The 576716-nt window shown below is 36.5% G+C and overlaps 2 protein-coding genes across 2 annotated transcripts; one reads left to right on the top strand and one right to left on the bottom strand.

Moving 5' to 3' along the window:
- Window positions 1-325863: 325863 nt before the first annotated feature.
- On the top strand, window positions 325864-326634 carry LOC131860159 (actin cytoskeleton-regulatory complex protein PAN1-like). The gene is made up of 2 exons (XM_059214532.1): window positions 325864-325977; window positions 326119-326634. Exons 1-2 carry the CDS (start codon window positions 325864-325866, stop codon window positions 326632-326634), a joined length of 630 nt encoding a protein of 209 aa, XP_059070515.1.
- Window positions 326635-421451: 94817 nt separating this feature from the next.
- Window positions 421452-427354, bottom strand: LOC131064010 (BTB/POZ domain-containing protein At5g48800). The gene is made up of 5 exons (XM_057998022.2): window positions 426627-427354; window positions 425271-425340; window positions 424615-425183; window positions 423563-424145; window positions 421452-422406 (listed from the first exon to the last, which is right to left on the bottom strand). The coding sequence occupies exons 1-5, from the start codon at window positions 426884-426886 to the stop codon at window positions 421537-421539; spliced, it is 2352 nt and encodes a 783-aa protein (XP_057854005.2). The 5' UTR covers window positions 426887-427354; the 3' UTR covers window positions 421452-421536.
- Window positions 427355-576716: the final 149362 nt, after the last annotated feature.

A 576716-nucleotide genomic window follows, 5' to 3' on the forward strand; every position in this document is an offset into this window, starting at 1 on the left:
TACACTATGGTAAACCCTTACCGACACTGGTTTAAGGCTTTATCGATAGAGCTTTCATTGAGGAATCATGACAGGATGCACAATTGGTGTTGGTGCAGCTTCTTCGAGGATTTCAGGATGCTGAAGATGTTCATTGATCGTGCTTCAATTGCTTGAAGACATTGCTTTGGTGTGGTGGACCCAAAATAGGTATGGTACCTATCTAGGTTATGGACCGGTATCATGCTAGCGTGTACTCTACACGTTACCTGGATGATTTGAGATGTTTTATGGATTTGTTATTATAGTTTTGGTCTTAAGCTGACATGACATATCATTGTAATAAGGGATTATGTAATGATATTATTATAATATCTTTAGGTGGCCGACCTAATTGGTTTAGGCCTTTGGGTTTGTATAAATAAGAGGTAGAAACTCTTTGTAAATTATCATGGTTATTGAAAGGTCATGGTCAAGGAATGTAATGTGCGAATATTGTAATATCATTCAGGCAGAGGAGTTGATCGATCATTGGTGATCGGATTGGTTTCAGAAGAGGATTTAGTCCTCCGGCTTTGAGCTTAACCGGGACTGTAATCAGGCATAGTAGATGATATTTCCAGCAGTTCACTCTATTAGATTGTTGTCCATTTATCTTGAGAAGGTTTTAGCCTCTCTGTAGTCAGTGAGACTCTTTTTGTAATGAGTAGTACACTCTAGGCAGTGTGCCTTCCTACAAGTGTAGGCCCCTCAATGTAACACATACTTTCTGCAGAAGTATCATCTGACTATGGGTAGGCTTCCCACCGTGGTTTTTCCCTTTTCGGGTTTTATATGATAGATAAGGGAGACATAATGGTCGATGGTCATAGAACCAATGGTTATCATGAGGCTTTCGAAAATCCTCTTCCTAATTAGGAAAAGGGAGGAGCATCAACGTCAAACAACAACAAAGGAACCCGCTTCAATCACATATACGAAAAATATCACAAATCACATATCAGCATGTGACAATCAAGTAAATGTCATAAAGATCAAAGATAAACAAGAGCATATGCCAGTAAATGTGACAACGAGGGCTCAAAAATATGTCTTGAAGGGGAACATATCTAAAGAAACAACTATCCCCAAGACTCAATATAACTTGGTCGGTCAACTACAAAGGACACCCGCTCAGATATCGGGAGGGTCTGCATTCCCACACACTCTACCATTCCTATTTCCTCTTCGTGCCATCTTCACGCAAGTCCTCTACAGCTACAGGTCGGATTCTCAATCCCCCACCCTAGAACAAAATCTTTAGGACAATGCAATCTCCAAAATGAAATATCGCTCTGATATTACTTGGTGCAATCACAATTTGGAGGGACCTTAAGGAGATCAATCTGGACTGTGCAACAAGATTAAAACACAATGGAAACAAGACAACATGATGGAGGCAATGCATAATTGATTGAATTATATCATGAAAACCAATTACAATCAGTTGGCAACATGTGGGCTACAAGATTCAACTCACAGGCCTAATACATAGTTTCTCAATTACAATGTTGGTCAACTCCGAGCCTCTTAATCCCTAGATCTATCTTCTATGTTTTAATGATTGATTTCTACAAGCTCAATTACATTGATTTATATGATCAAAGAGGGATATACGTTGGCCCAAGAAGAATCAAATGTCGATAAATAAGATAAAATGTGTAAAACCACCAGGTCGGCCTCCACCAAAGAGAATCCTCTAGAAAATCCAAAGGAAGAAGTGTAGATCAAAAGGAAGGTTGGCAACATGCCAAGGAACGTTGGAAACAATGAACTGAAGCTTTGCAAGTTATGGAAATGATCTACAAGATTCGCCAAAGCCAAAATAGGACCAAGCAGTTTCGGTGTCCTAAGCCAAAAAACTGTCTCGGATTTCGAAATTGATAACTTGCCAGAAAAAGATCCAAACGTCATGCGGACTTAGGGTAAGGAAGTTTTAGGATAACCGGTGAACAAGTGAGAAGAGGGGGGGGGGTGGTGAATCAGTTGTTAATAGATTATAACTTTTAATCCACAATACTACCTTAAACTAATTAACTACCGATAAAGCACAAACAGATGCCGATAGAACAGATACCGATAAACAATGCAACTTAACAATTAACCAGATAATCAATGCAAAGAAACCATACCACATAACACCATGATTTCTATGTGAAAAGCAAAGAAAGGGAAAAACCACGATGGGAAGCCTACCCATAGTCATCAATAATCAGCATGAAATACCTATCACCTTGAAAGCTTCTAGTCCTTGCTGGACCACATAAGTCAGTGTGAATCAAATCAAGTACATCATTAGATTTATCATGTATGTTTTTAAAAGAACTTCTGACTTTCTTACCCAATTGACATTCCTTACATATTGGATTATGAGGCTTCATAATCTTAGGTATATCTCTGACTACCTTAGTTGAATTGATCTTAACAATACAATCAAAATTAACATGCCACAACCTCTTATGCCATAGCCAACTCTCATCAATATGAGAAAACAAACATGTCTTATTACCAGTGTTCAAATGAAAGATGTTACTTCTTGTCTGAATATCGGTTCCAATCTCCAAACCAATTTTGCTAATAATTTTGCATTTTCTATCCTTAAACTGAAGTTGAAAACCCTTATCAACTAATTGACCAACACTCAAAAGATTATGCCTTAAACCTTCTACATAATAGACATTATCAGTGTTATGCTTTCCATCCAAAGAAATAATACCTCTACCTTTGATCATACATGCCTTGTCATCTCCAAATCTGACTTGACCACCATTGTATTCTTGCAGGGACAAAAAATTTCTTTTATCTCCAGTCATATGATGTGAGCATCCACTATCAATTACCCATTCATCCTTATCTTCAACTTTTACTGCCATGACCTTCTCTTCATTTTTGATAGTCGGTTCTGGTTCATCTTCCTTCAAAGCATAGAACACCCATTTCTTTCCATTCCCAGATCCACTAGCTGAGTCTTTTGTTGGTTCATCTCCAGAGTCGTCAGTTACTCCTTCCTCATCTTCTATGTAGCAATGTTTTTTTCTTGAATCTGTATCTGTTCAAGTTAGGCTTAAAAGTTTTCTTAACTCTTTCCTCAAACCTTGCATTCCTTTCAGGAAATCTAGATGCAAAATGACCAATCTTATTACATGAAAAACATTTAAAAGGTGCTTTTCCTTCATACTTACTTCCAATTGGACCTTTAGGTACTCTTTCAGCAAATAAGGCTTCAAGTTGTTCAATCTCTTCATCTTCTTTCCTCATCTCTTCCAATTCTTTTGCATATAGGGCTCTCCAATCACTTTTGCTGGTAGATGTTGATGATGATGCATGAAAACTAGGTTCAAACTTTACAACTCCAGAAGATCCAAATTCTTCAAGCTCAAAAGCAGATAATTTCCCAATCAGAATGTCTCTGTTGACTTAAGTGTTTTTCATTGTTCTTAACTCATTAATTGCAGTTGCCTTCATCTTGTAAGCCGGTGGAAGGGCTCTCAAGACTTTGGAAACTATTTCATCTTCACTTAGAAATCCTCCACAACATTGAATTCCCTTAACAATCTCATTTACTCTTTCCATAAACATAACAATTCTTTCATTTTCTTCCATTTTCAAGTTTTCATACCTTACCCAGTAACCATCAAGTTTAGCAATTTTGATAGTAGGGTCACCTTCATTCAGAGTTTGTAATCTGTCCCATATAACCTTAGCCAATGATTTTTTAGTCAATCTCATAATCTGTTGATCAGTAAGTGTACGCAAGAGGGCTTCTCTAGATCTGCAATCATTTTCAATATTCTTGTCAAGGTCTCCAGGAGCAAGATTGTCGGATGCCGGATCATAAGGTGTGTATCATTTCTTAGTGATCTCCCAAATATCCTTTCCAAGACATCTAAGATGATTCTCCACTCGAATTTTCCATATCCCATAGTTTGTTCCATCAAGCTTAGGGATTTCCATTCTGAAAATAGCTGCAGGTAAATTAGAAGTGTTAGTTGTCATAGGATCTACCTCAAGCGGTTAAGCTTCTGCAAAAGAGGACCAAAGCTCTGATACGAATTGTTAGGATAACCGGTGAACAACTGAGAGAGGGGGGGGGGGGTGAATCAATTGTTAACTAATTATAACTTTTAGTCCACAATACTATCTTAAACTAATTAAGTATCGATAAAGCACAAACAGATGCCAATAGTAACAGATACCGGTAAACAATGCAACTTAAAAATTAACCAAATAATCAATGCAAAGTAACCATACCACATAACACCATTATTTGTACGTGGAAAACCTGGAAAGGGAAAAACCACGGTGGGAAACCTACCCACAGTCAGATGATACTTCTGCAAAAAGTATGTGTTACAATGAGGGGCCTGCACTTGCAGGAAGGCACACTACCTAGAGCATACTGCTCATTACAAAAAGAGTCTCACTGACTACAAAGAGGCTACAACCTTCTCAAGATAAATGGACAACAATCCAATAGAGTGAACTTCTAGAAATAGCATCTACTATGCTTGATTACAGTCCCAGTTAATCTCAATGTCGAAGGACTAAATCCTCTTCTGAATCCAATCTGATCACCAATGATCGATCAACTCTTCTACCCGAATGACATTACATTACATTCCTTGACCATGACCTTTCCAATAACCATGATACTTTACAAAGGGTTTCTACCTCTTATTTATACAAACCCTAAGGCCTAAACCAATTAGGTCGGCCACCTAAAGATATTACAATTATATAATTCCTTTTTACAATGATATGCCATGTTGGCTTAAGATCAAAACAATAATAACAAATCCAGAAACATCTTGAATCATCCAGGTAACGTGTAGAGTACATGCTAGCATGATACCGATCCATAACCTAGATAGGTACCAGACCTATTTTGGGTCCACCACGCCAAAGCAATGTCTTCAAGCAATTAAATCACGATCAACAAACATCTTCAGTATCCTGAAATCCTCGAAGAAGTTGCACCAACACCAATTGTGCATCCTGCCATGATTCCTCAATGAAAGCTATGTTGGTAAAGCCATAAACTAGTGTCAGTAAGGGTTTACCAGAGTGTATGATAACATGAAATTATCAAGACAATACCAACTAACCAAAACATGGTCATGGAGCATATAACTCATGAAATCCAATATACTTTACTGATCCAAACATGCCGGAAGTGTCCAACACATAATCTCTTTTGCCGGTAACACTAGATCCTATACCGATAACCTGTCTGCCGATAACAATTAATGTTGACATCATTGACAAAACATCAATGCCACACATAATCAATTCATTCATAATGCCAACAGGAAGATGATCGTGTCCACAAATGAATTCCAAGTCCACAAGATCCAGTGAGCAAATGCAAGAAAATGTAGAAAGAAATGTTGAAACTGCAAAATAGGAAACAAATTGAAAAAGAAATTTTTTTGGGTTGATGCAAGATTTCCAAGAACCAGGGATGCTACTAAATCAGTTTAATAAAAATGTAATAATATAATAATTTCTGAATAATATGATATCTTTTGCATCCTCTAAAGATAGGTATACTACTGGGTGAATGGACCCATGGGGGCCAGGGGGTTTGAATGTATCTATTTTTTTGGATGTTTTTTGAAGGATTTTGGAAAGTTGTCTAATGTTTTGATTTTAAATATTAATGTAAATATCAATATTACCGATTGTAAAATAGAAAGGATGTGAAACAGTAATGGTTTAACATAGCAATCAAAGAATGAGGATATATAACAGTTATGAGTTTACAAAAATGAGAAGGGTATGAACCTGAACGAAATAAAAGAAAGAACGTTTTCCTAAGATTGTAAAATAGTGAGGAAGGGTTTAACAAATAGGGATTGTAAAAGACAAAGGATGTGAGACAAACAAAGAGTGGAAACCAGTAAGGATATGAGACATTAAGAATTTAAGAAACTAAATAAAGCATGAGGGTGGAAAATAGTATGTGTTTTAAGAATTGAGAAGGATACAAACATCAAGGAAACAAAAGAAAGAACATTTCCTTAAGACCATGAAGTAGTAAGAAAGAGTTTAACAAACTAACACATATAAAATGGAACAAGATTAATACCTAGAACAAATGTGTGTCCTCTTGCTCCTCTTTTATGGCTATTGTGTCTTCTTCATGACTCAAATGAGATGATTTCATGTCTATTTGTATTTCTAAAACGTATTATTTGTTGTTGTGGCCTCATTAATGTATGTACTCTCTCCAGTTTGAATTTTGAATGTCCATTGATTTTGTAATGCCAATTTATTTTCGTCATTTATTTCTAAGTTCATTGCTCTTCAATGGAAAATGGTGGCCTTAGATGATTTTTGTGGTGGATGCAGGTGGGAGTGGTGGTGATATGACCAGAGTGGTGGTGATATGACCAATAAGTGTGCAATGAAGTGACCACTACCTATGTGGTTGAGTTGGATAGATGAGACAAAGGGTGCAATAATTTGTTATCTTGGTCATGTCTTAGTAGGCACACGCGGTCTAACTAGTTGTATTTCATGACCTATGATGATACTATTTGATATTATATTTATAAATAAGAAATTGATATAAAAAAAGTATCCATCCATATATAAAAATTTAATTTATAAAATCTTCAAACTTTTAAATTATACATATTGATAATGCCTACTAATCATAGAATTTAGCACATCAAATCTATACATGCTTTCACTTGCATTGACTAACAAAGTCCATCCAACGTCATCTACAATTAACCTTGTCTAAAATGTAATATGACATCTAAACTATATCAAGACATATATACATATAATATAATCGATAATTAAAATAATTCCACAATAAAATTTTATTGACAAATGCTTCACTACATTGACTAACAACGTCCATCCAATGTTCATCCAACATCATCTACAATTAACCTTGTCTAATATGTAATATGACATCTTAACTATATCAAGACATATATACATATAATATAATCAATAATTAAAATCATTCCACAATAAAAAAAATTACACATGCTTTAACTAAATCTTGTAGCAAAATGTTTCCCTAGTTAAATTTAACGTGTCAAATCAATCGAGCACAATGTCTTTTCTATGACAAGATTGTGCGATTAACATTTATCAGTGCACTTTTAGATAAATGACTTGAACAAATTAAAACTTAGATATACATTTTTCCATCTTTGAACGTGGTAAAGGTTACTGCAAAGGGAATCTCGTCTGCCATTTCTGAACATCGTTAAGATCTTGGTATGTATGTCGGTTTGGCTTACTTTGTTTACAATATCATCATTTATTTGTCCTTAACGCTGAATGTTTAGTATCTCACCTTTTTTGTCTCCATTTTGCAGGCATGTTGTCCACACCTTCGATATTGGGAAGTGGTCTGATTATGTAACAAAATAGTTTGGAATAGCTCGTAGAAATGGAAAGAGTTTGGCCATCATCATGGAAAATCATCTCAAAGATCTTGTAGACATGGAATTTGTTTTGTTGCCCGTTTGTGTTAGAGGTTAACTCCTTGTGGTTTTCAACATAGTTACAATGAAGGAAATTTAGTCATTCATGCAATTTTTTGTGATTAGTCTTTGTGCTTTAACTCATGACATTGTGGTGTGGAGTATTTGTACATTGTCGTATAAGGAAGGTGAGGTTGTATCCATACATATAAAGGAGAAATGGTCTAAAATGACAATGTGTGAAGGATAATCGTCTTTTTCATGTATAAAAAATTGTATATGTGTGTCTCAAGTATAATTGTATTGTTAAGCATTATTTTTTCATAGAATCGTACAATCGTATTTCAAGTTTAGTTCTTCTGATGGATTTTGATTGCATTAATCTTCCCAAAGGTTTCAGAATGAGTCTTCACATTTCAAATTTTTAAATTTTAAGAATGGTTGTATGATTAATTATATGAAAATATCATTTATGTAAGTGCACAGACAAATAAATGTGTGTGTGTGAAAGAGAGAGATTTTTCATGTCGAGGCTCATTATTTTATATTAAAAAATATCATACACACATGTATACACACATTAAGTCAAACACATGTTCTCTTTTGAGATGTGTAATTTCTTCGGCAACTTCTTGTTCTTTTCCTTGAGTTCTGAGACTCCTTCTTCAACTTCTTTACATCCACTCTGTTCAGAGAGTTGATCTATGATATCCCAACTCTCATTTCGCTGTTGAGCTAATTCCTTCCTTTTTGCAAGAGATTTTCTCAGTCTCTCTTTCAACTGAGAAATGATTTCATTGACTTCATCAATCTACTTTTGATACCGGTACTCTTCCATGATCATTATGTTCAAGCTGTAAAGCTTCACTTCAGAGGAACTAATGCTCTGATACTAATTGTTAGTCCCAACCAATGCTGAGAGGGGAGGGGTGAATCAACACTTTACCGGTTTTAGCCAATTGAAACTTTTACTTTAAGTTTGAACTAATTTACCATTCATCAATGTAAACATTGACTGCAGAAGATTAAGCATACATGAAATGATACACAACGACACACAAATTTATCTCATGGAAACCCAATAGGGAGAAAACCAGGGTGTGATTAGGAACTCACAAAATTTGTACTCTTCTGGAGTACACCCGGTTAAGAGCCATCCCTGTTAGGAGATTACAAAGACACTGTTAGGTGCCACCCGGTTAGTGCCTTTACCCTATTAAGAGTAGCTTGGTTAAAGGACTTAAGAACATCAATTAAGATGTCACCCCGTTAAGGGATTTTTACAATGGGACCTGTTAAAGTCCACCCGGTTAAGTGAATTATGTTGCAGTTGTTAGAAAGCAATAGATGGATGATCTATTAAAATTGCTACTCATTAGCTTGATTAGATCACACTGAAGAATCACACTAGGTCTGCATTGGTTGTGTCTGTTCTACACAACTCTAATTTCATGAATGCACTTTCAACTCTGCCTTCTGTTGATTTGCTGATCCTTGAATATCACACTACCGGTCCTCTGTCACTTGAGTCACCACTCTGTGAAACTCCACTCTATCATTCCTCTGTCACTCGGCTCATCAATCTCTTAAACTCCCCCTGTGTCCAATTTCACATTATCTTCATTCACCTCGACAACAACCATCTCAAGAATGAGATATGTGTATTTATAGACCCTTTAGTTTGTTGCAAGATTTCCCTCCAAAACATTCCTTTCAAAATTCCATTATCATGCCTTAAATCACGTCTCTGAAATATTGCAGGAATCTCTGTCACTACAGTCGAACATGTCGATAAGTCCGCCAGTTGACTGGAGAAGACTCTCGATTTAACTGAATGTAACTGAACGTTACCAGTATGTCGATTACAAACTCTTCCGGTGAACCGATCAAAATCTGTCTAGCTGGTTTCCTCCTAAATACCAGTCTATTCTTTTCTTAGCCAATGGACCTCTTCTGTGTCGACCTACTCCTTGCTACCCGATCTACTTACTGCTTGCTGGTCTACTCACTGTTGGTCGGTCTACTCATTGCTTTTCGGTCTACTCACTACTTGCCGATCTACTCACTGCTTGCCGGTCTACTCACTGTTTATCCTGTTTACTTATTGTTTATCCAGTTGACCTCAGTATCCTAGTCTACTTACTACCTGTAGACACCCAAAATTGTCTAGTCTAATTAAATAAATATTTTATTTATTTAATTATCTAAGCTTAATTCTTCTATTAATTAAATAAATCTTTATTTATTTAATTAATTCATTTATCCTCTTCTAGCCTTATTTCTCATTTAAATAAATACATTTATTTATTTAAATTATCCTTTTCCTAAATTAAATTAATATCTTATTTATTTTATTGATCCCACTTCTTCTATTAATTAAATAAATATTTATTTATTTAATTAATTCATTAACCTTTTCTACCTATGACACATGTCATTCATCTCTTAATCCATACACTACCTACCTCTTTCATTATTTTATTATTTCTTTTACCTACCCTCTAATCATAGCCGATCTCCTTTTACACCTCTCAATCTTATCCCTCCATTTCATATAGTGTCTTCTATATAAGGAGATACTTCCTTCATTATCAAACCCTAATGAATTTTATGCACTTGACTACACTACGATCCTACTTGCAACCACATTCCGTTCTTTGTTAAGCTCTTGTGCACATAAAATCTGAGAGCAAATATATCAAGCAAGATCAATGGAGATAGGAAGAAGGGAGATCCAAACCCTATTGGACATGTGATGGTATAATCTTTGTGATTTCATTTGATTTGCATTGTCTTAGGTAATCTCCATATGTTATGGTGGATCTTTGTTGTTGTTAGGCTAGGGTTTTGTGGTTGAATTCATTTAGCCTTTCAATATCGTTATTATTGTTATCCATTTTAAACATATACATTTTGGCACGCCCGGTGGGACCCTTGTCCCTTTTTGCATTTAACATCCTTGTTGCAGATTTTGTATTTTGAAGTTGCAGATCTGACGTTTTCGACAGTATTTTGATATTCTTGTGTCTGCGTACTTTCAGATCGCATTTTTGATTTTTTGGCGCGTCTGTGACATCTGGAATCGCGTCTGTGTTATCGGCAGTATTTTATTTTTGCAGGTTCCGGAAATCACGTTTGCGTTCCTCAGTCGCGTCTACGGTGTTTTTAGCTGCGTCTGTGTCCAGAGGTCGCGTCTGCGTTCTGGAGCCACGTCTGTGTCTCACAAAACTGTGTCTGCATCTCGAAGTTGCGTCTGTGTCAAGGGTAATCACGTCTGTGTGCACCGATTTCAAATTTTGATTTATTGATTTAGTTTTGGGTTTTTGCATTTAGGGTTTCAGATCTGGTTTATTTCGAGCTAACATTTTTAGATCTAACGAAATTGGTGCAACTTGTCTTGAAAGCAAAATCGTTTGGTTGAAGGCCCCTATTTTCACAAAGTATTTTGGATCTAAAATTTACCTAACTTGTGTGCTTGCAGGAAGGGGTGATTATTTCAAACAATCCAAACTATTAACAACTCTATGTTGCAGGTCCTTGGCAAGGGTTTTTGGATTTTTATTGTGTGTCTTGTTTTCATAGACTAGCAAACACTTCAATTGGTGCACTAAAATTGAATCATTGTCTTTTGTGTCTTGAGCAATAGGCTCTTTTTGTTTAATCTTTAGAGGGCCTATCTTCCCGTGTGGTCATTAGGACTACTAGTGAGAAGAGAACGACCCAAGTGGTAACGAGGAAAACCCACCTCTTCTGAACCACTATAAACAACTATATCCATGGTGAAAATTATGGATAACGTGTGTTGATTAGTTCATACCGACACTATGTCTCCCCATAAACCCATTTGATCAAATTTATTTGATCATTTGTAGGGTGTAACCCCTACCGGCTGGGAGTCTTCTGTATTTACAAAGCTGAAAGTGCCGCATGTATGGCCACACGAGTGGATGCCCTTACTAGCACCTTTTTGTTTTAGAGGCCCAAATCCTTCTAGTTGTTGGGGCAGGAGGTTGGACCTCTGGTAGCGGCCCACACACATACGGTTCTTAGTAGAGATACAAAGTTCGCCACAGGGAGTTTTCGTGGGGACTGATGCTTGGCTAACCTGAGAAGTGAGTGCCGAGGGTGGAGCCAGTGAGGTCAAGCATCTAAGTATCTGCTCTGAATAGCGTAGCCTCGGGGGTAAAACCCCATGTGGGATCAACAACTATTGTCTTGGCCAGCCATAAGAATTGTGCTTGACTTATTTTAAACATTCAAACATTCAAGACCAAACATCAAAACATTGTGTCTTTTGTGTCTTCAAGTGTATGCAAAACAATTTTACATCAAACAACACACTTTTCTTGGATTCATTTTGAGTCTAGACACTTGCAAACATTGGGTCTTCATCAACACTGTGTCCTCTTGTCATGAAAAACAGTCAAACAGTTAGATTTGGTCACAACAAAACAACTTCACAGATTGGAAAAAAATTGCACAAATTTTGCAGAAACGCGTCTGTGTCTGACATAATAGTGTCTGTGTTGTATAACCGCGTCTGTGTTTCCAGAATCAATAGTGTATTTTACAAAAATATCAAAAGCGCGTCTGTGTTAAACAGAACCACGTCTGTGTCAGGAAATCGCGTTTGTGAAATATGCAGGCGCGTCTGTGTTCAAAATTGAAAAACTTTTACAGTCCAGCAAACAAACACAATCAGTTTCAAAATTCTTGAGCTTCCTAGGTCATTTCTCCAGGGTTCATCTAGCATTCAACCTGTCTTTGGGTCTCACACAGTCCATCATTGCTTCACACCTCACATTACATTCACATTTGTCTAAACTTGAGTCAAAAGGTCACTTTCTTCTCCTCATCATACTTTGTCAACATACTACATACAACAACATTTTGCTAAGTGGTCCCTCATCAAGGTCTATCACCTTTGGGTCTCATTTGGTCTTACTTAGAGTCAAGGTCAGCTTACCTCATCAAGAGAAACTATCCTCTCTTTGGAAGCCACACCTACTCTACTACATACATACTTGGTCTTACACTTTGGACATTGCAAGTACACCTCAGATTCATTTACATTCCATCCAACTCTTGGTCTTCCATACTTTTTCCATTTTTCATCTAGTCTCACACATCTCGGTCAATACCTAGTTCATGGTTGAAACCCGTCTTCAAAAATCTAGGAGAGAAACTAAAGAGGCTCAAGAGTCCGCAAACATGAGTTCTTATGAGTATGACAATGATATCTTTTTCAATTCTGATCATACTACATTACCTGACATGGATGCCTATAGAAACATTCCAAATGTTGAGAACATGGACACTACAAACAACAATGCTACACATAATGACAATATGGACAACTTTTCCGTACATTCAGCAGATGTGGAAGAATCCATTATGAATCCCCATTTCAATCGATTGGTTGAGGAAATAATGAGGAGGGATAGACAATACTTCTTACAAATGATGGCACAAAGTGGAGCCAAGATACCTCATGATTTTGACATGTCTCAAATAATGGAAAATCGACCTTTGCAACAACCTCACTCCAACATGGATCAAAGGAGGCCTAATAGTGGAGGAAATAGAGGACCACATATGGTACCTAAATCACCATCATCTTTGTTTCAAAAACTAGAGGTCCCGCATACACATGGTCAAGCATATGACACTCACCTTCGCAGACCATTATGGAAGTCTTATGCAGAGAAATATGCTCAATCACATATCAATGCTAAGGATCAACCACCAAAGCAATTGGATATTCAAAGGCATGCTCAAAATTTGGACACAAGGAAACCCCGTGTCAAATTTGGAGGCAACACATTAGAACATGACATGCCTGTAGAGTATGGTATACATGGACAAAATAGATATTTCGTTCCTCAACATGAATCTATACCAAGTGGTCCATATACGCAACATCATTATAGACCTCCTCCTTATGAACATGTGTATGATCAATATCATCCATATATGCAACATGCTCCTCCTCCAATTGGCGCCTCAAGCATAGGGTATGGTCCAAGAAGTCAATCTCCACCTAAGAGCAATTTGGAGCAACAAATCAAGGACTTACAAAAGAAAATGGAGGACATAAATACACTGAAGCCAACATACACAATGAGAGACATATGTCCTTATCCATTTGACAAGAGCATTCCAATGCCTCCATTTCCTACACACTTTGTGACACCTAAGTTTGATAAGTACAGAGGCAAAGGGGATCCTAAGGCACACATAAGACAGTTTTTCACAGCTTGCATTGAGGTAGCTTCAGAAGAGACATATTTGATGAGATTATTCCCACAAAGCTTAGGTGATCAAGCTATGGAATGGTTCTCCCAACTCCCACCTGGTATTAAGTCATGGGGTGATCTAGCAGAGGCATTTATTCAACATTTCTCCTACAACATAGAGACAGACATATCAGTCACTACTTTGTGCAACAATAAGCAAAAAGAGGGAGAGTCTTTTGCATCATTTTTACAAAGATGGAGAAATCTAGCCAGCAGATGCTCTTGTGAAATTCCACAAAAACAAATGGTAGAGATGTTCACCTAGAATGTTAACAAAGACATTGGCTATGATCTAAGGAAAGCTTGTTTGTCCACCTTCAAGGACGTCATTGAAAAAGGCTTAGCAACAGAGAAGGCCCTAATTGAACAAGGAGTCATTAAGATATTCAAGGAAAACAAAGATGACTTTAAAGGAAAAGACAAGCCAAGATTTTGGAATAGAAACAAGAACACAGTCAATGATGGTGTTGTTGATGGCAACACAGTGCGACCCAAATTCATTTTTTCTGGATCAAGTTCTACAAACAATCAAGTGAATACTCAAAAAACTTCTAGATCATGAAGGAAGTATACCCCATTGGGAGAACCACTTGAGTCAGGCAAACAAGGTAATCACAGTTCCAGATTTTCCTCCATATGAACCGAAGGTTAAACCAAATTGGTGGAATGATGATGAATATTGTGAATTTCATAAGAGCAAGGGACATAAAACAGGAAATTGTCATCGACTGAAGAACATCATACAAGATCTCATTGATAGAGGTGACATTAAGATTGAGGGACACTCATCCAATCAAGAACATGAGATGTTTAAGGAACCATTCCCAAAACATGACAAGGGAAAATCTAAAGCCACAGATGACCAAACCAACTATACCAGAGCAACCTATAACTATGATTCAACCATCAATCACATCTTGATGGACAATTATGTCTCTACCATTATCATCAAGGACCAAAACCCTGAGAAGTCTACCCGGAGACCCAAGATTGTCCTAAAAGGTGTTGGATCTTCTTCCGAACCTACCTCTGAATGTCATGTTACAACTCGTCAAGGTAAATTCACTTTGCAAGGTGCTCCAACCAAAAACATCGCTTCCTCATCAACCAAACCTAAGTATGACCTTGTAGAACAGTTAGGGAAGACACCCGCGCTCATCTCCATTCTTGAGCTCCTATGCATATCCCCCGCACATAAGGCCATTCTTGACAAAATCTTGAGAGACACTGTCATTCCTAATGATTTGAACGTGGACCAGTTTCAAGCCATGGTGGGATACCTTTCCATTCCACATTCCCTTACATTCACAGAAGCCGACGACACCTCCGTAAGTCAGCCACATAATGCACCTTTACACATTGAAGCCTTCATACACAAACATCGAATAAAATGAGTTCTGATAGATGGAGGAGAAAGTCTAAACATTTGTACATTGAGCACTATTAAACAATTGGGATATTCCGACAAAGCTGTGAATTCTACAAATCAAATCACCATCAAGGCATATGATGATGAAGAGCGTTCGTCCAAGGGCACAATCACCTTACCTCTCAGAGTTGGGCTAGTTACGAAGGATGTGGTTTGTCAAGTTTTGGATCTAGATCTCACTTATAACATATTGCTAGGACATCCTTGGATTCATGAAATGAGGGCAGTCCCATCCACATATCACCAATGCATTAAGTTTTCTCACAATGGAGTGGAAGTAATAGTTAACGGTGATCCTAATCCATTCATATACTGCAATAATCTTAGATCAAAAACTGAGACCATCATTCCTAGTAATCGTGAAGCTGTTCCTTCTTCGGCATACATTGATCCTGAGTCATTAAAACCTTTGACATCAAAACAAGGTGAGCTTAAAGGCAAGTTTCAGGACAAGGGCATGGGGGAATACACTTTAAATCAGACCATGTACTTACGACAAGTCATGAGTTCCCCAAAAGAATATGGAAGACTACATCCTAACAAGCAAGTATCCATCATGGTACTCAAATGGGACCCTACTACCTTTCAAAGATGGGGTGAACTGGAAGAGGAAGACTTATACAAAATGCTTTACAAAGACATTGAAGGTGACACACAAAATCACATCAGTTTACCATGTGAGAAATATGGCAAAGGCTTCAAGATTCTACAAAAATTCGGGTATGATGGAAAAAACCCTCTGGGGTTATGAAAGGAAGGCATCATTGAACCTTTACAACCTGAATTGACTTTCAAAAAGGAATGCTCGAAAGGACTTGGTTTCTTGACTTCCAAGGTCCACACTCAAAGGACAGAAGAAGCCTTACAAATCAAAGCTGCCAAAATTCAACAAGAGGATCGCTATTCCACAGACTCCAACGAATGGGAATGGGGTTCAGACAAGTCTTCCAGTGACTATGAGCTCACCGAGATATTCAAAGAACCAAATGAACCCACGGAAGAAGAGGAATTTTATAAAAGATTCAAAATTGGTCAAGAAACAACCCATGAGGATTCCACACAATCCTTGTCTCAAGGTCCTAGGTTGAAATCACATAGGATGAGAACACCTGTCCCAGAATGCACTACTAGTGATGATAATTTGGATTCGTTCATGATCGAGACTGATGAGGAGAGTGCCATTGATGACCTTGATAATTACCTTGACATACCCGAATATAACTGCATCTTCACTCTTAGCCCCGCTAACCTCGAAGACATTAACGGCCTTCCCCTTGTTCACCACCAACTCATTGATTGGGATCATGAAGGACCTGCACAGTTTGACACATTCCAAAATGATGAAGCTTTTATTGACTATCTTGGCATACAAGATGATCTTCCCCCTGGGGGCCATAAAGCAGGATACACTATAGAACTCAATAGCATGGCATATTTTGGTGAGGGTGTCAAACCTTCCAGTTGCAAAAATGTGAAAATAAGAACAAACCAAGGGTCTTATGGTGAAAACCACACTGTGGCGTTGTCTGACCCCAAAAAAGTAAAAATAAAGGACGTAACTGAGGGCGAAAACCTCTCTGAGGCACCCAAAGATGGACAGCTCGACATTCTCCCAGTATCATATGAGGAAAAGTCATCCATGTTGGTAGAGGAGACTATCAGAACAAACATTGGTACAGAAGAGGTTCCACACAACATATTCCTGGCTCAATCATTGACAAAGTCAGAAAGGTCAAAATTCACAAGTTTCTTCAAAGAACGACAAATCAACTTTGCATGGTCATACGCTGATATGACTGGATTAGATCCGGATTTGGTAATGCATCATTTGACAGTTAAACCGGGGGCAAAACCAGTGAAACAGAAATTAAGAAAGATGCATCCACAAGTCGCATTACTAGTCAAAGCAGAACTTGAGAAATTATTGGATGTCAGATTCATACGCCCAATTGATTATCCTGAATGGATCTCCAACTTAGTGCCTGTTAGTAAACCAGATCATAGCATCAGAATTTGTACAGATTTCAGAGACATCAACAAAGCTTGTCCAAATGATGACTTCCCATTACCAAATATTGACTTGATTGTTGATCTCACAGCAGGTCATGAAATGTTATCATTGATGGATGGATTCTCTGGTTATAATCAAATAAAGATCGCGCTCGAGGATCAACACAAAACATCATTCACTTGTCCTTGGAGAACTTTCTGCTGGAATGTCATGCCCTTCAGGCTAAAGAATGCAGGTGCTACATATCAAAAAGCCATGACTACTATCTTTCATGATCTCATGCACATAACCGTGGAAGATTATGTCGACGACCTCTTGGGCAAATCAATAGACAGAAATACACATTTGGACATACTTTCAGTTGTCTTTGATCGGTTGGAAAAATACAAAGTAAGATTAAACCCCAAGAAATGTGTCTTTAGAGTAACCTTCGGGAAGCTCCTAGGATTCATTGTATCCAAAAGAGGAATCGAAGCTGATCTAGCAAAAGTCAAAGCCATCTTGGAGATGCAACCACCAAGAAATATCAGTCAACTTTGGTCTTTACAAGGCAGACTCCAGTCATATGAAGATTCATAGCACAACTTGCAGATAAGTGTAATCCTTTTCAGCACTTGCTACATAAAAACATCAAATTCAAATGGGATGATAATTGTCAACAGGCTTTCCAGACACTCAAAGATTATCTTTTGAATCTGCCAGTTCTGATGCCACCAGTTCCTGATCAGCCTCTGTTACTATACATATCAGCTACTCCAATAGCACTGGGGGCACTCTTAGCACAACAAATTGCTGAGGGCAAAGAAAAAGCAGTATACTATATCGGTCGCACATTGGTGGGATATGAGCTAAACTACACACCAATTGAGCGTGCATGTCTCACCGTGGTCTTTACTTCCCAGAAATTACGACATTACATGCTCACTCATAAGACCAAGCTGGTTGCAAGAATCGATCTGTTGAAATACCTTCTCAATAAAGCGACACTTATTGGGTGACTAGCCAAATGGGTAATGATCCTGAGTGAATTCGACATCGAGTATGTGGACAGAAAAGCAATAAAAGGACAAGCCATCGTAGATCAATTAGCAGATGCTCCCATGATATATGATGTTCCTCTGAGTTCAGAATTTCCAGATGAATCCATTTTAACAATGTCACATGCAAATCCATGGCAACTGTACTTCGACGGCTCATACACACAGCATGGGGTAGGAGCCGGCTATACCAAAATCATACCACTTATCATTTCCTTGAACTAACAATATAGCGGAATATGAGGCATTAACAACTGGATTACGGATTGCAGTTCAGTAGAAGATCTAGGAACTTCGTGTTTTTGGGGACTCTCAACTTGTAATCCATCAAGCAACTGATGATTACCAAACAAAAGATGAAAAATTAATGCCTTACAAACAAATGGTGGATGACCTGAAACAACACTTCACAAAGATAGATTTTGAGCAGATACCAAGAGAGTAGAATCGCGCCATAGATGCCATGGCTACAATTGCTTCATTGATTGATCTACCTCCAAATGAGACCCGCTATGAGTTCTTGGTGGATAACCTTTTGGTTCCTTCATATGAAATCATTCCTACTGAGATGATATGTGTTGTCGGTCCTGAGTCCCAGTTATATGGTTCCATTTTCACATACCTTCATGACAATACCCTACCTCCTGATCTATCAAATAACCAACATCGCACTTTCATTCACCAATCCTCTCGATATGTCATTTTAGCTGATATCCTATACCGGCAAGGTCTAGATGGCACTCTTCTTAGATGTTTAGAAAGTGACGAAGCTCAGATCGCATTACGTGAAGTACATGAAGGGATATGTGGTCCACATGCTTGTGGTCCTACCTTGGCCAAGAAACTCTTCAGGACTGGATATTATTGGTTCAATATGGAAAAAGACTCATATCAGTTTGTCAAGAAGTGTAAGCAATGTCAAATTCATGGAGACCTCATATATGCACCAGCACAAGAACTTCAACCAATTGCGTCTCCTTGGCCCTTTTGTCAGTGGGGACAAAATCTCATAGGCAAGATTCACCCTCCTTCTTCCAATGGTCATAAATTCATTATCACTGCCACAGAGTATTTCACAAAATGGATTGAAGCCGTGCCTCTCACACAAGTCACTGGACAATAGATTGCTACGTTCATCCTCAACTATATCATTTGCGGATATGGTATTCCTATTTCCATTATCACTGATAACGGGCGCCCCTTCAAAAATCAGGATGTTCGTGAACTCTGTGACCGCTTCCATATTTTCCATCGTTTCTCCACGCCATATTATCCCCAAGGTAATGGTCAAGCTAAGGCATCTAATAAGACAATCCTTAAAATCCTAAAAAAGACAGTCGATGACGCTGGCCATAATTGGCATATCCAACTTAATCCTGCACTTTGGGCCTACCACACAAGTGTCCGCACACCTACAGGAGCTACACCCTATTCACTTGTCTACGGCGCTAAAGCCATCTTGCCTATTGAGGTCGAGCTACCCTCTTTATGGGTCTCTTTGCAAAACATCATCAGTGATGAAGACTATAGGGTCTCTCACTTACAAGAGTTTGAACTACTAGATGAACGAAGACAAACTTCTTTTAATCATCTCAAGGCTTATCAACAACGAATGAGTCGCAACTAAAATCACAAGGTCAAGCCTTGCACATTTGAGGTAGGTGATTTGGTTCTCAGAGAAAACCCAAAAAATCAGCCAGATAGAGAGAAGAAGGGCAAGTTTGAACCAAATTGGCTTGGTCCTTACATCATCACGACAACATATGGATCTGGTGCATATCAGCTCTCAACTATAGAAGGTGAACCTTTGGAGGATCCTATCAACAACATGCACCTTCGTCGGTTCTACACATAGCTCTTTGGAATATCCTAATTCAAAAAATACAAAAAAATCAAAAATTTCAAAAAAAAAAAAAAAAAAAAATCAAAAATTTCAAAAATACAAAAAAATCAAAAATTTCAAAAAGACAAAAAAAATTATAAAACAAAAAAATCGTTACTTGGTGAAAACCTAGCAAACAGGCGCCTTGTGACACAAAAAACATTAAAAAATTAAAAAAGTAAAGAGAAATAATTTCGTCCAACGGTGAAAACCACTTCGGTGGTGCCCTGGGCAAGTACCATGGTGAAAACTGGGTCACCAGCGCCATGCGTAGAGACATTGCTCCTCCCTCCTTCAGGATTCACTTTCATCCTTTCACTTTGCACACACTCACAACCTATTCGTTCATAATAAACTTACACATTCCCATCATGGTTTGTTATTGATCTACCCAGGATTGGTTAGCCATTCATAATAAATCTCCCTTTTCATCCCTTTCCATCCATAATAAATCAGATCCTATCTGTGGCTAAGGCAAATCCTATGTCTAGTAATGGGTGTGGAACTGAGAACATCACATGTTTCAAGGAGTACAGTTTCTTCCAGCTTCCTTCAGTCTATCCGCGCACAATCTGCAATAAAGCAACATTTGCATCACAGATCCGCAATAAAGTTTCATCTTCTCCACAATAAAGTAGCAGTTTCATGGATTCAGTCAGTTTCAGATGAGACACAGCGGCAACAATGGCCGTCAACAAATCAAATCTTTCAACAGACTCAGACAACATTATGGTTCAGTGCTATCTATCCTTTCTGTGAAAGTAAACATTATGACCACAATCAAATAAGACTTATACAAGTGACAAGAGACACTAAACTTGAGGACTACAGTGGATGTTGGTGTCGAGTCTTGGTTTTCTTTTAAATTTATCTTTTTGGTGACTTGTCTTTTAGCTTTTCCGGGATGTCTCTGACTAGAGATTCTATCTCCAGGATGTCTTTGACTAGAAAGGCGAGGATGGGGTATTGTCACCTATTTTTCTTTGCTGTCTATGGATTGTCTCTTAGTAATGCTATGACTTGTCCAAGGATATGAGGACACTGTGAGTCTAGTATGAACTGGGGCATTCTTTGTTTGTGACTGTCTTAACTCCATGCAAACAGGTACAATGACTTTCTGGTTGAACATATGCGTCGATTGTCATAACCTACTTGCCATAATAAAGCTCAATGATGATAACACACAAGAAGCTCTTTCACTTTCATATCTTCTATCTTCCATCCCCCTTTCTTGATTGACTTCTATCGTTCTTCTTGAGTCCGCGTAGCCTGCTATCACATGATTGAGTATAATGACACACCAAAAACATTTGCATTTCATATAGTTGCACCTGCATTACCGCATATAAGCATTTCATGCATACATATAGATATCACAACTGCATCACATCTTGCACACAACACTTGTTAGCACAATTTACATTTGCATTATCATATTCATCTACATTACATACATTCACATTTGCATCATGCATACCCATATAAAACATAAAAGAACAAAAATATATATATATATTGCATTTCATCATATACATATTTGCATCAATATCATAAGCATCACATAAGAACATCTCATCACATAGGTACACATGCATATAGCTGCCGCAAAGATGAATCATCTCATATATATATATATATATATATATATAAATTGTCATGATACAATGATGTCAAAATCATATGGCTACAATCACTCGAAGGTGTCTACATCATCATAAAAAAATGCTACAATATTGATACATAGGGATCCCTCTACGACTATGATGAACTCCCTCCCTCAGAGCCGCCTGGCCTCGACGGAATCTGAGCCCCCGAAGGACCAGCCCCAGGATCATCTCTCCTATCCCCTCTATCTGGTGGTGGTGGAGGACCCATAACCCCACCACTAGATGCCTGTCTCCTCCGACTCCCTCCCATAGCTATCGTTGTCCACGATGGTCTATGGAAGCTCCTTGCCCGCTGATCAGCTGGCACTGCACCATAATAGAGATCCCGCCAGTAGGCAATCTCCTCCCCTACCCGCAAAACATAGGCATATCCAGCCCCTGTGTCCTCTGCCGCTTGCCTCCTAGCCCTCAGTGCTGTCTCAGCCTTTGTGTAGCATTGAATGGCCTGATTTCACTCCCGCTCAGTATCTCTGAGCCACCTCCTGAGCCTATCCCTCTCTCTCTCCAACTCCTGGATCTCATTTGCCTATCCCTGGCAGATCTCCCTTAGCTCTGTCAGCTCATCCTCCTTTGCCTCAGCCCCCTGTGGCTCTACCTATGGCTCCCCCTGTATGGGTGCCTGCCCCTATGCCTGTGCCTATACTGGTGCCTGTACTGGTACCTATCCCTGTATTTGTCCCTGTACTTGCACTTGTCTGGGACCCTGTGCTGCTGGCACCTGTAGCAGTAATCCACCGCGACCTCTCACCACCCGAGTCTGCCTGTCCTCTCCACCCTCCCTCCGTGGTGCCACCCTCCTCTCTCCAACTGCCCTTCTCCTCCTCCATTGGCCTTTTCCCCCATCATCTCCATCATCATCCCCATCCCCACCACCATCTCCATCTAGTGGCTCTCCTGGATCCGTCAGGCATGGGAATGGATGCTCGGCCCAGTATGCTGTGTACTCGACATCCATGTCAGCATCCTCAATCTCTGGCCACATGTCCCAGGGTAGGGGCATCATCTCTACTAGCTGTGTCACAGCCTGATCATATGATAATAGGGGCCCAAACTGTGCCTGATCCCTGACGGTCCGTGCATACATGCCTGAACCCCGTGGCATCTGCTGAATCCTGCCGAACTGCCTTCCCACCCTGTCCACTAGCTACCTCTCTAGCACATAGGGCATCCGCCCAATCAGGTACCTACTCTGAAAGGTGTAGGGAAGCTCTACAGCGTCGTCCTCCCACTTCTCACATCCCAGGTATGGCCTCCATATGACCATGTCAATATCATCAAGAACCTGCCGCCAGTGCTCTAACCTGCCAATCCGTGGCTGCAAAGTGATCATGTCATACAAGTGTACAAAACTGTGTCCGTGACCTCTACCTCTAAAATGTATCAGTCTCGTCACTGGCAAATGCTCATAGGCCCACACCTGTAACAATGTGGCCCCGCAGCCCAATCCCACTGATCCGTGGTACACAAACTGATGCAGCTCGTAATACAAGTGTACTAGCACACATGGTCCCCAAGCATATCCAGTGTGTTGTGTCACCAGTGTCTCCAATGCTCCTCCCTAGTCCACAGCTAACCCTCGTGTCACTCTATCAGGACACAAGAACCCACTGATCACTCCTCCTATCACTGCTGGCAGCGCTAATCTTGTAGCAGTCATGGTGTCCCAAGCCACATGTCCAGCCCTCTTCTCTAGTCTTGGGTCCTGGAACACTCGTCTCAAGGCCTCCCTGTCTCCATCTTGATTGTACGGAATCAGCTCCTCGTCGATCGGTATCCTCAGGATCCTGTATATATCCTCAAGGGTGGCTGTCATCTCCCCCATTGGCAAATGAAATGTACAAGTCTCGGAGTGCCACCTCTCCGCCAATGTAGTCAGCAGTCCCATGTTCACTCGAAACTCAGGCACATATAGAATATGTCTCAGACCCATAGCCTCAATCGCAGCTCGGTCCTCGGCTGTCAGCTCAGGTCGCAATCTCTGCGACGACGAGAATCTCTCTCGTGACTCCAACATAGGCAAATACTCCTGCAGTCAAGCAAATCAATCATGTCAGTCATTATGGCATTCAATGTTCATCACAAAATGCTACTTTTTATCTAAATGCATATGGTTATCTATCCTAGTGACACTCCCTGTTCATCACAAAGTGTTGCTTCTATCCTAGTGGTACTCCCTGTTCATCACAAAGTACTACATGTTTTGCACTCCCTGTTCATCACAAAGTGCTGCTCACATTTACACTCCCTGTTCATCACAAAGTGCTGCTCACATTTACACTCCCTATTCATCACAAAGTGTTGCTCATATTTTAGTACTCCCTATTCATCACAAAGTACTCTATCTTGTTACTCATTGTTCATCACAAAGTGCCTTAATCTATCCTAGTCTTCCCTAGAGGACCTACTTGAGTGTATCCTCTCAGCAACTTATCCAATCGACAGCGTATGTTCATCACAGAACTGTCGATTTGACCTAGAAGACACAAATTCACATTTTTTGACACAAACGCGCTTACCTAACATAAACGCGCTTGAAGACTGCATAGACGCGCCTATTTTACACAGACGCACCTGAAAGACATAGACGTGCCTATGCTCTACACAGACGCGCTTGGGCGACACAGACGTGCCTTCTTGGCATAAACACGCCTACACATCACAGACGAGGCCGCATTTGGCACAGATGTGTTTTCCATCATAGATGCGCCTAACACCAACACAGACGCACCTCGCGAGCATAGACGCGCCTAGCACCAATGCAGACGCGCCTGGATGTTTTTTGAAATTTTTGGACCCTAACCTAATGCGCATTTATTACATTACCTAGCATGCATTAATGACAACAATAAATGCATCAAAGTACAAGGAGGTTTTGTGGTACTTATGGCTCTCCTGCCTCTGCTGGCCTCTAGAATCGACGAACACGGTCGAATTTGTGAACCAAAGCCATCGCTGCTGACTATTGCTGCTCTTTTCTCTCTCTGCACTCTAATCTCTTAGAGGTGTAGATGACAATGAGGATGTATTTCCCTCGTGGTCTATCTTATAGATTGCCCTAGCCCTCGTTTCCCAAGTCAGTCTTTATTATCTCATGACTCTGTGACTTTATCCGGTCAGTCCATTCTAGCCTCTCTTTCTTATCGAGAAATTGTCTACAATCTTTTTAGACATTTTCATCCAATCTCTTGAGGGGGCATATCATTCCCATCTTCGGGCAACTCTGTATCAGTTCATATTATCTTCTTTGAAACAACGCGACAAACCACATTGTCTCAAAGAGGGGCAAAATGTAGACACCCAAAATTGTCCAGTCTAATTAAATAAATATCTAAGCTTAATTCTTCTATTAATTAAATAAATCTTTAATTATTTAATTAATTCATTTATCCTCTTCTAGCCTTATTTCTCATTTAAATAAATACATTTATTTATTTAAATTATCCTTTTCCTAAATTAAATAAATATCTTATTTATTTAATTGATCCCACTTCTTCTATTAATTAAATAAATATTTATTTAATTAATTCATTCATTAACCTTTTCTACCTATGACACATGTCATTCATCTCTTAATTCATACACTACCTACCTCTTTCATTATTTTATTATTTCTTTTACCTACCCTCTAATCATAGCCGACCTCCTTTTACACCTCTCAATCTTATCCCTCCATTTCATATAGTGTCTTCTATATAAGGAGATACTTCCTTCATTATCAAACCCTAATGAATTTTATGCACTTGACTAAACTACGATCCTACTTGCAACCACATTTCGTTCTTTGTTGAGCTCTTGTGCACATAAAATCTGAGAGCAAATATATCAAGCAAGATCAATGGAGATAGGAAGAATGGAGATCCAAACCCTATTGGACATGTGATGGTATAATCTTTATGATTTCATTTGATTTGCATTGTCTTAGATAATCTTCATATGTTATGGTGGATCTTTGTTGTTTTTAGGCTAGGGTTTTGTGGTTGAATTCATTTAGCCTTTCAATATCGTTATTATTGTTATCCATTTTCACGATATACACTACCAATGGACAGTGAAGACTAAGGAGATGATGTTTCCAACAATGACAACCATATCATTTACCAGTCATATAAAACAATATCAAAATGCCAACAAACTCCCCCTTTGGCATTGGTGGCAAATACTACAAACCACTACAAAACTGTGTCGGTTTTGGCCCCTGTTTCAAACAAGATTCCAAAATTTCCAAAATTCCCCCTTTTGCCATCAATGGCAAAGACTATCCAAAAAGATTTATCAAAATAAAGCAAAAATATCTTTGAGGTTTTGTTGAGCCACTTTCAAGGAATATTCCCATGAAGATTGAACTTGTTTCATGGTGGTGAAGTGGCCATGTAAGACTGCAATGAAGACCTCCATATCATCCACTATCTTATAGTCAGGTTCATTTATTAGGCGGTCTTCTTATTTAATGTTTAGTTTCATGAAATCAACAATTGGTGCTAAATAGCACTGGAGCTCTAACAAACTAAGACTTCTTTTGTCTTCTTCATCTTTCAACCTTCTGATTTCATGATTTAGCATTTTGACTTTTCCAGTAAAGGCTGATGTTGACTTCTCTTTTGAGAGGTGTAATTTCTCTGGTTAGCTTCTTGTTCTTTTCCATGAGTTCTGAGACTGGTTCTTCAGCTTCTTCAAATCCGCTCTGTTCAGAGAGTTGATCTATGATATCCTGACTCTCATTTAGTTGTTGAGCTAATGCCTTCCTTTTTGCAAGAGATTTTCTTAGCCTCTCTTTCAATTGAGCAATGATTTCATTGACTTGATTAATCTTCTTTTGATACCAGTACTCTTCCATGATCTTTATCTTCAAGCTGTCAAGCTTCACTTCAGAGGAACTAATGCTCCGATGCCAATTGTTAGTCCCAAATGGTGTTGAGAGGGGAGGGGTGAATCAACACTTTACCGGTTTTAGCCAATTGAAACTTTTACTTTAAGTTTGAACTAATTTACCATTCATCAATGTAAACATTTACTGCAAAATATTAAGCATACATGAAAAGATACACAATGGCACACATATTTATCTCATGGAAACCCAATAGGGAGAAAACCATGGTGTAAGTAGGAACTCACAAAATTTGTACTCTTCTGGAGTACACTTAGTTAAGAGCCATCCCTATTAGGAGATTATAAAGACATTATTAGGTGCCACCTGGTTAAGGGATTTTTACAATGGGACCTGTTAAAGTCCACTCAGTTAAGGGATTTATGTTGCAGTTGTTAGAAAGCAATAGATGGATGATCTGTCAAAATTTCTACTCATTAGCCTGATCAGATCACATTGAAGAATCACAATAGGTCTGCATCGGTTGTGTCTATTCTACACAACTCTAACTTCCTGAATGCACTTTCAACTCTACCTTTTTCTGATTTGCTGATCCTTGAATATCACACTACCGGTCCTCTGTCACTTGAGTCACCACTCTGTGAAGCTCCACTTTACCGGTCCTCTGTCACTTGGCTCATCAGTCTCTTAAACTCCCCCTGTGTCCACTTTCACATTATCTTCATTCACCTTGACAACAACCATATCAAGAATGATATGTGTATTTATAGACCCTTTAGTTTGTCACCAGCTTTCCCTCCAAAACGTTCCTTTCAAAATTCCATTATCATGCCTTAAATCACGTCTTCAAAAATATTGCAGGAATCTCTATCACTACAGTCAAACATGTCGATAAGTCCGTCGATTGACTAGAGAAGACTCCCGATTTAGCTTAATGTAACTGAACGTCATGAGTCTGTCGGTTACAGACTCTTCTAGTGAACCGATCAAAATTTGTCTAGTTGGTTTCCTCCTGAATACCGATCTATTATTTTCTTAGCCGATGGACCTCTTTTGTGCCGATCTACTCATCGCTACCTGGTCTACTTACTGCTTGCCATTCTACTCATTGTTGGCCAGTCTACTCACTGCTTGCCGATCTACTCACTGCTTGCCGGTCTACTCACTATTTATCTTGTTTACTTATTGCTTAGCTAGTTGACCCCAGTATCGTAGTCTACTTACTATCGATGGATTGTGAAGACTAAGGAGATGATGTTGCCAACAATGACAACCATATCATTTACTGTTCATATTAGAATGCCAACAGTTGGTGGATATCCTCTTAATTATATTGGAAGATCTGTGTTTTAGAGTAGTCATATGAAAGAATTTGATATTCTAATCACCGCTTTTGAGCCAAATATCTCTAGATATTTGTTTCAAGTATTCCTCTTCTTTGGAAATAATGTCATTGAGTTTCGTGAGGATCTCCACTTCTCTGTCCATGGTGTGGGGGTCAACCAAAGTTTTAGATTTGCAATTGAATATCATCAAGCTCCCGTTTCAAAGCATCTTTCATCTGAAAAAGGTTCCCAAAAGAAGATTTATTTCATTTCTAGACATTAGCTTTAATGTTGGCCAATTTTTTTAGCCACTCTGAATAGTCGTACCTTAGATGTTAATGTCCCACCATTCTTCAATTCTATCATACAAATCAATATTAAGGGTCCACATCTTCTCGAACTTGAAGGGGGAAGTCTTTCTCCTACTCGGGGAAGAAATACTCAAAGCAATCAAGAAGAGGTTAGAACCAATCCCATACAAAGAGAATAGACAACATGAAGAGTCCAACAACCAATCCAGAGACATGAGGCCTCTATCCAGTCTAACTTGCATAAGATCCGAGCCACTTTGCCTATCTGACCAAGTAAACCTAGTCCCACCAAGATCAAGATCTAACAATCTGAGAAAATTGATTATATATAACAGATCTTGTTTACTATCTTCAACAATTGAGGCCCCACCTAGCTCCTCCGAATAAAAAATAGGGGTGTTGAAATCTCATTGGGAAATTTCTGCCTTGCATTCACTATAGAAGACCACAAAGACTTTCTAGCATTCTTATCATTAGGAGCATAAATAATGGAAAGAATCCAAGAAGAGCCATCTACAAGATTACTAAATCCCCTTTTCCCCTTTTTGATTAAATTCACATTTAATTAAAATCCCTTCCGCATTTAAATAAATCAAAATTTATTTAAAAATCCCCCCACTTGCAAAATCCTACAAATGCAAGTTGCATCCCCTTTTTGGCAAAATTAAATCATTTTAATTTACCAAAATTACCTATTTTCCCTCACCCACTTGCAAAATCCTACATTCCCCTAATCATTCTTCTAGAAGCCTTCTAATCCTATCCTAATCATGTCTTATTCTCCTAATCATGTCCCATCCCTAAAATTGGGGGAGTCACTTCTCCAAATTTGGGGAAAGTCTTCAAAATGTGTTGAAGACTCTACCTTATTCAACAAGCTAACTTGTTGAGTTCCCCAAATTTGTAAGAGCCTTACAAATTTTTCCCAAAACTCTTCTAAGGCATTTAATGCCTCTTACAAGCCCACACCCCTTAGCCATGATGGTTGTCCCTTTACCCATTTTCCCATGTTGCACAAGAGTTTACCTTTTAGGTAATAACATGCCTCCTTGGTTAATGACATTATCCATGATGTCACTCCTTGAGGTTATCCCTGATTGCTTGATTAGCATCTAATGCTTGTTTAGCATCCCCTCAAGCCCTCTCAAGGTGACATTTGTCAACTTGGGATTGGATTGAATCTCTCCCATGGATTGATAACTTTCAATCCTAGCCCTTGTTGATATTTCTCAATCTCAACCATCCATTTCTCTAGTTTCCCTATAAATAGAGCCCATTCCTTCTTCAATTCATCAAGTCTTCTGTGCATCAAAATTATAGTCATATTGTAGGTTAAGGATCTCTTTTTGTCATCACCAAGTATCAACATCATCCTCAAGCATCCATAACACATAGTTTAGTGTCATTTAGTTGCATTTAAATCTTCCATCCTAACTTAATTGCACTTCTTTTATAAGTTTTGCATTCTCATCTTAGTTTAATTAATTCACATAGCATACTTAGCTTTCAATTTGGAATATACTTTGCCTCCTAATCACCTAGGTTGCATCCTTCATGTTTATCTTCATCTCTTAGCACTCACTAGAATCCTAGTTGCATCCATTTTGATTCTAGTAGCACTTTTCATATAACTCTTTCTCTAGGTTGTCATCTTGAGAATCAAGTGCTCTTCCAAGTGAGGGCCACCTTGAATCTTAGAGATCTTTAGAGATAGAGGACAATGAGGTGATTTTAGAGTTTTTAATCTATTCACGTGTTTTGATTTCTAACATCTAATGCAATGCTTCATTGGTGTGTTTGAAGTGTTTTCCCTCTTGTAGGGGGAAGACCACATTTCCAGCATACAATATCTAATTACATTTATTGACTCATTAGAGTAAAAACTACTCATTTAATTGATGATATCAGATCTATAAAGATAAGATATAGGCCAATTTTTCATCTCTTTATAAAAAATTACATGGATATACTCATTATTTTTACCTATACATTGCATTTTCAAGATATTATATTTATAAATAAGAAATTTATATTAAAAAAAAGTATCCATCCATATATATAAATTTAATTTATAAAATCTTCACTCTTTTAAATTATATATATTGATAATGCCTACCAATCATAGAATTTAGCACATCAAATCTATACATGCTTTCACTTACATTGACTAACAATGTTCATCCAACATCATCTACAATTAACCTTGTCTAAAATGTAATATGACATCTTAACTATATCGAGACATATATACATATAAAATAATCAATAATTAAAATCATTCCACAATAAAATTCTATTGACAAATACTTCATTTACATTGACTAACAACACCCATCCAACATCATCTACAATTAACCTTGTCTAAAATATAATATGACATCTTAACTATAACAAATCATATATAATCAATAATTAATATCATTCGACAATAAAAAAAATTTACACATGCTTTAACTAAATCTTCCAGTAAGATGTTTCCTTAATTAAATTTAACGTGTCAAATCAATTTAGTACGTTGTCTTTTCTATGACAAATGGTGCGATTAACATTATATAGATCTAGCATTATATAGATCTAACTTGTCAAATCTTTGTGTGCTTGAACAGTATCGGTTGGTAAAGTCTACCAATATCTAGATTGAGCATGCTTCAATTATATCTTCCAGAAAAGTCTATCCAACATGATGAAAGCACAGTTTACTAAAACCCTCTAAAAGATAATGTAAGAAAATTAGGTTCAAACATGTAGATTTTCCAAAGCGTGCATCATTATTTTAATATATATACAAATATCTATTTGTATAGATACATATGTATGTATTAGTTGGTTTTATGTAGAAAGCATCATTGATACATTTGATGTTCTTATGTAGAGTCATTAAAATGTATTTGATAATTTCGTTGATTAGTATTGTAAAGAATTTTGTAAAATTATACTTGAAAATAGGTTTTCTCAAAGTTCAAAAAATTGGAAAAAAAATCATTTCAATAATTAGTAAATAAAATAGAAGTGCAATTGCATCTTTTAAAACATGTTCAAAATTTAACGCACAAGAAATGGAATGGACACTTCCTCAAATTATACAACTAATTTTTATAAACCTGCGATTCTTGAAATTGGTGGATTTTTATGAAAAACTGAAGTGCTTTACAAATGCAACAAAATAAACTACATTTGACTCCAAAAAATTAAGAAAACCCTTACCAAAATGACTTGAAGGCAAAGAGTGACTAGTACATCACAAGTATTAAGTTGAAAACAGATCGATTATTATTATCTAGCATTTTATCTTTGACTTGAAATGTATATATTTTTTTTAATATCGAATCTTGTCCATACATCTAAAGGAGAAATGGTCTAAAATGGCAATGTGTGTGAAGGATAATCGTCTTTTTCATGTATAAAAAAATTGTATTGTTAAGCATTATTTTTTCATAGAATCGTACAATTGTATTTCAAGTTTAGTTCTTCTTACAGCTTTTGATTGTACTTATCTTCCCAAAGGTTTCAGAATGGGTCTTCACATTTCAAATTTTTAAATTTAAGAATGGCTCTATGATTAATTATATGAAAATATCATTTATGTAAGTGCACACACAAATAAATGTGTTTGTGTGAGAGAGAGAGAGAAAGAGAGGTTTTTCATGTCGAGGCTCATTATTTTATATTAGAAAATATCATACACACATATATACACACATTAAGTCAAACACATTATAGGGTATGCGCAGGCTCATGGTGTGCCAAAATAGGCCCTTAAGTGGCAATGAAATTTTAGAAAATCAGAGCTATGCAACTTGACATGAAAATTTGAATAAGTTGTGAACATTATTTTTAAAATATGTAAGAAGAGAATCTATAGAAAATTGAATGTAGTTTCTAAGCTAGTAGTTGTTTTTTGAAAAAAAAAATCCTATTTGATGAAAATTTCAAATTTCAATGCAGTGGTACTAAAATTTCAGGAAAAAGATAAGAAGTAGACGTATGTCTGACCACCCTAATCACAATCAAATCATAATATTTATGATATAAGTATTAGACTCATGTCTAGATGTGACACATATTTTTTTATAATTTTTTATAAAGTAAATAATTATTTATGAATTTGTTACTATAGCTTTTCAGAAATTCAAAAACTCTTACGTTTGATCACCTTAACTTGGTCAAAACCTTATGAAATTTAATTTTTTTAATTTTTCCCTATAGTAGATGAAGAATAGGATGTGATACATGTTTCAGATTCAAAAAATGTTATATCGTTTGAAAGTTATGAGTGTTTTTCAACTAGTCTATCAATCATGACTTTTGTCAGAATTCAATTAGAAAATAAATAATAATTATTTATTAAAGTCGAAATAAGACAAGCCTTATATTGTTGGAAAACTGAGAACTAAAAAACACATTTTTTCAGTTGTCTTTTTAGGCTTGTCACTTCCAAGCCCAAAGCATTCCCGAGCCAAAATTTCAAATTTGAAATTTGTACAACAAAAATCGGATATCCAGTACAATCTAACTAAATTCATTACCTAAATTTGCACACAATTAATCTAGTTTATTAATATATTAATATATAATATTTTAAAATATTAATTTATAAATAAATTAGTATATGATATTAGGGAGAGGGAGAGGGAGAGGGGGAGTGGGGGGGAGAGGGAGAGAGAGAGAGAGAGGGAGTGAGGGAGTGAGGGTGTGTGAGAGAGGAGGGAAGAGAGAGAGGGAGGGAGAGAGGGGAGAGAGGGTGGAAGAGAGAGAGAGAGAGAGAGAGAGAGAGAGAGAGAGAGAGAGAGAGATTATGGGTCCTATGGTGCCCTAAGGGGTCATATTGTGTCATACGACCCCTTAGGACACCATATAACCCCTTAAGACACCAAATTGTGTTGTTATGGGTCATATTGTGTCCTAAGGGGTTATATTGTGTCATATGACCTTGTTATGGGTCATATTGTGTCCTAAGGGGTCATATTGTGTCATATGACCCCTTTAAGACACCATATGACCCCTTAGGACACAATATGACCCTTTACGACTCTATACGGTGTCGTTATGGGTCATATGACCCCTTATGACACCATATGATGTCATTAGGGGTCATATGGTGTCCTAAGGGGTCATGGGACACCATATGACCCCTTATGACACCATATTGGGTCGTTATGGGTCCTATGGGGTCCTAAGGGGTCATATTATGTCCTAAAACCCCTTAGAACACCATATGACCCCTTAAGAAACCCAATTGTGTTGTTATGGGTCATATTGTGTCCTGAGGGGTCATATTGTTTCATATGACCCTTTTAAGACACCATATGACCTAGGTTAGGACACAATGTGACCCTTTACGAATCTATACTATGTTGTTATAGGTCATATGATCCCTTATGACACCATATGGTGTCGTTATGGGTCATATGACCCCTTATGATACCATATGGTGTCATTAGGGGTCATATGGTGTCCTAAGGAGTCATTGGACACCATATGACCCCTAAGGACAACATATGACCCCTTATGACACCATATTGGGTCGTTATGGGTCCTATGGTGTCCTAAGGGGTCATATTGTGTCCTACAACCCCTTAGGACACCATATGACCCCTTAGAAAATAATATGACCCTTTACGACTCTATATAGTGTCGTTATGGGTCATATGACCCCTTATGATACCATATGGTGTTGTTAGGGGTCATATGATGCCCTAAGGGGTCATGGGACACCATATGACCCCTAAGGACAACATATGACCCTTTATGACACCATATTGGGTCATTATGGGTCCTATAGTGTTCTAAGGGGTCATATTGTGTCCTACGATCCCTTAAAACACCATATGACCCCTTAAGACACCAAATTGTGTCATTATGGGTGATATTGTGTCCTAAGAGGTCATGGGACACCATATTACCCCTGAGGACAACGTATGACCCCTTACGACACCATATTGGGTTGTTATGGGTCCTATGGTGTCCTAAGGGGTCATATTGTGTCCTACGACCACATAGGACACCATATGACCCCTTATGACACCATATTGGGTCGTTATGTTTCCTATGGTGTCCTAAAGGGTCATATTGTGTCCTACAACCCCTCAGGACACCATATGACCCCTTGAGACACAAAATTGTGTTGTTATGGGTCATATTGTGTCCTAAGGGGTCATATTGTGTCCTATGACCCCTTAGGACACAATATGATCCTTTACAACTCTTTACAGTGTCGTTATAGGTCATATGACCCCTTATGACACCATATGGTGTCGTTAGGGATCATATAGTGCCCTAAGGGGTCATGGGACACCATATAATACCTTATGACACCATATGGTGTCGTTAGGAGTCATATAGTGTCCTAAGGGGTCATGGAACACCATATGAACCCTTATGACACCGTATTGGGTTGTTATGGGTCCTATAGTATCCTAAGGGGTCATATTGTGTCCTACGACCCCTTAGGATACCATATAACCCCTTAGGACACCAAATTGTGTCGTTATAGGTTGTATTGTGTCCTAAGGGGTCATGGGACATCATATGAACCCTAAGGACAACATATGACCCCTTACGACACCATATTGGTTCATTATGGGTCCTATGGTGTCCTAAGGGGTCATATTGTGTCCTACTGCCCCTTAGGACATCATATGACCCCTTAAGACACCAAAGTATGTTGCTATGGGTCCTATGGTGTCCTAAGGGGTCATATTGTGTCCTACTGCCCCTTAGGACATCATATGACCCCTTAAGACACCAAAGTATGTTGCTATGGGTCATATTGTGTCATATGGGCTCATATTGTGTCATATGAACCCTTTAAGACATTATGTGACCCCTTAGGACACAATATGACCCTTTACGACTCTATACAGTGTCATCATGGGTCATATGGCCCCTTATGACACCATATGGTGTCGTTAGGGGTCATATAGTGTCCTAAGGAGTCATGGGACACCATATGACCCCTTATGATACCATATTGGGTCGTTATGGGTCCTATGGTGTCCTAAGGGGTGATATTGTGTCCTACAACCTCTTAGGACACCATATGACCCCTTAAGACACCAAATTGTGTCGTTATGGGTCATATTGTGTTCTAAGGGGTCATAGGACACCATATGACCCCTTACAACACCATATTGGCTCGTTATGGGTCCTATGGTGTCCTACGGGGTTATTTTGTGTCCTTCAACCCCTTAGGACACCATATGACCCCTTAAGACACCAAATTGTGTTGTTAAGGGTCATATTGTGTCCTAAGGGGTTATATTGTGTCATATGACCACTTTAGGACATCATATGACCCCTTAGGACATAGTATGACCCTTTATGACTCTATACGATATCGTCATGGGTCATATGACCCCTTATGACACCATATGGTGTCGTTAGCGGTCATATGGTGTCGTAAGGGGTCATGGGACACCATATGACCCCTAAGGACAATATATGACCCCTTATGATACCATATTTGGTCGTTATGGTTTCTATAGTGTCCTAAGGGGTCATATTGTGTCCTACAACCCCTTAGGACACCATATGACCCCTTAAGACACCAAATTATGCCGTTATGGGTCATATTGTGTCCTAAGGGGTCATGGGACACCATATGACCCCTAAGGACAACATATGACCCCTTACAACACTATATTAGGTCGTTATGGATCCTATGGTATCCTAAGGGGTCGTATTGTTTCCTACGACCTCTTAGGACACCATATGACCCCTTAAGACAATGAATTGTATCATTGTGGGTCATATTGTGTCCTAAGGGGTCATATTGTGTGCTATGACCCCTTAGGACATCATATGACCCCTTAAGACACAATATGACCCCTTATGACTCTATACGGTGTCATCATGGGTCATATGACCCCTTATGACACCATATGGTGTGGTTAGGGGTCATATGGTGTCCTAAGGGGTCATGGGACACCATATGACCCCTAAGGACAACATATGACCCCTTATGACACCATATTGGGTCGTTATGGGTCCTATGGTGACCTAAGGGGTCATATTGTGTCCTATGACCCCTTAAGACATCATATGACCCCTTAAGAGACCAAATTGTGTCGTTATGGGTCATATTGTGTCCTAAGGGGTCATATTGTGTCCTATGACCCCTTAGGACACCATATGACCCCTAACGACACTATATGGTGTCATAAGGGGTCATATGACCCCTTATGACACCATATAGTGTCGTTAGGGGTCATATGGTGTCCTAAGGGGTCATATGGTATCTTAAAGGTGTTGTAGGACACAATATGACCCATAACAACATAATTTGGTGTCTTAAGGGGTCATATGGTGTTCTAAGGGGTTGCAGGACACAATATGACCCTTTAGGACACCATAGGACCCATAACAACCCAATATGGGGTCATAAGGGGTCATATGTTGTCCTTAGGGGTCATATGGTGTCCCATGACCCCTTACGACACCATATGACCACTAACGACACCATATGGTGTCATAAGGGGTCATGTGGTGTCCTAAGGGGTTGTAGGACACAATATGATTCCTTAGGACACGATAGGACCCATAACGACCCAATATGGTGTCATAAGGGGTCATTTATTGTCCTTAGGGGTCATATGGTGTCCCATGACCCCTTAGGACACCATACGATCCCTAATGACACCATATGGTGTCATAAGGGGTCATATGATCCATAACGCCACCGTATAGAGTCGTAAAGGGTCATATTATGTCCTAAGGGGTCATATGGTGTCTTAAAGGGGCCATATGACACAATATGACCCCTTAGGACATAATATGACCCATAATGACACAATTTGGTGTCTTAAGGGATCATATTGTGTCCTTAGGGGTCATTGGACACAATATGACCCCTCCCCCCCTCTCTCTCTCTCTCTCTCCTCTAATCTCTCTCTCTCTCCCCCCTCTCTCTCTCCCCCCCCTCCCCCCCTCTCCCCTAATCTCTCTCTCTCTCTCTCCCATAATCTCTCTCTCTAAAATATGAGTAATGAAATCGGATATTGGATATCCGATTTTTGCCACTGCCCTTAATGTGGCAACAGTAAAAAAAAGAAAGGTGGCAATGGGAATAATTTTTTGGAGCACAAATTTATACATTAAAATTGGATATTCGATATAATCCGATATCTAATTTTATTAGATATCCAATTTTTGTAAATAAAAAAGAGCCTCCCCCCTCCCCCCTTCCCCCCTCTCTCCCCTAGTGACAGATGATGATGGGTTCACATATCCTACATGTTTAGCTATTGTTGTGAGAACTTGGTTGCGAACATACATGATTAGAAAGAATGGCATACCTGCATTTGAAGACTATGAGAGACACAAAACCATTCTAATGTATTCACACCTTATTATAGCTACAAATGTCAAGTTGTTCAAGTATCAAGAAAAAATGAAGACCAAAGACCTATGGCTAGTGACTACTACTCATCATGAAGCAACACTGGATAATCTTAAGCAAAGAGATGAACCTTCAGGCATACTTGAGTAGTAGGTCTTTAATGGTGCCTTATTATTATTTTTTATCATGCATTTCATTTCAAATAATGATCATTAAACCTTAATGTTCAAGCTTGTTACGTGTATATTAAGGGTGTTCAAAATGCAGGTCTATTGATGATCATTTTTTTTGGCAACATGATTTTTACATGCACATAGCGGGTACACTCGATATAATTAGAAGGGATGTATTTTTGTAACATGACTTATTATCATGCATTTGATGAGCTTTACAATTTTTGTTATTAGACAACACTATTTGATAATTTTTGATGATATAATTATCGCAAAACCTTTATGCTCATGTAGGTCTTTTTTGATGATATACAACAGTATAGCATTATGATTTTTGCGTCAACATAGTGGCTTCTCTTGATATAATTCGAAGGGATGTATTTTTATGGTATATAATACCACCTTTTCATTTATTATCATGCACTTTAGTTGAAGTGATTATCATAAAGCCTTTATTTTTATCCATGCATTTTATGTGTAGACTAACAATTCTTAAAAATATAGGTTCATGCTAGATCATTCGTCGTTGACTAGTTTACCCTTAGTGATGGTACATATTCCTTTGTGCATTAATGAGATTAAATTTTGTGCATAAACACTAAGTCAAGTGAATGTATTGCTATTTAGAAATGACAATATCTACCATCATCTTCAACCATGCAGAGAAATGCAGTGAGAAGGGCTTTAATCAACATGCATCTTTCTTCAAAGTTATGCTTGTAGACTTTGCAGAGAAACTGGTAAGTTTCATAATTATACAATCTTTTATGTCTTAAAATGTTTCAAATGATCTATTTATTATTTGACAAAATAATTTGTATTAAGTGTTATAATTTGTTTCTTGTAGCACATTCATTCTGCATAAAAAGGTTGCTCATTTTGGTCTTCATTTATATGCAGGCATTGGTGTACGTAAGCTTTTCTCTTAGGACATGAGGATGTCTAATGCAAATGAAGTGGAATGTTGTATTTGTATATGGATATGAATTGATTTAACTTTGTTATGATGATATACAATGTCCATGAGCAAATTGGTTTAGTTATATTGATGATATACAATGTATATTACATGAGTACATTAGTGTAGTTGTATTGATAATGATGAAAAATCATGTTTGCATATTCCTTCATGGATGTCACATGCAAGTGTAATGGTAATTATGTGTATACAACATACATGGAAATATTGATGATCATTATGTGTCTATAGTGTAATGCTTGTTTATCTATAATTTTTCATTGAATAAGACTGACGATTTTTTTGCCAACCAAAAAAATGTTGCCCTAATAAAACCATAGGGAAACTTGAAAAACCAAGATAGGCTTTTGTAGTAACCCCTCTTGTGGCCCCGTAGGTTCAAATGAATCATTCACAAGTGCCACAGATTCCAAGTTAGGGCCTGTCAAAGTTTGACAATTTTAGCACTTAGGGTGCTCAAGGGACGACGCTGGTAGGGTATGAACCTGAGCGTTCGATCGAGTGGGGGGGGGGCAGAAATAGGAGCATGCATAGGGTAATAATGCCCAACTGGACATGTCAGAGTTGATGGTTCGTTATCCTGATGAGCAGATCAAGAAATTGGCCACACGACAACATTCGATTGAATGAGACTGACGATTTTTTCACCAACTGAAAAAATGTTGCCCTAATAAAACCATACGGAAACATGAAAAACTAAGATAGAATTTTGTAGGGACTCCTCTCATGGCCCCATAGGTTCAAACGGATCATTCAGAGGTGCCACAGATTCTAAGTTAGGGCCCGTCAAATTTTGACAATTTTTAGCACTTAGGGTGCTCAAGGGACGACGCCGATAGGGTATGACCCAGAGCGTTTGACCGAGTGGGGGGAGAAAATAGGAGAATGCATAGGGTAAAAATGACTAAATGGACATGTTGGAGATGACTGCTCGTTATCACGAAGAGAAGAACAAGAAATTGGCCACACGACAACATTTGATTGAATGAGACTTACGATTTTTTCGCCAATTGAAAAAATGCTGCCCTAATAAAACCATAGGGAAACTTGAAAAACTGAGACAGGATTTTTTAGGGACCCCTCTCTTGGCCCTGTAGGTTCAAATGGATCATTCGCAGTTGCCACAGATTTGGAGTTAGGGCCCATCAAAGTTTGACAATTTTTAGCACTTAGGGTGCTCAAGGGATGACGTCGGTAAGGTATGACCTTGAGCGTTCGACCGAGTGGGGGGGGGGGGGGGGAATAGGAGCATGCATAGGGTAATAATGCCTAATTGGACATGTTGGAGAAGACATTTTGTTATCATGATGAGGAGAACGAGAAATTGGCCACGCGACAACATTTGATTGAATGAGACTGACGATTTTTTTACCAACCAAAAAAATGCTGCCCTAATAAAATGGTAGGGAAAATTGAAAAATTGAGATAGGATTTTGTAGGAACCCCTCTTGTGGCCCTGTAGGTTCAAACAGATCATTCGCAAGTGCCACAGATTCCATGTTAGGGCCCATCAAAGTTTGATAATTTTAGCACTTAGGGTGCTCAAGGGACGACGCTGGTAGGGTATGAACCTGAGCGCTCGATCGAGTGGGTGGGGGGGGCGCACAAAATAGGAGCATGAATAGGGTAATAATGCCTAACTGGACATGTCAGAGCTGACGGTTCGTTATCCCAATGAACAGAACGAGAAATTGGTCACACGACAACATTCGATTGAATGAGACTGATGATTTTTTCACCAACTGAAAAAATGTTGCCCTAATAAAACTGTAGAGAAACATGAAAAACCGAGATAGTATTTTGTATGGACCCCTCTCATGGCCCCGTAGGTTCAAACAGATCATTTGGAAGTGCCACGAATTTTGAGTTAGGGCCCATCAAAGTTTGACAATTTTTAGCACTTAGGGTGCTCAAGGGATGACACCAGTAGGGTATGACCCCGAGCATTCGACTGAGTGGGAGGGAAAAATAGGAGCGTTCATAGGGTAATAATTCCTAACTGGACATATCAGAGCTGACGATTAGTTATCACGAAGAGCAGAACGAGAAATTGGCCACGCGACAACATTCGATTGAATGAGATTGATGATTTTTTCGCCAACTAAAAAAATGTTGCCTTAATAAAACCGTAGGGAAACTTGATAAACCAAGATAGGATTTTGTAGAGACCCCTCTCGTGGCCCTGTAGGTTCAAATGGATTGTTCATAGGTGCCACAGATTTTGAGTTAGGGCCCATCAAAGTTTGACAATTTTTAGCACTTAGGGTGCTCAAGGGACGACGTCGGCAGGGTATGACCCCGAGCGTTCGACTGAGTAGGGGGGTAAAATAGGAGCATGCATAGGGTAATAATGCCTAAATAGACATTTTGGAGCTGAAATTTTGTTATCACAACGAGCAGAATGAGAAATTGGCCATGCGACAACATTCGATTGAATGAGACTAACAATTTTTTGCCAACCGAAAAAATGCTGCCCTAATAAAACTGTAGGGAAAATTGAAAAAATGAGACAGGATTTTGTAGGGACCCCTCTCATAGCCTCATAGGTTAAATAGATCATTCATAGGTGCCACAAATTCTGAGTTAGGGCCTGCCAAAGTTTGACAGATTTTAGCCCTTAGGGTGCTCAAGGGATGACGCTGGTAGGGTATGACCCTGAGCGTTCGATCAAGTTGTGGGGGGGGGGGGGGGGGGGGGGGAAGATAGGACTATGCATAGGGTAATAATGCCTAACTATACATGTCGAAGCCAACGGTTCATTATCATGATGAGAAGAATGAGAAATTAGCCACGCAACAACATTCGATTGAACGAGACTGACAATTTTTTTGCCAACCAAAAAAATGCTACCTTAATAAAACCGTACGGAAAATTGAAAAAATGAGATATGATTTTGTAGGGACCCCTCTCATGGATCCATAGGTTTAAACGAATCATTTGCAGGTGCCATGGATTCTAAGTTAGGGCCCGTTAAAGTTTGACAATTTTTAGCACTTAGGGTGCTCAAGGGACGACACTGGTAGTGTATGACCCTGAGCGTTCGACCAAGTGGGGGTGTTAAAATAGGAGCATGCATAGGGTAATAATGCCTAACTAGACATGTTGGAGCTGACGGTTCATTATCACGACGAGCAAAACGAGAAATTGGCCATGCGACAACATTCGATTGAATGAGACTGACAATTTTTTTGCCAATCGAAAAACAGATGCCCTAATAAAATCGTAGGGAAAATTGAAAAACCAAGATAGGATTTTGTAGGGACCCCTCTCGTGGCTCCATAGGTTCAAAGGGATCCTTCGCAGGTGCCACAGATTTCGAGTTAGGTCTCGTCAATGTTTGACAATTTTTAGCACTTAGGGTGCTCAAGGGACGACGTCGGTAGGGTGTGACCCCGAGTGTTCGACTGAGTCAAGGGGAAAGTAGGAGCATGCATAGGGTAATAATTCCTAACTACACATGTTGGAGCCGACGATTTGTTATCACAACGAGCAGAACGATAAATTGGCCATGCGACAACATTCAATTGAATGAGACTGACAATTTTTTTGCCAACCAAAAAAATGTTGCCCTAATAAAATCATAGGGAAACTTGAAAATCGAGATAGGCTTTTGTAGGGACCCCTCTCATGGCTCTGTAGGTTCAAACAGATCGTTCACAAGTGCCACAGATTCCAAGTTAAGGCCCGTCAAAGTTTGACAATTTTTAGCACTTAGGGGGCTCAAGGGATGACGTCGGTAGGGTATGACCCCGAGCGTTCGACCGAGTGGGGAGGCAAAATAGGAGCATGTATAGGGTAATAATGAATTGTATTATATTGTTTATTAAATGAATTGTATTGTATTGTTCATTAAATGAATTGTAGTGTTCATGAATTGTATTGTATTGTTCATTATACAAACAACACTTATGATGAAATGAACTGTATTGTATTGTTCATGAATTTTACTGTTTTGTTCATTATACAAACAACACTTATGATGAAATGAAATGAATTCTATTGTTCATTAAATAACCATTATTAACCATTGTTAATTATTGGATTGAAGATTAAAGTTTTCCCTGATAACACCATGCACACTTGAGAAACAATTTATATGATCAAATATCAACTTCTGTATATATGAAAATGTCAAATGATTACAAGTGTATGTCCATACACAAAGATGGCATAAACGACAACTCAAACAAAATGTATGTCTATATACATGAATGTATGTCCATATACAAAATATACATGCCAACTAGACATGTAAGCATCCCAAAACTATCTATAACATCCTAAGCTATTGATGGATCATCAAAATCGATCCTCTTCGCTGCACTACTTGGCTATGAAGGATCCTGCACAAGAAAAAACAAACCACGATTAAGATTATATTATATAACTCACATTCGAAAAGTTAACATAAAAATGAACTATAAGCCAAGAATTCCCTGTACATATACACAACAAGTATATGAAACTATCAATCTAAGTCTAGATGTGTATAATCATTATAAGTTATTTAAACTATTCATTCAATCATATTTGCATTTAATTACCTTTCCCTTGTCTCCAACTGCACTACCAGATCCTAAATCACACAACCCCGCACTCGTACTGCTTGTACCCTACAAGGTAAAATAAGATATACATGCAAGTTACTACATAATCTAATTAATACCAATATAAATGATGAGCATGTATATACAATAAAATACAAACGACTAGGTGAAATAATATATGTACCGTAAAGCTATCAAGGCCAAATGAAATGGTCGTCAAGGTGCCCTCTCAGATCTATGTCGATTCCTCCTCGATCATCAACTGCTAAATAGACCATGTAAATAAAAATTAGTACTTAATATTATCTAGATTGTGAATATTTATTTAAAATATAGAATGAACTGTGAAAATACAAATCTTACCACTACATCATCAATGTATGATGAAGGTTCCTCCTTGCCTCTAGCATGCAAGGACTCTCTAGGGTATCCTCCAGTCTGTGTCATAACATCTGGTGCATCGTGCATCTCATGCACCTCATAATCTGAATTGTGCACAGGAGGATCAATAGGTTGAACAACTGGACCCAAGCATACGCGCCCACAAATGACACAAATATGGGGCACACAAATGTGTGGAGCCGAGGAGGACGTGTCAATGCCACTGGATGCACCGCTACCATCAAAAGTAGGCTGAGCTACTGACCCAGCCCGAGAAACCAAAAGGCTACTCAAAGAGTGAATAGCTGATATGGTCTGTGATGCCGCCTCACAAATGATATCTGGATGTTGCACTAGAGGTGGGGGATCAACAGGAGGAGGGGGGACATATGGGCCCTGGACTACTATGACTACCCTAGGTCTATTTTGGGGCATACCTAAACCCACACCCTCGAAAGGTTGGATGTCAAAGCAGTTCACATGTTTTCCTAAAACAAACTCAGCATACAATTTTTTGATGAAGTAGAAGGGGACATCAATATTGTTGTTGGGTAGTTTGTTGAAAACCATCCACCAATGATCCCAATTTTTTTTTACAATACCATCATTTGTGCACCATTTAGTAGAAATTTTTGTTTTTTTGGGGTCTACGGGTTGACTAGTGTTGGGATTCACAAACAATGCGGCGATAGTGGCTTTGGATATCTCAAGATCCTTGATCTCTTTATAGGACAAGCCATCCGCATATTGTTCCCTCATAGAATCTCGCCACAAAAGAGCGGTATTGTGCTCTTCGGTGACAGTTTCTATACTCTTTATGATTGACCTGAGGGGATCAAACATTGGGTTCAGGCAAGGGATCCTATGATAGACATCTGCAATCCCCCTCAATTGGTTCAAATTTTGTGCAATTAAATCGTAAATTGAGGGTGGGTTTGGAAAAGGAGGGTTTGGTTGTTGTGGTTGTGGTTGATCAATGTTTTCACTGTTATCCCCCATTTTAAACCTAATTGAATGTAAACAATTGAATTTAGTTAACAAATTTGAACAATTTTGTATTTGATTTAAAAAAACCTCGTTTTCAATGATAAATAAATAAAAAAATATACAAAAATTTGAATGAAAATGATGAAAAACAATAAAAATCCTACCTTCTAATGTATTTTTTAGCAAATTTGGGTCAAACACCCAAATATCGCGTCCAACCGGATATCGGATTCTAAAAAATCGTGCAGCCCGTGGGTTAAAAATAATTCATAGGCTGTCACAGTCCATTAATATTGTCTCAGAAAATCAGATATCTAATTTTTATACTTAAATTATTTTAAAATAACATTATATTATATAAAATAACATTATATTATATAATATAATAATATATTATATAATATAATATTATATTATATAATATAATAATATATTATATAAAATATTATTATATTATATAAAATGTATTATATAATAATATATTCCTCCATGAACGAGTAAAGTTATTTCGGCTTTGTTTTTTGCTACCAAGAATATGTTATTTTTTACGGGTGGAAAATCTAACGGCAACTGAATTGGTAGAGTCATCTTATTTGCTTGTCGACTAGCACTGGTATTGGAGGCTTTTCTTTTTATGAACCGATCATAAGGACATCATACCGGTATCAAAGCACTGGTACAACATAATCGAAAACTGGTTGTCGCAGCTCATCAGTGCTCCGACAATCAGATTCATGCTTCTCAGTCACCATGGTAACTGGTTAAGGGGGTTGGTTATTTTTGGTTTCCTTCGGTCTAATCCCGTCCAGTTACTCTCTTTTTGGCCCTTAAGAGACTCATTCTATGGGCAGTCCCTATTTATCTCTCCAGATCGGGTGGCTTCTTCCCATAGCCTCCTTCCTTCTTCTTCACTGTATCTGAGCAAGGATATAGAGTTTTCTTTGTGCTTCTTTCCCTATTGAGCTTTTGAATCAATTTTCTTATTAATATATATATCAGTGGCTTGCCACTTTTGATTAAAAGAATAAAAATATAATAATATATTATATAATATAATAATATATTTTATAATCTAATATTATATTATATATTATGTAGTATATAATATATAATATAATATAATAGTATATTATATATTATATAATATGTAATATATAATATATTATTATATTATATTATATATTATGTAATTTATTTTTTAATTTAAAATTACCTATAAAAATCGGATATACGATTTAATCGGATATCCAATATTATTCGATATCCGATTTTCTTAGGTGTTTACCATGCCAAGGTGTACTGACACCCAAGCCAAGCAAAGAGTCAACATGGATTTTCATGTTTTTAGGCAAGTGGAGAAGGCTATTTTTTTCACATCGCCACTTTTTGCTCCCCCCATGATCCTGCACTAATCCTATACAAAAAAATAAATTCAAAAAATTTATTTTTGCTAAGTCATATGCTATAGACTACCTAAATAAAAGGACATGCATGTTTTTTATTAAGATAAAACAAGTTTTATAGGGACCTGAAACACAAATCCAAGTACAGAAAAAGCAAAACAATAGCGAAAAAGGCCAGAACCAACAACCAAATACTAAAAGAAACAGGGGCAACACCCCACAGAGCCCAACTAAAAAACAACACTAAGACCCCGAGTAAACCAGCAAAATACTAAACAAGAGCTCCCATGAGCTCATAATTTTTCTCAATAATGTTCCTATTGATATCTTCCAGCTCCTCCATGATGCTCCTCATGGTACTTTTCTCTTGATTCCTGATCGTGGTCCTAGTAGACGAGCCTGCAGATACCTGCACCTTAGATCCCTATGGGTTAGTATCCAGGTTTTTCCTTTTAGATTTAGTAGTAGATGGAAAAATATTGTTGAGCAGTTGTGCTTTATGGATTGTGATTTTCTCATTCAACTTTTTAAGGCCTTTAACACTGTTATTCATTATTTTTTTACTGATCTCAACCAAATTCCTGAGACTTCCCTTTAGCTCTTCCATTCCTTTCTCCAAATTGGCGATTCTAGATTCATGCTCTATTTTCATGACTTTAACATCTTAAATCAATTGCAGGTCAATATCCGCCATTTCATTTTTACTATTTTTCAGGGTCCACCTGGTTCAAGTTGAGGGGGGATATCCAACTTAATCTCCTTATCCCCTTTATAATTTATATCCACATACTTCCCCACCTTTAGAATTTTAAAGCTATCATTACCCATCTCTCATGGTTTGGAAATAGGGTTTTTGTTCTTTTTGGCTGCATTTTTATGTGGGGTTTACTCTTTATGTTGTTGTCAGTCCTAGGAGTGACCTTCAAGGGGGGGGGGGGGGTGGCTCTTCATTAGAGGGCCTATACTGTGGTTCATCTTCCATCCCTTGAAGGTCACACCAATCTATATCCATCTCACTCGACACTCTCTCATCCTAAATTTCGGTATCCAACACAACATGCACATTAGGACCAGTCGAGGGTTTTCAGTTACTTTCAATTTTGTAGGTTGGTGAAGGCTTAACTTCATCAATTTTAGCATACTCCATAATAACAAGGATAAGCCCCTCATGTAAAATAGGATTTTCACTACTTTTTGCATGATTATAAAGGCCATGCTCCAAAGAAGAGAGAAAATAAATTGACATAGTGATTTTCCGATCATGTCTAAAATGGTTCAAAATAGTAAAATGATAAGAAAAAATATTGCCAAAATGACCATCCAAGGTAGTGTACCTCATAATCACCTCCACAACATCTGCCCAAAGGCTCATCAGGTCTTTTCTATTGTAGCCCCCATTTGTCATTTTACTAACTCCGTATCTTTTGCTCTACTTATCTTGGGGAGTAAAAGCCTGATGGAGAACCATTAATCAATATAGAAAACTTGGGGGTAGAAATACAATGATTCACCAATCGTATGAAGTGAGCAATGAAACCAAAATCATGAAGCATTCTAATCAGAAACAACCAGTTCACCCTATCATAAGCCTTGAGAAAGTCCAGCTTCAACAAAAAACCAGGCTTCTTATTAATCAATAGAGAATGGATGTTCTCATGGACAAAAATAATAGAGTCCAAAATTTGGTGTCGCGGGACAAAACCATTTTGTTGTTCCGAAATTAAAAAAGGAAGGACCTTTTTCAGACAGAGAACCAAAATTTTGGAAAAAATTATAGATAGAATTACAGAGACTAATGGGTCTGAACTCCTGGAAGCAACTGGCATCTGGCTTCTTGGGGATCAAAACAATGAAAGTGGCATTAAGCTCTTTAAGGAGCAACTGAGAGCCAAAAAAATCATTAGTAGAATTGCCAATGTCAACTCCAACAATGTTCTAGAAAAGCTAAAAGAAAAACATAGGAAACCCATCATGTCCCAGGACTTTATTCCCAAAATAAAAAACTGCCTCCCTAACCTCCTCAAGAGAAGGAATTTTTGTGAGATCTTTATTCATCACTTGTGAAAAACTTATCAGGATTTATTTGAGATTCTCATCTTGCACTTCTATACCCAGAGGACCTTCAGTAGCCAAGAGGGAGGAAAAGAACCGAGCAACTTCCATACTCATCTCCTCCTGCTTGTTGACCCAAGAGTTGTTAGCAGATATCCTCTTAATTCTATTGGAAGCTTTGTGTTTTAGAGTACTCATATGAAATAATTTGGTATTCTAATCACTACTTTTGAGCCAAATATCTCTAGATATTTGTTTCCAGTATTCCTCTTCTTTGGATATAATGTCATGGAGTTTCACGAGGATCTCCACTTCTCTGTCCATGGTATGGGGGTCATAGCCAAAATTCTAGATCTGCAATTGAATATCATCAAGCTCCCTTTTCAAAGCATCTTTCATCTGAAAAATCTTCCCAAAAGAATATTTATTTTATTTCTAGACATTAGCTTTAATGTTGGCCAATTTTTTAGACACTCTGAATAGTCGTACCTTGGATGTTAATGTCCCACCATTCTTTAATTACGTCATACAAATCAATATTAAGGTTCCACATCTTCTCTAACTTGAAGGGGAAAGTCTTTCTCCTAGTTAGGGAAGAAACACTCAAAGCAATCGAGAAGGGGTTAGAACCAATCATGTATAAAGAGAATAGACACCAAGAAGAGTCCAACAACCAATCCAGAGATATGAGGCCTCTATCCATTCTGACTTGCATAAGATCTGAGCCACTTTGTCTATCTGACCAAGTAAACTTAGTCCCACCAAGATCAAGGTCTAACAATCCGAGAAAATTGATCATATATAATAGATCTTGTTTACTATCTTCAACAATCGGGGCCTCACCCAGCTCCTCCAAATAAAAAATAGGGGTGTTGAAATCTCCCATCAAGATCCACTTATCATTGGGAAATTTCTGCCTCGCATTCCCAATAGAAGACCACAAAGACTTATCATCAAGATCCACTTATCTAGCATTCTTACCATTAGGAGCATAAATAATGGAAAGAATCCAAGAAGAGACATCGACAAGATTACTAAATCTTGTGGTAATGTGATTAGGGCTAGTCACAATAACTGATCCTTGAACCAGTTAGGGATTCTACAATGTAGCAATACCTCCAAACACACCATCAACACCACAATCTTTAAAGGCCGCTAATTTCATTTTTAAAATTTTATTAGACATCATCTTAGTCTTTTGAACTAAACAAATCCTAGGTCTATGATCCCTCACCAGATTAGAGAGAAGATCATGCTTATGGGGGTGGTTCAACCCCCTTATATTATAGGAGATTACCTTCATTTAGTAGAGGCAGGGGAGTCAATGCCCATTTCCATTAAGGGTCTCTAAGAGTCATCTACAATCTAAGCCTTTCTTTGCTTATCCCTATTGAAAAGATTCGGGTGTCTTCCCACTCCTCTTATTTTTGAGCCACAATCAACTCTCTATCTATTCCTAGTCTTAACCCCAATTGAACCCTATATCAAACCATTTCCAGATGGGGGAGGTGAGCTATGCCGATGATTCTGATATTTGACTTAAATAAAAGTATTTGCATCCTTGGATAAAGGATCTTTGTCCAAATTTAAAGTAGTTGGGGACTTCATTTGCACCAAGTTATAGATAGAGGTCTCCTTCTGCACAACCTCAAACTAGGAACTCAAAGGATAAGAGGAATTACCCACATCCACCATCAACTTGATAATTTTCTCTTTCAAAGAAGGAGAATCCAGGGTCCCTGAAATCACAGTCTCACCCTTATCCTCCACAGTTGGACAAATATCATCAACCACAGCTTACGACAAATGATTATCTTGAGTCAAATGGTCAGGCTTCTCAGCTTGAGAAACATTCACAAGATGAGAAATGGCTTGATGAGCATCATCAATCACTCCTTGCATCAACTGGCCAATCTTCACCAAGTTTCTAAGCTTCTCAACAAGAGGGACCGGTTCAAAATCTTTTTTTCCTCTAGAATTTTTTGCAAGTTTCTTCACAGGACAATCTCTCGCCCAATGTCCCACCTTCTTACAATGAAAATAAGAAAAGGGAATGGATTCATATTCCACTTTTTGGACCCATTCACAAAAATTCGTGCAAAGACCAATCTTTGTTTAGTAGCCATCATAGGGTCCAGGGACAAAATCTCCCCAAAATAAGTAGCCAACCCATTGAAAATTTCCTCATCCCAGTATTCCAAGGGGAGGCTAGAAAGTCAAAACCCAAATGGGGGACTCATTACACTCTCAATCCTTGGGGTTAAAACCTAGATCCTATTTTTTCAATGCCAGGGAGGATTTACCCAATAAATAGGTGTTACAAGTGTGGTTTCTGTTGCACCAAAAGATTGACATGTTAATGCCCAATACAACCACTAGACTTTTAGAATCCATAAGAGACAGCTAAGCCATGTCACAAACATGAGCGTTGCACTGTACAACACAAGGAGACCAAGAGTGCACACCTTAGAACAATCCCCCTAACACAAGTGAGGGGTTTGAACCTTTGACCAAGCTTTGATACCACTTGTCACAAGTGTGGTTGTCATTTTTCCAAAGGATCGACATTTTAATGCTTGATACAACCACTAGACTTATAGAATCCACAGGAGGTAGTTAAGCCATGTCACAAACCTAAGCACTACACTACACAACACAAGGAGACCAAGGGTGCACACCTTGCAACACTAGGGGTCCCCCAAACAACAAAGATTTTAAATCTTCATCAAAATTGAAAGAAAAGGAAAAGATGCCATTATCCATGGCAACCACTTCAACTTGGCCTTTATCTTTCCATTTTATGGCTACCTAGGCATGAACAGATTCATTCTTGGGATGAGGTCCCACAAATTTACCAACCAGAACAAAAGCCATATTGGCCAATATTTTCTCCACAATACAATCTGGAATCGAAATAGAACAAACCCTAGTGTCAGGGTATCAATAGTGGGACACTGCAGAGATAGACTTACCTTTTGGGCACACACCAAAGAGGTCTGACCACTTCCTAATACAGTCAGAAGTTGAAGAAGAGTCCAACCAATTGCCAGATTCCCTAGGGCCTTTAGAAACATGCGAAACTTTAGGCTGGTCGGATGATGAGGCATTACAACACATTGGAACTCATAGAGTCATGCCATCCCAAACATCATTATGTCCCCATATGCTTTTCCACCTGCATCCTCATCTCCTGAGATACCAACCACATTCCCTCTACCATTTCTGCAACTTCCTTCTTGCTGGAAATTCAAAGTTTCCTCCCCTCCATCACTCCCTCCTACTTTCCATTCCAACATTTATTAGTTTAAAAGGACATGCATGTTTGTTAATACATTAGATTGGTATTTAGTATGGACAATGACATACATTCCATCCCCAAAAAGTAACCAAGGCACACATTTTCACATTCATAACAATCAAAATTATAATAGAAATAATAACTATGAGCTTAATCTTATATGAAGCTATGATAATTCACCAAAACCATGGTGGAAAGGAGAATCCTAATGATGGCATGAATATTGGTTTTGTGTTAGTGCTTGTTTTAGCTTTTCCATCCATATGCTCTTCCGTGATTGTTTTCTGAGAATTAGTTATACATCTACTTGAATGCACTTGGGTAACACCCACAAAATCCATTGTGATAGAGTATCTAGGCTAAAGAATACTTACCATATCCACAAATAGAGCATGTTGTTTATATGCAATAGTTTAATGGATTTCTCAAACACATTTAACTATCCAATTTTTTTATTTTCTATATCAATATATTTCTCTTTTTCCTCTCTTTCTAATTGAATTTTTTATGTTGCTCCTTTTTCTATTCCTTTTCATCTCATTTTCCTACTATTGAATTTATCTTTCAATTTTTCATCACTCCTTCAAGTCTCTAGAAACAATTCACAAAATCTCTCTCTTCAATATGTTATATACTACTTTGCTTCAACTCATAGATTTCCTTCTTTCTTTCATCTTACATGTAGTCATGTTTAGTGATAAGTTGAGATTGATTATTGAGCCAAAATCTATTATCTACATCTTTTTTCCTTCACATATATTTTATATCTAGGGAAATTGAAAATTATTATTGACCCAATAATTACCCAACATGTTGTATATAAAATTAATTTCTTAAATTGAATATATATTATATTTGACTTCCTCCTTTTGATGGATAATTGAATCAAATTTGTGGGCCTCTATCTATATAATTATAGTTTCTATTGTTATTTTCTTAATCTACCCTATTGGTTAATGAAGGATTTGAGGTATCCTTCACTCGATAAATAGACAATTTAAGAAATTATTTAATACCTGAACCACTCTACCCTTAAAATAGATGTTTGAATTTTGCTTCAATTTAATCTTGGCCCTTTCCAACATTTTCCTCAAAAAAATTTAGTTCCTCCCAATTCTACAAATTTCTCCCTAATTCCTAATCTCTAGAATCAACATAAAAGAGTCTTATTTGAATATCTATTCATTATTTTTGGAATATATAAAAAATAATTTTCTCATTAGTAAAATTAAAAGGAATACCAATGTTTATTTCCCCCTCCAATAGCCATGATGGTTGGTTTGGATTGTTACAAGTGTGGTTGTTGTTGCACCAAAAGATCACCCTTTTAATGCCTGATACAACCACTAGACTTATATAAGCCATAGGAGGTGGTTAAGCCATGCCACAAACCAGAGATTTGCATTGCACGACACAAGGAGACCAAGGGCGCACACCTTGCAACAATCCCCCCCAACGCAAGCAGGGATTTGAACCTGTGACCAAGCTTTGACACCACTTGTTATAAGTGTGGTTGTCGTTGCACCAAAAGATCAAACTCTTAATGCTCGATACAACCACTAGACTTATAGAATCCACAGGAGGCGGTTAAGCCATGTCACAAACCTGAGCGTTACGTTGCATAGCACAAGGAGACCAAGGGCACACATCTTGCAACATGGATTAGTTGGAAGACTAATCCCCTCTTCCCTCCAACACCCATGATGGTTGTGCCAACTTGTTAGGAAGGATAAGTCCCTCTTTCTCTCAATTATGTTGACCTACTTCAAGACAATCATTTATATAATTATAATTTAAAAAATAGTATCTTGCATTAATAAATTCTTTATTAAATTGGTCAAGTGCTTTCATGTATAATATTCCCCATTTTATGATTTAGTTCTAACTTATTCAAGTCTATATATATGGTAAAACACCAAAAATTAAGAATATTCTCCATAGAAATATAAAAAACATTAGGTTAGGGGTATATGCATGAAGTTGTTGTACCAAAAAGGTGACAAATTCATTTTTTCAATAATATGCCATTTGGTGTGCACCAAATAAGGCACCCTCCCTATTTAGCATGTTCTGAATTCAAAATGTAAATTTAAAAATCTGAAAAATGTTGAAGCAACTTCATTTCTGCATGTAACCTACATCCTCAAACGTTTTTTGCTCCTTCAAATTGTGCTCACCAAAGGAGAAGGGTACCTTTTTCCATTGAAGTTGTCAAATCTTTGCAAAATACCACCATAATGCCGATGAGGTTGAAGAGGTATGTATTTATGATTTCTCAATGTCAATAGATTTTATTAAATTGTAGAATGAATTAGGTTTTTTAATTTTCTTTTTTAAATTCTAGGAATTGAAATTCCACCCCAAAATGTTGAAAACTCTCAATCACCTAGTCATGAAGACCCTCCTAAAGAAAAAGCACATCAAATACCTCTTGTAATCCCTAGACATCCCCTAGGCACATAAGAAAACATATTATTAGGAAAAATAGAAAATAACCAAAAAGAGCTCGAGGAATTGATCACAAGGTGAAAAGATCGTGTTGCAACAAACTCTAATTGACAACTTTCTTATTTGTTTCAACCTATTGTATCTCATGTAGCATCGCTGAGTGGAAAAATCAATTTTTGGTCCACTAAAAAGGAAGATTTTTTTTTATAATTTCATATAATCAAACTATCGTATGAGGGAGTCAAGAAAAAGAAAATTAACAAGTCTGACTTCTTTGCACTTTTCATAGGTCCCCTCAAACCAATTAACCTTTACGACCTAGATGTAGGAATTTCCTTATCCATTAGTGTCATCGCGAAGGGATTAATAATAATTTTTGGGATAGGTGGTTGATGGTTTTTTATCAGCCTCCATGTAATAATTATGGGGTACCTCAATTATTGTTGAGGAAAATCTATTGTGATTTTGTCCTCAACAAGATATCAAACTATTTTGACTATCAATATTTCTAGGGTAGAGGTGCAGGCTCCTCACATGACATAGTGGGGGCACAACGAAATAAAAAACTAGCATTGAGACCCTTGGCTAGACCAATGGTGGAGCATCCCATTATTCCTTCCATTGTGAAGGAGAGTGTTGAGCTCAATACTTTAGACTCCTCTAGCTCACTCACTTATACCCCTATAGTATGTCAGGCCTCTAGTAGAGAGTGATGTGGGCATTATTCTAGGCCTCAAGTTCCATATCACTTTTGTTAATCTTGTCCAGGTCTATTTGCACTTATGATCCATATACGGAGCATGCGCATGCACAATAGACGTCTACTAGAGAGGACATTGCCATGACAAAATCTTTATTGAATGAAATATTCGGCATTGATACTCATGTAAATTTTTGCAAGTTCATTTAATCATGTTTAATAAATTTAATTGTGAAATATAAGAATAACCAAATTAGTTCAATGATTATCATCGACATGCTTTCGCCCAGGTAATCTTTATTCATTAATGGTGTTGTCAAATAATTATCGATAGTTTTGGTAATTGAACAACATTTATTGTTTCATTTTTAGTTGTTGACATCAACTACTCCTCCTAGTGCTTGCGCTACATTAGAGCATGGTGTTATTGCAGTATTAGAAAGTTTAGTTGCTTTGATAAAGGTATGCAACAAATTAGTAAATTTCACACTATATTTGTTCTTTGACAGTTTATTATTAAAAAATATTATTGATAGTTGTATGTAGTTCAATTGTTATCTTGATGCTTGTTGTAGGGGCTTGTCACCCTAGATCATGAACTTTCCCCTATTATGGATGAACATCATGATTATTTGTATGCAGTAAGTGATTATTCCATTAAATGTCATTCTAAAATTCAATTTCTATATATATTAAAATCTATATTGTTTATAGTATCAAGTGGAGCTCTAGAAAAGTCTAGAGAGAAGGATGGGTGAGTGCACTCGAAAGACACCTACATCATACACATCTCCTAACAATCAAAGGAAGTTGGTGATCTGTTTCCTTCCCCTAGTGGGAAATGATTAGACTAGGGTTCTTTATTGTATGCCTATGTGGAATTTTTTAACACATATTTTATATTATCGACATGTTACATTCTATATCCATATGGATTTTGGCAAAGCCAATATGACTTTATTGAATTTTTTTTGACTTTTATCAGCATATAGAATTTATTGATTTATTGATTTTTGGTTAATGTAAATCCTTTTTACCACTGTTATCCATAAGTGCACTATAAATGAGTAAATAAATAATTACAGAAAGTTAATAAATTATTTATTAAATAAAATGCGAAGATGGCTTTGAGATTTTCGCTGCGAAAACTATCGGACCTCGAGCAATAGAAATGGTTTTTTGAGTGAACTAAGTATGCGGTCTTGGCTTGCAACCCAGGGAACTAGGCTCCCCTACCTCAGGCTAAGTCTAAATGGAAGATGGTGAAATATAGGAGGTATCAGAGGGTAGTAGTGAAAGATCTTCCATTTTTTGGAAATGGTGATCAAGGTAAACAAAATACCCGTCACCAGGGAGGCTCTTTCAAGCCGTTTATCTCCAACAATTTCAACCATTTGCAGAAACTTGAGGAAGGTTTTATAAAACTAGCTCCTTGGGTCAAGCCACACACAAATAATGATATAGGTAAAGGAAATAAGGATATCTGGAGGTCGGGTGGTAATCATACCAAACCTAGGCCTCTCGTGGAGGAGGACAAGAAAATCGCGCCTCCTCCCAAACCCTCTTTGGCTAAGCCGAACAAGAATATGAGCCCTAATTCAAAAAAGGTGAATGTTTTAGAAATCAATGACATTTTGGTTGAAAGGATTCAACAATATTGCAAAGCATTTGGGGTTTTTACCAAATGTTGCAGACTTGGAGTCCCATCAGAAGCAATTGTAGACTGGTTCAAGTCTTCCTTCAACTGGATGGTAAGTATGAATTCTTTATATTGATTGTGGAAATTCAAGGCACAAGGATGAATTCTTAACAAGTAAATCTCCTATTTTAAAGGCTTTTATTTTAAATTTTTAGAATGGCAACCTGCTTTCAATCCAATTAAATTAAAATCTTTCAAAATAGATAGACCGATTATGATCCCTAACTTACCGGTAGAATTAATGGACATGAAAATTATTAGGAAAATAGGTAATCACTTAGGAAAATTTGTAGAGATTAGTGACAAAAATAGGAAGTATTCTAATTGTCCATTGATAATTAACATTGATATTAGTGTGAATTCACTCAGCCCCATTGAAATCAGAACTAGGGAGTTGTCTTTTGCAATCTACCCTGAAGTTTATAAAGGGTTTCTAGATGTAGACTTGGCATCTGAACCGGTCTTAGAATTTCCTCCCTCTCAAACAAACCCAAGAGTAATTCCTAAATTGGATATCTATCTCAATTTGGAACAAGGAGGGTTGGTGATCAAGGAGAACCCTTTACTAACTAGGAAATTTGATGGGGTGGAAGAGGGGGAAATTATAGGGGATCAGAGTAGGGATGAAGGGAAGAATCCCTCTCCTTTTCCATCTCATGACGAAATGCTGATGGATAAGCAGGGGAGGGTTGCTAACTCTAAGGTAGTTAAATCTCAAGTTAGTGAGGGTGGACCCATTCCTAATTCTAATGATCGGAAGGGTGGGGAGAAGGGAGTATTTTCTCTTATCCCTGAACTGGTTGCTGGTTAGGATGTCCAAAGCAATTTGGGAGATAATGGCTCCTCCCAACTGATGGATGCCCCCAATAGTCTGGATAAGGCTGAACAAGAGGAAGATTTGGCTCGCAAAGAGGAAGAGGTAAATTGTAATATAAACTATTTATGTGACTCAGTCACTGAGGATATTATGGAGAAATTGTTTGATAAAATAGTAGATAAGGATGAGCTTGAACTTCAAAAAAGATTTCTAAGAAAAGGGATTATGAATTTTACTCATCCCCCTAAGGTCTCTGATATGGAGACCCTTATTATAGAATTAAATAACAAAGAAAATGGAGCCTTAGGAATTGAACTATGGGATGGAGAAAAATACACTCTAGATTGTGCTAAGCTCTACAAAAGAGAGGCAAGAAATCCTTATCAAAGCTGAGAACTAACGATGGTATAGCGAAAGGTTAGGTTAAACTCATGGACATATTTCATGCAGGGAAGGGGAAGTTCCTTCCCACGACACCATGAAAGTAGTATCATGGAATGTTAGGGGTTTAAATGCCCCTAACAAACAATGGATAGTCAAATGCTGCCTATCCATCTATAGTCCTGATTTAGTTATGTTACAGGAAACCAAATTAGAGAATGTTGACTTAGCCTCCTTTGGAAAACAACTAGGCTTCAGACATATTACAGGGGCTCCAGCCAATGGAGCCTTTGGAGGTTTGGCTATTGTTTTGGATCCACGCAATATTAGATTCTCATTATTAGAGTCTCGAAGCAATTGGATGAGTGGCAGGGTTACCAGCATGAAAAACAAACTAGATTTTGTCATTATTAATGTGTATGGGCCAACTCTAAATGAGGATAAAAAGAGAGTTTGGAAATAAATCAAGGATTTCACAAATTCCCTGGATCAGTTTTGCATTTTAGGAGGCAAATTTAATGCAACTATGAATCAACATGAGAAACGAGGAGGCTTAGGTAAAAAATCTCGAGCAACTTTAGACTTTGTAGATTGGGTCCATCGATGTGGCTTGATAGAGATCAATATGCTTAAAGATGATTTTACTTGGAATAATAGAAGGTTAGGTTTTAGTAATATAGCAGAAAAACTAGATAGGTTCTTTGTTATGGGTAGTCTCACTAACTTCCCGTATACCTTAGAAGCCTCTATTTTACCTTTCTCGGGATAAGATCATTTCCCAATCCAACTTGGCATTCTGAGGGAATTAGGACCAAAAAGATGCCCTTTTAAATTCGAGCATATGTGGCTGAAAGATGATAATATCCTTAAGCTCCTTGAGGACTGGTGGAATGAGGTAGAGGTTTTTGGGTCTGGGATCTATAAGGTAGTCAATAAAATTAAGATAATTAAGAAGAGGCTCATTCTTTGAAATAAGGAGCATTTTGGTAATATTTTTGACAAGAAGGCCGAGGTGGAATCCGAGTTGGTAGAGGTAAATGAAGTGGTGATGAGACATGGGATGGATGAAGCTTTGTTTCTAAGAGAAAAGAAACTCCTTGAACAAGAAAATATTCTTGCAAAAGAAGAGGTCTTCTGGAAACAAAAATCTAGAGAGACGTGGTTGGATGAGGGTGACAAGAATACTAAATTATTCCACAATAGTGTGAGATATAGGAGAGTCATTAACCGAATCTCTAAGATTAAGATGAGTGATGGCTCTGAGGTGGATGATCCTAAAATAATTGTGAGGGAGGTTGTAGACTTTTTCTCCCTTATTCTCAATTTTGATTGGAGCCCTCATTGCTCAGACCAAGACAAACTTATTAAATGTATTCCAAGATTACTTAGTAATGAGAAAACCTATAATTTGAGTGCTAATTTCTCTTTAGTAGAAGTAGAAGTGGCTCTTATGTAGATGAGTCCAGACAAATCCCTTGGTTCGGATGGCTTTCCGACCAGTTTCTTTAAGAAATATTGTTCCTTCATAGAAGAGGAGGTGACGGTAGCTCTTAAAGGCATGAGGAACTCAGGTAATATCCTCAAAGAAATTAATAACACTTTTCTGACCCTTATCCCGAAGAAGGAAAAACCTGAGTTATTTGATGAGTAGACCCATTGCCTTGTGAAACACCATCTATAAGATTTTTACTAAAACTTTAGCTAATAGGCTTCAGAAACTCCTTCCCCTTTTGATGATCATCTCTAAATTTCCTAGCAATCTCTCAGAGATGACTTTCTGGGATGAGAAGATGAGATGCAGATGGGTAGGTATGAATATCCCTCCCTTTGTAGGAGTTAGCAATTCTAACAAAAAGGAGTTAAGAGAAGCCTGTAAATGGATGGCCCCTAAAAAAGGGTGGGTAAAGCTTAACTTTGATGGAGCCTCTCATGGGAATCCAGGTCCAGGAGGAATTGGGTGTTGTTTGCATGATGAGGCTGGTAAGGAACTGGCTAAGTTAGCCAAACCTATAGGGATTGAATCTAATAATAAAGAAGAGATCTTAGATTTAGTTGAAGGTCTCCTCTTATGTCAAAATAGGGGTATCAACAAGCTCACCATTGAAGGAGATTTGGCTATTATTATCAATGGCCTCAGAAAAAGGTTCTCTACCTAATTGGAAGTTGAATGCGATCTTGTCAAGAGCTATTAGCCTAATCAAGGAGTTCAATAAAATGACCTTCAATCATATCTATAGAGAAGGTAACTTCCAAGGCGGGTGAATTAGATAATGTAGGAGCTGATGGTCTTTTCATAAGTTAAGAAAGAGCCCTCCTCCTTAGTATCAGTTGTAAGGTTTAGACTCTTTGGCTTCTGGTCTCGATTAGCTTGGCTTTGGGTTCTCCTCAAGGATTGTCCCTTGACCTTGCTACCCCTTTTAAGAGGTTGATAGTATCTTCATTCTAAGATGGTTAAGTCTAGACCAAAGGTGGTAGAATGAGTTAATCTAGCATCTCATTAAGCCTACATAGTTATGATGGATTTTAGAGCTCGCTCCTCATCTTGACTTCTCCGATTATAATTGAAGGTCTTTGGGATAAATTCTCGGTGCTTATATTCATATATATTCTTCTTATATAGTCTTTTACATTCTTTCTCGGAGCCTTATAAGATTTTATGTCTATAGGTATATATGTTTATATGGATATGCATATATATATAGACATACATACATACATGCATACATACATACATACATACATACATACATACATACATATATATATATATTTCTATATCTATATTTATATATATATATATATATATATATATATATATCTGTGTGTGTGTGTAGATGTATATGTATTAATACACACACGTATATATATATATATATCATATACCGATAGGCATAAAGGATTTTGATGCTTTGAGTCATGCAATTTTAGTAATAGTTGTATATGTTATTGTAGGGATGAATTTTGTAATATTTATCTTTAGATATTCTCCATGTTTTTAGGGGCAGCCAGATGACGTTGGATACATTTATTAGGATATCTTATTGCCAGCAAAATCCCTCAAGTTGTGCCATCTTGGAGGCATACTTGGGATTGATGATTTGACTTCCCTTTCCGTGAAATCCAGCTAATGCCAAAGAACCCGCTCATCTAGTGATGGTGATATTTATTACCTTGATCCTAAAGGTTGCTTAAATTGCATCATGAACCTTCATCCCTACTCCTCTGACACTCTTTAGTGATCATATCAGTCCTTCATCAACAAAGACGAGCTGTATTTCTCGACGCCTTTTAACTCTAGATTATTATAAGTAAAGGCTTGTTTTGAGTTCTTGGTTATTTGAGAGTGTTGAAGCTCCCATGGATACTCTGCTAAGACTAATAGGGATCAAGCAGAAAATGGCTTTTGTAGGAGAAATTAAGGAGGAAAGATTGAAAGGCATTTTGGTCTTCCTGAATGCCCCGGTTATCAGGGTGGTCATGAAAATCCTTGGGGATGAATATATCTCGAATGTTGACCACACTAGGGCTAATTCAAACATTACCGCTATGTTCTTGGTGGTGGCTATGCATTATGAGAAGAATAAGGATGTAGTAATTAAATTATGTAAAAAGGTCTTCAAGAAAGAATTGATGGGAGAACTAGAGCGGGTGATTGTCAATATCTATGAGGAGCTAACTGTTCTGAAGCCTCACGATTATGACATTCTCATTCGGATGAACAATCGGGTGCCTAGATATCCAATCCTGATAATTGAGGATATAGGCACCTTTGAAGCCTATAACCTGACTAGGCGAAGGAATTTTTTCTTTCTTATTTGGCTTCTGTAGGTTAGGAAATCGGCTTGTAACAGGTGGTTGGCCAACTATTTGGAAGCTGAAAACATTGAAGTGATCCCAGACGACATGGACATCCCTCCCACCCCCATCTCCAGCCCTGTTAATTCTCCAACCAGCTCAGAGGAGAAGGTTTCAGAGGAGCGGGCAAGGAGATGTCGGGCTAGATAGATGGGTGCTTGTCACAGGTTTACCCTATCGCCACCTTTGGACTCTTAAGGGTTTATAGTTAAACTTTCATCATATTTTTTAGACTTATCTTTTAAAGGACTTATGGATCCTTAGTTAATATATGCTCTATCTTTAGTTATGATTTTCTCTCTTTAGTTTGTTGGTACCCTTTTTCATTTCTTCCCTATAAGGTCTCGTCACTGTATTATTTTATGGATCCTGCTTATGGGTTTAGTTGATTATGTTTGTCATCTTAGCTTCTTGAAGTTTTTTTAGTTCTTGGATAGCTATGATGAATCACTTCTCTCTTCTTTACTCCTAATTTTATGCTTATATATATATATATACACACACACACACACACACATATATATACATATATATGTATGTACATGTATATATATATGTATGTATACATATATATATATGTATACATATGTATATATATATGTATACATATATATATATATGTATACATGTACATACATATATATACATACATATATACATATACATACATACATACATATATATATAGATATATATACATATATACATATACATACATACATACATATATATATAGATATATATACATATATACATACATATATATATATGTATGTATATATGTATATATATATGTATGTATATATATATATATATGTATGTATGTATATATGTATATATATAGACATCTGCTTGTATGCGTTTATATATTGGCAGGATTTTTATTCATAAGGATAGATGTTTTCTTCTGGAAAGATAGGTTGTCTGAATTGGGGAGGATGATCACTTCTGGTTTCATTTTTCTGAAGAAGATATGTGAAGTATGGGATGGTTTCTCTTTGTTAATTCAATTTTGGAATGGGATATCTCCCCTTGTCTCCTTTCCCGCTCTCAATGCTTGTCTCTGTTTTTAAGGAGGATGTCATTTTGAAATCTCTCTTTAGTGTTTTAAATTAATGGACTGTCTGGAAGAAATGGTCTGATTATGTCCTCTTGAAAGGTTTTCATCTTTGTTTTTCAAACTCATTGGTTCCTCTGTAAGGAGTGAGGTGACTTATAGATCCTTTTAACGAAAGATTCCCCATCTCCCAGAATAGTGCTATGGTATTTCTATATTATGATGCAGGCAATGTTTTGGATTTGAAGTTACTCTTTAGTTCTTTTCAATTCTTAAAGCTTTGTGGTTTTAGATGTTGTATTGGTATAGGCTTGGCATCATGGATGAAGGTTTATTTTTGGGCTAACATTTCTTGAAGTGATCTGCTGTAGGGCATTTTTGAAGGTTTCTTGCAGGTATGGTCACGACAAGCTTAAGGGTGCCATACCCTATGAGGAAAGTTTGACATTAGTAATCAAATAAGAAGTTATGTTTCAAGTTGTTGTCTATTTTATTTATGATACATAATTCTTTAAAAATTCTAACATCGATCTTGGATGTAAGGTGTGATAAGGTCCTTTGCAAATCTAAGGAATGGCTTGTTTCAATTATTGCAAGATAAGAGTAAAATAATTAAGGATAGAGCTAGTTTTGGGGCATCATTAAAGAGGACATCATTATCAGGGAGGGGTCGAATTTTAGTGCATAGGAAGTCATGGATGATTTTCTTTCAAATAGATTAACCTGGATGTGAATTACCTAGGGATTCATGTATCTTGTACTTTATTATCAGCTATCTGTAGCATTATTTTTCTGATCCATTATTGGATTTGGGCTAGATCGGAGGTTTTCTTCCCTCCATTCTTTCCTATCAGTGCCCAAACTGAATGGAGTTGTAATTACTATTTTTAATTAATAAAATTTCTCTGGCTTTGACCTTTTATCGATAAAAATAAAATAAAATAAATAATTACAGAAAGTTGTTTGTTAATTAAAATTTTGACCTAATTTTGCTTCTCTATACACATGTACTTACTGTTAGGATTCCCATAGATATTGAGAGTGGGGGGGGTGAATCAGTATCTAATCGGTATGAGCAATTTTTCAACTTAAAACATGCAGAACATATTAATACTATGTACCAGTAAACAGAAAGTAATGCTATAAACAGAGATAACAGTAACAACATGAAAAACACACCATAACACAATGATTTAATGAGGAAACCCAGTGTGGGAAAAACCTCAATGGGATTTGTGACCCACAATATTCACTTACTGGCCAATAAGAGAATATTACTACTACAAGAGGTGCCTGCACATGCAGGAAGGCCAAGTGCCTAGAGCTCACTGCTCAAATACAAAATGGGAAGTCTCACTGACTTACAAAATGGATTATATAAATCCAGTGTCTTGTACTGCTTCAAAATAGCATCTATAATGCTAGATCCAGTACTGGTTTCTTCTCTGCTTCTTACATAAACCCTTAACCTATAATTCGCATAATAGGTCTGCTAATTACACTCCTCCATAATAATCCTACATTTTCACAATGTTCTATAATGAACTCTCTTATATAAGAGTCATTTTACATCTTTCCAAGTCGGCTTACAATGTTTTTACAATAATAAACAAAATATATTACAACAAAAATCCTATCGGCCTCTATGTCGGTATGCTTCCTTTCACTACCAGTGCCGGTAGTTTGAGTGTCGGTGTAGAGTTTGATCTTGCTAGTGCCGTTGGAATTCCTTGTCGGTGTCATAAGATTGTAAGGTTGCCATCAATGACAAAATCTTCAATCACCTACAATGTCTCATTGGAGTGTGCATTTGCCAACAATCTCCCCCTTTGGCATTGATGGTAACACTCATGAGAAAATTCAAAAGTGTGTCCAAAAATTGAAGTCCAAAAATATGTGTACCAAAAATGTATGAACTCCCCCTAAGCAGATGAGTCCTTTGCTGATTATTTTCTCATTCCACTACTCCCCCTTTGGCATCAATGACAAAGGTTGTCAAGGTGTCAATAGAGTGTGGTTTTCTGTCTCAACCTTGTAACCGAGTGGTTACAATTTGAAAAAGTTCCGCCAAAATTAAATTTAGGCTTTCAAGAAACTTCTTACTATCTTTTATTTCTGCCTTTGTTCTTTGAACTGTACCAGTGAGGTGCTGCATTTGCTCTGCCGGTGTTTTCTGTCCCTGTACTAATGCTTCAGATATTTCTTTCCTTAGACATGCTAAGTAGTCCAACTTTGGACTTAATCTCCATTTCATATCCTTAGCCTTGCCTTTTATTTTCTGCTTTTCTCTTTCTAACTTTAGTAACTCTTCCTCAAAACTTGTTATCTTTTGCTCAAAAATTGATAATGAATCAAATGAATTAATAAAATTGTCAACTAGCTTATTAATTTCCTCCTGTATCTTGCTTATTTTCTTGTCAATGTCAACTATCAGAAAGTTTGTCTTGCAAGTGTCTCTATACAAAGTTTTGAATTCCTTAAGTGTGATGCATAATTCTAGTAGAAGTGTGTCAAATTCCCTTGTACACTTCTTTATTTGATCCTCAAAGAATTTCCGTTTTTCCTTTTCTAAGTTATCTTTGAATGCATCTTCCCTTATTTGCTCAACTATCACTGTGTTGTCAGTAATATACTTAGACAAAGTGTCAAGTTGACTCAATGAATCCTTATTATCTACATTGCATTTTGGAGCTATCATCTTTAAAATTGGGATTGTGTCATCTATATCTTTATAAGTCTGTGAACTATAATCTGTTATTTTCTTCAAATAATCTAAAATAACTTCAATTACATTAGTTGATTTAAATCATGTAGAAGAGGAACCAACATACTGAATTCCGTCGGTGGGAGCACTATCCTTGCTTGTAGTGACCTCTGGTAGGCCAGTCTGTGTTTCCATTTCCTTAACCAATGGTTGACCTTGTTCACTAGATGCCGGTGGCATTGATTCTGCATTACCCTGTTGTTGTTCTGGAGCCTGTTGCTCTGCTTGTTTCTCTATTTGTTGATCTGTTTGTGTCTTTGCCTGTTGTCCCGTGTTATCATCTACCGGTTTTTCTTGTGTGTTATTAGTGTTGTCAATTACTAGTGGCCCACTAGCCATATCTGTCTTACCAATTGTGTCTTTGTCTAGCACAATGTTGACCTTTTGAGTATCAACATCCACAGTATATAGTACCTCATAGTTAGGATTAGTATCCTCTTGTGATACATCCATATTGTCATCTACCAGTTGATCTTTGGTTGTTTGTACCAGTGGACTATCTTGAGGCAGTGGGGGTAAATTATCAGTTATCTTTAAGCTTGGGGGACCACCAATCTTGCCTTTCCCTTTATCCTTGTCCTTTTCATAAACTTTGATGGGCTTGGGATTCCTATACTCTTCCTATTTTTCTTTCTCCACAAGGAATATAACCCATGCATTTGCAGTTTCCTCTGCAACCTCATTTATTCTTCCAACCATTAGTGCAATATGTCAGTGTGCAGTAGAGAATACTGACCGGTTAGCTTCTGCAATTAGATCATCAATTTCTTTTGGAGAGTTAACTGGGTAGACAATAAGTAATTTTTCAATTTTTATTTTCTTGTCAAGCTCTACCACAACTTGTCTTCTTGCTTCTAGTCTCTTGAATAGTTCATCTAGTAGTTCATCTACAACTTGCATTAAGAACTTCTTATAGATATCCAAGTGTAAAATAACATTGTTTTCAACCTTTTCTTTATCATCAACTGATAGTGAGTCATACAGATTGTTGATGTTTTTAAGTTTTCCTTCTTCTGTGATCTCATCTAACAATCTGTCAATCGAAGCAATATTCTGTTGAGTCTTTTTCTTTGGTGTCAACTTCTTCTTCTTAGGGGTTGTCTTCTTGACCGGAGACCTCACTGCCTGTTGTTTTTGCCTAGTTCTTCTAGGTGAAGGAGTGGATATCGATGAAGGTTTTCTTTTCCTTACAACTCTTTTAAATGTTGCAGGCATATCACTCTCTGATGAAGTAGCTACTGTTGAAAGGTGAGTTTTAGGTTGTAGTGCCTCCAACTCATCTTCAGTGATACCAATTTGTTTTAGTACATCTTCTTTGATAGCCTTTGTCTATCTTGAATCTCTCCTCACAGTTGCTTCTACTTTATTCACTCTCTTTTTGGATTGAATTTGGCTCTCAATGGTTTTAGCACTGCCAAATACTTCTTCCTTAGGTTCCTTGGGTTCTTTCAGAAGGGCTTTTGCATATGTCTCAAGGTGGTCATCGTTCTCATAGCCCATTTCAGTAACCCAAATTGTTCTTGGGATCACTGCTTCCATCCCGATCTCATCTTTCTTGATCACAAAACATATGTCATCATTATATTTATCCACAATTTTCTGTGATAGTCTAACTCTGGTGTTCATTCTGGCCTTTAGTGCTAGAAAATATTCATTGACATTCTTCTCCTTGTTTTTACCCATATTGTTCAATAAGTCAGCTAACTGTTTTCCTACCGGTATGTCAAATCCAAAGTTTTTGTTGCCTATACCAGGAACCTGTTTTGTTATATGTAGCATCAGACATACAAGTAAATTGCCAAATCTAAATGTCCCTTTCTTATCCTTCTTGATCTTTCCTAGATTATCAATTAATTCATCTTTTAACCACTCACATACATCAATTTTCACATTTTCATTAATCATATCATGTGCACTTTTTATGCATAAGCTGGAAACTGAGTTCAGTCGGTTTGCATGAGTTGTTTTGTAACCTAAAATCATGCTAATAAATCTCACATTTATGTCAGTCACATCATTAACCCTTAAGGACCTTTTGTCAGATGTTGCACCTGTTAGTTTCATTACCAGGTCATTTGAGACCTTCTTTGTTTTGTCTGGTCTGTTACCGATGGAGGGTAACCCTGTTATAGCTTGCACAGCTTCCTTGGTAATTTTATGAACCGAATCAAGCCAAAAAATTCACCATGTACTCTACTCAACACTATCCTTATGACTTCCTTGGGGAAATCCAGAATGCTAAGGATTTCTATGAATCCTAGGGTTTCAACAATTTGGTGTTTAGGTTTTACATTACGAGAATCATCACAGATAACAGTTTTGTACATGTTCTTGATTTCTTCATCTCCTAATTCTTCTATATGGCAATGGATATAAATTCTAGGGTCTTTTGCATAAACAACTCCTTTGGGAATTTGGGAAAAAGAACCTACATTATCATCCTTCTTTGCTATTTCGGGAACTAGCTGAAATACGGGCCTAGGGCGCTTGATTACTTCCACGACAGTAGGGTTTGCTATGAATTTAGGTACAAAAGAGGATGCCATGATTATAAATACCTTTTTCTGCCTTTGAAAGATTGATTGCTGAAATGTCTTGCCTCTTTGCTCGAAATGCCTTAGCTCTGGAGATTTCACACTCTTCGAATGTTTGAATGCTCAGTGAAGTAAAATGGATCCAAAACCACTAATTTATAATGTTAATTTGCCAACTACCTCATTTAATGTATGCCGGTTAAGTAACCACTTAACTCTATTTGCCGATATAGAAGTAATTTTCTACTTTTCACCATCAACCGATTGAATAATAACATATTTCACATTGATTGCCAAACCCTCAAAGAAATTTCTTCAATTGGATGAAGAGATTCCTGCTGGTGGAGTGCTACTCTGTTTTGTTGGTGGGACCGGTGGAGGAGTATTCCCAACATCATTTAGGTCTGACTTTCTAATCCATTGTTTTGAGAATTCTCGCTTAACTTCTTCAACTTTTTCTTTTCCTTTCAAGCTAGGACCTTTGTTGTTTGCCGGTGAGGACTTGCTTCTACAAAATTTTGCAATATGCCCAATTTTGTTACATGCATAACAAGTCACATTATTTTTCTGAATAGCCTTTCCATAACCTATGCCGGTTTGTGTTCTACATTGATTAGATAAGTGTCCAAATCTTCCACAAATATAACATCTCACATTCATTTTGCAATTTTCAGAATTATGACCAACTTTGTTGCATTTTGAACATTGATCGGTGGGTGTATTGGTATTCTGATAACTTCTAGATCTATATTGATTTGCTGTATGACCATACTTATTACAGTTATAGCATTTTCCATTAAATTTATAAGCAGTAGGTTGTCTTACCAGTTTGCTATGATCCTGTGTGTTTGCAGTACCGAAGCTTTCACCAGCTTCAAAGCCAATTCCACAAGTGTCACCTTTAGGTTTCTGATTCTTCAATAAGTCACCAAGTTCTTCTGAGCTTTTCTTGAATTTCTCTTTGTGCTGATTTGCAGTATCTAGTTCTCTTTCTAAGATTTCTTTCTATCTCATCAAGTCATTTGAATCATTATGTCTATGCATCAGATCTGTTTTCAACAAATTATTTTCATAGCTAAGTCTTGTGTTCTCATTTGTAGCATCACTTAGTCTTTTAGTCAAATCTTCTTCATTCTTCTTTCTATCTTCAATTTCCTTACAAAATCTCATAGTCATATCCTGCATCTCATTCCTTGTTGTTATGTTCTCTAGCTTCAGCTTGTTTATCATATCATTAAGAGTTTCTTTTTCATCATCCTCAATTTGCATTTTTTTCACAAAGTTCTCTTCTCTTGTTTCTTGCAATGGTAAGATTTTCTTGAAGTGCTTGAATTATTTCCTGAGCTGCCTTTAGATCATCTTCAAGTTTGATATTTTTCAATTTTTCTATATCAAAATCTGAGAGAGCCACTACCAATTGCTTCATCAAATTTTCCATGTCTACCGGTGTCAAGATCTTCCTCAAGCTGTTAGGCTTCTGAAAATAGAGGACCAGGCTCTGATACCAATTGTTAGGATTCCCACAGATACTGAGAGGGGAGGTGAATCAGTATCTAATCGGTATGAGCAATTTTTCAACTTAAAACATACAGAACATATTAATACTGTGTACCGGTAAACAGAAAGTAATGCTATAAACAGAGATAATAGTAACCACATGAAAAACACACCATAACACAATGATTTAACGAGGAAACCCAGTGTGGGAAAAACCTCGGTGGGATTTGTGACCCACAATATTCACTTACTGGCCAATAAGAGAATATTACTGCTACAAGCGGGGCCTGCACATGTAGGAAGGCCAAGTGCCTAGAGCTCACTACTCAAATACAAAATGGCAAGTCTCACTAACTTACAAAATGGATTATATAAATCTAGTGTCTTGTACTGCTTCAAAATAGCATCTATAATGCTAGATCCAGTATTGGTTTCTGCTCTGCTTTTTACATAAACCCTTAACCTATAATTCACATAATAGGTTTGCTAATTACATTCCTCCATAATAATCCTACATTCTCACAATGTTCTATAATGAACTCTCTTATATAAGAGTAATTTTACATCTTGCCAAGTCGGCTTACAATGTTTTTACAATAATAAACAAAATATATTACAACAAAAATCTTGTCGGTATGCTTCCTTTCACTGCCGGTGCCGGTAGTCTGAGTGTCGGTCTAGAGTTTGATCTTGCTAGTGCTAGTGGAATGCCTTGCCAGTGTCATAGGATTGTAAGTTTGCCATCAATGACAAAACCTTCAATCACCTACAATGTCTCATTGGAGTGTGCATTTGCCAACACTTACCATATTAATAGATCTTTTGCAATTCTTATGTGTGCCTATCACATGATGTAATTATTGTTGATATTACAAGTAATATGATAACATGCTTAAGTCTAGATCAAAGTGTTGTAAATGTGAAGTTGTTGATATATCAGTATGGTTGTCATTGATGTTAACAAACTGATTATGTCAAAGCTATCAAATTTCCACAATCCATTCAAATCTTGTATACAGTTTCTAGATTTGATTGTGTCAACATACTAATTATGTGTTTTGATTATGTCAATCCATTCAAATCTTGTATGCAGTTTTTGGATTTTCTTTATTAGGCAAACTAGCTCCGGAAACCAGGTCCATGCAATGACCGATACTTCTCACAAGTGGTAATCCATCAGGTACATTATCTGAAATGATGTCTACATACTCTATCAGTAACTCCTTTATCTCCTCTGGTTGTTCTTCTTCATGCTATGGATTCTCAGTCTTCCTAGGAACTAAGGCAAAAAACACATTCTCATGTCTCATTCCATCCGGGAATCTCTTTCCATCAATCAAGAAAATTCTAGCATTCGTACAGACTTCACTCTTCAGGGGCTCCTCCAAGGGTAACAAATTTTTCTTCATCCCATTTGCAAAAATAGTCTATATATTCTTCCTCCCATCATGTATTGCCTATCAATCATACTGCTAAGGTCTTCCCAACAAGATATGACAAATATGCATAGACAAAATATCACACAAAACTTCATCATGATAATTTCCAATTTTTAATTTCACCAAACATTTCTCACTTACTAATATCTTATGAACATCCTAAATCCATGCTATCTGATAAGGCTTAGTGTGTTTCAATATTTCTAGATTCAACTTATTCACCATCTCCTCCAAAACAAGATTATATAAGCTTCCACTATCAATAATGACTTTACAACATTTACCGAATATCCTACATCTAGTCTTGAACAAATTCCTTTTCTGTAAGGTCTCCTCTTCCTCTCTATTATGACACAGATCTCTCCTCATCATCAAAAATTCTCCATCTTTTGGTTTATTAGTTGATATGCTATGGTCTTCTTCTGCCAATGTTGTTCTCCCACTGCTTTCCACCTTCCTACATTCAAAGGCACGATGTCCTTCTTCTCCACACTTAAAATAGGTTCCTCTAAACACTCTCTTATCTTGTCTTTTGTCATCTTTTCCATAACCCTCATTTTGGTAACCATCAGGTTCTCTTCTCCGGTAGAAATTTTTGTCATCCTTCTGGTATGATCTACCATCCTTGCTTACTTCCTTGTCCTTGTTTTGATCTACATAGGTTCCTATTCCTCCTTGAAATATTCCTCCAAAAAGCCTTCCACCTCTACCTCTTTTTCTCTTCTCATGTCTTTTGTTCAACTTCTCTTTAGCTTTTAAGGTGAATTGATAGGCTTCTTCAACACTCTGCAACTTGATCAAACTGAGTTCATCTTGTATAGACATCTGCAACCCATTCAAATATCTAGCAACTTGTTCTATCTCATCATTGGTGTGTCCGGACCTAATATTCAACTTGTAAAATGCTTCAATATACTCTTTCACACTAGATTCCTTCTACTTCAAGTTCTACAACTTCCAAAATAGATTCTCTTGATAATCAGCTAGCATAAACTTTGATTTTAACTTAGTAACCATCCGCTCCCATGATTTGATCTTCTCTTTACCTCTTCTTTGTCTATCAACCTGCAAATGTTCCCACAAAAGAGATGTATGACCTTTCAACTTAGTGCAAGCATATCTCATCTTCCTATCTTCCATGGTGCCTTCAAAATCAAAAACTTTTCCAATTTCATGATCAAATCTAGCAATTTTATTGAATCCAACTTGCCATCATAATCTAGTGGACTCAAATGTGGTTTGGTATTCGCCCTTGACAATGCTCTTATAAACCTTTCTTCACCTGGATCATTTTCCAGTGGATTTGTTGCTTGTTCTTCAACTGCCATCTCTTCTTCTTCATCTTTGGTCACATCTTTGACATGTCGACCTCTTCTCTGGGCTGACTCAATAGCATAAAATCGGGCTACAATTCCTCTCAAATTTTTCATCGCAGTAGGGTCTGCATTCTCACGCACTCCACCATTCCTATTTCCTCTTTGTGCCATCTTCACGCAAGTCCTATACAACTACAGGTCGGATCCTCAATCCCCCACCCTACAACAAAATCTTTAGGACAACGCAATCTCCGGAATATAATCTCGCTCTGATACCACTTGGTGCAGTCATGGTTTGGAGGGACCTTAAGGAGATCAATCTGGACCATGCAAAAATATTAAAACACAATGGAAACAAGACAAGATGATGGAGGAAATGCATAATTGATTGAATTATATCATGAAAACCAATTACAATCTGCTGGCAACATGTGGGATACAAGATTTGGCTCACATACCTAATACATGGTTGCTCAATTACAATGTTGGTCAACTCCAGATCTCTTAATCCCTAGATCTATATTCTATGTTTTAATTATTGATTTCTACATGCTCAATTACATTGATTTATACGATCAAAGAGGGATCCATGTTGGCCAAAGAAGAATCAAATGTCGATGAACAAGATAAAACGTGTAAAACTACCAAGTCGGCCTTTGCCAAAGAGAATCCTCTGAAAAATCCAAAGGAAGAAATGTGGATCAAAAGGAAGGTTAGTGACATGCCAAGGAATGTTGGAAACAATGAACTAAAGCTCTGCAAGTTACGGAAATGTTCTGCAAGATTCGCCAAAGCCAAAATAGGACCAAGCAGTTCTAGTGTCCTAAGCTAGAAAACTGTCTCGGATTCTGGAATTGATAACTTGCGAGAAAAAGATCCAAACGTCATAGCGGACTTAGGGTAAGGAAGATGATCGTTTTCACAAACGAATTCCATCTCCACAAGATCCAGTGAGCAAATGCAAGAACATGTAGAAAGAAATGTTGAAACTGCAAAACAAGAAACAAATTGAAAAGGAAAATGTTTTTGGTTGATGCAAGATTGCCAAGAACCAGGGATGTTCCTACATCAGTTTAATAGAAATGTAATAATTTCTGAACAATATGATATATTTTGCTTCCTCTAAAGATAGGTATACTACTGGGTGAATGGACCCATGAGGCCACAGGTTTTGAATTTCTCTATTTTTTTGGGATGTTTTTTGAAGGATTTTGGAAAGTTATCTAATGCTTTTATTTTAAATGTTAATGTAAATATGAATATTACCGATTGTAAAATAGTAAGGATGTGAAACAGTAATGGTTTAACATAGCAATCAAAGCATGAAGATATATAACATTTAAGGGTTTACAAAAATGAGAAGGGTATGAACCTGAACGAAATAAAAGAAAGAACATTTCCCTAAGATCATAAAATAGTGAGAAAGGGTTTAACAAACAGGGATTGTAAAACACAAAGGATGTGAGATAAACAAAGAGTGGAAAACAGTTAGGATATGAGACATTAAGAATTTAAGCAACTAAATAGAGCATGAGGGTGGAAAATAGTATGTGTTTTGAAAATTGAGAAGGATACGAACATCAAGGAAACAAAAGAAAGTCCATTTCCTTAAGACCATGAAGTAGTAAGAAAGAGTTTAGCAAACTAACACATATAAAATGGAATAAGATTAATGACTCAAATGAGATGATTTCATGTCTATTTGTATTTCTAAAACTTATTATTTGTTGTTGTGGCCTCATTAATGTATGTGCTCTTTCTAGTTTGAATTTTGAATGTCCATTGATTTTGCAGTGCCAATTTATTTTCGTCATTTATTTCTAAGTTGATTGCTCTTCAATGGAAAATGGTGGCCTTAGATGTTTTTTGTGGTGGATGCAGGTGGGAATGGTGGGACCGGTGGAGGAGTATTCCCAACATCATTTAGGTTTGACTTTCTAATCCATTGTTTTGAGAATTCTTGCTTAACTTCTTCAACTTTTTCTTTTCCTTTCAAACTAGGACCTTTGTTGTTTGTCGGTGAGGACTTGCTTCTACAAAATTTTGCAATATGCCCAATTTTGTTACATGCATAACAAGTCACATTATTTTTCTGAATAGCCTTTCCATAACCTATGCCGGTTTGTGTTCTACATTGATTAGATAAGTGTCCAAATCTTCCACAAATATAACATCTCACATTCATTTTGCAATTTTTAGAATTATGACCAACTTTGTTGCATTTTGAACATTGATCGATGGGTGTATTGGTATTCTGATAACTTCTAGATCTACATTGATTTGCTATATGACCATACTAATTATAGTTATAGAATTTTCCATTAAATTTATAAGCAGTAGGTTGTCTTACCGGTTTGCTATGATCCTATGTGTTTGCAGTACCGGAGCTTTCACCAGCTTCAAAGCCAATTCCACAAGTGTCACCTTTAGGTTTCTGATTCTTCAATAAGTCACCAAGTTCTTCTGAGTTTTTCTTGAATTTCTCTTTGTGCTGATTTGCAGTATCTAGTTCTCTTTCTATGATTTCTTTTTATCTCATCAGTTCATTTGAATCATTCTATCTGTGCATCAGATTTGTTTTCAACAAATCATTTTCATAGCTAAGTCTTGTGTTCTCATTTGCAGCATCACTTAGTCTTTTAGTCAAATCTTCTTCATTCTTCTTTCTATCTTCAATTTCCTTACAAAATCTCATAGGCATATCCTGCATCTCATTCCTTGTTGTTATGTTCTCTAGCTTCAGCTTGTTTATCATATCATTAAGAGTTTCTTTTTCATCATCCTCAATTTGCATTTTTTTACAAAGTTCTCTTCTCTTGTTTCTTGCAATGGTAAGATTTTCTTGAAGTGCTTGAATAATTTCCTGAGCTGCCTTTAGATCATCTTCAAGTTTGATATTTTTCAATTTTTCTATATCAAAATCTGAGAGAGCTACTTCCAATTGCTTCATCAAATTTTCCATGTTTACCAGTGTCAAGATCTTCCTCAAGCTGTTAGGCTTCTGAAAATAGAGGACCAGGTTCTGATACCAATTGTTAGGATTCCCATAGATACTAAGAGGGGGGGGTGAATCAATATCTAACCGGTATGAGCAATTTTTCAACTTAAAACATACAGAACATATTAATACTGTGTATCGGTAAACAGAAAGTAATGCTATAAATAGAGATAATAGTAACCACATGAAAAACACACCATAACACAATGATTTAATGAGGAAACCCAGTGTGGGAAAAACCTCGGTGGGATTTGTGACCCACAATATTCACTTACTGGCCAATAGGAGAATATTACTGTTACAAGAGGGGCATGCACATGCAGGAGGGCCAAGTTCCTAGAGTTCACTGCTCAAATACAAAATAGGAAGTCTCATTGACCTACAAAATGGATTATATAAATCTAGTGTCTTGTACTGCTTCAAAATAGCATCTATAATGCTAGATCCAGTATTGGTTTATGCTCTACTTTTTACATAAACCCTTAACCTATAATTTGCATAATAGGTCTGCCAATTACATTCCTCCATAATAATCCTACATTCTCACAATGTTCTATAATGAACTCTCTTATATAAGAGTCATTTACATCTTGCCAAGTCGGCTTACAATGTTTTTACAATAATAAACAAAATATATTACAACAAAAATCTTGTCGGTCTCTGTGCCAGTATGCTTCCTTTCACTGCCAGTGCCGGTAGTCTGAGTGTCAGTCTAGAGTTTGATCTTTCTAGTGTCAGTCGAATGCCTTGCTGGTGTCATAGGATTGTAAGTTTGCCATCAATGACAAAACCTTCAATCACCTACAATGTCTCATTGGAGTGTGCATTTGCCAACACTTACCATATTAATAGATCTTTTGCAATTCTTATGTGTGCCTATCACATGATGTAATTATTGTTGATATTACAAGTAATATGATAACATGCTTAAGTCTAGATCAAAGTGTTGCAAATGTGAAGTTGTTGATATATCAGTATGGTTGTCATTGATGTTAACAAACTGATTATGTCAAAGCTATCAAATTTCCACAATCCATTCAAATCTTGTATATAGTTTCTGGATTTGATTATGTCAACATACTAATTATGTGTTTTGATTATGTCAATCCATTCAAATCTTGTATGCAGTTTTTGGATTTTCTTTATTAGGCAAACTAGCTCCGGAAACTAGGTCCATGCAATGACTGATACTTCTCACAAGCAGTAATCCATCAGGTACATTATCTGAAATGATGTCTGCATACTCTATTAGTAACTCCTTTATCTCCTCTGGTTGTTCTTCTTCATGCTATGGATTCTCAGTCTTCCTAGGAACTAAGGCAAAACACACATTCTCATGTCTCATTCCATCTGGGAATCTCCTTCCATCAATCAAGAAAATTCTAGCATTCATACAGACTTCACTCTTCAGGGGCTCCTCCAAGGGTAACAAATTTTTCTTCATCCCATTTGCAAAAATAGTGTATATATTCTTCCTCCCATCATGTATTGCCTGTCAATCATACTGCTAAGGTCTTCCCAACAAGATATGACAAATATGCATAGACAAAATATCACACAAAACTTCATCATGATAATTTCCAATTTTCAATTTCACCAAACATTTCTCACTTACTAATATCTTATGAACATCCTAAATCCATGCTATCTGATAAGGCTTAGGGTGTTTCAATATTTCTAGATTCAACTTATTCACCATCTCCTCCAAAACAAGATTATATAAGCTTCCACTATCAATAATGACTTTACAACATTTACCAAATATCCTACATCTAGTCTTGAACAAATTCCTTTTCTGTAAGGTCTCCTCTTCCTCTCTATTATGACACAGAGCTCTCCTCATCATAAAAAATTCTCCATCTTTTGGTTTATTAGTTGATCTGCTATGGTCTTCTTCTGCCAATGTTGTTCTCCCACTGCTTTCCACCTTCCTACATTCAAAGGCACGATGTCCTTCTCCTCCACACTTAAAACAGGTTCTTCTAAACACTCTCTTATCTTGTCTTCTGTCATCTTTTCCATAACCCTCATTTTGGTAACCATCGGGTTCTCTTCTCCAGTAGAAATTTTTGTCATCCTTCTGGTATGATCTACCATCCTTGCTTACTTCCTTGTCCTTGTTTTGATCTACACAGGTTCCTCTTCCTCCTTGAAATATTCCTCCAAAAAACCTTCCACCTCTACCTCTTTTTCTCTTCTCATGTCTTTTGTTCAACTTCTCTTTAGCTTTTAGGGTGAAATGATAGGCTTCTTCAACACTCTGCAACTTGATCAAACCGAGTTCATCTTGTATAGACATCTACAACCCATTCAAATATCTAGCAACTTGTTCGATCTCATCATTGGTGTGTCTGGACCTAATATTCAGCTTGTAAAATGCTTCAATATACTCTTTCACACTAGATTCCTTCTACTTCAAGTTCTGCAACTTCCAAAATAGATTCTCTTGATAATCAGCTAGCATAAACTTTGATTTTAACTTAGTAACCATCTGCTCCCATGATTTGATCTTCTCTTTACCTCTTCTTTGTCTATCAACCTGCAAATGTTCCCACAAAAGAGATGTATGACCTTTCAACTTAGTGCAAGCATATCTCACCTTCCTATCTTCCATGGTGCCTTCAAAATCGAAAACCTTTCCAATTTCATGATCAAATCTAGCAATTTTATTGAATCCAACTTGCCATCATAATCTAGTGGACTAAAATGTGGTTTGGTATTCACCCTTGACAATGCTCTTATAAACCTTTCTTCACCTGGATCATTTTTCTAGTAGATTTGCTGCTTGTTCTTCAACTGCCATCTCTTCTTCTTCATCTTTGATCACATCTTTGACATGTCGACCTCTTCTCTGGGCTAACTCAATAGCATAAAATCGGGCTACAATTCCTCTCAACTTTTCCATCGCAGTAGGGTCTACATTCTCACACACTCCACCATTCCTATTTCCTCTTTGTGCCATCTTCATGGAAGTCCTATACAACTACAAGTCAGATCCTCAATCTGCCACCCTACAACAAAATCTTTAGGACAACGCAATCTCCGAAATACAATCTCGCTCTGATACCACTTAGTGCAGTCATGGTTTGGAGGGACCTTAAGGAGATCAATCTGGACCATGCAACAAGATTAAAACACAATGGAAACAAGAGAAGATGATGGAGGCAATGGATAATTGATTGAATTATATCATGAAAACCAATTCCAATCTGCTGGCAACATGTGGGATACAAGATTTGGCTCACATACCTAATACATGCTCAATTACATTGATTTATACGATCAAAGAGGGATCCATGTTGGCCGAAGAAGAATCAAATGTCGATGAACAAGATAAAATGTGTAAAACTACCAAGTCAGCCTCTACCAAAGAGAACCCTCTGAAAAATCCAAAGGAAGAAATGTGGATCAAAATGAAGGTTGGTGACATGCCAAGGAATGCTGGAAATAATGAACTAAAGCTCTGCAAGTTACGGAAATGATCTACAAGATTCGCCAAAGCCAAAATAGGACCAAGCAGTTCCAGTGTCCTAAGCTAGAAAACTGTCTCGGATTCTGGAATTGATAACTTGCGAGAAACAGATCCAAACATCATAGCGGACTTAGGGTAAGGAAGATGATCGTGTCCACAAACAAATTCCATCTCCACAAGATCCAGTGAGCAAATGCAAGAACATGTAGAAAGAAATGTTGAAACTGCAAAAAAAGAAACAAATTGAAAAGGAAAATGTTTTTCGTTGATGCAAGATTGCCAAGAACCAGGGATGCTCCTACATCAGTTTAATAGAAATGTAATAAGCTCTGAACAATATGATATCTTTTGCTTCCTCTAAAGACAGGTATACTACTGGGTGAATGGACCCATGGGGCCACCGGTTTTGAATTTCTCTATTTTTTTGGGATGTTTTTTGAAGGATTTTGGAAAGTTATCTAATATTTTTATTTTAAATATTAATGTAAATATGAATATTACCGATTGTAAAATAGTAAGGATATGAAATAGTAATGGTTTAACATAGCAATCAAAGCATGAAGATATATAACATTTAAGGGTTTACAAAAATGAGAAGGGTATGAACCTGAACGAAATAAAAGAAAGAACATTTCCCTAAGATTGTAAAATAGTGAGAAAGGGTTTAACAAACAAGGATTGTAAAACACAAAGGATGTGAGATAAACAAAGAGTGGAAAACAGTAAGGATATGAGACATTAAGAATTTAAGAAACTAAATAAAGCATGAGGGTGGAAAATAGTATGTGTTTTGAAAATTGAGAAGGATACGAACATCAAGGAAACAAAAGAAAGTCCATTTCCTTAAGACCATGAAGTAGTAAGAAAGAGTTTAGCAAACTAACACATATAAAATGGAATAAGATTAATGACTCAAATGAGATGATTTCATGTCTATTTGTATTTCTAAAACGTATTATTTGTTGTTGTGGCCTCATTAATGTATGTGCTCTTTCTAGTTTGAATTTTGAATGTCCATTGATTTTGCAGTGCCAATTTATTTTCGTCATTTATTTCTAAGTTGATGGCTCTTCAATGGAAAATGGTGGCCTTAGATGTTTTTTGTGGTGGATGCAGGTGGGAATGGTGGTGATATGACCAGTAAGTGTGCAATGAAGTGACCACTACCTATGTGGTTGAGTTGGATAGATGAGACAAAGGGTGCAATAATTTGTTAACTTGGTCATGTCTTAGTAGGCACGCGCGGTCTAACTAGTTGTATTTCATGACGTATGAGATGCTATTTGATATTATATTTATAAATAAGAAATTGATATAAAAAAAGTATCCATCCATATATATAGATTTATTTTATAAAATATTCAAACTTTTAAATTATACATATTGGTAATGCCTACTAATCATAGAATTTAGCACATCAAATCTATACACGCTTTCACTTACATTGACTAACAACGTCCATCCAACATCATCTGCAATTAACCTTGTCTAAAATATAATATGACATCTTAACTATAACAAGACATATACACATAATATAGTCAATAAATAAAATCATTCCACAATAAAAAAGAATTTACTTCCATGGTTAAATTTAACGTGTCAAATCAATCTAGCATGGTGTCCTTTCTATGACAAGATTGTGCGATTAACATTTATCAGTGCAATTTTAGATAAATGACTTGAACAAATCAAAACTTAGATAAATGACCTGAACATGGTAAAGGTTACTACAAAGGGAATCTCGTCTGCCATTTCTGAACATCTTAAGGTCTTGGTATGTATGTCGGTTTGGCTTACTTTGTTTAGAATACCATCATTTGTTTGTCCTTACGCTGCATGTTTAGTATCTCACCTTTTTTGTCTCCATTTTGCAAGCTTGTTGTCCACACCTTTGATATTGGGAAGTGGTCTGATTGTGTAACAAAATAGTTTGGAAAAGATAATGCAGGAAAACTAGGTTCGAACATTTATCTTCCAAAGCATGTGCATCTTTATTTTAATATATACCTATTTGTATCGATACATATGTATGTAATGGTTGGTCTTATGTAAAAAGCATTGTTGATACATTTGATGTTTTTATGTAGCGACATTAAAATGTATTTGATAATTTCATTGATTAGTATTGTAAAGAATTCTGTAAAATTATATTTGAAAATAGGTTTTCTCAAAGTTAAAAAAATTGGAAAAAAAATCATTTGAATAATTAGTAAATAAAATAGAAGTGCAATTGCATCTTTAACGTCACAACAAATGGAATGGACACTTCCTCAAATTATAAAAATAATTGTTATAAACCTGAGATTCTTGAAATTGGTGGATTTTTATGAAAAACTTAAGTGCTTTACAAATGCAACAAAATAAACTACATTTGACTCCAAAAATTAAGAAAATCCTTACCAAAATGACTTGAAGGCAAAGAGTGACTAGTACATAACAAGTATTAAGTTGAAAACAGATCGATCATTATTATCTAGCATTTTATCTTTGACTTGAATTGTATATTTTTTTTTAATATTGAAGCTTGTCCATAAATATAAAGGAGAAATGGTCCTAATGATGGATGAATATTGGTTTTGCGTTAGTGCTTGTTTTAGATTTTCCATCCATATGTTCCTCTGTGATTGTTTTCTGAGAATTAGTTATACATCTACTTGAATGCACTTGGGTAACACCCACAAAATTCATTGTGATAGAGTATCGAGGCTAAAGAATACTCACCATATCAACAAATAGAGCATGTTGCTTATATGCAATAGTTTTATGGATTTCTCAAACACATTTAACTATCCAATTTTTATTTTCTATATCAATCTATTTCTCTTTTTCCTCTCTTTCTAATTGAATTTTTTATGTTGCTCCTTTTTCTATTCCTTTTAATCTCATTTTCCTATTATTGAATTTATCTTTCAATTTTTCATCACTCCTTCAAGTCTCTAGAAACAATTAATAAAATCTCTCACTTCAATATGTTATATACTGATTTGCTAGGGACTCAGAACCCAAATCCAAGTACAAAAAAAACAAAACAATAGAGAAAAAGGCCAAAACCAACAACAAAATAGTAAAAGAAACAAGGGCAACACCCCACAGAGCCTAACTAAAAAACAACACTAAAACCCCAAGTAAACCAACAAAATACTAAACAAGAGCTCCCATGAGCTCATATTTTTTCTCAATAATGTTCTAGAAAAGCTAAGAGAAAAACATAGGAAACCCATCAGGTCCCAGGACTTTATTCCCTTCAAAATAAAAAACCACCTCCCTAACCTCCTCAAGAGAAGGAATTTTTGTGAGATCTTTATTCATCACTTGTGAAATACTTATTGGGATTTATTTGAGATTCTCATCTTGCACTTCTATATCTAGAGGACCTTCATCAACCAAGAGGGAGGAAAAGAACTGAGCACATTCCATACTCATCTCCTCATGCTTGTTGACACAAGAGTTGTTGGCGGATATCCTCTTAATTATATTGGAAGATCTGTGTTTCAGAGTAGTCATATGAAATAATTTGGTATTCTAATCACTGCTTTTGAGCCAAATATCTCTAGATATTTGTTTCCAATATTCCTCTTCTTTGGAAATAATGCCATGGAGTTTCGTGAGGATCTCCACATCTTTTTCCATGGCATGGGGGTCATAGCCAAAGTTTTAGATTTGGAATTGAATATCATCAAGCTCCCTTTTCAAAGCATCTTTCATCTAAAAAATGTTCCCAAAAGAAGATTTATTTCATTTCTAGACATTAGCTTTAATGTTGGCCAATTTTTTAGCCACTATGAATAGTCATACCTTGGATGTTAATGTCTCACCATTCTTCAATTCTGTCATATAGATCAATATTAAGGGTCCACATCTTCTCGAACTTGAAGGGGAAAGTCTTTCTCCTACTCAGGGAAGAAATACTCAAAGTGATCAGGAAGAGGTTAGAACCAATCTTAGATAAAGAGAATAGACAACAGGAAGAGTCCAACAACCAATCCAGAGACATGAGGCATCAATCTAGTCTGACTTGCATAATATCCGAGCAACTTTGCCTATCTAACCAAGTAAACTTAGTCACACCAAGATCAAGATCTAACAATCCGAGAAAATTGATCATATAAAAAAATCTTGTTTACTATTTTTAGCAATTGGGGCCACACCTAGCTCCTCTGAATAAAAAATAGGGGTGTTGAAATCTCATTGGGAAAGTTCTGCCTCACATTCATCATAGAAGACCACAGAGACTTTCTAGCATTCTTATCATTTAGAGCATAAATAATGGAAAGAATCCAAGAAGAGCCACCTACAAGATTAATAAATCCCCCTTTCCCCTTTTTTATTAAATTCACATTTAATTAAAATCCCTTTCGCATTTAAATAAATCAAAATTTATTTAAAAATCCGCCCACTTGCAAAATCCTACAAATGCAAGTTGCATTCCCTTTTTGGCTAAATTAAATCATTTGAATTTACCAAAATTACCTATTTTCCCTCACCCACTTGCAAAATCCTACATTCCCCTAATCATATCTTATTCTCCTAATCATGTCCCATCCCTAAAATTGGGGGAGTCACTTCTCCAAATTTGGGGAAAGTCTTCAAAATGTGTTGAAGACTCTACCTTATTCAACAAGCTAACTTGTTGAGTTCCCCAAATTTTTAAGAGCCTTAAAAATTTGCCCCAAAACTCTTCTAAGGCATTTAATGCCTCTTACAAGCCCACACCCCTTAGCCATGATGGTTGTCCCTTTAATGTTGCACAAGAGTTTACCTCTTAGGTAATAGCATGTCTCCCTGGTTAATGACATTATCCATGATGTCACTCATTGAGGTTATCCTTGATTGCTTGATTAGCATCTAATGCTTGTTTAGCATCCCCTCAAGCCCTCTCAAGGTGATATTTGTCAACTTGGGATTGGATTGATAACTTTCAATCCTAGCCCTTGTTGATATTTCTCAATCTCAACCATCCATTTCTCTAGTTTCTCTATAAATAGAGCCCATTCCTTCTTCAATTCATCAAGTCTTTTGTGCATCAAAATTATAGTCACATTGCAGGTTAAGGAGCTCTTTTTGTCATCGCCAATCATCAACATCATCCTCAAGCATCCATAGTACATATTTTAGCTTCATTTAGTTACATTTTAATCTTCCATCCTAGCTTAATTGCACTTCTTTTATAAGTTTTGTATTCTCAACTTAGTTTAATTAATTCACATATTTCTATTTGGAATATACTTTGACTCATAATCACCTAGCTTGCATCTTTCATCTTCATCTTCATCTCTTAGCACTCACTAGAATCCTAGTTGCATCCATTTCGATTCTAGTAGTACATTTCATATAACTCGTTCTTTAGGTTGTCATCTTGAGGATCAAGTGCTTTTCCAAGTGAGGGTCACCTTGAATCTTAGAGATCTTTAGAGATAGAGAAAAATGAGGAGATTTTAGAGTTTTTTATCTATTCATGTGTTTTGATTTCTAACATCTAATGCAATGCTTCATTGGTGTGTTTGAAGTGTTTTCCCTCTTGCAGGGGGGAGGCCACATTTCCAGCATACAATATCTAATTACATTTATTGACTCATTAGAATAAAAACTATTTATTTAATTGATGATGTCAGTTCTATAAAGATAAGATATGGGCCAATTCTTCATTTGTCATTATAAAAAATTACATGGATATACTCATTATTTTGACCTATAGATTGTATTTTCAAGATATTATATTTATAAATAAGAAATTTATATAAAAAAAATATCCATCCATATATATAAATTTAATTTATAAAATATTCAAACTTTTAAATTATATATCAGTGGATTGTGTGTCTTGTTTTCATAGACTAGAAAACACTTCAATTGGTGCACTAAAATTGAACCAGTGTCTTTTGTGTCTTGGGCAATAGGCTCTTTTTGTTTCATCTTTAGAGGGCTTGTCTCCCCGTGTGGTCATTAGGACTACTAGTGAGAAGAGAATGACCCAAGTGGTAGTGAGGAAAATCCATCCTCTTCTGAACCACTATAAACAACTGTATTCATGGTGAAAACTATGGATAATGTGTGCTGATTAGTTCATACCAACACTATGTCTCCCCATAAACCCGTTTGATCAAATTTATTTGATTAGTTGTAGGGCGTAACCCCTACCGACTGGGAGCCTTTTGTATTTATAGAGCTGAAAGTGCCACATGTATGGCCACATGAGCGAATGCCCTTACTAGCACCTTTTTTGTTTTAGAAGCCAAAATCCTTCTAGTTGTTGGGTCAGGAGGTCGGACCTCTGGAACAACCCACACACATACGGTTCTTAGTAGAGATACAAAGTTCGCCATGGGGAGTTTTCGTGGGGACTGATGTTTGGTTGCCCTGAGAAGTGAGTGCCGAGGGTGGAGCCAGTGGGGTCAAGCATCTAAGTATCTGCTCTGAATAGCATAGCCTCGAGGGAAACCCCATGTGAGATCAACAACTATTGTCCTGGCTAGCCATAAGAATTGTGCTTGTCTTATTTTGAATAATCAAACATTCAAGACCAAACATCAAAACATTGTGTCTTTTGTGTCTTCAAGTGTATGCAAAATAATTTTACATCAAACAACACCCTTTTTTTGAGTCATTTTGAGTCTAAACACTTACAAACATTGAGTCCTCATCAACACTGTGTCCTCTTGTCACGAAAAATAGTCAAAATTTTAGATTTGGTCACAACAATTCACTTCACAGATTGGAAAAATTGCACAAAGTTTTTAGAAATGCATTTGTGTTTGACAGAACTGTGTCTGTGTCATCTAACTGCGTCTGTGAAGGGCAGAAATGCGTCTGTGTTCTCTTGAGCAACATTGCACTTACAACATCTCATAAACACGTCTGTGTATGATAGAACCACGTTTGTGTCATTTAAGTGCGTATGTGAAGTATACAGGCACGTCTGTGTTCAGAAATGAATTTTTTTTACAATCTAGAAAACTAGAACAGTCAGTTTCACACTTATTGAGCTTCCTAGGTTATCTCTGTGGGTTTTCATCTAGCATTCAACCTATCTTTGGGTCTCACAAAGTCCATCATTGCTTTACACCTTGCATTACATTCACATTTGTCTAAACTTGAGTCAAAAGGTCACTTGCTTGTCCTCATTATACTTTGTCAACACACTACATACAACAACATTTTGCTAAGTGGTCCCTCATCAAGATCTATCACCTTTGGGTCTCATTTGGTCTTACTTAGAGTCAAGTTCAACTTATCTCATCAAGAGAAACTATCATCTCTTTGGAAGTCACACCTACTCTACTACATACATACTTGGTCTTACACTTTGGACATTGCAAGTACACCTCAGATTCATTTACATTCCATCCAACTCTTGGTCTTTCATATCTTTCCATTTTCATCTAGTCTCACACATCTTGGTCAATACCTTGTTCATGGTTGAAACCCGTTCCCAAAAATCTAGGAGAGAAGCTAAAGAGGCTCAAGAATCCTCAAACATGAGTTCCTATGAGTATGACAATGATGTCTTTTTCAATTCTGATCATACCACATTACCTGACATGGATGCCTATAGAAACATTCCAAATATTGAGAGCATGGATAACACTACAAACAACAATGATACACACAATGAAAATATGGACAACATTTTCGTACATTCAGTAGAAGTGGAAGACTCCATTATGGATCCTCGTTTCAATCAATTGGTTGAGGAAATAATGAGGAGAGATAGACAATACTTCTTACAAGTGATGGCACAAAGTGGAGCCAAGATCCCTCATGATTTTGACATGTCTCAAATAATGGAACATCGACCTTTGCAACAACCTCACCTCAACATGGATCAAAGGAGGCCTAATAGTGGAGGCAATAGAGGACCACATCTTGTGCTTGAATCACCATCATCTTTGTTTCAAAAAACTGAGGTCCCATACACACATGGTCAAGCATATGATACTCACCTTCTCAAACCATTATGGAAGTCTTATGCCGAAAAATATACTCAATCACATGCTAATACTAAAGACCTACCACCAAAGCAATTGGATATTCAAAGGCATGCTCAAAATTTGGACACAAGGAAACCCCGCGTCAAATTTGGGGGGAACACACTAGAATAAACTCATGACATGCCTATAGCATATGGTATACATGGACAAAGCAGATATTCTATTCCTCACCATGAATCTATACTAAGTGGTCCTTATATGCATACACAACACCATTAGAGACCTCCTCCATATGAACTTGTGTATGATCAATATCATCCATATATGCAACATGCTCCTCCTCCACCCGGTGGTTTAGGCATGGGGTATGGTCCAAGAAGTTGGTCTCCACCTAAGAACAATTTGGAGCAGCAAATTAAGGACTTAAAAAATAAAATGGAGGACATAAATACACCGAAGCCAACTTACACAATGAGAGACATATGTCCCTATCCATTTGACAAAAGCATTCCAATGCCTCCATTTCCTACACACTTTGTGACACCTAAGTTTGACAAGTACAGAGGAAAAGGGGATCCTAAAGCACACATAAGACATTTTTTCACAGCCTGCATTTAGGTAGCAGCAGAAGAGACATATTTGATGAGATTATTCCCACAAAGCTTAGGTGATCAAGCTATGGAGTGGTTCTCCCAACTTCCACCTGGAAATAAGTCTTGGGGTGATCTAGCAGAGGCATTTATCCAACATTTCTCATACAACATAGAGACAAACATATCAGTCACTACTTTGTGCAACACCAAACAAATGGATGGAGAATCTTTTTCATCATTTTTACAAAGATGGAGAAATCTAGCCAGCAGATGCTCTTGTGAAATTCCGCAAAAATAAATGGTAGAGATGTTCACCCAGAATGTTAACAAAGACATTGGTTATGACCTAAGAAAAGCTTGCTTGTCCACCTTCAAGGGTGTCATTGAAAAAGTCTTAGCAACAGAGAAGGTCCTAATTGAACAATGAATCATCAAAATATTTAAAGAAAACAAAGAGGACTATAAAGGAAAAGACAAGCCAAGATTTTGGAATAAAAACAAGAACACAGTCAATGATGGTGTTGTTGATGCCAATATAGTATGACCCAAAATCATTTTTTCTAGATCAAGCTCTATAAACAATTAGGTGAATACTCAAACAACTTCAAAATCATGAAGGAAGTACACTCCATTGGGAGAACCACTAGAATTAGTTTTCAAGAAGCTAGTGGCAAACAAAATAATACCGATTCCAGATTTGCCTCCATATGAGCCAAAGGTTAAACCAAATTGGTGGAACGATGATGAGTATTGTGAATTTCATAAGAGCAAGGGTCATAAAATAGGAAATTGTCATCGACTGAAGAACATCATACAAGACCTTATTGATAGAGGTGACATTGAGATTGAGGGACACTCATCCAATCAAGAACATGAAATGTTTAAAGAACCATTCCTAAAGCATGACAAGGGAAAAGCTAAAGCCACAGATGACCAAACCAACTATACTAGAGCATCTTATAACTATGATTCAACTATCAATCACATTTCAATGGACAATTATGTCTCTACCATTATCATCAAGGACAAAACACTTGAGAATTCTACCCAAAGACCCAAGATTGTCCTAAAAGGCATTGGATCTTCTTCCGAACCTACCTTTGAATGTAATGTTACAACTCATCAAGGTAAATTCACTTTGCAAGGTGATCCAGCTAAAAACACTGCTTCCTCAGCAACCAAGCTTGAGTATGACCTTGTAGAATAGTTAGGGAAGACACCCGCGCTCATCTCCATCCTTGAGATCTTACACATATCCCCCACGCATAAAGCTATTCTTGACAAAATCTTGAGAGAAACTCATGTTCCTATTGATCTGAATGTGGACTAGTTTCAAGCCATGGTGGGATACCTTTTCGTTCCACACTCCCTTACATTCATAGAAGCCGATGACACCTCCATAAGTTAGCCACATAATGCAGCTTTACACATTGAAGCCTTCATACACAAACATCGAATAAAACAAGTCCTGATAGATGGAGGAGAACGTCTAAACATTTGTACATTGAGCACTATTAAACAATTGGGATATTCAGATAAAGCTGTGAATTCTACAAACAAAATTACCATCAAGGCAATCATCCAAAGGCACAGTCACCTTGCCTTTCAGAGTTGGGCCAGTTATAAAGGATGTGGTTTGTCAAGTCTTAGACTTGGATCTCACATACAATATATTACTAGGACATCCTTGGATTCATGAAATGAGGGTAGTCCCATCTACATATCACCAATGCATTAAGTTTCCTCACAATGGAGTTGAAATAATAGTTAATGGTGATCCTAATCCATTCATATACTACAATAACTTGAGACCAAAAATTGAGACGATCATTCCAAGTAATAGGGAAGTTGTCCCTTCTTCTACATACATTGATCCTGAATCACTGAAACCTTCAACATCAAAACAAGGTGAGCTTAAAGGAAAATTTCAGGACAAGGGCATGGGTGAATAAACTTTGAATCAAACCATGTCCTACTAAGTAGGTATCTATCATTATACTCAAATGGGATCCTACTATCTTTCAAAGATGGGGTGAACTGGAAGAAGAAGACTTATACAAAATGGTTTACAAAGACCCTGAAAATGATACACAAGATCACATCAACATACCATGTGAAAAGTATGGCAAAGGATTCAAGATCCTACAAAAAATTGGGTATGATGGAAAAAGTCCTATTGGCTTAAGAAAGGAAGGCATCATTGAACCTTTACAACCAGAATTAACATTCAAAAATGAACACTTGAAAGGACTTGGTTTCATGTCCTCCAAGGAAAACATTTGAAAGACATAAGAAGCATTACAAATCAAAGATGCTAGAAATCAACAAGAAAATCACTATTCCATAGATTCCAACGAATGAGAATGGGATTCAGATAAATCCTCCAGTGACTATGAACTCACAGAGACATTTAGAAAACCAGGTGAACCCATAAAAGAAGAGGAATTTTATAGAAAATTCAAATTTGATCAAGAAACAACCCCTAAGGATCCCACACAGTCCTTGCCTCTAGGTTCTAGGACGAAATCACGAAGAATGAGAACACCTATCCCAGAATGCGCTACTAGTGATGAAAATTTGGATTCATTCACAATCAAGATAGATGAAGAGAGTGCCAATGATGACCTTGATAACTACCTCAACATACCTGAATATAACTGCATCTTCACCCTTAGCCCCACTAACTTCAAAGAAATCAAAGGCCTTCCCCTTGTTCACCAGCAACTTATTGACTGGGACCATGAAGGACTTGCACAATTCGACACATTCCAAAATGATGAAGCCTTTATTGACTATCTAAGCATATGGGATGATCTTCCCCTAGGGACCATAAGGTGGGAAACACTATAGACCTCAATAGCATGGCATATTTTGGTGAGGGTGTCGGGCCTTCAAATCGCAAAAACATAAAAATAAAAATAAATCAAGGGTCTTATGGTGAAAACCACATTGTGGTGCTATCTGACCCCAAAAAAGTAAAAAGAAAGGGCTTATTTGAGGGCGAAAACCACTCTGAGGCACCCGAGGATGGAAGGCTCGACATTCTTCTAGCATCATATGAAGAAAAATCATCTATGTTGGTAGAGGAGACCATCAAAACTAACATTGGTATAGAAGAAATTCCACATAACATATTCCTGGCTCAATCCCTCACAGAGACAGAAAGATCAAAGTTCTTAAATTTCTTCACATAGCGACAAATCAATTTTGCATGGTCATACACTAATATGCCTGGATTGGAGCCAGGTTTGGTAATGCATCATTGAACAGTTAAACTGGGGGAAAAGCTAGTGAAACAAAAATTAAGAAAGATGCATCCACAAGTGGCATTGTTAGTCAAAGAAGAGCTTGAAAAATTATTGGATGTCGGATTCATACGCCCAATTGATTATCCTGAATGGATCTCCAACTTAGTGCCTATTAGTAAACTAGATCGTAGCATCAGAATATGTACAGATTTTAGAGACATCAACAAAGCTTGTCCTAAGGATGACTTTGCATTACCAAATATTGACTTGATTGTAGATCTCACAGTAGGTCAAGTGATGTTATCTTTGATGGATGGATTCTCTGGTTATAATCAAATAAAAATCGCATCTAAGGATCAGCACAAAACAACATTCACTTGTCCTTGGGGAACTTTCTGTTGGAATGTCATTCCCTTTGGGCTAAAAAATGCAAGCACTACATACCAAAGAGCCATGACTACTATCTTTCATGATCTCATGCATGTTACTATGGAAGATTACATTGATGACCTCTTGGGAAAATCAATAGACAGAGATACATATTTGGACATGTGTAGGGGAAAAAAGAGAGACTAGGTTAACATGCCCTAATCCTACCTTTTGACACACATTACGGAATACGAAAGAGCCTAGAGGTATCACACAATTGGCTACTTCTTTTTGTGAAAGAGAGAGCCATGGGCTACCTATTAGGATTTCTATTCCTTTGTTGAAATTGAAAGACAAAATGATACAAGTTCAAGTCCTAATCCCAAAATGCATGTATGAACTAATAACAAGATTGTAGAATTGAGATTAAACAATGAACAGTTGTAAACACAAGGACAAAACAAGAATGCAGATGCGTACCTGGAGTCAAAATCTGATAAAAAATGTTTGGGATGGGGGCGTGGGTGCCACTGTCCTGATACTGTGCTGGAAACTGCTCCTGAAACTGCTGTCTTGCACTCTGGAAATTGTCGGAAATGCTGTCTGTCAGGAGGACCAGGGCGCCCAATGCCTCTGTCCCAGGGACCAGGGTGCCCAGCGCCCTTGTCCTGGCAGGACCAGGGCACCCCACGCCCCTGTCTAGGTCTTTTGCTCTGCAATTTGGTATGGAGTGCTATCTCGACCTGCTTTTCCCGGATCTGTAACCTGCGGCGTCGTCCGAGTCCCGAAACCTGCACTTATATCTGAAAAAGGGTGTGGGCGGCTATATAGGGTTTTTCCTTAGTCAAACCCCCACTTTCCACCTCCACAAATAGCCAAGTTTTATTGTAAAATGTATTGTGTGTGCAGACCATGTGTGTGTGCAAGATCCTAAAATGCAAGCAAGCAAACTAGAGCAACCTAGAAAGTAAACCCTAATTGCTTGTAGATGATGATGTAAATGCTCTAAATCAAGATGCAAAGTGATCTAAAGCATGAATAAATAATATATTGAAGCTTATGCAAAGACATGAAAACAACATGAAATCATACCCAACCCCCAAGGGAGGGGTACAAGCCAATCCTCAGTCGGTAATCTCCTATTGTTCTTCAATGTCTTCCAAGCCCTAAATGGATGAATGAAATTGATAAATGCTTGATAGAGGGATGTTGAACGTTGTTGAAGTCTTCAAAGATCTGCTCTTTCACTGCATATGAGGTTCCTGAAAACAAAAATTGGATCCTTTCAAATGAAGAAAGAGAGCTCTTATGTATGAAACCCTAGGTCATAATTTCGTCTTTTGGCTGACCTAGAGATTGAATTTCCCACCAATTTCTTGGGGTTAAGCTTTATTTTATGATTGGATTGTGCTCCTAAAATTTTGAGAAAAATATCTGGGACCGTGTGCACTCCGGGCGCCACGGTCCCGACAACTTTTCACCAAATTTTCAGGGCCGTCGGATATGATGATTTTAGAGAGAATCCTGAAGTTACAGGTGATTTCGAGATGTTTTGACCCCCGAAACCAAGCCCCCAAGTTCAAAATAGGACTTAATTAGGGTTTTTGATTGAATGATGTATTGGAGGAATAAAATGAAAAGGGCACACTTTAACGAAAGGGCCCAACTTTATGATGTAGAGGATGATGAAATAGGACCTTAGACCTAATTAATTTGATTAATTAAGTGCTAAAGGAGAAATGCAATGCAAAATGTAAAATGCACCAAGGCGGGTGCTAAACTAGGTGTGAAATTGTACCACCCTAGCAAGTGCGTACAATTTACGACGCTACATTTAGCCCCCACTTTAGCGGTCATATGAGTACTACATGCATATGCAAGCTAAAGTACAGAAAAGTAAACATCATTTGAAAAAGGATATATCCATAAGTTGTCAGACGAAGCCCCCAGCGGTATCTGCAGTACACAGTTAGGAACCGCACCCTACAAAACATACGTTAGATCACAAAATCACCTAATGCTTACTAAGGAAAGTGATGAAATTTGTGAGTAGCTATATGCCCCCCCCTATTTCGACTTGCTTATTAGGGAGGTGAAACAGGGTAGCATGTTTACTTACGACAAATTGTGTAAGAGAGTATTGATGAGAGATGTTCACTGAATAGGCTTCAGCAGAGCACTTTTTGGAACATCTCGAGAGTAAGGGAATGAAAATATGATTCCTATGCAACAAACGGTTCAAAAATCGCATCTCCCAAACTCAAGTTATGATGAAATGAGTGATAGAGGAAAATTAGGGTTTTGAAAGTAAAGGTAAAAGAATGAAAGTATATACCTTGAAAGTGACATTTGCATTTGTCACTTTGTTGATTTTGGAATACTGTTCATTGCAGCGGAGCCCACATAGCCATCATCATGCCTTCATGACGACTAGAGCATCCCACGAGGATTGAGATCCTGTGCCAGGCCGTGATCGACGATGAGCCACTGGACGAGGTGAGTTGACTGAATGTTGACTTTTGATTTTCTGCATTTTGACTTTCTGTGATCGTTTGCGGGCCCTGGAATGTGACCATGGGTCCCACCCAGGGCGCCATGGTCCCTTCAGGGTGCCATGGTCCCTGACAGGGCACCATGGTCCCTTCAGGGTGCCATGGTCCCTGACAGGGCACCATGGTCCCTTCAGGGTGCCATGGTCCCTGACAGGGCGCCATGGTCCCTGACAAGGCGCCATGGTCCGAATCAAGACTTGGCGAGAAATATCAGGGTTAGCATATGATGTTCGACAGTTTGCATGAATGATTTTGATGATTGAGTACTGATTATAGTTATGTTTTTGTGTTGCAGGCTCTCCCATACATGAGAGAGCATACGGCGGGATAGATTCTTCGCAGTTTGCGAGATCAGATTCCGCGACTGACTCAGGCAGAGAGAGACACATTGTCGATCGTGGGTTTATGGTATGCGATCCTCATGCCAGCCATTCGGTTCCATCCTACGATGCTGATGGCATTGATGGAGCGATGGGATCCTGACACATGCACATTCCATCTTCCAGTAGGGGAGCTGACGGTTACACTTGAGGATGTGTACCGCATACTTCGTCTTCCTATCAGAGGAGCTACTGTGACATACGCGACCGATCGGTCTATGGAGGACCATCAGAGGGAGTAGGTATACTGCATAGGGAGAGTCATGCCGAGTGAGACGAGAGGTCACATCATGGTCAGCTGGCTCTTACATCCTACAGGAGAGGTGCCCCTTCTGAGACGTCTTATGATCGCCATCATAGCACTAGCCGTCTGCCCTAATGGGTGAGGTACGCACATGCATGGGGGTCTCACATGGTGCATCAGAGCTATGGAGAGATACAGGAGAGTATATGCTTGGGGTCGGAGTATGCTTGCACATCTCTATCACGACCTTGAGGAGTATGTGTTTGGACAGGGTTGCAGCTTGATGACATGCACACTTCTGCAGGTGTGGATATTTGAGCACTTCACATGCACCAGGCCTGTCGGCTTTCTGATGAGTATGGCTAGCGAGAGACCTAGGGTGTTTGCTTATCCACTTACCAGCAAGTGGAGATTTGGAGATCTGCTATATTGGAGAGTGATTTTTGATAGATTGACAGCCGAGGTGACCGTGTGGAGACCCTATCTACGGATGCATAGATGGGATGGGATGGAGAGACAGTTAGCATGCCTACAGAGGAACTGCCTACTGCGGAGACAATATTCACATATCATAGTCCCATTCTACTTCGACCGAGTACGGAGGCAGTTTGGGCTAGAGCAGTGCGTTCCAGCCGATGTACCCATCTATACTCGACACTCACGAGTCCTTCCCAGACCTAGAGCAGTAGCGAGACCGAAGATAGATGACATTGAGACTACAGATATAGAGGGATCTGATCAGGATGTGGTTATTGATTACTCTACAGAGCCTGGAGCACAGCGCAGGTATATCTCATGGTTTATGAGATCATATCCAGCGCCTATCTTTCCACCAGATCACCCGACAGGCCATCCAAGCCCATGGAGACATGGAGACAGAGATGAGGACCAGGGATCCAGGTCAGAGGAGCCAGAGGAGGGAGAGGGTCATGAGGAGGCAGGAGATCCTGATCCACCCACAGGAGATCAGCCTAGTGCTGAGGAGGAGGAGGATGAGGACACAGATAGAGATAAGGATGAGGAGGATGCAGGTGAGGATGCGGATGAGGATGAGGATGAGGATGAGGATGAGGATGAGGATGAGGAGGAGGAGGAGGATAGAGATGATGAGGAGGGGTCAGATGCAACTCCCCACCATTCAGGAGATGATACCATAGCTCTGGATCCTCCTCTTATTCTCCAAAAGGGGGAACATGAGGTGATACAGAGACCTGTTTCTAGTACCATCCAGCCTACACCCATCGTGCATAAATTATTCGAGCGTGGGGAGCCTAGTAGTTCCCAGTCACAGATGCTACCATATCATGATCCCTACTGGCATGAGGGAGATCCAGGTATAGTAGGTTTATATTGATTGATTAATGTTTTGATGATATAGAATGGTACTAATACAAAAATCTGTTCTATTGCTACAGCTAATGTGTAGGAGTGGCATTCCCTGATTCAGCAAGTAGTGACAAACATTTCCACGATGGCACAAATCCCTAGTTCCTCCCAGATTGCTTATAGGCCTCAGGGGAACGCGGGTCGGCATGAGGACTTGTTTTCCTCATTCCGAGTATAGGTAGACATATGGAGGGAGAGAGAGAGAGTTCTATCAGAGAACCTTCAGCGGGCACAACGAGATCTAGCAGCAGCTCAGGCCGAGGCTTCCTCCTATCGCGCGATCCTTATGGATAGGGATCGCAGGAGTTCCTCTCGGAGTCACTCGCAATCTATATCGTGCTACACACCTATGGGTCCACCTGCACAGCTGGATCAGGAGGGAGCATCTAGTCGTCACTCTCCAGCCACCAGCCCTAGGGATAGGAGATGATTTTATGATGTAGGATAGGTCACATTTTGGATGTACAGTGACCTATATTTGTATACGATCCACATATATATATATATATACATGCTTCTTTTTTTGTCTCAAATGTGTTATCTTTAATGCTTAAAACAATGTATATTTTGCTTTGATTAAATCTAATACATTTGGTAGATGTACACGTATGTTCAGGATTTAATTTCCATGTGATTGATTTCTCAATGCTCCATGATTAAATTGATACATGTGTGACTTAATTAAAATATTTAATCAAGTACTACATTGATGATAGGGAAGAAATATGCCTTAAGTCTAAGAATCATATAACTAATGTAATTTAATTTTGAACTTAAACACAACATGATACGATTCTACTTAACGCATAAGACATTGCGAAATATGCTAGCATAATGGAAATGTAAATCTTTTACAATTTACATAAATGAATTCAAGACAAACTATAAAGTAAAGAAACACGCTTGTCAAGAACGAAGCAATATAGATTAAACACCATAACATTTAATTCTATTTTGCTCTAATTAGGAGATACTAACATATTACCCAATGTTGAAGAACTGAAAAGAAGATAAATAAGGAATGAAGAATTAAGCATAATATCTACGCAAGTGCATAGCATTGATAGGTTCTTTAAGAGGCGTACCGTCTACATCCGCTATTTTGTAAGCACCTGATCCATAATCTTCAATAACGATATATGGTCCAAGCCAATTAGGACTAAATTTTCCCTTTTCTGCAGGTAAGGCATTCACATTGCGCTGATTCTCATAGAGGACTAAGTCACCTACTGAGAAGGAACGTTGAATAACCTTATCATTATAGCTTCGTTGTAGAGTTTTGTGATACGCTTGAATATGCTCAAGAGCGTTTATACGCTGTTCATCAAGCATCTCAAGCTGTTGAAGTTGTTGTTCTCTATAAGAGTCATCATCTACTATACCTTTGAGAGAAACCCTAAGTGATGGAATCTCTAACTCTAAAGGCATAATAACGTCAGCACCATAAACAAGATTATAAGGAGTAGTTCCTATAGCAATTCGTACACTCATTCGGTAGGCCCAAAGAGCACAGATTAGCTGATTACTCCAATCCTTACCATGCTTATTCACGATTTTGCGAAGAATATGTTCAATTATCTTATTGGATGATTCGGCTTGACCATTTGATTGAGGATAGTATGGTGTAGAAAATCGATGTTTGATATGATACTTCTCAAGGAATTTCTTCACGTCCTTGTTCTTAAATGATGTCCCATTGTCTAAGATTATAGTGGAAGGTATCCCGAATCGAGAAATGATGTTTTCTAGAAGAAATTGACAAATCACTTCAGCAGTAGTAGAGCGAAGAGGAATAGCTTCTACCCACTTCGTAAAGTAATCTGTTGCAGTTATAATGAAGGTGTGTCCTTGAGATGAAGGAGGAGAGATTTTACCAATGAGATCCAAACCCCATGCGGAGAAAGGCCAAGAAGCTACTTGAGAACGGAGTTCTTGGGCAGGAGCATGAATCAGATTATTGTGTTGTTGACATTAATGACATTTCTTAACTAATGAAAAAGAATCCTTCTGCATAGTTTGCCAATAGTATCCCATACGAAGCAATCTTTGAACCAAGGATTTGCCTCCAAAATGCCCCCCATAGGCACCTGAATGTGCCTCTTCAAGGGCAACGGGGATTTCTGATTTGTTAAGACAGTGAAGGAGAAGACTGTCATAACCCCTTCGGTAAAGGACATTAGAAAGAATGATATACCTAGCAGAGAGCTTGCGGATTCTAGCCCTAGTGTTCCTATTGGCGGAATCAGGAAAGGTACCATCGGTCAAATATCTTACGATATGCGAATACCATTCATCTAAGTCTACAAAGTCACAACATGTTACCAAGCTAGAATCATCTACAATAGCTGGAGAAATAAGGTTGTGAATAAAAAATTTAAGATCAACCATAGGGTCCTCTAAAGATACAAGAGAAGCCACACATACCATTGCATCCGCATGTTGATTATCTTTTTGAGGAACAGGTTCCATGGTATAAGAATCGAATTTTTGTAATAAAGAGATAGCAAGGTCTTTATATTGTGATAATTTGTCTTGTTTTGCTTGATACAGTCCTGTTACTTGTCTTATAATCAATTGAGAATCTCCATAAATATGTATGTACTTTATGTTCAGAGCTAAGGCTTCTTTTATTCCCACTATAAGAGCCTCATACTCAGCAATGTTATTGGTACACAGGAAATTTAGATGATAGGATAAGGGAATAGATTTCCTTATAGGAGAAATCAGAACAACACCTGCCCCTGATCCCGTACAACACTTAGAACCATCAAAGTATAATTCCCAAGTTTCATCTTTCTCTATAGAAAAAATGAAGTCATCGGGGAAAGACTCAGAATTAGGGAAGGAGAAAGGTGAAGGGGCCTCAACTAAGTGGTCGGTCAATGCTTGCCCTTTAATTTATTTTTGTGAAACAAATTTAAGGTCAAATTCAGTCAACATCATAACCCACTTAGCTAGGTGTCCTGATAAATCAGTTTTAGAGAAAAGATGCTTCAAAGTATCAAACTTTACCATGACGTGGACTTCTGAATTTAAAAGGTAATGTCTCAATTTCCGAGTCACAAACACCAAGGCCAAGCATTGTCTTTCTATCGCAGAATATCGGGTCTCATAATCGAGTAAGGTACGACTTATGTAATAAACCGGACATTCCTTACCATCTTTATCATGTTGTGCCAACAATGCTGCGAGAGCATGAGAGGAAGCAGCTGTATACAGAAGGAAGGGTTTAGAAGGTTCGACAGGTTGAAGAATAGGAGGACTAGCCAAATACACTTTTAAATCTTCAAATGCTTGCTGACAATCTTCGTTCCATTGAAAAGTGATATTCTTTTTGAGAAGTTGAGTAAAAGGAAAGGTACGATCCGCAAGTTGAGATACAAACCTACGAATAGCTTGAATCTTCCCTTGTAAGATTTTAAGTTGAGACACATTTCTAGGAGGTGGCATGTTGACAATAGCATCTATTTTCTTAGTGTCCACCTCAATCCCATGATGCGAAACTATGAATCCTAATAGTTTTCCACTATCCACACCAAAAACACATTTTCGGGGATTCAAGTGCATATGATATTTATGAATTCTTTCAAAGATTTGACGAAGGATTTTAATATGATCTATGCGAAGAATGGATTTGGCTAAAATATCATCAACATAATCCTCTAAAATCTTATACATATAATCATGAAAGATAAGGGTCATTGCTCATTGATAAGTTGCACCGACATTTTTAAGTCCAAAAGGCATCATTATCCAACAAAACGTACCCCAAGGGGTGGTGAAAGTGGTTTTGAATTGATCTTGAGGGTTAATGAAAATTTGATTGTATCCGGAAAAACCATCCATGAAGGATAACAAGGCATGTCCTGCCGTAGAATCAACTATCATGTCAATGTTTGGAAGAGGGAAATCATATTTTAAAGAAGCCCTATTTAAGTCTCGAAAATCGGTACACATTCTTATTTTATTATCTGGTTTAGCCACAGCGACAATATTTGAAATCCATGGGGAATAGTCAATAGGGCAGATAAATCCAGCCTCCAATAACTTTTCAATCTCAGCCTTAACAAGCAGAGCCACCTTAGGATTCATTTTTCGAATCTTTTGTTTCATAGGCTTAGCATCGGGAACTAAGACAATATTATGAGTGACAATCTTAGGATCTATACCAGGCATGTCAGAGTATGTCCAAGCAAAGATCTCAGGGAATTCATGCAATAAATCTTCATATTGTTTTTGTTCCTCTTCATCCAAACATTTTCCAATTTTAATGACTTTTTCTTTATTGCAAGGATCCATCTTAACATCAGTGGTGTCACTTATAAGAAGATTACTTTGTTGAGGAGTATCCTTTAACTGAGGGAATTCTTTCACAATCTCATCATTATCGATCTCTTTTCCAAAATAGGCTTCAGTATTTAAACAATAAGGGAGTCCCCTATTGTGATGATAACGAGGAAGAGTGTCATAGGCTCCCAAGAATTCAGCTAAAGCATCATCGGTAGGGAAGACATCCAAAGCATAGGCACACGAAGGATCCCCATCAATATACTCGGGGTGTTGCATTGATAGAGATGTAGAAATAGCATTAACACTAATGCATGGTCTTTTAGAAGCTTTAGTGCATTTGCAGGGATTATAGCCAAGTCCAAAGGCATAATTGTGAAAATTAGTCTCTAGAGGAACCTTTATCCCTTGTTCGTGAGCGCCACAACCATTTCCATGATACCCATGCTTAGCAAAAATGCGAAAACCACGACCATAACGATCAGCCATTTCAGAAAGAGAAGGTGGTTTTTCATAAGACAAAGAATCAAACTCTTCAGAATTAGAGGTGTGAGGAGAAGAAGTTTGAGAAGCGGCCACAAAATTATTACTCATAGGTTCAGGTAAGATTGACTGATTTTTAGCTTCTTCCTTCTTTTCAACTTTAAGCTCTCTAGAAGGAACCTTATATTCACCTACAAAGGTGGGATTGAAATCAAGAGATCCCCAATCATCTTCTGCGAGAACCTTCTTAGATCAAAATCCTTCTTATGTGCAGATTCAAGTCGAGAAGACTCTTCCTCAAGAGCTCCAGACTCATCCAAAGAATTTTGATCATCAGAGAGCGAGGATTCATCGATAGGTATCTTGTTTAAAGAGTCATCACTAGACGAGGATGGCTTAGAAGAACCCCCTTTGGAAGTAGATGTTTGTAGACAAGCTTGGAAATTAGTATCACCTATCAAGGTATATATCTTATTGTTATAAACAAATTTAACTTGTCTATACAATGTAGAGGGGACAGCTTGCATACTGTGAATCCAAGGTCTCCCTAATAACAAGTTGTATGTTAAATTTCCCGACATAACATGGATAGGAGTAGGCAAAGTAACAGGTCCCACAGCGAGAGGTAAGGTGATAATACCTAATGAAGTCTTAGCCACATTGTCAAAGCCTCGAATGGGACGAGAGTCAGGCTCAATGAGGGATGTATCCACATTCATTTTATGCAATAGATTAATGCTACACACATTAAGACCAGAGCCATTATCTACTAGTGTTCGTCTTATAGCAGTGTCTTTCATGATAACCACAATCATCAAGGGATCATATTTATGTTGAATTTCACTAGTAGGCAACTCATCTTGGGTAAACACAATTTGAGCTTTAGGATTTATCACAGAGTTAACCAAAGATGCTATATTACTAGATGTATTCAGTGGAGGAACATTCAAATCTTTCAAGGCATCTTGTAACATTCCATGATGAGTGGAAGAAGTTTGAATCAAATCCCAGAGGGATATCTTAGTAGGGGTAGCTTTAAGTTGTTCTATGAGATCATATTCCTTACCCATAACTTGCGAAATACGGGGAGCTTGTGGGAGAATTGGTTAAGGATTAGGAAGAGAAACTGGAATAATAGGAGGAGGATTAGGCTGCCTATTATTTCTGGTGTGATAAGTATGGGCAACCGCATGATAACTCTCTCTAGTTAATTGCTTGGCATAACTATAAGGACTTATAAGTTTTCTTCCTTGCACAGTGATGATTGGTTTATTCAGAGTACAAAAGGAATCATGATCATACCCTCCTTGGACAGTAAGGAGAGGTGATTTAGGAACTTGAAAGGTGGGAGAAGGATAAGCACCTTGGACTTCAAAGAGAGGCTTGTTATGCTCATTCAAGTTTATCATGTTAACCAATTTAGAAGTCTTTTTCTTGTTTAAAGATTTCGATAAAGCCACAAAGTCATCAAGAGCATCATCCAACAAAGCATGATCATATTGATTAAAATGTTTATCTTTTGATTCAAAAGGAGACATCTCCTCATAGAGGGGATTATTGAAAACAACCATGTTACTAGATTTAGTGGAAGAGTTGATAGGAATGTACCCTTGAGAGGAACCATTCGACTTATCTTTCTCATCACACCTAAATGGCATAGTAACAAGGTTTATGAGTTTTTGGTAAAATGAAGGTTTGGCATATTTAGGGTTCAAAAACTCATCTAAAGCTTCATCTAATTCATCTTGGCTATACTCATAATAATCATCATAAGCATGAACATTTTGCAAATAAAAATCTGACATTTTGAAATAAAGGTTGCATAAAATTTAAACACACAATGCAAAGAAACACACTCTCTTTTTTTTTTTTTTCTTTTTAATGAAAATGAAATGAATACACACTAAATCTAGATCTAGATCTAACAAATGCAATGCAAGAAGAAGCAATGATAGGGTTCACGTCGGGTTCACCAAAATGTGTAGGGGAAAAAAGCGAGACTAGGTTAACATGCCCTAATCCTACCTTCTGACACACATTACGGAATACGAAAGAGCTAGAGGTATCACACAATTGGCTACTTCTTTTTGTGAAAGAGAGAGCCACGGGCTACCTATTAGGATTTCTATTCCTTTGTTGAAATTGAAAGACAAAATGATACAAGTTCAAGTCCTAATCCCAAAATGCATGTATGAACTAATAACAAGATTGCAGAATTGAGATTAAACAATGAACAGTTGTAAACACAAGGACAACACAAGAATGCAGATGTGAACCCGGAGTCAAAATCTAATCAAAAATGTTTGGGACGGGGGCGCGGGCGCCACTGTCCTGATACTGTGCCGGAAACTGCTCCTGAAACTGCTGTCTTGCACTCTAGAAACTGTCGGAAATGCTGTCTGTCAGGAGGACCAGGGCGCCCAGCGCCTCTGTCCCAGGGACCAGGGCACCCAGCCACCCTATCCTGGCAGGACCAGGGCACCCCATGCCCCTGTCTAGGTCTTTTTCTCTGCAATTTGGTATGGAGTGCTGTCTCGACCTGCTTTTCCCGGATCTGTAACCTGCGGCGTCGTCCGAGTCCCGAAACCTGCACTTATATCTAAAAAAGGGTGTGGGCGGCTATATAGGGTTTTGCCTTAGTCAAACCCCCGCTTCGGTGATTTCCACCTCCATGAATAGCCAAGTTGTATTGTAAAATGTATTGTGTGTGCAGACCTTGTGTGTGTGCAAGATCCTAAAATGCAAGCAAGCAAACTAGAGCAACCTAGAAAGTAAACCCTAATTGCTTGTAGATGACGATGTAAATGCTCTAAATCAAGATGCAAAGTGATCTAAAGCATGAATAAATAATATATTGAAGCTTATGCAAAGACATGAAAACAACATGAAATCATACCCAACCCCCAAGGGAGGGGTACAAGCCAATCCTCAGTCGGTAATCTCCTATTGTTCTTCAATGTCTTCCAAGCCCTAAATGGATGAATGAAATTGATAAATTATTGATAGAGGGATGTTGAACGTTGTTGAAGTCTTCAAAGATCTACTCTTTCACTGCATATGAGGTTCCTGAAAACAAAAATCGGATCCTTTCAAATGAAGAAAGAGAGCTCTTATGTATGAAACCCTAGGTCGTAATTTCGTCTTTTGGCCGACGTAGAGATTGAATTTCCCACCAATTTCTTGGGGTTAAGCTTTATTTTATGATTGGATTGTGCTCCTAAAATTTCGGGAAAAATGTCCGGGACCGTGTGCACTCTGGACGCCACGGTCCCGACAACTTTTCACCAAATTTTTAGGGCCGTCGGATATGATGATTTTAGAGAGAATCCCAAAGTTACAGGTGATTTCGAGATGTTTTGACCCCCGAAACCAAGCCCCCAAGTTCAAAATAGGACTTAATTAGGGTTTTTGATTGAATGATGTATTGGAGGAATAAAATGAACAGGGCACACTTTAACGAAAGGGCCCAACTTTATGATGTAGAGGATGATGAAATAGGACCTTAGACCTAATTAATTTGATTAATTAAGTGCTAAAGGAGAAATGCAATGCAAAATGTAAAATGCACCAAGGCGGGTGCTAAACTAGGTGTGAAATTGTACCACCCTAGCAAGTGCGTACAATTTACGACGCTACAGGACATACTTTCAGTCATTTTTGATCAGTTGGAAAAATGTAAAGTAAGATTAAACCCCAAGAAATGTGTCTTTGGAGTAACCTCCGGGAAGCTCCTGGGATTCATTGTCTCAAAAAGAGGAATCAAAGCCGATCCAACAAAAGTCAAGGATATCCTAGAGATGCAACCACCAAGAAATATCAACCAACTTCGATCTTTGCAAGGGAGACTCCAGTCCATACGAAGATTCATAGCACAACTTGTAGACAAATGTAATCCTTTTCAGCACCTGCTACAAAAAAACATCAAATTAAAATGAGATGATAACTACCAATAGGCTTTCCAGATACTCAAAGATTATCTTTTGAATCCACTAGTCTTGATGCCACCAGTTCCAGATCAACCTCTATTACTATACATATCAGCTACTTCAACAGCACTGGGGGCACTCTTAGCACAACAGGTTGCAGAGGGTAAAGAAAAAATAGTCTACTACATCAGTCGCACATTGGTGGGATATGAGCTAAACTACACACCGATTGAGCGTGCATGTCTCGCTATGGTCTTTGCTTCACATAAATTATGACATTGCATGCTAACTCATAAAACTAAGTTGGTCGCAAGGATCGATCCATTGAAATACCTTCTCAATAAAGCAATGCTTACTGGGCGACTAGCCAAATGGGTGATGCTCCTGAGTGAATTCGACATTGATTATGTGGACAGAAAAGAAATAAAAGGACAAGCTATCACAAATAAATTAGCAGATGCTCCCATGATAGATGATGTTTCTCTAACTTCAGAATTTTTAGATGAATCCATCTTAACAGTGTCACACACAAAGCCTTGGTAGCTATACTTTGATGGCTCATACACACAACATGGTACAAGAGATGGCATCCTCTTCATAACTCCTCAAGGGGATTCCATACCAAAATCATATCAATTATCATTTCCTTGCACTAATAACATAGAAAAATATGAGGCATTAACAACTGGATTGCGGATTTCCATTCAGTGGAAGATCCAAGAACTTCATGTTTTTGGGGACTCTCAACTTGTAATTCTTCAAGCAACTGATGACTACCAAACAAAGCATGAGAAATTAATGTCTTACAAAATAATGGTGGATGACCTGAAATAACATTTCATGAAGATAGACTTTGAGAAGATACCAAGAGAGCAGAATCGAGCTGTGGATGCCATGGCTACAATTGCTTCACTAATCGATCTACCACATAATGCAACCTACTATGAGTTCTTGGTGGATAACATTTTGGTTCCCTCGTATGAGATCACTCCTACTGAGATGATATGTATCATCGGTCCTGATTCCCCATTATATGGTTCCATTTTCACATACCTTCATGAAAATACCCTTCCTCTTGACTTATCCAATAACCAATGTCACACTTTCATTCGCTAATCTTCTCGATACGTCATTTTAGCCAGTATCCTATACCGTCAAGGTCTAGATGACACTCTTATTAGATGTTTAGAAAGGGACGAAGCTCAGATTGCGTTACGTGAAGTTCATGAAGGGATATGTGGTCCACATTCTAGTGGTCCTACCTTAGCCAAGAAACTCATCAGGATTGGATATTACTGGCCCAATTTGGAAAAAAAGTCATATCAGTTTGTCAAGAAATGTAAGCAGTGTCAAATTCATGGAGACCTCATTCATACGCCAACACAAGAACTTCAACCAATTGTGACTCCTTGGCCCTTTTGTCAGTGGGGACTCAATCTCATAGGCAAGATTCATCCTCCTTCCTCTAATGGTCATAAATTCGTCATCACTACCACAGATTATTTCACAAAATGGATCGAAGCCATGCCTCTTACACAAGTCACTGGAAAACAAATTGCTGCATTCATTCTCAACTATATCATCTGTCGATATGGTATTCTTGTTTCCATCATCACCGATAATGAGCGCCCCTTCAAAAATTAGGATGTTCATGAACTCTATGATCGCTTTCGTATTACCCATCGTTTCTCCACACCTTATTACCCCCAAGGAAATAGTCAAGCTGAGGTGTCTAATAAAACAATTCTTAAAATCCAAAAAAAGATAGTCGATGACGTTGGCTACAATTGGCATATCCAACTTAATCCTGCACTTTTGGCTTACTGCACAAGCATCCGCACACCTACAGGAGCTACCCCTTATTCACTTGTCTATGGTGCTGAAGCTATCTTGCCTATTGAGGTCAAGTTACCCTCTTTACGAGTCTTTTTGCAAAACATTATCAGTGATGAAGACTACAGGGTCTCTCGCTTACAAGAACTTGAACTATTGGATGAACGAAGACAAACTTCTTTTAATCATCTCAAGTCTTATCAACAACAAATGAGTCACAACTACAATCATAAAGTCAAGCCTCGCACATTTGAGGTAGGTGACTTAGTTCTCAGAGAAAATCCTAAAAATCAGCAAGACAGAGAGAAAAAGGGCAAGTTCGAACCAAACTGGCTAAGTCCTTACATCATCATAGCAGCATATGGATCCGGTGCATATCAGCTCTCAACCACAGATGGTGAACCTTTGGAGGATCATATCAACAACATGCACCTTTGTAGGTTTTACACATAGCTCTTTAGAGTATCCTAATTCAAAAAATACAAAAAAAATCAAAAATCAAAAACATAAATAGAAAAACATTTCGTCCAATGGTGAAAACCACTTTTGTGGTGCCCTGAGCAAGTACCATGGTGAAAACTAGGTCACCAGTGCCATGTGTAGAGACATTGCTCCTCCCTCCTTCAGGATTCCATTTCATCCTTTCACTTTGCACACACTCACAACCTATCCATTCATAATAAACTTACCCATTCCTATCATGGCTTGTTATTGATCTACCGAAGATTGGTTAGCCATTCATAACAATCTCTCTTTTTCACCCTTTCCATCCATAATAAATCAGCTCCTATATGTGGCTAAGGCAAATCCTATGTCTAGTGATGGGTGTGGAACTAAGAGCATCACACGTTTTGAGGAGTATAGTTTCTTCCAGTTTTCTTCAGTCCATCCACGCACAATTCGCAATAAAGAAGCATTTGCATCACCAGTCCGCAATAAAGTTTCGTATTCTCCACAATAAAGTATCATTTTCATGGATTCAGTCAGTTTCAGATGAGACACAACAGCAACAATGGGCTTCAACAAATCAAATCTTTCATCAGACTCAGACAACATTATGGTTCAATGCTATCTATCCTTTTGTGAAAGTAAACATTGTGACCACAATCAAATAGACTTATACAAGTGACAAGAGACACTAAAATTCAGGACTACAATGGATGTTGGTGTTGAGTCTTGGTTTTCTTTTAATTTTGATATTTTTGGTGACATGTCTTTTAGCTTTTTCGGGATGTCTCTTACTAGAGATTTTATCTCTAGGATGTCTTTGACTAGAAAGGCGAGGATGGGGTATCGTCACCTATTTTTCTTTGTTGTCTGTGGATTGTCTCTTAGGAATTCTTTGACTTGTCCAAGGATATGAGGACACTAAGAGTCTAGTGTGAACTGGGGCATTCCTTGTTTGTGACTATCTGATCTCCATGCAAATAGGTACAATGACTTTCTGGGTCAAACATATATTTGGATTGTCATAACCTACTTGTCATAATAAATCTCAATGATGATAACGCACAAGAAGCTCTTTCACTTTTCTATCTTATATCTTCCATCCCCCTTTCTTGATTGACCTCTATTGCCCTTCTTGAGTCCGTGTAGCCTGTTATCACATGATTGAGTATAATGACATGCCAAAAACATTTGCATTTCATGTAGTTGCACCTGCATTACCACATATTAGGCATTTCATACATACATATAGATATCAAAATCACATCACATCTTGCACACAACACGTACTAGCACATTTTACATTTGCATTATCATATTCATCTGCATTTCATACATTCACATTTGCATTTGCATAACATTTAAAAAACAGAAAAAAAATAAAAATATGGCATTTCATGATGTGCATATTTGCATCCATATCATTACCATCACATAGAAACATACATCATGAAAACATCTCATCACATAGAAACATACATCATGAAACATCTCATCACATAGGTACACATGCATATAGCTATTGCAAGGATGAATCTCATATATATATATATAATCATAAGTGTCAAGATACAATGATGTCAAAATCATATGACTACAATCACCTGAAAGTGTCTACATCATCATACATAATGGTACAAAAATGATACATAGGGAGCCCTCTAGGCTATGATGAACTCCCTCCCTTAGAGCCACCTAGCCTCGACGGAGTCCAAGCCTTGGAAGGACCCACCCCAGGATCATCTCTCCTGTCCCCTCTGTCTGGTGGTGGAGGACCCATGACCCCACCGCTCGATGTTTGTCTCCTATCCCTCCCTCCAATGGTTGTTGCTGTCTGCGATGGTCTATGGAAGCTCCTAGCCCACTGCTCTAGTGGCATGGCCCCATAGTATAGGTCTCTCTAGTAGCCTATCTGCTCCCCAGCTCGCAGAACATAAGTATATCTAGCTCTTGTGTCCTTTGTAACCTACCTCCCTACCCTCAGTGTTGTCTCAGCCTCTGCGTAATGCTGGATAGCTTGATCTCTCTCTTGCTTAATGTCCCTCAACTATCTCCTGAGCCTATCCCTCTCCCGCTCAAGATCCTAGATCTCATCTGCCTATCCCTGGAAGATCTCCCTCAACTCAAGTAGCTCATCCTCCACCTCTCCTCCCTGTACTTGTGCCTGCTCTTGTGGCTGCCCCTGCCCCTGTACCTATGGCTATAACTATGGCTTCCCTTGCCCCTATCCTCGCCCCTATCCCTATACCTGTACCTATCTGGGACCCTGTGCTACTGGCACCTGTAAAGGCAATCTACCTCTGCCCCTCACTAGGCGAGCCTATCTTTTCTCTCCACCCTCTCTCCGTGGAGCCACTCTCCTCTCTCCTATCACATCCTGCCTCCTCCATTGGCCTCTACCTCCACCATCTCCATCTATCTTCTCCCCTGGGTCTATCAGTTGTGGAAATGGATTCTTAGCCCAATAAGCAGTATACTCTACATCCATCCTTGCATCCTCTATCTCTAGCCACATATCCCAAGGCAAGGGAATCATCTCTACCAACTGCATCACTGCCTGATCATATGACAATAATGGCCCGAAGTGTGCCTGATCCCTCACTGTCCGACCATACATCTCAGAACCCTGTGGCATCCGTTAAATCCTGCCAAACTGCCTACCAACCCTATCAACCAACTGCCTCTCCAGTACATAGGGCATCTACTCAATCAGATACCTGCTCCTGAATGTGTATGGTAGCTCCACAACATCATCCTCCCACTCCTCGCACTCTTGGTATGGTCTCCATACCATAGTGTAAATCTCATCAATGACCCAACGCTAGTACTCCAATCTCCTGATCTACGACAGAGATGTAATCATATCATATAAATGGACAAAACTGCGCCCATGGCCCCTGCCTTTGAAATGAATCGGTTGGGTAACCAGCAAATGCTCATAAGCCCATACCTGCAATAGTGTAACTCCACAACCCAATCCTACGGATCGATGGTATACAAACTGATGAAGCTCATAATACAAATGTGCCAGCACGCACAAACCCCAGGCATATTTGGTATGTTGTATCACCAGTGTCTCCAATGTGCTCCCCCAACCCACAACCAACCCTCGTGTCGCCCTATCCGAACACAGGAACTCACTGATCACTCCTGCCAGTATTGCTGGTAGTGTTAATCCTGTCCATGTCATGGTATCCAAAGCCACATGTCCAACCCTCATCTCCAATCCTAGATCTTGGAACACTCATCTCAGTGCATCCCTGTCTCCCTCTCGATCATAGGGTATCAACTCCCCATTGATCGGTATCCTCAAAATCCTATATAAATCCTCCAAGGTGGCTGTCATCTCACCCATCGACAAATGAAAACTGCAAGTCTCTGAGTGCCATCTCTCAACCATTACAGTCAGTAATCCCATGTTCGCCTAAAACTCAGGCACATATAAAATATGTCGCAGGCCCATAGCCTGAATCGCTGCTCTCTCCTCAACTGTCAGCTCTGCTCGTAAGCTCTGAGTCGATGTGAATCTCTCCCGTGACTCCAACATAGGTAGATACTCCTACAGTCAAACAAATCAACTGTGTTAGTCAAAGTGGCATTCCCTGTTCATCACAAAATGATGCTTATTATCTTAAGTGCTTATGATACTCTATCCTAGTGACACTCAATGTTCATCACAAAGTGTTGCTCATATTTGCACTCCCTATTCATCACAAAGTGCTGCTCATATTAATACTCCCTATTCATCACAAAGTGCCTTGATCTATCCTATCCTAGGGCCTCTGCTTGAGTGTATCCTCTTGAGTAGTTTCCTAATTGACGAAGTATGTTCTATCACATAATTGTCAATCCTAGCCCTATTTGCTATCCTAGTCTTCCCTAGAGGACTTACTTGAGTGTATCCTCTCAGTAACTTATCCAATCGATAATGTATGTTCATCACAGAACTGTTGATTCGACATAGAAGACAGTAACATGCCTTCATTACATAAACGTGCTTACCTACTGCACAAATGCACCTACTCTACATAGACACACTTGAAATACATAGACAATCCCATGCTCTACATAGACGTGCCCACATAGCACAAACATGCCTGCACAACACAGCTGCACTCACATTTGACACAAACACATTTTCATTCATAGATGCGCCTGGCACAAACACAGATGTGCCTAGCCAACCCAAGTGTGCCTAGCACCAGCACAGATGCGCCTTAGCATTTTTTGACATATTCTAAAATGCATTAAATGCGCTACCTAACATGCATTAATGACAACATTTATTGCAAAAAAGTACAAAGAGTTTTTATGGTACTTACCAGCTCTCCTGCATCTGCTGGCCTCTAAAATCAACGAACGCGATCAAATCTATGCACCAATACCATCGTTGTTGACTGTTGCTGCTCTATTCTCTCTCTACACTCTAATTTCTTGGATGTGTGGATGACAATGAAGATTTTTTCCCCTCGTGGTCTATCTTATAGACTACCCTAGCCATAGCCCTCGTTTCCCAAGTCAGTCTTCATTATCCCATGACTCTATCACTCTATCCTATCCGATCAGTCCATTCTAGCCTTTCTTTCTTATTGAGAGATTGTCTGTGATCTTTTTTAGACATTTTCGTCCAATCTCTTGAGGGGGCATATCATTCCCATCTTGGGGCAACTTTGTATCAGTTCATATTATCTTCTTTGAAACAACGCGACAAGCTGCATTGTCTCAAAGAGGGGCAAAATGTAGACACCTAAAATTGTCATGTCTAATTAAATAAATATTTTATTTATTTAATTACTTTAGCCTAATTCTTCTATTAATTAAATAAATCTTTATTTATTTAATTAATTCATTTATCCTCTTCTAGCCTTATTTCTCATTTAAATAAATACTTTATTTATTTAAATTATCCTTTTCCTAAATTAAATAAATACTTCTATTTATTTAATTAATCTCATTTCCTCTTTTAATTAAATGAATCTTTATTTATTTAATTAATTCATTATCCTTTTCTACCCATGACACATGTCATTCATCTCTTAATTCATACACTACCTAGCCTCTCATTATTTTCTTATTTTCTCTACCTACCCTCTAATCATAGCCGACCATTTATCTTTTACACCTCTTAATCTTATCCCTCCATTTCTTATAGTGTCTTCTATGTAAGGAGATGCTTCCTTCATTATCAAACCCTCAATGACTATTCGACTACTCAAATACGCTTTCAAACTTTCATATGCAATCAAGCCTACTTGCAACCACATTTCCATTCTTTGTTGAGCTCTTGTGCACACATAAAATATGAGAGCAAATATATCAAGCAAGATCAATAGAGATAGGAAGAATGGAGATCGAAACCCTATAGGACATGTGATGGTATAATCTTTGTGATTTCATTTGATTTGCATTGTCTTAGGTAACCTTCATATGTTATGGTGGATCTTTGTTGTTGTTAGGCTAGGGTTATTGTGGTTGAATTCATTTAGTCTTTCAATATTATTGTGTATCCATTTTCACCATATACAATAATGTCTACCAATCATAGAATTTAGCACATCAAATCTATACATGCTTTCACTTACATTGACGAACGAGTCCATATAACATCATCTACAATTAACCTTGTCTAAAATGTAATATGACATCTTAACTATATCGAGACATATATACATATAATATAATCAATAATTAAAATCATTCCACAATAAAATTTTATTGACAAATGCTTCACTTACATTGACTAACAACGTTCATCCATTGTCCATCCAACATCATCTACAATTAACCTTGTCTAAAATATAATATGACATCTTAACTATAACAAAACATATATACACATAGTATAATCAATAGTTAAAATCGTTCCACAATTATAATTTTTTACAAATTCTTTAACTAAATTTTCCAGTAAGATGTTCCTAAATTAAATTTAACGTGTAAAATTAATTTAGCATGTTGGCTTTTCTATGACAAGATGGTGTGATTAACATTTTTCCTAAATTATAATAATGCATCTAGCATTATATAGATTTAACTTGTCAAATCTTTGTGTGCTTGAACAATATCGGTTGGTAATGTCTACCAATATCTAGATTGAGCATGCTTCAATTATATCTTCTAGCAGAGTCTATCAAACATGATGAAAGCACAGTTTACTAAAATAAGAAATACTATGTTAAATAGAACTGAGATGGTGTCTTTACTATGACAAGAAACAAATGACAAGCTATAAGGGAGAGGGCTCCATGGTGGTGCAAGTTATTTTTAACATTCTCTTCACATCATTAAAAAAAAAAATGTAATCATGTAATCATATAATCATTCAACAAGTTTCGTTTCCATTTCCTTTTAATTGCATGCATCATGTTGGTTGTAAACATTTTTTAATGCACAACTTAAATCATATACATTAAGCTTTGATTTATAGACTTAAAAGTGTTAAACATTCGAAACTAACTAACATTCTCTAAATTTAATATATTGCTTAATATGAATGATTTAAGACTGCTTTAACGATTAACTTTTAAAAAAATGTTGAATGAATAAAATTTAAACAATACATTCTAAAACTTGATTTGTTAAAAAATTGATGAATCAAAACTTAAATATACAGAGCTTCTTGCTCTTGCATTCAGAGTTATTTGCTATAAACATGGTAAATGTTCCTACAAAGTGAATCGTCTGCCATTTCTGAACAACGTTAAGGGCTTGGTATGTATGTTGGTTTGGCTTACTATCTTTAGAATACCATCATTTATTTGTCCTTACTCTGCATGTTTAGTATCTCACCTCTTTTGTCTCCATTTTCCAGGTTAACATAGTTACAATGAAGGAAAATAAGCCATTCTTGCAAATTTTGTAATTAGTTTTTGTGCTTTAACTTATGACATATGGGACCTTGGGGTTATGAGGAATATCCATTGTCAGTATGGCTGGTCAATTGAATCATATTTTGGTTGTATAAGGAAGGTGAGGTTGTCTTCCAATCTTATTAAGATAGCGATTCAATTGATTGTTTTTTTATTTTTTATTTGATTGTTGTTTGTTATTCATTATATCATTATGTTATGACTTTTACAACTTGAACTTAATGTTCATGTGTGTGCACATGCGTGTCTATGATGTTTTTATATATAAATAAAAATTTTAGATGGTGTTGAGTTCAAATCTTCTACAATACAAAGGAAAAAATGGGGGGGGGGGGGAATTCATATGTAGAATATATAAGTGCCTTCTTCAGAGGAAACCACACTCCCTATGCTCTTCATAATGAATATTAAAAATGATAGCTTGGTTCCTACTAATCATCCTAGAATTTTAAATATTTAAAAAATAAAAGGTTTTTAAGGGTTTATGCTAATTTTACCAAGATAAATGGAATTTATAGAGGGTTTTATAAGACCATAACCCTCTCAAAGATAATGTATGAAAACTAGGTTCGGACATTTATGTTCCAAAGCATGCAGCTTTATATATATATATATATATATATATATATATATATATATATATATATATATATATATATATATATATATATATATATATATATATATATATATATATATATATATATATATATATATATATATATATATATATATATATATATACCTATTTGTATAGATACATATGTATGTAATGGTTTGTCTTATGTAAAAAGCATTGTTGATACATTTTATGCTTTTATGTAGAGATGTAAAAATGTATTTGATAATTTCATTGACTAGTATTGCAAAGAATTCTGTAAAATTATACTTGAAAATAGGTTTTCTCAAAGTTCAAAAAATTGAAAAAAAAATCATTCCAATAATTAGTAAATAAAATAGAAGTACAATTGCATCTTTAAAACCATGTTCAAAATTTAATGTCACAAGAAATGGAATGGACACTTCCTAAAATTATAAACATAATTGTTATAAACCTGAGATTCTTGAAATTGGTGGATTTTTATGAAAAACTTAAGTGCTTTACCAGTGCAACAAAATAAACTACATTTGACTCCAAAAATTAACAAAACCCTTACCAAAATGACTTGAAGGCAAAGAGTGACTAGTACATAACAAGTATTAAGTTGAAAACAGATCAATTATTATTATCTAGCATTTTCTCTTTGACATGAATTGTATATTTTTTTTAATATTGAAGCTTGTCCATACATATAAAGGAGAAATGGTCTAAAATGGCAATGTGTGTGAAGGATAATCATCTTTTTCATGTATAAAAAAATTGTATTTGTGTGTCTCAAGTATAATTGTATTGTTAAGCATTATTTTTTCATAGAATCGTACAATCGTATTTCAAGTTTAGTTCTTCTTATGGCTTTTGATTGTATTTATCTTCCCAAAGGTTTCGGAATAGGTCTTCACATTTCAAATTTTTAAATTTTAAGAATGGCTCTATGATTAATTATATTAAAATATCATTTATGTAAGTGCACACACAAATAAATGTGTGTGTGTGTGTGTGTGTGTGTGTGTGTGTGTGTGTGTGTGTGTGTGTGTGTGTGTGTGTGTGAGAGAGAGAGAGAGAGAGAGAGAGAGAGAGAGAGAGAGAGAGAGAGAGAGAAATTTCATGTCAAGGCTCATTATTTTATATTAAAAAATATCATACACACATGTATACACACATTAAGTCAAACACAACATAATGCTATAGACAACAAAAAAAAAATGCAAGAAAAAAGAAGAAGAATGATTCCATTTAAATTTTTAAAGTTTAATATTGGTTCATTTCTATATATATATGACCATTTATACAAAAAAATAACTTGAGAAAATCTATTTTTGCTAAGTCATATGCTATAGACTACCTAAATAAAAGGACATGCATGTTTTTGATTAAGACAAAACAGGTTTTATAGAGACCCGAAACCCAAATCCAAGTACAAAAAAAGAAAAACAATAGTGAAAAAGGCCAAAACTAACAACCAAACAGTAAAAGAAATAGGGGCAACACCCCATAGAGCCCAACTAAAAAACAACACTAAAACCTCAGATAAACTAGCAAATTACTAAACAAGAGCTCCCATGAGCTCAAAATTTTTCTCAATAATGTTCCGATTGATATATTCCAGCTCCTCCATGATGCTCCTCATGGAACTTTTATCTTGATTCCTGCTCCTGGTCCTAGTAGACAGGCCTACAAACACTTGCACCTTCGATCCCTATGGATTAGTATCCAGGTTTTTCCTTTTAGATTTACCAGTAGATGGCAAAATGCTATTGAGAAGTTGTGCTTTATGGATTGTGATTTTTTCATTCAACTTTTTAAGGCCATCAAAACTATTATTCATTATTTTTTACTGATCTCAACCAAATTCCCGAGACTTCCCTTTAGCTCTTCCATTCCTTTCTCCAATTTGGCGATTCTGGATTCATGCTCTGTTTTCATGACTTTAACATCTTCAATCAATTTTTAGGTCATTTTAAGGAGCTTATCAATTTTATTAGGCGATGAGGTATCAGTGAAGGTGTTAATAATATCATTTATTCCATGTTTGATGTCAAGGATTTCATTGATCACCCAATGAAAGCACTTCTCTTGATTGGAGGTCGAGTTAACAATAGTAGGTCAATATCCACCATTTCACTTTTACTATTTTCAGGGTTCACCTAGTCCAGGTTGAGGGGGATATCCAACTTAATCTCCCTATCCCCTTCATAATTTATATCCACAGACTTCCCGACCTTTAGCTTTTTAAAGATATCATTACCCATCTCCTAGGGTTTGGAAAGAGGGGTTTTGTTCTTTTTGGCTGCATTTTAATGGGGGTGTTACTCTTTCTATTGTTGTCAGTGCTAGGAGTGACCTTCGGGGAGGGGGGACTTCTCTTCGTCAGAGGGCCTATACTGTGGGTCATCTTCTGGCCTTTGAATGTCACACCAATCTATAGCCATCTCACTCGACACTCTCTCATCCTCAATTTCGGTATCCAACACAACATGCACATCAGGACCAGTCAAGGGTTTTGGGTTACTTTCAATTTTGTAGGTTGGTGAATGTTTAATTCATTCATTTTAGTATAATCCATAATAAGAAGGATAATCCCCTCATGTAAAATAGGGTTTTCACTACTTTTTGCATGATTATAAAGGCCATCCTCCAAAGAAGAGAGAAAATAAAAACAACAGATAGATTTTCCTATCATGTCTAAAATAATTTAAAATAGTAAAATGATTAGAAAAAATACTTGAAAAATGATCATCCAAGGTAATGTACCTCATAATCACCTCCACAACATCTGCCCAAAGGCTCATCGGGTCTTTTTTGTTGTAGCCCCCATCTATCATTTTCCTAACTCCGTCTCTTTTGCTATGCTTATCAAAGTAAATAGAAAGGGCTTCCTTTGTCACCTTGTGTTCTCTGTATAACTTCTTCCCTCCACCATGTTTGAATTGCCCTTTCCATTTCCAAGATTCACCATCTCATAACCAAACCAAACCACAAAACACAAAACCAAGAAGCTAAGAAAAATCTAGAAGCCCTAGTGTTATGTCATTTCCAATTATTGCAAAGAGTGGCTTTATGCATGTGATAACATGGAATCATTAATATTCAGTCATTGAGAATACACAAGATATCATGATTCCTTTCGTGCCAATTCACACAAGTGCATTGGGAAGGTTTCCCCTTCCCTCTACCATTTGGTTTTATCATAAGCCACACCCAAGTTAGCCACCTAGTCTGTAAGTTGATTACCTTGCTGAAAAATATGCGTTATTCGTACTTCATCCATCTTGTTAATCAAGTCAAGGAAATCTTGAATTGAGTGTTTAAATGTCTAGCTAGGGGGTGTATGTTTAAAAAAACAATTAATAATATTAAGGGAGTCACTTTCAAGACATACCTTTTTATGACCTCCTCAAAAAGCAAGTTGAAGCCCAAGGTAAGCAACATTTGCCTCAACAAAGTGGTTTGTCTATGTACCCAATGGGAGTGCCATTGTTGAGACAATCCTACTATTATGATCACATACAACTCCCACACAACCTATCAGACCAAGATTTTCCTTAGCTGCCCCATCAAAATTAATTTTAATTCATCCTCTAGGGGGTGCAAACCAAACAATATTTGGTCTAGTATGCTTAAGCTTATCAATTGGTTTAGAGATATCCCAATTGATGTGCTATTTGTTAGTGATCTCCTAGTCTAACGCTAAGGTAGGAATGGAAGGGTCAAGCTATTGAGATGGATGGGAGGAAATAAATTTTTCCTTAATAAAATTCTAAATACGACAGGCCATAAAGAAGTTTGAAGACTCTTTGTCCCTGAATATTCAATTGTTCTTTTCCTTTTGGATGCCCCAAGGAATGTGGAGAAGTATGAAGCTCCAAAACATAGTTAGGGAATAATTATAAAAAAAGGCATCTCCATTGGAGCCGACAATCTAAGAGGCTAAAGGAGAAGCTCCACATAACCCCCTAGAGATCGAAAAAATAGGACCATATATCCTAGGTAAAACCATAATGAATCAAGAGATGAGAGACATCTTCAACATCTTCTTTACACAAGAGGCATCTATTAGGAATAGACATCCCTCTCTTGCACAAATTATCAATAGATGACACTTTATTTTGCATGAAGAGGCGAAAAAAATATTAATCTTGGGCACTAGAAGATTATTCCAAAGGAGGGACCAAAAAGATACAAGAGCACAAGTTCTGGACTAAAAGGTAAAAGACAAAGACCCAAAGAAACCTAAGGGAGAGTAGGGTCTTCAAACACTTGTTTATGAGAGGGGAGCGGGCCTAGATATTTGTTCTGGTTGATAGAGATCCACTCATTAGACTCTGTAAGACATCTCCACAATTGTTTAGCAAGGAGAGCTTTGTTAAATTCTCAAATTTGTCTAATGGAAAGACCCCCAAGCCTCTTAGGGAGACAAACCTAATCCCAGGCAATCATATGGAGGTGATTCTTGGTCTTCATACCAGTTTATCAAAAATTCTTCTAGATTTTCTCCATTATGTCTACAATTTCAAAGGGATCTTGAATAATCTCATTGCATACACAGACAAATTTTACAAAGAAGATTTAATCAATTGGAGCCTACTCCCTTAGCTCAAAAGAGAACCTTTCCATCTGGCCAACTTGGCTTGGAACCAGTCAATCAAACTGCACTAGAAAGAATCAAGTTCAGACCAAGTGCAGAGAGGAAGACCCAAATAAGTAATCGAAAAGGAGGCTAGCTTACACCCCAAATTTTTAGCAATTTTGATCTTCCTATGATCAGGGGTGTTAAGAAAGAAAAATGAGATTTTGGGAAGGTCGATCCTTTGGCTTGATCCTTTTTGATAAAGAGACAATAATTTCTTTAGATTCTTAGCTTCCAACACCGATCCTTCACCCAACAACCTAGTATCATCAACAAATTATTGATGCGAGAAAACCTCCAAATATCATAAGAGGGGTGACGCCCTTTAAGCCTACCAATCCTAACATCGCTTTGAATGATTCTACTGAAGGATTCTCCCATTAAAATGAATAGGAATGGGGAAATGGGGTCCCCCTACCTAAGGTCTCTAGAGGTCAAGAAAAATCTTGAAGGAGAGCCATGAATCAAAATAGAAAACTTGGGGGTAGAAATACACTGATTTGCCATTTGGAGGAAGTGAGCACTGAAACAAAAAGCATGAAGCATTCTGATCAGAAACTGCCAGTTCACCCTGTCATAAGCCTTGAGCAAGTCTAGCTTCAACAAAAAACTAGGCTTCTTATTAATCAATAGAGAATGGATATTCTCATGGACAAAAACAATAGAGTCCAAAATTTGGCATCCCGAGATAAAACCCTTTTTTGTTCCGAAATAAAAAAAAGGAAGGACCTTTTTCAGATGGAGAACCAAAATTTTGGAAAAAAATTATAGATAGAATTATAGAGAATGATGGATCTGAACTCCTGGAAGCAGTTGGCATCTGGCTTCTTGGGGATCAAAATAATGAAAGTGGCATTAAGCTCTTTAAGGAGCAACCGAGAGCCAAAAAATTCCTTAGTAGAATTAGTAATGTCAACTCCAACAATGTTCTAGAAAAGCTAAAAGAAAAACATAGGAAACCCATCAGGTCCATGACTTTATTCCCTTCAAAAGAAAAAACCACCTCCCTAACCTCTTCAAGAGAAGGAATTTTTGTGAGATCTTTATTCATCACTTGTGAAATACTTAACGGGATTTATTTGAGATTCTCATCTTGTACTTCTATATCCAGAGGACCTTCATCAGGCAAGAGGGAGGAAAAGAACTGGGTAGATTCCATACTCATCCCCTCTTGCTTGTTGACCCAAGAGTTGTTGGCAGATATCCTCTTAATTCTATTGGAAGCTCTATGTTTTAGAGTAGTCATATGAAATAATTTGGTATTCTAATCACCTCTTTTGAGCCAAATATCTCTAGATATTTGTTTCCAGTATTCCTCTTCTTTGGAAATAATATCATGGAGTTTCATGAGGATCTCCACTTCTCTATCCATGGTGTGGGGGTCATAGCCAAAGTTTTAGATCTGCAATTGAATATCATCAAGCTCCCTTTTCAAAACATCTTTCATTTGAAAAATGTTCCCAAAATAAGATCTATTTCATTTCTAGACATTAGCTTTAATGTTGGCCAATTTTTTAGCCAATTTGAATAGTCATACCTTGGATGTTAATGTCCCACCATTCTTCAATTATGTCATACAGATCAATATTAAGGGTCCACATCTTCTCAAACTTGAAGGGGAAGTATTTCTCCTACTCAGGGAAGAAATACTCAAAGAAATCCAAAAGAGATTGGAACCAATCCTGGACAATGAGAATAGACAACAAGAAGAGTCCAACAACCAATCCAAAGATATGAGGCCTCTATCCAGTCTGACTTGCATAATATCTGAGCCACTTTGCCTATCTGACCAAGTAAACTTAATCCCACCAAGATCAAGTTCTATCAATCCAAGAAAATTGATCATATATAATAGATCTTGTTCACTATCTTCAATAATCAGACACACACCCAGCTCCTCCAAATTAAAAATAGGGGTGTTGAAATCTCCCATTAGGATCCACTTCTCATTGGGAAAGTTCGGCCTCACATTCACCATAGAAGACCACAAAGACTTTCTAACATTATTACCATTATGAGCATAAATAGTGGAAAGAATCCAAGAAGAGCCATCTATAAGATTACTAAATCTTGTGGCAATGTGATTAGGGCTAGTCACAATAGCTGAACCTTGAATGAGTCGGGGGTTCTAGAATGTAGAAATACCTCCAAACACACCATCAAAATCACAATAATGAACACCGCAATATTTAAAGGCTGCTAATTTAATTTTTGAATGTTTATCAAACATCATCTTAGTGATCTCCTGAACTAAACAAATCTCGAGTCTATGATCCCTCACCAGATTAGAGATAAGATCATGCTTATGGGGGCGGTTCAACCCCCTTATATTCTAGGAGATTATCTTCATTTAGTAGATGTAGGGGAGTCAATTCCCATTTCCTGTAAGGTTCTCTGAGAGCCATCTGCAATCTCCGCCTTTCTTTGCTTATCCCTATTGGAAAGATTTGGGTGTCTTCCCACTCCTCTTGTTTTTGAGCCACAATCATCTCTCTATCTATTCCTAGTCTTAACCCCAATTGAACCTAATATCAAACCATTTACAGATGGGGGAGGTGAGCTACGCTGATGATTCTAAGATTTGACTTGAATAAAAGGATTTGCATCCTCAGATAAAGGATTTTTATCCAGATTTAAAGTAGTTGGGGACTTGATTTGCACCAAGTAATAGATAGAGGTCTCCTTTTGCACAACCTCAAGCTAGGAACTCAAAGGATCAAAGGAATTACCCACATCCACCATCAACTTGATAATTTTCTCTTTCAAAGAAGGAGAACCTAGGGTCCCCAAAATCACAGTCTCACCCTTATCCTCCACAGTTGGACGAATATCATCAACCACAGCCTGCGACAAATGATTAACTTGAGTCAAATGGTTAGGCTTCTCATCCTCAGATACATTCAAAAGATGAGAAATGGCTTGATGAGCATCATCAATCATTTTCTAGATCGACTAGCCAGTCTTCACCAAGTTGCTAGGCTCCTCAACAATCTTTTTTTCCTCTAGAAGTTTTCATAGGTTTCTTCACAGGACAATCTTTGGCCCAATGCCCCACCTTCTTACAATGAAAACAAGCAAAGAGAATGGATTCATATTCCTTTTTTTGGACATTCACACAAATCCATGCATAGACCAATCTTTTTTTAGTAGTCGTCATAGGTTCCAAGGACAGAAGCTCCTCAAAACAAGCAGCCAACCCATTGAAAATTTCCTTATCCTAGTATTCCAAGTGGATGCCAGACATTCAAACCCAAATGGGGGCCTCATTACACTCCCAATCCTTGGGGTTAAAACCTAGCTCTCATTTTTTAAATGCCAAGGAGGATTTACCTAACATCCAGATGTTACAAGTGTGATTTATGTTGCACCAAAATATCAACCTATTAACGCCAGATACAACCACTAGACTTATAGAATCCACAAGAGGTAATTAAGCCATGTCACAAACTTGAGCGTTGCACTACACAACACAAGGAGACCAAAGGTGCACACCTTGCAACAATCCCCCCAAATACAAGCGAGGGGTTTGAACCTGTGACCAAGCTCTGATACCACTTGATACAAGTGTGGTTGTTGTTGCACCAAAAGATCGACCTGTTAATTCTTGATACAACCACTAGACTTATAGAATCCACAACAGGTAGTTAAGCCATGTCACAAACCTGAACGCTACACTACACAACACAAGGAGACCAAGGGTGCACACGTTGCAACACCAGGGGTCCCCCAAATAGCATAGATTTTAAATCTTCATCACAATTGAAAGAAAGGAAAAGAAGCCATTAACCATCACAACCATTTCAATTTGGCCTGTGCCTTTCCATTTTATGGCTACCCAGGCACGAATAGATTCAATTTTGGGATGAGGTCCCACAAATTTACCAACCAAAACAACATCCATATTGGCCAATAGTTTCTCCACAATTCAATCCGAAATCAAAATAGAACAAACCCTAGTGTTAGGGTCTGAACAGTGGGACACCAGAGAGATAGACTTACCTTTTGGGCACACACCACAGAGGTCTGACCACTTCCTAATATAGTTAGAAGCTGAAGAAGAGTCCAACTGATTGGCAGATTCCCTAGGGCCTTCATAAATATGTGAAACTTTAGGCTAGTCAGACGATGAGGCATTACAATAAATTGGAACTCGTAGAGTCCAGCCATCCCAAACATCATTTTGTCCCCATCTTCTTTTCCACCTACATCATCATCTCCCGAGACACCAACTGCATTCCCTCCATGATTTTTGCAACTTCTTGCTTGCTGGAAATTCAAATTTTCCTCCCCTCCATCACTCCCTCGTACCTTCCCTTCCAACATTCATTAGTTTAGAAGGACATGCGTGTTTTTTAATACATTATATTGTTATTTAGTATGGACAATGGCATACATTCCATCCCAAAAAAGTAACCAAGGCACACATTTTCACATTCATAACAATCAAAACTATAATAAAAATAATAACTATCAACTTAATCTTATATGAAGCTATGATAATTCATCCAAACCATGGTGGAAAGTATAATCCTAATGATGGCATGAATTTTGGTGTTGTGTTGGTGCTTGTTTTAGCTTTTCCATCCATATGCTCCTCTGTGATTTTTTTTCTGAGAAGTAGTTATACATCTACTTGAATGCACTTGGGTAACACCCACAAAAACCATTGTGATAGAGTATCGAGGCTAAAGAAGACTTACCATATCCACAAATAGAGCATGTTGTTTATATGCAATAGTTTAATGGATTTCTCAAACACATTTAGCTATCCAATTTTTTATTTTCTATATTAATCTATTTCTCTTTTTCCTCTCTTTCTAATTGAATTTTTTATGTTGCTCATTTTTCTATTCCTTGTAATCTCATTTTCCTACTATTGAATTTATCTTTCTATTTTTCATCACTCCTTAAAGTCTCTAGAAGCAATTCATAAAATCCCTCTTTTCAATATGTGCTATACTCCTTTTCTTCAACTCGTAGATTTCTTTATTTCTTTCATCTTACATGTAGTCATGTTTAGTGATAAGTTGAGATTGATTATTGAGCCAAAATGTTTTATCCACATCATTTTTCCTTCACATATATGTCATATCTAGGGAAATTGTAAAATATTATTGACCGAATAGTTCTAATTAATTAGAAAAATAGGTTTTAAGGACCCGAAACCTTTACATAGGAGTATAAGATATCATAAAAAAGTAGCCAGATTTGCTAGAAATAGCTTACAAAAACACTGGAAAAAACCCAATCAACCAAAAGGACAACAAAAGAAAGGAACAACAGAGAAGAAAAAACCAAAGAAAACACAGCACAACTAAAAAGACTTAAGGAGCTCCTTTGCCTTATTCACCAGCTGATCATAGTTTGTCGCGATGGATTTCAATTCTTCTAAGTCTTTGTTTGACTTTTTCTCCTCCTTTTTACCTCTGGTCCTTGTTCTAGGTCCTTGCACTTCTCCTGTGCCATTCATATCAGGATCAATCTCCAAGGAATCCTTCTCCTCTTCCATTTTATTGATGATGATTTTTGTGTTGCTAGCTGAAGCCTTCAGAATATTTAATCTTTGTTCTGTAATGCTTTTGAGGCTTTCTTCAATTTTGTTGACTTTTTTATCAGTTTCCTCCATTCTTTTATGCATACCAATCTCATTATTTTTTCTCTCAGTCAAGTCTTTCTCGGTTTGCTCAAACCTGGGGTTAAAGGAGTCTCTGATATATTTGGCTTTAGCGACTATTTTAGTCAGATCCTCAACCTATTCTGCCATTGACTTGCCTCTGCCAAAACTAATAGTCTCTAGAATTTGGACTCTGTTATTTAGCTTCTTAATATCCTCCACAACTTTCTTGTAACTGGAAATTAGCCATTCAATGGTGTCCACAAAGCCTTTCAAACCTTCCAGAGGAGGACATGAGGAGAGAGATTTCTCACCAGCATTGTCTTTTTCCATATTGGGGGTGTCTCCAAAAGTAACTTTACCAACTTTTATGATTCTCTGTTCAAAACCTTCCCCAATGGTCTCCTCCTCCAAATTCTGGTCGAGGTCCGGGCTCTTTCTCTGCACCTATTCCTTGAGCTTCATAATGTTGGCATCCTATTTCTTCTGTTTGTTCCTTGTCTGAATAGAAATATTTTTTTTTCTTTTTTTGGGGAGATGGGGGGTTCCTTCTCAGAATCCTCAAAGACCTCTTCCTTCGAGGAGGAGCTAATTTGGAGAATTTTATCTTTACATTTATTCTTTCTCTTTAAGGAGGAAGGCTTGGTTCTCACATGTTTTCTTTTCTTACTAGCTTCCACTTCAAAATCATCCAGACTCTCTTCGGACTCACTCATCGAATCACTATCTGACTCTGTACCTAAAGAAAAAACAAAATCCGACCCTTCCTCCTCTGACTCTGAAATAGGAGGCTGAGGGTAGGTAGTTTAGTTGGCTTTGAGGTGGTCATAAATCAAAACCATGAGACCTTGATGCATAGCAGTATCACCCTTAGGCTTTTCTTTGTGGGCCTTGATGGTAGCATTCATGGAGCACAACAAAAAATAAGGGATATTGACTTTTTCATCATACCTAAAATGGTTCAGCAAAACAAAATGGTAGCTATACACTTTTGTGAATCTACCATACAAAGTTACATAGTGCATTATAGCAAATAAGACCTCCCTCCATGGTTTAACAAAAGCCCTAGAAGGATAGTAAGTTTTACTTAGCTTAACCATGCACTTTTTCTCCTTTGCCATTTCATGATATCTTTCAATGGCCTCTTTGCTCAATTTCCTATCTCTGTAGTAATTTCTTCCTTCCCTACGGAGACTCGTAACCTGAGCAAGGAGGTCATCGTCTATGGAGATTGATTGATCTCCCATCTTCAGAGTGCCATTTCTCTAGCTTTTATAGAAGAACTTAGTAACTGTGGCATCGCGCCCATGGAGCCTCTCCATAAAATTTGAAAACCCTCCCTTCTGCAAAATGTTCCAGAACACCTCCTTTTGCTTCCACTCCTTGCAGTTGTTGGGTTCATAATGGTGTCAGTTTCTTCCCACTTTTTCACAAACCAGAGCAGCAGGTCGAGAGTTGAAGAGAGCTTTAGACAAATTTCTCGGATTTACCAAATATACGTAGAAAGTGTGGGAAGCGGTAGCGTGAGTCTTGCAATAAATGATACTGACCTTATTATTATTACTCATAGTGCTCCTTTTAATCCATTTTATCATTAGTTTGTCCTTTTATGATCTTTGGGGTACTATTTGATCGATCCTGAAAAATGATTGATCTGACGTCATCAAGGATGTGTTCTTTTCCCTTCCATGTAATCATTTTGTCTTGGATGACCGCCACGTTGGCTGCCCAATCAATAGAACCATTAACTTCACGATAGATATGAGATATTAAGCATTTCTCAAAAGTGTTGATGAGGTCTCTAGCAACCTTTATTATGTTATTGATAGTCCATGAAGGCTTAGAGGTTCCCTTTAGGCATTTTATGATGTTATTATATTCCCCTTCTATCCATAGATTGGGACAATTCCATCTTTTGGCTAGGAGAATACCTTGGAGTGCCACCATTGCTTCTACCTTGTGGTTAGTTTGACTCCCTATAGGAACATCAATCATTTCCTTACAGTTACCATTTTCATCTCTGACAATAGCACCGCATCCTACAGGACTAGGATTGCCTTTTGCAACACCATCGAAGTTGACTTTGAGCCAACCATGTGGGTGAGTGTGCCATATAGCTTTGAGTCTTTTATTTTGAGTGGGCTTGGGACTATCAACATACTTCAGATTCCAGGAACTTAATATGTGAGTTTCCATGGGGTTGGTAGAAATGCAAGGATTCTCGATGAGACCAATGTTCTCCACAATAGCCCATTGAATTTTCTAGAAAACAACATCTTGGGTGAGAGATGTGTCTCTAAAGATGTGGTTGTTCTTTCCATAAACCACACAGAATATGAGGGAGAGATAGCTACCACAAAGATCTCAGAAAGGGGTTAGCCCAGTGATAATTCCAAGATTGGAACAAATCACTGATAGTGTTAGGAAAAACCCAATCAATGAAAAAATTCTTAAGTCTTTCCCAAATTGAAGCAGAAAAGGAATAGTGAATAGCCAAATGGTCCACAGATTCTTCCTCCTTGAGACAGAGAACACATCTATTAGGGAAAGAAAAGCCTCTGCCCTTCAGATTGTCTAAGGTCAGGATTTTGTTTTGAAGGATAGTCCAAAAGAAAAAAATGGTTTTAGGGATTAAACCCTTTATCCAAGCTTTAGAACAAAAAGGATTCTTAGAGAGGGCTGGGGAAAGAACACCATACATAGAAGAGACAATAATGTTGCCTTTAGAATCAAATTTCTAAATAAGGGAGTCATACTCTTTATTCAGCCAAATAGAAGAAAGATGGTTCTTCAGATTAATAAGGCCTATGTGAATACTTTCAATGTTCTTCCATTTATCACCTATCCAATACACTTCAACTAGAGGGCCATAGATTCTAATACATGAGGAAGAAAAAGGGGCCCATTCAGGGATATCCACTAAAGGTTTATCAAAGAGCGAAGAATCTTCCTAAAATCTAACTTTCCTACCATTGCCAACATTCCATTTAACCCCATTGGCAATGTTGTCTTTACATTTAGAGGCATGATTCCAAATATGGGACCCATTCATATTGAAATCAGAATTGATGAAAGCGGGAAGAGAAGAAGACAAAAGAGAGTACTTACTTCTCTAAATTTTACACCATTCACTGTCAGAGTGGAATAGTCTCCAAACCTATTTAGACAAGAGAGCTTCATTGAGGGTCCAGATTCTTCTCAGGCCCAGGCCTCCATTACTTTTCAGTCTGCACACCTTTTCCCAAGCCACAACAGACATTATTTTCTTTTCCTCAACTGCTGACCAAAATTTTTTTTTCTTAATTTTCTCAATTGCTTCAGCATACTTAACAGGAATTCTGAAGAGGCTAAGGGCATAAATAGGAATGCTTTGAAGGGAAGCTTTTATAAGTTGAAGCTTTCAAGCCTGACTTAAAAGGGCACCTTTCCATCTAGCAAGATTTTTTTGAAATTTGTCCACCAGAGAACTCCAAAAGGAATCAAGTGGTGCAATGCCCGGAGGGAGACCAAGGCAAGTGGCTGGAATATCAGCAATTCAACATTCCAAAATTTTGTTGATTCTATGTTGTCTCCTGTTAGGAGTGTTGATGAAAATACTTCACTTTTAACCCAATTGATGAGTTGGCCAGAAGCAGAAGAAAACTTACACAAGGTGTCCTTGAGAGTTCTGGCTTCTGAGATGCTTGAGTCCCCCACGATAATGGTATCATCCACAAACTATTGGTGGGAGAATGTGTGGTCAACTGACAAATTTTGGAGTCCCTTGAACATTCCTCTCATCACCATACTTTCCATAGATCTGCCAAAACATTCACCCATAATTATGAAGAGGATAGGAGAAATGGGATCCCCTTGCCTCAATCCTCTAGAAACTTGAAAGAAGGTGGAGGGAGATCCATTTATGAGAACAACATAGGAGGTAGTAGTAATAAGCTATTTGAAAAGATCCACACATTTGGTAGAGAAGCCATAAGCCAAAAGAACCTTCACAAGGAAAGACCAATCAACTCGATCATAGGCCTTTGAGAGATCAAGCTTAAGGATAAAACCTTGTTTCTTAGCCATAATTAGTGAATGAATATTCTCATGAACAATTATTATGGAGTCAAGGATTTGTCTTCCAGGCACAAAACCATTTTTCTATTGCTTGAGCAAAGGAGGAAGAACAGTCAGGAGTCTGGAGGTAAGAACCTTAGAAATAATTTTATAAAAAGAGTTGCATAAGCTTATAGGCCTAAACTTATCAATGGAGTTGTCACCTTGAATTTTGGGGATTAATGCAATGAAGGTACCATTGATCTCTTTCAAAAGTCTTCTAGCACCAAAAAATCTTTTGACGCCATTGGAGACATCTTTCCCAACAATAGTTACCCAATAGTTACCCAATAGTTAACACCTTGACATCTTTCCCAACAATAGTTTTGGGTAACTATTGACCCAATAGTTACCCAACATGTTGTATATAAAATTAATTTCTTAAATTGAATATATATTATATTTGACTTCCTCCTATTGATGGAAAATTGAATCAAATTTGTGGGCCTCTACCTATATAACCCTTATTATAGTTGCTACTATTATTTTTTTAGCCTACCTTATTCGTTAATGAAGGATGGTTTGAGGTATCCTTCACTAGATGAATAGACAATTTAAGAAATTATCTAATACCCAAACCACTCTACCCTTAAAATAGATGGTTAAATTTTTCTTCAATTTAATCTTGGCCCTTTCCAACATTTTCCTCAAAAAAAATTAGTTCCTCCCAATTCTACAAAACTATCTTTACTTCCTAATCTCTAGAATCAACATAAAAGAGTATTATTTGAATATCTATTCATTATTTTTTGAAGATATAAAAATTACTTTTCTCATTAGTAAAATTCAAAAGAATACCAAGGTTTTTTTCCCCCCTCCAATAGCCATGATGGTTGGGTTGGATTGTTACAAGTGTGCTTACCATTGCACCAAAAGATCGACCTTTTAATGCCTGATACAACCACTAGACTTATATAATCCACATGAGGCGGTTAATATATGTCACAAACTTGAGCGCTATGCTGCACCACACAAGGAGACCAAGGGCATGCACCTTTTAACAATCCCCCCCAACACAGGCAAGGGATTTGAACATGTAACCAAGCTCTGACACCACTTATTTTAAGTGTAGTTGTCGTTGCACCAAAAGATCAAATTGCTAATGCCCGATACAAACACTAGACTTATAGAATCCATATGAGGTAGTTAAGTCATGTCACAAACCTGAGCATTGCATTGTACAACACAAGGAGACCAAGGGTGCACACCTTGCAACATGGATTAGTTGGAAGACTAATCCCCTCTTCCCTCCAACACCCATGATGGTTGGGCCAACTTGTTGGGAAGGCTAAGTCCATCTTTCTCTCAATTATGTTGACCTACTTCAAGACAATCATTTATACAAATTATCATTAAAAAAATAGTATCTTGCATTAATAAATTCTTTATTAAATTGGTCAAGTCCTTTCATGCATACTATTCCCCATTTTATGATTTAGTTATAACTTATTCAAGTCTATATATATGGTACATTGAAACACCAAAAAATAATAATGTTCTCCATAGAAATATAAGAAACATTAGGTTAGGGGTATATGTACAAAGTTGTGGTACCAAAAATCTGAAAAATTCAATTTTTCAATAATATGTCATTTGGTGTGCACCAAATAAGGCACTCTCCCTATTTAGCATGTTCCAAATTCAAAATGTAAAGTTAAAAATCTGAAAAATGTTGAAGCAACTTCATTTATGCATGTAACTTGCATCCTCAAATGGTTTTTGCTCCTCCAAATTGTGCACACCAAAGGAGAAAGGTACCTTTTACCGTTGAAGTTGTCAAATATTTGCAAAATACCACCATAATGTCATTGAGGTTGAAGAGGCCGTATGTATTTATGATTTCTCAATGTCAAATTTTGTTTTCTAAATTCTAGGAATTGAGCTTCCACCCCAAAATGTTGAAAACTCTCAATCACCTCCTAATGAAGGCCCTCCTAAAGAAAAAGCACATCAACTACCTCTTTTAGTCCCTATACATCCCCTAGGCACACAAGAAAACATATTACTAGGACAAATAGAAAATAACCAAAAAGAGCTCAAGGAATTGATCACAAGGTGAAAAGATCTTGTTGCAACAAACTCTCATTGACAACTTGCTTATTTGTTTCAGCCTATTGTATCTCATGTAGCATCGCTGAGTGGAAAAAACAATTTTTGGTCCACTAAAAAGGAGGAAAAAAATTATAATTTCATGTAATCAAACTATCATATGAGGGAGTAAATAAAAATAAAATTAACAAGTCTGACTTGTTTGCACTTTTCACTGACCCTCAAACCAATTAACCTTTATGACCTAGATGTAGGAATTTCCCTATCCATTGGTGTCATCGCGACGGGATTAAGAATAATTTTTTGGATAGGTGGTTGATGGTTTTTTTATCAGCCTCCATGTAATAATTATGAGGTACCTCAATTATTGTTGAGGAAAATCTATTGTGATTTTATCCTCAACAAGATATCAAACTATTTTGACTATCAATATTTCTAGGGTAGAGGTGCGGGCTCCTCACATGACACAATGGGGACACAATGTAACAAAAACCTAGCATTGAGACCCTTGGCTAGACCAATGGTGGAGCATGTCACTATTCCTTCCATTGTGAAGGAGAGTGTTGAGCTCAATACTTTAGACTCCTCTAGCTCACTCACTTATACCCCTATAGTATGTCAGGCCTCTAGTAGAGAGTGATGTGGGGATTCTTCTAGGCCTCAAGTTCTAGATCACTTTGGTTAATCATGTGTAGGTCTATTTGCACTTATAATCCTAATATGGAGCATGATCATGCACAATAGACATCGACTAGAGAGGGCATTGCCATGACAAAATCTTTATTGAATGAAATATTCGACTTTGATACTCACGTAAATTTTTGCAAGTTCATTTAATCATGTTTAATAAATTTTATTGTGAAATATAAGAATAACCAAATTAGTACAATGGTTATGATATTAATTCAAGGTAAGAGTGTTCAAAGTAGTTGTAGAGTTTCCCCACCCCCATTTTCATGACGACATTGATTCTATAGGTATGTAACCAATAAAGAAATATAATTATTACATGTTAATAGTCAAACCTTATGTGAATGGTTTTCTCATAGCTCACTTTGGATGTCAAATAGTTTGAAGCTAGAGCTTTAACATCAACACCTAATAGTGAAGGTCATCGACATGTTTTTGCCCAAGTAATCTTTATTCATTAATGGTGTTGTCAGATAATTATCGATAGTTTTGGTAATTGAACAACATTTATTGTTTCATTTTTAGTTGTTGACATCAGGTACTCCTCCTAGTGCTTGCACTACATTAGAGCATGGTGGTATTGCAGTAGTAGCAAGTTTAGTTGCTTTGACAAAGGTATGCAACAAATTAGTAAATTTCACACTATATTTGTTCTTTTAATAGTTTATTATTGAAAATTTTATTGATACTTGTATGTAGTGCAATTGTTATCTTGATGCTTGTTGTAGGGGATTGTCACCCTAGATCATGAACGTGCCCCTATTATGGATGAACATCTTGATTATTTGTATGCAGTAAGTGATTATTCCATTAAATGTCATTCTAAAATTCAATTTCTATATATATTAAAATCTATATTATTTATTGTATCAAGTGGAGCTCTAGAAAGTCTAGAGAGAAGGATGGGTGAGTGCACTTGAAAGACACCTACATCATATACATCTCCTTATAGTCAAAGGAAGTTGGTGATATATTTCCTTCCCCTAGTGGGAAATGATTAGACTAGGGTTATTCGTTGTATGCCTATGTGTAATTTTTTAGCACATATTTTATATTATCGACATGTTATATTCTATATCCATATGGATTTTGGCAAAGCCAATATAACTTTATTCAATATATTTTTTACTTTTATCAGCATATAGAATTGTATTGATTTACTGATTTTTGGTTAATGCAAATCCTTTTTACCACTGTTATCCATAATTGCACTATAAATGAGTAAATAAATAATTACAAAAAGTTGATTGTTAATTAGAATTTTGACCTAATTGTGCATCTCTATACACGTGTACTTACCATATTAATATCTTTTTCAATTCTTACGTGTGCCTATCACATGATGTAATTATTATTGATATTACAAGTAATATGATAACATGCTTAACTATAGATCAAACTGTTGCAAATGTGAAGTTGTTGATATATCAGAATGATTGGCATTGATGTCAACAAACTGATTATGTTAAAGCTATCAAGTTTCCACAATCCATTCAAATCTTGTATGCAGTTTCTGGATTTGATTATGTCAACGTACTAATTATGTGTTTTAGTGTTTGGTTTTTGCTCAATATTTTCTGATATATTGCAAATTTGTTCAAAGAGTGCTAGTATGTCTTTGGATATTGTCTTGAGATACTATTCTTGTGTTTTTGTGGTGCTAAAGTTGTGCTCTAGAAGTATATGCATTCATGATGACGTTTCTCTGATAGAGTTTGCAGAACTTCGTGTTTCTTCACATTTCTAATTTTGATGATAAGATTTTGGATTTATGTTTTTCATGTATTTATAATTGCTATTCCAATTCAACATATGTTGGTGTGCTCTGGATTTGTGGTTTTGGATGTGATCATTTCGGGTCCGATTGACCCCAAATGCTCTACCTTTTGTTTTGGTAATTGTGTCATTTGGATAACATGTTGTGTTTTGTGATGTGGTCAACTTCTCATTCCTCTCCACCATGGGAATGTTTAGTGAAGACGTATTTCAATTCATGTTTTATTATCTTCTTGGTTGACTTGGAAAATTCTATTTAAGATATTAGTATAAATAAAGTATGATTGTAAGTAGAAAAACACACACAAAAATATATGGAAGGAAGTTGATTCAAAAGGAAGATCTATCTTTATTGCGAAGTGATTGATATGTATGGTTGTGAGCTGATGCTATTTGGTACCGATGACAGTTAGCCTAAGGTTTCCTCCACCATTATAGAACTGTCACAGTTGTGCCTCAGTGGCAGATTCTTTTTTTCTTATTTTGGGTAGTGAGCCCTCCTTTTTCTAGCGGTTTTAGTTGAGTAGTGAGCACACCTGCAATGAGCATTCTGGAAGTGAGCCATCTTGTAAAAATCACCTTAATCGATGTCACCCTAACAATTATATGCATATTGAGAACTAACATTCTACATGGTTTTTCTATTATTGGGTTTTCCACATCATATCTGGTGTTTTATATGTGTATTTGCTTATGGTTAAGTAATTTGAGATTAGTTTATCAGATCTATTTATGTGGGAAAAGAAATAAATTTTAATTTACAATTGATTCACCCCCCCTCTCAATTGTTTAGGATATTCAATAATTGGTATTAGAGATTTTATTCCTAGAAGGTGAGACTAACCACTCAAGGAGATCCGATGACACATTTGAATTCACTATTCCTACTTTTGAAGGATCTGACTATAACCTTGAAAGAGTGAGCATGCAAGATTATTTTGCTACCCCTATTTTTTTTGCTTGTGCCTAAAGTTTCATAATCAGCTAAAAACTAGCTATTGCTAATGTTTTAATGTTGAAAGTGTTGGTCACCTTTGTTCAAACTTTCAAGCACCCTCTTGGACATCCCCTACCTGCCAGTCACAAAGAAGTCATTGTTTTTCAAATTCTATGAAAGATGACATAAAATCCTTTTGCAGAGATAATTTTAATAGCCTCTTCTCCAAAATGACCAGTTTTTATGGCCAAACTCCATGTTGGCTAAGAGATTTTAATTGTTTTATTTTTGGGTTGCCCATATGCCCAAACAATTAAATCTCAATTTTTATGTGTCATATGCAAAAATAATTTCTAGGTTATGCTCTACTTAGATGATTTATTTTACAGTTAAAATTTCATAAGAAACGACGCTCCCAGTAAAAAGTTATGTAGGGTTTTCTATGGTAGCCCAAAAGAACAATTGTCATTGAACTTGAACCTTGAACCTTTTCAAAAAGTTCAAAGTTTGGGTTCAAGTTCAAAGTTCGAATTCAACTGGAGCGGGCTTTGTAATTTTTGTTCATTGAACTTGAACTATTTTGGTTCAAGCCCGCAGGTTCAAAAAGTTCAAAGTTTAAATTTCGGGCCTTGTAATTTTCTGTCATTGAACTTGAACTATTGAACCTTGTAGGTTCAAGGTTCAAGGTTCAAAGTTCGTAGGTTCAGAATATGGATTTTTCTGAGACAGCAAAATCAGTCTCGGTGCGGGGGCATAACTTTTAATTGCTATTGGATCGGGCTAAATTTTTGACATGTTTTAGAAAACCTAGTTTTCTAAATCCTCACCGGAGAGATTGGACAAATATTATTGCGTTCGAAGGTTATTGATCTCTAAGTATGGGTCTATACAAATTTCTGAGAAAACTATTATAATGAGAAGCTCATGGTGGAGACTTGGCTTTGAAATGGAGATATAAAAGAAATGACCACCTTTCAACACATAATTATATGTGTTTAATTTAAATTCTCTTCAAATATTTTTTAGAAAGGAATGGAGGATAAAAGATTTGAAGAATTAAAAAGAGTTGTCGGAAGTAGATAAAAGATAAAGGAAAAGATTAATTAATAATCTTTTCAAGAATCAGTTATTGATAACTAAAATTCTCAGCTATATATATGTAATGAAAGAAAGGAGAGAGGGTTCTTCTTTTCTTTTCTTTTTCTTTCTGCTGTGAAAAAAGGAAGAGGCAGCATTATTTTCTAGACTGCACAGTTTTATTTTTCAGAAAAATTGAGTCTGTGAGCTTGCATTTTGGCATTGATGGAATGAGTTGATCTATGGATTTGTCAATATTTTCTTTTGATTACAATGAACTTTGTTTCTCTTGTGATTACCTTTCATTGTCTTTTTTGTTACATTAAACTGTGTATGCATTTAATTCTAAAACTCTGATTTCAGAAATAATTTGTATTTGGAAAGAAATCTATTGTTAACTCTTTGTTTGGGTATTTTGATCTATTGGAAAGGGTATTTTCATGGGTGTGGACAATTAAACTATGCTTTACTTTCCTTCATTCACTATATTATAAATATGTTATTCACATCTGTGTCATGGCTATGAGTAGATGTTAATTGCCTTTATTGCTTTCCGGTTAAAAGCATAATCAAAAAATATACATTTTTATCCAACGAAGGGAGTTGTACCTTCATATCAAAGTTCAAAGAGAACTTGCACTCACCATTGCAAGTGAATCAACTATTGGATCTTGTTTTGTCTTTCATTTTGGGCATTTGGGAGTTATTTTTAAAAGGTATTTAAGAAGGACAAATCTGTTTACCAACATATTTGATTTCTTTGAGTTATAAGACTTGGAAAGCTATGGATACCAAGTATGTGTAGCTGGTAAATCGACCTATGACACCAGATGAGATTGAAGCTTATGAAGAGAATGAATGAGTAATGAATGTTATCTTTAGTGCCTTATCTAACAATGAAATGGCAAAGGTTGTTGCATTAGATACTACTTATGAAGTATGGGAAAGATTGAAGAATATCTATAAGGAAATGATAGAGTTGAGATAGCTAAGATGCAGACTACTAAAGGCATATATGAAAAACCCGGTTAAGGGGAAAACCACGGTGGGAACCTACCCACAATTAGATGATACTTTGTAGTAGTATGTGAATATGATTACAATGGGGAATACACATACATTCAGGATCATTGCCTAGAGCTCACTATGCAAAATACAATAACCCGGAAGGCTACAAGCCTCAGGGAAGGTTCACTACCTTACAAGGAAGTTTCACTGACTTACAAAATGTTTGCACAACAATCTTGATCAAATGAATTGAAAGAATAACATCTACAAATTCCTGATGATAGTTCTATTAAGCACATTTATCTGCTCTGTAACACTTCAATCTCTGATCAATCACAATTTTGAAGGATGTATTTGCTTCTTTGAACCTTTACCATTCTCTGATAATGGAGACACACCATTGATACACAATTTACATGACTATACCATCTATATACCGATCATCAACCTTGACAACAAGGTTAGCCAAACCCTCAACTCTCAATTACAAAATTACATCACACGATACGAAGGTTGACCACCAGACCAATATAATGATATACATGACATAAAATGGACCTAAACCAAATGCTCAAACATGCAACACCATCGGATAAACAAAACACCAAAACCATGCACATTAATCAATGTAGGCCATAAAAACAAATAGGACACAATTACGAAACACTAGCAAGGTCATTAGAATCATCTCTAATAGCTGCACCAACACCACTTATCAAATCTTCACCGATCAACATCTGAAACTCAAGAACACTCAAACAATAGCAATTTCCATGAGGAAAGATAACTTGCAGAGCACCAAATCATGATCCATCTAAAATGAAGATACACATGAACATCCCAAATAATCTCCTAAAATATTAACTCAAGATCTAATCACACTAGAATATATTGGAGGAAATACTAAACTCTATAAAGCACTAATTAGAAGAACCAAATTGTAAACCAGATCATATGATATGATCAATTAAGCTCTTGGATCATTAAAACCAATACAAAAAGATAAAATGATACTATAAATACTCCATATAGTGAACAATGCTCCCATTAAACCAATCGGCAACCACTAGAGCAATAAATCATAGGAATATGTTGACATCAATGACAACAACATATCCTAGCAGTAGCAATGTCCAACAGGGGGTAGAGACAAAGGTGGGAGAGATAGAGTGGGAGAGAGAGTGAGGTAATGAGACAAAGAGGGATAGGTAGTGAGGTAAAGAGGGAGGGAGAGACCTAGAAATGGAGAAAGAGAGGGTGGGAGGGATAGGTAGTGATCGAGATAATGAAGATAAATAATGAAAGAGGGAGATAGAAGAGAAATGGAACCAAGGATAGAGATGGGGATGAGGAAGTAAGGGGATCTAGAGAGGGTGGGAGAGAGATTGACTTTGAATTGATTGCCAAATATTTAATCAAAGTGGGAAAGAGGGTAAGAAAGAGACAAAAAAATGCAATATAGACAATTTGGTGAGTGTCATATTTGGTGCTCGCCAAGTAAAAAAATCATTTTTCACATTTGGCAAGTGCCAAATTTGGTGTTAGCCAAATGTCTGTTGGTAAATAGATTTGTCTTTCCTTATTTGTTTAAATCTTAAAGCACTGCGGGTCATAGAAAGGCAGACAAATTTTTACCAAGCAGTTGGAAAATCATTGTATTGATTAACCTCTGAATTAAGGTACAACTCCCTCTAGTAATTATTCGTTCGGCTCCAAATTACATACAATCAATAGAATGCTTTTCACCAGAAATAACTTAAAGGCAATTGCATACACAGCCAATACAAAATGAATGCAAGCACTGATTTATATATAACATTTTATATAAAGCCGACAGACTTTATACGAACACTAAAACAAAATGAAAAGCTTATAAAGATGAAATTTGCCAATAGTTTTTTGCACACACAGAAAGTACAAAAGCCCCTTCTTCAAAATAGATTTACACAGAAATCAAACTTCAAATATCAAACACACAGATTTGAAACAAAAAATAGCTATTAACAATATTTTCTATTCATCAATGGTCATCCACTTTCTACATACATAAAATGTTTTTAGCCAATCTTAAAGATAGTCTTTTCAAAAACTTAGTGAACCTGATCAAAGTCATTACAAAACATATTTATAGGTCCCCAAACCCAATAGTTCCTTTTTACCAAAGTAAAATTAACTCGTAAGAGTTAATAGAAAGCAACCCTAACTGTATAACCGAAACTAAGGAAAATAACTAGACTTGTTGGCAAACAACTGCCAGTAGTGCTAATCACGTCGTCTACTCAATTCCATTGTGATCACTTGGGTTGGTGTCTTGAATGGACACCATCACCGCCTTCACCATGCTCCACTCTCAATGCACTTTTGAAAACTCTTGGATTATAGTTACATGTGGAAAACTGATATGAATTACTCTCTGCTTCCAGAGCTCCTTCTTTCTCTTCACCATCTGCACTTTATCTCTGTGGGAATCCAGGTGATCGAGACAAACAGTGAGCATCGATTCTAGCTTAGAGATCTTCATAAAGTATTCCATGGACAAGGATTTATCCATCTTGATTTGTCTGATGTGGCTGCTAAACTGGTTAATCATTTCCATGGTGTCTTCCAGGGTTTTGCTATCTTCTTTAAGTAACTGGACATCCACGCAATGTAAATCCTTTTGCATGGTCACCCTTAAGGCCGTTAATTCACCACACAAACTGGCTGACTCATTATAACCCTATTCAATAATTTGGTTGCGCCACTCAATACTCTCCTTACAAATAAACATTACATCCTCATTTAATCCCGACACTTGATTCTCAGCAAGAAAGTTCATTAGACCATAATGTTGAATATCACGCATCTGTTTTGAAATCACAACCCACATAGATTTCTCCTTCTACCACGAGACCAAGTCAGAGTCCAATACTTTGGTGACCTCATTGGCTTCTTTGAAAATTTGGACCAAATCCATTATGTAATTAGTTGCCTGATGCATGATCGAGGTGAGCCACTCTGAGAAAACCTAGGCAATCATCCTGTTTCGTTGAACTTCATTGAAGAATTTTTGATTGCTAGGTGATTTTGGACTAAATGGTCCTGAATGTTGGGACAATGGTAATGGGCTATTCTGCAAAGCATGAATATACTAGGCCATTTATGTTAAACTTTGTTTCAACTCAGCCTTGTCTCTCTCGTCCTTCCAAGTACGGGAGATAATTCATTTAGTTGAAGTTTCCAGATGCTTCACATCTATGGCTCTGGTTCCGACCCCCAAATTAATTCGTTCAACAATGTAGTCTACTTCTGAAGCCGTGGCAACATCTTTGTTGGACTTAGGTCTAGCAATTTCTACAGTCCAATGCTTCATGCTCTCGTCAAAATCAATCATTGCCTTTGTTTTTAACTTTTTGGGCTTTGTGGACCTTCCCAAACATTTACTCACAACATCCTCCATTGATACTAAAATAGGAATCACATTCACTTTCTTGGTGATTGAATCATTTAACCATTTTGGTGCTAGAGTCAGTTCTTTTGAAGGCATGGGTGGAAATCCTGTTGAGGATGGTGGTGTGGCATGGTCTATATGAGACTAGATTTCGAGTGTCCCTGGGTCCTAAAAAATAGTATCCGTGTCGATTGAAACCTTGTCTACTTCGGAAACAGGGGATGTCATCTTGCACAGTGTTTCTTCTGCGTCCAAATCCAGAATGAGATGAGAAGCCGGTGGCTGGAAACTCTTCTTGGACCTTGACCTCGTCACTCGACCAGCAATAGAAAGCTCAACCCCGATGCCAAGTTTCTCTTCTTTAATACTTGCCTATCCTTTTCTTCCATCAAAAATGGGAATGTTAGTCAAAATAAATGTTTTACTTGTGGTACTCCTCTTTCCACTTTTGCTTCTTGGACTGGTTGCTCGTGTCAGATGAAATTGGCAACTCCTAAGCCAATTTTCTATCTTGCGCATTACAGTGAAGGTGTGTGTCGGAATACTATCCCCCATCTTCTTTCTCCAATCCACTTCTGGAAGAGGTTCATCCTGGACCCGCTTCATAAACTCTAAATCAAGTATGTCTTCATCATCGATGGTGACACCTGAGGTATCCATTGGCAATTTCATGTCATGGATTTGTTTCAAAGTTAATCTAGACCAGCTCCTTCTCCATACTTTGAATTCATCCTGGCAACCCTCCCAATAATCCTCCAACTGAGGAACATGCTGATCAAGTACCATCTTCTTCACATACTAAGCAATAAACCTTTACTTTAAAAGTTATCCCTTTTCACAAAGGTCTTCAAATGAAACATTTTAAATTCCAGTTCAAGATTTAGTGCATTAGAGACTGACCTACAGCTATAATGGCCTAAATCAATGGGAAAAATCCCACTTGTGTCGGAGTCCTCACCATAATATTTTGTGACATAAGCAAGCTATCTAGAAACTTTGATCAAAATGCAGGAGTCTGAAACATACCTGGGTAGTCTAAAGGGTTCATCCTTAAATTCTCCAACTCTTAGGTAAGTGAAGTAGCTGAACTATATAAAGAAACTTCCATATATGTTAACAAGCTCAACTGCTTTTGCAGACATTCTTCTATGCAAATTACCTTGTAATTCAAAGGTCATCCTTCCAATGAAAACATCATTCCAACAAAGATAATCATCAACATGCCCTTTCAAAGTCAAACTAGGATGATACTCATAAATTCTCATGCCTTGAACTCATTTTACATGAGACAACCCAGGCCATTCTCTCACACAGGAAACCATATATAACAGATAGGATGACATATAAAAATTAGGCATTCCCAGATAATTACTCAAACCTTCATGTAACCTTTCTGCAATGATAGTTCCCCAGTCAATGAACCGACTTCTATCTAGAGTGACCTAGATGAAGAAATACATCCAGTCCTCCTAGTAAAAAGAGTAGGAATTGCCCTTTACCCTGCTCAACAGTATTACCAAGTCTCGGATTGCAGTAATTAAATGTTCACAGTTTAGAGGTCTCGACAACCTCGAGCCCCCTTTTTGGAATTTTAGGAGCCATTTTCGTGCAATAACAGTTCTATAATACTACTTTTTCTCAAAGAAAACTCTGTAGGATTTACCAATGGTCCAATCTTCATAGGGTTCTCAGTGTGGAATACCCATGGCTGCCATTATTGTCTGCCTATCAATGGACAACAAGACTTCACCATCATTTTTCCTTATGCATCTATTACCCTTGTCATAATGATTCATACATTCTAAGATTAACTCAGGGAAAGGAGCAACTGTGGGAAAGGCAGTTGCTTCTAATAATTTGCTCTATGCTACATCTCTCATCATGGGGTCTGCGGCTGAATTCCTTACTCTTTCTAGAAAAACATCTAAATCCAACTGAACTAACACTGTATCACTTAACTCTGGTAAAGAGTTTACAATGGAAGATGAGCTCATCAATTTGGGCAAAATAGGTCTCATGTTTAGTTCATGGTTTTCCCCAATTAATTACAGGCAAAGAAGGAAAGTTGAAACAAAAACAAGCAGCTAACAGAATACCCAGATCTTTTAAAACAAACTGCAGTAATTTAGAAATTTGTTGAACATACCTTCCTCTGTACTTTGTAAACCCCTATCACAACCTATTTCTCCCACTTTGAAAACTCCTTCTCAAAATCTTCTCAAGAAAACAATAATCCCAACAAGACAACTACTCAATTTTAAAGCCGAGAAAATCTTATCCATGTTTAATTTTCTGACATAGGCCGACATGGGGAAATAATTTCTTGCTCACATTTGAGATAGGGCCTAGGGGCCAAAATAGGTCCTGATTAGGGAGGACCAGGGCATGGCACCCTAGTCCTATCCTAATTTAGGCCAATATAAAGAGTTATGCAAGGTGCAAGATGAAAACAATGAGGTTTAGTTGCATAGGGGAGGCATAAACAGGTCTTGATCAAGCATGGGGATGAGGCTGGTAAGGCGAGGGCCCAAAATGCGATCAAAATTGCAAGGGGTGCAATTTTAGGATGCTAAATTTAGCCCCCACTTTAGCAAGAGTATGAGCTTATGCAAATACTCATGGTAAAGTAGAAGAAAGAGAGATGAGAGTAATATGAGGAATGCAGAGCAAGATCACAAGGAGTATAAGATATCACTAGTTTTGAGGAACCAAGCCCCCAATCTTAGGATCTTAACTCAAACAAACATATGCAAGGGCACATAAAAATACACAAAACAAAAGTGAAGAGTAACAAACAAGACCTCAAGTCAACTAGCCGAAGAGACCTTGATATCAAAATGTCGCAACAACTAATATCATTCTTGTAAAATGCCATCTCACAAACACAAGTGATCATATAAAAGAGAAAAGTAAACATCATCCATGAACTATCAATAGAAAAACTATGAGTTCATGAGAAGAAGAAGAAGAGAGAGATTGAATACATGCTAGATGTGTTTATCCAGGTGATCTATGAGAAGAATGGTGAGAGAAGGCATGGACTACTTGTCCCTAGATGTTTTTATCTAGGTAATCCATGGTGGGAAAGGACATGGACAACTCACCCCTAGATATTTTTATCTAGATGATCCATGTGGGGATGAGAGTAAGAATAGTCTAGTTGTTTTTAGCTAGTTCCACCCATCCTCATGCGTGTGTGCAAGTGAACATGTTTGGTTTTAAGTGTATAGCACCTTGTCTAAGAGTCTTTTCTCTATTTTTGAGTGTGATTCAACATGTTTAAGATATGTAACGTAAATGAAAATGCCAAGTGGTGAATCAAATGTTGTATCTAGTTTCAAGTGTGAAGCATCTCACTCTAAGAGTTTTTACTCTGGTTCTGAGAATGAACAACCCATTTAAGACAGATACATGTCTGGTTTCAAGGCCATGTGTGTAAGAGTCTTTTCTCTAGTTTTGGTGATGTGTAACCCCATCTAAGACATGTTGCATCTATTTTTTTTGGTGTGAATCATCTCTCTGTAAGATTTTCTACTCCGGTTCCGAGAATGAACACCTTGTTTAAGACATACAAAAATGATATGCAAAAGTATAGTACATTATGATACAAAAGGAGCAATATGCAACATAGCCCTATGTTGATGTCTTAAGGAAGCTAGAAACAAGGATACCTTAACTTTAACACCAAGGAGATATCATTTAGGTAAAAATGTCATAAATCCAAGCTAGAGAGGGAATACTCTTGAAGAAAGGATAAGATAGTTGAAAAAGAGATATCTGGCAACAAGTATAAAGGGGATCCTTGGAGGAGAAGAGATATTTTCTCAAAAGACATCTACCTCTAAGAGGAGCTATCATGAACACACATAACATCTTCTACCAAAATAAGGGTAGGAGAACAAGAATGCATACCTTCCTCCTATTGCTAGGTGAAAGGGATACTCGATGAAGGATGGCATACTTTTGAGCCAATGTGAGGAGTAAGTTTATGATAAGTGTACATTTCCAAGTGAAGAAGAGGTTGTCGCTAAGGACTTAAACCTCTTGTATAAGATGGAATCCTTGAGAAAACAATAGCTTCACACAAGGAATGACACCAAATCATAAACAAAAACCACTCCATAAAGGAAATGTAGATCCTTAGAGAGGAGAGATAGAGAGGAGAGAGAGAGGAGGAGAAATCAATCATTACCCCCCACGTATAAGGACAATTAGAAGAATTACACAATCTTCTAAAGATATTATTCATAAGAGACGTACAATTTCAAACAAAGAATAGGTCCTAATAAGGGACACACATCTACTCACATGAAGGATAACTCTATGCAAGAAAGGACATCACGCTATGAAAAATGCAACATAAAAGAAGAGGTAATCTTCAAAGAGAAAGAGTGAGATAGAAGAAGGATCACAAAAATTTTCTAAGGAGAGATCATTCATAAAAGACGTGCTGTTTCAAGAAAGGAATAGGTCCTAACCAAGGAACAAACATGTGCTCGCTTGAAGGATAACTCAATGCAAGAAAGGACATCAAGTTATGAATAATGCAATCCATAGTAAAAATAATGAAACCTTAGGAAGAGAGAAGATAATATTCTTGCCCCCCAAGCATAGAGACAAGAAAATAGACTATTATTTTGCTCACTAAATATGATTGCACTTGAAATTGTACCACCATGAATGACAATGAGCCCCCAATAGGTAGGCTGACAATGTCACATAATGAGGAGCAACATAATAGGAACTTTAATGTTATTTGAAATGATCAGGAAAAATATGTCATTCATAGTTGGATGTTATTTTTACTATGCCTGAATCAATATAATGTTGTATTTTTGTTTTCAAAGCTTGCCACTTATTACTATAATGGCCATGAATTTGATGGTACTTGCAAAAAGAAGAATTTTCAAGATGTTGTTTATATTTCCTTCTTCTTTTAGAGAAAAGGAGAAAGATTAAATTGGCATGGAGAATATTGGACAATACATTTTCTTGTTGTAACATAAAATTGGAATGAGAAGGTGACGATTTACTAGACAATGGAGGAGTTGTTGACAAAGAAAGAGGTTGGAAACCTAGCTTTTCACTAAGAAAGTATGGTTTCTCTTGACTTTCACAACTTTATTGCATACTGTTAGATAGTTCAAATAACCGGAAGATGACTGAGAGGGGGAGGTGAATAAGTTGTCAAAGATTACCAGAATATTTATCAATTAAAACTTTAATACCATAACCCAAAACATTAATACTGGAATACTTAAACCAAATACCAGAATAGCAATTAAACCAATTAAGCATAAACAATCATTAGAGAATAAATACCATCCACATGACACCAAGATTTATACATGGAAAACCCAATAAAGGGAAAATCCACGGTGGGAAGCCTACCCACAGTCAGATAATACTTCTACAGTAAGTATGTGAGTTACAATTGAGGGGCCTACTCTTGTAGGAAGGCCAACAACCTAGAGCACACTTCTCATCACAAAAGGAGTCTCACTGACTACATAGAAATCTAGACTACAATCTAGAAGAATCAATGAATTGCAAAGATAGCATCTCCTATGCCTGAGTACAGTTCTGGTTAAGCTCAATACCAGAGGACTAAATCCTCTTACATAAACCCAATTTGATCTCCAACGATCAACCAAATCCTCTACTTGAATGATATTACATTATTCGCACATTACATATCCATTTCCCATTCACTTATAACTTGATGATCTATAATGATATCTTACATCATATATATACAAACCCTCGACCATAAACAATTAGGTCAGCCACTAGAGAATAAACCAATTACATAAATACAAAGCATGTTGGCCTTAGACCAAACAAACAATATCCAACACCTAAGACATCTCGGAAACACATCAAGAGGTTCAATCCACATGTTACATTAAGATGGTCAATAACCTAGATAAACCAGGACCCAATATAGGTCCATAGGCTAAAGCAATGATCTCCATCCGCTAAGTCGTGAACATGATCACCATTAGCATCCTAAAACCATACTAGAAGCTACACCAACACCACTTATGCATATCATCAAAGATCTTCAACAAAGCTCTGCCGGTGAAACCCTCACCAGAACCTCAAACCAAGCTTCCAAGCAATCAAGATAGCATCCGATCACCAGACCAAAACCAACTGACTGAATATGAACATGAGTAAGCCAATTCCATAACCAAATCATATCAGAGCATACTGAATCATGTCGGATCCAAACCAACCAGAAACTACTCTACCTACCGGGACCAGAAGGGTGCTGATAAAGCATCCAAAATAGCTAGTGTTGACATCAATGACAAAACATCAATGCAATACATAATCAATTCCTCCAAGTGGCCAACAATATCCTAAAACTTGTCCATTGCATCCATGTGTAGGATCAAGAAGGGTTTTACTCTTAGGTGGATTTAGATTGAAGTTTAAAGAGGCCCAACCAATTTCTTGACATGATTTAGGAGAAACATTTTGAGTATCAAAGTCCAACATCTTTGATTTTCTAGATAAAGAAGGTGTGAAATCTAAGGAACCCCAATCATCCTCTAAGAGTTCTTCTTTAGGAAGTGCTTTAGTAGGAGATGGTATATTTGTTTGAATTGGAGAGCATATGGTCTCATCTAAAGAAAACACTTCATTGTTATATGTGTAAGGCACTGCATGCTAATTAGGAAGAATTTTTTATTTCTCAGGAATATGAATTTTATTGATTTGATCTTTATTAGGCTCTTCATTTTTGCGAGAGAGAGCATTAAAATTATAGGAAATAGCATCATCTTCTTTCTTTAAAGTATCCTTGTGATGAATATAATCAATAGGAAAGAGACTATCACATGTAATTAATGCTTCATCTCTAGGAGGAAGGCAATTGAAATGAATAGAAGGTGATGTGTTATCAAAATAATTCTTAGTCATTTAAATTTCTTTAACCAAAATATCATCCTCTTTCTCCAAGGTATTCTCATGATGGAGGAACATATTAAGAGAATAATCCACTCCATCCTCTAATAGTTCATCCCAAATGGGGAGATCATTGAGAAAACTATTAAAAACATCTTCTTACATCAATATGTCCTCTTTAGGGAGAGGAATTATTGGTAGGCTCATAAAGGGAGTTTTCATATATCTTAAATCCTTTCACCTTAATAACCTCCTTTTGTAAAAAGAAATTTGACATTTCTTCCAACTAAGAAAAGGAAACTTGAAATGAAAGAAGTGAATCTAGATGCAATACGTAAGATAACTTATAAATTAGGATTTTTGTAAATTTAACCACTAAATTTATGTAATTCAAATGAGATCTAGGAGGGAAATTTTGAATTTTGAATTTTAAAATTTGAGAATTGAAATTAGAAGCTAAAGAATAATTGAATAATGCAAAATTTTAAGAAAAATGATTATCTAGTTAAATGAAGAAATTGATTTAAAGAATAAAGGGCAATAATGCAATCTCCTAGGAAATTGAAAATGAAAATTATCCAAAAGAGATTGAATTTCAAAATTAGGGCCTAGTGAAAATAACCTCTTAATATTAAAATTGAAAATTGAAAAGAGGAAAGATTTAGATATAAAATTAGGGTTGTCCAAAATGAACCTGTTAATTTTAAAATTTAAAATATTGAAATGTTGAAATTTTGAAGAAATCAATTTAATTTTAAAAATTAGGGTTTGTTTAATTAACCACTTAATTTTAAAATTTAAATTTGAGATTGTCCACAAGAAAATTAAATTCAAAATTAAGGTCTTATAGAAAGAACCACTTAATTTTAAAATTTAAATTTGAAAATAGATCTACGATTGAAATTGAAAAACTAAAAAAATAAAAAATTGGGAAATACACAAAATTAATTTAAATTTAGAAATTAGAGTTTGTTTAATGAACCACTTAATTTTAAAATTTAAATTTGAGATTGAAATTTGATCCAAGGTTGCAATTTTGAATTTGAATTTTAAATTAGCACCCAAATTTGAAGAGGGAAATTCAAAATTTAAACAACCCACAAGCTCAATTTTTAAAATTTAAAAATTAGTATTTTTGAAATTAACCCCTTAAATTTAAAAATTAATTGTGAAATTTGACTTGTAGATGAAATTTGAATTTCCAAATTGAATGAATGCTCAGATCTGAAATAATTAATCCAAATTAAATGACTGGAAAGCTTGATTTTTAAAATAAAAATTAGGGTTTTAATGAAATCAACCTCTAAATTTTTAAAATTTGCAAGGAAATCAAACTTGAATTTTAAATTACATACACTCAGATATAAAAATAAAAAATTAGAATTAATGGTGTAAGGAGTCAAGTTCACCAAAATGTAAAGTGGAAAATTTAGGGCTTAACAAATTCACCCCGGGGAAAGATGAATTCACTCAGCTCAATTTTCACTTGGGGAAAACTTTACATTCAAAAGAGGGGGATGAATCTACTAGATCCAATCCTAAATGATGCAAGGACTAAAAACTAAGTAGATTGGTTTAAATTGGAATGCAATTGACCATCTTTTGTAAGTTGCATAGATAAAGTGTTGTAATTGAAGACAAAATAGGCAGAAACAATGAGCTACAGATTTAGGATTCAGTCGTGCCCATAGATTTGAAAAGTTTGAGATGATTCAAAGTTTCTCCTCAAAATCGAGAAAAAGTAGAAGGGACCATGTGTCCAAATAGGGGTGCCCTCCAATTGGTCCTCCAAACTTTTTGCACATTGAAAATGGTTTTTTTGTCTCTATGAATAAAGCTTAATTCTAAAAGTACAGTTGCGCACCTGCTTTCCTACACACAAAAAGAAGAAGAAAGGGGTTGGGAATAGGGGTTTTCCTAATTCAAACCCTGGTTTGGAATCAACCTTGAATAAAATATTGCAAATACTTGAAATAAAGGATGGAAAAGGTATACCTTCAAATCTAGAATAGATGATGACACGTTGCTTCTTAGATGTAATCACATAAGTTGTATGAAATGGCTTGAATATGACAAAACCCTAAAACAGACACACATTCTTGCAAATGAATGATGTAATGATGCTCCAATGGATAGATGAAGAATATGTAGCCTTGAGGAATGCTAGATAATGAATGCTTGAATGCTTGAATGTAGTCTCCTTGCCTTCTCCACTTTGTCATGCTCTGGCCTTATGATCATGTGTTATGCCAAATGAGAGGGTAAGACCTCCTTATATACTTGCTTGTTGTCAATTGTTTAATTTTCTAACATAGGTCGACATGGGGAATTAATTTCCCACTCACATTTGAGATAGGGCCTAGGGGCCAACATAGGTCCTGATTAGGGAGGACCAAGGCGTGTCACCCTAGTCCTTGTGAGGGCCAAGGCATGGCACCTTGGTCTTGTCCTAATTTAGGCCATGATCAAGAGCTATGCAAGGTGCATGATGAAAACTATGAGGTTTAGTTGCATAGGGGAGGCATGAACAGGTCCCGATCAAGCATGGGGATGAGACCAGTAAGGTGAGGGTCCAAAATATGGTCAAAATTGCAAGGGGTGCAATTTTAGGATGCTACAATTTTTATTTTGAATTTTTTTTGTAGATTGATGTGATATAATTTATTTTAAAAATCATTAAAAAGAAAAGAAAAATTAAAAAAGAAAAGAAAACCTGTTATTTCAAGTTTATGGACCAATTTCATAAAAAATATTTAAAAAAGAAAAAAAAATTATATATTTGACATCTAGACACTATCATTTGTAATGGGTTTTAATTTGCTAAAAAAAATTTGTAGAATAGGTCATCAAACATATGTCTCAAGTCACTATTTTCTATTGGCACTAACATGACCTTCAAGTGGCAGGTCCAAGGCTAAGGGTTGGATCTCTATACCAACCCCAATTGAAACCGATAGAAAAAAGCAAGCCTCCAATTTAAATTTTAAAAAATTGATACTCATTTTATTTATCATTTTCTTAGAGATTCATGATTTTGTAGAGTTGCATTTGAAGTTAGCATGGATTAATTTGTTGATTCTCATGGATACTAAAGAGACTTGAATGAGGATAAGAGATTATTATTTATGGTGATCATGTGTTGAGATAGTTACTCTTTCATGGGGATTTTAGTACACATATCAAGGATGTTACACCTAGGTATGCATGTGAATCCATTATGGACCTCTACAAAAGATTTTTATTTAACGTAAGCTTTAATTGCTTGGTGTTGTATGCTCATGATAATCTCGTATACCACTCTTGGTCTACTCAAAAAATGAAAGATCTGAGAGGCATTTCCTAACAAATTATCAAATGCATTATGTAATGCCCGCCAAAATACCCTAGAGAATTAACCATCTAATTGTTGACAACAATGCAGCAAACTGAGAGGGGGAGGTGAATTAGTTTGCACAAAAAAATTATACAGCTAAACTTAAATTTAGATCTGATAATTAATAGTTAAAGCCCAAATCAACACCACATGAATAACACACATAACACCAAGATTTTTGACATGGAAAACCTATCCACAATAAGATGATACCATGCTAGAAGTATATGAAATATTACAATGGGGAATTCTCATGCATTCAAGCACACTGCCTAGAGTACACTACTCAAAACACAATAACAACAAGGGCTACAACCCAGGGGAAGACTCAAGTTGTCTTACAAAAATATTTAGATTATAGCCAGAATATCATGAACTGATAGAATACCATCTCCCAATTCTTGGTTACAATTCTGGTTATGCTCATATATTTCTCTGCAACACTTCTTCCGCACTTCTCTTCTGCTACCGAAAGATCAAATCTTTATTCGCACTTTTCATACTCTAGCAGATTCCACACATATTTTTGCAACATGAAGCTACATCATTGTATACAACTCATCAACCTATATTTCAAGGTCGGGCTTAAACTTTTCTTTTTGCCAACTAAGTTGTAGATCCAATCTAAGAAATCCAATTTTTTTGTAGAATCTATGTATTATGTGTTTCTACATAATTTTTGTGTTATGTGCACTGTTCAGGCAATAGTAGAGGAGTTTTTTCTTTTCGGGCTACATTTTATTTTTTTGAGTTGATTGGTTTGGTTGGTCAACTCACTTAAGTTTTACTGGCAGGAGGGTCCTTGTCCATGGCGGGTCCATTTCTTTTTTTTTCTCGCTACCGAGATGTTGCAGAGAAAGCATAGGCGAGGGTCATGTCGGATAGCGAGGTGAGTCAAAAAAGGTTGCAGTCGATGGCATTCTTTCCCCATAGGCTGAAATCTTGTAGGGTAATAAATGAAGTAGGGAGAGGACTTTCCTTGCTATCTTGCAAGGAAAGTCAAGGATCAAAGAGTTACACTTGAGATAAAATAATTAAGAGGAAGTCTTTTTTGATATGTGGCAACTTGTAATGCCCGCCAAAATACCCTAGAGATATAAACCAAAATCTACTAATAAAAAGAGATAATATTTTTTTTTTCTTTTAAGATAACCATTACTGTGTATGGTGAAAATGGATAACAAATAACAACAATATTGAAAGACTAAAATGGATTCAACCACTAAATCCTAGCCTAACAATGAACAAAGATCCACCATAACATATGAAGATAACCTAAGACAATGCAAAATAACTCAAAATCACAAAGATTATACCATCACATGTCCAATAGGGTTTTGATCTCCATTCTTCCTATCTCCATTGATCTTGTTTGATATGCTTGCTCTCAGATTTTTGTATGCACAAGAGCTCAAAAAAGAACGAAATGTGGTTGCAAGTAGGATCGTAGTGTAGCCAAGTACTCCAAAATCAGTCATTAGCATGTGTCATTAGGGTTTGACAATGAAGAAAGCATCTCCTTAAATAGAAGACACAATAAGAAATGGAGGGTTAAGATTGAGAGGTGTAAAAAGAGAGGTCGGCTAGGATTAGAGGGTAGGTAAAAGAAATACCAAAATAATGAAAGAGGTAGGTAGTGTATGAATTAAGAGATGAATGACATGTGTCATGTGTAGAAAAAGATAATGAATTAATTAAATAAATAAAGATTTATTTAATAAATAGAAGAAGTAGGACAATTAAATCAATAAAATATTTATTTAATTTAGGAAAGGGATAATTTAAATAAATAAATGTATTTATTTAAATGAGAAATAAGGCTAGAAGAGGATAAACGAATTAATTAAATAAATAAGGATTTATTTAATTAATAGAAGAATTAGGCTTAGATAATTAAATAAATAAAATATTTATTTAATTAGACATGACAATTTTGAGTGTCTACATTTTGCCCCTCTTTGAGACAATGCGGCTTGTCGCGTTGTTTCAAAGAAAATAAGATGAACTGATACAGAGTTGCCCCAAGATGGGAATGATATGCCCCCTCGAGAGATTGGATGAAAATGTCTGAAAAGATTGCAGACAATCTCTCGATAAGAAAGAAAGGCTAGAATGGATTGAGCGAATGAAAGTGCGGCGTTGGTTGTTCGATAGATCGGGAGGTAAGATATTGTCACGAAGGTATGTGAATATGGAACCATATAACTGGGATTCAGGACCAACAACACATATCATTTCAGTAGGAGTGATCTCGTATGAAGGAATCAGCAGGTTGTCTACCAGGAACTCATAGCAAGTCTCATTTTGCGGTAGATCAATGAGCGAAGCAATTGTAGCCATGGCATCAGCAGCGCGATTCTGTTCTCTTGGTATCTGCTCAAACTCTATCTTTGCAAAGTGCTGTTTCAGATCATCTACCAGTTGTTTGTAAGGCATTAGCTTTTCATCTTTTGTTTGGTAATCATCAGTTGCTTGACGGATGACCAGTTGAGAATCGCCAAAAACACGAAGTTCTTGGATCTTCCACTGAACTGCAATTCTTAGCCCAGTTGTTAATGCCTCGTATTCCGCTATATTGTTAGTGCAAGGAAATGATAAGCGGTATGACTTTGGTATAGAATCACCTTGGGGAGTTATAAAGAGTATACCTGCTCCTGCCCCGTGCTGTGTGTGAGAGGTCAAAATATAATTGCCATGGCTTTGCAGGTGATATCGTTAGAATGGACTCATCTGGAAATTCCGACTGTAGAGGAGCATCATCTATCATGGGAGCATCTGCCAATTGGTCTGCAATGGCTTGTCCTTTGATTGCTTTTTGATCCACGTATTCAATGTCGAATTCACTCAAAATCATTACCCACTTGGCCAGCCGCCCAGTAAGTGTAGCTTTGTTGAGAAGATATTTTAGTGGATCGATTCTGGCAATCAACTTAGTCTTGTGAGTGAGCATATAATGTCGTAATTTTTGTGAAGCAAAGACCACAGTGAGACATGAACGCTCAATTGGTGTGTAGTTCAGCTCATATCCCACCAATGTGCGACTGATATAGTAAACTGCTTTTTCCTTGTCGTCAGGTATTTGCTGTGCTAGGAGTGCCCCAAGTGCTGTTGGAGTAGCTGATATGTAAAGTAGCAATGGTTGATCTGGAATTGGTGGCATCAAAACTGGCGGGTTCAAAAGATAGTCTTTGAGCGCCTGAAAAGCCTGTTGACAGTTCTCATCCCATTTGAACTTGATGTTTTTGTGTAGCAGGTGTTGGAAAGGATTGCACTTATCTGCAAGTTGTGCTATGAATCTTCGTATGGACTGGAGTCTCCCTTGTAAAGACCGAAGTTGACTGATATTCTTGGGTGGCGGCATGTCCAAGATAGCCTTGACTTTTGCTGGATCGGCTTCTATTCCTCTTTTAGACACAATGAATCCTAGGAGCTTCCCGGAGGTTACTCCAAAGACACATTTCTTTGGGTTTAATCTTACCTTGTATTTTTCCAGCCTATCAAAAGCAATTGAAAGTATGTCCAAGTGTGTATTTCTATCTATTGATTTAACCAAAAGGTCGTCAACATAATCTTCCACCGTTACATGCATGAGATCATGGAAGATAGTAGTCATAGCTCGTTGATACGTGGCACCTGCATTTTTCAGCCCAAAGGGCATGACATTCCAGCAGAAGGTTCCCCATGGACAAGTGAATGATGTTTTATGTTGATCTTCAGGTGCAATCCTGATCTGATTATATCCAGAGAATCCATCCATTAAAGATAACATCTCATGGCCTGCTGTGAGATCAACAATTAAATCAATGTTTGGTAATGGGAAATCGTCCTTCGGACAAGCCTTGTTGATATCCCTGAAGTCTGTACATATTCGGATGCTGCGATCTGGTTTGCTAACAGGTACTAAGTTGGAAATCCATTCGGGATAATCAATTGGGCATATGAATCCGACATCCAGTAATTTCTCCAGCTCTGCCTTGACTAATAATGCCACTTGTGGATGCATTTTCCTCAATTTCTGCTTTACTGGTTTTGCCCCCGGTTTGACTGTTAAATGATGCATTACTAAATCCGGGTCTAGTCCAGGCATATCAGCATAAGACCATGCGAAGTTGACTTGTCGTTCCTTAAAGAAGCTTATGAATCTTGCTCTCTCGGCCTCTGTCAATGATTGAGCCAAAAATATGTTGTGTGGAACCTCTGCTGTACCAATGTTTGTCTTTATAGTTTCCTCTACCAACATGGATGATTTTTCCTCGTATGATGCTGGGAGAATGTCAAGCCTTCCATCTTCGGGCGCCTCAGAGAGGTTTTCACCCTCAGATACGTCCTTTCTTTTTACTTTTTTAGAGTCAGATAGCGCCACAGTGTGGTTTTCGCCATAAGACCCTTGTTTTGTTTTTATTTTCACATTTTTGCGACTAGAAGGCCCGACACCCTCACCAAAGTATGCCATGTTATTAAGCTCTATGGCGTATCCTGCTTTATGGTCTCCAAGGGGAAGATCATCGCGAATGCCAAGATAATTGACAATAGCTTCGTCATTTTGAAATGTATCAAGCTGTGCTGGTCCATCCTGATCCCAGTCAATGAGTTGGGGGTGAACGAGGGGAAGGTCTTTAGTGTTTTTAGAGTCCGCAAGGCTAATAGTGAAGATGTGGTTATATTCAGGTATGTCCAGATAGTCATCGAGGTCGTCAATGGCACTCTCCTCATCAGTTTCGATCGTGAGTGAGTCCAAATTATCATTACTAGTAGCACCCTCAGGGACAGGTGTCCTCATCCTATGTGATCTTGACCTAGGGCCTTGAAACGACGACTGTGCGGGATCCTTATGGGTCGGTTCTTGGCCAACTCTGAATTTTTTGTAAAATTCCTCCTCCTCTGTAGGTTCCTCTGGCTCTCTAAATGTCTCGTTGAGCTCATAGTCGCTGGAGGATTTGTTTGAACCCCATTCCCATTCGTTGGAATCTGTAGAATAGTCATCTTCTTGTTGAACTTCAGCCACTTTGACTCGCCATATCTGTTTTGTTCTTTCATTTTGAATCTTGGGATTTAGAAAACCAAGCCCCTTGGAGCGTTCCCTTCTTGTAGTTAGCTCAGGTTGTAAAGGCTCCATGACACCTTCTTTGCGTAGTCCAAGAGGACTTTTTCCATCATACCCGAATCTTTGCAGAATTTTGAAACCTTTGCCATAGTTTTCACAGGGTATTATAATTTGATCATGTGTATCCTCTTCAGCGTCCTTATATAGCATTTTATATAAATTTTCTTCCTCTAGTTTGCCCCATTTTTGAAAGACGGTAGGATCCCATTTGAGTAGCATGATGGAGATTTGCTTATTAGGATGTGGCCTCCCATATTCCTTGGGGGAGTTCATGACTTGTCGTAAGAACATTGTTTGATTCAGAGTGTATTCTCCCATGCCTTTGTCTTGAAACTTGGCTCTAAGTTCACCTTGTTTGGATGTCGAGGGCCTTAATGATTCAGGATCAATATATGCTGAAGAAGGAGTAGCCTCACAATTGCTGGGAATGATAGTCTCAGTATGTGATCTCAAGTTATTGCAATATATGAATGGATTTGGATCACCATTGACCGTTACCTCGACTCCATTATGAGGAAACTTAATGCATTGGTGGTATGTTGATGGGACTGCCCTCATTTCATGAATCCATGGACATCCTAGCAATATGTTATACGTGAGGTCTAAATCCAGGACTTGACAAACCACGTCCTTTGTGACTGGCCCTATTCTTAGTGGTAAGATGACCGTGCCCTTGGACGAACGCTCTTCATCATCATAAGCCTTAATAGTGATTTGGTTTGTAGAATTCACAGCTTTGTCAGAATATCCCAATTGTCTGATGGTGCTCAATGTACAAATATTAAGACCTGCTCCTCCGTCTATCAGGACTCGTTTTATTCGGTGTTTATGTATGAAGGCTTCAATGTGTAGAGGTGCATTATGAGGCTGACTTATGGAGGCGTCATCGGCTTCTGTGAATGTGAGGGAGTGTGGAATGGATAGGTATCCCACCATGGCTTGAAACTGGTCCACGTTCAGATCAGTAGGGACAGCAGTATCTCTCAAGGTTTTATCAAGGATAGCTTTATGTGCAGGAGATATACGTAATAGTTCAAGAATAGATATGAGTGCGGGTGTTTTCCCTAATTGCTCTACAAGGTCGTACTCAGGTTTGGTTGATGAAAGATTGGTATTCTTAGTAGAGGCACCTGGCAATGTGATCTTACCTCGACGGGTTGTAACATGACATTCAGAGGTAGATGCGGACGAAGATCCCACACCTCTTAGGACAATTTTGGGTCTTTGAGAAGGATTCTCAGGATTTTTGTTTTTGATAGTAATGGTAGAAATATGATTGTCCATTGAGATGTGATTAATAGTGGAATCATAATTGTAAGATGCTCTAGTGTAATTGGCTTGATCATCTGTGACTTTGCCTTTTCCCTTGTCATGTTTTGGGAATGGTTCCTTAAACACCTCATGCTCTTGGTTAGATGAATGTCCCTCAATCTCAATATCTCCTCTGTCAATGAGATCTTGTACAATGTTTTTCAATCGATGGCAATTACTTGTCTTATGACCCTTGCTCTTATGAAATTCGCAAAATTCATCATCATTCCACCAATTCGGTTTTACCTTTGGTTCATAAGGAGGAAAATCTGGAACTGTAATTACTTTGTTTGCTACAAGCTTTTTGAATACTGATTCAAGTGGTTCTCTCAATGGAGTATACTTCCTTCGTGGTTTAGCAGCCGTTTGATTGTTCACTTGATTGTTGGTAGAATTTGAACCAGAAAAGACGAACTTTGGTCTTACTGTGTTGGCATCAACAACACCATCATTAACCGTGTTCTTGTTCTTGTTCCAAAACTTTGGTTTGTCCTTTCCCTTAAAGTCCTCTTTGTTTTCTTTGAATAGTTTGATAACTCCTTGTTCAATTAAGACCTTTTCTGTTGCTAGGCCCTTTTCAATGACATCCTTGAATGTAGACAAACAAGCTTTTCTGAGATCATAGCCAATAGCTTTATTAACGTTTTGTGTGAACATCTCCACCATTTGTTTCTGCGGGATTTCACAAGAGCATCTGCTAGCTAAGTTTCTCCATCTCTGTAAAAATGACGCAAAAGATTCTCCTTCCTTTTGTTTCGTATTGCACAAGGTAGTAACTGAGACATCTGTTTCTATGTTGTAGGAGAAATGCTGAATGAATGCCTCTGCTAAGTCGCCCCATGACTTAATACCGGGAGGTAATTGAGAAAACCATTCCATCGCTTGATCTCCTAAGCTCTGTGGGAACAACCTCATTAAGTATGTTTCTTCTGCGGCTACCTCAATGCAAGCTGTGAAGAATTGTCTTATATGTGCCTTGGGGTCTCCTCTCCCTCTATATTTGTCAAATTTTGGTGTCACAAAGTGCGGAGGAAACGGAGGCATTGGAATGCTCTTATCGAAGGGATAAGGGCATATATCTCTCATAGTATATGTGGGTTTTGATGTGCCCATGTCTTCCACTTTCTTTTGTAGATCTCTAATTTGTTGCTCCAAATTATTTTTGGGAGGAGATGGATTTCTTGTAGCATATCCCATGTTTGAAACACCCATTTGAGGAGGAACTTGTTGCATATATGGATGATACTGATCGTAGACATATCCATATGGAGGTCTATATTGTTGCGACATATATGGAGCACTTGGCATAATTTCTTGTTGGGGGACCCCATATCTGTTTTGCATATATAAACCATATTCAATAGGCCTTTCATTTTCCATTGTGTTGCCCCCAATTTTGACATGAGGTCTCCTTGTGTCAAAATTTTGAGGATGTCCTTGTGTATCCACTTGTCTTAATTGACCCATATCTTGAGCATGTGTTTGAGCATAAGGCCTCCATGATGGTCTTTGAGTGTAAGTATCATATGTTTGAGCTTGTGTATGTGGGATTGCTGGTTTTTGAAGCAAAACTGATGGTGACTCAGGCATCATATTCGGTCCGCTATTTCCTCCACTATTTGGTCTCCTTTGATCCATGTTGGATTGAGTTTGTTGTGAGGGTCGACTTTCCATAAGTTGAGATAAGTCAAAATCATGTGGTATTTTAGCTCCACTTTGTGCCATCATGTTTAAAAAGTATTGACGATCTCTCCTCATTATCTCTTCAACCAATCTATTGAATTGAGGATCCATTATGGATTCTTGTATGTCTGCTGATAGTATTGAAGAGTTGTCAACATTGTCATTGTGTGTAGTATTGTTGTTTATAGCGTTTGTGCTTTCCACATTTGGATTGTTTCTATAAACATTCATGTCTAGTAATGTAGTGTGCTCAGGATTGAAGAATAAATCATTGTCATACTCATAAGAACTCATGTTGGCGGATTCTTGAGCTTCTTTAGCTATTCTCCTAGATTTTTGAAGGCGGGTTTCAACCATGAACTAGGTATTAGACCAAGATGTGAGAAACTAGATGAAAAATGAAAAGAGTATGGAAGACCAAGAGTTGTATGGAGTGTAAATGAATCTTGAGGTGTACTTGCAATGTCCAAAGTGTAAGACCAAGTATGTAAGTAGTAGAGTAGGTGTGACTTCCAAAGAGAGGATAGTTTCTCTTGATGAGGTAAGCTGACCTTGACCCTAAGTAAGACCAAATGAGACCCAAAGGTAAGAAACCTTGATGAGGGACCACTTAGCAAAGTGCAGTAGTATGTAATGTGTTGACAAAGTATGATGAGGACAAGCAAGTGACCTTTTGACTCAAGTTTAGACAAGTATGAATGTAAAATGAGGTATGAAGCAATGATGGACTGTGTAAGACCTTAGAACAAACTGAATGCTAGATTAAACCTGAAGAGACAACCTAGGAAGCTCAAGTATGCCAAAAGTGATTTCTCTTGTTTGCTGGACTGTGAAATTTTTCCAATTTGTGAAGTTTTTGGTTGTGACCAAATCTGAATGTTTGACTATTTTTCATGACAAGAGGACACAATGTTGATGAGGACTCAATGTTTGCAAGTGTTTAGACTCCAAAATGACTCCAAGAAAAGTGTGTTGTTTGATGTAAAATTGTTTTGCATACACTTGAAGACACAATAGACACAATGTTTTGCTGTTTGGTCTTGATTGTTTGAATGTTTAACATAAGTCAAGCACAATTCTTATGGCTGGCCAAGACAATATTTGTTGATCCCACATGGGGTTTTACCCCCAAGGCTACACTATTCAGAGCGGATACTTAGATGCTTGACCTCACTGGCTCCACCCTCGGCACTCACTTCTCAGGTCAGCCAAGCATCAGTCCCCATGAAAACTCCCCATGGTGAACTTTGTATCTCTACTAAGAACCGTATGTGTGTGGGCCGCTACCAGAGGTCCGACCTCCTGCCCCAACAACTACAAGGATTTGGGCCTCTAAAACAAAATGGTGCTAGTAAGGGCATCCGCTCATGTGGCCATACATGCGGCACTTTCAGCTCTGTAAATACAGAAGGCTCCCAGCCGGTAGGGGTTACGCCCTACAAATGATCAAATAAATTTGATCAAACGGGTTTATGGGGAGACATAGTGTCGGTATGAACTAATCAGCACACGTTATTCATAGTTTTCACCATGAATACATTTGATTATAGTGGTTTGGATGAGGTGGGTTTTCCTCGCTACCACTTGGGTCGTTCTCTTCTCACTAGTAGTCCTAATGACCACACGGGAAGACAGGCCCTCTAAAGAGTAAACAAAAAGAGCCTATTGCTCAAGACACAAAAGACAATGATTCAATTTTAGTGCACCAATTGAAGTGTTTGCTAAGCAATGAAAACAAGGCACACAATAAAAATTACAAAACCCTAGCTAAGGCCCTGCAACAAAATTGTTAGTAGTTTGGGTTGTTTCAAATGATAACCCCTTCCTGCAAGCACACAAGTTAGGTAAATTTTAGAAAACCCAAAAAGACTTTGTGAAAAGGGGCCTTCAACAAAAACGTATTTGCCTCCAAAGCAAGCTGCACAAACCAGGTTAGCTAGATCTGCAAAGGTTAGCCAAAAATAAACCAGATCTGAAACCCTAAGTACAAAATCCGAAAACCCGAATCAAAGAAACTTGAAAAATTTGCAAAACAGAAAGCACAGACGCCTTTATACCAGACACAGACGCGTCTGAACTACACAGACGTGGTTCTGTAGTTCACAGACGTGATCAAAGGTCACATACGTGACTTCCGGACGCAGACGCGATAAGATCAGTCACAGACGCGATTAAAATTCTCAGACGCGATTCCAGAAACCTGCAAAAATAAAAATCTGGCAAAAACACAGGCGTGATTCACGATATCACAGACGCTTCTGAAACACAAAAATGCGATCCGAACACTCGCAGACGCGGAAAAAACCTAAAATGTCGTCGAAATCGTCCGATCTGCAACTTCAAAAATGCAAAATCTGCAACAAAAATGTTAAATGCAAAGGGACAAGAGTCCCACCGGGCGTGCCAAAATGTGTATGGTGAAAATGGATAACAAATAACAACAATATTGAAAGACTAAAATGGATTCAACCACTAAACCCTAGCCTAACAATGAACAAAGATCCACCATAACATATGAAGATAACCTAAGACAATGCAAAATAACTCAAAATCACAAAGATTATACCATCACATGTCCAATAGGGTTTTGATCTCCATTCTTCCTATCTCCATTGATCTTGTTTGATATGCTTGCTCTTAGATTTTTGTATGCACAAGAGCTCAACAAAGAACGGAATGTGGTTGCAAGTAGGATCGTAGTGTAGCCAAGTACTCCAAAATCAGTCATTAGCATGTGTCATTAGGGTTTGACAATGAAGAAAGCATCTCCTTAAATAGAAGACACAATAAGAAATGGAGGGTTAAGATTGAGAGGTGTAAAAAGAGAGGTCGGCTAGGATTAGAGGGTAGGTAAAAGAAATACCAAAATAATGAAAGAGGTAGGTAGTGTATGAATTAAGAGATGAATGACATGTGTCATGTGTAGAAAAAGATAATGAATTAATTAAATAAATAAAGATTTATTTAATAAATAGAAGAAGTAGGACAATTAAATAAATAAAATATTTATTTAATTTAGGAAAGGGATAATTTAAATAAATAAATGTATTTATTTAAATGAGAAATAAGGCTAGAAGAGGATAAATGAATTAATTAAATAAATAAGGATTTATTTAATTAATAGAAGAATTAGGCTTAGATAATTAAATAAATAAAATATTTATTTAATTAGACATGACAATTTTGAGTGTCTACAATTACAACTACTATATTACTAGTATTTATTAATGCAATGTTACTACCATTATTCATCAATGCATCATTAACTATATACATGAACACATAAATCAACAATAACATAACCATAGAATCATATTACAAGAGCAGAACATCTATTTAATCATTAACATAACTACATAGTAAAACCATATAATGCACCTCCACTCACTAGGGTATCTCAACGTCACTACTTGACATTAAACTAATACATCACATATCCATCTAGAATGCCATATACTATCATCCAACTAAATATTTACTTCCCATGCACCTATGATAAAACATTAACACATATGCATAACTCTATTCCCTTTCATACTCTTTCTAAGATTCATTTTTAAGTACCAATCGAATATTTCTAATACCCATCTTTACTCATTTGCACACTTAACACATCATGAAACTAAATGTATTTATCCTTCTTTTAATAATTCTCTTTGATCATTTCCTTAAGCACAACCCATTAAGAATATAATTCGTAGACATATGCAAGTTCATAGCAACAAGTACTTATCTACATCCAAATAGGATTCCAATATACTAAACAGGTTTGAGAGTCATATGATTCTACAAGAATAAATGCAATCTAATATTTCAATTCCCTAATTTCAATATAGGATTTCATTCTCAACATGATAAACATATCTATAATATGAACCACATACCAATACAACATCTTATAACAATAGCATAGATCTTCTATATCAAGTTCATTTACATAAGAGAACATGAAGCAAGCACATAGTCTCTCTGCTACATCCCATCCTAATGCTTAATAATACAAGTTACATAGACACATATTCATATTCCTCATTTACAAGACATCGTATTATGGTAACATCTCTAATACATAGAAATTGGCACCATAGGACAATTGCATAATAAAGAGCCATATTTCCCATACGAACCACAACTACTCCCTTCACTTCCATATCTCAAGATATCTAACATTGGAGATTAACATCATTCAAATCAAGGCATATATTATAATTAACATAATCACTACTATCCATAAAATATACTCAAGACATAGCATACATATCTTTAATTCATTTAATTCCTTTCTAATCAACAACAACATCTACGAATATCCATTTACAATAATCTTATTCAATACATTTTATTCAAAAATCATCTTACTAAATGTTCTATAATACATGATTTCAATACGTCGATTACATAATCTTCTTTACATTTCCATCTTTCATAATGCATGATATTAATTCTAATTATATAAATATGCTCCAAGAATCCAAGCTCATGATGAGATATCATATCCACACACGCTAACATCCAAGAAGAATATACCAATGGTAGAAGGCATCAAACCACCCGACCATGTGGAACCAAATAGGAACCACCCCTCATGTTAGGAGATGACATAAGGTTCCAACTCACACTCAAGACCTAAGCTGACACCTAACAACCATAGGATACAACATGATACTACAAGACTCCAACATAAGAATATAACATCAAAATACATCACATGGCTAAATCAAAGTAATCAACCTCCATAGGAACAATGAACAACAAGGCATATGGATAATGGAAACATGTGGGGTAGAGTGTCATGACATTCTAGCCTCATGTGGCATCCATCTCCACCTTGGAGTCACTCAAGGGAGATCGGGTATACTGCTCCAAAGGTCTTCTCAATCTAGGCTCCCAAAAAATACCTCCTTGGGTCCATCCAATTGGGTCATGCAACAACACATTCTTTATCTTGATTAGGTGAATTCTTAAATACCCAAACCACTAATCAATTATTAATAATGTTATCACTTGCAAATTAAACCATAAACTCTTCATGTGATTCTATAGGTCTAGACCCCCTTCTTATAGATCTAGTGATCATAACCTAGGTCCAACACATGCAAGAGCCCACTCTCCCAAATATAGACCAAGACCATAGGGTAAAAAACATACCAAGATACATCTTACAACAACATTAAACTCAATATCGGAAGAATTCAAAAGTCATTACAAAACTGATACAACTAAATCACAAAGATAGCCATCAACATACAACCAAGAGCCACTTAACATGGATCAAGTCATAAGCTCATAATGCCAAAATGAAACAATAAAGAGAGCCTCAAGAATATCAAATACACAAAAATAGGGGCAATACATGAATCGAATAACATAGAAAGATCCTCCATAGCGAGCCACAACATAACCTCTCGTTGGAACTACAATTAACCATCCTCAACGGCAAGGAATCACTCAACTTGCTAGAGCAACATATCAAAACCTCAACAGACAAGAACAAAACCACTTGTCGGAGCCCAAATGGATTCATAAAAATCACAAATGAATAGAACAATGCCCCAAAACCATCAAACATAATAAAACAAGCCTCTGGAATGAAGACCAAGCAGAGAAATCAACTGAGGGACTCAAAAACCAACCCATAATTCTATTGACACTACTTTGGTGCTATTGAAGCCCATAGTAGCTCTATCATAACAAGGGACCAACTCACGGAAAATGAAATAGAAAGATATTCAAATTTTCCCAGATTCGGGCATAGGCCTTACAATGGCATAAATACGACCAAGAAGTCACTAAAAGCCAATAAGAAACCAAAACAAAGCCTTGTTAAGGACAACAATACAACACATCCAAGAAATCCAACTTATACTGACAATAGCTTGAACATAAATGATTATAGACATAGCCACTCCAAATCTAATCAAACCAAATAGACACAAGATAGGGTATACAACAAAAAATAAACCTCACAAAACCAATCGCTACTACAATGCATTCATAGACAAATTATAATCAACATATTAACATACACAAATGCCCTTTTCCAACAATACTACACACATAGATTTATATAAATCATATAAATCTTTTTTCCCAAATTATTACTCCCAATTACTGATAATAGAATAACCATTCATTCCCAAATCTCTCCAAACAATCTTTTACCAGTCACGAAGAAAATAACTCTCTTCAAAAATTAAAATGCAAGAATGGAAAAAGATCTCCAACCTGGAAGTAGAGTGATGGTAATAAATTTGTAGAAGAGAAAAAATCCAAACCAACAAGCTTTCCAAAATACAACCCAACCAAGCAATTCTCCCTCCAAGCAATTCTAAAATACAAAAATCGTAGAAAGATATCCAAAAGAACCCACACAAAAATGCTCACAAAGCCAATAAATAGAATCTCATTCAAAACTACAAAAGGATATCTACCAACAAAATATTCAAATAAAATATATTCTATACCCAACCCCCCCGCCAAAAATCGAGGTAAGAATATAAAATTATATTATTTACTTGCCCTCAAATCTCAACCAATAAAATAATAGGGTAGGTATAAACATAATATTTAATTACTCAATTAGTAACAAGAGAATGTAATAATAATAATAAACAATAATAATAAATCAAAGCCCAATAAAATAAATCAAAGACAATATAAATAAATGCTCCAATTAAATATAAAACCACAATTAACATAAATAAATAAACAACAATTAAATAATATTATCCTGACAATCACAACTCCCAAGAGGGCCAATCATAACAAGGGATAGGTACATAAATAATAGAAAATAAATAAAACAATAATGCAAATAAATAAATAAATAATCAAAACAATAAATAATCTAACAATAAATAATAAATAATCATTCAAGAAGATAAATGTACAGATGGGCATGAATACCAATACACTAATTAAACAATAAATAATCTAATAAATCAAAACCAATATAAGTAAATAATAAATAACCAATAAATAGACGAGCCAAAAATAAATAAATAGATAAACAATAAACAAATAACTAAATGTACAGATACATATAAATGTTCTAGCCAATATAAGTTAAACTCAATACTATAAATATCTCCCACATACATATAAAATAATCAAATAAATAATAAATAAATAAATGGATGTACTGACAAGCATAAATACTCAACTGATATAATTCCACCAATTGATTATTAATTAATTATAAACTCCCCAAAAATAAATATGTATAAATATATTGTATTTGTACTAACCATTATTAAATGATTTACGCCAATTGCTATATGTAGTAATTGATTGATTAATTTCTACAATTGCAAATACCAATAAAATATAAATTCATAACATAAACATTAATGAGTAATAATTTTTCAATAATAATAATTACACATTAATATTAAATATTAATGTCATCCATTGATTTAATTTAATATTTATAAACTATATAAATCAATTAATTATTAATTAACAAATAATCACAAGCTCACAAGGCAACCTGACATAAGGTTGAACAACACATCACATGACGTAGACCAATGACTCAAGCCAAGACACTAATTGACAAGGGTATCAACTTAAGCCTAGAATATGAGAGGGAAACACATGCCATCTCCAACAACTTACCATTGGGATAAAGACACGCTCAAACCTGTGGGACCAGGTGGAGTCGATGTCTGGTACCTACAATCCTACATCCACCACTAAACACAATACAACATATGTACAATACATATACATCATAAATTATCAAGCAAGTGATAGAGAATCACAACATCATATCATGCTCGCAATGAGTAGAATGATATCATATCTAATCATGAAGACACTAGAAGACAATCACAAACATTGTAGCATCAACACAGTCATCATAATCATAGAGTAGGTTTAGCGTAATCATAATGTCATCAAAATCCCATAAGCAATACGATCCACCATGAATAATGATCAAATATGGATCCATCATCATATCCAATACAATCATGAAATAGGGTTAGTACATAACATGATACCATCAAATCATCATAAAGTAGACTAAGCTAGATTAATATATTTCTTTGATGTACAAAAGAAAAGAAAAATCAGGGAGGGGCACTACACGACTGATCAGTAAAAAAAATTGGCATTTTTTTCTTGAAAAAACCGATGTTGTAGAAAACCCTAAAAATAACTGACTTTGAGTGTTTCCCTAAAAATCACTTATTATAAGCAGCTTGAATGTAAAGGCGTGGTAATGATGTTGTACTGATTTACTAGATAATAAGAAAAAGATTGGACGACTGTGTTTGGTGGATGTAGCCCATCTTGGGTGAACCACGTTAAATCTTTGTGTTATTTGTGTTATGCATTTTTTTCTTCATCTTTTGTGTTTGTGTCTACATATAATTGTTAATTTGTATTTGCTATAGACCTACCTAAACCCTAACATTCTGTCCCCCGCTACCCTACAAGGAAATATAGAGCACACAAGTGATGCCCTGTGGGGTAAGAAAAAGTTAGGCGGATGGCTTCCTCGCCATCTTGTAGATAGTTTCAAGGGGGCCTTGTGGGATAAACAACATGAAGAAGTGTCCCCGCTATCCTGTGAGGATTTTTGTGGATGCAACGATAGCCTGTGTGGTAAATAAACAAAATGAACAAGACTTCCCCCCTATCCCGCGGGGGATTTTAGGGAAGCAAAGATTCCCTACAGTGTAAGATATATGGCAAGAAGGGTGTTCCCCGCTATCCTCCATGGTCGATCAGACCGCTAGGCGGTCACATAGTGAAGTGGAAACGTGGCCTCGGGGGGCCACGTCAGTCATTCCCAGATGTTGGATTTAAAAAAAGGCTTGATCTAATGGCCATATTTTAATCCTCTATTGGGATTTTTGAGCACTCACATAGAGCGATCTCATGTGTCCATCTACACGTGAGATCTCTTGATCGACAATGGACATTCATTTTTGTGGTGATCGTTGGAATTCAATTGCTCTACAAGTGGGTGGTTCTCAACCTAGTAGCCGAGACATTTTTTGTGTCCAGTCGATGCCCAATCTCAGATTGGATTTTCATTCAACCATTGGGGATTATCGCCATTACTCCAAAAGAGACCCTGCAGGCCAATTCTAGATGCTACTCATGTCTCTTCAAGGCAATATGAAGACTTTTGGGTCTGATAGAGTTTTTTGAAACTATATTCCATGCAAATTTCTCCTAATTTTCAGGAGATCATTGTCCCCCTCATGCCTCTGCAATCGATTTCAAAAGAAACCCATGCTCATTCATTATAGATCAGAGACTTTTTTCCCAAGAGTGTACTTGATCATGCTTATGTGAAGGGGTTGCTTTATCTGCATAGTAGTTTTGTTTCCTCCTAGATGATTAGACTCATAGAGGAGATTTTGCATGCTACAACTCTGATCATTTGATTAGATTTTCTTCTCCCCTCTGCCTTTTTGTAACCTAACCCTAGTTAGGGTTAGGGTTTCTATTTGTACTCCAATCTAAGTTATTCCTGAACTATAAAGGCAATTTTTTATAATATTTTTCAGGATCTTCTTTTTCTCTCTGCAAAAAACTTATGTTTCTCTGCATATGTAAAATTTGCTTTGCCTTCTTATGAATAGAATTTACTTATTTTGCCTCTATTCAGTTCTCATAACTTGTGTATCTTTTTTACCTTGTTGTTTGAATGCATCTTTCTTTAGTTCTCCTTAGTATAGTGATTATGTTGACCCTTCTTTAGGTGTTATATGTGGGCTATTTTTAGTCCCTCTTGTCATCTTCAACATTTCCAACCTTCACTCTTCTTAGGAAGCTAAATAAGATAGGATCATGTGTGATAGTTCAGATACTTAAAGTAAAGTACAGATGCCAATAGCTAACAAGATGAGAGGGGGGGGTGAATCATACAAACTTAAACTTCCATAAAATCAACAGATTCAACCTCGGTAACTTATACTTCAGCAACTTAACCAAAAATTGCTAAACATGCAAACTCATGAACACATAATCATCATAACACTAGATTTAAGGTAGAAACCCAAATAGGGAAAAACCACTGTGGGATTTTGGACCCACTAAGAAATATACTCTTCTAGAGTATGCTCGGTTAAAAGCAAATCCTGTTAAAGATTACAAACACATTGCTAGATGTGACCCGATTAAGGGATTTCCCTCAGATCTATTAGGATCTTCACCTTGTTAGAAGTGACCTTGTCAAAGGATTTCAAACACTCATTTAGAATGTTACCTTTCTAGAGGGTTTACAAATAAGACTGTTAAGTCCACTCAGTTAAGAGATTTTCTGTCACTTAGAAAATAATAGTAATAAAATATATCGGCAACTTCACATCTAAAATGCTAAAGCAGATTCTTATTTGCTCAAAACAATCTATTCATAGGACTTATCTTGTCCCTCTGTTGGGTTCTCTACTCTGTTATTCGAACATGTCTTCAAGCTTCTATGCTCGGTAATCACTATGTAGCATTCCTATGCTTACACTTGCCCACATTCATTATTTATTAACAATTCCTTATTTATAAACAATTTCTAACCGCTTAATCTCCTTGATCACATTTCTCATGATCAATCTTAGCCATCAGATCTTCAAACTTGACTAGGTTCAATGTATCCTTCTGATCTAAAATTTTTTTACCTTGCCTCGGGACTTGCATTCCCTTCTTGGAACTTGCACAAGGTTATTGCGGTTCAATCTGTGCTGTAGATCTTCCTGCCGATTTTCCTTTGCCATAGATCCTTAACAAACTTCATGCACGACATACCAATAATTTATACATCTCTAGCTAATCATTGTCCTTCATTAAATAATGGTTGCAACTTGGTAAATACTAAACTTTACTCGGTAGACATTTCGCCTTCATTAACCGATATCGATAACCTTAGGGTTTACCGACTAGGTTCTTTACTCGGTGACATAGTATAGTATTAACCTTACAATCAAAAACATATGTAGGATATCAAAACAATCTAAACATCATGATCTCATCATTGTCTAACTCGGTAATAGTTGCCCATTGAATAACTTATTTCTCCCCTTATTCATCACATTCTTTCTGTGTCTTTTACTGACATCTTAATTCTCTTCAAATCAATCTTCTCAAGATATGGCAACATCATATTGAATCAAATAATCAATTTCTTGACATCAATGACAAAATAATGTTATAAAGATAGTTATCATCCTTCTTTAGTTATATCAATAATCTTCAACAACCTTCTCAATATCCTCATTGAATATCAACAATCTTTCTTACTGTAATGCCAATAATCTCCCCCTTTGGCATTGATGGAAAAACCAACAATTAAATGGTAATATCAACAAGATATTCAAATTGATTAGGATTTAGATTGTTGTTAGACTTCTCCTATTATCCTTGAGCTGTTAAAATCTTCTGAAGTCTTCTCCCTTTTTTATTAGGCTTCTGAGCTGTTGACTTGCATTTAGTCTTCTCTGTTTTTCAATCTTCTCCCCCCATCCTTAATCTTCTATTATTTCCATCATTCAGGGCTTTACCATTCAGTCAACCATTTAGCCTTCCAACCATTTAGTCTTCTCCCCCTTTGACAACAATGCCAAAAAGTAAAAGAACTAAATCATGATTTCTTCCTCTGTGAAGTGATTTGCCTCGTTGTGTATCATCTCAGTCTCAGTCAGATCAACTTGTCTCTATTCACTATTTTCTGCACACCTTTAGAAAACCTTCTAAAGTGCGTAAATCAACATCAATCCACACATAATATTCTGTAGATTTATAGAATTAATTCTTTCACCGAACTCGGTTAGTGAGTAAAAGATAGGGTAGGACCCCTAACTTGCCTCTGAGATACTCAAAAGTGTCCCTTGGCAATGGCTTTCTGAAGATGTCTGCTAATTGCTCCTTTGAACTGATATATTCCAGCACAACTTTCTTCTCTTGAACTTCTTCTCTGAGATAGTGATACTTTATAGATATATGCTTTGTCTTAGAGTACATTACTAAATTTTTTGAAATGTTAATGACACTAGTATTATCACATAATATAGTTACTAGCTTGGTAACTTTCTCATTTATACCTTCCAACAGTTGTTTGATCCATACTAGATTGGTACAATTCAATGCTGCAGCAACATATTCAGCTCCTGTTGTAGATTGTGAAATACATCCTTGTTTCTTGCTAAGCCATCTTACTAGTCTTTCTCCCAAAAAGAAAGCTCCACCACTCATGCTTTTCCTTTCATCTATGTTGCTAGCCCAATCAGCATCAGTATAAACTTTTAAATCAAAATTATTCCTCTTTTCATATACTAAGCCATAATCTTCAGTGCCTCTCAGGTATCTGAAAAATTCTCTTGATTGTTGTCATATGGGTTTCCTTGGGATCTGTAGAGAATCTTGCTACAATACCCATTGCATATGCTATATCCGGTCTACTATGCACAACATATTGCAACTTTCCAATCATATATCAGTAAAGTGTCTCATCAATAGATGCAGATTCATCATTCTTTGATAACTTATAGTTAGTAGTCATAGGAGTACTTACTGGTTTAGAATCCTCCATTACAAATTTCTTCAAAATAAAAATCTCATCTTTCATTTGTAGTATCTGTAAACCTATAAAATACTTTATCTCACCGATTAGTGACATCTCAAATTCTTTGCTCATTTCATTTCCAAAATTTTTGCATAAGGAGTCATTTCCACAAAATATAATGTCATCAACAAATATGGTTGAGATCAGTATTCCATTGTCCTCATCTTTCTTCATGTACATATTGTTGTTTTCACTTGTCCTTATAAAACCAATCTTGATTAAGTAAGAGTGCAATCTCTCATACCATGCTCTAGGTGCTTGCTTCAGACCATATAAAGCTTTGTTTAGTTTGCATACCTGATCTTTACTCCTGTCTTCAACAAATCCTTCAGGTTGTTCAATGTAAACTTCTTCTTCTAGTATACCATTCAAAAATGTAGATTTAACATCCATTTGATATACCTTGAAATTTTTGAAAGTAGCATATGCCAACAATGTTCTTACTCCCTCAAGTCTAGCCACAGGTGCAAAAGTCTCACCATAATCTATTCCTTCTTCTTGAGCATAACCTTTGCAAACTAGTCTTGCTTTGTTGTAAATGACCTCACCTTTTTCATTTAGCTCATTTCTGAATATCCACTTAGTACCGATTACGTTTTTGTCCTTTGGTCTTGGGATCAGTGTCTATGTGTCATTCTTCTTGATTTGATCAATCTCTTCTGTCATAGCATTTACCCAATCTTCACTGTTAAATGCCTCTTTTACTATTCTCAGTTCAAATTCAGAAATTAGACATGTGTTCTATCTCAGTTTGTTTCTTGTCATCACTATATCATCCTTATCTCCTATAATCTAACTTGATGCATGATGTCTTCTGACATATTTGGCTAATATAGGCTTGGTAGGTTCTGTATGATCTTCTTCATCATTCAGTAACTAGACATTGTCTTCATTTTCTTCAGCAGCTTTCTTGGTAGGACTTCTCAATTGAACATAAACAAATTCTTCATAATCTTCTGGGTTCTTTGGAATTTCCTTCATCATTTCTTTCTGCAAATTCATCAATTTTCACATTTGCACTTTCCACTATTTTGTTAGATGATTTGATGAGACATTTAAATGCTTTACTTCTAGAAGAATAACCAAGAAATGTTTCTTCTTCACTTTTCTGATCAAACTTTCCATTTTTGTCATCTTTGTGAATATAGCATCTACTTCCAAAGATTTTAAAGTAACTTACATTAGATTTCTTGTCATACCAGATCTCATATGGTGTTGTCATAGTTCCTTTCTTCAGTTGAACTCGGTTCAAGGTGTAAACTGCAATGTTGATTGCTTCTCTCCAAAATGTTTGAGGTACCCTCTTTTCTATCATCAAGGTTCTTGCACAATCCATAATTGATCCATTTTTTCTCTCGACTATCCCATTTTGCTGAGGTGTTCTCGGTGCAAATACTTGCCTCTTTATACCATGATCATTGCAGAATAAGTTAAATTCATCAAAAGTGAACTCTCCTCCTCTATCAGATCTAAGACATTTCAGTTGTCTTCCTGTTTCATTTTCAACTCTTGCCTTGTACCATTTAAACATTTGAAAAGTTTCTAATTTTTCTTTTAAAAACATGACTGACATCATCCTTGAGTAATCATCCACAAATAATATGAAATATTTATCACCATAATAACTTTGAACTTTCATAGGACCACAAAGATCAGTGTGTACTAGATCTAAAATTCCTTTAGAAGTGTAGGACTTACTTGTAAAGCTTGATCTTGTCATCTTACCCATCTAGCATCCTTGACACATAGCATTCTCAGGTTTTTCAAGACTCGGTCTACCTCTCACTCAATGCTTCTTACTTATTTTGATCAGATTATCAAAATTTACATGACAAAACCTTTTATGCCATAACCAGGCATCATCTATCTTTGCATAAAGACACTTGTTCCGAGTTGAGTCAAGATGAAATGTATTACCTTTTGTTTGTGTCCCAGTAGTAGCTAACTTTCCATGCTTGTTATGAACTTTGACAATTCCTTTCTGAAATTCTATTCAGTATCCTATATTGTTTAGCTGCGCTACACTCAACAAATTGTATTTCAAATCTTCAACCCAGTATACATCATCACATTTAGCATTGTAAAGAAGTGTTATAGATCCTTTACCTTTTACCAGACATGGTGCATCATTACCAAATCTTACATAGCCTCCATCATAGTCTTCTAATTTAGCAAACTTGTGTTTATCACCTGTCATGTGATGTAAGCATCCATTGTCTATGATCCAAGAGTCATTATTATTTATGTGAGAAATTAGGGCTTTTTCTTCATACCTTTCTTCATCAGATCCATCTTTAATAGCCACATAAACAACTTCCTCAGTATCAGTTTCATCAGATTTATCATCGTTGGATTCCTCATCTGCTACTAGACATGTCTTTCTATCTCTCCTTTTGAAGTCTCAGTGTCCTTTGTATTAGTTATCTTTCTGTCGATATTCACACTTTTCACTAGATTCTTTGTCAGGGCAGTTAGAAGCCATATGTCCTATTTTATCACAATTGAAACATTTTAAAGGTAGCTTCCCTTTATACTTACCTTTGCCTCTCGGTAACCTTCTGGCTAATAATGCTTCAAATTCTTCTTGCTTCTTGATTTCTTCATATAGTTTGTGCACTTTTTCCATGTTCTTGCGAAATCTTTCACTTGCTCCACTGTGATCCCCTTTAGAGTACTTACTCATTCTATCATTGTAATCATCAGATTCAGCAATATGAAAAGAACTGAATGCAGATTCTACTTTATTTACCGAAGACCCACTGTTATCAAAATTACTTAACACAAATGCATGTAGCTTAACAATAGTAGCATCCAAAGAAACTGACATGTTAGGTATAGACCTCAATTCAGTGATTGCAGAGTCTCGAATAGCATAAGCTGGTAGAAGGGTTCTCAACAACTTACTTGTTATATCCTTTTCTTCAATAGTTCCACCTGCTCCTTTAATTTGATTGACAATCTCCTTTAGTCTTGTACTATATTGGGTTATGTTCTCATCTTCATTCATTCTCATGGATTCAAGTTGTCCTCTTAGACTATCTACTTTAGCTCTTTGAACATGTTCATCACCTCCATACATAGATATGAGCTTAGTCCACATTGCTTTTGTATCATTACAACCTTCTAGATCATTAAACTCTAAGTCAGTCAATGTTGATGTTATTTCAATCATAGCTTGAATATGTTCTTGCTTTGCCTTTATCTCTTCCAAGGTCATAGGGTTGGTGCTCAATGCAATGTAATCATTCTCCAGATAATATGTTGCATATTCTCCAATTCCTAATAAATGCAGCTTCATCCTTTTCTGTCATGTGGAGAAACTTGACTTGTTCAGCTTCGATGCATCCCTTTTATACATCTTCGGATGTTTGCCTCAAGTACCTTTAAACTTTTTCTTCCAGAATCCAAAGCTCTGATACAAATTGATAGTTCTGATACTAAAAGTAAAGTACATATGCCAATAGATAACAAGATGAGAGGGGGGGGGGGTGAATCATACAAACTTAAAATTCCATAAAATCAACAGATTCAACCTCGGTAAATTATACTTCAGCAACTTAACCAAAAACTGCTAAACATGAAAACTCATGAACACATAATCATCATAACACTCATAACACCAGATTTAACGTAGAAACCCAAATATGGAAAAACCACTGTGGGATTTTAGACCCACTAAGAAATATACTCTTCTAGAGTATGCTCAATTAAAAGCAAATCCTGTTAAAGATTACAAACACATTGCTAGATGTGACTCAGTTAAGGGATTTCCCTCATATCTGTTAGGATCTTCACCTTGTTAGAAGTGACCTTGTCAAAGGATTTCAAACACTCATTTAGAATGTTACCTTGCTAGAGGGTTTACAAATAAGACTATTAAGTCCACTCGATTAAGAGATTTTCTATCACTTACAAAATAACAGTAATAAAATATATCTACAACTTCACATCTAAAATGCTAAAGCAGATTCTTATTTGCTCAAAACAATCTAGTCATAGGACTTATCTTGTCCCTCTGTTGGGATCTCTACTATGTTATTCGAACAGGTCTTCAAGCTTCTGTGCTTAGTAATCACTATGTAGCATTCCCGTGCTTACACTTGCCCGCATTCATTATTTATTAACAATTCCTTATTTATAAATAATTGCTAACCACTTAATCTCCTTGATCACATTTCTCATGATCAATATTAGCCATCAGATCTTCAAACTTGACCAAGTTCAATGTATCCTTCCGATCTAAAAATGTTTTAGCTTGCCTCGGGACTTGCATTCCCTTCTTGGAACTTGCACAAGGTTATTGCGGTTCAATCTGTGTTGTAGATCTTCCTACTGATTTTTGTTTGCCATAGATCCTTAACAAACTTCATGCACGACATACCAATCATTTATACATCTCTAGCTAAACATTGTCCTTCATTAAATAATGCTTTTATCCATCCAATGCACACTGTCATAGCTCGGTTGCAACTCAGTAAATACTAAACTTTACTCGGTAGACATTTCGCCTTCATTAACCAATATCGATAACCTTAGGGTTTACCGACTAGGTTCTTTACTCGGTGACATAGTATAGTATTAACCTTACAATCAACAACATATATAGGATATCAAAACAATCTAAACATCATGATCTCATCATTGTCTAACTCAGTAATAGTTGCCCATTGAATAACTTATTTCTCCCCTTATTCATCACATTCTTTCTGTGTCTTTTACCGACATCTTAATTCTCTTAAAATCAATCTTCTCAAGATATGGCACCATCATAGTGAATCAGATAATCAATTTCTTGACATCAATGACAACATAATGTTATAAAGATAGTTATCATCCTTCTTCAGTTATATCAATAATCTTCAACAACCTTCTCAATATCCTTATTGAATATCAACAATCTTTCTTACAGTAATGCCAACAATGTGCATGTCTTGGGTACTTTTTATTCATGTTTTGTGTAGTTATAAGTAAGGAAGATCACCATTTAGATATAGGTGTTAACCTTTTCCCTTCTTTCAGTATCCTTCTTTCTCCCTTTTCCCTATCAAACCAATAGAATAGATAGTTTAATGTTGGGTTAGTCCAACACTTGCATCAAATTAAAGAGGAAGTCGACCTTCTCTGAAGATTCAACCTCACTTCTAAAAGTCCCACACTTGGAGGTTGATTCAATGTTGCACAAGGTTGATGATGCAGGAGCATCCCTAGTTCGTAGCAATCTTGCATCAACTAAAAATATTTTCTTTTTGTTTTGCTTTATGTTTGCAGTTTCAACATTTCTTTCTATGTGTCTTGATTTTGGCTCACCAAATCCCGTGGAGTTAGATTCTACTTGAAGACTTGATCATCTTTCTTATTTCTAGACCACATCATATTTGGATCATTTACAATCAAGTTATCGCTATTGGTTTTATTGACAGCTTTGTGTTACCGGTTGATAGTTTCTTGTTACTGGTTGCCTAGATGTATTTTGGTGATCTACCAAAACCTCTTCCAAAGCTTGTGGAGCCTTGGGCATTGATTCTGATGTTCCTTGGCATGTGTCTAACCTTTTCCCATGATCTACACTTCATCCTTTATAATTTCTAGAGGAATCTCTTGGCGGAGGCCAACCTTGTTGGTTTTACATGTTAGGTCTTGTTCTTCGGGTTTTGATCCCTTTTTGGGCAATTAGGATCCCCATTGATCGTATATATAATTGTAATTGAGCATTAGAATGTAAGGAATTGAAGAATCAATAGCTAGACTGAGCGTAGAAGATAGATCTCAAGATTAAAGGTCTTGATTGTGACCTATTCTATATTTTGAGCATGTTTTAGTAGGCCCGTGAGTTGGTTTTTGTAACCCGATTGTTACCAGTTGGTTGTAATCAGTTTTCATGAAATTAAACAATTTGTTTTCCATTGTCTACATCATATCTTTGTGTTTCCATTTTGTTTACTCTTTCTAACCGGTCTGGATTGATATCTTTGAGGCCCCTCCTCACCGGTGACTACTTTAGTTGATGACCAAGATTGCTAATCAAGTGGGTGAACTTTTGTGACAATAGTTTTTGGCACACTCAGTGGGAATTTTCAAACATTCATGCTAAGGATTCAATGCTTCTCTTAGCATCCCTACCTTTGGAGGTAATCAATTCAAGTACTTGGTGACTCTAAGGACAAATTTAGACTCTCGGTGATACCAATTGCATTTTTATGCCAAGAAGACAAACCAGATCATCATCAAGAGGTAATTTTCAATTTATCCAGCTTCCTTATTCAAATTCTAGAAGAAATAGAGGTGGGCATTATTTTTCACCTATTAGGGGAACTCAAGGAGAACCATCTACCCCCCTAAGGTCTCTTTCTACCCCACCATTCATAAGAGTAGCACAACTTAGAGGCCCTGCCATCCATATCAATAGACCCCTATTCTCCATGGTAGTTCCAAGAGCACATATATTTGTCACATTTAATGGTGGCAGCACTTTAGTGCTAACTCAAAAAGATAACATTCCAGCAACATCCCTCAAGGCTTTACCCTTTTTTAGTGGAGATACATCTACCTCCCCGGAGGAACAAATCCAGGATGTGTCAAGCATCTGCACTGTGTTTGATGTCACTGAAGATAGTGTTGCAGTGAGGCTTCTTGCTACCTCATTTAAAGAAAAGGCCCTTCAGTGGTACAAAGGACTAGATCCTAACTCCATTCATAATTGGGATGAGTTAGGGGAGAAATTGTGCTAACATTTTGGGGACAAAAGTGACCATCTACCACTTATAGAGAAGCTAACTACAATCAAAAGAGCACCCCATGAGTTCATGGGTGATTTGAATTATAGATTCCAAAAGACATGGGATATAATCTCATCACTAGTAAAGCCTTCATCAAATCATGCATTTTTATACTTTCTTAGGGCTTTGAACAGTCAATTTGTAGTTATGATTCAGTCTATGGGAGGAGATAACCTTCCAAGGGCATATGATACTTCCATATGAAGGGCATAAAATTGCTTAATCTAGGCAGGAAAACTATCTCCTAGGCCTCCAATGCCCTTATTTTCATAGGCTCCTACTCAACAGCTTGTCTTGGATCCTATTCCAATGGCTTCCCCAAGCCATCTACTCATACCAACACCTATTCCACCATTTTTAGAGTTGCAAGAGCTTAAGACTCTGATGCAGGGACTTAGTAATGAGTTGGTGACCTTGAAGAGGCAACAATCTCAAAGCAATAATCCCTACCAGCAACAAAATCATAATTATCAGCAGCAGAGATCAAATTTCAAAGTATAGAAGCAATGGAGTAATGCTAGGTGCTTGAATAGCTTGAATCCCTTAGTTGCAAGTACCTCAAAGGCACTAGTGTCTCTTCAAAACAATTTTTCCCAGGAACACGATTAGTGTAATCTATGCAATCAACCACAAAATCAAGTCACATGCCAAAATGGTGAGTTTTCTCAAGCCTTAGTGGTACAAAATGAGCCAACAACATCAAGACAACAATAGTTTTCTAATGGCTCTAGTCATCTACACAGATATACAACTTTTTTGAATTGGTAGGAGATTGATTTCTATAGAATAAATCAGACAAGTGGGGACAATGTGGCCAATAATAAAAGATCAAAAAAGAGGGCCATAGACCGTAATGCTTCTCCTACTGTAGCAGCTCAAATTCCACAAGCTTCCATGAAGAACAGAATGTCAAAGACCCTTGATAAGGTGCCTGCTCTGAATACAGAGAAGGATTTGACTCAAAAGGTCATACAAGGGGATTCACCTAGGTCTCCTACCATATCAAAAAAAAACCTTGTTGCCACCAATATGTCTACTAAGATTGTCATCTCCTTTAATATTGTGAATAGATGAAGAGGGCTAGCTTTCATGTATCTATATGGGATGCTCTTTCTATCCCATCTAAAAGAGACCTACTTCAACAATCCCTAAAGGGGATGGATGTTGCAAAGGATACTAGTCAAGACAACAACTTTTCCATTCCTACAAGCTTGGTGCAACTGTTGGAAGTGGAAAATCAAAAGAAAACTAACCCTTTTTTATCTATCATTAATCATTCGAGATAATCTTGTTCATAATTATATGATAGATATCGGGGCTAGTAGTTCAATTATGCCTAATGGAATAGTTGGCCGCCTAGGTATCAAATATGAGCCTATCACAAGAGAGGTGGTACAACTTGATGGCACATTAGTTAAGAGTGTTGGGATCATTAAATTTTTAAATTTGACCTTGCCTGCCTGCTCGAGTTGTAGTGTGTTATAAGACATCTCGGTCCTTGACCTCCCTACTTATTTTAATATTTGTTTATCTAGGGAATTCACTACTAAGATAGGTGGCTACCTATCTTCTGATTGGTCACACATGTGGTTTAGGATAAGATATGGTACCAAATTAACCATTAGGGATGAGCCTATTGACAATGATCATATAGAGCCCTATACTCCCTATCCTATCAACATGAATTGTACTCTCCATGAGGTGAAAGAAGAAATTTCAGTAAGAGGGCCTACAACTCAGTTAAAGGATGTTCCTAATTGCCTACTTGATGAGTGGGAAAATGCATTTTAGTTTGATCCCATTGATGAGATCAAATACATGGGCCTAGGTACCTATTGCATTCATGAGGAGGATGCCCCTATCCCCAATCTCTCAAAAGAAGATAGTGACATAAGTGGATTGTGTGATATGATCTTTGATGGCTCAAGGAACAAAAATGGTGCAAGGGTTGGTGTGTTTCTTATTTATCCAAAAGAGGAGAAATACTACTTTTCTTTCAGACTTCATTTTTGCTGCACTAATAATGTAGCTAAGTATAAAGCTCTGATTTTAAGTCTCCAAATGACACAAAAGAGATTGATCAAATCCTTAAAAGTGCATGGATATAGTTAGTTGGTTTTAAATCAAGTCAGAGCTCATAGTACCACCAATAACAACCTTCTCAGTTCCTACAAGCATAGAGCATAAGACCTAATTGAAGGTTTTGAGGCCTTCAATATTTCTAGTGTCCCTAGAAATTGAAAAAAATATGCTAATAGATTAGCAACAATTGGTGATCAACATGATATTCCATCTCATGTTGCAGCAGTGAAAGAGAAACATAAAAAACTTATGGTGAGACCTACAGTGCCTAATAACCAAGCAAATTGGCAGGTCTTTGACTCTGATCACCAGATTGTAAGCTTCCTACAAGATGAGGTAGAGTTGTCACATCAAAAGCAAGGCATTTTGCAGGACAAGTATGAAGATCATATTATGCAGTTAAGCTCAAATAAGTTGCCCAAGGGATTGATCACCTTGGAAGGGATATTCAATACTGATGATTAGATGAAAGGGAGAGCAATGAACTTGGCTCCAAAGAAAGGAGACTACAAATCACTCCCCATATCTAATGGAAAAGCTCTCAACTTGGGAAAGGGATGTTCCCAAAATGATCAAGGTAGTTTTGTCAATCTTTGTCAAGAGTATAATGATATTTTTTCTTTTACATATGAGGATCTAAAAGGGTTTGACCCTATCTTAGCTCAGCATACCATAGAGCTTGATCCTGATGCTAAGTTAGTCAAACAAAAGCAAAGACCTATAAACCCCAAAATTGAGCCTTTGATGAGAAAGGAGCTATCTAAGCTTATAGAATCTATCATTATTTTTTCAATCAAGAATTCTTCTTGGGTAGCTAATCTTGTTCTAGTTAGGAAGAAGAATGGGGAAATTAGATTGTCTATAGACTTTACGGACCTCAATAGAGCCTCCCTTAAAGATCATTATCCCCTCCCTTCCATGGAACAAATTTTAGCCAAAGTTAGTGGCTCAAAAATATTTTCATTCTTGGATGGATACTCAAGGTATAATTAGATCCTAGCCCAAGAATCAGACCAATTTAAGATTGTATTTACTACTAAGTGGGGCACTTATGCCTATTGTAAAATTCCTTTCGGACTAACAAATGAAGGTGCAAATTTTCAAAGAGCCATGGATATGGCCTTTAAGGGGGTATTAGCAAAAAAATTATTAGTATATCTTGATGATATCACTGTGTACTCCAAGCATGCATTGAACCATTTTGCTCACCTTAAGCAAGTATTCAAAAAGTGCAGAGAATATGGTGTCTTTGAAGCCCAACAAGTGTGTATTTGACACTAATCAGGGAAAACTACTAGGATACATTCTATCCAAAGATGGTCTAGCCATAGACACAAAGAGAGTGGGAGTCATTGTATCTCTTCCACTTCTACATCACAAAAAGGGACTTCAGAGCTTCCTTGGAAGAATCAAATTTGTTAGAAGGTTTATCCCAAACCTTGCAACATTGGTCAAACCTCTCACCACCATCCTCAAGAAAGATCTTCCTTTCAAATGGACCAGGCAAGGGAAGGAGAGCTTTGATAAAATCAAATAGGTCATTTCTCAGGCTCCTAACCTAGTAAATCCAAAGTATGAGAAGGATTCCATCGTTTATACATTGGGAGGAGATGCGAGTATATATGTTGTCCTAACATAGTTAAATCAAGATGACTTGGAGTAGCCTATAGCTTTTTACAATTAAGGCCTAAAATATTACGAACTCATGTATATCTATGTGGAAAACCAGGACATCACAGTGGTAAGAGAATTAAATAAGTCCAGACACATGCTCTCAAACAACCAGATTCATCTCCTAGTTCCACATGTGTGTGTGAAATATTTCCTTCTCAACAAGGACATAGGTGAGAAGAGAGCTAGATGGATCACTAAGGTCATGGAGTAAGACATTGATATCAAAATTACAAAGTTAGTTAGGAGAAGAGGAATCTATGAGAAGTTCAATTCATCTTTTGGAAATGATTCAGAGGTCTCCCTCTTGCTTTAGGAAGAAGAACAAATTGAAAACCAAGAAAATGTACAAACTAACTGGTTCCAAAACATGATTGCCTTCCTAAGGGATGACAGCTATCCTCCTCACTTTGATAGAATCAAGAGGAGATATCTCAGGTTGTAATCCATCCCCTATGCTTTAGTGGATGGGGTCCTATTCAAGAGGGACCTAAATGGTGTCCTACTAAGGGGCATTCAAGGAGATCATATTAATAGGATTCTAGAAGAGTTTCATATGGGCCCTCAGCTACCCATTTCTCAGCAAGGACTACAACCTTGAAAATCATAAGGGCGGGCTATTATTGGACTTCGTTGTTTGGTGATGCTCACAATTGGGTCTGACAGTGCAAGGAATGCACACTCTTTGTGGGTAAATAAAGATTAGAAGCTCAGCCCCTTCATCCTATCTCTACTGATCAACCTTTTCCACAAAGGGGGCTTGATTTCATCGGTCTAATCAATATAGTATCAAGTGTAGGCCACAAGTGGATTTTGGCTGCCACAAACTACTTCACAAGGTGGACAGAGGTAGTTTATTTGAAGGATGCAAATGAAAATTTAGTGGTTCAATTCCTTGAGGGGATTGCAACCAGATTTGGAACCCCTTCCATGATTATATCAGATAATGCTAAATCCTTTATGGGATCTACATTCAATCTATGGGTAGTCTAGCATGATGTGTTTCTGAAAACATCATCAAATTACTATCCCCAAGGTAATGGATTAGTTGAGTCCTCCAACAAAAAATCTCATTAGAATCGTCAAGAGGACTCCTGAAGACAACCATGGCACCTCAAGTTGGGAACAACCCTATGGGCTGATAGAATCACTCCCAAAAGAGCTTTAGGCAACTCACCTTTCATGCTAGTATATGGAAGGGAAGAAAGGCTTCCCTTATCCCTTGAGTTTTCATCTCTAGATCTAGCACATTAGTTGGAGCTCTTGGAAAATGATGCCCTATCAATGAGGTATTCTAAGCTTATAGAGTTTGAAGATGTTACAGATAAGGCTATGCAGACCCTAAATATCCATCAGGGATAGGCTAAAAGGTATTTTGAGCAGAATCCATTTTGAGGACCTTCCAAGTTGGATATTTTATCTTAAAATGGGATGCTAATAAAGGAAAAGGAGGGAGACACTCAAAATTTGATGTGATATGGAGTGGTCCCTATGTGATTGCATGCCGCAAAGAAGCTAATTCTTTCAATCTAGCCAGGCTAAATGGTGAAGAACTACCTATTACAGTCAATTAAATACATCTCAAGGCATGTGCTTAAGGGTGTCTTTGTAGATCTATTTGTAAATAGTATGAATATCTATAATTTATGTTCTTATACTTTCCATAAGTGCTCGTGCACATGTCAGTTCCTTCAGATTAGCTAATTTTTTAATTTTGTAGGATGTAGGGAGGGTTCCCTTTTCTATTCTCCTTTTGCATAACCTACATGTTATGCATTCCTACATAACTTTTGTGTTATGTGTACCATTCAAGCAGCAACAGAGGAGTCTTTTCTTTTTGGGCTCCATTTTCTTTTTTTGAGTTGACCGAGTCAGCCGGTCAACTCACTTAAGTTTTACCGCTTGGAGGGTCCTTGTTCATGGTGGGTCAATTTCTTTTTTTTCTCGCTACCGAGATGCTACAAAGAAAGCATAGGCGAAGGTTGTGCATGATAGCTGGGTGAGTCAAAAAAGGATGCAATCAATGCCATCCTTTGCCCGAAGGATGAAAGCGAAGAAGCACATTGCCTCATAGGATAACAAATGAAGAAGGGAGGGGACTTTCCAAGATATCCTGTGAGGAAAGTCAAGGATGAAAGACTTACATGTAGGATAAAATAACGAAGAGGAAGTCTCTACCCCGCTCCCCTGCGAGGAAGGATAAAGCACACGAGTGATTCCCTGCCATCCCACAAACAATTTCAAGGTTTTGAGGGGGCCTCATGGGATAAACAACATGAAGAATAAGAAGTGTCCTTGCTATCCCGTAAGGATTTTTGTGGATACAGCGATAACCTGTAGGGTAAATAAACAAAATGAACAAGGCTTCCCCACTATCCCATAGGGGATTTCAGGGAAGCAAAGATTCTTTGTAGGGTAAGATATATGAGAGGAAGGGTGTTCCCTGTTATCCTACATGGTCAGTCAGGCTGCTAGGTAGTCTCATGGTGAAGTGGAAACGTGAGCCCAAGGGTCCACATCAGTCATTCTCAATCGTTGGATTTTCATAAAGGATCGATCTGATGGCCATGTTTTAATCCTCCATTAGGATTTTTGAGTGCCCACATGGTGAGATCTCACACATCCATCTTCGCCTGATATCTCTTGATCAATGGTTTACATTCATTTTTATGGTGAGCATTGGAATTCAATTGCTCTGCAGGTGGGTGGTTGTTGACCTGATAGTCGAGATGTTTTTTGTGTGTAGTCGACAACCAATCTTAATCATATTTTCATTCAACCACTAGCGATGGTCGCCATTACTCCAGAAGTGACCTTGCAAGCCGATTCTAGACGCCACTCATGCCTCTTCAAGGCATTATGAAGACTTTTGGGTCTAACAGAGTTTTCTCATACGCCATTCCATGCAGATTTCTTCTTATTTTAAGGAGATGATTATCTCTCCCACATCTCTACAACCAATTTCAGAAGAAACCCATGCTCATTCATTGATGATCAAAGACTTTTTTCTTGGGAGTGTACTTGACCATGATTATGTGAAAGGGTTGCTTCATATGCAGAGTAGTTTTATTTCCTCCCAGATGATTAGACTCACAAACAAGAATTTGCAAGCTATAGCTCTGATCATTCAATCAAATTTTCTTCTCCCCTCTACCTATTTGTAACCTAACCCTAGTTAAGGTTAGGGTTTCTATCTATAGACTAGTCTGAGTTATTCCTGAACTATAAAGGCAATTTTCTGCAATATTTTTTCAGGATCTTCTTTTTCTTTCTCTACAGAAAACTTATGTTTCTCTGCATATGTAAAATTTGCTTTGTCTTCTTATGATTAGAATTTACGTATTTTTCCTCTATTAAGTTCTTATAACTTGTGTATCTTCTTTACCTTATTGTTTGAATGTATCTTTCTTTAGTTCTCCTTAGCATAGTGATTGTGTTGGCCCTTCTTTAGGTGTTATATGTGGGATATTTTTAGTTCCTCTTGTCATCTTCAAGATTTCCAACCTTCACTCCTCTTAGGAAGTTAAATAAGATAGGATTTTGTGTATTTCTTGGGTAGTTTTTATTCATTTTTTGTGCAATTATAAGCATGGAAGAACATCATTTCTATCTAGGTGTGAACCATTTCCCTTCTTTCAACATCCTTCTTTCTCCCTTTTCCAGACCAGTAGAATAGATATTTCAGTGTTGGGTTAGTCCAACACTTGCATCATATTGAAGAGGAAGTCGGCCTTCTTTGAAGATTCAACCTCAGTTCTGCAAGTCCCACACTTGGTGTTTGATTCAATGTTGCACAAGGTTGATGATTAGGATTGCTCATCTAGTGGGTGAACTTTTGTGACAACAATTCACTCAACCCACAATACAAATTACAAAAATGATCACACATGCTACAATGAAACATGCGTAGCAAAACAATGTTGGAGAAGACATAATATGGACCCAAATCACCACCGCAAACATGAAACACCTCCAAGAATTATGCCCCAAACTTCCACAACATGCCACAATCAACATGAATATCTCATAACACAAAGAACAACATCAGACAAATAAAAACATCATCAACGTGCACAACAACCAATGTGGACCACCAACACAGATAGAACATGATCTAGAAACATCTAGAAGCATCATGAATTTCCGCAACAACATCCACAACATCACCACTTACCAGAATCTTTAGCATCAATATAATGAACCTCAAGAACACTAACTCAACTGACTGTAAAACTGAAAGATACGCTTGTGAACATCTAAATCATGAACCATATAAATTGAGGAAACACGATAATGTCCAAAATACTCTACCAAATCTACAAACAAAGATATAACAATCTCGAAGCAATGCAAAGCAAAATCCAAAATACCGAATAACACGAACAACTGAAAAGGTAATCACAATACTAGACCATACAGCTTGATCAAATCAGCATGTGAACCACTAAAACTTCTATTGAATCGACTAGAGATACTTATTTCAAAACCCTTTAATCCGCAACAACTCAGCTAAAGCACATTGGCCAAACTAGCTTACTTAATCTGACTGCAACACTGAAACACATAGACGAATATGTTGACATCAATGACAAAACAATGTTTCAACAAACTTCTCAATAATATCCAACACTATTATGAAAATAAAGATAACAGATTTTTTTTAAACATCCTCTAAAAAACACATACAATTAAATACTCATATGCATTTAACATCCATTTACAATATATGCACATAATTACCATGAACATAAAATTAAAAGAATAATCATAAGAACTCATTACACAAGCAGAAATAAATACAACACATCAACTATTTTTCCCTAGGGAATCCCAACACCATTACTTACAAAAGCACCATAGACATAACATCATGATTACTAATATAATCTAATGCATTCTAACAAATCTAGCATTCATTCTTACATGCCTAGATATGATCATTCAACATTTCATCTATCAGGATTTCTTTCATTAAAAATGTAAATGTCATTTAGACCCTTAAAATTCATTTTAAAAACACCAATCCAAATGTTCCTAATTCCTAATCTATCTACTCTTTAATATGAACATCATTATTCCATTCGCAATTACCTACCACATTACTAATTCCTTTTCCTTAATCACATCTAACATTCACATAACACTAAATATAAATCCATAATCCAGTTTCATTATTCCAACAATATCCAATACATAACATGATACACAAATGTATTCTCTTACAATAGTCACAACCATACCCTAATGCATCAACTATCATTACGTTTACATTACCCATCTTACATTAAGGAACTTAACTAACTAAAAATGCATGGATCTCATGAATCCTAAAAATACATATGCCATATGAGTCATATACATCAATATGCTACAAGTATCCATCCATAAACTAAAGAGATCTAGAAATCTGTATCCATGCACAAGAGTATCCAACGAAGAATATCCCAATAGAAGAAGGCATCAAACCACCCGACCATATGAAACCAAAGGAACCACCCCCTGTGCTAAGAGATGACACAAGGTCCCACAAACACTCTAACCTAAATCGACACCTAAAAACCAAAAAGAACTCAACAACTCAAGAAGCACAACAAGAAATTATACATAAACAATAAACCAATGACATCACAAGGCTAAACATAAAACATAGAAACTCCCAGAGGCGTATCAAAAACCATAGCATAAGGAACAAGGACACATGTAGGGAAAGATTGTCATCAGATGCTATCCTCACATAGAAGGGAAAATTCCATACCCTGATAGACATGGCATTGCATGATATCCTTACATAGAAGGGATATTACCAACCCTAATAGACATGTGGAATTGTCTCAACCTATGAGAGATTCAAGGGAGTTCTGTTTTCCATCTCTATGGCCTTCCTAAGCTTATCCCAAAACATCCTCCTTAGGACTAAGTATTGGGAGTCAACCAAATTATTATCTTATTAGATAAATCCTAATTACCCAACCAATCTAATTAATTATTAATGTTATCATTTATTTAAACAAGGAAAACTTCCAATGTTCCCATCCTTACTAGGAACCTCTTAGTAGCCTATCTCTCATGACCCCGACCATCGCATGAAAACCCACTCCCCCTATCCATGATCCATGACCTTAGGGTAAAATAATCAATAATCAAGATAATAAGGAGGCTCAATTATAACATCATGAAATTATCCACATTGTAGACACCTAAAATTGTCCAGTCTAATTAAATAAATATCTTTATTTATTTAATTACTTTAGCCTAATTCTTCTATTAATTAAATAAATCTTTATTTATTTAATTAATTCATTTATCCTCTTCTAGCCTTATTTCTCATTTAAATAAATACATTTATTTATTTAAATTATCTTGTTCCTAAATTAAATAAATACTCTTATTTATTTAATTGATCCCACTTCCTCTATTAAATAATTAAATCTTTATTTATTTAATTAATTCATTAACCTTTTCTACCCATGACATATGTCATTCATCTCTTAATTCCTACACTACCTACCCTCTCATTATTTTCTTATTTTGTCTACCTACCCTCTAATCATAGCCGACCATTTATCTTTTATACCTCTTAATCTTATCCCTCCATTTCTTATAGTGTCTTCTATATAAGGAGATGCTTTCTTCATTATCAAACCCTCAATTACGCACCCGACTACTCTACACTTTTGAACTTTCATATGCAATCAAGCCTACTCGCAACCACATTTCCGTTCTTTGTTGAGCTCTTGTGCACACATAAAATCTGAGAGCAAATATATCAAGAAAGATCAATGGATATTGGACATGTGATGGTATAATATTTGTGATTTCATTTGATTTGCATTGTCTTAGGTATTCTTCATATGTTATGGTGGATCTTTGTTGTTGTTAGGCTAGGGTTTTATGGTTGAATTCATTTAGTCTTTCAATATTTTTTTTTATCCATTTTCACCATATACACACATAACTTAAGCAACAAGAACAAGGCCAATGTCATAATACCAGCAAGATAAACCAAGAGCCACAACAATAAACATGCAAACAATATCGAAGAGCAAGGCAACATCCACTCGCTCAACCATGACAAATCAAATCCTCAATAGCGAGGCACTAACATCTCACTGGAGCCATCAAGAATCAACCTCTACAACAAGTCTTATCTACTTGTTGGAGCCAAACAATAACATTCCTCAACAACAAGGCATATCAATTGTTTAGATCATATAACACAACATAAAACTAGATATTAACCATCAAATACCACTGATAGAGAAGTTTAGCACATGCACAAAATAGTACAACACTTTTGTAGATCAAATTTAGCACCTCTGTTCCATAGAGCAACACTTCTATCATATTGATCAACGCCTTTGTTTGATATTTCAACGCATAAACTAGTTCTTTTAGTGATTTTGAAAAATGAAACAACGCATATGTTAAATACTACTGTACTTGTGTCAATCAAAACAACTTAGATGTTACTCAAATCAGTGCTTTCATCTAATGGAACAACGCCTATACAAGATTTCATAGCACATACAACAAGAGGAACAACGCTTACACAATTAGAGCACATATGTTACTCAAATCAGAGAATTCATAGAAGACTCAAAAAAAGAACACAAATTATGACAAGTCTGAAAGGAAATCACAAGTTAACAAATAATACCGAAAACATGGCAAGTAGAGACACAACGATAAACACAACCAAGAACTAGCAAGTTAACAAACATTATCCCAAGGAAACAATTACGACTCTGTCGGCTCAATGCACACGCACACAAACATACAAAGAAACCATACTGGCAATAGGGACCATAGAAAAAGCTTAATTATCCATAAGGTATTATATCCCAAAAGGCTGGCCAAAAGCAAAATCATCGACACTGACCCAAAACAATAATACACAGAGAAGAGAAAAGAAGTCATTCACGGAAATATGTTAAAAAGAAAATGAAATAGATTTATACATTTCTCCCCAAACCTTATGTTATAAAATAATAAATATTATTTCATGATTCTCCCCACAGACAATTCATTCACGCACGAAGCATACAATCTTTTCCGGAAATTAAATTGAAGAGAAGTGGAAAATTATCCAACCTAGAAAATAGAAGTAATGGTAGAGAGAAATTGAAGACGAGAAAATTCCAAAATTATAGCAAGCTTCACCAAATCCAAATCCAAATCCAAGCCTCAAGCAATGAAAATCTCCAATACATAGAAAATAATTCTAGAAAGGCCAACCCGACAAAATGCATAGAGAGCTCAATAAATAAACTCCATTCAAGACTATAGAACATGTTGGTTCAAGAAAATAAATATGAAATATAGTACTATTTACTTATCCCCCACAAATCTCAACCAATAGGAATATAGGGTAGGTAAGATTAATAATATTTAATTACTCAAATAGTAACAAAGGAAATATTATAATGTAAATAACAAACAATAATTAAAATAGTAAATCAAGGCCCAATAATAAAATAAATAAAGGGAAATGTAAATAATGCCAAAATAAATATAAAACCATAACAACATTAAAAATAATATTTAAACAATAACTAAATTAAAAATAACCAATTAAACAATAAATCATTAAGTCAATTAAATAAATATGACCTAGTAGATCAAGGCTTAATAAACATTAATCAAGTCAACATAATAAATATTAATAAATCACCCAATAGTAATTAATTACCAAAACTCATGGGATGAAGTCATGGGATGGACTACTTCCTTTCTACCCGTTTTCGATGCCCCTGCAATTCAGCTCTACGAAGACACCACCATGAACGAGTAAAGTTATTCTGGTTTTGTTTTTTGCTACCTAGAATATGCTCTTTTTTGTCGGATGGAAAACCTAATGGCAACCGAACCGGTAGAGGAGTCATCTTCTTTTCTTGTCAACTAGCACCGGTATTGGAAGCTTCTCTTTTTATGAACCGGTCATAAGGACATCATACCGATATCAAAGAACCGGTACAACATAATGGGAAACCGGTTGGTGCAGCTCATCAGTGCTCAGACAATCAGATTCATGCTCCTCAGTCACCATGGTAACCGGTTAATGGGTTTGGTTATTTTTGGTTTCCTACAGTCTCGGCCCAACCGGTTACCCTCTTTTTGACCCCTAAGAGACTCATTTTATGGTAAGTCCCTATTTATCTCTTAGGATCGGGTGGCTTCTTCTCATAGCCTCCTTCCTCCTTCATCACTGTATCTAAGCAAGGATATAGGGTTTTCTTCCTGGTTCTTTCCCTATTGAGCTCTTGAATCAGTTTTCTTATTAATATATGTATCAGTGGCTTGCCACTTTTGTAAAAAAAAAAAATAAATTTATTACCATAACTATACTTTAATTTAATTTATTTAAACTATATGAATCAATTATTAATTAATTACATAATCAAATACTCACAACACCACAAGACAACCCAACATAGGTTCGAACATCACCTCACAAAATACCAACATGACGAGTCATGCTAAGCCACTCAAACTAATGAGGATGACAACTTAAGCCTAGAGTGTTTAGAAGGAACTCATGTCATCTCCAATAAACTTTTCATTGGGATAAAGACACACTCAAACTTGTGAGACCAAATGAATTTAATTTATAGTACATGCAATCTTGCAACCACCAATAACCACAATAGAACATGTACCTTAATACATATATCATAAATGATCAGGCAAGTGAGATAGAATCGCAACATCATATCATGCTCGGAATGAGTGATATGACATCATCTCTATTATGAATACAATAGTAAGATAGTCACAATGTCATAGCATCATCTCATTCAATATAGTCATGAAATGGGGTTAGCATAATAAAGATGCCACCATAATCTCATAAACAATTTAATACATCCATGAACCATAAGTGCATATAGATCATCAAATGTAAATCCATCATCATAATAGTCAAAGATATCTATCATCCACATAAGTTATCATATATCAAATGTCCATATGAAATGCCTAGCATCATCAAAAGAATCTGAGATATAGGTAAAGTCATAAGTATCAATCAAAACATCACATAAGAATCTAGATAAGTCTATTAATGCACAATCAAAAAGGTAAATCGAAGAGGGACACTACACATTCTTTATTTTATATCTTGTCTTCTCATATATGAGAGTCTTGAATATAACAATTTTGATGACTTATTAAGAATAATATGCATGGTTGTGTGGATTTCCATTGTTATCCTTGTTGTTGGTCTTAAGCTATGGATATACTTCTAAGGAATTATTTGGAGAGGTACAGGAAATGGTTTATAGCTTTGGTATATTCCCTTTGTTGTGGTAATGATTGGTTTGTCTGATCTTCCTTCAGTATGAGAGGTTTACATCTAATGCTTCAATGTTTTCATTTTATTTGAATGTTATATGTTGACCTTTTGATTTCGGATGGTGAAGGAGATATTACATTACACAACTCGGTACATGTTAGTGTGGAAAAAGTATATGGTTTGAAATCAAGTTCTCTCTTTGGTCTTGTTATTCACATGATTGAGTATGAAGAACCTGAGATCTACTATGAAGACTATTGGTGAAAGATGGATTGTTGCATATTCGACTGTAGGATTTGCATATCATTGTTTTTTCCCTTCATACTATGTAATTGAAGAGTTAGCCACATCCTCAATATGAAATACTATAGATAGACTTAGTATGCTTTGATATGTTTTTAGATTTTATATTACTTTTGTAGTGGCAGTTATTGGATATATAGCTAGTTATCCTCTTTGATATCTTTGTTTGGTGATTACTGATGTGACGTTGAGTTGGCATGTTTTATTATATTTGAATCTATAATTTATGCAATTTATGTATCAGCTACTCATTTTCTTGTAGTGGAATAAACTTCTTATATCCATGAGATTATTTTAGTTTTGATGTATACTTGTTGACCTGGCCTTGTTTTTGTTCGTTTGTGCATTAGTATATTTCATTGAGATAGGAGGATGGATATGCATGGACTTGATTGTAGTTTAGGGTTGATATATCAATGGCATAAAGTTATATCTATGTTGGTATACCTTGGTTTGAGGTATATAGTTAGCTTGGATGAATTTTCATTTGTTGTGGCTTCTATTCTAGGTGGTATGAGTACTAGAAAGTTACTCAAAGCCTTTGTTATCATTTGAAATAGATACTTGTGTCCATGTAAATATTGGTGCAAATTTTAGTGATAGTTGGTATGGTTGACCTTGGCATGATCATTTTCTTCCATATGTGACATATTAGAGGATGTGGGATTTTCTTTCTTTATAGTGGTTATAATTGTTAATTTTGCATGTATCTTGTTGGAGCATGCAAGCATGGTGAAGAATCAAACACTACATGGATGGGTAAGGGATGTTTTGCCCTTGTGTTTGATCCCTATGGGTGTATTTACAATGTATTATGTCAAGTGAGATAATGTTAGGATGAAGGTGTCATCTACCTTTTAAATACCATAAGATGGTTCCAAGATCCTTAGAGTGTCTTAAGGAACTTAGGGTGTATTGGAGAAAAAATTTAATTTTTATTCTTACTATTGCTAGTAATACATTCATAAGGGGTGTTCAATTTAATTTGTAGTGGTTAAGATGGGTTGTGAAAACATTTACTAATATTATTTTTCCCACATGTGGGCACCTATTATGGGATAATCAATCAAATGGAAAGAGGACAAATAGGCGACCTTTTGGATTCTCCAAGTGGGTGCTTGGAAGAAGCGATATGTGTCTCTTGGTACTCTATCATTTATTGCATTTAATATGATTTTTATCTATCATGTTTGGGTTTTTGAACACAACCGGATGTTGAGGAGAGGGGGTGAAGCAACATTAAGTATAATTTTTTACTTCAATCCTGCATCTAACAACTTTATCCAAGCATTCACTTCAAAGAGAATTAAATGAAGACATTATAAAACCATTAACATAAGAACAATAATATTATACATGGAAAACCCAAATTTGCAAAAACCACGATGAGAACCAACTCACATAAATGGTCCACTTTATAGAAATGGTTTAAAAAAAGGAAACTAACTGCTTTAGAATTTTAGACCAAGGATAACTGTACTTGGGGCAAGATACAAAAATGACTTTCTAACCTGATGCTAACTACAACAAGGCAAAATACAGTATTATCACTTATAGAAAAACAACTATATTAATAAGAGAATCTTAGAATACTAATTACAATCTCTGTTGTAGAACAAAATCTAACCTCACTAAAATATTTGGACCTCTAAGTCTTTGAATCACTGCTCTTATACCAACTATCACCTTTGTACGGCAATACAGGTTCTAATGTAGCAACTTCACTCGCATTGTCATCCTTACATCAAGTTGCACACACATATCATCAATGTATCCCACACTTCATCTATATATCTCACTATATCTTGGGTATGTATATATACCAATCTGGAACAAAAACATCTTCACCAAGTCATCCAAAGGAAAGATTTTAATGTGTAAGCATATCTCTCACCCAAACTATCAAACAAAATTAAAATATGAAACACATAAAACATAACCTGGACCAAAACCAAACCAAATGTGCAACCCCAGGCCAAAAGGATACCTCATACACCATCACTAGATCAAAATATATAATAAATCCAACTCAGATAGCATAACTTGAACACATGTACCAACCATTTCAACATTGCAAAAATCTAGACCAAACAAGCAACATTCAAACAAACTGTCCTCACCATCAACAACACTTAAACATGCTAATATCAATCAGATCAACTTCCAATGCAAACTATCCATGACCAAACCAAAGTACCAATCTATAGAAACCTTTGGTCCAACTACAAACACTTCAACACTGTAACTAATTTTGGTGATGTCTAGACCATAACCCATCTGAATCATAGTGTTTGACATCAATGACAACAAAGCACATATTTGTAACAATCCCTTACTTTGTCATTGATGGAAAACAACCAAAAATATTTTTACTCTTAGTAAACCTTTCTTGACTAACAAATCCCCCTAACTATAACAATCCTTCTATACATTTCATTGTTCTCTTGTCAAACAAAATATAAACTATTTTTCAGTATCCTTCTCCCCCTTTTCCATCAAAGACAAAGGCCAAATCACAAAGCATAAGTAAAAAATTATTCAAAATTACCCGACAAAATATCTTTGAAGGGTTTCTTCACCCTAATCACTGAGGCATTCTAGGCACGTGTAGCAGCAGCAAGAATCTTTCTCTAACATTCATAGTCAATACACTTATTTATTGCATCATCTAAAGAATCTATATTTTTAAATTTTCTCAACATTTTCTGCATCAACCAACAACCTTGTGTAGGAAGAAATTTTCAACTGCATATCAACTCACAACTCTCCAAACAACCTCATGTAATCATCTCTTTGACATCTTCTTAGGGCTAAATTAACATGCAATTATCAGTCCTTATCTCTTTCTTTACCATAAGAATCTTCATGGACTTTATAATTCTTAGCCATTTCCACTAATTGAGACTCAATAAAATCAATTTCATCCTTGAAAAGCTAAGTGGCAACAGGCCACCTAAAATAGAATTTGTACAACATTTTAGCAGCCTCCATTGATTTCCTGAAGTTCATTAAATTAAGTATTAGCACCTAATGTGCTCTTTTACATTTTCTATCATCTTTTCTTGCAAGTTTGTTTTTGTAAATCCTTCCATAGCACCACTACCATCTCCTTTAGCCATTCTTTCCAAAAGTATCTCAACAAGCTCCTCCAAAAGAAGATCAACAATATCAGGAGCAACTAAATTATTTTGAACCAAGTACCTCACAAATGCCTTTTCAATAACATCTTTCTCATAAGAAACATGATTGTGATATGAATAGCCAACAAACTACACTCCACAAAATTTATTGATCATTTGAAGTACTTTCTCTTCAGTAAATTCATCATCATCAGAACTTCTCTGCTCCTTTTATGCTTCCTCACACTGAAAAGCTTTCTATACTTTCTTCTTCTCCTCTTCTTCATCATCCTTGTCAATTTTTACCAATTCAATTCCTTTCTTCTTCAAAACCATATTTCCTCTTCAAAAGTTTAGAACAAGAGACAAAAACCTCTGTGGATAACTTCCTTGATTTATTTACTCTTTTCTCCAGTTTCATCATTTTGAAACTTCCTAGAAACTCCTCTTTTGTCCCAAAACTTTCTGCATTTGTCTCCATTGGTATCTTCAATAATTTTTCTATTAAACTCATATATTCCTGTTCAAATACCTCATAGGGTAACAAAGTTACCCAATAAACTCTCAGGAACTATAGCTTTAAAAAAGAAATTATCTTTATTTACTAAAAATACAATATCATTCCAATACCAATCTATAACCTTAGGAGGAATCCAATTCCTTGAAATCAAATCACTTATGAGATTCACAAAGAAATTTATATATATTTTTGAACTATCATCCATCCCATCTAAATAACTCTTAATTTTTGACCTAGTAGTCATGTTGTTTCTCCATGCAATATTTTTAGCACCAAGTAGAGCATTCAGAAAATAGAAAACTAAATAGACAATTTGAGAACCATACCAGAATATATACATCTCACTCTTTGAAATTTTGATGTTATCTAGCAATTGTCTCCATATAATCTTGCACAAATCATATTCTGCATTTTTTGTAGCCATCCGATAAGCCACATACACATTTCTGGACGCATAGGAACCTTCTCTATTTCTATAGTAAAATTTGTAAGATATTCCCTTGTCACATACCTGACATCCATATCCCTGATAGTGTTAGTTTTTTATGCTATTCCATTTGAAATTACTCTAGTCAAACGATTCACGTCAACATTCATTACAAATTTCAATGCAGGTATTCCTCTGGTCGCGCACAACCTAGTTACAATTTGTAGAACCTCCTTCAAAATCAAGTACGATCTATCAAGCCAGGTATATTCACTATGAATTCCATTGAGAAAAATTCATATAACCTCTCCATCATCAATCATTGGAAAACAATTCCAAGTGTCTAAACCCTTGAGTCCTAGATTACCAAATTCATTCTTCATACTCAACAAACTGTCAACCAATTAATTTTTCTTGAAAGTCCTAATCTTCTCATGATTATATTATTCTAGATCAACATGAATGTACTAAAAAAAAATTTCCTTGTGAATAACACAATCAGCAATACCATAAAATGCACCAACCAAATCTACATCCATCCAAATGAAGGGTTTCAGCTCATATTCAAGTCTGGGTCATCGTTAATACTCACAATTTTTGCCATTTTGCCAAACTATTGCTTTGCAATATTTTCTCTCTTTCACTTGATCTTGCTTCTTTGCTCCCCTTCATTTCTCAAATCGCAAATGCACAAATGATTTTAATTGTAGAAATAAATACCCACACATTAGGTTTCAAAAAATTTGATACACAATTTGTTGAACCATCAAGAATCACTTTTGAACCACAAAATATGCTCAGAACCTCTAAAAAATCATCACACATCTGCCATGCTGAGAAGAAACTTAGCATCAAACCAAGAGGGTTCTAAATATTTTTTCATTTAAAACTCCCCCTCAGACCCTTATTGTCTGAGTCAATTACTGGAAGAAGGAACCACATCCACAACGGATGTCAAACTACCTTCAATGTTTCCTTTATTCCATTCTTATGATTTCTTCACCATAAGTAACTTGCCTTTTCCTTTAGAGTCTACTATATTCTTTGAACCAATAGTCTTTCCTCTACAGCTTTTACAATTTTTTGTAATATTCCCAATAACATTACAATTATAGCATACCAAACCATTCTACATCGAGCTCCCATTCACATCTCTTCTGAAGTTCTTATTTATCCTGCATTCAATAACTTTGTGCCCATATCCATTGCAAACATAGCAATATCCATTGAAAGATCTGACATATCTATTTTCTTTTATTCTTCTTCTACATTCACTGCCCTTGTATCCAAACTTGTTGCAATAATAACAATTTTCATTGAAGGAATAACCTCTTATATAATTTCTACACTCATTTTCTTTGTGCCCAACTACAGTACATGAAAAATAGTTTCCTTTGAGAGATAAATACCTGGAAGGAATAGGGGAAGTCTCCAATTCTTCACACTTTCTTAAATTCTGGTTAGGCATGAAATTCATCTTATCTTCAGTAGTATCCTTCATTACTTTTCCCTTTTCTTCATTGATCTTCGAGCATTCACCAAACTCCTCATTATTCTAAAACTACAAGATAGATTCTTGTATCTCCTTTCCAGCTTTCAAAATTAAGCCATTACAAATTTGATCTTTAGTGTCTTTGAGTTCCTTTTTCAGATCCATCACTTCTTCTAATTTCAAACATTCTCTAGTCTTCTCATCAAGTTTTTTTTCATATTCATCAATAGCCTTCTTTCCTCTATCTAATAAGACCTTTAAATGAGTAATCTTCTCAACTACCTTCTTGTATTTTTATTTGCACTCATCTAGATTAGCCAATGCGAATCTCAATTATCCTTCCATATCAACAACTCCTTCAAGATAATCCCAATCACATTGTTCTAAAGCATCCATATCATTAATCTCTTCTTCAAACATGATGTTCAAGACTCTGGATCTACCTCAACCAGTTAAGCTTACTCAAGAGCAACCTTTCTCTTATACCAATTGTTGAACACACACTGAATGCTAAGAGGGGAGGGATGAATCAACATTAACTAAAATGTTAGAATTCAATATTGCATCTAACAATTTTATCCAAGCATTCACTTCAAAGAGAATTAAATTAAGACATAATAAAACCATTCACACAAGAACACCAATATTTTATACATGGAAAACCAAAACTGGGAAAAACCATGGTGAACAAAAACTCACAAATATGATTCACTATATAGAAATGATTTACAAAAAGGGAACTAACTGATTCAGACTAGAAAGCCAAGGCTAACTACACTTGGGGAAAGATATGAAAATGACTTGCTAATCTGATGCTAACTACAATGAGGCAATAAATAGTAATACAAGTTATAAAAATGGAAATGTATGAATAAGAGAATCTTAGAATATTCATTGTAGTCTCTTTTATAGCACAAAATCCAACCTCACTGAAATATCCAGATCTCCAAGTCTCCCAATCACTGCTCTTATACCAATTGTGACCTTTGTATTGCAATACCTTCTAATGTACAAACTTCACTTTCATCATCATCCTTACATCAAGTCACACAAGCATATCATCATTTTATTCCACACTTTATCTATATATCTCACTATATCCTAGGTATGTATATTTATCAATCCAAAACAAAAACATCTTCACCAAGTCAGCCAAAGGAAATATTCTAACGTGTAAGCATATCTTTGACCCAAAATATCCAACTAGACCAAAATATGAAACACGTAGAATATAATCTGGACCAAAACCAAACTAAATAGGGAACCCCAAATCAAAAGAATACTTCACACACTATCACTGGATCAAAATATATGTTACATCTAACTCTGATAGCATAGCCTAAACACATGTACCAATCATTTTACCATTGCAAAAATCTAGACCAAACAAGCAACATCCAGACCAATTTTCCTCACCATTAAGAACACTTAAACATGTTAATATCAATCAGATCAAGTGCTGATGCAAATTTTCTATGACCAAACTAAAGTACCGGTCTATAGCAACCTCTAGTCCAACTACAAACACTTCAACATTGTAGCTAACTCTGCTAATGTCGAAACCAAAACCCATTTGGATCACCCTATTTAACATCAATGATGACAAACCATATATTTGTAACATGGGTGTCCAAGTTGGAGAGAAAGTATTGGAGACAAAACCAGTGTCCTTTCTACTTCCATAAAGGTAATTTAGGGGTTGGGGACATTTAGAATTAATATCCTTATTTGGATTCCTTATTTGGTGGCTTTCAAGCTCTTGTCATTCTATAAAAATATCTCTTTGGATATACAACTAGGGAGGAATTTAGTTGAATGTAGAGTTACCCTACAAGAATAGGGACAAGTGAGATGGAGGCAATTTTAGTTTAATGTAGGGTTACATAGTTGTTTCCATGTTCGAAGAAAAGAGGAGAATGAAGGTGTGTGACATATCGTAATCTTTTTTCAAAGTTAATGCATAATTAACCTGTCTTCTTAACAAACTTTTTTTTCTACAAGGATTTATCCATTTAAATCATATGTTATGTGATGTACCTATGTTTTAGATTTGTCCCTCTTTATTACCATCTTATCATTATGATATTCTTTGTTCTATGTTCGCAAAAGGTGGTGTTAATAAGCATGATATGAAGGCTAACTTTAGCATCATAAAGAAGAAGGATCTATCATGGTTATTCCATATTAAGGAAACTTAATTTTAAATTTGCATATAAAGTTCAAATTTTCATGTTGTAGTTGTTCAAGCCATGTATCTCATCCTTTGATTATTTATTTGGATGGAGATTAATTTTCACAACCCTTGGTATTGAACATATAACTATCAAAATGAATGACCAAGGACATTCATTTCCCTTCTTAATATATAAATAATAAATGAGTCACCATACCCATCATATAACACATATAAATTTCATCTATGAATTAATGAGAATTTCAAAAAATATTGAATAATAAATTTTAGTGTGAAAATTGTTTTTGTCTAACTAGTTTACTTTTAGGCTACTTATGTGGGTCCTATTCAAACTACACTTAAGTTCACTTAGAGGTTAGCCATAATTTTGTCTCACCTCATGTAGACTCGCCAAGTGACCCATCACTTGTTCATAGAGTCCTAAAATTGTTGCATACTTCGAGAGGCAGTCAAACTTTCATTCCTACCTTCTCACCTCTTCTAGTGTGTATTTATAAACAAGGATCCTTTTTACATTTGTATCTAATTGCTTATGGTATTTTTATTTTTTCATATTGCTTGTTTGTGGAAAGTTTTTCAGTTTTGTGATTGATCTTAGTTGTTCCAACATGGTATCAGAGCCACCTTGCAAAAACTCTCATTTTTTACTATTGATTTGGTGAGGTTCATGGGCCTAAGGCATCAAACGGTGTGTCACGAAGCAAAATTATTGATGTCATGGTTGTGATTTGGAAGGCCAAGAGACAAATTTTCATATATATAACACTTTGTTTATTTATGACAAGTGACTTTTTGGTGTTTGGGGGCTCCATCATGGCAGAGTCATATGATTATACACAGTCATATCATGGTCATGTTGTGTGCCTTACATCAATCTTCACATTTTAAGTGTAGTGAATTTTCTATGCAGGAACATAGAAAAAGTTTTGAAAATTTTGTTTTGTTTTTGGTAGGTTCCCTACCTACATAGGATGGTGTCATCCCTATGTAGGCATAGGTAATATTCCCTATATAGGATGACATCACCCTGCACGGGCCTTTGCATAACCTATCATCCATTGTACCAATATTTCTTCCTAAGGAATATTTTTTTCATGGACAAAATATTCCATTTCTTGTGCCACCATGCCAATCGATGACATTATAAGCTTAGTCAACATCTATATGCATAGTTAGCTAATTGCCAACATTACAATCATTATGAACACATCAAAACCCAATCAACTTTCATGTTAGGAGAATATTCTAGGAATATTCATGCTAACATCAACAATTTTGGTACCCAAGTTTGGACCCTTCTCCTTTGGCCTATTTTGGTTTTACTCTCAGCATTGAGAGGGCATTTCTCAGTCAAATAGAGGCCTTTCTGAATGAAATATTTTTTCATTGTGCATATTTTTTTGTGCTCTATCTAGTGGTGAATTATTTTTTAGGAATGACGTATGGTTTTTTTCCTATTTTTTATTTCTCAAGGATACTTTGATTTATGAGTTTTTTCCTATTTTCTATTTCTCAAAGGATACCTTGCACAATACCAATTTTTAGAACTTTGAGAGGTTTGTTTATGCTCATATGAGCACCTTTTTGGGTGCCAATTTTAAATTTATATATTGTTTTGAGCTCTAAGTAGGTGATGCTTTATTTTCATTATAGTATTCCATAATATAAAATTTTAAATGTGCCTCTTTTAAGAACTTTTACATATTTTCCATTCTATAAATGAACTAAAATAAAGTGTCATATCATTGTATACTTTTAGAGGGGGTCATGCTTTGCATAATGGGGGTTTCTATTTTCATTTTTCATCATCTCGTTGAGGTTTGAAAGCAGCTTGATATGTGTCTTTATTGTCCATTGTTAACAATAAATATGAGGGAGAAAAATAGGAGTTATGTTCCCAAGGGATTTTTGCAGTTGTAATCTTAATACCCCAGACTCGGTCCTATTGGAGTATCAAATAGAGTATTATGAATCCAACTTAAGTACTTTATTATAAAGAAACATTAAATACACATTTTGGATTCAAAATTACTTTCATTTATATTCATATATCAATATATATCTAGTGCATTCCTTATAACTCTTGTGTATATGATATCTCTTAAAATTACTTTCATTTATATTCATATATTAGCATATATCTAGTACATTCCTTATAACTCTTGTGTATCTGATATATCTTATACATCCTTGTCTTTTTTATCTATCTCTCATCTATATCTTATCTATTATGGTTAATAGATCTATCTCCTATGCACATATCTTATAAAGGGTACATATCCCTTATACAGGAACCCTAAAGACCTTCCTATCCTCATATCTATAGATTATGAAACACTATTTCTAGTTTACAATCCTATATTACCAAATTGATGTCTATATATTGTTTTCTAGCCAACATCATCCCCTCGGTAAAACATTTACTTGTCCTCAAGTCAAATTGCCTATGGTAGAATATATTTGTAAATCATATGTAACGAATGTAACTATTCATTCCACTGCTTATTTATTTTCTCTAGCTAGTTAATATGGACATTCAGTTGTAATAGTTGAGCCTCTTCTTTTGAAAGTGAGATAAGTAATGTATCCTGAAGGAAGGTTTGTGTGTCTTGGATTAGGTTGGTTAAATGGGCCAGTTGAAGACTTTAAAAAATTCTCAATTACCAAAATTTTCTCTTCATTGTGTTGTATTGATATTGGACCTATTGGATCATGTATGGTTGGTCCAAGTAGAGAAATTGATCATGCAATTTTTTGAGCACCAATTGGTCCCATTATTTTTTCCTTAGGCAATCTAGAAAGTCCTTGAACAAATCTAGTTTATTTTCACCTATGTAGATATATTCTATCTTATATTCATTTTTTCCTTTCTTTAATAAATCTTGTCTCAGCTCCTCAAAATCGGTATGGTTTTTTTCCTCTAGGGTTGAGTGTATATACCTCCTCACATATTCTATTTAGATGACATAACAGGGTACTCTTGAAAAGGATCCTTTTAGCTCGGTCTGCATGCACTTATTGGGAAATTTTTAGTAGTAAGGTCAAGGCTTAGAAATGATAGAGATCAAAGTAGGAGCGACCATGGTGGTAGTTTGCAACTAGGGTAGCGATATGAATTATTAGGGTTTGTAATGGATATTCTCTAAGCTATTAGTGTGGGACTATAGAAAGTGTAAGAGTGTGATATGAGCTGAAAAAGATGTTGGACACAAGATACCACTGAGAAGGGGGTGAATCAGTGGTTTCCAATTATTGCCCTTTTAACACTAAGAATGACTACTGATTAATAATCTAAAGGTAAGTTAACCTACCGGTAGGATAAAGAGAGATTACACAATGCAATCACACATAAGGGCACATCACATAACATCAATATATACGAGGAAAACCCAAGATGGGAAAAACCTTGGTGAGAAATGTTGTTGGAGTCTACTGCCCCAATCCAACCTCACAGTGAAAATCTGATTATAATGTTTAGGGAACCAACCCAAGGAGTACCAACCCCTGATTTAGGGCACCAACCCCTTTACTGAGCTCAACCTCAGTGATCTACAATGAATATCAAATGCAATAGTAGTAGTCTAGTTACAAGTGAGTCTTGCAACCACTAAATGTGCTTCACCTTGTCAGTATACTTCTCCTCTGCCTTATCGGTTCTCTGCTCTCTCTACCTTACTTCACCTTCTCTTTCTTACATACAGGTTCTAACTCTTCTTTTTGAATCAACTATTAGACCAAACTCTTGTTGTTGGTTCCTCTACTTGTCGGTTTATCTCTGCTATGTTTCCTACCTAGCAAATCTCTTCAAACACTCACACTTAACCACTTCATTCTCAGCTACCTCCCTACTAGTTCTACCACTACCGGTTGTCTTCACCAATGCACTCTTTCAGTTTACCAGTTACTCTAGCCTTATCAGTTAAACCTCTGCTAAACCCTTTCACTAGTTGCCTCACTCTCGTCGGTTGAACTCTTCAACCCGATTCTCTCTCACACACTCAGTCTCTTCTTTGATGGATGTTGAACACTTGAATGCATGATTCTCTTTAATTATTCACTCTCTCATGTAGCAGTACAGATCTGGTCTTTGATCTGCATGTTTATACTATGTCTTCCTACCAAAATAACATTCAAACTTCTGGCATGCTAGGGTTTCTTCATCGACCTAAAGGCAAACCAAATCTAGTCAAATCTCATTAGATCTAATCCCCTTGATTGATGATCTACAACTCATCAATCAACATTGCCATTGTTGTGCCTTCTAGAACATGCTTTCTATATTTATCAATCTGCATTTAATCTGTCGGTTGATCTCTTGGTCAATCGCCAAAAATGGTTTGGCAGTTTCCTTCACCTACTTAGATCTTCTCAATCAATCTATCTTGGATCTCTCTTCTCCATTTGATCTCAAGCCACAAACTTATACTACACATCCCATGAATCACATAGTCAACATAAATGTCAACCTGCCACCATTTACCTCGTCAACAGACACTTCACCAACACACCACACTGACCTGTGCATGCATGCTTGCCACTTCAATTCCATGTGACCACTTTGTCGGTGTCCACCTCATCTCTGGCCTCCGTGTCAGTTTGGACTCTGTCACTGACCAACACACAACCGAGTTCATCTACCGATTCACTAACCCTTTTGTTTTACCCTAGCTAGTCTGTCTTCACCCTTGCACATTTCTTCTCCTTCGGTGGAAAACCTTCATCGGTCATCACACTTACCAAACCACCTCATGTGCATATTCAATAGGTAGGAGCCTTTTGCATCTATACTTTTCCATCTTATCTGTTGTCCTCTATATCGGTAGTATCTTCTGCATGAATACTAGTAAGATACCATGCACACCGGTGACATCAAACTTCATCTATCTGCATCTGAAACAATACCTTTCTCCATCTTCAGTCCAATTGCACTATCTGTCTACAACTGCTCAACCTTTTGCCTTCTTCATCATTTCATAGGTTCTTTTCTTAACTGGTTTGTCAAGGTGACAAACTCATTTGTCTAAGTGACAAAACCCTCACTCTTCAACTGTCCCGGTACCTCATGCCTTCTATGTCGGTCCAGTGCATATCTTTGATTTCATGCACTTGAGGCATCTTTGTGATTCACCGGTAGATTCGGTGTGAGTCTTCAATCATCTGCCTTTAACTCTTATGTCTTATCTTGAAGAACTATGATGCACCCCTTGCATAATAGGAGATAACCTCCACTTACTAGTGGGAGTGGATTTGTGTCATCTGTATCCTGCATTACACGAGTGTGGCTTCCCTATTTGAGCAGCATATATTCAAACAGGCACATGTGATCCAGTTTGGGTACACTCAGTGTTAGTCTTCTCTTCATCTAGTGGGAGTCCTAGAGATTGACATCCAATAACATACTGGTAACCTACACATACTTCTCCTTCGGTGTTGATGTGATTCTTGATAACATCCGATATGCATCAGTGATAGTACTGCACATACATCTCCCATATCAATTGCCATCTTATACCAGTTGACATCAATGATAGCACAATGCCAACAATCTCCCCCTTTGGCATTGATGTCAACACATGTAGTATCGGGCATACTATAGAATCTTTCTCCCCTTTGACAGTAATGGTAAAGGGCACTGTCGAGATTTCTCTCCTCCTTGTGTCTATCAAGCACTGACAAAGATTTTTCTCCCCTTTTTCTCTACCAAATGCATCTTCTCCTTTAACCTTCATATTTTGCATCCTCTCAAATCACAACATTTGAGATGGATGGCTCAACCATCAAATGACACCAATTTCCTAGCAACCAAGTGTATATGTAAATTGGAACCCTAGTGCATATGCAAGAGTGAAACCAATTAAAGGTCCATGTGTTAGTGAATACAACATACCTGTCGGTCAAACTACATCATCTCCCCTTAATATGCAGAAGCCATTCTGACCCCAAAATGTTGATATCAAGTGTTGAGGCTAACACTGATACCAATTGTATCTCTTTTGATACCAAATGCATGTTCTCTTGTGCAGGTAACTTTCCCTCTTAGCAAGAAACACTCTCAGTGATCCAATTGTGATTTCAATTGAATAGGCATTGAAATATCTCATAATCCCGGATACCTCCAAAGACACAAACATACTGATACAGCCATAAACACTTGCAAAAACTCTATGTCTAGCAATTTTGATACTAGTCAAAAAACATGGTTGTCAACTCCCCTTGGGTCATGCATCTCAGGTCCATATTATCGATCAGGTCTAAAACCAAAGCTCCAATCTTTACCATATACCGGTTGAGTTGTGCATGTGTGATCAATCTAATGATCTATCAACTCCATTATATCTACCACAACCTATGACATGATCCTGGATGTACACAATTCCATACAATATCATCATCATGCCATAAATCAAACTGGTTAGCCCACAAAGGATGCATGCATGTATGATCAACAATTGGGCCAAAATTTGTCATTCAAGTCATCTCCAATACCACTTGAGACATAAACTCTTCATTCCATGATACCAGGGATAATGCAATGATTTCAAACCTCATTGTCTTCCATAACTTGCAAGTACCTATTAGCATTCATATTGATAACATCTTGCACAAACTGGTTACCTGCATCGGTCCATTAACACTATTGGAGCATCTTCCTCTAACTCATGTCCTCTTGTGTCAATTAGCATCTAATCCCAATTATAAATTATTTGTCCATTGACACATGCAACAGTGATCCATCTCTGATCTGTAGGTGTATAGCCAAGGCGACCACTACACACACTTACCATCTCATTTCCTTCCTTCATACCAACAACAAATAATCCTTTTGACTACCCATTTTCACTAAGGGGGTGAATAATACAATCAATGAGTAAATCCCCCTAATGTCCTTCCTCTCCTTTAATCCTTAGGAGAAATCACTTGTGCATTGAATGCACAATGTCGGTCCATGGTCCTACTTTCTTCCTTCTTCTTCCACACTTGCATGACTTCATTCTTCTTCCTATTTTCAGTCTTGGGAGCAGGTCTTACCTTTTTTTTCTAATTGGTCCTTTCTCTGTCGGAATTTGCATCATGACTGGAAACATTGTTGTAGTAGCAAACTACATTCATACCAAGCAATTGTCTTGAGGACCTTCTTTCAAACTGGTTACACCATCTTCTTCTGGTCATGCCATTGTAACCTGCTACCAGGACCAGTGGACCACTTGATCTTGTAGGAACAAAACCTCTTCTTCTTTTGTTCTATGTAGCATTTTGTCTCTCATATGCTCTATATCCAAAGCCATTACACCTCCAACAAAAGACATTATTGCTTCTAGGAAGAACATACTATCTATTCCTAGACTTCATTCTGCATTCATCTTCCCTATGGCCATATTCTTTACATGCAAAACCATAACTGGAGAAAGGGGACACATAACTTACAAATTTGTTTTTCCATGCATGTGAAGATAGAACTAGTTTGGTATCTCCATTTTTCCTTCTTTGAGAATGGATCCTAGATTGTTCACGCTTTGCAACTCTTCCATTTGATCTCTTCTTTTCCCACACTTGCTTTGTCTTATGGGTGGTAGCATTTCCTTGTCTTCTACCGGTCAGAGGTCTTCTTTGTTGTCTTCTCATGTTCTTGCTTTCATTGAAGCTACCTTCTCCCATCTTTCCTTTTCCTTTGGGATCTGAATTGTTTCTCATTCTTGTAGCACCAGTCTTCATCCTTGTTTGCATGTCCTCACTGGTTGTGATTAGATCAACCTTCTTTCGGGGAGCATCTCTAACTATGAAGGTTTGACCCAAGTTATCTCCATTTGAGGAGACAAACAAAATGCCATTGTGGGAGACATTCTTCCTAGTGGAGCATTTACCAGCACCACTTCCTAATCCACTGGTATCCTTGGCATGCTTTTGCTTTTTCAACATTTTGTCCAAGGCATCACTGCTACCATCAAACGGGATTCTTACCTTGAGCTCATCCTGCCACTTCTCAAGGTCATTTTGAAGAATCTCCATTTCTCCTACCAGCCATTGATATTCTTTATCCTTGACTTCTAGCTCGGATGCTAGATCATTACATAGACACACTTTGGTGTGTTTTGTTGAGTCTTTAATTCTAAGAAAAATTTATTAGATTCTTCAAGGCATCTAATCAACCGGTTCTACTCCACAATTGCAACATTCTTGAATAACTTGTGCTCATTCCTCACTCTACTAAGTTCTTCGAGTGCACTTACAAGTTCTCCTTCAAGATCAACTTCTACTTCTTCTTCTTTACCTTCACTATCACTTCCAAACACATCTCACCATTGGGAATGATCTGCATGATCATTCTTAGATGTGTGTCTCTCATCTTCTACTTCTTGTGCTATGAAGAGGTGAGTTTCTTCTTCATCATTATTGTGGCTGCTAACAGATCTACCTTCATCATCTGCAGATACATCAGATGCATTTCTCATCCTATCTTCACAAGTCGGTTATGCATTAGTAGGCTCATTTCCATAGAGCTTCTTCAAACTATCACATAAGCTTTTTGTCAATCTACATATGTCCACCTATGAGGAGACATCATCTAATAACCCATAGAGTATAGCCTTCATTGCTACTTCATTACATCTATTTCTTCTTTCTGCATCTGAATCGGTGGCAGGATTGACTTTACTAGGGCAGCCATTTACAATAGACATCCAGACATCATACCCTAATGAGGACAGGTAGACTTCCATTCTATAACTTCAAATGGAACAGTTAGACCCATTAAACACCGGAGTAGAGATTGACTCAAAACAACCATTGTGTCCTTATACCAAAATCTACCAAACCTGGAGAAAGCTTATCAACTAGGAACCTAGGCTCTGATACCAATTGTTGGACACAAGATACCACTGAGAGGGGGGTGAATTAGTGGTTTCCAATTATTACCCTTTTAAAACTAAGAATGTTTACCAGTTAATAATCTAAAGCTAAGTTAACCTACCGGTAGGATAAAGAGAGATTACACAATGCAATCACACACAAGGGAACATCACATAACATCAGTATATACAAGGAAAACCTAAGATGGGAAAAACCTCGGTGAGAAATGATGTTGGAGACTACTGCCCCAATCTAGCCTCACAGTGAAAATCTGATTACAATATTTAGGGCACTAACCCTTGACTTATGGTACCAACCCAAGGAGCACCAACCCCTTTACTAAGCTCCAACTCAGTGATGTACAATGAATATCAAATGCAATAATAGCACTCTGGTTACAAGTGAGTCTTGCAACCACTGAATGTGCTTCACCTTGTCGGTATACTTCTCCTCTACCTTATCAGTTCTCTACTCTCTCTTTGCTTTCCTTCACCTACTCCTGCTTACATATTGGTTCTAACTCTGCTTTTCAAATTAGCTGTTAGACCAAACTCTTTCCGCCAGTTCCTCTACTTGTCGGTTTATCTATGCTTTGTTTCCTACCTACTGGATCTCTTCAAACACTCACTCTTCACCACTTCACTCTCAGTTGCCTCCTTGTTGGTTCTACCACTACTGGTTGTCTTCACTGATGTGCTCTTTCAGTTTACCAATTGCTCTGGCCTTATCGGTTAAACCTCTGCTAAACCCTTTCATCGGTTGCCTCACTCTTGCTGGTTGAACTCTTCAACCCGATTCTCTCTCACACACTCAATCTCTTCTCTGATCGATGTTGAATAGTTGACTGAATGATTCTCTTCACTTCTTCACTCTCTCATGCAACAACACAGATCTAGTCTTCGATCTACATGTTTATACTATGCCTTCCCACCAAAACAACATTCAAACTTCTGACGCGCTAGGGTTTATTCATCAACCTTGAGGAAAACCAAATCTAGTCAAATCTCATAAGATCTGATCTCCTTGATTGATGACCTACAACTCATCAATCAACACTACCATTGTCATGTCTTCTAGAACACGCCTTCTATATTCAACAATCTGCATTTAATCTGTCGGTTGACCTCTTGGTCGATCACCAAAAATGGTTTGGCAGTTTCCTTCATCTACTTCAATTTGCTCAATCAGTCTATTATGAATCTTTGTTGTTTGTTTGATCTCAAGCCAGAAACCTCTGCTACATATCCCATAAATCACCCAGTCGACATAAATGTCGACCTACCCCCATCTACCTCACTGACAAAAACTTTACTCACACACCACACTGACCTATGCATGCATGCTTGCCACTTCAACTCCACGTGATCACATTGTCGGTGTCCACCTTAGCTTAGGCCTCCATCTCAGTTTGGACTCTGTCACTAACCAACACATAACCAAGTTGATCTACGAGTTCACTAACCCTATCAGTTTTACCCTAACTAGTCTATCTTCACCCTTGCACATTTCTTCTATTTCGATGGAACTCCTTCATTGGTCATCACACTTGCCAAACCACATCATGTGCATCTTCAATAGATAGGAGCCTTCTACATCTGCACTTTGCCAACTTACCAATTGTCCTCTATACCGATGTATACACCTAAAAAAGGTCTGAAGATAATTAATTAAATAAGTAATTATTTAATTAATCTCCCCTCCCCAATTTAATTGAATTCACTAAGTAATTTGATCAAATCCTTCCCTCTTCATCTACTTATTAATAAATCTAAGGATTTATTTAATAGGTTCATTTCATTTCACACCTTTGATTAATTAATTCAAATTAATTAATTCCCCCCATCCAAAATCATTTCTTCTAATCTTAATTAATTAAAACAAATCAAATTCATGAGTTGATTAGCCATTTTCCTATTATTTGAATTTTTAAATTCAAATTCTCCTAAACCTAACCCATTCTACCTACCCCCCCATGTTCCCTTTCATCTAACATCTTCTAGAACCTTTGTGACACTTTTCACTAAGTGTTCCCTTTCATCTAACTCCTTCTAGAAGCCTCTTGACACTTGTCACCATAGAGATGACAAATGTTCCCTTTAATCCAACCCCCTTTACCAACCTCCTCCAATTTAACCATTGATATCTTCAGATCAATATTGACCGTTGATTCTTACCACATCACCCCTGGCCTTGGAAAATCCTATAAATAGACCTCATTTTTAGCAATATGGATCCCATCTCATTTTCACCTTATGCATTGTTACTATAGGCATCTAGTTTATAGCTTATCATCTTTAGCAATGTTATCATGCTCAATTTTAGCTTAATTGCATCTTAATTCTAGCTTATTTTCTAGATCAACCATGAAATCATGTAGCTTAATCATGCTATTCTTGATAGATCATGCATTTTCATCCATCAAGTCCTCCATCTAAGTGTAGTCAAGTCACTGGAGTATGCATAATCAAATCTGAGAGCATTTTTCATACTCGCATTTACTAGGAGGCAATAAGTTGATTAGCTATGGTTTTGTCTTTCATTGTTTCAATTTACTAACCATTGCTTATAATGATTTATTGTGTGCATTGTGGTTGCAAATACAAGTACACTTCACAGAGCATGACATTTTTGTGCCCACTGTGGTTCTTTTATGCACCTCTTAAAGAGATCCCTAAAGGATTTGGCTAAAGAAGATCAAAATCGTGCACCCACATATAACAATGATCCATCCACCTATAAGAGAATTGACTATCCAAAGACATCTATTCCTACTCCTCTTGAAATCTTGCAAGAACCTTCCATAGCATCCTTGCCAAAGAATACATCCAAAGATGAAGTTCCCCAAGGGATATCCATAATGGCCATCAAACCTATTTCAAAGGATCCTATTCAAAGCTCATCTCCTTCATATCCAAGCATTGATTCATTACAAAATCCCCATATTGCTTCCTTGCAAATTGAAGTCCTCATTGATAGAACACTTGTTAAATGTGTCCTAATAGATGGGGGAGTGGGCCTGAACATTTGCTCTATGAATCTTGTCCGTGCTCTAGGCTATTCAGAAGAGGCAGTTGATCCCCTGGAAAATATCAAAATTAAAACCTATGATGAAGAAGAATGCTCCTCCAAGGGAATTGTGATACTACCAATCAGGGTGGGACCTTTTCAAAAAGATACAGCATGCCAAGTTCTAGACTTGGAGCTACCATATAACATACTCTTGGGGAGACCATGGATACAAGACATGCAAGCTACTACATTAAAATTTCATCAGTGCTTAAAATTCCCATACAATGGACAGGAAATCACAATATCAATAGTCTCAAATCCATTGCAGTGTTGTAGTAATTTGAGATCAAATCAAGAGGTTATTGTTTCACATAACAAAGAGACAGCATCTTCAAGCACACAATCCAAGGAATAATCATTTGCATCAATTTTGTCAAACATGGAAAAACAAATACAGCTAAGTTATCAAAGGACCGGAGAATATTTACTATCATGGACAAACATACAAGAGCAACTTGAAATTGAAAGGGAAGAAGAAGATGTAGTAGTTGATGTAGTTCACACATATGCAGGACAAACGTTAAGAACTAGCCCACTTGAATCAGAATCACATGCGACTAGCATGGACTTAACAGAGGATGATCAGGATTTTGTTTTGTGAGGTCATTTTGAGGAGAGTATCATTCTAGACATGGAAACACATACTAAAAGAACTGACATCCCTATCATGACCCCAAATATCTTTGACACAATCCAACCTGAAGATCCTTTATCCTTAAGCTATCCTAAACCTATGGACTGGGAAAATGAAGGACATACCACCAATGATACCTTTCCAAATGACCATGCCATATCCTTATATCTCGATGAAATCAAACCCGCAATAACTTTCACCAGGGATTCCGCTAACATATCTTCAAGTCAAATGGATGTCAAATCTCCTAGTCACAAAAATGAAAATTAAGAAAACAATATTAGGTCTAATGCTGAAAACCATTTCTTGGCAACATTAGACGAGGAAAAAGTAAAAACAAAGGACACATCTAATGGTGAAAACCTCCTCGAGGCACCGGAAGATGGGAGATTTGACACCTTACCTGAATGTTATCAAGAGAAGTTATCTATCATAATAGCACCAGCAAAGGCAACTATCATTGGTACAACTGATCTACATCCAACAACTTCTCTATCAAAACTAGCAAGGCAAAAATATTTTGAATCCTCCAAAAGATGGCAAGTCAATTTTACCTGTTCATATATAGACATTCCAGGGTTCGATCCATATCTTACAATACATCACCCAAATACCAATCCAAGATCAGGCATCAATAATAGAACACAATATGGAGCAGGAGCAGGAATTATATTCATCACACCACAAGGTCATACAATCCTGAAAGCATACAAATTAAGCTTTCCATGCACAAACAATATAGCAGAGTATGAAGTATTGGTAATAGGTATCAAAATGGCTATAGAATGGAATAGTAAACAACTTCAAGTCTTTGGAGACTCTCAGCTTGTCATTAGTCAAATCAATGATGACTATCAAATAAAAGATGACAAACTCATGCCTTACAAAAAGATGGTGGATGATATCAAGAAATACTTTGTAGAAATAACTTTTGAGAAAATCCCCAGAAATGACAACAAAGCAGCAAACGCCATGCCTACACTTGCTTCTCTATTGCAGACACAGGAAAATCAATAGCGTTATGAATTCCTAGTTGAAGAGTTGTTGCATCCTGCCTTTAATTGTCCTGATTCCCAAACCATCTGCCAACTTATTGGACACGATTCCTCTCGCTATGGCCAAACTTACACATACCTGAAAGACAATATCTTACCTCCTGACTTATCCGAAAATCAAAAGAAATTTTTTTTTCACCAATCCTCTCATTTTACTCTCGTCGTGGATACCCTGTATAAACGAGGTCTAGACAGTACTCTCTTAAGATGTCTTGAACAAGAAGAATCTAAGAAGGCCTTACATGAAGTCCATAATGGCATTTGTGGCACTCATTCAAGTGGTCTTACCCTTTCAAAAAAACTCATACACTAGGGCTATTATTGGTCGACTATGGAACGAGATTCTTTTAAGATAGAAAGAACATGCAAACAATGTCAAATCCATGGGAACTTGATCCATGCACCAGCACAAGAACTACATGCTTTAGCAACATCTTGGCCTTTTTGTCAATGGGGACTTGATCTAGTAGCAAAGATAAATCCTTCCTCATCTAATGGACATAAATTCATTCTTGTAGCTACTGAATATTTCACAAAATGGATTGAAGCAGTACCTCTCATAAATATCACAGGAAAACAAATTGTTGCATTTATCCTGAATTACATCATCTGTCGCTATGGAATACCAATGACCATTATCACTGATAATGGGTGACCATTCAAGAATCAGGATGTACAAGAGCTATGTGAGAAGTTCAAAATCCAACACAGATTCTCCACACCATATTATCCATAGGGAAATGGGCAGGCAGAAGCATCTAACAAATGTATTCTGAAAATCCTCAAAAAGATAGTGAACGATGTTGGGAAAGATTGGCATATTCAACTAAACCCTACTCTATGGGCCTACTGCACTAGTATCCGCACACCGACAAGAGCCACACCTTTCTCTCTTGTATATGGATCAGAAGCCATATTGCCAATCGAAGTAGAGATACCTTCTCTACGTGTATCACTAAAGGGTTTCATCCCAGATGAAGAACAATAAGTATCTAGACTACAAGAGTTAGAACTGATCCATGAATGAAGACAAAATGCCTTTGATCATCTAAAGGTATATCAGCAAAGAATGTGCCAAAGCTATAATCACAAGGTCAAACCATGAATCTTTCAAGTGGGAGAACTAGTGCTAAAGGAAAATCCACGCAACCTTGGAAATCGAGAAAATATTGGCAAGTTTGAACCAAACTGGTTAGGTCCATTTATGGTCACAACAGCATTTGGGTCAAGAGCATATCAGCTATCAACATAAGATGAAAATCAACTCGAAGAACCTATCAATAGCATGCGCCTGAAAAAATTATGTCTGAAAAATAAAAAAAATTAAAAACAATGAAAAAATCAGAAAAATCAAAAACATTGAAAAAGCAAAAAATAAAAATAAAAAATATCCAAAAAAGTGCAATAAAAACAAATGGTGAAAACCTAGCAAATGGGCACTATCTGTCAGCTAGCTCTTCCATCTATTAGTTCATACATCTTTTCATTTGCATTCATTCATTTTCCATCAACATGAGCAGCATAAGCCTTTATAAATACGCAAGCATCCCAGATGGATTCTTGCCATGGTTTGGATCATTCGATATATCATAAAGACTTTGTTTCTAGGCTTGGGGTAAAATCCTACACCTAGATGGGGGCAAAACTCTTGATCATTTTGAGCTTAACCAAACAAGTAGAACAAACAGTTAGACAACTCTTATCAAGCGAAAATTGAGACACATCCAACATTGAACACGAGATCAAACTATCAACTATCAAGCAATCACAAAATCAATCTAAGCACATCACACACTTTTCAATGGAATAGTATCTTTTGGATAATGATTGTAACATGATTGTTCAACTTTTCTATATTGATTTTCGCTATCATGATTTCTGAGTGACTCTGGGATGTCATTGACTAGAGGAACAAGGAAGAAACATGATATTTTTCTTGTCTGTTGTCTGAAAATTAATCATTAATATGTGCAAATTTGTCTCGGGACATGATCATTGAAGACATTTCTGATTTGCGTATTGAAATGATTAATACTGCCTATTTTATGCAAACAACACTCAGGTCATCACGGTTCAATTATACCTCGATGCTTGTGCTAACTTTCTATATCAAAATCCAAGAAAGAAGTGGTCAAGTCATCATGGTTTAATTATACCATCGATGTTTGCACTCACTTCCACATTTCAAAAATCTCAATGATGACAAAAACGCAAAATAATCCACTGACTGGTCCGGTCATTCCATTGCATTCCATTTGCATTTTAGCTTGCATTTCATTCTTGCATGGGATCCTAAAGGCTCCTTTTATCCAAGGTTAAATCTATCACAGGAATTGTCAAAGTATCATCACAAGTGTATACGCAATCAGACGGATGACTCATAAATCTTTAAGATATTGTTGACCTAGCGAAAATCTTATGCTATCTTTCTCAACAGAACCAACATCAGCATATCCAAATATTTTAGAAACTTGATATCAACAAACTGTCAGTTATTTATCTAATCAACCTTATCAAATCAAATAAATCAATCAAACCTAATCAATTCTAAATCATGTCTTATATAGGATGTATCCTTCTTGAAACCAGACAATCCGATTCTAATTCATGTCTTATACAAGATGTATCCTTCCTGAAACCAGACATTCCGATCATGTCTTATACATGATGAATCCTTCCTGAAACTAGACGCTTTGATCATCGTCGTCTTATATGGGATGAATCCTTCCTGAAACCAGACTAAATTTTGATCTTATCAATCTAATCAATCAATATTTTTCAATCTTATCCATCTAAGTAATCAAGCTAATCGAAGAACTTGCATTTTCATCAAACCACAGTTGCAGAAAACAAATCAAATCTATCGGGATATCAATTTCGCAAAACTTCAAAGATCAATTATCTCAATTGATCTTCTGAGGGGGCATCATCATATCGAATTTAGCAATCAAGAGCTAGGGCATCCTATCAAAACAATACCATCATCAAAATGAGATTATTCTTTGAATCAATGCATCATCACACCTCACTTCAAAGAGGGCAAAATGTCTACACCTAAAAATGGTTTGAAGATAATTAATTAAATAAGCAATTATTGAATTAATCTCCCCTCCCCAATTTAATTGAATTCACTAAGTAATTTGATCAAATCCTTCCCTCTTCATCTACTTATTAATAAATATAAGGATTTATTTAATAGGTTCATTTCATTTCACCCCTTTGATTAATTAATTTAAATTAATTAATTACCCCCATCCAAAATCATTTCTTCTAATCTTAATTAATTAAAACAAATCAAATTCATGAGTTGTTGAGATTAATTATCCATTTTCCTATTATTTGAATTTTTAAATTCAAATTCTCCTAAACCTAACCCATTCTACCTACCCCCCCATGTTCCCTTTCATCTAACATCTTCTAGAACCTTTGTGACACTTGTCACTAAGTGTTCCCTTTCATCTAACTCCTTCTAGAAGCCTCTTGACACTTGTCACCATAGAGATGACAGATGTTCCCTTTAATCCAACCCCCTTTGCCAACCTCCTCCAATTTAATTATTGATATCTTCATATCAATCTTGACCGTTGATTCTTGCCACATCACCCCTAGCCTTGGAAAATCCTATAAATAGCCCTCATTTTTAGCAATATGGATCCCATCTCATTTTCATCTTATGCATTGTTACTATCAGCATCTAGTTTATAGCTTATCATCTTTAGCAATGTTATCATGCTCAATTTTAGCTTAATTGCATCTTAATTCTAGCTTATTTTCTACATCAATCATGAAATCATGTAGCTTAATCATGATATTCTTGCTAGATCATGCATTTTCATCCATCAAATCCTCCATCTAAGTGTAGTCAAGTCACTCAAGTATGCATAATCAGATCTGAGAGCATTTTTCATACTCGCATTTACTAGGAGGCAATAAGTCGATTAGCTATGGTCTTGTCTTTCATTGTTTCAATTTACTAACCATTGCTTATAATGATTTATTGAGTGCATTATGGTTGCAGATACAAGTACACTTCATAGAGCATGACATTTTGGTGCCCACTGTGGTTCTTTTATGCACCTCTTAAAGAGATCCCTAAAGGATTTGGCTAAAGAAGATCAAAATCGTGCACCCACATCTAACAATGATCCATCCACCTATAAGAAAATTGACTATCCAAAGACATCTATTCCTACACCTCTTGAAATCTTGCAAGAACCTTCCATAGCATCCTTGCCAAAGAATACATCCAAAGATGAAGTTCCCCAAGGGATATCCATAATGGCCATCAAACCTATTTCAAAGGATCCTATTCAAAACTCATCTCCTTCATATCCAAGCATTGATTCATTACAAAATCCCCATAGTGCTTCCTTGCAAATTGAAGTCCTCATTCATAAAACACTTGTTAAACATGTCCTAATAGATGGGGGAGCAGGTATGAACATTTGCTCTATGAATCTTTTCCATGCTCTAGGCTATTCAGAAGAGGCAATTGATCCCCTAGAAAAGAGCAAAATTAAAACCTATGATGAAGAAGAACATTCCTCCAAGGGAATTGTGATACTACCAATTAGGGTGGGACCTTTACAAAAAGATACAACATGCCAAGTTCTAGACTTGGAGCTACCATATAACATACTCTTGGGGAGACCATGGATACGGGACATGCAAGCTACTACATTAAAATGTCATCAGTGCTTAAAATTTCCATACAATGGACAGGAAATCACAATATCAGCAGTCTCAAATCCATAGTAGTGTTGTAGTAATCTGAGATCATCTCAAGAGGTCATTGTTTCACATAACAAAGAGGCAACATCTTCAAGCATACAATCCAAGGAACAATCATTTGCATCAATTTTGTCAAATATGGAAAAATAAATACAACTAAGAGATCAAGGGACCGGAGAATATTTTCTATCATGGACAAACACACAAGAGCAACTTGAAATTGAAAGGCAAGAAGAAGATGTAGTAGTCAATGTAGTTCACACATATGCAGGACAAACGTTAGGAACTAGCCCACTTAAATCAGAATCACATGCTACTAACATGGACTTAATAGAGGACATTTAGGATTTTCTTATGCGAGGTCATTCTGACGAGAGTATCGTTCTAGACATGGAAACACGTACTAAAAGCTCTGATATCTCTATCATGACCCCAAATATCTTTGTTTCTTCTCCTCTCTATTATTATTATTCTAGGGCTTGTCTTCTCTACTCTTATTTCTTGCTAGCTTAATATCAGAATAATATTCTCCTAATATTTCACTCCAAGGTATTTCTTATTTGTTATTATCTATTGTTTTCTCCTACTCCACTTCTCTCTTTTCTTCTTTCTTCTCTTCTTGTTGTGGTGACTTCTCTATCTTAATTCTTCAACTCTTATACCTAGCGAGGGATGGGTCTTGGTCCAAGGGATGTTCCTCTTCAAAACTTCTTTTCACTCCTTGGTTTGTAAATGACATTTCATTTGGCCACATGTCTTCATTTAGCCCTTGATTATCTTATTCTCTTTCATGTTATTCTTCTCTTAATCTTCTTTTACTTAAAGTAAGTAATTTATTTAAATGCTCATCAGTTACCAATGTGATTCTTTCCAAAGTTTGTAGGAACTATTGAAATCTATCTTCTATTAATGCTATCGAATTTCAATAACCAATTCTACAATTTCACTTGTTAATTTTGGATTAGATTGTGTATGAAATTTTTTTAGGGGGGTGAATCAATGTTCTACAAATTTTTAGCTTTCTTAATCTGTCCTTTAATCTGCTGAATGCAAATGAACAACAGAGATAAGCATAAGCAAAACACATATAAAAATACCACAATAACACCAAGATTTGTATGTGGAAAAACTGGTCAAGGGAAAAAACACAGTGGGAATCCTACCCATGGTAAGATAATACTCTATTAGAAATATGTGAAAATTTTTACACATGCATTCAAGTTCACTACCTAGAGATAACTACTCAAATACAATAAGGGTTGTAACCCTGAGGAAGACTCACTCTTAGAAAGGAATTGCAAAAGATAACAACAAGATTAAACTATAAATTAGCATCTACAAATGCCTGGGATAGCTCCGTTTTAAGCACAAAATACAAGTGTCTCACTATTCTTAGACTCACTGCTCTATTCTGCCGATTTGCTTTAATCCAGAGCAAAAATATTTCAATTGCACATGCGAAACTACACACTATCGCACATACACAATACTCGCATACTTTCTGATGATCAAAATGAAATTTCCAATCTCTTATATATATCTGCAACATGAATTTATCTCATCAATAAGTCGGCTTCAAGAACACTTGCAAAATATGAAACGTGTAAGATGTGTCAGTTAAATTCATTCCCCAATGCATATGTGGACCAAAACAAACTGACTACATGCTTTTGACATGTCAAAAAAACAACCTCGAACAAAAAATTAATCGCCATAATCATTCTAATAATTTTGCATAACACGTTACATCACTAGTTGGTCAAATAGCACTGTTCTTCCTAAAATGTTGAACACTAGATCTTCAATCTTGCACGAAAGACAACACCAGAGACTAAGATTATGGAATAAGCTACTCCAGACATCAAACCAACTACCTGAACCACCACAAAGAAAAACATGCAACCAAAATGAATTTTTACTCAAAATATTCCCATACTGTCAAATGCTATGTTCTACCTTCCAGACTTAAGCAAAAATTGGATTTCATACTTCCACTAGGATGAATCTATACAGACCGGATGAGATCTTTGAGCTTGGTTTCCATCAATGACGACTCCCACATACTTATCTACACTATGCAATGTCTCTTGATAACAATCTCCACCTTTGGCATTGATGGCAACACACAGTGAAAAATGACTAAGTGTCAAACCCAAAATGTCATACACTGAAACTTAGAAAAAGCAAAACTTTGATAGACTCCTCCTGAGACTATACACCATTTTTCACTTTCCTATCTCCCCCTTTGACATCAATGACAAAGTCAAAATTTCTACAAAAACTAAAGATATTTGCAAAAAAGTTCTTCAATGATTACAAATGGTCATCCCATCCCTTCTTTAGATTCTCCAAAATAGATATGAGGGCACTGATAGATATGCATGCATCTTTTCTGTACTAAGATTTGGAGAAGCACTTTTACTTAATGCATTCTAAAACTCTTATAGACTACTAAGTAAAGTGTTTAACCAGGGAGTGATTAGATTCCTTATCTCTCCCACTCTTCCTGCAATCCTATCCTTCTCTTGATTCAGACTCTTGATTTCATCAAGTTGACATATCACCTAATTTTCTCTGCTACTTGCAAAAATGGACTAAGGATCATAAGATTGAGATAGCCTGGCCAGCTGCCCTTCACATTCCTTAATTTTCTTATCAATCTAAATAGTGAACTTAGGAAATACGAGGCATGACTTGTAGACTCTTCCTCTTTCAACCAATGTATATTGAATTCTTTTGAAATAGGTGTCCAAACTTTTTCTATCTCCTTCAATAATTTTTAGGACTGTCCTCAGCCCCATAGCATTAAAATTTCTCAGAACCTTCACCACAGTAGCTTTCTCTAATGACTTAAAATGAGAATCAACTAACTCGAGAAAACTCTTTAGCTTACCAAAGGGTGTACCAAATGAGTCCTGCTAGAAACATGGAAAATTTTTCTCAAGAACACTCATTGCCAATGATATCACCTTATTGTCCTCTGTGTGAGATTTCAATAAGTCTTCACTTGCTTTGGCTTGAGCGAGTGCAGCTAATTTAAGTGCTTGGATGGGGGATAGAGAGTCAAGATTGATGGGACCTTGCATGAAGTTTGTGTCACTCATGATCTACTTCCCCTTCTCTGATTCCACAGTGTCTCTTGCCACCAGAATTTGTTCAACTTTTCTTTCTATTCCCTCAGCTCCCTTCTCTGATTCTACCACCTTCTCTGCTTTTGTCTTAGGTTCAATAGTTACCACCAGAGGGTTTTGAGTTCTCTCACTAGAATAAACTTCCTTCTGACTTACATCTACTTCTACAGTTGTACTATCCTCAACTCCTACATCTCCTTGAGAATTTATGTCAACCTGTTGAGCTATGTATTCGCCTTTTTCAACAACTTTTGGCTCATCTCTTAGGGATGGCATTACTAGGACTTTCAGAACAAACCTTTGAATATCTTATTCAGATTTCTTAGGAACCACCTCATACTGATACTTCAAAAGAATTTCCCTCAAAATTTGTTCAGTCTCCTTATGTACTTCTTCATTTTTACCAATCATTAATCTGTTCACCCTTTATTTACTCCTGAACTTATCTTTGTTTTCTTTAAGAATTATATCTATTTCCAATTTAGCAATTACTAAACAAAGTTGCACTAACTCATACTCCCTTATCCTTTCTTCCTCTAATCTAGTTGACTCTTTTCTTAGTTCTAACAGATCATATAAGCTCTTTGGAACTTCTAATACAATCTCAATGAGAGATCTATTATACTTATTCAAGTATACAATTGTGACCTCTTCCAATGATCTCTTCCCTTTATTATCCAATAGATCATAAAATTGAGAAAGTAGTTTGATATTACCTTGTTAAGTTATTTCTTCATTTACTTTCTTCAGTGTTATTCTAGATTGTTTTGCTTCATCTCTTGACTTCTTTCTAGGCTACCCCTCACCAGATGGTTTCTGCTTGATAACTCTAGTAGTTTTAGTACTTTTCTTCACTTCTTATACAACTTCATCATATTTAGTTTCATCTTCTTCTACAGGGGTTGCTACATACACTCTATGTGGTTGTTCTTTCTTCCTCTTCACTGCTCCACTGAATGGATGGGCTCAAGGCTTAGGATAATTTGGAGGTTTATGTGCACTAGAGGAGGGTGCAGAACTCCTTCTCTACCTTGGCTTAGGTGGAGGGGTTTTTGGTTTGGCTTCCTTGGGATTGACCATATCTTTGTCCTTTAAAATGTTCTTCTCTCTAGCTCTCTAGACTGCCTCCTTGGCGATCCCCATACTCTTTGCAAAATCCTTTGTCTCCTTCCTTACCTTCTTATGTATCTTAGGTTTATTGAATTGAGAGTGCAGGCTCAAACTCTTTTCCTTATATGTGTTGAATCTCTCCTCGGACTTGTCCACCAGTTTTCTCAATAGGTGTTGAGCATATGCCTCAAGTACATGTCCTTCAACCTCATACCCCATGGGCATGATCCATGAGGTCCTTGTCTCAATGGCTTCCATAAGGCATTGGTCAATATCTACCATAAAGAAAATAGTATCTTGATATTTCTCAACTATCTCTCTAGGAATCATTTCTCTACTTTGCATCATGCTTTGAAATGTCTTGAAGTATGCCTTTGTGTGCTTGTAAATCTCCTAGACTCTGAAGTGCCTCTTTGATTTGCATAGCCACCAACCTATCATAGGCCCACTGAACCTTTCCTACTCCCAGAATCTCATTCGTAAAGTAAAAATATAGACAAATAATCAATGTGCCAAATTTGAATACATGCTTTTTATCTTGCTTGATTTTCTTCAAATTGCCCAAAAGATCACTCCAAACAACCTAACATAGGTTGTACAACTTATCTTCCTTCAAGATTTGATAAGCAACATAGATGGTCATACCGGATACCGAATTGTCTTGGCTCGATTGATAGACTTTGTATCCAGTTACCTTGAGGGGGGGGGGATGAATCAGTTTGCACAAAACTTTACACAATTCAAACTTAAAGTCAAATTTGTTAATTAACAGTTAAAGAACATATTAACACCACATCAACATCAGACATAACACCAATATTTTTGATGTGGAAAACCCTATTAAGGGAAAAACCATGGTGGGAACCTACCCACAATAAGATAATACCCTGTTAGGAGTAAGTGAAATATTACAATGGGAAATGCACATGCATCCAGGCTCACTGCTCAAATACAATAAGGGCTACAACCCTGAGGAAATCTCACTGTCTAACAAAGATTCAGACAACAATCTGGATTACATGAACTGACAAAATAGCATCTCCTAATTCCTATTTACAATTCTGATTAAGCACATATATCAAACTCCACTCTTACACTTCTGCACACTCTTCTGCTAGTAAGTGATCAATACAATATTTTCACATGCAGATGTCTCTCACAAATGAATATTACGTGAATATATACAAATCATCAACCTACATTTCAAGTTCAGCTAAACCCTCAACACAAATTACAAAATAGTAACCTCACATGCTATAACAACATATGCAGAGCAAAACAATGTTGGCTAAAACACCGTCTGGACCCAAATCATCACTACAATTATGAAACACCTCCAAGAATTATGCCTCGATCATCTCCAACATGCTACAACTCCATAAATGTTTTATAACATGTAGAACACCACCGGATCAAAAAGATGATCAATAATGCGCACAACAATCAATGTGAACCAACAACACAGATAGGACATGATCTAGAAACATTCACAAGCAACATGAATTGTACCACAACAACCACAACAATTCAGATTACTAGAATCACCAATATCTCTTTATGGAAGCTCAAGAACACCAGCACAATTGACTATCAACCTGAAAGATTCGCTTGTGGAATCCCAAATCATGAACCACCAAAATCAAGGACACACTTGAACATCCCAAATACTCTGCCAAATCAACAAACCAAGATATTGCAATTCTGGAGCATTGTGGAGCACAAACCAAAACACTGAATAACATGAACATTGAATAATAAACTTCAATACCAAACCTCATAGCTTGATCAAATCATTATGCAAATCACTGAAACTTATACTGAATCAACTAGAGATAAGCATCTCTAAACCCATTAAATCGTAATAGCTCAACTACAACAGATTGACCAAAACAACTCATTTAATCTGACTGCAACATTGGAACATGAGATTATGTTGATGTCAATGACAAAACACTGTTCCAGAAAACATATCAACAATATCCAACAATCTCCCCCTTTGGCATTGATGACAACATATGAATGTGAAAAACAATCGATGTAAAGAAAGAATTCAACAAAACTCACAATAAACTCCCCCTGAGATCAACACAGGATATAGAAATTTTTCACATGCTCTTCTCCCCCTTTGATAGAAATACTAAAGTCAAATATCAACAATATTCACAATTAATAATCTCAACCACCATACTAACTACTCCCCCTGAGTAGTGACCACCACTCATCAATCTAGAGCACAAAATATCTCTATAAGTTCATCGGAGAGACACAACATCATGCATCTAAGTTCTTATCAAGAGGGGTAATTACCCTTAGCTTCCCTCTGAGATACTTGTTGGAAACAGTGTAGCAAAATGAGAGGGGGAGGGGTGAATCGGTTTGCACAAAACTTTACATAATTCAAACTTAAATTCAGATATGATAATTAACAATTAAAGCATAGATTAACACCACCTCAACATCATACATAACACCAAGATTTTTGACATGGAAAACCCGGTTAAGGGACAAACCACAATGGGAACCTACTCACAATGAGATAGTACCCTATTAGGAGTAAGTGAAATATTACAATGGGGAATACACATGCATTCAGGCTCACTACCTAGAGCTCACTACTCGAATACAACAAGGACTACAACCCTGAGGAAGAATAACTACCTTACAAAGATTCAAACAACAATCTAAATTACATGAACTGAGAAAATAGCATCTCCTAATGCCTTATTACAGTTACAGTTAAGCACATATATTCAAACTCTGCTCTTACACTTCTACACACTCTTTCGCACCTCTTCACTCTTCTCTTCTGCTAATAAGTGATCAATACAATATTAACACATACAAATGCCTCTCACAATGAATATTACATGAATATATACAAAACATCAACTTATATTTTAAGGTCAGCTAAACCCTCAGCAAAAATTACAAAATAGTAACCTCACACACTACAACAACATATGTGGACCAAAACAATGTCAGCTAAGACATAGTCTAGACCCAAATAATCACTGTAATTATGAAACACCTCCAAGAATTATACCTTGATCATCAATAACATGCTACAACTCCATAAATATCACATAACATGAAGAACACCACCGGATCAAGAAGATATTCAATAACACGTAAAATGATGAATGCAAACCAGCAATACAGATAGGATACAATCTAGAAACATTCACAAGCAATGTGAATTGCACCACAATAACCACAACAACTCGGATTACTAGAATCGCCATCTCTTTGCCGAAGCTCAAGAACACTAACACAATTGACTATCAACCTAAAAGATTGGCTTGTGGAATTCCAAATCATGAACCATCAAAAATGAGGATACACATGAATGTCCCAAATACTCTTCCAAATCTGCAAACCAAGATATTGCAATTATGGAGCAATGTGGAGCACAACCCAGAACACTGAATAAAATGAACATTGAATAACAAAATTCAATACCGGACCTCATATTTTGATCAAATCATCATGTGGACCACTAAAACTTATATTGAATCAACTAGAGATAGGCATCTCTAAACCCATTAAACCGCAATAGCCCAACTGCAACATAGTGACCAAAACAACTCATTTAATATGGCTGCAATAATGGAACACAAGAATATGTTGACATCAATGAAAAAGAAATGTTCCAACAACATCTCAATAATATCCAACAATATCCCCCTTGTGCATTGATGGAAACATATGAATGTGAAAAACAATCAATACAAAGAAATAATTCAATAACAAAAGTCACAATAAACCCCCCTGAGATCAGCACAAGGTATTGCAGTTTTTCACATGCCTCTCTCCCATTTTGACAGCAACGCCAAAGTCAAATCTTAACAATATTCACAATTGAACATCTGAACCATCATATTGACTACTACCCCTGAGTAGCATCCACCACTCATCAATTTGAAGCACAAAATATCTCTATAAGTTCATCGAATTGATGCAACTCCATGCATCTTAGTTCTTATCAGGATGGGCAATTACCCCTAGCTTCCCTTTGAAATACTCAAAAGTATCTTTAGGAAACAACTTCATGAAGATATCTGCAATTTGTTCCTTAGTAGGCACATACTCTAATCTGACTTCCTTCTCATTCACCTTCTCTCTCAATAAATGAAACTTGATGGATATATGCTTAGTCTTAGAATGAAACATTGGATTGTTGGAAATATTAATGGCACCTGAATTATCATATTATATTGCAATAGGTTCATCAAAAATGACACTAATATCCTTAAGCATTTGCTTCATACAAATTACCTGAGTACAACTGCTAGCAACAACAATGTATTCAACATCTACAGCAGATAAGGAAATAGCATTCTACTTTTTACTTGAACATGCAACTAGTCTTTTTCCAAATAAAAACACACCGCCATTAGTACTCTTCTGGTCATCCACATCACCAACCTAATCAAAATCTATAAAAGCACTCAAAGTAAAGTTATCATCTTTAGGATACCACAAACCAAAATCAACTATCCCTTTCAAATATCAGATTATTCTCTTTATAGCTACAACATGAGATTCTTTAGGATCAGCTTGAAATCTAGCAAAAAGACCAATAGCATTCAGAATATCAGGTCTAGTTTGAGTCAAATACTTAACACTCCACCAATCATAGATTTGTAGCTAGTCCGATTTGCTTTCAAAGAATCATCATCTATTGTTAACTTACATCTGGTTACCATAGGAGTACCAACAATCTTAGCATTTGGTTACTCATGGACTCTCTCCAGTAGATTTGTGACACATTTCCTTCAATCATCATTGTCCTAGCAGCTTCCTGAACTGTTCTATTCTTTCTCTCCATAATACCAGTTTGTTGAGGCGTTCACAAAGAAGCTAACTGTATCTTCACCCCATGCTCTTCACAAAAAGAATTAAACTCACCAAAGGTAAATTATCCACCTTTGTCAAATCTCAGACACTTCAACTTCAGTTCAGTCCCTGTCCCTACCATAGCCTTGAAATTATTGAACTTCTCCAACGCTTCAGATTTCTCCCTTAAGAAGGTAACCCACATCATCCTTGAATAGTCATCAATCAGCAACATGAAGTACCTGCCATCATGTAAGCTTCTCACTCTAGAAGGACCACATAGATCAGTATGCAAAAGATCCAATATTTTGTTAGAAGTAAGCTATTTTATTTTGAAATAAATTTGTATATACTTCCCCAACTGACATTCCTTACATACCAGATTAGAAGGCTTTACAATCTTAGGTAGATCTCTCACAACTTGAGTGGAACTTATCTTAACCATTTAGTCAAAATTTACATGACACATCCTTCTATGCCACAACCAACTTTCATCAATCTGGGCAGTTAAGCAACTTTTACCACTTGAATTTAAATGAAAGATATTACCCTTACGCTATGTACCTGATAAAATCTCAATTCTGGAGCTACTCAAGATCTTACATTTTCCATTCTTTAATTGCAAGTCATATCCATTATCAACCATCTATCCAACACTCAAAATATTATGCTTTAGACCTTCAACATACAAAACATCATTAGTGTTATGCTTACCATCAAGAGAAATAGAACCTCTACCATAGATTATACCAACTTTATCATCTCCAAATCTCACTACACCACCATCATAATTTTCCATAATTAAAAATTTACTCTTATTGCCTATCATTTGATGAGAGCAACCACTATCAATAACCCATTCATCATTCTTCAACTTTAGCAGCCAAAGCTTTCTCCTCAACAATGCAGCTAATAGAATCAGCAGTTACAGAATCTTCTTCCTTGATAGCAATGAATACCCATTCATCTCCTAAATTTCCCTTCTCAGACTCAACATCTGTAACACCTTCATCAGTAGCATAGTAACACTTCTTCTGATATTTAGGCTGGTAAGGCTTCAATGGCTTCTTAGGATTTCTATCTCTTTCCAGGCATCTAGAAGCAAAATGTCCAATCTTATTACATGAAAAGAACTCTAGAAGCAACTTACCTTCATACTTACTGGCACCCTTAGGAAATATTCTAGCAATCAGGGCTTCAAGCTCTTCAATCTCTTTCATCTCCTTCTCATATCTAGATATTCTTGTAGAACTTTCTCCTGAATCATACTTTTGCTTCCTGGATATAGTAGATTTAAATGCAGATTTAGATTTAGAAGGAACTTCACCGAATTCACTCAACTCAAAAATAGAAAAGCTTTCTGATCAACAAGTATCTTGTCACATCTGTCATAGTTCAGATCTCTTCAATAGCAACATCCTTGTGCTTATAGGCAAGAGGCAAGGATCTCAGCACTTTAGCTACTATCTCAGATTCTTCTAAAACTCCGCCAACACATCTGATGTTCAACACAAGCTCGTTCACCCTCTACATAAAGGAGTTAATGTTTTCATCTTCTCCCATCTTCAGCATCTCATACTTAACTTTCAGGCTCTGCCACTTAGCAACTTTCACGTGACTATCGCCTTCATATAAAGTCTCTAGTTTCTTCTAGATTCCATGCATGGTCTGCAAATCCATTACATTAGTCATCTCAAAATTTGTCAGGGAACTCAACAATGCTTCCTTTTCTCTAATATTGAATTTGGCTTCCTTAACTTCATCTAGAGTAGTAGGACCATTAAGAGGATCATTATACACATTCTTATTGATCTTCCAATAGTCTTCACCAATGCACCTCAAATGACATTCCATCTAGTTCTCCAAGAGAGAATAATTTGTCCCATCGAACCTCAGACTATCTTTCTTAAAAGAAAAGGTTTCCATACCAGATCTCCTCAAGTGGTCAAGCTTCTTCCAAAGGATCTATCTCTAATACCAATTGTTGGCAACAATGCAGCAAACTGAGGGGGGGTGAATCACTTTGCACAAGACTTTACACAATTCAAACTTAAATTCAAATCTGATAATTAACAGCTAAAGCACATATTAACACCACATCAACATCTGACATAACACCAATATTTTTGACACGGAAAACCTAGTTAAGGGAAAAACCACAATGAGAACGTATCCACAATAAGATAATACCCTGTTAGGAGTATGTAAAATATTACAATGGGGAATGCACATGCATTCAGGCTCACTACCTAGAGCTCACTACTCAAATACAATAAGGGCTACGACCCTAAGGAAGACTCAATGTCTTACAAAGATTCAGACAACAATCTGGATTACATGAACTAAGAAAATAGCATCTCCTAATGCTTAATTACAATTTTGATTAAGCACATATACTTAAACTCTTCTCTTACACTTCTGCACACTCTTCCACACCTCTTTGCTATTCTCATCTGCTAGCACTAATACATTTAGACTAAAATTCTGACGAAGGTTTCCAACGGAGAAGGTATATTGTGATCAAACTTGATTTTTTTTTGAAAAAAGGCCCGATTTCATCGGAATTCCGACGATAATCCAATGACATTAGGGTTTTTTAGAAAAAGTGCCTGTGTTCATCAGAATTTTGATGAACGCGTGCATTACTTTAAAAAAAAAAAAGACCAAAATCCCGCCTATCTCATTCGTCCCGCCTCTATAGCGATCATTGGTGTGACAAACATGGCCACAACGGGGAATGAGGGAACGAATTGCCACGGGCACAAAGTGCCAAGGGCTGGTACATAACCAGTGAGGATGACCGCAAGGGAGCCCAAAATGGGCTATGTAAACGGCGACGCCCGGGCCTCCGTCAACAGCAATAAGAGCTATGGATGGAGGAAGAAGTCATCTTTGAGAAAGAATTATGGATGCGAGCGCTCTTGAGGACTGGTATTTTTGCGGTGAAATTTTCTTGAACTTGTGCTACAGTTGTATCAACAAAATTCCTTGCTAGTTAGGGTATTAGAACATATTAATCAAGAAAATTTTTGGTTCATTTTTGTTACATTAATATGGTCGGAAAATAAATCTACATCCTGATACAAGATTGTAATCTCCTCCCCCATCACCCCCATTTCTCCCCATGTAATACAGAGAATCCAGATAGAGAGGTAGATTATATTATATATCTCATCAAGATGAGTATTAGTCATTCTTGTTTAGGTATGGAAATCTTTTGCGAGAGGAAATATTGTGGATGTGATTAACAAAGCAATAGTAGAAAGCATATCCAATGAGTAAGTTTTAAGATGCATTCATGTGGGCCTTTTATGTGCACAAGTAGATGCATTAATTCGGTCATCAATGATCGATGTACATGCAATGCTTTTAAACTCTCCAACCTCTAGAATTATAGGCACAAATTCAACTACTTCACCAATCACTCATTGAATCCATCCATCTATTAATGATGAAACCATAACAGATTTAATTCCTAGATAATCTTGTTTATTCTTTGCACATTATAATAATAATAAATTTAATATCAAGTAGGTAGTGTTTTTTACAAGTTTAATTATGTAATACTTTATCATTATATATCAGTGAGTCATATGAACTCACACTTCATGATTAGTATGTAATATCTCTAGTTAGAATATTAAGTAATGTTTCACTAAATTTCTCACCTCAAAAATTTCTCCACCTTAATGATAGTTAATGTTAAGGATTGAATGAAACAAACTCTTGTTCATGGATCACCTTCTTAGCCTCCTATGGAAGTCATTCTTTGTGTGGTCTACCATGACCATAATCAGGGTCTTAATAAATGTATTAGATACTCTCTATTATCAATAAGAGAGTTATCATAATATAGTCGTGGCAAGTGGTTACAAATTAGATTAGTGGGTCTATAGTTCCCACTTGGTTTGTACTTAGAAACATTATCATTTCTTAGTTGTATGGAAACTACAAATTCATGCATCTAGCCAACAATACACACTAGCCATTATATGATTCCACTAATGAGAAAAGCCTAGTCAATCTTATAGTTTGTGGAATTAGTCATGTCCCTCATATAGAATATCTATATATGGAGTGTTCTTGCCTATAGATTACCTATTATTATTCTTAATAATGTGATTATTTCACATACATCATAAAAGTGCCCTTCTAATATGTTTGTGCATCAATCTTGAAACCATATTTTTATTAACCAACCAATGATAAGAATTATCTTAAACACACCTCTATATTTGAATCCCACTAGCTTTGATAATCAACCATAATAACCTTAACAATGCATCGACGGCAACAATGCCTAATAAATCATCAATTGTCTTAGGTGAATCTAGCCAAAGCCAACCCATCAAATCCACTAATCTCCCTTGCATCCCAATCATAAAATTTTCTAGTTGTTGGAACAAGCTTGGGAGATTGAAGAGATATCAGGAACATTTCAACTTCCAAAATACTGAAGGAACAAAAATAATTAGCTAACACATCTTCTTTTGGGAATTTTTGTATTTAGTTCTTCCTTTGCAAATCAACATACCCTAATTTGGTTTCCCAAATATTTACTAAATAACTTTGAAGATAAATTGGGAAGAGAATCCATCATATAGATATTTCTTTTCAACAGCCTTAGAGGACATTGTTTTTTCTATCATTTATTATAATAGCTAATACCCAATTTTTTTATAAGATAACAACCAAAACCTCCTCTTCACAAACTATATTTTCCTTAATAATCCAAGAATGAAAAAAGGAACCCACATAAAAATTGCTTACTCCCTACCATGAAGGCAAAAGAACATCCAATTTAAAGATAGATGTACCAAAAGGAAAGAAATATCACCTCAAAATCTGTCTTGAACTTATACATTGAATCTATACACACAAGAATCCCCTTAATAACTCTCTCACAACTTTCAATGCTAGAAGAATGAGTGTTTTCACAAGACTTTCATACTATGATATTTATATCAAGATTCACTTGAATAGTTTTAGAGTCAAGCTGACCCATTCTCATGAGTAGTTTACATGAACCCCTCATAAGAATGGATCACTTAGTACTCATTTCATCAAAGTGATGCTCATAGCGGTGAAGCATTAGGGATTCCTAGGAGGTCACCCATACTAATACTACTCTAAATCAAGCACGTTTAACCATGTAGATTGTCCCAAGATCAAACCCATTCATCTTGCCACCCCATTTGCAAAACCTTCATCAAGTGGTGTGCCTTATAAACCATTCATTATAGAGCAACTTTAGCTTATCCATTGACAAGTGGGAGGTGTTGATGTGTTTTTTATGCACATGCGAACGTAGAATAAAATACCCAAAAGTATCTTATCCTCTCTTGAAAAAAGTTACTCAAATGCTGGAGATTTGCTTAAGGATCACTTGAAACAACTCCAAGGTTCTAGTATGTCGGGTCACGACGTGTGGATAAACATAGTTGGAATCTATTCTAAGGCCTAGACTGTAAGAAGATGGATGAATGATTAGATGGAATCCTACTGAGCGAGGTCTCAACATAGGGTTATATGAGACAGGGGTAAGTTCAATAGTGATTTCTCCTCTACAACCTTTGCCAGTCTGTGTGAAAATAAGAGCTTGACAACATTCGCTTTTAGCTAGCTAAATTTTTCAAGAATTTTATCTCTAGATTTAATATTTCTTTTCTTGCATGAATCTATTAATTTTGAGATAACAGATCTTGCCTTCATGAATTGATCCTAATTTATCCCTTTAACCCTAATTAATTTATTTAGAGTGTTTAGTTCCATTTTAATCCTTTCTTTTACAATTAAATATTGTAGACACCCAAAAATGGTCAACGCTTGCGGAGTCATACTTTAACATTTGCGCATTGCCTCATTTTAGGTTTTTGCGTCGCATTAACATTTCTCCTATTTTTCACACTTGATCTTTATCATTTGCGAGCATCGAGTCATTCTTCTACATTCTTCAATCATTTCGTTCTCAAATTCAGTCTTGTCGACAACAACTTTCAATCACGATTTTGGTCAAAATTATCCTGTCGTTTCAATGTGCATGCTTATTTGTCATCATTTTGGACATCGTCAATCCTACTTAGGGTTTTGTCCTCTTATCAATCTTATCATTTTGGACATCGTCAATCCTAGTTAGGGTTTTGTCCTCTTTTCAATCTTATCATCTTCCGATCGGTTTATCAATCTTGTCATTTTACGATCGATTTGTCATCGATCGTTGTCATGTTCGATCTTGTCATTTTGCGATCGATTTGTCATCGATCGTGGTCATTTCCAATCTTGTCATCTTGCAATCTATTTTGTCGTCGATTTTTGTCCTCTTGTCAATTTTGTCATTTTGCGATCATTTCGCTATCAATTGTTGTCTATTTCAATTATGTCAATTTGGATCAATTTGTCATTGTTCCTCATCAATTGACTCATTTATCAATCAAATCATTTATCACATTGATCATTTATTAATTCAAAATCATGATTGATATCAATCATCTTCAATCAAGGCCTAATTGTCATTCTCGCATTGCTAATTCATCTTCTAGGGTTTCATGATTTAATCATTTAACCTTGTGTGTCATTTTCTTCCTCTAGGATTAATAAATTATTTATTTATCCTAAGTCTTCTCATCACAATTAAATGTTCATTTAATTGGCTAATTATTCCTCTTTTGTGAATTAATTAATAAATGAAAAATTATTAATTAATTTACCTAATTTCTCTTAAATTCCTAATTTCCTATTTTTCATCAATTAATAATTCCTAATTTTCCTCTTTTTCTAAATTCTAATTCATCTAATTTCAATTTTCTCCTATTTCTCTCCTAATTTCATGGGAATGACATGTCAATTTTTCATAATTTGTCATAATTGACAATCAATCAATTTTTGACATAGAAGTTTGTCATAATTTGTCATAAATTATCAATCAACAAATTTTGCATAGAAAGTGCATAATTTGTCATAATTTGTCATAATTGACATAATTGATTTGCAATTTCCATTTGAATTGAATCATGCTAATCTTGTCATTTCTCCAATTTATCTATAAATTGGATGAATTTCTTCAATCTAATCCCTAACCCCTAATCAGATTATCAAATTTCTAGTCAATCACGCTTCGAGTACTTTTGAGCAATTTTCTTACCTACTTGCTTTCAATCATGTATGTGCACTTGTAGGTGAAATCCACAACCAAACTATTTGAAAAGGAAAGAAGGACAATTGAGCCGCATGAAGGAGCATTCAAATCATACCTTTGGTTTGCTTAATTTCTAGTTTTGTATGCTTTGTTTTCATGTCTCTATTGATAGTGTGTTTAGGATAGATCATTGCAATTTGCTTTTGTGATTGAGCTAATGACTAATGTTTTTGACTTGTTTGTGATGATTTCCTATTTCCTAACATACAAATATTATTAAAAAATTGTATTATTGTTCCAAATTTTGTGGATATTTAGGAGACACAAATAAAATATAAATGTAATCATTCCATATTTTTGTAGGAGATATTGGAATGAGACTAATAGGAAGAGTAGTAAACATGAGTCACAATGAGCACTTTAGAATAAATCTAAACATTATAAGGAAGAGTAGCTTGGAAAAATAGAAGCGTAATTTATTTAGCAATATGCAAGATTATTAATTGGGAAGGAATCTTGAAAGAGGATTGAAAAGATTCCTTGAGCTAACATTGTCTCACTTATCCAAAATTATGAGGAAGGATTCATTAATGAAATGGTCATTAACAAGATGGAGAGAATAATAATTTAGCTTGGCCATGACACAAAGTCTTAATAGATGCCAACCTTGGTGAATGGAATGAAAATCCCAAACAATTAATGAGTGGTGAGACAAGTAGAGGCATCTATAAATTTTGTTTTGAATCACTAGTACATTCGGGTCAAAATTTTGATGGCAAATCGTCGGAATTCCGATGGATTTTTGTTGCACTACCGACAAAAATAGTCATCGAAAACTTTTTGTCAGAAGTTCTGACTATCCTTGTGGTCTTCACAATTCTAACATCAACCCCATCCTTTCCGATGGCCGCCATTGATACTCATACCCAGAAAGAATACCGTCTCGATCTGGGGCTACCGTCGGAATTCTGACATCAAAGCGTAAAAATTCCGACAGAGGAGTGTCGTCGGATGCACAGCATCCTCGTCAGAACTCTCCTAGAGGTCGTCGTAATTTTAACCCTTTGGTGTTGGAATTACGATGACCTCCAGGAGAGTTTCGACGAGGATGTTGTGCATCCGATGGCACTCCTCTATCGGAATTCCGACGGTAGGCCGATTTTTCAGAAAAAAAAAATTTATAGAAAAAGATTGGCATTGGTATGTCTATTATATCTCTCTTCTCTATCCCTCTCTACTATCTCTCTTCTCTCTCCCCTCTCTAGGTCTCTTTCTTCATCCCTCTCTTCTTCTCTCCCTCTCTACTTCTCTTTCTCTACCCTCTCCAGGTCAATACTCTTCCTCTCACCCTCTCTCTCTCTCTCACCTCTAGTCTATGCATATGAGCCTTTCAAACCCACTCAGGGGTAAAATAGCCCTAAGTTGGCCTTATTTTGAGGAAAAATGCAAACGTTTAAAGGATAAAATTAGTAATTTTCTACATTGTCGACCCCAATCTATGCAAACCTTCTTGTTATTTGTGCCTAAGTCTATGCATGAGAGGAGTCTAAACCCACTCAGCAAGAGAAGAGCACCTTAAGTCAGCTAGAAGGAAGGTAAATTCATGAATTTAATAAACAATTATTGGGTTGGCTGACCTATGGAGGTAAAATGAAGGCAAAGGTAAAAAGGAAGCATATAAAACAAATATCAAATGCTCATCAAATTCAATTTGCAACCAATTAAGAGGAGAAGAATTAGGGACTAGGTCTATGAATTAGGGTATAAAATCAAATTAAATTTATTTGTGATGCATTATTTGTTTTTCATTTCATTCACGATATGTTATTTCTTGCTTTCAGGATGTGAGGACTTCATTACAAGGAAAAGAACACCTTACCTAGCATGTAGAGCATGCCAACATCATGCTTCAATGCAAGGATGAAGAAACTTGATGAAAGGAGGCTTCAAGGCATGAAAGAGGACATTGGCATCATGGAGGGTTTTCACATCAATATCAACACCAAGATTCATGAGTTTAGGATGGCAACATGAGGAGCTAAACCTATTCAAAGCTTTCAACAATGCAATACAAAGGAAGGAGCATCTCAAGGTGCAAGGACAATGTCAAATTATGATCAAGATATTATGAGGATTCAACAAGGAAGAAACAGAAGACTATCTTGCATTCCCTTCGAAAATCCAAGAATGGCAATCAGTAGAATAAGGAGAAATCAATAAGGATTGCTTTAAAATGAAGGGATCTACAACACGATAGGCCATATGTAAGACATCAATCACCAATGATCAAGGTATTCAAGTCAGAGTTACAAAGGTGATCAAGGTTGGATAGATCAAGAATAAGTGGGTTCTACATCAAGCCTAGGCATTACAAAGTCTATATCAAACATATTCACCAAGGTGAATTACCCCACAAAGAGGTAGATTTTTGAATCTCAAAGAGGATTTCATCAAAGCAAGCCATTCAAGTCAAGTATATGCACCATGAAGTTGAAGCAAGCATCATCGGTATGGAGATGCAACAAAAGGAGGACCAAGCATCATCAAACATATACTTCATTAAGCACACGGTCACGTAAAAGGATCAAGAACTATCAGGAAGATGGAAGGACACAAACATGATCAAGTAGATAGTTTTAGAAGAATTAATCAAAAGCTAAGGACTTGATCATCTAGATGATACAATTTGGGAATATGTCCCACCACCTTCATCATGTTGAGAAAACTAGATAACGTTGAGTATCAAGAGATATTGCTCAATCACATAAGCTTTGTGATGATCAACTTGGCAAGTTGAGTTGGCATCCAATCATTGTCAACCTAATCAAGTGAAGCCACATTGACATGTCCAAGTTCATCGTACTTGATTCATCTAATGAATGAGCTAGTGACACATTGCAATGCATCAAAGTTTGTTCAAGCATACCTAGCCTATTTCCACATTGGTTAGAATTCAAGGTGGACATGTGTCCTATTCAATGTAATTATTTAATTGGCTAGAATGGAGTTTGTTATAACAAGCCCTAATTAGGATTTCACTATATTATCTCGACTGTTGATTTGATTGTCAATTCGGGTCATTCATTATAATGTGGGTCTATAAAAGGCCTAGCCTTTTCATTTGTAAAGGTTAATAGTTGCTAGTCAACAATTATTAGTTCATAGATAGCTGTTAGATAGCAAGTATAGTAGAGTAGGAGGAAAGAAGGAATTGTTGCCAAGACTTGTTGATTTTAATACATCATCTTTATTGAAGCATGGTGGATTTCTATGTGTAATTTCTACATGTTGCATGGCTTCTTGTTACTTCTCAAGTTTAGATAAATTTCATATATTGCAATGGAGAAATGTGATGATTTCTTGATGGAATTCCTGTTCATACTATTTGTAATTTGCTGGTTGTAAGTTGCAATGTACGGTTAGTCTGAACTTCATTAAGTATAAGTTCAATTGTGAATGTTCACTTAAATTGTGCTAGTTTTGGGTATTCGAATGAATGTTCATGATATGAAAACCCTTCGTTATTCCTTAGAAGATTGCATTAGTTTTGTGTACTTGTTTCTGCATGGAAAAGAAAAGCTTGATTATGGAATTCGTCTATCAAATCATCATCCTTTATTGTCATTGTTCTTAGGATTAAATTAGATCTCTAAACCCTTTATCTCTTTTGTCTTTTATTTTCCAAGCAAGTTAGTGTAGAGTCCAAGTTCCGGTAGAGTTCAAGAAAAATGTAAGCCCCCTTGCAATTCCAGCAAAATCACATCATATTCACTAAGTCTATCCCATGCAATTAAGTTGCATAGTTTGTATTGTAAACCTTGGAGTTGCTTTGATTGATCACTTTGTTTAGCATTCAAAGTTTCTTTGTTCAAGAGATGATAGAATACCTTGGTATTTTATTGTGTTCGCGGTGCATAAAAAAACATCAATAGGTGGTTCTAGATGAAAGATAGTTGTGGGTTTGCATGCATGTTTAGTGCATGATTCAAGGAGGTTGCTTGCAAATTTCTCATTGAGGAGATGTTGGTATGCAATCATTAGTCCCTCATCATCTCTACAATATTTTCTTGATGGATTCCTTGACTAGTGGAATTGTTTGGCAAATCGGATTTGGAGTTGATTTGTTGTCTTTGTCTTGCAATCCATATGGTATTTCTTTGTATCTTAGTTTTCAAGTTATTGATGTGATGATGAGTTTTACATGTTTCATTGTTTTAGATCTACAAGTTACGCAGTTGTATGGATTTAATCCACCCATTGGTGATGCAGAGCCCTTGTTGCTGAGACAGGATCCTTCACTCAAGAACCCCAAACAAGGACCCTACAACTTCTACAAAGACATCAAGGGTTGGCTTGGTTTCAATTTGATTGTTTTCATACCTCTCCCCATACTAAGCCATCTGGACAATGCCAATCCCACAGTGTCTCACAAAAGTCTCTCAGGACTCAAAGGCCACTACACCCAACCAAAGGTGGACACACACTTCCTAAGGAAATGGGGACCTCCAATACCTTTATTTACTATCCTATAGGGTTAATAGACCTGTTCCAATCATCAAACATGATGTATTGAGAAAAATTAGTACTGCTGCTACAATTAGGCCTGTCACGCCTAGTAGCCCTGCCAGTCTGAAAAACTTAACGCTTCTTGTTAATTTCTCAAAATACCTCTACAAATGAGAGTTTATTTTGTTTCATTCAAGTGAGTTCCAAAGGATTCCAAAATTTTTTGGGCAGATCCAATGTCTAAGGGTTATAAACCCAACTTCACTCCTAGGCCTAATAGCCCTAATTAGGCCACCTTAACAAAGGAAGTATACTCAAAACCTATTGCCTGGGAAAAGTAAGACCTAAGACATGTGGGGGACATGGATAAAACATAAATTACCAAGTTATAGCCCTTGGTTCCACCGCTATCATCATTTGTGGGGTTGGATGCATACCCAGCCAAGGTGGTCACATAGAGATGCCCACCTCTAAAACTTCAAACCCTCACCTTTACCTGTCACTTCCCTACAAAAGGTCTTGGAAATATTAAAGTAAATTTTTTCCACTTGCTTCACCCCAAAGGTCATACAAATCCCATGAGGTATCAGCAAGAAAAACTCATATTTGCTGTCAAACCCTAGGTCGACTGTCAAATCCGGGGTACCTTCACAAAAAACCACTTTTCTCATGGCTCCAGAAGAGTTAGAGGCTTATAATTTTTGCATTGGAAAGGTAAGACACGTGAATTTCATATTCAAGAGGTTTTATGCCCTGGAGAAAGCCATACTATACAAAATATGGGAAATAGCAGCAAAATGCAGGAAAAAGACAGATTTTTATTGGTTTCTTTGTTCACAAAAATTTCATTTTCCTTCAACAACCTTGCCAAAGGTTGGAATTTGACCTTTAATGACCCTTCCAATAGTTATCAACTGATTTTGGAAACCAACATGGCGGTTTGGAGGAAGTTGCAATTTTGGGTTAAAAGTTGTCATAGTTGCTTGACAACTTTTGACATTTTGTCCTCCTAAACACACCTAGACACTAATTGACCCCTAAGACACTTAAAACTCTTCATATTCACTAAAAATTCCTTCAAGGCATGAATAACCCCAATTTCCATATACCCAAGGTGGTTTATAACACACCTACCTAGGGCATAGGCTTACAAGGTGGGGTGACTTATTACATCAACATGAAAATAAACCAAAACTATCCTTAAGTGTTTCAAAACCTGAAAACCAATCAAGAGGAGTTTTATTCTTCAAGAATCCCATGATTTGAATTTGAAGATGCCCCTGCATCAATTGGCTATAGTGAGATGACTTGAATCTGGACTATTTATATCCACAAATCTATGGTCATTTGTGCATTCGTATGTTGCACTGGGATGGGAGGAAGGAATATTAGAGTACCTAGATAGTTATATATTGCCACTCTTAGTGTGGGCCACTATTAAGGGATTCTTGAATGGTCATGGAAGGCATACAATTTAGTTTGCAGCAATGAAGTTCCCTCAGAGGGCATGATGCCAAGCTTTTTTTGGGGGAGTTACCTCCCCATTTGATGGGGAAGTTGCAGCTTTTTGGACAAGACTTGGCTTTGATTGTGAAAGTTATGCTTGCATGATTATGAAAGGATATAAGTTTTACATGTAGGATCTAGATGCTTTCTTTCCTTACCTATGTGGGGAGAGATTTTCCTTCAAATCATGCCCAGCCAAGGTAAACCTCTTTTGAATAATAATAACAAGCATTTCTTTAACAAAGTAAATTATATATAAGAGCAGTATATGCATGGATTTACAAAAATGTCATGCAAAATGTAGATATATACCTTGTTACTTAAAAATAGAAGTTCTTCTCCATGTTCAATTTTCCATGATATAACTTGACCTCGAGCAACCTTTTGACTGTCAAGAAGTGATTGCCTCAGATGAAAGTAGTGATAAATGTCACTATCAACAAAAGAACAACCAATAAATGATAAATTTGCAGTGAGATCATAGTGCCTAAATCAGTCTAAAAGCTTATAAGGATCAAAACCAAGCCATATAAGCTTCAAGAACAATTTGAGAGCATCAAAGTCATCTACTAGACATTAGAAATTGTCAAATCAATGACACATTCATATCAAGCATCTTTACTTTTTTGAAAAGTAGACCGCATTTCAGATCTAGATGACACCATAATGACTTTGATTTACTCTTGCAAGATATTCCTCCAACATGTATTGCTTCATCGAAGTTCAAATTTTCTTCTTCAAGGGATCTCAATGATTCTCTATATAGGATTCTTCATGTCTATGAGATCCACTTCATTGGGAGGCCTACTTAAACATTTCACATCAGTTTGTGGACTCTCACCTTTCAAACATTTCACATCTTATAATTGAGCTTCACTTTGTTTCGAGAATAGTTTAATATTCTCTACTTAACAGGTCCAACCACGTGAAGGTGGAAGCTCATTTGGCCCCTCCCCCCCCCTAACATCACTCTAAATTCCCCGTTAACATCTAACATTCATTCATTCATTCATTCATTCTTTCATCCATTATTAAAATATAGCATTCATTCATTATCACATAACGTTCATTAACACATAAAATTCATTAACTTTCATTAAAACGCAACATTCATCAATAATCATCAACACATATCATTCGTGAACATTCATTAGCACATAATTACATTCATTACACATAAAAATCAGTCATTATCAAATAAGGTAGATTACAATCATTTCTTTCTTTGTTTTTTTTTTGAAGCTATGAAAAGACTAAGTGGAACATCGGTTTCTTCATCATTTCCCCCATCTGTGGATGTTATGCCCTCTTCTCATGCTCTTGATGTATGCCCAGTCCTATACAAAGGATAAGGATGCTGAACCAAAGGGGGGTCCTCTACAATAACAAAGAATTGGGTTAAATTCAAAACATTTTTTTATTATTGTTACAAGTATTTCATTAATTTAAAGAACACAACCGTTACACTCTTTACTTGATGGGGCCACATCATCTTCCACATCATTTTGTCTAGCCTCAACCTCGACATGTTGAACACCCTCTAGATCCTCTGGAGTTGAAATACAAAACATTACATTAATCAATACACCAATTGAAATTAAATTTGTTTAAAGGAATAACAGTGGTCCTCTTTACCTGATTGGGGAACATCACATTCCTGATGTTGTCTACCTGGATCATGCTCCACTTGGTCACCACCGACTGCATGCTCTAAAATATTAACAATAAAGTTTACATTAATTACTACACTAATTTTCAATTTAAGATGTTTAATTGTATTAATAATTACATAAAAAAATTTGAATAGCAAATGAATACCTCCACTACTAGGATGCACATCCGGACCTTCATGTACAGGTTTTGTTCCATGATTATCATGTTGCATTGCAATGTCATGCGCAGTGTTATCATTGCTTGCTTATTTAAAAAAAATATAGTCACTTTATGTTGAAACTTAACATCAAATAGATTATTGGTTAAGTATTCAATTTGAAATAATTTTCATTTAGCTTAATTACCATTGTGATAGATGCATCAGAATCTCGTGTTTGCCCACTCAATTCTCGTAGCCGTTCAGCCATGACTATATAGCCTTGTTGGTAGCCAATTCTCTTGTCATCTTCTGTGGGCACTCTATTGAATTCAAAGCCCTACATTTTTGCTTAGTATTGTGAATTTTGCTTGTATTGTTTGATCAAAAAAAATTGTTTACAATTTATAAATATTTTGATGTGATACTTAATTTACTGATTCTTACAATTTGTGCAGCAAGTTTCATATAACCACCAAAGCCGAGTTTGTGTTGCCCATGCTTTTCTTGTCTTGCCTTGGTTGCCTTTGACGTGTCACTCAATCTATGAAAAGTTTGAAATATGTTAGATTATATAAATATAATGAATAATTAGTACATATTCACATTCTTAATAGTATCACATACCTTCTTCTGGCGTCTGGTGGTGTATTTCCTTTTTTCCTTTCAATTCTCTCCTTTGCATCCAAAATCAGGTCCTTCCACTCCCTCTCTGGAATCATGGGGGGATGCTCATACTTTACGTTCTTCACTAAATGTGTCATGTATTGGTCCCTCACATACTTCAGATATGTGCCAGCTTTTTCCAAGAGCTTAGTCTTCTCGAATGTGTCATTTCCAAACAACCCTACCATACGGTTTGTGAGTTCATCTTTTAACTTTTTTTCTTGGTCATTCCACCTTTAAAGAAAAAACAAACCTGTTAGATTTAGAAAGAAATTGAAGCTACCTTTGACATAGTTCAAGAAATGGATAAAAGGAAAACTATTCTAGCAATGATATGAAATCAAAATAGTGGATAAGGGTTAGTTCACGTATGATGTTCCACCTTTTATGTATGGTGGGCCCAAATATCTGCAATGAAATGTCATTAAGATTTTTATAAAAAATATCATTTCCTGCAAAAAAAACATGGGATCATTAGTCCAAAATGAGTGATCAGTAAGTAAATTACAATTAGACTATATATAATAATATTTTTAAAGTACCTAGAACCTTCTATATCTTCAAGGGAATCAATTCTTCGTCGCTCACCACCAATGTGGCCTGCAACGTTCCCGTACTAGCAATACAGGAAGATCCAGGAAATGATGGTATGTTATCAGCAGTACTCGCCTCTGGCGCATCCTCATGTGCATCTCCTACCACAGTAAATGAATCCACTATGAAATGCCTCCAAGAAAGAACACTTCAAGGGTAATAAACACATAATGAAAGAGAGAGAAAAAGAAGGATCTACCACCAGTGGGCGGGTCAACACGAGTCGGTGCAACAGACGATGTCTACATGCTACGTGTTGCCGACATTGTAGTCAAAATACAGTTGGGCTCGACCTTGGACCCATGTCAGCACCTAAAGAGTAATACATTAAATATGTAAAACATTAAAAAAGCAAGTTCACAAGTCCAAAGGAGTGCTTTTAATAAATAGAACATGGTCATCACCTGAACTACTCACAATACCCTAATCATCACCACTAGGATGATGAGGCCCTATAAATTTCTGTAAAAACAACACATACATATTTTAGTTAATGACATAAAACAGATAAAAATATAAACCATTATTGAACTTTTGTTATGATTAAAGGTTTCATTACTACTTACTTGCAAGTTTTCCATTGTCGTCAACAATAGTTGCACCCTCTTTGTTATCTCATCAGTCTGAGGACTTATGGTTGCCAAATCAAGAATCTCTTGCCTAATTTTTCTAATATTCTTATGTACAAATTGCATAGGGTTTGCGGTAAGTGCGATGTCATCAGTGCATAACACTGTCGAGTGCCCCACATCCCTATGGAGGTGCTGAGGTACTGCAGGTTCCTTTCCCTTATCTCGAACATCCGTTTGTGACAAGAATATAATTAACACTATCAAAATTACTTCAAAACACTCAAGAAAAGATCATAATGTAACAGTTTGATTCTATCTAATTTGTACAATTACAATGAGGTTTACCTGCTTCGTAGAAGTGTCTAGACCTACACCCCTATCTGTGCTATGTGGTGGATCCATGTGGCCCTGTGACAAAGAAAAAATATAAAAACGTTAGCGAAATGAAACCAATAGACTTAGCAAAAAAAATTAATAATACAATGGTTTACTAGATTCATTAAATGGAGGTTGGCTTAAATGGTATATATATAGTATGTACCACCCCCATGATAGTAACTTTGTTTGTATCTATACAATTCAAATTGTAATCGATTAGCAGCTCTTCCCCTACACTTATTGATTTTATCGCACATACAAACACACAATTTCCCTCACGTGCCTCAAATATGCAATTGGGTTGCTTATTAGTTGACCCAGGTCATGTACTATTTATAAAACTTGCAATATTCCCTATTGCTTTTGGCCTTCCATCAATGTATACAGCCACTCATTTACTTTTATCATTATCTTTTTGTTGTATATAATTGGCTGACAGTGCATACCTACGCATACTTTTTTTATATCGAACAATCTGCATCCAATCATTATAATTGTAACAAGGTCCAACAAACTCCATCAATTCAGCAACTTTGTTGTAACAGACCTTTATGATGTCCATGGAAAATAGGCCTAAACCATGTAACGACAAAGGTGCTATGCGATATATCCTCTCATTAACACAAAAATCAGTGTTTATTGGAGGAAGTTCCTTGGGTACACATTGTTTCAGTAGATGTTTGTACCTCAAAGACACCTCAATGTCGCCTTTGGTCTCATCATCATAAGAACATGACCCCCCTTGAGCAAGAAAAAATTCCATGCGTTTATTGAATTTTCTTCTAATCTTTTGACCTCTAGTTGATCTCCCTATTTGAGATCTACTACATGTCTCACTTTCCTCTTCTATTCCTACATTTCCCTCACTCGAGGAAGACACATCTGACAAATACCTATTTGGTGATACCTGTGCACCATCAAATGAGAGAGTTAGTTGGTAATGAGAGAGATATTTTGCAAATGAGGGTAATATTGATGAAGAATTCGGCCATAAAGTTGATGTTGAGATTAAAATTTGAGTAAGTCTAGCTGGGGCCTCAATTGTTGATAACTGTATTAGATTTGCTGCTAATGTTGATGTTTGAAAAACTGAGGAAGTTTGTTTTTCTTGTAATTTTTAAAAAATATATTATTTCTATAAGGTGTGTTGACTTATACCTGTCGATCCATGAGACTGTGCAGGATCCTCATCAAAGGGGTTCACATTCCTGCACCAACAATTGAGCATCATAAGCATTACATTTGTAATTTGATAAACAATAAATACTGCAGTATCATAAGCATCACATATGTATCATCATATATGTAATTGAGCATCATAAGAATCACATATGTATCATCATAAACATGTAATCCATCACAGACGTGTCATAAATCACCATCCATCACATAGCTAATAAGTAGTCCACATTCCATAAATAAACACAAAGTTCAAAAAATGTCACATGTATCATCATAAGCATGTAATCCATCACATATGTATTTTAAATCACCATCTATCACATATCTAGAGGTGTATCATGAATTAATTAAGTAATGGCATTAGAATTCAAAACATATGAATTATTTATGTAACCATATAAGTCAAATCAATTTCTATCAAGATATCAATATTAAATAGATAATATAATAATCGCATCTCATACATTTCATTCATGTCATTGATCTTCTTCTTCATCCAACTCATCATCATGACCATCATCATCATCATCATCATCATCATCGTCATCGTCGTCGTCGTCGTCGTCGTCGTCGTTGTCATCTTCATTGTGTTCATCATCATCATCATCATCACCATCACCGACACCATCACCATCACCATCACCATCACCATCGCCATCACCATCATCATCAGTAGCAGCACCATCATCATCATCAACTTCTTCTTCGTGTACATTTCCGTCAGGAACATCATCAAGTAATTGTCGATCGTGATCATCTATATCATCTTCTACTTCTTCGGTGTCTTCTTCTTCCATCACATTATACATTATCGGCCTTCCTCTTGGATCATGTCTAACAACAAATGACCAACCTGGTTTATGTGGAACCTTCGAGTAAAATACCTGCTCACATTGACTTGGAAGAACATAGGGCTCATCCCTAACTCGTTCAAACAACCTTGTATTAACCATTGTAAATCCATTATCATGTTCGATAATAGTTCTATTAGGATCATTTATATTCAGTCGTAGCCTATACCATTTGACAACGAACAAAACTAATTTGAAGGAATTAAAGTCACACTCAAGTATATCATCCAAAATACCATAGTATCGATTTTGAGACACTTGAGGATGTATGTCATTTCTAGATGAAATATTGGTCACCTCAAAGACTGCAGTTATCCCAGAATCACAAGTTTTCTTCATGTCATCCAACTATTTGATGCGAAATTTATGACCATTGCAACACATAGCCTTGTGGTGTTTGACCTGCAATATGTCTAACATATTAAAATTATTGCATCATGAGTTGATAAACATACGGGTGATTAATAAAATTATACGTATCTGTTGATCTCTTAAACCATATGCTAAATCAATTTCCCTTTGTGTAACATTGGAATCTCCATTATGATGAGCTTCTTTAACCAATGAAGCGACACCATCCCATGTTAATGTGTGACTAGAATGTTGACATCATTCAATCCACACTGTCATCCAATCAAGATTGTTTGCAATATACAAATGTAGCGCATCCCACTCCCAACCAACTGTATAAATAATCAATAGACCACTTACAATTGATTTATGTAGAAGATGAAGAATTAATTTACTACAATAACATCTTATAATTACCTCTCACTTTCTTCAATCTACCTTTCCCCATCAAGTGCTCCCCTTCGAATTTATTAATGGGGTTGGGATCCCAAATGCGATCTACGTGGATTTTTGCTGCAAACTTAGGAAGATATTCAGTAATGTACACCATAGTTTGGTATACCATATATCCCTCCACCATAGAACCCTCAGGATGTGCTCTTTGTCGAACCAAAGCCTTCAAAAATTTCAAGTGCCTCTCAACCATCCACATTGACCTAGTGTGTACAGGTCCACACAATTCGATCTCCTCAACTTGGTGTATGAGGTAGTGTTCTTGTGCATTGAAAAAAGTTGAAGGTAGACACTTTTGCATTTCACACATTAGATGAGGGATTTTTCTCTTCCAATATTTTATATCTTCCTTGTGGATTTCTTTAGATGACAACCACCTAATTAAAGAGATTGAAGACGCAAAAATATATAAATGAGACTTTACAAAATAATATACAAATATATTGCATAACAAGTAAAACAAATGGCAAATGTAATATCTATACAACAAATTGAACAAACATCACTACTTACCTCATGTATTTTCCAAGATCATATATGACTTGCTTGATATTATTGTCAAAGTGGTCTGGGAGAGATAGAGGTAGAATGTACTACAACAATTATAAAATGATATTTTCATTGTTTTCTAACATAATACAATGAAAAGTACATGCACAGTATACAAATATATAGTAAATACACAAGAACGCGAATTACCTTAATGAAGGTATGCCAATCATGCATTTTCATCCCTGGCCCAAATTCACTCTTCTTTCATATGAGATTGTTTATGTTCGCAGCAAATCCTGTGGGAAATCGAATTTTTCGTATGACTTCTTTTATAGAATTGCTTTGCTGCTTCGTTAATAACCAAGGAAGGGCACTTATATTAATCTGGTCTCCATTTCTATTTGATTGAATGACATTTTTCATTGCATGATTGGATTCCACAATGTCACTACAAATTTTGACAATTTTTTCTTTGTCACGCCTTCCATCCAATATTTTCCATAATGTCTCTGTTATATTCTTTCCAATATGCATTGTATCAAACAAATGCACAATTTGTAGCTGCTCGTAGTAAGGCAACCTACTGAATTGTCTGGGATAACTTTTTAGTCCCTTTGGAAGGTGGTCATCTATGCCTTGACAACCTTCAGTATCATCAATTACATCATCAGTAAACAAAACATGATAGAAAAATTCAAATTCCAAATATAAACCATTAGATGGAATGACATTACCTTGACGATTAATTCTATTATCTTCCAACTTCCATAAATGAGGAGTCATTCTTCGTGGCTTTGATGTAGTCTCTTCTTTCCCATTGAAAAGATGTTTTTCAGTATTCCGATACTTATGATTTTTGTGAAGGAAGTGCCTATACTCATCAAACACCTGCTTTCCTAAACTTTTTGAATGACAGGATTTCATCTTTGGACCACAAACTAGACATGCAAATTTTCCCTTTGTTTGAAGACCTACAAGATAATGTATAATTCTATTAAATCTGTTAATTTTTATGATTATAATTATCATGCACAACTTGAACACTATAACGTACCACAAAATTGTGTTAGCCCTGGGGCATCATTTATTGTCCATACAAGCATTGCATGGAATTGAAATTGTCTTTGTCCTATTGGTCTAGAGATGTCATACATGGTCACACCATTCCATAACTCCAGCAACTCGTCGATAAGAGGCTCAATATATACATTCATATCTTTAACTTGGTACTTGCCTAGTGGAATGAACAAAAACATTACATAATTATTATGACCATTTTACTGCAATATTTATAATTAAATGTAGATGACTATTAAATGATAAAATACCTGGAACAATCATTGCCAACATTATGTGCTCCCTCTTTATTGACATCCATGGAGGAATATTATTGTTGATAACAAAAATAGGCCACACCGAGTAAACAGATCTCAACTCTCCAAATGGATTGACACCGTCCGCTGCCAATGAAAGCTTGAGATTACGAGGTTCGTCTTTAAAGTGTGGCCACTTTTCCTCTATGTCCATAAATGCTGAACCATCTGCAGGCATTCGAATAATGTCATCTTGACTTCTATTGCATGCATGGTAATCCATAAATTGTGCCAAGCTAGTGCACCTGAATAATCGTTGCATACGTGGAATAATGGGAATATAATGAAGAACCTTGCGAGGTACCTTTTTTGTTATTTGATCTATTTGATATCTACTAATATGACATTCAAGGCATTCTATTCCAAATTCATGTTGTTTATGATATATAATATGATCATTGGGACAAGCATCTATCGTTTGATACTCCATTCCAATATCTTTCAGAATGGCAGATAATTCTCGGTATGAGAGAGGTAGAATATTTGATGGTGGTAAGAAAAACTCACCTATCAATCTACAGCAAAAAAAAAAGTTTGAGGTGTTAATATAAAGAATATTAATGGTACATGATTCACCATTTATTAACTGTAATGACGTGTATGACACACCTTAACATACAAGAGATTGTTATGTTGGATAAACCATTCATAACCTTCAAGTTCACCAACAACAATACAGCAGAGAGAAGAGTTGTTTGGGAGCCTTTGTAAAGGGGCTCATATGCCTTCTCAAGAAGAGGTAAATCATGAACATCAAGGTCATCCTGATCATCATGATCAGCTATGCGAGTACTAAATGTGTCATGGATCAATGTATTTGTACCATCATCTTCAATTGTGTTTTCTGGTGCATGATCATCATCTTCCATGGGATCATTATCTTCAGCTTCAATATTCACACCTCCATGTTCCTCCACTTCCAAAACCATATTCTCAGGGTTTTGTTGATCCATACCATGTGCTCTAGGGTGCTCCACCTATATAAAATTGATATACATAAATAAACCATGATCATGATCTCATTATCAAGTGATTTCTTATGTATATAAATTGTTAAAATGATATAATGAACAACCTACCAATGGATGATAAGCATGTCCCCCTTCAATGTGACCATGCTGCCTACAATGTTTCTTAGTTGTTTTGATTAGAAGTCTTCTAGTCTTTAAGCCCTTACAAATTTTGCAGGGACAATAACATTTCCCATCACCTTTTCTTTTCAAGTTAGACCATAATCTAGTAATTGTCTCCTTATTTTGTTCTTCGCTGATATTATCTGACATGGTCTTTCTTCACAGGCAAAAAAATCAGGCTATGGAAACTTCAGTGCAAAAGCTTCACAAAAATTGCAAATCGAACCAAAACCATTGAACTTAATAGAGAACGTATTTAATGTAGCTGATTATGTGAATTTCTGAGCATTGTGTGTGCAAATTCTTACTAAAAGTTTGCCTGTTGCAGACTTTCTGAGAGACATTTTTGAGTATTCTAAGCAAAGCATTTATTTAAACATACACTTATTCATCCACATTGCAGGGATAACAATACAAGGCTCACATATTGGTCTAAGAGGATGCCATGGTCTCACAAAGTAACCAAGAACCATATGAAATGATGGTCGTCTTGAATCCACACACAACTAGGGAGGATCCATATGATTATGTATGACTTCCCCCTTGTTTGTTTAATGGGATTAGCTAGCTCCAAGACATAGTAGTCAATAATCACTAAGAATGTACAAGTGGATCGTAGCTACCCATACAACAAACACTTACCCCTATCCTCAAATTTTCCCAATGTTTGATTCCTTATATACACTCATCCAAGGTTATCTATGTCAATCTTGGTGAGGAATCACATCACAACAAAGAAGGCAACATTTAAAAATAGCAAGAGTTTCACTAAACTACCAAAGATCATAAATATTGAAAGAAAGAAAAAATAGTAACAATAATAAGTCAAATAAATGTGTTCAATTCCAATAGCAAATCAAACATAGCCACAATAACTACACAATAGAGAAAACTCACAATAGTGATTAAACTAATTCAAACAAGATAAAATAAAATTGTTGGCCAATGCAACAAAGATGAGAGATCATCAATAATTGAAGGAAACTTCACAATCCTTAAAAGTGCACATTACATAACTATACGACTAGAAATTGTGGCTAAATAGAGTGAAGATTTATCATGACTCCAATAATAGTCCCTCATGTGTGCATTTGTGGCATGAACACAAAAACTCCCACACGGCATGGCCATGTACCTAATGGAGAAGACATGCCTAGGCTACATGCCCAAAAAACATGACTATAATAATAGTCCCTCATGCATGCATTTGTGGCCTGCACACTACAAATCCTAACATATCATGGCAATACACCTCATAGAGAAGACACACCTAGGGCCACATTGCACATGGCAATGTCCCTCACAAAGAAGACATGCATAGGGCACATGCCACATAGCAATGTGTCTTATGGAAAAATGTGCATGCATGTCACACACCAAAGCTATATGTATACATCATCAGGCACATTCAAATGTTATCAAACACAACCTATTGTATCTAACATGAGTTCCTCTCTACATGTGTGCAAATCTTCCAACACTAATCGCCACTAAGAAGGAATAATATAAAATGCATCTTCAAATATTTGTGTGTGTGTGTGGAATTGTGTCTTTGAACCCAAATCGCTACCATCAACAACATGCAACCATCACCTACACTATATCAAAACATAAGTATGGTGTGACATCATATCTATTTGCATAGTGTCAAAACACATGCAAACATGAAAATCATCATAGCATGACAAAAATCAATCTCCACATGTTGGAACAAAGATATAAATAAGATAATAGGGTAAGAGGAAACCCATACCAAGAACCACATACCAACTATTGGCAATGTCATCAAGATAAATGTAGGATAGGATACCACTATGAGCCATCCAATGGTCCATTCTATGAGGAGAACTAGGGGATCTGTCTTTGAAAGGTGTGATCAATAGAGATAATCCCTACTAATGCCACAATATGTCACCATAGCTTCTTGAGTTTTCCATTCTTCTACTTAACACCACATTTATTGAGTTCCTCAACAGCGAGGTTGGTTCTCAGTAGGATGCACAAACATGTAAACACACAATCATGGTTTCATCATACTTGTATTGTATCATACTTGTACAACAATACAAATTCATTTTTCTAGTTAATTACTTAGTGTAAAAATAACTCCATTACATAACATAGGGTAATAATCACCATAAGTTTTCAAATAAACTGCCCAAACATCAATTGGAGTTACCCTTTCTAAGGTACAAACATAATTTATTTATAACTTCAAAATTAAAATAATCACAATACATCCAAATAAGTTCAATAGTGCATGGAAATAGACAACATGATCCATAATTAAACCCATAAATTACCCTAATTGGATATGCTAATAAAATGGTGTCTCAAATAATAGAGATTATGTTGGACCTATAATAGAGATCTGGACTTTGTTTCATCATACACAAGCATGGTTTCATCATACTTGTATCCAAATACACCATCCATAGATAGGTACTCAGTACCACAATCTCATGGGTACCCTTTTAGCTGAATTTACCCTATATTTAGGTGAATCTACCCTTGTATCATTCCTTGATCTAGTATGTCATTCCACCAATCAATAATTTTTCCATATTCTTCGGAGAATACACTATCCCTTAGTTGAATATGCCATATCCTTAAATGAATCCTCCTTGTCATCATCCTAAGTCCTCTTTTTGTTAAGTCTTATCCCTTCATCTTTAGGAAAATCCACCTATCCTTATGTGAATCTACTTTCTCTTAGGTGAATCTATTTCACATAAATCATTTATCTTATCCATCTTTCTTATGCAAATGGTGAATTTTTCCTATCCTTAGATGACTACACTCCCATTTAGGTGAATCTATCTAGTTTTAGTCTCCTTCCATTATTTTGTCCAAATTTGTATCCTCTAGTTTACATGAATCTACTTGTTCTTAGGAAAATCAACCCTATCATTCTAAGGAAAATTCACCTTGTCATCATCCTTAATCATCTTCCTTTCAAGTGTATAGTCCATCCATCCTTGGGAGAATCTAACATATTATTGGGAAAATCCACTCCCTCTTAGGTGAATCCACCTTTTCCACCTTCTCATTAATCTATTATTTGTTCTAAGAAGGACACAAAAGTGGATAGAAAACAATAGAGGAGATAGTACTCAAACAAGTACTAAGGAATTGCATTAGTGACATGTCACAAATGTGAGTTATACATGTTCCAAATTGATTGATTCTCATGAAGGAACTAAGTTATCTACAATAAATAGCCACCCAAGAAACCCATTTGCTTTAGGCAAACTATCTTCTTAGTAGTAGCTTAATTCTTGAGATACTTGATTTAGATATGATCTTGTAAATGGTGTTAAAAAGAGTAATTAGTCACCAACCAACCACACTCTTCATTTGTATATTTAAGAATTAGTTTGGTCAAAACTTAATCTTTGAAAGAAGGTAAAAGAATTTTTAGGCATATTATTTATTTATTTTTAAAAAAAAGAAACAACCACGTCACCATTCCCTTGACCCCTAATATCCCCAGCATAAGCCACGATGAGGCATAATGCAAGGTGTGACACCAAGAAAGATAAGGAGCTGGCCTTTGAATAAAGGCATGCCACTTAAATGAGGATAGAGTGAAAAAGGCCCCTAACATCTAATGCCCATATAAAGAAGGCATTCCAGTTCATTTTCAAAACATCATCCAAGCAATTAATGTTTTGATCAATGCATCAAGGCACAGTGAAATAGACCCAGAGAATGACCTATCAGAACTAAAAACATCATTTGATCATATAAGATCATAGCACATAAGAGATGAAGGATAGGTAAAGATAATATATACTTTATGATGTTTGATATCTTCTTGTTTGTCTTGTAAGTAAAAGCAAAGAAGCAGATTTTGAAGGAATTCTCTTACATTATCAGACATATAACAACAACAACACCAAGTTTAGGAATGATGAAAAGATAGGAAGGGGAGGATAGGTCATTCTTTTCAAACATCAAACAGTCATGATTTCTATCTCGTCAACCTCTAGAGGAGCCACCTGACTTGGCCCCACCCAAACCAAGATCCATTCTTCCCACTTTTCAAGATTGTATTTCTCTTCACTATCTTGTAGTTTCCCTCATGAATTTTCAATTATAGTGTAGAGTTCTTCATGGAGGACACCACCACATCGTCTAGAGTCTATGCTTTAATTTTTTTCTTTGATCCCATGGAGGCCAATAGTCCTTTGTGTTGAGGAAGTGCTTCCCGAATAGTCATGGGGGGGAGAGGTAATTCTTGTGGTTGCTCTTCTATTAGGAGATTGTGTACATAACCTCTTGGTCTTCTGAAAGCTGACAATTATACTTCGAGTCCGCCAACTCTAGTTGTTCCACACTATAGAAATTTTTGGATATTGACTTCCAAATATCCCTCGGTGCAAAAGTATCATTCTCATAATAGAAAAAAGGTGCTTCTTCCATGAACACGTTGATTTCCTCCAAGCGTGGCCCAATAGGTTTCGCAGGAACTCCAAAACTAGTTAGACCCTCCGGACATAAATTAAAGACGTCACATCAGACACTCCAAAAATTGTTTGTTTGTATTGCATACTATCTATCTATTTACCACCCTTAAACACTTTCCTCTGCCATTCTCCAATTGCTCTCTTCTAGGCAGCTGATGAGCTTGTTTCCATGTCATTCAAGATAATGCCTGCTTGCTTTCTTTTAGGAAATTTGCATGCAAGAGACTCTTCAACTCGTATGTTCTGCTTCCATACATATATAAATTTTAATTCATGCTGAGATAATAATTAAATTAAATAAGCAATTGTAAAGAAAAAATTTAGTCATTCGATGTTACATATTATCTGACGGAAAGGTCCTAGACAATTCTTGGAGAAAGGAAACATCATTGATAATCATTTTTTGCAAATAACACTGAATCAAATAAATTAAAAATGTTTCATGTAATTTTTAAAAGTAGAACTTGTTAAATGCTTTTATGTACCGACGGCAAAGTCATTCGACCCACATCATCTCTCGTCGTCGGAATTCCAAGGACAACTAATGAAACGCCTGACAAGGATGTTGTGCATTCGACGGCACTCCTCTGTCGGAATTTTATACTTTGGTGTCGGAATTCTGACGATAGCCCAAGATGGCGACGGTATTTGTTCGCGGAATGAGCATGCATGGTGGCCATCGGAAAGGTTGGAGGTGATGTCGAAATTGCGATGACCACAAGGATAGTCAGAACTTCCGACACAAAGTTTTCAACGGCCTTTTTTGTCGGTAGTGCGACAAAATGTGGTCGGAATTCCGACGATTGGCCATCGAAATCTTGACCCAAATGTACTAGTGTAGTAAGTGATCAATACAATATTCACATATGCATATTCCTCTCACAAATGAATATTAAATGAATATATATAAATCATCAACCTATATTTCAAGGTCGGCTAAAACCTCAACAAAAATTACAAAATAGTAACCTCACACGCTACAACAACATATATGGACCAAAACAATGTCGGCTAAGACATAGTCTAGGCCCAAATCATCACCATAATTATGAAACCCCTCCAAGAATTATGCCTTAATCATCTGCATCACGCTACAACTCCATAAATATTGCATAACATGAAGAGCACCATCAGATCAAGAAGATGATCAATAATGCACACAACAATCAATACAGACCAATAACACGAAGAGGACACAATCTAGAAACATTTACAAGCAACATGAATTGCACCACAACAACCGCAACAACTTAGATTACTATAATTACCAACATCACTTTACTGGTGCTCAAGAACACCAACACAATTGACTTTCAACCTAAAATATTGTCTTGTGGAATTCCAAATCTTACACCACTAGAATTGAGGACATGCTTGAACATCCCAAATACTCTGCCAAATCGGCAAACCAAGATATTGCAATTTCGAAGCAATGCAGAGCACAAAACAAAACACTGAATAGCACGAACACTAAATAACAAACTTCAATACCGAACCTCATAACTCGATCAAACCATCATGCGGACCACTAAAACTTATGTTGAATCAACTAGAGATAAGAATCTCTAAGCCCATTAAACTATTGCTGCTCAACTGCAACACACAGAACAAAACAACTCATTTAATCTGATTGCAACACTGGAACACAAGAATATGTTGACATCAATGACAAAACATTATTCCAACAAACATCTCAACTTTTGAATCACACTTTTTGATTTATCATCGAGATGAAATGAGATCTAAGGAGATGCAAGATCAATGTTCTTACATTTCCTCAGAACTCTTTTCATCTTGATGATGAATAACAAAGTGTGATTTAAAACATTGATGATAAATAAAATTCATACACAATTTAATATAAAAGTAGTAAGTGAAATTTTTCATCTAGTGTGATTGTAATATTAGTGAAATATTTTTTAGGGAACTTGTTGTGGTAGGATAGGAGCAATATTGTTGCTAATTTTCCCCAATAATAATCTCCTCTTTCTTTCATATCCATTCATGGTTTTTTGTATTCTTCTTACTAACCCTTGTACTTCATCAAATTGTGAATTTATATTTTCTGGCATGTCCTCTTCTCTAGTTCTACTTCTCTTTACTTTTCTTCAATTGACACCATAGTGGCACACTCAATAGCACCCTCATCGGTGGACTCATTTATTCTCCTCTGTCTTTCTTCTATGTCCATTGTTTGTTTCAATCTTCTTTTTTCTTCATTAGGGTTGGCCATTGTTTATGTATTCCTTGCTTTTATTTTCTCTTGATATATCTTGAATTCTTGTTATCACCTTTTGGCATGAGTGTTTAGGATATGATATTACATTACTACTATATCACATCCCATGGTGGTTATTCATTTGGTTTTACTAATAGTCACATCTTTTTATAAGTCTTTTTGTACCTTTTCCTCCATTCCATTTCCCATCCCCTTTATGACCAATCCCCTCTCACAGGGTAGATGTCAAGAACACAAAAAAATATCAATCATACTCGTATTATTGTTTCTTTCTTTCTTCCTAATATGGTGATCTAGATTTAAAATTTAAAATTTATTTCCATCAAAACTCCAACACAAGCTTAAGCAAGGTCCTAGGAATAGAAGAAGTATTAACAAAAAATTTGAGGGAGACAGACCGGAGTTCTATCCCCAAAGGATTTACTCAATTGTAGTCTTAATACCTCGAACTCAATCCTATTGTGGTAGCAAATAGAGGAGTATGTATGCTCCTTAAGTACTTATTCAAAAAGAAACATAACATACAAAAATTAGACCCAAAATCGGATGTATTTACATTCATATCTTAACATATATGTAGTACATAATTGTATCTTATATCTCTTATTTATCCTTATCCTTTCTTATCTATCTCTCATCTATATCTTATATGTTCTGGTTAATATATCTATCTCCTATGCATACATCTTCTAAAAGGGTCATATTCCTAACATAGTAACCTTAAAGACATTTGTATCCTCTAAGCTATACATTTTGGAACCCCTTTTGTTTTACAATCTTATATCTCTGGATCATTGTTTATATACTATTTTTCGATCAACATGCACCTCATGATATAAAACATGTAAGAACTCATCTCATAGCATATAATTCTAAAAATGCATGCATATAAAGTGTCAAAAACTAAAAGTGTGTTTTGGGAGGAATAGTAATTCTAATGCTAGGTCTCATTCATGTGTGCATCATTGTGCCCCATTCAATGGGTTTTCCTTCATCACTTTCTTATCATCATTGAGGTGGAAATCATGAAATTTGTCTTGCTAATTATTTCTATTTTCAATGGAGTAGTGGAGGAACCTCACTGAGCCTTATGGACTTCACAAAATTGCAGGGGGTCACATATACTTACTAGATTTGTATCTCTCATTTGGTAGATTATTTCAATGGATTATTTTATGAGATTCATGTATCTATGTTGAACATTGGGCACTTCTAAGTAGTGTACTACAAGTCACTCATGCTTTGTTGATCATGTTCTTTGATCATAGTTCTATTTGTTAATCTACACCTTTGGAGGATCATTGATTCTAGCATACACCATTTAATCTTTTGGCAAAGTTTAAAATATTTCACATCCTTCAAGAGTTATTCATCATCATGTTCATCTTCACATGGTCATCTTCATAAGAAGTATTAATCTTCTCTTTCTCTCTTTTAAAGGGGAATTTTTTTTCCTTGGGTTTTCTCCCTTTCTCTATTTATGAGAGATCTTCATTTGTACATGAGTACCTTATTAGGCCATGTTGTTGGGAATCATCTTTTAAGTGATTATCTTACTCCCTAACTATCACTTAAGGGGGGGTGGGTGTTAGTGTGAAAAGTGGTTTTGTCTAACCGGTTTTCTTTTATCCTACTTAGTTAAGTCCTATCTACAATACACTTAAATTCTCTTAGAGGTTAGCTAGACTTTTGTCTCGCCTCATGTAGATTCGCCAAGTGTCCCAACACTTGTTCGTGAAGTCCTACACTTGTTGCATACTTGGAGGGGTAGTTACAGTTTCACTCCTACCTTCTCACCTCTTCTAGGTTGACTTCAAAAACAAGGCTCCTTTGCATAGTTTCATCTAATTTATTATGATATTTCTCATTTTGCATATTGCTTATTTGTGGAGAGTTTTTCATTTTTGCAAGTGATCTTGGTTGTTCCAACAAAATAGGGGAATTTGGTTTTAAGAGTTCAAATTCTTTTAAAAAATCAAACACGAAAAATTATACACATATATACATGTGTATTTGTGTGTGTGTGTGTGTCCATATATATTTATACACACACACACCCACAATTTACCTTGTGCAATTTGGTTATTTTACTAGTTATGTACATTAGATCTTGGATGATTTGATGTGCATCCATATACATCTTACATGATATTAGAGTGCTTATATGTTATGATAGAAAATTTGTGCAAAATTTGAGAAAAAATAATTTAAACCTAGGAATTTGAAAGAGTGCTAAAATTAGGATTATACTAAATTTGAAAACCATAAGAGGAATGAAGGTGTGGCCCTAAGGCCAAACTCTTGGGGTGTAAGAGTAAAGGCGTTCACAATAAATGTAATGAAATAAAATCCCTTTTACATAAATGTAGGTCAATTAAATAGATACAAACACATGGAACATCAGTTAACTCGGATTTAAATAATTAATTGAGAATTGATTATTGCAATAAATGATGTTCAAAATTAGTTGAGATGTAAAAAATTATATTTGAGAAATATGATGAAGAATACATTTTGATGCCATATGAAATTTACTTGCCTTGGCCTAGCAAAGTAATGGTTGAAGTTTAACTACTATCTTGAATTCCGATTAGTTGTGGGATTCCTTGTAGGTTGAATCAACACCTTTTGGGATCAATCTTGAGCTACTTAGAAATGACGTAACCTGTAAAATCACGAGCTATAAGTTTCAAAATTGACTTTGCTAATTATGAATTCATGCAACCTAGTCACCTCAAATTTTGGTTGCTATAGATGCATAACAACTAATAGTACATAAAAGTACTAGTGCACCCATGTTTTAATTTAGTGCTCCAAATTTAAATCTTCATACAATGAATGCTACTTGTAACAAGAAAATTCTTTCTTATTCTTTGATGATTATTAATATGAATTAATTTTTTAAAAAAGGATATATTTAAATACCAAGACATATTGCAATAAATGGCAAATATGTGTACCAAAATTAACTCATAACGGCTAGTGAAAAGGCAAGAGTCCACAAATTTTGGATTTGAACTTTTGAAAGTCAGCTATCAATCTAACACAAATCAAGATCATTCTCAAGTGCTGCAAGATTGCCTCAAGATAGGAAGGCACAAATCTCAAGATGAACAATGAGCGCATGACAATATGTTTAAATATGTGTAATAAATAACTAATGATGATGAGTATCACATAAGATGTATAAAAAAGTGTCTAAATGAAAATGGATAAAAGAATATTAAAAAATAGCCAAAAATATATACAAGCATAGACATTAAAATCTTCTTCTTCTACAAATGAGCCACTTATCAATATATTTAAACTTTTTTTTTTGAATCACACAAAAATATGCAAATAATTATTTTTTTCAAAGATTTTACCACATAAAACTTAGTTTTCAATTTTATATTATTTTATTTAAAAAATACACTTCCCCCTTTGAAAAACTTCACCGTCATGCTTGCGTCCATCCATGCCGTCACATCAAGGGCATTTTCAAATTACGTATTATTTAGAAAATTGACGGCCGTTCACGAGGAACTTCCCCGACACTTTTTAACTTTTTTTTCCGCTGTACCTTTTAGAGCCTTCACCCTAAGCTTAGACGATAACCCTACTAAGCCTATTTATATACCCTTCAATTATTGTCTGATAATTTTGCTCCTTGTCTAAATATTCACATCTAGTCGGCAAAAAGCTGTGGATTTACCTATTTGGCTTTTATGTGACAACTTTGATGTGATTAGCTTTCTTCCTCATGCTCATGTCACTTCCACCCCTCAGTGCACGCCAACAATCATGACTAACATATGACATTAGCATAGACACCACCATTGCACATGAGTTTGAATGACAAGAAAAGGTCCTATTTAGGTCATTGTTGATTAGTTATATGATGAAGTTGGTAGGAGTATCTATAGCATTCATTTTCATTTATATAGATTTCATTGTCAGATCTTATTAGGTCATTATTGATAGTAATATGATGAAGTTGGCAGAGGAGCATCACAATTATATGATGAAGTTGGCAGGAGGATCCATATCATGCACTTTCATTTATAAAGATTTGATTGTTTGATTTTATTTAGGTCATTGTTGATAGTTATATGATGAAGTTGGCGTGAGCATCCATGGCCTCTACAATTTCATTTTAGGGAGCCAATTGCTATTTACTATGAGTTCATTCATTGTCCTTAAAGTTTTGATTGCTAAGGGTTGTTTCTTTAACGTGCTTAAAAGTGATTTGACTATTGTTAAGTCTTATGTGGGGACCTTTGATTATACTCTATCCATTATTATCTATTAAGTATTATCCTAATTGTTTATCGTTTAAAGAGTGGTGTGGGGACCTTTGATTATACTCTATCCATTAGTATCTATTAAGTATTATCCTAATTGTTTATAGTTTAAAGAGTGGTGTGGGGACCTTTGATTATACTCTATCCATTATTATCTATTAAGTATTATCCTAATTGTTTATAGTTTAAAGAGTGGTGTGGGGACCTTTGATTATACTCTATCCATTATTATATATTAAGTACGTCCTAATTGTTTATAGTTTAAAGAGTGGTCCCTGGCCATTTTCAATAATTTTTATCCTAGGTTTTGATCTTAGCTTCTACAGAGGTGAAGGAAATGTTTTTATCTTGTAGTGCATATGTCATGTACACCACCAATACTTTGCAAACTAAATTTTCACATTTAGAAATTTGTAAATTCAACTTGATAAATGGTACTATTGAATTGCAATAGATTTATCAATTGGAATTTCAAGAAAAAAAATATGTACAAGTCCAATGACTAATGAGTATATCTTTGTATCTAGCAAAGAGAATTAGACTACAAATAAAAATGTATTAAATCTAAGAGTCAATTCTAGGGCATTTTTCTTGAAATGTACTATTAAGATCTACATAGACACCAAATTCTTAGCAATTGATTTTAGGTGGTTTAAGTGATGTATATGACATTACATCTCAATGACCCTCAATACCTTAATTCCTACTTTGCATTATTATTATATCCTTATAGACCTCAAGCAAAATCAATTTAAACAAGATAAAAGTGTAGGAACATATGATAACTATGTTCCTTAAAGAATTTCCTATGGAATGTGCATTGATGACACCTCACAACCCTTACTACATAAATTTTCCATAATAAAGCTAAGTAATCCTAAAAAGATATCAATTCTTCGCACTACATGATATCTTTGAATTCTTTGAAACATGAAAAGCCCATATCTAGTCATGATTTTGTTATCATGTGATGTGTTGGGGATTTGTACCCCTATTACATATGACCAATAAAATGGGATAAATAAAATTAAGGTTATGCAATAAAAAAAATAGTTAACAATATTTATCAATTCTATCTAACAACATTAACATAAGTAAATGGAGCAAACATTAGAATACATGAGACACCAATATTTATGTGGGAAAACCTTATTGGAGAAAACCCCACAACCAAAAGATTGTCACTATTATATTATTTAGAATCAAAGAATTCAATAAAGTATTGTATAGAGTCTCAATCTATAGTTACAACATTATTTTTCGCAATCATTCTTAAGTTTGATGTCTTATATCAATCAATGTTCCATTCAGTTACCAACCAAATTGTCCAACCTTGACACATTCACACAAGAAGATACATATAGTCATAATAATGAAATACAAATCATCTGGCTATCCAATCAACTTGTGGAATACGAACAATCAAGTAACTAAATCTTGATAGTACCATGATGTCGACATACCACACATCAACAAATACTATATCTCCATGTGGATAATCATTGTGTATACATAGTCATTATTGCACATCATTAATCAATAGTTACTCGTCGAAAGCTATTAGTGTATACATGTTTCTTATATGATCACTACTATTGGCTCTAAGCTTGTATTAGCATGTATAAAAAAAATTCATCACTCTTGACAACTTGCAATATGTTGTTTCATCTTCTAGAGCATCATCATGTTCCCAAATAGTGTTGCATGAAATTTAGCTCTACCACTTGAGTGCATGTGCATTGTCATTTATGCATCTAGCAAGACTTAGCTAAGTATGTGGCTCTAAGTTCTCTAAATGATGTGGTTTCTACTACAACATCATCACATCTATGTTACATGTTCGTTTTACTATGTCTTACCACATTTTATTTTATAATTGTTTACTAACATGTATAAAAACTCTTTTCTTCAAGATCACATTGCATAACATTTTCACAGGTGAATAGCTCACCCAAGTCCTAATAGCATACACTTGATAATTATTGGCACCACTTACACCTTTATATACATAATGAGTGCTTTATGCTTTAAATAGCATAGATAGAAGAAATATTGTGCATTTATTAGTCCACTCCAAAATTTATGGTCCACCATGCAATAGAAAAATGAGATCCCAAACATATAGTAAATAGTGTAATGGAAGTACAAACTATTGATCAATAAATAAATAGTCACCTATTGATCAACAAAAGTGAGAAACATAATCTTAAGATGCAATAGGATTAGAAGTATTCCAAATGAGACATAATATTTTGGAGTGATGACTTTAAACCTATAATTATACTTCTTTTGTAAACCATTGTAAATATTTCATTAGAATTACCACACAATGGTAAGAACCAAAAAAAAATGGATCTTCTTGAGATGTTAGTTTATTTTTCTTTAAGAAACTATTAGTTTTTTTATATTGTGGTGTCGTTGAGATGTACATGTTGTTTATCATCAATATAATTTGGCCTTATGATATTTTTTGGATTATCATTCTATTAGGATGATGAACATGGAACCAAACTCTTATTTCAACTTTAGTGAGGTACATGCCTATTTATTCATCAAATTTTGATCCATTAGATTCGTTATAGGATCTTGGGTATCACAGTTATTGCTATACATAATTACTAATGGTCATATTTATGGTTTCACTAGAGTTTGTTTATATTTTTATTCTTAATATATATATATATATATATATATATATATATATATATATATATATATATATATATATATATATATATATATATATATATATATATATATATATATATATATATATATATATATATATATTTATAATTATATTCTTAAATTGGTTTTCACATTCTCATGATAGATAGGGTTAATAGAACAACTCCATTTAGGATAAGTAGCATGATGTGTATAATGACTAGAAAAGAGAGGAAATAGTGCAAGAGAGATCATACGAGTAACCACTAACTCTAGATCAATCACAAATTAGCTACAACCATAAGCACAATGAAGGAAGAAATACAAAGCATAATGAAATATTTTCACCATCCATCCTCCAACGCCTCAAACAAGTTTTCACCATCAGATATGCTTTTATTTTATTTTTTCTATGGTCAAAAGGTGCCTTTCGATTTTCTACTAAAGACCGAATATTTTCACTTTTATGATTGGAAGGGGGACTAGACTCTCCAAAGTAAGCAATACAATCAAGATCAATGGTGAAACTAGCTTTATGATCCTCAGATGGTATACCATCTCAAATTCCTAAAATTCAGCGATGGCTTCATCATTTTCAAATACATCTAAACTTAGTGGATCTCATTGGCCCTAATTGATAAGCTTATGATTTACTAGGCACATATTATCATCATGGTCTTTGTAGGTTAGGTGTATGATAGTTTGGTATAGATAGTATGTTCTATGATGTCAAAAGGGTGATGCTAGGATTGTCGTCAATATGTTTGTCTTTGTAAGTTACATCATCATCAAGGTCAAGGTTTGTATAATTTTGATCAACAACCTAGGAACTTGAACTTCTGGGTGTGTCTTATTCATACTTATTACAACCAGTCTTGATGCGACTCTAATCCTTGGTTGTACCTTAGGCAGAATTGGTTCCACAACACCAAATATTTGTGGGCCAAGCCCACTATGGCCATCATTACTACTCCTCTACATGATTGTGAATTAATTTCCCTATTTTTCTAATAGCAACTGAACCTGGGGTCTTTCTTCTTCATCTCTATAGATTCAATTTGAGACATCATCTTCTAAGGATTCCTCATTAAGTTCACCCCACCTTGTGAAGACAATAGGTGGCTGATACTGAAGAATGAGTTTTTTTTTAATTCTAGACTAGTTGAGGTTTCGCATAGGACCTTGGTGATGTTGGCAATTTTCCCACACAAAAGGCTTCTGCATAAGCATATTCTTTTCATCCCTTGTCTTCTACATGGATCTTGATCTCAAGTGACGAAGTGGGTGGCATGCTAGATTTTGATGAATATAGGTGAAGCAGTTATCAGTGAGGAGGGACCTCAAAGAGATCAATTCGGACCAATCAACAAGATTACACACAACACATAGATATGATGGAGGCAATGCAGAACAGATTATTTTATTGCATGAAAATTGATTACATCCAACCAGTAACAATCAGGTTACAACATACCGGCTGAAAGGCCGAGTAGAACATACAGAATAGGTCACAACTGGGATCTTGAATCGTGAGATCTATCTTCTATGCACAATCTAGCTACTTAATTCTCTGATTGATTGATTACATTATAATGCGCAATTACAATAATATATATCGATCCAAAGGATCCAGTTGGCCCAAAAGGGATCAAAACCCAAAGAACAAGACCTCACATGCAAAATAAACGAGGTCGACCTCCACCAAGAGATTCCTCCAGAAAATCCAAAGGTTGAAACGTAGATCGCAGGAAAAGGTTGGCCACACAACAAGGAACATCGGAATCAATGCCCAAGGCTCCGCAAGCTTCAAAAGGGATTCCAGTAGATCACCAAAATAGGTCTAGGCAGCCGGTAACAAAGGACTATCAACTAGTAACGGGAAACTGTCATAGAAACCGGTAGTGATATCTTGCTGAAAAATGATCCAAATGCGATGCGGTCTGGAAGCAAGAAATATGATCAAGTATTCAAGTAGAATCCAACTCCACAGGATCTGGTGAGCCAAAATCGGGACACACAAAGGAAAACTGAAACTACAAACAAAAAGCAAAATAGAAAGGAAAATGTTTTTGTGGTTGATGCAAGATTGCTAAGAATCGGGGATGCTCCTGCATCAATAGGAGATCAGTGTAAGATGGGGTAGATGATGAGGAAGCTGCTTGGTTGATGGGGATTTGATATGTGGTAGTGCCTCTTAGGTTGTTGTAGTACCGAAAGGGGTCTCGATCACTTGGTATAGTGATCTTTGTTAAACTATGGAAAAATTTGAGGCACTAGTGATATGTGGAGGGAATAGCTTGTATGGCATAAATCCATGGTCAATTGAGAAGCATATTGTACCCAAGATCAAGTTCCAAGACTTGGAATATCGTTTCTTTCACTGGTGGACCAACTCTTCTGTTGAGACTAATGAGATTCGAAAGATGCTCCATGTCTTCATATGCTTCAATACTTATCCTCTTAGATGTGTCAACACATCCCTCATAAAATATTAAGGCTTACATCAAATTTAGTGTACAAATATTAAGGCTATATCCACCATCTATCAAAACTTGTTTGATCTTGTACTTATGGGCATAGACTTCTAGATGGAGTGGATAATTGTGAAAAGGTTTATGTGTAAGTAGTTCTTGTTTAGTGAATGTGACATGATGAGTGGTAGACAAGTGTCTAATCATGGCCTAAAACTCATCAAGGTTTATGTCATTAGGTACTAAAGACTATTGTAAGGCCTTATCTAAGACTACTCGGTAGTTTTGCCATATGTGCAAAAGGTCAAAGATGGACATTTGTGTAGGAGTTTTCTTTAGCTGATCTAAGATATTATACTGTGTAATGTATTGAGACTTTGATGCAACTTCTTGTAAGATCACCTTGGATCAACAAGTGGCGACAACATAAACAAGACCTTTGCCTTTTATTGTCATACTAGAGACTTCGACGTCAGCTTCTTGGATATGAGTGATCATATATTTGTGGGATGCGCTGGTTTGGTTAGATTTATTTCTATGATTTTCCAAACTGGAGGCTTTTCCCTTTCATGATTTTGGAATGGTTTTTAAAAAATATATGATTAGTGTTTGAATAGCCCAAGGGGCTTGCTAGAAACATGGTTTTTAATGCACCAAAAGTTCAACCTATCAGTTCCTGATACAACCATGACATTTAATGAATCCACAAGAGGCAGTTAAGACATGTTGCAAACCTTAGCATTGCACTACACAACACAAGGAGACCAAGGGCACACACCTTACAACAATCCCCCCAATGCAAGTGAGGGGTTTGACCCTGTGACCTAGGCTCTAATACCACTTATTAGAAACATGGTTTCTGTTGTGCCAAAAGATTGACCTGTTAATTCTTGATACAACCACAAGATTAAAATGAATCCATGAGAGGCAGTTAAACCATGTCACAAACCCAAGAACTGTGGTGCACAACACAAGGCGACCAAGGGCACACACCTTGCAAAAAGGCTCCCAACTGTTATTTCACCTTGATCAATAAGGTCTTGAATGACATTTTTTATTCTATAACACATTGAGATCTTATGTCCTTTTGTTCTATGATAATCACAATAATTGTTCTTGTTCCACTAGGTCAAATTGAAAGGGCATGTTTCATAATGTTTAATAATTTGGTAAAGTGATGACATGTGAGATTGGATCAACTTCTTCAAAGCTAGCTTAGCTCCCACAGAGTAGTGTATGCTTGTCTCAGATTGTTATTCCAAGGAGGATGTTATTATTATGTGATAGATTGTTATTTGGAGGTAGCATATTTGCATTATTTTTCCCTTGAAGGCTTAACGTTGGTTGATCTCTATTAACCACTTTGGCATACATTTTTATTCCTAGACCAAAACTACATTTTATCATTTGATGGACTAAGATTGGTATTATTGTTCTCTTTATAGATATTGATCTCTCCTTTAGCAATGAGGTCCCTTTCACACTTAAGTCCCATGTCTATCACTTATTCAAATGTGTATATGCATTGTATTTGTAGTGAAAACATCATTTCTTGATTCAAGTCTTTAATAAATATCTGCACTTTTTCTTTTTTAGGTATATGAAATGAACTCTTACTAGCAAGGGTTCTCCATAATTTTAAGAATGAGGCAAATCTTTCCCCATTCTTTTGTTTGGTCATGTACAAATCCATCATGGTCATCTAGTGCTCTATTTTATGTGAAAAGTGAACAATTAATTTCTCAGCTAGTTCACCACAACATCGAATGCCATACAATAAAAAGGAAAACCATTCCATTGCTTGTCTCCCAAGACTTCTTGGAAAGAGGTGCATGAGATATGAATCATTATATGCGACCTCTATACAAGCAGTGAAAAATTCTCTAATATGATCTCAGAGGTCTCCCTTTCCCTTGTATCTGTCAAATTTTGGAGTTTCAAAGTTTGAAGGGAAGGGAGGCATGCATATTGACTTGTCAAAAGGGTAAGGGCATAGGTCCTCCATAGTATATTCTTTCTTAGGACCACAAAGGGGTTTGTGTTTTGGTAGACCGAAGGTTGAATGAAATTGTAGGCTTGTTGATGTGTGTGTTGGAAGTTCGAATTGGAGTTGAATAAAATAGAAGAGGTAACTATGAGAGCATATGTAAATTGAGGTTTGTTCAAGATATTGTGCAGAGTGAAATAGGTATGATATTGACTTGAACTGAGTTTGACACGTTTTAGGACATCATATTTGTGGCAACCCTTGGACTATTTTTTTCCAATAATGTTTTGGTTTGGTGGCACCCTATGTAAAGGAGCTAAATAACTAATAGTAGAAGTATTTGACAAGATTGTGGTATTAATTTGTAACACAGCTATAGTAAGAGTGGGTTGGGAGGTTGATAATACTCACTTGCAACGTAGGATCTTGACTTTGGGTTTGTAGCTTTTGAATCATCAAGGTTTGTTTAATACTCTTTCAAGTGGATTTTTTTTGGCATAGGAACAATGTTAAAAGTGAGATTTGTTGCGTACTAAAAAGTAGGCTTTTATATCGTAAGTCAATCATAAGTGTTAGAGATGTATTGACATTGTAGCACCTTGAGATATGTTGACTAGAGGTATGCTCATGGGAAATTGTTGAGACATTGGTTGCACTTGGGGAAATCCTAGACTTCATGCCACATGTTAAACTTGAGGCTTTTTCACTAAGAACACATCAAAATTGGCAGAAAGCATGGCTCTATTCTAAGCTAGCAATAAGAAATATTGATTGGGGTCTAACAACATAAGTGAGTTCAAGACTGCTATGACACGTGGATCTTACAACATGACATTGATTTCCTCTTGGGGTATTCTAATGAAATCCTTTTGGACATTGTCCATGAAAAATTCATGATCTAGAGGTGGCAACAAAAATCCATTAGGAGGGTGTTGGTGGAATTGTATGATGAACCTAGGTTCATTTTGCAAGTAGAATTATAAGTGGGGTTAGATGTTGGGTCCATTTTTCTCTTGTTTTTTGATTGCATGTCAATATTCTTAGAATCAAGCAGATGTGTTTTTTTGGATCATGATCTTGTGTCAACCATGGAAAGATGACACTAAGAAGAAAATATATGAAATTATGACAATATAATAAATCTACCTTATGTTTTATATATTTAGGTTTTTGAAACAATAATGCTACTAAGAAAATGACACTATGTTTTTGTTTTTGGATTTTTGACAAGTTCCTAGGATGACAATGCTACTAAGGAAATGAAAATGAGACCATTTTTATTTTTTTGGTTTTTGATTTTTGGAAAGACTTTGGAAATTGATTTGAAGATGTGAACCTAACAAGTGAAATGAAAATCTAGACCTTGGAATCGGGGTGATGATGATGATGGATTTGATAGTATTGCCCTTTACTAGACTGATGAGCTTGGGGATTTGATTGTTGATGAAAAGATAAAATAGGTTAACAAGGTCCAAAGTATCCTAACAATGATTATGGTGTTGATATGCAAAATTGATTTGGGGAGATTGAATACTAAATGTCCAAGGACAAGCTATTTTGAAGGATTGAAGTTCAATGATGTAAATTTGACTAAATTACAAGTTAGGATAAAAACATTTGACTAATGCAAATACTAGATGATGTAGAGGTATATTCTAAATGCAAAAGCACAAGTCTCGGTCTTGTTAAAATTTTGACACAAATCCAAATTGAAGTTTTTATTGTGAATTATGAGCTCCCTGGATTTGACAATTAAGTGCATGACAAAGAATAGTAAATACATGACAAATTAGGATGAATGTGGTACTACTTATAAAGAATGTGCTACCAATTTAAGAAAATGTGACAGGGATTTGATCATATGCATAATACATTAGCTATACGCATAACTCTAGTTTTTCCCTAAGTTTTGGGCTCAATTATTTATTAATTTGGTAGATAATCAGAAAACATAGAATATAGTAGGTTGTTGACTCAAATTGTACTACTCTGAAATATAGAGTTTCACACTAAGGGTCTAAATTAGCCCAAAGATTAAACTGACTCTACTAGCATATGTGAAGGCAAGAGGAGAGGATATGTGTGCATCAATGAGGCCACTCTACAGATGTGCAAGTGCATAAGACATGAAAAACAATCATGAATTCCCTTATAAAATTGAAGTGTGAGCTATACTACCAAAAACAATCAAGAAATGAAAACTAATTCTATTGTAAACCCCTAAAACACACTCATTTTTAGCTTGATTTTTTAATTCTTTCACCCTTGTTCACCACAAATGCTACAAGAAATCACTAATAACACAAAAAACATATTCTAGGAGCAAAAAAACACAAAATATAAAGCTAAAAAGTAACAAAAAATAGAATTAAAGATGACTAAACTCAAGATTTTACCTTTGGAATTTACCCTAAGATAAATGTTTAACTAATTTCCCCACATGTGATATGGTATTCTACATAGGTGATACATGAACAAGCGAATGCGATATTCAACTCTACATATGTGGTATTCTACATGGCGAATGTGGCATTCGGCTCAACGAATTGGGATCTTTGAATGCAATATTTTGGTATGTGTATGTGGTATGAAGCTTGCGAATGTGGTATAGATTTTGTGACCACGACATAGAAATATGAAACCTACAAAACTCATAAACTAAAAGAACATATCTGCAAAACACATGTATTCACATTGGGTTCATCAAATGTAACAACCAAAAAGGATGGTAAATAGCATGAGAGAGATCATACGAGCAACAACCAACTCTAGATCAATCACAAATCAACTCCAATTGTAAGCACAATGAAGGAAGCAATACAAAATTCAACAAAGCATAACAAAATAAACATAAATCAATTAAGCAAGCCATATGATGACCATGATGCTAGTGCTTTCATTTCTCTTCTCCTTCTTATGAGCACAAATTTGGTGCCTAAAACTCCACCATTCCATCATTTTATAGATGAAATTATAATGTATTTTGTCATACAATCAAAATCTAATCTGACTAGTAACATTTGGGTCCTAAATGTGAACTCCATTCACTACTTCCCTGTACCAAAATTAAATTATCAAGAATATATCTCCCTTCTATTATACCTATTTATGCCTTTGACAATAATTATCTAAAAGTTATTTTGTAAAGTAATAAGGAAATATTCTCATATATTCTTGAAGGAAGAAGTTTGATTAATCATTTATTGATACTTGAGCCTAAAAACATATTATGTTTGACAACATAATTTGATAAAATATTATAGGTAGCCTATCAATTCCCAGGCTTTTTTTGTTAAGTTCTATAGAAAAGAGAGCATATTTCATCTTTTCTAAAGAAAAAAATCAATCCAAAAACTAGCTATAACTAGGATCAATTTTATTGAGAATGCAATCTTTAACTCTTTTTTGGGTTTTGTATGTACTCCCAATGACTTTCCTTTTTCAAGAGTTTCCCATGTAAATCATAAAATAATAAAGATATCTAAGAAAGGTCCATGATTAAAGAGGCATAATCATCAATTATTGCACAATTTTTCTCCTCATTTTTATAATTGGAATAATTGAAAAATAGTTTCCATTTTCTATTTCTGTTATGAATGCAATCAATTCTAGTTCATATATTGACACCTAATCCTCTATAGGCTTTAGTTTATATAAGAATGCTTTTTACGAGAAATAGAAGGTTGAATCAAAATTATACTAAGATCATAAATAAAATATTTTCTAACATGATTTAGTTTTGTATGAAGAGATATTTCTCTGAAATTAAGCCATTGAACCGTTTTTTTGATAAAGGGATGAAGAAAATCAATACATCAAGCGAGACATCACACCACCACTTAATCCATGATCTCCTTTCTTATGGTTTGGGGATGGAATTCACACTAGAGCACTAAAACCACCACTCAATCTATAATTTATACATGGATCTAAGAAACCCATGTGTAAAAAGCCCTAAATATCAATCATCACACAAATTTTCTACTCATTTTGTAGTTTGAGTTTAATTGAAGAAGAATTTTCTTCTATTTATGTTATGAATGCAATCAATCGTAGTTCATATATTGACACCAAATCCTTTATATGTCTCAAGTTTCTATAAGATTATTTTTGTACAAGAAATATAAGCTTGAATCATAATTATACTAAGATCATAAATAAATTATTTTCTAACACGATTCAATTTCCCATGGAGAGATATTTCTCTAGATTTAAACCACTAAACCATTCTTTTGATAAATGAATAGAGAAAATCAATACATCAAGAGAGAACAACACACTATCACTCAATTCATGACTCCCTTTCTTAAGGTTTGGGCCTAGAATTCACACTAGAACAACAAAACTACCACTCAATCTATACTTTACACATGGATCTAAGAGATAGATGTGTAAAGAAGCACAATTATCAATTATCACGCAAATTTTCTTTTCATGTTTGTAGTTTGCATAACTGAAAAAGAATTTTCATCTTCTATTTCTATTATGAATGCGATCAATTTTAATTCATATATTGACACCTAATCTTCTATAATTCGTAGAAGAAATAGAAGCTTGAATCATAATTATACTAGAGCAACAAAACTACCAAAACTACCACTCAATCTATACTTTACACATGGATCTAAGAGATAGATGTGTAAAGAATCCCAGTTATCAAATTATTACACGATTTTTTTTTTCATGTTTGTAATTTGAATAATTGAAAAAAAAAATTCATCTTCTATTTCTATTATGAATTTTAGTTTATATATTGACACCTAATCTTTTATAATCCGTAGAAGAAATAGAAACTTGAATCATAATTATACTAAGATTGTAAATAAATCATTTTGTAACGCGATTTGATTCTCTAAAAAGACATTTCTATACATTTAAAACACTAAACCATTATTATAATAAATGAATCTCTAAGAAAGAACAGCACAACACCACTCAATCCATGATTCCCAATCTGGAATTCACAGTAGAACACTAAAACCACCACTCAATCTATAATTGCACACCCTGATACTAACCACATTTATATTGCACTTGTTCATACGTCAGATACCTCTTTTATAGTTGAATTTTTCCGAGAATATCTACCCAGGATTTCACTAGCTCTCAATCAATCTTATTGGAATCTAATCTATACTGTTATGCATGTCACATTTAGCAGCATTTTTCAATCAACATTGAAATACTATCAAATACAAAATTGACTACCGTTCACGCGGATTTGCCTTGTAAAATACTAGGTACCACATTTTTCTGTTGTACTTGTTAGAGCCTCCAGCCAAGCTTAGACGATAGCCATAAGCCACCCTACTAAGCCTATTCCTCCACCATTCAATTATTGTGTGATAATTTGGCTCCTTGTCTAGGAGAATTGGATTATCCTTTTCTTATACGTTGTCAACTTTGATGTGATTAGCTTCTTCCCCTCGCATGCTTAGGTCACCCTCACCTCTCACCTCTACTGGATGTCAAGAATCATGGTTAAGATATAATATTGGAAAACGTCTTATATGGCGTTTTGGGAATCAAAGAAAAAGCCCAAGTGTCATCTTTTTTTGTATTGAGAGATCCATTCATTTTCACCATCATAAATCTATTATGAAGTCATCACCCTTATTTCTAATGGATGTCAATAATCATGACTAACATTAGAAAACGCCTTATATGATGTTTTGGGAACCAAACAAAAAGCAATTGCCATCTCATTTTGTGTTGAGAGATCCATTCATTTTCACCACCATTTCTATTGTTGAAGCAATCATTGCTTCAAATAAGTTGAATTTCAAGACCATTGTTGATAACGACATGATGAGGAACTTAGTAAGAGCATCTATGTTCTTATTTATTCATTATTACATATTGAGCATATCTTACATTTATATTCTAGAGTGTGTCTCTTATCATCTTTTTTGATGAATAAGTGTAACATTTCTATATAAAAGAGAATAATACTACACATTCGCAAAAAAAGGATGGATGAATATTAATTGACATCCCTAGAGTCATATGGGATGGAGGTTGGAAATAAATCAACACAACATAAACATAAAAGTCATCAGGTGGCAAAATCAGCAACAATAGAAGGAGGTTGCAGGTCATGTTCACCTGACTTAAATCCCATACATTAGCGGGGTCTAGTGTGACATCAGAGGGTCTCATCCCTCATTATCTTTGTCTTTATCTTTATATTCACTCTTACAATGCACATCTCGCATATGCCATCAACTTTAATATAGAGACTTTTTATTTGAAATTGGAAATGCAACTATAAATTGAAATATGTATCAATTAAATTTCAAGAGTAGAGATTCATACAAGTCCAAGGACCATATTTGTATCTTTGTTTAGGGAAGAGAATGTTTATATAAGTAAAATGCCTTAAATCTGAGAGTCAATCAAGATCATTTTCTTAAAATGCCCTATTAAGGCATTCCCTAGGGCTACCAACTCATTAGCAATTGAATCTAGGTTCATTTTATACTTGCAACAATTATATTTTGATGTCTCCTCAATACCTTCTCCACTATCTTGCATTATTATCATTGATGCTTGTGAAAATTACATCCCGTTGCCCCCTCATTAACTTCTCCATTACCTTGCATTATTACAATATCTTTGTAGAGCTCAAGATAAATTAATTGAAACAAGACAAAAGTGTGGGGTCATGTAAAAAATAAAATCTCGAGATACAAATCTCTACAAATTGAGCATTTCAGGTAGTAGGGCTTTTTGAATTCCATCTTTTCTATAAACTATAATATATGTAGATATTACATAGACACACACATGCATGTGTGTGTGTATACACATGCATATATACATACACATACACATATATGTACATATACATATGTGTGTGTGTATGTATGTATATGTGTGTGTGTGTGTGTATCTATATATATACACATATATGTGTGTGTATAAATATATAGATATATATACATACACACACACACACACCCACACACACACACACATACACGCACACACTATGTGTGTATAAATATATAGATATATATACATACACACACACACACACACACACACACACACACACATACATGCACACGCGCGCGCGTGCACGCACACACACACACACACACACAAATAGAAACTACTAAATAGTCATATATTCTAGAATGCTATCTAATATCTAATCTAAAAGACACTAAAATGAAACAAATAAGTATTGTTAAACACAAAGATTATACTTGCATATATCAGTTGCTCCCATGAAGTTCCATTTTGTTCTATCTTGTGTGATCTTACTGTTATTTCTCTTAGAATATTGCACTTATGGTTTCACGTTGACTACACAAGAATGAACTATGTGGAATATAAAATGCAAAATGGATTCTATCACACACACACACATTTGTGTGTGTACATATACATATACATATACATATACATATACATATACACACATATATATACATATATATATATATATATATATATATAAAATACATATATGTATACATACATACATACATATATATACATATACATACATAATTTTTTCTCGTATGTGTATGAGTACGAGAATACGCATACGAGGAAAATATTACTATTTGTTGGCAATTGACACTCATCCGATGGCTTTTGATGCTTGATTAATGATTTACGGTTGTCAATGATGGAAAATATTCATGAGATTCCCATCCAATAATCACGCACCTTGATATTGGGAAGCAAACGTCAACCGGTAGCTAGTTAACCGGTATTTCACGTTGAACAAAGTAGTTTGGTCTAGAATCTTTCCGGTGATTGCGGTGTCATGAATCATGTATAGGATAATTGAGCTAACATAGAGACAACATTTTATATCAATTTGGTGATCTGCATTTATCTTTGGTGATCTGGTCAAGCCGACATAAGACTACACGTTACATTAGCAGGCCGACCTGGTGAATGATCTATGTTGTGATTGTGGATATATAAGAGTGGTGTAGATGATCTTTTTGATGTATGGTATGATTGTATGCAAGTGAGTGGTGATCAAGAATCCTTTGTAGTGCAGTTTCACGTGCGCATTCTTGATCTGATAGCTAACTGAGGCAAAGAACAAAGCAAAATAGAGCAAAACAATAGAGGTGATACAGTCAGTGTATTTGGCACTTAACCAGAACTCATCTAGGCATTGTAGATGCTATTTTGGAGTTCATTTGTTGTAATTCATCATTGTAATTAATCAGTAAGGCAGTGAGCCTTCCAAGGTTGTAGCCCCTATTGTAAATGAGTTGTAAGCTCTAGGAAGTGTGCCTGAATGCAAGTGCATTCCCCATTTTGTAATATTGTTTTTCTACTGGCCATAGTGGAATAATATTGTGGGTTCAAATCCCACCATGGTTTTTCCCATTTGGGTTTCCACGTAAAAATTTCGGTGTTATGATTTTTTGGTTGGTCACTTTGTGTTTCTGCATTTCAGTCTCATGTTTATTCTTCTGGTGGTTTAAACTTAAGTCAAAAAATATATCAACTGGTAGATCACTGATTCACCCCCCTCTCAATGATCCTTAATTCCAACAATTGGTATCAGAGCCTAGTTCCTTTGAGGAAGCCTAACCGCTTGAGGAAGGTCCAAGAGATTGAATCAATGGATTTCGGTTTTCAAAGACAACTCACTATGGCACTTGAGGATCTTGATGCAACAAGAAATGAGATCAGTTCCTTGAAAAGAAGCCTAAATGTTGTTGATGACTTCATTAATGACTTGAAGGAACAAGTGAACACTTCAAGAGACGAGGAAGGAATTGATGGACAAGCTGAAGGAGAAAGAAGATCAAATCATGGAAAATCAGGGTAAAGTTGTGTAGTGTCATAAAATTGCAACCCTTGCAATTTGTGACCACATTAGGGTCTTCACATTGGTGATTTGAGTCCCCAAGCCTGATCGGAGACCCGAAACTTGCTCAACCCCCAAAAACCGCACTTGTTCTGCCCTCTGCACTACCTGAACCTGCTTCATGTCTTGAGACAAGGGCAGGACAGGGGTGTGGTGCTCTTGTCCTTGCCCTATTTTGGGCCCCCTCTGTCCTATCCTTGCATTGGACTTTGCATAAAGCAAGAAACTGGTGCAGGATCTTCATCCAGTAACTAGGGCTTTTTGCCTTAGGGGGAACTTTTCATGCAAATTCTAAGAACCCCCTCTTCGGTGATCTACAATCGATTCTGGAAGGTTTCAAAAGGCTTAAGTCATATATGCAGATGTTATCCGAAAGATTTAGTGAATATTTGATGCTCCGGTAACCGACTTCATGAAAATAAAGGTAATCGGTTGCAACATTTATTACAATGGAGAATTAGGTTTTTGAAGGATAAAAAGATATTTGAAAGCTTTATTTTGCACAAAGTGATCAAGAGATAAGTGCAGAGCAAAAGAGTGAAGTAATTTGGCAATCTAGACAGAGATTTCAGTGATCCTAAAGCGAATATTTTTTCCCAGTTGCGAATTGAGGTATTTATCTGTTTCCCCTAAGTTCAAAATGGCTTCTACAACTAGAATTGCTACCCTGCTAGTAGTGGAAATCAAGGATAGGGCTCAACCCATTTTCAAGAAACATCCTTTCAAATTTGTTGAGGATGATCCCAAAAGAGTGTTTTCCTTTGTACCCTACGACGTTCTTCACAATGAGGACATAAGGGCATATATCCATTGTGATCTTGATGAACTTGATAGTGCTAACATGTTGACCCTGTACAATAAACATCTGGCGGACAACTTGGGAAATCTCAAGCCGAAATATCAGCATTTGCAAGCCAAGGGTTTCTCCCAGTTCATACACTTTCCAACATTTAATGAGAAAGATTGGATCTGGTTTGTTCTCAGTAGAATTCATGATGAATTTATGTGGTTGGATAAGCCTCACAAGATTACTAAGCAAACAATCTAGGTCGTGACTTGCTTGAGTGCATCCGGTGAAGTTTCTAGCCCGAGGAAAATATAAAACAATATTGTGATTGTCGCCACTGGTTCTCAATTTGATAGCAAAGCTATGACAATTAATGACATTATGGAGCATGATGTCAAGTTTTCATCAATGGTGGCTAGATATAAAGTATACCAGTCAAGCAAACAAAACTTTGTCTCTGGTACAACTTTATACTTTGCCTATCTGATATTGAAGGAAGATAAGAGGTATGATTTGTGTATGGTTCTCTTGAATGAGTTGCTAAGAAATTTGAAGAAAATCAAACAAGACAAGAAGCACGCCTTTAAGTTTGGCACTCTTGTCATCTGTTTGGCACTATATTTCATGAATGAAATCCTCGGTGTTCAAGGAAAGGTTCAATGGGCCTATTACAAGTCGATTTCTATGCAAATCCAGGAAGGGATTATGGGAATTGGTGATACCACAATGAGGATATCTACTCTATGGGGTTATTTCAAAACTTTTCAAGCCACAATGAAGAGCAGAGAAAGAATCCCAAAAGAGATAGTGAAGAAGTATGAGAAAATAATTTGCCTCATGGTTGATAAGGACCAATGCTTAATGGAAGCAGTTGATCCAAGGATTGTGTGGATTCTTCCTAAGGGCTATGAAGTTGATGTTGCTACCCTAGATGCCTATGCTCAACATATGTTGAGTCGGTCAGTTGATGAAAAAGAAGGAAGGTTTGGCACATTTAAGGAGAAGGACCTAGAGTTGCACAAACAGTTCACAACCCCAGCAAGGAAGAGGAAAGTTTCCAAGATGGCTAAGGAAGTAGTTGTTTGGATGGGATTCACCCGAGAGTAGGTGAAGAAGGCTAGAGAGAAACATGCATGGATGGAGGCTAAAGAGGAAACCAAAAATCCTAAGGCTGAACTGGTTCACTCTAAAGCTAAATAAAAAGAGACTAAGCCTTCCCTTGTTCTAGTAGCACCATCTACAAGGACAGAGCTCATCCGGAAAAAAAATTATGAAGCAAAAGGAGAAGCTTAAGTGACCTTATGTTGTTATATCTCTGGTGGCCTCTGAGACAGAATCTGATGAAGAGGTGGATAAGGATAAGAAGAAAGGTTAATTTGTAAGGGTGGTGAGGAAGCCACAGTCCGATGGAGCCCAGCAAAGAAAGAAAGACAAATCTGAACCTACCCCTACCGGAAGACCCAAGAGAGGAAGAAAGGTTAGAACTCAACTTGACAAAGATCTTGAGTCAGGTGATCAGTAAGGTAAATATACATAACTATTGTTTTGTATTTACAAAACTTTAGTTTGTATTTACATAACTTTAGCAAAGCTTTAATTGAATTGGAGCATAGTATCCCTAAGGATCTATATAACATTATTGATGCAAGGAGGCTAACAACTAGTAAGATTGATAAGGAAATGAAGGAGAGAGAGTTTATTAATGTTTTCACCTATGTCTCCCAAGATGAAGCCAAAAGGCTCATTGAGGAAGCTAACAAGAAAGAATTCAGAAGCAAAAATAGGGTGAACAAGTTGATGATTGGCAACATGGAAGAGGTGAGAAAGGAGACTAAGAATATTTGTAGAAGAATCGTGAAGAACAATCCTTTGTAAAGTGATGCAGTTCAGACTTCCCATCCGGAAGTAAAGGAAGGTGTCTCTGGTGCCCAAAAGGATGAAACTCGAACCAAGGAGCATCTGAATGACCAAGGAAATGCAACCGCTGATGTTGAGACTAGTGTAAATCCTCTTATGGTTGAGAGTACTGAAGCAGTCCCTGAGATTCAAAAGGATGACAATGCACCAAGTGGCAACACCGGTGCACTGGATATAGGGGATGGTGCTGAGGTGAAGGAACCTGAGAAGACAGAGGTGAAGGATGCAAAGGTAGATAAAGGGAAGGGAGTTGGTGATCCGGCAATTGACACTCCTCCAATCACAAGGACCCCATCCTCAATCTCTATCAATCTTGATGGTCCTCTAAATCTTGGACAAATGTCTCCGACAAAGAAGTTGATGCTTGCAGTTGTTGTACAAGCACAAACTAGTTAGGATCTGGTCAAATCAGAGTCCAAAGACAAAAAGTTCATTTTGATGTCTGTTGATGTGTTATAGAAGGTGGATCCAGGTGTACAATTAGATCCCAACTCTAGCCTCTCCAGTAAATTACTTCAATTAATTAACAATGTAAATACAAATTTTGACTCTTGGGAGAAGACTAATACTAAGCGAGTATTGGATAGATTCAAGGAGGTTAGAATGTGCAGACATTCTAAAAAATGATAGAAGATGATAGAGTGAGATTGAATAAAAGTTTGCAGACTCTTACAGATGCATTGACAGAAGGCGGTGAAATATATGTCTTGTCTAATTTTGCCCAAGTTTACAGTTGATATAAACAACCAAATAAGTGTCTGCCAAGGTAAACTAGTTGGTATTTCACAGTCTTTTGATCCCAATGTATCCCTTACGAGCAGTGTAGAAGGATAGGTATTAGATCTAAATGATTAGATCTCGAGCCTCAATGTCGATAAGGACAAAATTTTGAGGAGAGTTGGTGAACTCTAGAATTTGATTGCCCCTCGGTTGGACACCATGTTGAGAAATAAGATAGATTGTTCGAAGGCTATGGGACAACCAGTTCCATCTGAACTAAAGGATGTAGAAATTCATGCCTATGTATTTAGTGCATTCACTACAATTTTGGATAATTTGAAGAGTGGGTGGGACAATTACCTAGGCTTTTTAAAGAACATTTTTGCTAACATCTTCAATTACTTGTAAAGTCTACGATAAATATCTTTGTATATAAGTTTTGGACAACACCCCATATTTGGCATTGCTATCAAAGGGGGAGAGTAAAGGTGAAAAATGTATAGTTTCTGAATTCTTTTTCTAAGGGGGAACCTTAGAAATTCTTTTGATCCGGTGTACAGGTTTTCAACACTTAGCTATTTTTCATGAGTGTTGTCATCAATGCCAAAGGGGGAGATTGTTGGCAATTGACACTCATCCAGTGGCATATGATGCTTGATTAATGGTTTAGGGTTGTCATTGATGGAAACTCGTCATCTGATTCCATATACTAATCACGAACCTTGATATTTGGAAGTGGACGTTAACCGGTAGCCAGTTAACTGGTATTTCAAGTTGAATAGAGCAGTTTGGTTTGGAATCTTTCTGGTGATTGTGGTGTCATGAATCATGTATAGGATGATTGGGCCAACATAGAGACAATATTTTATCATCAATTTGGTGATCCACATTTATCTTTGGTGATTCGATCAAGCCGACATAAGACTACACGTTACATTAGTAGGCCGACCTATTGAATGATCTATTTTGTGATTGCAGATATATAAGACCCGTGTAGATGATCTTTTTGATGTATGGTATGATTGTATGTGAGAGAGTGGTGATCGAGAATCCTTTGTAGCACAGTTTAACATGTGCATTCTTGATCCGGTAGTTGACTAAGGCAGAGAACAAAGCATAACAACAAAGTTGAAATAGTCAGTGTATTTGGCACTTAACCAGAACTCATCCAAGCATTGTAGATTCTATTTTGGAGTTAATTTGGTGCAATTCATCATTGTAATTAATCAATAAGGTAGTGAGCCTTCCAAAGTTGTAGCCCCTACTGTAAATGAGTTGTAAGCTCTAGGAAATGTGCATGAATGCAAGTACATTCCCCATCTTGTAATAATATTTTTTTACTATCCATAGTGGATTAATATTGTGGGTTCAAATCCCACAGTGGTTTTTCCCATTTGGGTTTCCATGGAAAAATTCTGGTGTTATGATTTTGTGGTTGGTCACTTTGTGTTTTTGCATTTCAGTCTCATGTTTATGCTTCTAATGGTTTAAAGTTAAGTCAAAAAATGTACCAACCAGTAGATCACTGATTCACCCCCCCCCTCTCAGTGATCCTTGATTCCAACACTATTTTACTAGATAATAAGAAAAGATTGGACAGTTGTTTTCTATGGATGTAGCCCATCTTGGGTGAACCACGTTAAATCTCTATGCTATTTTGTGTTGTATTTTTATCCATCTTTGTGTATTTGTATCAGCATATAATTGTTAATTCATATTTGCTTCGGATCTTCCTAAACCCTAACACCTAGAATTGCCTAATTTCTTCCATCTTTCTTTCCAGTCATTCTCATCTTAGCATCTAGGTCATTAATTTTCCCTTTCATCTTATCCCAGTTCTCTATTGGACCAATGAAATCATTAGCTACTTTCCAGACTCTGCCTCTTCAACTTCCTCCATCCAATTATTCACCTTAGCTTCAAATTCAAAAATAGCCTCCAACCTCTTAATCTTCCTAATTGCAACATTCATCTACTCAAAAATTCATTTGATCAAGTCATCTTGCCTCTACACATTATCATGAATTTCCTTTGCAAACTTGGTGTGGATTGTGAATGAGCTCAGGGGCTTTGTGTTTGCAGAAGGGGGAGGGGGGTTTGTGGGAGGAGAGGGAGGGTTAGCATCATCAAAAACATTCTTTGCAGGGGACCAATTTGAGCCTGTGGTTTTTTAGGAGTCCAATTCCTTAAAGGAAATGGAGTTGAATTCTAAATCCAAAAAAAATTCAACCTCTTTATGCCTCATTCAAGGGTTCTTCAACAAGTTCTTTTTTTAAAAGCAACAATAGCCCTGAATTTAGCCATGCAAGTGAGATTTTTTCTAGTGGTCAATTTAGGGCCTAGGTGGGACACTTCTGCAGAGTTGGATGAGGTAACAATGAGGTGAACATACAAATTAGGATCATATGTGGACCCAATTTCAACAGTAGGGACCCCACTCGAGGGCTTTTGGTCCAAATGATAATAATACAACCTACGGATAAGACCTTGATGCAAGGGGGGTTTCCCTCTAGAAACAACCTTAGAAATAGATTGAGTTAGGGAATACAAAACCCAATATGGGAAATTCATTCTTACCCTATGGCACAGATGGTTCAACATAGGGAAGAGTTGCAGGTGGAATATCCTCTTCCTTCCATCAAGTGTGAAGTGTTTTATGAAAATCAAGGCAAGCTTCTTCCAAATACCAGGGAGCTCCTCACGATTGTAGATACTTTGCAATTTGGAGACCCCTTCACCAAGTTGAAAAACTGGTCAAAATCCTCCTTGTAATTTCCTTTAGGATTTTTAGGGAAGGCAATGTTGTCCAGAGCCAACCTAGTAACATTTGCAATGGTCTCCTTAGAAACCAACAAAGTCATGCTTCCAAGCTTGAGAAAAGGCTGCAAAAAGTTTGGGGTCATGACCAGTCATGCCCTCCACATACGAGTCCAAATTTCCTTGGACATCCTTTCTCCATAGTTTGTCATTGTTTTTGAACTTTGAGCACTCATCTGGTTCAATCTAATTCAAATCTCCCCCCATCTTTGCAAACCTAGAGGTCACAACATGAAAGCGATAGGTCTGAAAACAATAGTGGTTGGTACTAGTATAAATAAAATCTTGCCGCCTTAACCAACTTGGAAAGGCAAGGTCAAGAATAGAAAATACTAAAAAAAACAACCTTGCGATTACACATAATTAATGTGCATGTCATTCAAAATCATGGCACAGGCTTCCAAGGGTACTTCGTCAAAATGGATCCAAACTTTCAAATTATTAACCAAAAAAATATATATATTTAGATACAATATGATCGGTGGCATATCAACTAAAACATATTATTGTGGAGTGACAATTTAAATTTTTAATGATTCTTCATTAAGATTTTGCAATCTATTATGAAATTGATAGTATAATGATCACACAAATGGTAAAACCAAATTTTTGAACTCCTTAAGATACTAGTGTATGATAATCTTTGGAAGGATTTCTTTTGAAAACGAGGAGTTGATGGATGTCAGTTATCATAGACATAATGTGTCCTTATGGTATTATTTGGATTATCATTCTATGACATGTCTAAGTTGTGGAAAGTATGATCTCGTTCACAAAACCTCAAATACAAAAGCATTTTAACATCCAACAAAGCAAGATGTTGCCTCTCAAACCAAAGAAAGAAGACAAATCAAAACATCCATTCCCAAAACCAAGGATATATACCCAAAATCATTCTCTACACCTCAAATATACCCTCTTAAACTACCATCCATATCTCAAGGCTCATCCCATAGAAGAGAAAGTAACAAAAATATCCCATTCCAAGAAATCCACAAATAAGCACTCCAAAAGTACTATCCATAGCTCAAGACTCATTCCCATGGGAAAATAAAGCATGAAACCAAATGCATTTACAAATAAGGTGGGAAATACCTATTAGATAATTCACCATCAAGAGGACCAAGAGTAGGGGAATGAGAATTATCCTCCAAGATATCCAAGATATTGTGACTCTCCCCAAGAATATTCTCCTAAAATGGTCTAAGTTAAACTCATATCTAAACCAAGTGAAATTTTCTTAGTCTTCTTACCAAAATAGTATTAGAGAGTAACCATATCAACATACAATCTCAAGGAACAAAAGATCTCCTAGCCTTACCCAACTCTAAAATAGGTGTACAACTAATCATTTCATTCCAATTGAACTCCAATACAACACCACAATAATCAACAAATCAAAAGTAAAATTATCACACAAATAATCAATAAAATTATCTCAAATCACCATCAAAGCTCCAATATCAATAATTAGGAACACTTGATGGCATCATGATCTACATCTCAAAATAAGATCATATGTACTAATTGAACATATATGCTTCTAAGAGAACATGTATCATGCCAAAAATCTAATGCACAGTTCATATTCCATGATGACACAATAACATCCATCCTATAAAGAAAAATCATTTATCAAACTAATTAATCATAACCAACACCTCAACCAAATACAGTAAGAGTCCTCAATGGTACAAATATTTCAACATCTCAAAATCACATAAAGATAACTATCTCCTACCAATAAAACTCAAGATTTCAAATAACTCTCATTCGATACAAGAAATAGATCTACAAAACACATAACATTGTCCATCACCAAATGACGAATTGACATCACTACCAAAATATTCCACTAAACCATGATACTAACTACACATGGCATAATAATAAACATATCTTAAATTAAGATCATCCTTGGCCCTAACACAATCAACGAATACAACATCAAGATCTCCCTAAGGAAAAAGTAAAACCATAATCTCCAAACCAAGAAGATACACCACTACCTACAATCAAGAATCAATCTAACACCACCAAAAAATTTCTACACAACAATCATATCATGGCAACTTTCCTAACAGAACAAGAAACTTCCATGACATCACAATCACCACCTAATGTACTTCCATCAAAATCCTAGCTAGTCTCCCATGTTTGCACCATATAGTTAGCAAGTCTAGGTCCCACAATATAATTATATCAAGTAATTGTTGGAAACATGGTTCTGTTGCACCAAAAGATCAATCTATTAATGCATGATACAATCATGTGACATGTAGAATCTACAAGAGGCAGTTAAGCGATGTCGCAAACCCGTCGCTTGCGCTGCACAACACAAGGATACCAAGGGCACACACCTTACAACAATCCCCCCCAGCACAAGCGGGGGGTTTGAACTTGTGACCAAGATCTGATACCACTTGTTGGAAACACGGTTGTCGTTGGACCAAAAGATCAACCTGTTAATGCCCAATACAATCGTGTGACACATAGAATCCACAGGGGGTGGTTAAGCCATGTCGCAAACCCATCGCTTGCACTGCACAACACAAGGAGACCAAGGGTGCACACCTTGCAATAGTAACATCACCTCTCTACCTCATAATGATAATCAAACCAATGAAATAACTAATCATACCAAGCCACCCAAATAGAATTTTCATCCATACTAAAATGTCTATGGGTAGGGAAATAACACATCTAAGTTATATATGCATGGTGTTATTATAGATAGCCTACAATACTCCAAAACTCATAGATCTCACTATGTATCCATGTAAAATAAGGATTATCAGATATAAAAATGTAAATTTTGTATGAATCAAACACTAAATCGAGGCTAGATTTAATTTCCTATAAGCTCACAAATAACTATAGTTAAAGTAACCAATGAATACTTTAGATAAATACAATGAGTTCACATATTAAAATCTCCAAATGTGATCTAGACAAAGTGCTAAAAAATTCTCTTTATCACTTAGGAGAAATGTAAGATTGAACATTATGAGCACAAGATATGACTTTTTCAAGAAAGGAAAGAAAAATCACTTCCAACTGATATTTTATATCAAAAATAACAAAATCTAGGAAAAACACTATTACCACACTATAGTACTTGAAAAGAGTTTTTCACCAACTATAAGAATGTGAAAATTTAACTCCCAAGGTGAAAGTTGTCTCTCAAAAGAATAGTCTTCTTAAGGAAAATTCAAAGCAAGTTGGTGCTAGGTGGACAATGATTTGGTGGTTTGTTTATAGTTAGCAAGTGGTGGATCAACAATGCTAGGCACACTCACTACAAATTGGTCATGACTAGGGGATAGCCCCTCCTACATCCAAGAGCTAATCCCTAAGTAGCTAGTCTACCATAGGACCACGGGTTGGCCCCTTCTACTCCATCTATTGGTTTATGTGTTGAATAATTTGTTTGTAATAGAAAGAAAACAATAATAATCTATAAGACAATGAGTGAGATTGAATGAAAACATCACAAGCTTAGATGAAAAAATTGAAAGTGAAACAAAAAAATACATGAGGCGTAAATTTTTAAATGTCAAAAAGATTTAAAGATAGAGCATAAACATCAATAGTTTAGGAAAAATCATTGATGGATAAAATTTAATGTTGCACAATAGAGTGCAAACATCAAAATTCTTACAAGGCCAAAATGAGTGAAAAATGAAAAAAAAAAAACCACAAAATCGATGTAGAAAACCAACTTGCAAATGATATAGTGGAAATAGAATGCAATAGATTAATTTGTGAAGAATAGGTGAACTTACAGACACTAACTAATAATAATATATCTAAAGAACACTAAACCATAGTGGAGCCCTACAAAAGTTGAAGTTAGGATAACTATTCTCATTAATAATGGCCTAATAAGGAATATCTTGCAATAAATTATGTTAGCAGAGCCCAAGAATTAAAGAAGAAGAAATATTGAAATACTAGGGGAAAATATTGAAGCTCATGTGCAAATGGCTTGACATAATGCAAAATATCAGGCAAAAATGTTATTGTAAAGGTGGAAACACCAAATTGAAAGTCATCTCTAAAAGTGCAAGAAAATTAATCAAATAGTTTATTAATTCACTAGTAAAAGAGAGTTTAAATAATTTATTTACCTAGCTATTAGAGGAAAGATGGTCTAATTAGTTAAATAATTTTATTTAATCAATTGTTGAAATGTGAATAAGGATTTTAAAAAGTAGTAAGAGATACATGGAGATGTTAGTTAAAATGCGAAAGAAAATTTGAAGTGTCTACAATTTATACAAGGGTTGATGTAATGCAAGCAAGATTCTAATATTTTACTCCTCTTGATAATTTTATGGCATTAGTCTTCTTGATCGATATAATGACTTGGTGGTTTTCCTTTAAAAGGGTTATTTTAAGAAATTGAAAAAATTGTTTTGAATTAAGGAACATAGGAATTTTTGTCCATGGAATAGATTTACAAGCACGGGGTGTTGGATATTGTTGAGTGAATGTTGCAAATATGTGCTCATGAGATATCTTTGAGTGTTTGAGAGATGTGTTATCATTGATGTCAACATATTTTCTCTGTCTGGTGCAATGATGCAGTAAAGTTTAGTTAGTTGGTTTATGTTGTATATTGATGATCAGTGTTTGTGGATTAAATGGTTTGTAGAGTGATATCTCTAGTTGATTCGATGCAAGTGTCAGAGGTTTGCATGAAAATTTGAGTGAGTTATGAGTATCTGTGTTGAGGCCAATTTTTCGGTTGTTCAATGTTGCCAGTGTTTAGTATTTTGATCTGCATTGCTTTGCATTATAATATCTTTATTTACGGATTTGGAATCATGTTTGGGATGTTGATGTGTGTCCTCAATTCAAGTGGTTCATGGTTTGGAGCTCCGCAAGTGATTTTTCTAGGTTGACAGTCAGTTCAGTTAATGTTTTTGAAGTTTGGTACGATGATAGTGATGAATCTAGTAATTTGAGTTGATACAGATGTTGTTGTGGTAATTCATGAAGCTTGTGGATGTTTCTAGATCATGTTCTATTCATGTTGGTGGTCCACAATGATTGGTGAGCACGTTATTGATGATTTTCTTTGGTTTGGTGGTGTTCTTCATGTTCTTGGCCGACATGATGATTGTAGCATGTTGTGGATGTTCAAGGCGTAATTCTTGAAGGTGTTTCATACTTGAGGTTGTGATTTAGGTCCATGCTATGTCTTAGCCAACATTGTTTTGGTCTGCATGTGATATTGCAACATGTATGGTTATATTTTTTAATTAGGTGAAATACGTTGAGCTGACTTTGATGACCTTGGATCAATCGGTTGATGTCATGTATAAATAAATATAATATCTTTTTAATTGAGTGTGTTGTGTCGTGGATGAGTGTATGTGCGAATAATGTATGTATCTTTCGGAGGCAAAGAAAAAGTGTTAGAAGAAGAAGTTGAATGTTCTTAACTGGAATTGTAACCAAGCATTAGGAGATGCTATTTTCTCATTTCATGATCTTCTGGATTTAATCTGAATATGTTTGTAAGAAAGTGATTCTTCCCAAGGTTGTTTCCCTTTGTTGTTTTTGAGAAGTGTGCTTGAATGCATGTGTATTCCCAATTGTAATATTTCATATACTTCTAATAGGGTATCATCAAATTGTGGGTAGGTTCCCACCATGGTTTTTCCTTCGACCGAGTTTTCCATGTCAAAAATATTGTTGTTATGTGTGTTCATGTTGTGTTTTTTATTTAATATTTCATTGTTAATTATCAGATCTAAGATCAAAGTAAGTTGTTGTAAAACTTGGTGACAATTGATTCACCCCCCCCCCCCCGCCCCCTCTTAGTTGTCTACCCTATTTTCATCAATTGGTATCAAAGAAGGTTCCTTCGAAGAAGTTTAACCGCTTTAGGTGATCTGGGATGGCGACCTACAAGAAGGAGAGTCTAAGATTTGATGGAACAAATTAATCTCTTTGGAAGAACCGGATGGAGTGTCACTCGAGATGCATTGGCGAAGATTACTGGAAAGTTATTAAAGACAAATATATTGTTCCTACAAATGGTCCTTCAACTCTAGATGAGATTAAGGAAGTTGAATACAACATTAGGGCTAGGGAAGCATTGTTGAGTGCTTTGACGGATTTAGAAATGACAAATCTGATGGAATTGCAAATTGCTCATGAGATCTAGAAGAAATTGGAGACCCTATATGAAGGAGACAATTATGTGAAGATTGCTAAGTTGCAAAGCCTAAAAGGAAAGTATGAAATGTTGAGGATGGGCGAATATGAGAATATTACTTCTTTTATGCAGAAGGTAAATGAACTTGTGTGCAATATCAAATGTGTCAGTGGAAAGTTGGAAGAATCAAAGATAGTTGCTAAAGTGCTTAGATCCTTACCTACATCCTACAAACATAAAGTTGTTTCTATTGAGGAGATCCGGACTGTGACTGATGTGACCAAAGACATGTTTATTGGTAAGTTATCAACCTTTGAATTGACTGGATTTGGTGATTCTCTTCCTAAGGTAGAATCTGCATTCAAAGCTACTATTTCTAGATTGGACAAGCAAATATTTGATTTGGGTGAAAGTTATTCAAGAAGGATATCAAGATATGAGAAAGAGATGAAAGAGATTGAAGAAGAAGAGAAAGAGCTTGAAGCGCTTATTTCTAGAAGATTGCCTAAGGGAGCTAGTAAATATGAAGGAAAGTTGTCTCTTAAATTTTTTTCATGTAATAAGATAGGACATTTTTCTTCAAGGTGTTTGGAAAGAGTTCCTAAGAAAACCTACAAGCCTAAATTTAACAAGAGATTTTATTATGTTGTTGATGAAGGTGTGACCGATGATGAATCTGATAAAGGAAAATCAAGTGATAATGAATGGGTGTTTATAGCTATCAAGGAATATGATCCAAAACCTACTAATTCTACTAGTTGGATTAATGAGGAGAGAGCTTTGGTTGCACAAGAGAGGTGATAAGAAAAAATGTGTGAGCATGGAAAAGTATGATGATGGTGTTGTTAGGTTTGGTGATGACAAAGCTGGTATAATCTGCGGTAGAGGTTCTATTTCTCTTGATGGTAAGCACAATACTGATGTTGTCTTATATGTAGAAGGCCTAAAGCATAATCTTTTGAGTGTTGGATAGAGGTTAACAAGGGATATGATCTTCAATTAAAAAGTGGTAAGTGTAGAATCTTGAGTAGTTCTGGAAATGAGATTGCATTAGGTACAGAGACAAAAGGTAATATCTTTCACTTGAATGTTGTTGGTAAAATTTGTTTGATTGCTCAGATTGATCAAAGTTGGTTGTGGCATAGAAGGATGTGTCATGTAAATTTTGATAGCATTACTAAGATAAGTTATACTCAAGCATTAAGAGATCTTCCTAAATTGATGAAACCTACTAACTCTATATGTAAAGAATGCCAATTGGAGAGAAAATCAGAATTTCTTTCAAAAGTAAAAAGCATTTTTCTAATGGATTTTTGAATTTTATGCGTATTGATTTATGTGGTCCCTCTAGAGTCGGAAGTTTGCAAGGAGATAGATATTTCATGTTGTTGATTAATGACTATAGTCACATAAATCTATCCACTTAATTAAATGAATATTTAGTATTTATTTGATTATTTAACCATCAATCAATAATTAATTAAATTAATATATTTAATTAATTCATCGTAACCCTCTTCTCCTATTGATTAAATAAATTATTCAATTTATTTGATTTAATTCACTTAACCAAATTCAGACCATTAATTAAATAAATAAATCATATTTATTTATATAAATCTTCTCTCACATTTAAATAAATTAATATTTATTTAAATTCCCCCAAAATCCCACCTCTCACATTTAAATAAATTAACATTTATTTAAATCACCTTTATCCTCCACCCACTTGTATTTTCCTACAAATGCAAGTTGCCCAACTATTTTAAATAAATCATTTATTTAAATCACCTTTATCCTCCACCCACTTGCATTTTTCTACAAATGCAAGTTGCACAACTATTTTAAATAAATTATTTATTTAAAATCCTATTTATCCTCACCCACTTTAAGCCTTTAATGGTTTCCCTTAAAGTCTTCAAACTTAATGGCTTCCTTCTAGAGTCTTCTCAAACCTTTAATGGTTTCCCTTAAAGTCTTCAAAACTTAATGGCTTTAAAGTCTTCAAACTTGATGGCTTCCTTCTATAGTCTTCTTAAGCCTTTAATGGTTTCCCTTAAAGTCTTCAAACTTAATGGCTTCCCTTTTAGTCTTCTTAAGACTTTAATTGCTTCCCTTAAAGTCTTCAAGCCTTTAATGGTTTCCCTCAAAGTCTTCAAACATTTTAATGCTTTATCTTCCTTTTTCTCATTTAAATAAATTAATATTTATTTGAATATTTATCCAAATGCAAATTACACCATTTAATTGAAATAAATGATTTTATTTTAATTGAAAATACCAAAATTCCTCCCACTTGCATTTTCCTACAAAATCCACTTGCATGCCTAAACCCTTTCTAGATTCTTCTAAACCCTTCCTAATTAACCTAATCCATCCCCTAAATATTGTCACATTCCTAAGCAAATTGGAGTCACTTCTCAAAGACTCCAAAGTCTTTGAAAAGCAATTAATGCTTTGTGTGTTCAACAAATTAACCTCTAAAGTCTTCCAAACCACTTATGGCTCTTACATGACCATTAATGGTTAATTCCACTTGCACCCATGGTTAAGGACTTTGACCCCTAACTTAACCCTCATGTAAGCCATGTGTCTCTTCAAAGCATTTATTTCTTTGACTAGGGTAACCATCATGTCCCCTCAAGCATTTAATGCTCCTTATCTCTCCTCTCAAGCCTCTTCATGGTGACGCTTGTCAACATGGGATTGGGTTGAAAGTCTCACATGGATTGAATATCTTTCAATCCTAACCCTTGTTAAGAGTACTCAATCTTAGCCCTTCATTTCCCCATTTCTTCTATAAATAGAACCCTTCTCCTCAAGCAAAAAAAGAAGCATTAGAGTATTGTTGTTATACTGGCATTAGCATAGATCTTTCTCATAGCATCACTATCTACACTTGCATAGCATTTTCTTATCATATTCAACTATCTTGAATCTCCATATGGCATCCATGGCTAGTGCTAAAAGATGAGAGCTGCACTCATTTGGGACTTGGAGAGGAGAGGAACAAGGGAGGAGCAACTATGAGCATCTTGATTAGCTATTTTATTCTATATTTATATGCTTTCTATTTCATGCTTAATATCTCTCTTGATATGCCTGTTTAGGATAATCTTTTGTTGCTAACACTAATGTTTGTTTCTTGTGCTCTTGTGTGTGTTGTCATCAAACATATTTTCTAATCCTTTTTGCAGAGCATCATTTGGTGAACCCGACGTGAATCCAAACACCAAAAAGATCAACTTTTTTTTTTTTAACCAATAACATGTTTGAATGTTGAAAATGTCACACAGGTTGCGCTTTTGATGTTGTTTTGGCATGTTTGACATTGTTTTGGCGCTATTCACCCTGTTTCGGCGCTTTTGCCTTCTCTGTCTTTCCCTTTCTTTTAGCGCGTTTGTGTTAAATAGCGCCTCTGTTCAAATGCAGACTAGCGCTATTGTAACAGAACGTTGTACAAATCACCTTGTAACTAAAAAAAAAAATTAAGCTTGTAGAAGCCCACCAAAACATGCGGATTTTTTTAACTAATTGTCTTTTATGCAGGTTCTAATCTTTTTGTGCAAGGGAAGGAGTTAGTTTAAATGCTTTAAAATTTTCTTTTTTACTTTCTTTCAACAAAAGTTGGTTAAAAAGAATCCATTTTTCCTTCTTGCACAAGTTAAAATAAATCTCACATTTTATTTTAGAGTGCATAAAATGAACCTCAAACTTGTTTTTGGTGCTTAAAAAAAAAATTCATCTTTCTTTATTGCAAAGTAAAAAAAAAACAACAAACTTCAAAATTTTGCTTTCATCGCAAGTTAGGGATACATTTTGTTTTGGTGCTTAAAATCAACAAAACAAATGTTCTTTCTTACATCAAACTTAAAAATCACAAGCCACACTTCAATTTTTGGGCAAATAAAAAGAACAATCCACTTGTTTTGATTTTTGCAAAAACAAATTTTACTTCAAGCAAACGTGTTTTTCATTAAGTTGACCAGGATTTCCGAATTCTAGGTTACAAAACACATTGCCTTTGAAGTTAAAAAGAACACCATGGCTGTTGGAGCAACATCTCCAAATAGTTAGATCACATTTGTAATGGTGGATTAAAAAGAACAAGTGTCTTTCGTACTTGGCACGCTTGTGCAAAAAGTCAGCCGAGTGGTCCTACCTCTAACACACACTATCCTCTCCCTTGGCTTTCGTGGTCCTAGGTGCAAGAGAAAAGTGTTAGTAACACTCAAAATTTTATCTTTTTAAGAGAGGCCTGCCAAGGGATCGATACTCTTGGGAACGACCTCGAGCGGTAAATCCTTCGAGCCGCTATAGAAATCAGGTGAGAGCGAAAGCTGTAGCCTTGGGTATAGCTGTTCCTACAGTGTAACTGGCTGAAAGGACAAATGGGCCCCACCACCAGTTACAAGGCTCTTAAGTGAGTCACTGCAGAATGAACTTATGTCCAAAAACATCGAACATGACTAAACGCCTTTAAGTAGTAGCCCACCTGTTCTATTGATTGAGGATATTTGCGATATAATTTAGTGCAAGAGCATAGATGGTTTTGCTCCCAAGATACTCACCATACATATTTCCTTGAGTAGAAACATAGCTTTTTGAAAAGTCACTTGTGGCTTGATAAAAGTGGTGACTCCCCCATCATAGGGATCATCTATTTGTTATGCTCATGCAAGACTTAGTATAGCACATCCTTACCTGCCATGGCGGGATTCATAAGGTATGTAGTACCAAAGTCGAGGAAATAACAAGATGTGGGCTAAATTTATCACAACTAGCCATTTGACCTTAGGGATAAAAAGTGTTTGAAATGTGTTCGTTTTAAAGACCAAGTACAAATTGAGCCGACTTCAGTCTTTGGAAATACACCTTAAAATACATCTAAAGGAAGGGTCATATACAAGTCCAAAGATTGGGTTGATCTAGACCCATACTCATTTGTGCCTTTTAGGCAACATTCTTGTGTTTGTGTGCTTGATTTGTTTTCTTGTCAAAGAAAAATCAAAAAATCACTTCCCAAAAACAAAGTATTCATCCAACCAAACATCTGTCAAAACAACCAAAAACATCAAAACAAGGTACAAACAACAAAGAGTCAAATTTTATGACCACTCTTCACATCTTGCGAAAGAAGAAGCGTCATCAGAATATCAACTTGAAAAGAAGACCATTAAGCTCAAAGGCTTTGATCAAAAGGAGGAAATTCTTCTATATAAATAGACAAATCTTTGTCTCACATAGAGTCTTTTTGCGTCACATGCGTCTCTACCTTCAAGGAAAAACAAATGAATTTGATTCTGAATCATTGAACCGCAGGGCTTATATGCAATATAGAGCTCTGAGTTATCACAAAAACCAAGGAGGAAAGATTAATCCCAACTTCTTCCCAAACGTCTGTATCACATACAACACAGCTCGAGAAATTCCACCAACACTCGAAAGGGAAGAGATAGAGTTTGTCCCATTTGTAACACAAAGTTTTTATTGAAGTTGAAAACATTTTCATCCATCATCTCACTCATACATCATCACTTCATCATCAATCCGTCCCAACTCTCAAAACATTAAGAGGTTCTTGTCCCAAGTTCTCTTTTAGATATTGCTTGAAATCAAACACATCACATCACTTTTTAGATTGTTTCTACATCTAGGATAAGCTCATCCTAAGAGACACATCTATGCAGGTTAAAACTAGTTCATGAGTGAATCCTCTCATTACTAGGTAGTTAAATCTGTAACACATCTCAGATTTCTCTACACCTTATCACATCAAAACTTATCAAACAAACAAGCAATTCAAAGAAGGAATTTCGGTTACATCCACCTTAAAGGTGCTAGAGATCCACGTGCAACACAATTCACCAACCATCAATCTCTCATTTCATCAAAAACTCATCATCATTTTCACACAACTTCAACAAAAGCTTATAAACAAAATGGCCCAAACCCGATCACAGTCCAGGCAACGAGAAATAGAAAGGGAAGAAGAAGAAGAGGAAAATCTCAATGAATTTCAAGAAGCACTTGGAGGAAATGCAGATGACAAAAACCCAAGTACTCCCACTCCTGCAACAATAGAAAGGGCTCAGCATAACCCTCTCTTTAACAAACTTTTTGACGAAATACTCAGGAGCAATGCGGATGCTCACTTCTTAAGACTCGCTCAAGAAGGAGCAAAACTCCCCTCTGACTTTGATCTTGCCCAATTAAGACAACCATCAGAAAGACAAAGTCACCATGAAGAGGAAAGAGGTAGAGATCCCATCAGATATAACATTCCTCGAGGTAACCCACCACCTCCTCCTCCAAATGAAATGGAGATGTTGTGGCAACAAGTCGAGAATCTCACCCAACAGCTTCATAGTGGTGTCAAGACTAACCAATTCTCACTCAATGACATTTGTCCCTATCCTTTTGATAGGAATCTTTACATGCCACCATTTCCATGAGGATTCGAAACACCCAAATTTGAAAAATATAGAGGAAAGGGGGATCCCCGCGATCATGTCCGAGAATTTCATTCCGCTTGTCTCGAAGTAGCATATGAAGACACATACCTAATGTGCCTTTTTCCCCAAAGCTTGGGAGGAACAACCACATCATGGTTTTCCCGACTACTAGGTGGCATTAGAACATTTGAGGAACTTATCCAAAAATTCTTCGCTCATTACTCTCATAACATTGAACGCGACATCACCATGGCTGATCTGTGCAACACCAAACAAAAACCAGGTGAACTATTCTCAATATTCCTGCAACGATGGTGCCAAATGTCTAGCAGACGTTCTCTTCAGTTACCTGAATAAGAACTAGTGGAAATATTCATTTCCAACTTAAACGAAGAAATGGAATTTCACCTGGATGTTAAAGACACAGACTCTTTTAATGATATGATCACCAAGGGTTTAAAATGTGAACGGGCACTCATCAAGAAAGGACTCATCAAAATCTTTAATGAACCAAAAGATGGTCCTCGCCCGCACTTCAATAGTGATAAACCAAGCTTCTGGAATAAAAACAAGAATATTGTCAACGATGGGGTTGTGGATGCTCGGACTATCCAAAATGCACAACCTGTGGTTCGGTTTGCAGGACAAAATCCTCCACCTCAAAACAACACAAATTTTCCTTCTAATCAAGGTCGCATCACATCTCACGATGAACCTAGACCTCATTAGCAAAAACAGAAATGCACATACACTCCCTTAGGGGAACCCATTGAAACAGTATTGCGACAACTCATTTCTCAAAATTTGGTCACTCTGCCTAAGCTATCAAACTATGAGCCTCAGGTCAAACCAGCATGGTGGAAAGATACTAAACACTGTGAATTCCATCAAGGGAGAGGACACAAGACAAGTAATTGTCACCGATTAAAAGATCTTATCCAGGACCTTATTGACCGAGGAGAAATTGAAATAGAAGGACATGACCCAAAAACAACAAACAATGATCATTTGATGTTCAAAAATCCACTTCCATCACAAGATCAAAGGGGTCCTTCCACTTCCAGGCGAGGCACTGATACCACAGATTATACACAGGCTGCGTATAATTACACTGTAAATCATCTGTATGATGCCAATGAACAAGTTGCAACCATAACCTTCAAAAATCCCAACTCAAATTGCAATGTTGTTACACGTCGTGGTAAGGTCACCATAAAGGCAGCTCCACAAGGCACCACCTCCATCCCAAAGCAGTACAATCTTGTGGAACAATTAGACAAAACCCCTATGCTTATATCCATTTTAGAGCTTTTGCGTCTATCGCCATCTCATTAAACTATCTTGGATCAAGCACTCCAAGAGGTCTCAGTCCCTGCAAATCTGAATACAGACCAATTTCAAGCCATGGTTGGAAATCTAAAGTCCTCACCTTGTCTCACTTTTTCCGAAAGTGACAACTCTTCCTTCCAGCAACCTCATAATGCCTCACTCCACATCGAAGGATTTATTAACCAGCATAGGATCAAGTGAGTCTTGATAGATAATGGAGCAGGCCTAAACATTTGTACACTACAGTTGGTCACAACATTGGGCTATGCGGTAGAATCAGTGGATCCTCGTAAGAAGATCACAATCAAAGCCTATGACGATGCAGAGCATTCATCCAAAGGAGCTGTGGTACTACCAATCCACGTGGGCCCTGTGGTAAAGCACATCATCTGTCAGGTTCTGGACCTTCCTTTGCCATACAATCTATTATTAGGGAGACCTTGGATACATGCCATGCAAGCCGTTCCATCTACCTACCATCAATGTATCAAGTTCCCACATAACGGTGTAGAAATCACAATCCTGGGCGATGCAAATCCCTTTGCGTTTTGCCATAATATCAGCCATCAACCAGAGATTACTGTTCCTAATAATAGAGAAGCCATTTCCTCCACATCATATATAAGTCCCACCTCTCTTGCCAGTTCGAACACCACTATACCCAAGCAAGAAAAACTTAAGATGAAGATAGCAGAGGAAGGTCCTGGGGAATACAACTTGAGTCAACTCTTTTGTGTGGGACAAATGCCCACTTCTCCTAGAACACATGGTAAACCACAGCAGTTACTCCAACAACCACTGATCATGCCAGCATGTGCTTTGACACCTTTCATCCTTGGAAAGAGTCAAGAGGAAGAAACCCAAGATGAGGACCTAGCGGAATGGATCTACAAAGATCCCATCACTACTGATCTACCACAAGTTAAACTTCCTATGGAGCAGTATGGCAAAGGCCTCCTCATTATGCAAAGAATGGGGTATGATGGTCAGAGTGCTTTAGGATATTGCAAACAAGGATGACATGAACCTTTGCTGCCAGAATTAAATCCCAAAGGTAATACAGGCCTAGGCTTTGAAAAAGAGATCTTTCCTAAACTCAAATTCAAAGGAAAACCCAGCAAACCACTATATCAGCCTATTGCAAAGAGGACACCTTTTATAATCAAGGCACCATCAAGCACCATCCCAACTGCCCCATCGAGGCTCAAAACCCCAACACAACTATCACCAATACCAATCATCCCACCAAGCGAACCAGTAATCCCATCAATAGTACCATTAGCAGCAGCAACTGTGTCAGAACCCGCAGCAGCATCTATAGCACCAGCAGTTCCAGCAAAAGCAACTGAGTCAATATTATCGATACTTCCCATATCAGATTCCTTGATCTCCATCAAACTTCCTACAGCACCGATCACTACAAAGGTACATCAACCAATCACACCTGCAGTATTTAACTCCAAGGACATCCCAGTGTGGTATAGTAATCGGATGCTGGAAAGTGACTCAAAGACCGACTCACATGAATGGGAATTTGATTCTGTACAGCTTAACACTTCAGATGAGGAAGATACATCACTGCCCCCACCACGCAAAGACATCCCTGTTTATAGAGAAGCACAGATAAAGACCACTTGGGTTCCTGAACTAGAAACATCTTCCACAGACCCTACATCTCATCCTATGCCTGATTCTGACAGGGAGAGTACCATTAACGACCTTCACCATAACGTCTTAACCCTCACTAATACATCTAACGCATTTAACCTAATCGATGAAGTAATGCCCATTATCCACCCTGAACTCGTCGAATGGAACAAACCAAATCCTCCATGTCTTGACTTCTTCCAAAATGATGAGGCCATCATTGACTTTTTGGAATTAAGGGATAACCTACCAAGCGGGGATCACAAAGCTGGATTCGCCATTGAACTTAATAGCGTAGCATACTTCGGGGCGGATGCCAAACCTTTCAGCTGCAAAAATATAACAATAAAACATGGATCTTCCAGTGAAAACCACATTGTGGCACTGTTTGATCCGACAAAAGTATAAAGAAAGAGCGTATCCAACGGTGAAAACCTCTCTGAGGCACCTGAGGATGAAGGGTTTGACATTCTCCCTGCTAATGTACAACAGGAACAATCAACGATTCTCATCGAGGAAACCAAAGAATACAATGTGGGGACTCCTAAAAATCCTTATCTCATACATCTGGCATCTCTTCTCACTCCAGAGGAACAGCCTAAATTTATAGAGTTCTTCCAGAAGCGTCAAATCAACTTTGCATGGTCATATGCAGACATGCTTGGGCTTGATCCTGATTTAGTCATGCATCACCTCACCGTAGCAGAAGGAGCCAAACCTGTCAAGCAGAAGCTTCGTAAGATGCATCCTCAGATTGCAGTGCTAGTCAAAACAGAACTCAAGAAACTCCTAGATGTTGGTTTCATTAGGCCAATTGATTATGCAGAATGGATCTCCAATATTGGGCCTGTCGACAAACCAAAAGGGGGCATCCGCATTTGTACTGACTTCAGAGATCTGAATAAGGCCTGTCCTAAGGATGACTTCCCCCTTCCAAATATCGACATCATAGTGGATCTGACAGCAGGACATGCCATGCTTTCACTCATGGATGGCTTTTCAGGATACAATCAATTAAAGATCGCACTAGAGGACCAACATAAGACAACCTTCACATGTCCATGGGGCACATATTGTTGGAATGTAATGCCTTTTGGTCTAAAGAATGCAAGAGCGACCTATCAAAGAGTAATGACCACCATCTTCCATGACATGATGCATACTATGATGGAAGATTATGTGGATGACTTACTAGCAAAATCACTCACTAGAGAAGGTCATTTGGACATATAAGAGAGAATCTTTGATAGACTGGAACAATATCATGTTCGACTCAACCCAAAGAAATGTGTCTTTGGAGTAACCTCTGGGAAACTTCTAGGATACATTGTCTCAAGCAAAGGTATTAAGGTCGACCCAGCAAAGGTAAAAGCAATCATGGACATGCCACCACCAAAGAATATCAGTCAACTAAGGACATTACAAGGGCGACTTCAATCCATCTGAAGATTCATTGCACAATTGGCTGATAAGTGTCACCCATTTACACACCTGCTACACAAGAACATCCGCTTTCAGTGGGATGCCCGATGCCAGCAAGCATTTCAGACACTTAAAAACTATCTCATGAATCCACCATTGCTGATCCCACCAGATCCAAGTAGACCGTTGTTACTCTATATCTCAGCAACCAGTACAGCATTGGGTGTACTACTGGCACAACATAATGCAGAAGGAAAAGAGTGTGCTGTTTACTACATCTCTCGCACACTGGTGGGCTATGAACTCAATTACACACCTATTGAGCGAGCTTGCCTAGCAGTAATCTTAGCAGCCACTAAACTGAGGCACTATCTGTTAACACACAAAGTACAACTCATTGCAAAGATTGATCCACTCAAGTATTTACTCAGCAAAGCAGCATTGACAGGTCGCTTAGCCAAATGGGTGATGATTCTAAGTGAATTTGACATCGAGTATGTGGACCGTAAATCTATCAAAGGGCAGGTCATTGCAGATCAGTTGGCCGATGCACCACTCATAGGCGATCATCCTCTCATTTTCAATTTTCCAGATGAAGAGATATTCATGATCACAACAACACAACCATGGAAACTATATTTTGATGGTTCATACACTAAGCATGGCTCGGGGGCAGGCATTCTATTTATCACACCTCAAGGTGATAGCATCCCGAAGTCTTACAGGCTCACATTTCCATGCACTAACAACATAGCAGAATACGAGGCCTTGATCACAGGACTCAAGCTAGCCATACAATGGAAATTACAAGAACTACAAGTATATGGTGACTCACAATTGGTCATTTGACAAGCAACTGATGAATATCAGACAAAGGATGATAAAATCATGCCATACAAGAAAATGGTGGACAATCTAAAGTCGTCATTTACTACAATTTCCTTTGAGCAGATACCAAGAGATCAGAATCGAGCTGCTGACGCTATGGCTACCATCGCATCTCTCCTAGATCTTCCACAAAATTTAACACGCTATGAGTTCTTGGTAGAACAGCTTTGGATCCCCGCTTATGATATCCCTGAATCTGAGATGATATGTCGCCTTGTCGGTTCTGAATCCCCATGGTACGGTGATTTCTACACCTATCTCCGCGATCACACCCTTCCTCCAAACCAATCAAATAACCAACGTAAAACCTTCATTCGCCAAACTGCTCGATATACCATTATTGCCGAAACCCTATACCGACGCGGTCTTGATGGTACTCTCCTTAGATGTCTAGAACAAGATGAGATAACAAAGGCTTTGGAAGAGGTACATGAAGGAATTTGCGGGACTCACTCAAGTGGTCCGTCACTAGCCAAGAAACTCCTGCGCAATGGATACTAATGGCCATCTATGGAAAAGGATTCCTACTACTTTGTCAGAAAATGCAAGAAATGTCAAGTTCATGGCGACCTGATACATACACCAGCCCAGGAACTGCAACTAATCACAACACCATGGCCTTTCTGTCAATGGGGCCTTGACCTTGTGGGTAAGATTCATCCATCTTCATCCAATGGCCATAAATTCATTATTACCGCCACCGAATATTTCACAAAGTGGATCGAAGCTGTTCCACTTACCCAAGTCACCGGCAAGCAGATCGCCTCATTCATGCTCAACTACATCATCTGCCGGTATGGTGTGCCCATGTCCATCATCACAGATAACGGTCTTCCTTTCAAAAATCAGGATGTTCGTGAACTTTGTGAGAAATTTCACATCCAACATCGCTTTTCTACCCCCTATTACCCACAAGGCAATGGTCAGGCCGAAGCATCAAATAAGAACATATTAAGAATCCTCAAGAAGACAGTCAATGATGCCAGTCGTGATTGGCATGTTCAACTAAATCCAGCGCTATGGGCATATCGAACAAGCATTCGAACCCCTACAGGTGCAACTCCTTATTCGTTGGTCTATGGTGCAGAAGCTATCTTGCCTATTCAGGTCGAGATACCATCATTAAGGGTTTCCTTGCACAATCTCATCGATGATGAAACCTATAGAGTATCCCGTCTTCAGGACTTAGAGTTACTAGATGAGAAGCGACAAGCTGCATACAACCATCTCAAAGCCTATCAGCAGCGCATGAGTAGAAGCTACAATCACCGAGTTAGATCTCGTACATTTGAGGTACTTGATCTTGTTCTATGAGAGAATCCTCGCAACCAACCAAATAGAGAACATCAGGGCAAGTTTGAATCAAACTGGCTGGGCCCATATGTTGTCACTGTTGTGTTCGGGTCCGGGGCATATCAGTTGGCTACATCAAAAGGAGAACCGCTCGCAGATCCAATTAACAACATGCACCTCAAACGGTTTTATACCTAAGCTGTACAGAGCATCAAGCTCCCCTACATATCAAAAAATACCAAAAACATTCAAAAAAATGTCCTAAAGAAATACAAAAACATTCAAAAAGTAAAGAAAAATCATGCATCCAAATGGTGAACAACCACTCCGGTGGCACCTTGGGTAAGTGTGATGGTGAAAACCTGGCAAACAGGCGCCACTCGTAAAGACAATGGCTCCAGTATCTTTCAGGCTTGTTGCGATCACATTCATACATACACACATCCATCCATCCAAACCATCGCTTGTTATTTGATCTGTAATCAAAGATAGTACTTCATGTGTCTTGCATCCCACTTTTTCATAGTCATGTCTACACTTGGGGGCAATACCCTTAAAAAATCTAGATGATGGAAGTGGATTCTACATTACTGGTGATTCATTGACAAAAACATTCAAAAAGGTCTCACAAAATCAAAAAACATTCAAAAAGGTCTCACAAAATCCAAAAACATCAAAAAAACATCGACAAAAACATAAAAAATAAAACAAAAACATGGCAACACATTGTACATACTCATCCGCACAGATACCAAACAAACATTGTGATATACTCCATAGAATGACCACTTATCAATCGACCACACAATCAACATCAACACTCAAAACTGTCTTCAACAAGGATGCATCCTTCCTTACCAAAACAAAGATAAGATGACATTTTCTTTGACAAGAAAATTCTGTTTACGCTATCAAATACTTGGTTGATTTATGGTCTAGTAATTTATATCAGGTTCCTATGACATTGTTTGTGTATCTTCGACACATTATTCCGATGAAGTACTGGGGCATGTACTAATGGTGTCTACGTGGGAAGTTCACCAAGCTACATGATCTTATGCAAAATGCAATCATAGATCACTATGGCTTGCTGACTACAGCGTATACCTTGACCATATGGGCATGAACCATTACCAAGGATCCATATTCTTTATTCTTTATGTATATATTGTTTGTTTGCAGGTACAATTCTCTTTCTTTGGTTCCTCCTACCTCATCCAAACTAGATAAAGGTTTTATCTCTTATTACGGTATGCACTTGTCTTAGGATATGATCAGCCTAAGATCAAGGAGGACGATCCAAGTCATGCATGAAAGGAGATAATCCTTGTCTGTTCCGCAAGCAATACTCAGGTCAACTTGATCCATTATATCAAGTTGCTTGTATTAACTTGCTATATAAAATCCATGCAAGCAATACTCAGGTCAACTTGATCCATTATATCAAGTTGCTTGTATTAACTTGCTATATAAAATCCATGTAAGGAATACTCTGGTCATCTTGAATCTTTATGTCAAGTTGCTTGTATTTTCTTACAACATTTTAAAGCTCAATGATGAAAAATAAAGCACTATGGATCGTCATCTCATCTCATCTGTATATATTGCATTTCGTTGCATTCCACTCATCCATACATTCATAATAGATGCATATCATGCATACATAGTCATAATAATGCATACTCTATTTTACTCATCTTCTTCCATAGGACTCGGTCCTAGTCCTCCATATCTTCTATCTAACATCGAATCCCCCCTCACCCTCCCTATCTTGATCATCAACATCATCCTAATCCCTTCATTGCTTCCCATCCTCACTCATCCACAAAATTAAGCCAGTTACTTTGTCTACACAGATACATCGACTCACACACACCTAGACTATCAACAGATACTTCAATCAAGTATCTTCGGGTCTCAATAGGTAATCAATTATGGCAAACCTAGACTACAATAGGCATTTATCATAATGACCTAGTCTCAACGGGGCTGCCATGATTCCCCACAACCATCCATCACATGCACATACTATCAATTGATCAACCAATCAAACACAATCCAACGGACAATTACATCAATTGTCTACGTCTCAACGAGTATTTTGCTTCATATACCTTGACTTCATCGGGCAATTACGTCAATTGTCTAAGTCACATCAGGTCACTTTGCTTCACTTACTCAGACTCTATCACGTCCAAGCGACCAACTGACATCAACTGTCATGCTTTGAATTGACCGGGGCAATTAAACCGATTGCACCAGATTGTCCAACCAATTTTGATCCATTGTATAGCATCAATCCAAACCCCACACTACATCTGCTATGTATCTCTTGCATGACCTCAGGGTACTCGTTGGCTTGTTGTTTCTTCATATTCACTCCATTTTCTCCCATTCTTTCATCATTAGTTATAATTTCTTCTATTCTACCTCCCTTCTACTTTTCATTCTTTTTCGAGAGATCGCCCGATTTTTCAAAAAAAATTCAGCCCATCTCTCGAGGGGGCATACCACCCATTAAATTTACATTTTATGGGGCATTTCTTCACACCTATTTTTCTTTCTTTGAAACGACGCGATAAAACCGCACCGTCTCAAAGAGGGGCAAATGTAGTCACATAAATCTGTCCACTTAATTAAATGAATATTTAGTATTTATTTGATTATTTAACCATCAATCAATAATTAATTAAATTAATATATTTAATTAATTCATCTTAACCCTCTTCTCCTATTGATTAAATAAATTATTCAATTTATTTGATTTAATTCACTTAACCAAATTCAGACCATTAATTAAATAAATAAATCATATTTATTTAATTAAATCTTCTCTCACATTTAAATAAATTAATATTTATTTAAATTCCCCCAAAATCCCACCTCTCACATTTAAATAAATTAACATTTATTTAAATCACCTTTATCCTCCACCCACTTGTATTTTCCTACAAATGCAAGTTGCACAACTATTTTAAATAAATCATTTATTTAAATCACCTTTAGCCTCCACCCACTTGCATTTTTCTACAAATGCAAGTTGCACAACTATTTTAAATAAATTATTTATTTAAAATCCTATTTATCCTCACCCACTTTAAGCCTTTAATGGTTTCCCTTAAAGTCTTCAAACTTAATGGCTTCCTTCTAGAGTCTTCTCAAACCTTTAATGGTTTCCCTTAAAGTCTTCAAAACTTAATGGCTTTAAAGTCTTCAAATTTGATGGCTTCCTTCTATAGTCTTCTTAAGCCTTTAATGGTTTCCCTTAAAGTCTTCAAACTTAATGGCTTCCCTTTTAGTCTTCTTAAGACTTTAATTGCTTCCCTTAAAGTCTTCAAGCCTTTAATGGTTTCCCTCAAAGTCTTCAAACATTTTAATGCTTTATCTTCCTTTTTCTCATTTAAATAAATTAATATTTATTTGAATATTTATCCAAATGCAAATTACACCATTTAATTGAAATAAATGATTTTATTTTAATTGAAAATATCAAAATTCCTCCCACTTGCATTTTCCTACAAAATCCACTTGCATGTCTAAACCCCTTCTAGATTCTTCTAAACCCTTCCTAATTAACCTAATCCATCCCCTAAATATTGTCACATTCCTAAGCAAATTGGAGTCACTTCTCAAAGACTCCAAAGTCTTTGAAAAGCAATTAATGCTTTGTGTGTTCAACAAATTAACCTCTAAAGTCTTCCAAACCACTTATGACTCTTACATGACCATTAATGGTTAATTCCACTTGCACCCATGGTTAAGGACTTTGACCCCTAACTTAACCCTAATGTAAGCCATGTGTCTCTTCAAAGCATTTATTTCTTTGACTAGGGTAACCATCATGTCCCCTCAAGCATTTAATGCTCCTTATCTCTCCTCTCAAGCCTCCTCATGGTGACACTTGTCAACATGGGATTGGGTTGAAAGTCTCACATGGATTGAATATCTTTCAATCCTAACCCTTGTTAAGATTACTCAATCTTAACCCTTCATTTTCCCATTTCTTCTATAAATAGAACCCTTCTCCTCAAACAAAAAAAGAAGCATTAGAGTATTGTTGTTATACTGGCATTAGCATAGAGCTTTCTCATAGCATCACTATCTACACTTGCATAGCATTTGCTTATCATATTCAACTATCTTGAATCTCCATATGGCATCCATGGCTAGTGCTAAAAGCTGAGACCTACACTCATTTGAGACTTGGAGAGGAGAGGAACAAGGGAGGAGCAACTATGAGCATCTTGATTAGCTATTTTATTCTATATTTATATGCTTTCTATTTCATGCTTAATATCTCTCTTGATATGCCTGTTTAGGATAATCTTTTGTTGCTAACACTAATGTTTGTTTCTTGTGCTCTTGTGTGTGTTGTCATCAAACAGATTTTCTAATCCTTTTTGCAGAGCATCAATGACTATTCTAGGATGATATGGGTTACTTTCTTAAGGGAAAAGTTTGAAGCATTAGAGAAATTAAATATTTTCAAAGCTATGATTGAGATAGTGACAAGATTGAAGCTAAAGTGTTTGAGATCTTACAGAGGTGGTGAATTCATCTCCAGTGATTTCAATACATTTTTTGAAGAGCATGGGATAAAGAGACAATTATCTGCTTCGAGAACCCCTCAACAAAACAAAGTAGTGGAAAGGAAGAACATAACCATTCAGGAAGTTGCTAGGACAATGATGATTGAAGGAAATGTTTCACATGTCTATTGGAGAGAAGTTGTGAGTACTGTTGTTTACACTCTTAACCGGGTGCATACCAAAGGTGATATCGGTAAGACTCCTTACGAATTATGGTTTGGTCATACTCCTATTGTTAGATACTTCAAAAAATTTGTAAGTAAATGCTATATTAGAAGAGATGAAGATTTAGGTAAGTTTGATGCTAGATGTGATGAAGGAATATTTCTTGGTTATTCTACTAAAAGAAAGGTCTATTTATGCTATAATAAGATATTGAGGAAGATAGTTGAGAGTGCAAATTTAAAATTTTATGAAGGTAATGAGTATCAACCCAAATGCTTCAGATATGATTCAGATGATCAGAATGATAGCTCTGGCAAAGAAAAGAAAGTTCAAACTCAGAATTAAGTTCATATTGCTCCGATGAATTCAGTGACTCAAGGAGAAGGAACTAGTGCAAGCGCTAAAGAAAAACGTCGATTCTGAAATTCAAGAAAATCCTAAGACTCGCAAGTATGTAAGATTAAATCATTCAAAAAATTAAATTTTAGGAGATAAAAATAAAGGTGTTCAAATATGAGAATAATTGCAGAAGGTCAAGTTGAGTATTGTTTGATTTCTAAGATTGAACCTAAGGATGTGAGTGAAGCATGTAAAGATGAACATTAGGTAAAAGCAATGGAAGAAGAATTTAATCAAATTGAAAAGAACAATACATGGATCCTTGTTCCCAAACCGAAAGACAAAAATGTAATTGGAACTAAATGGGTCTTCCAGAATAAATTGAATGAGGAAGGTGAAGTTGTTAGGAATGAAGAAAGACTTGTTTGTAAACGATATTCATAGATGGAAGGAATTCATTTTGAGGAGACATTTGCTTCGGTGGCAAGAATTGAAGTTGTTAGTTTATTTATTGCTCATGTTGCTTACAGGAATTTCAAAGTATATCAAATGGATGTCAAGTCAGCATTTCCAAATGGTGAGTTGGAAGAGGAAGTGTACATTGAGCAACCAGATGGATTTCAGTTGACTGATGAAAAAGATATGGTATGTCGGTTGATGAAAATATTATATGTATTGAAGCAAGCCCCCAGAGCCTGGTATGCCAGATGTGATAAGTATCTATTGAAGCTTGTATTCAACAAAGGTATTGTTGATAGTAATATATATTTCAAGATTGATCACGACAATATTTTGATTGTTGAAGTTTTTGTTGATGACATTATTTTTGGAGGAAATGATAGTTTGTGCAAGAAGTTTGCTGATGAAATGCAAAATGAATTTGAGATGTCTACGATTGGTGAATTGAAATTCTTTTTGGGATCGCAAATTACTCAGTCAAAAAAAGGTATCTTCATATCTCAGTCAAAGTATGTGAAGGAATTGTTAAAGAAGTTTGCATTAGAAGACTCAAAGCTAGTCGATACCCTTATGGTGACCGGATGCAAGTTGACTAAGGATGGTGATTCCCCTAAAGCAAATCAGACTAGATATAGATCTATGATTGGTGGATTGTTATATTTGACTCAAACAAGAGCAGATAACATGAATGATGTTTGTCTTGTTGCTAGATTTCAAGTTGATCCTAAGGAATCTCATGTTTTCTGTTGTTAAAAGAATCTTTAGATATCTGAAAGGAACTATTGATTTTGGTTTATGGTACCCTAATGATAATGATTTTACTTTGAGTTCCTTTACGGATGTTGATTGGGTAGGAGATGTTGATGGTTGGAAGAGTACTAGTGGTGGTGCATTTTTCTTGGGTAAGAGATTGGTTTCATGGTTGAGTAAGAAGCAAAATTTCATTTCTTTATTGACTACAGAGGCATAATATATTGTTGCTGCTAACAATTGTACTCAGGTGGTTTGGATGAAGTGGATGTTAAAAGATATGAGACTTATGTATGATGAACCTATTTCTAATTAATGTGATAATTCAAGTGCTATTAACATTTCTAAGAATTTGGTATTGCATTCAAAGACTAAGCATATATCTATCAAGTTTCATTTTCTGAGAGAGAAGGTAAATGAGAAAGAAATCAAGTTAGAATATGTATCTACAAAGGAACCAACTGTAGATATTTTCACAAAGCCTTTGCATAAGGATACTTTTGAGTATCTCAAAAAGAAGTTAGGGGTGATTTCCCCTCCTGATCAAAACTAAGGTGCATTGGTATGCATCGGTTCGGTGAATTTCATAGTCATATCTTGTGATCCAGATTGATGAGGTGGCTACTACTCAGGGGAGTAGTCAGATGTTCAGATTTGTGAGATTTTGTGGTGCAAATATGTTCATTTTCCATTGATGTCAAAGGGGGAGAGATTCATGTAAAAAATAGTGTAATAATTTAAGGGGGAGAGAATATTTCCATGTGAGAGAGTTATCTAAGAGAGTTGTTGATTTCTTTAACATTGATTGTTTTCACATCATATGTTACCATCAATGTCAAAGGGAGAGAATGTTGGATATTGTTGAGTGAGTGCTGCAAATATGTGCTTATAAGATATCTTTGAGTGTTTGATAGATGTGTTGTCATTGATGTCAACATATTTTATTTGTATGGTGTACTGATGCATTAAAGTTCAGATAGTTGGTTTATGTTGTATATTGATGATCAATGTTTGCGGATTAAAGGGTGTTTGGGATGTTGACATGTGTTCTCAATTCAAGTGGTTCATGGTTTGGAGCTCTGCAAGTGATTTTTCCAGGTCGACGGTCAGTTCAATTAATGTTTTTGAAGTTTGGTATGATGATAGTGATGACTCTAGTAATTTGAGTTGGTTTGAATGTTGTTGTGGTAATTCATGATGCTTGTGGATGTTTCTAGATCATGTACTATTCGTGTTGGTGGTCCACATTGATTGGCGAGCGTGTTATTGATGATTTTCTTTGGTCCGGCAATGTTCTTCATGTTCTTGGCCGACATGATGATTGTAGCATGTTGTGGATGTTCAAGCGTAATTCTTGAAGGTGTTTCATACTCGAGGTTGTGATTTAAGTCCATGCTATATCTTAACCGACATTTTTTTGGTCCGCATGTGATATTGTAGCGTGTGTGGTTATATTTTGTAATTAGGTGAAATATGTTGAACTGACTTTGATGACCTTAGATCAATTGGTTGATGTCATGTATAAATAAATGTAATATCTTTGTAATTGAGTGTGTTGTGTCGTGGATGTGTGTATGTGTGAATAATGTATTGATCTTTCAGAGACAGAGCAGAAGTGTGAGAAAAATAAGTTGAACCTTCTTAATTGGATCTGTAACCAAGCATTAGGAGATGTTATTTTCTCAGTTCATGATCTTTCTGATTTAATCCGAATGTGTTTCTAACACAGTGAGTCTTCCCAGGGTTGTTGCCCTTTGTTGCTTTTGAGCAGTGAAATCTAAGCAGTGTGTCTGAATGCATGTGCATTCCCCATTGTAATATTTCATATACTTCTAACAGGTTATCATCATATTGTGGGTAGGTTCCCATCGTGGTTTTTCCCTTGACCATTTTCCATATCAAAAATCTTGGTGTTATGTGTGCTCATGTTGTGTTGTTGATTTAAGCTTTCACTGTTAATTATCATATTTGAGATTAAAGTAAGTTGTTGTAAAACTTGGTGACAACTGATTCACCCATCCCCATCTCTCAGTTGTCTATCCTATTTTCATCATGGGGATGGTTACAAAGACGATGTCTTCATGTCATTTTAGATTAGGATAACCTAATAGTGATAGTTTTCAAATTTTAGGTCAACTTGTACATAAAATAATATATATTGAATAATTGAACATTACAGTTTTAATAAGACTATGTAATTAGACTTTTCTCCTTTACAGTAATATATTAACTAATAAAAAACTCTAAATTATAAATAATATATCTACACCTATTATCAAGTCAAGGTATAGAAATGATTGTAAAGAAGATTTGTTCATACCATTAGGATATTCTAATAGTTGATATTTTAAATTTTAGGTCAACCTATACATAAAATAATGTATATTGAATAATTAAATATTACATTTAAAACAACATAAAAAAATGTAAAATATTTTTTTAATATAAAATTTTCTCTTCTCCTCGATGATAATATATTAACTAATAACAAATTATAACTTATAAATAACAATAGATCTACAAGTATAGTCAAGATAAAGGCATAGGAATGGTTATAAAGAATATTTATTTGTATTATTTGAGATCAGAATAACCAATAGTTGATAGGTTAGGTTAACAATTCAACCTTACATTTATAACAAAACCAAAAATAAATATAACACATTTTTTTATAAAAAAATACTTTTCTCCTCTACAATAATATATTATTTGATGAATAGGCCTTCTCTATTAAATAAAAATATTACAGTACATATTCACAAAAAAGGTCAGTGGATACAAGAGCACCCCGCGAGAGTCACATGGCAAGAACCCAGAGTAAAAAAACCAAGCTATTCATCAAAAAAAATCCTCAAGCAACCAAAGTAGAGGCAACTGAGAGAGGAGGATCTGGATCATCTTTCTTGCCCCATACATCAGCGGGGCCAGGAGCCGGGTCCGACACAAACCACCCATCTTCAGGGTCTCTATCTTCTTCTCCTTCCTCCCACATGGGAGGCGAAATAGCTAGAGCCAGGAGAGGAAACTTGGAGGTGGTGGCAGTAGGCCACCTAGAGCCATCACCAACAACAGGAGCCAAAGTCACAAGAGTAGCAGAAGGCCACCCTGAGGCAGAGCCATGACATAGAGGAGAAGCCGAGCGGCGCCTCCACGCATCATCTCTCCCACTAGAGGAGCGGCGAGGAGCCTGGGACCATGGGGTCTCAGAGCGTCAAGTGGAGGAACTGCAGTGGCCACGGGGCAGAGTGCGATCGAGAGAAACAGAATCTGACAACACTCTGGCAACTGCACAAGGGGCATTTCTCCAGTGCTGAAGGACCTCCTATAAGTGGCCCACCTCAAGAGCCAGTTTGTCAGCTTGTACCTAAATCTGCATTAATACATTATTACAAATGAAAGCTTTAGGATAAAGCGAGATATTGATAACCAAAGAGATGTGAGTAAAAAGAACTGCATTTCTATCTTTCTAAAGAGTAAATAGGATCTCCATTCTAAAAGAATGCCATATCTGGGAAAACTTGAAGAAGATTCTAGGCAAATCTCGTAGAAGAGCCATATGCCAAGAAAAGGGCTTAGGCCGAAAAGGTCGAAAGAAATCATGGATCCAGCTCTAGTACTATTGAGCTCTTCTACATAACCAAAAAATGTGCATAAAATCTTCTGGGTGACCACAAAAAAGGCATCGGGGATCGGGAACCCCCAAATTCTTAAGTCTAGAACCCAAAGGTAGCCCTTGAAAAATCACACACCAAGCAAAGTGTACAATCTTGGGTTCAGTGGTGGCGAACCAAACAAGAAGAAACCTAAGTCTCTAGGATTTCTGAGAAGATTGCAAGTGCCACCGCTAGTTGAGAATATGGACCATAGGCAAATGAGGAACCAACCAGAGATAACCCATTTTGGGTTTGTAGCTGGTGAGAGGAGTCCAAGGATACCACTTCCAATCCTTCCACCAAGGTTTGACAGACTGAATGCCAAGCTTATGTAACAAATGTGAGGGTAAAACCAAAACCAGAAGGTCACAAGTCTGTTGATCAGGTTGAGACAGACGAAACTAGACCTGGAGATCATCCCATGACCGGAGACTCATAGAAACTCTGGAAAACAGATCCTTAGATGTTCAAATGTAGCATTTGTGAAAATGCAGAGTACTAACACCCTGGATTTTGGCCAGCGGTAACCCTTGCACCTGAAAAAGAGGTGACCACCAGAGGTTGTGTTGATTCATAGAGATCCCATCATGAAAACCATCACCCACCCATCGAATCCAAGGCTTAATAGCTTCCCAAGCACACCAGATGCTTTTAACAACAAAAGTACCCTGGATCTGAACAGGACCTTTTATAATGAGCAGGGTTTGAAAACCAATCTTCTTCCAAGTCGACCTATTGGCAGGAAATCCCAAAGAAATGCAATGTCAAAATGTCGTGTTTGTGAAAACGCAGAGTACTAACACCCTGGATTTTGGCTAGCAGTAACCCTTGCACCTGAAAAAGAGGTGACCACCAGAGGTTGTGTTGATTCATAGAGATCCCATCATGAAAACCATCACCCACCCATCAAATCCAAGGCTTAATAGCTTCCCAAGCACACCAGATGCTTTTAACAACAAAAGTACCCTAGATCTGAACAGGACCTTTTATAATGAGCAGGGTTTGAAAACCAATCTCCTTCCAAGTCGACCTATTGGCAGGAAATCCCGAAGAAATGCAATGTCAAAGAAGGATTTTCCAAGCCTCATCGCCAGATGAGGCTTTAATTATCCATTTAGAACACAAGCCAAGTCCTTGTTTCTGGGTAGAAATAAGGCTGAGCCCTCCGAACTCCTTGGGAAGACAACAATACTCCCAAGCGACTTTGTGAAAACCTTGATGGTCGGAACCAGAGGCCCAAAGAAAATTCTGCAGAAGTCTTTCCAACTTCATGTAAGAGGCCTTAGAAGGAGCCCAACATGAAGAGTAACAGACATGAGTGGCAGCCAAAACCTTCGAACAATTTGAAATTTACTAGTCATAGAGAGAGGCTTGGTAATCCAATAGGCCAACTTTTTCTCAATCCTGGCTAAAAGAACATTCCAAAGATCCACAGGCGAAGCTTGAAAGGCAAAAGGAATGCCCAAAAAGAAAATTTTTTTGCCATAATAAAGCCATTTCCAGTCATATTGAAGAATCCAAGGTGGGACAGGAAGAAAAGACTGCCTATAACATTGTGTCTTGTGTCACTGAATGGCCAAGACAAAAGCCAAGAAAAAGGTGTCTAGACATTGAAGAGCGACCTAAATATTATCCTCTTCCTCAATGAGAATGAGAAAGGAGTCATCTGCAAAATGACAATTGATAAGTTGAGAAGGTGACTCAGGCAAAGAGATACCACGGACACGCCCAACAAAGATAGCACTAGCAAGTAAGTACCCAAAACCCTTCGCCGCAAGAACATATAAAGCAGGAGCCAGAGGATAGCCCTAGCGAATGGATCTAAAAAGACCAAAAGCCTCAAATTGATGACCATTAATGGTGATGCAGGCTGAGGCATCCCCGAATAACATCTAGACAAATTGAATGAATTTGGGGCCAAAGCCAAGAGCTTTGAGCATAGCCAAAATATAAATGGCCACTCAATGCGATCATACGCTTTAGCAAAGTCAATCTTAAGAAAGATTGCCCGTTGTTTGGAGCATCTAGCCTAGTCCATCCCTTCCCAAACATCAATAATATTATCCAGAATAAACATGGACTTAATAAATCTAGTCTGCTCCGGACGAACAATCAAAGGTAGGAGATGACGAATCTTGAGAGCCAAGGCTTTGGCAATGATCTTATATGAGACATTGAGAAAAGTAATATGCCTCCAATTGCAAATGTCCTCCAGATCCCTATCCTTAGGGATAAATTTGATGTTACCCTGGTTAAGCATCGTTCCCAGGGCTGGGAGTGAAAAGATTCAAGGTAGACCTTATGTAGGTCAGGACCAACACAAGGCCAAAGGGCTTTGTAGAACTTGCAAAGTAAACCATCACACCCAAGGGCTTTATCATCTGCCATAGAAAAAATGGCTTCCTTGAGATCATCAATGGTCAGTAAGAGATCACAAAAGGTCTGTTGAGACTCAAAAAGCCTTTTGGGAACAACATCTAAGCAATCTTGCAAAGCTTCAGCTCTGGCCGAAGAGTTTCCCTACATTGTGAACACCTTCTAATAATGATGGACAAAGGCTTGCAGAATATCAAGCAACTCGGTGAGAACAACATGCCCTTCTTTGATCTTATTAATCCCTACAAAGGTATGATGGGAACGCAAAGCCAGGAATAATTCTTTGGAGGCCCTTCCACCCACCTTGAGCCAATGTAACCTAGCTTTGATTTGAGCTCCTCTGGTAGAGTAGTTATCTGCAACTTGTTTCTGATGACGGAGATGGGATAATCGAAGTTGTAGATTAGAATCAAAAGGATTCAAGGCCAGAGCTTATGTGGCAGCACAGAGATCTTTGGTGGTCATGTCATATGAGCACCTATGGTACATGGCAAGTTGTCTACCATAAATGCGCAGAAACCTCGTAGAGAGGGTAATGGCGTCATTCCACCATGCAATCCAATCACTGTGATGATGAGGCCTTGGTTCTAAATTCCAAACCCTTTGAATGTGGACCATCGTGGCTTGATGATGCAGGAGAGACATGTTGAGGTAAAACTGCATTTTGGAAGGACATTGCTTAGCTGGCTGACATTCAATGCTAAACTTTATGGGGAAGTGATCGGACAAGGTCACATCAACGAGAGGAGTGACGAGTAGATCTTGATCTTCAGAAAAAAAGAAAAAAAAGATTGCTCGGTTATCATAGCACGATCAAGCCTTTTAAATATTTTGTCGGAGCCAACTCTTAAATTAGACCAAGTGTGCCAGACCCCACCTAGGCGGCGGAAGTTGGTGTTGGGGTCGAAAAGACCCAACTTATTCTGCATATGGTACCAAGCTTCCCTCTCGCCAGTTGTCCATCGAAAAGGCAAAATTCTATCCTTATCAGTCGCCACCTCAACCATATTGAAGTCCCCACACATGAACCAAGTTGCAGATGGCAAATTATCAGCAATCCAGTGCCATAGGTGTGATCTATCAATCACATCATTGGGAGCATAAACATTAACAATCCCAATGGAATGATTATCAATTGACAACAAAACCCATACAGCGCGCTGCATGGGATCAAAACCATGAGAAATAACCCAAGAAAGCTAATGAGGTGAAATGAGAGTAGCAACTCCACCTCGACCAACTTCATCCTGGGAAGCAAAAACAAGGCTATCCATCCAAATAACATGACATGCCGCAGTAAGAATGAAACCAACAATTTTAACTTCCTGAAGGCAGAGAACATCCAAGCCTAAAACACGTTGACGAACATCTCAAACATATTACTTTATGGTGAGGTCTGTGAGACCTCAAACATTCCATGAGATGTAATTCATGAAAAATCTTGCATATCATCCTCGTCCCCAAGAGAGGAGAAGCTATTGCGCAAAAAATATGAACTGAGACCAGGAAGAGAGTCCCCATCGGAAATAACTCATCTTTTTGTCTGAACCACCATTTGCAATCTCAGCACGCCCAGAAGGGCTGCGAGAGCGGCGCAGAGAGTGTGGAGAAGAAATCATAGATGCAACTTGAGGAGTGTGAACCCAAGGGGGTCGAGCAACACCCTCAGAAGAATCTTTCCCCTGTTGGCCAGGGTTTGAAACCGAAGTGGATGACGTAGACACCACCTAGGCAGACGGTGTCTGTATAGAAGGCTCCGTCATCGGCTTGGAACTTGAACCGACGGGTGGATTTTGGGCCGAAGCCATAGAGTTTTTGCCTTTGCGAACTACAGTGGTCCATTCATCCTTCTTAGCTCCCTCCATAGGTCGAGAGTCGGTCTCCTTAATAGGGGGTTTTATTTTCGGAATATCCAAGGGACAATACTTGATTTTGTGTTCCATCGACTGGCACTGATAGCAAGTGTTGGGAAGGTTCGGGTCAGTGCAAGAAGATGAGTCCACTTTTTGGCCAAAAAGTGGAAGTGTTTTCCCTGATTTTCAGATTTTGTCTCATTTGAGCTTAAATTTTGAAACACCTAGAGATTGAATCTTGGAAAAAGTCAGTAATATAAAAGATAGCCCTCTGAGTGTATTTTCCAAATATATAATTTATTTTAATACCCACATAATAAAAAATAACGTTTTAAATGGAGTTCTGAAAACTATGTTTTAAAAATGCCTATTTCAGAACCATACCATGTATGTGTACGACCCACAGTTTTTGACACAATTAAAATTATTTTCTCAAACCGTTTTGGGAAATAGTTTGTAACACACTGAAGATTGATGAGCATATTTTTCTGTATTTTTTTTTCTAATATTTTTTTTTTAATTAATTTTTTAATGGCCATAATTATCGTTTTAAAAATTTGACGTGTACGACCCACATAATTTGATGTAAACTTAACATTTTTTGATTTTTTTTTTTTCAAATACAAAATAATTTTGTGTAGATTGATGACATATAATTTTTTTTCCAAAATTCTTTAAAATAAAAAAGTTATTAAATTAACAAAATTAGTTAATATTTCAAATTTATGGACCCAATTTAGTATAAATTAAATGAAAAATAGTTAAAATAATCAATTTTTAAATAAATTTACATATTTAGAATCTAGACAGTATAATCTGAAATGTGTTTTAATTTCATATAAAAATTCTCTGATTAGAGGCGCGTAAACTATTTCTGAAGTTCATATTTGTGCTTTCATTCATAGATATTTGAATTTGCAGGTCCATGTCTCAGGTGTGGCCATCCTAGGCCTATCCCGGGCCTAATCCCGAGCCAAGTGGTGGGTTGTGGAATCAACTTCCACAAAATGGGCTCCTGTTTTCAAACAAGGGCGACTTGTGGAAAAAAAAAAAAAATGCCATTTAGAAACGGGGGCCCACTTTTAAACAAAACGAGGGCCCGTTTTTAGAAACAGGCCCCCGTTCTTAAAAACGAGCCCCCGTTTTGTTTAAAAGTGGGCCCCTGTTTTAGAACAAAACGGGGGCCCGTTTTGTTTTGCTTCGGACCCCCGTTACCTTTCGGCTCGGGAGCCCGAAGCACAAACGGGCCCTCGTTTTTTGAAAACGAGCCCCTGTTTATAAGAGTGCGTTTTCCAACGCGCGGACTTCCGCGAATATCAATAGTTTCTTTCAGTTCACGTGAAAGGTCAACCTCAACGCAAACCCTCTTTTTAGGGCAAACATTAAAAAAACTGGTTGGTTCAAGACAAATAACTTTGCCAACAAACTGAGCAATAGTTTGCATGAAAGGCCAACAAGGCAAAGGAAGACCAGAGACTCGCAACCTTTTGTCATCTGAGAAAGAAAAGTCTCAAGACCAATGCTAGAAAACCAGAAGGGAAGACCGAACGGTCCATGGCCCATGAGAGAGGATAGCCTCAACATGGGAAGGGTTTGAAGCCCTTGGTGAGGCTTTGGACGCCATCAAGTTGGACTCCATGAGGAGACCAGGCTTTGGCAACCCAGTCACAAAGCATTCTTTCAGGAGGGATCCTACCCACAAAATAGCCTATCAAAGTGCATTTTTCAAGCCACTCACAGGCATTATCAAAATCTTGAATAGGAAGTACAACATCAGGCGAGGACATACCTCGTGAAACACTTTCAGAACAAATTTGCGAGGGCGCTTGTTCTGAGGTGCCATGAGGGTTCGTCGTAGCAATTCCAGCACCAGCATCAATTGCTAGGCTAGAGTTGGTCGGAGCCATAATAAACACAAAAGTCCCACAGTAAATGCGATCTGAAAAAAGCAATACGCAACCTCAACCCCTAGCGGAGCTAATTTACACAATAATATATTGACTAATAATAAACTCTAAATTATAAATAACGACAAATATACACATATAGTCAAGTCCAATGGATAGGAATGATTATAAATAATATTTGTTCATATGAATTGAGATTTGGATAGCCTAATAATTGATAGGCTTCAAATTTTAGGTCACAAGATAAAGATAAGAAGATAGGGGTTGTAACCACCCCCTCCCCCCCAACCCCGTGGATATTTCAAACCTTGCTAATATATAGAGTAACCTAAGTGACTAAGACCCCCCTCCTCTCTCCTCCATTACTATTGCTACTCAGTGGCTTGTTTTCTTATCTTTTATGAATTGGGTGTTTGGAGTCTAGGGATATGATTTTATATCAACCCACTACTTTTTTAATGAATATGTGTAATATTATTTTTATATAAATATAATGCAAACATCTATTCATAAAATAAGTTAGATTAAATACATTAATAATACTAAACAAATCTCACACAAGTGAATCAAAAAACTACTTCTTGTACCTAAAAAATTTAGGTCAACTAATACTTACAATGAGATAAATCAAACAATTAAATGTGACATTTATAAAAAAACTAAAAATAAATATAAATTTTTTATATAAATTACAGTTTTCTTCTCTACAATAACATATTACTCTAAATTATAAAGAATAATAAACTCCATTTAGTTTAACTAAAACAATCATTTTATTTACACACTTCTTAGTTTTTTGAATATGTGCAATATTACTGTTAAATAAATGATAATGTACACTTATTCATAGAAAAAAATAGATTAAAGACATCAATAATACTAAATAAATCTCATACAATTAATCCAAAAACATGCCTAAAAATAATTTAGATCAACTAATATTTAAAATAGAATGAATCAAACAATTGAATGTAACGTTTATGAAAAACTAAAGATAAATATAATTTTTAAATATAAATTATACTTTTTCCTCTACAAATACATATTACTCTAAATTATAAATAAAACTAAACTACATTTAATTTAATTGGAACAAAAATTTTAAAACTTGAACTTAGATTTATCAACTACTTCTCTCATAATTTCATTTCCCAACAACTACTCTTACAGTGAAGTTGAGCTCATGTTTGATTGTTACAACTACCTACTCTATCCTGTCTTAAATGACTTCTTCTTGACCATTTTTTAAAATTACTTTAAAAATAACCAGGCCATCTAAGGCATAGATTCATTCCAAAAAGTCTGGAGTGAATGAATTCTTTCCTGTGATAAATGCCTGCACATTGATTTATGAGAACCTTTATGGAAGCGTCCTTAAAATATAACTGGAGATAAAAATATGCTTTAATCCATCATATCAGGCAGGTGGTACTCCCAATTTGCGCATGGGCACAAGGGTTCCCCAACAATAAAGAAAATGATGTTCCAGTACATAACTGTGTATGAAAAGATTACGACAAAATGTAAAAGGTAGGACACACTAGAAGTTCAGACCTGTACATCGTACTTATTATATTCAGCTCTTTACTTCATTTCTATTTACGAATCCAATCAATTCTAAGAACGTTTTTTACAAGAATTACAAGCTTAATCATAACTGTACAAAAATCATAAATAAATTATTTTCTAATATGATTAAATTTAATCTAGAGTGCTTTCGGATTAGATTGTGTATGATTTTTTTGCATCAACGTTTCTCCCTTTTCATCCCGATGATGGATGGATTGTGATCCGAAACGTTGATGCAAAAAAATCATACACAATCTAATCCGGAAGCACTCTAGATTATATCTAATGGATTGTGGAAACTTGATGTCTGTTATGATTAAATTTCTTGTGAAGAGATACTTCTCTACACTTAAACCATTAAATTATTCTTTTGATAAAAGAATGAAGACAAACAATGCATGATTCTCATGGTTTGGGTAGAGAATGTATAAAGAGTCCTAGTTATCAATAGGTAGAAGCTTACTCCCTTTGCACGTTCCAATTCTTGTGATAGAAGTTGTTGATTTAATACCCCCATACTTGTTGATTTAATGTCCAACTTTTGTACAACATTGCACCAATAGTTGTATGATAACTACCAATAATTGAATGAAATATATCATTTGTTGTGAAAAGTAACCAATCATGTGATGCCACATCAGCTGCACAAGTATTGGGGCTCTTTTGCACACCTATTGGTCTCACTTTTTTTTTGGGCTGTTTTGGCCACCTTGACAAAAAGCATGCTAGTGTGGCATCATATTTGATGATGTGGCCCTAAAACCTTAGTTATAAGCCGGGGAGTTGCCAAGTAAGCTGCTGTAAAAATTCAGAGTGATTTGAAATTTCCACGTAAGATTTTGAGAAGCCCCAAGTTAAACTGCACAACTAGTGGGTCCTCTCCCCTATTTTCATTTGGTCACTGCTCCTAGTATTTTTCTGCACATTAAATATTACAGTAATCTTTTCATTTGTCTTTTCAAGCTCTTTCATCCTAATGATCATGGAGAATGATCCGAAACATTGAGAAAAAAGAATTAATCGCACAATCAAATCCAAAAAACCAACAAGACAATTAAAATACCCTATTTGATCACTTCCCATCTTTTACTCCATCTCTTTTTAATTCTACTCCTGCACCCTGGTACTAACCACATTTAAATTGCACTTGATCATACGTCAGATAGCTCTTTTATAGTTAAATATTTCCGATAATATCTATCCAGGATTTCACTAGCTCTCAATCTTATTGGAATCTAATCTATACTGTCATGCCTGTCACATTCATCGGCGTTTTACAATCAGTGTTTAAATACTGTCAAATAAAAAATTGACTACCGTTCACGGGGATGTTGCCCTACATTTTACACCCTACTAAGCCTATTTCTCCACCCTTCAATTATTGTCTGATAATTCGGCTCCTTGTCTAAGAGAATTGGATATAATTATATCTCACATATGCCACCAGTACATTAAATTTTTTATACAAGATTTTTAAATTGAAATTGGAAATAAACTATTAAATTGAATAAGTATCATTTGAATTTCAAGGGTAGAGACTCCTACAAGTCCAAGGACAATAATTGTATCTCTTTCGTTAGGGAAAAGAATTTTTATATAAGTATAATGTCTTAAATATGAGAGTCAATTAGATTGTTTTGCTTAAAATGCACTATTAAGGTCTTTCCGATGACCACTAAATTCTTAGAAATTAGATCTAGGTTCATTTTATACTTGTATCAATTATATTTCGATGACCCCTCGATACCTTCTTGTGACAACTTAGTTTGACAATTCTTATCATTGTTGCTTGTGACAATTACATCTCATTGCCCCCTCATTACCTTCTCCAATACCTTGCATTATTATCATATCCGTGTAGAGCTCAAGTAAAATTAATTTAAACAAGACGAAAGTGTGGGTTCATGTGGTCCTTACAGTTTTTAATTTAGTGTGTGCATTGATTATACCTCCCAACCCCTAGTATACAAATTTTTGCTTAGAGAGCTAAGAAACTTCTCTTAAATATTTATCAATTGTTCACAACTACCTATAGCATATTTAAACTCTTTGAAACTTTCATTTTCCCTCTCTAGTCATGATTTCCTTATCATGTGACATATCAAAATTTGTTAGCACCACTTACATCTAATACACGCTATTAATATATCTATCATGATTCAAAAGCATGGATCGAACAAGTATTGTGCATTTATTGATCTCTCCAAAATTGTGTGGTCCACCATTTGAGTGGCAAAATAAGATCTCAAACACATGGTGAATAGTGTAATGGAAGTACATCTTACTATATTCCATACAAATAACAAATAATTTTGTCCAAAGCATATACTCACCAATTAATGCAATATAACAAGAAATAAAATCTTAAGATACAAATCTCTACAAATTGAGCATTTCAAGAAATAGAACTTTTTGAATTCAATCTTCTTTATAAACTCTAACATATGTATATACTCTATATATGTTGATATAATTATTCAAGTCTATGGCCTTTTATTCAAAAAAATAAATCCTAAGATACAATATGATTGGTGACATATCAACTAAAACATAATATCTTGAAGTGACAATTTAAATTTTTTAATGATGCTTCATTAAGATTTTGCAACCTATTATGAAATTGTTAGTACAATGATCACACAAATGGTAAAACCAAAATTTTGAACACTCCAAGAAACTACTATATGGTAATCTTTGGAAGGATTTATTTTGGAAACTAGGAGTTGATGTATGTTGCTTATCATAGACATAATGTGTCCTTATGGTATTATTTGGATTATCATTTTATTAAGTACGTCTAAGTTGTGGAAAGTATGATTTCCTTTGTTAAATCTCAATTAGCAAGATGTGTGCCTCTCAAACCAAAGAAAGAAGACAAATCAAAATGTATTCATTCTAAAAACCAAGGAAATATGCCCAAAACCATTCTCTACACCTCAAATAATACTCCTAAACTAGCATCATAAAGTAACAAAAATAACCCATACCAAGAAATCTACAAATAAGAACTCTTAAAGTAACATCCATAGCTCAATACTCATTCCCATGGGAAAATAAACCATGAAAAATGCATCTACAAATAAAATGGGAAATACCTATTAGATGATTTTGTTGGCCATTGACACTCATCCAGTAGTCATCTTCTGAGGTGAATTGCATTTTGGGTTGTCATTGATGGCAACTCATCTTCAGGAGATGACATTTCTTCATCCGAAATCATCACTTTATCATTTTGTCTAGTTAAGACCAACCGGTATACACCCTATGGTTTACACTTGTTAACCGGTTATTCTTGGTATCGGTAATTCATATTATGGGACCCAGTAAAGTCATTAGAGGAATTGAAGGTAGTGTGCAAGGCTGACATCAAATAAGATCATCGGGATAATTTGTAATATACTTTGTGATCCAGAAGGAAGCCTACAGGTTTATTTTATTGTGAAGGCCGACATGATGAACAAGTTACAAGTTATAAGGGTATATAAGGGAGATCACTTAGCGATGGATTATATACATTGATATGATGTGGTTTGAGATGCGAATGAGTCAGAGATTGATGGTATGTGAATTGATGAGAAAATGTCAGTGTATGTGCGTAGTTGCACGTGAGCAATCCTAACGGGTAGTAAAATAGAGTATTATTATCATCGGTTCAGTTGAGGAACTCAGAGATACAACTAGAACATATCCAACATGGTCAGATGCATCATTTAATTTATTTTTTGTAATAAATCATTATGTAATAATCTGTAAGTCAATGTGACTTCCATATATGTGTATTTGAGTAGTGAACTCTAGGTGGTAAGCATGTATGCATGTTCATACCCCTTTATGTAATATGTGTATACCTTGATCAAGTATATAGTTATTGTGGGTATCAACCCCACCATGGTTTTTCCCTTTACAGGGTTTTCCACGTATAAATATTGGTGTTATGGTATTGCATTATGTGCTCATTTGTTTATGCACTTTAATTTTATATTTTGTCATCAGGTTGATCAACAATAAGTTCAGAAATTCAATCATTGGTAGAACATTGATTCACCCCCCCCTCTCACTGTTCTTGGATTCCAAAAATTGGTATCAGAGTCTAGTACCTTAGAAGAAGTCTAACAACTTGAGGAAGATCCAGAACTTGGAATCAATGGAAATTGGTTTGCAGCAACAACTCCAACTTGCTCTTGAGGATCTTGATGATGAAAAAGAGAAAAAGCAATAAATTAAAGAATGAACTAAGGCAAGCTAGAGAATACATCATTTCATTACAAGGAAAGCTATCAGTTACTAGAGATAAGAGGAAAGAACTCTATAATCAACTGCAAAATCAAAGTAGTGACGAAGAAGATGCTTTGAAAGATCAATGTCAAAAACTCACTCAGGAGAATACTACTTTGAAGAATGAAATGCAAGCCCTAACTATGAGGATGTACAAGGAGATTGAAGATGGAAATTAGAATGAAGAAAACCTAGCTCAAGCATTGAAGGATAGATTAGATGAATGCAACAGACTAATACATGACAATGATATGCTGAAACTTGAATTGATTTAGTACAGGAATAATGAATAGGAACTTGAAAGATAAATCGTAATCATTAGAGATGATTTGGCCATTGCAAATGAGTACAAAGACAAGTTCAAAGATAGCTCCGCAAGACTTGATGAATTTTTTAAAAATCCAAAGAGATGTTAATGACATGAGGGGTCTTGGATATGAAGTAGGAAAAAGCTCTGGAACTGCACAACAAGATCAATCATCTGGTCAGAACCAGAATCATGCCAAAAATCCAAACAACCAGAACCAGAAATCACCAATAAGACAACCTAATGCTCATAAATTCAAAGGTACATGTTTTTTTTGCAATAAATATGGTCATGTAGCGAGTCAGTGCAGAAATAGGAATAATCTGAACAATGCATCATTCACCGGTCAATGCTTTAACTATAATAAACATGGTCATAAGTCAGTAGAATGAAAAAGTATCAAAAATGTCAAATGGCATGCTTGTAGTAGATATGGACATATGGATAACCAATGCAGATCAAAAGATAATCAATAGTATAGAAAAGAAATTTAAAAGAACAATATTACCTATTATGCATGCAACAAGATTGGACATATTGCTGAATATTGCAGAAGAATCCACTGGTAGCTGATGGAAATTCAGATGAGAAAGGAAAGACAAAGGTTGAAGATATCAGAAAACAACATGAGAAAAGATGGGTTCAAAAATCAGAGACACAATCGGTAGATCAATCGGTAGAGCAAACGGGTCCTGCACCAGAAGCAGGAATTTCAACTATTAACTAAGGCACTTTGCCTTTGGGGTAGACAAATCATTGAAGATCATGCAAACACCCCGGATTAGGTCTGGATTCAGGAAATTCTGATTGTAGATGGACACTCAAGCAGATTCAAGTGTTTACCAGAACCTACATGCAGATTATGTGATTCGATTAGATTCTCCGATAGCGTTTATGACAAAGAAAAATTAGGGTCAATGGTGATAAAAAGGGGGAAAAGTTAAATTATTTCTTCACATAGCGATCGAGCATTCTCAAGAGCGATTTCCAAGGCAATCAAGAGTCTTGAGCCGATTTGTGCAAGCATCTGCATCCAAAGAGAATTTCATCATCCAGAAAGTTATCAAGGTATTTACCATTTGCTAGAACCCTCAAAATTTATCATGGCATCCTCATCAAATGTTGATACTCCTATGGTAGTTGAAATCAAGAACTGCCCACGCTCAGAATTCAAGAAACATCCTTACAAATCACTTTTGGATGATCCTTTGGGAGCATTTTCTAGTGTATGTCATGGTGTTCTTCACACTGAAGACATTAGGGCATATATTCATTGCACTATCAAAGAAATCGAGGATTATGAGATGTCCTACATATTCACAGATCACCTTATCACAGACAATAAACTCAAGCTGGAACATGCACAGTTGAGGGGGGAGGGTTTTACCCAATTCATTGATTTTTCATCCTTCAACGAAGATGAATGGGTGAGGTACATTCTCAACCGAATTCATGTGGAATTCTTATGGTTGGATCGGTCGTACAAGATAACTAAAGAAGTGATCAAGAATATCACATGCCTCTACAAGGTTGGAGATGTGTCAGGGCTTCGACAGATATCAAACACAGATGTATGCAAACTCACCGGCGCAACATATGATGGCAGATCAATGCAGGATGATGATATCAGGGATCCGGATGTGAAATTTATCATAATGGTGATTGGCTATAAGGTTTATCAATCTAAACGATTGAACTTAGTCTCTTGAACCGCCATTCACATTGCTTATCAAATGATGAGAGAAGATGCACACTATGACTTATGTAGTGTGATGCTTAAGAAATTGATGACCAACCTCCAGAAGATCAAGCAAGACAAGAAGAACTCATTCCGGTATGGTTCTCTAATAATATGTTTGACCTTTTACTTTTTGAACATGGTACCCGATTATGGTAAAATTCAATGGGCATTTGACAGACCGGTTGCAACTTAAATAGCACAAATACTAGACCAGTAGGAAGACAAGCAACAAAAGGCTAACTTGTGGACCTTTTCCAAAACATTTTAAGAGGAAATGAAGAGTAGGGTAAGGATTCCTAAATAAATTGTGAAAAGGACACAATTTGTTTCATGGTTAATAACGATGAATGCATGATGGAGGAAGTCCATCCTAGAACAATTTCAATTATGCCAATGGATTATGAGGTAGATGTGGCCACACTTGATGGATATGCACAACATCTACTCACAACTCCTGTTGATGAAAAAGAAGAGAAATTTGGAACTGCACAGGAGAAGGGACTAAAAGTCCACTAGGAACAGGTTGCTCCCAACATCAAAAAGAAAATGACAAGGGTTGCAGCTGAGCAACTAATTAGTGAAGGTCATGATAGGGCAGAAGTGAAACAAAAAGTTAAAATACTTGAGGCTAAGAGAAAAGAAGATTAGAAAAAGAAGAGGAAAGAGGAGAGAGAGGCAAAGAAAGAAGCTCAGGCCACACCTAATGTAGTCCCAGTCACAACTGAACCACCTAAACAACCGAAAGCACCATCTAGCAAGCCTGCTAGTCCCAAGCTTGAGGAAACGAAGAAAACAAAACAAAAACTAGCAAGGGAATATGTTGTAGTTTCTTCAAAGGAGACAGAATTAGATGAAGAAATCAGACAAGCTCCTAAGAAGAAAGGTGTTTTTGCAAGAGTTGTAAGAGGACAACCCTTTGAAGATAAAAAGGTAGATCAAAAGAAGGAACCGAAGAGGGAGAAGCCCAAGAAGAGTCCCAAGATTACCATTGTACATAAGAGGAAGCCCAAAGGAGATGGGCAATCTAAACTGGAAGCTAAGAAGAGAACCAGTGAGCAAAAGAGGTTAGATGCTCAGGAAATTATAGATCAAATTATTAATGATGGAAATTTGAAAAGCATTTCTATATTGTATGATGAATTTGATGAGAAGGATAAGAAATAGCTAGAAGAGGCCATTGTATTATATCTTGATTCATTTAGTAGAACATTGATAGAATTGGAGAAAATTTTGCCCAAGGAACTGTATGATAGATTAGAAACAAGGAAGTTACATGCACAGAATTTGGATAGATGGATGAAAGAAATGGAATTGGTTAATCTTTGTCTGTCCATCACTCCACAAGAGGTTGTAGATTTAATGAATGAGACAGGTCTGACAGAATTCAAACCTAAACATCGGATAAACAACTTAATGCTGGAAAAATATGAAGAGATCCAGAAAGAAATAATAGATATATGGGTAAGAATTATTTTTGAGTAAAGGATATGAGTTTTCCCAGTTTTGTACAATCATAAAACATTCAATTGCCAAAGGATAAGGAACTAAAAAATAAAGATGAACAAATTGTAAAAACCGATTCACCGGTTACTACTCCACTGGCTCATGACTCAAATTTTGACATTGAGGATACTCAAAATCCTCTAGTATAAAATATAAATGATGTTGAGAAAGAGGTTGAAAGGTAAAAAGATATAGAAGAGAAGGAATCGAGTGGTGCACCAAGTGGCGAAGCCACCAGCGCACATGAGGTGCAGACTTCAGCAGAAAAGGAATCAACATATATACCCCTGAAGACCTCTGCTGAAGATAAAGGCAAACAGATAGAGTCAGATTTCCCTTCTAGAATGGTAATTGACACATCTCTAATGCAAGCCAAAGGGAAAGTGTCGGGATTCTCTATCGGGTTTGACAAGCCTTATCACTTGATGTCACCGACAGAAAAGGTCTTGGCTACTACTGCACTCCAAGCTCAGGCGAATCAGGAGTTAGCCCAAGAAGAATCCAAGCACGGGGAATTGATATAGTCTGCTTTTGATGTTTTGAACTGGCTTGTACCAGAATTTCAAGTAGATGAGATCTCAAGCTCTTCAGGGAAGCTTTAGCAAATAATTGAGTATATTCCTAAACAGTATGATTCTTTAGTTAAAATCTCTACACTTGAGCCCAAAGACAAATTTGTTGAGCCTAGGAAACAAACATTTTTGCAGATGATATCAATCGAAAAGGCAAAACTTCACACATGTCTACAATCTATTGATGAGGCCTTAGTAGAAGGAGGTAAAGTATATAAAACTTGTCTAGATTTTTCAAAGCTCACTGCATCCCTAGACAAGCAGATTATGGATTATAAAGGCCAATTGCTTCAAATTTCACATGCTTACAATCTGGCATCAAACCTAACAAGTTCTCTTGAAGGTCCAATTTTGGAAGTCATGGATCAAATACTAAAGTTGGAAAGGAAAGGGACAGTATGATTAGGAGAGCCATAGAGCTCCAAAACTTTATAGTTCCTCGGTTAGACAACCTGCTTTGCCATAAAACAGAGTTTATAGCAAATATGCAGCAGGAGAATCCGACTAAATCCCAAGCTATTAAGTACTATGCTAGTCTCTTGAATGGGTTCAACTCCATTGTAGATTCACTTAAGCAAGGGTGGGATCTACTTACTTTTCATTTTTGAAGAGTTTGTATGCAAACATTTTGAAATATGTATAGGGACTGATATATATGTGTAATTCACTTGTACATATTTTCTTGTATATGTTGTTCACCAAAACTGGTTAACCCAAGTACAACTGCAATTGATCTATGAAATAGCCAATTCAATCTATGAAGAACCTTAGGATTTGGACAACATAACAAGGATCTAAATCCTTCTACTCTTCACGCTCTGCAAAACCTAGGTAGGTGTACCTTTGATGCATTGAATCAAACCCATTACACACAAAACAACATCAACGAAAAAACAGATGAATCTCAAAAGATATAAAAACAAGGAGGGTATTGTAGATTGGCTAGATCTACACGTACAACTCAACAATGTTTGAATCATGAGATGGATGGAATACTGCCACAGAACAAGAAGAAAAAATATATTCTGATTTTTTATTTTAAAAGTGTTGCAAGTAACCTCTAGTTGTAATGGACCAGTGCCTTAACCTGGGCATGGAGTCAAATACATAACATTATAAGAGAACCTAGTTGCAAATATGGCTAACAAAAATATCCCTGCATTAATGCCTGACATTAACACATTCTACATTCATTCATAGAACCATACATAATCCAAACAATGATTCAGTTCCACAATTTCTGCTCCAAGAATTTAAATCCTTTCTGTAAAAGATTCCTAAGAACATGAATTTCACTCCCCCTTGGAGAGGAAAAACTCAAGATCCCTTGAAAATTGAATTATATTGAAACTGACAACAAATGCCTAAAGACAATTCTATGGCACTTTACACCTACCTTGCACATGTATGACCTGCAACTAAACCAAATACAATCTTACGCAAAATACCCACATACAAAACTAAAACTCTAAAAACATTATTGAACTGGAAAATTCATTGCAAATTTGGAACCTGCAATTTCGGATTTCTCCCTTGGAGAAAATCTCTAAAAAACTAGAACCCTTACAAAAGAGAAGAAATGTGAATAAGAAGGAGAAGGAAAAAGATCATAATCCATCAGAACATGCCAAGTGTCCTTTTTCCATAACTACAAGAATATCTCCTTTTCTTCCCGTGGAAACTGCTCTCAAAATATCCCATGTTTGTTGAAACGAACTTCATAAATGGACTCCTCATCTCAAGAACTTTCCAACGGGGACTATATATTTAATTTTGATTTTTACCTAATTTTTGGCCCTACGTCCTGCCATGTGGCGACCTCCGATTCGCTCATGAATCCACCTTTCGCCACTTGGGATGACACCTCATTTGTTAGCCACATGTCTACCATGTCACTGCCTCATGGACTGCCACCTGTCGGCCACATCATTGCCACCTCACTCGGCCCACCAATCAAATTGCCACTTGGACCTGCCACATCACCTTTCGCCATTTCGCGAAGGGTAACTGGCGTGCATCTTCGCTTTGTGAAACAACACGAGCCATAGATCTTCGACGAACCTGCACGATCTTTAACATTTTGACATTTCACGAAGGGTAACTAGCGTGCATCTTCGCTTCACGAAACAACATCAATCGTCAATCTACTGCAAACCTGCTCACTTGTTAATTCATCCTTCCTCTGCAAAATTCACCTACCTCAGGAACCATGCACACGTGGGGTCCACTAGGTCACCAGCTAGCCTCTTCACCGCCTCGGGGCTAATGCACGCATGGGTGGGGTCCACTGGGGTTGCTGGAATCCTCCTGTCAAAAGCCTTTAAGCTTTGACATTATAGATGTGTTTGTGTTTTCTTATAAATATAAAAAATATCCACTCCCCAACAAATGTGGGATAATGGATTTAGCCTACAACTTGAAAGTTTCTGAGAATTTTAATGGTTTTTCCATTGCATTTTCTTTAAAGATTTTAAAAGACTTTTCAACATTTTTCACGTGGAGAGGGGGGGGGAACAGTTTTAAACCTGCCATCATTGCATTGGCTTGAAATTCAACTCCTGCTCCAAAATGTCATTTCACCATTTTACCTGGCACGCAGGGGGGAAGATGTTGGTCTTGTTGTGGTATTTGATTCTGCACCTTCCATTTTATTTGCTAAAGGTTTCCTAATGCCTTTTCAACATGGTGCAGGGAGGAGGTTTGCAATTCACCTTCCAATGGCATTTGCTTTGACAATTCTAAAACCTTTCAACCACCATGACAGGCAAGGAGGATTTGCTTTGGCATTTGTTTGAAGATTTTTAAATGCTCCTCTAAAGTCCAAGCAGCAAGAAAAGATGCTAGCAGAGGTCATGGTTTTTGGAACTACACCTTTCAACGCATTTGCTTTGAAGTTTCCTTGGCTACCACTCAGAGGGAGGACTGGAAAAAGCTCCAGAATCTGGAACTACAACTGCTAATATTTGCTTTGAAAAGTTTTCAATTTAACCCTACCCCTTTTCAAACTATGTAAGGAGAACTGGGCAAAGGTTGTGGAATTTGGGCTTGCATCTTCCAATTGAAATTTGCTAAACCATAAAATGTAGTCTATTCACCATGTACGTGGGAGGATTTGGCTTTGGCATTTGCCAGTTGAATTTGCTTTGAAAGTTTAATTAAAACCTTTCCGAACCTGGCACCACAGCAGGGAGGATTTGCAAAATGTTATGGAATTCGGTTTACACCTTCTAATTGTATTTCACATTGCCCCCTTTCTATAGTTTTTGTATATGTAACAAACTTGATGGACATATACATGAAGTACCAACATCTTTTCTTGCTACTCGGTGCAAAAATAATTGAGCCCCGCTGAGCTCTTTTGGTAGCTACCATTTTACCTTCTAGTAACATTGCCTTTTTAACACTGTCGCTGAACACTTATCCCAAACTCCACAAATCTCTGCTTTTCAATGATATAAATGTTATTCCTTCATAGATTAAATCATATAATCATATGATTGCAAAATAACAATTTAAACTTTGCCTGAAAAGATGCATGAAGTGGCAAGCCAGGTCGGGCCCCAAAGTGGGTCTGGCTAAAAAAAAATTATTTTCATGCAACTGACCTTCAAAATGCCTCATGAACCTTAAACATACCTTTGGAATCTATCGACACCATTTTTTGATCATTAAACTGATTTTCGCAACTTTCAAGCGCCTGCGCCACATTTTCGCATTTAATCCCAAAGATGTAATTTTTAAACTGGTCAAAACACCTTTCTGGACTTTGCAAACTGACAGGTGTGTACTCTGATATACAAAAATGAACTCTGCCAAGCAGTTTCTCAAGATGAATTCCAAGTGAAGGAATATTAATGGTCAAAGATGACCAACTGGCTTTGTTAGCACTGCAAACCTGATAAAGTCAATGCACAGGAAACTCATGATGCCTTTCTTAAAAATATCAAATGATCTTCATAAACCCTCAAATCTGAGGCATAGGTACCTTGAAGTACAAATCAAAACTTAGAATGCTTAGTTTGACCAGGAAGTTGATAAGGTACAAATAGTGCGCTCATGAAAATAGCCACTTTAACTAATGTAGCAATGAAAGTACGAAACACTGAATAAGGTGGTTCAAGAAACCCTTTTGAAAACTGACCAAACGGATTGGCAGGAGCTTGAAATTTGAAACATAGCTTGTCTTTTATACCAGAAATAGCCCAAAAAAAAAAATTCTGACATGATATTCACCAGGGCATCTTTTACAAATGTGCAAAGCGAGGCTCTGACTAGCTCCTGAAACGGGGACTTGTGCAAACCATAAATTGCAAACGGATTGAGCTTACCAAATTGAGCAAACGGATTCACAAGGACTTGAAAATTTTCATGTTGACTCACATTTATGCATAGAATTCAGTGCACTTTGAATTTCACCATGACGATCAACTGGGCAAAATTTATAGGCGCTCAAATTAGGCTACTTAATAAAATTTGCATTTGCACCTAACATGCACTTTTAGCTCACCCCTTGAAGTGGGTACCTGATAAACTGATCCAAAATGAAAACTGAAAGATGAAGAACACCTCATAGGCCAAATGAAAGGTGTAGGACACATTTCAAAGCTTTACCTCTTGATGATTAACTGAGTCCATTTTACCCTCTCTCTAACTAGGCCATTCAAACTGACTCATTTTATGATTATTTGGAAATGTAGAGCAAAATTTTGAAATGGGCCTCTCAAATTCACTCAAATTTAATGAGTCTCAATAGTATATATTCACCCAGCTTTGTCATTGATGTCAAAGGGGGAGGAGTATAGTGAAAAATGAATGTATATCACAGGAGAGTGTACAAATGTAAATAGTTTCATGGATGTACAGGAAAGGGGGAGCATACTGAGAGGTAATATCAATTTTCACATGAGTGTTGCCATCAATTCCAAAGGGGGAGATCGTTGTCAATTGACACTCATCTGGTAGTCACCTTCTAAGGTGAATTGCAATTTGGGTTGTCATTGATGGCAACTCATCTTCAGGAGATGGTATTTCTTCATCCATATTCATCACTTTATTTTTTTGTCTAGTTAAGGCCAATCGGTATACACCCTATGGTTTACACTTGTTAACCGGTTATTCTTGGTACCGGTAATTCATATTATGGGACTTGGTAAAGTCATTAGAGGAATTGAAGGTAGCATGCAAGGCCGACATCAAACAAGTTCATCGGGATAATTTGTAATATACTTTGTGATCCGAAAGGAAGCCGACATGTTTATGAACAAGTTACAATTTATAAGGGTATATAAGGGAGATCACTTAGCGATGGATTATATACATGGATATGATGCGATTTGAGATGTGAATGAGTCATAGATTGATGGTATGTGAATTGATGAGTGAATGTTAGTGTATGTGCGTAGTTGCACGTGCGCAATCCTAACCGGTAGTAGAACAGAGTATCAGTATCACCAGTTCAATTGAGGAACTCAAAGCTACAACCGAAACTTATCCAACATGGTCAGATGCTACTTCCATATCTGTGTATTTGAGTAGTGAACTCTAGGTGACAAGCTTGTATGCATGTGTATACCCCTCTATGTAATATTTGTATTCCTTGATCAAGTATATAGATATTGTGGGTATTAGCTCCCCACCATGGTTTTTCCCTTTACAGGGTTTTCCATGTATAAATACTAGTGTTATGGTATTGCTTTATGTGTTCATTTGTTTATGCACTTTAATTTTATATTTTGCCATCTGGTTGATCAGCAATAAGTTCATAAATTCAATCACCGGTAGAACACTGATTAACCCCCCCTAACGCCCCCTCCCCCCTCTTAGTGTTCTTGGATTCCAACAAATTCATCACCAAGAGAAACAAGAGTGGGGAATGAGAATGCTCCTCCAAGATAACCAAGCTATTGTAACTCTCCCCAAGGACATTCTCCTAAAAAGGTCTAAATTGAATTCACATCCAAACCAAGTGAAAGTTTCTTGCTCTTGTTGCTAAAATATTATTAAAGAGTAACCATCTCAACATACAATCTCAAAGAACAAAAAAAATCTTCTAGCATCACCCAACTCTAAATAGGTATACAACTAATCATTTCACGCAACTTGAAATCCAATACAACACCACAATAATCAAAATATCAAAAGTAAAATGATCACACAAATCATCAATAAAATTATTCCAAATCACCATCAAAGCTCCAATCTCAAGAATTAGGAACACTTCATGGCATCATGACCTACATCTCAAAAGAAGAACATATGTACTAAATGAACATATATGATTCTAAGAGCACATGTATCATGCCAAAACTCTAATGCACAATTTAGATTCTATGTTGGCACAATAACATCCATCCTATAAACAAAAATCATCTACCAAACTAATAAATCATAGCCAACACCTCAATCAAATACTCTAAGAGTCCTCAATGGTACAAAGATATCAACATCTCCAAGTCACATAAAGATAACTATCTACCACCAATAGAACTCAAGATGTCAAATAGGACAAAAACACAAAGATGTGTCACCCTTTGGGCTAACTGGCATTGTCCGGTCAAACTAGAACTATTTTCTTGCCGCAGTGGCGCCCGTTGGCACGGCTGTGGCACCTAGATGGTACCAAAAGTTCGGCTGAACTTATTCAAAATAGTTCAAAATAGTTCGACCGAACTCAATTTGGTTGAATTGAGTTTGGCTGAACTAGCCTGTGTCAGGTGATGTGGTAACAAAATCACCATTTTATCTGCATTTCTAAAACTTTGCACTTTTGCTCTATTTTTTTTAAGGAAAAATATTTTTTTATACAAATCGAAAAATACCCTTTTGTAGAGATCGAAGTCAGGAATCTAGACATAATTTTTTAAATATTTAGATTAATTTTAATATTTTTTTATTTTTTAAACATTGCAAGAAAAAAAACTTGTTTTCATTTTTTTTGTGACGCCCACTAGAACCCCTGACTTTCAACATTTTTTAGCAATAAAAAGTCTATCTTTGATTATATAAAAAAAATGTCAAATTCTTTTTTAAAAAACTAAAAAATAACAAACATAAATTTCATTAATATTTCTACATTTGATCAATTTACATCATTTTGAATTCAATTTAGAAATGCCACTTTCATGCGATCGAATTTAAACAGTTTTAGTTGTGTTGGACACTTCCTTTTATTAAAGGGTGACACAACATTGTGCTTTTACCCAATAACACTCATTGAATACAAGAAATAGGATCCTTGAAAACCATAGAATATTGTCCATCACCAAATGATGAATTAACATCACTACCAAAATCTTCCACTAAACCATGATACTAAGTTGCACATGACATAAAAATAAACATATCTTAAATTAAAATCATCCTTGGCCCTAACACAATCAAAGAATGCAACATCAAGATCTACCTAAGGAAAAAGTAAAACCATAATCTCCAAAACAAGAAGATACACCACAATGTACAATCAAGAATCAATCAAACACCCCCAAAAATTATCTAGATAATAGTCATATCATGGAAACTTACCTGAGGGTACAAGAAACTTCTTTGATATCATGATCACCACCTAGAGTACTTGCATCAAAACTCAATCAAGTCTCATATGTTTGCACCATATAGTCAACAAATATAGGTCCCCCAATATAATTATATCAAGTAACATCATTTCTCTACCTCATGATGATAATCAAAATAATAAAATAACTAGTTATACCAAGCCACCCAAACAAAATTTTCATCCATATTAAAATATCTATGGGTATACAAATCACAAATCTAAGTTATATATGAAAATTGTAATTATAGATAGCCTATAAAACCCCAAAACTCATATATCTCACTATGTAAAATATAAATTCAATAATACATTGGTAACCATGTAAAATAAGGGTTATTAGATATAAACATGTAACTTTTTCATTAATAAAAGACTAAATCACCACTAGATTTAATTTGCTAGAAACTCAAAAATAACTATAGTTAAAGTAACCAATGAATAATTCAAATAAAAATAGTAAACACATATCAATATCTCCACACTTGATTGACTACAAAGTGCTAAAAATGGTCTCTATCACTTGTAAGAAATCTAAAATTGAACATCATGAGCACAAGATATAAATTGTTCAAGCATGGAAAGAAAAATCACTTCCAACTAAAAATTTATATCCAAAACAACAAATTCTAGGAAAAACACTATGTTGGAAGTATGAGCTTGTATGCTTGCCATTGATGTCAAACTTGGTTATTTGGATGGATTTTGGTCTAGATATGCCCCTAGTTATTGCAGATTGTGTTGCGGTTTAGTGGACGTGATTTTATAGCTCATGTAGTATTCTCAGTATGCTTCCCTGGTGGATTCTTTGTTCCGCAAAAGAGGTTTGTTGATTTATGTGTGGGATGTTCAGTTGTGTTATGGTTCAGTGTGTCCATTTGGATTATCTTGTTTGGATCATGTTCTTTTCTCTAGATATACATTGGAGAATGAGTTAGAGTATTGTTATGGGTCTCATCATGGCATGTGGAGATCCACATGAGACATTTTGCATCAAAAGATGTTCTTTGGTCGACTGATTGCTATGTCTACACATTACTTTTGGTAACAACTTTGGAGGGTGTGTTAGCATGTGCGAATGATTATATTTATCTTGAAAGGGTGTATTGTGATTTTTTTGGGTTCCCTCTTTCTCCTAGAGTGGACTGCTTTGAGTATTTTTTGTTTGAGCGACTTATTTTGTGTAATAATGTTTATTTAGTTCTTGGTCAACCCTAAATTAATTTTTCAATGATCTGTCTCATATTTAAGTTGTGTGGTTGGATAAGTTGAATGATGGATTGTGTGTGAATTGATGAGAAGAACATGCAAATGATGTGCAAGCAGAATTGAGATTGCAGAATTGCAAAAGTCAGAACTTTGAAGGTGATATATTAAGTGAGACAGTGTGTTCTGATAGTGGTGATTATCATAGATGTTTTCCATTATGTTGGTCACTTGATTTAGTTGTTTGAAAGAACGATTTCATGTTCAAAAATCCTTCTCATTTTTAGTTCTACTATTTCCTTCGTTGTTGATGGGTAGTGGGTACTTTGGCAACAGTTTGTATCTTTCCCTAAAGCAATGAACCTTAGTTGTGCAAGTCCTTGTATCTTTACCTAAGGTAGTGTGCCTTAGCCTTGCAAGTCCATGAAGTGTTGTTGCTTCTTGGTACTAAGCCTAAAACATTGTAATCATTTTATCGTATTGTGAGTTAGAATCTCACTATGGTTTTTCCCTGATTGGGCTTTCCACATAAATTTGGTGTTCATGTGTAGATGATCGATGTGTTGTTACTATGTTATTTGTGGTTGTTTGTAATTAATCTATTTTGAAGTTCTGGATTGATTCACCCCCCCTCTTAGTCTTGACATGTGTTCAACACACTAATACCACATTGTAGTACTTGAAAAGAGTTTTTCATTAACAAAATTTAACTCCCAAGGTGAAAGTTATTCCTCTTAGAATAATATCCTTCTCAAGAAAAGAACTACAGAAAGTTGGTGGTAGATGGATAATAATTTGGTCATTTGTTGGTAGTCAGCAAGTGGTGGCTCAAAAACACTAGGTACGTCACTTGCAAATTGGTCATGACTAGGGGATAGGCCCTCCTACATCCAAGGGCTAATCCCCAAGTAGCTAGTCTACTATAGGACCAAGTGTTGGCCCCTTCTTCTCCATCTATTGGTTAATGTTTTGACTAATGTGTTTGCTACAAAAAGAAAAAATATATAAGGCAATGAGTGAGATTGAAAGAAAGCATCACAAGAATTGATGAAAACATTGAAATAGAAACAAGAAAATGGGTGTGTGCACCAAGATGGTGTCCAAAAAAACTTGGAAAAACAGAAAACGCGCACTGGTTATTTGAAATTAAAAAAAACCCGTACACGTTTTGGCTCGTTTTGTCGAGCCTAACCGAAGAAAAACTGCGTACAAGGTTTTTCTTATACTAAATGCGTATGCAGTTTAGTTTTCAAAACCCCATATGTGATTTTCTATCAATAAATTTTTTTGACTGCGGTCGCTGAGTCGTTTTCACCCGCGGACGCAAGAAAAAACACTTTAAGGGTTTCAAGCTAAACGATACGCGAATGAGGTTTTTAAAAATCAAGCACATGCACAATGGAAAGAGGTATGAGATCAATTTTTTTCATCTATTCTATGCATTTGATAAATTATATTCGCAATTAGAATGTAAATTCATCATTTTTTATTACTTTTTTTAATTTTTTGTTATGAATGCATCAAATTCAGAAAATAATGCCCCCTAGAAAGACACACCTCTTGAAAGCTTAGGGAAGAACCCACAAGAGAACCTACAACCAAACCCTGAAGATACAAACACTCCAGCTCCTCCAGTAGACCATTCACAAGCTACACAGGAGGATTTAATAAACCAATTAACACAAAACACTACCAAAATAGTTAGACTGGTGAATAGACTAAAGGCATCTGAGCATGAGCATCATTCATCCCTTTCCACAGCCCTAGAATCATTGGCTAGTAGTGCCAATGAGGTTTCCGATCAAATTATGAAATGGGGAAGCTATAGGGCTCGATGTCGTGCTTTTTATGCTAGTGGGTTGTCATATAATGAAGTGAAAAAAAAAACATAAGCAAAGCACAAATATGTGCTCTTTTTATTGATCCCAAAACAAGTGAGACCTTACCTCTTAATTCAAAGAGGTTTGTTATACATTGGTGTAGCTATTTGTAGATGAAAAATGCTTTTTGGGATAGGTGGTGGATGTTTTTTGACCAACCACCTTGTAATAATTTTGAGGTTCCATTATATTTTTTGAGGAAACTATATTGTGAGTTTATCCTCACTGAGCGACCGAACTATTTTGATATGAGAGAGTTCCAAGGTAGAGATGGAGGCTCTACCCAAGATAGACCTAGAGCTCGGAGGGTACTAAACCCCCAAAGTCGCATCCCCCTAGCACCAAAACCTGTGGTCCATGTCACAATCCTAGTAGCCCTGAAAGAGTCGATGGAGCTACAAACTCTTCAAGCGGCCACTACATTGACTGATGTCATCATTCAGAATGGCACACAGTTATCACACCCTCTTGGTCTGGACGATGATCCAGTAGTTGAGCCATATAGCCTTGGTGAGCCCATTTAGCATGCGTGTCCTAGTTGTTCAAGTATATGCTCTGGGATGGATGTTGAGGCCAATGCATATGGTTCCACATCCCATCTGTGTATAATTTATGGGAGTAGATGTCAAACTACCACTGAAGAGGATGTGGCACTAACTGATGATTTGATGGATATGGTGTATGGTGGTCACACACAGACACAGGTGTGTTGATTTGAATTGATAACATTTTATTTATCAATCTCTTAAAACTTGTAAATGTAAATGAATTTTCATTTATAGATTGATTTAAATTAATACAAACAATATGCATTTCAGTTAGTAGTAGCAGGTGTTAATACACCATCTAATATTCCTCCCACACTTGTTGCAGTTATAGCTTCGACGCTTGAGGTATACATTTTGTAACATGTTAAAATAGAATAGTACCTTGAATTCAAAAAAAATAAAACATTATAAGATATACTAACTCTTTTTCATGTATATTTATTTTGTGTTTTATAGGTGTTTTTCAGGGGATCAAATGTTTGAGATTGATAATGTCACGCTCTCAGCCATCAATTTTGGCCTAGAAAGCTATGCGGTATCATATTTTGCACACCTCTTTTTATGTATTCTTTTGATTGAATATGCAAGTCATTTAAATTTAGATTTGTTAAATTATATTTAATATTATCTACTAATATCCCTTGTGTTAATTTTATTTCTTTTAGGGTACCCCACACGTGTCTAGGACACCTCCTCGGTGAAAGAAATCCTCAAGGACGCCTAAACGTCAAAAGGTAATTGAACATATTTTTAATTGACACAATTGTTTGAAAATGTTGAAATTGTCTTAATTGGAACTTGTAGATTGATTACTCTTTTTTGTTTAATATACAATGGCAATTGGGATTTGTAGAACTGATGAATGCACCTAATGCACCCGACAATCAAGAGAGGGAAGAGGTATGTATCTCTACTTTTTTTTCTTGATTTGATGATTATATATGCATATGTACATGTGAACTTTAGATAAAATTTAATATTATCATTTTTCATACAGGAAATAGCCATAGTTGCTTCATCAATGGCGAGCCCTCCTAAGTCTACTAGAGAAGCATCCCAGGCTCCGGTACACTTTTGTTCTATATATTGTAGATTTTTAGTGTTTTTGATCTATATATGTTATTACCTTGTATTAATTGTATTTATCCTACAATACTTATCATTGTATTAATTGTATTTAATCTTATCATTTTTCATATAGGAAATAGCCATAGTTGCTTCATCAACGACGAGCCCTCTTGTCTACTGGAGAAGCATCTCAAGCTCTGGTACACTTGTGTTCTATATATTGTAGATTTTGAGTGTTTTTTATCTATATATGTTATTACCTTGTATTAATTGTATTTAACCTACAATAGGCCCCTTCTCGGTTTGGGCATAATGTGGATCCTCTCAAGTTCCATTTTAAGAAGACTCCTAAGTCTAACAAGCAACGAAAGAAAACACGGTAGATCCCAGATCAGCAGATGAGGTAATATACAATTCAATTGCAAAGAAATTATATTTGAATGTATAGTTATGTTGATAATTGTGAACTATTTTGTACAAAAGGATTCTAACTTGGCTTTTGAATTTTAGTTGTGCAGCCATCTACAGAGCCGCATACTGCATCAAAGAGGTTCCATTTTGATGATCCACCACAACTATAGGATCATATAGTGTTAGTTGTGGTCATCTAAGGACCAATAAATCTATAAATAGTCTAAATTTTTATTGTATATCGATCTGGACATGGCATATGCCATATTTTTGTAAAACTTTTATTGACTTGGCATATATGCCATTTTTTGTATACACACACAATTATTGTGCATTTTGATATCTATAATGTTAATATTTGATCCAATAAATGTGCATTGTGTTCATTATTGTGCATTTTGTTGATATTGATTTGATATTAGATACATATATAATTTGTTCAGTGTGTTCATTATTGTGCATTTTGATATGTAGTACCCCTACTTGTTTGAACTCATTATACTCACATTTTATTATTGGTTGTTTTCAGTGGATACATTACCATGATATATTATTCATATTTTTATGACATTATGCTTTATTTGGAGATGAGATGTATAATTTATTTGCAGTATTTCAGTATTTGTGATTTATGGCATTTTATGGATTATTGCTATGTACTGACATCTTACTTTATCTATGCAATGTGTAATTATATGTTGTGTGTCTGCGAGTGTATTGGATGCAAGGGGACGATTTTCCTTCACTCATTTCGGTGAGATAGGGAACGTCGTGATTCTCCTTCATCGGTGTGTATGCTATGTTTTCTATATTGTATATATATGCATGTGTGGTTCGGTGATGCAGGATATTGCACGTACAAGTATTGGGTAGGTATGGGGTATCGTCTCCGCCTGGCTTCACAGGTCTGAGTGTGCCTTATATTTTCCGATGGAAGTGGAGGAGATAGTAGTTGACCCTATTTTACTCAGTTACACTCGTATGAGTGTCGTCAGTTGATCATCTTGGCAGTTAGTTTGGTCTTCGTATTTTGTCATTTTATCTTTTATGGGTAATTGCTTGAGATTTGTTTAATTTGAGTGTTTTAGTGGATTTAATTAATTAATTAATTAAGTTTATGAAATTATCTCATTATTGTATTGTTTATGCATTGAGATTATAAATTTAGTTCATTAAAGAAATTATTAAATTAAGCTACATGGTATTAGAAATATATTTTTATTTTAAAAATAAATTAGATTAATTGTATTTATTATTTTCTAAAGTTATAATTAAATAAATGAATAAAAGGATTAATTAGAATTAAAATATTGCTTTAATTCTTTATTTAGAAAATTAATTAATGTGCATGAGAAAAGAAAAGAAAGAATAATGTTTTTTTTAATTATTGCATGTTAGCTTATCTTTTGTGATAAATTTAGAAAATAAAATAAAAATTACTATTATTCTAAATTTAGGTTTTTTTTTTTAGAAAAAGCTATTGAACCTAGAATTTTAGTTTAAATGGGGGAATAGGTCATTGTTTTAGACACACAGGAACAAGTCAAGAATTTAGGTAAAGAAATTTATTGGAAGTTATTGAAAGGATTAGGGCTCTTCTACAGATATCTTCTAGGAAAGTTATACCAGGTTGGATGATTTCTTAGTTGTGAGTTTTTAGTAAATATTTTTATTTTTTCCTCTGCTTGATGTGTGTGTAAAATAATTGTCAAATCCAAAATCCTCTTCTGGTGAATCTGAGTTTTTGTTTTAAAATTCATGCCTGACCTGTATTTCTAGTTTATGGGAAAAATGTAATTTAAAAAAAAAATAGGAATATTATTATAGAAAATTTATCAAGATTTTGTGATGCATGGAGAATTGCAAGATTTGTGAGAAAGGGTATTTACCTAAGAAATTATCTCCTCTCGTTTGATTTTGTTTTGGCTATGGCAGTTTTGTTTATTAATGGAATCTCTAGAAATGGTTTTATTACCTTAAGAAAATAAATTTAATTACACATTAAATTTATTTGGGTTAATTAAATCTTAAATAAATAAATATATATGTGTGTGTGTGTGTGTGTGTGTGTGTGTGTGTGTGTGTGTGATGAAGGATTAAATTTTGTGAAAATAGAGTTATTGGAAAAATATTGTTTTTTATTATTATTGTTAAAATTTAATTAAAAAATATATATTAAAAAAAATAATTTAAAAAAAAATTTAATTAAAAAAAAAATTAATTTATTAAATTTTGTGGGGAGGCTATGCCTCTACCCATGCAGCAACTACCAAAGGTAGCGACTGCTACCATAAGGCAGCAACGCTACCCAAAGGTAGCGGCTGTTGCCTTAGGGCAGCAGTGCTACCCAAGGGTAGCGTTGGCTGCCATATGGTGGCACCGCTACGTTAGGGTAGCTAGTTAAAAGTTTCAATTCAATGTTAATTTTAATTTTATTTATTATTTTATTTTTTTATTTAGTTTTAAAAAAAATACAAATAATAATAAAATAATTTTAATGTGTTAATATATATATATATATATATATATATATATATATATATATAGTATTTTATTTTTAATTGTCAATTTAAAGATTTTTGTTATATGAATAAAGAATTTAGAATTTAGTAATTTTAGAAAGAAAAAAAAAACACTTATAATTTTAAATTCGATATACATATTGGAAATACATTAGGAGATTAATACATATGTGAATTTATTTTACTTTATTGGACAAATGTCAAGTTTATGTATTAAATAGTTGTAAATTCTTGTTATCTGGAAATTCTTAAATTGCACGTTATTTATGCTTTTTGGTTGTTTTTAAGGAAAGATTGTCTGTAATAGGATCTTGCGTATATTGTGTTCTTAGTCAAGCTTAATTTCATTGCAATTCTGGTTGATTTGTCATTGTGTCCTATGTTATTATTTCTCCTAGACCAAGTGTTGTTGTATAACCTATTTGATATGAGCCATTGTGTGTTTTTGTCCAAATGGTCAATCTTGGGTTGGTATTTGTGTATCCTTCACCTACGCTTGTCAGGGTTCTTTATGGTTGTCTGTTTCACCATAGAGTTCTCATAGAGAGAAACATTTCCTGTTAGTGTTCTATGAAAGAGAGTGGCTTTCAAGCAGGGACCGTGCCCGAAGTGGATGACAGGATAACCCGTCGAAAGTTAGTTAAAAAGTGATAACCTAATAATTGATTAGGGGGTGGGTAGATTAAATATTAATGAAGATAAATGTACCTCGTGCATAGGTGAGTGCTAGTACAGGGCTCATAATGTTACGAGAAGGCCTGGAATGGAAAACTTACCACCTTGTCTTCACGAAAGGATTGGTAGGGTCCGCATGAGACTTAGTTGGAACCGGAGGCTCGGGAGAGGTTCCCAGGAGAAACCCAAGGATGGGGGTCGGGACCTATGGAGGTTGTACCATGGTAACCATCAAGCTATGCGATGACACTCTCTTCTTAGAGTCACTAGTGTTTTGTGAGTTGAGTCACATGGATGTTTGCAGAGTCTTGTAGTCCTTTTGTACTTGTCTTACTTTTCTTTCTTGAGGGTTTTCTACTATCTCCTAGCACAGTGGGGTGGTTCCATTTAAGGATCACATGGTCGAGTGGTAGTGCCACTTCCCATCAGATGATCTGGATTGTATCTTCAGGTGAGGAAAGGCTTCGCTAGTGTTTCTTGGTTCATGGTTTGTGTACCAGCTCTTGTTTGAGATTGTTGTTCAGTTGAGACCTTGTGGTCATTGTATCAAACTTTTATGTAACCTTGATATTGTATCTTTGTAACCAGTGGTATTGTTGGAAGCCATGTATTTATGGATATTGTAATATTATTATGTCAGTGAAATGAATATTATTGTTTTGATCTTATGTTTAAATGGTTTATGGAAATTAGATACATTGGAATACTTTTATTTCTTTATTATGAAATTTGGATGTATGTGTAGTTTTAAACTTAAGCTTTCAATTTATCTAATTAAATGGATTAACTGTGGTATTAATATAATCTACGAAATTAATCTTCGTTGGTTACCCTCAAGAAAACATATGGTAGACTTCCGTTGTGTTGTTAAACGTGCAATGGTTTTAGTTAGTGCACTTAGTCTTTAACAAAAAAAAATTATTTCACCCTTTAGTTGCCTAGCTGTGTTGTTTTCCTTTAGGGTTCCTGGAGGGGCATTACATGATATATATAAATGTTTTTTAATAATTGATATAGTTAATTTCTACTCAAACAAAGACATACAATTCATTATGTGAGCAATATATCTAAAGCACTCAATGAAATAAGTCTAAATGACAACAAACAAGCTTACAAAATTGTAATAAAAGAGCCTCCAACACACAATCATTAAAATTTGTCTCTACCTAGAATAGTAGTTGCAAGCTAGGTATTGCCAAAACCAATGGCTTGCTAATCAATTACTTCAGCTAAACAAATGCCTTTTGTTGAATTCTACCCCATACAAAAGACTTAACAATTCTCATCACAGAATATGAAGCATTGCAACTATGGAATATGATTTGATAACATTTTTCAGATATTGAACTACCCCTAGAAAACTTCATGTCTCAATCACAATGAAAGTCTTTGATCTCTTCAAAATAGCTTCCACTTTTACTAAATTCCTAACAATAGTTGGATCCTTGTCTGATAAATTTTGATCTCAGCTATTCCATAGAGTTGGATAATCTTTGATATTAGACTTAGACAACTATTCGGTGTATTTGGTGACTGCATAAAGTTGAATGAATATTTTCTTATGTAATCAACAATATGAATGTAAACAACAAAAATCTATTTTCTACAATCTTGGGTTACAATGAAATAAGGTTATTTGATAAGCTTTATGATGCAGAGGCTAAGGGTTCACACCAAAACTCCCAAAATGACCTATCTTGGTTTTTGAAGACTTGGAGCCATTTTCACATGGTAGCATTTTTTTAGTTGGTGCGAAAATTGTTAGATGCATGCAATGCAAGGTTGCAAGATAGGCTAAATTTGATTTCGTTCGTCGTGGGCATGAGCACGTCCGGGTGGGCAGGTTTACAGTAGGCATGCTCATGTTGTCTCGCTAGAACATCTAGAGCCATATGGTAGGCATACGCATGTACTCATAAATAGTCATACAAAATTTCAAGTATAATAAAAAATACAAAATGCATCACAAAATTCCATTTATACACAAATTTACATATACAAAAAATTGCATATACAAAAATTTACATATATAGAAATTGACAAATATTCAAAAATTTGCCTCTAAAAATGGACAAATCAGCTCTTGGCTATTTAAATATACAAAAAAATTATTTACAAATCAACTCATGGGCATTTATATATAATTTGGCATTTAAATGTGCAAAATCCAACTTATGGTCATCTAAATATACAAAATTTGGCATTTAAATGTGTACAAATCAACTCATGGCTATTTAAATATACAAAAAAATTCCTCTAAATATGAGCAAATTAGCTCATGGGCATTTTTATATACAAAAAATGAATATAGAACAATTCGTCGATGATATATACAAAATTTTCAAAATCATTCTACCTTGAACCATAGAATCATTATAATGCTCCAACAATTGAACACTTGTAGATGACCCAAAATCAATCAAGTGAGCCTTGTGGATTGGCTCTAACCTGTATTGTGTCAAGTATTTCCTCATGGTCAGATTCACGAACTTTCCATAAATTCTTGTTATGAGGTCTACCACAAGACTCAATCAATTGAATATTTATTGTAACAACAATGTTGGAGAAATGAAGAATATGTCTATGTGTTTCAAAGTCCTCGAGCAACCAAACATCCAAATTCTTCATAGGGTATCTCCTAATCCATGTGCCTGTCACGACAACAGACCTTATTGGGTACTCAATACCCTCTCCATCAATGATTATGGTTGTCAATTTTCTTTTAAGCTCAATACAATGACACAAAAAGTAATTTGTTCCTTCTTCATTGTTCTCTTCTACAAAAACTGCATACACATGACCCGTATTTTATATAATGATAATTAATACCAAAAATAATGTGTGATGTAACCAAATGAGCCAAAAAAAATTAACCAAAAAAATCACCTGGTTCCACTACGTCAAATACATGGTCGAAATCCACTGATGCTTCCATCTGATTCAATTGCAATGCTTTAGGAACTTGATATGTATCAATTGGAACCAACGGTCTACAAGACCATTTGTCAACCCACTCTTGTGATTCACATTCTTCCCACAAAAAATACATACATGAAGAGCAAAAACATACAATCTGTCTAGTATAAATTACTAGTGAACTTGCATTTGAACTTCTAAATGGGTGCATTTTACTCGATCTTGCAACTGTACAACAATCTTGATAGTTTTCAATATTAGATTCACTAATCAACCAAAAATATCTATGAACCATTGGTGCACTTGCATTACCTGGTCCCATTGTAGAGTGACACAATCACACAATTGTTGTTGCATCTATCAGCTTAGCACCACATTCGTACTTCAATTCTTCTCTAGCTATGACTCTTTTTACATATGCTCCTACACCATCATTCTCCCCCTTTCCATGTCCAGCCTTAGTAAAATTCCAAAAATGTTGTACACCACTTATCACATGCATCCTAGTCAACCAATAGAACATCCTTGCATTCTTGAATTGTGAGGTGCAATTATCTGACCATATTATTTGTTGGTTGTATTGTATGTTTCTTTCCCTTAAATTATCATAGAAAACTTTAAAGCATCCTTGCACAAACTCTAACGAATGAGTACGATCATCACTTATGTAGAAGTGATACTCTCTTACAACCTTTCTATCCTCCTTTGTGCTATCATCTGCATGCATGAATGCTATGTGTACAAAAATAGAAACTTGTGTATAATAGTAATACACATATTGCACTTCATTTTGAGGTTTTAGTCGATAGTAGGGTATACCTCAGGGGGCCTACTTGTATGCACGCCGGAGGCAAGACATACCAGATTGGGGTTCAACTATTGATAGCGTGGTGGCTGTGGAGGAGTTTGTTAGTTTGGTAGGCCAGATATGGGATTATGCCCCAGAGATTTTGGATGCGGGCATGATAGACGAGTTTGCTAGATTGTTCGCTGCGTAGGCAGTGGCGAGGATATCGGATCCAGAGGAGATGCAGTCATCATTTGATGACGATGATGATGAGGGAGGTGGAGATGATGAGGATGACAGAGATGGTGGAGGAGGATGACGAGGGAGAGGAGATAGAGGGAGGAGAGGAGATAGAGGTGTGGAGAGAGCAGTGAGACAGGCAGTGAGGGATAGAGGGAGAGGGGGGTTGACCCTTGGAGCAGGTGGAGAGGGGAGGGTGGGAGAGGTTTTACCTATAGTGGGGGGGACTGATGAGGTGACACGGATAGTGCAGAGGAGGAGGACAAATGTGTTACCACCTCCTGCACTGAGGATAGGCAGAGGGAGAGGGGATGCCCCTGCACAGGTACCGCTACGAGTCTGGATCCCTACTCATGTGGAGGATGCTCAGATTAGGACCCTACAGGTGACGGTACAGTAGTTGCAGGCACAGTTATTGACATATTAGCGACAAATTGCGCAGTTGACCACTGAGCGAGACACAGAGATAGAGCGGCGGGGTCGAGCGGAGGAGCTTGCAGTGAGCATGCAGAGAGAAGAGGTGGGTGGTCTGATGAGAGACACCCTGAGAGAGCTATCTTTGAGAGCTCAGGAGGTGGAGTACTATCGTCGTCACTATGAGGCTGCGGTACCCAGGGATCGCCGAGTACAGAGCTTCACACAATCGAGATCTAGCCGATCTTGAGATACTGGGTCACGGTCCGAGAGTCAAGGTGTGATAGGGCCATTGAGACATGATCCCCCTTGAGATCCAGGGGTGGGGACTTTTGAAGCTAGACCATCTTCATTAGGGGATAGCCATACTTGAGAGACGTTGTCTCTGTTGTATTTTTTATCATTATATTCTTTGTACTAGGCACAGAGATGACAAATTTTGTATATTTTGATCATTTTTGAGATATATATATGGCATCATTATCTTTGATCATGTGGTGCATTATATGGATGAATGTGCTTTATGCGTTCTTTTCTTTACTTTATGATGATGCAATGCTAAAATATGAGATATAATGTGTAAAGCGGAAAATCGCGAGCGAACCCTAAGTGTTCCCCCCACCACTCCAAGGAGAGGGGAAGGAGGTCACTAGGGTTGACGGTTTTCACTTAGGGGAGACTTTACATTCAAAAGAGGGGTTGAAACCCACAAGATCCAATCCCACACAATGCAAGATTAGATTCTAAATGAGTTTCAAGGGTTAAGACAGCAAGGCTACCCTCTTTTGTAAAGAATGTAGATAGAAAGATTAAGCTGGGAATGCATGGAAAGTGAGAAAGACTCAGTTATAAACAAAGATAGGAATATAGGATGGAGCTCCGGACCTGGAATTAGCAGTAAAATGTTGAGACGGTGCTGTCCTACAAATTTGAGCGAAAGTTGACGAGACGATGGTGCCCAGCGTGCACACGGTCCTCCAAAAAATCCGCGAAATGAAGGGGGATCTGTTCGTCTCTGCACAAGGATTCCAGATCTTCAATTACAGCCGCGTACCTGCAACCTACACACAGAAAAGCGAAGACGATTGGGGGGTTAGGGATTAGGGGTTTGCCCTTAGGTCAAACCCCAGTTTTGGAATTAACCAAGAAATGAGAAATGCTGTAAATGTAAATGATTGTAATGTAAAATAAGTACTAGTACCTTGTTGTAAGAATGTTTGTATTCTTACATGCGAAGGTGTAAATGTTGTTGTATGTTGTATGTTGTATGTGATCTCCTCTTCAATGGTTGAATCCTTGTCTTGAATGCAACACTTAGCCTTGAATGGAGACTTAGAATGATCAATTGCTTGAAGGAATGCTTGAATGCTTGAATGCTTGAATGTTTGAATATCGTTTCCGCGTCTTGTACACATATGTCCCTTCTCCTCAAAATGGGGGAGGAAATGTAGTTTATATACTTGTTAATTAGGGTTAAAAGATTGATTTTTCTGACCTTAGGCCGACCAAGGAAGAGTATTTTCCAAATTGCAAACATAAAGACCCGAAGCCCCAAAAGAGACCGGGCCCAAAATAGGGCCAGGGACCAGGGCACTGGGCACCCTCATCCTTAAGGACCAGGGCGCTGGGCGCCATGGTCCCACCTCCCGGGACAACAAGGTGCAAGGAGGATCAGGCCAGGGTGCTGAAAAATGCAGTTTTGATGTCATGAACAAGTTTCGGGGTCTCCATTCAGGTTTAGTGTTGCGTTGCCATCGTGAAGACCCAAATGCGATCGAAATTGCAAGTGTCGCAATTTTAGGACGCTCCATTTAGCCCCCACTTTAGCTGGAGTATAAGCGTACGCTCATACTTCCGGTAAAGTACAAGGAAACAACATTGAAAAACTTTCACCACGTCAAGGAGGCAAGACACACCAAGCCCCCAATGGACTAAGGATCTTACGACTTCGATTGACAAAGTAAAAGGGAAGATCACGAGGGAGAACCATGACTGTCAGTAGTAAGGTTCCCTCACTATGAGTCATGCAAGAGAAATACCAAAAATTTTCAAGGCAAAGCTAAGTTCGCCAAGAAATTTTCAAGTATCCTGAAGGGATAGACGGGGTGTATGCCCCCCTACGTTAAAGCGATCGCACACGCCTCAACGGGGGTGATTGCTTTAAGGTAGTGATACACATAAGAAATGAGAAGGAAAAGGAGCACGTTATCACAAGGATTTAGCCCCCAAGTGTGAGATAAACCCAAGGATAATAGACATAAAACACAAAGCACGGGGTGACTTCGCTTTCCTCGGGGTCAGTATGTTGTATGATAATTCATGTATATCATATGTATGTATGCATAATTGTTCTTCATTCCCCAATCAAGGAAGGTCACCTAGAAGAAGGGAACACATGTGTCTTTTGAGTCAACATGAGAGAGACCAAAAGAGATCTCAATGCTTTGCATCGTCCTCAAGTAGACAACACTAAGGACAACAAATAGATGAATGAGAATAACACATAGAAGAAGTAACAAAAGAGAGGAGGAGAGAGTCTGCTATGCTAATGAAACTAGTCTAGCACGTCATCTACCCCCTGATCTTGCTGATCAAAATTTCGGGAAGGCAGGGAACATGCTAGAGGAGGAACATTCAACACAGCAGATAAAGCTATCACAAGATCCAAACAAGGGCTATGTTCATGTTCCAAGCCATGTTGTTCTTGTCTAGGAGCTAGGATAAGTGCTTTAGAAAATCCATTAGATAAATGGTTATCAATATCAACAAGTTCATATTCACTATCAGAAGCAAGAGGAGTAACATTTTCATCATGAATAACATTTTCATCTATATCATCATCAAGATTTATAAAAATAGGATCTTTAACTCACACAGGATCAAGATCATCATGTATCTTATGTTTAGGAGATTTTGGAGAAAATGGAATAATGCTTGTTGAAGGTGTTTTTGGGGATTGCAAAGTTTGAGAAGCAGCTGCTTGAGCTATAAGACGACGCTTTTGTCGGCGTTCACGTGCAGAACGATTTCATCTAGTCTTAGTAGGAAGTGGAGAAGATTGAGGAGGAGGAATGTTCTCATCCTTATCACTTGGGTGTTTAGGTTGTGGTCTCTTATGTTGGATAATAGGAGAAGAGGAAGGTCTCTTCTCTTTATAAAAGGAAGGAGGAGGAACTGCTCCGTATAAAGGAGGAATATTTGGTTTAGGAAGGAGACCAAGTCCATCATGACGAGGAGGTATAGGCCTAATTTTAGAAAGTTTATTAGACGTAGATATAGTCACATCCATAAGAATGGATTGGGAATCTTCTTGAGGAAAGACATTAGTTTTATCTTTCAAAGGAAGAACTTCCTTCTCAAGAACGATAGGAATATCAATTTTGGGTGTTCTAGGTTCACTTAGAGATAGGATCATATCTGTTTTCCACTTTTGATAAGATTTGAAAAGATGATCACTTCGCGGAGGAAGAGATTGGAGTTGTTTAGGCCAAAAATAATCAATAGGAACGCTAGAAGTTCTTTCAGCTGGTTTAAAGAGACTATGATTGACAGTAACAACTTCACCATTATGGGGAAATTTCAAACACTTGTGAATAGGAGAAGCAATAGCTTTCATGGAAGATAGCCAAGGATAGCCTAGCTTGACATGAAATTGTTCGGATGAAGGAATAATAGCAAAGTTCACATCAAGGGATTTGTTATGGACCTCAAAAGGTAATGTAATAGAACCAATTGCAGGAGAAGAAAATGCATCAAATAATTTCACAATCACATCTATTTTGTCATAGATCACTTGATTCAATTGCAAAGTAAAAAGAAATTCTTCAGTAATAACATTAACCATGCAAGAAGGGTCAATAAGCACTCCACGACAAGGTGTATTCTTGACTTTTGCAACTATGTATAAAGGACCATCAGGTGCCCTGATAGTTTCACTAGAATCAAATGTGATGGAAGGTTCTTTAGGGTTTTCTTGCTGCTCTACAAAGTTAATCACATTCGGAGTCATAGACACAAGACCATCAGATGAGAAAGAGGAATCATTAGTCTCAATCACATCAGAGGTATGAGAAGGTAATGGATCAGTAAAAATCTTAAGATTTTGGTTAAGAGGAGCTACAAATGTGTTGCCTTTATCATTCACTCCTGAAACAGAGATAGTATTATTATCAATCAAATCTTGAATTTTACCCTTTAAAGCAAAACATTTTTCAGTATCATGCCCAGGTTGACGATGAAATTGACAAAAATATTTGTTATCAAAATAGGGTGAATTAATCTTTGTAGGATCGATTTGCTTTATAGGAGGGAGAGTAAGCACATTTTGTTCCAATAACTTATTCATAATACTATGCAATGATTCATTCAAAGGAGTAAACTTTCTTTCTTTCTTGAAAAACTTAGAAATAGGAGGCACACCTGATGCTGCATTCACATTGTTGTTGATGATGTTTTCATTGAATTTAATGGACTCTCTGTTCGGTTTAAACTTTCCAAATGGTTGTTGACTACTATCACCCTTATCACTCGGAGCCATAGGATTTGCTTGTTCCATTTGACTCACAGTCAGTTGATAATTGCGAAGAGTTGCACACAACTGTTGGAAAGAAGTAAACTCAGAAAATAGAAGTTTGTCTCGAATATCTTTTTGTAAATTAGAAACAAAGATTCTTTGAATATCATTGTCAGGCACTGGAAAAGAAATTTGAGCATACAAATGCTTATATCTACCAATGAAATCAGTCACTTTTTCTTTAACGCCTTGTTTACAATGCATTAAATCAATCAAAGTAACTTTAGGACTTATATTGTTTTGAAATTGTTGAATAAAAGCATTTGCAAGTTGTTCGAAAGAAGTAATAGAATAAGAAGGCAACGAGCAATACCATTGTAGGGCTTTATCTCTTAATGTCCTAGTAAACAGTTTTGCAAGCAACCTTTGGTCATAAGCAAAATCGGTACATATTGTTTGAAAAGTCTTAACATGTGTTAGAGGATCACCTTTACCATTATAAAGCTCCAAATGCGGGATTTCAACATGCTTAGGAGGGATAGCTCAAACAATGTCAAGAGAAAGTGGGCTCACAACATCAAATGTGGGCACACTAAACTTAGATTCATTCATAGAGGCAATTTGTTGCTGTAAAGAAGAGACAGTTCGTGCAAGATTGTTAATGGTCGCTTCAGTTGAAGAGTTCATATTAGATGTATTAGATTGAGATGGAGGTATTATGTTATTGAAAGAAGGTATTGATTGAGAGTAAGGTGGCGGGACACTATGATAGTTAGTCATAGGAGATGATTGGAAAGGAGGAACACTACAAGGAGGAATGGAATGGTTAAATGAATCGCCCCCTTGCGTCACGTTCATTTGTGGAGATATAATAGGGACACTCATTGAAGGAATGAATGAAGAAGTTGGATTGAATGAAGGAATAGGGTTAATTGAAGAGGAAGGATTGCCCCCATGACTGGTGATCATAGGCGGAATGTCTTGTATGGAAGTAGTCATTATGTTTGATGTAAAGGTAGGTATACTAGCAATAGAAGTTGTTAGAGGAATAGAATGATTGACTTGAGTGGGAGGTTGTGTATAACCTAAAGTTTCAGCACAACTCTTCATAGGCATCACATTCGAATCCACAATGTGTGCAATACCACGCAAAATATCAATTCCATTCTTATCACTTTGAACCATACGTTTTAGACCCTCAATTAATGAAAGAGCTTGACTATCAGGGTATTCTTGAGACATCCATTACTGAAAATCATCAAATTGGTTATCCAATTTCGAAAGTTGTTCTACAGAAACCTCATGGAGAGCTTCTTCATCATTAAGAGGATTAGAGGAATTACCTGTGTCTTCGTTAAAGAGGCCATTCAAATTAGGTTCCATCTCCTCAGTAATTAAACCTTGGAAAGACTTAATTCTAAGGCTTCGTCTAACGAGAATAGTGTAAGTAGGGCTTATTGTTGTAAAACTCATGCACTAGAGAGGGAGAGAAGATTTTGAATTTTAGAGGTAGAAAATTTCAGTAAAATCAGCCAATCTCCTAGATTTAATCTGTTAAATGCAATCACGACAATCTCCCGAAATTTCGAAAAAAATGTCAGGGACCGTGGCGCTCGGGGTGCACACCGTCCTTGCAACTTTTTTCGAAATTTTTAGGGATGAAAGTTATGATGATTTTAAAGCTAATCTGAAAAAATTGAGTGATTTTATGATCTGTAGATAGGCCAAATTAAAGTTGCAATCTCAAAATTGAACCCTACCAAGATTGTCGAAAAATGCAAAAATTTGAATTTTGAAAAAGAGATGGAAACTGAAATTTTGAATTTTATGATTTAGAGGGAATACCAAAACTAATGCAAGCTTTGAAATTTAAAGGTTGACTCAATTTCACGCAAAATTCAATTTTGAAAGTGGAAATCAAAGTTGTTGTAATTAAACACTTAATTTCAAAAGTCACAAATTGTAAGAATTTAAATGAAGCACTGAAATTTCGAATGAATGCCAACACACTTTTCAGATTTAGGACAGTAAGAACACAATTTTGACACAAAATTTCAATTTCAACAATTTTTGAATGATTAGGAGCCTTAATCCAAGCAATCACAAGACCAACTTTGACCTTAATTTTGAAAGTGTTAGAATTGATAAAGTCAGCCAAAATTATGGATTTTAGCAGAAAAATACAATAAGATCTAACTCCCAAAATTTCGGAAAAAATGTCGGGGACGATGGCGCTCGGAGTGCACACGGTCCTCGCAACTTTTTTCCAAATTTTCAGGGATGAAAGATATTATGATTTTGTTGTGGAATCCAAAGTTACAGCTGATTTGGAGATGTTTTGATCAGTGAAATTATCAGTCAAAGGTTGAATCAAGAGGGTTTTTTAAATTAGGGTTTTGACACTTAACCACTTAATTTTCAGAATTAAAGCACAAATATGAATTGACAATTTGTAATAGAAGGGTAGATCTAAAACAAGCATTAACCATTAAACATTTTGCAAGCTCAATTACTAAAAAGAAAATTTAGGGTTTTCATGCAATTAACCTCTAAAATTTGCAAAAGATCAAACATGGAAATGTAATCAAAGCATCCAATTTTCAGATCTAACCATGAATAATCAGAAAGGATGTTCACATCGGGTTCACCAAAATGTAAAGCGGAAAAATCACGAGCGAACCCTAAGTGTTCCCCCCACCACTCCGAGGAGAGGGGAAGGAGGTCACTAGGGTTGACGGTTTTCACTTAGGGGAGACTTTACATTCAAAAGAGGGGTTGAAACCCACAAGATCCAATCCCACACAATGCGAGATTGGATTCTAAATGAGTTTCAAGGGTTAAAAAAACAAGGCTACCCTCTTTTGTAAAGAATGTAGATAGAAAGATTAAGCTGGGAATGCATGGAAAGTGAGAAAGATTCACTTATAAACAGAGATAGGAATATAGGATGGAGCTGCGGACCTGGAATTAGCAGTAAAATGTCGAGACGGCGCTGTCCTGCAAATTTGAGTGAAAGTTGACAGGACGATGGCACTCGGCGTGCACACAGTCCTTCGAAAAATCCACGAAACGAAGGGGGATCTGTTCGTCTTTGCACAAGGATTCCAGATCTTCAATTACAGTCGCGTACCTGCAACCTACACACAGAAAAGCGAAGACGATTGGGGGGTTAGGGATTAGGGGTTTGCCCTTAGGTCAAACCCCAGTTTTGGAATTAACCAAGAAATGAGAAATGTTGTAAATGTAAATGATTGTAATGTAAAACAAGTACTAGTACCTTGTTGTAAGAATGTTTGTATTCTTACATGCGAAGGTGTAAAAGTTGTTGTATGTTGTATGTTGTATGTGATCTCCTCTTCAATGGTTGAATCCTTGTCTTGAATGCAACACTTAGCCTTGAATGGAGACTTAGAATGATCAATTGCTTGAAGGAATGCTTGAATGCTTGAATGTTTGAATATCGTTTCCACGTCTTGTACACATATGTCCCTTCTCCTCAAAATGGGGGAGAAAATGTAGTTTATATACTTGTCAATTAGGGTTAAAAGACTGATTTTTCTGACCTTAGGCCGACCAAGGAAGAGTATTTTCCAAATTGCAAACATAAAGACCCGAAGCCCCAAAAGAGACCGGGCCCAAAATAGGGCCAGGGACCAGGGCGCTGGGCGCCCTAGTCCTGAAGGACCAGGGTGCTAGGCGCCATGGTCCCACCTCCCGGGATAGTAGGGTGCAAGGAGGATCAGGCCAGGGTGCTGAAAAATGCAGTTTTTGATGTCATGAACAAGTTTCGGGGTCTCCATTCAGGTTTAGTGTTGCATCGCCATCGTGAAGACCCAAATGCGGTCGAAATTGCAAGTGTCGCAATTTTAGGACGCTACATAATGTATGATGCAAGATGTATGCTTTGATATGTTTGTGAGATGTATCTTGAAAATGAGATGTATGATGATGATATGTTTGTAAGATGTATCTTGAAAATGAGATGTATGATATGATATGCAACTACTTGTAAAAATGATATGCAAAATATGTTAAAATGATATGCGACTAATTGTTTTTGGAGCATCCTCATTCTGTATTTGCCATCCTGATATAACCATATGTTATTTGCTTTCAAGAGAAGTGTCATCATTGAGCATTGATTTGATTTTGGGATATGTTGAAAATTTATACAAGCATAATGGTATAATTGAACCATAATGACTTGAGAAAAATTTACATGATATTTGATTTTGCAAGATAGCACAAGCGTCAAGGTTTAATTGAACCAGGACGACCTAAGTGCGGATTGCGTATAAATAGACAAGATTAAATCATTTGTATGTGTGAAGTGGAATCATGCCTTCAGTGATATTCAATGTATCACATCTCAAGGCAAGTATTCACACAATACAAGTGATTGCCTCCCAGACAGAAGACTAAGAAAATATTGGAGTTTCCCCATTATCTCTAGCTTTGAAGCATTTAGTGAGAAAAGGGAGAGAATCCAATAATTTAAAAAGTTCAAAATGCAAAAATAGTCAAGATTTTATGCGATAATGCAACATTTAGTACTTTAGAAAATCATCCATCCTTGGTATTTCTGTGATTCTTTGTTTTGTTTTGCGATGAAGTGTAGTTTTGGTTGTTGGATGCAATGTTTCCGAGTTTCGCAAATAGTTTTGATGTTTTGAATGTTTGCAAGTTTTGATGATTTATTGCCCCTAGTTGAGTGTGCCTCTTGATGTGAATATGTACAGTGATTTCCAAGCCATGGTGGAATGTGGTAAGAGGATATATATGGATAGACCAGGAAAGTGACTACGCTAAGTATGTCCTGAATGGATATGTGCTAAGTGTCGGGCAATGGCCGATAGTGTTTGATAAAATGGTATGGATATAGATAGAGGAGCCGTCTTTTCACAATAGTGCCTGTTACCAGGTTTTCACCAGTTGCTTTTATTGTACCTTTTTATTTGTTTTTTTTGGATTTTTGATGTGTTATCATGATTTATGGTCATTGGTTTGAGGGACCGTGTAAGATAGAGAACCGTGGGACCAACCTTGGGAAGCTAAGTGATACTTCATTACTCCATAGCTTGCACCAAGAAGTCCTCTGAGTGTGTGAGCAAAGCTCCATAGAGCTCCATTTTCCACATATCAAGTTCTATCGACCCACTTTTCCCGCATATATTTCTGGTGCCCACCGTGGGGCATTACCCCATATATCAAATCATTTTTTTTATTTAACCCCTTTTGCAGTTATGCGGGAAAAATGAATTAGCGCATTGAGTTAACTGTTTAGCGCATCCGGTTAACAGCCTAGAGCATTCAGTTCACTGTTCAGCGCGTCAGGTCCATCATCTAGCACGTAAAGTTTGTTTATTAGCACATCAGAATACTAATTTTTCATGTAGGTTTCAGCACGGTAGAAAAACAGAGCAGCGTCTCTAGTACACAAAGTAGCGCATCCCGAAGATAGAATAGCGCATCACTGATTTATCTTAGCGCATTACTATGATTTTGTAGCGCTTACAATTTGTTCTGTAGTGCATCACAGACCAAAATAAAAAAAATAAACATTGTAACCGAAAGTTAGAAATTAGACTTGTAGAAGTCCACCGAGGTATCTAACGGGTTATTTTGCAGGTTTCTAACAACTTCATTGCAGATAGGAGCTTCATCTTAGGATTAAGATAGTTAGATTTTTACTAACTTACCTATGTTAGTTTAAAATTTGATTTTCTTTTCTTAAAATTCAACTCACCTTGTTTTTAGGCTATAAAAAGAACCACTATCAAAAAAAATTTTGCTTTCATAGGAGAAAACCTTTATTTTAGGCTCTAAAAAGAACAACACAAACTTTTCTTTTTGCAAACATAGCTCTAAAAAGAACCTCACCATCCTTTGGTGCATAAAATGATTCATTTTTTAAAAAAAAAATTGCAAAGGAAAAAACCTCACTTACGAAGCTTTGTTTAAAATCAAAAGAGGGAAGTTATTCCCCTTTTCTGATTTTCTTTTGTTGACCACATCGATAAATTTGCTTTGTTGACCAGATTCTTTCACTAGATTAAAAAAATCATTGCTTTGAGGAACTAAAAGGAACGCCATGCTTTTCTTGGAGCAACATCTCTAAGTAGAGGTTAGCAAATCACTGAATTGAAAGTTTAAAAAGAATTTTAATTGCCTTGTATCGAAAGAGGAAGGTATATGCTCTCCCCTTAACTAGGTGATCAAAAGGTCAGACCTCTCTTAAAAAACTTTCTTTCCTTCAAGCATTTACATCCTTTAGCAGGCCTGCCTTCCCGAGAAGTTGAAATTAACTCTTAAAGCCGTTTATGGCCAGTGTGAAGGGAACGACCTAAGTGGGGAACGACTTTGACGCCAAGTATTCCAACCCAATATAATCAAAAGTGAAAAGTGACGAAATTTTTTTTCAACAGTTGTGCGCAGTGATTAGTCTTCCCCCAGTATCCTTGAGATACGTAGAGCCTTTGTTCTAAAGGTTTGGAAGCCTCCTGAGGGAGTTTATCACTGACGACCAAACAGGAAGCCTGATTACGAGCCATAGAAATAGAAACTTTGAACCAAGTCAGTAACCAAACATTTATAACATCATAGTGCAAGGGTGGGGAAGAATTCACCCCCAAGATTACTCACCATATATCTCCCAAGATAACTACTCAACTGTGAAACAATTCACTTTGGGTTAATTTCTGGCAAAAGGCAAAAAAACGGGCGCCCTCTAGGGGGTGACACGGTTGTTTGAGTTGACGGAGTATCGAGACTAGTGGGCTATGATATTATTTATGACCTTTGAATAAAGAGTCTTTCTGAAATGTATTATTCATATCCAAACCTGTTAAAACATTGGGGATTTGAACACATCCTCACAGAACATACACTTTTTGTTAGATTAGGCAAAATGGTTGTACTTTTTATGTTGTGCTTACATTTATTACTTTAGAAAATCATCCATCTAAACTAAAAAACTCATAATCAAAACCAAACATTGCAGAAAAACCAACCAAAGGAAAAAAATAGGGCAGATTAGCGCGTGGGGACAACTCCTTAGTGCGTAGGGTATTTCTATTAGTGCATCAAACCATCCAATTAGCGCGTCTATTCCAAACAGTAGCATTTTATCCCAAAATCAAAACAGTGTTAAAACATTTAGCGCATTAGAGAAACAGTCTAGCGCGTGGAAACATCAGCTTAGCGCGTAGCAACCAAACATTAGCGCATCAGGTTTAAAAGTTAGCGCGTCACAGACCCAAGTTAGCACGTAACTTTTTAAATAGGCAGAAAACAAATTTTGAATAGTCAAATCTTTAGTGCATGTCTGGGGGCAGTCTAGCACGTGTGGTCATTCTTTTAGTGCGTAGAGTAATTTCTGTAGCGCATTTTGTCCCTGTTTTAGCGCATGACCAAAAACATATAGACAGGGGGCAAAACAGTGAGGAATTTTAAAAATTTTGAAAACATTTTCAGAAGCCTCTTTTCATTAGCAACATTTTTCATCAAAACAGAATGGCGAAAACAAAACTTTAAAGGTTATTTCTTGAGCTAAATTTGTGTCAAAACAAATGTTGTAAAATCCAAAACTGATCGCATGGTAAAACATATCTATCCTATCATAATCTGAAAACCTCATCATAAGTATCAAAAGGATCCTTTATCATCTCACGGATTTCATCTCAAAAACACTTGTTTAACAATTTCAGGTTGTCAAATCAAGTCTCCATATTAGGAGGCTTTTATCCATATCATTTGACACACTTTGTCGTGAAGGGGCATCTAAACCTTCATTTTGATAGAGTAAGACTTAAAATTTTCAAAACAAGATCAACTGAATCCAAACAAATCAAAGGAAACCATTGATCACTCATGCATGACTAATCCCCATATTCTGAGAAGAAAGAACCTTTATCGTAACATCACATTGAAGAAACAACAACCTAGTTTTTCCAAATTCATCAAGAGAAATAAGTTTTTATACATCAATCGTCAACTCTTCAAATCTCATCAGGTATTCCTTCATCACGTCAAACGTTATATCCAAAACAAATCCAACGAATTTGACAAAGACCCTTTAAAAACAAGGGCATATTGTCAAAAGTCCGCTTTTAATCAAATCATAAACCGCGGAGGAAGAATCAATCCGACATTCTTGCCCGACAAGTGCATCACTTATAACACACCCCGGTCAGAACCTCCAACTCCCGAGCACCACATTGAAGAGGATTTTGTCCCCTTCGTCACTGAAAGTTTCTACTAAAATGCCTGTTACTCGCTCTCAACAAAACCAGCAAAACAAGACACACGCAGAGTCTAGTATGAATCGAAGCTTGTCAAATCCTTTTGAGGGTCCACACCTAGAGGATACTGAAATTTTTGAAGAGCTTCTTCAGGAATGTCAGGAAAGCGCTTCATTCCAAAAGCTCGTAGAAAGGCTCATGGAAAACAACAAAGAAAAATATTTGCTCATGCTCACAAGTAAAGGAGTAAAACTCCCTGAAAACCTTAACGCAGACGTGTTTAGGATGCAACCTCAATAGTACGAATATCAAGAACGACAATGGGAAAGGGAAGCACATGACCCTGAACAAAACATCCCGGATCAAGACATACTGGAGCAACATACACCAAGACAATACCTTCCTGAGCAAAATATATCGTTCCAAACACCATTTCAACCCAGGATCAATACAAGGGAAGAACCTTTCCCTCGACAAAACAATGTACCTTTGGCTGCCCTTACTCAACAAATGCAAATGTTACAAAGGCAAATGCAGGACATGCAACAAGGGACAATAGTACGGTACTCTTTAAACGAAATCTGTCCTTATCCTTTTGACAGGAGATTACACATGATCCCTTTTCCTCCAAACTCAGACGTGCCTAAATTTGACAAGTACGATGGAAAAAGTGATCCCCGTGATCATGTCAGAGAATTCTGTACCATGAGTCTTGAGTTTGCTCATGATGATACCTATTTGATGAGGTTATTCCCAAGAAGCTTGGGAGGACAAACAAGGGAATGGTTATCCAAAATTACACCACCTGTCAGATCGTTTGATGAATTGGTTAACAAATTCATAACACAATACTCATATAACATCCAACATGCCATAACCATGCTAGACGTCTGCAACACCAAACAAAAGAACAACAAAACATTCATGATATTCCTTCAATGCTAGCGGCGTATGGTATCATGATATCCTCGAGATATTCCTAAAAAGGAGAAAATGGAAATCTTCATCGACAACTTGAATGGTGAAATGAGTTACAGGCCAAAACTCCAATGCATACTATCTTTCGCTAAATTGATTGAAAATGGCATTCAAGTAGAGGAAGCGTGTGTCAAAAAGGGAATACTCAAATTCTTCAAGGAAGGAACAAACTCATCAAACTACAATAACCAGAACAACAACAACTTGGACAAATCTCGATTTTGGACTCGAAACAAAAATGAAGGCAACAATGAATCACATGATCCCAAATCTAAGCAACCAATGCTTGCATTATCCGGAAATCCTCAAGCTACGAAAAATCCTAAAAATGCTAATCCAAATGCTAACACATATGCACCAAACACCAATCAAGGACAACTCAACACAAACAACACCAAAGCAAAAACACAAATCCAGGACCTAACAACAATTCCCGTGACAACACAAACAATTTCCAAAAGTGTGTCTTCACACTAGTTGGGCAATCACTAGAATCAGCATTCAGAGAACTTCTGGCAAATAAAATTCTCTCCTTGCTGGCAATCAGCAACTATGAACCCCAAATCAAACCACCTTGGTGGAATGATTCACACTATTGTGATTTCCATCGTAACAAGGGTCATCGGACGAACAATTGCATGAGATTGAAAAACATTGTGCAAGACATGATTGATCGAGGTGACTTAATGGTAGATGGTCTCAAAACAATGGTGATCACGAAGCCTTTAAAAATCCTCTTCCAAATTACAACAAAGATGGAGCTTCAACCTCGAATGATACATGCAGAGCTCGTATCAACCATATCTACAACAACACCATAAATCACATATCAGCTGAAGATCATCAAGTAAATGTCATCACCATCTGAGATCAACGTGATCATGAATCTGTCAATATGACAACCCGAACTCAAAAATATGTCTTAAAAGGGCATACTGCGTCTACAACTCCTACACCAAAGATCCAATATGACTTGATTAGCCAACTACACAAAACTCTAGCTTAGATATCTATACTAGAATTGCTGAAACTATCACCCAAGCACAAGAACATATTGGAACAAGCGCTATTGGAAACCAATGTACCTCAAAATCTGGATACGGACAGATTTCAAGCCATGGTCACCCATATGATAGGACCTCATAACCTCACCTTCTCAGAGCATGACAATGCTTCCTTGAGTCATCCGCATAAAAATCCTCTCCATATCGAAGTCATCATTTGCAAACACCAAGTAAAAAGAGTCTTAATAGATGGAGGAGCTGGACTTGATATATGTACTTTAAAGCTTATCCGTGCATTAGGCTTCTCAGAAGAGTCTATTGATCCCTGCAAGAAGATTACCATCAAGGCCTATGATGATGAGGAAAGGTCCTCTAAAGGAACCGTGATGTTACCCATTCAAGTGGGACCAGTGCAAAAGGATAATATGTGTCAGGTCTTAGACATAGATCTCACCTACAATATTTTGTTAGGACGACCCTAGATATATGAAATGCAGGCCATGCCTTCTACGTATCACCAATGTGTCAAATTTCTTTATGACCGACAAGAAATCTCCATATCTGGTGATCAAAATCCATTTCAACATTGCAACGCAATGGGGGTAGCCCAGGACAGTTTAGTTCCTCATAATAGAGAAAAGCAGTGATCTTCAACATCGGATCTACAAACAGCACAACCCAACTCGTTATCTAGAGATTCCAAACAGCACATGCATATCAAAGACCAAGGTATGGGAGAATACTCTTTGGAGCCCCTATGTTTGGCCAAATTACCGACATCACCTAGATCTCATGGATTGCCTACTACATCAACGCATCTGGTAACTTAGCACATCACCAAATTTGATGGTACCTTCATCCAATTGGGCACTCTAGCTCATGAATCAGAAGACAAGGATATTCTTAGCTGGTTATACAAAGATGAGGAAGAAGATAATAGAGCAACTGCTCTAGACATTGTTCTACCTACACACCTATATGGAAAAGGATACTTAATCATGCAGCAAATGGGATATGATGGTAAAGGACCTATTGGGAAACGCAAAGGAGTCACTGAACCCATAGATCTTCCTTCGTAGCCCAGTAGAGACAAAATAGGATTGGGTTGTAAGCTCACTTTCCTATTAAGAAAGCCACCACGTATAACCACGAAACCTCAATGGAAAGTAAAGAAAAAGTACAAAGAAGAATCCTGGCAGGAAGCACTCTTTGAGTCTGCATAAACAATCCGCAAGGCACGAGAACGTCAAGAACAGAAGTTCCATCAAGAAAAGCTTCTAAGCCACAAGAAGGCCATGTTTGCAGCAATAGCTCATATTCAAGATCCACTATTTCAAGAACAAATAAAATCATCTCAGGATACCATTATTTCTCCCCAGGGAGGCACAGTCTATGAACAAATACAGAAAGTAGAAGCAGGATCTGATACCGAATCAACAAAAACTATCAAAATGATATCCATTATCAAAGATTTGTTTTCACCCTACAACATACCAGTTTACAGCACTGATAGAATCTGGGATGATGCCTCTGAAACTGATTCCAATGAATATGAGTGGGATACCTACTCAAATGCTACTACAGTAATCCCTAATAACACTGACAACATACCCCTTTCTCAGGAAGAGCATCACGCAGAAGATAGACCTCTTAAATTTGGACCACAGAACATCTATGAAGCCAAGGAAAGCGAACAGAAACATTATGAACAAGTCTATACGGAAGATAATACCATCGAAGACCTCAACAAAATCTTGGACTTCTTTAAAACCAAGAACAATCATAATGAAACCTTTGTCTTGACACTTACAGTAGCAGAACTTAATCCACCAAATGATTCCTTACCGCTTGTCTTTCCTGACCTCATAGACTAGGATGAACCTGAAATCCATGATATACCAATTTTCCCAGATGATAAATCTATTATCCACTACCTATGTACCATTAATCCGGAAACAGGCTCTACCAGTGAACAAGGTAACGATGTCTGCCAATCAGGGAGTGCCAAGTCTCTCAGTCACAAAAATGAACCAAATAAAAGATCTGATGCTGAAAACCAATCAATGGCAGCTCTAGATCATAGAAAAGTAAAAATAAAGGACGCATATGAGGGTGAAAACCTTTTTATGACACCTAACGATGGGAGACTTGACACTCTTCCTGAGCACTTTCATGAGCGATCACCCATATTGATTGAGCCCACTCAATCAATCAACATTGGTACCATAGAAGCAGTAAAAAACATACACCTTACAGAATCTCTGACAGAGGAGGAAAGATCAGCATTCATCTTTTTCTTTAAAAAATAGCAAATTAACTTTGCTTGGTCATATGCCGATATGCCCGGAGTGGATCCACACTTAATCATGCATCACTTGTCCATCTCTCCAAGAGTTAAACTAGTCAAACAAAAGCTACAAAAGATGAATCCGCAGGTGGCACTCATGGTCAAAGCTAAACTAAAGAAACTATTAGATGTCGGATTCATCCGACCCATCAACTATGCAGAATGGATTTCCAATATAGTACCAGTATCAAAACCAGATGGCAGTATCAAAATCTGCATTGATTTTCGAGATGTCAACAAAGTTTGTCCAAAAGATGACTTTCCTCTGCCCAGTATCAACATAATTGTAGACCTCATAGCGGGACATGCAATGCTCTCACTAATGGATGGTTCCTCAAGCTATAATCAAATCAAAATAGCCCCAGAAGATCAAGATAAAACCGCGTTCACCTGTCCTTGGGGAACATACTGTTGGAATGTTATGCCTTTTGGCTTAAAGAATGCAGGGGCTACTTATCAAAGAGCAATGACAACAATCTTTCATGACATGATGCACACATTTATGGAAGATTACGTGGATGATTTACTAGCTAAATCCTTCACTAGAGTGGAACATCTTAGCATCCTCACAAAGATCTTTGATCGATTGTGATCGATTGGAGAAACTCCAAGTCAAGCTCAACCCTAAGAAGTGTGTCTTTGGGGTTACATCAGGCAAGTTACTAGGCTACATAGTCTCAGCTAAAGGTATTGAAGTAGATCCAGCAAAGGTACAAGCCATTATGAAAATGCCACCACCAAAGAATATCAGTCAACTCAGATCTCTACAAGGATGACTTCAATCAATCAGGTGATTCATCGCTCAATTAGCTGATAAAAGTCTACCATTCAATCATTTACTACACAAAAATGTACCATTCAGATGGGAGACCAAGTGTGCAGAATCTTTTTATCAAATCAAATAGTACCTGATGAATCCACCAGGTCTAGTACCACCAGTCGCAAGAAAGCCACTTATCCTATATATCTCAACAACAGATATATCACTGGGGGCACTATTGGCACAAGAAGATCAACAAGGAAAGGAACGAGCCATATAATACATCAGCAAGACATTGAATGGCTATGAACTAAACTATACATTCATTGAAAAGGCTTGCCTAACAGTGGTCTTCGCATCTCAGAAGTTCCGAAATTATATGCTAGCACACACCATTAAGCTAGTGGCAAAAATTGATCCTCTCAAATATCTACTCAGCAAAGCAGCTCTTACGGGACGATTGGCTAAATGGGTCATGATTCTCAGTAAATTCTACATCCAATACACAGAAAGATGAGCCATCAAAAGACAAGCAATTGCAGATCAGCTGGCTGAAGCACCGCTACCAGGAAACAAACTATGGAGATTGAATTTTTGGAAAGGGACATTCTTGCTATTTCTACCAAACAATGGACCCTATACTTTGACGGATCCTACACACAACATGGTTCAGGTGCTGACATTCTATTCATCACTCCTGAAGGACACACTATACCAAGATCATATAGGCTTATGATCCCTTTCACAAATAATGTGGCTGAATATGAGGCATTGGTTATAGGCATCAAAATGGTCGTAGAATGGAAAATCATAGAGTTAAAGGTCTACGGCAACTCACAACTAGTCGTCAATCAAATCAACAATGACTATCAGACAAAGGATGACAAGTTGCTACCCTACAAGTGAATGGTGGATGACTTTAAGCAATATTTTGTACACATCACCTTCGAGAAAATACCAAGGTTGAACAACAAAGCAACCGATGCAATGGCTACTATCGCTTCATTACTACAAATTCTAGAGCAATAGAGTCGTTATGAGTTCCTGGTAGAGCAATTGTTCTCCCCAACCTATGACCACTTTGAATCCCATGTTATCTATGCTTTGACTGGTTCAGATTCTCTGTTATATGGACCGATATATGACTACCTTAAGAACAATATCTTGCCTATTGACCAATCCCGTAACCAGAAACGTAATTTTATCCGACAAGCTGCCCATTATACCCTTACCGCTGATACTTTGTATTGTCGAGGTCTAGATGGTACTCTTCTTTGTTGTCATGATCGTAATGATTCTAATTTTGCTTTACACGAGCTTCACGAAGGTATTTGTGGCACACATTCAAGTGGTACTACTCTTGCTAAAAAGCTTATGAGAATGGGATATTACTGGCCGACAATGGAAAAAGACTCTTATCACTTTGCAAAAAAGTATCCTAAATGCCAGATCCATGGCAATCTGATACATGCACCAGCACAGGAACTACAGCCATTTACGACATCCTGGCCCTTTTGTCAGTGGGGACTAGACTTAGTTGGCAAAATTCATCCTTCATCTTCAAATGGACACAAGTTCATTATAACTGTAATGGAATATTTTACCAAATAGATAGAAGCAGTTCCCATGACCACAGTAACTGGGAAACAAATTGCTTCTTTTATTCTAAATTATCTGATCTGCAGATATGGTATTCCCAGTTCAATCATCACGGATAATGGATGACCTTTCAAAAACCAAGATATACAAGAACTATGTGAAAAATTCAAAATCCAACATCGGTTCTCTACACCATACTACCCACAGGGAAATGGCCAAGCAGAAGCATCTAACAAGACAATACTAAAGATCCTAAAGAAAACAATGAATGATGCAGGAAAAGATTGGCACGTACAACTTAATCCAGCACTTTGGGCATACAGAACCAGCATCTGCACACCTACAGGAGCAACACCATACTCATTGGTATATGGATCAAAAGCCATTTTACCCCTGGAAGTAGAAATCCCATCTCTCAGAGTCTCTTTGAAAGGTTTAATCCTAGATGAAGAGTATCGAGTTAACCGACTGGAAGAACTTGAACTATTAGATGAAAGATGTCAGCATGCTTATACTCATCTCAAAGCATATTAGCAACGCATGTGCAGGAGCTACAATCACAAGGTCATCCCTCACAACTTCAAAGTTGGTGACCTAGTCCTCAAAGAAAATCCAAGAAATCAACAAGATTGAGAAAAGAAAGGGAAGTTTGAACCTAACTGGTTGGGTCCCTGTGTCATCATATCAGTCTATGGATCGGGTGCCTATCAGCTAACAACTTCAAAAGGAGATATGCTCGACGAACCAACTAACAGCATCCATTTGAAGAAGTACTACACTTGAGTAGTCTAATGCACGGAAAAAGCCAAAACAAGCAAAAAAAATCAACAAAAAAAAAAGGCCAGAAAAAGCAAATAAAAAGGTACAATAAAAGCAACTGGTGAAAACCTGGTAACAGGCGCTATTGTGAAAGGACAAATCCTCTATCTATGTCCATACCATTTTATCAAACACTATCGGCCATCGCCTGACACTTAGCACATATCCATTCAGGACATACTTAGCATAGTCACTATCCTGGTCTATCCATATATATCTTCTTACCACATTACACCATGGCTTGGAAATCACTGTACATATTCACATCAAGAGGCACACTCAGCTAGGGGCAATAAATCATCAAAACTTGCAAACATTCAAAACATCAAAACTATTTGCAAAACTCAGAAACATTATATCCAACAACCAAAACTACACTTCATCGCAAAACAAAACAAAGAATCACAGAAATACCAAGGATGGATGATTTTCTGAAGTACTAAATGTTGCATTATCACATAAAATCTTGACTATTTTTGCATTTTGAACTTTTTAAATTATTGGATTCTCTCCCTTTTCTCACAAAATGCTTCAAAGCTAGAGATCATGGGGAAACTCCAATATTTTCTTAGTCTTCTATCTAGGAGGCGATCACTTGTACTATGTAAGTACTTGCCTCGAGACATGATACATTGAATATCACTGAAGGCATGATTCCACTTCACACATACAAATGATTTAATCTTGTCTGTTTAAACACAATCCGCACTCAAGTTGTCCTAGTTCAATTATACCTTGATGCTTGTGCTATTTTGCAAAATCAAATATCATGTAAATTTTTCTCAGGTCATTATGGTTCAATTATACCATTATGCTTGTATAAATTTTCAACATATCCCAAAATCAAATCAATGCTCACTGATGACACTTGTCTTGAAAGCAAATAACATATGGTTATATCAGGATGGCAAATACAGAATGAGGATGCTCCAAAAACAATTAGCTACATATCATTTTAACATATTTTGCATATCATTTTAGCATATTTTGCATATCATTTTACATATTTTGCATATCATTTTTACAAGTAGTTGCATATCATATCATACATCTCATTTTCAAGATACATCTCAGAGCATATCATATCATACATCTCATTTTCAAGATACATCTCACAAACATATCATCATCATACATCTCATTTTCAAGATATATCTCACAAACATATCAAAGCATACATCCTGCATCATACATTATATCTCATATTTTAGCATTGTATCATCATAAAGTAAAGAAAAGAACGCATAAAGCACATACATCCATATAACGCACTACATGATCAAATATAATGATGTCGTATATATATCTCAAAAATGATCAAAATATACAAAATCTGTCATCTTTGTGCCCAGTACAAAGAATACAATGATAAAAAATACAACAGAGACAACATCTCTCAAGTATGGCTATCCCCTAACAGAGATGGTCTAGCTCCAGAAGTCCCCACCCCTGGATCTCCAGGGGGATCATGTCTCGATGGCCCTGTCACACCTCGGCTCTCAGACCGCGACCCAATATCTCGAGATCGACTAGATCTCGACTATGTGAAGCTCTGTACTCAGGGATCCCTGGGTACCACAGCCTCATAGTGATGATGGTAGTACTTTGCCTCTTGAGCTCTCAAAGATAGCTCTCTCAAGGTGTCTCTCATCGAAGCACTCGCCGCTACTCTTTGCACGCTTGCTGCAAGCTCCTCCGCTCGACCCCACCGCTCTATCTCCGTGTATTGCTTAGTGGTCAACTACGCAATCTGTCACTGATATGTCAATAAGTGTGTCTGTAGCTACTGTACCGTCACCTGTAGGGTCCTAATCTGAGCATCCTCCACATGAGTAGGGATCCAGACCCGTAGTGGTACCTATGCAGGGGCATCCCCTCTCCCTCTGCCTGTCCTTGGTGCAGGAGGCGGTAGCACATCTGTCCTCCTCCTCTGCACTGGCCATGTCACCTCGTCAGTCCCCCCCACTGCAGCTAAAACCTCTCCCACCCTCCCCTCTCCACCTGCTCCAAGGGTCAACCCCCCTCTCCCTCTATCCCTCACCGCCCATCTCACTGCTCTCTCCACACCTCTATCTCCTCTCCCTCATCGTCCTCCTCCACCATCTCCATCATCCTCATCGTCTCCACCTCCCTCATCATCATCATCATCAAATGATGGCCGCATCTCCTCTTGATCCGATATCCTCGCCACTGCCCGCACGGCGAACAATCTGGCAAACTCATTTGTCATGCCCGCATCCAAAATATCTGGGGCATAATCCCATATCTGGCCCACCAAACTGACAAACTCCTCCATAGCCGCTGCACTATCAATAGTCGGACCCCAATCTGGTATGTCCTGCCTCCGACATGCATACAAGCAGGCCCCCTAAGGTATACCCTGTTGTCGACCAAACTGTCACAAAACTCGGGTGACTATGAACCTCTCAATCATGAATGGGGTCCTCCCAATCAGGTATCTTGTCATAAAAACATAGGGCATCTCCAGCTTGTCCTCCGCCCATACCTCGCACCCTGTATACGGTTGCCAAGTGACCGTATCAATGTCATCCAACACTCTCCTCCAATGCTCTAGTTTGCCTAGCTTCCACTGGACAACTAGACCCCTGTACCCATAGGCATAGGCACGTCCAACAGGCCTATCTCTGTCTGCTAATGGCCTAGCAGCTGGAATGTGCTCCTAGCACCATACCTGTAGGAGCATCACGCCAGCTGACAAACTATCGTAACCCAGGTATACCACCTCGTGCAAATCCCTATACAGATGGGCTAGCATAGTCGATCCCCACGCAAACCTATAGCCCTATGTAACCATGTCCTCTAACACTAGCCCCCATCCCACAGATAGTCCATTCGACCTGCCATCGGGACATAGAAAGCCACCTATAAACCATGCCAGTACTAATGGCAGCGGTGCATAATCCAAGTCCAGGAACTCCTGCCAAGGGATCTTATATCTGCATACTGTCTCATCATGAAATATATGGCGAAGTGCCTCTATACTGCCCTCCTTCGACTGCTCATAAGGTAGTAGCAAACCTACTATTGGTATGTGCAGAATCCTGTAACAGTCCTCTGGCGTGACTGTCATCTCACCCGTGGCAAAGTGGAAGTTGTTCGTGTCACTGTGCCACCTCTCTGCGAGTGTTGTAAGTAAACCCCGGTTCACAGTGAATCGAGGCATATCCAATAGGGAAGTAAGACCACATCGCTCAATAATGTCAAGGTCGGCCTATGCCAACCGTGGTATCAAAGTCCAAGGCCTAGGAAATCGCTCACATGACTGAACCATGCCCAATCGCTCTTATCAACTAGCAAAACAAGTCCAATATCAGTTTCCACATCACAACAAAGATATCAAAATCAATATCACATCAAAACAAAAACATGAAACAATTTGCTCCTCTACATCAAGTTCAAATTAGCTTGTAAAACAACTTAAGTTATCAAAAACCATATCAAAACTTGTAAAACAACTCAAGTCTCCAAATCACATAAACTTGTAAAACAACTCAAGTTCCCCACCCATATCAGCTTGTAAAACAACTCAAGTTTCCAAGCCATATCAGCTTGTAACACAAATCAGGCTCCACACAATGAACTTGAAACAAAGTGCAAAAACAAATCATGCTTTGATCAAAACAACACATTAATATCTATGCATAACTTGAAATATTGCAAATCAAAACAAGTTATATCAACACTCATATTGGACAAATCAATAAAAACCATGACAGCAAAACACAGGAAAGCACCAATTACACCTATCTTGACAAAACTAGCTTTATCCTATCAATTTTTTTCATTCACAAATCTCTCCATCTCACAAAATTTTTCCTGATGCACTAAAACAGATTCTCCTTGTGCTAAAATCCACCCATGTGCTAAGTTATTTTCTCCACACGCTAATCTATTTACCCTCTATGCTAGATTGACTCTACGCGCTATCCTTTTTCCCCCATGCGCCACCCAACCTACCCTATGCGCTAAAACCAGTTTATGCACTAACCTATACCTTGCTAGCACTACCTATTTGACCCTATGCGCTAGGTCTAACCTATGTGCTAAAACCCCTTACCCATGCAAACCCCTATGACCCCTATGCACTAGGTCTAGCTCAAGCGCTACCCTGTTGACCTGACACGCTACCCTATGTTCAATATGTGCTATTCTACAACCATGCGCTAACCTCAAACTTTTATGCGCTATCCTATTTATTTCGGACGCGGCCCTAACTTCAAACACTATGTGCTACCTAAATTTTCATATGCGCTAAATTACAACTTTTACGCGCTAAACTGATGAAACCGAATTTTAAAAATAAAAAATTGACCAAAAATGACAAAATCAAAAATCAAAAAAGGGTCAAAAGTGTTGACTTACTAGTGGTCCATATGCGGCAGGTCTCCGGTATCTCCGAACGCGCTCAAAATGATGCTTGGAATACAGAATAGGCATTTTGACTTCTCTCCAAAATCTTTTTCTCCAAAGTCAACAATGTACAAATGAATCAAATCAAAGCACTTTTCCCCTTTTATAGAAGAAAAATGAAATTAGGGTTAGGGAACTGGGCATGCAATTTGCTCGCGGTCTCCCTTATACCCTAAAACATGTAAATTATTGGGAGATGAATCAATTTAAACATTTCACATAGACAAAATCATACACACCAAACACAAATCACCAAATCAAATCAAAATTTTCAAAATATTGATTCATCTCCCGAGGGGGCATCACCATCAAATATCGAATCTGGGGCATCACACATCAAATCAAATCTGCGGCACGACTTGAAAATCATAAAAGCAAAAATTTCATTTGATCATAAATCACAATAAAACCTATTTTCCCTCACCCACTTGCAAAATCCTACACCTTCCACTTGCATCCTAACCCTCTTTCTAACCTCTTCTAGATTCTTCTAATCTTGATTAATTAACTCAAACCCATCCATTATCCCTTTTCCCTAAATTTGAGGAGGTCACTTCTCAAATTTGGAGTAAAGTCTTCAAAAGGCATTAAAGCCTTTATCCATTCAACAAGCTAACTTGTTGAAAGCCCCCAAATTTGGAAGGACTCTTACAAATTTGTTCCAAAAGTCTTCATAACCATTAATGGTTAACTCAAACTCTCTTACATGGTTAAAGAATTTCCATTAACTCAACCTCCATCTAACCAAAGGGTCTCATCAAGCATTTATTGCTTTGACCATGGTTATCCTTAAACCTTTGCACAAGAGTTTATCCTTTGGGTAAAAGCTTTATCCAATGGATAATCTTAACTTAACCTTAACCCTTAACCCCTAGGGTAACCATGAGGTCTTCTCAAGCATTTAATGCTTCTTACATCTCCTCTCAACCAACCTTATGTTGACAATTGTCACCATTTCATTGGTGCCAATTGCAAACATGGATTCCCAACTTTCAAACTCAACCCTTGATTACCTCTTTCAATCCTGACCATCCATTGCCCTATTTTTGCTATAAATAGAGCTCTCATCCCTCCATTTTAAAAAAAATCCAAGTTTGTAGTATCATACTTATGCTCAAATACATTCAAGCTTTCATATACCATTTATGCTCATCATTTTAGCCTCTCTTTAAAATAGAAATTAATCTAATATGCATTTTAGAGTATTTCTATTATCATTAGCTTAAATCATTAACTAATATAGTATGCTAGGATAGTTTGTTTACTAACCTTGTCATCTTATAGTTAGTTTATTGCATTTAGAACATCATGCATAGCCTAGGATGCATCCCATATTAAATCAATAAAAAGCATTCCTCGTTCTTGCATTTGCCATCCCTAAACCATTTTGCTTAGTGATCTGAGAGCAAAAACATTGGTTTGAGGGACCGTGTAAGATAGAGAACCATGGGACCAACCTTGGGAAGCTGAGTGATACTTCATTACTCCACAACTTGCACCAAGAATTCCTTTGAGTGTGTGAGCAAAGCTCCATAGAGCTCCATTTTCCACATATCGAGTTCTATCGACCCGCTTTTCCTGCATACAACATATATCGTTTTTCACTAACTCACAACTCTTCAATTCATTTCCATCTTTAACCCCATATGTGACTATCTTGTATTTTCCAAAAGAAACTAATTTCTTACCAATTTCATGTGTGTTCTCCAAATGTACACATCTTGGTAAATGTTGCAAACCACCACATGTAGCACAAGAACCTTTCAGACACGTCATCTTATAATAAATGCAGCCATCATGTCTTTTACATAGCACACTTGAAATAAATTCTCTTGGTGACTTAGGAGGTGCTTGTATATTGCATTCCTGCAAAATATCGTTAGAGTCCAAAGTACAACATATATGAAGATAAATATCATAGTGCATAAAAAATTCAATATGCATCCTACAACAACATGTGGTGCGTACATGATTAATCTTAACATAAAAAGGTTTTTCCATTTCAAAAAATCTTTGACTAATTCTTATTTGAGGAAACTTTTGAAGGAATCTTTCATAAAATTTTGTTCGAGTCATATCCAAATAGTATTTGGCATGTGGCTCACGATTTCTAGATCCAATTTGCCTTCAAACAACATGGCGAAACCCTTGTGTTGTCATGCCAAAAAAATTCAATTAATGTTCTTAGTGAATTAACAACAACCTTGTCTTTGCATGGTAGTCTACTCGAGAATGCCCAAAGAGAATTATTGTTAGGATCCTCTATTTTCTTCCGCCTCTCTAATGCTTTACGTAATGTTGTTCTACTTATGTTTAATGACTTACTTGTTTTTCTTATCAAACGATGTTTTTTTTATTTTCTTGCTCATTATGGTTGATGTAATAATACGTCGAGTAACTATTACTTGACGATGATCTTAGGCCTAGAATTTTTATTGTCTCTCTGAAATTCAAATTTTTAATCATTTTAACAATTAATTGGCATCTTCCAATTTGATTTAAGTTCCCAAAATAGTGTTTCCATATTCTTTTAACCATTCTTCTATGAGTTCATTCATTTATTTTATCGAGCATTGGCTTCAAAATATTCTCATCAATGTCAATTAGATACTTAGGTTTCTAGGAGGTGTTAACATTGGTGCATTGTGTGCATTAGGTACATTCATCGCATCAAATTGATCTAGTGTATGTTCATCATTTGATTGATTATTCAGTGTGGTCTCTTCTTCAATTGCATTAGGTTCATTCGGTAAATCAAATGTTGTTGGTGCATCTTTATCGTTTGTTTGATTATTGATTGTTATTTCTTCTTCAATTGCATTAGGTTAATTTGGTACATCCAATTGAGATTTTGTGGATGACATAACTTCTTGTCCCATTATTCTTAGTTCACGTAATTTCTTCATACGTTGCCTTTGTCTTTCCTTTTCGGCTTCTCATTGTTCGATTGTTCCTTGCTTGTTCTTTCCCATCGTTAATAACAATTTTCTTAAATAAAATCATTTTTCACTAATTAGAACAAAAATTCAATCATTTGAAATCATGCAAAACAAAATTTCCCTTACTTTGACATATAAAACCATAACAGAATTGTAGTATCAATTTTAGTGCGGCCTTCAACGACTTCAAAAACTCCTTTTGGGGTCATTGAGGCCATTGACCAAATAAAAATATGTGCAAGAAACACGTACGGGTTATGTTTAGCTAGCCCATACATGTAATTAATCCCTAAAAATACCCCAACAAGGCAACATTCATAATTCCCATAACCCGTATGTGCTTTTCATGTTAAAAAAAACCACAGCCCCACAGGGCTATGGGTCCCCCTCCCCAAATCCCTTGTGGGAGTGCTATTAGCACCGCACTCCCACGAGGGATTAGGCGAGGGGGGACCACAACCCTACGGGGCTACAGGGTGGCCCTTAGCCTTGCGGCGATATGACAGGCACCCCGTAGGCCTATGGGTCACCTCCCCAAATCCCTTGCGAGAGTGTGGTGGTTATAGAACCCCCGCAAGGGATTTGGGGAGGGGGGCCCTCAACCTTACAGGGTTGCAGGGTCCCTACCCCCCTCCCCCCCCCACCCTTTTTTAAATAAAATTAAATAAAATTTAAAAATAATATAAAATAATTAAAATATACATTAAAATAAAATCAAAACAATATAAAATAAATAATTAGAGAGAGAGAGAGAGATGGAGTTGGGGAGGCAGGGAGGGAGGGAGGGAGAGGGAGAGTGAGATGATGGGAAAGGAAGGGAGAGAGAAGGGTGGAGGGAGAGAGATAGAGTGGGGAGGGAGGGAGAGAAAAAGAGAGGGTGAGAGAGAGAGAGGGATGGTAAGGGGAGTGAGGGAGAGGGAGATAGAGAGAAAGAGTGGGGAGAGAGAGACAGAGACAGAGAGATAGAGGATGGGAAAGGAAGGGAAATAGAAGGGGGAGGGAGAGAGAAAGAGTGTGGAGGGAGGAAGAGAAAAAGAGAGAGGGTGAGAGAGATGGATGGTAAGGGGAGAGAGAGAGAGAGAGAGAGAGAGAGAGAGAGAGAGAGAGAGAGAGAGAGAGAGAGGGTATGGAGGAAGGGAGAGAGGGGGAGCATACTAGTTTGTAATTTTCATCCTTGAACCTGATGCTCGCTCTTAGGGGATAATTTGAACTTATTTTTGTAAGCAGTATTGGCACTACTTTTTATATTGTCGATTCATCTTGCCCCTTGGGATACCATATGACCCCTTAGGACACCATACGAACCCTTAGGACACCATATTACCCCTTAGGACACCATACAACACCTTAGGATATCGTATGGTCCTGCTTGGGGCTGTATGGTGTGCTAAGGGATCTTATGGTGTCGATAGGGGTCATGTGGGGTCCTAAGGGGTCACATGATGTTATTAGAGGTCAGGGGGAGTCCTAATTGGGCTACACATGTGTTACAACACCATATGACCCTTAGGATGCCATACATGGTCCTAAGGGGTCCTAATGGGTCTGCACATGTGTTAGAACACCATATGACCCCTTATCACATCATATGACCTCTTAAGATATCATATGGTCCTAAGGGGTCATGGCATGTGCTAAGGGGTCGTATGGTGTCGTTACAGGTCTTCGGAGTCCTAATGGGGCCACACATGTGTTAGAATTCCATATGACCCCTTTGGACACCACATGACCCCTTAGGAAATCATATGGTCCTAAGGGGTCATGTGGTATGCTAAGGGGTCATATGGTGTTGTTAGGGGTCTTGTGGGGTCCTAATGGGTCTGCACATGTGTTAGAACACCATATGACCTCTTAGGACATCATATGGTCCTAAGGGGTCATGTGGTGTGCTAAGGGGTCATATGGTGTCATTAGGGGTCATGTGGAGTCCTAACGGTGCCACACATATTTTACAACACCATATGGCCCACTAGAACACCATATGACCCCTTAGGACATCATATGCTCCTAAGAAGTCATGTGGTATGCTAAAGGGTCACATGATGTTGTTAGGGGGTCACGTGGGGTCCTAATTGGGCCAAGCATGTCTTACAACACCATATGACCCCTTACGACACCATATGACCCCTTAGGATATCATACATGGACCTAAGGGTTCATATGGTGTCATTGGGGGTCATGTGGGGTCCTAATGGGGTTGCACGTGTTAGAACATCATATGACCCCTTACGACATCATGTGACCCCTTAAGATATCATATGGTCCTAAGGGGTCATGTCGTGTGCTACGAGGTTGTATGGTGTCGTTATGGGTCTTTGGGGTCCTAATGGAGCCACACATGTGTTAGAAGACCATATGACCCCTTAGGACACCATGCGACCCCTGAGAACATCATATGGCCCTAAGGGGTCATGTAGTATACTAAGGGGTCATATGGTGTCATTAGGGGTCTTGTGGGGTCCTAATGGATCTGCACGTGTTAGAACACCATACGACCCCTTAGGACATCATATGACCCCTTAAGATATCATATGGTCCTAAGGGGTCATGTCATGTGCTAAGGTGTCGTTACGGGTCTTTGGGGTCCTAATGGGGCCACACATGTGTTAAAACACCATATGACCCCTTAGGACACCATATGACCCCTTAGGATATCATATGGTCCTAAGGGGTCAAGTGGTATGCTAAGGGGTCATATGGTGTTTTTAGGGGTCTTGTCAAGTCCTAATGGGTCTGCACATGTTTTAGAACACCATATGACCCCTTAGGACACCATATGACCCCTTAGGACATCATATGGTCCTAAGGGGTCATGTGGTGTGCTAAGGGGTCATATGGTGTCGTTAGGGGTCATGTGGAATCCTAATGGTGCCATACATGTGTTACAACACCATATGACCCACTAGGACACCATATGACCCCTTAGGATATCATATGCTCCTAAGGGGTCATGTGGTGTGCTAAGGGATCACATGATGGTGTTAGGGGTCACATGGGGTCCTAATTGGGCCATTCATGTGTTACAACACCATATGGCCCCTTATGAAACCATACGACTCCTTAGGATATCATACATGGTCCTAAATGGTCATATTGTGTTATTAGGGGTCATGTGGGGTCCTAATGGGGCCGCACATGTGTTAGAACATCATATGACCCCTTAGGACATCATGCAACCCCTTAAGATATCATATGGTCCTAAGGGGTCATGTTGTGTGCTAAGGGGTCGTATGGTGTCATTATGGGTCTTTGGGGTCCTAATAGAGCCACATGTGTGTTAGAACACCATATGACCCCTTAGGACACCATATGACCCCTTAGGACATCATATGGTCATAAGGGTTCATGTGGTACATGCTAAGGGGTCATATGGTGTCGTTAGGGGTCTTGTGGGTTCCTTACAGGTCTGCATAAGTGTTAGAACACCATATGACCCCTTAGGACATCATATGGTCCTAAGGGGTCATGTGGTGTGCTAAGGGGTCATATGGTGTTGTTAGGGGTCATGTGGAGTCCTAATGGTGCCACATGTGTTACAACACCATATGACCCATTAGGACACCATATGACTCCTTAGGACATCATATGCTCATAAGGGGTCATGTGGTGTGCTAAGGAGTCACATGATGTCGTCAGGGGTCACATGGGGTCCTAATTGGGCCATGCATGTATTACAACACCATATGACCCTTTAGGATATCATACATGGTCCTAAGGGGTCATTGGGGTCATGTGGGGTCCTAATGGGGCTGCACATGTGTTAGAACATCATATGACCCCTTAGGACTTTATACAATCCCTTTGATGGACTTGAAAAGCACTGAGAGGGGGGATGAATCGGTGACACCAAAACAAACATAAATTCAAACACTAACCGTAGATGAACTTAACCAAGCATTTAAAAAAAATACATGCTATCCAAAATGAAATAACAACATCCACATAAACTAGAACATCCACCATAACATGTGTTTATACGTAGAAAACCTAAATAGGTAAAAACCACGGTGAGATGGAACTCACAAGTTAACTATCTGCAGTAATAGATAACTGACTGGTTAAGGTCTTACAAAGTTCTCTGCTAGGAGCGAATCTTGTTAGAGAACCCAAGCTTGATTAGAAGCTTATACCTTATTAAGAGTACTACCTGTAGTCACATAAATCTGTCCACTTAATTAAATGAATACTTAGTATTTATTTGATTATTTAACCATCAATTAATAATTAATTAAATTAATATTTAATTAATTCATCTTAACCCTATTCTCCTATTAATTAAATAAATTATTCAATTTATTTGATTTAATTCACTTAACCAAATTCAGACCATTAATTAAATAAATAAATCATATTTATTTAATTAAATCTTCTCTCACATTTAAATAAATTAATATTTATTTAAAACCCCCAAAATCCCACCTCTCACATTTAAATAAATAAATCATTTATTTAAATCACCTTTATCCTCCACCCACTTGCATTTTCCTACAAATGCAAGTTGCACAATTATTTTAAATAAATAATTTATTTAAATCACCTTTATCCTCTACCCACTTGTATTTTCCTACAAAAGCAAGTTGCACAATTATTTTAAATAAATAATTTATTTAAATCACCTTTATCCTCCACCCACTTGTATTTTCCTACAAAAGCAAGTTGCACAACTATTTTAAATAAATTATTTATTTAAAATCCTATTTATCCTCACCCACTTGAAACCTTTAATGGTTTCCCTTAAAGTAGTCAAACTTGATGGCTTTAAAGTCTTCAAACTTGATGGCTTCCTTCTATAGTCTTCTTAAGACTTTAATGGTTTTCCTTAAAGTCTTCAAGCCTTTAATGGTTTCCCTCAAAGTCTTCAAGCATTTTAATGCTTTATCTTCATTTTTCTCATTTAAATAAATTAATATTTATTTGAATATTTATCCAAATGCAAATTACACCATTTAATTGAAATAAATGATTTTATTTTAATTGAAAATACCAAAATTTCTCCCACTTGCATTTTCCTACAAAATCCACTTGCATGCCTAAACCCCTTCTAAATTCTTCTAAACCCTTCCTAATTAGCCTAATCCATCCCCTAAATATTGTCACATTCCTAAGCAAATTGGAGTCACTTCTCAAAGACTCCAAAGTCTTTGAAAAGCAATTAATGCTTTGTGTGTTCAACAAATTAACCCTCAAAGTCTTGGATAACCTTTGAAAGCTTCCAACCTTCAACCACTAAATGGCTCAAAGTCTTGGATAACCTTTGAAAGCTTTCAACCTTCAACCACTTAATCCCCAAATTCTCCAATAACCATTAATGGTTAATTCAACCCTCCCACATGGTTAAAACATTTGTTTTGACTCAACCTCTACCCAACCCAAAGGTCTCATCAGGCCATTAATGCTTTGACCATGATTATCTCTTAAACATTTGCACAAAGGTTTATCCTTGGATTAACTCTTAATCCAATGGGTAATCTTAATTTAGACTTGACCCTTACCTTCTAGATAACCATGAGGTCTTCTCAGGCCTTTAATGCCTCCTACCTCTTCTCTCAACCCAATCCTATGTTGAAACTTGTCACCATTTTATTGGTGCCAATTGTGCACATGGATCCCCAACTTTCAATCCTAACCCTTGTTAAGATTGCTCAATCTTAACCCTTCATTTCCCTATTTCTTCTATAAATAGAACCCTTCTCCTCAAGCAAAAGGAGAAGCATTTTAGAGTATTGTTGTTATACTGGCATTAGCATAGAGCTTTTTCATAGCATCACTATCTACTCTTGCATAGTATTTGCTTATCATATTCAACCATCTTGAATCTCCATATGGCATCCATGGCTAGTGCTAAAAGCTGAGAGCTACACTCATTTGGGACTTGGAGAGGAGAGGAACAAGGGAGGAGCAACTATGAGCATCTTGATTAGCTATTTCATTCTATGTTTATATGCTTTCTATTTCATGCTTAATATCTCTCTTGATATGCCTGTTTAGGATAATCTTTTGTTGCTAACACTAACGTTTGTTTCTTGTGCTCTTGTGTGTGTTGCCATCAAACAGATTTTCTAATCCTTTTTGCAGAGCATCATTTGGTGAACCCGACGTGAATCCAAACACCAAAAGGATCATTTTTTTTTTTTTTTTAACCAATAACATGTTTGAATGTTGAAAATGTCACACAGGTTGCGATTTTGACACTGTTTTGGTGCGTTTGGCATTATTTTGGTGCTATTCCCCCTGTTTCAGTGCTTTTCCCTTCTCTGTCTTTCCCTTTCTTTTAATACGTTTGTGTTAAATAGTGCCTCTGTTCAAACGCAGACTAGCGCTATTGTAACAAAACGTTGTACAAATCACTTTGTAACCAAAAAAAATAAAAAACCAAAAAAAAAAAAAAATTTAGGCTTGTAGAAGCCCACCAAATAGGCGGATTTTACTAACTATTTTTCTCTTTTGTGCAGATTTAAATTAGATTAAAGAGTAGATTTATATTTTTTACTAACTTGTTTTTGAAGTTGGTTTTAAAAATGAATTCACTTTTTATTTCGGTTTAAAATTAACTTCACATTTCAAGTTTGGGCTTTTAAAAAAGAATCACACATTTGTTTGGGGCTCTTAAAAAGAATTTCATTGTTCAAAGGTAAAAAGAACCACAAACTTATACAAAAACAACTTTATTTTTTTTGCAAGTTAGAAAACAAACTTCGTTTTGGTGCTTAAAATCAACAAGGCAAATTTTATTTCTTGCATCAAGATAAAACTCACAATCCACACTTCCATTTTTGGTGCAAATAAAATTCACAATCAACTTGTCTCATTTTCAAAGCAATTTTCCTTCAAAGCAAAACGTGTTTTTCATTAAGTTGACCAGGATTTTCAAAATTCTAGATTACAAAACACATTGCCTTTGAAGTTAAAAAGAACACCATGACTGTTGGAGCAACATCTCCAAATAGTTAGATCATATTGCCATGATGGATTAAAAAGAACAAGTGAATTTCATGTTTGGCACGCTTGTGCACAAAAGTCAGTCGAGTGGACCTACTTCTAACACACACTATCCTCTCCCTTGGCTCTCGTGGTCCTAGGTGCAAGAGAAAAGTGTTAGTAACACTCAAAATTTTATTTTTTTTAAGAGAGGCCTGCCAAGGGATCGATACTCTTGGGAACGACCTCGAGCGGTAAATCCTTCGAGCCGCTATAGAAATCAGGTGAGAGCGAAAGCTGTAGCCTTGGGTATAGCTGTTCCTACAGTGTAACTGGCCGAAAGGACAAATGGGCCCCACCACCAGTTACAAGGCTCTTAAGTGAGTCACTGCAGAATGAACTTATGTCCAAAAACATCGAACATGACTAAACACCTTTAAGTAGTAGCCCACCCGTTCTATTGATTGAGGATATTTGAGGTATAATTTAGTGCAAGAGCATAGATGGTTTTGCTCCCAAGATACTCACCATACATATTTCCTTGAGTAGAAACATAGCTTTTTGAAAGGTCACTTGTGGCTTGATAAAAGTGGTGACTCCCCCATCATAGGGATCATCTATTTGTTATGCTCGTGCAAGACTTAGTATATCACATCCTTACCTGCCACGGCGGGATTGATAAGGTATGTAGTACCAAAGTCGAAGAAATATCAAGATGTGGGCTAAATTTATCACAACTGGCCATTTGACCTTAGGGATAAAGAGTGTTTGAAGTGTGTTCGTTTTACAGACCTAGTGCAAATTGAGCCGACTTCAGGCTTTGGAATTACACCTTAAAATAAATCTAAAGGAAGGGTCAAAAACAAGTCCAAGGATTGGGTTGATCTAGACCCATACTCATTTGTGCCTTTGAGGCTACAATCTTGTGTTTGTGTGCTTGCTTTGTTTTCTTGTCAAAGAAAAATCAGAAAATCAATCCCAAAAACAAAGTATTCATCCAACATCTGTCAACACAACCAAAAACATCAAAAACAAGGTACAAACAAACAAAGAATCAAAAATTTATGACCATTCTTCACATCTTGCGAAAGAAGAAGTGTCATCAGAATATCACCTTGAAAAGGAGACCACTAAGCTCAAAGGCTTTGATCAAAAGGAGGAAATTCTTCTATCTCAATAGACAAATCTTTGTCTCACATAGAGTCTTTCTACATCGCATGCGTCTCTATCTTCAAGGTAAAACAAACGAGTTTGATTCAGAATCACTGAACCGCAGAGCTTTTATGCAATATAGAGCTCTGAGTTATCACAAAAATCAAGGAGGAAAGATTAATCCCAACTTCTTCCCAAACATCTGTATCACCTACAACACAGCTCGAGAAGTGCCACCAACGCCTGAAAGGGAAGAGGTAGAGTTTGTCCCATCTGTGACACGGAGTTTTTATTGAAGTTGAAAACAAAAACATCCATCATCTCACTCATACATCATCACTTCATCATCAATCCATCCCAACTCTCAAAAACATTAAGAGGTTCTTGTCCCAAGTTCTCTTTTAGATATTGCTTGAAATCAAACACATCACATCACTTTTTAGATTGTTTCTACATCTAGGATAAGCTCATCCTAAGAGACACATCTACGCAGGTTAAAACTAGTTCATGAGTGAATCCTCTCATTGCTAGGTAGTTAAATTTGTAACACATCTCAGATTTCTCTGCACCTTATCACATCCAAACTTATCAAACAAACAAGCAAATCAAAGAAGGAATTTCGGTTACATCTACCTTAAAGTGCTAGAGATCCACATACAACACAAATCACCAATCATCAATCTTTCATTTCATCACCAACTCATCATCATCTTCAATCAACTTCAAAACAAACTTGCAAACAAAATGGCTCAAACCCGATCACGATCAAGGCAACGAGAAATAGAAATTGAGGAAGAAGAGGACAACCTCAATGAATTTCAAGAAGCACTTGGAGGAAATGTGAATGATGAAAACCCAAGTACTCCCACTCCTTCAACAATCGAAAGGGTTCAGCATAACCCTCATTTTAACAGATTATTTGATGAAATACTAAGGAGCAATGCGGATGCTCACTTCTTAAGACTTGCTCAAGAAGGAGCCAAACTCCCCTCAGACTTTGATCTTGCCCAATTAAGACAAGCATCAGAAAGACAAAGTCACCATGAGGAGGAAAGGCGTAGAGATCACATTAGATATAACATTCCTCGAGGTAACCCACCACCTCCTCCTCCAAATGAAATAGAGATGTTGCGGCAACAAGTCGAGAATCTCGCCCAACAACTTCATAGTGGTGTTAAGACCAATCAATTCTCACTTAACGACATTTGTCCCTATCCTTTTGATAGGAATCTTTATATGCCACCCTTTCCACGCGGGTTCGAAACACCCAAATTTGAAAAATATAGAGGAAAGGGTGATCCCCGTGATCATGTCCGAGAATTTCATTCCGCTTGTCTTGAAGTGGCTTATGAGGACACATACCTAATGCGCCTTTTTCCCCAAAGCTTGGGAGGAACCACCACATCATGGTTTTCCCGATTACCAGGTGGCATTAGAACATTTGAGGAACTCATCCAGAAGTTCCTATCTCATTACTCTCATAATATTGAACGCGACATCACCATGGCTGATCTATGCAACACCAAACAAAAACCAGGTGAACTATTCTCAGTATTCCTGCAACGATGGCGCCAAATGTCTAGCAGACGTTCTCTTCAGTTACCTGAACGAGAACTAGTGGAAATTTTCATTTCCAACTTAAACGAAGAAATGGAATTTCACCTGGATGTCAAAGACACAGACTCTTTTAACGATATGATCACCAAGGGTATAAAATGTGAAAGGGCACTCATCAAAAAAGGACTCATCAAAATCTTTAATGAACCAAAAGATGCTCCTCGCCCGCGCTTCAATAGCGATAAACCGAACTTCTGGAACAAGAATAAGAACATCGTCAACGATGGAGTTGTGGATGCTCGGACTGTCCAAAATGCACAACCTGTGGTTCGGTTTGCAGGACAAAATCCTCCACCTCAAAATAACACAAATGTTCCTCTTAATCAAGGTCGCATCACATCTCATGATGAACCAAGACCTCGTCCACAAAAACAAAAACGCACATACACTCCCTTAGGGGAACCCATTGAAACAGTGTTGCGACAACTCCTCTCTCAGAATTTGATCACTCTACCTAAGTTATCGAATTATGAGCCTCAGGTCAAACCGGCATGGTGGAGAGATACTGAACATTGTGAATTCCATCAAGGAAGAGGACACAAAACAAGTAATTGTCACCGATTGAAAGATCTCATTCAGGATCTTATTGACCGAGGAGAAATTGAAATTGAAGGGCATGACCCAAAAACAACCAATAATGATCATCAGATGTTCAAGAATCCACTTCCATCACAAGATCAAAGGGTTCCTTCCACTTCCAGACGAGGTCCTGATACCACTGATTATACGCAAGCTGCGTATAACTACACTGTCAATCACCTGTATGATGCCAGTGAACAAATTGCAACTATCACCTTCAAAAATCCCACCTCAAATTGCAATGTTGTTACACGTCGTGGCAAGGTCACCATCAAGGCAGCTCCACAAGGCACCACCTCCAATCCAAAGCAGTACAATCTTGTGGAACAATTAGACAAAACCCCTGCGCTTATATCCATCTTAGAGCTTTTGCGTCTGTCACCCTCTCATAAAACAATCTTGGATCAAGCACTCCAAGAGGCGTCAGTCCCTGCAAACCTGAACACGGACCAATTTCAAGCCATGGTTGGAAGTCTAAAGTCATCACCTTGTCTCACTTTTTCCGAAAGTGATAACTCTTCCTTCCAGCAACCTCATAACGCCTCACTCCACATTGAAGGCTTTGTCAACCAACACAGGATCAAGCGAGTCTTGATTGATAATGGAGCAGGCCTAAACATTTGCACACTACAGTTGGTCACAGCATTGGGCTATGCAGTAGAATCAGTGGATCCTCGCAAGAAGATCACCATCAAGGCCTATGATGATGCAGAGCGTTCATCCAAAGGAGCTGTGGTACTACCAATCCGAGTAGGCCCTGTGGTAAAGCACATCATCTGTCAGGTTCTGGACCTTCCTCTGCCATATAATCTATTATTAGGGAGACCTTGGATACATGCCATGCAAGCCGTTCCATCTACCTACCATCAATGTATCAAGTTCCCACATAATGGTGCAGAGATCACAATCCTGGGCGATGCAAATCCCTTTGCATTTTGCCATAATATCAGCCATCAACCAGAAATTACTGTTCCTAATAATAGGGAAGCCATTTCCTCCACATCATATGTAAATCCCACCTCTCTTGCTAGTTCAAACACCCCTATACCCAAGCAAGAAAAGCTTAAGATGAAAATCGCAGAGGAAGGTCCTGGAGAATACAACTTGAGTCAGCTCTTTTGTGTGGGACAAATGCCCACTTCTCCTAGAACACATGGTAAACCACAGCAGTTGCTCCAGCAACCACTAATCACGCCTCCATGTGCCTTAACACCTTTCATCCTTGGAAAGAGTCAAGAGGAAGAGACACAAGATGAGGACCTAGCGGACTGGATCTACAAAGATCCCATCACCACTGACATACCGCGAGTTACACTTCCTACGGAACAATATGGCAAAGGCCTCCTTATTATGCAAAGAATGGGATATGATGGTCAGAGTGCTTTGGGATACTGCAAACAAGGACGACACGAACCGCTGCTACCAGAATTCAAGCCCAAAGGTAATACAGGCCTAGGTTTTGAAAAAGAGATTCTTCCTAAACTCAGATTCAAAGGAAAACCTAGCAAACCATTTTGCCCACCTACTGCAAAGAGGACACCTTTCATAATCAAAGCACCATCAAGCACTATCCCCACTGCCCCCTCAAGGCTCACAACTCCACCATCACCAATGTCACTCATCCCATCAAACGAACCAGTAATCCTATCAGCAACACCATTTGTAGCAGCAACTATATTGGAACCCGCAGCAGCATCTATGGCACCAGTAGTTCCAGCAGAAGCCACTGAGTCACCATTACCGATACTTCCAGTGACAAATCCATTAAACCCCATCACAATTCCTGCAACACCGATCACTACAAGGATACATAAACCAATCACACCTGTCGTGTTTAACTCCAAAGACATCCCAGTATGGTATAGCAATCGGATGCTGGAGAGTGATTCAAAGACCGACTCACATGAGTGGGAATTCGATTCAGTGCAACTTAACACTTCAGATGAGGAAGACACATCACCACCTCCACCCCGCAAAGACATCCCTGTTTACGGAGAAGCACAGATAAAGACCACTTGGGTACCTGAGCTGGAAACATCTTCCACAGACCCTACGTCTCATCCTACGCCTGATTCTGACAGGGAGAGTACCATCAACGACCTTCACCACACTGTCTTAACCCTCACTGATACATCTCCCGCACTTAACTTAATCGATGAAGTAATGCCCATTATCCACCCTGAACTCATTGAATGGAACCAACCAAATCCCCCATGTCTTGACCTCTTCCAGAACGATGAGGCTATCATTGACTTTTTGGAATTAAGGGATAATCTACCAAGCGGGGATCACAAAGCTGGATTCGCCATTGAACTTAATAGCGCAACATACTTCGGGGCGGATGCCAAATCCTTCAGCTGCAAAAATATAACAATAAAAAATGGATCTTCCAGTGAAAACCACACTGTGGCACTATTTGATCCGACAAAAGTAAAAAGAAAGAGCGTATCCAATGGTGAAAACCTCTTTGAGGCGCCTGAGGATGAAGGGTTTGACATCCTCCCTGCTAGTACACAACAGGAACGATCAATGATTCTTATCGAGGAAACCAAAGAATACAATGTGGGGACTCCTGAAAATCCTCATATCATACATCTGGCATCTCTTCTCACTCCAGAGGAACAGCCTCAATTTATAGAGTTCTTCCAACAGCGTCAGATCAACTTTGCATGGTCATATGCAGACATGCCTGGGCTTGATCCTGATTTAGTCATGCATCATCTCACAGTAGCAAAAGGAGCCAAACCTGTCAAGCAGAAGCTTCGTAAGATGCATCCTCAGATTGCCGTGCTAGTCAAAACAGAACTCAAGAAACTCCTGGATGTTGGTTTCATTAGACCAATTGATTATGCAGAATGGATCTCCAATATTGTGCCAGTTGGAAAACCAAAAGGGGGCATCCGCATTTGTACAGACTTCAGAGATCTAAATAAAGCATGTCCTAAGGATGACTTCCCTCTACCAAATATTGACATCATAGTAGATTTGACAGCAGGACATGCCATGCTTTCACTCATGGATGGCTTTTCAGGATACAATCAAATAAAGATCGCACCAGAGGACCAACATAAGACAGCCTTCACATGTCCATGGGGCACATACTGCTGGAATGTAATGCCTTTTGGTCTAAAGAATGCAGGAGCGACCTATCAAAGAGCAATGACCACCATCTTCCATGACATGATGCATACTATGATGGAAGATTATGTGGATGATTTACTAGCAAAATCACTTACTAGAGAAGGACATCTTCACATCTTAGATAAAATCTTTGATAGACTGGAACAATACCATGTTCGACTCAACCCAAAGAAATGTGTCTTCGGAGTGACCTCCGGGAAGCTTCTAGGATACATTGTCTCAAGCAAAGGTATTGAGGTCGATCCAGCAAAGGTTAAGGCAATCATGGACATGCCACCTCCAAGGAATATCAGTCAGCTAAGGACACTACAAGGACGGCTTCAATCCATCCGCAGATTCATTGCACAATTGGCTGATAAGTGTCACCCCTTCACACACCTGCTACACAAGAACATCCGCTTTCAGTGGGATGCCCGATGCCAGCAAGCATTTCAGGCGCTTAAAGACTATCTCATGAATCCACCATTGTTGATGCCACCAAATCCAAGTAGACCGTTGTTACTTTATATCTCAGCGACAAGTACAGCATTAGGTGTATTACTGGCACAACATAATGCAGAAGGCAAAGAGTGTGCTGTATACTACATCTCTCGTACACTGGTTGGCTATGAACTCAATTACACACCTATTGAGCGAGCTTGCCTAGCAGTAATCCTGGCAGCCACTAAATTGCGGCACTATCTATTAACACACAAGGTACAACTCATTGCAAAGATTGATCCACTCAAGTATTTACTCAGCAAAGCAGCATTGACAGGTCGCTTGGCCAAATGGGTAATGATTCTAAGTGAATTTGACATTGAGTATGTGGACCGTAAAGCTATCAAAGGTCAAGTTATTGCAGATCAGTTGGCTGATGCACCTCTCATAGGCGATCATCCTCTCATTTCCAATTTTCCAGATGAAGAGATATTCATGATTACAGAAGCACAGTCATGGAAATTATACTTTGATGGTTCATACACTAGGCACGGCTCGGGGGCAGGCATTCTGTTTATCACACCTCAAGGTGATAGCATCCCGAAGTCTTACAGGCTCACATTTCCATGCACAAACAACATAGCAGAGTATGAGGCCTTGATCACAGGACTCAGGTTAGCCGTACAATGGAAATTACAAGAACTACAAGTATATGGCGACTCACAACTAGTCATTCGACAAGCAACTAATGAATATCAGACCAAAGATGATAAACTCATGCCATACAAGCAAATGGTGGACAGTCTAAAGACATCATTTACTACTATCACTTTTGAGCAGATACCAAGAGATCAGAATCGAGCTGCTGACGCCATGGCTACCATCGCATCTCTACTAGATCTTCCACAGAATTCAACACGCTACGAGTTCTTGGTAGAACAGCTTTGGATTCCCGCTTACGATATCCCCGAATCCGAAACGATATGTCACCTTGTTGGTTCTGAATCCCCATGGTATGGTGAGTTCTACACCTATCTTCACGACCATACCCTTCCTCCCAACCAATCAAATAATCAACGTAAAACCTTCATTCGCCAAACTGCTCGATATACCATTATTGCCGAAACCCTATACCGACGCGGTCTTGATGGTACTCTCCTTCGATGTCTGGAACAAGGTGAGATAACAAAGGCTTTGGAAGAGGTACATGAAGGAATTTGCGGGACTCATTCAAGTGGTCCATCACTCGCCAAGAAACTCTTGCGAGCTGGATATTATTGGCCGTCTATGGAAAAGGATTCCTACTACTTTGTCAAAAAATGCAAGAAATGTCAAGTTCATGGTGACCTGATACATGCACCGGCCCAGGAACTGCAACCAATCACAACACCATGGCCTTTTTGTCAATGGGGCCTTGACCTTGTGGGTAAAATCCATCCATCTTCATCCAATGGCCATAAATTCATTATTACCGCCACCGAATATTTCACCAAGTGGATCGAAGCTGTTCCACTTACCCAAGTCACCGGCAAGCAGATCGCCTCATTCATCCTCAATTACATCATCTGTCGGTATGGTGTACCCATGTCCATTGTCACAGATAACGGTCTTCCTTTCAAAAATCAGGATGTTCGTGAGCTTTGTGAGAAATTTCATATCCAACACCGCTTTTCCACTCCCTATTACCCACAAGGCAATGGTCAGGCCGAAGCATCCAATAAAAACATATTGAGGATCCTAAAGAAGACAGTCAATGATGCCGGTCGTGATTGGCATGTTCAATTGAATCCAGCGCTATGGGCATATCGAACTAGCATTCGAACCCCTACAGGTGCAACTCCTTATTCATTGGTCTATGGTGCAGAAGCTATCTTGCCTATTGAGGTCGAGATACCATCCTTACGAGTTTCATTGCACAATCTCATCGATGATGAAGCATACAGAGTATCTCGTCTTCAGGACTTAGAGTTACTAGATGAGAAGCGACAAGCTGCATACAATCACCTCAAAGCCTATCAGCAGCGCATGAGTAGAAGCTACAATCACCGAGTTAGACCTCGTACATTTGAGGTAGGTGATCTTGTTCTTCGAGAGAATCCTCGCAACCAACCAAACAGAGAACATCAAGGCAAGTTTGAATCAAATTGGCTAGGCCCATATGTTGTCACTGCTGTATTTGGGTCCGGGGCATATCAGTTGGCTACATCAGACGGAGAACCGCTCGCAGATCCAATCAACAGCATGCACCTCAAACGGTTTTACACATAAGCTGTACAGAGCATCAGGCTCCCCTGCCTATCAGAAAATACCAAAAAACATTCAAAAAAATGTCCTGAAGAAAATATAAAAACATTCAAAAAAGTAAAGAAAAATCATGCATCCAAACGGTGAACAACCACTCCGGTGGCACCTTGGGTAAGAACGATGGTGAAAACCTGGCAAACAGGCGCCACTCGTAAAGGCTATGGCTCCATTATCTTTCAGACTTGTGGCGATCACATCTACTTCATACATACATCCATCCATCCATCAACCATGGCTTGTTATTCCTCTGCAATTATGATAGTACTCCATACATCTTGCATCCCGCTTTTTCATAGTCATGTCTAAAACTGGGGGCAATGCCTTTAACCTATTGATGGAAGTGGATTCTACATTGTCTTATGATTCATTAAGTTCTTCATTCAAACAATCATCAAAAATCCAAAAACATTCAAAAATATCTCGCAAAAATACCAAAAACATCGACAAAACCATTGAAAAATCACACAAAAACATGGCAACACCTTGTACATACTCATCCATGCAGATACCAAAACAAACATTGCGACAAACTACTCACACAATGACCATTTACCAAACAACCACACAATCCACATCAACAATCCAAAACTGTCTTTAAAACAAGGATGCATCCTTCCTTACCAAAACAAAGACAAGATGATGTTTTCTTTGACAAGAAAATTCTGTTAGGCTGTCAAATACTTGGTTGATTTGTGAGTAATTCATTTGTTTATCTGTATCGGGATCTTTTCAACATTGTTTTGTATCGTTTGTGCATTATTTCCGATGAAGTTCTGGGGCATGTACTAATGGTGTCTACGTGGGAAGTTCACCAAGCTACATGATCTTATGCAAAATGCAGTCATAGATCACTACGGCTTTCTGACTACAGCGTATACCTCGACCATCTGAGCATAAACCATTACCAAGGATCCTTATTCTTTATTCTTTATGTATATATACTGCTTGGTTACAGGTACAATGCTCATCCTTTGATTCCTCTTCCTCCAAACTGGATAAAGATTTTATCTCTTATTACGGTATGCACTTGTCTCAGGATATGATCAGTCTAAGATCAAGGAGGACGATCCAAGTCATGCATGAAAGGAGATAATCCTTGTCTGTCCCGCAAGAAATACTCAGGTCAACTTGATCCATTATATCAAGTTGCTTGTATTAACTTGCTATATAAAAATCCATGTAAGAAATACTCTGGTCATCTTGAATCTTTATGTCAAGTTGCTTGTATTTTCTTACAACATTTTAAAGCTCAATGATGAAAAATAATGCACCATGGATCATCATTCCATCTCATTTGTATATATTGCATTCCGTTGCATTCCATCCATCCATACATTCATAAATAGCTGCATATCATTCATACATAGTAATGACAATGGATACTCTATTTTCCTCTTCTTCCATAGGAATGTAATAGGTCCTCCATTTCTTCTATCTAACATTGCACCCCCCCCCACCCTCCCCATCTCAATAATCAGCATCACATACCCTACATCGTGTCCCAATCAACCTAATCAAGCCACGTTCATCACCATCCATCTCTAAATAGGAGGGATTGTGTTTCCTATCCTAAGTCATCCAATAAGTCAAGAAAGTTACTCTATTTGCACAGATACATCGACTCACACACACCTAGACTATCAACAGATACTCTGATCAAGTATCTTCGGGTCTCAACAGGTAATCGATCATGGTAATCCTAGACTACATCAGGCATTTATCATAATGACCTAGTCTCAACGGGGCTGCTATGATTCACCACAATCATCCATCACACGCACACACTATCAATTGATCAACCAATCAAACACAATCCAATGGATAATTACATCAATTGTCTACATCTCAACGAGTATTTTGCTTCATATACCTTGACTTCATCGGACAATTACATCAATTGTCTAAGTCACCATCAGGTCACTTTGATTCACTTACTCAGACTTTATCATGTTCAAGCGACCAACTGACATCAACTGTCACGCTTTGACTTGACCGGGGCAATTAAACCGATTGCACCAGATTGTCCAACCAATTTTGATCAATTGTATAGCATCAATCCAAACCCCACACTACATCTGCTATGTATCTCTTGCATGACCTCAGGGTACCCACTAGCTTGTTGTTTCTTCATATTCACTCCATTTTCTCCCATTCTTTCATCATTAGTTCTAATTTCTTCTATTCTACCTCCCCTCCACTTTGCATTCTTTTTCCAGAGATCGCCCGATTTTTCAAAACAAAATTTGGCCCATCTCTCGAGGGGGCATACCACCCATTAAATTTACATTTTATGGGGCATTTCTTCACACCTATTTTTCTTTCTTTGAAACGACGCGATAAACTGCACCGTCTCAAAGAGGGGCAAATGTAGTCACATAAATCTGTCCACTTAATTAAATGAATACTTAGTATTTATTTGATTATTTAACCATCAATTAATAATTAATTAAATTAATATTTAATTAATTCATCTTAACCCTATTCTCCTATTAATTAAATAAATTATTCAATTTATTTGATTTAATTCACTTAACCAAATTCAGACCATTAATTAAATAAATAAATCATATTTATTTAATTAAATCTTCTCTCACATTTAAATAAATTAATATTTATTTAAAACCCCCAAAATCCCACCTCTCACATTTAAATAAATAAATCATTTATTTAAATCACCTTTATCCTCCACCCACTTGCATTTTCCTACAAATGCAAGTTGCACAATTATTTTAAATAAATAATTTATTTAAATCACCTTTATCCTCTACCCACTTGTATTTTCCTACAAAAGCAAGTTGCACAATTATTTTAAATAAATAATTTATTTAAATCACCTTTATCCTCCACCCACTTGTATTTTCCTACAAAAGCAAGTTGCACAACTATTTTAAATAAATTATTTATTTAAAATCCTATTTATCCTCACCCACTTGAAACCTTTAATGGTTTCCCTTAAAGTAGTCAAACTTGATGGCTTTAAAGTCTTCAAACTTGATGGCTTCCTTCTATAGTCTTCTTAAGACTTTAATGGTTTTCCTTAAAGTCTTCAAGCCTTTAATGGTTTCCCTCAAAGTCTTCAAGCATTTTAATGCTTTATCTTCATTTTTCTCATTTAAATAAATTAATATTTATTTGAATATTTATCCAAATGCAAATTACACCATTTAATTGAAATAAATGATTTTATTTTAATTGAAAATACCAAAATTTCTCCCACTTGCATTTTCCTACAAAATCCACTTGCATGCCTAAACCCCTTCTAAATTCTTCTAAACCCTTCCTAATTAGCCTAATCCATCCCCTAAATATTGTCACATTCCTAAGCAAATTGGAGTCACTTCTCAAAGACTCCAAAGTCTTTGAAAAGCAATTAATGCTTTGTGTGTTCAACAAATTAACCCTCAAAGTCTTGGATAACCTTTGAAAGCTTCCAACCTTCAACCACTAAATGGCTCAAAGTCTTGGATAACCTTTGAAAGCTTTCAACCTTCAACCACTTAATCCCCAAAGTCTCCAATAACCATTAATGGTTAATTCAACCCTCCCACATGGTTAAAACATTTGTTTTGACTCAACCTCTACCCAACCCAAAGGTCTCATCAGGCCATTAATGCTTTGACCATGATTATCTCTTAAACATTTGCACAAAGGTTTATCCTTGGATTAACTCTTAATCCAATGGGTAATCTTAATTTAGACTTGACCCTTACCTTCTAGATAACCATGAGGTCTTCTCAGGCCTTTAATGCCTCCTACCTCTTCTCTCAACCCAATCCTATGTTGAAACTTGTCACCATTTTATTGGTGCCAATTGTGCACATAGATCCCCAACTTTCAATCCTAACCCTTGTTAAGATTGCTCAATCTTAACCCTTCATTTCCCTATTTCTTCTATAAATAGAACCCTTCTCCTCAAGCAAAAGGAGAAGCATTTTAGAGTATTGTTGTTATACTGGCATTAGCATAGAGCTTTTTCATAGCATCACTATCTACTCTTGCATAGTATTTGCTTATCATATTCAACCATCTTGAATCTCCATATGGCATCCATGGCTAGTGCTAAAAGCTGAGAGCTACACTCATTTGGGACTTGGAGAGGAGAGGAACAAGGGAGGAGCAACTATGAGCATCTTGATTAGCTATTTCATTCTATGTTTATATGCTTTCTATTTCATGCTTAATATCTCTCTTGATATGCCTGTTTAGGATAATCTTTTGTTGCTAACACTAACGTTTGTTTCTTGTGCTCTTGTGTGTGTTGCCATCAAACAGATTTTCTAATCCTTTTTGCAGAGCATCATAATGTATTCATCACTTGTTGTCATTGATGAAACACTCTCACACACACATCTGATTACATTGACTACCGGTGTAACTTCAATTGTTTACACTGTTAACCGGTATGTTTAAGGTCTATCTCTAACTGGTACTCTGTGTCAACCGGTATGTGCTTGAGAGATAACCCGTGGTTACATTAAGTCAACATCAAAATGAAGATGGAGATCAAACGGAAGATTCCAGGACAAAGGTTCACATGTTTTGTTCCAACTAGTATTGACTGTTCTAACCGGTATTTGATTTTGTGATGAGTTACCAGCACCGTTTTCTTGACGGTCATTTTTGTGATGAGTTATATTTACTTGTCTAGATACACCGCACCTAGGAAATTGTGTTTTGATTTCCTATGGCCGACATAAGATTTGTATGTCTATTTAAAGACATCTTAGAGAATCATTTAAAAAAAGAGAACTGATATAGGAGAGGATTTTATGCGAATACTGATATGCATAAAGAGCGAAAGCTTTTGTTGAAGAGCAATAAGTGTTAAGATGAAGAGTAGTGTTGAATGTACTTAGAATGATCTGATCAAGCAAGTCTTGTGCTACTCAAAATAGATCAAACCTTTCTTTTTGTTTTCTAATCATTACAACATAACCAAATCCCCTAACCGGGTAGGCTCTAACAAGCTTCATTGTACAAATCCTCTAACAAGGTGATCCATTAGTTTGGATTCTCAAATCCTCCTGCGAGGTTACTCCTAATAAGGTAGTGATGCTCTGCAAAAAGGATTAGAAAATCTGTTTGATGGCAACACACACAAGAGCACAAGAAACAAACGTTAGTGTTAGCAACAAAAGATTATCCTAAACAGGCATATCAAGAGAGATATTAAGCATGAAATAGAAAGCATATAAACATAGAATGAAATAGCTAATCAAGATGCTCATAGTTGCTCCTCCCTTGTTCCTCTCCTCTCCAAGTCCCAAATGAGTGTAGCTCTCAGCTTTTAGCACTAGCCATGGATGCCATATGGAGATTCAAGATGGTTGAATATGATAAGCAAATACTATGCAAGAGTAGATAGTGATGCTATGAAAAAGCTCTATGCTAATGCCAGTATAACAACAATACTCTAAAATGCTTCTCCTTTTGCTTGAGGAGAAGGGTTCTATTTATAGAAGAAATAGGGAAATGAAGGGTTAAGATTGAGCAATCTTAACAAGGGTTAGGATTGAAAGTTGGGGATCTATGTGCACAATTGGCACCAATAAAATGGTGACAAGTTTCAACATAGGATTGGGTTGAGAGAAGAGGTAGGAGGCATTAAAGGCCTGAGAAGACCTCATGGTTATCTAGAAGGTAAGGGTCAAGTCTAAATTAAGATTACCCATTGGATTAAGAGTTAATCCAAGGATAAACCTTTGTGCAAATGTTTAAGAGATAATCATGGTCAAAGCATTAATGGCCTGATGAGACCTTTGGGTTGGGTAGAGGTTGAGTCAAAACAAATGTTTTAACCATGTGGGAGGGTTGAATTAACCATTAATGGTTATTGGAGACTTTGGGGATTAAGTGGTTGAAGGTTGAAAGCTTTCAAAGGTTATCCAAGACTTTGAGCCATTTAGTGGTTGAAGGTTGGAAGCTTTCAAAGGTTATCCAAGACTTTGAGGGTTAATTTGTTGAACACACAAAGCATTAATTGCTTTTCAAAGACTTTGGAGTCTTTGAGAAGTGACTCCAATTTGCTTAGGAATGTGACAATATTTAGGGGATGGATTAGGCTAATTAGGAAGGGTTTAGAAGAATTTAGAAGGGGTTTAGGCATGCAAGTGGATTTTGTAGGAAAATGCAAGTGGGAGAAATTTTGGTATTTTCAATTAAAATAAAATCATTTATTTCAATTAAATGGTGTAATTTGCATTTGGATAAATATTCAAATAAATATTAATTTATTTAAATGAGAAAAATGAAGATAAAGCATTAAAATGCTTGAAGACTTTGAGGGAAACCATTAAAGGCTTGAAGACTTTAAGGAAAACCATTAAAGTCTTAAGAAGACTATAGAAGGAAGCCATCAAGTTTGAAGACTTTAAAGCCATCAAGTTTGACTACTTTAAGGGAAACCATTAAAGGTTTCAAGTGGGTGAGGATAAATAGGATTTTAAATAAATAATTTATTTAAAATAGTTGTGCAACTTGCTTTTGTAGGAAAATACAAGCGGGTGGAGGATAAAGGTGATTTAAATAAATTATTTATTTAAAATAATTGTGCAACTTGCTTTTGTAGGAAAATACAAGTGGGTAGAGGATAAAGGTGATTTAAATAAATTATTTATTTAAAATAATTGTGCAACTTGCATTTGTAGGAAAATGCAAGTGGGTGGAGGATAAAGGTGATTTAAATAAATGATTTATTTATTTAAATGTGAGAGGTGGGATTTTGGGGGTTTTAAATAAATATTAATTTATTTAAATGTGAGAGACGATTTAATTAAATAAATATGATTTATTTATTTAATTAATGGTCTGAATTTGGTTAAGTGAATTAAATCAAATAAATTGAATAATTTATTTAATTAATAGGAGAATAGGGTTAAGATGAATTAATTAAATATTAATTTAATTAATTATTAATTGATGGTTAAATAATCAAATAAATACTAAGTATTCATTTAATTAAGTGGACAGATTTATGTGACTACACATTACAATCATCATCAAGCCAACAATCTCCCCCTTTGGCATTGATGGCAACACTTAGAAATTTTTTAGAGTAATACAATACTGCTAAGTGTGCATACACAACATATTTACATATGTACTCATATTCCCCTTTCAATGCAATACTCCCCCTTAATGCATGCATAAATACAAAATTTTCAAAAACACACATACACATTATTACTCCCCCTTTGACAACAATGCCAAAATGATAAAGTAAAATATATACATATATATAAGAAATTTGTATCAAAGTGTTTAGCATATATTACAATTTTTTTTTAAAAGGTTCATGCATTGCCTAGTCTCATAAAAATATCATTGAAATTCTGCTTCATCTGGGATAAAGCATTTTCCCATGATTCTAGTATGTTAGTAGTGTACTTAGAGGTAGACATCAACTGGGAATATAATTCTTCCATTGAGTCTAGTGTGCAGGTTTCAGGAGTAGCAAGAATAGCTTCTACATTGGAGTAGGCTCTCTGAAGAATGTCGACTTGCGAGGTGAGCTGACTCTTGAGCTCTCTTAGAGATTGGAATCTCTTAGACTTCTCATTATCATTCATGTTTAGTCTGTCATGTAAATCATCTATAGACCGGTTAAAGGCATGAATGGAGTCCTGGAGTGGGACACATGCCTTACATAACCTTTCCATTTCCTGCTTCGTTTCATCTTGACTCTTAGAAATGTTAGAGTAAAAGAAAGTAACATTGGAGGTAGAGGCAAGATACTTCCCTCCAGATTCAATAGCTTTCTTCAATAGACTTCCATTATGAGATAAAGCCATTCTGCCACTTTCAATGTTCTTGTTAGAGTATTCGGGTATTTACTTGATCAATTAAACAATATTTCTTTAATTATTTAAGTTCCCTTTATCTCTTTTACACTTAAGCTAACTTTAGGTGCATATAATTAATTATTTTAATTAATTATTATGTGCGAACCTAGGTTTTCCCTTTTAGGGTTTTTTGACCTATTAAAGGTTGAGTTCTTTCTTTTCATTGTAGGAAGAAGGATTATTATTGACAATACATTTTGGAGATTATTGAGCTCTCTCTTTTGGAGCATATTTTTCTTGTGTTTTTGTTCCTTCTATGATTTGCTTCCTTGCTTCTCCTTGTAACAAATTTTTAAGCTTGCAGAGATCATATGGGCTCCTGTGGTATTGTATTTTCTCAACTCCTATATGGTATCAGAGCTTCAGATCTGCAGCTACCTGTTCTTGTTTTGAGAATTTTTGCATTGGAAGCAGATCTAGGGTTTTAGAAAGTTTTTTTATGCACTTAGGTATAGGATTTTTTTCTGAGCACTTTGGGCCTAAACAGACCTCACCATCGTGCTCAGAAGGCCTGAAAACCCTTATGGTCATATAAAATTTGACCTATTTTGGTTCCTGAGCCTCTGGGAGTATTTTTTTCTCAGATCCAGGCCGTACAACCCTAGCATGCAAATCGAGAAAAAAATTTCAAAAAAAAAATATTTTGCCTTTTTATGGCATGTAGGCCAGATTTTGATTTTTTATCAAAAGAAAATCTTTAAAAAAAAAAAAGGCAAAAATAAGGTTTAAATTTTTTTTTGTTTTTTGCAAAACATTTTTTGGGGGGCAACCCCACAGTACGCAGGGTACCGTGGGGCCCCCTGCCAAGTTGCAGGCTTCCCCACCACCCTATCAGGCTGGGCCCTGCCTCTGGCTCCTTGCTGGCTCTTTCCAGCCCTCGGCCGCCGCTCTGCCACTAGCCAGCCCCAGCCTTGCTGCCACCAGCCGGCCCCGGCCTCGCCGCCGCCATCCGGCCCCGGCCTCGCCGCCGCCATCCGGCCCCGGCCTCGCCGCCACTAGCCGGCCCCCAGCTTCCCCGCCACCACTGGTCCCCATTGGCCCAGCCAGCGCCTCTGTCGACCCTTTGTCGCTCCACTCCTCCCGGCCTCCTCTGCTGCCCTCTGCATCACCGACCAGCTCCGCCACCAGGCTCGCTCTGCCCGACCACCTGAAACAGCAACCCGCCACCGGAGCGCCACCCACTGGCCACCGGAGCACCGCCCAACTACCAGACTACCTTTTTTGCCTCTTTCTGGGAGGGTTTGGTGTTTTGGCCATATCTTGGGCATACAAAGTTGTTTTTTCAGAAACGAATAGGCATCAGAAAGCTGGTTCCGAGCCAGACCTTGTCATGTTGGTAATTTTTTCCAATTTTTATGTTTGACTATGTTTTATTCCAGTCAAAGTGAGGTCTAGTTTTTGCACTCCGGGAGCCATAAAATGAGCATCTGAACTCTGTTTTTCAAAAAAATTATATTTTTGGAAAGCATGTGCTATGTACTTTCCATCCATCTGAGTTTTATTTCCAGATTTTGCTCCATGCATATTTTATTCAGTTTTTTTCTTTTCAGCACTCTGGTGGATATCGTGGTTGTTTTAGGTACTGGGATCTCTTCTCTGAGGTAGGATGTCTCTATTTTGGTTCACGTTTCTATTTCCAGTCTTATTATCATTGTAGCTTGTATTTATGCAAATGCACTGAGATAAAGTGTCATCATGCATTGTTTACTTGGGATCATGCACATCTTGTGCCTTGTTGTACAGGCACTATTGATAAAGTGCCATGAGGGGGTTGATGTTTGCCTGTTGTTTGCCATCTTCCTTTGTCTAGTGAGTGTTCCTTCCACGACATTCACCTTATGATGTGTGTCAAGTGAGTGTTCCTTCCACGACACCATGTACTTTTCTCAACACCTTTGATGTTCCTAGTTCTTCGTCATGCAGTTCTTGTTGGTTGTTCTTTTCAGTGTTTCTGTCCCTCTCCCTCTTCAACATTATGGGGAGGTTTATCCTGTTGGTTCTAATGCTTCCATCATTTGATTGATCAGCTCTTCAGGCTTTGGTTTCTCATGCCATCTGTATCTTCGAGTTCAGTGTTTGCCTTGTTTTCCATTTGATTCGAGTAGTGTCATTTGAGGGCACTCATATAGATTATAGTCTTCTCTACCTGGTCATGTTCTATTTCAGTGGAGGTTCTCTAGATCAGCAGTTATTTTTCGACAGAGTTTGCAGGTTCTTCATGCTTCAGTGGTATTCTTTTCCATCTCTTTTTGGAGTAGAGTTTTGTTCCCACGTGGTTTTCTGTATTTCTCCAGTTCATAGAGATTTCATTGTATTTGGGTACCTAATCAAGCCTTGTTGTCGAGACCCATCTTTATTGCTTTCAGTAGTTGTTCTAGGTTTTAGCTTCTCCCTAAGTCTAGCTTAAGGGGGGGTGTTAGAGTATTCGGGTATTTACTTGATTAATTAAATAATATTTGTTTAATTATTTAAGTTCCCTTTATCTCTTTTACACTTAAGCTAACTTTAGGTGCATATAATTAATTATTTTAATTAATTATTATGTGCAAACCTAGGCTTTCCCTTTTAGGGTTTCTTGACCTATTAAAGGTTGAGTTATTTCTTTTCATTGTAGGAAGAAGGATTATTATTGACAATACATTTTGGAGATTATTAAGCTCTCTCTTTTGGAGCATATTTTTCCTATGTTTTTGTTCCTTCTGTGATTTGCTTCCTTGCTTCTCCTTGTAACAGGTTTTTCAGCTTGCAGAGATCATTTGGGCTCCTGTGGTGTTGTATTTTCTCGACTCCTATAGTTCTTAGCCAGTTTATCTCCATATTTCTTCTTGTGGCTCTTCTAAGCAGACATTTGAGCAGCATCTTCAAGCGATTTGATTTGATCATATGCATCTGCAACTAACTGACCAAGTTTGTTGATGGGTGTAGGAAGATGTGCAACAACTATTTCCAATAGTAAACCAGACAAAATTTCTACTGCATTCTGGATTGTCTCTGCTTCAATCCTTTTCTCTTTCAGTCTCTTCTTGTGTGCTCAAGATTGCATAACATTAGCAATCTTCATCATTTTTGATGCAATCAAAGTGTTCATGTCAATGGGTTCTGAGATACTTAAAGAATCATCATCCTCATCTTCAAGTAGTTTATGCTTCGCCGGTTCAGGGATACACTCTTAATGATAGCTCTTTCTGTGTTCTTCTCTATTGTATCTTCAGTTAGCTGAGTGACAGCTTCCTCACTAGACTCCTTTTGAGTAGTTTCAATGACCGGTGGAGACTGGGGTTTCTCCAGTTGTTCAGTTGCCGGTTCATTATCCACTATGAGTTGAATACCCAATTGTTCAACTAATGTAACCTATACTTCAGTGATTGTAGGAGGATCCATATCTAGTGCAGTAATGTCTCCAGATAGGTCTAATGTGTCCTAAACATCTTCATCAACAAGAATAATGGAATCATCCTTCTTCTTGATTGGATAGACTATGTCAGCTTGAACAATTTCCTCTTCATCTATTTCCGATCGAGGAACATCATCTGTAGTATCATCCTTATTTCTAGAGTGGATGACTTCTTCCCTTTTTTTGATTACACAGGCTAGTTGATGTGTCTCAAACTCAACAACTGACCTTTTTGCATTAAGAAGCTTCAATCTTCTCACTTTAAAATCAAAATATACTTTGTATTTCTCAATTAAAGCACTAATTCCATCTGATGATAGATTGGGAAAATATTGTACAAATATTTCATCAAAAATATTCTTTTCCAATTGAATTGCTTCCTCCCATTTATCTAACAGGGTATTAAACAAAGAGATTGAAATATCTTTCTCCAAATCATGCGGAAATCTATTGTAATGACCCAAATAGGTAATTAGCTGTTGGATTACTTTCTTTTGCTCATCTTTAGTAAAAGAATCAAAATATTCTTTGACATTATCAAACCTATTTCTTCCTAATGCCTTCATTGTCCTCTCAAAGACTGTGTCAGGTTTGTAGGTAGCAATATCTATAGGTGTAGTTGCCTTTGACACTACCTTTACCTTCTTGGGTGTTCTGTCGGTTGCTTTTTTCTTCTTTCGTTCTTCTTCAGAATCTGTACCCTCAAATTCTGGTTGCAAAATCAATTTCCGATTTCTATTCTTTGGTGCATTCTCCTTCTTTACATATTCTTTAGGTGTTGGTTCCTTCTTGGTTAGGACACTCTGAGTCACCCTTGTGGTCTTTTTCACGGGAGATTTTTCATCAAACTTATTTTTCTTTCCTTTCACTTTAGTTATAGGTGCAATACTGGTTTCAATTGGTGTTACTTGGACTGCCACAATGTCCAATTTTGCCTTCTTTTTATCTTTAGGAAATTCTAACAGGGTATTAGCATAGTCGACCAATAAATCATGATTAACCTCATAGCTCATATCTTCCATCTCTTAATCTATAGGTTCAATTGTTTGCATCAAGCAAAAGTCAGTGGTAACCATGAAGATTATGTCTTTTGCAAAGTGTTTTACCACATCTTCAGGTAACCTCATTCTCATGCTCATCTTTTTCTGAAATTCATTAAAATACTTGTTCACGGTAGCTGAAAAAGTATTCTTCACTGCTTTAATGTTGTTCTTGATTTGTGCATTAACCAGTTGTTCCTTGGGACATTCAATATCTCCAATACCCGGTAGGAAGCTCTGAAAATAGAAAAATAACCCGGCTAATAGCTGACCATATTTGAACTTTTGTGTGTTGTCCTTCTTAATGGATTTCAAATTTTGAAATAATTGGTCTCTCATGGCTTCACAATATCATAGTCTGCATTATCAACAATCATTCTATGTGTTGTGTGAATTGCCGCAGATGGAACATTGTTAAGTCTACTGGAGTAGAATACCCAATAGCCTATCACCATTGTTGCAAGTTTCACCGCAAGGTCTCTAATATTGTTGATAGAGAAAGCACGCTTATCAGATGTAGAACCGGTTAACTTGAAGACAATATCCTTTGAAATTCTTCTTAACACAGGAATTTCACTGGTTGAGCAATAACCCATTATAGCCCTAATAGCTTCCTTGGTTATTGTATGGGTCCTTTCCAAATACATATTCTCTCCATGGACTCGACTCAAGATGATTCTTATGTGTTCATCCTCAAAATATTCAAGAAAATATGCGGCATTATGAAACCCTTTTACAAAAACCCTAGCATATTTGGTTTCAATCTTTCCGCTCTTATCACAAAGTTATTTTAGCTAAGTATAGATGTGTAGAGTTCCTAAATCTTCTATCTTGCAATCTATATAGCTGGACAAGTCACCTTTGACCACAACACCACTCGGGACTTGCGATAATGCATTATACGACATAATTTCATCTGCCTTTAGAGCTTCCTCAGGCTCAGCAGTGAGCATCAACCTTTCTACAGACTTAGAAGAAGATGCCATTCTAGTTAAACAAGTTTCAAAGCGGTATACAAAGAAATACCTTGTATCTACACGTCGCTTCATTTCCCGATTGAAAAGTCCAAATGTACACGCGTTCGCCTCTCTACAACTTTCGATTCAGCTTGATTTCTCTAAACACGAAACAATTTTCCAATTGACAACAAGACAATCTTGTTATGCTCTGTGCAATTGCTTCAAATTTCTTTTTCGAAAGATTTAGGGTAAAAATGATAAAGTAAAACTTGTTTTTATCCACTTTACCAACTGTAATAAATGCTAGTACTTTAGGTTACAAACCCTAATTTTTATTTACTGCTTAAGTGAAATATAGGTTGATAACAAATTAACAAAAAGTCACCAAAAAAGTTACAATTTAGAAATTCTTTCTCGCTCATTTTACAAGAGGTCCGGAGATGTTTTACTGTTAAGCTCCCCTTAGCCGTGTTAGACATGCTTAAGTCACTGGTGTTGGATTCTCTTCACTAGGTGAAGGAATAGTTTCTTCTCCAGGCGAGTCATCACCTTTATTTTTCCAAATCTGATTCATATCTTCTCTGGTTTCCCCGACATCAACTTTATGCTTGCCTTTTTGATCCTTAAAGGAGTTGATCGGTCTGTTATTTATTGATCTGCAAAACTTTGCTAAGTGCCCCAATTTGTTGCAGTGGTAACAAACCATACCAGATGATCTCCAAGGTCCTGCATTTCCTCTTCTTGTTCTTCTTCTGCATTTCATAGCCACATGTCCAAAGTTATTACAAAAGGTGCAAACAACATTTGTTGCCTTTTCCATTTCGAATGGACTAAATCGGTTGCCATAGGATCTTTGCTAGTTCTGGTTTACCCGGTTATCAAAATTCCTTATCCGGTAACCATTTGGCCTAGGATGCATGTGTGGTACATGATTGTTTGATCCATATCTGCACTTAATATGTCTATGCCCATACATTCCACATGTGTAGCAATGACCTCCAAACTTTCTAGACACATACCTAGCATTAGTATTGTAATTTGCATTTCTCTTACATTTTTTTTTACAAACATTTGCAGTATGACCAGACTTGTGACAAACAAAGCAGACAGGTTTAAAAACCTTCTTATCGGTAGTCTTATTGACTTTAGGAGCAATTTTTTTCTTTGTACCAGAGGATTCACCTTTTTCAGTTGTATGAAAACCAAGTCCAGAGATATCACCCTTCATTCTCTGTGATGGAATTTGTTCTTCTAGCATGGTAGAACTTTTGACGAACTTCTCCAATTTCTCATTGGCTTCAGTAAGCTTTTTGACAAGATCTTCATTATGCTTAGACAGGTTCTCTTTCAAAGACGATGCCAGCTCAAGGTCTAGCTTTAAGTTCTCCTTTTCTTCTGTTTCAGCAATCAAGTCCTCATGTATAGTGTCTTTTTCCCGTTTGATCTTTATGATCTCTTGACCTCTTACCTTGATAAGATCTTCAACAGCTCTTATGGCTTCCAGTTCCTGACTCATGCGGATAGTGAGACCTTCTAGCTCTCTTCTTAGATTTAGTTTTTCACCGTTCACCTTTTCAACTTCATTAGCTAAAGCTTCAATATTGGCTTCATCTGAAGAACTATTATCAGATATTTCTAGCAGTTTTTCAGACAGCTCTCTCCTTTTGACTTGAGAAACTTTCAGTTTGCCCCTAAGGGATTCAATTTCATTTGTGCTAGCTTCTATCTCTCTAACCATCTCGAAGTAGCTCTTGTCTCCCATGGTAGTTTCAAGATTCCCTTCTAAGTGGTTAGGCTTCAAAGAAGTTAGGCTCTGATACCAATTGATGGACTTGAAAAGCACTGAGAGGGGGGGTGAATCGGTGGCACCAAAACAAACACAACTTCAAACACTAACTGATAGGTGAACTTAACCAAGCATTTAAACAAAATACATGTTATCCAAAATGAAATAACAACATCCACATAAACTAGAACATCCACCATAACACAAGTGTTTATATGTGGAAAACCCAAATAGGTAAAAACCACGGTGAGATGGAACTCAAAAGTTAACTATCTGCCGTGATAGATAACTGACCGGTTAAGGTCTTACAAAGTGCTCTGCTAGGAGCGAATCTTGTTAGAGATCCCAAGCTTGATTAGAAGCTTATACCCTGTTAAGAGTACTACCATGTTAGGAGTAACCTCGCTGGAGGATTTGAGAATCCAAACTAATGGATCATCTTTTTAGAGGATTTGTACAATGAAGCTTGTTAGAGCCTACCCGGTTAGGGGATTTGATTTTGTTGTAATGATCAGAAAATAACAAGAAAGGTTTGATTTGTTTTGAGTAGCACAAGACTTGCTTGATCAGATAATTCTAAGTACATTCAATGCTTCTCTTCATCTTAACACTTATCACTCTTCAACAAAAGCTTTCACTCTTTATGCATATCAGTATTCGCAGAAAATCCTCTCCTATACCGGTTCTCTTTTTTTTAATGATTCTCTAAGATGTCTTTAAATAGGCATACAAATCTTATGTCGGCCATAGGAAATCAAAACACAATTTCCTAGGTGTAGTGTATCTAGACGAGTAAACATAACTCATCACAAAAATGACCGTCAAGAAAATAGTGCTGGTAACTCATCACAAAATCAGATACCAGTTAGAACAGTCAATACCAGTTGGAACAAAACATGTGAACCGTTGTCCTGGAATCTTCCATTTGATCTCCATCTTCATTTTCATCTTCATTTTGATGCCGACTTAATGTAACCACAGGTTATCTCTTAAGCACATACCGGTTGACATGGAGTACCGATTAGAGATAGACCTTAAACATACAGGTTAATAGTGTAAACCAATGAAGTTACACCGGTAGTCAATGTAATCATATGTGTGTGTGAGAGTATTTCATCAATGACAATAAGTGAAGAATACATTACAATCATCATCAAGCCAACACCCTTAAGATATCATATGGTCCTAAGAGGTCATGTCATGTTCTAAGGGGTCGAATGGAGTCATTACGGGTCTTCGGGGTCCTAATGGGGCCACACATGTGTTAGAACACCTTATGACCCCATAGGACACCATACAACCCCTTAGGACATCATATGGTCCTAAGGGATCATGTGGTATGCTAAGGGGTCATATGGCATCGTTAGGGGTCTTGTGGCATCCTAATGGGTCTGCACATGTGTTAGAACACCATATGACCCCTTAGGACATCATATGGTACTAAGGGGTCATGTGGTGTGCTAAGGGGTCATGTGGTGTGCTAAGGGGTCATGTGGTGTCGTTAGGGGTCATGTGGAATCCTAATGGTGTGACACATGTGTTATAACACCATTTGATCCACTAGGATACCATATGACCCCTTAGGACATCAGACGCTCTTAAGGGGTCATGTGGTGTTCTAATGGGTCACATGATGTTGTTAGGGGTCATGTGGGGTCCTAATTGGGCCATGCATGTGTTACAACACCATATGACCCCTTAAGACACCATATGACCCCTTAGGATATCATACATGATCCTAAGGGATCATATGGTGTCATTGGGGGTCATGTGGGGTCCTAATGGAGCTGCACATGTGTTAGAACATCATATGACCCCTTAGGACATCATATGGTCTTAAGGGGTCATATGGTGTGCTAAGGGACCTTATATGATTTCATTAGGGGTTATGTGGAGTCCTAAGGGGGAGAGAGAGAGATTTAAAGAGGGTAGGAATACAATGTACTAAGATATTGAGATACTATATATGTATATATTTTACATACATATATGTATACATACACATACACATTATACATACATACACACACACACACACACACACACACACACACACACATGTACATATTATATACATACATATACATATATGTATACATACACATACACATATGTATTTCTATATATTAGGATGTCTTTATGTTGACATAACCCATACAGGCTTTGTTCTCTCTAAACCTCGTACGCGCTATTGTTTCTAAAAACCCCGTACGCACTATTAGTAAAACAAAACCCATACACATTTAGTGTGTTTAGGTTTGTGATTAGGCTTGGATGACAAGGTTGAGGGTTGGAAGTTTGATTTCCCTCCATTTCCCTCCTTTTTGACGTGTTTTGTTTTATCAAATTGGTTTCTCAACTTTGTCATCATCAGGTTTACACCTCATCAACTAGGTATTTCTAAAATTGCCACCATAGTTTTACCTATCTTCTGAGCTTTCTAACCATTTTTTTTTTTTAAATTTAAACAAAATTAACATATTAATCTTGAATTTCATTTACCAGTGTCTCCATAGTTCTCAGAGCCATATGTGTACCATTTTTTTAATAACTTTTGATCTACTTATCCAAATTAAAAAATATATATATTATTGTAGTGCACTTTATTATTTACACTTGCAAAAAAAATTTTGCATTTTCAATTATTTTGGTGCAAGTTATGCTTCACACATGAAAAGGTGTCTGATTTTCACGATGTGCCCATTTCAAAAAATCATAAAAAAAAATACTCAAGAAAAAATTACCAAAAAAACACAACTTCTAGTGCTCACTCTTGGATATCTTTATACCAAAGGATTTATCAAAATATTAAATATAACAATAACTTTTTTGATGCGCATGTCAAACACTATGTTATGTTTTTCACAAAAAATTAGGGACTGTTTTTCGTGTGCAAAGGATTTGACCCCCTTAATCTTATCCAATTTTGAAAAAAATAGTATTTTGGAAACTAGATTTAGAGTACTACAATCTTTGTTCTTTGAGTATCTTCATATTTTGAGTGGATGTCTCTCAAATTTCTCCTCCAAGTTCAGGTTTAGCTGATTTTAGAAGAAGAAGAAAAAAGTGTCCACTTATACCCTTGTTTTTGCACACCATCTTGGTGCACTTACCCAAATACAATGAGGCATAAATTTCAAAATGTAAAAAATATTAGACAAAGCTAATACATCAATAGTTTAGGAAAAAAACATTGACGGATAAAAAAATGTTGCACAATAGAGTGCAAACATCAATTTTCTTACAAAACCGAAATGAGTGAAAATGAAAGAAAACCCAAAAAATCGATATAGAAAACCAACTTGTAAATGATCTAGTGAAAATATAACTTGAAATAGATTGATTAGTGAAGAAAACTATGCAAGATCTCAGTTAGAAAATAGGTGATCTTGCAAACACTAAGCAAGAAAAATGTATCTAAAGAACATTAAACCATAATTGAACCCTACAAAAGTTGAAGTTAGGATAAATATTCTCATTAAAAATGGCCTAATAAAGAATAACTTGCAATAAATCATGTTAGAATAGCCCAAGAATTAAAGAAGAGAAAATATTGAAATACTAGAAAAAAATGTTGAAGCTCATGTGCAAATGGCTTGACATAATGCAAAATATCAAACACAAAAATATCAAAATATCAAGCAAAAATGTTAAATTGTAAAGGTGTAAACATAAAATTGGAACTCGTGTCTACAAGTGCAAGAAAATTACACAAACACGCTAAAAGGGATTGAAAATGCATATGTTAGATTGGGACAAGGGTCCCACTAGGCATGGCAAAATGTGAACACCAAAATCTAGAGTAGAAATACAAAAAGTGCATGCAAAAAAGAAAAAAACATATTCTAAACTTGACATTACATCTTTGATAGAACAAAGAAGTCATCAACAACAACAAAAAATGCAATATTAAACACCAACATTATACGATCATTGATTGTTGGATAAGATCCTTGATGTGGATGATGAATTGATAAGTATTGAATGTAAGTTTTGTATGAGAGACTCCCAACTTGGCTATATGTACTTATGAGTTTTGAAACACCTCTACATATGGAAAATGTTTTTGAAGTTAATGTTTATATATATTTTTAGCCATGAATATGGATGGTTGTGATTAGATCTTAGATTCAATGGATAAGTTGAGTTTGCATGTGAGGAAGGAGGATAAGGATGAAAGTGGAATGATAGAATCAAATCAAGTGGATGAATTGAACTTGAATAGAGGGAAATAAGACACACATGTGGGTACTTGAGGGTATTGTAAATGCATGGTCAATATCAAACTAGAATGTAGGGTGTAGATGTAAATGATTGGTTTTAAATTTTAGTGACGTGATGGAGTCGATTTATTATTAAGTTTTAAAATGATATGAAGAATGTGCATTAGCTCAATTAACTAAATAAAAATTTATTTTATTAACTAGTAATTATCTATTAGAGTAAATTGACCTAATTAATTAAATAATTTTATTTAATCAATTGTTGAAAATATCATATAGATAAATAAAAGCGGTAAGAGATATGGAGATGTTATGTTAAAATGAGAAAGCAACTTTTAAGTGTCTACAATTTATAAAAGGGTTCATGTAGTGCAAATAAAATTCTAATATTTTTATCCCTCTTGAGAATTTGATGCCATTCCTCTTCTTGATCAATCCAATTACTTGGTGGTTTTCTTTAAAAAGGTTATCTAAAGAAATTAGGAACATTACAGTTTTTCAATATAAATTATACTTTTCTCCTCTACAATAATATATATTAACTAATAATAAACTCTAAATTATAAATACAACAAATATACACATATAGTCAAGTCCAAGGTAAAAGAACGGTTATAAAGAAATTTTGTTCATATCAATTAAGATTAGGATAGCCTAATAATTGATAGGTTTCAAATTTTAGGTCAACAAGATATAGATAAGGAAGATGAGGGTTGGAACCCTCCTATGGATATTTCAAACTTCCCACTTTGCTATCATTTAGTGGCTTGTTTTCTTATGTTTTATGATTTGGGTGTATGTCCTACTCACACTCTAGAAATGTGATTTAATATCCACCCACTTCTTTTTTTGTGAATTTGTGTAATATTATTTTTATATACCATAATTAGACACCTATTCAAAAAAAATTAGGTCAACCAATATTTAAAATAAGATAAATCAAACAATTTGAATGTGACATTTATAAAAGACCAAAAATAAATTATTTTTTTTATAATTAATACTTTCCTACTCTACAATAGCAAATTACTCTAAATTATAAAGATTAATAAAATCCATTTAGTTAATTAAAACAAGCAATTTAAAGCCTGAACCTAACTACTTCTCTCTTATAGTTAGATTTCCCAACTACTACTCTCTTATAGTAGAGTTAAGCTCATGTTTGATTGATTGTTACCTTGCATACCACTACTCACTTTAATTGCATACCTTGCATACCACTACACTATTGCTTGCACACTCCATACACTGTCATGCATGCACATCCATATGTCTTACACACACACACACACACACACACACACACACACACACACACACACACACACACACACACACACACACAACACACACACACACACACACACACACACACACACACACACACACACACACACACACACACACACACACACACACACACACTGATAAGCACATACATCAAGATAATATGTTGGCTAAACACAAAATGTTCATATAATAAACCATTTCTCAGATCAACACGTTACCAAAATAAAAATATGCCTTGATCAAAATAGGGTAACCAAGTTGGCCTTCACAAATCTTCTACATGCTTCCTTCACATGCTTCAATTATCAGAACACATGTCTCAATTACCAAAACAAAACAAGGGTCTACCAGACCCATAGATACAGACCCATAAGCACAAATTCCAAGCATAACAACTTCCATCTTCAATATATGCCACAAATTTCGGAGCATAGAATTCATAGAACATAATGCAATACAACCATTCAGATAGCAATTCAACTCACATAACTAATACTAGAACTCGATACAAACCCTGATAAGAAAAACACAAGATTCCGAAGAAGAGGATCTTTCAAAAAATACTCTTGTAAACCATACATGCCTTACTACTTCATATCATGCATACATACCTATCTTCCACTGTTGTCCAATATGCCACATCCGGTCCTAACCAGATCACTAAGTTTGACATGAATGACAACATTAACACAAATCTACAAAGGGTTGATGTAGTGCAAATAAGATTCTAATATTTGTATCCCTATTGATAATTTTATGTCATTCCTCTTCTTGATCGATGTAATTACTTGGTGGTTTTCTTTAAAAAGGTCATCTAAAGAAATTGGGAACATTGTTTTGAATTAAGGTACAAGGGCACTCTTGTCCATGGGACAAATTTACAAGCATGAGAATGGTTGCAAAGAGGATTTGTTCATATCGTTTGAAATTAGGATAGACTAATTGTGATAAGTTTCAAATTTTAGGTCAACTTGTACATAAAACAATATATATTGAATAATTGAACATTACATTTCTAACAAGACCAAAAATAAAAAATAAAACATTTGTTTATACAAATTTGACTTTTCTCCAAGTTCCAATAATATATTAACTAATAATAAGCCCTAAATTATGAATAAAAGTATATCTACACTTATAATCAAGTCTAACACATAAGAATGATTGTAAAGAAGATTTGTTCATATCATTAGGATAGCCTAGTAGTTGATAGGATTAGGTTTTAAATCTCAAGTCAACATATACATAAAACAATATATAGTGAATGATTAAATATTATGTTTAAAACAAATGTATAATATTTTCTTAATATATATTATGCTCCTCTTCTATGATAATATATAAGCTAATAATAAAGTCTAAATTATAAATAACAATAAATCTACACTTGCAATCAAGTCCAAGGCATAAGAATGACTATAAAGAATATTTGTTTGTATTATTTGAGATTATGATAGCCTAATAGTTGATAGGTTTCAAATTATAGGTAAACAATTTAATCTTACATTTATAGCAAACCAAAACTAAATATAAAATATTTTTTTTAATATAAATTATACTTTTCTCCTTTATAATAATATATATTAACTAATACTAAATTATAAATTATAAATACAACAAATATACACATATGGTCAAGTCCAAGGTATAAGAATAGTTATAAAGAAGATTTGTTCATATCAATTGAGATTAGGATAGCCTAATAATTGGGTTTCAAATTTTAGATCAGTAAGATAAAGATAAGGAAGATGAGGGTTGGAACCTTCCTGTGGATATTTCAAACTTGGACCACTTTTCTACCATTTAGTGGCTTGTTTTCTTATCTTTTATGATTTGGGTGTATGTCTTACTTGCATTCTAGAGATGTGATTTTATATCCACCCACTTCTTCTTTTATGTGAATGTGTGATATTATTTTAATATACCATAATGAGACACTTATTCATAAAAAAATTTAGGTCAACTAATATTTAAAAAAAGATAAATCAAACAATTTGAATGTGACATTTATAAAAGACTAAAAATAAATATATATATTTTTATAAATTATACTTTTCTACTCTATAATAACATATTAATCTAAATTATAAAGATTAATAAAATCAATTTAGTTTAACTAAAACAAGCAATTTAAATCCTTAACCTAACTACTTCTCTCTTATAGTTAGATTTCCCAACTACTACTCTCTTATAGAAAAGTTAAGCTCATGTTTGATTGTTACAACTACTCTCTTTTAGACCATTTTAAAAATTTACAGACCATGTAAGGTATAATTTTTATTTTTTTTAATGTAAGTTATACTTTTCTTTTCTTTTCTATAGTACTATATGAATTAATAATAAAATTTAAATTATAAATAACAACAAACCTACACTTATAGTCAAGTCCAATGTATAGGAATTATTATGAAAAATATTTGTTCATATCAATTGAATTTAGGATAGCTAATAATTGATAAGTTGATAAAGCTAATATCCACACTTCTTTTTTTTCAATATGTCTAATATTATTTTTTATAAATGATGATGCAACACCTATTCATAAAAAAACAGGTTAACTAATAGTAAACTAAGATAAATCATACTATTGAATGTGACATTTATAAAAAAAAAACTAAAAATAAATTATACTTTAATCCTCTAAAAGAACATATTTTTCTAAATTAAAAATAATACTAAATGAAATTTAGTTTTAACCTAAGTCACAAGGTTCAAATTCGAATTCGAATTCGACGGCCATGAAATTCAGATGAAATTCAAGAAGGGAAAAATTCGAAAAAAAAAATCGGATAAAATTTGCCTAACATAATTTTATTTATTTTTTAAATATATGTATATTTCTAATAAATTTGACTAGCTGATGAAGCAATACGAATTTATAACCGAATTTGAACGAATTTTTCATAAGAGTTTGGAATTCGATAAAAATCGAGCTTCATCCTTAAAAATCGCCGATTTCTGTAATAACTGCCACAAACTTAGAATTCCCAACAACTTCTCTCATAATTAGATTTCTCAACAACTCCTCTTAAGAGTGAAGTTAAGCTCATGTTTGATTGTTACAACTACTCTATCCTATCTTAAATGACTTACAATTTTTTAAAATTACCAAGCTTTAGAGTGCATGCACTTAATGCCTGCACATTGGTTTATGAGAGCCTTTATGGAAGCCTCGTACACTTGTAATAAAATATAGCTCCAGATAAAAATATGCTTTAGTCCATCATATCAGGCGGGTACACTTGCTTCCTTCCCAATTTGCGCATGGGCACAAGGGTTCCCCAACGACAAAGAAATGACATTTCAGTACAGAATTCTGTGGTTTTCACGAAATGATTAAGACAAAATGTAAAAGGTAGGACACACTAGAAGTTCACAACTGTACATTGTACTTATTATATTCAACTCTTTACATCATTTCTTTTTATGTATTACTGTCTCCCACAAGTTGCGCCTTTTATACAAAATCCTAAGAAAGTCCCAAGTCAAGCAAGCATGCCATTCAATTGCTTCATATTCAGTTTGTGTAAAAACAAAGCAAAGTCAGTCCTATACTTGTCTGAAATGAGTATTAATACCCATAAAAGAATCAGTCAAAGTGTACGTGCAAAGAGCGTGAAATCTGATTAATAGTATTATAAGGGATTCTCAAGTTCAGTGTCAGGGCTTGAGGATTCTCAGATTTGCAAGACAAAACAGCACAGACACCCATGGGTAAATCTCAAATATCTACCATATTTTGTTTCTTGCAGTTGTTTTCTGGATTAGATTGTGTTGGAGTTGTTTCAGAATGTGTTTCGAATCACACTAGGTGATCTAGGGGAAGAGCACTAGTAGCCGTCATAGCTAACTTCGCGCACCCGCAGATCTTAAATGATTAATTAGATTTTGATTTAGATTTTTAGTTGTCTTCGTATGCGACTTAACTGCTTATAGCTATTGATCTGGCTTCTGAGTAGTAACGATGCACCTGTGAAATCAGTAATGCGCACAAAGGTCAAAAAGTACACATTTCAAAGTGTCGCTTGATACGTAACTAAAGATGTTCCAGTAACCGTCCACTCAAAATCATCAGTACTTGTGAACAAATGTCCCAATAGTTTTGCACAAATGTTCCAATAGTGGTGCACAAATAGGCCAATTATGAACAAAAAATTACAAAAAATGATTGGCTATTGGTACAAAACAAATTTATTAATGGTGTTTTCACTATGACGACTATTGGGAGGTCAATATGGCAATAAGTGTGTGGGTATTGGAACTATGTAAGCTATTGGTACTCTTCCCCTATCATAGATAATAGAGCACTAAGGGACAAACAAACCCACATTCTGAAATTGGAATGCATATATCTACCATGTTTTGGTCTCTTGACACTCTCTTTTTGGCATCAGGACTTTGTAGTAATTTTGCTAAGTGCAAAGTCACACTCTGAAGTTTGAATGCATTTCCTGCACCACGAATGTACCAGCACCATAAGCTTGGTGGTACATTCAAATAGTGACTGGTTAATAGAATAAATTATAGTAACAGTCTTAATTAATGATATTATATGTTCAGAATCCATTATAGTAATTGATGCTATTTTATGTCTTCTATCTCTCTATTATTCGGATGATGGATCACAAAGTGTGATCCGAAACATTGATGCAAAAAAAATAACACACAATCTAATCCAGAAATGACATTGATTACAACAATTTTAACATCAAAACTAGACTAAAAATTTCAAACACAGAATTGAATTAACAAGGCTGAATATTACTCAACTTTTCTATATTATTTAGATCCATCTAGCTATTAAGTATCCAAATTGTTGACTAGTGCTCCTACTAGTATCATACTTAAGGTCATAACAGGTCATAGATAGCTTCACAATTCTTAGTCTTACTCATCCAGGGTATGTAGGGATTATTCATCTCTAGGTTATAATCCAAGGCTATACCATGTTTAGAAAGGTTAAGTTCTTTGTCATTTTTCTTTAGGTGTAAAGCATATTCTTAAAGATCAAATTTCCATTAGGTGTAAAGCATATTCTTAAAGATCAAATTTCCATAATCTATGAAATTTGATCAAATAATTGTTTCTGAATTAGATTGTGTGTAAATTTTTTTTGTATCAATGATTCTTATCACATCACACTCTATGATCCATCATCATATCTTGGTCACCAACTTTAGGTGTATTAGCACACACCCACTCTTAATAATTATAGCAAATTTAGGTTTATTAGCACATTCTCACTCGTGCTCACCAACTTTAGATTTATTAACAATTGTATTAGAACCGAAGGCCATATTTTTCTATAGGTGTGATGCATATTCTTAGAGACATCAAATTTCCACAATCCATGAAATTGGGTCAGATAATTGTTTTTAGATTAGATTGTATATTTTTTTGCATCAATTTTTTTAGATTACACTCCATGATCCATCATCATAGTCTTATTCACCAACCTTAGGTGTATTAGCATACACCCACTCTTACTAATTTTAACAAATTTAGGTGTATTAGCACATTCTCACTCATGCTCACCAACTTTTGATTTATTGACAACTGTATTAGAACCATATGCCACATTTTTATATAGGTATAAACTATAAAGCCTATTCTTAGAGACATCAAATTTCCACAATCCATGAAATTGGACCAGATAAATATTTCTGGATTAGATTGTATCTTTTCTTTGCATCAATGTTTTGGATCACACTCTGTGATCCATCATCATACTCTTGTTCACTAACCTTAGGTGTATTGGCACACACCCACTCTTATAATTTTTTGCAAATTTAGGTTTATTAGCACATTCTCACTCGTGCTCACCAACTTTAGATTTATTACCAATTGTATTAGAACCAGAAGTAAGTTGGGTGAACTTTCTGTGATCCATGAAGTAAATCCAAAAGCAACCATACACCGCACAGAGATAAGATTAGCTTACCCTATTAATTTGAACTTTGATGTAACTTTTACAGAACTATATGTTTTTAACTTTTCAATACTTTGTCCCCATAGTGAAAATGTCTTAGTGTCATAATATTTGTTTTTAATTTTCTAATATATTGTGGTACATAAACATAAGAGTCAAAATACCTGTTAATGGGTCTCAAAGGGTTATTCCTTGTAATCCATTGGCAAGGCCATCTCAATGGAGCCCTCTAGAGACAAGCTGGGTAAAAGTAAACTTTGATGGCGCGACACATGGAAACCTAGGACCTTCTAGTGTTGGATGTGTTGCCAAGGATAGTAATGGAAGGATTATCGCTTGGTGTATGCAACGACTAACCATGGGAACTAATAATGAAGTTGAGGTAAAGGCTGCCCTTTTGGCAATACAAATGGCTAAAAGGTTAGGTGTGGTAAGACTACATATAGAAGGAGACTCTCAAGTTATAATGCAATCAATTATCAAAGGCAAAGCTTGCAATTGGAAAATCGATAGAGAGATCAAATGTATCAAAAATCATCTTAACTCATTTCATAGCTTCAGGGTGTTGCATATTTTGCGTGAAGGAAACAAGGATGTTGATTTGTGGGCCAACCAAGCCTTTGAGCTATAGGTTGGTGAGCTCACACTTGATACCTACCCCCCTAATGGTAACACCCAAGTGTAATTTGAATTTGACGTTGGCCAGTGCACCGAGTGACATAGTCCAACACAGAGATGATCTGGATGCAAGCACGCAATACAAGCTTTTAATGCATGTAAGTACTTTGTCAGTTTACAAAGGGCATGAGAAAGAATGCAAATCTTTCCCATATCTCTCGGGTGAGCTAGTATTAATTATTGAGGAGGCACGATTGAGTAAGAAAACGACACCAACTTGTACCTCGCACGTGTGAGTTGAAGCAGTGTCAAATCCACATTGCATTGCCAATTTGAAAGGCCGACTACATTAAGTTTCCATATCCAAGTTGATGTTATCGGGAAAGGTGTTTGGCTTGAAATACAAGCTTAGGCTCTAAGAAGCGAAGCCGAGACATGTGAAGATAATAGTTCATTAGAACAACTCTGCTACTCAAACACCCTTGCTCACGCCCGAAATGGTGCCCAATTTCTCTTTGCGAGCTGTGAGACTGATGGTGGCGTTCTGGGGGCAGATTTCAGACGAGAGGTTGATGAACTTTCTCCGGTTCGAAGAGAACGATTTTATCACCTAAGTCAAGATCGTAATTGGGGAAGAATTTCTTCATGCACAATTCAAATACCACACCAATGCGAACATTGCATCTATGTTTGCAGCTTGGTGCTTTGAGCTCGATGACAAGGAGAGAGTGGAATGGATTGTCCGTGAGTGTTTGCAGGAAGAATGGTGTGATGGGTTGGATAGCTTCCTGAGGATGACGTGCGACAAATCAGGGTTCGTATATCCGAATGGGGTCAGACTTCACGTTAGCAAATTTCGACCTCCTCTATGCCCATACCTCTTATGGAGCACAAACTGTAATAAGGAGGTGCAACATGCCTCGACATAGATTGGAATGCATGAGGTTAAGGAATACTTGGCGGCATGGGGACAACAGGAGATCAGACGAGAGCTGGAGAAATGGGGACCAAATGAAATGAAGTCTTCAAGCTCAAGTGGTGCATCTTCATCCAAAAGGAAATGTGGACGTCTAAGAGGTTTGAAGAAGAAGAGGTAGCAATGAATCCTATGGATTGGCTTCCCACCAGAAGATAATGATGGTATTGATGAGCCTGAGGAACCGTTGGATGGAGGTGAGGATGCAAACGTAAATGGCAAGGAAATTGTAATCGCGGAGTAACACTAGTTTTGGTGTCTTTTTTTGTTTATTTCCTACTGTGATAAACTTTGTATAAACATAATGTATTGTGAACATATCAATAACTTGAAGGGGCTGGGGGTAGTCGTCATTTTGAGCTATATATCAATTGTGGGGGACTTGGTTATTACTTTTGTGTTGAACTATGTATGAATGGCATTACCAATGCTTTTTGATAGGCTAGAAATGTAAATTTGTTATTATCAATAAAAAATACTATTAACCGATCAAAAAAAAATTCAATTTATTCAAGTGGCTATTTTATGAACTTAAAGAGATTAGGATTAACCAAAGAGCCTTGGGAAGCAAAATGGATTATTTCCCTGCTGGTTCTTCTCATGGTAATCTGAATAATGAAAGGAATTGGATTAAGGCTGAGAAGAAGTCGGTCATGGACTATATCAAGAAAACAGGGGAAGGGGTTGATTAGTTGAAGAAAAGGCTGGAGGAACGCATCACCCACGTCAAGGAAGGCTACAACAAGATCCAAAAAACCCTCAAGACTATTATGGTTAGCAGTCACAAAATTGTCAAACAGTCTGCAATGATTATGAATACCATGGTGAATAGTCTAGAACAGCCGGATAAGGTGGTTGTTGTTATTGGTGATGATGCTGAGGCGCTCAAAGTGGTGAAGGACCTTGCAAAAGGACCCGAGGGAACATGAAAAAAAGGCGACTTTTCAGAATTTGGATCATAAAGCTATGAAGTTTGTTGCTGATACCATGAATACCCTAGAGGCTAAGGTCACTGAGACCCTCAGAAGCCTAATGTAATTGGGTTGTTTTGCTGGTTCTATCTGTGTCTGGGTTTGGTCTTTCTGCTGTCTTTTTGTGCCTGGTTGGGCTTTTGCTGTCTCTTTGGCTGCTGTTTTTTATGCCTATCCTTGCAGCCCGTTTTGTTTTGGATGTTTATTTCTGATTCTATACCTCTTAGAATCATTTTGTAAAGGGTTTCGGGGCCCCTTCAAAACTTGTTTTTGCCTTAATCCAAAACTGATTAAAAAAAAACATAAAGAGTCAAAATTAATTAAAAATTTACTTGCTTGTGGTACTAAAAGGTGAACTGATGGGTTACCAAAATAAACAGCCAATTTTCTGAAAGGGCTATAAATATGCAATATCAATGAGAGCACAATGATCTGTCAGATGGCAGAGTTTAGCATCATATCTTAGGACCTGCACCCTTAATATTTTTTCTAAGCTGACAAAATTAGTGCAGAAGTACTTCATTGTTATATTTAATTCTCATTTCAGAGTGCACTTCTATATTATGCTTGTATGTCTGTGCTAAATCATAATTAATAACTAAACAAAACTAAAAACTTCAATATAGACTTTGAAACATGGTGGGTTTCTTCAGGACATCTTGGCAGAATTAATAAAGTTCCCTAAAAGATTTGTTACCTTAAAAACATAAAGTTAAGGTTAGGAGATGGAATCAGATCAGTGCACTCAATATTTTAGAAATGATTGAATGAAAAAATGAAACTGTATGATTCCAAATTGGGGAACCAAAGTTCCTGTTGTTGTTCTAAAACAGTTGTGAGTGATCATATTGGTGAAAAGCATCTTTAGGACTTGTGCAGAATACAGGGTGGAGACCAACCAATGAATTTCAAGCTTGAAATACTGAATTAATTTGCATCAAAACTTCCCCAATGTTACAATCTATTAACACAACTTGGAACAAAGGACTAAGACATACTATTACTCCTTTCAATACTTGTACAATGCTTGGATTCATTCACAGAAAATTTAATATCCCTGCAGCTTAAGCTTATTGGAGCAGATTGTCTCAAACTTCTCTGTATTGGGTACCTCATCTCATCATCATCCATTGCTAGACCTTCATCTGCATTTATCTCCAAATCACTATTTGATTGTTCCTCTTGATCTCCACCAGATCTTGATTTTTCTGAAGTGACTTCCTGAGCAGTGTGTTTGGGCTTAGATTTTCTGATACCTCTCAGCCTTAGTTTTTGAAGTGATTTGATAACTCTCTGAGTTAGACCACCACCTCCACAGCCCTTGTTAGCCCAGTATGATTTCTTTGGATCAGACATATTCTTTAATTTCTTTGAGAACTCCTCAGGTGCAGGCATTGCAATGGTGGGGTCACTGGTAGGAATGCTTGAACCTTTTCTAAAACTGTGATTGAGCTTTTCCTTCATGTATTTGATTTCTTCTTCCAGGCTTCTGAGTCTGGAACTTGTTTCTTCAAGATCAGATTTTAGATGGGCTGCTTGGCGAAAGATTCCATCCCTTCTAAGGATGGATCCTAGAGATAAGTCTTTGTTCTCATAATTTCCCATGTCATTGTTACCATTGCTGTTGTTCATGATGCTCTTTGAATTCAAATATGAGTACCTCAAGCTTCTGCTTCTTAATGGCTGCTTGGGGTTGCAATTAGTTTGTAGTTGGTGCACGCATATAGCCTGAACTATCATTCGCAGTGGCATAAATTCATTTCGAACAGCATGGAAGCAAACTTCTTCTGATAGCCTTTGGCAGTTCAGCATTTTGCATATGTTAGTCCTGTCAGTCTCTGATATCTGTGAATGCATCTGCACAGCGGAATCAAACCCAGATAAATTACTCACTTTTTATCTTCTGTGAATAGATTAAGCAGAGCATGCTCTTCAGTAATATATATGTCATAACTTAGATATTGCAATGGAGGAACATAAATGCATTAGATTTTGTTTCTATTCCATCATCAAAAACAATATCTGTAGCCTATTAAAACCATTAGTTCATACACATAGAACCTTCTTTCAAGGACTACATGCAGATCATTCATATACATAAAATGTTAAAATTTGCAGGCATGTAAAAACTCTTCTTTTGTTGACCTATATATGTAAACAATGACTTCCGTCTATTCATATTTTTCTTGAAACAACATATTACTCTCAATAATTGTACTTGAAATAGTATTACCTTACATCACTAGGTATTCAAGTTCACTTGCCTTTGTAATCAGACACATTATTCTGTTGCTTTAGACATAAATATTTTATGATTTTCCCTTTCACTGCAATGGATTTACAAAGAGGCTTTTCCATATGATTTAACAAACTTTTAAGCAGTGTCATTATTTGGCTCATAAATGATGGATGTCCTAACCATTATAATTTGCCTTCTCAGAACATTAAATTGGATGATATGCACTGCAAGAGTTTTACTTTTAACATGCCTGTTTATTAAATAATTATAAATTTCCCCAAGTATTCTTATAATTAATATTACTAGTTTAAATGAATACCTACATTGACCATTATAAAATTATACAAGCAAGTACTTCAGCCTTTGATCTCTCACTTGCTAATTAGCTGTCTCATGATGGGTTTACCTTCATCTATAACAAGGAAATTTTCTTCAAGGAACATACTCCTCATCTTAGCTGTGTCTCATTGTGGGTTTACTTTCATCTATGATAATGGGCAGTGACCAAAATCTAGTTTTGAATGAGATTACCAGCTATATCTATATTTCTATGTTCAGAGTATACAAAAGAATTCTCTGGTCACAAGTGCACAAGCATACATACAGCATCATTTGATGTTGATTACAGTCACTAACTACACAAAGACCCTACAATTTAGACAATGAGATTACAGTGACAATGACTGCAACATTGTTTTATCATTATCTAGCTTCATCAAAGAACATAGCTAAAACTAGAATATCAACTTATTTAGAAAGTCTAGTAAACCTTACCTTGAGGTATAAGTCAATGGCTTTGTAGAGCTGATCATGGACAGGCCTGCTGGAGGATGGCACAGTTTCCACCAAATCCAAGAAAATGGCAGGCGAAACATTGGAATAGGTAGCAATTTCTGTGAGATACTCATCCCATACTTTGGCCACATTACATACAAATGGATTGCTGCTAGTGGAGCTGTGAGAACTGGCATTCCCTTCACTGAAAAGGGTGTAATCAGACTCTTCCCCCACATCAGTTTGCTGAGACATGAACAAGGAAACTATATGTTGCATGCTCTCTATCTCCAAAATACCTAAATCATCAATTTCATCATTATAATTCTTCAATGGCAATAAGAAATCTGCTGCCGTAGCCTGATCTAACTGGCTTGAAATTCTGTTTTCAAGCTTAAAGCTGCACCCTTTGTCTGCATTCCATGCAAGGGAACAGCGAAGGAGCCCAAACAGGAAAGTAACAGGTACAATATCTTTGTCCATAGGGAGCAGCTTAACCACACATTCCACCTCCACCTTCATCTCACAGCTTTTGTCCTTCATCACGTTTAAACCTTGAAAGTCCACCCTATCAAATATAGACCTGTCATGATAAAAGGATAGATTAGAATTTGGGAAAATAATTAAATAAATCTAGGAATAAATCAGCCCAGATCATCAAAGGACTATTAAGCTCTATTCAAATTTCATTTTAAGTATATTTCTTAGAGCTATAGATCCCCATTGGATATTAATATTTTTTTTATTTCTTTCATTTCAAAACAGCAAAGAGGAAATATTTATTGCTGCTGTTTCTGGATTGGATTGTGTTTGTATTTTTGCAAAAACATTTCAAATTTCCTTGAGCTCTCTATCATCCTGATGAAGGATCACAGAGTGTGATTTGACATTGATGCAAAGATATAAACATAATCAAATCCAGAAACAGAACAAGAAATACAATAGATTGTGGAAAACTGATATCATAAAGAGGAATTATGTTTTTGTGTCCCCCTTAAACCCCAAAGGAATTGTTTCCCGAACAGCTTCCTTACATCAACAAGAACACCCACCTATCAGTGTACAGAAACAGTGATCTGCAGATGAATTTCTCATTTATGCATTTCCTTCTGATTGACTCTATTATCTGCCTAAAATAGTCCAAAGGAAGGGTTATTAGGTCATTGATCAGATTCTCCATGTGGCCGCCACCAAATGTGAGCTCCATGGGTGCCAATGGAAATAATACAGGAGCTCGTTTTTCAATTGCAGTGCAGGTTAACTGTGATATTGCTTCTATACAAGTGCTGACTATCCCCCGGTACTGGGCTATGGGATGAAGCTCCTCACAGCATCGGAGGGCTTCAATGGCATGGTCCCAGTTTTTCAGTATTGTATCTTTGAAATACCGGTGGCTTCGTTTGCAAAGATTTCCTCTGGAGTAGTCCTCTGTCATTTCAAAAAAATCTGATGCACACCTGATTGCTGCAATGGTTGATGGTTCCATGGATATCATACAACCATAGCAGTGGGCTACAATGAGCTCAAAAGTTTCTGCTCCACCTGGACAGCAATTCAAATGTATTTCGTTGGCTTCCTTCAGCTTCCGATTGAAGTATCCACTCATGGATACCAAAGGTAACTGCATACAGGCACACAAAAGTTCAAATACATTCATAACTGATATCGAATATCAACAATATAAGGAGGCCGGGATCACTTTGCGTACCTTGTGAAGATGGTAACTGGAACCCATAATGTGAACTGCTATGTTGGTTGAGAACCCTGTAGCTTCAGACCTGTGCAGACCATACCAGATCAGAAGTCATGAGAGTTATAAACATTTACCTTCATAAAATAGACATGGAACTTGGAAGTAATAGCAAGTTGCAAATAAATTTTGCTATTCAGTCTTGTAGTGCAATTCCAATATAAGCTGTGGAATTTGGAAGTGAGTAGACGGGCTATGAAATTTGGAGATTTCTTCTCATTTTTCAGACAGTTTTGGAGCTGTTTTGTGTTCTTGGCTCAAACCCATCCTAACTTTGACAGTAAACTCCCACATGGACAAAGTGTTTGCCTACATCCCTATGAAGAAAGTTCTGTTTTGGATCTACTTTTGTTTGATAGTATATGGCTTTAGAGATGTAAGACATACAGTACATCACCCAGAACTCTTTGGACATAGAGACCAACTATGAGGGGGAAGTATATATATTACTGTAAAAGACTTTTGTCATTGGGGTAAGGCACTTTGTGAGCAGTTTACCTAGCGTTAAAAATGCCCAACATCAACGACATGGATGCATAATTTCGACTTAATGTGCACCTTCATATGGGTCAATGTTTTAAGGCTGAGAAATTTGCTCTTACAGACTGCAAACCAAATGCAACCTAGTGGACCTCATTAAACTCAGTGAACCAGAACCAAAGAGATCTGTAATCCTGTGACAAGAACATTTAAGACTGCTGTTCTCTACCCTGCATCATGAAATAACAATTGTTATATCTTACCCCATCACAGAGCAATTTTAGAAGTATGGTTTACTAATAACACAGTATATCATCCACAAAACCCATCCACTATAATGACCCTCAACAATGCAGTCTGTTGCGGTGATATAAAAATATCAATGTTCACTGGTGTCTTGAAAAACTAAAACACAAAAGAAGTAATAAGAAAAAGATGGTGATGAGATTTGTCCTGTGAAATGCATATATATCACTAAATTGGGCATTCCTAAAACATTTCAAAATCTAAGCAAGGGGGCGGAGGATTGCTGAAACTTGGTTTCAAAATAAGAATAAAAGTTGTTTAAGCTGTTTCTCTCTTCCTGAATGATGGATTGCTAAGTGCAATCTGAAACGCCCACTCAAAAACATACATAGTTTATCGAGAAAGACTTGCACATAAACAATGGACTGTGGAAACCTCATGCCTACTATAGATGTTTCTCCCTTTTTCTACATCTATGCACTAAGCTCTCTAAACTTGCAGTTTAGCCCATGTGATCTCTTCTACTGTAAATGCTTGCAAAATGCAGAAAAGCCTTCCCTCCATGCATTGAGGTAACTTGCGACTTACCACGAGCTAACAATACTTTCCAAAGAGCTTTCATCTGGATATGTTGCAGGAGCAACACTAGAACTGTACTCCCCATTCTCAAACACAATCCAGGAGCTGTCTGTTTGCATATAATCATCCAACCTGCCTGAGTTTCTCAATACATTTTCTTTCCCCACTGAGAACTCTTGAGCCCTCTCCATCTCCTCCTCCTCCTCCTCATCTTCATAAATGGTATCCACAACTCCAATCCTATTCAGACCTCCATTCCCAATCGCCATGATTGCCTACTAGAAAACCAGCTAATTCAACAGGAAACAAAACCCAAATCCTTAGAAGACAAAATGCAATCTTGGGTGTCCTTCACATTCTGAGAAATGGGCAACCCCTTAATAAGAACAATATTTCACGCTGTTTGAATGTACACTGTATGAGCGTGAAAAGGAAGCGGGCAGGAGAACTTTCTATTGCAGAGGTGGACAGAACTGTCTTGCTTTTGTTTTTATGCCCACCAATTCATTTATTTTCCTTCTTGGGATTTGTATAGATAAAGCTCTTGAATGCAGATGAGAAAAATGAAGGGACTTGAAGCTGAGAAGATCAGGAGGACTGTACCTGAATACTTAAATGATAAATCTTAAGTAGTGGACAAAACACAGAGGTACTAAATAGGATGCCCAGATGACAACTATTTTGTATTTAGTTTTTATCATATCAATGAAATAACAAATGCCCACAGTAACGTAAAATGATTGATGTTTGGTATTCCTCCCATGGTGGACCACCAACATTTATTAACAGACCTTGTGGAAGTTTGGACATTTTTAATATTATATTTAATTTGGGTTTCTCAATTATAAGCTTTCTGTCTGCAATCAATTAAAAAACTTGTTAACAATTGTTTAGTGCACCTAAATCTTCTAGGTGGTGGTGTTGTTAGGCTCCTGGTTCTGGTTGAACTGTTTGCATTTCAGTGAACCAATGATTGATTGCTACAACTGAATTTGATTATGGATTTCAATTCCAGTTTAGTCAAGGTAAAGATATGATTGTTTATTGGTATCCCTATGTTTAATGGGTCCCTTTCTCTCTTTTTTAAAGAAATTATGGAAAAGGATAAAAATTATGGATGGACCTATATAATAATATGTATTCAATCATTGTGTTTAATTTAGTTTATCTTATAATTAGGATGATTAATCTTTTTTAAATATATTTGACTTATAGAGTTAAAAGACAGCAGAAGTGAGTAATTTCTCTAAATTCATTATTCATAAAGGTTTATAAATTGGGAAAAATATGTTGGTTTTTTTTTTAATATTTATAGATTGTAAAAATTTGCAGTATTTAATTATTGAATTGTAATAAAATGAGTTTGTTGAAAATTTAATAATTTATTTATATAGTTGGTATGAATTTCTAACCGTTCATGTAGTAAAAATAAAATAGCTTTAGTGGTCCATAATGGAAAAGAGAAGAGTCAAGGATTAGATTGTAAATAAAGCCTAAAAAAAGAAGTGGGTGGGGGAGAGGAAGGAAGGAGCATCAAGTAAAGAAAAAATACAAGAATGAGAATATATATAGAGACATTAAATTGTATGCAAATGAACATAAAAATGAGTAAATGTTGAAAATGTCTTCAGGTATATTGAAGGTGGGGGCTAAGAGGGGTAGATATATATAGATAAAAATATAAGAACGGATATACAAAATGTATATTGTGTGGGTGGGTCGGGAAGGGGAGGACATATATTAGGACATATATATTCACATGTTTATATATTATTAAAATATATCATTCATCTTCTTGTTCTATCTCTTGCTCTCTCTTCCTTTAAGTCCCCTTCGCTTCAATTGCATCTTTCTACATGCACAATCCCATGCTCTTTCCCACCCATTTCTTTTTAAAAATTTATTTCTAATCCAATCCTTCACTTTTCTCTTCCTAATAATAAATTAATGTGTAATTGAAAGTCAAAATAAATAAATTAAAAAATAACTTTGCATACTTCTTTAAATAAAACATTAACTATTTTATAAATATGATTTACTAAATTAAATTGTGATAAAAAAGACTAACAAAATAAATTAACTCTAATTAATAACTAATTATAAAATTATAAAATATATATTAAATATAACTTAAAAATTCTAAAGACGGCAGACGGCCATTAAATTTAGGCCCTTTACACCTAAGCCGGCTCCCAATATGGGGTCAATTGAACGTAAAAATGACGTCATTATAATAATTAATTTATTTGTATTAATTGTATGTTCCTTTTTTATGTATTTTATATTTAAGTTGACATTTATTTTAAGGCATAAAATTTGTCTGCATTATACAGTGCACGCATTGATACAAGATTGTTTTGTTTTCTTTAGTTTAAATATTGGATTTCTGAAGGTTTTGACCAGGTCATAAAGTAGTTTTGGGCAGGCCTTCTCCTCGAATACCGGCTCAAATACCGGCAGGTGTCACATGGGCGTACTTCCTATTTCTCGTTCAAAACGGTAAAACCTATAAAAACCGGTACCTGTAACATACCAACCGGTAATGTAATGCTATCTACGGTGGTGCCTTTTGCCGGATGTAATTCTATCTCCGAGGACTTGAAGGTAGTGAAGAACAACAAAATTGCTCAATTTCTCATTAAAGTTATGCACTTTTGGGCTACATCAATGTGCCTATTGTACCACGGAAAAGTGAAACAGGGTGGGTTGGAAGGTGACATCACGAAGGAGCTGTTTGAGTTCCTGGCTGAAGATTGGACCGGGTTTCTGCTCTTCCAGCACATGGGAGCTGGAAAAGATGATTAATGGTGGATGCTTTCCTTTTTTGTTATAGTTTTAGTTTCAGGATCGGCTGGATCCCTGTTAAGTTTAATTTCTTTATCAGTCGATGATTGGTTGATGTTGTTTGGCAGCTGTGTATGTGTTCGTTTTGCTCTTTCTGAGACTTACTGTGTAATCCTGGTCAGCCCCCTTGTTTTGACTGCTTTATTATAAAAAAACATACAAACCCATAATGAAAATAATTGCAGTAAATAAAATAACAAATTCAATATAAACATCTTAAAGAATAATGTCATGAAATAGATGTATTTTTTTAATTAGAAATATACATATATTAATAAAAGAAAGAATGTACAATATAGACGCTTTTTAAGATACGTATTTTAAAAGAAACAACTTAAGTTTTGATTATATCTGCAACAAAGCTTTACAACTACGAGCAATTTAACATTTAGATGTATTTAAGACATCTAGATTATATATTAATTAAAACAATATGCCCAAATAAAGTGTGACGTTTAGAAATTAATTTTTAGTCTAACAAATGTGTTAGAGTCTATGTGGTCTCCAAATTTCCTTTAGCTCATTCTTGAACATCTTGGTCAATCCCTACCAATGTTGACTTGATCTAACATTTGAAATGGATCTATGACATACATGAATGATCTAGTAGAATTTTGTCTTTAGTTAACCTACTCACATTTGCCCTTCTAGTTGTTGAATATGTCAAAGTGATGTCTAGGGACATTATTAAAGATATTGTCAATTCAATAGGTAAGCATGTTCTCTGAGGTCAATCCCCTTAGCAAACCAAATAAACTACAATGAGGATTATCGAGGACAATATTCACTTCAATAGGTAAGCATGTTCTTTGAGGTCAATCCCCATAGCAAACCAAATAAACTACAATGAGGATTATCGAGGACAATATTCAATATCATTTAGATGGTCTATGGATAAAATTGATTCATTTGTTCTTTAGAAAATTGAAGTGCACTCTATATGTTCTTTGAGTTCTCTTGATCATAGATGTTAATTGAATATATTTAAATATCATGATATAAGAACATGTCATACAAACATATGTTAAATTAACTTAAATTTAAAATTTGAATGTTAGAATTTTGGGTTCATTCCCATGCACCTCGAGAATGAAATTTAAGAATAAATCTAGTGAATACACAAAAGTACATGCAAATAGAAATGGGTAAATGATAAATAAATGATAGTGAATAAAAATAAGAATTAATGACGATAGAATGAATATGGATAAAGATCAAACCATAAAACAACCACAAAATAATATTAAATAATATATTGTCAAATTTAAAATGCTCCACACTAAAATAGATACAAAATCAAATAAACACACAAATTTCATCATTACAATATAATAGAATTTTATCTCAAATACAAAATATTAATAATTTTAATTTTAACCATAAACAACAACATTTAATTTAATATATATAATAAATTCTTGTGAAAGCCCAACACGCCATCGGGCTCCCTAACTGCCCCGTTTACTCAATAAAAGATTTACTTTAATTTAATTTGTATGGACAAACTATAGTTTCATTCCAATAAAAAATTTAACAAAATTCTTAAATAGCTTTTTTAAATTCTAGTTTGAAAAGGTCGGAATGCCACTGTTAAATCAATTTTGATATTTTCAAACCTCTAATGTCTACGCATTAACATTTTTAATATGAAGCGTGTCTTTCGTCTCAAAGCTAAAGTTTTTTTTTTAATATAATAAATATTGAATTATATAAATTATAAAAGTACTAAACATTAATTTATAAAACATTATTAAACAAAAATATATAATATTTTTAATAAAATTATTAAATCTTAATAAATGATATTAAAATTGGTAGAGGTTTATTGCATGTAAATAAATTCAAATGTTTTTTTTTTTGTCTTTTAGGTTATGTTATTTCTTTTTGTTATTTTGCAATCAATTATATAAAAGAAAAATAAAATTTGAGATTCCAAATATTTTAGAATCTTTATCTTTAAATTAATGAAAATTTTGGATGATATGAAACAATGTAGGTTTTTTAATTGTAATAAATGATAATATTAAAAAATAATATATAAAATTCTAAAAGTTTGAATTCAAGAGGAAAATTTGTATTTACTACAAAATCATTTAGGAACGAAAAATTTGAAATTCATAAGGAGTATTTGCTAAGAAAAATTTGGACCACCCTGTCCATGAGACTACAAGGTAAGTCTTGAGAACTACACAAGCATACTCAAGCAAACACTTTGTTTAGTTGATATCAACACATTGTTATAGTGTGGTCAATCAGAAGATTGCATGTTTGTTGTTACTTTAGAAAGTTCAAGTTCATAAATATTTAGTCTATCCACCCCCAACTGTTTACACAAAAACTTTATGTATAGCTACAATTTAAAGGCTGATATACTTTAACATTTTTAGGATTGATGTTACATAAGATAATTTATTTATTTATTTTGATAGGTAAAGTGCAGGTCTACTCCTTTTGTATTGGCATTCAAAAAACACTTACATTGCTTTTACAATAGTTTTCTTGCTACCCATACCTAAGAAAATAAGGTGGCTCTATCTATCTAACTACCCTACCTCCCAATTCATAAAAGCATAAAAGCTAAGCAACATCTATAAAAAAACATGTGACGATTTTCCTTCTAAACCCTATTAATTGACCTAACTACTACCTCCATTACTTGTTTATTGTTTGTAATGCCCACCAAAATACCCTGAAGAAGTCTAACTAACTAAGAAAGAAAAAAAAAGATTTTATTTTTATTTATTTTTTAAATATTAAGCTAATGCAACACATATAACTCAATGAACATATACATCTACTTAAACATCAACTAAGCATGATCTCAAATAATACATACATAATCTAATCATGCACATAATCAATTATGTCATGATCATAGAATGATAAGTTGCATAAGTGGAAACAATCAACAACCCTAGATTACTCTTTCCTTGGGGTATCTCAACATCATTACTTAACACTAAGAATGTAACAACACCAAATAACTCAGTCATATCATTTGCTTACAATAATCCCACGATTCCTTAACTAGCCTTTATGTATATACAAAGACTACCCTAATTTATTTCTAGCTATAGGTTCATTTTAAGTACACCAAATCCAAATGTTCCTAGTCATTTAATCCCAACCAATGATCATCCATAACAATTCTATACATACTCTTTTCTCTTTTCAGATAGAAGAAGGCTACAACCTAATTCTCATTCCAAGGACATATGATACACATATTACTAATCCAATTAACATCTCTTTTCAACCATGAATAACATCCATTAATTACATGAACAAGGGAATATCCAAATTACATTATACATCTCTTAAGTACAACAACATATCCTATTACAAGAATCATAGTTACAATCTACTATATCACTATCCAAACTACATATGACTACAATGATGTCATCAATATTAGAATATCCTTTTTACATCAAGATACATAGTTTCCTAATCTACCATTATGGTTATCTCATGACACATTACATCACTGTCTCTAAATCCACAAGGTACATAGCATCTGCTTCAAAAATCCATGAACAAGCTAAAGAGGTAAGGATCACTATCTATAGACATCTAAAATTAATTAAATTAAATATTTAATTAATTTAGCCTTTCTACATAATTAATTCAATTTAGCTATGTTATCCTTATTCCTCTTAAAATTAATTAAATCAATTTTAATTAATTTTATCAACATAGTCCAATAATTAATTTGTCAACAAATTAAATATGTTTCTTCTAAAGTCTCTTAAGTCATTGATCTTAATCAATTAACTCAATCATGTGATTCGTACAAATCACTCCTTCTAATCCTCACTTAGCCTAATTAATTCTTCTAGAAGCATGCTTATCATTATCCCTCAATTTTATCTTCTTCCAAAGTGTTCTCCAAAAATAGCCAACAAACTTAGTATCTCTTTCTGAAACTATGGTCTTAGATAATCCATGCAATCTCACCGCTTCCTTGAAAAATAGATCTGGTACGTGCAATGCATCTTATGTCTTCTTACAAAGTATTAAATGAGCCATCTTCGATAATCTATCCACTACCACAAATATATAATCATTCCCTCTCAATGTCTTAGGCAATCCAAGTACAAAATCCATGGTTATATCCTCCAAAGTTCTTACCGGTACTGTCAAAGGTTAATACAATCCCACATTCTGACTACTACCTTTTGCAACTTCACAAACTCTACAACTTTGCACATATCTCTTTACAGCCTTATGAATCTGGGGCCAAAAGTATTGCTCACTCACCAATGCTGTTGTTTTGTCAATGCCAAAATGTCCAGCTAGTCCTCCACTGTGTTTCTCCTTTATCACATTTTCTCTCATAGAACTCTTAGGCATGCACAACTGAACTCCTCTGAATAAAATCCCATCCTAAATGAAATAATCCAACTATTTGCTTATGTCTACCATAACTAGTTCTCTACATGTTTTCCAAGGTTCAACAAAATCCGGGTCTTCATCATACAAGGTATTCAAATCTTTAAATCCTAATACTGTCACTCTCATCTCTGTCATCAAATTCCTTCTCCTACTCAACTCATCAACAACTTTGTTAGATTTCCCACTTCTATGCTTCAACACAAAGGTGCAACTCTGCAAGAATTCTACCCATCTCATATGTCTCTGATTCAACTTACTCTAACTATTCAAATACTGCAAAGCGTGATGATCTGTATACAACACAAACTCTTTAGGCAACAAGTAATGTCTCCACTTCTTCAAGGCTTCAACTATGGCATAAAACTCTTGATCATACACTGAATATATCCTTCGGGCATCATTCAATTTCTCACTGAAATAGGTTATTGCTTTTCCTTTTTGACTCAAAACTGCTCCTATTGTTGTTCCACTTACATCACAATCCACTTGAAATACTTTTTTGAAATCTGGTAAAGCTAACACAGGCTTCTCAGTCACTTTCTACTTCTATAGTTCAAAACTTTTGTTTTCTCCGGTGGTCCACTTGAATTCCTTCCGATCTCTTCTCATGGTCTTAGTCATAGGGTTACAAACTGAACTAAAATTTATGATAAACTTCCAATAAAAACTAGGCAATCCATGAAATAATCTTACCTCTCCAATGTTTTCCGGTGTAGGCCACTCAACAATTGCTTTCACTTTTTGAGGGTCCATCTTTAAACGATCCTTAGATATCACACATCCTAAATTGACTAACTCATCCTTCATGAAAGTACACTTCTTGATATTGATCAATAACTTCTCTTCTCTCAACCTCTGCAAAAAAAAATTTAACTGCAACAAATGCTCCTCTTTGTCTTACTAAAAATCATAATGTCAACCAAATACACAATAACAAACTTACCCAAGAATTTCTTCAATACCTCATTCATCAACCTCATGAAAGTACTTGATGCATTAGTCAATCCAAAAGGCATCACCAACCATTTATACAATCTTTCATTTGTCTTAAATATTATCTTCCACTCATCACCTTCTTTGTTCTTAATATGATGATATCCACTCTTCAAATCTCTTTGTAAAGTATTTTTCTCCACTCAAATAGTTCATTATGTCATCCATGCTAGGCAAAGGAAACTGGTATTTCATTGTGATCTTGTGTATTGCTCTGGAATCGATACACATCCTCCACTCTCCATTCTTATTAGGTGCTAATATTGTTGGTACTGCATAAGGGCTCAAACTCTCCCTGAACGAACCTTTCTTCAACAACTCCCGCACTTGTTTATTCAGTTCTTCATTCTTTGTCGGTGTCAACTGGTGTGCAACTTTGTTAGGCAAACTAGCTCCGGGAACTAAGTCCATGCAATGACTAATACTTCGCACAGGTGGAAATCCATCAGGTACATTATTTGAAATGATGTCCTCCATATTTCTATCAGGAAATCTTTAATCTCTTTGGGGTGTTCTCCTTCTGGTTCTAGTCTCTTAGTTTTCTTAGGAATTAAGGAAAAACACACATTCTCATGTCTTAGTCCATCCAAGAATTTCCTTCCATCTAATAAACATATTCTAGCATTCGTACAGACTTCATTCTTCAAAGGTTCCTCCAAAGGCAACAAGGTTTGATTCATCTCATTGGCCACAATAGTGTATGTATTCTTTCTCCCATCATGTATTGTTTGTCTATCAAACTGCCAAGCTCTACTCAACAAAAGATGACAAATATCCATAGGCATAATATCAAACAAGACTTCATCATAATAATTCCCAATTTTTAATTTCACCAAACATTGTTCACTTACTAATAACTTATGTTCATCCTGAATCCATGCTATCTAATAAGGCTTAGGGTGTTTCAATCTCTCCAATTTCAACTTATTCACCATCTCTTCAGAAACAAGATTATCTGAACTACCACTATCAATAACAACACTTATCAGATACCTTACATATGGTCTTGAACATATTCTTCCTCTGCAAGGGCTCTTCATCTCCTTTGGTATGACACAAAGCTCTCCTCATCATCAACAATTCTCCATCTTCCGGTTTATTGTCTGATCTAGTGGGTTTTCTTCCACCACTACTGCTCTTTTGGTAGTTTCTATCTTCTTACACTCGAATGCACGATGTCCTTCTCCTCCACACTTAAAGAAAGTTCCTCTGAATGTCCTCTTGTCTTGTCTCCCGAAATTCGCATTGAGGTAACCATCTGGTTATCTCCTCTGGTAGAAATTTCTATCATCCTTCTGGTATGAATTACCTTCTTTGCTCACTTCCTTTTCCTTGTTCTGATCTGTATTGGTTCCTCTTCCTCTGGTATATACTCTTCCTCCTTGAAATCTTCCTCCAGTAAACCTTCCACCTCTACCTCTATCTCTTTGTTTATGTCTTTTGTTTAACTTCTCTTCTGCCTTTAGGGCATACTGGTACGCCTCTTTAACACTCTCCAATTTGATCATACCCAATTCAACTTGTGTAGACATCCACAATCTGTTCAAATATCTTGCAACTTGTTAAAGTTCATCATCAACATGTCCGGATCTGATATTTAATTTGTAAAATGCTTCGGTGTACTCCTTCACAGTAGATTCCTTTTGTCTCAAATTTTGCAACTTCTGGAACACATCCACCTAATAATTCGTCGACACAAACTTTGATTTCAACTTAGAAATCATCTGATCCCATGTCTTAATCTTCTCTTTACCTCTTCTTTGTCTATCAACTTGTAAATGCTCCCACCAAAGAGATGCATGACCTTTCAATCGGGTATAGACATATTTCACCTTCCTCTCTTCTACATTGTTTTCAAAATCGAAATACTTCTCCATCTCCGAGATCCAATCCATCAATTCATCTAGATCTAACTTCCCATCATACTTTGGTGGGGTAAAATGAGGTTTAGTATTCACCCTACTCAAAACCCTCAAAAACCTTTCCTCATTCAGATCAACTGCCAGTAGGTTTGCTTGTTCTGCCGAGGCTTCTTCTCCTTCATCTTCACTCACATCTTCAATATGTCAACCTCTTCTCTAGATTGTCTCCATTGCTTCTAACTGGCCTGCTATTCCTCACAACATCTCCATCACAATAGGGTTTGCATTCCCACGTGCTCCACCATTCCTAGCTCATGCTAATCCTCTACAGTTGGAAGTCGGATCCACAATCTGCCACCCTACAACAAAATTTCAAGACACGTAGCCTCCATAATGAAACTTCTCTCTATTACCACTTGAAGCAGTCACTGGTGAGGAGAGACCTCAAAGAAATCAATTGGGACCAATTGGCAAGACTAAACACAATGGAAACACAAAGATATGATGGAGGCAATGCAGAACAGATTGTTTTATTGCATGAAATTTGATTACATCCAACCAGTAACAAACGAGTTACAACATACCGTCTCACAAGCATGGTAGAATAGGTCACAACCAGGACCTTGAATCTTATGATCTAACTTCTACACACAGTCTAGCTACTTGATTCTCTTATCCTCCAATTCTAATGCGTAATTACAAATATATATACCCGAAGAACAAGACCTAACATGTAAAATAACAAGATCGGCCTCTGCCAAGAGATTACTCTGGAAAATCCAAAGGATGAAATGTAGATCATGGGAAAAGGTCAGCCACATGCCAAGGAACATCGGAATCAATGCCCAAGGCTCCACAAGCTTGGGAAGGGATTTTGGTAAATCACTAGAATAGGTCCAGGAAACCGGTAATAAAGGAACAATCGGTAACAGGAAACTATCATAGAAATCGATAGTGATATCATGTCGGAAAATGATCCAAATCCAATGCGGTCTAAAAGAAAGAAAGACGATCAAGTCTTCAAGTAGAATCCAACTCCACAGGTGAGCCAAAACCAGGACACACAGAAAGAAAAACTAAAACTACAAACAGAAAGGAAATTTTTTTTGGTTGATGCAAGATTGGTATGAACCGGGGATGCTCCTGCATTAGCTGCCATGTGATCTACAAAATCTTCTGCTTTTGAACTTATCCCATCTTCATTGCTAATATCTCTTAATTATGATATACTTCTAGGATACACTCTGATAACAATCTCAAAAGGTGTTCTTCTGATACTCTTATTTACTAAATTGTTGTAGGCTAACTCTACTTGTGCAAGGATCAAATCCCAACTTCTAGTTTTATCTCCAACTAAGCATCTCAATAAATTTCCCAAGCTCCGGTTAACTACTTCTCACTACTTCCTTGAAAAATAGGTCTAGTACATGCAATACATCTAATGTCTTCTTACAAGGTATGAAATGAGCCATTTTGAGAATCTATCCACTAACACAAATACACAATAATTCCCTCTCAGTGTTTTAGGTAATCCAACTATGAAATCCATGCTTATATCTTCCCAAGGTCTTACCAGTACTGTCAAAGGTTAATACGATCCCACATTCTGACTACTACCCTTTGCAACTTGAAAAACTCTACAACTTTGTACATATTTCTTAACATCCTTATAAATCTGGGGTCAAAATTATTGCTCACTCACCAATGCTACTGTTTCGTCAATACCAAAATTTCTAGCCAATCCTCCACTCTATTTCTCCTTTATTAGATTCTCCCTCATAGAACTCTTAGGTATGCATAACTAAACCCCTTTGAATAGCATCCCATCCTAAATGAAGTAATCCAACCACTTTCTTCTATCTACCATAACCGGTTCTCTATATGCTTTCCAAGGTTCTGCAAAATCTGGGTCATCATCATACAAGGTCTTCAATTATTTAAATCCTAATACTATCACTCTCATCTCTGTTAGCAAATTCCTTCTCCTACTCAATGCATCAATAACTTTGTTATATTTCCCACTTCTATGCTTCAACACAAAGGTGTAACTCTGCAAGAATTTCACCCCCCCTCATATGTCTCTAATTTAACTTACTCTGATTGTTCAAATAGTGCAAAGCTTGATGATTTGAATATAACACAAACTCCTTAGGCAACAGGTAATGTCTCTACTTCTTCAAGGCTTGAACGATGGCATAAAAATCTTGATCATACACTAAATATGTCCTCCGAACATCATTCAATTTCTCACTAAAATAAGCTACTGCTCTCCCTTCCTGACTCAAGACTTCTACTATTGTTGTTCCACTTGTATCACAATCCACTTGAAATACTTTATTGAAATTTGGTAAAGCTAACACAGGCTACTTAGTCAATTTCTGCTTCAATAGTTCAAAAATTTTAATTGCTCCAGTGGTCCACTTGAATTCCTTCCGATCTCCCCTCATGGTCTCATTCATAGGGTTACATACTAAACTGAAATTTTTGATGAACTTTCAGTAAAAACTAGCCAATCCATGAAATGGTCTTACCTCTCCAATGCTTTTCGGTGTAGGCCGCTCAACAATTGCTTTTACTTTCTCAGGGTCCATCTTCAAACTATCCTTAGATATCACAAATCCCAAATAGACTAACTCATCCTTCATGAAAGTACACTTCTTAATATTTATCAACAACTTTTCTTCTCTCAACCTCTACAAAACTTGTCTCAAATGCAACAAATGCTCCTCTTTTGTCTTACTAAAAATTAGAATGTCATCCAAATATACAATAACAAACTTACCCAAGAATTTCTTCAATATCTCATTCATTTTCCTCATGAAAGTACTCGGTGCATTAGTCAACCCAAAAGACATCACCAACCATTCATACAGTCCTTCATTTGTCTTGAATGTTGTCTTCCACTCATCTCCTTCTCTGATCTTGATATGATGATATCCACTCTTCAAATCTATCTTTGTAAAGTATTTGGCTCCAAGCAAACAGTCCATTATGTCATCCATCCTAGGCAAAGGAAATCAGTATTTCACTGTGATCTTGTTTATTGCTCTAGAATTAGTACACATTCTCCACTCTCCATTCTTCTTAGGTGCTAATATTGTTGGCATTGCACAAGGGCTCAGACTTTCTTTGATCAAACCTTTCTTCAACAACTCCTACACTTGTCTATTCAACTCCTCATTCTTTATCGGTGTCATTCGGTGTGCAGATTTGTTAGGCAAACTAGCTCCAGGAACTAGGTGCATTCAATGACTAATACTTCTCACAGGTGGCAATCCATCAAATACATTATGTGAAATGATGTCTTCATATTCTGTCAGGCAATCTTTTATCTCTTCTAGTTGCTCCTCTTCGTGATCGGGATTCTCAGTCTTCTTAGGAATTAAGGTAAAACACACATTCTCATGTCTCAATCCATCTAGGAATTTCCTTCCATCTACCAAATAGATTCTAGCATTCGTACAAACTTAATTCTTCAAAGGTTCCTCCAAGGGAAACAAGGTTTGCTTCATCCCATTGGCCACAATAGTGTATGTATTCTTCCTCCCATCATGTATTGTCTATCTATCAAACTGCCAAGGTCTACCCAACAAAAGATGATAAATATTTATAGGCATAATATCACACAAGACTTCATCATGACAATTCCCAATTTTCAATTTCACCAAACATTGCTCACTTACTAACAAATTATGCTCATCCTAAATCAATGCTATTTGATAAGGTTTAGGGTGTTTCAATCTTTCCAAATTCAACTTATTCACCATCTCTTCTGAAACAAGATTATCTGAACAACCACTATCAATAACAACTTTACAACGCTTACCAGATACCTTACATCTGGTCTTGAACAAATTCTCTTCCGCTATTATATGTCTTCTTACACTCAAAATCATGATGTCCTTCTCCTCCACACTTAAAGCAAGTTCCTCTAAATGTTCTCTTATCTGGTCTTCCAAAATTCTCATTCTGGTATCCATTCGGTTCTCTCCTCTGGTACAAATTTTTATCATCTTTACCATATGAATTACCTTCTTTATTCACTTCCTTGTCCTTGTTCTGATCTGTATAGGTTCCTCTACCTCTGGTATATCCACTTCCTCCTTGAAATCTTCCTCCGGTAAACTTTCAACCTCTACTCATGTCTTTTGTTTAGCTTCTCTTCTACCTTTAGGGTATATTGGTAAGCCTCTTCAACACTCTCTAATTTGATCAAACTGAATTCATCTTGTATAGGCACCCGCAATAAATTCAAATATCTTGCAACTTGTTCAACTTCATCATCAACATGTACGGATTCAATGTTCAACTTGTAAAATACTTCAGTGTATTCCTTCACACTAGATTCCTTCTGTCTCAAATTCTGCAACTACCGGAATAGATTCACTTGATAATCAACTGGCATAAATTTTGATTTCAACTTAGCAATCATCTGATCCCATATCTTGTTCTTCTCTTTACCTCTTCTTTGTCTATCAACCTGCAAATGTTCCCACCAAAGAGATGCATGACCTTTCAACTAGGTACAGGCATACTTCAACTTCCTTTCTTCTACAGTGTTTTCAAAATCAAAGTATTTCTCTATCTCTGAGGTCCAATCCATCAATTCATCTGAATCCAGCTTCCCATCATATTTCGGTTTGGAAAAATGAGATATAGTATTCGCCCTACTCAAAACCCTCAAAAAAACTTTCCTCATCTGGATCTTCCATCGGTGGGTATACTAGTTTTGCTGAGGCTTCTTCTCCTTCATCATCACTTACATATTCGATGTGTCGGCCTCTTCTCCGGGCTGTCTCCATGACCTCCAACCGGGCTTCTATCCCTCGCAACATTTCCATCACAATAGGGTTTGCATTCCCACACGCTCCACCATTCCTAGTTCCTCTTCGCGCCATCGTTTACTCCAATCCTTTGTAGCTGCAGGTTAGATCCATAGTCCGCCACCCTACAACAAAATCTCAAGACACACAACCTCTGGAACAAAAACTCGCTCTGATACCACTTGAAGCAGTCATCGGTTAGGAGGGACCTCAAAGAGATCAATTTGGACTAGTCAACAAGAGTAAACACAATGGAAATACAAAGATATGATGGATCCAATACAAAACGGATTGAATTATAACATGAAAACTGATTACAATGAACCGGTAACAACAGGGTTACAGAAACCAGCTCATAGGCCTGCTAAAACATGCTCAAAGTACAGAATAGGTCACAATCGGGACCTTCAATCTTAAGATCTATCTTCTATGCTCAGTCTAGCTACTTGTTTGTTCAATTGTTACCTTCTAATGCTCAACACAATGATTTATACGATCCAAGGGGATCTGGTCAGCCCAAAAAGGGATCAAAACCCTAAGAACAAGACCTAACGTGTAAAATCAACAAGGTTGGTCTGTCACCGATTAGGAGAGACCTCAAAGACATCAATCCAAACCATTCAGCAAGAGTAAACACAACAAAAATACAAAGATATGATGGAGGAAATGCATAATAGATTGAATTATAACATGAAAATTGATTGCAACCAACCGGTAACAACTGTGTTACAAAAACAGGCTCACAGGCCTACTAAAACATGCTCAAAGTACATAATAGATCACAACCAGGACCTTCAAAAATTAAGATCTATCTTCTACACTCAGTCTAGCTACTTGATTGTTCGATTATTACCTTCTAATTCTCAACACAATGATTTATATAATTCAAGGGGATCCGATCAGCCCAAAAAGGGATCAAAACCCGAAGAACAAGACCTAACGTGTAAAATCAACAAGGTCGGTATTTGCCAAGAGATTCCTCCGGAAAATCCATAGGATGAAGTGTAGATCATGGTAAAAGGTTGGCCACATGCCAAGGAATATTGAAATCAATGCCCAAGGCTCTACAAGCTTTGGAAGGGGGTTCTGGTAGATCACCAAAATAGGTCTAGGTAATCGGTAACAAGAAATTGTGATCCAGTAACAGGAACTTGTCATGGAAACCGATACCAATAACTTGCCAGAAAATTATCCAAATGCGACATGGTCTAGAAATAAGAGAGATGATCAAGTCTTCAAGTAGAATCCAACTCCATAGGATCCGGTGAGCCAAAACCGGGACACATAGAAAGAAATGTCGAAACTTCAAACAGAAAGCAAAACACTAAGGTAAATATTTTTGGTTGATGCAAGATTGCTATGAAGCAGGGATGCTCTTGTATCATATATATATAAGTATGTTTATGTTTTTAAATAATGATATATATGTGTGTACGATTATTAATTTGATCGATTAGTTATTTGAAATATTAGACCATATATATTGTTAGTTAATAGATTTGCCTTTTACACATTCTGATTCTTTGACTTCCGTATGCCCATAAAAAAAAGACAAACTCACACCAACAATTGGATAATTGCTTAAACTATTAACCTTTGTATATGGGTACAACTCCCCAAGAATGATTTTCAATAAGCTTCAATTACGATAATTTCCATGCACACTTTTTACCAGAAAGCATTATAGGCATTTAAGCATTCATATGTCAACACAAAATGAACACTGTAATATTTTAAGCACAGTTTTCTTTTAAAAGCTCACAGACTTTCATTCTCCTAATCGACAAGATAGACAAGTTCAAAAGTTTTCCTTTTACATACTCATATATACTGCATTAGAAAGATAACAAATTCTACAATTGAATCAAATCCTCACAAAGATTCACACTTCAATTCATAAACACAGGTTTATAAGATGAAAAATGTTGCAATTTCATTCACAGACCAAATTGTCTTTCTTTTTTAGAGTATGTAGTATTGCAAAGAAGAATATAAAGCTTTATGTTCTATCTTAACCCCCAAAAATCTCAGACCTTTTACAAGGCTTTTAATCAAGTATATATAGCCGCCAAGCTATGATAGTTTGTTACAATTAAACCAGAGTAAAAAGATTAACTCTTCATGAGAGTTAAAGAATTCTATCCTAAAAACTAAAAAATAACTACTAAACAGGAAAAGCGGCATAAGCCACGAGCAACAGTGATGTGATCAGGCTCCTGCAGACAACGTGGCCTCCACCTGTTTGTCTTGAGATGAAGAAGTTCTTTGAATATTTCGCCATTCCAAGTGAGATGAGGAGAAGTTGAGAATAAGATGATAATATGGAAGACCGATATGTAGAATTCGCTACTTCCACACTTCTTTCTTTTTTCTCTCCTGCACAACCTTACCCTTATGCATCTCAAGATGATCAAAGCAAACCACTAAGATGGATTCAATTCTTGCAATTTTTGAGAAATCCTCTATTGTCAAGGATTTTACTTCTTGGATTTGCTGCACTTGATCTTTGAAAGCTTGAACCATATTAGATGAGTCCTCAAGCATCTTCTTATCTTCTTTTAGGAGTTGAAGATCTATGCACTTCACGTCTTTCTGCATAGTATTAATCATTTCTTTTAACTCCTTCAAAAGATTAATGGATTCCTCATGTCCTTGTTCAATAATTGAATTTCTCCACTCAATATTTTCTTTGCATACGAAAAGTACAATGTCATCAAGACCATGTACCAACTTTTCTGCTAGGAAATCATTACTCCATTCCTCTATTACGAAATGCTCTTTGGTGAGTAGCCTTGGTAACCTGGAACCTCCTTTTTGAATTTTCAATAACCAGTTCCTAGCAATTACACTTCTGTAGGTGCTCTTCTTCTCAGAAAAGGAGTATGAAGTTCCAATGGTCCAATATTCATACGAATCCTTATGAGGAATGCCCATAGCTTCCATTACGGTCTCCCTATCAATTTTCAACAACACCTTACCATTAATGTCCCTAATACACCCGTGCTCTGTATCATACCGGTTCATACATTCTAAAACTAGCTCTAGGCATGATACAACAACGGGAAACACAACAGCCTCAACCAAACCACTTCTTACAATTTTCTCCATCATAGAATTTTGGCTGGGTTCTTAACTCTCAAGAAAATCAAAGAGGTCTGCTTGTGCTAATGAAGTGTCACCCATCTCTGGAAGCGAGCTAACTAAATAGGAAGTGCACCCCAATTTCGGCAGGGTTGGCCTCATGATGGCTCCTCTCATATTTATCAAATAATTTCAAGAATGAAATGAATTCTTCTACACAACAAAGGGAATGAACAACAACTAGCTTTTGAACAAGTAAATACATCAGAAGAAGGAATAATTGAAACTAACCTGATCCCGACAACAAATTTTTGAAAACCTTATGAATTGAGATACAATACCTCCGACTTTCCTTGCTTTCACAGCTACTGAGAAGGTACTAGAAAGATTGCTAGCTTTTTGCAACAAAAATGGACAAAATCACACTCAAATCCTAGCTAGCTGTACTAATTAAGTAAGCTCATGTGAATTGACACCTGATTTGATGTATAACCGACATGTATTTAATTTTGGGTCATTCCAACACATGACACACAAATTACCATGATTGTTTGCCATAATTAAAAACTAACATTTCGAACTGCCCAAAATATTCCCTTTTCCTGCCGCCATTTTCCCTCCATGATACGCACACCATTTCTAAATGAAGCCTCAAACTATGAATTTTGAACTTTGAACCATGAACCAAGAATCGAAAGGTTCAAAGGTTCAAGTTCAACTTTGAGGAATAACATAAAACATACTTCACGACAAAACAAAAGAACAATGAATGAGCAAAGACATAACCGATGCATGAACAACTTTGAACCTTGAACCTTGAACTTAAAGGTTCAAAGGTTCAAGTTCAATACAAATTTTCAACAAAGCGCTCGCCTTTACCATGAAACAAGGCCGCAAAGACAACTATCTTTATAGTGCACTTTGAAATTGAACTTTGAACTAAGGAAAGGTTCAAAGACTTGAGTTCAAAGGGAGGAAATACATGACCGAAAAGGGAAAACAAACATTAAAGGGGAACCTTTGAATTGAAACTCGAAGAAAAGAAGGGAGAACTAACATATATATAATGTTTAAATGTTTAGATTTAATATAATTTTTATTTGCTATATAAATATATAAATATTAATATACGTAATATTAAATATATTAATAAAGCCCCCATCCTTTATAAAGTACATGGGAGAGGGGTTAATGCCATGTACACTCTATCCACTTGGATATGGGTAATTAAAATGACTCACTCCCTATTTAATCGGCCATGTGGATTTTGACTAGGTCGATCCACTTTGCAAGCTTGGCAAGTGGAATAAGTAATATTAATTCTATCATTTGATAAAAGTTAGAATCCAAATTGCTTAGGTAAGTAGTAAATTATGGGTAAGCATAATTTGACTTAATAAATTTTGAATGATTCATAGTAGAATTAAGTTGGACTTTATATGTGTAAACTTTATAATTATTAGAGAAGACACATATAGGCTTCATTTGTAGTATCCCTCCTCGATTCGTTTGTTTATGCATTGATAGACTTGATTAGATTCTCATATGATGTTTTGATTCATGTTCATGACTCTACCTATATCTCAAATGCTTATAGATAGTGCTAGACTTTTCTTATGGACATTTGCTGCTTACAGATAGTGCTAGACTTTTCTTATGGGCATTTATCCTTGGTTATTATAATGATGGATTTATATTCAATGATTTATATGCATTTACCATTCTAGATGGATTGTATTGTTATGAGATTATGATGGCATATTGGTTATGCTAACCCCACTTTGATGATTATATTGGATGAGATGATGCTATTGTTCTCATGACTATCTTATTACTATATTCATGATAGGGATGATATCATACGACTCACTATGAGCATGATATGGCATTGAGATTATCTATCACTTGTCTGATCATTTATGATATACTATTATATATCTTGTAACGTGGTTATTGGTGGTTGCAAGATTGCAAGTAATAAACATTGACTCCACATGGTCTCATAGGTCTGAACATGTCTTTATCCCAATGGCAAGTTGTTGGAGATGGCATGTGTTCCCTCTATACACTCTAGGCTTAAGTTGTCATCCTTGTTAGTTTATGTGTTTTAGCTTGAGTCATGTTAGTATCTTGAGTTGTGGTTGTCTTGTGGCATTGTGAGTATTTGATCATTTATTTAATTAATATTGATTAATATAGTGTATCAATGTTAAAAGTAAATTATTATATAGTTGGATATTTAATTATTATTGATGATTATTGTTGAGATTTAATATTTGATTATAGTTTTATGAGCTTGGTTTGTTTTTTATTTATTCATATTTATTTGAGGATTTAATATTTATTTGGAGTATTTATTTATTTATTTTATTAACCTTTGGTTTATTTATTTTATTGGGCTTTAATATTTTATTTTTTTAAATAAGTAAATAGATACAGAGGGGCAACACCCTTGTATTAAACAAGAAGGAGAAAACAAGGCCTGATTCAATAAGAGCAGTAGGGGGAAAGAATCAAGAAGCAAACCCCCTACCTTAGCTCTAGTACCTAGCCAAGAGAAATCAGCCCTGAAGGCTGGATGAGTACAACTATAAACCAACCTCTTGAGGATACAAAGGTTATAAAACAAAAAAAAAACACTCTCACAAAATAGGGAGACCGGAGGGCCTAGTGATAACCGGATTCAAAGAGAGTCTTCAGAGGCATAATCCACAAGCGCATTTACCACATCTAGGACAATGGGACATTTGGTGCCACAATTCAAATGAGCTATCTATTCTGCCTTCTTCTTAGGGATTCGATAATCATTTGGAAACCACTCTTCACCCAAACCAAAACCCCAGTCATAACCATCCACCAGATCACCATTCTCTAAGATACTGAAGTCATCATTCCCCACTAGATTTTCATCACAGAGAAATTTTTCCCTCTAATCCGACGTAAAACTGCTTTGTATACCAACCGCTTTCAGAAGGAAAACAATATTCCTGGAGATAACAGGCCAGGTTGCTTGAAGGGACTCGAAATCTAGGGAATTGACAATCACAAGCTTCTTCACCTCTGCTCCGTTGCTAAAAGACATAAAAATTTTAGGAAAGCGGGATTCTAAGATTGGCATCAATATTATCCAAAACAACATCTATCTCCCCCAACAAGCGGTGCTTAAACATCATTTGAGTTAGCAGTCTTGCTTTCTACTTGCTAGTCCCCATGTAGATTATCATTGCAAGAAAAAAGGCTGGAATATCAACATTGGCTCTATACCTGTGGTAAGCCATAAGAAATTCCTTTCCCAAAATCCTCTTTAGGCTGTGGAGAATAAGAGGATGTCAAGAGAATAGGACCTCTTGCAGTCGTTTGTCCGTGATTTCGCCCAGGAAAGCCATCTGGCAACAAGTAGCTTCAAGGAGGATTGGGGTCTCCATAACGAGTTGCCAAGAAAGTAAAGAAAAATTTGGTGGAAAGAAAGGGTATTCCATTGTTAAATAGCCAGGCATCAAACCAAAGAATACGACACCCTACAAACAATCCATATCCATTAAAGACCCACACACATGAACTATCGGTATCCAGCTAACCATCATCTCGAAAGCTCCTCAACTTGGTGTCGATCGACTTTAATCATCAAGTGATCATAAACAAATCTTGAGAGGATCCAGTCGTAACTAGATATTCATAAAGTACACTTATATTTAATAGTCACAAGCCAAAAAATGGCACTAATCAATGGAGCCAACAAAGCGTCACATCACATTGATAAGAAGAGACCTTAATAGATTAGCAGGGCAGACGATCAATTTTTCCACCAGAAATCATGACCATGAAGTGGAGAGGAGGAACCTCGGCTACCGGGGAGTAGCACACCAGTTTGCTCCACAACTGGAAAATGCAAAGAGAAACGAAGAGTGCGCAACTATCAATAGACCCAACCAGAGTGTGCCAATTTTTAATAGACCCAATCGGAGAGTGGGGAGAGCATGTCAACCAGCCCAGCAGAAAATCACCATTGGTGGATAATCAGGAGGGGTTACTAATGGTTATAGCCAATTTAGAAAGTCTATCGGCTTCACCATTACCTTCTCTATAGATATGACTAACCCGAAATTCATCAAAGGAAGCTAGCAGTGCCAGGATCGGTTGAAGCCATTGGTTAAGGCACCAACTAGGGATGCTATTACAATGGATCACATTAATGACATTTAATGAGTCTCCCTCCAAATGAATTTTCTGCACCCCTAGTTCCTTCCCTAACTAGAGTCCTCTTAATGCCGCTTTGAATTTCGCTTCATTATTAGTAGCCACTCCAATCTTTTCAGAGATTTCTTTAATGCAGAGACCATCAGAGTCCCTTAGAATGCAACCAATCCCACTTTGGCCCGAATTTCCTACAGAAGTACCATAAAAGTTTACCTTGCTCCACCCAGCCTCTGGTGCATCCCAATTCACCCCCACTCTTGGATTAGTTTGATCCACCGGAGTGCCCAGTCCAAAAATCAGAGGGATGAGTAGCTTTGGGAGAACCAACTTAATCTTACAATCCCAGTCCGTGAACAAATTTTTCTTAAGTGTTTTGGATATGGCCGCCACATTTAGGAGCTCAGTCAGGTGGTTCTCAATTTTCCCACAGAGAGACAGAAGGCTCATTTCTTTACCCTGAAAGATTATACGGTTCCTTTCTTTCCAAATTTCCCAAATCAAAAGTGATGGGAGGATGAAAAGAAAATTAGAAAAAACCGCCTTTCCTACCAATTTAGGCCATTGCAAAAACCATTTATCCATCCTTGCTGGGAAGGGGCCGAAGATTCTCAGTTTTCCCATGAAATGCCACCAACAGTGACTAGAGAATTTGTAGTGGAGGAGAACATGATCTGCAGTCTCTTCCTGATCTAGACATAGAGGACATCTATTGGGGCCATTGATACCCATTGAATGGAGTCTTTCTTAAGTTAAGATTTTTCTCTGGCAAGCCAACCAGGCAAATGAGCCCGCTTTGGGAAGGAGGTGTTTATGCCAAAAAAGATTAACAGGCTTGTCTTTTTTGTCTATTGCCGCTTCTTTCAGCTTGTAACCAAAGCATATCTTGTATTTTCCATTGGAGGAGCCGCACCACCTAATAATATCCTTATCACAGCAAGGGAAAATAATCCATTTATTGAGAATGTCAGTGAATGAGTCCTTTTGAAATTGATCCAAGTCCTATTGATCCAAGGAGTTCCATTTCCATTTAGCAATACCATTTTCTTGGATCAGGTAACCATAATCATAGATATTGTGCCCCCAGAGGTGACAGGTTTCTTCCATAATAGGTTACAAAGAGGGGTTGTGACAAAGGGCCTCTTCACCAGACCAAGAATTGAACCAAAAGGAGGCATCCCTACCATTCCTGACATCCCAGGTAACCTGATCACTTATGATTTCCCTATTGTCGATAATAAAATTCCAGATAGCCGAACCTCTAGGAGGGTTATTGATGGTTAGATTCCTTTTAGGTTCCAGGGAGTCCAGATATTTATGTTTCAGGAGCCTTGCCCACTTTTGCTTCCCGTCACTACAAATTTCCCAAACCAGTTTAGTGCCCATTGCTAGATTCATAATTGAGATTTGGCGAATACCAGCACCACTTGCCTTTTTTGGTTGCCAGATCTTTTTCCAAGCTATCAGGGGAAATTTATCTTTGTCATCTGAACCATTCCATAGGAAATATCTCATTAGAGAAATCAATTCATCTTCAATTGCCACCGGTAGTCTTAGGCAAGCCATGGAAAAAACCGGTAGTGTTGAAAGGACTGACTTTATCATAGTGAGTTTCCCAGCAGAGGATAGCCACTTGCCTTTCCAAGTTGCAAGCTTAGATTTTCATTTATCAATGAGATGCTTCCAGTAGTGAATTATTTTACTACCAAAGAAGAGGGGGGTTCCAAGAAACTTCCCTGGGAAGTGAGCGACTGAGATTAAGAATCCTTGATAAAGAAGCTTGCAAGTTGAGCAGAGTGTTGACAAAAAACACTTCAAATTTGTACCAGTTGATTTTCTGACCGGAAGTCATATAGTAATCATCAAGGCAAGCTTTGATTGTTCTAGCTTTCCTCCTATAGGCTGAACCAAACAGAATGGTGTCATCAGCAAACTAAAGATGAGTCATTTTTCAACCCCTGTTGCCACATTAACTCCAACCCAACGACCATCTTGTTGGAGAGCTCTTATGGATCGACCTAAAGCTTCAGCCATTATGATAAATAGAAAAGGTGATAATGGATCACCTTGTCTGATTCCTCTTGTCGAAGAGAAGAAAGCGTGGGATGAGCCATTAACCAGAACAAAGAATTTGGGGGAAGAGAGACAACTCGTGACCCAAGTGAGCCATTCCTTGCAGAAGCCAAATTTATTAAGAACATCAAGTAAGAAATCCATGTCCACCATGTCATAAGCTTTTAGGATGTCTAGTTTTAAAATCATACAGGAGTCCTTGGTCTTCCTGGCTGTGTGAAGTGTTTCATGAGCAACGATGATACCTTCCACAATGGATCTTCCAGGGGCAAACCTGCTTTGTTCATCAGATATGATGTGTTTAAAGGGGCTTCAATCTGTTTGCTATGATCTTTGTTATAATCTTATATATAGTATTGCATAGAGCGATAGGCCTAAAGTCAATCATCTGTTGTGGATTTTGCTTCTTTGGGATTAGAGTCAAAAAGGTGTGATTGATGGCCCCTAACATAGTCATCTTCTTTCTTGATTCTTCTACTGCAAGATGTAAATCACGATCAATGATATCCTAGAAATGATGGAAGAAAGCGACAGGGAAGCCATCTGGGCCAGGAGTCTTATCCGGTTTCAGCTGGAGGGTGGTATTCCTTACTTCATCGATTGTAATAGGAGTACAGAGAGTTGTGTTTTGGTTACCGGAGATGACAGATTGGATTGAGTTCAAAATTTTGGGTCTTGTTTCATGATCGACCTAATGGTCACCATTTAGCAAAGAGTCAAAGAATCTTACCGCTTCCTGTGCAATGTCCTCATAATTCCTGACAGTGACTCCATCCGGTCTCATAATCTCTGATATTCTATTTCTATTGTGAATGGCAATGGCCGATAGGTGGAAGAATTTGGTGTTTTTGTCACCTTCCTTTAACCATAACTCCCTTGATTTTTTATGCCAGTGGATTTCCTCACATCGAAGGATTTCATTTAGTTCAGATTTGAGAGAATTTTATTTAATAAATAAATCCTTAGTCATTCCTGAAGATGTAACAAAGTTAGTTAAGTCTGCCAGTTCAACCTTAATTCTTAATTTCTCCATATGAATATTCTTGAAATTGCTCTTATTCCATTCTTTGATCTTGACCTTAATATACTTGAGCTTTTTATTGAGAATGAGAAGTCTTGAGTGATTCCCAAAAACTGGTTCATTCCACCAAGCTGCTATAAGACCATATAGTTCAGGCACTCTAAGCCACATTTTCTCAAACCGGAATGGGGTGCCTCCCTCTGCTTGAGCCAAAGCGACCTCTAGACAGATTGGGTAGTGATCTGATCTGGTGAGCGAGAGAATTGATGATTCTAAGGCTAGATTTTGTCCTAGCCATTCACCAGAAACAAGGAACCAGTCAAGCTTCTCAACTATATTAGTAAAGCCCAATCTCTGGTTAGTCCATGTGAAAATTCCATTTTTCAGAACAATGTCTAAAAGGTGATTCTTCTCAACAAAATCCAAGAAGTCTTTTTGGGACGTACCAATCCTCTGAATACCCCTACTTTTCTCAGTACCAGAAAGGATCGCATTGAAATCTCTGGCTACCACACAACTCCCATTGGTAATACTGTTTAGCTTGATGGATAGGAGATCCCAGAGAGCCCGTTTGTCACCAGCAGAAGATGGTCTGTACACATTGAAGATATTGAAGATCTCATTCTGTCCAAGAATAGTGACCAAGCAATGTTGCCAATGCTTATCTTCCCCCACAAGTGAGATCTTAACATTCATGGGGTTCCAAATGATGCCCAGGCCATCGAAGGCTCCATCCGATTTCTTAAAAATCCCATTCCACTATTTCTAGACTCTCATTTTAGCATCAATCTCGGCCTTGCTCCATTTAGTTTCATGTAGTAGCCAAATATCTCCTTTGATATCATCAATCTGGCGCTTAATCAAGTGCCATTTGTTAGGGGTATTGATGCCTCTGACATTCCATGATAGGAGTCTCATAGCTCCTGGGGAAGGGCATTTCCCTTCCCTAAATTGAGTTTGGTTTGACCACTGGCAGCACCAGCTACTGCTAACATAACTTTTTTGGACTTGCGCCCCCGCACACCTTTTGGCTTAAAATTTGGTTTGTCAATAGTCGAATCTGACTTTCCAAAACCTTTTGAAGTACCCTCCAATATAAACTCTGAGTCAAGTTCAAAGTCATCCTCCCCCTCAGAGGAGGAGGTTTCAATTTCACCATCTTCTAGTTCAATGCTTGTCAAGGAGCAGATCTTCCCTCCCATCTCCCCTATAGTGCCAGTCTCCAAACCTTGAGAGTGCAGATTGCCATCTTTAATTGCTAGTTGATTCCTAGGCACAAAAGGGGAGGGAGGAAGTGAGTCCGCTAACTTGGATTCAATGTCTGCCTGTAGGGATTTGGTCTTCTCTAGAATTGTGAGAAGAACTTGTTGGTTCTCACTTTGACCAGAGGAGGGGGCAACTATGATCAAAGGGGTTGCCTCCGTTAGAGTAACATTCTCCTTATCAAGGTTATTGTTGCAAAAGGCTTCTTCAGTGTCAACGGTAGTGGGAGGTTCCAGTTGCAATTTAACCTCAATAGGAGATTGCATACAGGAATAATTTCATTGTATCGTAGTCGTAACATCACAACTAATATCGATATGGTCCAAGGAGAAGCATTAGGACAGATGTGCAGTTGATCTTTCCTATCAATCTTTTGGATCTAGATCTTCCTTGCCCCAATAATTCTAAGTTCATCAGGGATCTTGTTGATATGGTCTATGCTAATACAAATTCTGAGAAAGCTTCCCCATAATTTATCCTCCAAGATGTCATCTGTCGATACAAAGGTACCAAGGTTTTTGCATATATCCTTAATGACATCAATGTGCCAATAATCTGAGGGACAATTATATAGTCTTATCCATACCTTGTTGTCTGGTAATACATTATTCCAGGGATTGAAATTGGGCTGTCAATCAATGATGTGAACTTCAATGCCATCTAAGATGTATGGGCCTTTATTTTTAGCTTTCCATTTCTCATCATTGCTCATAAATTCAATCATGTAGAAATCATTCGAGAGGATATTGATGTTAATATCCTTACCCCACTGCGCTCTACACCAAGATTCAAAGCTATCCTTAACCCGCTTTCCACCACCCCACTTGATGAAAAGGAAAGACTCAAGCAAATTTGACCTAGCAGAATTAATTTTATTCTCATCCAAAAACATAGTGGGTCTTGAGGTTTTTCTTACCGGTTTTTGAAAGTAGGGACGCTAAGGTCAAAAATCAAGGTGTCTTTCATGATTCGAATGAGGGTTCCAATTTTTAGGACGAAAGTTGGACCTCCAAAACCTGGCTTGGTCCTCCCTTGAGTTATCTTTCCTGAAGCATCCATTCTGCTTTTGGAGATTACCATGGTCAGTCGAGGGAGCCAAAAAAGAGTCAGTGTGAAAATTGCCTCTCTCGAGTGGCGCATTGGAAATGATAGGATCAGGCAGTGGATACCAGTTTGGGGGCCCTCGGATGCAGGATGCTTAGCCTTGTGAAACCAACCTTTGTTATTCCAAATGAAACCATTCACCTTCCACTTATGCGGGTCAATAGGGCACTAGTTACCACTTGAATAAGGGTTTCCATAGTTTAGCTGTGAACTGGAGTATTTGATGCCCTGGAACCTATCTGTTTTCCCAACATTAACCGGTTTCTGGACAACATGCAATCTGTCTGTCTCAATGGGGAAGGCAATGTCCGTTTCATCACTCCAGGATCCAACCTTCGTAGACTAGACACCAAAATACCACAGATCGGTAGTCTTGCTCTTCACGCCATCGTCGCTCTTGCTGTCATCCAATGCCGCCATTTCGCCTCTCATATTTTATTGGGCTTTTATATTTTATTTGCCCATAAGGTTTATTTTATTTTATTTTATTGCCTTTTCGATTTATTACTCTCTTTCTACTATTTGGATTGATTAATATGATATAAATATATTCCTTACCTACCCCACTATTCTATTGCTTAATTTGTGGGGGTAAGTAAATAATATTATTTTATATTATTTACCTCATATTTATGAATGGTAGGTATAAAATATAGTTTCTCTGAATATTCCAATTGGCTAGAATTTTTCTATAGTTTGGATGCAAATTTGTATTTTTTGGTTTGTCTTGTGTGTTGCAGGTTGGCTTTTCTATGAATTTTCATTATTCAGAAGATTTTGGTCTTTGATTTGGAACTTGGTTGGATTGTTGAAGATTATTGGATTTTGGATTTGGGACTTGACTCTCCATTGATTTGGCATTACCATTACTTCTAATTCCTAGTTGGTTATATTTCCATCTTCTGTGCTTTTCGTTTCAGAAAAGATTGCTTGCCTCGTGTGTGTATGGAATTGTCTGAGGGGGAAATAATTATGAAATTTATTTATAAAGTTTTAACATAAGGTTTTGGGGTAAATGTATATATATACTATTGGAGTTGAGGAAAAATCAACTCTACAGCTCCCAAAGATCACCTGCATGCAAACCTATCATAGAAGGAGAGAAGCAAAAAAGCTATGGAGGCCAGAATTCAGAGATCCAGAAAAGAGGAGTCATATTGATTGTGCAACAAGAATGCAATTCAATAATTACAGTTGTTATGAAAATACAAAGAGAGAATCCTTATAAAAGGATACTTGAAACCCTAAAGGTGAAAACCCTAAAGAATTATAAGATTCCTAAGTTTAGCTTAAGCGTAGAGTATAATAGACTAATAATTAAATAAATAATTATTAGCTAATAAAAGATAACTCTAATAGCCCCCCTTAAGATGAAATTAGGGAGTATCTAAAAAACAACTAAGGACTAAAAAAAGATGTAAAAAATGCAGGAAAGCAACAATGGGTCCCAACAACTAGGCATGATGAGGTACCCAAGTACAATAAAATCTCTGTAAAGTGGAGAAAACCCCGTGGGAACAAAACTTCTTTCCAAAAAGAGATGAAAGCTCAAGTGAAGGAGTAATAAGCCTCCAAACAAGAGTGTTCCAAAAGATAGGAACAAAAAAAGAGAATGAAGAACACCACTGAAGCATGAAATAGCTGCAAACATTGTCGAAGAGTAACTGCTGATCTGAAGAACTTCCACTAAAATAGAACATGAACAGGTAGAGAAGACTGTAATCTGCATGAGTACCCTCAAATGACACTACTTGAATTAGATGGCAAACAAAGGCAAACAACTAAACTTGAAGATACAGATAGCATGAAACACCAAAGACTGAATAGCTGATCAATCGAACCAAGGAAGCATTAGAACCAACAAGACAAACCTCCCCATAATGCTGAAAAGGGAGAGAGACAAGTACACTAAAAAGAACAACCAACAAGAACTGCATGATGAAGAACCAGGAACATCGAAGGTGCAAAGAAAGTACATAGTGTCGTGGAAGGAACACTCACTTGACACACATCATGAGGCTGATGTCGTGGAAGGAACACTCATGTGACAAAGGTAGATGGAAAACAAAGGCAAACATCAACCCCCCCATGGCACTTTATAAGTAGTGCATGTAGAATAAGGCACAAGATGTGTAAGATCCCAAGTGTACAATGCATGGTGGCAGTTTATCTCAATGCGTTTGCATAAATAAAATGCTACAATGATAAGAAGAGATAGAAGACTAGAAACAGAAAGAACAACCAAAACCGAGACATCCTACTCAAAGAAAGAGATCCCAAGACCTGAAACATCCAAGATATTCACCAGAGTGCCGAAAAGAAAAAAATTGAATAAAATATACCTAGAGTAGAATATGGAAAGAAAACTATTATGAATGGAAAGAACACAAAACAAGCTTTCCAATGATATAAAGTTTTGGAAAAATGGAGTTTGGATGCTCAAGTGATATCTCCCAGAGTGCAAAAAGGAACCTTTAGATTTGACAGCAAAAAACACCATCAAAAAAACAAAATAAAAATTTCAAACCTTTAGATCTAGATAGAGCTCGGAAAGAGGTTTCTGACGGTATAAGGTTTTTGAAAAAGTGCCTCTGTATGACCAAGTTATGGCCAAAAGAAAAAAAAAACCCTCTTTTAGGGCATACAAAGGGTAAAGAAAAAACAATTAATTTTTTTTTTTTTGACAAAAATTTTCTGACGCATTTACAAGCACAGCCATATAGATTTTTGTGCCTCGTAAAGCATGTCAATGAAAAATCATGGCCCAGATGCCCCTGTCACCAAAAACAGGCAAATTATATATCAAAATTCATGGAATCAACCTTCTGAATCCAACTGTGAGGTCCTTTTGGCACCAAAATGTACCCAAAAAATTAGCTACCCCCAGAAATAGAAAAAACAACTCCACAAACCCATGAATACACAGATCTGAAAAACAAGGCCTAAAATCTCTCATGAAGAGAATAGGGGCATGCAGATCTAGAGCTCTGATACCATATTGGAGTTGAGGAAAAATAAACACTACAGCTCCCAAAGATCACCTGCATGCAAACCTGTCATAGAAGAAGAGAAGCAAAAAGACTATGGAGGCCAAAATTCAGAGATCCAGAAAAGAGGAGTCATATTGATTGTGCAACAAGAATGCAATTCAATAATTACAGTTGTTATGAAAATACAAAGAGAGAATCCTTATAAAAGGATACTCAAAACCCTAAAGGTGAAAACCCTAAAGAAGTATAAGATTCCTAATTTTAGCTTAAGCGTAGAGTATAATAGACTAATAATTAAATAAATAATTATTAGCTAATAAAAGATAACTCTAACATATACATATAGTTTTTACTACCTGTGTTTGTCGTATATGAACGCTATGCATATCTTTGGTATCCTTGACTGCATTTTCTTTGTGAGAGTTACTTTTATTTGTGATGAATGTTGAGTATTGATTACCTGAGTGATTGGGAGAGCTTTGTTATTGCTCTATATGATTAGTTATTTATTCGATTTTACTGGGAGTCCTTGTCTCAGACTCTTTGATCAATTTCATGTCTTTATTCATTTTTTTGATGTTTTGTTAAAAAAAAATAGCTTCTATTTGCCCTTTCATCTTAGTTTGTTGTGATTTTGGCATACTGGATAGCCTTTATTATCCTCTAATTTGCTGTAGTTTCATTTTCTGAGTCTTTCTATGTTGATGCGCTGATCTGGGCTATGCGCTAAAAGAATTGGTCAATGCGTCGGTAAAATTTGCCTATGCATTGAAAGAATTGGTGGATGCGCTAAAAAAAATGGTCAATGTGCTACTCTTTCCTATTGATACACTAAACTATCTTGTTAGTGGTAATTTTTATGGTTTTAGCTTTCTGGGTTGGTTTTTCTTTGTTTTCCCTTGTACCAGAGGCATTTGATGATTTCCTGGTGATTCTTAGAGTGGATTACACTTTAGTTTTGACTATTTTATTGTTGTTTTGGCTCTAGCAAGATGTATAGTGCCTGGTCTTTGAGGTTTCATTATTTTCTCCAACAATTTGATAAGCCTTGTTGTTTAGGAATGGTTTCAAGGTTAGCTCCAGCAAGATGGTTGTCCCCGCTGTTGAGGATCTATTGTTTATGGTGGAGTATGTGGATGTTGCCTTACTCTTGTTTATTGTTATGTTTATTTAGTTTCATGAGGCTCTTGATTTATATGTCGGCTTTGTGGTTCTTGTTATGTTTCAAATTTGTATATGTGCATGATTGATGTTGTTGGTGGATTTATTTCATATGAGTCTTCTTGTTGTTATTGTGATTTACTTTACCCTAAGGTCTTGGAACATGGTTAGGGGGAGTGGGCTTTCATGTGATGATTGGGTTCGTGAGGGATAGGCTACTAAGAGATTCTTAGTAAGGATGCTTGGTGTCTAGACCACTAGGGCACATTGAAAATTTTCCTTGTTAAATAAGTGATAACATTAATAATTAATTAGATGGGCTAGGTAACTAAGATTCATCTAATAAGATAATAATTGGATTTGAGCCCCAAAAATTAGTCCTAGGGAGGATGTTTTAGGATAAGCTTGGGAAGGTCATTGTGATGAGAAACCAAACTCCCTCGATCTCTCGTAGGTTGAGACGATTCTACATGTCTATCAATGTTGATAATCCCATTCTTTGTGAGGATAGCATGCAGTAAAATGTCTATCAGGGTGTGGTTTTTCTCCTCTGAGTGGAGATAGAATATGATGACACTCCACTCTTACATGTGTCCTTGGTCTTTGTACTTTATGTCAAGGTTTGGTATGCCTCTTGGAGTTTCTATTTTTTATGTTTAGCCATGTTTTGTGATTTGGCTTACTGCCTTTGGTTGCTTCATGTTGTGGTTTTGGAGTTGTTGAGTTCTCTTTGGTTGTTAGGTGTCAACCTAGGTCTAGAGTGTATGTTGGACCTTGTGTAATCTCCTATTATCGGGGGGGGGGGGGGGGTTCCTTTGCTTCCACATGGTCGGGTGGTTTGATTCCTTCTTCCATTGGGATGCTCTTCATTGGATGCTTTTGTGCATGGATGTGGATTCTCATCTCTTCATCTTATGGATGGATATTGTAGTAGATGAATTCACATGATTCTTATGACATATGTATTTGTAGGTTTCATGACATATAGATGTATCATCTTGTATCTTGGATATTTATTGGTTTATGGAAATAATGTAATTGGATACATTGTTGAGTATATGGTATTATGTGTATGTTTGTTGTGTTAAGATATGGATTAGTAATGTGTTAGATCAAATGGAAAATAGTTAATGATGCTTAGATAATGAATGAGTAATTGGGGTTAGGAACACTTGGAATTGCATTTTAAAATAAACCTTAAGGGGATTAATGGTATTTGTAGCATTTAACGATTTTCATTCATGATAGATGGGTTAGAAAATGATCATATGCTATGCATGAAAAGAGAAGATGATAATTGTGTTAGATTACACTGGATTATAGTAGTGGTCATGATGATATTGTTTATGGAGATGTTGTAAGTAATGGTGTTGAGATACCCTAGGGAAGATAGTTAGATAGTGAGTTGTGTTTATTTCCGCTTGTGTTATGGGGATTTATGATTATGCCTTTATGCTTATGTTCATGTTGGATATGTGTATATCATGAGTATGGATGTTAGATGCATATGAGTAAATGAATATATGTGTTGTATTAGATGATGATTTAAAAAAATATATATCCATTTGTATGTTAGTTAGCTTTATTTCTCTAGGGTGTTTTGGCAGGCATTACATAGTCAATAATATGACTATAGTAGTGGCATTAGAAGGGTTAGAGGTGGAAAATTTGAGAACTTAAATATAACATTGTCACTCAAATTTATATATATAGAGAGCAACTCTCTTTCTTCTTAAAAACATCATCTTTTACTTTGCAAATTGCTCATTTCTTATTCATTATTCTTCATTTGTGAGAGGAAGACATTAGTTCAAGTTTTGTGATGAAGTAGGATAGTTGATATCTTTGAGAGCTTGTGAGATTCTATGATTGTGGATAAGTTGTGAAGCCAACGTCATTGTGATTAGGAGTCAATATCTTCATGGAAGCTATAATCCAAGCATGAGGATTCTATCTTTTCTTTTTATATCGAAAATATATTTGAATACAAATATTTTAGGGAAAGATGTTGTAGAAGCTTAAGCAATGTAATGGTTGGAAATATGTTTATTTGTAGAATATGCATACTTTAATTTAATATAAACTTACTATTTATGATTGGGTTTACATATAAGTATATAATATCTATGATAGAAGTTGTGTAATGGTGTACATCTTTAATGTGTGGAAATGATTGATTTGGTTAATATTGGGGTTAGGATAATCTATGGATGGGAGTAACCTATTTAGTCATCCTATTATTAACTTTGTGGGGATGAATTGGAAATAGAATAAATGCTCAGTATACCAAATTGAGAAATGAAGTGGGTGGACATATGACTCACACTCTAAGTATTGCGTGATGAATCTTTGGCCAAAGTAGTATAGGTTGCCAATGTCGACACTATCGGTTATTATGATCCATGTTTACATAATAGACATGGAACATCATACATGTAGGTTGTAGCCAATGTATGGTAGTTCTAGCTATGTAGGACACAACACTATGCTCACAAGGATATTATTATGAGGTCACCAAACCAATCTCTTTGTTGATGGGTCAAGATGGTTTAGTTAGAAGAGGCATGGGGGACTGTAAAGTCTTGGTTGGGTGGAAAATTATTTGAGTGATTCTCTTCCTCATGCAGTTGACAGCCAAAATTTGAGGATATATGCCAGCAAGGACATCTAGACCATCAGTTTCTCTTATGTATCATTAATCTCATAGAAGCTATGTATGTACTGAAATGTTCCTAAAGTATATAGAAATTTGAGAATGAAAATGTAAATGTTTTCATGTGATTATGAATATAAAATTGTATATGAATTTATGACACAATGAAATGGGATTTATTTCAAAGACGCATCTTGTTTATGAAGTACTAAAAAAAAATATTACTTGTTTGTAGGTATCTATTTCTTTCACACGCGGGTTAAAATCTAGTAAATTGAATGGGTAGAAAAATTGGCATGGTACATGTGGTATCAAAGCTACCAGGTTCAGCTCTAGAACCTATGTGCTCAATATACTTTCCCTCCAACATTAAATGAGTCTAATGTTGGGAATTATTCTGCTAGAATAGTGTGTCAGGAAAACTGCTAAGAAGTTGGTGACCATAAATGAGAGCTACCTCAAGGCCACAAAGGAAAAGGAAGCCATTTTTAAAACCATAGAAGGAATCAATTATGACAATACAATTTGGTTGAGTGACATGAGACTTTTAGTCATGCCTTATCTCATGTTTGTCAAGAGAAAATGAGGATGCATAAGGTAGTTAAAATTTGTACCTCCTATCTCTCCTACCATGTAATATTTTTACCACTTTCCATGGATATGCCTACAGAATGGACTATGTTGCAAATATGAAGTTTATTGATGTTCCAATATGGTTGTCATTGATGTCAACCTACTAACTCTGTTTCAATGTTTATATTTTTCTCTGAATGTTCTGACTTATTGCAATTATATTATTGGTATGTTGGCAGGTTGTTGGATATTGCTTTGAGATTCTTCTCTCATGGTTTGGTGGTTCAAAAGTTGTGCTCCGAAAGTCTATGTAGTGATCATAAAGATTGTCTAACAAAGCTTGCAGAGCTTTGCCTTGCTCTGCATCTTTAGTTCTCTTGTTGTGTTTCTGGATTTATGTTTCTGATGTATTTATCTTTGTTATTCTAATTCAACATGTGTTGATGTGCTCCAGAATTATGTTTTTGACCATGTTCTTTCTTGATTTTCTTAACCTCAGATGCTCTATATATTGGTCCACTGATTATGACATTTGGATATCATATTGTTACATTGTGGTGTGGTTCACTTTTCATTCCTTTCCACCACATGAATGCTTAGTGAAGACCTTTTTTTAATTATGGTTTATTATCTCCTTAGCAAAATTGTTAGCAAAATTGAAAAATCTATTTGAGAGGTTTGTATATATATAGAATGATTGTCTTGAAATATCATAAGAAGGTAATATAGAAGGATGTTGATTGTAAAAGAAAGATCTATCTTTGATGTAAGTGGTTGATCAGTGTGGTTGTTTGTTGATCTTGTTTGGTACTGGTTGCAGTGAACCTAATGTTTATTCCAACATTGCAACAAAGTGGTAGTTGTGCCTCTGTGGTGGATTCTTTCTTTCTTCCTCTAGATAGTGAGCCCTCCTTTGTTTTTTGGTGGTTTTAGCTGGGCAATGAGCGCACCTACAATATTTCTGGCAATGAGCCATCTTTGTAAAAATCATCTTAACTGATGTCACCCTAATAGGCATTTTCATATTGAGAACTAACATTCTTCGCGGTTTTTCCCTTCTTGGGTTTTCCACGTCATATCTAGTGTTTCATGTGTGTGTTCTTTCATGTTCATATATGCTTATGATTATGTAATCTATGTTAATCTATAGTGGATCCATATACATGGGAAAAGTAATATATTTTTAATTTACAACTGATTCACCCCCCCCTCCCCAACCTCTCAATTGTTCGAAACATTCAATAGGCTATTAGTCTTGACATGATTTTTAGGGACCCTCGTATACCCACACTATTCGAGATAGCTGTAATTTCTTCTAGTGATAAATTGATGGGATATGTTTCCCATGTTTATGTATCTGAGAATGTGTTTGAAGGATATGTACTCTTTGACCATGACTGAAAGATATGTTCTACTTCGTTATGTATCAGAGAATGAATCTGAGGGATATTCTCCCCTTGACTATCTGAATAGTCATTCTATGTAAAGGTTAGGATATTTGAAAATCTTATGAGAATAAATAAAATCATGTTTTTGAAAAATTTGTGCAAAATTTTCTTTAAAACTTTTATGTTCGAATATTGTTTTTGGGAAATGTGTATTTATTTGGAAATTTTGATGACTTTCTTAGGATATAATACAAATGAAATCTCCGAGTAGAACAATTCTTGTGAAAAATGGTTAGAACAAGAACTAACCTAAAGGGTAGCCACAAAGAAGGGCAAGGTGTGGAAAAAACCGAGGCTAAATTTGTATTTTGGCTATGATAAATGGAAGTAGAGAAAGAATTGAAAATCTAGAGCAAAAGGTTATGGGAACAAAAAGACAAGAGGAAAAGGATTTCGATGAAGAAGAAGGGGAAAATTATCATAACTAATCATATCACAATAATGAATAATCTCAGTCTAGATTAGAAAAGAGTACAAGAAGAAGCCTTGCAAGTGAGCTATCCCATGATATGAAGAAAGTCATCCCTCTAAAGTTTAAAGGAACCACTAGTTGGGATGTAGTTGAAGCATGGCTCACTAAAATGGAATGTTTTTTTGAGATCAAGAATTATTCTAAGATTACTAAAGTTGTTTGGGGAGCTTATCAACTGGTTGGTGAAGCATCAAATTAGTGGATGAATAAGAAAATAGAGCTTGGGTTAAGTTATTTAAGTCTTACTTGGAGTGAATTTGTAAAAATATGTTGGAAGCAATGGCTACCTCAACTTTCCTATGATCAAAATTTGATTAATTTCTAAAACTTGAGGTAGGGAGACTCCTCGATAAATGAATACTGGAAGAAATTCACCTCTCTTCTAAAGTATGTGCCTATGTACCAAAAGGATGAGCAGATTCAGATAAGGAAGTGCATCACGGGTCTCAACACTCAAATTGGAGGAGAGGTAGACATATATGGTCCTGACACTATGGCCTTGGTGTACAAGAAAGCTATTAATCAAGACAAAAGGCTTAAATCTATCTCAAACCACCGAGAAAGGAATTGAATTTGAAGTTTAAATGGTCACAAAATAATCAATTTTCTAAGAAGGTAAGTGATGGACAATAATTTCAAAGGAAAGGGGACAAAGGATATTTCAACAATCAAAATGAATCAAGAAGGCATCGTAAGGGAAAAAACTATTGGAATGCAAGAACACTAAGAGGGGGGGTGAATCGGTGTTCTACTGGTGAAATCAATTTTAATCTTATTAACAAAGTAATTTAATAACTGGTAACCATAAAACAATATAACAGTAAGTAGTAATGATGCAACCATCAGAACATACACCATAACACAAAGATTTATACGTGAAAAACCTCAAAGAGGAAAAACCACAGTGGGATTGGTGACCCACAATATCTATCCACTGGCCAAATGAATAAATATTACAATAGGGGCTTGCATGTGGAGGAAGGATAACAACCTAGAGTGCACTGCTCATCGCAAAAGGAGCCTCACTTTCTACAAACACCAAATACTGGTTTACAAACAAAATTTTGAACTCAGAGAATGCATCTACTATGCTAGATGAGTTTCAGTTCAAGAACTGTCTGTACCAGTTTTCACCATGTCCTCCTTTACTGGTAACTTACTTCGCATCCCAAACCTCTAAACCGATAACCAAGACTGACTACAGAATATTATATTTGCATTTAGTCGATCAACATTGCTTGCATAATATCACACCACTATATATTCCTTCTCTTTGTATGTATATCCAAAATAACCTAACAAAACTGACTTAAATACCCCTCCCAAATATAAATGCCTTATGTCATCTTACAATGATATTATAATTTATTTACATGTCGGCCTAGACAAAATTAAATACATTAAACTTTGTGACTGATGCCGCTGATTGTTGCCGTGTAGACCTACCAGATCAATCTCCTATGTCGGCCTCATATACAAGTTCCTAGTTTGCCAGTTTCCCTTGTCTATCAGATGAGTTGAATGCCAGTTGCCGAATCATGAATACCAGTGAGTATCATTTAAGTTTCCAACCTAAAATGATGTGTGTTGCCATCAATGACAACACAACTAAACTAGATGAGTGTCAATTGCCAACAATCTCCCCCTTTGGCATTGATGGCAACACTCATGTGAAAAAATGGATCGCTGAAGTGTTGTCCCAGTTCCTCCCAAACACTGATGATTAAAACTGACCCTGCTCCCCCTGCGCTATACATTACTTCTTATGTCCTTAACATTTTTCACAACAACCACTCCCCCTTTGACATCAATGACAAAGGCAGGGCAAAAGAACGTGTTTATCGGATCTAGATATACTTGAATATATCTGAGTAAGCACCCTTCAAAAATCCTAAGTAAGTATCCCAACCAGTTTTGAATGTTCCCAAAATAGATACAAACCCATTAAGAATGTATGCATGGAGTTCTTCTTCAGTTAGGTCTATCGGTGTGGGTTTATTCATCAATTCTAAACTTTCCCGCTTATGAAGTAATAGAGTGTTCAACCAGGGACTTACCAATCCTCTCAATTCCCTAGCTCACTGGATTAACCTATCCATATCTTTCTCCAAGGTTGATATCTCAGATTCTATAACCAAAATTTGACCATCAATAGTGCTGGTCAATGACTAAGTACCATCAAAATTGTTAGCGAGATGTTCCAACCAGGCCTTTGCCACTTTTGTTTTTACCTCTAGGTCATCTTTGTAAGTTTTACAGTGTTAGTACAAGACCTATATATACAACTGTACTGATTAAGAGCCTCATCAATCTTTGTTAGTTGCTATGCCATCTTCACCTTGTCTAATATGATCATATTGTCACAGGTGACCTTCCTAGCTGCATTGTATCTCTTTATTAACTGTCGGTTTGATATATGTTGAAGAGTTTGAAACTCTGTTGCAATGTGTTCAGTCAAAATATTAAGCTTACCAAAGGGGCTAGCTATCAGACTAGTGTATCCTAGAACTAGCTGTTGTAGAACCGGAATGGCTTGCTCCATGACTTGATTGTCTTTTGTTCCTTCCTTCCTTAACTTCTAAGATGCAACATACATCAATTCAAAACTTCTCAGTTTCTAAATATTCCTCTATCCAAAATCAACTTAATTGGATGAGCCAAGTGCCAACAATGAATTACTAGACTCTCCAACCTATTGACTTGCACCGATGGCTTCACCACTTGGTGCAGTAACCTGCTCAACCTTAACCTATTATGTATGTACATTTGTTGTTGTAGGTTATATATCCTCAGCTTATTTATTTTTTGTATCTACATAAATAATATGTACACCTAGAATGTTCTGTTCCATTGTATCTTACTTATCATGCACAACTTTAGTATTAATTACCGCTTTCTCTAAATTATGTGTAGGTGATACTGTCGGAGGAATATCCTTCGTAAGTTTTTGTTCCAAAACTGGTGAATCCAAACCTAATATAACTTTCTCCTTACCATCAACTTAGATATCTTGAATACCAGACTTAGGAGGGAATACTGGCAGAGTAAAGAAATTAGGTTTATCTATAGAGAATTTTACCCATGCCTCATGGGTCTCCTTAACTATTTCATTACTCTACCTACCATTAGACTCACATGCTAGTGTCTGGTCTAGAAAATTATTTTATTTTCATATTCCAGACACTACTACAACTCCTCATCAGTTATTGCACCACAAATAGTCAATAACTCCTGCATCTTTATATTTTTATCCTCTTCAACTTTATGCAATCTCCTAGCATCTAGCTTATTGTACAAATCTCGTGGTATTTGATTTTCAATCTCAAGTAATGTCTTCTTATATATATCTAAGTATAACAAAACTACTTCCTCAATTTCCATTTGTTCCTTATCATCCACATGTACATAGTAATGTTGGATGTTACTCAAAATTCCATCTTTAGTTATTTGATCTATCAATTCAACAACTGAGAGAGGAGGAATGAAGGCATTTCTATATCTAATTTCTTCTTGTTGGGAGTAGACGTAGACTCTTTAACTGATTTCCTCTTCTTTGTGGGTTTCCTCTCCAAAATTTTATTTGGGGCTGCCAGAAAACTAAACTTCACTTTTTGTTTCTTTCCTTCCTCGGGCTTCTTCATCTATATCTTGATGTAAGTCTTGGGAATATTTGAGAGCACAAAATCAGTATCAGAACCAGATTCAACATAGGCAATATAAGTTTCAGAGCCGAAGATGACCCTTCTGCTAGTCCAATGATCTGTTTCATTTCAGAGGACATCTTCTCCACAACTTCACTGACCTTCTTGATTTTTCTTTCCCTCTTGTTCTTGATAAAACCTATCTGAACTTTGGATTAATTTTTCTTTGTTGTCCCAAAGGTTTTCTCAGCTTCATCAACCGGGGCATCAATAACAGTCTTGGAATATAAGTCCAAGATCTCAACATCAACCTCATAACCCATCTCAGTGATCCAAATCTTTCGTGGTTGCACTGCCTCCATCAATGTTTCATCCTTCTTAACCATAAAGCATATTTATGTAGAGTACTTATCAACAATATGCTAAGGGACTCTCTCTCTCTTCTTCATTGTCTTCCTAAAAGATTTGAAATAACCCCACAAAAGGGAGTCTCTCTCCTTGTCTTGTCCCAAGCCTCTTATAGCATCTTTTATTTATTTCCCTACCGGCATATCAAATGCCCATTGTGTTTTATTGGATTCCAATAACTCATTCAGAAAGAAAACCATCAAGCAAACAACAAGGTTGCCATATAGGAAAATACCTTTCTTCTTAACCTTAATCTTCCCTAGGTTTGAAATAAGTTCTTCACACATCTATTGATAGAGATCATACCTATCATTTTCTTTTACCATCTGATGAGCACAGTAAATGCATGAACTGGAAACATAGTTCAATCAGTTTGATTGGGTTACCTTGTAACCGATGATCATGCTTGCAAATTGAACAACTTTGTCTCTGATAGTGCTTATCCTCATTGATCTATTGTCAAAAGTTGCATTAGTTAACTTCTCCACCTCATTGTTAAATATTTTCTTCTTTTTGGGAGTCTGACCAGTTTGGGGAAAACTGGTGATTACACGAATAGCCTCCTTGGTGATTTTGTAAGGTCGGCTAGCTACACAAATTCCCCATGGACATGACTCAGTACATACCAGATCATTTCATCTTCAAATTCTGGCATCTCCAAAATGTCTATGAAACCTTGATCCTTCAGAATTTAGAATTCCAATTTCATCGATCCCTTCCTATCTAGTAGATTTATCATGTACATTGTTTTGATTTCAGTAGAACCTAAATACTCCAGAGAGCAGTGGATATATGCATGGACATCTTCAATATACAGAACTCCATTTGGAACCCTAGAAAACATGCTGACTGAATCATAGAATTTCGCAATCTGAGGGCATTTCTTGAAAATCGAGCATGGATGATCCTTGATGTCAACAAAAATAGGGGTACCCAAACCTATTGGAGCAGGAGTTGATCCAGAAGCCATTGCAAAAAAAAGATAGCTCAGAAACCGATAAAATACCTCACAACCTTCATCGGTGAAAGCTCTTGAAAAAACACTCTAAATACACTAAAATTCGCTTGAAAATGTTCTTGATTGCATTGAATGTCCTTGAACTTTCTCTTCTTTTCTCTGAATGTTGTGTGATCAGAAATGAGCTAGCATTTCCCTCTTATTCTGCAAAAACCCTAATTTCACATTGACATAAATGTGTGTTGGCTTATCGTACCAGATCCAAAATACATAAGCTCAGTACTAGAAAACCTTCAAACTGACTTCTCCAAGATCTGAAACAAGCTTTCAAACCATTACCAGGGGTAATGCAAAATCTATCATTAATTTGCCTCCCCCTAAGGCTAATGCCTTAGTTACCAGATGAGTTTCCTATCGGTGCAGGAACATTCTACTCTGTCAGTTGAGTAACCGAGTTGTTTGTCTCTGTGGGTTGATCTTCAAATTTCCTAACCCATTTCCTCTCATGCTCCTTCCGGATATCATCAACCTTCTATTTTCCTTTCTCATCATTTCCTACTGGATTGTTCTTGCTTATGTAGAATTTAGCAATATGTCCTATTTTGTTGCATGCATAACAAGTGACATTATTTTTCAGAATTGCTTTACTGTATCCTTGATCATTCCTTGACTTGCATTGATTTGCCATATGTCCAAACTTTCCACATGCATGACATCTCGCATTCATTCTACAACCTTCTATCCTATTACCATATTTCTTACAATTTGAACATTGACCGGGAACTGCATTATTGTCCTGATTTGCTCTATTTTTGCAATGTCTTGTCATATGATCAAATTTATTGCAAAAAAAACATCTACCATTAAATTTATGTGCATTGGGTTGCCTTACCAATGGTTTCTCATTCCGGTTGACAGGTGGGTTCTCCTTCTAATCGGTTGCTTCAACTTCATTTGCAGTACTAGAGTTTTCTCTATACTCAAATCCAAGACCTCTAGTGTCTCCCTTGCACCTTTGATCATTCAATAGCTCATAAAGCTTTGCATAAATATCCTTAAAATTATCTTTGTATTCTTTTGCACTATTCATATCTCCCCTTAGGATTGTTATCAATCTTTCCAACTCTTGCTCATTATTCTAGGTTTGCACCAGTTCAGTTCTAAACATATCATCTCATGTGCCAGCCTAATGCATTCCTCAGATCTGTCTTTCAAAGATTTGCCAAGATTTTATGCATTCTTCTTTTGGTCTTCAATATCATTGGACATCCTCATGGTTAGGACTTGCATTTCATTCTTCATGATAGTATTATCCTGACTCAACTTCTGACAATGTTCTTTAAGGGCATTCTTTTCTTCATCATCCTGATTTTGTAAAAGTTCCTTCCTTCTAGCTTGAGAAGATGACAGTCTCTCCTATAGGATAAGAATGAATTCCTTTGCAGAGTTCAACTCATCTTGCAGTTTCAAGTTCTTCATCCTTTCAATATCATAATCTTATAGTGCTACTTCAAGTTGTTTCTCCATACTCATCTCCATGGATTTCGGATTCAAGATCTTTCTTAAGCTGTTAGACTTACTCCAAGGTACTAGGCTCTAATACCAATTGTTAAAATCAAAGAACACTGAGTGGGGGGAGGTGAATCAGTGTTCTACTGGTGAAATCAATTTTAACCTTATTAACAAACTAATTCAGTAACCGGTGACTGGTAACCATAAAATAATATAACAATAAGTAGAAATGATGACACCACAAGAACATACACCATAACACAGAGATTTATACGTGGAAAACCTCAAAGAGGAAAAACCACGGTGGGATTGGTGACCCACAATATATATCCACTAGCCAAATGAATAAATATTAGAATGGGGGCCTGCACATGCAGGACAACCAATAGCCTAGAGCGCACTGCTCATCACAAAAGGAGCCTCACTGACTAAAAACACCAAATACCAATTTACAAACAAAAATTTGAACTCAGAGAATGCATCTGCTATGCTAGAGGAGTTCTAGTTCAAGCACTGTCTGTACCGGTTTTCACTATGTCCTCCTTTACTGGTAACTTACTTCACATCCCAAACCTCTAAACTAATAACCAAGACTGACTACAGAATATTATATTTGCATTTAGTCGATCAACATTGCTCACACAATATCACACCACTATATATTCCTTCATTTTGTATGTATATCCAAAATAACCTAACCGAACTGACTTAAATACCCTTCCCAAACATAAATGCCTTATGTCAACTTACAATGATATTATAATTTATTTACATGTCGGCCTAGACAAAAATAAATGCATTAAACTTTGTGATCGATGTCACTGATTGTTGCCTTGTAGACCTGTCGGATCAATCTCCTATTTCGGCTTCATATATCAGTTCCTGGTTTGCCAGTTTCCCTTGTCTGTCAGATGACTTGAATGTTGGTTGTTGAATCATGAATACCGGTGGGTACTTGTTAAGTGTCCAACCCAAAATGATGTGTGTTACCATCAATGACAACACAACTAAACCAGACGAGTGTCAATTGCCAACAACAACATCTACAATTTGGGAAGGAATAAAGACCAAAACAAAAAATCTACACCAAGGAATGGGCCATTAAGAGGATGTTTAAAGAGTTTGTGGATTAAGTAATAAATTTTAAGTATTAGGTTTGGACTTATTCACCCCCTTAATCCTAAGGTGTGTTCAACAATTGGTATTAGAGCAAGTTCCTCTAAAAGAAGCTTAATCACTTGAGGTAGATCCAAGATGACACAAGATGGATCCTACAAGGTTCCCAAGTTTGATGGCACAAACTAATCCTTTTGGAAGATGAGGATGGAATCATATTTGAACTCTATGGGATATGGAATTTAAATCTCTATTGTAGATGGTTACACTCCTCCTTCTACACTGCCTGCTACTCCAACATAAATTAGAATGCATGAGAACAATGGAAACACAAGAATTTTAATCATAGTTAGATTGTCTGATACATAATTCTTGAAGGTGATGGATTGCAAATCTACCAAAGAAGTCCAAGAGAATCTTAGTAGCATATATGATGGAGACAAGAAGATAAAGAAAGTAAATATGGAGAATCTCAAAGGAAATTTTGAGTATCTAAGGATCTCTAAAGATGATAATATTGATGTTACATGAAACAAGTAACTGAAGTGGTCAATGGGATGAAAGGAGTTGGTGTTAAACTAGAAGAAGATGAGGTGGTAAAGAAGGTAATTAGAACCCTGCCTAAATATTTTTTTTTGTAATGTGTCTATTATTACATAAAGTAAGTATTTGGACACATACAATGGATCAATTCTATGGAGCACTTACTGCCTTTGAGATAAGACATGTTGAGTTGGAAAATTTTGTGAAGGAAGCAAAATCAAAGCCAGTAGAAAACAATGTTGATCCTAATGAAGAATTAGATGCATAAGCAAATTTTGTAAGAAGACTGAATAAAGGCATTGGAAAATATAAAGGTAAGTTATATTTCAAATTCTTTAACTCAGGAAGAATTGGTCATTAACCTTCTAGGTGTACTTTTAAGGATAATAACAATAAAAGAGGAGAAGATAGAAACAAAAGAGAAGAAGACAAAGATATAAGAGATATGCCTAAAAGAAGTTTTTACTCTAAAAAATGTTACTCTTCTAAGGATGAGGATTGTGAGGATTCAAATAATGAGGTACTATTGAAGGCAATAAAAGTTGACAATGTTGAAGAATGTAGGGAATTTGGTACTCTTCATGTTGATAAAAACAATGAAAGATCCTTAATTATTTGGAATGCTTTTCATGAAAAAAGAAGAACCAAGTGCTTGGGTGATTGATAGTGGCAGCTCCAATCACACAACTGGTGATAAAATAAAGTTTGTCAAGCTTACAAAATGGGATGGTGGATTAGTTAAATTTGGTGGAGAAGAGGCTTCTCAAATTTGTAGAAAGGGAACTGTAACAATTGATGGAAAGCATAGAATATAAGATGTTTTCTATGTTGAAGGTCTAAAACATAACTTTCTCAGTGCTAGTCAAATGTGTATCAAAGGAAACAAACTTATATTTCACAAGAGTGGGTGTGAAATCAAAAAAGGTAGCTCTAAAATATTGGTTACAAAAGGAACAAGGACCAATGGAAACATCTATCAACTAAAGGAGGTAGACTGTTTCTTAGTCTCAAATATAATAGGTTAGGAAAACCCTGTGGAAAATATAAGTGATGAAATCTTAGAAGAATGATTGAAAAATTGATTGCGATAGTGTTGGTATGGATGACTATAAAATAGAATTTGAAAAGAATCTCCAATATTCTCTTGATGACCTTGTTGTTGCAAAGATTGAATGTGAATAAAAACAAGACTAAAAAAGGTTGAAGATGAAATTAGAAATTGGAGAAAATGGAGAACATGAGGACAAAATCAGAAGGGGTGAAATTAACAACCTAAAGATTCATATTGAAGAAGACAAGATGATTGTTGCTTATTTATACTCCAAGCTTCGTAACAAAATCACTAAGTTCACTAAGCTTGAGGAAGAACTTGTTTCTTTGAAGAAAGAATTAGGGAAAGTGAAAAACATCTACATATTTGATATAAATAAAGATGACTCTTAATGATCTAAGACAAACATGAAGGATAGAAAGGACGAGGAAGAAAAAGAACATGCAGATGGAAATGAAAGCGTACAAATCCAAAGCCAAAGGAAGAAGTTCACAAAACCTACTCCAAATCAAACTATTCCAACTAGGTATCTTCAATATTTTAATGACAATTTTTTCTCATGTACAAGGAATAGACTTAAGACTACAAAATTTAGAAGTGGAATGAACATAAGCTCAATTATGGCTTCTAAGATTGAATCCTTTAGTGGTCAATGTTATGTATGCAACAAATCTGGTCATAAAGAAAGTGAATGCAAAAGCACAACTATGAGGAATGATGGTATGGATATGAGCAATGGTAGATATTTTAGTGGATATTGCTACATGTGTGACATGTTTGATCATAAGGCTACAAATTATAGATCTTGTGTTGGAACAAGGTATGTTTGACATCAAAATATCACTCGCTATAAGTGTAACAATTCAAGACATGTTGGTAGATGTTGTAGAGGGAATAATGTTAGGATAGCTGATTCACAAAAGATGGTTGATCAAATAAAGAGAGAAATGGAAAAGATGTGGGTAAGGAAGAAAAAAGATAAGGAAGATGACAAGGTGAAGAATAAATTTGTACCCTAGGATGTTGCAGATGGTTCTTCTAAAACCTAGAAGGATATCCAAAGGGCCCTTAAGTGTTGCGACTTCTATTTTGGAAGTATTCTGGTCCGGATATATTCAATATGATAATGAAGGAAATTTGTTTCAGAACATGTCAAAGACTGATTTCAATTTTTTTTCAAATATTTATGGCAATATGTGTTCATGATTTGGTTATCTTAGTAGAATATGTAGAAGGATGAGAATAAGAGTATCAATACTCCCTTTAGGGGGAGATATAATTTTAATATTGGATTAATATTGAATCTCTCAGGGGGAGAAAATAGTTGGTTAATGGTTGTCGAAAGGGAAGAATATAAATAAGAGATTGTGTTGCTAAATTTGAATCCTAAATCATGTAATGACATGCACCCTTTATCCCTAATGTCACAGGGGGATAGATATTGTGGGAGATATCGATGTGGAAGGAGAGAACACTTCATTATGTGTTGTTAGTAAGTGTTGTATGTTGGCATTCGCATAAAGATTGCATTAATGATATGTTATGTTGTCATTGATGTCAATTGAACCGATAATGGTATTTATGATATTGCTGATATTGTTGTTGTTATTGATATTGTCTTGTAACCGGTAGGAAGAGCTTTGAGGAAGATGTTGGAAACCAGTATGTTAGTTTGTGAGTTGAACCGGTAAACCAGTGTATAAGGTTAAACCCTTTCTATGTAATGTAACCAGTAAACCCTACCAGTTGTTTTTTGTTAAACCCTAACTAACCAAGCTTGTTGGTTTAAGATCTAATGATGAGTGGTAATGATGGTGAAACATGTGATCATTGTATGAGGATAAATTCATATTGTTTTGGTGTGTTTGTTTGATTGTCTAGGGAATGAGAAAAGTGGATTGCATCTAATGCATAGCGCATGATGAGTTACAAGTCCAATGAAGCAGTGATCATGGAGTAGTTGAAATTTTCTTGAAGAATGTGTATAGATTGCTATGTAAATCCAATAGTCACACTTGAACCAATTTGTTTGTAATCTCTATGAGAGAATTAGGTTTTTGTTGTGTTATCGACCTAATTGATTTGTATTTAAGGTCAATGAAGTTGTTTGTAAAGTTGTTGGCAAAGTGTTGGCTGAAATCAGTTGAGTGTGTGGTTGCCTAACCGAAGAATGAATCTACAGTTTGAGTAAAGGCAAATAGAAGCTTAAAAGGATCTGATCAAGCAAAAGTAGTGTTATTCAGACAAATCAAGAAAACCTATTGTTTTCTAACAATTACAACAAAAGTGAAATCCCCTAACCGGGTAAGCTCTAACAAGCTCTGTTACTTCTTAAATCCTCTAACAAGGCAGTCCATTAGCTTGGATTCTCAAATCCTCTACTGAGGTTACTCCTGACAGGGTATTTGCTTTTCATCAAGGCATTTTTTAAATGCCTTAACCGGGTGATTCCTAACAGGATCAGTTCTTAAAAGGACTTATTTAAAAGCTTTAACATGCTTGGCTCCTAACAGGGCGAACTTCAGAAGAGTTCAGATAGCTATCTTGTGAGTCTCATCTCACTGTGGTTTTTACCTATTTGGGTTTTCTATGTATAAACATTTGCGTCAAGTGGTGATTGTTTTTGTGGTTATGATCTTATTTGTTGATTTGATTAACTTCTGATAAGACATGATAACTGGAAGTATTGAGAGATAGAATATGTTGATATATGATTAAGCATTTTGATGTTTACAAGATTGAAGTTGTTTACTATTAGGTTGTTATAACAGTTAACCGGTTGATGTTGAGTATTGATCTTGACTTTGAAAGTTTACTTTGTGAGTTTGAATTTGAGATTGGGAAGTTTGTATCAGTTTTTCAGTTTACTGATTCAGCCCCCACTCTCAGTAATCTATCGGATACTTACTCTTTCATCATACCATCAATTGGTATCAGAGCGTCTCAGGTCATCTTTAACCTAAAATCCTAACAACTTGAGGAAAAGATCTTGTAGATCATGATGAAGAGGGAAGGTTTGAAGTTCAACAAAGATAACTATAGGATATGGAGTGACAGAATGAAGATTTACATTAAGAGTCTGGGAAGTCAGTATTGGGATCATGTAGAAACTAAGTATATTGCACCTATTGGAACTCTGACTGATGATCAGAAGAAAGAACAACAAGAAAATCATCAAGCATTGGAGGCTATTATCAATTCCCTCTCTGATGCTGAATATGTAGATGTTCATGGTCTTGAAACTGCATATGAAGTATGGAATTTTTTTGAAGAGATTTATAGCGGTGATGAACATGTTAATATTGCTAAAGAGGAGAGCCTAAGAGGAAAGTTTGATGACATGAGAATGTCTGAAGGTGAGAATATCTAGCAGTATGGTCAAAGGATAAAAGAGATAGTTGGTGAAATAAAGAGTGCAGGAGGGAACGTGGAAGATGCCACAGTGATCAGTAAGGTACTGAGAACCCTGCTACCGGTCTATGCTATCCAAGTTGCAGCTATTTTGGAGCTGAAGTCCATTGACAAAACTAAGGTAACTCTTGACTCTATCATTGGAAAACTTACTGCTTTTGAATTAAATGGCTATGATGGTAGTGTACAAAACTTAGAATCTGCATTCAAAGCTTTTGTCTCTAACCCATCTATGAGAAAAATTAGAGATACTTGTCATGGTTATGAATCTAGATCCAACAGAGATACTAATGATGAAGACAACTTAGTGGAGCTTGAAGCATTGTTGGCAAAATGACTACCTAGAGGCACTGGTAAATATAGAGGTAAACTACCTTTAAAATGTTTTGCATGCAACAAGATTGATCATATAGAAGCTAATGGTCCTAATGGTGAAAATGAATACAAGAGAGACAAATTCAAGAAGTATAAGGGCAAAGGCAAGAGAGATTATCTTATTGCTATTGATAGTGGTATTAGTGATGAAGAATCTGATGACGATGCTAGTGAAGATATTGTGTTTGTAGCTATTAAGGAAGAGATATCAAATTAGAAGGCACTAGTGTCCAGGATGAATAACTCTGATGATTGGATCATTGATAGTGGTTGTTCACATCACATGACTGGTGATCAGAGCAAATTTATTTCCTTGAAGGAATTTGATGGCCGTGTTGTTAGATTTGGCAACGATGAAGATCCTTGCATTTTTCTTTTGGAACTTGAAACTAATAAATCAAAAACTGGTAAATAAAACCCTGATGTACTTGTTCAACGGGAACAAATAAATTCAGAAGAAGATGATAATGAAGAAGCCGAACCTGAAGAGAATGATGATGTTATGCCTAGGCATGTGAGACTGAACCATAGTCCTGAGCAGATTATTGGGGATAAGGATGTTGGAGTACTAACTAGAAGAAAAATAAGAGAGAACTCTTGCATGATCTCCACCATTGAACCTAGAAGTGCTAAGGAGGCATTTGGTGATGATCATTGGGTTAAAGCTATGGAGGAGGAATTGGATCAAATTGAGAATAACAACACTTGGACCCTGGTACCCTGACCAGTAAATAAGAATGTTATAGGTACTAAATGGGTATTCAAAAACATGTTAAATGAAGATGGTGTTGTAGTTCACAACAAGGCAAGATTAGTTTGCAAGGGTTATGCTCAACAAGAAGGAGAATATTATGGTGAAACTTAAGCACCAGTAGAAAGACTGGAAAGTGTCAGAACTTTACTTGCATTTGCAGCCCATAAGAAGTTCAAGGTTTACCAGATAGATGTTAAGTCTGCATTTTTTAATGGGATATTGGAAGAAGAGGTATACATAGAGCAGCTAGATGGTTATGCTTTGACAGATGAGAAAGACATGGTATGCAGATTGCATAAAGCTTTGTATGGATTAAAGCAGGCACCCAGAGCATGGTACGAACGACTTCATATGCATATGATGAAGATAGTCTTTTCCAGAACTAATGATGATAGTAATATTTATCTCAAGTTTGAAGGAGATGAAATACTGGTCAATGAAGTATTTGTTGATGATATTATTTTTGGAGGTAATGATGTCATGAGCAATAGTTTTGCAAATGAAATGAAAAATGAGTTTGAAATGTCTTTAGTAGGGGAAATAAAAAATATCATAGGCTTGCAGATACAACAAATGAAGAATGGTATTTTCATTACTCAATCTAAGTATATAAAAGAGGTCTTGAAGACTTTTGGCATGAGTGACTGCAAACTAGTTGGAACACCAATGGTTACAGGTTGTAAGTTATCCAAGGAAGATGCATCTAAGTCTATTGATGAAAAGGAATACAGGTCAATGATTGGCAAATTACACTATTTTGTTCACAGCAAACCGGATATTGCCCATGTGGTTGGTATAGTTGCAAGATTTTAGAAGAATCCAAAGGAAGCACACCTGATAGCAACCAAGAGAATTTTTAGGTATCTGAAAGGTAGTGTTGACTATGGATTATGGTATCCATATGGAGGAAACTTTGATTTGAAGGCATACACAGATGCTGATTGGGTAGGAAATATTGATGACTAGAAAAGTACTACCAGTGGAGCATTCTTTCTAGGAGGAAGGCTAGTTTCATGGAGTAGTAAGAAGCAGAGTTGTACTTCACAATCTACTACTGAAGCTGAGTATGTTGCAACTTATATGAATTGCACATATGCTATTTGGATGAGGCACATTTTGGAAGTTTTTAGGATGAAGATCTCAGAACCTATAAAGATTTTATGTGATAATACAAGTGCCATTAATATTTCTAAGAATCCTGTTTTGCACGCTCACACCAAGTACATTGAATTGAAGTATCACTTTTTGAGAGAAAAAGTTCAAAGTAAAGATGTTATCTTAGAGCATGTTTCTACCAAGGAGCAGCTTGCAGAAATATTTACCAAACCTCTACCTAAGACCACTTTTGAGTATCTTAGAATTCAGTTGGGGGTTGTCCCTCTTCATGAAGTTAGTTGAGCATGATGCTTATTGCATTAGTCCCTGAATCACTTGCAAAATTTTACATGGATTGGTGAAGAAGTGGATGTATTTCATAGGGGGGCATCAAGTTGTAGTATGTTGTTGATGCACATTGAAATTTTAATATTACATGTTTTACTTTCAATTTGGCATTGTTGTCAAAGGGGGAGAAGAATTATGTGATTGGCAAAGGAAAACCAGCGATGTGCTGAAGAGAGACAGAGCATGATAAATACTTGGTAATGTAAACCAGGATTTCTATTCACCACTCACAATAGCAATTAGAGGAGTTGATATTTGTATTGCCATTAATGCCAAAGGGGGAGATTGTTGGTATTTGCATAAAGATTGCATTAATGATATGTTATATTGTCATTGATGTCAATTGAATTGGTAATGGTATCTATGATATTGCAGATATTGTTGTTGTTATTGATATTGTCTTGTAACTGGTAGGAAGCGATTTGAGGAAGATCTTGTAAACTAATATGTTAGTTTGTGAGTTGAACCAATAAACCGGTGTATAAGGTTAAACCCTTTCTATGCAATGTAACCGACAAACCCTACCAGTTGTTTTTTTGTTAAACCCTAACTGATCAAGTTTGTTGGTTTAAGATCTAATGATGAGCAGTAATGATCATGACACGTGTGATCATTGTATGAGGATAAGTTCATATTGTTTTGGCGCATTTGTTCGTTTGTTTGATTGTCTAGGGAATGAGCAAAGTGGATTGCATCTAATGCATAGCACGTGATGAGTTACAAGTCCGATGAAGTAGTGATCATGGAGCGGTTGGAATTTTCTTGAAGAATGTGTATAAATTGCTATGTAAATCCAATGAGCACGCTTGAACCGATTTGTTTGTAATATCTATGAGAGATTTAGGTTTTTGTTGTGCTACCAACCTAATTGATTTGTATTTAAGGTCGATGAAGTTGTTTGTAAAGTTGTTGGCAAAGTGTTGGCTGAAATCAGTTGAGTGTGTGGTTGCCTAACTGAAGAATAGATCTGCAGTTTGAGTAAAGGCAGATTGAAGCTTAAAAGGATTTGATCAAGCAAATGTAGTGCTATTCTGACATATCAAGAAAACTTGTTGTTTTCTAACAATTATAGCAGGAGTGAAATCCCCTAACTGAGTAAGCTCTAACAAGCTTGGTTACTTCTTAAATCCTCTAACAAGGTGGTCCATTAGCTTGGATTCTCAAATCCTCTACCTAGGTTACTCCTAACAGGGTATTTGCTTTTCATCAAGGCATTTTGTAAATCCCTTAACCAGGTGATTCCTAAAAGGATTAGTTCTTAATATGACTTATTGTAAAAGATTTAACATGCTTGGCTCCTAACAGGGCAAACTTTAGAAGAGTTCAGATAGCTATCTTGTGAGTCTCATCTCACCGTGGTTTTTACCTATTTGGCTTTTCCATGTATAAACATTTGTGTCAAGTGGTGAATGTTTTTGTGGTTATGATCTTATTTGTTGATTTGATTAACTTCTGATAAGACATGATAACTGGAAGTATTGAGAGATGGAATATGTTGATATATGATTAAGCATTTTGATGTTTACAAGATTGAAGTTGTTTACTATTAAGTTGTTATAACAGTTAACCAGTTCATGTTGAGTATTGATCTTGACTTTGAAAGTTTACTTTATGAGTTTGAATTTGAGATTGGGAAGTTTGTGTTAGTTTTCAGTTTACTAATTCACCCCCCCCTCTCAGTAATCTACTGGATACTTATTTTTTCATCATACCATCATTATCATCAATGACCAAAGGGGATATTGTTGTCAATATGTGTTGTCATTGATGTCAACCTGATGTTTGACATATATGTTGTTATATGTATGGTCCTTTGCTGGTAACATGCATTGAGGTGTCATTGATGATGTGGTTTCTTTCCGGTGATAGATGTTAAGGTTTCGTTATGGATATGGTAATTGCAGTTGCTTTCTTGTTGGATTGCTTACTATAGTAATGGTGAAGTTATATTGTGTCTACACTAAGATTGGTTGATGGTTCTCTATGATAGATTGTTTGTCTGCTTGTTGTTGATGATCCTGGCTACGTGTTGCCACTTGGTGCAGCTAGATAACAAATTATTGGAGAAAGACTATGTATAATACAATGTGTGTCTGGGTGAACTCACAAAGCTAATTCCCACTTTTTGGTACGGCCTGATTTTTGTTGAAATCGTACATTTTTTAGAAAATATAATGATTTAAGCTTTAAGAGGTCCCATTTTAAGTAATTTATTGAAGAGAGTTAAATCAAAGGCTCTTAGATCAAAATTTCTTGGATAGAACCTTTCTACTTCTAAATCATACTTGCAATGGAGTCTCCTTTGCATCTATCAAATGCTGATAAAAAACCAATTTTACATTAGCTTTTGGGGGGTCAAATTAATTCATTTAAAAGTCTTTTTTTTAAAAGTATTTAGTCCTTATTATAAGCTTTCCAAATAGTATAACTTTTAATATATTTAATTTTATTAATATATTTTTATTTATTTCTTATGAATGTAGGTTTTTCACCAAACATGAACTTCTTTGTTCAATGCATTGGGAAAAATAGTAAACTAATTCAAAAAAATTCTGAAAAATATCTATGCACTAGGTATTGATGTTTTCTTTCTAACAAAAACAAAAAAATTGAATTTTGATAGATATAGAACAAGTTACGTGTTCAAACGTACACCTATATCTAAATTATAATTAGTCGAACTTCAAAACTTAATAAAATGAAAAATATTCAACATATCACTATCAAACCAACTGCATGCCCTGGGTATTGATGTTACAAACCAAAATTCAAAAGAATTAAGTTTTTATCATTTATAGAAAAAAAATTATGCATTTCAGGATACACATCACTCTTAAAAAATGTTGTTTGTTGTACAAAATTACTTTTTGAGGGAGATGGAAAAATCAATAAAATTTTATTCAAACAAATTTGAAAAAAATATATTTAGAATCTACAAACAAGATGTTAAAAAACACTAGTTTATATCATCTTCAAATTCTTAACGGTTCAAAAGTTATAGGTGTCGGAAAGTGAAGGTTTTTTTCAAAATATTCATATAAGTGTCAAAGTTGGTCAAAAAGTGGGAACCAATATTGTGAGTTCACCCGTCTGATATGGTCTTGTGCAGAGGATTCTTGCAAACTGTGAAGGATCTCAAGGATGTGTCGAGAAGATGCTTTGTGTTTGATTCCCACCATCTTAGTGTTGATATCTAACATACTTTGGTGACATGGTTGGTTGTACTGATATTTAGATATTGCTCTATTAAGAGAGTTGATGGAGATATTGGTTCTTATCCTATCAAACATGTAGTGGTGCAGAGATGGTTGATTCTTATTTAGCGCATTGGAAAGTAATGATTGTATCAGTTCTTGAGGGAATGTTCATTGGTAGTAGTAATGTAACTAACATGAGTATGTGTATGTATGGTTGAAGAAATTATTGATGATGATATGATGAGATTGCATTAGCTATTCTTTGGCATAGCTAATGTTTGTATGTTGTTTTCTTGATTTTCCCAACTGGTATGAAGAGGTTGACGAGAGGAACTAATGGATATTAGTTGCAAATGGTATGTGGATGTCCACCTCCTTAGTGTCTGATGTCTACACTAATTCGGCTATATTGCGACTGTTAGTAATACTAATAGCAGTAATGGTATGTTGATGTTCATATAGGTTGAGATATTAAGATGGGGACTAGATACATGAAATTATAATGAATATAATGTACCGAATGAGTAGGTGATGTTTTAAGGATAGTTTGATCCCTGGAAGCTTGATGGAACAAGTTTGTAAAATAAGTAATTATTGATGTGTGCTTGAAAGAATTCTCCACCTTCCTCTACACTTGCAGATATGGTCTTGCATACTTTGATATAATGTTTATGCTCTGTGGACATTGCACTTCTATCGTTTCAAGTCCCTAGTGTTGCAACTAGTTTGGTTAGTAATATTTGTTGGCAAACAGGTTGATTCTCTGTTAGAAGTGGTCTAGAAAATGCTTTGTGTTTCTCTACAATGATGATTTTAGTGTTGTATCTTGGAGGACATGTTTAAAAAAAATTGTTGTGTTTTAGTTTAATTATTTGATGGTGGTGTGGTTAGCAAGTAGTGATATTATTTTTTGTGTTTGACTCGATCTGTTAAATGAAGTGTTTAGTATTATTTATGTTTTTCTAGTATGATCTTGATATGAAGAAGTGAAGGAAGGATTTGAGAATGTTGTGGGATCTTTATGGAGAACCAATGTTCTTTTCATAATGATAAATGGTCTATTTGATAATGCTTGGTGATTGGAATCTATGTTTTAGGGTAATTATTTTGGTTCGACCATGTGGTGTTTCTCCTTGGCTTACAGTGAATCCTTGGATGTATTTGATTTCTTATAATTTTGTGTTGCATTGATTATGGGTTCTAGCTTGGCATGTGGAGATCCATATTGGATTTTTTCATCTCGAAGATATATTTTGGGTCTACTTGCATTGTGTTGTTTAGTGTATCTACATGTTACTTTGTTGCCAAACTTTGGAGGATGATTTATAATGGGTGAATTATACCTACCTTCTTAGAAATAAGTGTTAAAATGTTTAAATCCCCCTCTACCTCTTGGATTGGACTGCTTTCACCATTTTTTATGTTTTGGTGGCATATTTGATAGGGCTTATTCTTGTCCTCAGTTCTAGCTGGCCTAATTGATATTTGCATTAAAGAACATCATATATATAGAATATCATATTGATGTTGAAGGCGTGAGTGGATGTGTGAGTGTAGATGTGTGTGTTGTGCCTACATGATTATTGTTGCAATCGAAGAACACTAAGAGGGGGGTGAATCAGTATTTTGTTGGATATAATATTTTTAACCTTATTAACAAATCTACTTAATAACCAGTATGCATAAAATAAAGTAACAACAAGTAATATCAATGAAACCACATGAATCAACACCATAACACAAAGATTTATAAATGGAAAACTTCAAGGAGGAAAAACCACGGTGGGATTGGAGACCTACAATATCTATCCACTGGCCAACTGAATAAATATTACAAGAGGGGCATGCACATGCAGGAAGGCACATTTCTCATCACAAAAGGAGACTCACTGAATATTGATCCAAAGTACTAGATTACAAACAAAACTGAACTTAGAATGAGCATCTGCTATGCTGGGTGAGTTTCGATTAAAGCACTGTCTATACCGGTTATACTGGAACCTCCCTTACTGGTAGCTTAGATCACCTCCCAAACCTCCAAAAAAATAATCAAGACCGATTGCAAATCATTACATTCGCATTCTATCAATCAAGATCTTACTCATATACCATCACATAACCTATCACATCTCTTATCTGTTATATCCACAAAATGACCTAACCAAAACTGACTTATATACCCAATTACATGAATAAACACAAATACCTTATATTGGCTTACAACCATATTATAAATGATAAGAGACACGTTGGCCCAAAAAAAATATAAACATGAAACAATATGATTGTTGTTGCTACCACGCTTATCGGATCAATCTCCTATGTCGGCCTTAGAATACCGGTTCCAAGTTTGCTAGTTACAGGTATCGGTTCCTTGAGTACCAGTGAAGTGAATGTCGGTTACCTTGATTTTCGGATCTCCCATGAAGTGTGTTTCCAGCAATGACAACAGTTATAACCCAGATGAGTGTCAATTTCCAACAATCTACCCCTTTGGAATTAATGGCAACACTCATGTGAAAAATGGATAGTTGAACTATTGTACCGGTTCCTATCCAAAAATTGATCTCCCAAAATTGATCTCCAATGACTACTCCCCTTGAGCTATACATTACTTCTTATGTCCCTTGACATGTTTCACATCCACCTCTACCCCTTTGATGCAATGCCAAAGACCGAGGAAAAAAATAAGAAATGAATGAAATTATGTAAAAAGCAAAATTGTGAATAACGGATCTAAATGTACTTGAAAATATCTGGATAAGCACCCTTCAAAAATGCCAAATAAGTATCCCGGCTAGATTTTAGAGTTCCCAAAATTGATACAAACCTATTCAGAATGTAAGCCTATAGTTCTTCTTTTGTTAGGGTTGTCGATGTGGGCATATTCATTTGGTCTATACATTCCCGCTTATTAAGTAATAAAGTATTAAGTCGGGGACTTACCAAACCTCACTTCTTTGGCCCACTGGATTAATTTGTCCTTTTCCTTCTCCAGGGGTGAAATTTTAGACTCTAAAAACAAAATTTGACCATCAACAGAGTTGGTCAATGATTCAGTACCATCAAAAGTGACTACAAGTTGTTCCAACTTGTCCTTATCCCCCTTAACTGTATTATCCAAGTTTGTTGTAATTTTTGTTGTGTTAGTGCAAGACAGGTATATGAGACTACATTGATGAAGAGCTTCATCAATTCTTGTCATCTCTTCTGTCAGCTTAGCTTTGTTGGATGTGATCATATTATAATAGGTGACCTTTCTATTTGTATTGTACCTATCCACCAACTATTATTTTGACACTTGTTGAAGAGTTTTATACTCTTTTGTAATGTGCTCAGTCAAACCTTTCAACTTACCAGATGGACTAGCAACCTCATCTATCTTGCATTATGGTGCAAGCTGCTGCAAAATTGGAATACCCTACTCAATAACCTATTTATTCTCTTATCCTTCCTCATTTTCTAAGCTGCAACAAACATCAATTCAAAACTGCTTAGTTTCTCAATATTCATATTCCCAAAATGACCAAAATCTTCTTGACATGATGAGTCAAGTGCCAACAATGAGGGACCAACAACTGGTGAGGATGTCAGTACCTTGAATTCAATCTGTTCATCCTGACCTTTCTCCTCTGCCTTTAGTTCTACTGTATCCTTTATCTTCTCCTTAGCATCGGTGGCTTCGCCACTTGGTACTGTTATTTCTGGAGCCTCTACTTCATGAATTTCAATTGTATCAACATCAATTACTAGAGGAGGATTGTCTTCTACTGCTATGTTGATCTCTATATCATGTACATGTGTTACTACCGGAGGAATGTCCTTAGTTATTTTTGGTTCCAAAACCGGTGGATCTCCACCTAGTATACCTTTACCCTTAGCATCAACCGTGATGTCTGGAATGTCAGACTTAGGCAGTGTATACAGTGATGTAAAGAAACCTCATTTATCAACAAAGAACTTAACCCAAGCCTCATGAGTTTCCTTAACAATTTCATTTACTTTGCCCACCATAAGACTTATATGCTGGTGTTTACTTCATAAAATTGTTTTGTTAGCAAAATATAGACACTACCACATCTCTTCTTTAGTTATAGCACCACAAATAGTTAGTAATTCCTAAACCTTTATGTGTTTGTCTTCCTCAATAGCCGACAATCTCTTAGCATCTAACTTGTTATACAAATCTATCAGTATTTTTTTTTCAATTTCAAGTAAGGCTTTCTTATATATGTCTAAGTATAACAAAAATGATTCTTCTATTTCCTTTTGGTCATTATCATCCATGTCGCCATAATAGTGTTGCATGTTACTCAAAATACTGTCCTTTATGATTTTATCAATTAGTTCAACAACACAAAGAGGACCAATAACCTTAGCACTTTTACCATATTCAAGAGTTTTATCTAGGTCTTCTTTCTTCTTCTTATCGAGGGTGGGAGAAAACTCCTTGGCCAGATTTCTTTTCTCAGTAGGTTTTCTCTCTTTCAAAATTTTCTTTTGTGCTGCCAGAGGAGTGACTTTGGTTTTCTGTAGCTTCCCTTCCTCAGTCTTCTTCCTCTGAATCATCATGTAGATCTTAGGAATCTTTGGGGTCTCTTCCTTTGTCTCAGAACCAAATTCAACATAGCAATAAAGGTCTCTAGTTTCTTCCTCTTCAATATACCCTTGTTGGTTCCTACTTCTGGAGAAGCTTGTATAGCTGTCGAAGGAGATGTCTCTACCAAACCAATGATTTGTTTGATCTCAGAGGACATTTTATGGACAACTTGTCCAACCTTCTTTAGTTGTCCTGTTCTTTTCTTCTTACTGAAACCTATCTTCACTTCAGATTCCTTATGCTTTGCAGTACCAAAAAAATTCTCTTTCTCATCAATCGGGGCATCTATAAGCATCTTGGCATAGAGATCGAAGATCTGTGGATCAAACTCATAGCCGATTTCAGTAACCCAAATAGTTTTGGGTTGCACTTCCTCCATTAAAGTTTCATCCTTTTTCACCATGAAGCATATATCGGTAGAGTGTTTGCCAACTATATGCTTAGGTATCCTTTCCCTCTTCTTCATTTCTTTCTGAAATGCTTTGAAATAACCCCACATAATGGAGTCTTTGTCCTGTCCCAAATTTCTCAAGACATCCTCAATTTGTTTTCCTACCGGTATATCAAAGGCCCATTGCCTCTTACCAGATCCCGGTATCTCATTCAAAAATAAAAGCATTAAATATACAATGGGATTCCCATACCAGAATGTACCTTTCACTTTTCCCTTAATCTTTCCCAAATTTGAAATCAATTCATCGCACATCCACTAACATATATCATATTTCACATTTTGCTTTACCATCTTGTGTGCACAGTAGATACATGAACTAGAAACAGAGTTCAACTGGTTGGATTGGGTCACCTTGTATCCGATCACCATGCTTGTAAATTGAACATCTTTATCCATGATGGTGCTAATCAGTATCGACTGGTTGTCAAAGCTGACACTTGTTAGCTTGTTCACTTCATTGTTAGGAATCTTCCTCTTTCCTGGTGTCTATCTGACCTGGGGTAAGCTGGTGATAGCACAAATCACCTCCTTGATGATTTTGTAAGCTCGTTCAAGCCATATGAACTCACCATGGACTTGGCTCATCACATACCGAATCATCTCATCCTCAAACTCGGGTATCTCTAGAATATCAGTGAAACCCTAATCCTTCAGAATTTGAAATTCCAGTTTGATCAATCCATCCTTGTTCAGCAAAGTGGACAATTACATTGATTTAATCTTCCATGATCCCAAATCCTCCAAAGTGTAGTGAATATATGCTCTCACATCTTTCACATAAAGAACTTTGTTAGGAACCATAGAGAATGCACCGATCGAGTCATCGACCTTTGCAATTTAAGGACACTTCTTAAATTCTAGATATGGACAATCTTTAATATCCACCACAACAGGGGTAGCCACATCTACTGGAGAGGGAGTAGATCCAGAAGCCACATCACGATTCAGAAAAGTAGCGTGAAAACCAGAGAAAATACCTCTCAACCTAAGAAGGCGAAGACCTTTGAAAATCCGCTCAGAAAATAATAGAAATCGCTAGAAAATGCTCTTAATTGCCTTGATCACCTTAAACTCTCTCTACTTCGCTTTGAGTGTTGTGTGATCAGAAATGAAGCAACTTATCCTTTTTATCCTGAAAAACCCTAATTCCTTATTGACATTAATACATGTCAGCATATCATACCGGATTCAAAATCCATTATCTCAGCTTTGGTTATCCTCCAAACTAACTTCACCAAGATCTGAAACAAGCTTTCAGACCCCTACTGGGGGTAATGCAGAATCTTTCATTCATTTTCCTCCCCCCTAAGGCTAATACCTTAGTTACCAGATGTGTTTCTTGTCGGTGCAAGAACATTCTACTCTACCAATTGAGTAACTGGTGAATTTGCCTCTGCCAGTTGATCATCAAATTTCCTAACCCACTATTTAGCATGAGCTTGTTGGATTTCATCAACCTTTTTCTTTCCTTTCTCATTAGATGTGTCATTCCCTTCCGGTGTATTCTTGCTTCTGCAATATTTAGCAATGTGTCCTATTTTGTTGCATGCATAGCAAGTAACATTGTTCTTCTGAATTGCCTTGTTGAGTCCTTAACCATTCTTTGACCTACATTGATTAGCCATATGTCCAAACTTTCCACATGCTTGACATCTCACATTCATTCTACAATCTTCTATCCTATGACCATACTTCTTACAATTTTAACATTGACCGGGAACTACATTATGATTCTGATTTGCTCTATTCCTGCATTGACTTGCTCTATGACCAAACTTATTACAAATAAAGCATCTACCATTAAATTCGTGTGCATTAGGTTGCCTTATTCAGATTTCGATTGTTTGGTAGATTCCCCTGATATGTAGTACCAGAGCTTTCTCCATGCTCAAATCCAAGACCTCTAGTGTCTCCAGTGTCTCTTTGATCCTTCAATAATTCATCAAGCCTTGTAGAACTAACCCTAAACTTTTCTTTGTATTCATTTTCAACATCCATATCACTTCTTAGGACTGTCACCATTCTTTCCAACTCTTGCTCATTGTTCAATGATTGCAACAATTCAATTGTCAACACATCATTCTCATGTGCTAGCCTAATGCATTCCTCAGATCTGTCTTTCAGAGATATAGCAAGATTTTCTTCATTCTTCTTCTAGTCTTCAATTTCCTTGGACATCCTCATGGTCATGGCTTGCATCTCATTCTTCATGACATTATTCTACTGACCAGCTTCTGACATAATTCCTTAAGGGCATTCTTCTCTTCATCATCTAAATTTTGTAAAAGTTTCTTCCTTTTAGCTTGATAGCTTGAGAAGATGATAACCTATTCTACAAGATAAGGATGAATTCCTTTGTAGAATTCAACTCATCTTGGAGCTTCAAGTTCTTCAACCTTTTAGAATCATAGTCTTCAAGTGCTACTTCAAGTTCCTTTTCTAGATTCATTTCCATGGACTCTGGATACAGGATCTTCCTCAATCTATTAGACTTATTCTGAAGCACCAAGCTCTGATACCAATTGTTGGAATCCAAGAAAATTGAGAGGGGGGGTGAATCAGTGTTCTGTCGGATATAATATTTTTAACCTTATTAAAAAATCCACTTAATAACTTGTATGCATAAAATAAAGTAACAACAATTAATATCAATGAAACCACATGAATCAACACCATAACACATAGATTTATACGTGGAAAACCTCAAGGAGAAAAAATCACAGTGGGATTGGAGGCATACAATATCTATTTACTGGCCAACTGAATAAATATTACAAGAGGGGCCTGCATATGCAAGAAGGCACATTTCTCATCACAAAAACAACCTCACTGACTGCAGATCCAAAGTACTGGATTACAAACAAATTGAACTCAAAATGAGCATCTGCTATGCTAGGTGAGTTCCAGTTAAAGCATTGTCTATACCGGTTATACTATAACCTCCCTTACTAGTAGCTTAGATTGCCTCCCAAACCTCTAGACAAATAATCAAGGCCGATTACAGATCATTACATTCACATTCTATCGATCAAGATCTCGCTCATATACCATCACATAACCTATCACATCTCTTATCTATCATATCCACAAAATGACCTAACCCGAACTAACTTACATACCCATTACATGAATAAACACAAATGCCTTATGTCATCTTAAAACTATATTATAACTGATAAGACACATATCGGCCCAAACAAAATATAAACATGAAACAATATGACCATTTCTGCTACCACACTTGCCAGATCAATCTCATATGTCGGCCTTAGAATATCGATTCCAATTTTATAGGTTACATGCTTGTCGGTTCCCTAAATGTCGGTGAAGTGAATGTCGATTACCTTGATTGCCAAATCTCCCATGAAGTGTGTTCCTAGCAATGACAACATCTATAACCTGGATGAGTGTCAATTGCCAACAATCCCCCCTTTGGCATTGATGGAAACACTCATGTGAAAAATGGATCGTTAAAGTGTTGTACCTGTTCTTATCCAAAAATTGATCTCCCAAAACTGATCTCCGAAGACTTCTCCCCTTGAGCTATAAATTACTTCTTATGTCCCTTGACATTTTTCACATCCACCTCTCCCCCTTTGACAACAACGCCAAAGATCGGGGCAAAAAAATAAAAAATGAATGAAATTCTGTACAAAGAAAAATTGTGAATACCGGATCTAAATGTACTAGAAAATATATGGATAAGAACCCTTCAAAAATGCCAAATAAGTATCCCAGTCGGATTTTAGAGTTCCCAAAATTGATACAAACCCGTTCAGAATGTAAGTGTGCAATTCTTCTTCTATTAGGGTTGTCGTTGTTGGCATATTCATCTGGTCCATACATTCCCTCTTATTAAGTAACAAAGTATTAAGTTGGGGACTTACCAAACCTCTCAATTCTCTAGCCCGCCGAATTAATTTGTCCTTTTCCTTCTATAGGGCTGAAATTTACAACTCTAAAAGAAATTTTTTACCATCAACAGAGTTGGTCAATGATTGAGTACCATCAAAAGTGACTATAAGTTGTTCCAACTTGTCCTTATTCGCCTTAACTTTATTCAGGTTTGTTGTAAGTTTTGTTGTGTTAGTGCAAGACCAGTATATGCAACTACATTGATGAAGAGCTTCATTAATTCTTGTCATCTCTTCTATCAGCTTAGCTTTGTCAGATGTGATCATATTATCATAGGTGACCTTTCTAGCTATATTTTACCTTTCCACCAACAGTCAGTTTGACACTTGTTGAAGAGTTTTATACTCTTTTACAATGTGCTCAGTCAAACCTTTCAACTTACCGAATGGACTAGAAACCTGATCTATCTTGCATTCCACTGCAAGCTACTGCAAAATTGGAATAGCCTACTCAATAACCTATTTATCTTCTGATCCTTCCTTCCTTAGTTTATGAGCCACAACAAACATCAATTCAAAATTGCTTAGATTCTCAATATTCTTATTCCCAAAATTACCAAAATCTTCTTGACTGGATGAGTCAAGTGCCAACAATGAGGGACCAACAACTGGTGAGGATGTCAGTACCCTGACTTCAGTCTATTCATCTTGAACTTTCTCCTTTTCCTTCAGTTCTACTACATCATTTATCTTCTCATTAGCACCCATGGCTTCGCCACGTGGTACAGTTATTTCTGCATTCGTTACTTCATGAATTTCAATTGCATCAACATCAATTACCAGAAGAGGATTGTCTTCTTCCAAATATGATTCATTTCCTCTCTGGTTTCTTCAACATTAACTTTCTGCTTTCCTTTCTGATCCTTAGAAGAATTGACCCATTTGCTATTTCATCTACTCACCATTTGGTCTTGGATGCATGTGTGGTACAGGATTGTTTGCTCCATATCTGCACTCAATAGATCTATGTCCATACATTCCACATGTGAAGCAATGACCTTCAAATTTCTTGGACACATTTCTAGCATTAGTATTGTAACTTGCATTTCTATTAGGTTTGTCTCTACAAACATTTGCAGTGTGACCAGGTTTATGACAAACAAAACAAACAGGTTTAAAGACCTTCTTACCGGTAGGCTTGTTGATCTTAGGAGCATATTTGTTCTTAGGATTGTTTCTCTTTGTACCGGAGGATTCACCTTTTTTAGTTGTGTGAAAATGAAGTCCAGAGATATCACCTTTCATTCTTTGTGATTCAATTTGTTCTTCTAGCAAGGTAGAACTTCTACTGAACTTCTCCAATTTCTCATTGGCTTCAGTAAGTTATTTGATGAGATCTTCATTATGCTTTGACAGGTTCTCTCCCAGAGATGATGCCATTTCAAGATCTAGCTGCAGGTTATCCTTTTCTTCTCTTTCAACAATCAAATGCTCATGCATAGTGACACTTTCCCATTTTATCTTTGTGATCTCTTAATCTCTTTCCTTGATAAGATCTTTAGCAGCTCTTTTGGCTTCCAATTCTTGACTCATGCAGATAGTGAGACCTTCTATCTCTCTCCTCAGATTCAGTTTCTCACTGTTTAAATTTTCAACTTCTTCTGCTAAAGCATCAATATTGGCCTCATTTGAAGAACTATTATCAGATATCTCTAATAGTTGTTCAGTTAGCTCTCTCCTTTTGACTTGTGAAGCTTTGAGTTTGACCCTAAGGGTTTCAAGTTCATTTCTGCTAGCTTCTATCTCTTTATCCGTCTCGAAGTAGCTCATGTCCCCCATGGTGGTTTCAAGGCTCCCTTCTAAGTGATTAGGCTTCAAATAAGTTAGGCTCTGATACCAATTGATGGACTTGAAAAGCACTGAGAGGCGGGGGAGGTGAATTAGTGACACCAAAAATAAAACTACTTCAAACACTAACCAGTAGATGAACTTAACAAAGATTTTAAACACAATGCATGCAATCCAAAATGATATAACAACATCCGCAAAAAGTAAGGCATCCACCACAACACAAGTGTTTGTACGTGGAAAACCCAAATAGGTAAAAACCACGGTGAGATGGAACTCACAAGTTAACTATCTGCAGTAATAGATAGCTGACCGGTTAAGGTCTACAAAGTGCTCTACTAGAAGCGAATCTTGTTAGAGATCCCAAAGCTTGATTAGAAGCTTGTACCCTGTTAGGAGTAACCTCGGTGGAAGATTTTTGAATCCAAACTAATGGATCACCCTGTTAAAGGATTTATACATTGAAGCTTGTTAAAGCTTACCCGGTTAGGGGATTTGATTCTGTTGTAATGGTTAGAAAACAACAAGAATGTTTAGATCTATTCTAAGTAGCACAATACTTGCTTAATTAGATCCTTCTAAACATATTCAACACTGCTCTTCTACATACTCTGCAACTTAACTCTTTTTCCTTTCACACATAACACTTTTCACTATCACTATATCAAATAATTCATTGCGATGTCGATATATAGATCTTATGATTTCATGCTGACCTTAAGAAATCATAACACAATTTCCTAGATGCAGTGTATGTGGACAAGTGATCATAACTCATCACAAAAATTGCCGCCAAGCAGTCAGTGCAAGTAACTCATCACGAAATGTGGTAACTCATCACAAAATTACCAAATACCGGTTGGAAAAATCAAATACCGATTTGAATAAAACATATGAACCATTTTCCTTCAATCTACACTTGATCTCCATCTCAATCTTCATCTTGATGTCTACTTAGTATAATCACAGACTATCTCTTATGCACATACCGGTTGACACAAAGTACCAGTTAGAGATAAACCTCTTGGTATAACCTCTAACATACCAGTTGATAGAGTAAACAATTGAAGTTACACTGGTAGTCAATATAATCATATGTGTGTATGAGAGTGTTTCATCAATGACAACAAATGATGAATACATTACAATCATCATCAAGCCAACAATCTCCACCTAGTATACCTTTACCCTTAGCATCAACCGGGATGTCTGGAATGTCAAACTTAGGCGATGTATCTGTTGATGTAAAGAAACCTGGTTTATCAACAAATAACTGAACCCAAGCCTCATGAGTTTCCTTGACAATCTTGTTTACTCTACCCACCATAAGACTTATATGCTGGTGTTTACTTCAGAAAATTGTTTTGTTATCAAAATCTAGACACTTTCGCATCTCTTCTTCAATTATAGCACCACAAATAGTTAGTAATTCCTGAACCTTTATGTGTTTGTCTTCCTCAATAGCAGACAATCTTGTAGCATCTAACTTGTTATATAAATGTGTCGGTATTGTTTTTTTAATCTCAAGTAAGGCTTTCATATATATGTCTAAGTATAAAAAAACAAATTCTTCTATTTCCTTTTGCTCATTATCATCCATGTCGCCATAATAGTGCTATATGTTACTCAAAATACAACCCTTTGTGATTTGATCAATTAGTTAAACAACAGAAAGAGGACCAATAACCTTAACACTTTTACCAGATTCAAGAGTTTTATCTAGGTTTGATTTCTTCTTCTTACCAGGGGTGGGAGAAGGCTCCTTGGCCAGTTTTCTTTTCTCAATAGGCTTCCTCTATTTCAAAATTTTCTTCTATGATGTCAGAGGAGTGACTTTGGTTTTTTGTAGCTTCCCTTCCTTGGGCTTCTTCCTCTGAATCCTCATGTAGATCTTAGGAATCTTCGGGGTTTCTTCCTCTGTCTCAGAACCAGATTCAACAGGAGCAATAAAGGTCTTTAGTTTCTTCTTCTTTGATATACCCTTGTTAGTTCTTGCTTCTGGAGAAGCTTGTATAGTTGGCGGAGGAGATGTCTCTGCCAAACCAATGATTTGTTTGATCTTTGAGGACATCTTCTGGATAGACTATCCAAGCTTCTTTATTTGTCCTTCTCTTTTCTTCTTATTGAAACCTATCTTCACTCCAGATTCCTTCTACTTTGTAGTACCAAAAAATTTCTCCTTCTCATCAACCGGGGAATCTATAAGCATCTTGGCATAGAGATCCAAGATCTGTGCATCAACCTCATAGTCCATTTCAATAACCCATATAGTTATAGGTTGCACTACCTCCATTAAAGTTTCAACATTTTTCACTATGAAGCATATGTCGGTAGAGTATTTGTCAACTATATGCTTAGGTATCCTTTCCCTCTTCTTCATTGCTTTCTAAAATGCTTTGAAATAACCCCACATAATGGAGTCTCTATCTTGTCCCAAATTTCTCAAGGCATCCTTAAAGTGAGTGTAGGTGTGTGTATTGTGCCTACATGATTATATCATTTGCAAAAGTCAATTGTGACAAAGTCACTATGTGGTGATTGTTGTGGAGTTGGTCGTTTGAAGATAAAGATTCAAGGACAACTTCATGTTTAGAAATTGTCAAAAGAAATATTGTTGAAATACTACTTGTTGATTCATAGATTTATTGTATCTGTTGGATATTGCTTCTACTAGGATATGTTGTTGTCATTGATGTCAACATATTCTTGTGTTTTAGTGTTGTAGATAATTGTTTTGGTGATCTGATGATTGCAATGAGTTGATCCAGTTGGTTTATCTGTTTAGGATGTTGAATTAGCTAGAGATACTTTATTCTTTATTGATTCCATGATGCTATGTGATGATTTGATCAAGTTGAGGATTTTGGTATGAAGATTTGTTTTCAGTGTTCAGTGTTGCAGTGTTCTGATGTTTGATCAATTTGTGCTCCAGTATGATCTAATCTTTGGTTGCAGATTTGGGAGAATGTTTTGGATGTTCATGTGTATCTTCATTTCAGATGGTTTGTGATTTGATGCTCCATAAGCTATCTTTCTTATCTGAGTTGCTGATAAGCATTCTTGAGTGTTAGCATGTTGATCGATGAAGATTTGAATAAGTGGTGTTGGTGCAACTATTGCGGATGGTTCTAACATGTTTGTTGGTGTTTTCTAATCATGTCTTTTTTTTTGGTGGTCCACAGTGATTCTTTTGTGAGTTATTAAACATCTATTCGATCTAGTGATAATCTTCATGTTATGTGGTATTTTTGGTGGTGTAGCATGTTGTGGTTGATCTTGGCGAGATCTCTGGTGGTGCGTGTTTGGGGAGTTGATTTAGGTCCATGCTATGTTGTCTATGGAATTGTATTGGTCTGGTGGTTGATTTATGTATCGTGTGATGTAATTTTATAATTAGGTGTTAAAGGTTTGGCCGACCTTGTTGTCAAGGTTAAAGATTTTTGTAAATAGGTATTATATTTTTGCTTCGGTGATGTATGGGTGTTGAGTCTGCATTATCAGAGAGTGGTGTATGTGTGAACAAGTGAATTTGTCTTTCAATATGTTGTATTGAGTAGAGATTGTTGTAGGGAAGACATATGTGCTTAACCGGAACTATCATCAAGCATTAGTCGATGCTATCTTTGCATTTCATCTTAATCAGATTGTGGTCCGAACATTTTTGTAAGGTAGTGAACCTTCCCTGAGGGTTGGATCCTTCTGGTCATTGTAATTTGAGCAATGAGCTCTAGGCAGTGTGCCTGAATGCATGTGCATTCCCCATTGTAATACTTACACATACTACTACATGTGCATGTGCTTAATTTTTTTAATTAGATAAAAATTGATTCACACCCCCCCCCCCCCCCCCCCCCGCCGCCCTCTCAGTTTTCATTTCTTGTTGTTTCCAACGAGTGGTATCAGAACTAGATCATTTGGAAGAAGCTTAACCGCTTGAGGAGATACGAGATGGAAGCCTATGTATTTAAGAATGAGAGTCCTAGATTTGATGGAAATAATTATACTGTTTGGAAGGATCGAATGGAAGTTCATCTGAAGTGTCTTGGAGAAGACTATTGGAAGATTACAAAGAATGTCTACAATGTTCCTCCGAATGGACCGGTTACTACTGATGAAATCAAGGAAGATGAACATAACATAAGAGATAAGGAAGCATTTTTGAGTGCCTTGACCAATTCATAGATGACTTATGTGATGGATTTGAAGACTGCACATGAGATTTGGAAAAAGTTAGAGACCTTGTATGAAGGAGATGCACAATTTAAAGTTGCTAAGTTGCAGAGTTTGAAAGGGAAATATGAGACATTGAAGATGGGAGAAGATGAGAATATAACATCCTTTCTGCCTAAGGTGAATGAACTTGTTATGAATATTAGATGTACCAGTGGAACCCTTTGTTGGCCATTTGGAGGAATTTATTATGCGTTGCATTGATGTTTTGTCATTGATGTCAACACTAATTGTTTTGGATGCTTTACCGGTACCCCCGGTAGGTTGTTTGGTTTTTGGTTGGATTTGATCATCATGATTCGGTATGCTCTGGTATGTTTAGGTTATGGAATTGGCTTATTCATGCTACTCATATTCATGTTCAGTCAATTGGTTTTGATCTGGTGAACGGATGCTATCCTATTTGCTAGTAAGCTTGGTTTGTTGTTTCGACGAGGGTTTCACTAACATATTTTTGTTGAAGAACTTTGATGATATGCATAAGTGGTGTTGGTGCAGATTATAGTGGAGTTTTAGGATGCTGATGGTGATCATGTTCGAGACTTAGTTGATTGGAATTATTGTTTTGGCATATGTGGACCTATATTGGGTCCTAGTATTGTCTAGGTTATGGACCAACTTAATGTAATGTGTGGATTGAACCTCTTGATGTATTTCTGGGATGTCTTATGGGTTGAATATTATTTGTTTGGTCTCTAGCCGACATGTTTTATAATTATGTAATTTTTTAATTATCTGGTGGCCGACCTTATCGTTTATGGTTGAGGGTTTGTATATATATGATGTAACATCTCATTGTAGATAATATGGGTATGGGATATGAATATGTAATGAGTGAATAATGTAATAATCGTTCAGGCAGAGGATTTGGTCGATCATTGGTGATTGAATTGGGTTTATGTGAGAGGATTTAGTCCTTCGGTATGGAGCTTAACCGGAACTATATTCAGGCATAGGAGATGCTATCTTTGCAGTTCATTCCTTCTTTCAGATTGTAGTCTGGATTTTTGTGTAGTCAATGAGACTTCTTTTGTGATGAGAAGTGCGCTCTAGACTATTGGTCTTCCTGCAAGTGCAAGCCCCTCAATTGTAATTCACATACTTATTACAGAAGTATTATCTGACTGTGGGTAGGCTTCCCACCATGGTTTTTCCCTTTACCGAGTTTTCCACGTATAAATCTTGGTGTCATGTGGATGGTATTTATTCTCTGATTATTGTTTATGCTTAATTGGTTTATTTGTTATTTCGGTAATTGGTTTATGCATTCCAGTATTGATCTTTTGGGTTCCGGTATTAAATTTTAAATTTATTAAGGTTCCGGTAATCTGGTGACAATTGATTCACCCCCCCCCCCCCCCCCCCTCTCAGTTTTTTTTTGGTTATTTGAATTGTCTAAAAATTGGTATCAAAGCTCTGGTCCTCTTTGCAAAATTTTAACCACTTGAGGAAGATCCTATGGTGACTAACAGTTCAAGTTCATCTGCTGCTATCTTTTAGAGAGATATTCCTAGGCTTGATGGAACAAATTATAGAGTATGGAAGATTCAGATGGAGACTCATTTGAGATGTCCTGGTAAGAGATTTGGAAGATCATAGAGAATGGTGTTATACCTCATAATCCAACATCTAGAAATCCTCCTCCGACAAAATTGGATAAGGATCTTGAGAATGATTGTAGAGAAAGAGAAGCCCTCTTGTGTGCACTTTTTGATCAACAAATAATGGGATTAACTAATAAATCATCTACAAAGGCTATATGGGACAAGTTGGAGACTCTTAACGAAGGTGACCCTACTGTGAAGATTTCTAAACTTGATGGTTACCGGGTGAGATATGAAAACTTAAAAATGGAATAAGATGAAAGGATTACTACATTCATGGAAAGGGTAAATGAGATTGTTATGGGAATTCAATGTTGTGGTGGAACTCTGTGTGAAGATGAAATTGTTTCTAAAGTTCTGAGAGCTTTACCATCGGCTAACAAGATGAAGGCTACTACAATTAATGAATTGAGAACAATGGTTAATACTTCTATCAATAGAGATACCTTGGTTGGGAAATTATATGCTTTTGAGCTTGAAGAATATAGATGTTATAACAAGAGATTGCAGAGAATTGTGGAGAGTGCTAATGTCAAGGTGGTTGAGCTGAATAGGAGTCAAAAAAAAGTTTATGAGCAAGAACCGGTAGTGTAAATGATCATAACTGAAACGGTAATACCTTTACTGAAACGGAATGTTGAACTAGTTAATCCGGTAGTATCAAAAAATTCAACAGTAATTAAAAAACCGAGAAGAAGAACAAAGAGTCAGAAGACTCCTAGGTATGTAAGGTTGAATCATTAAGAAGATCAAATCATTGGGGATAAGAACAATGGAGTAATGATAAGAAGGAGATTGGCATCTAATGAGGTATGTTTAATTTGTCAAGTTGAATCGGTATCAGTAATTGAAGCATGTAAAGATGAATGTTCGATGAAAGATATAGAAGAATAATTAGATCAGATTGAGAAGAATAACACATGGACTTCAGTTCCCCGACCTAAAAATAAGAATGTTATTGGAACTAAATGGGTTTATAGGAACAAATTGAATGAAGATGGACAAGTTTTAGGGAACAAAGCTAGATTGGTTTGTAAAGGATATTCTCAGAAGGAAGGAATTGATTATGGTGAAAATTTTGCACCTATAGCTAGGATTGAAGCTGTAAGATTATTTCTTGCCTATGCTACACATAAAAACTACAAGGTTTATCAAATGGATGTTAAGTGTGTATTTTTAAATGGGGATCTTGATGAGGAAGTTTATATTGAGCAACCTGAAGGTTTTTCAATTTCAAATGATAAAAACATGGTTTATAGGTTAAGGAAAGATTTATATGGATTGAAACAGGCACCTAGAGCTTGGTATGTAAGGTTAGATACATATCTTTTGAAGCTTGGATTCACTAAAGGTAATGCTAACAGTAATCTATATTATAAAATCTCTAATGATGATATGCTGATTATTGAAGTTTTTGTTGATGCCATCATTTTTGGAGGTGAAGATAAGTTGTGCATGGAATTTTCTAAGAAAATGGAGAAAGAATTTGAAATATCTACGATTGGAGGTCTGCTATATTTGACTCAGACTAGACCTGACATAGTGAATGTTGTTTATATTGTATCTAGATATCAAAGTGATCCTAGAGAAAATCATGAGAGGTTTGTGGTACCCTAAGGATGATGACTTTACTTTATGTGCATATACAGATGCAGATTGGGTTGTTGATGTTGATGACCGGAAAAGTACTTCTAGTGGAGTTTTGTTTCTTAAAAAGAAGTAGGTTTCATGGATCAACAAGAAACAATAATGTACTCCTTTATCTACTGCTGAAGCTGAGCATGTTGTTGTTGCTACTAACTATACACAGGTCTTTTGGATGAAGCAAATGTTCAAGGATATTAAAGTGCATTGCATTGGACTGGTAGTTTTTCACTGTGATAACTCTGCTGCTATAGACATATCAAATAATCTGGTATTTCACTCTAAGACAAAGCACATATCTATCAAGTATAACTTTTTGAAGGAGAATGTGAAAGAAAACGGAATTAGACTAGTTTATGTGAACACTAAAGAGCACATTGCAGATATTTTCACTAAACCTTTGCCTAAAGAATCATTTAAGTACCTGAGAGATGGATTAGGGGTTTCTACCCCTCTGGCAGAGAACTGATTGATGTTATTTGGCATCAGTCCAGTATGCTTTATTAGAGATATTATCCATTCGAACATTGATGTGGGGATGCTACTGCTCAGGGGGAGTAGTTAGCCTTGTGATTCTGTGGTTTTTATTTTTGCTTTAATATTTTTTGTCATATTTTTTGCATTGATGTCAAAGGGGGAGATATATATGTGAAAAAAAGAACTTTACAGAGATATCATTCACAGGGGGAGTTTGGTCTTTGTTTCAGAACTTCATTGCTATATCTTTGTGTGGGAGATTGTTGGTTTTTTTCCATTGGGGGAAACTTGTTTGTCATTTCTTGGCACTTAGATTTTTTTCACATCTAGTGTTGCCATCAATGCTAAAGGGGGAGATTGTTCACCATTTGGAGGAATTGATTATGTGTTGCATTGATTTTTTTTCATTGATGTCAACACTAGTTGTTTTGGATGCTTTCTTGGCACCCTTCTGGTCTTGGTAGGTTGTTTGGTTTTTGGTTGGATTGGATCATCATGATCCAGTATGCTCTAGTATGTTTGGGTTATGGAATTGGCTTATTCATGCTACTCATGTTCATGTTCAGTCAGTTGGTATTGATATTTTGGGTTCCAGTATTAAAGTTTAAATTTCTTAAGGTTCTAGTAATCTGGTGACAACTGAATCACCCCACCCCCCCCCCCAACCCTCTCAGTTGTCTTCTGGTTATTTGAACTGTCTAACACCCTTGAGGAAGATGAAATTATTGCTGAGGTGTAGAGATCCTTGCCTTCTGCTTACAAAGCTAAAGTTGTTGCTATTGATGAGATCTGAAGTGTGACTACTGTGACAAGAGACATGTTGGTTGGTAAGCTTGCTGCATTTGAGTTGAGTGAATTTGGAGAATCACATGGTAAATCTGAAACTGCATTTAAAGCCTCTTTATCTAGGAAGCTAAAGTATGATACAAGAGAGAGTTCATCTAGGGTTTCTAGATATGAAAGAGAGATGAGAGAGATGGAAGAACAAGAAAGAGATTTGGATGATCTTGAAGCACTTATTGCTTGAAGATTGCCTAAAGGAGTCGGTAAGTATGATGGAAAGTTACCTTTGACATGTTTCTCTTGTAATAAGATAGGACATTTTGCTTCTAGGTTCCCTGAAAGAATGTCTAGATATGATAAACATGATAAACTTGAAAGGCATGATAGATCTGATAAGCATGATAGATCTGAGAAGCATGACCAGTATGATAAGCCCTATAAGCCTAACCGGAAGTACAAAAATCAAAAGATATATTATTATGTTGTGGATGAAGGTGTAATGGATGAAGAATCAGACAATGAGAATTCAAAAGAAGAATTTGAATTCATTTCTATCAAGGAAGATGATCATGTACCAGTGAATTCTACAAGTTGTATTGTTCAGGAGAAAGCTTTGGCTACTCAAATTGAAGAGAGAGATGAATGGGTAATAGACAATGGTTGTTCACATCATATGATAGGTGATAAAAGTAAATGCATAATGATAAAGCATGTGTGATCCATGGCAGAGGTTCTATTTCCTTTGATGGTAAGAATAATACGGATGATATCTTATATGTTGAAGGTCTGAAGCATTATCTTTTGAGTGTTGGACATATGGTTGATAGGGGATGTGATTTCCAATTCAAGAATAGTAAATGCAATATTTTGAATGCCTCTGGTATAGATATTGCGTTAGGGACAAAGACTAAAGATAATATCTTTCACTTGAATGTCGGTGAGAAAAGTTGTTTGATTGCTCAGATAGATGAAAGTTGGCTTTGGCATAGTAGGATGTGTCATGTTAATTTTGATTGCATAATAAGGATAAGTTCTACACAATTTGTTAGAGATTTGCCTAAGATTGTAAAGACCTCTAATCCAGTATGTAAAGAATGTCAGTTGGAAAAGCAAACAAGAACTTCATTTAAGAGTAAGTTGTATATATCTAATGGATTGTTAGATCTTGTTCATACTAACTTGTGTGGTCCTATAAGAGTGAGAAGTATGCATGGTGATGAGTATTTCATGTTGCTGACTGATAACTACTCTAGAATGATGTGGGTTACCTTCTAAGGGAGAAATCAAAAGCATTGGAAAAATTTAATATATTCAAAGATAAGGTGGAGACAGAGACAAGATTGAAGGTGAAGTGTCTGAGATTTGACAGAGGAAAATTCACATCCAATGAGTTTGATACATTCTGTGAGAAGAATGGAATTAGAAGATAGTTATCTACTCCTAGAACCCCTCAACAAAATGGACTTGTTGAAAGGAAGAAAAAAACAATTTTGGATGCTACTAGGACTATATAGATTGAAGGAAATGTTGCGCAAACCTTTTGGAAGGAAGTTGTCAGCACTGTTGTTTACACATTCAACCAAGTGCAAAGAAAAGGTGATTCCGGTAAGACTCCTTATGAGTTATGGTTTGGTCATGTTGTGATAGTTAGATATTTCAAAGTTTTTGGAAGCATATGTTATATCAAAAGAGATGAGGATATAGGAAAGTTTGATGCAAGATGTGATGAAGGAATCTTCTTGTGTTATACTACCAAGAGAAAGGCCTACCATTGTTATAATAAGAGGTTGAAGAAGATAGTGGAAAGTGCAAATGTGAAGGTTGATGAATGTCACGGAAAGCAGATCAGAGCATATGGATATGAGATTGATTATCAAGACATTATTTCTAAGCCTTGTTGGAAAATGCACACTCCAATGAGACATTGTAGGTGATTGAAGGTATTGTCATTGATGGCAACCTTACAATCCTATGACACCGGCAAGGCAATCCACTGGCACTAGCAAGATCAGATTCTACACTGGCACACAGACCACCGACACCGGCAGTGAAAGGAAGCATACCGGCACAGAAGCCGACAGGAATTTCGTTTGTAATATATTTTGTTATTTATTGTAAAATCATTGTAAGCCAACTTGGAAAATTGTAAAATGACTCATATATATTGTATGCGGGAAAAGTGGGCTGATAAAACTCAATATGTGAAAATATTGCTAAATACTTGTCCACACACACACACAGGACTTCTTGGTGCAAGCTATGGAGTAATGAAGTACTACTCAGCTTCCCAAGGTTAGTCCCATGGTTCTCTATCTTACAATGTCCCTCAAACCAATGTTTTTGCTCTCAGATCACTGAGCAAAATGGTTTAGGGATGGGAAATGCAAGAACGAGGGATGCTTTGATAGATTTTAGTATGAGATGTGTTATAAGCTATGTATGATTCTAGAAATGCAATAAACTAGATGATAAGATGACAAGGTTAGTATGAATACTATCCTAACATGATATATTTAGTCTATGATTGAGCTAAATGATAAAGAAATTATTCTAAACATGCATATTTAGACTAGTTCCTGATTTAAAAGAGGCTAAAATGATGAGCATAAAATGAGATGAAAGCTTGAATGTATTTGAGCATAAGTGTGATACTACAAATTTGGAAGATGATTCTGAAAATGGAGGAATGAGAGCTCTATTTATAGCAAGAATAGGGCAATGGATGGTCAGGATTGAAATAGTTGATCAAGGGTTGAGTTTGAAAGTTGGGGATCCATGTTTGCAATTTGCACCAATGAAATGGTGACAAGTGTCAACATAGGGTTGGGTTGAGAGAAGGGGTTGGAGGCATTAAATGCCTGAGGAGACCTCATGGTTATCTAGAGGGTAAGGGTCAAGCTTAATTTAGGTTTACCCAATGGATTAAGAGTTAATCCAAGGATAAACCTTTGTGCAAATGATTAAGAGATAATCATGGTCAAAGCATTAAAGGCCTGATGAGACCTTTGGGTTGGGTAAAGGTTGAGTCAAAACAAATTCTTTAACCATGTAGGAGGGTTTGAGTTAACCATTAATGGTTATTGGAGACTTTGGGGGATTAAGTGGTTGAAGGTTGGAAGCCTTTAATGGTTATCAAAGACTTTGAAGAATTAAGTGGTTGAAGGTTGAAAGCCTTTAATGGTTATCAAAGACTTTGAGGTTTTGAGAAGTGACTTCCCTTTGCTTAGGGATGTGACAAAGTTTAGAGGAGGGGTTAGGTTAATTAGAAGCGATTAGAAGATTCTAGAAGGGATTAAAAAGGGGTTTGGGATTTTGCAAGTGGATGGAGGGATAATAGGATTTAATTGAAATAAAGTAATTTAATTCAATTTGGTTGCAATTTGGAGAAATTAAATAAATTAGATTTATTCAATTTAGGATAAATATTTAATTAAATTTGAATTTAATTAAAAGTGGATAGGGGGGTTTAATTGAATAAAATGATTTATTCATTAAATGGGTATAGTGAATTTTATTTAAATAAATTGAGTAATTTACTTAATAAAATAGAAGAATGTGGATAATTTAATTAAATTGGATTTAATTAAATAGAGAAATGAACATAAAATATTCATTTAGAAATGGTCATTTTTATACGTCTACATATATAAGAGATCGTTGTAGAACATTTTTAAAAAACATGGAGGAATGTAATTAGGTGGAATAAGGCAGACCTATTATGCGAATTATAGGTTAAGGGTTTATGTAAGAAGCAGAGAAGAAACCGGTACTAGATCTAGCATAGTAGATGCTATTTTGAAGCAATACAAGACATTGGATTTATATAATCCATTTTGTAAGTCAGTGATACTTCCCTTATTGTATTTGAGCAGTGAGCTCTAGGCACTTGGCCTTCCTACATGTGCATGCCCCCTTTTTGTAGCAGTAATATTCTCTTATTGGCCAGTAAGTGAATATTGTGGGTCACAAATCCCACTGAGGTTTTTCCCACACCGGGTTTCCTCATTAAAATATTATGTTATGGTGTACTTTTCATGTGGTTGTTGTTATCTCTGTTTATTGCATTATTTTCTGTTTACTAGTATATAGTATTAATATGTTCTGCATGTTTTAAGTTGAGAAATTGCTTTCACTGGTTAGATACTGAGTCACCCCCACCCTCTCAGTATCTGTGGGAATCCTAACAATTGGTATCAGAGCTTGGTCCTCTATTTTCAGAAGCCTAACAGCTTCAAAAAGATCTTAACACCGATAGAGATGGATAACTTGTTGAAGCAACTAGAAGCAGCTCTCTCAGACTATGATACAGAGAAGTTAAAAAATATCAAACTTGAAGATGATCTAAAGGCAGCTCGGGATATTATTCAAGCACTTCAAGAAAATCTTACCATTGCAAGAAACAAGAGAAGAGAACTTTGTGAAAAGATGTAATTTGAGAATGATGAAAAAGAAACTCTTAATGATCTAATAAACAAGCTAAAACAAGAGAACATGACAACAAATAATGAGATGCAGGATATGACTATGAGATTTTGTAAGGAAATTGAAGATAGAAAGAAGAATGAAGAAGATTTGACTAGAAGACTAAGTGATGCTGCAAATGAAAACACAAAACTTAGTTATGAAAATGATTTGTTGAAAACAGATCTGATGCACACACAGAATGATTCAAATGAACTCATGAGATAGAAAGAATTCTTGGAAAGAGAACTGGACACTGCAAATCAGCACAAAGAAAAATCCAAGAAAATCTCAGAAGAACTTGGTGACACTAATGGCCTTGGCTTTGAAGTTGGAGAAAGCTCTGATACTACAAACACACAGGATCATAGCAAACTAGTAAGACAACCTTCAACGTATAAATTCAATGGAAAATGCTTTAACTGTAATAAGTATGGTCATAGAGAAAATCAATGTAGATCTAGAAATTATCAGGATACCAATACACCCACCGGTCAATGTTCAAAATGCAACAAAGTTGGTCATAATTCTGAAAATTGTAGAATGAATGTGAGATATTATGTTTGTGGAAGATTTTGACATTTATCTAATCAATGCAGAACACAAACTGGTATAGGTTATGGGAAGGCTATTTAGAAAAATAATGTGACTTGTTATGCTTGTAACAAAATTGGACATATTGCTAAATTTTGTAGAAGTAAGGCATCACCGGCAAACAACAAAGGTTCTAGTTTGAAAGGAAAAGAAAAAGTTGAAGAAGTTAAGAAAGAATTCTCAAAACAATGGATTAGAAAGTCAGACCTAAATGGTATAGGAAATACTCCACCGGCAGAACCGAGTAGCACTCCACCGACAGGAGACTCTTCATCTAACTGAAGAAAATTCTTTTGAGGGTTTGGCAATCAAATGTAAAACGTGCTATTATTCCCTCGGTTGATGGTATGAAGTTGAAATTACTTCTATACCGGCAAATAAGTTAAGTTATCACTTAACCGACAAGCATTAAATGTGGTGGTTGGCAAAATTAACATTATACATCAGTGTTTTTGGCTCCATTTTCATTTCACCGAGCATTCAAACATTCGAAGAGCGCGAAAACTTCCGAGCAAAGGCATTTTGAGAAAAGAAGCAAAGCAATTCATCAATCAATCATTCCTAAGGCAGAGAAAGGTATTTATAATCATGGCATCTTCTTCTGTACCTGAATTCATAGCAAACCCTACTGTAGTTGAAGTAATCAAACCCCCTAGGCCCGTATTTCAGTTAGTTCCTGAGATAGCTAAAAAGGATGATAATGTTGGTGCATTTTCTCAAATTCCCAAAGTAGTTTTTGTAGAAGACCCTAGAATATACATCCATTATCACATAGAAGAATTAGGTGATGAAGAAATTAAGAACATGTATAAGACTATAATTTGTGATGATTCCGGCAATGTGAAACCTGAACACAAAATAGTTGAAACCCTAGGATTCACTGAAATTCTCAGCATTCTGGATTTCCCTAAGGAAGTTATAAGGATAATTTTAAGCAGGGTACATGGTGCATTCTTCTGGTTGGATTCGGTTCACAAAATCACAAGGGAAGAAGTAGAGGTTGTGATAGGGTTACCTTCCACCGGTAACAGACCTAATAAGACAAAGAAGGTCTCAAATGACCTAGTAATTAACTTAACTGGTGTAACATCTGACAAAAGATCCTTAAGTGTGAATGATGTAACCGACATCAATTTCAGATTCATCAGCATGATTCTAGGCTATAAAACCACACATGCAAACAGATTAAACTCAGTTTCTAGTTTGTGCATAAAAAGTACTTATGACATGATCAAGGATAATACAAAAATGGATGTGTGTGAATGGTTAAAGGATGAATTGATTGATAATCTTTGAAAGATCAAGAAAGACAAAAAGGGGACATTTAGATTTGGTAACCTACTTGTCTGTTTAATGTTGCACATAACAAAACAGGTGCCCGGTATCGATAACAAAAATCTAGGTTTTGATATACTGGTAGGCAAACAACTGTCTGATTTACTGAATAACATGGGAGAAAACAGAGAAAAGAATACAAATGAGTACTTTCAGGCATTGAAGGCCCGGATGAAGACTAGAGTCAAACTATCACAAGCAATTGTAGATAAGTATAAAAATGAAATATGCTTTGTTATTAAGAAGGATGAGATTTAGATGGAGGCAGTTATCCCAAGAATAATTTGGGTTACTAAGATGGGTTATGAAACTGATGATCACATAATTGAAACATATGCAAAAGCCCTTCTAGAAGCACCCAAAGAACCTAAAGAAGAGGTATTTGGTAGTACTGAGACTATTGAGAACCAAATTCAGTCTAAGAAAAGGGTAAAGAAGGTTGAAGCAACAGTTAGAATAGGATCCAGACAAGCTAAAGCTATAAAGGAAGATGTACTTAAACAAACTGGTATCACTGAAGATGAGTTAGAAGCACTTCAGCCAGAAACTCACCTTTCACCAGTAGCAACTTCTTCGGAGAGTGATATGTCAGCTACATTTAAAAGAGTTGTGAGGAAAAGAGAACCGTCACTGGTATCAACACCTTCGCCCCGAAGAACCAAACAAAAATAATAGGCAGTAAGGGCCCCAACTAAGAAAATAACTCCAAAGAAGAAAAAGTTAACACCAAAGAAAAAGTTGCAACGAAATATTGCTCCAATCGACAAACTTTTAAATGAAATAACAGAGGAAGGAAAGCTTAAGAACATCAAAAAATTGTATGATACATTATCAATTGATGAAAAAGAGAAAGTTGAAAACAATGTAATTCTACACTTGGATATCTATAAGAAATTTTTGATGCAAGTTGTAGATGAATTACCGGTTGAACTGTTTCAGAGACTTGAAGCTAGAAGGCAAGTTGTTGTAGAGCTTGACAAGAAAATAAAAGTTGAAAAACTACTTACTGTTTATCCTGTTAACTCACCAAAGGAGATAGATGATCTAATTGCAAAGGCTAACCGGTCAATATTCTCAACTGCACACCGACATATAGCACTTATGGTTGGTAGAATAAATGAGGTTGCAGAGAAAACTAAAAATGCATAGGATATATTCCTTGTAGAGAAGGAAAAGGAAGAAGAGTATAGAAACCCCAAACCTATCAAAGTATATCAGAAAGATAAGGATAAAGGAAAAGGAAAGGTTGGTGGACCCCCTAGCATAAAAATAAGAGATAATTTATCCCCACCGCCTCTGGTTACTCCACCGGTAGCTACAACTAAAGATCAACTGGCTAGTGAGAGTATGGATACAGAACCTTTACTTAAGGAAATGGAAACACAAATTGACCTACTGGAGGTCACCACAAGTAACGATATTGCTCCCACCGGAGGGATATAGAGTGTTGGTCCTTCAACTACAAGATTCAAATCAACCAATGTAACAGAAGTTCTTTTGGACTCTATAAAGAAAATAACAGATTGTAGCTCCCAAGCATACAAGGCTATAGATGATACAATTCCAATTTTGAAAATGATAGCTCCAAAATGTAATGTAGATAATAATGATTCTTTGAGTCAACTTGACACTTTGTCTAAGTATATTATTGAAAACACTGTGACAGTTGAACAAATAAAAGAGGAAGCATTCAAGGAGAGATTAGAAAAGGAAAAACACAAATTCTTTGAGGATGAAATAAAGAAGTGTAAAAGGCAGTTTGACACACTTATATCGGAACTATGTAGTACACTGAAGGAATTCAAAACTTTGTACAGAGACACATGCAAAACTAATTTTTTGACAGTTAATATAGACAGGAAGATGAGCAAGATACAGGAAGAAATAAATCAACTTGCTAACAATTTCATTAATTCATCCGATTCATTGTCAGTTTTTGAGCAGAAGATAACAGGTTTTGAGGAGGAACTCCTAAAGTTGGAAAGAGAAAAGGAAAGGATAAAAAGTAAGGCACAAAATCTTAAATGGAGACTTAGTCCAAAACTGGACTACCTCACCTCCCTAAGGAAGGAAATATCCGATGCTTTGGTTCAAGGACAGAAAACACTAGCAGAGAAAATGCAACACCTCACTGGTACAGTTTAGAGGACAGAGGATGCAATAAAAGATAGCAAAAAGTTCCTTGAGAACCTAAATCTACTTTTGGCAGATCTTTTTCAGATTGTAACCAACTGGTTACAAGGGTAAAGCAGGAAACTACACTCTATTGACACTTTGACAACATTTGTCATTGATGCCAAAGGGGGAGTAGTAGTCGTATGAGAAAAATCCAATAAACTTAGGAATCATCTGCTCAGGGGGAGCACACATTTTTGGTAACATTTTTGGGCTTCAATTTTTGGATACACTTTTTAAATTTTTCTAATGAGTGTTGCCATCAATGCCAAAGGGGGAGATTGTTGGCAAATGCCCACTCCAATGAGACATTGTAGGTGATTGAAGGTTTTGTCATTGATGGCAACCTTATAATCCTATGACACTGGCAAGGCAATCCACTGGCACTAGCAAGATTAGATTCTACACCGGCACATAGACCACCGGCACAGAAGCCGACAAGAATTTTGTTTGTAATATATTTTGTTATTTATTGTAAAATCATTGCAAGATGACTTGGAAAATTGTAAAATGACTCATATATATAAGAGATCATTGTAGAACATTTAAAAAAACATGGAGGAATGTAATTAGGCGAAATAAGGCAGACCTATTATGTGAATTATAGGTTAAGGGTTTATGTAAGAAGCAGAGCAGAAACCAGTACTGGATCTGGCATAGTAGATGCTATTTTGAAGCAGTACAAGACACTGGATTTATATAATCCATTTTGTAAGTCAGTGAGACTTCCCTTTTTGTATTTGAGTAGTGAGCTCTAGGCACTTGGCTACATGCCCCCTTTTTGTAGCAGTAATATTCTCTTATTGGCCAATAAGTGAATATTGTGGGTCACAAACCCCACCGAGGTTTTTCCCACACTGGGTTTCCTCGTTAAAATATTGTGTTATGGTGTGCTTTTCATGTGGTTGTTGTTATCTTTGTTTATTGCATTATTTTCTGTTTACCAGTATACAGTATTGTAGCGTCGTAAATTGTATGCACTTGCTAAGGCAATACAATTTCACACCTAGTTTAGCACCTGCCTTGGCACGGTTTGCATTTTGCATTGCATTTCCTCTTTAGCACTTAATTAATCAAATTAATTAGGTCTAAGATCCTATTTCATCATCCTTCACATCATAAAGTCGGGCCCTTTCGTTAAACTGTGCCCCTTTTCATGTTATTCCTCCAATACATCATCTAATCAAAAACCCTAATTAAGTCCTATTTTGAGGTTGGGGCTTGATTTCGGGGGTCAAAACATCTCGAAATCACCTGTAACTTTGGGATTCTCTCTAAAATCATCATATCTGACGGCCCTGAAAATTTGGTGAAAAGTTGCAGGGACCATGGCACCCGGAGTGCACACGGTCCTGGACATTTTTCCCAAAATTTTAGGAGCACGATCCAATCATAAAATAAAGCTTAACCCCAAGAAATTGGTGGGAGATTCAATCTCTAGGTCAGCCAAAAGACGAAATTGCGACCTAGGGTTGCATACATAAGAGCTCTCTTTCTTCATTTGAAGGGATCCGAATTTTGTTTTCAGGAACCTCATATGCAACGAAAGAGCAGATCTTTGAAGACTTCAACAACATTCAACATCCCTCTATCAAGCATTTATCAATTCCATTCATCCATTTAGGGCTTGGAAGACATTGAAGAACAATAGGAGATTACCGACTAAAAATTGGCTTGTACCCCTCCCTTGGGGGTTGGGTATGATTTCATGTTGTTTTCATGTCTTTGCATAAGCTTCAATATATCATTTATTCATGCTTTAGATCACTTTGCATCTTGATTTAGAGCATTTACATTATCATTTACAAGCAATTAGGGTTTACTTTCTAGGTTGCTCTAGTTTGCTTGCTTGCATTTTAGATCTTGCACACACACAAGGTCTGCACACACATTACTTTTACAGTACAACTTGGCTATTCGTGGAGGTGGAAATCATAGAAGTGGCGGTTTGACTAAGGCAAAACCCTATATAGCCGCCCAAACACCTTTTTCAGATACAAGTGCAGGTTTTGGGACTCGAACGATGCCGTAGGTTGCAGATCTGGGAAAAGCAGGTCGAGACAACACCCCACACCAAATTGCAGAGCAAAATACCAGGACAGGGGCGTGGGGTGCCCTAGTCCTACCAGGACAGGGGCGCTGGGTGCCCTGGTCCCTGGGACAGAGGCCCTGGGCGCCCTGGTCCTCCTGACAGATAGCATTTCAGACAGTTTTCCAGAGTGCAAAACAGCAGTTTCAGGTGCAGTTCCGGGACAGAATTAGGACAGTGGCGCCCGCGCCCCCATCCCGAACATTTTCAGTCAAATTTTGACTCCGGGTACGCATCTGCATTCTTGTTTTATCCTTGTGCTTACAGCTTTCCATTGTTTAAGTTCAATTCTGCAATCTTGTTGTTAGCTCATACTTGCATTTTAGGGTTAGGAATTGAACTTGCATAATCTTACCTTTCAATTACAACAAAGGAATAGAAATCCTAATAGGTAGCCCGTGGCTCTCTCTTTCACAAAAAGAAGTAGCCAATTGTGTGATACCTCTAGGCTCTTTCGTATTCCGTAATGTGTGTCAAAAGGTAGGATTTGAGCATGATAACCTAGTCTCGCTTTTCCCCCCACACATTTTGGTGAACCCGACGTGAAACTATCATTGCTTTCTCTTGCATTGCATTTGTTAGATCTAGATCTAGATTTAGTGTGTTTTCATTTCATTTTCATTAAAAAGGAAAAAAAAAAAAAAAGAGAGAGTGTGTTCCTTCGCATTGTGTGTTTAAATTTCATGCAACTTTTATTTCAAAATGTCAGACTTTTATTTGCAAAATGTTCATGCTTATGATGATTATTATGAGTATAGCCAAGATGAATTAGATGAAGCTTTAGATGAGTTTTTGAACCCTAAAGATGCCAAACCTTCATTTTACCAAAAACTCATAAACCTTGTTACTATGCCATTTCGTTGTGATGAGAAAGATAAGTTGAATGATTCCTCTCAAGGGTACATTCCTATCAACTCTTCCACTAAATCTAGTAACATGGTTGTATTCAACAATCCCCTCTATGAAGAGATATCTCCTTTCGAACCAAAAGATAAACCTTTTGATAGTTATGATCATACTTTGTTGGATGATGCTCTTGATGACTTTGTGGCTTTATCAAAATCTTTAAACAAGAACAAGACTTCTAAATTGGTTAACATGATAAACTTGAATGAGCATAAAAAGCCTCTCTTTGAAGTCCAAGGTGCTTATCCTTCTCCCACCTTTCAAGTTCCTAAATCACCTCTCCTTACTGTCCAAGGAGGGTATGATCATGATTCTTTTCATACTCCGAATAAACCAATCATCACTGTGCAAGGAAGAAAGCCTATAAGTCCTTATAGTTATGCCAAGCAAATAACTAGAGAGAGTTATCATGCGGTTGCCCATACCTATCATACCAGAAATAATAGGCAGCCTAGTCCTCCTCCTGTTATTCTAGTTTCTCTTCCGAATCCTCAACCAATTCTTCCGCAAGCTCCACGTATTTCACAAGTTCTTAGTAAGGAATATGATCTCATAGAACAACTTAAAGTTACCCCTGCTAAGATATCCCTTTGGGATTTGATTCAAACTTCTTCCGCTCATCATGGAATGTTACAAGATGCCTTGAAAGATTTGAATGTTCCTGCACTGAATACATCTAGTAATATAGCATCTTTGGTTAACTCTGTGATGAATCCTAAAGCTCAAATTGTGTTTACCCAAGATGAGTTGCCTACTAGTTAAATTCAACATCAATATGATCCCTTGATGATTGTGGTTATCATGAAAGACACTGCTATAAGACGAACACTAGTAGATAATGGCTTTGGTCTTAATGTGTGTAGCATTAATCTTTTGCATAACATGAATGTGGATACATCCCTAATTGAGCCGGACTCTCATCCTATTCAAGGCTTTGATAATGTTGCTAAAACCTCATTAGGTACTATCACCTTACCCATCACAGTGGGGCCTGTTACTTTGCCTACTCCTATCCATGTTATGTCGGGAAATCTAACATACAACTTGTTATTAGGGAGACCTTGGATTCACAGTATGCAAGCTGTCCCCTCTACATTGCACAGACAAGTTAATTTTATCTACAACAATAAGACATATACCTTGATAGGTGATACCAATTTTCAAGCTTGTTTGCAAACATCTACTTCCAAAGGGGGTGCCTCTAAGCTGCCCTCGTCTAGTGATGACTCTTTAAACAAGATACCTATCGATGGATCCTCGCTCTCTGATGATCAAAATTCTTTGGATGAGTCTGGAGCTCTTGAAGAAGACTCTTCTCGACTTGAAACTACACATAAGAAGGATTTTGATCCTGAGAAGGTTCTCGCAGACGACAATTGGGGATCCCTTGATTTTAATCCCACCTTTGTAGGCGAATATAAGGTTCCTTCTAGATAACTTAAAGTTGAAAAGAAGGAAGAAGCTAAAAATCAATTAACATTACCTGAGCCTATGAGTAATAATTTTGTGGCCGCTTATCAAACTTCTTCTCCTCACACCTCTAATTCTGAAGAGTTTGACTCTTTGTCTTATGAAAAACCGCCTTCTCTTTTTGAAATGGCTAATCGTTATGGTCGTGGTTTTCGCATTTTTGCTAAGCATGGGTATCATGGAAATGGTTGTGGTGCTCACGAACAAGGGATAAAGGTTCCTCTAGAGAATAATCTTCACAATTATGCCTTTGGACTTGGCTATAATCCCTGCAAGCGCACTAAAGCTCCTAAGAGACCATGTATTAGTGTTAATGCTATTTCTACATCTCTATCAATGCAACACCCCGAGTATATTGATGAGGATCCTTCGTGTGCCTGTGCTTTGGATGTTTTTCCTACCGATGATGCTTTAGCTGAGTTTTTAGGAGCATATGATACTCTTCCTCGTTATCATCACAATAGGGGACTCCCTTATTGTTTGAACACTGAAGCCTATTTTGCAAAAGAGATTGATAATGATGAGATTGTGAAAGAATTCCCTCAGTTAAAGGATACTCCTCAACAAAGTAATCTTCTCATAAGTAACACCACTGATGTTAAGATGGATCCTTGCAATGAAGAAAAAATTATTAAAATTGGAAAATGTTTGGATGAAGAGGAACAAAAACAATATGAAGATTTATGGCATGAATTCCCTGAGATCTTTGCTTGGACATACTCTGACATGCCAGGAATAGATCCTAAGATTGTTACTCATAACATTGTCTTAGTTCCTGATGCTAAGCTCGTGAAACAAAAGATTCAAAAAATGAATACTAAGGTGGCTCTGCTTGTTAAGGCTGAGATTGAAAAATTATTGGAGGCTGGATTTATCCGCCCTATTGATTATTCCTCGTGGATTTCAAATATTGTCGCTGTGGCTAAACCAGATAATAAAATAAGAATGTGTACCGATTTCTGAGATTTAAATAAGGCTTCTTTAAAAGATGATTTCCCTCTTCCAAACATTGACATGATAGTTGATTCTACGGCAGGACATGCCTTGTTATCCTTCATGGATAGTTTTTCAGGATACAATCAAATTTACATTAACCCTCAAGATCAATTCAAAACTGCTTTCACCACTCCTTGGGGTACATTTTGTTGGATAATGATGCCTTTTGGACTTAAAAATGCCGGTGCAACTTATCAACAAGCGATGACCCTTATCTTTCATGATTATATGCATAAGATTTTAGAAGATTATGTTGATGATATTTTGGCCAAATCTATTCTCCGCATAGATCATATTAAAATCCTTCGTCAAATCTTTGAAAGAATTCGTAAATATCACATGCGCTTGAATCCCCAAAAATGTGTTTTTGGTGTGGATAGTGGAAAACTATTAGGATTCATAGTCTCACATCGTGGGATTGAGGTGGATACTAAGAAAATAGATGCTATTGTCAACATGCCACCTCCTAGAAATGTGTCTCAACTCAAAAGCTTACAAGGAAAGATTCAAGCTATTCGTAGGTTTGTATCTCAACTTGCAGATCGCACTTTTCCTTTTACTCAGCTTCTCAAAAAGAATATCACTTTTCAATGGAATGAAGATTGTCAGCAAGCATTTGAAGATTTAAAAGTGTATCTGGCTAATCCTCCTATCCTTCGACCGGCTGAACCTTCTCAACCCTTCCTTCTTTATACAACGGCTTCCTCTCATGCTCTTGCAACATTATTGGCACAACATGATAAAGACGGTAAGGAGTGTCCGATTTATTATATAAGTCATACCTTACTCGATTATGAGACCCAATATTCTGCGATAGAAAGACAATGCTTGGCCTTGGTGTTTGCGACTCAGAAATTGAGACATTATCTCTTAAATTCAGAAGTCCACGTCATGGTAAAGTTAGATCCTTTGAAGCATCTTTTCTCTAAAACTGATTTATCAGGACGCCTAGCTAAGTGGGTTATGATGTTAACTGAATTTGACCTTAAATTTGTTTCACAAAAAGCAATTAAAGGGCAAGCGTTGACCGATCACCTAGTGGAGGCCCCTTCACCTTTCTCCTTCCCTAACCCTGAGTCTTTTCCTGACGACTTCATTCTTTGTACAGAGAAAGATGAAACTTGGGAGTTATACTTTGACGGCTCTAAGTGTCGCACAGGATTGGGGGCAGGTGTTGTTCTAATTTCGCCTACAAAGAAGTCTATTCCCTTATCTTATCATCTCAATTTCCTATGTACCAATAACATCGCTGAGTATGAGGCTCTTATAGAAGGAATAAAGGCAGCCTTAGCTCTGAATATAAAACACATACATATTTTTGGAGACTCTCAATTGATTATAAGACAAGTAACAGGACTATATCAAGCGAAACAAGACAAATTATCACAATATAAAAACCTTGCTATCTCTTTGTTACAAAAATTTGATTCTTACACCATGGAACCTATTCCTCGAAAAGATAATCGACATGCGGATGCAATGGCATATGTGGCTTCTTTGATATCTTTAGAGGACCCTATGGTTGATCTTAAATTTGTTATTCACAACCTTATTTCTCCAGCTATTGTAGATGATTCTAGCTTAGTTACATGTTGTGACTTTATTGATTCAGATGAATGGTACTCGCATATCGTAAGATACTTGACTGATGGTACCTTTCCTGATTCCGCTAATAGGAATACTAGGGCTAGAGTTCGCAAGCTGTCCGCTAGATATATCATTCTTTCTAATGTTCTTTACCGAAGGGGTTATAACAGTCTTCTCCTTCGTTGTCTTAACAAATCGGAAATCCCTATTGCCCTTGAAGAGGCCCATTCAGGTGCCTGTGGGGGGCATTTTGGAGGCAAATCCCTTGTTCAAAGAGTGCGTCGCATGGGATATTATTGGCAAACTATGCAGCAGGATTCTTTTTCATTTGTTAAGAAATGTCATCAATGTCAACAACACAATAATTTGATTCATGCTCCTGCCCAAGAACTTCGTTCTCATGTAGCTTCTTGGCCTTTCTCCGCATGGGGACTGGATCTTATTGGTAAAATCTCCCCTCCTTCATCTCAAGGACATACTTTCATTATAACCGCAACATATTACTTTACAAAATGGGTAGAAGCCATTCCCCTTCGCTCTACTACTGCTAAAGTGATTTGTCGATTTCTTCTAGAAAACATTATTTATCGATTTGGGATACCTTCCACTATAATCTCTGATAATGGGACATCATTTAAGAACAAGGACGTGAAGAAATTCCTTGAGAAGTATCATATCAAACATCGATTTTCTACACCATACTATCCTCAATCGAATGGTCAAGCCGAATCATCCAATAAGATAATTGAACAAATTCTTCATAAAACTATGAATAAGCATGGTAAGGATTGGAGTACTCAGCTAATCTATGCTCTTTGGCCCTATCGAACGAGCGTATGAATTGTTACCGGAACTACACCTTATAATCTTGTTTATGGTGTTGATGCTATTATGCCTTTAGAATTAGAGATTCCGTCACTTCGAATTTCTCTCAGAGGTATAGTAGATGATGACGCTTATAGAGAACAAAGACTTCAACAGCTTGAGATGCTTGATGAACAGCGTATAAATGCTCTTGAGCATATTCAAGCGTATCACAAAACTTTACAACGAAGCTATAATGATAAGGTTATTCAACGTTCCTTCTCAGTGGGTGACTTAGTACTCTATGAGAATCAGCGCAATGTGAATGCCTTACCTGAAGAAAAGGGAAAATTTAGTCCTAATTGGCTTGGACCGTATATCGTTATTGAAGATTATGGATCAGGTGCTTACAAAATAGCGGGTGTAGACGGTACATCTCTTAAAGACCCTATAAACGCTATGCACTTGCGTAGATACTATGCTTAATTCCTCATTCCTTATCATTCATCTACTTCCTCAAAATTGGATAATATGTTAGCATATCTTTGTTAGAGCAAATGGAATTAAATGATGTTTTGTTTAATCTATATTGCTTCGTTCCTGACAAACTTGTTTCTTTACTTTATGGTTTGTCTTGAATTCATTTTATGTAAATTGCAAAAGATTTACATTTTTTATGTTGACATATTATACAATATCTTTATGTGTTAAGTTGAATCATGTCATGTTGTGTTTAAATTCAAATTAAATCACATTAGTTATATGATTCTTAGGCTTAACACATATTTTTCTTCCCTATCATCAATGTAGTACTTGATTAAATATTTTAATTAAGTCACACATGTATCAATTTAATCATGGAGCATTGAGAAATCAATCACATGGAAATTAAATTCAGAACATACATGTACATCTACCAAATGTATTAACTTTAATCAAAATACACATTGTTTTTATATATATATATATATGTGAATCAGTATACAAAGGTAGGTCACTACACATCCAAAATGTGACCTACCCTACATCATAAGATCATCTCCTATCCCTAGGGCTGGTGGCTGGAGAGTGACGACTAGAAGCTCCCTCCTGATCTGGCCGTGTAGGTGGACCCATAGGGGTATACCGTGATATAGATCGTGAATGGCTCCGAGAGGAACTCCTACTATCCCTATCCATAAGGATTGTGCGATACGAGGTAGCTTCAGCCTGAGCTGCTGCTAGATCACGCTATGCTCGCTGAAGGTCCTCTGATAGAGCTCGCTCTCTCTCCCTCCATATCTCTACCTATACTTGAAATGGAGAAAATAAATCATCATGCCGACCCGCGTTCCCTTGAGGTCTATAAGCAACCTATGAGGAACTAGGGATCTGCGCCATCGTGGAGATATCTGTCACTGCTTGCTGGATCAGAGAACGCCACTCCTGCACATTAGCTGTAGCAGTAGAACAGATCATGTATTAGTACCATTTTATATCATCAAAATATCAATCAATCAATTTAAACCTACTATACCTGGATCTCCCTCATGCCAATAGGGATCGTGATATGGTAGCATCTGTGACTGGGAACTACTAGGCTCCCCACGCTCGAATAATCTATGCGCGATGGGTGTAGGCTGGCCCGTACTAGAAACAGGTCTCCGTATCGCCTCATGTTCCCCTTTTTGGGGAATAAGAGGAGGATCCAGGGCTATGGTATCATCTCCTGAATGGTGGGGAGTGACATCTGACCCCTCCTCATCATCTCTATCCTCATCCTCATCCTCATCCTCATCCTCATCCTCGTCTGCATCCTCACCTGCATCCTCATTCTCCTCATCTATATCTGTGTCATCACCCTCCTCCTCCTCAGCACTAGGCTGATCCCCTATGGGTGAATCATGATCTCCTGCCTCCTCATGACCCTCTCCCTCCTCCGACCTGGATCCCCGATCCTCATCTCGGTCTCCATGTCTCCATGGGCCTGGATGGCCTGTCGGGTGATCTGGTGGAAAGATAGGCCCTGGGTATGATCTCATAAACCATGAGAGATACCTGTGCTATGCCCCGGGATCTGCAGCATAATCAGTGACCACATCCTGGTCGGACCCCTCTATATCTATGATCTCAATATCATCTATCATAGGTCTCGCTACTGCTCTGGGTCTGGGAAGGACTCGTGAGTGTCGAGTGTAGATGGGCACATCGGCTGGAACACACTGCTCTAGCCCAAACTGCCTCCGTACTCTATCAAAGTAGAATGGGACTATGATGTGTGGATATCACCCTCTCAGTAGGTGGTTCCTCTATAAGCATGCTAACTGTCTCTCCATCCCATCCCATCTGTGCATCTGCAAATATGGTCTCCACATAGTCACCTCAGCTGTCAATCTGTCAAATGTCACTCTCCAATATAGTAGATCTCCAAATCTCCACTCACTGGTAAGTGGATAAGCAAATACCCTAGGTCGCTCGCTAGCCGCACTCATCAGATAGCCGACAGGCCTTGTGCATGTAAACTGCTCAAATATCCACACCTGCAGAAGTGTGCATGTCATCAAGCTGCAACCCTGTCCGAAAACATACTCCTTGAGGTCATGATAGAGGTGTGCAAGCATACTCCGACCCCATGCGTATACTCTCCTGTGTCTCTCCATAGCCCTGATGCACCATGTGAGACCCCCATGCATGTGTGTACCTCACCCATTAGGGCAGACAGCTAGTGCAATGATGGCTATCATAAGACGTCTCATGAGGGGCACCTCTCCTGTAGGATGTAAGAGCCAGCTGACCATGATACAACCTCTCATCTCACTCAGCATGACTCTCCCTATGTAATATACCTGCTCCCTCTGATGATCCTCTATTGATCGATCGGTCGCATATGTCACGGTAGCTCCTCTGATCGGTAGGCGAAGAATGCAGTACACATCCTCAAGTGTCACCGTCATCTCCCCTACTGGAAGCTGGAATGTGCATGTGTCAGGATCCCATCGCTCCATGAGTGCCATCAGCATCGCGGGATGAAATCGAATGGCCGACATAAGAATCATAGACCATAAACCCACGATCGACAATGTGTCTCTCTCTGCCTAATTCAGTAGGGGAATCTGATCTCGCAAACTACGAAGAATCTGCCCTGTCGTATGCTCTCTCATGTATGGGAGACCCTGCAACACAAAAACATAACTATAATCAGTACTCAATCATCAAAATCATTCATGCAAACTGTCGAACATCGTATGCTAACCCTGGTATCTCTCGCCAAGTCCTGATTGGGACCATGGCTCAATGTCAGGGACCATGGCGCCCTGTCAGGGACCATGGCGCTCTGAAGGGACCATGGCGCCCCACAGGGACCATGGCACCCTGTGTGGGACCCACGGTCAGATTCCAGGGCCCGCAAACTATCACAAAAAGTCAAATGCAAAAAAACAAAAGTCAACATTCAGTCAACTCACCTCATCCAGTGGCTTGTCGTCGATCACGGCCTGTCGCAGGATCTCAATCCTCGTGGGATGCTCCGGTCATCGTGAAGGCATGATGATGGCTATGTGGGCTCCGCTGCAATAGATAATATTCAGAAATCAACAAAGTGACGAATGCAAATGTCACTTTCAAGGTATATACTTTCATTCCTTTACATTTACTTTCAAAACCCTAATTTTCCTCTATCACTCATTTCATCATAACTTGAGTTTGGGAGATGCGATTTTCAAACCGTTTGTTGCGTAGGAATTGTATTTTCATTCCCCTACTCTCGGGATGTTCCAAAAAGTGCTCTGATGAAGCCTTTTTCAGTGAACATCCCTCATCAATACTCTCTTACACAATTTGTCGTAAGTAAACATGCTACCCTGTTTCACCTCCCTAATAAGCAAGTCAAAACAGGGGGGGGCATATAGCTACTCACAAATTTCATCACTTTCCTTAGTAAGCATTAGGTGATTTTGTGATCTAACGTGTGTTTTTTAGGGTGTGGTTCCTAACTGTGTACTGCAGATACCGCTGGGGGCTTCATTCGACAACTTCTGGATATATCCTGTTTCAAATGATGTTTACTTTCTATACTTTAGCTTGCATATGCACGTAGTACTCATATGACCGCTAAAGTGGGGGCTAAATGTAGCGTCGTAAATTGTACGCACTTGCTAAAGCAATACAATTTCACACCTAGTTTAGCACCCGCCTTGGTACGGTTTGCATTTTGCATTGCATTTCCTCTTTAGCACTTAATTAATCAAATTAATTAGGTCTAAGATCCTATTTCATCATCCTTCACATCATAAAGTCGGGCCCTTTCGTTAAACTGTGCCCCTTTTCATGTTATTCCTCCAATACATCATCTAATCAAAAACCCTAATTAAGTCCTATTTTGAACTTGGGGGCTTGATTTCGGGGGTCAAAACATCTCGAAATCACCTGTAACTTTGGGATTCTCTCTAAAATCATCATATCTGATGGCCCTGAAAATTTGGTGAAAAGTTGTCGGGACCATGGCGCACGGAGTGCACATGGTCCCAGACATTTTTCCCAAAATTTTAGGAGCACGATCCAATCATAAAATAAAGCTTAACCCCAAGAAATTGGTGGGAGATTCAATCTCTAGGTCGGCCAAAAGACGAAATTGCGACCTAGGGTTTCATACATAAGAGCTCTCTTTCTTCATTTGAAGGGATCCGAATTTTGTTTTCAGGAACCTCATATGCAGTGAAAGAGAAGATCTTTGAAGACTTCCACAACATTAAACATCCCTCTATCAAGCATTTATCAATTCCATTCATCCATTTAGGGCTTGGAAGACATTGAAGAACAATAGGAGATTACCGACTGAAGATTGGCTTGTACCCCTCCCTTGGGGGTTGGGTATGATTTCATGTTGTTTTCATGTCTTTGCATAAGCTTCAATATATCATTTATTCATGCTTTAGATCACTTTGCATCTTGATTTAGAGCATTTACATTATCATTTACAAGCAATTAGGGTTTACTTTCTAGGTTGCTCTAGTTTGCTTGCTTGCATTTTAGATCTTGCACACACACAAGGTTTGCACACACATTACTTTTACAGTACAACTTGGCTATTCATGGAGGTGGAAATCACCGAAGCGGGGGTTTGACTAAGGCAAAACCCTATATAGCCACCCAAACACCTTTTTCAGATACAAGTGCAGGTTTTGGGACTCGGACGACGCCGCAGGTTGCAGATCTGGGAAAAGCAGGTCGAGACAGCACCCCACACCAAATTGCAGAGCAAAATACCAGGACAGGGGCGTGGAGCACCCTGGTCCTGCCAGGACAGGGGCGCTGGGCACCCTGGTCCCTGGGACAGAGGCGCTAGGCACCCTGGTCCTCCTGACAGACAGTATTTCAGACAGTTTTCCAAAGTGCAAAACAGCAGTTTCAAGTGCAGTTCCGGGACAGAATCAGGACAGTGGCACCCGCGCCCCCGTCCCGAACATTTTCAGTCAAATTTTGACTCTGGGTACGCATCTGCATTCTTGTTTTATCCTTGTGCTTACATCTTTCCATTGTTTAAGTTCAATTCTGCAATCTTGTTGTTAGCTCATACTTGCATTTTAGGGTTAGGAATTGAACTTGCATAATCTTACCTTTCAATTACAACAAAGGAATATAAATCCTAATAGGTAGCCCGTGGCTCTCTCTTTCACAAAAGGAAGTAGCCAATTGTGTGATACCTCTAGGCTCTTTCGTATTCCATAATGTGTGTCAAAAGGTAGGATTCGGGCATGATAACCTAGTCTCGCTTTTTCCCCCACACAAGTATTAATATGTTCTGCATGTTTTAAGTTGAGAAATTGCTTTCACTGGTTAGATACTGATTCACCCCCCCCTCTTAGTATCTGTGGGAATCTAACAAGCCTATATAGACTGAGATCCTAAAGCAGAATTCTCTGATAGAGATAGTTAATCCGGATATTGCTGCTGCTGGTGAAGAAGTTCCATAGGTTGAGAATCAAAACAATCCGAAGACTCTAAGGTATGTGAGATTGAATCATTCAAAAAATCAGAATATTGGTGATAAAAATAAAGGAGAAGACTTGTTGCTGAAGAGATGTGCCTGATTTCCAAGATTGAACCTAAAGACGTAGTTGAAGAATGTAAGGATGAAAACTTGATACAAGCTATGGAATAATAGTTGATCAGATTGAGAAGAATAACACGTGGGAGCTTGTTTCGAGACCTAAGGACAAGAATGTGATTGGCACACGTGGGTATTCTGGAATAAACTGAATGAAGTTGGTGAAGTGGTGAGAAAAAAATCAAGGTTGGTATGTAAAGGATTCTCTTAGATGGAAGGTATTGATTATGAAGAGACTTTTGCTCCTGTAGCTAGAATTGAAGCTGTTAGAATGTTGCTTGCATATGCTACTTATAAGAATTTCAAGGTTTACTAGATGGATGTCAAGTCAACCTTTTTGAATGGAGATTTGGAAGAGGAAGTCTACATTGAGAAACCAGAAGGATTTTCATTGTCAGAGGAAAGAGACATGGTGTGCAAATTGAAGAAAGAATTGTATGGACTGAAGCAAGCCCCTAGTGCCTGGTATGCTATACTAGATAAGCACTTGATGAAGTTAGGATTTTGTAAAGGTACTGCTGATAGTAACTTATAATTTAAGATTGATAAAGATAACATTTTGATTGTTGAAGTGTTTGTGGATGAAATTATTTTTGGCGGTGATGATGATTTGAGTATGAAGTTTGCTAATGATATGCAAAAGGAGTTTGAGATGTTTATGATAGGTGAGATGAAATTATTTTTAGGATTGCCGATTACTGAAACCGGTAAAGGTATTTTCATTTCTCAATTTAAGTATTTAAAGGAATTGTTGAATTTTTTTGGATTAGATGATTCTAAACCTGTTGGAACTCCTATACTGACTGGATGCAAGTTGTCTAAGAATGATGAATCTCATAAAGTTAATCAGACTTTGTATAGATCTATGGTTGGTAGATTGTTGTACTTAACTCAGACTAGACTTGATATTATGCATGTTGTTTGTCTTTGTGCTAGTTTTCAGGGTTATCCTAAAGAGACTCATGTTACTGTTGTGAAAAGGATTTTCTGAAGGGGACAATTGACTATGGGTTGTGGTATCTGAAGAATGATGATTTCATGGTATGTGCCTATACTGATGCTTATTGGGCAAGTGAAATAGATGACCAAGAGAGCACTACTGGTGGAGATTTCTTTTTGGGGAAGAAGTTGGTTTCATGGGCAAGTAAGAAACAAGATGCTATATTTCTATCCACTATTGAAGTTAAATACATTGTTGTTGCTAACAACTATACTCAGGTAGTTTGGATGAAAAAAATATTGAAATATATTAGAGTTGTGTATTATGAGCCTTTAGTTATTTATTGTGATAATTCAAGTGCTATTAATATTTCCAAGAATCTGGCACTGCACTCTAAAACAAAGCATATATCAATTAAGTATCACTTCTTGAGGGAGAAAGTTAGTGATGAAGAAGTAAAACTGGAGTATGTACCTACAAAATATCAGAATGCAGATATTTTTACTAATCCTTTACCTTTAGATATATTTGTCTATTTGAGAGACAAGTTAGGGGTCTATGTCCCTCCTGATGAAAAATGGGTGTGTAGATAGGAATTTGGAATGCATCAAAAGCAACTTTAAACTAGCTCAACCACAAAAACTAGATTGCAATGACAAATACTAATTACACTCAATAGAGATATGAAGACAAGATAATCAAACCAAATGCAAACCATTACAAACTCGAATATCTCCTCCATAATTCTCCATTGTCCTTCTTTCTCCTTCAAATTACTTTGTTTGTGGATCTCACCTACAAGTGCAAAAGCATAGTATGAAAGCAAGATTGACAAGATGAAATGACAACGTAAGGATACTAGAAGCGTGATTGATTCCTTTTTTTGACTGAAGAAAATCATCCAATTTATAGACAAATTGGAGAGATGACAAGATTAGCATGAAGAGATTTGAAAGGAAATTTCAAATCAAGAATGACAAATATGACAAATTATGACAAAATTGACATTTTCTATGCAAGATTGATTGATTGACAAATTATGACAAATTTGACATGCATGCTTGATTGATTGACAAATTATGACAAATTTGACATGCAAGGTTGATTGATTGACAAATTATGACAAATTATGACAAAATTGAAATGCCATTCCCATGAAATTAGGGGAAATATTAGAAAAATTGAAGAAAATAGGAGAAATAGAAAATTAGGAATTAGGAGAAATTAGTAAATTGGAAAATTGAGGAAAAAGATGAAATAGAAATTAGGTGAATTAATTAATAGGTTTTCATCCATTAATTAATTCATGAAAGAGACCTAGGACTAAATAAATAGATTTATTTAACCCACCAAGAAGAAGAAAAGGATTTAATGATCGAATCATAAAAGCCTAGAAATAAGAGGACAAGGAATTAGGTCAAGACAACAAGAAATTAATGTTGATTCGATCATGATTTTGATTGACAAAGGACCAATGCTGATAAACGATTGAGATTGGTTGACAAATTGACCAAGATTGACAAAGAGATCAAATTGATAGGCACCAATTGACGAGGAACAATGACTAATTGATCCAAATTGACATGATTGAAAAGGACAACGATCGATGACGAATCGATTGCAAAATGACAAGATTGATCAGGACAAGGATCGATGACGAATCGATCGCAAAATGACAAGATTGATCAGGAAGACAAGGATCGATGACAAATCGATCGCAAGATGAAAAGATTGACAAGGGGACAAGGATCAATGACAAATTAATCACAAGATGACAAGATTGACAAGAGGACAAAACCCTAATTCCATCATCGATTAGGATTGACGATGTCCAAAATGATGATAAATGAGCACGCACATTGATGCGACAGAATAAGATCGACCAAAATCATGACTAAAGATTGCTATCGACAAGACCTAATTCAAAAGCGAGAAGAAAGAAGAATGGAGAAGGACTCAATGCTCACAAACGATAAAGACCAAATGCGCAACATAGAAGAAATGTTAATGCGACGCAAGAACACTAAAATAAGGCAATGCGCCAATGTTAAAGTATGACTTCGCAAGCATTGACCATTTTTAGATGTCTACATTTTGCCCCTCTTTGAGATAATGCAATTTTAAGCGTTGTTTCAAAAAATAATAATGAAAATGCCCTAGACAATAACAATGACATATGCATGCCCCCTCGAGGAATTGGCCCGAAAAATCCAGAAAAGGAGGCCAATTAGTCGATAAGAATAATAGAAAATGATAGGTTCGAACAGATCAAGAATTGAAGGCCAGATGCACAAATTACAAGCAATAGAAGGCACAAAAGATCTTGACCAGCCTAAGATGGAGAGCATGCACATCCATCTAGGCACTGAAAAAGAGCTATAAATGAGACAAGGAGAAGGAAAAGAGCTCATTTGCACTAGCCAAAGTGGAGGAATTGTTGCTCAGGAAAAAGATCTGTGCAGAGAGATGGCGAACATTCCAATGGTAGATCACCTTGGGGAACATGTACACACCTACAAATGACCAAACAATGCGGAAGTAGCGGTATGTAGCTCAAAAATCCATATGTTAAATTTCATGAATTTTGCTTGCTTGCGGGACATTGCGGGGCCCACAAAGGAAGGAAAAAGAGACTTCTATGCCTGTGTGGGTGCATTTTGTGCCTGTGTAAATAGGTTCTGTGCCTATGTAAGGTACACAGGTACAACTTGATGCTGCACAGGCACAGGACAGGGTACACAGGCGCAGTTGTACACTTAGGACCCTAATTTGACCGAAAACAGCGCGCGGATGATCCCGAAAAGAGGGATAAGGGTAGGATGGGTCAAAATAGATAAGAAAAAAACCTGATTGGTGCATAAATCAAGGAAATGCAGCCCTTAGGAGAAACCCCTAAAACTGACAAATTTGTGCCCCAATTGTGATGCAGAGTTGATAGTATCCATTGATTACGCGGGAGAACAGACCCGACTGCTTCATGTTGCGATACAAACTCAGGAGTACTGACAAAGATACACTAGTAGGACATGGATTATACTACATCACATACATGCCCGAGATTAGGGCAAACACAGGACTGCTCACTGCATTGGCAGAGCAATGGCATTCAGAGACTTCCTCATTCCATCTGCCGACTGGAGAGGCGACGGTGACACTAGAGGACATGTGGCATATCCTCCACATTCCAATTCATGGGGAGATGATAGTATATGACCCAGTGACAGGGAGAGACTCATTGTGTAGATTATTTGAGTGCGATGCAGATGACCTTGATATCGTAGAGAGGGAGATCCGCTGGGAGACCATGGCAGCAGAGTATGATCAGCGATATGTGGTGATAGCAGTGGTTAGAGCATGCCTATTAACAAGTGGAAAACGAGGACATGGATTCCCTATTGAATGGGGAAGAGTGCTAGAGTGGATGGCAATGGAGGGGACTGTATATGCATGGGGACCATGTGTGCTTGCCATGCTATATTTTTAGTTGCACCAGATAGCATATCAGAGGGTTTAGACTTTGAGCTATGGGGTTACACTGTTACAGGTATGGGCATTTGAGCACATAGCCATATGTCGGCCAATTGCAAAGAGACAGGTAGTACCACATTGACCATATGTGTACTATTATGGGGGTACACTGAGACAGGGTCCATTTGGATACATACTGTATTGGAGACATGAGCTAGATAGATTGAGAGATTTCACATGGAGGCCATATCTTGATTGCCCTGGATGGGCAAATGATAGTGATGAGCTGCCGTATTGCAGACAGGAGAGATACCTAATTGGGCAACCAGTGAACCACCAAAGAGTGATTGATTGAGATGTACCTGCCAGAGAGAGTCAGATGACAGTTTGGAGAGAGATAGGATGTACCAATAGGGACTGCCCACTTTGCCCGATCTCACAGAGAGACAAGTCAGTGGGGGAGGATGATTCAGCCACACATAGCATATACTGACTTCACACAGCTATAGTGGAGATAGTGGGATTGGAGATCAGATGGTGTAGATGTTGGGATGACAGAGGAGTATGAGTGATGGTTTGCACGATGGCGGCTAGTGCCATTGACGGATCTTGATATTTCGGTACCTAGGAGACAGGAGGACTTTCCACTCGCTGGAGAGGAGGGGAGAGATGATGAGGATGGAGATGAGGATGAGGAGAGAGATGATGAGGATGAGGGGGATGATGAGGAGAGAAATGATGAGGAGGGAGATGATGAGGCATTGCAGGATATACCCATAAGGCAGGAGACAATGAGCATAGAGGAGATGCAGACATGTAGGGCCACCATAGCGAGTCAGCATGATTACATTGCCACATTGGAGAGACATAATGCTATCTTGAGGACAGAGCAAGATCAGTTCAGAGCAGAGATAGCCAGACTGACAGCGACTCGAGATACAACGATAGCCCAGGCACAGCAAGCAGAGCAGAGAGTGACCGAGTATATTGGGTTGATTAGGGATGCCAGTGCACGTGAGATGGCACAGATGTTGGTAGAGACCGGAGATGAGATGCGCTAGTTGAGGACACTATATGAGAGTGCAGTTCCACCAGAGCAGAGAGCAGTGACATATCAATCACGGTCGAGGACAGAGAGCAGACTATGCTCTCGGAGGTCAGTGAGCAGCATGGGGGTGAGTGGACTTATGAGACCACCATAGCCAGGACCCGGGACAGGAGGGACATCATCTTTGAGACATGGCGGGGATGAGGAGGATAGAGGGAGCACCCAGTGATAGAGGCACATACTCCTTATGATAGAGAAATATATATTTTGACAGTATATACTCAGTCTGTGGGCCATACTTAGGACAGACAGTCCAATTTTTTACTCCGATATTGTTTTGATATATGATATGATATGCAGCTATATGATGGAATGCAATGTGTTATGGCTTATGTGTACTTTCCATGTATGGATGGCTTATGCACTGTTTATGTACCATTGTGGAACATGTATGAATATATTTTTATGTGTTTTTGATGCATTTATAATATGAAATGGATAAAATATTTTTGTATGGACTTGATATAATGCAAAGGTACTAATCAATGAATGTAGGATGTAGCTTATGTTTTTGGAGATCGGAGAACTAGACCGAACTGAATGCCCAAACTGATGAAAAAAATATTAAATTAGACAGAGGACAGTTAGAGATGAAGGAAAACTTGCTTTCACCAATGCACAGAAGTAGGTGAGAACCTTTATTTAATGTAGCAAAGCGGATGCAGAGCATCATGGCATTGAAGGCCAGAGCTAAAATGCAACCCCTTTTGGAAAAGACAGACACATCACACATAAGGAATGAGTGAAGCATCCTAGGGTGCATACATCAAGGGTCGAGGTATGTGCGGCATTCACAAAGTGAATGTACTTATCACAGACACCCAATGATATAGTTGCCCCAGTTTGTGACAAACATTCCACAAATAGCAAACAAGGAAAGGGGACCATGAACCATCCCGATCACTCCAAATCACTCAGTGACATCCTTGAGCAACATAGGGACATGATCAAAGCCAAAGATAAATCAGTAAAAAGATAAGACGCACAAATTCGGCCAAGTCAAACAAACAGTCTGATCGCCATTGTCAAAGGTGGAAAACAAGAATGATCATGCTGTCTAGTTTCAGGGAATGCGGTACCTTGTCTAAGACAGGACACAGTCTAGTTTCGAGTATACCACACCCTGTATAAGACCCTTGATAATGTGACAAGGACAAATGATATTGATGTTGATTGATTGACATGACAATTTTGATCAGTTTGAATGTCTGGTTTGATTGAAAAGTTCATCTGTTAATGAGTGATTTCATTAAAGCACAATGTTTGATTGATTGTCGTTGGATGTATGCTCAGCGATCTGTCTACACACGAAGGGGACCATTTATTGACAAAATGCAAAATGCCAAAGGAATTGTTTTTGGATTTTGATGTTTTGAAAAAAAAATTGTTTGTTTTTCAGGACTTTATTTGACTTTTTAGAGATTTTTCCAGGACATTATTTTATTTTTAGGGATTTTTTCAGGACATTATATGATTTTTTTGGATTATTTCAGGACATTATTTGATTTTTTTTGGATTATTTCAGGACATTATTTGATTTTTTTGGATTATTTCATGATATTATTTGATTTTTTTGGATTATTTCAGGACATTATGTGATTTTTTTAAATTTTTTTTTGGATTATTTCAGGACATTATTTGAATTTTTTGGATTATTTCAGGACATTATGTGATTTTTAGGGATTTTTTCAAGACATTATTGATTTGAAAGCTCCAGTAATTGATCATGACAAAGGGCACACACCCAATGAAAATTTGAAAGACATACACAGCGACCAGGACTGAAACACATGCACAAGGACTGGAACCTGAGTATGCAAGACAATGATGTTGACCAATCATAGGCCTGGAACAGAACATTGGGTCAGGACAAGGATCTGTGGGGGGAAGGTAAAGCTAGGGGTCATGATAGATGATGGAGCAATAATCTTTTACACATGGCGTCTGTTTGCCAGGTTTTCACCATGGTACTTGCCCAAAGCGCCTGTTTGCCAGGTTTTCACTAGAGGGCGAATGATTTTTCTTTACTTACCTTTTGTTCTTTTCAATTTTTCACTTTTTTTATTTTTTTGTATTTTTGCAGGATCATATTAAAGAACTGCTTGACAAAAGACTATGTCCAGTACTTTCAAAGGTGCATGCTATTTACAGGATCTGACAAAGGTTCACCTTCTGGGGTTGCAAGTTGATATGCCCCAGAGCCATAGGCTGCAGTAACTATGAAAGGTCCCACCCAATTAGGCTCAAACTTTCCTTTGATGATGTCAGTAGATTGTGCATTCTTCGGGTTTGCCTTTAAGACCAAATCTCCCACTTCGAAGTGTCACCCTTTGACCTTCTTATTATAAGAGCAACGGAGACGGTTTTGATATGCTTGCAAATGTGTCAGGGTTGTCTGATGTTTCTCATCTAACATCTCAAGCTGATGCAACCGAGAGACTCTGTGCATTTCATCATCAATCAAATGTTGCAGGGAAACACGCAAAGAGGGAATTCCACTTCCAAGGGTAAAATGGCTTCCGCACCATACACCAAGGAATAAGGTGTTGCGCCAGTAGGTGTGCAGATGGAAGTGCGATAAGCCCATAGTGCTGGATTCAACTGTACATGCCAATCTCGACTAGCGTCATTGACAACCTTTTTCAAGATCTTAATGATGGTTTAATTTGATTCTTCGGCTTGACCATTACTTTGTGGATAATAAGGACTGGAGAAACGGTGTTGGATGCGAAATTTTTCACAGAGTTCCTTGACATCTTTATTTTTAAATGGACAGCCATTATTTGTGATAATTGCAAGGGGAACCCCATATCTACATATGATATAATTCAGTAGAAACTTTGAAATTTGAACACCAATGATATAGGTCATGGGGATAGCCTCGATCCATTTTGTAAAGTATTATGTGGCCGTGATGATGAATTTGTGTCCATTTGCAGATGTCGGGTGAATCTTGCCAATAAGATCCAATCCCCATTGAGAAAAGGGCCACAGAGATATGATGGAGTGAAGTTCTTGAGCTGGCGCATGAACGTAATTTTCGTGGATTTGGCATTTGTAGCATTTCTTGACAAAATCATGAGCATCCTTTTCCATAGTGGGCCAATAATACCCAGCACGAATCAACTTTTTAGCTAGACTCGGACCATTGAAATGGCCCCCACATATACCATCATGAACCTTGTGTAAAGCAGTTTGTGCCTCGTCAAAATCCAAACACCTGAGGAGGGTGTGGTCAAAGGAACGACGGTAAAGGGTGTCTGCGATGATGACATATTTGGCAGTTTGGCGAATGAAGGCTCGACGTTGGTTAGAGGAAAGGTTAGGTGCTAAGGTTTGGGATTTCAAATATTGATAGATGTCAATGTACCATGGGGAATTAGGACCAACAAGAACACACATCACATCTGCTGTCGGAATTTCAAAAGAAGGGACAAGCAACTATTCGACCAAAAATTCACATTTGTCCATATTGTGGGGCATATTTAACATGGAAGCAATAGTTGCCATCACATCTGCTAACTTGTTTTGAATTCTTGGAACTTGACTGAAATGGATAGCCATAAATTTTGTCTTGAAGAAATCCACCATATGCTTGTATGGAATAAGCTTTTCATCTTTTGTTTCATAGTCATCATTCACTTGATGGGTGACTAACTGGGAATCTCCATAGACTTGCAAATGTGTGATGTTCCAGTGGATCACTACTCGGAGTCCTGTGACCAGAGCTTTGTATTCTGCAATATTATTGGTGCAATGCAAAGTTATTATGTAGGATTTGGGAATAGCATCACCTTGAGGGGTGACAAACAATATACCTACTCCAGACCTGAATTTGGTATGGGATCCATCAAAATATAATTTCCATTCATTAGAAGATGTGATAGCAAAGACTGATTCATCTAGAAAATCCGTCAACATTGGATGATCATCATGAATAGGTGCCTCTATAAGTTGATCCGCTATGATTTGTCCTTTTATTGCCTTTCTCTCAATGTACTCAATATCAAACTCACTGAGGATCATAACCCACTTTGCTAGGTGACCTGTCAAAGCTGCCCTGCTAAGCAAGTATTTCAAGGGATCAATTTTTGCAACTAGGAATGTCTGATGATTTAACATATAGTGTCGAAGCTTCTATGTTGCAAATACCACTGCTAAACATGCCCATTCAATAGTTGAATAATTCAACTCATAGCCCACTAGTGTCCGACTGATATAATAAATAGCCTGTTCTTTGCCTTTCTCATCCTATTGGGCTAAGAGAACTCTCAGTGTCATTTCAGTTGTAGAGATATACAATATGAATGGCTTCCCTTCTATAGGAGGCACTAGAATAGGTGGCGACAACAAATAATCCTTGAGAGTTTGAAATACTGATTGACATTGCTCAGTCCATTTAAAAGTGACACCTTTGTGCAATAAATGCTAGAAGGGATGACATTTGTCTGCCAATTGAGCTATAAACTGGCAGATTGACTGTAACTTTCCTTGTAGACTTCTTAGTCGATGGAGATTTGAAGGAGGAGACATATCCATTATTGCTTTAACCTTTTCGGGGTCTACTTCAATGCCTCTGTGAGAAACAATGTACCCTAATAATTTGCCGGCTGTGACACCAAAGACACATTTCTTTGGGTTGAGTCTGAGCTTGTAGGTTTCCATTCGATCAAAGATTGGGCCAAGGATGGCTAGATGACTATCTCTTGTGACAGATTTGCATAATAGGTCATCAACATAGTCTTCCATCAAAGTATGCATAAAATCATGGAAAATTGTCATCATAGCTCTTTGATATGTTGCTCCAGCATTTTTAAGGCCAAAGGGCATCACATTCCAGCAGTAGGTACCCCAAGCACATGTGAATGCAGTCTTATGTTGATCTTCAGGAGCAATACAAATTTGATTATATCCGAAAAAACCATCCATCAATGATAGCAGCTCATATCCAGCAGTCATGTCAACTATGATGTCTATATTCGGCAGTGGAAAGTCAACTTTAGGGCATGCTTTATTAAGATCCCTAAAATCCGTACAGATTCTGATGCCCCCAATTACTTTGCTAACTGGTACCAAATTTGAAATCCAATCTGCATAATCAATTGGTCTGATAAAGCCCACATCTAATAATTTTTTGAGTTCTACTTTGACCAAGAGAGCGACCTGGGGATGCATCTTTCTGAGTTTTTGTTTGACGAGCTTGGCATCTGGTTTTAATGTCAAGTGATGAAGGACTAATTCAGAATCAAGGTCGGGCATATCTGCATAAGACCATGCAAAGTTGATCTTCTTCTCGAGAAAGAAATTGACAAAATCTATTCTTTCTTGTTTTGATAGAGAAGCAGCGAAATGATTGACCTTAGGGTTGTCAGGTGTACCCAAATTTATCTCTTCGGTCATTTCCACAAGCAATGTTGATTTATCCTGACTTGACGAGGGTATGTCCAATCTTCTACCTTTGGGTGCCTCAGAGAGGTTTTCACCCGTAGGTACGTCTTTTATTTTTACTTTTTCACGATCAGAGAGTGCCTTACGATTTTCACTCAAAGACCCATTCTTTTGATTTTTTACTTTTTCTTTTTCATTTTTATGACTAGAAGATGGAGTTGACTCCCCAAAATATATTGTGGAATCTAAATCAATAGCAAATCCTGCCTTATGATTGCCTTGTGGTATGCCTTCCCGTAGTCCAAGGAATTTTGCAATTGCTTCATCATTTTGAAAACAATCCAATTTGAGTGGTTCTTGTTGGTCCTATTGGATAAGCTGTGGATAGACAAGGGGCATGTCATCATTGGTTTCAGGGAGAGTTAGGGATGAGATGGTAAGGATAACGATGTCTGTGGTATCACTATCTGAACTACTCGTATCTGATTCGGAGCTTGGGTTCCAGAATGACTCTATCCAAGCATTAGGACACGTTTTGGGAGGGGGAGTTATTTCATGTTTGTCTTCCATGGGCAAATCATCAGGGTCAAGAAAAATATCTTCAAGGGCATAGGAGCTAGAAGAAAAGGAACTCCATTCCCATTCATTGGAATCAATTTCAGGTTGGATATCCTCAGGTGTTGTTTCATCATCAGAGTCACGCCCTTTTCCACACATGGTCACTTTGGTAGATGAGGTTCCAATTCGCAATGGTACAAAACCTAACCCTAAAGTTGGATGTTGCATCTTAGGTATAATAGGTTCCAGTCTTCCTTTCTTGCCAGGGCCCAAACCACTGCAGCCGTCATATCCCTTTTTCTAGAGCATAGTAAACCCTTTGCCATACCACTCCACTGGCAACCTAACAGGTGGTGTCTCAGTTGGATCCTTATAAAGCCAATCTATGACATCATCATCCAAAGTTTCCTTGTCAAGTTCACCCCATCTTGTAAATGTAGTGGGGGGCTGATATTGAATGACTATCTTAGGTTCCTTTTGCAACAAATGTGGTTTACCATGTGATTTTGGAGATATTGGTAAATTCCCAATAAGGAATGTTTGAGCCATTGAATACTCTCTGCATCCTTGGTCCTGTATCTTCAATTTTCCTTTGATGGCATCTAACAACTCATTAGGATCCACATACTTATGTGAGTGGGCCTCTCTATTGACTGGGACTTGTTGCTGCGGGGAATCCTTTAGATTAGCACAAAATTGAAATGGATTACGATCTCCTAGAATTGTTATTTCAGTCCCATTGTAAGAATATTTTAAACACTGATGATAAGTAGATGGAACTGCTTTCATTGCGTAGATCCACAGATGGCCAAGAATCATATTGTAAGGGAGATCGAGGTCTAGGACTTGCAGGAAAGTGTTTTGTGTCACTAGATCGACTCTGATAGGCAATGAAATTACCCCTTTAGATGGATGCTCGGCATCATCATATGCTTTGATTGTTATTTTTCTGGAAGAATCAATGTCATTTTCTGTATAACCAAGACCAATGACTACCCTCAAGGTACAGATGTTAAGACCTGCTATGCCATCTATCAAGACTCGTCGGATCTTGCAATTATGGACAAAGACTTCAAGATGTAAAGGATCATTATGAGGGAGCTTATAAGGAGAAATATTGTTATCAACAAAGGCGACGTGTTGGGAAACAGCTAGATGTCCAATTCGGGCTTGAAACTGGTCAACATCAATATCTATCGGGATAGTGGACTCAGTTAAAGCTTTATCTAGGATTGCATGATGCATAGGGGACATTTTCAACAACTCAAGAATTGATATTTGTGCAGGTGTCTTCCCCAGATGATCTAGGAGATTATACTGACTCATAGGAGTTGATTTGGGAGGAATTGCAGGAGCTCCTTTCAGGACTATTTTGGATTGACGAGTGGTGATTGTGCAAGAAGGATCTTGTCCCTTTATTCTTATGGTGGAAACATACTCATTTGATGCTTCAAAACAATTGATGACATTGTTATAACCAGTTTTTGCATAATTAAGATTCATCATTTGGGTAGAATTTGAAGAAGATGCTTTACCCTTGTCATGATCAAGCAAAGGAGTTTTGAAAACTGTATGATCAGTATTAGAAGTCACGTTGGGTGGGTCTACCTCAATTACTCCTTGATCTAACAAGTCTTGAATCATATGTTTCAATTGAAAACATGATGCGGTTTTATGTCCTTTTGACCAATGGTATTCACAATATGCATTATCATTCCACCAATGCGGCTTTACCAATGGTTCTTCCTTGATATATGGTAATTTGATAAAATTTGCTTGTATTAATTGTTTCATTACTGACTCAATAGGCTCTCCCAATGGTGTAAATTGTTGAGGAGGCCCATCCCTTGATCTAAAAGGTTTTTGCTGTTGGTTTTTTTGTTGACCTTGTTGTTGATTATACTATTGGTATTGCGGCTGTTGAGTAACATTGCTGGCTTGTGTCTGATTTTGTTGCATAGCCAACACATTAGGAGCTCTCAATTTCTTTATCGTGAACGTGGGCTGATTTACATTCACTGCTCTTGCATCGACAACTCCATCATTAGTGACATTCTTGTTTTTGTACCAAAATCTATTTTTCTCCCCTGAATTGTTTGTGTTATCACTGTCTTTGTTGAGTTTAATGAGTCCCTTAGCTACAAGAGCATTTTCAATGTTCATCCCTTTCTTAATGAGCTTCTCAATGGTACTAGGATTTTTCAGTTTAAGCTCGTACATCATTTCTGGGACCAAATTTTGAATAAACAAGTTCACTTGTTGTTCTTCAGGTATATCTAGGGAAGAACGACTATATAAGTTTCACCATCTTTGTAAGAAAGTCACTAATGGTTCACCTTGCTTTTGCTTTGTGTTGCATAAATCTAACATGGTCACTTCGGTGTCAATGTTGAATGCGAAGTGGGATATAAACTTTTGAGCCAATTCCGGCCATGTCTTTATGTTCCCTAGCAAATGTGAATACCAATCCATGGCTTGTCCTATGAGACTTTGCACGAATAAACACATCAAATATGTTTCCTCATAGCTCACTTCAGTACATGCTGCGAAAAATGCTCGTATATGGTCTTTCGGGTTGCCTGTCCCCTTTGTATTTCTCAAAATGAGGTGCCTCAAAATGCTTAGGAAAGGGAGGCATGTACAAGCTCTTGTCAAATGGATTAGGACATAAATCTTGATCGGTGTATAATTTATTTGCCTCTTTGGTTTGCAATGCTTTGATTTGTCATTGTAACTTCTCAAGCTGTTGGGCAACTATGTCAGATATCGAAGATTTTGGAAGTTCATCATTCATTCTTGGGTATACTCTTTGTCGATGCATCGTGTTCTCCATTGGCTGTTGATGTTCTAAAATTGTTGTCTTTGGTGTCTCTGGCATATAAAGTTCTTGATACAGCTCTGGTTGTTGTGGTTGTGCCATGCCTTGACATTGACCATGTTGTTATGTTTGTTGTGAGTTGTTGATATTGCATGGACATCAGTGGTGGTTGTGATGTATGATAACTGGTTTGTCCTGGCACATATTGTTGTTGATGCTGACGAATCGACATTTGTTGACTTTGTGCCAATTGTTGTTGTCCTGATGTAAATCCCATCATTTGCAAAAAACTTTGCTTGGGAGGTTTTTGTTGTTTCTCCTTTAGATGGGGTATGGCACTTGCACTGACTTGCTGTGTTGTTTGTCCAATCCATTGTGGTGGTTGCAGGTTTGAATTGACTTGTAATGGTGTGGAAGATGTTGCCACTTGTTGTTGAATGTGATATTGTTGTTGTTGTGCATTGCGTGTTTGCGCATTCGATTGTGCTTTTTGTGTATTTCTCAATTGTTGCAACATTTGTTGTTGGTGAACATCACTATTTGTGGCCTTTTGTGTTGTCACTATCGAAGGATTTGTCACAATATTTTGCGTAATGGGTACTTGAGTATTTGCCAAACGTATTGAGCTTGATGGGACATATGAACTTTGTTGCATTGTAGAATTGTTTTGAACATTCGGAAGATCAGGCATTCCAGTCGTAAAGCTTTCTTGCATCTTAGATTTGGATCCAATTTTAGGCATGCGAGGAATCACTTCTTGTTGAGGTACACCTGTCGACATTTGTGTGGCCATCATTTGATCTTGTGTTAAAGGTGTTGCAGTAAAAAATGGATTGTTTATTGTTTCAAATGTTGATTTTTGTGGAATAGTCACTGTCAAAGTTTGTGAAACATGTTTACTCAACAATGTGTGTTGAGGTTCTTGTTGTACATTTTCTTCGTTTGGATGTGGAGACAAACTTAACAGATCATCGCCTTGTTGTTTTTGCACATTAGTTTGGTCATTTGAGGAGGTCACATTACTCATCATATCAAGATATTTTTGTGGAAACATCTTAAAGACCTTGTTCAAGAATTTATCCATCTTTTTTGTCAACTTCGGATCTGTAAGAAGCATATCAACATCATCAGAAGCATCAGAATCTGATGAAGAATATGGTAAAATATTTGGATTTGTTTCTTGTTGAATGCCTTGATCTGAACCAAATCCTTGTGAAAGAGTTTGTTCCTCATGTAATGTTTGAGTTTTAATTTCATGTTGCATGTTCGGTTGATTCCAGTCAAAAGGTGCATTTTCCCTTGGCGTTGGTGGAACACTTCCATATCCCAGTTTCATGGGTACAAACATTGGCTCATATAGTGGAGGTGGTCCAAGTTGAACCATTCCATATTGTGGTAATGATGTGTTTGCTGAACCTTCAATGTGTAATGTTTGACTGGGTTGAAACTGTGAGTTTGATATGTTGTCCATGGGTTGATATATTGGTTCACCCATCTTCTTAGACTTTGACCTTGTTTCAACAGGCATGTCACTATGCAAATGCAATATTTTTGGGATTTTTTTTTATTTTAAAAGGATGATGTATGATATGCAACTAAATGCAACCTAAATAAACGAAAATGCAATCTATGGCAAGAATGAAACCTATGTTTTTGTTGTTTTTCAAGATTTGGACAAGCTTTTTGAAATGCAACCCTAAAGACTCAACCTTGGGAAGTTGGAATGAAGCCAAGACCTTAAAGGACAAAGGACCAAATGACAATAGGACAAATTGACAATGTCGCACCTATATGCTTGGATACTAAGCTAGGTTTTGACAAAAGTGATATTAATGAAAGGACAAATTTTTAGACCAGGTCAAGACTCCCTAACAACTTAGGGTATCATCCAAAGTTTTGATTTTCCAAGTTTGACAAATCAAATTTTTGAGACTAAATGCAAGAAGGCAATGATTATGACAATGACTTAGGATATGACATGAAAATGATCTAAGGATATGATATGACAAGATGAAGCCAAGACAAGATGACAATACAATGACAAGGATATGCAAAGACCAATGACTTGGAATATGCAAAATGCAACCTAGGCAAGACCTAATTTTAGCATGACAAGGATAATGCAGGAATGTCACCTAAATGGAAATCTAGCTTGGATATGACAATGAAATGCAAACTCAGGGAAATTATTTTGAACCTAAGTGAAAAATGAGGATGCTTGTAATGAAAAGGACTAAAATGAAGGGAGATGACAATATGCCCTAGTACCTAAGTTGGACTATGCAAAACCTAGCCTAAAGTGACATGAATTTTCAAACAAAGACATTCAATGTTTTGACAAGCCATGTTCAAATGTTGGATGAATACTTGGACAAATTTGGACTTTTGTTTGGATTTTGTTTTGAATTGAAGGTTGTTGATTTTGAAAACCCAAGTTGATTATGAGCACTTTTGAAAGTTTGTTTTTTATTTAACTTTTGACAATCACAGAAGACAAAATGTTTGTTTGACTTTGACTCAAGACAATCAAGCACATTCACAGCAAATCCTATGGCTGGCAAGGGCAATATTTGTTGAATCCTCTAACCATAAAATACAACACTCAGCCGGATAGCTAGACACTTGGTAGCACTGGCTCCCCCTTACAGTGCACTCACTTCTCGGGCATACCAAGCTTCGAGTTCAAGGGGCATCACTTCCCAAGAACTTGCTATCTCTAACTGAGGAGTACATGAGAGGTGTCTTCGGCATGCGCGTATCACAATGTCTGAGCCAACAAATAGAAGGATTTTGGCCTCTAAAAAACAAGAGATTCTAGTAAGGGCATCCGTTTGGGTGGGTATTGATCCGACAAATAAATCGTCACAATACCATTCCAGCACCCGTTGTCTACAACTTTCGTTGCATCGACAGTTATTTAGAGTGGTTCAAAAGAGCTTGGCTTTAGCCCGTCACTACTTTGGGTTGTTCCCTCTCACCAATGCCTGTGCGAAGTGCCAGGCAAATCGGGAGGCATGCCCAATTATAAGGGTTAAAACATGCAATCAAACTAAAAGCAAACAAAGCATGCATGGTGTTCATTAACCTTTAAGAAATTAAATGTGCAACTACTTTAAAAATCACATGCAAGATGCTTTAATAAAAGTCTTTGATCGCATCCTGCATAAGATTTGTTAGTAGTTTCATTTTCATGTCTTCGTCACACGTAACGCCAAGGTGATGCACAAAGAATCAGTACCAAAGAAAAACCAGAATATAAGAACAGAATGAAAACAAAGTAATTTGCAAGTAAAAACACTGATTTCACCTCTATTTCTGGCCTTACACAGGCACAAAATGTCTCAACATAGGCGCAGAATGCCTTGACATAGGTGCAGAATGCCCTGACACAGGCACAAATATCTTTGACAAAGGCGCAGATCTCTTTGACACAGGCACAGGATGCCCTGACACAGGCGCGAAATGCTTTGACACAGGTGCAGAATGCTTTGACACAGGCGCAGAAGTGTCCAGAAAGCTCTGAGTTGCCCTGTTTCTTGATTTTTCACCTGCAAATCAGCTCAAAAGCACTCAAAAACATGGTTAAATGGTTAGTTCACGTCGAGTTCACCAGAAAATGTAGATAGGAATTTGGAATGCATCAAAAGCAACTTTAAACTAGCTCAACCACAAAAACTAGATTGCAATGACAAATACTAATTACACTCAATAGAGATATGAAGACAAGATAATCAAACCAAATGCAAACCATTACAAACTCGAATATCTCCTCCATAATTCTCCATTGTCCTTCTTTCTCCTTCAAATTACTTTGTTTGTGGATCTCACCTACAAGTGCAAAAGCATAGTATGAAAGCAAGATTGACAAGATGAAATGACAGCGTAAGGATACTAGAATCGTGATTGATTCCTTTTTTTGACTGAAGAAAATCATCCAATTTATAGACAAATTGGAGAGATGACAAGATTAGCATGAAGAGATTTGAAAGGAAATTTCAAATCAAGAATGACAAATATGATAAATTATGACAAAATTGACACTTTCTATGCAAGATTGATTGATTGACAAATTATGACAAATTTGACATGCAAGATTGAAATGCCATTCCCATGAAATTAGGGGAAATATTAGAAAAATTGAAGAAAATAGGAGAAATAGAAAATTAGGAATTAGGAGAAATTAGTAAATTGGAAAATTGAGGAAAAAGATGAAATAGAAATTAGGTGAATTAATTAATAGGTTTTCATCCATTAATTAATTCATGAAAGAGACCTAGGACTAAATAAATAGATTTATTTAACCCACCAAGAAGAAGAAAAGGATTTAATGATCAAATCATAAAAGCCTAGAAATAAGAGGACAAGGAATTAGGTCAAGACAACAAGAAATTAATGTTGATTTGATCATGATTTTGATTGACAAAGGACCAATGCTGATAAACGATTGAAATTGGTTGACAAATTGACCAAGATTGACAAAGAGATCAAATTGATAGGCGCCAATTGACGAGGAACAATGACTAATTGATCCAAATTGACACAATTGAAAAGGACAACGATCGATGATGAATCGATCGCAAAATGACAAGATTGATCAGGACAAGGATCGATGATGAATCGATCACAAAATGACAAGATTGATCAGGAAGACAAGGATCGATGACGAATCGATCGCAAGACAAGGGGACAAGGATCAATGACAAATCGATCGCAAGATGACAAGATTGAAAAGAGGACAAAACCCTAATTCCATCATCGATTAGGATTGACGATGTCCAAAATGATGATAAATGAGCACGCACATTGATGCGATAGAATAAGATCGACCAAAATCATGACTGAAGATTGCTATCGACAAGACCTAATTCGAAAGCGAGAAGAATGAAGAATGCAGAAGGAGGACTCAATGCTCACAAATGATAAAGACCAAATGTGCAAGATAGAAGAAATGTTAATGCGACGCAAGAACCCTAAAATAAGGCAATGCGCCAATGTTAAAGTATGACCCCGCAAACATTGACCATTTTTAGATGTCTATAGGGTGCATTGAGATGCATTAATTTGGTGGACTTCATAGTTTTATCTTTTTATCTGGGTCGATGAGTTAGTACTGCTACTCAGCTGGAGTAGTCAGTGTGTTGTTCAGTTGTGATTTTACCCTAAGGGGGAGAGATTGTCCTTCTTGGAGGGAGAGAAGTGTAATTTATTGATTTTTTCATTGGCATTATTGTCAAAGGGGGAGATAAGCATGTGAAAAACTACCTTATCTTTGGAAGCTTTGTGTGCGTGATCTTAGGGGGAGTTTGTTGATGGTGATCTATTCCTTTGCATTGATTTTGTTTACATTCGTATGTTTCCATCAATGCCAAAGGGGGAGATTGTTGGATATTATTGATTCTAGGATATGTTGTCATCATTGATGTCAAGATATTCCTGTGTTTTGGTGTTACAAAGAATTTTTTTGGTAATCTGTTGTTTGTAGTGAGTTGATTTGGTTGGTTTATTTGTTTGAGATGTTGAATCAACTAGAGATAATTCATTCTTTATTGATTGCATGATGCTATGTGATGATTTGATCAAGTTAAGGATTCCGGTATGGAAATTTATTTTCAGTTTTTCAATGTTGCAGTGTTGTGGTGTTTGATCAGTTGTGCTCAGGTATGATCTGATCTTTGGTAGTGGATTTCAGAGATTGTTTTGGATGTTCATTTGTATCTTCATTTTAGACGGTTCGTGATTTGATGCTTCACAATCTATCTTTCTTATTCGAGTTGTTGTTGATAAGTGTTCTTGAGTGTTAGTGTGTTGATTGATGAATATTTGAATAAGGGTGGTTGGTGCAGCTATTGCAGATGGTTCTACTGTGTTTGTTGGTGTTTTCTATTATGTCCTATTTATTTTGGTGGTCTGCATTGATCCTTGTGCAAGTTATTGAAGATCTACTGGGTTCAGTGATATTCTTCATGTTATGCGGTATTTTTGGTAGTGTAGTGTGTTGTAGTTGGTCTTAGCAAGATCTTATGTGGTGGTGCATGTTTGGAGAATTGATTTAGGTCCATGCTATGTTATCTATGGTATTGTAATGGTCTGGTGGTTGATTTAAGTATGGTTTGATGTAATTTTGTAATAAGGTGGTAAGGGTTTGTCCGACCTTATAGTCAAGGTTGATGATTTGTATAAATAGGTGTTATATTTTTGGTTTGGTGATGTATGGGTGATGAGTCTGCATTATCAAAGAGTAGTGTATGTGCGAACAAGTGAATTTATCTTTCAGTATGGTATATTGAGCAGGTATTTTTGTAGGGCGGTCATATGTGCTTAACTGGAACTGTCATCAAGCATTAGTAGATGTTATCTTTGCAGTTCATCTTAACCGGATTATGTTCTGAACATTTTTGTAAGGTAGTGAGCCTTCCCTGAAGGTTGAAGCCTTCTAGGTCACTATAATTTGAGCAATGAGCTCTAAGCAATTTTTATGAATGAATGTGCATTTCCCATTGTAATATTTACACATACTACTATAGAGTATCATCTTATTATGGGTAGGTTCCCACCATGGTTTTTCCCTTGATCGGGTTTTTCATGTCAAAATCTTGGTGTTATGTGTGTTGCCATTATTGCTATTATCATTTTTTTTCCTGCAGTTGATTAGATATGAGATTGTGCTTAATTTGTTTAATCCGATGAAAATTGATTCACCCCCCCTCTCAATTTTCCTTTCTTGTTGTTGCCAATAGTATCCTACTCTAGATAATTGATCTTCAAATCATAAACTTTATATCTTTACCTAGGTTGGATATTGCTACTGCTAGGATATATTGTTGTCAACACATTCTTGTGTTTTTTATTTTGCAGAGAATTGTTTTGGTGTTCCTGTGTTTGCAATGAGTTGATCTGGGTGGTGTATTTGTTTGCTATGTTCAATCAACTAGAGATACTTCATTCTTTATTGATTTCATGATGCTATGTGATGATTTGATCAAGTTAAGGATTTCAGTATGGAGATTGGTTTTTAGTGTTCAGTGTTGTAGTGTTCTGGTCTTTGATATGTTGTGCTCTGGTGTGATCATATCTTGTGTTGTGGTTTTGGGAGTGTTTGTGATATTCGTATGTATCTTCATTTTAGATGGTTCATGATTTGATACTCTGCAAACTATCTTTCTTGTCCAAGTTGTTGATAAATGTTCTTGAGTGTTAGCGTGTTGATCGATGAAGATTTGAATAAGTGGTGGTTGTGCAGCTATTGCAGATGGTTCTAACATGCTTGTTGGTGTTTCCTAATCATTTCCTATTTGTTTTGGTGGTTCGCATTGATCCTTGTGTGAGTTATTCAAGATCTTCTGGTTTGGTGATATTCTTTGTGTTATGCATATTTTCCACTATGTAACGTGTTGTGGTTGATCTTGGCGAGATTCCTAGTGGTGTTGCATGTTTGGAGAGTTGATTTAGGTCCATGCTATGTTGTCTATGGCATTGTACTAGTTTGGTGGTTAACTTATGTATCAAGTGATGTATTTTTGTAATTAAGTGTTGAGGGTTTGGCTAACCTTGAAGTCAAGGTTGATGATTTATATAAATAGGTAGTATATTTGTGGTTCGGTCATGTATGGGTGTTGTGTCTACATTATCAAAGAGTGGTGTAAGTGCAAACAAGCGAATTTATCTTTCAGTGTGGTGTATTGAGCAGAGATTGTTGTAGGGAAGACAAATGTGCTTAATTGAAACTGTCGTCAAGTATTAGCAGATGCTATCTTTGCAGTTCATCTTTGCCAGATTATAGTCCAAATTTTATTGTATGGTAGTGAACCTTCCCTAAGGGTTGTAGCCTTCTGGTTTATCATAATTTGAGCAGTGAGCTCTAGGCAGTGTGCCTGAATGCATGTGTATTCACCATTGTAATATTTACACTTACTACTGCATTGTGGGTAGGTTTCCACCATGGTTTTTCCCTTAACCATGTTTTTCATGTCAAAATCTTAGTGTTATGTGTGTTGGTGTGTTGTGTTTGTCTTTGTTCTTGTTGCAGTTGATCAGATCTTAGATTGTTCTTAAATTGATTAATCCAGTGAAAACTGATTTACCCCCCATCTTAGTTTTCCTTCCTTGTTGTTGCCAACAAGTGGTATCAGACCTAGATCATCTGGAAAAATCTTAACTGCTTGAGGAGATCCAGGATGGCAACCTATTTATTCAAAAAGGAGAGTCCTAGATTTCATGGAAACAATTATACTATTTGGAAGGATTGGATGGAAGTTCATCTGAAGTGTCTTGGAGAAGATTATTGGAAGATTACAAAGAATGTCTACAATGTCCCTCTGAATGGACCGATTACTGCTGATGAAATCAAGGAAGTTGAACATAACATTAGAGCTAACGAAGCATTACTGAGTGCCTTGATCGATTTGGAAATGACTAATGTGATGGGTTTGAAGACTACACATGGGATTTGGAACAAGTTAGAGACCTTGTATGAAGTAGATGCACAAGTTAAAGTTGCTAACTTGTAGAGTTTGAAAGGAAAGTATGAGACATTGAAGATGGGAGAAGATGAGAATATAACAACCTTTATGGCTAAAGTGAATGAAATTTTTATGAACATTAGATTTGTCGGTGAACTCTTGAAGAAGATGAAATTATTGCTAAGGTGTTGAGATCCTTGCCTCCTGCTTACAAAGCTAAGGTTGTTGCTATTGATGAGATCTGAAATGTGACTACTATACCAAGAGATATGTTGGTTGATAAGCTTGCTACATTTAAGTTGAGTCAATTTGGACAATCACATGATAAATCTGAGACTGTATTTAAAGCCTCTATATCCGAGAAGCTGAAGTATGATCTAGGAGACAGTTCATTTAAGGTTTCTAGATATGAAAGAGGGATGAGAGAGATGGAATAACAGGAGAAAGAGTTGGATGAGATTGAAGCACTTATTGCTCAGAGATTGCCTAAAGGAGTTGGTAAGAATGATGGAAAGTTACCTTTGAAATGTTTCTCTTGTAATAAGATATGAATTTTTGCTTCTAGGTGCCCTGAAATAATGTCTGGAAATGATAAACATTATCAATTTGAAAGGCATGATAGATCTGATAAGAATGATAGATATGATAAGAATGACAAGTATGATAAGCCCTATAAGACCAACCGGAAGTACATATAATATAAGAGATATTACTATGATGCTAATGAAGGTGTGACAGATGAAGAATTAGACAATCAGACTTCAGAAGAAGAAATTGTATTTATTTCTATCAAGGAAGATGATTCAGTACCAGTGAATTGTACAAGCTGCATTGTTGAGGAGAAAGATTTGGCTACCAAGATTAAGGAGAGAGGTGAATGGTTAATAGACAATGGTTTTTCAAATCATATGACAAGTGATAAGAGCAAATTTGTGAGTATGGAGAGGTATGATGGTGGTATAGTGAAATTTGGAGATTATAAAGCTTGTCTGATCTATGGTAGAGGTTTTATTTCCTTTGATAGTAACAATAATACTGATGATGTCCTATATGTTGAAGGTTTAAATCATAATATTTTGAGTGTTGGATAGATGGTTGACAAGGGATATGATTTTCGATTCAAGAATGGTAAATGCAGGATTCTGAATGCCTCTGGAATAGAAATTGCATAAGGGACAAAGACTAAAGGTAATTTGTTTCACTTCAATGCCAGTGTGAAAAGTTGTTTGATTGCTCAGATAGATGAAATTTGGTTGTGGCATAGGAGGATGTGTCATGTTAATTTTGACTACATGATAAGGACAAGTTCTACTCAAGTTGTTAGAGATTTGCCTAAGATTGTAAAGCCTTCTAATCTAGTATGTAAAGAATTTAAGCTGGGAAAGCAAACAATAAATTCATTTAAGATTAAGTTGTATACATGTAATGGATTATTGGATCTTTTGCATATTAACTTGTGTGGTCCTAAAAGAGTCAGAAGCTTGCAGGGTGACAAGTATTTTATGTTGTTGATTGACGACTACTCTAGAATGATGTGGGTTACTTTTCTAAGGGAGAAATAAGAAGCACTGGAGAAATTCAAGATATTCAAAGCTAAGGTAGAGACTAAGACGGGATTTAAGTTGAAGTGTCTGAGATCCAATAGAGGAGGAGAATTCACATCTGGTGAGTTTGATAAATTATGTGAGAGGAATGGAATTAGAAGATAGTTATCTGCTCCTAGAACCCCTTAGTAGAATGGGGTTGTTAAAAGAAAGAACTTAACTATTTTGGATTTTGCTAGAACTATGTTGATTGAAGGAAATATTGTGCAAACCTTTTGGAAAGAAGCTATTAGCACTATTGTTTACACAGTCAACTAGGTACATATAAAAAGTGACTCGGTAACGCAACTTATGAGCTATGGTTTGGTAATGTTCCTACAGTTAGATATTTGAGAGTTTTTGGAAGCAAGTGTTATATCAAAATAGATGAAGATATGATGTAGGAGCACCGATGTAGTTCTTACCAATTGAGCATTTTGTAATGGAATTGATTGGAGATCGTGGCATTCCTTCATGTTTGAGAGTTTAGCGTTGTGGTTTTGGATTTATTCCCTTATGTTCGTTGTCTTTTTCATGTTCGAGTTTCATGGTATTTGGATTTAATTTTGATGAGATATCGATTCCGGTATTGGCCCGGTTGATATGTTCTTACTAGTTAGTCTGGCAATGTGTTGAGCGAAGTTGGATAGGGTTGTGGTTGATCTTCGTGACTTGTAGATCATTGATTTATTTTTCGTATGTCTTTTCTGATGTTCCTAGAGGACCACGTGATGTTTTATGCATTTTAAAGTTGTTCTTAGTGATTTGAACCGACATGTTACCATTAGCATGTTTCATTAACCGGTTGGGCTTTGGGCCAAATTGATCAAGTTATTATTATTTATGGACAGTATAAATAAAATTTTGTGAATCATTTGAGAAGATAGAAGACTGAGTTTAGAGATCGAGCGAAGATGTAAAACCAGCGAGATTCTGGTCCGGTGGATTGAAGCTAGAAGGGTTGAGGTCTGAATTAGGGTAGAAACAGCAGACTCTTTCTGGAGGCCAATTTGATATGTGGATGATCTACGGATCTTATATTTGTGTTGTAAGCATTGTTTGTATCCTGGACTACGATCTAGCATGTGGCATATGTAATTTTTCAATCAATATAAGAATTGTTTATATTGTTTACCAGTTAGGTATTTTGTGATGTTACCAGTTGTTCTTTTTGCTATTTCTGCCATTGTTACCGGTTACCGGTATATGCTGCATGATATTTGTGTTAGGCTACAAGGATGGGATGTCCTTAATTGGATCTCCCTACCTTGACTCCATCAAGTGGTATCAGAGCTCGTTTGTGAACCCATTATTGGAGGAAGACTCGGTTATGCACTAGTTGACTGGTGAGGAAGTTGAGGCAACTTGTGGACTTGTTCAGATCACCAAACATGAGGTAGAGCAATGTTTGTAGATAGACTGTCGATCCTAGAACTTGAGCTTGAGGCAGTTAGTGAGTGGAGACTTCAACAGATCATCGATTGAGGCAGGCTGCAGAGTAGACTAGTAGATCATCGTGGAGAGGCAACCAGAAGTTGCAGTCAGATCGTTGAACCCCTGAGGTAGTTGCAAGTACCTACTAATAGATCATCGAACTAGATCAAGAGATGGGAATCACTTTTCAATTAACCACAAGAGTCTGATGCAAGAGCATCATTGTATTTCTTACCAGTTGAGAAGTTTGCAATAGAATTGATTAGAGATTCTAACATTCCTTCATGTTTGAGAGTTTACCATTGTGGTTTTGGATTTATTCTCTTGTGTTTGTTGTCTTTGTTGTGTTTGAGTTTCATGGCATTAGGATTTAATTCGGGTGAGATATCAATTCTAGTATTGGCCCAGTTGATATGTTCTTACCACTTAGTCTGGCAATGTGTTGAGCGAAGTTGGATCGGGTTGCGGTTGATCTTTGTGACTTGTGAATCATTTATTTATGTTTCTTATGTCTTTTTTGATGTTCTCGGAGGACCGCGTGATGTTTTATGTATTTTGAAGTAGTTCTTAGTGATTTGAGCTGACATGTTACTATTAGCACTTTTCATTAACCGATTGGTCTTTGGGCCGACTTGATCAAGTTATTATTATTTGCAGACGGTATAAATAGAAGTTTGTGAATCATTTGAGAAGACAGAAGGCAGAAGACAAAAGATAGAAGACTGAGTTTAGAGATCGAGCGAAGATGTAGAACTGGCAAGATTCTGGTCCGATGGACTGAAGCTGGAAGGGCTGAGGTCCAGATTAGGGTAGAACCGACAGACTATTTCTAGAGGCTGATTTGATATGTGGATGATCTGCGGATTTTATATTTGTGTTGTAAGCATTATTTGTATCATGGAATAAGATCCAACATGTGGCATACGTAATTATTCAATTTGTTATAAGAATTGTTTATACCGTTTACCGGTTATGTATTCTATGATGTTATCGGTTGTTCTTTCTGCTATTTTTGGCATTGTGTTACCAGTTACTGGTATATCTTCCATGATATTTGTGTTAGGCTGCAAGAATGGGATGTCCTTCCTTGGATCTCCCTACCTTGACTACAGCAGGATATAAGGAATTTTGATGCAAGATGTGATGAAGCAATCTTCTTGGGTTATTATACTAAGAGCAAGGCCTACTGATGTTACAATAAGAGACTGAAGAAGATAGTGAAAAGTGCAAATGTGAAGGTTGATGAATGTCATGGAAAGAAAATCAAAGCATGCAGATATGAGATTGATGATCAATACATTGTTTCAAAGCCTATGCAGACTAAGATCCTGAAGCGAAATCCTCTGATGGAGACAGTTAATCTGGATATTGTTGTTGTCGGTGAAGGTGTTCAAGAGCCTGAGAATCAAAATAATCTGAAGACTCTGAGGTATGTGAAATTCAATCATTCAGAAAATCAAACTATTGGTGATAAGAAAAAGGGTATGATGACTAGGAGAAGACTTGTTGTTGAAGTGATATTCCTGATTTCCAACATTGAGCCTAAAGATGTTCTTGAAGCATGTAAGGAAGAGAATTGGATAAAAGAAATAGAAGAAAAGTTGAATCAAATTGAGAAGAATAACACATGGGAGCTTGTTCCAAGACCTAAGGACAAGAATGTGATAGGTACTAAGTGGGTGTTCCAGAATAAAATGAATGAAGTTGGTGAAGTGGTGAGAAACAAAGCAAGATTGGTATGTAAAGGATGCTCTTCGATGGAAGTTATTGATTATGAGGAGGATTTTGCTCCTGTAGCTAGAATTGAAGTTGTTAGATTTTTACTTGCATATGTTGCCTACAAGAATTTCAAGGTGTATCAAATGGATGTCAAGTCAACCTTTTTGAATGGAGATTTGGAAGAGGAAGTCTACATTAAGAAACAAGAAGGATTATCATTATCAGATGAAGGAGACATGGTATGCAGATTAAAGAAAGAATTGTATGGACTGAAGCAAGCCCCTAGAGCCTAGTATGCTAGATTGAACAAGTATTTGATGAAGTTGGGATTTTGTAAAGGTACTGTTGATTGTAATTTATACTTTAAGGTTGATAAAGATAACATTTTGATTGTTGAAGTGTTTGTTGATGATATCATTTTTGAAGGAGATGATGATTTGAGTATGAAGTTTGTTGATGATATGCAAAAGGATTTTGAGATGTTTATGCTAGGTGAGATGAAATTCCTCTTAGGATTGCAAATTATTCAAACCGGTAAAGGTATTTTCATTTCTCAATCTAGGTATGTAAGGGAATTATTGAAAAAGTTTGGATTAGATTATTCTAAACATGTTGGAATTCCTATGGTGACTGGATGCAAGTTGTCTAAGACTAGACCAGATATTATGCATGTTGTTTGTCTTTGTGCTAGATTTCAGGCTAATCCCAAAAAGACTCATGTTATTGTTGTGAAGAGAATTTTCAGATACTTGAAGGGGATTGTTCACTATGGTTTATGGTATCCGAAGAATGATGATTATATGTTATGTGACTATATTGATGCTGATTGGGAAGGTGATGTAGATGACCAAAAGAGCACTATCGGTGGAGCTTTCGTTTTGGGGAAGAAGTTGGTTTCATATGGGCGAAGATGCTATATCTCTGTCTACTACAGAAGCTGAATACATTGTTGCTGGTAGCAACTGTACTAGGGTAGTTTGGATGAATCAAATGTTGAAAGATATCAGAGTTGTGTATGATGAGCCTACTATTATTTATTGTGATAATAAGTGTTATTAATATTTCCAAGAATCTGGTACTCATTGTAAAACATATATATCAATTAAGTATCACTTCTTGAGGGAGAAAGTCAGTGATGAGCAAGTAAAACTGGAGTATGTATCTACAAAGGATCAGATTGCAGATATTTTCACTAAGCCTTTGCATGCAGATACATTTGTCTATTTGAGAGACAAGTTAGGGGTCTCTTCCGCTCCTGATGAGAACTAGGTGCATTGAGATGCATCAATCCGGTGGACTTCAGAGCCTTATCTTCTTATCTGGGTTTTTGACTTGGTGTTGCTACTCAATCGAGGTAGCCAGTGTATTTTTCAATGTGTTTTTCAGACTTGTGAGTTTATCCCAAGGGGGAGAGATTGTCCTCTTTAGAGGGAGAGAAGCATGATTTGTTTATGTCTTTGGCATTGCTTTCAAAGGGGGAGAGAAGCATGTGAAAACTACATTATCTTTGCAGCTTTGTGTGCATGATCTTAGGGGGAGTTTTCTAATGGTGATTTATTCCTTTGCATTGATTGTTTTCCACATTCATATGTTGCCATCAATGTCGGGAGATTGTTGGATATTCTTGCTGCTAGGATATGTTGTTGTCATTTATGTCAACATATTCCTATGTTTTGGTGTTGCAGAGAATTGTGGTGATCCCATGTTTGCAGTGAATTGATCTGGTTGGTGTATCTATTTGCTATGTTGAATCAACTAGAGATATTTAATTCTTTATTAATTTCAATATGCTATGTGATGATTTGATCAAGTTAAGGATTCTGGTATGGAGATTGGTTTCAGTGTTAAGTGTTGCAGTGTTCTAGTGTTTGATCCATTGTGCTCCAGTGTGATCATATCTTGTGTTGCGGTTTTGGGAGAATGTTTGGGATATTTGTGTGTATCTTCATTTCATATGGTTGGTGATTTGATGCTTCGCAATCTATCTTTCTTGTCTGTGTTGTTGTTAATAAATGTTCTTGAGTGATAGCGTGTTGATAGATGAAGATTTGAATAAGTGGTGTTGGTGTAGCTATTTTGGATGGTTCTAACATGCTTGTTGGTGTTTCTTAATCATGTCCTATTGATTTTGGTGGTCTTCATTGATCTTTTTGTGATTTATTGAACATCTTCTGGGTTCGATGATATTCTTCATGTTATGCGGTGTTTCCAATGGTGTAATGTCTTGCGGTTGATTTTGACGAGATTCCTGGTGGTGTTGTGTGTTTGGAGAGTGATTTAGGTCAATGCTATGTTATCTATAGAATTGTATTGGTTCAATGGTTAACTTATATATCGTTCGATGTAATTTTGTAATTAGGTGTTGAGGGTTTGGCCGACATTGAAGTCAAGATTGATGATTTGTATAAATAGGTGGTATATTTGTTGTTCGGTAATGTATGGGTGTTGTGTCCGTATTATCAGAGAGTGGTGTATGTGCGAACAAGAAAATTTATCTTTTGGTTTGGTGTATTGAGCAAAGATTGTTGCAAGGCAAACAAATGTGCTTAACCGGAACTGTCATCGGGCATTAGCAGATGCTATCTTTGTAGTTCATCTTTGCTGGATTGTTGTCCGAATTTTATTGCAAGGTAGTGAACCTTTCCTGAGAGTTGTAGCCTTTTGGGTCATTGTAATTTGAGCAGTGATCTCTAGGCAGTGTGCCTGAATGAATGTGCATTCCCCATTGTAATATTTACACATACTACTGCAGAGTATAATCTTATTGTGTGTAGGTTCTCACCATGGTTTTTCCCTTAATCGGGTTTCCACGTTAAAATCTTGGTGTTATGTGTGTTGGTGTAATTGTGTTTATCTTTTTTCTTGCTGCAATTGATTAGATTTGAGATTGTGCTTAAATTGTTTAATCTGGTGAAAAATGATTCACCCCCCTCTCTCACTTTTCATTCCTTCTTGTTTCTAGCAGGATTGTGCGCTCTAGCCTGCAAGTTCTTTAGGGAGCATTGTGCTTCCTTTTTAGTAAGACAAATTATATTCTAATCATTGCATATATTGTGAGTTGACTCTCACTATGGTTTTTCCACACAAATTCGGTGTTCTCTTGTGCATGGTGTTTCATTGTTATATCTTTCATTGTTGTTGATAAGAATAAGGTTAAAAATTTTGTGGATTAATTAATAAAGTTTAAGTATTAGGTTTGGACTGATTCACCTTCCCTCTTAGTCCTAAGGTGTGTTCAACATCTGTCCACCACCATTTCTATCATGTCATCTATTTCTCACAAATATTGCTTTCACACCGGTCACTAGCATAATGCCTTCACCATTTCTAGTGACTCTCCACTATCCACCAAAGTGACCAAAAAAACTGATGTTATATCTTTGTTGACACGGTGCTAATCATTCATTTTTTTTAAAGAACTTCCCCAAGACACGTTTATAGCTTGTAGAATAAGCCCATGATGTGTTTTAAATACACTCTTCAACCTCTTTTTCTTGATTTCCCCCACAAAAGACATTTGTTTTCATTTGCAAGTGAGTTTGATTGGTGTGTCTATAATCTTTATCTCTCATGCACAAAAATATTTAACACTACCAAGTTCCCAAATTGGAGAGGGAGACAAAGAGCTTTCTTATTTAAGTAATCCAAATTCATTTTCTCTGAAAACTCCATTTGAGACTCTCTACCTCTATTTGCCTCATCTATACTATATGAGAATTTTCCAACGCTATCTAGCTATATATTATAAATGTTGCATGTTGGAATTTGTATTGCACATTTCAAGAAATGATGTTGATTTTATCATCCACATCAAATTGTGTGGCTAGATAAAAGTTGAGGAAGCCACATTTAAATACATGGTGTGAATGTTTAAAATCCCAAATCCTTCAAGGTAATGTGTCATTCAATTGAAATAATTATTTATTCTATTTTCTTTGTCCTATCAACCTCCCACACTCTTGATTGGTTGTACCAAGCATGATCCAGATGCAATCGATTCCATACATCATTTATATGGTTTGATATATGTCCTCTGATATAGTTTAATTACATTTAATGCTTCTTAGTGTCCATCGATCCCATGTATACAATAAAAATATTCTCCATCAACTGCTCTATTAGAATCTACCTCTTTGTCAACCTCTCTATAAATATTATTAATCATAGTTTTCTTAAATTAATTCATGAGTTCTTTTATGAACTTGAGCATTGCAATTAACCACCAACAATGTAAGTGATTTGATTGAGCAGTATTGACAACCAAAGATGAATCACCCTCAATTTCTAAATTTGAAATTCCCATCTAAATCTCTAGTCACAATTCTTAGATCAACGTGTGAAATTATACTTCATTTTTTATGCCTTTGTATAGTGGGTAGACAATCTCACCTTTGGTTAAACCCTTCAATCTCTAATGATACATCTAACTCCAAAGATGTCAATATTCCCACATGTAGCTCCATCGAATTTAATTTTATACCACTCGATTGGTGGCGATGTCAATTTAGTCGTTTGTCTTGCATTGTTGGTGTTAACACCTCCATCCCATCAACAAGGGCACACAGGATAATTTATTATTAAAAAAGGTGCAACACCATAAAATTATTCATGATGTATAACATTCATTTTAAGAAGTCATGATGCAGGAGAACCTCATCAAAAATCTATTCATGACCCTAAGGATGAAGACTAGGATCATTAGGATGTGTTAGTGTGTCTTATGTTTCATGTATGCAAATAAACCCCACCATGTAAGCCCATATCACAAATTAGGCAATTTGAGAAGCCAATTGGGACAATGTGGTAAAAAGGGGTAGTAGATGGTTTAGATTTATGTTTAATAGGTTTTAGACATTTTTTATGTGTGATTGGTTGGTGACAAGGAAAGAGCAGTATGCAGAAGAGAAAGAAGGAGGACCAAAACACATAGAACCGCCAATCAGACAGTTGCTTGATAAACATCAAGGCATCATCTTAGATGGAATGTCAAGATCCCTACCACTAGTAAGGGACATTAGTCATTGCATAGATCTGATCCCTGGATCTACATTGCCAAACAAAGTAGCCTACAAGCTCACCCTAGACCAGAATGCAGAAATGGCAAGACAAATTGAAGAGTTGCTTGAATCAGGACTGATTGGCAAAAGTCTAAGCCCATGTGCAGTACCGACAATCCTTGCATCCAAGAAGGAAGGCACTTGGAGGCTTTGTACAGACTCAAAAGCCATCAACAAGATAACCATAAGGTATAGGTTCCCAATCCCTAGAATAGAGGATTTGCTTGATTGCTTAGGGAGTGCTAAATATTTCACAAAAATGGATCTAAAAAGTGGATACCATCATATTAGAATAAGGCCAAGGGATGAATGGAAAACAACCTTTAAAACTAATGAGAGGTTATATGAATGGAAATTCATGCCAATTGGATTGTCCAATGCCCCTAGTACCTTTATGAGGTTAATGAATGAAGTTTTGGTGGAATTCATAGGAAAGTTTGTCATAGTATACCTAGATGATATCTTGATCTTCAGTCGCACAAGGGAAGAGCACCTCAGTCACATAGATATGGTTCTCAAGAGGTTACATGAAGAGAAACTAATGATCAATTTGGAGAAGTGTTTGTTCATGCACGAAGAGATCATCTACTTGGGTTTTGTAATCTCACAAGGTGAGTTGAAAATGGACCAAGAGAAGGTAAGTGCTATATTGTCTTGGCCTACACCTAGAACTATGAATGTTATCCAGAGCTTCCATGGTTTAGCAACTTTTTATAGGAAATTCATAAGAGGATTTAGTCATATTCGTGCACCCATGCTTGACACCATAAAGGGAGGACAAAAGTGCAGGTATAGTTGGACCAAAGAGGCAGATGATCCATTTGAGACATTGAAGAAGAAGGTTGCAGAACAACCAATCCTTGCCTTACCAGACTTCAACAAGATATTTCAGGTGGAATGTGATGCAAGTCACATGGAAATTGGAGTAGTACTCAATCAGGAAGGAAGGCCTATTGCTTTTTTCAGTGAAAAGTTAAATGACGCTAAGAAGAGTTACTCATCTTATGACTTGGAGATTTGCGCTCTAGTATAGTCCTTGAAGAAGTGGAGGCACTATTTATTGCCTAAGGAGTTCATAGTGTTTACTAATAATCAGGCACTCAATTTCATAAATAGCCAAGAGAAGCTTAACCACCGACATATTAAGTGGGTAGAGACCCTACAAGCTTTCATATTTACCCTCAAACACAAGAAGGGAGTCAAGAACAAAGTTGCAAATTCTTTGAGCAGAAGGGTTTTGATCGTAAACCAAATCAAGATGGAGAGTGTTGGTATTGATTCCTTGAAGAGTATGTATGATGCTGATGAAGATTTTGGAGAAATATATAAGGTATGTGAAGCTTTTGGTGACCGGTATCATATTGAGTTTTCTGAGTTTCTGATACAAGATGGATTGTTGTTTAAAGGAGTGCAATTGTGTATTCCTAAATGTTCCAAGAGGTTGAATATTATTAGGGAGAAGCATTGTCGAGCTATGGCAGGTCATTTTGGCCTTGACAAGACCCTGGACCTTGTAAAGAGGCATTATTTTTGGACAAAGTTGCAGATAGATGTAAGAAAGTTTATGGACACATGTGTCTATGTCAAAAAGCCAAGGGGAATTCTACAAATGCAAGTTTATATCAGCCTTTACCCAATCCTTCTAGGCCATGGGAGAGCATAAGTATGGACTTTGTGTTGGGTTTGCCTAGAACAAGGAGAGGATTTGATAGTGTCTTTGTAGTAGTGGTCAAGTTTAGTAAAATGGCTCATTTCTTGCCATGTAAGACTTCTTGTGATGCATCATATGTTGCAGACCTATTATTCAAAGAGATAGTCTGGATATATGGACTGCCCATAAACATTGTTTCAGACAGAGATGTGAAGTTCATAGGTCACTTTTGGAGGACTCTTTGGAAGAAGTTGGGGAATCACCTAGCTTTCTCATCAGCCTACCATCCTCAAATGGATGGGAAAATTGAGGTTGGCAATAAGTCATTAGGAAACCTATTAAGGTGTTTAACAAGGCAATATGGAGAGAAGTGGGATAACATTTTGTCACGGGCAGAATTCTCATACAATGACACCATAAATAGGAGTACCGGTAAATTTCCTTTTCAAAGTGTTGATGGCATACACCCAAGGGGAGTATTGGAGTTAAGAGATTTACCCAAAGAAGAAGTCATTAGTGAAGATAGTGAAGCCTTTGTATCAGCCATTAAAGAGGTGCATGACCAAGTCCAGTTTCATCTCCAACAATCTGTAGTGAAGTATAAGGCTCATGCTGATAAGAAAAAGAGAGATGTATAGTTTAGTGTTGGGAATTTGGTATGGGTACATTTGAAGGAGACTATAAGTACCTTTGAAAAGTGTAAGGTCACACACATTAAAAGTAGGTTATAATCCAAGATCAGGAGGAAGTTGCATCTCATAGGCATTTTGTATCACCTATTTTTAATGTGTGTGACCTTACACTTTTCAAAGGTACCGACAATGAAGAAGAAGAACCAATGCAGGTTGCAGTAGACAATGACATTCCAAAACAAGAATCACCTAAGTTGAGCAAAGTGATGGACACTCAAGTCACAAAGAAGAAAAGAAACAAGGAGTACATTGAGTACTTGGTGTCTTGGCAAGATAAACCAGACTTTGAGGTAGTTTGGATGACAAGTGAGCAAATATCCAATCATGGTGCAGATTTACAAACTCTGATCTCAAGTGGGCTTGAGATCTCTTCTCCCAGGGAGTATGGTGTAGAAGCACCTCATCAACAAGCTATTCATGAACCTCGGGATGAAGACTAGGATCATTAGGATGTGTTAGTGTGTCTTATGTTTCATGTATGCAAATAAACCCCACCATGTAAGCCCATGTCACCAATTAGGCAATTTGAGAAGCGAATTGGGACAATGTGGTTAAAAGGGGTAGTAGATGGTTTAGATTTATGTTTAATAGGTTTTAAAAATGTTTTGTGTGTGATTGGTTGGTCCATGTGTGTGGATCCAAACCTTAGTAAGTATGACAACTTTGTGAGCAAAATTACAAAAATGCAACTTTTGAGTGCAAAAGTGCAACTTTTGTAATTCAGTTGGGGAAGCCTTTCAACGGATCCAAACTACTCCAAATTTGATGGGAAACAATTGGAGAGTTTTATAATCTTGTGGGCTCAATACCCAAGGTTGTTGGTGTTGGAGTTGAAGTTTGAGAATCAATGATACACTGAATACTACAGTTTTCCCAAAAATCTTGAGTTTGCAGGTGTTGTACATGACTGTACGGATTGATTGGAACCCCACCATCCATGGAGTAGATAGGGTGATGAATTAGTTTTATTTTTGTGGTGGTCTAAGTTCTTAATTAATTAGGAGTGGAGAGAACCCTTTATTTTACTGACTGTGACCCAAAAATTGAGGGTTTGGAGAGGGTTTTAAACCAAAATGGCTTTATATTGCACTCCAGTCCATTAGAAGACTCTTTTGGAGGGATGTAGGATAAGCCTTTTTATTTTAGTTTTTTTATCTTTTTTTGCAGGGGAGACCTCGTTGTGTGGAGAAATGAACATGTTTAGGTAGGCATCTCTATGTGACTACTTAGGACAATTTTTAGGACAGTCATCATAATTTGTCTTAGCAGTGCATTCTGAGCGTGCAACCCTAGAATTAGAAGTTTCTCACTACCCCCCACATTCATATTAAGTTTATTTTTCATTTTTTATACCGGTAAAGGTAGTTGCTTTGGAAAACAGGGCTAATTGCCCATATTAGGTCTCTTAGCCTCTAAAGGGAACATACCTTATATTTGCATATCTGACCAAAACATTTTGGGGATCAATATATCTTCCAAAAGGGTGCCAAAATGATAAGTTTTTTGTATGGGTGTGTGGAATATTTTTGAGTTAAGGCCAAAACACCGGTACAGAAGGGCTACTAGCCGAAGGGGTAGGTATAAGGATTTGATTCCCAAGATCAAAACCAGTGCTTGAAAGTGGTCTTAGATGTTATGTGTTGGCCAATTACAAAATCCCAAGGAGTAGGGATCACTGGTAAGGTACTTTTGAAGAGTTGAAGCCTTTTACTCATCTTGAGTAGGCCCATGACTAGTGAGTGTGCGAGTAGTTCCATCCAAGGTTTAGAGTCCTTCCCTACAGGACCCTTGTGAGTAGTTGTAGGGTCATTAGCCTAACCTTATTTGGTCTTGTTATTGGGATTTTAGGTAGGCCTCTGCATCAAGTCGTCACTTGTTCCATATATATGGCAGGCTTTGGTTTTCATTAGATAACAAACTTTTCACATACAACTTACCAATGTTTTATTGATTACATTTTCAAATAAATGCAATATAAACAACACTTGTATCCTCAACATAATGAGTAAATATACTAATTATGCATGTAATAACCTTGCACAAGATATACACTATACATATTCACTAAGAAATGTATTAGTGTTAATATTTAGACAAATATTTTCATGCACAAACTATAAATTATTTATTATTGTATGGACTGACACCATATTAAAGGCATCAATTATTGACGAATACCTATAATTAATATATATAAGTTGTAGTAGAATAATATTGATATCCATAAATTGTTGGATTGCAATATAGATCAAGCTCTAACAACAAGTCCAGCTATTAAACTTTACTTTTTTCCATCTTTGGAGAATTTGTTCTGGAGATGCATGTGTGTACCACAAACAATTGAAAAAGAACATCATTGTAACTATTGAAAAAACTCATGCTTCAATAAACCACAATGAATCCTTGAATACAATCACCTACTAGAGAAGATTGTGGATTCAAGATATCCCTCACATCTCACACCAACAATATTGATTGCAAATGTCGTGCAAATTGTCACACTACAAAAATTACTATTTAAGATATTTTACATGTTCTATCTTCAAATATTTCTTTAATGAGAATGATTGTGATATCCTCAACAAGTTGACAAGATTATCTCACAAAATAGCAATGAATGTTAAATCTACTCTCTCCACATCACTAATATATTTACTTTCCATGTGAAACATAATAAGCATGGATGTGTCCATATATAATTTATTAACATAAATCATTTGTTTGATTCCTTATTACTCATAAATTTTGTGTAGTGGACTTGCGAGTTAATTTTATACATTATGATGTTGCTACAACTCTATGACTAAACATGTTGGTATCCAATGAAACAACCCAACCAAAATAACCCACGACACAATAACTCGGTCATAATAACCCAATGACAAAACATCCTGGGGTAATAACATCCCATCTTCACAATAACCCTACATTTAATTACCCTAAATCCAAAACAACACTATCGTGGTCATTTCTTGTTGATAATATGGTATTGAATAGCCTATCATGGTCATTGGTGGAGGTAGTTCGTAGTCTACAAAGATATCGACACTTGGAGGACGATGTCTATGGTAGGCATGTAATATAAGCCCCTGATATTATCAAATTTACAAAGGCATGTTGCTACCATGACACAATTATAAGAAGCTACGCCTTGAGTCAGCTAATGATAAGAGAAATGTTTTACTTGACACATCAACATAAAAGGAATATGGATAATGTACACACAATAGTAGTTAGTCAATAACTTATATAATATCAATTAAGGCAAGAATAATATCTATCAACTAATCGATATGGAGAGGCAGGATATTGAGAACTAATTAGATAATAACTAATTAATAAGTCAAACTCTCTGAAACAAAGAGCACAACATTGGTATTCAAAGAGAAACGGCTTAGAGGTTGTATGCAATATTAATAAATGACAAGTACATAAAATTGAGAGAAATGTCATTGATTATACACAGCGACCCATTATTTGTATTCAGTGATATGTTTAACAAAAGCAAGGGTGACTATTCAAAAAAAAAATTAATATGAACTCAACAATAGTGAAGAATATGTATAATAATTAGGGACAACATTGAAGATATATTAATGCTAGTCGATGCCCATCAAGGTAATTGTTGATGAATGACAAAAGATAGCATATGGAAGCAATTAGTTAAGTCCTTAAATCACATTAAATCAATTTGCTTATGATATGAGGAGATGCAATGGACAGACATAATTAACAAGAGACGTGTCTCTTAGAATGTAACCCTTCCTCTCATGCAAGATATAAGATGGAAATCAAAGTCATGCCAAGGGGAATCATGGAATTGTGCAAATTGATTGATTGATTTGATTGTTCCCTAATTCATAAAGGATAACAAAGAGGGCAGTACACAATGCTTCTTTAGTTTTTAATGAACCAAAAAGACAAGAAATTACTTGTTTTAAATGGTTACACATTTTTGCTTCATCGATGAAGTACGAATAAAATGATTTGGCATTGTATGGAATATTTTACAAACAAATATTCAATCTTATGTCATACTATGACAAAAAAAAAATCTAGTGATGTGATAAGCAATACAAAACATAATCATGCTCCTAAACCTAAGATGATCACTGTCAAATGCAAGTTGAACGAAATGAAAGACATGGCATGCTTGACTTAATATTCTACAAGAAATATCATTGATGCTTCATGTTCTAATATTTCATTACCTATAATAGGAGCATTACCATCAACCAATGCATTATCCAGAACAATTCGAAGAAAAAGATTAAGGTCTAAACCACTGCCACCAAATCCTCAAGCATCGGCATATATTACCTTACCAGATGAATATATAAATAGTGATTGTGGGGAAAAGTTCCTTTTTCATGACAATAGTGTTGAGAATCATTTTTTTAATATTCACCACCACAAAATTTGTTATTACTGAAAGAATCTGAAAACCAGTTTAGCGATGGTATATTCAAAACAATGCCAAGTATTTTTCAACAGTTGTACACAATCCATGGCTTGAAAACTAATGCAATATTTCTACTTGTTTATATTCTTATGACTAACAAAACAAGAACTACTTATACACAAGTACTTGTAGAATTAAAATAACATCAACTTGATCTAAACTCGAAAAGTATAATTTTTATTTTGAATTAGGTTTCATGGGAGCTATGTTTGAAATTTTTCCAAATTTTGATATTGAGGGATGTTTTTTCTATTTCTCTCAATACTTGTGGAGGAAAGTTCAAAAAGAAGGTCTATAAACACATTACAGTATCGATGAAGTCTTTGCATTTGAGATCAAGAAACTTGTTGCGTTAGCTTTCATGCCTTACATAGACATAATTAATACATTTGAAACACTTCTACAATATCCTTATTATACAAAACATGAGGAGAATTTGCAAGGAATGATTGATTATTTTTAAGACACCTATATTGGCAAACTAACCATAAGAGGCAACAAATGATCACTCAATTTTCCAATCATAATGTGGAATTGCTATTCAACTATTTAGGATGATCTTCCTAAAACCAATAATGCTATTGAGGGATGGCACAAAGGATTTTGTGAATTTCTTCAAGCATCATACAACTCAGTCTGAAAATTTATCAAAGCAGTGAAAAAGAACAGGGTCTCCAAGAGAATAAAATAGAGAAATATATGGTCAAATGCACTAGGTAACCAAGTGAGAAAAAATACCATGATCTCAAAGAAAGACTAAAAACACTAGTTGATGGTTATGACAACTGTAACATTTTAGATTATTTAAGAGGTGTCACTTATAATTTGGCACTGTAATTGAAATTTGAATAATTAATTTTTTTCAACAACATACATGTAATATGTAAATTTTGTTTTCCTTCCTTTATAATCTTATAGGCATATCCTATCAATGGGTTATTTTTGCCTTGGGTCATAATGGCATGGGGTTGTTTTTACATGGGTTATTGTGTTGCGAGATATTTTGACTGGGTGTATTTTATCATGCAACCAAACATGCTCCCAATCATTCATATATCCTTTCTAGCATTTTTATTAATACTCAAAATCAATCTGCACACATGTGAATGTTTATCCACCCCACAAGATCCATCGTACAAGAAATAATTTTGGTTATGTGAGATCAAATCTAACAATTACACATTGAGAAGAATTTCTACTACTTTTGAATTACTCATACATACAACTCTTACATAGGGTAAGTACACCAAGATGGGGGACCAAAAAGTTACCAAATTTTGTTTTGCCCAAAAGTAGCCATTTGGCACATGCCAAATAGGTTGCTCACCATATTTGGCATGCTCCAATAGGTTTGGAGTGTCAAACTATGGTTTGGTCACACCAAAGCTATTTAGTGTCTACCAAAAAAGGCGAGTGCCAAATTTGGTGAGCACTAAATAAGGTGAGTGCCAAATTTGGCAAGCGCTAAATAAGACAAGTGCCAAATTTGGTGAGCTCCAAATTTGTCGCTAGCCAAATGTGTAGCATTAGCAACTTATCTTTCTCTTTCACTCTCTCTCTCTCTCCCAACATGGGTATATACATGAAATATAACATTTAAGTATAAGTCAATACTTTAAGTTATATTTCATGTATATACTCGAAGAATGTTTGAGAGTGGTTTCAAATCTCTAGGAGTTATAATGTAATTCTAGGTTTTAGATGATAATTTAACTTTTTCAGCCAGTTAAATTTTAGTAATCAACAAGCTTCTATCAGCATTCTCTCACTTTCTTTATGCCATTGTCTTTATCTACCCCAAACTCTAAACCTATAGAACTCTCTTTATCACTCTTCTTGTATCCCATTTCTACCTCTCTATCTCACTTTCTCCTCTCAAACCTAAGATCTAACACTACCTCTTTACCTCTCTTTCCTACCCTTCACTCTCTACTATATGTTTTCTCACTCTCTTTACACACCTCCCCCTCACTACCTTTATTTCTCTAGCTCTCTCCCACCTCTCCCTTTCTACCTCACCTTCATTCCTTTCCCCCATCTCTAGCCCTTCCTCCATCACTCTTTCTTCTTCTCTCTCCCTCTCTTAATGTTTCTCTCCACTCTCTCTCTCCATTCTCTCAATCATTACTTCTTCCTCCCATCCCTTATCTCTAACCATCCCTAGGTATCTCCTTCCCTCTATCTTTACCTCTCTTTATCTTTATGATTATCTTATTACCCACCTATCTCCCATAATTTCACAAATTTGGCATAAACTATATGGTGTTAGATAATTTCTCACCTGGGCGATTTTAAAAATTCCAAAAAAAGTTGACATTTTAGGGGGACCACACCAGGTGCTATGTTATGTTTTTTCTGAAAAAAGAAGGACCACTTTGTATGCTCCCCCTTTTTTAAAACCTTAATATCCACCAACTTTTAAAAAAAAAATTAGTTTAGAAAGTAGAGTCAGAGCACTACAACTCTTGTTCTTGTTGCATCTTCATAATTTGAGTGTAACTATCTTCATTTTCTTGTCGAGGTTCAGACTTTGCTGATTTTTTTTTAAAAAGTGGCATATTAAGACTTCTTTTTTCTCCCCCATCTTTGTGCACTTACCCCAATACCTATATTATTATATTTTTAAAACTAGTAAATAAATAACACAAACAAGGAATGGGACCAACATCGCTTGAAAAAAGATGAGCACAAGTGATTTTATTATGGAGAAACCTCAAAAGGAAAAAAATGCTATCTAAGAATCCACTATCTCTTAATTTATACAAGCATGACTCCATGCAATTATAAGAACACCAATCCAAAATCCTCTTTTTCTTAAGTATAGTTAGACTATCTCTAGAGACATTGCAATATTGTAGCCTTTAATTACCAAGCATCAAAGATAACAATTTGATTCATATATTTAGAATTATCACATGATGTTCTTCTAAAATTTATGTAATGTCTTGCATCACTTACTACATCTTATGTACCTCAGGTATGCTTATATCAAAAAATGAGCACATGGATTGAAAAAAGAGATTGAAGCATCCTCATATGAATAAACAAAAGAAGAGTTTGACGAACACCATTTATAACATTTTATTCCCATATCATTTTGATACATTTATCCCTATTTCAGAAGGACTTGATATATTTAGTGTGTTGATAATACTTCTAATTCTTGTGAAGATAATTATATTATGGGTTTAAAGTGTTTACTCTTTCATGCATGGACTTTTTAGAATGTTTGAATGTTTCCATGCATGTGTGTGTGTATTCTTTATCATAAATTAGCTATAGAATTCAAGATGTAAATCTTGCAAACCTTTAGTCGTATTTGTAATGAAATAACTAATGGCTTTGAAAAAGGTCATATACCCATTATGGTGTTCACAACGATGACTTTGTTGCACGTATGAGTCTTTTTTTGTCATTGATTTCAAACCTATTGCTATGTTATGAGATTTTAATTTGTCTAGTTGGTTTGTTGGATTAGCTCGATTGTTGGTGTTATTGGTCTGGGAGTGATGTAATACAGAATTTCATGGTCTGACAGTTTATCCTAGTTAGGTCCTTGATATTTGATATATTTGGTTTCTGGTCTAGATGTCTATTAGTTAGTGATAAGATGTAGAGTTGTATGCAGATTCTTGTGTAGTTTGATGTGGTGTTTTTAGGAATAGGTGGATTGTTGAACAACTAACAAGACTGAGAGGTGGGGTTGAATCAGTCCAAAACCTCAAAAAAAATTATTAATAAACCTATTTAACTATAGCACATTAACCATCAACACATAAACTTCAAGCATGAACACTAGATTTACGTGAAAACCCCAAACTAGTAAAAACCACAACAAGAATCTAACTCAAAATATGAATAACAATGTTTACAACATTTTAGGCATGTAGCCAAGGAGCACCACCACTTGAAGGACTTCCAAAAATAAGGCGCACAACCTTAGGCAAGATGCAAAGAGGACTTGCACAGCTAAAGAACACTTCTTTAGGACAAGATACAGACTACTGATGAAGAACTCACCGCCAATCAACAACTAATGAAATGAATGAGATGAGACTAAGAAGGATTATCCCTGTCATGAAATTGTCCTTGAATAGCTTAATCAAGCGACCAACATCATGACAAACATCTTTGATATTCTTCATTGTCACAACACACTATCTTGTAGAATATATTACTTGCAAACCTCTTCTCAAACTATCTTTTGCATCACCAAAAACTAAAATCTACTTGCAAATCATTCACATACAATTCTCACACAAATCACTTATCATCCACACATAATTCATCCATCTGCACATCTTCAATATGAGATACAACATTGAAAACCTAATTGAGAGTCAACCAAAATAGAGTAAGCAATATTACACAAAATAAGCCACCCAAACCTAATATACTTAGATTGGTTCACTTTAGGAGAAAGAGGAAAACAAAACATACCGCAATACATCATTCCACGAATGATCCAATAATCCACAAATGCTAACATATATTCCAAAGGGTGTTAAAAAGCTTAACATGTAGATACAATCAATGAGTCCACCACATAACCACTTACAATCTAAAATACTCCATACAAATCTCCACATGCCAAGGTGAGACCCAAATAAACATCTCAACGCATATTCCAACACACATCTGAACCAAAATAATATGATCCAATAAACCACAATGCAATTAATAACATATCTAAAGGGCACCAAAGCATTCCAGACCAAAAAAATATCTGGACTTGTAGCATCCTAAATTGTACTCCCCTACAATTTTGTCCTCATTTGGGCCCTCACCTTGGCATTCATCCTTCGAGGCCGTATTGGAGCCCTGATTCTATTCACACCATGCACAAAAGTCAATATTTTCATTATCTGTACTTTCTCTCCCAAAATCCCGAGTCCCTAATTAGCCAACACCAGAGCGCCCATGCCATGGTCCTCCCAATTAGGGCCCATTTTGGGGCCTCATAATAGTAACTTTAAATGAGTGGGAACCCGAATCTCGTGTCGACTCATGTCAAAAAATTAATTTGTTTTTCAACAAAGCATGTATAAAAGGAGGTCTACCACTCTCATTTTGATACATTCAATCAATCCAACATCTAATCAAGCAATCAATCTTTCATAATTGCAATCAGTCTTCTTTCAAGCATTGGAGTAGAGGTGAATTATAGATTTAAGCATTGGAGATGAAATTCATGTTCTATGTTTTATGAAGACTATCTACATGAAACCCTAATTACTCATGGAGACAAACAAAACTACATAAAGAGGTATATCATTAGTGTTTTAAACATTTTCAACATTTCCCTCAAAAGGAAATGATTTCCATTTTAGTACTTCATTTATATTTCAATTCTATTTCATGGTTAATTCTAAAATAGAGGTTTGACCTAAGGCAAACCCTCATTCCGAACCATTATCCCTTCTCTATTGTGTGAAGGAATAGGTATAAATCTACAATTTTCAGGATTGTCATTATTCACAGAGACGAACAAATTCCCTTTTGGATGACAAAAAGTTTGGAGGACCAAAGTGATGGGCATTCCAGTCCTAACAATTCAGGACAACCTTTTGCAAACAGATCCAAACACTCACATATTGCTCATATCCAGGGTCGTGGCTTCGTTTGATGACTGTAGTTCACTGTTTATGAATAATTATGTCAATTTCAACATTATTAATCAAATCATTTCAATTAAAAGGGAAAGAATAGGCACATATAAAACCCTTGGAATCTGATCAGAATATAAATTTAACAAGGCTAGATCTATAAAATTCCATCTTTCCCTAATGTAAAGGTTATTAAGAAAAAATTAGCGGTTTTACTACATCAATGGGTGAAACCTCATTTTTCAGCCATTACATTTTGGTGCATCGGACATCTTACACCTTAATTTTTTATTTATGTTTTCAGATTTGAGTGTTCATGCATTTTCAAATTCAAATTTACATTTACAAGTTTGATTTTCAATTGAATTACACAAATTTAGAGGTTAAATTCACAAAACCCGAATTTATAATTCTAAAATCGAATTTGTGGGTTGCTTAATTTGGATTAATTATCCTAGATCTGATTATTCATCCAATTTAAAATTTAAATTTGCACTCATAGATCTCATTTTTAATTGAATTACATAAATTTAGTGGTTGAGTTTACAAAAACCCTAATTTATAATTCTAAAATTTACTTGTTGGTTGCATATTTTTTTTCAAATTTAGTTTCTTCATTGTCTTCTCTCAATTCTATCTTTCCTCCTTTTCCTTCTTCTCTATCTCTTTTAGCCTTTCCTTTTCCTTACGCAGTATCTCATTTTTTGTTTCTCTCCTAATCCTTCTTTTGCTTTGCCAATATGCATGTTGTCTTATTCTCTTTGGTCCGCTCTTTCTTTCTTTGATCTCCTCCACTTGTTTCTTCCTCACCTCTCACTCCATTACCAAATCCATGTGCTCATCATATGTCAACAATTGTGAATCGCGGCTCAAGCGGATTCCATTATCAACCCCCTTCCCTTGTTTCTTGTTGACAATGTGAACAAGAAACTTTAAGAATCTTGACAGTTTTGTTTCCTATTGAGAGGTGGGTGTCTCACTAACTTGTGATAGAAATCTTTTCTCTTCCTAATTACCAAATTCTGTTGTATCTTGTGTCAAATTTGCATCGGCTCAGCTATCTAATATGCCACAATCAGCATTGTAATGGACCACCTCTACCATGATAGTTGTGGGTGGTGAAGGGAAAGTGAAAGTTCCCTCTTCTTCTTACCCTTGCAAGTCAACTCCTAGATCCATTACCCCTTCAACCACCTATGATAATGGTATTTGCCTGAATGGAAGAACAAGACTGTCCTCCACACTCTCACTCGCGCTTTTAGCAATGCTTCTAGCCAGTCGATCACAGTCCACTTGTGCATTGGAATTAGATTGACGGATTTCCACAATATTTTCTACAACAACTTCAGTTGAAACATCAACACCTGATAAGCTAAGCACATTTTGCACTGTCAAAACACCCTCGCCATGGTTAATATCGAATGTGTTTCTGGGTTGCATGTCCTCCATGATGGCATCGAGATTGAGGAGACACATTCTTATCATTCTAAATCATGTTACAATGTTAGAAACAATCAATGCCTTCATCAAAGACCTACTACCTATTTCTGCCAATTTTGTCGTCCTAGTCTCTATATTTAGAAACCTTGTCAACCACGATGCTCTTTTTTATTTGAAATAGGTCTTGAATGGAGAGAAGACACTCACATCCAGTGGTTGTATTTTGTCACTGCAACATGGTTTCCATGGCCATGAAATATCAACAAGCTCTTTTTCATGGGTGATACACCCCTGGAACAAATCACATAAAGTGGTGCAACCAATTAAGGAATAGTTCCATGGTCATCCACGCATGTTTCTATGTTGCCATGCAAGAACCCAGTTCGCACTTGGAGATTTAATTTTATAAATGCTTCTTGCCTTTGAACAAGTAGAAGCCTGGAAACGTTCACACAACAAAGAATGGCAATCCATTCATGGCTCTTCAGAATTATGTAATACACATTCTAGCTTCCTCTCCTGACAAGCACCCTCATAGCCCCATTTTTGTTCACCATAACACCTGATTCATCACAATTCCATATCCGAGCAAGACCATATGGATTTGTTGCCAAGGATTTTGATAATATTTTATAGAAAGCAACTACAACTGTTGGTCTTGAACTCATTGCCCTATCTTTGTCAAGGCCTTCAGTTGTTCACAAGTTGAGTTCTAGATGTCTGACCTTAAAACTAGATCACCATGGCTTCCCAGGCATGCCATCCTTGAAAGGCGTGGGTCTAACCTCACATATCTACACCACAACTGCCTTCAAGTTGACAATCTCTAGGCCATGATCAACTACCATGATCTCTTGACACCACTCAACAATCTTGGACGTGGTTGTGAGACCATCCAACCATTTCACAGTATCATAGTTGGGATACCCCATTTTCCTTGATGCAGCCCTTATGGACATGTCATTTTCCTCTACATTATAGAGTTCACTTTCCATGGAAGTTGCCGACCACAAATTTTGTGGCATTATAACTTTTGTTGCAATTGAAGGTGTACTGACATCCACGATGGGTAAGGTAGGTTGTGGATCGCAATCCTCCACTACCGAGGGTATAGGGTTTGGTTCAGTGACATCAGAAGGTGGGGTTAGTGTCTTAACTAGGAACTTGACACCTCTTTTATGTGATGGTCACCTTGTTGATGCCATTTGCTTTCCACCATGGGCACTCACCTTATCTATCTTCCTAATCTGCAAACAACAAGAAGAACATGTATGTTAGTTGTGGAAGCATGTAAAATTTACATATCAATATGTATTGTACAGTATGTATGAAATAGAAGTTTAAATTTATATGTAGCTTGAAAAGTAAAATACAATACAACATGGGTAACATTGAGATGGAACCAACTAACCAAGTGATGTTCTAGACCGATGCCTACTCATCAATATTCACATTGATGCTTGTTATGGAATTGTTGTGCATTTTAAGACTGGATGAGAAGATAGTGTAAGGTGATAGTAATGCTTGAATAGTAGAAGTATGGTTCCCCTATTCAAAACACAATATTTCATTGATATTTATGCTTGAAACTATTTTTTTTAGTAGTTGATTGGACACTTATACAGTAGGGATTTAGAATAATGACAACAGTTAAAATGTGACACTTAATCTAGTAGGGATTCATGATCAAAACCTTTCGGGTCAACTAGATGTGATGGTGTATCTGGAATGGATTCCTTCCAAAGAATATGTTGATTGTATAGTCGGCAAGGCAAATTAGAAGACAACCTATATTGTCCACAATGAGGTTGAATGTATACTTTGATAAACATCCATGATGGGATTTTTTCGTTAACTACTCTTTGAAGCCTCCGTTGCCATGACATATTTTCAAAACTTTGACGAACTTTTGGACCATAGTTTTCTAAGAAAAATCCATTCAGATAGTTGGTTTTCCATGATTCTAGATTGACCTTGAATAATTTTGAATAGAAACAAGATCTGGTTGGAAAGAGATGATCATCACAAGGTATGGACAGGCAAAGAGTTGGTGAACAATATGAGCATGCTAGGCAATCCATTGATGTTGCGCTCGAATGCGTGGATTAGGATGTGAACTGGCCATTTTGTGGAGGGAATTGTTGAATGGGATGAGGAGTAATATTCACAGAGATATGTTAGGATTTCATCATCTGCATCATTTGGAGAGAGGGTTGCAAGAAGACCCTGACTTGTTAGTTGTGTGACAGGCCTCCAAATAGTTTTCCCTATCGCTTTCATAATTTTGAACAATTTAATAGTGTCGATCTATGTTTGACTCATCCACACTCAATTGTGCCCATGTGCGTAGTCTTGAATGTATCATTGTGACTTGTCCATAGTCATTTGCAATATGGTTTAGATTACAAATATATGATGTGACTAGAAAGTTGAACTATGGAATGTGGCAATGAAAACATTACTTTATAGTGAAACAATGAGTGGTGATTTACAAATAGCAACATGACAATAAGGACGAGGATAATGATGAAAGGGTAATGAGGATTTATGTGGAGAAAGTGAAATAGTAAGGGTATAAACTCTGAAACAAAATGCTATATATATTATATGAAATTGTGTATTTACATACATATATGTATGTACATATCTGTATATAGAGATGTACATATATGTATATACAAATATATACATCAGCTCTATATGAACATGTATGTAAATACATACATGTATTTCCAAGTAACATATATATTCGTTTTTGTAGTTGTATGTACAAAATAAAGTTTGAATGTATGCTTGAATTGGCATATATTCAATTGAATGTTTGTTTCAATTGGCTTGAAGGTTGTCAATTTCCTTGCTAAAGGTTTCATTTTCACTCTTTTACGTCTACATGTACATTACCCTTAATTTTGTATATACGTACATATATGATTATTCTTCAAAATACACTTATATGTATGTTCAATTGTGGATTTTGATGTTCTATTTGAGTCATTGTTTGATTGATAGTTCCATTGGTATTTTGAGTCACTATTTGAATGTATGTTTAAATTGGCCCGGAGGCTCTCAATTTCCTTGTTGAAGGGTTCATTTTCACTCTTTTAAACTTATATATATGTTCAATTGTGCATTTTGATGTTCTATTTGATTCAATGTTTGATTGACTGGTTCAATGCATGTTTGAATTGACCTTATATGTATGTTGAATTTTCTTGGTGGAGGGGTGCAAAATACATTTTGATGACTATTTCAATGTATGTTTGATTTGGCCTTATATACTTGAAAATACACTTATATGTATGTTCTATTTCCTTGTTGAAAGGTTTCAAATTCCTTCTTGAAGGGTTTAAGTTTCAGTGTTTTAGGGATCCAATTTAAGAAAGCATATATATATATATATATAGTCAAACATATAAATTATATATTTTATTAAATATATAGCAATTAATACACGTTAATTGTAAAATGCATGGGAAATAAATGTTGACCATGGGAATTGAAAAGGGACATTTGTTCTAAACAATTAATAGTGCTTTTGTAATTTCCCTTGCATTTTGCAATAAATGGCATATAGTTAGTGGTATGAGGTGGTGATCGCATTGTTCAAATGGGAAGGGTGCATTAATTGTGAGAAGATCATCGAGAGTTTTGGCTCGCTACCATTTTTCCAAAGCATTTAAGTAGAGATCATAAATTAAAGAGGTTGGTAGTATTTATAGGGGTGAGGTAGGTTATGTGTGGAGAATGTACTGTTGGCATTTTTGATGTTTATGTTGTGATTGTCATTGATGGACACACACTTGCATTGAGACCCTCTTTATATGTATATGGTAAAGCACAACCAGTATTTGTTCCAACCGTTATGTTGTATTATAGTCTTTAGACTATTGATGTTTTGCAGAATGTGTTTCCCGATTTGAAGCGGCATGTTGACCTCAAGCAGTACGAGGGATTAAAGCGGCATAACACATTTCTACCGATCTTCATTTTTGTCAAACCGGCAACTGGCATTTTGTATGAACCGGTACTACTTTGTGATGAGTTACCACCCACCGATTTTTTGACGGTGCCGACACTGTAGCGATTCTTTTTGTGACGTATTACCTAGTATGTCCAGGTTCATTGAACCTAGGAAATTGTAATGTAATCCTATTGGACCGACATGAAATCAGTTTCCTTTATAAGGACATCATGTCTAGGGTTTTAGGTTGTTGTTGTTATTGTTGTTGCGATAGTTGATATTGTGGCTAGGGTTTAAGGTGGTTAAGGAGTTGGAGAGATTATGAATGTGTAGAAGACTAAAGTAATACAATAGAGAATTAATAATGAGCCATCAAGGATCTAACCGAGTAGTATGTGCTATTAGCTAGATCAAACACTTGTTGATTACTCACATCTTTAACAAGTTTGTAGCCCTTAACCGGGTAGGCCCAAAAGCCTCTTGTAAATCCTCTAACAAGGTGGTTCACATCTGTGAGTCTAAAATCCTCTAGCAAGGTAGACTTTAATAGGACTTGTCTCCTAACAGAGATTGAGATTCCTAATAGGATCTGTTCTGGTAAAGAACACTGTAAGACCTTAACCCGTCTAACCTTAACCGGTCTGGTTCCTATTCTGCAGATAGTGACTTGTGAGTTCCATCTCACCGTGGTTTTTCCCATTTGGGTTTCCACGTCAAAATATCTTGTGTTATGGTGTTTGTGCTTTTGTGGGTAAATGCATTATTAGCTATTTGGTTTGCATGTTTGTTAACTGGTTTGTCTGTTAAACTGTTTTACCGGTTTATTGCTAGTCTTGCAAAGTGTTTAAGTGAAAAGATTTTTGGCATACTAATTCACCCCCCCCCTCTTAGTATTCATCATGTACTCTATTTAAAATAATTTGCAGGGGACAAGAAGCAATGCAGAGTTGCAGGAAACCATGGAAGCCACTTTCACCCTGTACACATCGAGGTAGTAGCTCGCTTTTGTTGGTCAAATTTCTGACAAGAGGTTGAAATCAATTTTCAAGCACTGTGACAATGAATTCCTCACTGAAATGAAGGTGTTTCTTAGGAATCCTTCATCCAAACACCACACAAATATCACACCAACATGGATATTGTTAGCATGGTAGTGGCATGGGGGTTAGAGATTCGGAAGAATGCAAAAAAATAGAGTTGATGTTGAAGGGATGTGGGGGGAAGGGTTGTCTATCTTGCAGCCTTTTCTCGGCAGGGCCATCCCAAGAATTGGATTTTATCTTTAGAATGGGGTCGATGAGGGAGGAGCTACTACCCTCTTCCCCTTTATTAGATGGAGAATTGGGGAGGACCAAGAAATGAGGAGGTGGAAAGCGGTCGTGGAGTGGAGATTGTTAGAACAAAATGTTCGTGAGAAAGAAGGTGGTACAGAGGATGTGGGAGGTACAGGTGGGGAAGAAGGTGATGAGAAATGACCATCGTAGCCAAAATGGGAGTTGCCAGACTTCTGGGTATATAGACCCATGGGGATCCCCAAGAAATAAAAAGTGTTGTTGTATGGTGATTGTTTTCTAAAAAATTTTGCTAAGGTATGTAATAGTTGTTTTTTAAAACATACAAGTAAATGTATATAGAAAAAATGTATGAAACTGAAAGATAGAAATGAAACATTTATATAGTCATTACCATAGGTTAATGAAAACAAACATGGATTGTGAAGAAGATTAATTCCTGGAAAAAAGAACATTTTTGCTTGCTCCTATGTCTTCTTGCTCCTCTTTGACGTGCTTTGTCTTCTTGTTCCTCTTCGATTCTTGTTATGTCTTCTTGGTGATTGTAATGGGATGATTTGATGTCTATTTGTACATATAGGAATTTGAATTTGAATTGAATTTGTCATTGTGCCTTCTTTAATGTATGCATTATGTTGAATTTGAATTTTGAATCTCCATTCAATTCACAGACCCAATTTGTTTTTTCCATTTAAGACTGAGTTGATTAATTTTGTATGGAAATTGGTGGCCTTGCACAATTGTTGCGATGGATGCAGGTGCGAATGCTGGTGACATGACCAATATATGCCATGAAGTGACTACTTCATGCTTATTTGAGCTAGACATATGGAACGGTGGGTGTGGAAACATGTTCAGGGGGTCGTGTGGTATGAGGCACACATGGACACAAAAGTATCCTCACGTGACCTTTATTGGGTCAAATCTGAGTCCATGGGTGCACACATGGCATGGTGGTGTTGTTATGTTAGTTGATATGGATGATGGTGGGTTATATCAAAAGTTAAATGTTTTCCATTTTAATGTTTTTTGAAAACACTTAATGTTTAAATAGTGGGCCCAATCTTGGGCACATAGGATTATGGACCGGAACAAGACAAGTCAATTT

The sequence above is a fragment of the Cryptomeria japonica genome, chromosome 11 (assembly GCF_030272615.1).
Source record: "Cryptomeria japonica chromosome 11, Sugi_1.0, whole genome shotgun sequence".
NCBI lineage: Eukaryota > Viridiplantae > Streptophyta > Pinopsida > Cupressales > Cupressaceae > Cryptomeria > Cryptomeria japonica.

What these genes read in the sequence shown, in the direction of transcription:
- LOC131860159 (XM_059214532.1), top strand. Translation starts at nt 325,864, where the DNA reads ATGGATTATGAGGTAGATGTGGCCACACTTGATGGATATGCACAACAT. An exon ending in CACAGGAGAAGGGACTAAAA is followed by an intron (nt 325,978 to 326,118) that starts GTCCACTAGGAA and finishes AAAGAAGATTAG; the next exon opens with AAAAAGAAGAGGAAAGAGGA.
- LOC131064010 (XM_057998022.2), bottom strand. Translation starts at nt 426,886, where the DNA reads ATGGCGATTGGGAATGGAGGTCTGAATAGGATTGGAGTTGTGGATACC. An exon ending in GAAAGTATTGTTAGCTCGTG is followed by an intron (nt 425,341 to 426,626) that starts GTAAGTCGCAAG and finishes TGGTCTGCACAG; the next exon opens with GTCTGAAGCTACAGGGTTCT. An exon ending in CCAGTTACCATCTTCACAAG is followed by an intron (nt 425,184 to 425,270) that starts GTACGCAAAGTG and finishes GCCTGTATGCAG; the next exon opens with TTACCTTTGGTATCCATGAG.